Source organism: Podarcis melisellensis, assembly GCF_964234715.1.
Source record: "Podarcis melisellensis genome assembly, chromosome: 4".
Classification (NCBI taxonomy): Eukaryota; Metazoa; Chordata; class Lepidosauria; order Squamata; family Lacertidae; genus Podarcis; species Podarcis melisellensis.
The window spans coordinates 54,162,562-54,739,277 of record NC_138531.1 but is presented as its reverse complement, the minus strand read 5'-3'; the positions used below and the strand labels follow the sequence as shown (position 1 = coordinate 54,739,277).

General features: G+C 41.0%; 8 protein-coding genes and 2 long non-coding RNA genes across 42 annotated transcripts; 5 read left to right on the top strand and 5 right to left on the bottom strand.

Moving 5' to 3' along the window:
* Nucleotides 1–78,127: 78,127 nt before the first annotated feature.
* Nucleotides 78,128–89,262, bottom strand: LOC309368910. Its single transcript, XR_014167965.1, has 4 exons — nucleotides 89,196–89,262; nucleotides 88,544–88,708; nucleotides 80,958–81,115; nucleotides 78,128–78,990 (listed from the first exon to the last, which is right to left on the bottom strand). It is a non-coding gene; the product is annotated as an uncharacterized lncRNA (long non-coding RNA).
* Nucleotides 89,263–189,265: 100,003 nt separating this feature from the next.
* HEMK2 (HemK methyltransferase 2, ETF1 glutamine and histone H4 lysine) lies at nucleotides 189,266–197,973 on the top strand. 2 transcript variants are annotated; one of them, XR_014167680.1, is made up of 7 exons: nucleotides 189,266–189,641; nucleotides 192,805–192,891; nucleotides 194,027–194,117; nucleotides 194,735–194,818; nucleotides 195,298–195,439; nucleotides 197,387–197,644; nucleotides 197,678–197,973. XR_014167680.1 is itself a non-coding variant. In XM_081908100.1 (6 exons), the coding sequence occupies exons 1-6, from the start codon at nucleotides 189,511–189,513 to the stop codon at nucleotides 197,491–197,493; spliced, it is 642 nt and encodes a 213-aa protein (XP_081764226.1). In that variant the 5' UTR covers nucleotides 189,266–189,510; the 3' UTR covers nucleotides 197,494–197,973. The 2 variants fall into 2 exon arrangements, 1 of the variants encoding a protein (XP_081764226.1); XM_081908100.1 differs by having other exon boundaries at nucleotides 197,387–197,973.
* On the bottom strand, nucleotides 197,915–226,293 carry LTN1 (listerin E3 ubiquitin protein ligase 1). Its single transcript, XM_081908099.1, has 30 exons — nucleotides 226,086–226,293; nucleotides 224,114–224,317; nucleotides 222,926–223,024; nucleotides 221,957–222,187; nucleotides 220,891–220,943; nucleotides 220,055–220,235; nucleotides 219,668–219,841; nucleotides 218,606–218,796; nucleotides 217,926–218,073; nucleotides 216,055–216,822; nucleotides 214,652–214,693; nucleotides 214,165–214,357; nucleotides 213,018–213,257; nucleotides 211,762–211,915; nucleotides 211,372–211,522; nucleotides 210,824–211,025; nucleotides 209,369–209,528; nucleotides 209,027–209,131; nucleotides 206,635–206,777; nucleotides 206,065–206,200; nucleotides 205,585–205,726; nucleotides 204,629–204,842; nucleotides 203,690–203,927; nucleotides 202,575–202,649; nucleotides 201,583–201,769; nucleotides 200,568–200,739; nucleotides 200,228–200,448; nucleotides 199,447–199,641; nucleotides 198,625–198,792; nucleotides 197,915–198,091 (listed from the first exon to the last, which is right to left on the bottom strand). The coding sequence occupies exons 1-30, from the start codon at nucleotides 226,125–226,127 to the stop codon at nucleotides 198,029–198,031; spliced, it is 5,292 nt and encodes a 1,763-aa protein (XP_081764225.1). The 5' UTR covers nucleotides 226,128–226,293; the 3' UTR covers nucleotides 197,915–198,028.
* Nucleotides 226,294–227,733: 1,440 nt separating this feature from the next.
* Nucleotides 227,734–232,904, bottom strand: RWDD2B (RWD domain containing 2B). Its single transcript, XM_081908032.1, has 5 exons — nucleotides 232,782–232,904; nucleotides 230,770–230,998; nucleotides 230,620–230,687; nucleotides 229,921–230,283; nucleotides 227,734–228,253 (listed from the first exon to the last, which is right to left on the bottom strand). Exons 2-5 carry the CDS (start codon nucleotides 230,974–230,976, stop codon nucleotides 228,019–228,021), a joined length of 873 nt encoding a protein of 290 aa, XP_081764158.1. The 5' UTR covers nucleotides 230,977–230,998; nucleotides 232,782–232,904; the 3' UTR covers nucleotides 227,734–228,018.
* On the top strand, nucleotides 232,607–250,373 carry USP16 (ubiquitin specific peptidase 16). Of its 3 annotated transcripts, none has more exons than XM_081907996.1 (18): nucleotides 232,607–232,679; nucleotides 237,160–237,262; nucleotides 238,346–238,527; nucleotides 238,721–238,824; nucleotides 239,858–239,961; nucleotides 240,185–240,372; nucleotides 240,806–240,901; nucleotides 241,510–241,640; nucleotides 242,336–242,423; nucleotides 242,870–242,948; nucleotides 243,567–243,658; nucleotides 244,204–244,257; nucleotides 245,699–245,875; nucleotides 246,927–247,587; nucleotides 248,194–248,288; nucleotides 248,542–248,628; nucleotides 249,801–249,957; nucleotides 250,060–250,373. In XM_081907996.1, exons 2-18 carry the CDS (start codon nucleotides 237,202–237,204, stop codon nucleotides 250,182–250,184), a joined length of 2,481 nt encoding a protein of 826 aa, XP_081764122.1. In that variant the 5' UTR covers nucleotides 232,607–232,679; nucleotides 237,160–237,201; the 3' UTR covers nucleotides 250,185–250,373. The 3 variants fall into 3 exon arrangements, with proteins under 3 accessions (XP_081764122.1, XP_081764121.1, XP_081764123.1); XM_081907995.1 differs by lacking the exon at nucleotides 232,607–232,679 and adding an exon at nucleotides 233,125–233,289; XM_081907997.1 differs by lacking the exon at nucleotides 232,607–232,679 and adding an exon at nucleotides 235,142–235,265.
* Nucleotides 250,374–251,282: 909 nt separating this feature from the next.
* On the bottom strand, nucleotides 251,283–262,869 carry CCT8 (chaperonin containing TCP1 subunit 8). Of its 2 annotated transcripts, XM_081908003.1 has the most exons (16): nucleotides 262,655–262,869; nucleotides 260,570–260,660; nucleotides 260,202–260,281; nucleotides 259,584–259,733; nucleotides 259,035–259,215; nucleotides 258,381–258,442; nucleotides 257,546–257,683; nucleotides 256,416–256,594; nucleotides 255,450–255,516; nucleotides 255,283–255,370; nucleotides 255,062–255,177; nucleotides 253,777–253,848; nucleotides 253,536–253,700; nucleotides 252,687–252,806; nucleotides 252,324–252,422; nucleotides 251,283–251,477 (listed from the first exon to the last, which is right to left on the bottom strand). In XM_081908003.1, the coding sequence occupies exons 1-15, from the start codon at nucleotides 262,712–262,714 to the stop codon at nucleotides 252,330–252,332; spliced, it is 1,662 nt and encodes a 553-aa protein (XP_081764129.1). In that variant the 5' UTR covers nucleotides 262,715–262,869; the 3' UTR covers nucleotides 251,283–251,477; nucleotides 252,324–252,329. The 2 variants fall into 2 exon arrangements, with proteins under 2 accessions (XP_081764129.1, XP_081764130.1); XM_081908004.1 differs by lacking the exon at nucleotides 252,324–252,422 and having other exon boundaries at nucleotides 262,655–262,865.
* A 15,101-nt stretch (nucleotides 262,870–277,970) lies between these two features.
* MAP3K7CL (MAP3K7 C-terminal like) lies at nucleotides 277,971–304,003 on the top strand. Of its 3 annotated transcripts, none has more exons than XM_081908050.1 (5): nucleotides 277,976–278,394; nucleotides 282,712–282,820; nucleotides 291,224–291,285; nucleotides 300,587–300,702; nucleotides 301,739–304,003. In XM_081908050.1, exons 2-5 carry the CDS (start codon nucleotides 282,751–282,753, stop codon nucleotides 301,917–301,919), a joined length of 429 nt encoding a protein of 142 aa, XP_081764176.1. In that variant the 5' UTR covers nucleotides 277,976–278,394; nucleotides 282,712–282,750; the 3' UTR covers nucleotides 301,920–304,003. The 3 variants fall into 3 exon arrangements, with proteins under 3 accessions (XP_081764178.1, XP_081764176.1, XP_081764177.1); XM_081908051.1 differs by lacking the exon at nucleotides 277,976–278,394 and adding an exon at nucleotides 282,423–282,574; XM_081908052.1 differs by lacking the exon at nucleotides 282,712–282,820 and having other exon boundaries at nucleotides 277,971–278,394.
* Nucleotides 304,004–321,228: 17,225 nt separating this feature from the next.
* Nucleotides 321,229–343,761, top strand: BACH1 (BTB domain and CNC homolog 1). Its single transcript, XM_081907810.1, has 5 exons — nucleotides 321,229–321,392; nucleotides 331,677–331,970; nucleotides 335,004–336,362; nucleotides 338,257–338,463; nucleotides 340,722–343,761. Exons 2-5 carry the CDS (start codon nucleotides 331,734–331,736, stop codon nucleotides 340,998–341,000), a joined length of 2,082 nt encoding a protein of 693 aa, XP_081763936.1. The 5' UTR covers nucleotides 321,229–321,392; nucleotides 331,677–331,733; the 3' UTR covers nucleotides 341,001–343,761.
* Nucleotides 343,762–357,281: 13,520 nt separating this feature from the next.
* Nucleotides 357,282–505,527, top strand: LOC309368213. 24 transcript variants are annotated; one of them, XR_014167632.1, is made up of 6 exons: nucleotides 361,786–361,921; nucleotides 362,150–362,676; nucleotides 368,574–368,656; nucleotides 373,874–374,015; nucleotides 430,250–430,373; nucleotides 432,669–433,028. It is a non-coding gene; the product is annotated as an uncharacterized lncRNA (long non-coding RNA). The 24 variants fall into 24 exon arrangements; XR_014167623.1 differs by lacking the exons at nucleotides 361,786–361,921; nucleotides 362,150–362,676 and adding an exon at nucleotides 357,282–357,392; XR_014167626.1 differs by lacking the exons at nucleotides 361,786–361,921; nucleotides 362,150–362,676; nucleotides 373,874–374,015 and adding exons at nucleotides 360,474–361,395; nucleotides 404,660–404,727.
* Nucleotides 373,519–525,326, bottom strand: GRIK1 (glutamate ionotropic receptor kainate type subunit 1). 4 transcript variants are annotated; one of them, XM_081907992.1, is made up of 18 exons: nucleotides 524,094–525,326; nucleotides 438,992–439,159; nucleotides 435,028–435,285; nucleotides 431,669–431,850; nucleotides 426,717–426,770; nucleotides 424,960–425,133; nucleotides 422,690–422,833; nucleotides 411,238–411,345; nucleotides 408,514–408,558; nucleotides 404,088–404,201; nucleotides 403,402–403,605; nucleotides 402,222–402,445; nucleotides 394,341–394,459; nucleotides 388,131–388,348; nucleotides 384,011–384,236; nucleotides 381,615–381,865; nucleotides 379,056–379,221; nucleotides 373,869–374,005 (listed from the first exon to the last, which is right to left on the bottom strand). In XM_081907992.1, exons 1-17 carry the CDS (start codon nucleotides 524,215–524,217, stop codon nucleotides 379,072–379,074), a joined length of 2,763 nt encoding a protein of 920 aa, XP_081764118.1. In that variant the 5' UTR covers nucleotides 524,218–525,326; the 3' UTR covers nucleotides 373,869–374,005; nucleotides 379,056–379,071. The 4 variants fall into 4 exon arrangements, with proteins under 4 accessions (XP_081764117.1, XP_081764119.1, XP_081764118.1 ...); XM_081907991.1 differs by lacking the exon at nucleotides 379,056–379,221 and having other exon boundaries at nucleotides 373,519–374,005; XM_081907994.1 differs by lacking the exon at nucleotides 408,514–408,558.
* Nucleotides 525,327–576,716: the final 51,390 nt, after the last annotated feature.

Genomic DNA, 576,716 nt, shown 5'->3' with positions numbered 1-576,716 from the left:
CCCCATCATTTCATTTAAGAATGAATGTCCAGAGAAGATGCAGCGTTTGGAAAACTGCTCAACTTGTTTGTTTTCTGGGTCTGATTCCTGCCAGAAGGACTTGTTTATCTTCTGCATCCAATTCCTGAAAGCTCAATGAACCAAATCGCAGAGATAAGAGAAGTGCTGGACTTTAGTTCTTTGACCATAGCCTAGCCATTGCTTCTCTACTGGTTCCTCCTTTTATGATCCCTGGTCTAACTTACAATAAGGGATATAGTGAAAACTAGACTTACACCTTCTATTGTTATCAGATAATTTGGGACAGGATTTTGTCAAAACCCCAGCTACACAGCATGGACAAGAGCCAAGACAAAACCATGAACCGAGGCCAGGGGAAAGCATGAAAGCCAATTCAAACAAGCATCAGAGCCAGAAGCAGCAATCCATAGAGTTCAAAGCCAATGGGCGGAAACAAAGTGACTCAGGATTAGGCCATGGCTGTGACAAAGAGCCAGCTGCAGGGTGGAGGGAAAATCAGGTTCCAATAGACAATATAACAGGTAGCAGACTGGAATCATTACAAATTCAGATCGCACTCAAATTCGCAGTGCAGCTGAGGGAGATATGAGGAAATAGAAGTAAATTAGCTGAATAAAGAAGCAGTAGAGGAGACCAAAAGTGAAAGAGGAGATTCTACTAGCTAGCAAGATGCAAATAAGGACAAAAGCAAAAGCAAAGGGAGAACCGAAGAAGAGCTCTGCTGGATTAGAACAAAGGCCCATCTAGTCTAACATGCTGTCCTCACGTTGGCCAACCAGATGCCTATGGGAAACCAGCAAGCAGAATGAAAGGAGTGTGGGTATTTTGTAGCTGTCAACAGACATTATATGGACTTCAAAATAAAATTATATAATACCATGAGGACAATATCCTGTTCTCGGAGTCATGTGTGCATCTTGAAAACAAAAATTGGCAGTAAGATTTGTTTCCAATATAGACAGCATGTTCCAGAATGAGTCCCGAGGACCATTAAGTAAACACTATTATTTTGTTTGGTTGCAGGAACATCACGCTTACCATGCTTCTTTGATTTTCCTTTTAGTTGACATTGGAAACTGACAGCTGCTGCTCTTTGCTGGGCGCATAAATGGTCAACTCACATACTTTTTTATTTAAAAAAATTCAATAGAAGGAAATAAGTTCAAAGGTATGTTTTGATTTGTGTTTTAATTTTGGAGCCTTTGCCAATTATGTACTTTTTGAAACTACAAATGTGTTTCAAAATACATTTTTGGCTTTGCGGGCTGACACAATGTACAAATTGTTGATTGGGGGAAATGACACACTTAAAGTTTTATAACTGCATTGGCATCTCTCTATCCCTCTCCTCTGTCTCTTAAGTACATGTTGGGGTTGAAGCAATAATATAAACAAGTTCTAGCCCTTCATCAGTTACGTAAAGACTTCATGCTGTTTTACATTTGTTTCCAAATACATGCTCACTTATCAGCACATGATCTCCTAAATGGTTTCATCATTTCATCCATAATTTATTAACTGGCCTTTGTAAATCACATGTGGCAATTGTGGCACATGTGGTGTAAAATGCTACTCATACATATTACACACAGATTATTAGACTTTCATACACATTCACTTGCATTTCTGGCTGCTATAGGAAGTGTCATTCATATCTGCAATAGTCCTAAAAATATGCTGAGCTTGGGGTTTGGTTCTAATTAATTTCTTGAACATCACTCACAGTTTATTGGATGCCATTCTCTTGAAAATGTGTTTAGACAATGGAAAAACTAAACATCATATTGTTACATAACAAGAAGTTACACTAGGATAATGTGGATTTGTAATTCACAAAACTGGCATAGGACTGCTATTCACTCTTTTGGAGAGTTCTCACATGTGGCATTTATGCAACATCTCAAGTCCTTCTTAATCCTCAAGTGAGGGCTGCATTCAAATACACCACACAGAGCTAAGAGTATTTTCATATTAGGTTTTACATTTACTGTATCTCTAAATGATACATATATATTTAAACCAGGGGAGGAAGGACCACTGGGAAAAGTCCATTGGGAGTCAGAGTCAATGATGGGAAGTCACAGCTGATGGTGTGTGGAGCCATAGCCATACATGAATAGGACATACTCTCTTGCTCTTTCTATCATCCCTATATATATGTGTGTGTGACAGAACACAACCTGAAGCTACAGTTACCTTGCATGCTTATAAACATTTTTTTCCAACTAATCACTTCCACCATTAACAGAAATCTTCCTGGCAAAGTCAGGGTGGGCTGCGGTTTGCCAATGGGGACAAGAAAGCTGGGACAAAGACACATTATATGGAATGTACAAAATGTTGCTAACTGAATTTATTGGTACACTTCATTGTCCATGTCAGGTATGGGAAGAGGTAAGGGAGTAGATTCAGAAAAACAGGACAAAAGTGTGGGAGAAAGCTCCATTTCATTCCACATCCGTGCAATACACACACACACACACACACACACACACACTCATAGTTGTTATCAGACTCCCACACTCTGAGTAGGATAACTCATAGTACCAGCCCAAATTGCTGGAGGTGTGAAGAGCTACATTTTACCATATGTAGTGGATTTACCCAGTAACTGAGGAGTTTAGGGAGAAGGTTTCTCATGACCTACAGTTGATTACAGGATAGGTTTGACACCAGATCCACTTGTGGCGCTGCTGTCCATTTTTGATGATGGACACAAAAGTATATTTTATAAGAGGGGTTTCCCCCCCTTTTTATTGCAGCTCATATGGTGGTAGCACAAAACTGGAAATTAGTAACAGCTAATTTGATGGGAAAGTGGTATTCTCTGATTGGGCAGGTGGCCCTTGTGGAAAAATGTACAGTACTTGTCAACTGAGGAAAGAAAAGAATCCAAGGAAAAAACTATGTTTTATGTGAAATTATTTTGTTATATTAAATATGTTTTGGTCAAAGAGCATGAATGGCTTCCTCTGTCAACTTATGTGTTTATGGAGTGATATTATAGGCTTGTTTCCCTTTATTTGTTTGTGTGTTATGGATTGTATATTTCTGGGATATTTTCTGTTGTATGCTTATTTTGCTCTTATGTTTGCTGTAACCAAATGTATAGGCATATATGCACTAAGTTTTTATTATTTCTATGCTTGCTTTTCTTTGACATAAAAGGTAAAGGGACCCCTGCCCATACGGGCCAGTCGTGTCTGACTTTAGGGTTGTGCGCCCATCTCACTTAAGAGGCCGGGGGCCAGCGCTGTCCGGAGACACTTCCGGGTCACGTGGCCAGCGTGACGAAGCTGCTCTGGCGAGCCAGCACCAGCGCAGCACACGGAAACGCCGTTTACCTTCCCGCTATAAAGTGGTACCTATTTATCTACTTGCACTTAGGGGTGCTTTCGAACTTCTAGGTGGGCAGGAGCTGGGACCGAAAGATGGGAGCTCACCCCGCCACAGGGATTCGAACCGCCGACCATGCAATCGGCAAGCCCTAGGCGCTGAGGTTTTACCCACAGCGCCACCTGCGTCCCTTTCTTTGACATGTAAAGCCTCAATAAACTATTTTTAAAGAGAGAAAGGGTTGGAAGATATTAATAGCATTACTCACTTTTTGGCAATGATGATCTTGGAGCTATTTCTTTGAACTGAACGTGGAAGATATAGCTTCAGTAATCCACTGCACACAATGACTCCTGCATTTTTCAGTAACATACTGGTTGCATATTTTGTTATAAATTGCCCACTATTTCAGTGGTGATTAGAATTAAGTCTCACAACCTGCTTCTCTAGTAATATTAACAATTTCTATAACTTATATAACTAACAGAGAAATTACTAAAGGAATCTTTCAATGCCCATGTGTTTGTATTTAACTACAACTGATTATGCTTGAGAATACAAACAGGATTACAATTTGGAACACTCTTAACACTAATAAATATTTGGGTCCTGGGGGTGGGTGGGGAGAATTCATTGAGATTTAACATTTTAAAAATAATTGCTTTTGGAGACGAGAAACATAGACTGTGCCATCTCTCCATAATTCCAGCACAACATAAATCTTCACTCTCCATCACACTTTGCAGCTCTTTACCACAGTGCCAAGAAGGAGTTTAAATGTCACACCAGTACCTCAGTCTCAGCTGCATTCCTGCAAAGGCCCCAGTGCTGTGAATCAAGATGGCCCATGAGTCAGCTAGTTGAGACAAAGTAGGTTGACTGCCAAGTGCACATTCATGGTATAAGATTTCATGCAAAGTCCTTTGGTTTGCAGTTACAATAAATGTGTATCCAGCATTCATACTACTTTCTGGGATGCCCATTACAGCCCTTGCATTCGGATTGCAGTGCATAATGGAGCCCGAGGCCCCGACATAGCCCTGTGAATTTTACAAGCCAATACTAACAATTATCCATTAACCACCGAGAACACAAAGCCACAATGAAACAGCCACCTGCCAATTCCAGAAGTATGGTACGTTAGGAGATACAGTACACACAGTTTGTTGTTCTGACAGGCATAATTTGCCATTTATAAAAATCTGTTTGCACAAAGTTGCCAGACGTTTAACGAAATGAAACGTTGTGTATTCGCTTGAACTCAGTGTTCCCTCGGGCCTTGCTGAAAATGGCCAAAACGACATGCTTTGGTTCCAGTGATTTTTTTTCTCTTTGTTTGCTTAAACTGTCCAGGATGACTAATCAAAAGAAGAGCACTGCACAGAACTGAGGAAATGAACCAAAATATGATACCATTTTGAAAGGAAGCCTAATGGGATAGCCCACTGATTTTAGAGGATGGAAATGAGGCACCACATAAATAAAGATATTAAAGGTTATATCCTGTCCCTGCTCTCAAACCACACAAACATATTGTAATAATTTCAAACCCTAAATTGGTATCTGTATCAGCAAATTATTTTGGATTATTATTTCTATTATTAACCAAACTATAAATGACAGTGTATTCAATTAACTGTCTGTTCTGTTTAACAATAAGAGGTCCCTCTCTTTTCCATGTTCTACTTCCCTCACACTTGGTTCTTCTTCTATGAATTCTTCTCTCTTTCTGACACACTTTAAGCTGGAAAGAGAGAAGAATATATGGAGAAGAATATATGGAGCAAAATACACAGGGGATTTGAGACAAGCCTGTGCTTTTACTGTCAACTGTTTTTAGCAACCAAAGGGAGTGTGTGCAAAAGGTGAATTTACTGTCCTCTCTTTTCCCTGGCAGCCACCAACACAAACACCTCCTCCTCCAAGAGTGGTTATAAATCCCTCAAACAAATAACGGCAATGAAGTTTCAGCACCACTTTCCTGAGCAATTGTCGTTGACTTTTAAAATAAGAAACTGTTTCTGGAGATCAATTCCTATCACCCTTGACCCCTGGCTGGGCTAGCTAGTGCTGATGGGAGTTCGAGTATTGAAACATTTAGAGGACCACAGGTTCCCCATTCTTGCTTTTGGGGGAACAAGCCCAAAACTTCAACATACAAATCTATCTGACAGAATATGTTTTGATTTCTATACATTGGTTACCAACTTTCTTTGCACTCCTTTCAAAATTATTGGATGGACAATGTGTAAGAAAATTAATATTCCAGAAGCAGCAGCCGACTGCAGAAGTACCAGCAGGTCTTAATTTACGCCATTTTCAGGCAGGATTCGATCCTGGTGCTTCTCATTTCAGAAATTAAGCACTGAAGAGAAGAAAACTTACCTGAACCACACAAAGAAGACATCACAAAATGCATTCAAACTGAATGCTGTTAAACATATTGGCATGTGAGAAATCTTAAAATGAAACTTAAACGACTTACGGTGTGCATCTACGGAAATGTGACTGTTGCTATAGTTCATAATATCATCAGTTCTGTACAATAGCTATGAAGAGCATAAAGTGAAGCATATTTAAGCCTCATTAATTTAAGCTGGGAGTGAATTAGGCACAGAGAGGCAAAATAAATACATGTACTGATAACTTCTTGTCTAGATGCCAAAAACAAAACAAAAATGCAAAATCATTATTTTCTCAGAAGGAATGGAAAAATCTTGCATTTAGTCTTATAACAAAAAATGGCAACTTGTATTAAATTGTCACGTTACCCTCATTATATGTGCCTGTAGCTAAAGAAATCTAAACAGGTTTAGACAGAACAAGTCTGCATTATGGTAATGTATTAACTATAGGACTGTACAAGTCAGCCTGGATTGCAGTCTTGGTTTTCTGCTTCATTAAACTTCATTACATTTTACTGTAATACAGAAGTTGGTCAGTGTTACAGACTCCTTGCTACAGTATTCCAGTACTGCACAACATAAAAAAGGAAGGAAGAATTAGAATTTCATCTCTTATGTCAAAACACACTTACTGTATTTGTATATCGACTTGACTACAGCCTCTCTGACTCACAAGGAAGCATAGTTCCCATTGTAGTCTTGGATCCAGTCCTAACCTAAATCAGCCCAATGTATTACACTTTACCAACACAAAACCTCTGTGTACATATAGAACAGATGATTCAATTGAAATGAATTGGAATGCAGAGCGGCATAAAAGCTATGGATACAGGGTGACTGTAAGTCTGATCTCAATTTTACACATTCATCTGTTGGTAGTAGCATGTATACAATGAAGAATCTTCCAGTGCCAGGCTGCAGACTGCTTTTTATGAGCGAAGTGTATGAAAACAATTCAGGCTAGTGCTGGGAGCTACTATGGACGTTCACCAGACTGAGCTGGTGATGCATGTCAGAAAGTACAAATTTGAAAGTATAAATGCATATTAAATCTAATTTATCCTCCATCTATAGCAACAACTAAACCATTGCCTGAAATAAAGAGTATAATATCTGAATCCAACTGCTGCCCTGCTGCAGGTAAACTGCTTGAACTCTGTAGTGGAGACAAGAAGCATCAAGACATAAACCACTAGAGCTGAGAAATGAGTTAAACACACGCTATTCTATTAAGAACTTGGAGGAACACGAAAGACAATGTTCATAGCTTTTTCATATCTTCACATCTATCATTCCACCCCACAATATCATCATGAATGGGAGAGTTGTAATGGCAACACACAGTTTGTTCCTCAAAAGATCCTTTCATTGTATTCTTGGAATCTGAAACAAAACTGTTGAATCAACATCACTTTGCTTAGTAATGCCATTTTTTCCACCAACTTCCTTACAACCTACATCAAGTACAATGAACATTAAACTTTTTTGTTGTAGTAAATTTACTATTGCCAGGAAAGCCTAACGCAGCTGTTATGTGTGCATAAGAGCACGGGTGTGTCTGTGTGGGGTTGCGGTAATTGATGAAAGCAAAGTAAATTATTTACTTATATAGTTCACTTCCTTCCTTTGTTCTCATTCACACATCTGACTGGCTGGATGTTGGCTCTAGGCCTAGAATGGTACAACCTTGACTGTCCACATTTTAAAATAGATATTTTAACATCTATGCTTCTTTCCAAAGATTGTGGGCATAGGCGCCGACTCCATGGGGCCTGAGGGGGCCCGAGCCCCCTCAAAAATTCGTTTGGGGGGCTCCGCCCCCCCAATAATTTAAGAAAATTATTAGTTATATTATGCTTTGTAAAATCACAAAATTATGTTGGTATTTTTTATTTTCCTTGTTTGACGATAGTTACCTTTTCAAATACATTCAGTAATGAGTTAAAACAAAGCCACTCCCGATCTAGAGAGGGGGTGGGGTTGCGGGCTCTCGACCCATCAACAATCTCGCGGGGCTGGCGTCAGCCCCGCGAGAAGCGGGGATTCCCCCTAGCTCATTAATATTCACCGCCCATGGCGGCAGCCAATCGGCTGCCGCAAAGGGCGGGCCCTCACAGGTTCACTTAAGGTCGGGGTAGCCCGGGGCTCGCCCCTTTCGTTCCCCCAGCAGCAGCGGTTTGGAGGTCTTGGGCCCCCCCAATATTTTTTATAAGTCAGTATGGGCCCCCGCCCCCCCAATATTTTTTATAAGTCGGCGCCCCTGATTGTGGGAGTATTTTCAGTTTCTGACAATGGGTGCTTCCACACAGAAATTTATTCTGGAATTGCTACTGCTCATTCATGCATGTTTTTACAGCATCCACATGTTGACATCAGCATCAAAATGCCAGTCCATATTTTTACCTCATTTAATCCAGTTGTCCTGTTCCAGCAAAAAAAAAAAAACCTCAGTATATAAAACAACCCACAATTTCCATTTTAAATTTGATTATTTGTAATATTATAGACTAATGGTCTCTATTGTAATGAAAGAGGAAGAGCGCTGAAGATGTAAGAAGAATGCAAGTTGACCTGTTCGGCATTGATGACCATTTTGAAAGCATGCTTGCATGTTAGTTGCCTGCATTTCAGATACGGTAATCTGGATACTATTTCTCTTCTCTGCAGAAAGTAAAATTGCCAATTGTGGCAATGCTGCAATTATTCTATAATATGATTACATTTTTTACCATCAATGTGTGTTGTTCATGCCAGACTTCTTAGTTAATTTAGGTTGTTAGGAGAGCTGTGGCATACTATTGTAGCTCTTACTTCGCAAAAATGAAAGAAAGATTTTAAAATGAAACTCAGATGGCAGATGTAAAGGGACCCTGAATGTTAGGTCCAGTCGCGGACAACTCTGGGGTTCATCTCGCTTTACTGGCCAAGGGAGCTGGTGTTTGTCCACAGACAGCTTCTGGGTCATGTGGCCAGCATGACTAAGTCACTTCTGGCAAACCAGAGCAGCACACGGAAATGCTGTTTACCTTTCCACTGGAGTGGTACCTATTTATCTACTTGCACTTTGACATGCTTTCGAACAGCTAGGTTGGCAGCAGGGTTATTTACATAGTACCATCTTAAAACACTGCTAGGTCATTCTTTTTCTCAATTCAGATTGAAGCTAGTTGGGGGGGAATGAATCAAAACATGGTATTTCATAAGAAATGTCAGGCTAGAAGGACTTCCGGGTCGGCGCCATCGCCGAATGGCGGGCTCCCTCCGAGCTCCGGAGGGAGCCTGCTCGGCAGGGGCTGGGTCCTACCACACCGGCGATGCGGGGACCCTTAAAAACCACGGCCACGGAGGCCGTGGACATGGAGACTCGGCTGGCACCGTCAGCGCCCTCTCGATTCGTGAAGGAGCCTTTTTAAAGGCTACGGATCGGGTGCCGGGGAGGAGCGTGGTGCTTTGAGTCCTCTGCTATCCCTGCCGAGCGCAGCCGCATGCCATCCGGCGGAGAGCGCTGACTTCTTCTATTGAAAATTTGGACCTAAAAGAAGAACCCGTGAGTAATTGGAATATGGACTAAAAAGAGGGATAAATTTTTAGAATTTGGAGCGAACGGGGGAGGTGGAAAAAAGGAAGTCAGCCCCCCCCCCCAAATTGTAGAAGAGCCAAAACAAAGGACTGGATAACTAAGATCGAGAGGAACCTTATCTTGCCGAACTAGCAACTTCGCGAGGGAAATTTATAAGATTGAGCTGGAGGAGAAAAGTGGAATTCGTATTAAAAAGCAACCCCCCCGGAATCCCTGGAGCGATTCGTGAAAATGCCTGGAGAAGAATAACGGAGGTTTTGACAGCTGTCAAAGAGCTGTCAAAACGGAAGAATGAAATTGAGACTTTGTTATGAGGACTTTGCCGGTTACATTTGTTATAAATTGGAGATAAATTGTTTCAAATAAGGATTTACAAGTTATTTGGACTGGCGGATGTGATCTGGAAGGGAACTTTGTTATTGTAATCCACCTAGAGGAGCTGAGGGACATTGCATGTGTTTTCGACGGGAAACTTGAACAGTTGGATAGAACTTCTAATCTCCTGGGAAACTGCAGAAATGGAACATTATTTTGTCTACAGAGGCCTACACTTTACTGGAAACAATGGATTAATCTGTTGAAAAATGAAAGGAACATGATGTAATGTTTTGCTCCTGAATAACAAGCCTCTGTAGAGACACTAGAAGCCTTTGGAAAAAGAACATTTCTGTGAGGGAACAGGGAAGTAAAAAGGAGGAGAGTGATTGACAAGAACAAGGAAACAACAAGAACTGGACAGAACTGGAGTGGGAACATTTGGGATATCCAGATTTGACAAGCTTATGGATATAAAATTGGAGTTTATACTCCTGGATATAAAAATCTGGATAGAAGAAATGGGCCCCCTTTGATAGACTCCTTCTATGATTGGACATCTGTAATTTAAAAAAAAAAAAAAGACCGGTAAAGAACCAGAGGGATGTGGGTTTAGTGAAATGTGGGTTCATCAGGAAGACATTAGAAGTGGAGGGATAGGAGGAACGCAACAGGGAAAGAGGGGAGGGAAATTTGGAATCCAAAGGTTGTAAAATTATTGTTTGTTTTTATTCTATTTTCATCTGTACTATATTTGAAAGGGGGGAACTCGTGGAAGGGAATAGGTCGACCTTAGGGGATGGAAATTTGGATAAATTGAGTTATTGATGATGAGTGTATTTTGGGAATAAGAATTTGTTGAATATTATTGCTTTTTTGGAAGATTTGGAACACAAGAGGGGGTGGGGAGGGGAAGTCCTGGATATTGGAAAAAGTTTATGAATTGGATTTTATTTGTTTTAATTTGGAAAACCTTAATAAAAATTATTTTTTAAAAAAAAAGAAATGTCAGGCTAGATATGGATTGTCGCTGGCATCATGCGCACACCACTTCCCAAACCAGCAGTGGGAGCTCACTGGGTGCAGCATAAACAGAAGTGTATATACAGCTCTATACCAAGAAACCAAATGCAAATCAACCGAGGAACATACTAGATGTTGCAAGGGGAGATGTGAAGGGTGCCTCAATGTTGGTTTCTTTTTAAGCCGTTAAGGAACAATAATTAGCAGCTGAAGAGCAGAAGGGTACCTTTCCCCTCCAACCATTTTCCAGCTTCGTGCACCAGCAAAGAAAAGCTTTGGGTACCAGTGTCGTTTTCTCCACAAGCAAAAAAAGCAGCTTAGGGATAGAAATTCTTAAGTGGAAAAATAACTAAAGGAGAAATGGTTCATCCGCCCCTCTATCTTCCATTCCTCAGCTTAAACTCGCAACCTTCCTACAACCTGCTTTTCGTTTTTAAAACCTTAGGAGGCCCTCAATTCATCTCCTGCATCGTACCTAATATGGCCCTACGGTTATGGTTATTAACTTCTGAAGGCTTGGCATCAATAAGCTAATGTCAAGGCCTCATGACCTCTTAAGTTGCTAGCCAGACTGTTGGAAATTTGTTGACTTGGACTTATTTGGGCAGTCTTTGTTCATTTAGCATGTTTAGCAAACATGAGTAGAATGTGTTCACCATCCTGTTTGCTCAGCCCCTAGTTTCAGAATCCAAAAGAATTCAAACATCTCTGCATGTCCTTGATTTTCCATGGCATGTTTTTAGGCTTTAAAAAAGAACCTTTTTTAAAAAAAATGAGACCTATTTTCTTTTAAAGACATTCACTTAAAATATATATTTGTCACACACAACAAAAACAGAGATACATTAGTAGCTGCTAACACATCTTGAGCAGATAAAAAGCATGAAGTCATATGAGAAACACAGAGGCATTTGGTTTAGTTTAACACCTATGAAATTGCTTATATCTGCCAATTTCTATACCTTCAGTCAATGCACCAATAAGCAGCATGTAAAGTAGGTCAGATCTTTATACCTTAACAAAGAAAATATTGTGTGATCTTTGATCTCAAACTTGCCATTTACCAGATAGCAATTTAAGCAATATCTTGCAATATGTCGTGCTTAAGAGTTCGTTTTAAATATATCCCTTGGCCCACCCCTTTTGTTTTCTATGAGAATGATCCAGAAAATCTGCTATGAAAAAGGGCATTAATGCTTTTGTTCCTCTTCCAGCGCTTAAAGTTGCATGACCTTTTAAAACTCAATGCTCTGTTGGCTAACGTCCTTTGATCTACTATTCCAAATTTACTGCACCTGTTAATTTCCACTTTTCCCATAGCAAAACAAAATAGCATACACACATTTACTGGAAAGATGATCAAGAGCATATTGAAAGTTACTTAGCTCTCTCATTTAAAAGAGTAAAATAAAAAGGCACTCTGAACAGTTCACACATTGTAAGATGCTTCATAACAAAATGCCTTATATTATGAAATTAACATTTGTTTGGACCACTCTTAGCTAGGCCTTGTTTATGTGTCTTTTTTCCTTACTTGATGGCTGTAACATCGAGGGAAATATTGGAGGTGATATGAAAATTCTATTAGCAATGTTTGATTTCAAATGCCTTGTTCACCAAATGTAAGTCATCATTTTAGACTGGTTCACACAGATATCAATCCAAAAGTTCTGTATGTACTCTGAAGAGTGGCCATCAGTGGCAGACATGTGTATCACCACAACATCTTAACTCCTCCTTTTTCAGAAGAGGCTATGTACCGTATTGTTTGCTCTATAAGACACACTTTTTTCCTCCTAAAAAGTAAGGGGAAATGTGTGCGTGTCTTATGGAGCGAATGCAGGCTGCGCAGCTCTCCCTCTTGTTGTTCTGGCTTCAGGGATAGCCACACAAAGCCTCTTCAGTGAAGCGGGAGCATTCCTCCCACTTCACTGAAGAGGCTTTGCGCTGATCTCCTGAACCCAGCACAGTAAGAGGGAGAGCTGTGCAGCGCCTCTTGTTGTGATGCCTTAGCCTGATCCTCCCTCCTCCTTCCTCTTCAACAACATTTGATTCAGAATATATTTTTTATTGTTTCCCTCCTCTAAAAACTAGGTGCGTCTTAGGGTCGGGTGCGTCTTATAGAGCGAAAAATAAGGCATGTGTCTAGCTACCAGGCACTTGCCTCTCAAATTCCCCTTGAAGTTCTACACTTCACATCAGAGGAAATATTCTCCCTGGTTCCTAAAGGCTGCAACTGTTATTGCTGCTATGCACAATCACACACAAATAGCTAGTTTAAACAAGCTTGTCAGGAATGATTGATGGCCGCATTCACATGTAGGGATGGGAAAATCTGTCAATTTTGGGTCTCATCTTTCCATTATTAATTCAGTTCTCCGTATTTTCAGAGTAGTTTGTGGATTTTTAAAATAAAGTCCTAATGAAAAGTAATCAGCTTTTTTGTGTGAATTTTTCCAATATTCATATTTTTGCTTGACATGCATATTTTTGCAAAGCAATTTACCCTCATATAATGCATTATTGCATGTTATTTTTACTAATATATGCATTGCTGCAGACACTTTACCATTGTATATGCATTTTGGGACACGTTACTCTGCTGGATAACTGCAGAGTAATTGCAAAATTCAGAGAAATACAAATTTTGAATGGTGACTACATTTTGGTCTGTTATTGTTGCAGAAAGTGCAATTTAGGTAAGTTTGCCTTTAAATACGAATCAAATTGAGTTTCTCCTCATCCCTACTAAAGGAGTCCATATGTTGAAAGGAGCTGTGGGACTGCACAGCTGGCAAATTACAAACTGATGTGGAAATGTGAAGAATTAAACTTATGCCTGGAAAAATGAGAAAGTGGAGAAAAACAAAATTGACATATTCACACATCCCCACTCTTTATACATTTATACCCTTGCAGTGGTCTAAAGATTAAACGACACATTTGTTTTCTGCAACCATATCAAGCCAAAAGTATCCACAGCAAGACTTACATTCTGCAAAGCTGCCTTAACTTCTGGGAAATATTAACTCATTTCCACACTCTATACTTCAGTGATCAGGAAGATGAATGAGAAACTCAGTGGAATTCAGATCCCCCAAAACACCACCCCTGTTCTGCAATACAACTCATGTATTGCCTGCATCACATGTTATGTGGGATATGTGGTTTTATGTCAGAACACACCCACAAGAAAAGGGATTGAATTACTGGTGATCAGGATTCCAGGAGTATGAACTAGGGAGCCACACAATAATCTCAGCATAGTATCAATTTAGTAGCGTCTCTTGTTCAAAACACAGGAAGCTGCTTGTATCAGGTAAGACCAGCTCTCCATCTGGCCCAGTATTGTCTACTCTAGGTTCTCAGACACAAAGTTGTTGACAGCATCTTCTATTTGATTCCCTTAAGTGGAGATACAGGGACTGAACACATAAAGCATGTGATCCATCACTCAGATATGCTTCCATCCCTGACCAGCACAGGGTGTCCCAAGCAATCATGCATATCCAATGTACAAGAGTCCTAGTTTCATCAGTTTGTGAACAGGTGATTCACATACTTGTCAATTGTAATAAGCCAAAAGGAGATTGGTGTGAACAATTGCCTCTGAATTACAAGCATAAAACAGATTTGTTTCATTTGTGAGTAGAATGGCTAGGTAACCCAGTCTGAAAGATCAGCACTGCCAAAAGTGAGCTCTGCCACCAAACGTTTGCAGATCATCTGGGAGAGGTGGGTAAAAGAGTTCTAGATGTCCAGGCAGAAAAGGGTAAATAAGGGCCAGGAGATTAAGGCCCTGGGTGGCCCCTTAACAGAAAGAGAAATGAGAACCCCAGGGGTCAATGGATACAGAAGAAGAATGGTGTACATTCTGACTGCAGGATCTAAGAAGCAAGGAGAGGGGTCATGGAGGGAGAGAAGATTGAGGGCCCAAAGGAGGTTTTAAGAGTAGCACGGGCAGAAGAGAAGATGAAAAGAGAGTGACATGAGCCAGGAGTTAAAGGTGGAATTGCATGACAACTATGCAAGAAGGCAGCAAGAGGATGTTCTATGGGCCATTTACCTGAGATAGGAGAAGGCACCCTGGCCAAAGAGACATGAATTTCTTGGACCTGGAGTAGAGTCAGCTATTATCCCAAAACTGCATCAGACTGTGATTTGTTACCATTTGTTACAGCATATCATGAGTCCCGGGACGCGGGTGGCGCTGTGGGTTAAACCACAGAGTCTAGGACTTGCCGATCAGAAGGTCACGGTTCGAATCCCCGCAACGGGGTGAGCTCCCATTGCTCGGTCCCAGCTCCTGCCAACCTAGCAGTTCGAAAGCATGTGAAAGTGCAAGTAGATAAATAGGTACCGCTCCAGCGGGAAGGTAAACAGTGTTTCCGTGTACTGCTCTGGTTCACCAGAAGTGGCTTAGTCATGCTGGCCACATGACCCAGAAGCTGTACACTGGCTTCCTTAGCCAATAAAGTGATATGAGCACCGCAACCTCAGAGTCGGCCACAACTGGACCTAATAGTCAGGGGTCCTTTTACCTTTACCTTTTATCATGAGTGCCACTGCCTCTGTGATAAATCTAGTACAAATAGGGAGCCCTGTGATGTTGAGTGACTCTCCACTACCCTCGGGATAATGCAATTGTTAAGGCTTTGGTACTGGTCCCCAAAGTTCTTTGACCAACTAATCTCTAACAGCACACATGGCAAAATAGTGATCCCAGTGCTAGAATCCCTTATTCTTTCCCTAGACGTCAACTGAAAATTATCCCACACTGGCTTCAATGAAACCACTGTGGAATTAGCAGGGGGGGTGTTAATCAGTCAAATGCAACCCACTTTTGAAATGGGATTCAAACACATTTTAATAATGCTGGGTTTTTTTCTTCAGTTAGCATCACCAAGCAAATGTCTCACTTGATATTCATCAGCTGGCTTTTCCAACCACTTGATTACCTTGAATTAGATTTTGTCGATCAGCTCTCCAACTTCTAAGTTACCTTGAATTGCAACTTGTCAGTCAGCTGACTCTCTGCTAACTGGGAAAATGTTATATTCAATATTAGCCATTGTGTGTAGTCCCCATGGCTTGCTTTTCTATTACAGTATTTTGAAAGTTCTGCTGAAACGTTGAGGATTTTTCATATGGTGTCCGATGTCATGCTATGTTTTCTTAGACTCTTCATTTTCATAGCTGCACTTAAGAATTCATCCCATGAAATTCCACAGATTTTCCCAGTCAATGCAACTAAAGCCTCTTAAGAAGGCAAACCCATTTCTCACTTTCAGATGCTCATAAAACCATGACAAACTCTAAATATGTTTCTCCTGATGTGTGAGGTTTTCTTCTTTGCTGCAGCTGTTCTAGTGTAACTCAGTATACTGGGTGGTATAAAATTGCCTGGGAAAATGACATATCTCAGACATTGGGTGGGGAGACGAGTATAATAATAATAATAATAATAATAATAATAATAATAATAATAATTAAAAAAAAAACTACATAATTTGTGCTATTTTTGCATGACTTTTACACAGGTATAGGATACTAAGTAAGCAAAACAGATGATGGGAACATTTTGCAAATATCTATTAGTGTATTATTACTAATTTAAGCACTAATAACCATATTTTTAGGGACACGGGTGGCACTGTGGGTTAAACCACAGAGCCTAGGACTTGCCGATCAGAAGGTCGGCGGTTCGAATCCCTGTGATGGGGTGAGCTCCCCTTGTTCGGTCCCTGGTCCTGCCAACCTAGCAGTTGAGATGAGTGCCGTAACCCCGGAGTCGGTCACGACTAGACCTAAAGGTCAGCGGTCTCTTTACCTTTAACCATATTTTTATTTTTTAAAGAAAAGCCCTATGGATAAGAAATTACAATCCTTCGTGTATTTAATGTGAAGGCCCCCTGCACACTAGTTGTCATCCCAGTTGCTTTATTGCCCAGAGCTCCTCAGAAAAGCAAGGAGACTCCTGGTCTCTTCATGGCCAGACAGGACACTTATGAGCGATCCTGTCAATGGTCCTCTTCATCAACATGTATGTTATAGTTCTCCAGGACTAGTGTCTTGGGATGCTCCACCATGTCTACCAGGTGGTTAAGTAACAGGGTGGATGCTACACCAATAAGATCCCTAATGCCAAAGGATAGGCTCCAGGATTAAAATCAGTCACGAGTGCCAAGAAACTCTGGAGCTGCAATACATAAAGCATACATTTTAGTGCAGTCCATAGATGTCAGCAGAGCTACTCTGAAGTAAGTAGCTGGTGAGCAGCAGCCTGTTTATTTTGTATGTGTTGCCTTGGCATCATCAATGTAATCCTCGCAGTAAAAAACTGAATATACCAGTAATTAAAGCTTGCATTTTGGACACTAGGGTACTGTTAGGCATTGCTGGCTTATTTATAGACCTCTTAAAACCCAGGGAGGTACACTGAAAGGTCTCCTTACTAAAGCACCTCTGTCAGGGTTGACAAGGTCAGCTAAATTTCCCATGAGACCAGAACTGTTAAAATGACTATGTCCACATTCCTGTAGACACATCTATAGTGACCTGGCACAAGAAAGTGATAAAAAGGATTGCAGAACTGTCTTATCTCTTTCAGACCTGAAAACATCCTTTGAAAGGATTTCCCCCCCTACCTTAGCTGGATCCCCATTTCAGCCACTCACTAACTAACCCATTGAATAATCTCAACAGCCCCAAGTATGGCTAAGTGGATTTGCGTCACTGTATTGTTCCCAAGAAAAAAACTAGATCCCAGCAGGTTAGTAATAAATGCAGACCAGGGTCAGATCACACATAAAAATGCTTATATATTTTATTCCAACTTCTTTTCTTGCTTAGAAAGCAGCTACTATGCTTACATTTATTTATTTTTTTGCTTGTGTAATGATGAACATCTGTGACAATGTAGGTGCCAAAATAAATAAAATTAAGGAGATTTTGTGGAGGTCATACTAACCCTCTTTTTTATCTGATTCAAATTTCTGATTCAGTGGGGTACAAAATGTCTTCAACTTCAGCGCATTACATATGGCTGGAAATAATGTGATTTGCTAAAGTTTTTGTCGATTTCATCTTCTTGACACATTATATCTTACAGGCTACAGCAGTTGAGCTGATTTGCTATCATGGTCACTGCTGTTATTTCGTAGTAGTAACGTAAGCGGCAATAGCTGTGCAGCATCTAAAAATATACTGGGTGCTCTATAAAAAAGATAAAAACAAATGGGTCCCTCTTCATAGTTCCTTACCAAAAAAATAAAATGGCTCTAACAAGAAAGGCATTGCTTACGGTGTGCCTGCTTTCTTTATCAGCATGATGATAAACAGTCTGGTCAGCGCTGGTAGCTAACGATACAATTAATCCAGTCATCAGCTCTTATCTTGGGCAAGTGTTGACCTGGCTTCAGACAAAATCCTTATGTTGCACAGTTTCCCATTTCCCACCACCACTCTTATTCATGCACTCTAAATAAATCATATGCAAATGCCATACGTGCCCATACGCAAGTTTCCTGCCCCACTGTGGATTTGGCACAAAACCACAAAAGTGATATAATGATGAAGTTCTTTCTGTTCTGCAGTTCTGGGTCCACAATACAGACAGATGCCCAAAACAGAAACTTCATTCAACCTGTGGAGTAGGTATACATTTCCCTCAAAGCTGACATAATGAAATGTATGCAGGCATTCTGGCTAGGCATGACATCAGCTGCCGCAGATATTTAGTTACAACACTAGCATCCAACCATTTTGGCAAGGGGACCACATGCTGGACACAAAATGAAGGATTGCACCACACAAAGATGCACTGCAGGGCATGTGTCACTGCTTGGGTCTCAGTGTGATTCTGCCTCTTGGTACCAGATCTGCTGGTGCGCTGGCACACAGCATTGACATGTACACATACATGTTACCCATGTACTTGCTACAAGGGAATTCAGCAAGCCCTGCTGGGATCAACGGCACTTGGGAGTTCCTGGTCAGGAGCTTTCAGCCAGAATCTTCCTTTTGGGCTGAGCTTGAGTTCAAGCCAGATGCAAAGGAAAGCATCTGGGGTACACAGTATGTTATCCCCACAAAGCATAAGTAGGAAACCTTGTTTTCAGGATATGTGCACTACTTCTTCCACTCTAGGCATCGATTTCTCTTTGCAGCTCCAAGGCACATCTTACAAGTGAATGTGATTGCATAAGAATTCAAAATTAAAAGCTCCAAATCCATTACAAATTAGTTGAGGACTGTTGTTTAAACAAATTAAGCATTCTAATTAATCTGGTTTTGATGTCTTGATCATGCAATATCATCCACATGTTCCAAAATGTAAGCCAATATGCACTCAGTTTGTTATATATATATATATATATATATATATATATATATATATATATATGCAGGTTTTGGTGTCCTCGGGTGTCTTCCCGTGTAAAAGTTGGGGTGTCTAGGCGACGTTTCGACGAGGTCTCACTCGACGAGTGAGACCTCGTCGAAACGTCGCCTAGACACCCCAACTTTTACACGGGAAGACACCCGAGGACACCAAAACCTGCATTCCTGTACCCGTGAAAATCTACGAAAGCATATATATATATATATATATATATATATATATATAGCATTCTCTACTAAAATATGCTCCAGAATTGAAAAGTCATTTTTGCTGTTCATTGTCCTGAACAGTGAAGAAAACCTGTAGAGGTAATAAGTGACTATGACTGCTGCTGTTTAGGTCTGCAATCAAATCCACCTCATGCTTCGAATTTAAGGCTGTGGCCCCACCACTTCTGTTACTGTGCATTTGGGACACAACATCAAGTACATTGGTAATTAGGAGTAATATCATCATCATCATTATTAGTAACAGTCATACCTTAGAAGTCAAACAGAATCCATTCTGGAAGTCCATTCGACTTCCAAAACATTCAGAAACCAAAGTGTGGCTTCTGGTTGGCTGCAGGAAGCTCCTGCAGCCAATCAGAAGCCATGTAAGCCCTGTCAGACATTCGGCTTCCCAAAATAGTTCACAAACCGGAACAGTCACTTTCAGGTTTGCCACATTTGGGAGCCAAACCATTTGAGAACTAGGCTGTTTAAAAACCAAGTTATGACTATACTTCTTATTCATTGCCTTATACCAAAGTCTCAAGGAGACTTAATATCACCACGGACATTAAATTACATATAAAAATATAAAGGACACAGAACAGTCAGCTACACCACAACAAGTGATCATGCAATAATCAAGAACCCATCTCCCCCAACAATCTAAATATGACCACCACTAAAAATGAATCAACAGAAACAAAATGACAGCAGTGACTATGAGATGCAACAACTGACGGCCTGAAAGAAGAGAGAAGACTTCTCCAGTTGCGAAAAAGATGTTCATGTAGGTGCCAGCTGACCCTTTTCGGGGAGAGCATTCCATAAGTGGTACTGCATGTGTAGTTGAAGAAATGCCATGCCTTCAACTTTGACAAATGTGGTTCTTCAGGATCTGCAAATGATTAAAACTGGGAAGGAAGAGGATGTTCTTGAACTCATCATTAACAAGGAATAATGTTGGGGGGTTTTTATGGATAGTTAAACTGTCAACATCACGCAACCAAAAATTGCATCACAAAGTCCAATGCGCACATTGACCAGTGGAAACCCAGTCATGTCAATGCAACATGAAACTCTCTGGCAAGATGCAGATGTGCTTCAGATGCGCAATTAAAAGGTGTATATATATGCAACACTTCTCTCAACCTACTTGAAATCAAAGGGACTTAAACAATAACAATGTAATAGCTGCCTGCGGGTTGAATATGTCCTATTTGTAACTTCATTTTTTTAGTTAGAATGGTGGCTTTGGAAGTAAGGTTAGTAATCCTGTTTAACATCAGCCATCTTTTTTGAAAGACTTGATTCTACTTATAGACTCCTGCATGCGGTGAAGTATAGAAAAGTGGCTCTTTTAAAAATACCTGTCTATCTAGGATTTGGCAGAGCCTTCCACTGGGCCCTAAAGCCACTCACAAAGGCAACAGGATCCTTCATCTTTCTTACTCAGCTATGAATAGAAACATAGGAAGCAGCCTTATACCAAGTTGACCATTGGCCCATCTAATCCAGTGTTGTCTACACTGATTGGCATCACATTTCCGGGATTTCAGATAGGAGTGCCCACCAGTGCCCAGAGATGTTGAAGACTGAACCTGGATCTTCTGCATGCAAAAGAGATGCTCCATCACTGAACTATGACCCATCCCCATACCTTAATTTGCATAGGAGGAGATTTGTTGTTGTTGTTTAGTCATTTAGTCATGTCCAACTCTTCGTGATCCCATGGACCAGAGCACACCAGGCATTCCTGTCTTCCACTGCCTCCCGCAGTTTGGTCAAACTCATGCTGGTAGCTTCGAGAACACTGTCTAACCATCTTGTCCTCTGTCGTCCCCTTCTCCTTGTGGCCTTAATCTTTCCCAACATCAGGGTCTTTTCCAGGGAATCTTCTCTTCTCATGAGGTGGCCAAAGTCTTGGAGCCTCAGCTTCACGATCTGTCCTTCCAGTGACCACTCAGGGCTGATTTCCTCAAGAATGGATAGGTTTGATCTTCTTGCAGTCCATGGGACTCTCAAGAGTCTCCCCTCCAGCACCATAATTCAAAAAGGAGGAGATTAAGGAGCCCTTTACCCAAGTCTTTGCTTGTATGCAAGGCAGCTGGCAGTATGTACAATGGGGGAGAGATTTTTGCCCCCTACATTCTAATAAGCAACAGCAACCTACCTCACAGGAAGCTAGCATAACCTCAACATGCTTTAATATTTTGCTTATATATTTAAGTTCTTAAATATTTTTTTATACTGCATTTGAAAACAAATTGGGTTAACAAAATACTTTTTGATAGCTTGTGTTACATCATGCTGTTTAAGAGTGGTTTAATTCTCCAAATTCATTTCAACAGAGATTGCTTGCTAGCTGGTGCATACTTCTCCAAGAACAAGCACTTACATCGTTTTCCCACAAGAGAGGTTTATTTGACTCCTGGAGCAGGAACATATGATATATATTCTAACATTTAAAAAAATCAACCTTTTGACCTTCCCCTTGAAGAGTCCTGAAACTACATCGATTGGCTTCTTGCCTCTGGCATGCCAGGAAAGTTTTAGGAGCCAGAGGATGCCACCAGCCCTAACCGCAAAATATTAAAAAGTAATAGTCTTTGGAAAATGCTATAAGGAAAAGGAAGAGGGTGATTTGATAATCTCACAGGAACTGTAAATGTTCTTTAAGAATTCATTAGTGATGCATGCTGAGTTTTCATTGCAGAACAGAAGCAGTGGTGACCTCAAAGACCTGGAAATAAAACCAACTGTAAATCTTTCTTTCTTTCTTTCTCGTGTGATGCTTTAACCAAACTTTGCCATGCGGCTCGTTCAGCTTCCAATTTCTTTCTCCTTAATAATTGTTTGTAAGACCGTCTCAGATAAATATAGGCATTAAGTAGGATGGCAGTCCCTGATTTCCTATATCTCTGGTAGGCTGTTCTCGTTTGTCTCCTTGTTTGCCTGCACTCCAGGTCAAACCAGCTAGCTCCGTCCTTTGCCCTCTTTGTAGCGGAGCTATGTATCACTGTTGTTAAATGGGATTTCAATCTTTCCAAAAGTGATTTAAAGCGTTCCATAATCGCATCTACTGAATTGCCTGTCACAATAGCGGAGCGAATAGACTTTAACTCCGCTGACTGAAGGAGGAGGGTTAGATTTTCATTCAATATTGGGGACCATTTGAGTCTTTTGGGAGCAAGTATACCCAAATTTACAGAAGGTATATATTGTGGCTCGGCAATAGAATAGTCAAAAGGCCGACCTGCAAGCTCTAAAATTAGAGGTAGGTGGTCACTCAGAGTATTGTGGCCCACTTGGAACTTCCTTACAAAGCTGTGGGCAAATCTTGAGATTAGAATATAATCTATAACGCTTCCCCCTGCCTTGGAAAAATGGGTATATTCCCCGGGGCGATCCCCCTCTATGTTGCCGTTTAATATCAGCAGTTCCCTCCGTCTGGCAGAACCAACTGTGAATAGTAGAGTATCCAAACTCTTGCCCAACTTCCTAATAACATATTGTGAGATAGATGGGACTTTGTGAGGTTTCCCCACCTCCTTGTTCTCTTTTGCAGAGTGACAATGCTTTGAACCTAGAGCTAGCAAAGATAAAATTGAGTTAAAACTATGCTGTTGTTTTACAGACATTTCAGTTTCTGCTTATCACTAGCTACCGTTTTGTTATTTGGATTACGAAGTATTTCCGCCTCTATGCTTCAGAAGTGTGGGATTTAATTGATACAATGTGTTATTTATTATTGTAGCTATTATTTATGCATTTATTTATCGGCTTCTATATAATTGTCTCAAGGTGACATACAATAAAAACAGTGGAAAACACAAAAAGCAGGTACATTAAAAAAATATGAAACCACACAGAAACTCATGAGAAAGACCAGCTAGGAAAGCCTTCTGAATAAAAATGTCTCCAAATTCTCAACTCTGGAAGATTTAAAATAATGCATTTTCAGTTATTGTAGTTCAAAACATTTATAGCTGAGACTCCATTCTGGCTAACTGGAGAGAGGAGGGAGGGAGCAAGAGTTTGGTGGGGAGGGCAGACAATCTCATACCACACAGACTTGGGGGGGGGAGGAGGTTGCCAGAGAAAAGGAGATGGGTGGTCCTTGAATGGGCAGTGTTTTCCTTACTGCTACACCTGATGCACCTCCACCAGATGTAGCCAAGTGACCCTGTGATGGTGTGATGGCAAACCCTAACCATGATCAACTCCCGTCTGGAAACCTATGTCCCCACTGTGGAAGGATGTGTGGATCCAGAATTGGCCTCCACAGTCACTTACAGACTCACTGCTAAAACCTTTTTGGAAGGCTTTTGGAAGACAATCTTACTCGGCTATGAGTGATCACCAGAGGAGGAGGAGGAGGCAGTGGCGTAGCGTGGGGGTTGCAGGGGGGCCGGCCGCACCGGGCGCAACATCTGGGGGGCGCGCTCGCACTCGAGTGCTAAAATCCACGGGTTAGGGGGCGCAAATTACTTGCCTTGCCCCGGGTGCTGACAACCCACGCTACGCCACTGGGAGGAGGAGGAGGGAGGGAGGGAGGGAAGGAAGGAAGGAAGGAAGGAAGGAAGGAAGGAAGGAAGGAAGGAAGGAAGGAAGGAACTACTTCATCAGATCTTTATTCATCTGTGACCATGATAAATCATTCATTCCTATGTACATGCATACATCAGGTGCAGGTTTAGCAGGCTGATGTCACATTTCTAAGTTGAAATTGACTGAAAACAAATTAGCATTAATGATTTCTTGCTACCATTTTTATGTTAAAGAAGGAAAAGCAGGGAGCAAAGGCAGTTACAGACTTTGCATGGTTTGGGACCAGTATGTACAGGCTTATGTGCTTTAATTTGACAGTTGTTGGCATCCATCTCTCTCAAGAAATAATAGAGTACACCTCCAAGAGTGAAGTCAAACCGTTGTGTTAGTAGTACCAAAGTGGCTTCCCCAGAGCGCAAGCCTCGGCAGTGGGTATGGAGCTCCTGAGCTGGCCAGATGAGAAGACCTTCCTCTCGGGCTTGCTGATATGGTCCAAAGGAAAGCAGAGCAATATGTTTGGCACCAACGTAGCTGCAGGAGTTGCCAGAAGGAGGTGTAAAAGATGCCATCCAACTGTCTTAGGGTGTGGTCACTGTCGCATGCTGACAGCTTCTAGGAGCAACAAGTGAGAGCTGAGTACAAAATGGGGACCAAAGATGGACAAACTACCCCAGAAAGAGCATTACGTGTCTCCAACCAGAGGTCCTACCCCTCCCCTAACACTCCATACACTCCCAAATTGAATAATCTATTTATAAAAACTCATTAAGATCTAGCCCAAAAGAATATAGATGTAATGTCAGAGAAGGCCATGATATTTTATGATATGTGGCAGGCCTCTTAGTTAAGTGATAGCTAATTTGTTCCTTTCCTGCTGAACAAATTCCTGCTAGATTTGTTCTCAAATATGTGTGAACTTCAAAATGTTCAGAGGTCTGGATGAGTCCAGTACAAGCACGCACATCTCCAGATTTGTACTGGAACCTTGGCTGAAGATATTCAATCTGGAAGGATCATGAAAGTTGGCTGTTTCAGAAATTCCCAGTATTTCCTGATTTCATATGTGTTGGAGGAAGCATAGCAGTGCAATACCACAAGCACATTTGTGACATTTGAGCATTTGCACGACTCTTTGAAGGTTTTTCCTGTCACAATCTTCAAGGAATGAGCAGCATAATATTCATACAATATTTTACAAAAGGAGCGTCTCCACCCCCATCATTCTGCCCGGACGCTGAGGTCCAGCGCCGAGGGCCTTCTGGCGGTTCCCTCATTGCAAGAAGCAAAGCTACAGGGAACCAGGCAGAGGGCATTCTCGGTAGTGGCGCCCGCCCTGTGGAACGCCCTTCCAGCAGATGTCAAAGCGATAAACAACTACCTGACATTCAGAAGACATCTTAAGGCAGCCCTGTTCAGGGAAGTTTTTAACGTGTGATATTTTACTGTATTTTTGGTTTTTATGGAAGCCGCCCAGAGTGGCTGGGGAGGCCCAGCCAGATGGGCGGGGTATAAATAAATTATTATTATTATTAATATTATTATTATTATTATTATTATTATTATTATTATTATTATTATTATTATCATCTTTGTAAAGAGAATGGGGGAATCCTCTCTTTTCCTACATCTCAGATTAATGTTCTTGGTACCACAGTTCATCTCCTTACTTCCCATACAGTATTTATGTTTCCACTGTTCTTCCATCATGGAACACAGGTTGGCATGCCCAGGGTTCTAAAAGCAGTCTCCCATCACCATCAGGCACAAACCAGACACAGGCCTGCTTAATCTTGGCAAGGTCTCTGCGTCATGTGCCATTCACTATTATGCAAGGAAGGACCTTGGGTCAGTGGTAAAACATACATTATGCATACAGAAGATCCTAGGTTCAATCATTGGGAAATAGTTGCCAGTCAAAAAGGACAAGCTGAGCACAAAGATGGAAGGAAGAATCAGTTCCGACAAATGACAACTGGCAACTAAATTTAATGGAGTATGCAAAAATGGCGAAACATACTGGAAGAATATGAAACCAAGAGAGATTTTTTAAAATAGAATGAGGAAAATTTATTGATTATTTGAAGATACATTGTAAACAAATCAAAACATTAGCAGGACGGATATAAACACATGCAGTAACTGATAATGATAGGGAAGATAAGGGAAAATTAGTAAATAGATTTGAATTGGATATGCAGTAATAAAAAGATATAAAATAAGTAACCACAGAAAGGGAGGGAGGGAAGTCGAGGGGAAGATAAATTAGATTTGTAAAGATTTTGTTTTTCTTATTTAAAATATTTGTAAAAGGCAAAAATGAAAAAAAAAATTAAAGGACAAGCTGAATTAGGGGAGCAAATAGTGTAGCCTTGTTGGAAGCAAGTTCTTATATTCCTACCACTGTTGGAATCAAAACGAACAATGATAGCAGTAAATGATAGGCCAAGGCACACTTACATGATACCATTTCCTGATACCCTGGATTTCTGATCAGGTGCAGGAGTTTATTTATTTATTATTAATGAATAAGAAAATATATTTCTGTAATAGTTTTCTGATTTCTGTTTTAGTTAGCTGATATTTCATTTTTCTGTATCAATGTGTACTTGTAAACAGCTTTATTTTTTCATGAATAGTGGTATACAATTGTTTTTATAAGAATTTAAAATAAATGTCTTGACCATTCTTTTCACAATTTGTTGACAAAGCAATACAGATGTCTAGCTTACCAAATGGCTATACCCACACTGGGGTAAACTGGCAAACAATCACTTGGATTGTATGTTTCTAGTAGGGTTTGTGAAGCGGTATATGAGAATTCAAGGGTATTCCGGAGAACTCAAAAGCCTGTAAAAATCCAGCCCATCTCTAATTAAAACTTCATGTGCTGTAGGACAGCATAGTGGTCTACCTTCTTGGCAGGAACAAAGGGTAGAGTAGCAAAAGAATAAGATGGGGGTTCAGATATAAAATGAAGGGGTTGCTATGAGCAAATTACTCAATAGCAACTTGGACTGGAGGTGGAAACAGGCATATGGAAAACTAAAATGTGTGGGAAGGATTTTGAAGGGCTACTGGTTTGTTAAAAGAGGGAGACAAGAGTGGAGAATGATTAGGGCAAGCTTCTCACAGCACCTCACAGTGGAAATCATCCACTTCCAAAGAGCTCAATTAGTACCCAGGACGGCGCTATTTCTTCTCTAATTTTCATTACTGATGAAGCAAAGGGCTAGAGTCTTCCATTTACTTTCTTATGGCCTTTTAGCTCAACTCTGGTTTCCACCAGTAGCTTATATTCATAGAAGGCTGGGAAAGGCAAGAAACCCAGATCTTGCAAGCAGAGAGCTTGGTCAATCACCAACAGTCAACCAGCAATGGAGATATTTCAGATATGGATGCCTCCTACAGGATTTGGACAAACAAGTGCGATTCCAGCTAGCCATGCCCTTTCCCAGGATACTCCATTCCCCCCTCTTCATTTGTATGGGCTTTTCTCACCCTCAACTGTCGGTAGGCATTCTTTTCCCACTGGGTCTAACCACCACCACTTGGGGGACTTTCCCCCCCAAAGACTTTCCATGGCTTGTGTAAACCATTTTGGCTGCATAAGGGTCCACACTTAGAAAATGTGTTTGCTTTGAATATATTATAGGGCATGGTTACACTGCATGTCCACTGCTTTCATTGGCACAATACTTGTGAGTGGTTTCAGAATTGCTCTCCTTGTGCTGTAAATGAGAAAATCCACATTCAAGCAAATAGCAATTTATTAGTGCCTTCTTGCTTTCCTGCTATTTTGGAGCATGATTTGCCTATTGTTCTGCAGGGGAAAATGTTCAAAAACTAATACAATATTCTATGGAATATTTTATAGCTTTCCACTCATTCCTCCAAACTATTGGTTTTATATTCTTTTTCTGAAAATATAAACATATCTGCCCACTCGCAAGCACTACTCTTTTTTAAACATACGGATTCTGGTAAAGCATATTATATATTCACATTGTTAAAGCCAAAGAAAATACTAAACACTGAAAGTAGTTAGCAGAAAAATTTGTCTATGTAAAAATGCCTGCCATGCCATTTGACTTTATTTTTACTGAAATGTTACACCTCCAAGAACTCCTACAATAGATACTGATATGAAATGAATATATACTGAAATGAAGAGACATAAGCAGATCTCAAATAATGAGAATGCCAAGGAAAAGAAGCCACTGAAATGCCACCTCTTAGGGTATTGGCCAACAACTTGCAATCCCGTCTGCTATATTGATTATGTTACTTATTATATTGATGGATTCAAGCTTCAAACCCGTATTAGCTTACCTGGAGTGAGTCCCACTGAATTCAGTGGGGCTTACTTCTGAATTGGCATATAGAGGATTGTATTGACGGTGTAGACATAGGTCATTGGTTTATTAATCCCAATGCATTTGGGGCAAAGAGCTCTTCTTCCAGACCCTTCAAGTGTCCTTGTTTTCCAGAGACATCCCCAATTTGGAGAAGCCATCCCGGTTTCTGATTTGATCCCAGAATGTCCCACTTTTCCTTAGGACATCCATATTTTCATTGGAGAAATGTTGGAGGGTATGGCGTTATCCGACCCCTGAGCTGTCTGAAGGCAATCCTATATAGGGATGTTTTTTAACGTTTAATGTTTTATTATGTTGGAAGCTGCCCAGAGTGGCAGGGCAACCCAGTAAGTTGTGTGGGGTATAAATGATAAAATTATCATTATGGAATGCAACGTCCCTCCTTTCATTGGAGAAATGTTGGAGGGTAAGTTCTTCAGGTGATAATAAATCCTTTATTGCTTTGTAGAAACCCTGTTCACCCCCTCCTTTGTGTAACATATTTGGGCCTCTGGACTCTAGGTTCCCCTCCACTGCCCTAGTTTCCAAGGGCGACTGAGGTTTGTAAACCAGCGAGTGAAAGAAGACCATGTTAAGGGCGTATGAAGAATAGGCCCACCATTGTAGAGAGGGACCCCAGAAAGCCCCTCATTATAAAGGTCTAGAAAATGAGTTTGGGAATATTTCATCACAGCAGAACTATATTTTTCATGAAATAACACCTGAAGGTCTGACACAATCATGTTAGATAGATAGGTGCTTATGCACAGAGAGGAAACAGGCGCAGCTGAAGCGCAGTCTGCTTTATGTTATCTGATTACTGTCGTTTTGTTCACGTTTTCTCCATATCAAACACATAGTACATCATTTTTCTTTGACAAATGTACTTTACTGAGAAATGAGTGGCTGCTATTTTGTTTGGATGAACTGAGAAAGATGTTGTAATGAGAGAGTAATGCAAAACAAAGGGAGGGTGTGTCTAGTGATTTAGTTTGAAAAGAAGCATCTCAATTGAAATTGTGTTGGGTGTGGGGATGCCAAGGGAATCCATTTTCAGTGTATGGGAGACTTTTCATAGATGAACAAGCAAAGCTCATTTGCTTTGCTACACATTTATTTCTAACTATTCTAGCACAGCATGAATTGTTTATGATAAAAACTCATCTGATGACACTATTAATATGCATTCATGCAATTTTCCCATCTAATTCTCTGTCGGTATTGGGGAGTATTTCCCCATCACCACCAGCTGTGTTCCTCACTGAAACTTAGAAACATGATGCTTTCTTCATTGACATTAAATGGAAGGCTTGTTGATACATTTTCTGTTATATGTTATATGTTATATGAAATGTTCTAGCAGGCAGGAGTTTTGACTTTTATTTCCTTTCTGTGCATCTCCTCAGTGGGCCATTTTCTGTCATCTTATCTGTCTGTTATCTTCTTTTTGTCTCTCACACGACTGATATTATCTTCTCAACAGTGCGATGCGTGATCGAGATCACTGTGATTTCTTAGGCTTAAACATGGCTTACATAAATAGTGGTGGCATACACAGCCTTTATTTAAATGCATGGTGTGTCCCCCAATAATCCTGGGAACTGTGGTTTGCCCTCCACAGAGCTACAATTCCCAAACCCTTAACAAACTACAGTACTCAGGATTCTTTGGTGAAAGTAACGTGCTTTAAATGTATGGTGTGCATGCAGCCAATATAAGAAAAGAAAAGCAATGTGTAGAATTGGCATGTATATTCATCTGTAAACATTTCTGATATTAAAATAATTAAATAGGAAGGAAAAGAATGAATATAGGGGAGAGTCCAAATGCAGGAGAAAATGTTCTACATACACCAACTCTCATTTTCATACTCTACTTACCAGCTACCATGAATATGTAATTTACCATAATTCCCACATATTACAACGTCAAAGCTGACAAACCATGCCTAGGCACTCAACAGCATGGATGAAGAACTGTGCTGGGACAGAGAACACAGGAGACACAGACACTCCACAGATACCAGAATCCTTTAGGACAAGGAAGAGGAATCTGTAGTGCTTAGATATTGTTGGACTCCAGCTCTCAACAGCCCCAACCAGCAAGGCCACTGGTCAGATAAGATAGGAACTGTAATCCACCAATGTCTGGAGAGCCACAGATTCCCCATCCCTTCATTATTATTTAATTTGATGTCATCCATTGCTGAAATGTTTATCTGACAAAGCATCCATTCCTTCTTAATTACACATAGTTTAAACACAATAACAATTACAAAGGTCACTATTGTAAAATAACCCATCATTCTTGTTGACCTTTATAGTATCTGACAAAAATCATGGGGGAGGGTGGGAATCCATCCACTCTCAACCAAATATAATTTCTCCCTTCTGTTGACAATAATGGTTTGGGCAGATTTGTTTGTAGAGCCTATTTACAATAGTCATCACTGTATTACTGTTGCTTATATCTTTGGGTTATATCTTTTAGAAATAAATATTTAGATTTAGTCTATTGTTCGTAAAAAAATAATTTGGGATTTTTGAGGGAGATGTATATGAAAAGACTGTTCGATTAGGAACTCTGTTTAATATTGCTAAAATGCATTGTAGTACAAAACTACTTATTTTTTGCTCCATTTTAATCTCATCCATCTTTGCCCCCCACCCCCATAGCAATACGTAGGAGTTCCCCATGAAGAGCACTATTCAGAGCTTCCACCAGGAAGTTTGTTTAAGCCACAAGTGGGGACATTGTTGACAATGACAATCTAGTGTTAAGGAAAACACAGTTGACGGAGGAAGGGACTGTCGCGAATTCCTCGCGGCGCTTTTTAGCGAAACGCTCAGAGTCCCAGGTTTCTTTTCAGTGCAGTCTTTTTAATGTGAGCTATATACAAGTATTTACAAAAACAGTCCATACAGAGTACCTGCTCCTTAAGGCAAACGAATACTCTCCACCACAGCACCACCACACTACAGCACAACCACCACACAACCACAACTACTGTTGAACAGGCTTTCCTTTTAAAACAGGTGATAGCCAATCACATTCCTGCTGAGTCACTCTGACCCAGCACTTCACAGAGTATTGCATCAGCCTGTTGAAGCCTGCAGACTTACTCATCATCCTGCAAATCCCAACAGGGACATGTGAAACCAAGAGAGCCCATAAATAATATGTGGCTGCCTAATTTGAAAGAATACAGCCATAGTGTTTGATCTAGAGTAACCTCCTTGCAAATTAATGAGTCCTTTTAATCCTCCCTCCCTCCCTCCCTCCCTCCCTCTTTCTTCCACAGATGTAAATTCATTTAATGAAGCACACTGGGCCAATTTTTAAGGGCTGATATATTATGCTGGTAGCTGAGCGACGCTGAAGAATCACCACCATTAAGATAACGTTTCCTTTTTATCCTTTCACCGATTTGGAGATCGCGTGCCCCAGAGGAGCCTCCATGCCTGGTTCTCTGATGAAAGCCGATCAGAGGTCTGAGCTGTGAGTGGAGATAAAAACTGCCATTCTGAACAAGAGCCCAGAAAGCCTTGGCATTTTTTCCTCCCACAAACTTTCAGTAAAGGTCAAGCTTTGCAGGCTTGCTATTTAGAGGAGCAAAAGTGGAGTAGTCAAAGAGACAAAAAGTTTCAGAATTCAATGGCTGATCACCTGAGAATGAGTTTACTTAATCCATAGGTGCAGAATCTCAGGCCCAGAGGTCTCATGTGGCCCCTCCAGGTCCTTATAACAGGCATAGGCAAACTCGGCCCTCCAGATGTTTTGGGACTACAACTCCCATCATCCCTAACCACTGGTCCTGTTAGCTAGGGATGATGGGAGTTGTAGTCCCAAAACATCTGGAGGGCCGAGTTTGCCTATGCCTGCCTTAGAACTTCCCCAGGCCACAGTCCCTCCCCAGCTGCAACTTCTTTCCCAAAGCTTCACGCCCTTAAATAATTCCACATATTCTTTGTGCATTTTTGCCTGGCTGGGATGCGTTCTTGAACTCAGAAAATGACTCTTTCTTGCCTGACTGGAGGATAGAGAGGGGTGCATAGAAAAGTTGTCCAGCAAGGAATGCGGTCCTCAGACTGAAAATGTTTTCCACCCTGACTTAAGCAAGGACTAATGTTGGACCCACTTTACATGCTGTTCTCATTAGCCTCTGGGAAGTCACAACCCTCATGGGGGCTATCCATTTAGCATCGACAACCAATGTGGTGCTCTCCATATTTTTGCTGAACTATAACTCTCATCAGCACCAGGCAGCATGGCCAATGGTCAAAGATTATGTGAGCTGTAGTGCAAAACAAGTGTAGGGATGCAACACTGGTGACCTGTGCCATTTAGCTTATCCCCAACAGAAGTCGTCCTTATTTTCATAGGAGAAATGTTGGAGGGTATGGCGTTATGTGACTCCCAAGTCAAAGAGATAAGTAACTATACAACCTTTAGAAGATATCTGTAGGCAGCCCTATATAGTCAGATGGGTGGGGTATATATAGTAAAATTTATTATTATTATTATTATTATTATTATTATTATTATTATTATTATTATTGAATAGGGTTTCCCCATTTTCATCAGAGAAATCTTGGAGGCTATGCAATCCTCCACCCATTTTTGTGTCAAATTGCATCTTGCAATGTTGCCCTCCAAAAGTTCTCCAGAAAAGAGTGTGACCCCTAAACTGGAAAAAAAATCCCCACCTCTAGCATAAAGGATTCAGAAGGAATCCTGTCCTTTGTCAACCAGTGTAATTTGAAGCCCTTTGCTTATTGTGCTTCCTCAGAGGCCTAAAAAATCCTTGTTTTGTTTCTGATGGGTCATTGTGGCAACTACAAAGTGTCAAAGGTGGCCTTTGCTTTGGTTTATATAGCACTATCAGATTATACATTTGAAGCTGTTTGTTCAGCATGTGTATTCCATAACAATCAGAGAAAAATGCATTTTTTCCAATATGAGATTTAAAATGGAGGGGGAAGGAATTACTGAGGGTTTCTTTTCCTTCTGGCAGAAAAGTGTATTGGAAAAAGATTAACTGAGCCAATGTGAAAATGTCAAACAGTTGTTATCAGAATAATAGGAACACCATGGAAACAAGTTGTCTTTATTTTTAAGACAGGCAGTGGGCCTTTTAATAACACGATTTTGGTAACAACAAGAGATTGATGCATCTATATGAGTAGTCTGTAACTACTTTTCTCCTTTTAAAGATGTCTTTTAATTCCATCTACAGAGATCGTAGCAGTCAAAATACTGTCAGAGCCTTGAGGATGTGGAAATTAATCTACAAAACAATCACCACCATCACAACTAATCCAGATCCTACAGAAGAAATTCTAGTATGAGTTAGCGTTACTCGTCATTTCAATTTTGGAGTCATCTACCCATCGATCCATAATTATATGGATATCTATAAGTAAGCTTTAATGTGTGTATAAACTATTTGTGGGCATACAAAACGGGCTACATGCATGGGTAATGACAATTTTCGATCATAGAAAAACGTGATTGCTTAAAGGATGAAAGCAGAGTGCATTTCAAATTTTAACAGAGAACAGGTTGTTGATTCCCCACCCCCACCCCAATGTTGCGGCATACTCAAAATTAACTGCAGGTCTATATAGATTTGGAGCAAATATTTGGCATTGTGGAATGCGGGTGGCGCTGTGGGTAAAACCTCAGTACCTAGGACTTGCCAATCGTATGGTTGGCGGTTCGAATCCCCGCGGTGGGGTGAGCTCCCGTCTTTCGGTCCCAGCTCCTGCCCACCTAGCAGTTCGAAAGCACCCCCAAGTGCAAGTAGATACTGCTTTATAGCGGGAAGGTAAACGGCGTTTCCGTGTGCTGCGCTGGTGCTGGCTTGCCAGCTGCAGCTTCGTCACACTGGCCACGTGACCCGGAAGTGTCTTCAGACGGCGCCAGCTCACGGCCTCTAGAGCGAGATGAGGACGCAACCCTAGAGTCGGACACGACTGGCCCGTACGGGCAGGGGTACCTTTACCTTTATTTGGCATTGTATTCTGTACTACTTGAGCATTACCTGGACATCTATTCATTTCTCTCACGGAAGTCTATCTGGCTTTAAATGCATAGCTTTGACTGAACTGTGCCTTCTGACTGCAAATATTTTGTTTATGCATATTCCACAAAACAATTTCTAATATGTGGTTGTGAGACAGGAAGACCTTTTCCAGACCAAAAAATGGCCATGAACTTGGGTTATCCCCAAAACAACTCAAAAACATATTTGGTGAGAGGTGGTTGAAAGAATGGGTGATTGAGCCTTTAAAGTATATGGTTGCCTGCCTAGACTCGGAACCCAGAGAAGATAGGAGATCACACTACAAACCTGCTTACTTAAGAGTTGTGTGAAATCATAAAATTAGGAATTGAGGGTGGTAGTCAGTAAATAGGATAATGAGATTATGGTAAATCTCTTGCATTTGCAAATATATGAAACTGATATATACTTCCCTTCTGAGACAGAAAAAGAAACATTTGGTAACAAATAGGCCATTTAAAAATATTATTTGGTTGCTGGAGGAGTGACTGTTTAAGCCTACAAAGTTTATTTCAGCAAATAAGTGGCGACCAAGTAAGATGTTTACTCACCACAGGTAAGGCTGGCAGAAGGGTTACATGTCCAGATATATTCAGTTATTTCCATACTGAGTAGGCGGTTGACCAACATTTATATAGGCCAAACAGCTTTATTTGGACTGTGATTGCTCATTTTAACCAACACACACACACACACACACACACACACACACAAAATGTCAGAGACTCAAAAATGGTCCACTGCATCTTGTAAAGGGAGGGAGGCAGGAACAGTTTGCATAGCACTTTCATAATGATGGAAGGGGGTGGGGAATACAGCGCTATTGCTATAAGGAAATACAGTGGTGCCCCGCAAGACGAAATTAATTCGTTCCGCAATTTTTGTCGTCTAGCGAATTTTTCGTCTTGCGAAGCACGAAATCCCATAGGAATGCATTGAAAATCAATTAATGCGTTCCTATGGTCAAAAAAGGTCTAAACAAAGCCAAATTTGGTACAACAACAGTTTATTAACTGCTCTTTAAAGTCACACATACTGTAAAGAGCAGTTCAAAAACTGAAGGGAAAATAAATTAACTTTATAAACAAAACATGTCTTTGTTTTTAGACGTCGCGAGACGTTTTCGTCTTGCGAAGCAAGCCCATAGGGGAAATTCGTCTTGCGAGGCAAATCGAAAACGGAAAAACCTTTCGTCTAGCGAGTTTTTTGTCTTGCGAGGCATTCGTCTTGCGAGGTACCACTGTAACTAGGCACCTGCTGCCAACTAAACAATATGAAGGTTTATACATAGCACCAGCTCTACCATTAGGCAAAAGAAGGCAACTGCCTCAGGCGGCAGCTGATAGGAGGCAGCAATGACAGGCCCTTGATGTTTTATGAACAAATGGTCATTGTTTGCAATACTGCAATAAAACTATATATAGAAGCATCTGGGGGCCACTAATGGCCAGAGTGGATACCAGCATCCCACCAGATTCTCAGGATCAAAGTAACCCTCTTGATTACAGAAATATTAGTCCTATTCTGTAGACCCCACTCTGTGTACCTGATGACTGCTTGTCAGTGGCCATCCCAATGATCTAACATGCATTTTTAGATGAAAGTCACACAGGATTGTGGGTTACAAAAAAATCCTCTCAGGCCATAGAAGTGCACCATCAGTCCTACTTCAATTTCTGCACTGAAGTGCAAAAGAGACTTTCTGTGCCAATTGATTGGCACCTATTTCCCCCTCCCACTTGCCAGTTTTGAACTCTTTAGATGTAGAGTCGAGTCTATATGGTCTCTCTGCTACATCATGGTCTTTCTGTTTCTAGAAATCCTTAAGACAAAAAGTAGAATCTCAAGGAATCCATTGGAAAACTTGAATATCACTTGAAACATGCTCAGTTCCCCAACAGCATAACAATAAGAAAAGGGTTCTCACTCATATGCATAAAGAAAGAGGGAGCAAGGGAGCAAATATTGTCTCTGAAACCTTGAACTCAGGGTTTCAAAGCACTGTCGTACCTCAGTGCTAAGTACAGATCAGGTCAGTTAAGATGTAACATAAACATTTAATGTTTCTTGTTATAGTGCTTCCCATCTACATAATTGGGTGATTGTAGCAAAATTGGAAGTGGTTTCCACAATAATTCATAATTTGAATAACTGATGCTAGATAATTTCTGCTCTCCTGGGAAATTGAATATATTTGAGTTAGTTCATGCATCATTTGTTGTAACATAAGGTTACCAGATTTTTTTCAATGAATCCGGGGACACTTTTCAACTTCCTGCTAAATAGATGGATTTTGTCAGGGGACTGACTTGTAAATCTGGGGACTGTCCCTAGGAAACGGGGACATCTGGTAAACTTATTTTAACATATACATGGAATTTTTAAAAAATTGATGTGATGCCTCTGTTTTTAAGAAGCAGTTATTTAGATCCTACACAATATACATATTTAATCATCTAGATCCTTTTTTAAACTTATTGGCCTTGCTAATCAGAAGATTTATGGGCAATCTTCTAATAATTAGTTCCCATGGTAATAAATTTTTGGAAGAACCTTTTAACATTTCTTTGTCAACTCCAAGACTCTGGTCAGTTGTTGCCTCAAGGCAACTTACAGAGATGGTCCTGTTCACAGAAATCTGATAGGAAGACTCGTTACAATACAGATATAGAAGAAGGATGCTAGAAATTTAATACGCAGTGACAAGATTTTTTGCAATCTAGGCGCTGCTGCAGCTAACTCATACTACAGATCTTTAAAAGTATAATCTCTATGGTTAAAGTCTTATCTTAATAGGGATCCATATCATTCAGAGGATTGCTAAATAGTCGACATATGGTTCCAGAGGAGGCATCCTAGCTTGTGGGGCTTAAACTAGGAGCTCAATGGGTCAGCCAAGCCCCCTGTGCTGCCAATACGAGGAGGGGTGGACTGCATGCAATAAGGTGGGATGACACAAGCACAGAATTCTCTTGTCCAGTATATCAAGATATCTCGCCTGATAGCTTGCTGCTGCACATGGTGGAAGACAGTGACTACTGGACTACTGGCCTGCCTATCTGCTCCAGGTACTTGTCAGTAGTCTGGCCAAAACACCTGACTCCAAATGCATCTATTTCAAAGTTTGCTTGGTTTCATATTCAGTGTATATTTTAGATGTGATTCTGTACCTCTTATTCTAGCCACTACTAGTCCAAAAGAAACTCCTCAAATTCATATAGAAGGGGAAATGTAGAATTTTCCAGAATGCTGTTTTGTTCAGATGAAAAAGGCCAAGCTAAATCAGGTCTAAACAGTAAAATTAGTAGTAACATTAGATATGTTTGCTTCTTTAAAAAAACAAAACAATGTCATAAGCAACAGGAAATTAAATGAGCAACTGTTTGTTTGCTTCAGTTAAAAAGAGGTGGTTTTTTAAAAAAACAAAAACAAACTAGAGATGAATATGTCATGCTGCAAGGAATCTTTATTTTAAAAAAAACTGAGATAAAGTCACTTAGCAAAAACAACAAGAAGACGTTGACTGCTGGATGGCCATCATGGTAATAGATGTGGATATAGAGGACTCTGCCATTGAGAGTTGCTTGTGCATACTGTGAAGCAAGTTGGGGAGCAAGGTCAGTGTGAGGCAAACCCACTAGCAGAGCCAGTCCATCACTTTTGCCAGTGTGTGTGCACCACACCACTTCACTGTTTTCTGTTCCTCTCTCCACAACATTCAGACATAGGTCAGGGGAATGGCATAGCTCTGCCATGGCATCCACTACTGCCTGAGAAGTGTATAGCATTATTGTGTGAGACTTGTTCAGACCATTGTGTCCACATTTTTTTTCATCAAATGACGCCTTGAAATGACAGATGCACCATATGCCAAGTTCTTCTTATAAACTGACTAGCCACACGGATTAGCCCTGTGCATCCAACAACTTTTACTAATCAGTAATTTACCTCATTGTATATAATTGTAAGTACCGGTAATCATTTGTCTACCTAACATTCCTGATTTTCTGCTTGCTTGTTTGTTTGTTTTGGGTTTTGACACTGTGCAGGCAAAGTAATTAACATACAGGAATTTGATTTGTGTAGTAAGCAAATACATATCAATGGCTCATAAAATGGAGACACTGCCACACAGAGACAATTTCAAGTGAGCTCTACATAGTAGTCATATTGTAAGATGGATCCCTAAATCTCCCATCCATTAAGGAGGGATAACTACTGCCTTTTGATACAGCCACCTTTTCCTCGTTCAAGTTTCTGTTTTCCTTCAAAGGAAGCAACCTGACATGTTAAATGTTCTCTTCACCTTGGGAGATATTTTCTTTCAGGACTTTTATTGACAAAGAGATAGAGACCATAAACTAAGAATATTATTCATGTACCTAGACAATGAGATAATTCAGGAAAGTGTCATTAGTCTGGAAGTGGTTACAAGATTACAGAGCATAGCAAAATAATCTCATCTTGTTTTCTCTGAGGGGAAAAAGCAGGTCTCTTGTGTAAGGTTCCTTTACTAGTTACACTGACTGCCCTCCATTCTGAAACATCTGCTGTTGTGTGTGTACTTTTGGTAATTGAATGGTCAAGTCAAAACCATATTTGGTTTTCACCATCCAATTCTGTTTAATATAGATAGATATATATGGAAACATGTGGGCAATGAAAGAAATATTGCAGTCTACCAATCATGGGCAGATTTATTTTTGTTCTCTGGGCAAAGTCATAGAATCCACTCTGAGGATGCAATGTATTATTGGGGCAAAGTTTTCCTAATAATTTTATGGTCCATATGAAAGGGTTATAAAGATCTGCTTCCTGAAAATACAAAAACCAAAAAATGAAACATGTAGCTATTCAAGTTGCATGAGGGATATCTTCTCTAGCCTTTTCCTTCCATTGCATCTCTATGACAACTCACCTAATGTCTGGAGGGATGACATCTGCAGGAGGGAGTCTACTGTACTCGTAGACTCCCCATACATTTTAGAACCCTGATCACGCAGGTTTCTAAATTGCTGAGGAATCTTCACAAAGACAGCAGGCTCCCTGCTGCAAATGTTTGCTCTTAAACATGTCAGGGGTGGCAGGGCCTGGCATGGGAGTGTCATGGAAGATGCAGGAGCAACACCTTGCATAATTCTAAATGCAAGACAGAATTGAACATGAGTAACTTACACATCCTTCACAGAAAACTTGACCTTGAGAGGCTTTATTTTTAAAGAAAAAGAAAAAGAAACACAATGGTTGCCATAAGACCCTCAAAAATTCAGGAGGTCAGTCAAAAGTAATAGTTGAAGGCAATCATATTAGGTAGGGCCACAAGCTGGCAGTTCTTAAATATGGGTGCAGACCTCCACTGTGAGGGAAAGCATCTGGAAGAAGAGAGCAATATTTTAAAGAGGGATAGGATCCTGAGAGAGACAGAGACTTCCTTCCCACACCACACCAGCCAAAATATGGGTTGGTTGAAAGCTATCTAGCAGTGGGCTGTCATTAATTTACATTGGATTTGGGTAACTGTTCTCCTCTTGTCCCACAAGTTTTAACTTGATTTGGGTTTTAAGGGAAGTCAGCGATGTCTTATTCCATTCTCCTTTCTAAGGCCAATGTTGGATCCACAGGACTGTTCAAAAAAGCATCAAGTTGCATATAAGCAACTGAACAAAAATATGTCTGCTGTGGAACAGATTTCTACCACGTGGAGGGGCAGACTATAAAATGGAAGAGGCACCAAATTTAAAAGTTTTGAGAAACGCTTCCTTAAGCCAAGGCTGTTTCTGAAGAAGGGTAAGAGGTGACATGTCAAAAGAAAGAGAAAATATTTAAGTTCGTTAAGTTTTTAAAAATTGAAATAAACTATATTTTTGAAATGCACTATATTACAATATTTCCATCTTCTTGGGATCTATGTTCTCATTGGAGATACCTTCAAAATTCCATCATTCTACTACATTTCCCCCCCATTTTCTGAACAGTACTCTTCCAGCTCCCCTGTTACCATCAAGGAACAGTTTAGTTTATGCTAAATACCATTCTCACTTGTTTCTTATATGCAAGTATAATAGGTGAGTTCCAGACTGGGTCATGTTTAGAGTAGATTCAATGGCTCTAGCTCAGTGGTACAGCATCTGCATTGGATGCAGAAGATACCAGGTATAATCCCTAGCATCTTCAGGGAGAATCAGGAACGTCCCCTCTCTGAAACCCTGGAGAGTCACTGCCAATCAGTGCAGACAAGAAAGGCAGGTCTATGGCAGGGCAACTAGTTCCCCAACACTGGGCACTGAGCTGCAGGTCCCCCACAGAGCATTGCAACTACAGTGGTACCTCAGGTTACATACGCTTCAGGTTACATACGCTTCAGGTTACAGACTCCGCTAACCCAGAAATAGTGCTTCAGGTTAAGAACTTTGCTTCAGGATGAGAACAGAAATCGTGCACCGGCGGCGTGGCGGCAGCAGGAGGCCCCATTAGCTAAAGTGGTGCTTCAGGTTAAGAACAGTTTCAGGTAGTGTGGGCCTGCGGAACAAATTAAGTACTTAACCTGAGGTACCACTGTATTACATAGTGCACTTGCAGAATGGAAAGCGGGAAGGGACAAATTTTGGGCTCACAGATGGTGATGCTGAAATTTGAAAGACCAAAGTCTGCCCCTGCAGACAATACTAAACAAGATGAATCCATGGTCTAAGTAAGTAAAAGGCATATTCCTGAAGTTACATTGACTTCAAAGCGTTGACTCTAAACAAAATGAACTGGTTCCGACCCAATAGGTCTAACTCAGACAGGTACATGCAAGTTCTCTCTTCTTACTGTCCAGCTGACTGATTCTTAAGGAATCATAGTTCCTGGATGACAATCATGCTTTTAAACTCACTTGACAATCTGTTCCTGTGGCTTTCTGACAGTCCCTCACCAATTTCCTTTGTACCGAAACCAACTGTTGAAAAGGCAAATCCCCAAATGCCATTGCTTGAAAAAATATAAGTGGGGAGGGGGAGGGAAGCTGTCAAGCAAGGAGACAACCTGAGGTTTTACTCTAGTTTTGACGCTAAGAGCACAAGAAAAGTAAGGAGATTTACTTCAGACATTCTTTTAAATGTAAAACCGCTAATATCAGAGCTACTGCTGAGTGCCAACTTGGATCACCCTCCGGCCTTATCAGCTATATTTTAATCATCCAACTTCAAAGACATTTTCTCAGAACTGATACAGACCTTTAGGTCTTTTTGTTTTGAAGATTGCTAAGTAAACATGGATATTATCTTGCTACAGAGCACTTTTAATCTCCCATGTTAAACTCAACAACATTTCAAGAGCTCTGGTGCAGCAACAGCCAGAAACAGCAGAAGGTGTATTATTGCTGACTAATACAAAAGACCAAAACAGAAGAGATGTAATATGGCTCCATTAACATGTTTGTAAGAGTGTGGCCACTTACATCAATGTGAGGAGTGCACCCATTGTCTGAAAGTACGTAAGGCTTGCCCACACTGGGATATATTATATGTTTGCAGCTGTTTGCATTCCCATTTAATTTGCCTGGTCTGCATGACATTGTCCTCAAGCAACCCCAATCTCAAAGTTTTCCCCTGTAAAGTTGGCTTCACTTGATACAGGGATAATTCAATAAGTTGTGGGAAATCGAGCTCCAGACAGCTCCACTCAAGGTCACATATTATTTGTTTTGGTCTTTTTGAGTGGGTAGATCAATCCTCACTTTCTGTTACTCCCTTTTCCACACATACTACTTTCACTTCTTTTCCAGCCATGTTTGTAACTATTTTGAGCACATTACTGAACTGAGCTAGCTATGCCTTTGGGTCCCTCAGATTTGCACAAAACCAGAAAACTGCACAAGGAAACCACATTAAAAATTGCATGCCAAGAATTTGCAACTGTCTGACTGTGTGCTTTTGTGCATTTCCTGGGCAGTGATCTTTTTTTAAAAAAAATGAGTACACAGCATCTGCAAACATGCCCTGTTGGTACTAAATTGGCATAATAGAACCAACAAAGGAAGACATAAACACAAATGGGAACACCTACTAGAATGAACAGGAGAGAACTAAATTGCTCCTCATATACAAATTCAAGTGCGTAGTGAGGATGTGGACAACTCCGGTCTGATTAAAATGAAGAAAAGCAGGATTAACAGCTAAATAATGCTCAAATGTGGACAAGTCTAGTTTTTAATGAAATGAGGACACCTAATTTTCTCTAGACTGAGCCCAGTTTGTTTGAGGTGGAAATAATAGAAATCAGTGGTAACATGAGAGAAAATCACATCCTAATGCTATCATCACACTGAAACAAATGTTGGACACTTCTGCCTCAGGAATAAGATCATGAAAATAGTAGAAAAATAATAAAGAGAAGGAAGCTAGCTCCTCCTAGGCTTTAAAGAAAAAGAAAGTCTAAGATTTTGGGGGCAGGAGAAGAAGAGGGACCACGGAGTTCTAAATGCTTCAGTTCTAAGGAAGGAAGTCCCATAGATTTTAGTGAATCTTACATCCCTGTTATCTGTTTGGAATTGTGGACCTTAAGGTCCTCCGCAGGGCATACCTGGAGAGGCGGTCCCGTAGGTACGAGGGTCCTAGGCCGCATAGGGCTTTAATGGGCAAAACCAGCACCTTAAACCTGACCCTGTACTCCACCAGGAGCCAGTGCAGCTGGTAAAGCACTGGATGAATACGATCCCGTGGCAATTAGTGGTTACTGGCAACATGCTGAGCTAACGGTCAGTTCTGAGCATTTTTTAAAAGTAACTGCACATGTAGCCCTTAAAATCATACTGATGTTCAAGAGCATGAAAAACCAAATAAAACGATGTAGAACCCCATATCATAAACATCACGGGACTGTGCCACAACCCCTTAGCATCATGTACTAGAATCAGCCTTCCATGTAGGAATGGAACCACTAGAAATCCATGCCTCCAGCTCCCAACCTCAGCAGCTTATTTAGAAGGAAACCATGGTTGACACTGTTAAGAGAAGCAGGGCAATTATCCATCCCTTTCTCCTGGCAAGGCAGTTTCTGTGCCAAACGTAGGCTTGAAGCCAGGCAGAAATGGGTCTAGGCAACTGGCCTTCTCCAGGAATGCTTGGAGTTGCCGAGCCACCACCTGCTCAATCACTTTGTCTCAGAAAGGGATATTTGCAATGGGAAGATAGTTGTTAAAATCTTCAGAGTCCAGGGAGTCCTCACAACTGCTTCCTTCACAGCAGCCAGGACTCCCTCTTTCAATGAAATATCAATTACCAGCTGGATTCAGCTGGTCAAGACTCTTGTTTTGCCGGGACTTCCGGTGCACCGCGATCTATGCGCAAGTAAGGCTCCTTCTCGGGAGGGAGAACCTGGGCTATTTTGGAGGGTGGGGGCTACTCCAGGGCGCAGAGACCCCCCGAAAATACTTCTGAAGGGTGTTCAGAAGGTCTGGTTCCCGGCACGACCAAGAGAAAGACCGAACCGGCCGCCAGGTAGCCCCGAGAGAGGTGAAGAGAGCGGCGGGGGAGATCTTCAGGTCGAGGGACGCCATTACCCACCTCCAAATAGCGAAGCCCAGAACTTGCGGGGAAAGCGGTTCGCTCTCAAAGACTAAGAACTCCGAACCGAACTGAATGAATACCACGGAATTGGACGGTTGAAAGCCGGAATGTTAATAAGGAAGTTTCGGAACAACAAAGAGAAGAGTACGGAGTTTAGCTGGAGGCGGTAATCAGCCCAGACGCAGCGCGACGCTAGCGTGAGGAAAGTGAAAGTGTTGCCTTGGCGGATTGATACACTGTCTCTCTTTCGCTCTCTCAGGGTAACGGAGTGAAGGGGTGAAGTAAGTGTTTTGCACTATAAAAAAGAAAGAGAAGAAAGAGGGACCAGGGTGCAACCACTGAAATAAGAAGTCCTTGGTGAAACGGAGAGGAAGATGGAGGGGGGAGAGCTGTTCCCCCACCTGGAGTGAGTGTACGGAAGGGATTCCATACCGGAAAAGGAGCTCCCGGCCGCCATTACAAACTGCGGAGCGACGGACTTGGATAACAGCGAAAAAGCGGCAAAGGAGAGAGAGAAAGAACAACGATACACATCAGCGCAACTATTTCACCGTGGTGGCTTCCCTTCGTTTTATTACTGAACGCTTGACTTTCTTTTACCGGAGCGAGGAATACTGCATCACGATTGCCAGAAGGAAGTAAAGACTAAGGAGCTAAGGTGTAGAAGAGCTCTTCTCTCTTCAGGAAACAAGGGGAGGACTTGGACTCTTATTCTACCTATTCTACTTAACCTCTTACAAGAGTGCAAATAGGAGCCATCAAGTCATACACGGGAATACCAATTAGAACTGCGTGGCTCGAAGAGTAAGGCGACGAACCAGGCGACATCTGGTGGCAGGATGGTGACTGTGTAATCGCCTAGGGGGCCCTCCCCCGCTCCTCCCCCCTCCTTTTTCTTTTCTCTCCCCTCCCTCTCCTTTCCTCTCTCTTTTCAGCTCTCCCCTTGCCCCCCTCTCTCTTGGTAACAGTATATATCCCTCCCCCCTTCCCGCCCTTCTTCCTTTCCTGTTATGTGAGTGGGCTACCAGTTGCCCAAGACCCCCCATCCCAACGCAGGGAATAGCTCAATTGGAGGTGTGGAAAGCAGTGGAACGGTGACTAATTGGACTGGGGGGGAGAAGACCATCGCAAGACGCAGCGACTAAGCCCCAAACGGACTGTAAGAAAAATATAAACTGTTGTGTAAGGGGGGCAGTGCAAAAAGGTTAAAAATAGAAACTTATATAAGGGAATTAGGAAATTAAGGAATTAACCATACATAGTAGAAGTGCTTAGAAGGGACTACTAAAGGAGAGGTCTGGTTTGAGAGGGGTGGAGACGATTAATTGACAGGATGTCGCATACAGGAAGGAAGGGAACAAATGGGGGAACCCCAACTGAGAGGAGGGGTTCGAAACAAGAGATAGACCCAAAGGCGGATATTCTGAAGATGCTTGCTGAAATTAGACAGAGCCAAAATAATGTAGAACACAAATTAGAACAAGTAGATAACAGAATTGGGAGACTGGACAGAAAGATGGATGAAACGGTGAATGAACTTAAAGGCCAGATAAAGGAGATATTTAGGAGAACGCAGCTCAACGAAGAGGGTCTCAAAAAAACTAGATTAGAGTTGAAGGATTTCAAAAGAGATAAGGAAAAGATGAAATCAGAAATGATGGATTTAAACAAGGCGCAGGAGGAAATGAAAGATATTATAGCAATGAATGAACTGAGGCAGAGGGTGGTGAATTTAAGGCTGAGGGCTGTGCCAGAGACACAAAACGAAAACATTAAGGAAAAACTGATAAAGGAGCTTGCGGAATGGATGGGGATAACAACTGAGGAAATGGCCAGGAGTGTACGGAATGCATTTAGAATGCGGGCAAACACAACAAGGACGAAGAAATATACAGGCGATTGCCTGATTACATTTAAGGATAAAGAAATGAGGGACAGGATTCTTCAAAGGAATAGAGAAAAAAGATTGAATATAGAGGGGTACTACATCATCGTCTTTAAGGACATCCCAATCAGGTTACTTAAACGAAGAGATTCTTACAAACTACTGGTGCAGGCATTGAAGAGAAATAGAATTGAATTTAGATGGGAGTTCCTGGAGGGGCTATCTTTTTCATACAGAGGTAAAAGACATAAATTAACAAATCAGGAGGAGACCGGGAAATTTCTGAGGAAATACAAGGAATTAAGGGTGGAGCCGAGCGAGGGAGGCGGAGCGGAGGGAGGGGCCTCAGGTGATTCGGAATCTAAGGAGGAGGAGGAGGGGGGATGGAGTGGACTGGAGGAGGAAGCGGAGGAGGAGGCTGAAGAGAAAGAACCAGGGAATATATAAAGGAACTTATTAAGGAAAATACAACTTGAAGTCTTACCAGCAACTATGGGGTTAAAAATCTGGAGTTGGAATATCAATGGGATGAACGAGAAAAAAAAGAGGAATAAAGTAGAGCAATATTTGAGAAAAAAAAATCTGGACATTATTTGTCTCCAGGAAACGCACATAACCAGAAGACATAGGAAGGTACTAGTCAATAAAAGGTTGGGGAATGAATTTGAATCTTTGGACAGTGTTAAGAAGAGAGGAGTAATATTATATATCAAAAATAAAATTGAAGCAAAAACAATATTTAAAGACAAAGAGGGTAGGGTAATAGGGGTCCGTATTAATTGGCAAGGAGAGAGTTTGGTGGTAATTGGAGTTTATGCCCCAAATGATAATAAGTCCGAATTCTTTAGAAAATTGGAGGAGAGAATATGTGAATATGCTGATCAGAAGATTGTTCTAATGGGTGATCTAAACGGGGTGGTGTCGTTAGAAAACGATAGGTGCAGGGAAGGTGGAAGCAAAAGTGGGAAGCTACCTAAATCCTTTTTCTCAATGGCGGAAAAGGGTAATCTGATAGATATTTGGCGCCTTAAGCACCCACTGGATAAACAATTTACTTTCCACTCCGAGCCAAACCAATCGATGTCACGCATCGACCAGATATGGATCTCAAATGAATTATGTATAAGGGTTAAATCAATAGAAATAAGGCCAAGTGTACTATCAGATCATAACCCAATCGAGTTAGAATTGAAGAGTCTAGAACCAAGAACCTATAGATGGAGACTAAAAGATCATCTGTTAGACGACCAAAAAATTGTAGAAAAGGGGCAGGAAAGACTGAAATTGTATTTCGCCGAAAATGGTGGCAAGGGGACAAAGCCCAGTGTGGTATGGGACGCGAGCAAGGCTGTAATAAGAGGGTACTTTTTGGAACAGAATGCAATTAAAAACAAGAAGAGGGAGAAAGGGAAAGAGGAAATTTTGAAACAGATTATGATAAACGAGCAAGAGTTATCTCAAAACCCCAATTGTCAGAAAACAAAGGAAAGAATTAAAATCCTGCAAGCCCAATTTGCCACGATTATAAATAGAGAGGTGGAGTGGAACATTAAAAAATTAAGGCAAAAGAACTTCGAGTTCTCAAATAAATCAGGCAAGTGGCTTGCATGGCAAATTAGAAAGAGGAAGGAACAGAGCACAATAAATAGGATAAAGGTAGGAGAGGATGAAAAAACGGATCCAAAAGAAATCAGAGGAGAGTTCCTCAATTATTACAGAAGCCTATATTCCAACAAAGAGAAAACCAGTTCAAGAAAAATAGAGAGATTCCTGAAAGACAAAGAGGTGCAGAAAATCCCAATGGCAGAGAGGCAACGGTTAAACACCCCAATTGAGAGAGAAGAGATAGAAGACGCAATTAAAGATTTAAAAAGGGGAAAGGCCCCAGGTCCTGACGGTTTCACCGCAGGATATTACAAAGAGATGAAACCCACATTGGTAGCCCCTTTGAAAGAGGTGATGGATAATATCCTCAGTAATGGAGAATTCCCAGAGACATGGAAGGAAGCATTTATTACGTTCCTACCCAAGCAAGACGCTGATCCAACCCTGGTCAAAAATTACAGACCGATTTCGCTGCTCAACACAGACTATAAAATATTTGCGGGGATTCTGGCAAGAAGGTTGAAGAGGTTGCTACAGGAAACTATTCACAGGGACCAGGCAGGATTTTTGCCCGGTCGGCAGATGAGAGACAACACGAGAATTGTTATCAACATGCTAGAGTACCTATCTACAAAGATAGATAAGCAGGCTATAATGATATTTGTTGACGCCGAAAAGGCGTTCGACAATGTTGTTTGGGACTTTATGTTAAGGAACCTAGAGCACATGGAGGTGGGAAGGGATTTCCTTAATGGGATAAAAGCCATCTATACAGAGCAGAAAGCCAAACTGATTATCAATAATATCGTGACAGAGGAGATCAAGATACAAAAAGGTACTAGACAGGGCTGTCCACTCTCCCCGCTTCTGTTTATAATGACTTTAGAGGTCCTATTAAATTCCATAAGGCGGAATCAAAAAATAAAGGGAGTGACTACAGGGCGGAACGCGTATAAGATCAGAGCCTTCGCGGATGACGTGGTTATCATGACGGAAGACCCGATAACGGGTGTAGAAGAAATATTAAAGGAGATAAGCCAGTTTGGTGAGCTAGCAGGGTTCAAACTAAACAGGAGTAAAACGAAGATAATGGGCAAAAATCTGGATCAGGAAACAATAGAAATAATACAACAGCAGTCACAAATAGGGGTGACCAAAAGAGTGAAGTACCTTGGCATCTGGATAACACCTAGGAATATAGACCTGTTCAAAAACAATTACGAACCGATGTGGAGGGAAATTAGAAAGGACCTGGAATCCTGGGGTAGGCTAAATCTGTCGTTTTGGGGGAGGATCAACACAATTAAGATGAACGTGCTCCCAAGGTTAATGTTCCTATTCCAAACCATCCCTATAATTAAAGGAAGCCGAACTTTCAAAGAGTGGCAAAGGGTACTCTCGAGATACATCTGGCAGGGGAAGAAACCCAGGATTCGGTTTAAACTGTTGACAGACGTTAAGGAAAGGGGGGGCTTTGCCATGCCGGACATAAGATTGTACTACGAGGCGGTATGCTTATGTTGGATTAGAGAGTGGGTAAAATTAGAGAACAGGGAATTACTAGACTTGGAGGGCTACGATAACCGCTTCGGATGGCACGCCTACTTGTGGCGGGAGAAATGGAGAATTCATAGGGGATTTGGGAACCATATTATCAGAGGATCACTAATTGAAATATGGGAGAAATACAAAAATGTACTTGAGCCCAAAACACCACATTGGCTGTCGCCTTTGGAAGTCATGAGTGTTAAGAAAATCAACATGAGGGATAACTGGGCAACATATAACCAACTCATAACGAGGGAAGATGGGAAATGGAAGGTGCGACCTTATGATCAGGTTAAGAAATATGTCTATGATTGGCTACATCACATTCAGGTGAACGAGATGTTTAGGAAGGATTTCAAAGAAAGAGGGTATGTAGAGAGGGAATCCAAGTTCCAGTTAGAGATCATAAACAGAGAAGAGAAAGTCATATCGAAAATGTACAGGATACTGTTAGATTGGAATTTAGGAGATGAAGAAGTCAAGTGTGTAATGATCCGCTGGGCAAAGGATATTGGCTACAATATACTATTTGAGGATTGGGAAAGACTTTGGAGCGAAGGAGTAAATTTCACGGCGAGTATGTCAATAAAAGAAAACGTAATGAAGATGTTTTTTAGATGGTATCTAACACCTAGGAAGTTATCGAAAATGTACAAGGTGGACAATAAGTGTTGGAAATGCAAGGCTAGTGAGGGATCCTTCTACCATATGTGGTGGGAGTGTGGAAAAGTGAGACAGTTCTGGGAAAAAGTTTATACGGAATTAAAGAAGATCTTAAAATATACGTTTTCAAAGAAAGCAGAACTTTTTTTACTAGGCATACTAGGCCGTGAGGTTAAAAAGGAAGATCGTAGACTAATGTAGTATGCAGTAGCAGCGGCAAGAGTAACACTGGCCCAGAGGTGGAAAAAGCAGGATATACCAACGGTGGATGAGTGGAGGGTAAAGTTACTAGATTATATGGAACTAGATAGACTTACAGGGAAAATAAGATACATGAAAGATCAAATGTTCACCAAGGAGTGGGAAAAATTTGTAGATTACCTGGATGGTATTAATCAAAGGAAAATAACGCTAAAGGGATTTAGAGACACGCTATGATAACATATGAGCTACTGTCGAAAAGTAACAAGAGACCAAAGGCTATGTATGTAAATATACATAAGAGTATAATGACAGTACACACTAAGAATTGCGAGTTCTAATATATTGTTTCGAATGATTCTCGGGAAAGCTAAAGGAAGTTCGAAAGAAGAGACAAAACAAGAAGTATGAACGAGGTGAAAGCTAAGTTATGTTACATCTTATATGTTCTTTTTCCTTCTTTTTTTCTTTGTTACTAAGGGTCTGTGTAACACCATATATGTTTGTATAAGTATATCTTCTATTTCTTACTTTTTTTCTTTCTGTAATGGAAAACTAAATAAAAATAAATATAAAAAAAGACTCTTGTTTTGCCAGGTTGTTGTTTTTTGTCTTTGTCCTTTGATATGTATAATGAATTTCACCTCAAATGTCACTTCATAATTAACTCCATAATTTTCATATATTTTAATTGCATTTTGGACAACAATAATAACTGAGGCTAATCTACCTCTGAATATTTTTCCCTGTTTCCCCCATTAAACCCATTATTTGAGAAATGCAACACTGCCATCTATTGTTAAATATTTTAAGTTGGTTTTCTTTTCTTTTAGCCAAATCAATTGACATCAGTCAGGATTCAGATTCAGAGAAAATTGCATGGTCACAAGGGCTTCTTCTTCACCGTAGAGGAAGGAGTGTTGTGCAATATTTGTAAAGCATTAACCATTTATAATATAAACCAGGTCCTGGAATATTATGCATCCATTGATTCATTCACACAGCACCATCAATGTGCATAATGCATCACAGAGTTTAAGAGGAAGTTATCTGCCCCAAGGAGCTTGTAATCTAAATAAGAAACAGCAGAAGTAACAGAGGAAAGTAAAGGCAAGGAAAGAATACTGCACTGGTCTAAATACAGACTACACATTCTTGCCAAATCTGGCTTGTAGAAAAAATGAGTGCAACCTATAATCATGCTCTTCTAGGTAGAGAACCCATGGCTATTAGGATGCTGCCATTATTTGGGAGAATCTTGAGAGACCCATGGACTGCTAGAAGATCAAATCTATCCATTCTTAAGGAAATCAGCCCTGAGTGCTCACTAGAACAACAGATCCTGAAGCTGAGGCTCCAATATTTTGGCTACCTCATGAGAAGAGAAGACTCCCTGGAAAAGACCCTGTTGTTGGGAAAGATGGAGGGCACAAGGAGAAGGGGACGACAGAGGACAAAATGGTTGGACAGTGTTCTCGAAGCTACTAACATGAGTTTGACCAAACTGAGGGAGGCAGTGGAAGACAGGAGTGTCTGGCGTGCTCTGGTCCATGGGATCACGAAGAGTCAGATACGACTAAACAACAACAAAAAATAATCAGACCAATATGGGGATCTTTTTTTCCATTGCGTGTGTTTTGCCTTCTTTACAGAGCACATTTCATTAGCACACAGGAACTAAAGAGATGTTCCAAAGACTTCGGGGGGGGGGGAGCTTTCTGCATTCTTGAAAGTGCCATTCAGGGATGAGGGAAGGTAAGATATGAGTCTAAAAGTGGCAGATCCTTCTATGAAGTAAAGCATATCTGGACATGAGCAGCAGACCAACGGTGAGTTTCCTACACATTTGTGGCTCTGCATAGGAAAATGGGATTTAAACATAATACAGTGGTACCTCGGGTAACATACGCTTCAGGTTACATATGCTTCAGGTTACACACTATGCTAACCCAGAAATAGTGCTTCAGGTTAAGAACTTTGCTTCAGGATGAGAACAGGATTGTGCTCTGGCGGCGCGGCAGCAGCGGGAGGCCCCATTAGCTAAAGTGGTGCTTCAGGTTAAGAACAGTTTCAGGTTAAGAACGGACCTCCGGAACGAATTAAGTACTTAACCTGAGGTACCACTGTAAATGCAATAGATGAGTGAAGTGCTCTAAGGTCAAAAGGAGTTGAGGAGAACATCTGGACCAATACTGCATGCTCAGAGAAGTCCAAGCAGGCTAGACCCTACTAGATTTTGCAATTCCCCCAAATTCTTTCTGTTCAACGCAAGTTATAAAATTCAAAAACTAATTTTACCTACTCCTTTCTTCTGTGGCCAATAAAGATACTCATCTGTACATCTTTTGAAGGACAGAGTAAAAAGATTTCATCATAGTGAGATTGACAAACCCCTTTCCTTGCAGTTAAAACCATAATAGTTCATGTGTTTGAAAAGAGTTCTACTGCCATCCTGTGCCCGAAAGAGAAAATGTATTACTCCAGAACACCAACGATTAAGCAACCAATTTATGCAGTCTCACCCGTTCTTTAGTTTAGATTTTGCATTAAAGAGAAAGAAATTCTGCATTTGGAATTTACTCAACTGTGCAATTATGGAACCATTGCTGTCCCTTTTTTTGAAGGGCTGAGTTTGAAAAGGAACAGCTGGAAGAATGAGCACCTCAGAAGGTGTAAGGGCACAGTAAAATGTAGGTCTGAGTCAAAGGTGAAATAGCATAACCACTTACATATCACCAAAAAGAAAGAGATAAAATGCATTGTATAAAAAAAGGACAGGTGAGGACACCAATTCCCATAAAATTGGTACATGTAACATATATATAGTGATGCTATTTTGGAAATAATTACTATAACTTAAGTAGAAATACAGTGAATCTCATAGTGGAGAAGACTGTGACCAGGTGTCCTTTAAACCACACTTGGACTGGAGAGCTCTTCAAGGAGAGGACCTCTGTACAGTCCACCTGGCCACCCTAATATGAAGACAACAGGATAATAAAATGAAGGAAAACTTCCAGGCTGATTGTGGGACATACAGAAAGACATCTGGTGGGTGAGGGGTCATACAGAAAGACTCATCCATTGGTGGATTAGGGGTCTTGTAAAATGTTTGAGTTTCTGTGGCATTGACAGTAAGCAGTAGCAAAGTAGGCAGTGAGCAAACCAGCAAGGCACTAAGCTGATTTGTGGACAAGGACGTGGGTGGAGGCTGCATCCAGGAAGGTGATAAAGGTTAAAGGAAAGCACAGAAACAGGGACAAGATGAGGCACAATCAAGGAGCCTATCAGGAAGCAAGCAAAGGATGTGTAACACAAGCTCTGTCACCATAGGAACCAACACAGATACAGCAGAGCTGCAGGACTGAGCATTTAGCCCTGCCCCTGAGGTCACATGGTTGTTGTCATCCCTTCATGTGAGAAGTGGCCAGTTAACACCATACATTTAAACCCCGGAACCTGCTTTATACAGCTTCCCTTTTTAGTTATTTGTCCATTTCACATGTTTCAATGCATTTCTGTCACTAATTTCCAGTATGCATTTGAATTCCTTTCTCTCAGACTGGAGGTACCCACCATCTCAGTAGCTTCAACTGATACTTCTTAACTATTATTTTAAAATAAATGCACGGGGTTGAGAGACAAAATGTAACAATTCTATTGTGTTCTATTTTTAAAAATAATTGTTTATTAAGACTTTCCATATCAAAGAAAAACAAGGAAAGAAACAATTAAAAAATTGGCAGCATATATAATTTGGTTACAGCAAAACAGGTATACAACAAAACATTTCCATGATTCACCTAGCTTTGACCTCCAATCTGGTATTCCCACTTAATGTTTTCCATCAGGATATAATCTAACATTCCATCTACAGGGCAACTTTAAATAACACCCACTTACATACATACATGAACCCCCTGTGTCTTTCCAAATAATTCTCTCTTTTCCAAAATCTAATTTCTCCATCTGAATAATTCTAGTCCAAGATATAGTGCAAAATATGCTTTGCTCTGGACCAGAACTTATTGAGCTCCTGCAGCCTCATAAAGCTTATGAACATTTATATAAGAAACATATTTCAGGCCCCTATACATTGTGAGAAAGTATCAGACCATAAAACTGTAGCATTATTATCTACACAAGGCTTACTGTAGGCAGTTTTAGAGTTTACTGGCAGGATTCATGGGTTCTAAGACATCTGGCTTTTCAGATGGAAGGATACCAAAAGAAGGGAGTTGCTAATAAAACTAAAAGGAAAAGAAATCTCCTGAATATTGTGATTATTTTCCCCTAAAACATGTGGCAGAGGCATGGTACACAATGGGGATGATATAGGTGTTTTATTAAGCCACACATTTCCAAGCCACTCTTGGCTTTACCACAAGCAAATAATGAGTTTGTCTCAAACTAATGGCAACACACCTTTTGTGCTCCATCATACATTCTACCTATTGTGTATTGTGTATTATGTGCTTATACTGAGCTTCTTAACATCCATACCATACATTTAAAACACTTTTATACCATTTTAGCCGTCATGGCTTCCCTCACAGATTCCTGGGAACTGTAGTTCGCAAGGCTGGATTACTATAATCTGCTCTATGTTAGGCAGCCTTTGGGTCTGGTTCAGAAGCTCCTGCTGGTACAAATTGCAGCAGCCAGACTGCTGATGAGGACATCTCATTAATAACATGTGACACCATTGTTAAAACAGCTGCACTGGCTACCCATCTGCTACCATGCCAGGTTCAAGCTTTCTTGTATTAATTTACAAAGTCCTAAACAACTTGGGAGCAGGGTACCTCAGGGATAGCCTGAACCCTTAGCTCAGGACTCAGCTATGCAGCTGCAAATAAAATATTTTGAATGTGTTGAAAAGTGCAAAATGTAATTGTGACACTAAATCATCTGCAGGAGCATCCTTGGTCATTCCCCAAGTTGGTGAGGCTCATTTGACAACAAGAAACTGAGCCTTTGGTGTCATTTGCCCAGTCCTCTGGAATACTATGGAATCGCATAGAAATTGGAAGGAGTTAAAAATGACCTTTGATTACTAAAGTCAGAATCCTGCCTAAAACTACTGTTCACCCCAGTGTGGACAACTGTCCAGAAGTGCAGCATGGTTGCAAGAAGGCTGCCAGTCAACCACAGTTGAGCTTCTGATGAGTGTCTCTGGTGGTGGAACATAAGTAAGCACTTTTCTTCTACTTAAGATTCCTCTGAGAACTTGGCATTTTTTACTACCAACTATTCTTTCAACCAAGGGACGCGGGTGGCGCTCTGGGTTAAAGCCTCAGCGCCTAGGGCTTGCCGATCGAAAGGTCGGCGGTTCGAATCCCCGCGGCAGTTCGAAAGCACCCTCGGGTGCAAGTAGATAAATAGGGACCGCTTTCTAGCGGGAAGGTAAACGGCGTTTCCGTGTGCAGCTCTGGCTCGCCAGAGCAGCGATGTCACACTGGCCACGTGACCCGGAAGTGTCTTCGGACAGCGCTGGCCCCTGGCCTCTTGAGTGAGATGGGCGCACAACCCCAGAGTCTGGCAAGACTGGCCCGTACGGGCAGGGGTACCTTTACCTTAATATTCTTTCAACCACAATGTAAATTTCACTTGTTTCAATTGTGATATTTAATAAACTGCTCTGGGATCTGTGTATCTGAAGAAGTGTGCATGCACACGAAAGCTCATACCAAGAACTAACTTAGTTGGTCTTTAAGGTGCTACTGGAAGGAATTTTTTTTGTTTTGCTCTGGGATCATTCAATGAAGGCTATGAGTGCAAATACTAAACAAAACAGTGAATGAAACCTAGGTATCTGACAGTAGAACTTTACCACAGCAGCATTAGTTTCTTTGTTGGTTTATTTTAATTTTTTGTGCGGAGGGGGAACCCACCCTCTAGGACTGTGCTTATATAATCACTTGACAGTTTTATAACTGCTGGGAAATCTGTTTTGATTTGTTTCTAGGTAACTGCTGGATTAAAAACAGAAGGAAGATCAGAATCAAAAATTGTAAATCTCTTCACAAAGAATATATATGTGCAACTCTGGAAAATTTATAATGGTTGCATTTTGTTATAGCCCTCAAGAAGTAATAAAAGAGCATGAAACACAGAACTTCATTTATTACAATGTGTCAAATAAACGACCACTTTAATATATTTTAGCTTCTACCATAAGATTTATGGTTCATGTGAACTAAGATTGCTCACCACGCTATATTTTAAAGGAGGCTTCCTTTGCGTTTTGCCTCCCCCCATTTTGGTAAGCTACTCATTTTGCCTGACCTCAGATCATCCTCATCCTTGCAATCTCACGTGGAGCAGCCGACTGAAATATATTTATGGAGATGTAGTAGCAAAGGAAACCAATGTCAAAGCATCTCAGAACACATAAAAACCAGTGTTCCTTATCATTTTTCTTCTTCTTCAACGTTACATAAGACAGAGCTGTGTTGTCTAGACAATCACCAGTGTTATCTGTCAAGTCTCATATAAAATCAATGGTACTGCCTTCTTTGAAGATAATGCACAACAAAGCTCTTTGAGGTGGTAATAATTCTAGCTGCTTCTTATCCCACCATATACTGTACTCATGCTCTCTTCCTGCTTAGTCCCCTCTCTATCATATGCACTGCTCTCTCACCCGTCCCCAACTGTGATATGATGGCCTCAGTCTGGCTAGTCAACTATTATCACCAACCCCACCACCAGTATTCCTTTGTAGCAGCCAGCCATATTTGGTAACCACATTGCTCCACTCCTGAGGCCAAGTTTCATTATAGGTGAAGACAGTCCTCATATAGTGGAAATGGTTTGAGAGGCCATTTCTTGCATCCCAGGGCATTTGTGTTCATCTGGGAAGGTGTATTCCAACCACTTCCACCACCAGTAGCATTTGGCTAGTACTGTGTACTTGACATCCAGACACCACCAAGCTGTGGCATACTGGGAGGAGGGGCAAGGTGGTGGTGAAGTTGGCACAATGCAAGTACACCAGCAGAACTCATCAGGGATTAGATCCTGCTCAATTTGGCTGTATGCCCCTGTTCCGCACTGACATCAGCTGATAGGTGGGGGTAGTTTGGGGAAATGGTCTCACAGGCCAACTAGGACCCCTTGGTGGGCCTAGGTCTAGGCTGCTTGGCCTTCTGAGAAGCCAGGAGAGTCGTGGTGCAGGAAAAATTGTACCACTGAAGAGTGCTTGCGGAAGGCTCTAGTTCAACACACACACAGAGAGAGACTATAAAAGAGAAGAGGGGAACTGGGTGTACAAATATGACATTTCCTAGCAGAGCACCACTGTTTGTTTGTGGCTAACTCAATCAACATTATGCTAAACAGCATAATCGGGCCAGCATATATATGAAAACATGCTATACATTTAAGGGGAAGGGTCATAGTTCAGTGGGAGAATGTTTGCTTTGCATGAAGCAGGTCCCTGGTTCAATCCTCAACATCTCCAGAAAGGCCTGGGAGAGACTTCTGTAAAACCACTGCCAGTCAATAGACAATACTGAGCTAAATGGGCCAATAGACTGACTTGGTATAAGACGGCTTCCTACTGTGTATTCCTAAATTCCCTTTTTAGAAAGTTGGCCATTTACCTACAGCATATGGTAGTAGTTTTCAAATTCTGTGCCTTGTGGGACAATTTCCATATTGGTTTCACTGCAGAAGCACCATCATCAGCCATATAACCTCTTGTGGGGAATATTATGGGGTATATTCTACAGTACATGTTCAGTTCTAGAGGCAACTGACCATGTTGGGTCTCACTATGTGTTGCAAAACATATCTGACACTCCCCCAAAGCTGACCATTGCAGGACTGTGTTGATAATGGGTGGCCAAGCTCTCTTTCAGGAAAGCTTGTCCTTCCATTTGGACTCCCTTGTGGAGAGATACCTAGGATCTGAAGAGCCAGGAGTATGAACATACACTATCCCAAGTCAGACTATTTACCTTGGTGTTGCCTACTCTACACTCACTGGTGCTGGTTGTCCAGAGTTTCAGACATTAGTCTTCCCCAGTTCTACTTGGAGATACCAGGGATTGAACCTGGGCTTCTTTGGGAGGAAGTGTGGAAATGAAGATGGATAAATAAATAAAAATAGTCTCAAACTTTTTGCATGAAAAGCATCTGTTTTGCTGCTGAGCTATGACCCTTCCCCCTCAGAGGGATCTTTATTTTGATTTCATTTAATGTGAAAATAACTATAATGTATTATGCATCTTTATTTTTCAAAAGTATATATGTAAATTAACTTGCCAGACTTGGGGAATAAGCAAGTATTTCATAAAAATCAACAGAAACAAAATGGTAATGTAATTAGCTGGTGATGTAATACAGTTTCTTTTGTTGAGGATCGAGGTTTGATGCATTTACGCTTTCCGCTTTATTTTTTTTGTTCCCCAAGGTGAATTAGAGAATTTTCCACTAGGCTCCTGGGTTGTGACCTTTTGACATGGAGGGGTCGTATTATATCCTGATTTACAAGATGGAGCCAGAAAGATAAACCAGACTCTTTCCATGGAACTCTACTGCCTCCTGAGAATGGTCAATAACAAGCAAAATTTATGGACAACTACAACTCTAAATTTACATTTGAGGTACACCTCCTTAGTTTTAAAAAATGAACTCTTCTATCAGCAGTAAACCAAAAAACAGAGGTGGTGAAAATAATATTTTGACATTTATATGTAAGCTGAGCACTGGGTCACATTACTTATAGACTTTTCCACATGGAGTGAGTGGAATAAAGTAGAATGTACCAGCATCAAACAATTACAATCTCATACCCGCCAACATTTCTCTGATGAAAATAGGGACATCCAATAATAATAACAATACCCTGCTCATATGACTGGGTTGCCCCGGCCACTCTTGGCTGAACCCAACACATATAAAAACATAATAAAGCATTAAACTTTTTTAAAATATCCCTATACAGGGCGGCCTTCAGATAGCTTTGTGGTCACATAATGCCATGCCCTCCAATGAAAATAGGGACATCCTACCATACCCTCCAACATTTCTCCGATGAAAATAGGGACATCCTAAAGAAAAGTGGGATATTCAAGGATCAAATCAGAAACTGGGGCAGCTTCTGTAAATCTGGGACTGTCCCTGGAAAATAGGGACACTTGGAGGATCTGTAATCTGAAAATTAAATAAAGTCATTGGAAGATAGGAGGCTACCTTATACTGAGTCAGACCATTTTGCCTATCTAGCTCATTATTGTCTACACGGACCGGCAGTGTAAGGTAAAGGTAAAGTAAAGGACCCCTGGATGGTTGAGTCCCGTTGAATAACCCTGAAGGGTTGCCCAAGAAATCTATAGATTCATTGCATATTTCCAGGACAGATGTGTATCAAGTATAAGATGAATTTTAGAAAGAATGTTGTTCAAGATGCTGTCTCCTTGTTGGTTTATGCAGGCTAGCTGCTCTGCTGCTTGCCTGATATGGTATGGAATGACTGATGATCTGATTTTAAGCACATTTACTTGGAAGTAAGTCCTGTTGAGTTCTATGGGGGATGGGTGAATTTATTAGTTTCAGATTCTCTCCATTTGTCCTTTTCCCAGTCTTTAGTTTGGTTCTTCACATTTCCACATTAGTGTGTGTGGGGGGGAATTTAAGTCCCCATGAAGATTCCTTAGCATTTTAGTGCAAATTTCTCCTAGCATACACTTGTATGCAACTTTGCCTAATACACACATTTTTACAAAGCAATTTCCCCATGTATAGTACATTGCTGCATGCTATTTTCAGCAGCATATGCGAGGTTTTTTGATGAAGACCCAGAATATGTATTTTTCCATGTTATGTGGCCAGAGAACTGCATTGCAAACTTCAGAAAGGTGCAAATTTCACAGGATGGATGTACTTCAGTTTGTATATCCTTTCAGAAAGTACAAATAAGGTAGGTTTGCACTGAAATGAGAGATGAATCAAATTTCTTCCCCATCCCTGATTCCAATCAATTGTGTCTTCAGTTTCATTTTATTTTTTCTTCCATGTATGTACGTGTTTGGAAAGAACACACATATATACATATTTATGGGCAAAGCTGATTAAACAAAATCAAAGTAAAAGAGCCATAGAACAAAAGTAGATCTGCCTATGAAAGAAACTGAGATCCATTTTCTTTCCTTGGCAAGGCCAGCACAATGTTAGACTGTTCAACTTTACTTTCCATACCATCATAACACACAAATAAACTCTGAAGCAAAAGATTCCCACAACTAAAAGAATTGCTAGCATAATCTACCAATATATAAATAACACATGTTTTAAAAACATGCACTTTTAAGTAAAAGAAACACAAAAAAACCTCCAATATTGATGTTGGAGTTTCTTTATTCTTAAATAATAATAAAAATTTAAAAAACAAAAACCCAATAGCTTCCATTTGCATATATATTTTTGTTTGGGTCACAAATCACAGTTTTAAGCTCCAAAGCTTTAAACTTTTCCTTAAGATATGACATATGCTTTGTTCGGGCTCTCAAAAATTTAGGAGGATTCTCACCTATTTCCATGACAATCAGTGTACCGGTAACTTTTGACTGACTCCAGTAGCCTTTGAAGAAAATGTTCCATGCAGGTATATGCAACAGAACTTACAGTCCAATGGTATGAAGCATGTAGGAGCTAGTTGGGGGCTCCTGAGATTTTTTTTTTCCCCTTCTATCTTCTTAATTGTAGCAAGCATTCTTGGGGCTGATTGCCTCCATCTTCAATCTTCTGGGGCTTGACAATATCTGCCAAATGGCCAAGTGAGTATCTGTTCATACATTAATAAGGCTATGAACTGCCCTAAGATCAACAGGTGAAGGGCCCAAAGAATCTAGAATGCCCTCCTTACTCTGTCAGAGATAATAGTAATTTTCTTCCTGTAAATGTTCTGCTCTTGGGAGAGTAAGGAGCACATTCAATCCACTTCTACTTTTTCTCTAGGTGTTATCAGTTCATCCTTCTGGACCACAGGTAAAAAATGTGAGAGCAATAGTTATGGCCATCTGGAGTGGTTTTCCCCTTCTAACTTCTTGTACCTGAATAATAGTTTGTTCCTTGGGCTGTTACGCAGGATTTCACCCATGTTGGCATTTATGTTTTTTGTAAATATTTCATCTCTTTCTCTTACTTTTTCAGGAACTTCCTTCTCTTACCAGTCTGGTCTGGAAGGATGAGAGCACTTCCCCATAGAGGAGTCAAATGCAAGTTGGCTCTATCTTCTGTGCCCAGAGCGTCAATTATCTCAAAAACATTTACGGTAAGCCAATGCCTGTTTTTCTTTGATTGTACAGCTGGTGGGTTGTCTGTCTCAGTCTTCCCTTATCTAAGACAGGTGGCTCTCAGGTGTTTTCTGGAGCAAGTACAAACTTGCAACATCCTGCAACACATACATCTACAGCTAGTAGCAGTACAGTCCATATATGGCTGTTTGGTTCTTCTAAATGTATAAAGTATTTCTAATTTACTGTGAACAAGGCTATCAGAATGAAAATACTGTGGTGTTCCCTAGTAAAATTCATTTTAAAGAGCACATTCTTTTTTTACTTTAGAATATAGAAATCTGGTCTTTAGGTGAGAGTACGATCTCACTATAACAATATGTTAGAATTTGCCCCGAGGAAAGTGTATTTGACGTAAATAATAACAAATAATATTTCTCCCTGAAAACTGTGTGTAATAATCAGAACAGCATATGAAAGGCCTTCTCAACTCTTACACTTGTAGGCCAAATCTAATGAGGTATGTTTGTGTTGGCTGAGTTTGTAATACATTAAGGAGGTGTTAAGACTAGGTACAAAGGTAGGAAATGGTGGAAATGGCACAGTACACTAATGCCCTTGTTGCAGTATGGGACAATGGAGAGTGACACACTTATTCAAAGTTCAGGGGGACTTGTAATCAAAAGTCAGACTTACCCATGCACAATGATAAGTGGGTGAACCCTCATTAATTAAAGAGAGTGCACAAAAGTTCAAAAGGTAGGCCACAACCTTTCTTAAAAAATAAACTGCTGCTTTCTGAGACAAGTTTGTAAGCAAACTCGCCCCTAGCTCCTTTTCAGGAAATGTCTGTTGCTATGAAGGCCATAGCTCAGTGGGGAAGCATCTGTTCTGCATGTTGAATCCCAAGTTCATTCCTCAGAATCTCCTGTTGGACTAGGAGTAACATCTGTATGAACTCTAGAGATTCACCATGACTCCCTCAGATGACCTCTTTAATCAGCATTCATCCAGATTTGGTTGCAGAAAGCTTACGCGCAACTGATTATATCTGGTTTTAATTGAATGTTCGCTCTGCTTTGTTTACAGGGTGGTTAAACGATAATGAGCATTCATTCCACATTTGTTCTGAGTTGCCTAAGGGGTATTGATATGTCATCCCATTGGTCATTCTCTCATCCCACTCTTTTCAATGCATTGGCCTGATTCTTTTTTTAAAGTGGAGTAGTTGAATCCCTCCCACAAAATACTGGCGACCCCCTCGGTGTAGACAATATTGAGCTCCATGGACCAATTGCCTGATCCAGAATAAGACACATTTCCAGTCTTCCTATGCTGGTATGGCATGCCAAGTTTAATTGAATGCTCCCAAATGACAGCACACAGTCAACTCTTTTTCAGTCTAGAGTTTGTATGATTAGAATAATTCATTCAATTTGTAAAACCTCTACATGTCCACTGTGGTCACCTATATCCATCCTTTTCAACTACCAGGCAGAAGAAAATTGCAAATGAGATGTGATTGGTTGAGGGAACCCCTTCCTTGTTCATTCAACAAGGAAGGTTTTGAAAGACCTGGGCCTTGTGCAATTCCCTCCAAACCCCAGCTGCTGCTTTAAGCTATTTGGCATCTACAGCACAGGAACACCTGGGTGGCACAGCTGCTGTTTTGCCACCCAGGTACACCTGCCTGGAATGGCATATGTCAATCATTTCTCACAGGGAGATGAGAAAAGTGTCTGAGACCTTCTGTGATGAAATCAAGATCACTGCTTAGGTTTTTATGATTTCCCACACATTGGATCAGATCCCAAGATAAGATAACTTAGGAAGGATTGTTTTACTGGTGAAATGTGATGTGCTTCTGAGAGAGAAAAATAATAAAGTTTGCTTTTTTTCATATTCCAAAGCAATATACTGTAAAGTGATGCTGGGACATGGAGGCCTCCTTGCTTACATTTGACTGTCCTTGCTCCTCTAGCATTTCACACTGTCCTGCCGCACATAAATGAAGATGGCTGAGTGCCAGCATGGAAGTAAAATGATGGAGAAAGCTATTAGGCACCTGCAGCTTAGAACACCTGGATTACACACCTGCTGCTATGTTGAGCCATCATCTGTCATGATATATGCCAATCTTATCACTCATTGAGATGGGAAGAGTATCTGAGAATCTTCTATGATGAAATCCAGAGCACAACTGAGGTTCATTTCCCACACAGAGTTCTCTGCTCCATAAATGAATGATTGGCAGCTTATGTGACGGAGCACTTTGCCTTGCTCTGAACCAGAAATGTTCTGTTTGTACACAAATCCTAAACACTTAAGTAACATCTTATAATTGAGAAGGGAACATTTAACATTGCTGTCCCTCCAAAATCTTCTTCAGTCTGCTGTAAGTCACTTTGGAGGTTTACTATTAAGGGGACAGGCAGAATATAAATAGTTTAAATAAGTAAAATACACAAAAAAGGTCTCTTTAATTATGGGTGGTATGTCCAACCCATCGATCCTGATCAATCAGTCAATCAGGGGGTTGATCTTGGTTGATCGCGAGCCCAAGGCAGGCCGAGCACAGCACACTTCTCAATAGCCAGAAAGATAATGGCTCCAAAGCTGGGCCCGAAAGAGCTCCGCAGCCCAGCTGGTTTGAGGAAAGAGAGAGATGTGCTGGGTGGGGGAGAGGAGGGAGGCAAGAAGGAGCCGGGTCTCTGATGAGAGAAGGTGGGATCAGGACCAGCATCAGCATTGCCTGCGCAGGGGTGGAGGGAGGCAGGGGGAGAAGGCAGGATCAGCATCGGGATTGCCTGAGTGGCTCTCATTGACAGGGGGTGGAGGGAGGGGGAGAAGGCAGGATCGGCATTGCCCACCCACCCTGCACCCATCCCTGCCCCCTCAGGGGAAGCAGCCAGCCCCCACCTGCCCACCCTACTCCCATCCCTGGGTGGTAGATCATTGCCAGTTTTTATATTGGATCGTAGATCACACCCTACTTCTTGTTGGACATGCCTGGTATAGACTGAATAAACAGGACCTGGTCAGTGTGGAGTGCTCCTGTTCAAGGACCCAGTCAGCCATTGCTGTTTTTCAAGATGCTCCATTCCAGTCCTCCCCTGCATATATCTCTCCCCCTCTGCCAAGAGACTCAGCCATCACTGAGCATGCTCAATTCCTCTATTGAAGGAGCTTTTCTAAGGGTTTTAAAAATAATAATAATAACAACAACAATAATAATAATACTTCTGCAAATTTTAGAATTCCCCCAAAACTTGTTGACCTCACTTTCTTGCATGTGGATTGTGGCACTTTGATTACAAAAGAACTGAGTTTGCCATTAGGATAACTCGGCCAAGTTTGCCTTATCCGTTAAGCAGTTGGCAATGAATAGAGTTGAACATATGCGATGTAAGTGATGTAAGGAACACACACAAACACACCAGCAGATTGAGATAGCAGTTCCAAAAGAAGATTTAGCTTTCAAATGTACGCAGCTCTTTGCCCATGGAGCACAGGAAGTCACTTGAGCAAATCTGCTTGGCCTTAATGGATCTTCTTGGTCATGTTGAGAGAGGGGAGGGTCAGTTTTCACTTTTAAGCTGCCTAAATGGGAAGCAAAAGTGCTCTGGAAAGCCTGCATTGACAAGAAACCCCTCAAAATATACTGTTGGGACACTAATCTTAACTACAGTAAGAGAAAGACTTACTGCAAGGAATCAGCAAAGAACCTCTAGAGCTGGCACTGGAAAAGTGGTTTGCCACTTACCCAATCCATATTTTTTTTATCTGCACACAGATTTGCTCCTTTTGGTACATTTTGCTGTCTTTTCTGCTCTGACTTACTAAAACTAAATGTCAGAGACAGGTTTCTAGGAGGAGCCTTGAGTTTCCTATCAAAGGAGTTTGAAATAGGTTTGTGAATCTGGGAGCACCATCATACAGTCCTCACTTCTCTCCCTTGGCAACCTCATGTGCTCTCCACTTACTTCACTGGGGAAAGAGTCAGATGCTAGGTGGTAGCATCTGCCATTAAAATTGGAACTGTTGCTGGATGGAATATGGTCCAGAGTATATCTGAGACCTGATTTCAAAGGACCTGATTTCCAAGACAAGCAAGCCCAAGACACTTTGCTGCAAATACATCATCTGCTCCCACTTCATCTACAGATTGGCAGTTGGACATTATTACAGCATTGGCAATGGGATAGCATCCTCCTTTGCACCTGAAGACACCAAGGTAGCTTGGGGCTCATCCACACTTCCCCTTTTCCCTCAGCTTTGTCCTAGGGAAAACTGCTCTTTAGCACTCAGATCGGAGCAAACGGCAATTTGGGTTTTCTGCAGATTGACGCTGGTTCCATTTAGCACTAAAGAGCAGGTTTGCCCTGGGGAAAGGGCAGGACAAGGCATGGGGCAAGTGTAAGTGTGGATGAGCCCTTAGCAGACACGAGGCAAGAAGTGGAACTTAGGAAATAGCAAGAATTACTGGCTTTAGTCCATATGTGCTAGTTTTAATCAGTAGACTAATCTGACTTGCCGATCAGAAGGTCGGCGGTTCAAATCCCCACGACAGAGTGAGCTCCCATTGCTCGGTCCTTGCTCCTGCCAACCTAGCAATTCAAAAGCACCTCAAATTGCAAGTAGATAAATAGGTACCGCTCTGGCAGGAAGGCAAATGGTGTTTCTGTGCGCTGCTCTGGTTCACCAGAAGCGGCTTAGTCATGTTGGCCACATGACCCGGAAGCTGTACGCCGGCTCCCTCAGCCAGTAAAGCAAGATGAGCACCGCAACCCCAGAGTCGGTCACGACTGGACCGAATGGTCAGGGCCCTTTTACCTTACCTTTTCCTAATTAGCTAATATTTTTGTTTAACTATAGTGTGTTTGTGTGTTTGTAATATTGCATTGGATATTAGCTTTCCATGCTGCCTTTCATACAGTTCAGTCCTAAAGGCAATTGCCAGCTGGGGTTTCCTTATATATTTGTATGGTGACATAGGAACATGCACTTGCCATGCATAATTAACAGCATGTAGAACTCATACAAGCGCCTGCAAGGAAGTGGCTTCTGCGTAGGAAATCATCAATGTGTGAACTGGTCCTTATTTCTAGACAAGAGTGTTGCATTGTGGCAAATCTCTTTAGAATCAGTGGTTGAGTCCTGAAGTTTGAAGCAGCAAATAGTAACTTCAGTTTAGTTTCTTGATATCAGTAATTAGACAAAGTGGAAGTGAGCTCACATGTCATGCATACCTCTAAGATATCCTGACTTGTTTTAGAATAATTGCATTCTGAAGAGAGAATATTCCTGGATCAAATTTACAGTCCTACTTTGAGAAATGTATCATTGGATTGGCATACATCAGTGGTGCCTTTGCATTTGAATTTCCCCAGCCTGTTCTAATGTACAAAAAAGACCATTCACCTACCACTACCTTTCGAATGCCACTTTCTAAAACTACCTCTAAAAACCAGAGGAAATGGTCTAAGAGATAGAAATTAAGCATGGCATTAATATCAAAACTGTAGATTAATGAAGCAGTTTTGCAGGAAAGCAGCTCAGGTTTTCCTGTTTCCTTGGCAGCAGATGTAAGCTGTAAGGTTAACTACTTAGACATCTGTATCCTTAGAACAAGTTATCCCTTTGGTAACCAATGTAAACATGAGCATGCAGCTAAGGGCTCAAATACCTCACAATTCAATAAATGCAATTGAATGCAAGGAAATAATTTAATCTACTTTTTAAAGTTTAATCATCTTAACTTTAATGGTAGAGCTTACAATTATAGTTTTCATTTCTTAACCGGAAAGAAAACATGCCTTTGTTGTGACAGAAATTTATTCTCTAGCAAAGGTACTTAGGTATGAATTTGCTCCTTCAGGGCATTGTTTTTGCTGTTGCTCATTAATAATAATATATATTTTACAACAGTTATTAAACAAAACAATCTAAAAAGTTGGGATTGCCACTTCCCATGCTGTTTCAAAGTGTAGCTTTTAATTCTTCTAGCTAGCTGCTCTACAGGGGTGAATGACACACATACATGACTTGTATATTACTATTACGATTACAATTACTATTACAGTACTATACATAATATATGCCAGCTCACTTATCTGATTTTAGGAGTACTGATAAAAAAGGCCTACAGAATGAATAATCCTCTGGAACTGTGAATACCACCAGCATCCAACCTACCACAAAGGCAATAAAAACTGAACACAGCCCCTCCTTGTCTATCTCCTGTTTGATTATGGATTTATGGTCACCTGTACCGTCAGATCTAACTATGTCTTGCACCCACTGCTGTAATAGAAATAACTCTCTCAGTGTGCAACCCAGTTCTCGTTAAGGTTGCTATATAATCAGATGCAGGGGAAGAATTGCATGGGGGGGGGGGAGACAGTTTGCATGTATTTCCAAGCTGTAAAGGTGAAAAATGCAATCCTACACATGTATACTCAGAAATAATATTATTATATTATTATATTATTATTGAATATATATGGCGCTTAGCCCCAGGAAAATGTGCTGTCTGTATGCAGAATGTAAGGAAGAGCTCTTTTTTGTGACAAACCATGGGGTTTATTAAAAAATTTAAAATACTGGGGTGTGTACCCAATTCCTCAAGTCTGTTCTAGGTTCTGCAGGCCTTATACATGGGGTCCCTTCCTTCTCCACAATTCTGTGATTCTAAGGGGAAATACTGAGGTGCTTATGGGGATGAGGAAGATCATGTTGCCTTTGCACCTCCTCGCTATCCAATTGACTCTGGAAGACACATGTGGGATTTAACAAAAGGCTTGACTAGGTAGAGGAATTTGGCAGCCCAAACCAGAGAGTCGTTTTTTATTTGCACCGGGAGTGTTGAAATGGCACCCAAGTACATGATGGGTGACTCTGTAGCAATAAAAAGTGTAATGGTAGTAACTCATGCCAGAAGTGGATACTGCCAGTTTTTCAGATCCTAGTACACGTAATTATCTTCCATGACACTTGTAAAGCTTTCACAATGAAAGTATTTCCCACAAGTACAAAGGCAGATTGCTTTTGACTAGCTATCCCTGTACACAGCTGAGAGGTAATGAGTTTAGACATGATTTAAGTACCCTAAGCAATGTGAAATGGCACAGGGGCATTAATGTCTTTTCCTGCTTGCTGAACTTCCCATGTTTGTTACTGTTTCAGTGACCTCAGTTGCATTCCTCTATGTTCCTGGACTACTGCGCGTAGCAGTACATTTTCTCCTCTGTTTTAGATGCTGTTAGGTACACGTGCTTCAAAAAACGAAGGAGGTGTGGATCAGCGGAATGAACTCTTGACATGTGATCATCTTACATGTGATCATCTGCCCCAAATCCTTTTGATGAAGAGTGGATTCTAAATTAAACAGATGTTCCCCACTTTCCCACACAGTCGGAAGTTTGAGTGGCTGTGCTTCCTGGGTTTGGCTTCCTTTAGAAGAGTGAGCACTGGAATCTTAAGTTATGTTCACACTGCCACTTATTCTACATGCAATGCACTCCCTTTGCTAGGTTTTGTAGCCACATTCACATGACGTTAGGCACAATCCATGTCGATCCTGTACTTATAGTACTTGACAAATATTTCTGTTTGTTGCATTTTTTCCTTAAATCAGCTTCAGCCTGACTAGAAACGGGATGCAGACTTGGCAACAATGTAAACATTTGAGACAGCCATTGCATGCGCACAGATGAGAGCACATGCGCACATGACAGCTTCATGAATAGGAGTTCCAGAGGTGTGTGATCAGCACTGTGCAACACTGTGCAAAGCTTGAAAAGCAGTGAAGGAAATGATCTTATTGCCTTTTAATCTGCTAATGTGAACGTACCCTTCATGTTTTTGTACTACAACAAATATACAGTCAAGCATAAACAGAGGAAGCAACACACTTTCCTGATAGTTGATGAATCCTCAACCTCACATCAGATCCCCAGAGAGAGCCACTGCAAAACTCAACATGCTTTCAGCCACTTTCTCTCTCTTAGGGACCCTCTATTGTTTTGTCATTATGATTTGTCCTTGTGATGGTATCAAGGTAGCTATCTGTGATCCCGCTTTCAATTTTGTTTGTACCTGCAGATGTTTTGGGGTTGACATGACTGTTTATCAGTAACATAACTACTATCTACCTCAAATGATAATTTTCTGTACAATGGAGAGCCACTGTTTGAAGCCTTGGAGTAGCCCAAGGTCACCTAGGTTCAAATCCCCACTTAACCACAAAGCTTATGGGATGGCCTTGGGCCAGTCGGCCCCATTCAGCATAACCTGCCTCAAAGAGTTGTTGTGAGGTTTAAAGGGCAAACCCTCTGGGCTGCCCTGAGTTTATTGGAAGGAAGGGTAAAAATGCAATAAACAAAATTCACTTTCCTGGTAGATTGGAAGAAAAGAAAAAGTAAAAACGAGTCATAATGAGGTGAAAGCTGTTGCCATGATTTTTTTTTTAAAAGCTGACCACATTAAAAAGGAGCATAAAGTCATAGATCTAGCTCTGCCCTGTTGTTATTTCAATTTGAGCATATGAACTTTTTCCTTCCTTGTAACCTGTACTTGCTTTCTGTAGCCAACTTTAGTTTTACAATGCCACCTGCTTTGGAACAGCAACTTGTACTTGGAACTTGGCAAAAGGAAATGTTTCTATTGCCAATTTTCAATTAATATTTTTTTAAAATAAATGTTTTGCGTTACTTCTTCAAGGTAGCATGATAGAAAATCCTTGCAATTTTCTGTAGAATTGGTCAATCCTGACAAGAAAACATGATATTTTTTTTCTTCCATTAAAAATCATACTGGGTTTTAATTGCAAACACAATGACTTAGTTCACATGTCATGAAAGAAACCACAAAATAAACTACAAGCCCAGATTTGGATGACATGCTAAACCAAGCCATGTAGGAGAGGAGCAAAATAGTTGTGATCTCCTCTCCAAGAACCCACAGGCTTGTGTGTTTACAATAAGCCATGGTTTGGCTTAATGGTTTATGTAAACAAGGTCAGTGTGTATTGGTTGCCTGGATTAGATCTTTTCTGATTTTGCAGACTTCTTAAATATTCTGCTGGACTTTTATGGAGCAGGATTGGCTGATTCCATCCCAAAGTTAAATGCTCTGTAGGATTGTCCCCTCATATGATTAAGTTACTCAGGCTCTCCAGTAGAACCAAGGTTTAACACAGCAGCAGCCATCTTGTCTGAATGAGAGGTAGGAAGAAGAAGAAGAGTTTGGATTTGATATCCCGCTTTATCACTACCCAAAGGAGTCTCAAAGCGGCTAACATTCTCCTTTCCCTTCCTCCCCCACAACAAACACTCTGTGAGGTGAGTGGGGCTGAGAAACTTCAGAGAAGTGTGACTGGCCCAAGGTCACCCAGCAGCTGCATGTGAAGGAGCGGAGACGCGAACCCGGTTCCCCAGATTACAAGACTACCGCTCTTAACCACCACACCACACCACACTGGTACATCGTTATGTTATGCTTTTTAAAGTTTTGTAAATTGCTTAGAGAATTTTTATGTAGCAAGAGACTAGTATATTGGCTGAATAACTTCTATTCATCTTGCCTTACTAATATTTCACAATCCTTCAGCACCCACTGGGATGCAAGTAGGCTTCCCAACTTTTAATGTCAAATGTTGTGGCACAAGTGCAGGTCCTGGGGGCAGAACCTAGGTCAGAGGGCAAGGCCCAGTGGGCTCTGGCAGAAGCAGAGGTAATGCAAAGCCTTTCCTTCATGCCTGTGGCTTGAGCAGGTGGGTATGGTCAGCTGAGCCTATGCCTCCTCCTTCTTCTAGGGTGAGGAATTTGTACAGAGGACTCAGGATAGCTACATAGCCAACTTTAAAGAGGACAGCCATCTCTTTTAAGGCATCATAGGAAGGGCTGTGTGGTGAAGCCCAGTTGAAGACAAAGAACCATAAGAAAAGAGGAGGGGCCTTGAAGTTACCCATCAACACCACTTGGACAGCAGACTGAGCAGGCACACAGGTCATCTGAACCCAGTTCTTCTCCCTCCCCCTAAGCAAAGCATTTCCTCCATTATTAAAAGCAAATGAGATACACACTACATGAGACTTGCAAGGGCAGAATGCACTGAAGTACAAACAGGTCCAACCTGGCCTGATTGCGAAGGAGAGGCCTTAAATTCAGTTCTCCATCTGTTGGTGAAGACCAGCAAGGTTAAAGCTCTATGGAAGCATTACTCACATCTAGGGCACAGTAAGTACAGCCCAGAATGGTGCTGCCTGTGATGTTGGGCTTCTTTCTTCGGCAACCACACCATGTGCACATTCATTGTATGGAATGGCCAGTGTGCAAGCTTCTCTACACATCAGAACATCTTTGTATGAGCAGAACATCTACCCAACCCGGTGCTCTGATCACACAGAAACTCCTTACAAGAAACAAGCTTATGTTCTGGTTTTCCTGTACAAACAACCGCACTCAGTACAAAGTTGCTATAGAAAAAAGACTCAATGTTGAGTGCAGGCCTGAACATGCAGCCCTGTTATCAGGGCTGCCCTACACGCAAGTAACGTGTGCATAGTGCTACTGGCAGCAAGGCATCCTGTGCATAAAAGCACATCGCAGCAACAATATATCCATTTCTAACAGGATAACGTCTGGCTCCATAAAATAATTCATTTAGTTGATCCTATTTGTATGGTTTGGAGGCATGGATTGATATTTTGAATCTGGATAATACCATATGATTGCTTGCTCTACTGAGACGCATTAAAAACGTCTGAGAACTAAAGTACAGTTGTAAAACAGACCAGGCTCTGCCAATCCAGGTTCCTGTGGGGTCTTTTGTTTTGCCAAAAACCTGTCATCAGTGCACCTATCCCAAGCAGGGGCATGTTGCTGCTAATACTTCTGTGGGTCTGGTTACTGCACATGCACCAACAATGGTTTTTCCAGAATGGCAAAACCCTTCCTAAAAATACTGAACATATGCTGAAATGCAAAACCTCCTTTTCCTGCTTGCGCCCACCTATATTTCTAAATGATTCCCATATGCTTTGGGATTCACAATTGTTGCCGGAACACAACAGTGGTGTGATTGTTGAATGCACTGCATCAGGGCAGATCAGGTCAAGCTGGATGTGTCAAATTATCTCAGGTTTCCAGCCAGAAGGCAAACTGTTCACTTTTCCACCTACATATATGTTCTGCTTGTCCTCTGCTGTGGTGACTAATGAGTGAAGAAAAGATTGTATATAATTCTACCATCATGCTTTTATGTATTCACTGGAGAACATATTTTCAAGTTAATTCAAAATCTAATGAATTTCACAGATCGTAAACTGTACAGATCTAAATGGGAAGTTTTCTTCAAGTTGGCTATCATGTTGTTAACTCTCTCCATCAATTTGCAGTCTGCTAATGTGTGGTTCTCGTGTTTCCTCCTTCCCTCATCCCCACGTTGAGTCTATAGACTCTATACATTCACAAGTATAAGATTTTAGCAAAAAGAAAACATGATGCAATAGCATTTTTAAAAACTTGGTGCTATGACCTCAGCAAAGGGAAACATTCCATGCTCACAAGAACTTGGTTGTTAGAAGTCTAATAATGCTTGCAGAATGAGATCCAAATACACTTGTATCTTACCCTCCACATGTTGAAAACACAGTTTGGGATATAATTTTGAGGAGGAAGATGGTCAGAAGGAAAAGAGTTTAGTAGCTAATCCACACTCAGCATTCCAATTTTCTACATTTATGATTGGGAATATTCCTGTTGTCATGCCTGTAAAATTGCATTTTCCACCAGCTTTTGAAAACAAGAACCTTTCTTTGTGTAAGAAAAAGATGAAGCTTGTTAAATGACAAAAATTTTCTAAGGCTTCTTTAAAAAATAATAATGGAAAATGGAAAAAATAAAAATCCTGACTCATGAAAACTACAGCAAAGTAATCAATAAAATATGAGGATGGTTATAAAAACTATGCACAACTAAGGGAAAGAAGACGCATATTATTTTTTAGCAATGATGCAAGTCCAGAAGTGTCTTGAGCATGTTTAGTACAAATAGGCATTTTCTCTTCCAGGTAAACTGGATAATAGGTTCTGCTGAGTTGCAATATTATTTGACTCAGCAAAAACCTGACTGAAACAGGTCATTGATTGGCTAGCGCACATAAACATTGCTACACCTCCTTAAAAATCCCTAAGTTTAGTATCTGGCTTGATTGTTTTTTAATAAAAGGCAGAGAAAATATGGTGTATAAATTTATATATATACTTTTTAAAAAAAATAGACAAGCTGCAGGAAACATGAAAGGAGGAGACTGTTGTCTGAACCAGCATTCAATGGATTGATATGTATGTCTCATGATAACTGAAAAGTGTGTTCACATGTGGGCAAAGAACTCCTCTTGAAATACTATATCTGTCTTCACAGCAAGAGATACTTTTGTTTTGCTCACAAATGGTCTGTTAAAAACACCAGAGTTTGTGTCCATGGAATATGTTGATGAAGTGTCTTCCTGACAAGGTTCAGTTAATCAAAGGAACTTAATGTTGCAAAATTGTTCATATGGCACCAGCAGAGATTTGCAGCATGATGAAAGCTCCATTAAAAAAAGAAGCAACTTTGCCTCTTCAATTAACCTTAAAATAACTTAATTGGTCTCTATCAGGCCAAAAATGTGAGAACAAAGAGATGCTTGCTGAAAGTTAATGTTGTTATAGTACCACACTGTGCCGTGAATATTATGGCATACATTTAAACTGGAGTTCCACGCCTCATTAAGACAGACACTTAGACAACATTTTACAAGCCATTTAATCATTTAAGAACCAGAAGAAACCTCAAAGTTATGAAAGCTATGACAATGTAGAATGTACTTCACCAAGCAGAGAAGCTGAGCAGGAATAATTTTCCTAACCATGTTGCAAAATTGGATAAATACTTTATGAGCTGAAGATGAGTGAAGTTGTGTGTTTTATTCCAGAAGAGACATGAATGTGCATTGAATTAAGCCATGAAATTACTTCTTCTCAAATAGCTGGAACTTGCCACGGTGAGGAACAATTTCAAAATAAAGTGCTTGAAAAATATAGAATCACTGGATTTTCTAAGTTGGAGTGCAACACTGGCTCCCCTTATACCATGCTTTGCTCTAAGCTGGTCCATGGAAGAAACTTGACATTTAGAATCTTGGACACATTAAGTAGTTACCCCTAGAATCATGTGCTTCTATGTAAATTGATGAGGAGGTGTGAATGTCAAAGCCTTAGTACAGTGGCACTGAAGTGGTTGGTTCTCTGTTTTGCCCAAACTTGTGCCATCCCCTCTCCTGAGACTGGGCAAAGAATTTAAGTGAATATAAAGAAACTACAGTTCCCAGGAGGCAACATGATCATCTGCTCACCCTTCCAGTGATGCTGTGTTTTCAGTCTGGTGCCACCTCCAGCCCTGTTGCCCATCCTGCAGTGCGTCTCTGGTCTCCTGCATCCAACAGGAGATGTTCCAGCCTCTTCCAGCTGGTACAGTGTTCAGATTTGCTGCTTGTGTTTGTGGCCAATCGTGGGCCACATGGGTGTGAGTATGAATGGGCCCATTTGAGCAGAAATTACAGAATAATCCTGATATGCTTTTTTTCAAATTCTGTCTTGTTCTGAATAAAATTTTGTATTTTACAACTATTGGGTGTTTGCACTAGAGAAAACTCTGGAATTATGATCTCTCTGTGTCATGCTCACTATGGGGTCCCCACTCGTCACACATTCCACCTAGCAAAACCTCACACAGAACTAAAGTAAAGCAGAGATTCCTCCAGAGTACCATAGTGCATACTTTCAAGGGTAGCCATTAAAATGTCCCTAGGGTAATCTACCAGCAAGTTACTTTTAAAGTTCAGATTTCAAAGACATCATTGTACAAGAGATATGAGCACTTGTTACTGTTAAGTGCATCAGCTAGACTAAACAAATCATGAGAAAATAATGTTGCAAGGCTCTGACTGGAACTGTAAATTAACGAATAATGGATGTGAGGCCAAGATCTTCCTTACCATTTATCAAGACTCATTCTATTAAAGTATAAATGTTCCCTGAAAGGGCACTGCTTTCCATTGCTAGAATTTTACAACTAGTAAACATGCAAGATGGAAGTTAAGAACTTGAATACAAAAACATGCCCCACCCCCCCCAAAAAAAACCCACACATCAGCCTTTCCAACTGATAGTAGGCGAGATTAGACCTTTTGGCTATTGAGGACTGCACATTGTGCCTCTTGTCAACCCCTCAGCCATGCCAGAAGACAATTTCAACAACCTTAGATTTGTTCCGGCCACCACTAGCCTGCGTCACACGTAAGGACTTCTGACGTCAAGCATGCTCAGTACATCCAGAACAATTTAAGAAGCTGTTGTTTTAAAAGAAAGGCTGGAAAGAAGATGAATGGAACCAATGGGGAAGGCTATAAATATTCTTTTGGTATGTCAGTATTTGCAGAGATGTTTTACAAGTATTGAAAAGGTTCCATGGATTTCCCGAATATTTGAAGCTTGGAGGACACCATCCGAATGTATAATGGAATGTACAAATTGGTCTTGTTTTCTCCCATTTAAAAGGAAAACTGTGACAGGAAAAGCCAATTCATTATGAGCATCGCAATCAATCAGACTACTATGCAATAGCCACATGAAAATTTTGGGTATGTGAATCCACTCTGAAAATTAAACCTGCTGAGTCCTTCCAATTTTTCCTTCTGTGTTAGAGATTAAACAAATTTCCTGTGAGCCTGTGAGAGAATACTTTTCATGAAAGCCATCACTATCTACAGAAATCACGGTCTCCTCTCTTGGTGATTATTCAGAAGGACTGAAAACAGGGCAGGGGCATGTTTGCCCATTCATAGTGTGTAGCAAAATCTGACTGGGTACATTAAGTTGTGATGTCATCACATTTATAAGACTGAACTGCTTATTGACCTGGATCAGTGGTCCAAGCAATCACAAGATGATGGGTTTGCTGTTGTTATTTTTTAACAAAGAAAGACAGTAAACAATGTAAGAAACATGGGCAAGAGCACTTTTAGTGAACTCTCAGGACTATTCAGAAGCATGCATTAAAAATGTTTGCTTCTTAGCATTTGTCAGTGGAATAGCTTGCTTCCTAAATTTATCCCCTGCAAACTTTGATGAGGAATCTTCTGCAAATATTTGATATTCAGCATCAGCAAAAGATTCCATTTGAATGTTCAAAGGCCCTCTTGAGGGGTTTTGTGTGTTCGCAAAGAAAATGCTCAAAGAATGTGATATTTCTGGAGCAAGTACCAAGCTCTTTACCTTTCCCTAGTCAGGTTACAACAATCAACAAGCATTTCATCAGGAGTAAAAAGTTATCATTGTTAAATAACTCATATGCTTTTGTTTCTCTTGTGATATTAAATATAACTGGGTCTCATTCTCTACCCCATTTTTCTCCTTCTGTGTCCCCCCCCCCCACACACACACACAAACAAACAAAACGCATATGCTTCCGGGGCTAATATTGATCTAACCTACACAACTCACAGGACTGAGAATTAAAAGTGGAAGGGGGTCCTGAATATCTGTGATGGTTCTGAAACTTTTAGGTTTTACATTTTATCTGTTATGATTTCTAGGCTGTGATATAGTTGAGCAAAGCTAACTTCCAGACTCATCAGCTCGCTGACATGGAGATATAGGGTGAAGGGAAGAAGCTAGCTCAGGGCCAGCCCTGTGATGAGATAGAAGGAGGCAGCTGCCTCAAGTGGCAGAGATTGAGAAGTAGGGAGGAGACAGAACTGTGAGTGCCATGTAGCCTGCCCTATACCTGCTATGGCAGCCTACTGCCCTCAAATGCAGTGGGAGATATTTTACCTTCACCAGTATTGGAGTAAGATTCAACTGTCAGTCTAATTGGCACCTATCTGTACCTTGAGGGAGGGCAGCATCTTGTCATTCACCTCAGGCAGCAGAATGTCTTGAGCTGGCTCTGGGTCAGCTCTTTTATTCCAAAAAGGAACTGAGGAGAAATTTACTTTCATCATGACAGAGGGACCTATTGTTTCAAGAGTACTTTACCATGAGTTATACTAACTAGTTCCTCAAAGCAAATAAAGTATTTTATGATGTGGCTTAGTGGTTCCACTTATGCTTCTTCAGGAAGTCAAAAGACCACAATACAAACCTTGAAAGAATTAGGGTGTTTTTGATTAAATGTATGAAGCTTGAAGCTATGACAAGCTTTTGTTTTGTTTTTTTAAAAAAATTCTTTCTTAGCCCTCTAAATTACATTCCAGAGACCTATTTAAAATGAACATTTCCAATAGAAAAGAAGCCAGGAGAAAAGGGATCTGAAAAAACAGAATGTGTGTTCATGCTGACTGATGGACAAGGATTATTTTATTTTTCTAAATGTTTTAATAATTTCAGGTTATATGAATAAAGATATGAACATACAACACAAAAGAAGATTTTTTTTAAAGAATAATGCAATTACGAGTACTGACCAATAATAACAGCATACTCTTAGTTCCAAACACTGATAAACTGTCTAATTTTCTTTTGCATAAATTTGCCATCTTGTTTGACTGATATAGTTTGTATGTTCTCACATGTTGGCGACTTCCCATGATTATTTTCATTCATGCACAAATGCTGTTTAAGGTCACCAAAGAGCAAAACCAAAAATGTTGATGATGTTTATATGTACTACCACAGAGCCTGTACGTTTATGCTGTTTGCCTGTTAGTTAGTTCACTTAATTTATATCCTTTAATGTGTTCAAGGTGGCTAATGAAGTGCAAACAAATTAATCTAAATCAATACATAGAAACTCCCTTTGTTGTAGGAAACTGATGGTGTCATGTGTCCTCAGCAATAATCCAAATAGGCAGCCATTCTTAATTCCTTCCCCTATGACTAGAAGCTTATGTTTGTGTGCCAGTTTCAGGGTTCAACAAATTGTTCAAAACAGGGTGGTTTTTGTGCAGTAATGAAACTTTCATGGTAGGATAAAAGTATAAAGAACACAATGATATTCACAGAACGGAAGAGATACAGAGAATGGAATGGTTCTTAAGAACGATGATGGGACAGGTATGTTTCCTGCTTGGCAGGGGGTTGGACTCGATGGCCCTTGTGGTCTCTTCCAACTCTATGATTCTATGAAAACAATGTGCTAAAAGCACTTTCCATGTAATGAAGATGGCTCAGGTTGTCACCTTTCCCTCTATTCAGCAAATGTAGACATAAACCAAAGCATTCATCCCATGCTTATATACATTCGGAAGACAGATTATTTTAACATCCTGCAATTCTCTGTAGACAGAGACATTCTGGCTAGAATTGACAGGTATCATTTGTATTAAGGGACAGGCAGTAATCATTCTTTCAAGGGGTAGTCATTATACAAGAATTGTTGTTGTTGTTGTTGTTGTTATAGTATTAAGAGAAGCAACAGCATATTTCTATCTTTTAAAAAATCAGAAGGCAATTGTGATGAATAGTAACTCCCCATTTCGGCACAAAACAGAGAACAGTCTTGCTTTACACTTTCCAGCCACAATTTACAGGCACTCTTTCTAGGGCTGCAACACCAGTTTATTTGGTTGTTGCTTTGTCCTGGCAAGCCATGCTCCTAGTGATTCACAACATCAGAAAAGTTTACCTAATGAAATATAGCACATATTGCAAGATACAGTAATTCATCAACAATTGAAAGATGTTTCTATACTACTTTTCCTGTACCCATACACCACTCAGGGTAGCTTGTAACAATCTTAAATCACAGTCCAATGAAACTATATTAAAATACAAAGAACAAAGCAATAAAAATACATAAATTCAACAAGAAATAAAATGCACAGTGTTAAAACCCATTTAAAAGCGTCATCATCATAGGTAACAGGAAATAAGTTTATTTTCTTAGGTCCTAAGTAAATGTAGATAATATTGTAAATCCAGATCCATCCAGTACTCATGCAAATGGAACATGTCGTCTGAGTCAGCAATCATCTCTTCACCAGTTCCAATCTGATTTCAAAACACTCAGAATTAGACGTTATCCTTAATTGCGGGGAACATTGTGTATTCTTTCCTACTAATCATATTTGTGTTCTCCTTACTTGCCTTTAGCTAGTGCCCTGGCTAAAAATACAGCATGGGTTGCAGTTTAAAGAGTGTAACAAGCAATGAGCAAATTAAAGCATTCAGTTTTCCATTCTCATTAAAAATCATTCTAAAAAGGAATGACATGCAATTCCTTTTTCCCCCCTGTTCCTGTTATATATCAGCACATGGTTTCTCTATGGGTGAGATGCTCTGTAAATCATAGCATTAACTGTACTTTGCTATTTTCACTGGTTCAAAGGATGAGAAAACAGGTTATGCCATGATTCCAGTTTTATGCCCTTCTAGCACTTCATTTGTTGCAAAGGTCTCATCCCTAGTTCCCCAGTCAGCCTCTTCCGCCAGAAAATCCTGGTCTTCAGGATGCATTTATGTGATCAAAGAACCGGGTGGGTTTCTTTCCCATATTTGATTCCACATGGCCCTTGATCATGTACAACAAACTCCACTTAGGACAAAAGAAAATTATCTTAGTTGACAACACAAAGAGTTGACGCTACTGTGGCAATTGACACTGAAAACAGCTGTTACCACGGCAAATCCATAATATAACTTCATTCTAAATCAAGACTGTTTGCTATCTTTTAAAAGTATATTTCCAACACATGTTTCAGACTATGCAGCCCCTTCTTAGGAGTATTTTTAATATAATTTGTATCATGAAGCTCACAGCAGAATATTTGGCTATCCAAGACTTAATGGTTGGCCATGATGTTGTCACCTACTTCCAGGGTTTGGGCATCTCTGGGAAGTGCCAGCTCTGCCTAGGTATTCCAGGATGGATTAATGCTATACTCAAATGACTCAATGGTCCAATGGCTATTTAAAATAATTTCTCGATATATATTAGGCTGGTGCAAAAAAATAATAATGTGATACTACTACTAAGAAATGTAAAAAAAAAAATCCATATCTGACCCTCAATAACTTTTGAGAGAATGAAAAGTCAACTGATTTTGAGGGACCGTTTATGCTTAAGTAAACAAATATTTACACTGACATTTAGAGAAGGAGTCTGAGTGTAAAGTGAAGATTTTTAGGACTGCTACTGATCAGATTTTATTTAATCTGTGGTATTGTGCTTTTAAATTATTGTGGTAATGGTTTATTTGTTGTTTTGTTCATGTATAAATTGTATATCACCCTGGGTTCCCTAAGGGTGGCTTCATAAATATAACGAGTAAATAAATATTGCTGGGTATTTGGATTTTATTTTACATAATGTTGGGGGGGTTTTCAACTTTGCTTAAATTAGAAACCAGCAGTTTTACCAAATAATCTCAATGCATACAAAACTATAATGGCACTCCTCAAGGTAAATTGTGCTGATGTACCATGGTGCATCAAAGGTCACAGCAGAAAGTTTAAACCATTTCCCCCTTCCACTGGTTGTAAATATATATTGTGATTTGTTGATAACAAGAAAAGAATCATGCCTGCATAGATGTTTATATACTAAAATTATCTTTGCATAATAGCTGATTTCTAATTTGAACTTTTGACATGGTTTTTATTGTATGGATTTATGTACAATTGTTGTAAACTTCTCTCATTCTTATAAACAGTGATATATAAATATTTTAATAAGTAAACTAAAAAATAAAAATGAATACTATATATCATGAAACAGGGGGGGAACTAAGTTGAAAATACTTGTTCTCCTATCAATTTCTGCAAAGCTAGCAAGAAATTCATGGTAGCTTTTAAAAAGCATAATTAAAAATCTTAGTATAGAATGTTTATAATGGCACCATGTGGAAACTATTCTCTTTCCATGTCTCTTGCACATTATATTTTAAGATCTCTAGGTGGGTCACAAAGTGCTGCTTCTCCTAGAGCAGTGAATGGCTGCAATCGTGTGAATCACTTACTTGGAGATAATGATCCCATTAAACTTCGTTCAGAGGAAATGGTCCATGAGTTGCAATGTCTGTTCCATGGCACAATCTAATGTCACATGTAATTCTTATTTAGAAACACCTGCTTTTTGGCTTGGTCATAGATTCCCCATAATACCATTGTTTCTAACCTGAGTAGGAGGAGAGGAAAAAATGGAACCATTTAAAAATATTTATCAGAATTATAGCATTCAGGTCATAATTGAAATAACTGGCTTCCCAGAAGCAGGAGATATTCAGCTTAGGATATGATGGTGATTATAAGGCCAAATCTTACATTTAATGCACTCTGCTGACTTACTGGATTTCCTTTCTATCCATCACATTAAAGTCTGCTGTTACAACGAAATAAAACTTTTCTTACCTTGCATGTACGTCAATGGCAGGAGATCACTTTTCAAAACCTGTTTCAACTCCCGGATGACTCAGCCCCTCAGCATTTTAATGCCCACATAATGAAAGGAAGTAATCCCCCAAGTAAACAGACAAATTGCACCAAATTTATACAATAACTCTCATTTGACATGGTTTAGTATTAACCTGAGTTATGACTTCTCTCTTTTTTTGTTTACAATTCATGACCCATTCACGGTGAAAAGTATAATCCATGGGGAATTGTTTGAGCTTAGAAAAATAGGACATTTGTAATATATATGTGTAGTGCCCTATGCAGGAATGGGACAATGATAATAGTAACCCTAACAATTATAATTTATGTCCCATTATACTCGAAGTCTCTGACACTGATTGCCTGAGCTGAGTTGCTCCGGTAACAAAACAGCTTGCTGCAAAACCAAAATGAAGACTGAATATTTTGAGAGTACCAAATGGGCAGATCCATCCATCCCCAATGACAAGGAAAAATATTAAATGCTTTATTCTTAATATAAAACAGGCAACAAAAGAGTAGAGGTAGTTACTCAACTTTACATAAAACAAGCAAGTCTTGGAGACTAGGACAGGATAGAGCAAAATTCAATTGTTAATGCTGGTATGCCCATCCATACTCATTTTTACATAAAAAATAAGTCCAATGTTTTAAATGAAAATTATGTTATTATAATTTATTAAATTTGAAGATGTATGGGCAGCATAAAAACCTGTCTTCCATGGTAAGAGGTAAAAGGACCCCTGACCATTAGGTCCAATCGTTCACAACTCTGGTGTTGCGGCGCTCATCTCACTTTACTGGCTGAGGGAGCCGGCGTTTGTCTTCAGACAGTTTTTCTGGGTCATGTGGCCAGCATGACTAAGCCGCTTCTGGCGAACCAGAGCAGTGCACGGAAATGCCGTTTACCTTCCCGCCACAGTGGTACCTATTTATCTACTTGCACTTTGACGTGCTTTCGAACTGCTAGGTTGGCAGGAGCAGGGACCGAGCAATGGAAGTTCACCCCTTCGCAGGGATTTGAACCGCCAACCTTCTGATCGGCAAGCCCTAGGTTCTGTGGTTTAGACCACAGCGCCACCCACATCCTTCCAGAGTAGCATCGCCTATATTACCTTCCTATCACAGCACCAGATATGTGTTGGAGGCGTAAGAGGGTTAAACTGAGGCTGTTGTTTAATTCCAGAATTCCAGAGAGAAATTCAAGTAATTATTAAAGGAATAGCTAGTTGCCAGCTGTAACTGACCCCAATGACAATGGCTCTGGGATATGTAAAACATCAGGTTCAGAGTAATATACAAATTTTGTCCATTCATCTGCTTACAGAATCACCTTATATTGACTGCAAAGGTTTGGAAAACTATTGAACCAGTTCTTCCATTGAGCTTTATTCTTCATTGGAATCAACATTATACAAAAGAATCTCCTTTAACGGATATTACAGATAAAGAATGTACCGGTACTTATTTGTTATAATTGTAATCATTTTAATTGAATGAAACTGAACCTTACAATCATATTAAACCCCAGTCTCTTAATGGAGGAAAATGTTACATTGAAATCAGTGATGCTTGTTTCCAAGTGTGGCATTTGCCCTCTTAGGTGTGTGACATCATACTGGGTCATAAGGAAAGGGTTAACTAAGTGTAAAATGATTAACCAATAGGAACCCAAGGGGAGGAGTTAGAGTTAGAGTTAGAGTTAGAGTTGTTAAGAGGTCAGTCTGGAGTTAGAGAAGGGAGAGGGAGGATAAGTCTGTGGCTTGGGCTAGTTTGATGTGAGAGAGTGAGAGAATCTGTTAAGAGGAGTCAGTTAAACAGTTGGGATAATCAGTAAGAATATATTAGGAAGGTATAGGCCGGTAAAGAAACTAAGATTAAGAAACTGACAAGAAAAATGATCTGAAACCATAAACTTGTTAATGCTTATAAAATCACCTTGTTTATTTGGTTTAATGTTAACAACTGTCTGGACTCAGTGTGTACCCAAGAGAAACGGGTTGGTGGTAGCAGGGAAGCAATCACAGTGGTAGCACAGGGATCAATAGACCGTCAAACGTCCGGGGACCCTGTGTGATCGCCACACCAAGGCACAATCAGGATCCAGGCAAAGTTAAGTGCATCCTTTCAACTTCAGTGGGAAAGATTTAAGTAAATGCTCTTCAAGTTCTTAAGTAAGTAGTGGAACTTCAACAGCATAATCCTTAGCCTGCCTACTCAGAAATAAGTCCCTTACTTACTCTCAGGTAGGTGTGTAAGCTGTATGGGATCTCTCTTGTTCCTAGGGAATGTGGCGAAGTAATTAGAAGCACTGAGTCAACACTAAATTGTTTCACATATTATTTACAATTTGACAGGAAGGAGGAGGAGGAAGAGAGGAGGAAAGAAGGAAAGAACGGTTTGCACCATATCCCAAGATGCCATGAACAGCCAAGGGAAACATAGATTGTCAGTCAGTTTGAAATGTTTTGAGTAATTTCCATCTTCTTTTTACAGGCTACACATTTAAGTAAGGTCCATGAAAGTCTTACAAATATTCCATATTTAGTGTAGCAGGGAGCTTTCCATTTCAGTTATTTTGTATTAATTTTTGTATTAATTCATACCCCAGCTCTAGGTTTCAAGACGGATGGCTGTATAAATAAATGATCCAAAATAAATATTGGATTAAATGAAATGTATGCTAAAACTTCAGACCCACTAAGCATAGCAGATGGAGACCACAACAGGAACTAGTACAAACTGGGAAGGCTATACAAGCCAAGGAAGCAATGCCATTCAGTCTGCAGGTTTCTTCTCTTTCAGTCGCATTCCTCCCGAACATGTAGTTTGGCATGACTTCTTTCTTTCATTCTTTTTTTTCTTTCATTCTTTTTTGCTTTATAAAATGTATTCACTACCTTTCTGTCAAAAAGGATAAGATGGCAATGTACAATAAAACATGGCAGTATTAAAACAGTAGTCAAACAATCAACAAAACAAAATCCAGCCCAACAGTGTAAAGGGAAATGTCTGAACTAAAAATAAGCATTCAAGTACTGAATAAACAAAAAAAAATCAAAAAGAATGGGGAAAATGTAGAGATTATCTACAAAACAAATTATGCTGTAAAGGTTTAAAATAAAAAGAAAAGGGGGAGAAATGAAGTGAGAAGGAAATAGTTTACTAAACATGAAAGCAGACCCACATTGTGGACAAAGGAAGTCAACTAGAAGAAAAGAAGAAAATATGGTTATATGTTCATTATTTGTTTCGTACTTGTTTTTGGATTTTCTTTTTAAGTTTTCTTTTTTATGTTGTGTTTGTGTTGCAATACACACACACACATACACACACACACACACACACAACTCAAGTACTGTACATAAAAAGGTCTTATCAGTACATATAAAGCTGAGCAATGGGATGGTTGGTGTGTGGTCCATGGACTAGTGTAGGGGTCAGCAAACTTTTTCAGCAGGGGGCTGGTCCACTGTCCCTCAGACCTTGTGGGGGCTGGAATTTTTTTTTTGGGGGGGAAATGAACAAATTCTGGGAATCAGCATGTTTTTACATGAATAGAAAGTGTGTTTTCATGTAAAATGCATCTCTGGGCTATTTGTGGGGCATAGGAATTCATTCTTTTTCTTCTTTTTTGTTCAAAATAAAGTCCACCCCCCACACACACACACAATGTCTGAGGGACAGTGTACCAGCCCCCTGCTGAAAAGGTTTGCTGACCCCCTGGTTTAATAGGTTCTCTCCATGAACAATCCATGTTGAGGTAAGCAGCAAATTCTGAACTAGTTGAGACTTCCCAACTATTTTCAAGGACGACCCATTCCAGTAATTAACCCACAAGGTTAATATGGGAATGAAAGACAAGAGGCTAGATCTGTCCACAAAGAATGGATGCAGCAGTTTTATCTGGTAAAGGGCACTCTTTGTCACAGCCACATGTTCATCCAGGAGTAATGCTGGGTCCAAGAGCACCCACTTTCTCTCAGACATGTAGCTATACACATACCGCTGCAAATCTGATTTTTCAAGAAGAAGATTACTCCATTTATAGTTAAGGACATCTCCCTCAAACCATGTGAACATTCATTGTGTGGAATGCCCTCCCCTCTGACATCTGTCTGGCATCAACTTTGTTTTCATTTTGACACCAGGTTAAGTCCTGGTTATTTGCTCAAGTATTCAGAAATTGTTGATCTTACAACTTTATTGATTGCTGATTGCATTTCAAGATTAGTTCATGGTTTTCTCTGCTCTGGATTTTATTTTATTTTATTTAAAACTGTCATTGTCATTTTAATTGTTTGTGTGCCCTGTCCTGAGATCACAGGGCAAGTTGTAAATATCTTGACTAAAATAAATAAACTGGTTGAAGCTGCTATGTAGATATGTTGTTGCAGTACAAGTACAATTCTCTGAGAATAACACAAGGGCAGCCTCCCAGAGAATTGTGTCCCTAGTTTTCAGACGTCATCGCATTTTCAGAAAACATTCAGCTCCCTAGAAACTTCTTGGAATTGGTTAGGACACAAGACTCATTTGTACTTTTCTCTTTTTGAACTTGCTTCCCCCACTCTACCCCTCTTTCTTTCTTTCTTTCTTTTTCCACAGTCCTCATGAGAAAAGAGAGATGAGTCATCACAAAAAGGGACATCTCTTGCCCTCAAGTATTGCATGTAAAGACACATGCATGGTATGGCAATGACCTCAAGTGGCTTCTTTCTATCATCACATGATGTGAGTTCACTAGTAACAGCTTGAAAAAGCACAAGCCATATAATTATGTAAATCAGATCAACAGCTTTCATAAGACTAAATGTTGCCAATAGATCATTCTGTCCATAACATAACATGTTTAATATGTCTTTGGTCACACTGGTTATATTATGTTAGGTTTATCAAAACTGATTCGAATTTAAAATAGCACTCTGTTAAAATTGAAGATTTTGCCACTGTAATGAGAAGCTATATTGATGGTTTCTGCTCTCCTAAAGCTCTTTGAGATACTTTTGCCACCATTTGCTGAAACTCCATAAATGAAATAGACCGTCAGAAGGGTGATTTAACGTTAGTGGCTTATGTGTAGATTCAAATGTGGTTTTTGTAAAAATTTGGTTTTGCTGACTTCAGATCTAAGATTTAACACTACCTAAAGCCTGGAATAGTTCAAAGGCTGCTAGACTGAGCAATGGATTTGGAACGAAGTCAAAAATCCAGATGGGATGAAGCCAGACCACTAGTAATTGATTCCAAGTACTTGGTGCAGCAAATTCAAAAGATGTCTCACACTTCTCACTATCATGAACATTTGATACCCAAACTCAGTAAGGACACTGCACCTTTTCTAATGGCAACGAAGATATCTGGCACCCACCAAATACACATGTTCATCTGTGGCATAGTGTATTTTCTCTGCTACATTACGGGGGGGGAGAGGGAGTCTCTTTTTATAATTGTACTTGCAAAGTTATGTAAAAATTCGATTTTTAAGAAATAACAGTTTAAAAAATAAGTAACGACATTGCAGTCTTCAAGTCAACCTGATACCTATTGTTTAAAGCTTTTTATTCCGCTTCATCTGACTTGTACAACAAAAGATATCAATTCATACTTTCTGCAGTTACATTCCTTTAATTTAACTTCGCTGCTAAAAAGGCAAGGATGAGCCAAAACAAATTATCACAGAATAGCAAATAAGCAAATCGAATTATTTTTCTTTGTTATTTAAATCAGGTTTACAGGCAACAGCCCATTACAACACAGCTATCCAAATATACTTAGAACAGAAGGAATTTCCATTTGCACTTTAAAACTGAATCTATTCTTTTAACAAACACACACAAATTCAGAAGAGTTTTGGTGAGTTTTGTTAGGCAGGAAATCCATTATGGAAGCATGCATGCATTTCCACCAAAATAGAGAGTCCTAAAGTATGTGATGTTTTCATAGTTCATTGTTGTAGAAGTCTCCTTCCGAAACAGAGCCTATGTAGTTACAAATTCTTGATAGGGTGCAGGTAGAAGCCAACTTCCCCATTTCTCATTTCCTACTCTTACCCTTTCTGTACATATCTCAGTTCCAGAATATTGTGGATTCTAGAAGGCAAGTGCCACTAATAAATAAGAAACATTGTTTCTAGCATAATGTTCTAGCAGCAATGGTGAGGTCTTCTGGCCATCACTAACATGTGCCATATGGTTCAGAATCACCCAGAAAGCTCAGTTTAATAGGAACTCAGGATCTAACTCACCGGGAGCAAGTTACATAAATGCCACATTCCAAAAGCATGTTTTCATTGATATTATGTGTCTGCATGTTTGACATACAATATTCCCTCTTTTCTTTATATCCACGGGGTTTGTTAGTTTAAGGCGGTACCCAGATGGCAGCTTTCTTAATGCATGATTTAGCACTGTTGCACTTAAGTAAGAGGGGAAAATCCTTCAAGGCAGAGGTACCTCCTTGCATTCATTCTCTCTCCACTGACCTACTAGGACCTGGTATGTCATCTGGATTAGCAAATTTACATGGGACTTGCAGATCCCATGGCCATTCCATACATTCATGACAGCAAACATAGGTTTGACATAGAATAGGTATATAGACAGGGACACCGCTCTCTTGACTGAGAATCAGTGTAGTTTTAAGAACTTTCTCAGTGAATGCTGGGGAAAATGTTTGTTTGTTTGTTAATTTACTCCTAGCTTTAGTGTTGGTGTATGTGCTGCTGATGCTATGGACATACATATGATCACATTGCAGACTGTGAACATTTGTTTCACATGCTATGATTACACACACCCTATAGTCATGGCAGAGAGAGAGAGAGAGAGAGAGAGAGATAGATAGATATCTGGAAATTTAATTCCCCCTCCTCACTCTCAGAAACAAGAGAGGGTTTTAGATCTGAATGACGGACAAAAACATAAAACATTTACAATAAACAACCAAGAAAGATGACTCAGATTCAAAGCATTATCTTTCTCTTAAACAAACAAACCAAAACAGAGAAATTGTGAATTGCAGAATTTTGAATACCCGTCATCTTCCTTGGCATCACTCAATTTTGTTTATAACACTCTTCCATTTTCTTCTAGTTGTGAGGGTGGGAGATGGGGAGGGGCCTCACAAGTGGAGTAGCCTAGGGCCTCTCTTCATCTATATCTGGGCCTACCTGTGGATAATCCTGATGCCTTTGCATTCCCAATGATGTTACCAGACGTTACTAGAAGTAGAACGAGATCACAAAAGGGCTCCTAATGTCACCTGAGAACAGGCAAGCTATTTCCCGAATTTCGGAAAATGGCTCTCAGTTAGCTGGAGCAAATTATGAATCAAGCTAAAACAAGATGAAAGCAAAAAGTCACCATCTGCCTTTATGCTGACCCACCTTTGCTACCCCACAAACTGATACTGGTGGGCCCCCTGCTGGGGTAGACACTTCAAAAACAATATCTGTAACCTAAAAAATGTAAAGTGTGGGGAGGGAGCTCCCTCAAGTCAATACATTTGGCATTCAAAAAGCCCTCTGTCCCAGATTTACTGAATTAGTTGCACTAGCAGGAGCTAGCACTAGGAGCCCGGCTACTGCAATGGGACTTCCCCCATCTCCTTCCTTCATGTTCCCCCTCAAATGGCTTGGGGGGTCAGTAGAACCCCAGAACAGTGTGGAGGAGGAAGAGAGGGGAGGGTGTTACCTCAGGCAAACACTCATGGAGCAATCTCCTTAATGCTACTTTGAATTCCACCCTCTGTCTGGAAACATTTTAAGATATTGTGCTAAAATATATGTTATTACTCAGAGAACAGAAATCTGCATAACTAACCTTGGAGCACAATTGTTACTTAAGGCTCTTTTGGATAATTCTTTCCCATTCTGTCATTTGCTCTGCCTTTACTTTAGGTGTTGTGCCTCAACTTAGGGTAGTAAGTGGCTCTAAACTACTACAGGTACGCTATATTATTATTATTATTATCTATAACCACGAGAGCCAGGGGCAATTCTGTACTGGCACAGTTAATTGAAGACTGAGATCTCTTACATAATATATAGTCTTGGCAAGCACCACAAAAAGACTCACAGAGAATGGAGAGGTGTGGAACAATTTCAAAACTGATGTCTGCATCTCATCAGTTATACTATTTACGGCAAGAAAGGGAAATTTACCAGAAGAAAAAGACCTGGGCTGCAATCCATATCAACACATTGCCATGGTGAAAAATATTCAGGAGAAATCTAGAATCAGTCAGAAAGCTGGACATCAACATGTTTCTTTCCTTTTCTAAGCGTTGGTTTAACATAAGTACAATGAGTAAATGCATTTCCCCCCCTACTTTGGCTAAATGACTTGCATAAAACTGGGTGCCTGAAAAAGCATAATAAAATCATCTAATATTGTAGAGCTGGAAGGGACCACAACAGTCATCTGGTCCAACCCCCACAGTCCTTTCCATCTTTCAAAAACATTTTAGTCTTTTTATGAAATCATTGCATAGTTCCAAATAACAATGACATTTGTTTGCTTCAGGTGATTGGTCTCCTTTGGGAGGCGGGATATACAATCAATCAATCAATCAATCATATCTTATGTGTGTCCGTGTCTCCAATGCTTAAGTATTTAAATAAAGGATTTCCTGGGCAAAGTCCTCTGCTTGCCCATTGTTCCATCTGGACCTGCTTACCTGAAAAGTAAGCAAATATCAATAGACAATTATAATCACAGGAATAGAAGTGGGTCCCAAAAACACAGATCCCAGGAGTCAAATGCTCAAAGGTGCATCTTCAGCAAGGGATAAAGCATTTCTATATTTGTTCATTTCATTGAAGATGCTTGTTGTTAGCATCCATCTGCCTCAAAAGACAATAGAGTGTGCCTCGGGGGGAGTCAAACCACTGGAGAATCACAGTGCCTGCTGTGGATGTAGAAATTGGTGACTCATAACTGCTGCCTCCTGTGTTGTTTTTGCTGCGTTAGGCGCACCAAAGTGAACTCCCCAGAGCACAAGCTTGGGCAGTGTGTAGGGAGGTCCTGGGCTTCACAGATGACAAGACCCCACTCTCAGCCTCACTGATCTAGTCCAAAAGAAAGCAGAGCAATTCATTTGGCACCAGCTTGGCAGCAGGATTTGCCAGAAGGAGCATATAAGATGCCAGCTAACAGTCGTGGGGACTTCACTCCAGATTTGTGTAGGGTTTACTCTTTAACCTTTTCTTCTCCCAAAGATATCTCACTAAACAGAGGGTATGAATTTTATCTCAGGGTTTTACTCCCACAGACTTACTCATGAATGAGTATAGCCATAAGACAGCCAAGGATTGGAATCAGAGTTCTCCTTCTCCTAGATAGGCTACCTTCCCAGGTTGACGGGCCCCATCTGCCCCTCATTTCCCTATACAGCATATCCAGTAAGTGCCTTCTTGACTGTTGGACCTACTAATAGTCTTGTCCACTCAATCCTCCAGAACCTGTATTTATATACAGGGCAAGTCTCTAACTTGCTGAGAGTTTGAGACCCATCAGCTACCCTCACCTGGTTTAGCCAGCCAGTCGAAGCCATTTCCTGGGCTGTGGCTGCTGTCACATGCTCACAGCTTTTAGGAGCCACAGGTCATGCTATGCCTGGACAAATAAGAGGATTCTGTTTCCAAGGATACATTTTCAATATCAAGGAAGTGTCAGAGAAGGGAAACCAGACTGGAAATTCAGACTGGAAACAACTCATTTGTAACTTTGTGTTCATTGTCTCGTTTTAGTTTCTTTCACTCAGTTTACGCACAGCAATTTTTTCCTAAGTACATCTAAATTTAGTATAGGTCAATAAAAGCTCTAGGTTTTGTTTCAAAATAGCAAAGGTAAATCTAATTTATTGTTGTCCCTGATCTGCTGTTAGAGGGATTCTTTCTGAAGTTGAAAGAAGAGGGAAAAATGCTGGCTGTTGCCTTGATGTAAGAGGTGGACAGAAGATTAATTTCTCCAAATCTGTTTTGTAGATTAAAAAATAAAATTGAAATTTCTGAAAAACTTGGTTGAAACCTTTAGACATTACTGTTTATGAGGGACTGCTTCTAGAAGAGCAAAACCACCACAACTAAAAATATTCACTTCTCAGCTACTTAATTGCATATATCATGCATTCATTCATAGGAACAGTACAATATATTTTGTTGCCTAAGGTCAAGGGGCAAATGATACTGCCACCCACTTCTAGAGTCAATGCACATAGTATCCAAAATCATCCATATTGCACTCACAAGCATCTGCTTCCCAAGAATCAGTCAAGACAAACTTACTGGTTCAACTCCAGCCTGCATCTCTGCTGGTGTCTGTCCAGACATCCACCAATTTACTGCTTCCTGACTTCTTGTAGCAGGGATATGGTAGCTGGGTAGCTGAACCCATAACCTATTGGGAATCCCATGTAGGATACAAACGCAGTGGAAGTTGCTTACAGTACCAGTCACCCCATAGGTCCAAATGGTTTATTGTTGCAAAAAACAAGCCTCAGTAAAATAGTTCTGGACATAGTTATATACAGCTTGTAGGTTTTTGCAGATACAGATTTAGGCAGATACATACAAGTTCAGATGCACACATTAATCGCAAATATATAGTTGGAGCAGTGGGATTTTACCGTAGCAACTGGCTTGGCTGACCTTGGACCTGTGATTTAATCATCCATTGGATGATTTACATTCATGAAGGAAATTAATCCCTTCCCAGGTCCAGTTACTATGTTATTCCCACTCTCAGAAGTGTGGGGAATGACATTCCAGCAGGGCGTTTCTCTATGTTAGCCCATAAATTGTGGAACTCTGTCCCTACATAGATGTAACTGTATCTGAAGAAGTGTGCATGCACACGAAAGCTCATACCAAGAACTAACTTAGTTGGTCTTTAAGGTGCTACTGGAAGGAATTTTTTGTTTTGTTTTGACTATGGCAGACCAACACGGCTACCTATCTGTAACTGGACCTACATAGATGTGTTTAGCATCTTCTTTGTATAGCTTTCTACATACACTGAGAACACACCTCTGTACCCTGGCTTTTGGCAGTTCAGGGTATTTTGTTTTGTGGGACCTAGTTATTTTGCTGAATTTATCCTGTTCTGTTCTGCCTGGAGTGGTTTTACTTGTTTTTATAATTCTAACGACAGGGGTCATTGTTTTCAATAATGATAAAATTATTAATAATTGGAATAATACAATGGAATTAAACGAGCCTCCCTCCCCCCACCCAAACACTCAATCACATTGAACTCTGTGTGCTTATCGCTCAACACACCACCTTGCCAGTCAGTTGCACTATGTTATTTTCCGTTCAACAGCCTAACAGCCCACGGATAGAAGCTATTTTTTAGCCTGTTGGTATGGCTGATTATACTTCTATATCTCCTGCCCGAGGGTAGAAGATTAAAGAGGTGATGGCCGGGGTGTGAGTCAACCCTGAGAATTTTTCTCGCTCTCCTAAGGCAATGATCCCTTGCGATGTCATCTAGCGGACTCAAGGGACAACCCATGATATCATGAGCTGTATTCACCACCCTCTGTAGAGACTTTCTGTCCATGGCTGTCAAGCCACCATACCACACTGTGATACAATATGAAAGGACTCTTTCTATTGTGGACCAGTAAAATGAGTTCATAAATTGTTGTTTAACATTATTCTTTCGCACCTCAATTATGTTGATTTTCCAAGTGAGCTCCTCGCTAAGGTAAACTCCCAGGAATTTAAAGATGGAGACTTTCTTCACACAGCCCCCCCCCCCCAAATATACAACTGGGCAGGTTCCCCCTCTTTTCCTCCAGAAGTCCAACACCATCTCCTTTGTCTTACTAATATTTAGGTGCAAGTTATTCTCTAAGCACCATGTAGATACTTTTTGAACCTCCCCCCCCCCCCAGTACACTGTTTCATCTCCACCTGCTATTAGGCCCATTATGGTAGTATCATCTGCAAACTTAATAATTACTGTGGATGGATCAGATGATATGTAGTCATATGTGTACAATGAGTACAGGTAGGGACTTAGCACACATTGGTAACTTTATGATACATTGTTTTAACTCCCTCTCAAACCTTATGGAGAAGAGCAGGTAAAGAAAGCATATAAATAGAATAATCAATAACTGAGCAATAGGGGATCAAATTTTCAGTTAAGTTGGCTGCTATTCAATATGAAAGAAAATTCATTTTTTTTATTTAATGTTAATAATTGATTTTCTTCCGTGATCATCTTTCTCTGAAAACGTGAAGACATGCAGTAGAAACAAGTTTGGCCAACACGACCTATAGATACAAATGTGGACGTGTGAGGCACTCTCAGTCAAAGGGTACTTATTTGGAAGTACACATGTATAAAAAAGGCAATCACATTTAGACCTCATTTTCACTTATCCTGTTTCCTCTGGAGCAGAGTTATGATTTGAAACAGGATATGCATCATACTGCAGCTATCAGAATTATCTGATCTCCCCTGGATTTAAAAGGGTTTGGACACTGTGGTGACAGCTGAAAATAATGAGAATCTTTGGAGCGGCCAGGAAGGAAGGAGAAAGGTCTGATCCTTGAGCATTTAAAATTTACAATCAGAGAAGTGATGACTGTAGTGTAATAGCATAAGTGTCTAAAAGCTTCTTTATGGCTTTACAACCAGAATCTTGTGACCCATTCTCATGTATAAAGGTTCTAAGAGCAAAACTCTGCACCATCTGACAACAGGCTACTTTGACTTACATTTCTCAAAGCAATAATGAAAGGGTTTGATGAAAACATGACCCTCCAAGAACCCTATGCTGTAGGTAATAAACATGGCTTCTTCTACTGTTGTTTTTGGATCTGAGCTATCTATTTCAACACAATCAAGTTCTCAACAACCCATAATGATGGTAGGCTGATGCTCTCCCACTGATCCCATTTGGCCAGGCACATGATTTACTGGCAGAATGTGGAAGAGATGGTATAAAACTTCCCCATCATGTAACGTGATTGGACCCATGGGGTTTGACTGGCCTTCTTGGATACCATATCATTCAGAGGTAAATTGGTCCAGTGACTCAAGTACACCATGTGGGTCAGACAGAATCCATGACAGTTCAGTTCAGTTCAGTAATGAAACTCATACAAATCACCAAAGCACTCCAGAACGAGTCCTCACACCTTGGACAGATTGGACTTCTGAAGCAAGTGGTGCTGAGAATTTTACCACATGTCAGGCACTGATGTTTAGTAAAATGATCAGCATCCCCACTCCCCAGAGATGGGAAAGCTAGTGGTTGTATCAGGTAAGCTAGAGTCAGCCACATGTAGACTTCAGTTTCACTTATGTTCTTTTCTCTGGAATAGAAAACTCTCTTAATGTGCTCTGAGGGGTCAGACTGACACGACACTTTAAAAGCAGTGGGGGGCATGATTTGGAAATGCTCTTCTTGGCATCAGCTGTGCAAAAAAAATAAGTTCTGCATGTTTGCAACTGATCCTATCTGTGGACAGCACTCATTGGATACTGCTCTGTGATGTCCCCAATTAACCTCACTGTCCTCTGCAAATTCTGGACCAGTTTTGTACATTTTAAAAAAGGATAACATTACTATTTCTATTGATAAATTTATTACAGCAAAAGATATATGTGGATATGTACCCATGGCTTTTTAAGTGAAAATTAAAAGCAGGCAGCCTGTCTGAAATGAGCAGGGAGAGAGGGTTAAGAATAACAGCTGAACCAGCATTCAGCTTGCTGGTATGTATTTCTTCTAAATTAGCCTTTGCCAAACTGGGGCCTCTGGTTTGGGGCTGATGGGGCCTGTAGCCCAAATCTTCTTGAGGATACCAGGTTGCTGACACCCTTTCCTTTCAGCTGAGAAATCCACTATAAGTTCTCATTCTTTACTATGTTGTCTTTAACCATAAACACTCCATAAACAAGCCTTACTTAGCTTGCTAGGTGGTGGTGAAGACAGAATGGAAAAACCCCACGAAGCTCCTCAAAGGAGGAGAATTACTGGTGACAGATAAATTAAAATGATTTTTGTCAGTCTTTTTCTTCTTCTTTTCAATCTTTATTTTAAAGTGCATTTGTGCTGTTATTAAATGTCCTTTAGTGTGAATGTCAACATTCACAATTTACGTTCAGACATGATCACTGAGCATATCAATGGTTATGTCATTCAGGGTCATGCCTTGAAACAGCTATGTCTCCTTGATAATGAATTGAATGTAAGACTAAACTTGAGAAGGAAGCATATGCTGCACTTCTAACCCCACCCCATCGGAATGTGTTGGGACAAACTCCAAACACCTTCACGGACCTATTTTTCAGCTGTTACCTCAATTATTCAGAGTGTTCCTTCATCTGTTGACATGATCACACATTGCAGTTTTCATTTATCCTCCCTGGGCCCAACTTTCCTTCCTGTAAAACTGCATATTCTAGAAACTGAACTGTTATGAAACCACAAGGATAATTCAATAAACACATTCACTATAACAGCGCTCTTGCCAAGTATTGCCATGGCTACAATGTAAAATAAATGGCTTGTTAAAGGAAATAACAGATAATGCACCTGATTTGATTCTGCATATAAATCCCCATTTCAATAGAAGTTTCAGCAAAAGGACACTACTACTGTTTCCAAGGCCACATTCACACAAGACGCTGGTTAAGTAACCTTGAATCAGCTGCCCTAATCAACATTTTGTATTTGTGTCCAACCTCCTGCTGCCACACTCTAGACGTAGAGCACAGAAAAGCAGAGCACTTCAGGTCCATGCTTTGATTTGTGCACAGATTGGGCCTGAAAGTAATTTCTGATCTACTCAGGTGAATGAAGTTTGCCATATGTGTAGAGCTGAAAAAGGTGCAGGAAAGAGCAAGCAAAAGGGGATGGAGCAACTCCTATGTGAAGAACAGTTAGACCATCGGTGGAGGGGGTTATCTTAGGAAAAAAGATGAGGGAAAGGGGACATAACACAGATGTATAAGTTAGGCAGTGAGGCTGGAGGCAGTGGCAGATCTGTGGATATCAGGCTGGGATGGAAAGGGACGATGAAGAAGCAGCAATGGCCAATATTGGATAGTTGGAACACACTTCACACCATGCCGTTGTTCTTCCAAAAGGAACAAGTGATCTTCACTTGCTAAGTTGCTAAGCAGCTTCCTTCTGGAGTTCTGGACTTCCCAGAGGCATTTGGTAGGCGGGTGGCGCTGTGGGTTAAACCACAGAGCCTAGGACTTGCTGATCAAAAGGTTAGCGGTTCAAATCCCCGTGACGGGGTGAGCTCCCATTGCTCGGTCCCTGCTCCTGCCAACCTAGCAGTTCAAAAGCACGTCAAAGTAGATAAATAGGTACCCCTTCGGCGGGAAGGTAAACGGCGTTTCCGTGCGCTGCTCTGGTTCGCCAGAAGTGGCTTAGTTATGCTGGCCACATGACCTGGAAGCCGTACGCTGGCTCCCTCGGCCAATAAAGCGAGATGAGCGCCGCAACCCCAGAGTCAGTCACGACTGGACCTAATGGTCAGGGGTCCCTTTACCTTCACCTATGAGAACAGGATGTTGAACTAAATGGGCTAATGGCCTGATCCAGTAGGCTCTTCTAATTATAGAACTGTAGAGTGGGAAGGAACCCTGAGGGTGTTCTTATGACTCTCTGCCATTGGTTGACTGCTGGCATGTAGAATCACAGAGGCTTAAAGAGAAACTAGTCTGATACTCTTTGTTTTGTGATAGTAAGGTGGTTCATGGGCTACATGGCCATTATAATCTGGCCTGTGGTAGGAGCGTATGCAAGTGTTAGGATAGGTAATTTGAGAGGTGGAATAGGATAGGATTCTTACTTCAGTCCCATTTCTATTCAAAATTTGAATTAGTCTTGTGGTTAAACTTTTACAGTGGTCTTTGGCGCACCATGTCCTTCAATAAAATCTGATTTTAAGCTGTATTTCAGTCAATCGCTGGATTTTATGTTTTAATGTATTGTATATTTTGATGTTGAAACACGGGTGGCGCTGTAAAACCTCAGCGCCTAGGACTTGCCGATTGTCAGGTCGGCGGTTCGAATCCCCGCGGCAGGGTGCGCTCCCGTTGCTCGGTCCCAGCGCCTGCCAACCTAGCAGTTCGAAAGCACCCCCGGGTGCAAGTAGATAAATAGGGACCGCTTACCAGCGGGAAGGTAAACAGCGTTCTGCGTGCTGCGCTGGCTCGCCAGATGCAGCTTGTCACGCTGGCCACGTGACCCGGAAGTGTCTGCGGACAGTGCTGGCTCCCGGCCTATAGAGTGAGATGAGCGCGCAACCCCAGAGTCGGACACGAATGGCCCGTACAGGCAGGGGTACCTTTACCTTTACTTTTACTATATTTTGATGTTAGCCACCCTGAGCCCGGTTTGGCTGGGGAGGGCAGGATATAAATAAAAATAAAATAATAATAATAATAATAATAATAATAATAATAATAATAATAATAATAATAATAATAATTAATTACTACTACTACTATGGAAATAGTCCAAATTTATGCAGTGAAAATACAGGAATGTGAAAAAGCATGAGAATAGCAGATAATCATATCGCCAAAAAAACCCCAGCAAAGGTCATATTAAGGGATAATATCTACCCAGTTAGCAAATTTCATTGATGTAAATAATGTGTGGTTCTTCAGTATGATCCAGAAAAAGTAATTACACAGGCAATTTAAAATATGTATAAACTTTAGCATGGAAGCCAGTAAATATAATCTGATATACCTCTTGTTCTTCTCTTCTGTTAAGGTTTCAGAAACAAAACATACAATCCATTCTTTGCAGTTTGTTTAATCGGATAAAAACTAATTATTATGGTACTTGTGGCTTTTATTTGAAAGAGTTTGGCATGTCATTGGGGAAATACAATCCACTTCAAATAACTTTTGCATCGTTCATGCATTACATTTTTCAAAAAAGATGCAATGTAAAAGAGCCAAACACTTCGAACTGCATGTCTATCAATGTTTAGTTTGAAAATCTATGTATTGGAGAGTCTCCTAACCATATTTACTCAGAAGTAAATCCTATTTAATTCAATGGGGCCTACACCCAAGTAAGTGTAGTGTTTGGCCCCACTAAACATTTAAAGCAGTATCATACTACAGTGGTACCTTGGTTCTCAAACTTAATCCGTTCCGGAAGTCCGTTCCAAAACCAAAGTGTTCCAAAACCAAGGCACGTTTTCCCATAGAAAGTAATGCAAAATGGATCAATCCGTTCCAGACTTTTAAAAACAACCCCTAAAACAGCAATTTCACATGACTTTACTGTCTAACAAGACTATTAAAATGAAAGCAATAAACAATGTACTGCAGTCACACAATCAATCAATCAATCAGTAGCTGAACTGGGTTCCACACAGTCACAAAAACAAAACAAAAAAGAGCCCCAAAAACAAACACACAAAATAAATAGCAAAAACAGACAGACCTCAGCATAACACTCAAAACAGAAGTGTGGCACTCAAATTGGAAGCATAACACTCAAAATGGAGCACGTTCGGTTTCTGAAGAAAGTTCGCAAACCAGAACACTTACTTCTGGGTTTGCACTGTTTGGTTCCCAGTTGTTTGAGAACCAAGGTGTTTGAGAACCAAGGTACCACTGTACTTTAAACAGCCATGGTTTCCCTCAAAGAATCCTGGGAACTATAGTCTGTTAAAGGTGCTGAAAGTTATTAGGAGAGGCCTATTCCCCTCACAAAGCTACAATTCTCAAAGTGGTTTAACAATCCATCCCACTTCCCATGGAACTTTGTTCTTTTAAATTAGTCCTACAAAAAAAAGTCTGCAGGATATTTTGCAGATACCTTTTAGTAAAAGTTCGGGGGGGGATTATTGTCCACAAAAATGCAGAAATTATGTAGTCCTGAGTCAGTTACCATGAAATTTTCTAAGCCCTTGACTTCAATTGAGCAAAAACATTTTTAGGCATTCATGCTCCTAGAAAATGAAAAGATACAGTTCTAAACAGCAAAGATACGGCCATAAATGTGTTAGGTGGTGTCTTGCACCAACCCTCTACACATGTTCTAATTTTAGCACAAATGATGTAGTGTGATATTTCCACTAAGGCAAATGTGAGGAACTGGGCAAAGCCTTTGCAAATTGCCTTGTAACACATTGGTCAAATTGTGTCCCTCCTAATCTGTAACTACATTACATCATGAGTCATTCAAAGGAAAGGGTAGAGTTTCCTGTTCAATTCGTTATAGAAAACAGAGTAACATTTAGAAAGTAAAGAACAAGAAATGAGAACTGTACCTCTCAGGTACAGATCTTTTTCCCATATGATTTTCTCTCATTTTAACATCGTTATAACTAACTGGCTGCAACTTTTTTCAGCGAATTTTATTTTTTAAGTTAAAAGGTAAAGGTACCCCTGCCCGTATGGGCCAGTCTTGACAGACTCTAGGGTTGTGCGCTCATCTCACTCTAGAGGCCGGGAGCCAGCGCTGTCCGCAGACACTTCCGGGTCATGTGGCCAGCGTGACAAGCTGCATCTGGCGAGCCAGCGCAGCACGCTGAACGCAGTTTTCCTTCCCGCTGGTAAGCGGTCCCTATTTATCTACTTGCACCCGGGGGTGCTTTCGAACTGCTAGGTTGGCAGGCGCTGGGACCGAACGACGGGAGCGCACCCTGCCGCGGGGATTCGAACCGCCGACCATGCGATCGGCAAGTCCTAGGCGCTGAGGTTTTACCCACAGCGCCACCCGCGTCCCATTTTTTAAGTTACGGAGCTCTAAAGACAGATGCGACAGAAATCTCAAAGGAGCTCAAGAAGCAATATGCATAAAGCAGGAGTGGGCAAACTGTGGTCCTCCCATCAGTCCCAGCCAGCGTGCTCAATGGGCAGGGATTGCGGGAGCTGTAACTCAACAACAGATTCCTCATTTTTGGTATATGGAATCATATAGGCTGAAAGCAAGAAACTTCATGTGGCAGCTTGGCTTACAATATATTTAAAACTATTTTGTTACATGCCAAGTGACCACCAAATTGTTTTTAAACCCATATGGTTGGGTGTAGCAAAATTATGATTAATTATGCACAATAAGCGAAACAGAGTATATTGCACTTGTAATATGTATAAAAGAGTCAGGCCTCATGTACTATATTTCTGCAGCATCTTTATAGATATACATACATCAATACATACTCATATTTATTCAATCATAAGTATAGTTGATTTATTGGTTTATGTGCTAGTTACATTAAGAAACTTGGGCTGTGGAGGTTTATGATATGTATATAGTGTCATACATATAATAATTCATATAATATGTAAGGATTGTTCATAATATAGTGGAAATAAGTTTGAGATTTCCCAAAAATTCCATCCCTATCTGCAATCAATGCTCAGTTCCTCTTTTGTTGTGTGCCTTTCAAATATATTTTTGCGAAGTTTCTCTTGGTGAATACTGCATTTTTCCTCCCGTCAGAGTACTATATGGTGTTTTGTTATTATATGGTCTAGCTAAAAGAGGAACTGCCATTGTCAGAAAATTGTTTGAGGGTTCTTAGCCTCCTGCAAAGGGTACTTTTTCTACTTTCTTCAGCTATAGCAGATCATGTTTAAATTAATTCTCCTCAATGCGGCTTTCATATGCTAACTGCTGCAGTTGAAAGGCAATGTTTTGCAAAACACAAAAGCAAGGCACCAGTTTGCAAAGTGTTTAAGCACATGATTAATTTGGGAGTGGGGATAAGTATGTGCTTACAACCGAACACACCTTTATGAACAGAAGATAACTTAATTGAAGGGTTCTACCTGTACGACTTACCAGTCTCAAAATCTGCTTTTACTATTCAGCTTGCATTTCCATTTATGGTTACAAATTGGATTAGGAAGGAGCCTGTTGGTTTAATTCATTTCAGGAAATCTTAGCTAGATGAATTGTGACACGCTATGAACACTATCAAGTTGTCATTCTGATTTCCTGACTTGGCTCATGAGAGGAATTGGCTTCGGTCAATCATCTTCCTAATGGAAATGACAGAATTCTTTTCCCAGGAAAAGTTGTTCGGGTGTAGCAAAAGGAAGGAAATGACCACAACTTGTTGCAATGGGAGTGGGACAACACCCCCTGACACTTTTCTTTTGTATCAAAGTTGGCATCTTTGAATGAAAAATCAATGAGTTCAACCTCAGTCCAGACAAGACTGAGATGCTGATGATAAAAAAGGCCAATTGACCTCATGTGGATGGCTCATGCTCCCCCTCAAAGATCACAAACATACTTTAGGGGCTACTCTGGGACCAAGCATTGCTTTTGGATTGTGTCCACTGTGCCCCACAGTGCCTTTTTTGATGCTTCAGCCATCTGAGGCAACCCCTCTATTATTACAACCTATCTGGCCACTCTTACGCTGTCTTTCAGGCTGGATGGTAATAGTTGACTCACTGCTGCCTCTACTGGCGACAAATGGTACTTTTAAGCCAGAACTCCCCAATGACCTTGCGTCAATATGCAAATACATTTTTATTTCTAAAGTGGCCCATAAGTTGCCTTGTAAATATCCCGAAACTGATTTAAAAATTTCAGTCTGAGGGCCACATTCCCATCTTGGAAAGCTTCTGGCATCTACTGGCCACTTGAATGTGAATATTACATTGCCTGGACTCTCACACAACCCTCTCTTGTCTTCCATCCAGCCAAGCAAGAAGCATTATCAGAGTTCAATAATAAAATGAAGACTTTTTATTACTTTTCCAGCAGGGATTTTCATCTGAAGTTTCATTTTAGAAGTTATAGTTAACATACCATGCTATGTAATTAGTGAACAGGAAAAAGATTTTAAAAATAAATAAATTGTCCAGTAGCACCTTAGAGACTAACTCAGTTTGTTCTGGGTATAAGCTTCCGTGTGCATGCACACTTCATCAGATACACTGAAGCAGAAGTCACCAGACCCTTATATATAGTGGGTGGGGGTCTTCTCAGAAGGGTAGTAGATTGAGAAAAGATTGTGCCTTCTCTGTGTGTATGCCTATGAGAGTACATTTAGACTTCAGTCCTGAATGCACATTCTGGGAATAAGCTCAAGTGAGTGGGACTTAATTCTAAATAAGCATGGAGAGGATTGAACTGCACAGTGGCAAAAGAGACTTTTAAAATATGCTTTGATACTAGGGGACTTAAGCACTTTGTCTCCTCCAAAGGCAACATATGACGACTTTTAATGTGTTCAGAAAAGTAAACTCTGCAATGTGTGAAAAGACAATTTGGGGTCCTGAAAATACACACAGTGCTGTGTTACACTTATTACATAAATGCGAGCTACAGGTGCACTCATACCTCCAAATCACATTGGCAGCACTGTGTCTTTTATAAGCATCTCCTGGTACTTATACAAAACTACTCTCCATGGTCTCCCTTAGCTACACATGGAACCCATCTGCTTAGATATACAACATGTCTACAAGTAGCCATGTTAGTAATTCATTACAATGAGTTTCAAAGAGGTCTCCTGGAAGGTTGCGTGAAATTTCAGCAAAATATCAAGCGATGTTTGCCAATGCTTACTCTAAAATATAGCACTTCACACGTGCTGACATCCCACAATGCCAGCTAGACCAAACAACTCTAAAGGGCAGAAAGAAAAGCAAATTCTCTTGAGCACCAAATATATGCAGACTACAGAGAAATTCAGCTGGATTTGCTATGTTATTACAGCAGTCTGATGACAAGCTATTTCATTAGTAATATCTGATATACAAGTAAAGATGGAAGAAAATTATGTGTTCTCATATCTGAAGTTTTTCCTTACATAAACAGGATCTATTGCATTTACATGTGCCATCTTAAAAAGTCAGAGAGCTAATATTGATGTAAAATGCTCAGGCAGGGATAATGGGGCAATTGGATCTGCCTTATTGAATGTAAAAAAAAAAAATGAGTTTATTCATTGTACTCTGCTAAAGTAAATTGTTGGACCAGTATTCCCATAAAGGCAAAAGGATCAATCATTATAAATTAATAATAATGAAAAAAGAAAATGGAGGATATGGAAGATGGAAATGCTTACACACCACTTGATGTTTATGACCACCAGGAGCAAAACTGAGAGTTTAGTAGGGATGAAGGAGGACAACTGGAATAGAGCATGAGACTCTTAGTATCAGGTTCATGGGTTCAAGCTGCATGTTGGGCTTAAAGTTCCTGCACTGCAGGCAGTTGGAATAGATGACCCTCGTGGTTCCTTCCATTTCTATGATTCTAGTCTATGATTCACATTTAAAGGCGAACCTACCTAATTTACACTTTATGACACAATACACAGATGTAAACACAGCCATCCTTTCAAAGTCATACTTCTTCAGATTTTGCAATGCAGTCAGTTCTCCAGCAGAGTAACGTGTACAAAAATGCATATACTGGGCTAAAGCAAGATACAAATGAATATATTTGTGAACATAACACACACAAATGCGTTATATTGGAGGAAACTGCTTTGCAGAAAAGTGTATAATAGGGGAAAAGTCATACAAAAGTGTGTATGATAGGAGAAATTTGCACTAAAAAGCTGGTCGGTTTTCATGGGGACTAATAATAATAATAATAATAATAATAATAATAATAATAATTGGAAGCTGATGTGGAATTATGGAGGACTAAAATTTGTTTGTTTTTTTAAGAGTTCAGATAGAAAAAATGTGAAACTGACAGATCTGCCCATCCCTATAGTGTCATAAACTTATAAACCACCAGTTTCTATCTGCAGACGTCTGAAAAGTTCATCCACAACAGAATCTTGGATTTATCTGGTGTTTTTATGGAACTTTATAATAGGAAATAATTTCATCACAAGGACTAGACTTTACTAGCAATTTTTCCTCACCCAGAATGGATGTTTTCCTCTTTGTTTCTAGTCAGAGATTCTCATTTCAGCATTTCCCATCCTGTTTACAAAATTAGAAGCACTCCTGACTTTTGGCACCACATTTTCATATAGATAGATATATCTTCGGCATCTTTAGCAGTTCTACATGGAAATTTCTTTGCACAGGCCTGTTGCCCTGCAAGCATTTTACAGACAACAGTAGCACAGTGAGAAGAGCTTTGAAGCAGACACAATCAAAGCAAGGGGTGTGGTTGTGTCTGTGTGTGTACTTGCATGCTTGTGCATGTATTTATGCATGTGTGAGCCTAGATACATTTTGCATTCATTTTAGAAGCAGCAACCTAGCATTCCTTACTCTTTCTCGTGATTTTGTGACCTAGACACCAGTGTGAAATGACAAGGTATGTGTCCTAATCAAACTCAAATTAGCCACTATGGTGTGACACAATTTCAGCTATAATGGCACCCCATCCATATTCAGTAGTCCACATGCTCTCAAGTGGAGAAAGAACTCCTTCTCTCATAATACTAAACCCCAAGTTCATCCAATGTAGCTAAATGGTGGAAGATTCAGTACAGGCAAAAAGAAGGACTTCTTCACACAGTGCAGAGTTAAAATATGGAATTTGCCACAAAAAGATATGGGGGCTATCAACTTTGAAAGCTTTATAAATGAATTAGACAAATCAATGGAGGATAAGACTTATCAGTGGCTACTAATCATTATGGTTTAGAGCAGGCATGTCCAAAGTCTGTTTTTTTGGGGGGGGGCTGTGGCAGTTTATTTCCTGGGGTAAAATCCTAAAAAGACCTCAACAATCCAACTTCAATCCTTAAAAAAGGTCAACAACTTTGGTTGGCCCTTTGGTTGACTGTTGATCAAATCTGGGATACCACTGGCTTAGAGTATCAGAGGCTATGGGCTATTGTACTCATGAATGGTTAGTGGGATTTCCATGGACATCTGGTTGGCTGCCATGCAAACACAATACTGCATTAAATAAGCATTTGACAGGGCTCTTTTTCTGTCCTTCTGCTTTGTCTCCCTTGCTCCTTGGAGCTTTAAAGTCCCTAATTAAAATAATTGTGTTAATTGCCTTAGGCAATGAAAAGGAACTGAGACTACTCCAAGGCCATATTGGATACGCTGCAAGAGATCATAGGGGTTTGCCTTACTCTGAATCCATATCATGCTGAATTTGAAAATGCCTGCCTAAAGGAATAATGACCAGCACCAATGTTAAAGGTGATGGTTTTGCTTGCATGGAGGTAGTGCTCTGGAAAAGGCTTTACCTGGTTCTTTCTCAAGATCAGGGAGTTCTTAGAAGTCAGGATATGGGGTCGAGGAAATCAGAGTGAGGGCTGGCATAAGACAACTTTAATGGGTAGAAACAGTCAACCATTCACACAGCAGTCTTAGGTCTTCTTCTGCTCTACTGACCCTGTGGGGTCACAAATGTGGTGCCCACAGACACACATGTGGCCACAGAGGCCATCCCAGGTGCTCTCTGGGTCCCATCTCCCTATCCCCCCTGAAATTAGGCATGAAAAGAAGCATTCTCCTTTAGCCAATAGAATTGGGATGTGGGTGGGTGTGCGTGTGTTGCCCACAACAGTTTTACCCAGTTTACAAATGTGTCCACAGTTCAAAAAATATTGGCAGCTCCACAAATTACTAACTTTTCGGAAAGGCCTGGCCAGTGTTCCAAATAATGTTGTTATCAATGCATTGGTGGGAGTTGGCTGTCTTGTTTATATAGCATGGCTGTGGAATCACTGACTGATCGTACAGTAGGGTGAGGCTAAAGCTATGTCTTGGCACAGTCATAATTTGTACAAGTCCTGCAAGATTGAAATCAGGGTACCTACTCCTAAACCAGGGTGGTTGACTGTCCTTCTGACTTCCAAATATGTCGTGAAAGAGCAGCTTGCTTTGCACCCACTTAGCAAGCTAACAGTGCTGATCTCCACTCTGCAGAAAGCTTTGACTGCTGTTTTCTCCATACTGAGCTGAGGCTACAAGCATGGAAGTCAAGGAGGTCCCCCTTCCCCCTCCAACATCCTCCCCACCCCCGTTAACAGATCTAGGGTTGTATGATAACATTTGATTGATGGATCACTTTCCCACCTCCCAGCCCCATGTTGGCAAACCTGATCCTCAGTGAAGGCGTAATGCATAAGGCCAGCACAGCAACTTTGATGGTGGTCGCATAGAAACAAACAAAAAGCAACTGAGCAAGTGAATAGGAGTTTATTTAGAAACTGTAGGAGCCTGATGTCATCTATGGGCAATGCTCACCCTGGCCCAAGCTTCTAAAATATGAGACACACATGTTGCACATGGTGTTTTCTCATTTGAAAATGGCACAGCCACTGCAGATTTAAAACACTGGCTGTGATCTTGGAGAGCATCCAAGAGTTATATAATTTATCAGACCTCCCCTTGCCCTTAGACATCTGGGAGGTTTGCTTCATTTTTGAGGCTATGTGCTCCTACAGTTTCATTCGAACAGTTTCACTTCTGACCTCCCAGCCCCCACCCCACCCCTTGCACCCACCCAACCGCGAGAGTGGCTTAGCTCATGCACACAAAACCCACTTCACATAATTCCTCTGACTGACAAGGGACAGAAAATGCTCAGTATGACACTTTCTTGTAAAAGCATAGTGGGGCGGCCTGCTGCATTATGACTCCGGGATTAGAAAAGACACGAGCAACTTTCAGGAAAGGCCAAGCTCCTGGAAGAAATAGGATGAAAAAAGCTTTGTTAATGCAGCTGAAAGGCAAGATAATGATTTATTGACAGGTTGCTTTCATTTAAACAGGCTTTTGGCCAGGCTGCTCCAGTTACAGGTGATGATACATGCTGAGGAAACAATAGGTTTTCCTCAGAATTGAGGTCTAAGTTTGGAGATAAAATATAAAAAGGGGGGAAAATACACCCCAAGTAGGACAGCTGACAAAATGTTGCAATGTACCCCAGTCCCTAAAAGGGTGTTCCTGTTCAGGGTTCAAACCATTCTGGAACAGGAGTCATATAGTCCTGTTTAGGCATCATGCCATAGAAGAAAGCTTCAGGGAGGGGATTCCCCCCCCTTTCCTTTCTATGCTATATATTGATGTATGTATAGAGAGCTCCAGCTTGGAAGCTGAGCATTTTATAGCTCTAGAGCAGGGGAGGAAGGACATGAGAGTTTTGGAGAGTAGGAAAGGGAAAAGCTTCCTTCCACCTGAAACATCCCTATATGGTGCAGGGCAGCTTCCAGGACTACGTCCCCCACCCATCTGATCCCCAGTGTACAGTATTGACTATAAGCTATTAGAGGCTTGAGCAGGCACATTTCCTCTCTGCCCCTGCCCTCCATTTCCCCCACCCCAACTGAGAAACCATGTCTCAACTGCTTTCTGCCGCAGCTGACAAATCTCACGCCCAGCCCAACTCCTGATTCCTTGAGACTAGGGGTGGCTCTCCGGATGTTGTTCTATTTAGCCCCACCCACAGGGGTGACCTGTCTCATTTCACCACCTGAGGAATGTGCCGGCCCCTGCTGTGCCCCCTCCCACTGCCAAACACACCCACCCCACCCTTTCCACCACCACCAGAATGCCCCCTTCTCGCTGAGCTCTGTGAGGGAAAGTCATTCTGCAAGGCCTTGACCCTTGTCTTCTCTGCTCCAGGGGAAGGGGAAGAGAGCAGCGATGCTGTGCACTGAAACTCAGCAAGAGGAGGCTTTTCCACTAGCGGTGGAAGTGGTGGGGTGGGTGGGCAATCTACTGCCAGAGGCAGCTGCTTCACCCCACCTCAGGGGTGAGACAATACTGCCCACCTAGCATGGTCAGTTATCAGAGGTGATGGGAGTTGTAGTCTACCAGCCTCTGGAGGGGCACATGTTGTCCAGTCCTGTTTTGGGCCCCTCTTTCTCTCACACACACACTTTTCTCGCTCTCTCAAACACACACACTTCAGGAACACTCCAGGTTTGTTGCAGAGCTTCCTTTTCTTTATTCATGTACACACTTCTCTGTGTGCTATGTTGAAACAACTCCTTTGTTGTGATATGGCTCCTTTTCACTTCCAGCCTGATAGGCACTCAGCCACCTGCATTTGCTAATGGGGGAATTATGTGATGCTGTGGAGGCATGCAGGTGGCGCTGTGGTCTAAACAAATGAGCCTCTTGGGCTTGCTAATAGGAAGGTCGGCGGTTTGAATCCCCATGACAGGGTCAGCTCCCGTTGCTCGGTCCCAGATCCTGCCAACCTAGCAGTGTAAAAGCACACCAGTGCAAGTAGATAAATAGGTACCACTGTGGCGGGAAGGTAAATGGCATTTTCATGCGCTCAGGTTTCTGTCACTGTGTTCTGTTGCGCCGGAAGCGGTTTAGTCATGCTGACTACATGACCCGGAAAGCTGTCTGTAGACAAACGCTGGCTCCCTCGGCCTGAAAGCAAGATCAGTGCCACAACCCCAGTCACCTTTGACTGGACTTAACCTTCCAGGGGTCCTTTACCTTTACCTTTTACCTATGTGATGCTGTACCAACTTTTTTGTATGTCTTTAGCCGCACAATTTCATATATCTTTTGTAAGTGAACAAAATACAGACATATTTAATGGAAATCCAAAGGGTATATCAATATGTTCTATGTCATTCAGAGCTTATAAATTACCTGAGCTATGGAAGGCTACATTGGCTGTGTACACACCATACATTTAAAACCTGAATTCTAAATCTCTGTAACCTACCCTGGGACCTGCAGGTGAAGTGCGGGGAATAAATTTATGATTATTTCTTACTGTTGTTGTTGTCATTGTTTCTCCGTCAAAGAATCTTGGGAGCTGTGGTTTTCTTAGCGTTGTAGCTCTGTAAGGGGTAAATTAATAGGATACTTTTGGGAATGTTGTGTTTTAAATGTCCTTTACATGAATGGTTTGTACACAGGCCATGTGTGCATCATTTAGTATTTGTGAGGGGGTGGTGATAAGGGAAATGCTATTCAAAGAACAGGGCACAGCTAGATAACAAATGGTGTAAACAGTATATCTGCAAGTCAATCTTTTTTTTCTTAATCCACGTTAATAGCAACAAACACACTGAACACTGATGAAAAGCCAAATGCAAATGTACAAAAACTTTAAACTGTTCAAAATCATCTGTTCTTTCCATTCTTATTTTGACATCCTGACCTCTGCTACTGTAAAAACCAAAGAACATCTCAACACTGGGTGATATTCCAAAAGTGTTGGATTATTTTGCTTCAAGCCTACCTTGGAGCGAAATAGAAACTGAAATATTTATGGGCTGAAGTATTGGTTTTTCATCTTTGGGACCACAATTCATGTAACTCAAGCTGTATCTGACATCTTAAATAAACTCAGTTGTCTACAGACACCCACCCACTAGCTGGGCATGACATAATATGGCTGTCATGAAGAGTTTATAACTGAAATGAGAGACTTCATGGCTCTTTTTTTCCTGAAGTATAATTTCTCAATCAGGATGGAGAGGAGGAATTAGAGATGGCAGTGTCTCTGGCACTGTAATCCCCAAAGCAGCTAAACTGTAATCCTCAAGCCACTTTGGTTTGGGGGTACACTTCTCAACTGCTTCACAACTATTTTTACTCAGAACTAGTCTAAATGCATCTGCACCAGTTGACAGCATATTAGCAAAATATCTCCCACATAAGAAAATAAATAAGTCATGACAGAAGTATAACTGAGCAGAATTCTCTTCTGGATTAGACCAAAGGCCTATCTAGTTCAGCATTTTGTTCCACTGTGGCCAACAAGATGCCTCTCAAAAACAAGTACAAGGGCAGTAGCTGTCTCTTACTGTCCTTCACATTTGTTATTCAAACCATTTGTCCATGCAATTCAGTGTTGTCTTACTCCAGCCTCCAAATGTTTTATACTACTACTTCTTGACCATCATTCCTGAACAATGGCAGTGCAGGCTGCAGCTGATGGGTGTTATAGTCCTAAATATATTGGGTAGGAATGGATATATCAGTCGATTTTGGTTTCTCTCAGTTTTCCATTTCTCCAATCTCCAGTTCTCATTTCTGTATCAATTTACATTTAAAAAACCTTATGACAATTTGTCAGTATTTTTGTGAAAATTTCTCTTAATAAACACATTTCTGTATGCAATTTTGACTTTTGTACACATTTGTGCATGCAGTTTTCCCTAATATAATGCATTTATTACATGTTGTTTGGTTGCAGAACATCATGGCAAAATTCAGAGAAGAACAAAATTTAAAGGATAGCAGGACTTTGGTTCACATATTGCTTTGGGAAGGGCAAATTAGGTGTTTTCTCTTTAAAGTGGAAACAAAATCTATTTTCTTCTCTATGCATCCTCCATTTCTCCTCCAGATTCTGGGGAAGACTGCCATAGACAAATTCACACTCTCTTCTCACACATTTTTGCATGTTTTCAATCGTCTCAACACATGAATACATGAAATACATGAAAATTGCATGTATTGAATGGATTGCAAGCTTAACTGTTGATAGCCAAACCAAACAATTTATATGCAAAGACAAGGACTTGATTATCAACATAAAAGAGCTGACAGTGCAATGGTAACCTTTCTAACAAAACTAGAAACTCACCCTCAGTTAGTTCACATTTCATGCATTATACCTTGCAGTTACAAGTGACTGCCAAGACAAAGCATGACATCTCTACAAATTAATTTGCATTTTGAATCAATAGAGAGGAGAATGAGACTTCAGTCAGCGCAAGGAATCAGACTTTTGATCATTTGTCGAGATCAGCTGCGTCAAATGCAATAAAACTGAAATAAGAAGCATACTGACATTATTCAAATAAGCCAAGTTCTTCAGTGCATTTAAATCCAGTGAAATTTCAGTGCAGGAGTAACATTTCAGGAGTAGACAGTGTGACTGAAGGCATTCGGCATACAATCATCAACAAAATATTTGTTTTCTGTTCTTTAATGTGTGTTTCAGTAGTAAGCTCTGGTTGACAAAATGCTTGGAAAGCGCAGTTACAAGACTCATACACCTTGGCACGCTAGGCCATAGGACCATATGTTCCCACTTCAAAACTTGTAAATACCAAGGGAAGAACTTTCATGTGGGACTCAGCCAGCAGATCTTTTTCATCCTCATGTAAATCTATAAGCTACAGAAAGGTGAGTAATTTAGGCTCCAATGGAATCACACAGTTGAGACTTTTCACCAAAATGAAATATAAACCAAATTAAAACAAAATAATTGGATGGAACCACTTGGCTTCCTAAGGATCTTGGGACGTTTTGTGAGACTACAGAGAAACCTGTGGGTCAGAATGGTAATCTGCACTACTGGGGCAGCCAAAGAGATTGAAATCTCCACCGAAATGCAAACACTACAAATATCCGAGAAGTAGTTCCATTTCTAGTCGTAGAATTATTCTAAGTGAAAACACTGTTTAACTATCAGAGTTCCAGTATGTTTGTTCTGTATCAGTGCCATGAAAACTCAGCTGAAAATTCAATTACTGATTTACATTGGTGCCCAGATGGCAGAGAAGAGTACCTGTAACCTGCATATAGATCATGTTTAGTGCTCAGATTCAGCATTTCAGATGTCTCCCATTGAGAAACACATCCTGAAAAATGCTGCTAGCGATTTCCCCTCCTTGAATTCCCTTTAAAGCAAAAAGCACCCAATTGACCTCAACTTTTGTTTTAGGCTTTTTACTTTAGTCAAAAGTCTTAGCAACTCTGTTCCTGGGTCTTTTCAACCAGCTGTTGCAATGAAAACTCTTGGTGGCGCTGAAGCACCTCCACTTTGGAAGAAAGGTGGAGGCAGCTCAGAAGTTCATCTAGAAGCTTGGGGAAGCCACAGGCCCATCTGCTTTTCATTTCTTGGCATCTGGCTTAAGTGGGAAGCTAGCAGAAGGGCCCCTCAAATCCTGATCCATGCAACAATAGGGGCAGTTGGTCCTGGCACTTGATGAGAACTAGTGAACCTATACAAGTGTGTGAAATTGTTTAGTGGAAAGGGGGATTAATGAAAAAAGTTGAGTCCTTTAAAATGCATATAAAATCAAGTGGCATATAAATTTTGTGATGAAATAAATGAAACACAAAATCTGCTAGAATCTGAAGAAGTGTGCATGCACACGAAAGCTCATACCAATAACAAACTCTCTAAGGTGCTACTGGAAGGATTTTTTAAAGAATCTGCTATGATTACATATTATTATTATTATTATTATTATTATTATTATTATTATTATTATTATTAGAATTTATATACCACCCTATACCCGGAGGTCTCAGGGTGGTTCATAGAATAATCAGGGCAGTTCGCAGAATTGTTATTGTTATTGTTATTGTTATTACCTGCCCATCAAGTCCCAGGATGTATTACAACATTAAAAACAATTTTCATACCATAGAATCTGCTGCCCATCATTACATTTTTGACCAGATTCACCTTTCAATCCCCAACTGGGTCAAGGCACTTATGAAGCATGAAAGCCAATTGTACTTTGAGTACAAATGAATCAAGCTGGTTGATTCAGCTGCAGCTGATTCATCTATTCAGTGTACCTCTTTCTGTGAGCCAACACAGCTACAAACACTCTGAACTAGTTTAGAACTGGAGAGCAGGCACCAGGTTTGAATGTGGGAAATATTTATTTCAAACAGCTTTGAAGGTGTTTTTATGCAATGAAATGAACATTTGGAGATGCCTCTGACACAGGTAGGGTGGTATTTACTAGCTCAGCAGACACTCTATGAGGCGCCTTATCCCTTTGCCTTTTGGCCAACATTTATCAATATTTTAATGGTTGTGTAATAGGTTTTTACACTTTGTAAACCACTTTCAAATCTGTTTTGGCATTAAGCAGTATATAAATATAATTTAATAACAATAATAGAGTGACTTTCTGGCACAATGCTGCTTCTTCTGCATATTTATAGGTGTAATTATTTTTCTATAAATATAACCATCTTGAAATTTCTCTTTTCAACTAAAAAGCAAACTTTAATATATGCAGTCTCTTCCACAGATCAAATGTCAAGTTTTGATCATAAACAAAGCATTTTGTTGGAGGGTTTGGGGGATTTTTTTTTAATGAGTTGCACAAACACAAGGGTCAAGAGCATAGCCAGTTCTTATTTTTAAAGGAATGAAATACCAAATTCTTAAATAGAGAACATGCACAAGCTTCCAAACTCTTAAAATGTTGCTAATAGGGAAAAACTGTAACTCACGCTTCATGGTGGAGGTTTTGCCACTACAAAGGAACTGCTCTGGCTAAATTAAAAAATAAGATGGAAACAGCCTATGGCCTCCACTAATGTGGCCCTAATTCAAGTCCAGTTCAGAAATTCGTAAAGTTAAATGCATGGAGGGGAATCTTACATCTCAAAACAAGTGCCTTGGATAGTTATTCCTTGCTATTGGGATCCCTGTATGGTTGGAGGACCAGCAGGGTAAGTAATCTATTTGCATTCAGCTGAAACATGGGTAGGTACCGTAATGCAGGCATCTGTGCTTGGTGTATGGACAGGGACAGGGTTCGAAGTCCTAACTTGTGGAGGAGAATTTCTAAATAGGGCTTCATAAATGAACAATTCAGTAATTTCTCAATAAATCCATTTTTCAGTAAGTGAGACTTAGACCCAGCATTGAAGCACCTGGGCACAATCCAGCCACAGTAATAAACTTTTGGGTTCCATTGATTTCAGTGGGAGCAAGTTAAGCACCTGCTTAATTGTCTTGTTAAAATAAATAACATGATATAAAAATGCTTACATTTGGCAGAATTGTGCCTGCTGTGCCTTTTGCTGAATGCCTTTTGTTTGCTGATTCATAAACTGAATTTGTTGTCTGAGCTTGTTAAGTTGAAAAAGAGAGCAAATCTACTACACCTTAGAAGACAAACTATTTGATGGGAGGCATGTATTCAGTTTGTTTATCATTTCAAAGGTCTGGTTTCATAAATGTACTGGATTTCCTAGTCTGCTCACAAACTAATAATCTAATTAGACTGGGAAGTCTTTTTTATTTTCAAAATAATTGCCAAATTAAACTAATAACAGTGCTGTGCCTGAGAGCTGAGGAACATAAATTATAGAAGATGATGGTGATAATAATCATGTCATAATAGGTCTGGCATTTTGATGTGCAAAATTAGTGTCCGACGGCAAAGTTAGTATCTTGCATTACAGCACAGGTGTTAATTATGGCTTTATTCATATTACTTGGCATCTGACTTAGTGAAGCTTACTATGAGAAAACCAACCATTTTAATTCTGGTATAACCATGATGCAGAGATCATGAAAACGTCAAATACAGTGGTACCTTGGTTTACAAACTTAATCCATTCCAGAAGTCTGTCCTTCAACCAAAGCATTCTTAAACCAAAACGTGCTTTCCCATAGCAGCAGGGGACTCCATTTACAAATGGAACACACTCAACAGGAATCAAAACATGTTCTGCTTCCAAGGCAAAGTTCACAAACCAAAAGAGCTACTTCCAGGTTTGCAGCGTTCTTAATCCAAGTTGTTCATAAACTAAGCTGTTCTTAAACCAAGGTACCACTGTAAATTTAAAAGTATGGACATGTGCCCAGTAATCACAGAAGATGCATCTTATGATGGGGGGGGATGGTGCTGCATTGACCAAGGAAAGATGAGATCTTGGGAATTAAAGGCAGGAAACCATATGTGAGAAATATGAAGAATTTGGAATCACCATGAAGAAAATGCTCAAGAGCACCATCTCCCTTTCCTGTTCAAGACCCCCTTCCAGAATCCTTTCATGCAGCCATCAACAGAGACTCCTTTAATTCTCTATATCGTTTTCATAGGGCAGAGTCAACCAATCCCTTCTACCCTCTCATAGGATCCGCCGGAAGTCACAGCACATTTGCTTTAGAAGGCATCCCCATTACCTCAATTTTTAACTTTTGATGTGGCAGGCAATTGATAGGGATTTCAGCTATCGCATTATTCTCAATTCCAAACAGGGAAGTCCACAGCAAGACCCTCTTGCAGGCGCACTGTTGATCACTTTTGCACATTGAAGCTCTAGTCTTCCATTCTAATCCAAAGAAATTTGACCTCACTGAAGAATTGAAAAATTTGGCCTTTTAAAAATAGCTCATTCTTCTCATTCTCCAAGCACATATGGGATATGTCCAAAAATGCTTGCAAAGCATGAAATTAAATCGCCCCCATCCTTTTCTTAAATTCAAAAGTAATCAAACAGAAACTAGCCAAAGCATTTTTTTGGCTTGAGAACAAGGCTTTCAAATAAGAAATTCCAAACAAAGCATTACTTCCATCATTTTGTAAAATTGTAAACACCTGAAACAAGAATGTATACTGAAAGTACCTCCTGTAGTGTTTATAAAATAACCAGAGTCAGCTACTACAATAGCAAAATACTAATGCTATGTAACTGAAGATATTATATCACCGTCTAGCTAGATGCCCATCAAATGGCTGTACTGAACATGGAAATCTGTCCATATAGATGGGTTGTATCTGAGTGAGTTGGTTGGTTGGTTGGTTGGTTGGTTACTTGCCATGTCTACTTTCATTTCCTATTTCCAAGCAGTTTTGAACTCCACTTTGCTCTTGTTCTCTGCTTCCTTTGTGAGCTTTACTTAATGTTATTTAAAACTATGAAAGGATATCATCTGCTAACAACAGGCACTGTGAAAGAAATGGCAGGCCTCCAACCTGAGCTCAAAAAATTAGTAATTTATTTTGTGATGCACACCTAATATGTTCAAACAAATGTCTTTTTACAGGGGCATGAAATGGCACATATGTATACTGTTTATACTATTCCATTCTGTTTGAATGGTTGTGTGGATTTTATAATTGTAATGGTCTGATTTGTTTTATAATTGAATATTCTATTGTTGTAATCTGTCCTGGGACTTTATAATGAAGGAGACTGGAGGTGAGAGTAAGAAATCTTATTGACGCAACATCCAAGCAATGCTATATATTTGATCACAGCCACATTTCAAAAACAAGGGTGAACAATGTGAAACAATGTCAACATGATACTTTGTGTAAACTATTTGCTTTTTCTCCAAAAGTAATAGCTTTAAAAATAAGAATAAGTAATAAAATTAATTTAACAAAATTAATTTAACAAAATCACACTCTTAAAAAATGATGCCTCAAAGTAATATAATATGAAGCTTGAATAAGACATGGTAAACAATGCCCCTAAGGTAGAACTTAGTCAAAATGTGTTTGCTGTACTTCATTCCGTGCGTGACTCTTTGTAATTGCCAGAGTTTGGTTGCTTTGATGCTCCTTGCAATGAAGTTAAATATACCTTCTGTTACTTCTGTATCAAAAGTTGCTACTATGTGTCTATGCTGCACTTTCATACATATGCATTGGGCTGCAATGGTTCTGCTTCCTTCTGCTTCCTTCTGCTTCCTTCATCGCTTGTCATAATCTCTTTTCTTCGCATTCCACTTGGTCTTTCTGTAAATGCACCTCTCACTTTCTGACTCCTTCAGCAGGGAATAAGCAAAGTGACCATCTTCAAAGCCAGGGACGCGGACTTATAAAAAATATTGGGGGGGCCCGGGAAAGCTCATGAATAATAAATAAGCTCATGAATATGCAAATAAAGTGGCGCCGCCTCCTCGTGAGCAAATAGGGGAGAGCGTGCTGCGCCTATTAATCAGCTCCAAAGGAAATTGGGTGGAGCTTTTGCTCGGGAGGGAGGGCAGGAGGCATGCAGCCCGCCCCTCCCTGTGCATTTTGGGCTGGGGGAGGGGCGGCGATGGCGCTCTGCTGGAGGGGCGCCGGAGATTATTGGGGGGGCTCTGCCCCCCCAAACGAATTTTTGAGGGGGCTCGGGCCCCCTCAAGCCCCATGGAGTCGGCGCCTATGTTCAAAGCTGAGCAGTAACTTTCTCTCCTTTCATGGGCGATGTCCTATAATTTGGCAACAATAAGGTCAGTGCCTACCTCTTTTGATTATATTTCCCACTGGGATATTTTCCTAATTTTGACTAGGCCTTAAGATAAAGGATATTTGCAGTTAGAGGTGACATGGTGAAACCCATATATCCACAAAAACCCTTTAAAACAGTCAAATCAAATCAATCTTTATTATGGTCCAGAGACCCAACAAATTGTTACAAAGCAATGCACAATTCATACAGCCTACCTCCAGGTTTAACAAGCATTTTGTTCAAAGGATAGGGATCATTGGTTCTTGCAACCACCAATAAAAACCTGGCCACTGCTATTGTTCTAGAGTTTGTCTGGTCTTCCACTAGGAACTTGACATACTGAGCCTCTGATTTTCCTGTGAAAGGTACCAGCAAGCCCTGGCTTGCTCATATTTTGCACAGTGCAGCAAAATATGTTTTATGGAATCGATGTCTTGAGCTCATGAGCAAAGTCTGTCCTGGTAGGGAACTTCCCTCAACCTGCCACCCAACACTGCAGAAGGAAAGACGTTTAGTCTGGCTTTGGTGAAACAGTAATGATGAAATGGGAAGTCACTAAACGGCCTCAGCCCAGTATACCTGAAGGAGCGTCTCCACCCCCATTGTTCTGCTCGGACACTGAAGTCCAGCACCAAGGGTGTTCTGGCGGTTCCCTCATTGCGAGAAGCAAAGCTACAGGGAACCAGGCAGAGGGCCTTCTCGGTAGTGGAATCCACCCTATGGAATACCCTCCCATCAGATGTCAAAGAGATAAACAACTACCTGACATTTGGAAGACACCTGAAGGCAGCCCTGTTTAGGGAAGTTTTTATTGTGGGCCTTTTTAATGTATTTTAAATCTTTTTTAGAAGCCACCCAGAGTGGCTGGGGAAGCCCAGCCAGATGGGTGGGGTACAAATAATTTTGTTTATTATTATTATTATTATTATTATTATTATTATTATTATTATTATTATTATTACCGTAAATATTATTACTGTTCAACCCACTTCAGATTTGTCATGTGATTTTTTTTTTCAATTACCTGAGCAGTCATAACATCTATTTGCAAGGTGCAATTGGTATAATGACAGTGTGTTTTTCTGGTGGGAGTGGGAAAATTAATTGACATTAACACCAGTGCAGCCAAAGTTGAGAAATGGGGAGTCTGAAATAACACTTTCTCAATTTGGAATGTACAGAGTAATTATATACAAAGCCCAAGCTCTCCAAAGTGCTATTACAGCCCTTCTAACCATCCCTTGGATCTTGGCACCCACAATGCTGTTGTAGTCTACTGAAGACCACTGCTGTGCCTCTTTTCGTAGTTGTCATCACCACTCTCCCTATTTACCAGTAGGTTTGAAGGGAAGGTGCTCACAAGGAGGGCAGGATGGGAAACCCTACAGGCCTTGTCAGATTCATTACCATGTTCCCAATATTACTTATGGCAAAGATAATGAAGAACCACAACGACAACATTAGAAGTATTATAAGTACTATTCACTCATATTTATTCTATAAAACGATCCATCTGCTTTTCTGAAGACTAAAGCAATGAGACAACTGATGCAATCTCTCCCTTTTTTACCAGCAACAGCAGTAAAAGTACCAATTATGCAAGTTTAATGATAACACTGGTGCCACTGCTAAGGTCAGTGAGAACATGTAATGAAACAAAATGAACAGCCCTGCTCAGACATTTTTGTAGGGAGAATAGACTCAAAGAATAGTCATCCTAGATAAGACTAATGGCCCATCTACTACAATATCCTGTCTCTAAGATTATATCAGGGCTAGACATCTTCTAGGAGGAAAGGAGCAAAAGGCCCATCACAGACAATTATATTCTTCAACTCAAAATGAGTGCTTGCCATTTTGAATTATAGGTGTTTTTACAACCATGCAGGCATACTGAATGACATTCTTAGGTTTCTTTATTATACACTGTATAATAGAACATCACATTTTGGACACAAAGAGGAAGATGCTTCTGATCCAAATTATTATGGAGTGTCATATGCCCTTTTGCTTTATCTCAGAAAGCAAGGTTTAGGGTTGTTGTTTTTTGTTTTTTTAAAAAAACCTTAAATAGCAATGTATAAAATTTTGAATGGAATATTTCTGATGTCTACAGCCAGAATGGAATGTTACATTAATGAGAATAGGAGGAAACTGACACAGAGCTGACAGTCCCAGTGAAAGTCTGTTTAAAGTAAATTGGAAAGCTAAACAAGGCAGATGAAATAATAAAAGAAGGCTGGCTCTTCAGTGTGATCTAAATCAGCACAGCTGTATTATACTACTGGAATGTACTATAATAAAACTACCTAATTTCAAACCTATTGAAGTGTTAAAGTCTGCTGTCACCTATCACATGTTTTAAAATGCCCACTGATTTCCAATTTGAATGACAATAACACAAGCAACAAGAGTTTCTCTGCCTACTTCTTTATCTAACCCTATATCCTGGGTTATGATTATTCAAGAATAACATAAGAGGGTGGGAAAGGACTGGTGCATTGATTTTTTTTTTCAAAACTCTGTATCTTTCCTTACTTTAGGCCAGGCACAACTATTTTCTTTACCAAAGTATACCTTAGTCTGAAGAAAAAAACTAAAATCAGTTGAATGAATACAGAAGGCTGGAGCAAATATTTGAAACCTAACCTCTGTTGGGTGAAGCAAGAAAACGAAGCATGTCTGACTGCCCTCTAAATCTTCTACTGTGATTTGGAGTTGTGAAAAATGCTCAGTATTTACTCCTGGATTTCTGGTTTCAGCATTTGTCATTGAGAATGAACACATACACCCACTCCAGAAGAAATTGCAGAGGGGCTGTATTGATTTCCCAATACCACTCTGGACTCAAAACTTGGTCCAGATCAGGTGCCTGTGCTTTGGTGCACAACACTGACGTCATCACATCACATTTCAGAGCTTGGAGGCAAATGATGCTGTATCCTTCAGAATGATACTGAGGATCCCTCTACTGTTTCATGCTGTTTATATCTGGGATGATAGGCACACTGGTAAGAATGTTCCTTCAATAACTTCAGCCAGGTGTTAGGACATGGAGGGATAGAGGACAGCATTGCATGTGGCACTCCTGATCATCATTGTGGTGTGGATGTGATTCATTCAAGGCACCCCAGGGTGCCACAGCACACTGGTTGAAAACCACGGACTTACACAGTAACTTGATAATTACTTAGGAAGTAGCAGTTACGATGTGTTGCCCATGAAAAATGAACAGTAGTACATTTTTTAAAGCTGTAGGAATTATTTTAGTTGAAGCTTTAACTTTAAAATTGAATAATAAGGAGTTAGTGATGAGAATTCAATGTTCTCTCATGATTGCCAACATTATGGTTCTTTTGCTTAAAACGTGCTTACACTGTTTCTGTAATGTTTTTATTACATCATTTATATCCAGAGAATGTCATTCAATCTAACAGAACACAATACCCATTTTTGAATAGGCATGATGTGGCAAGTTGGTAAAAGCAGGCCCACACTGGCCGTGGATCACTGATCAGTTTGATCATTTTTTGAACTTCATGTTTATAATGCTTGTCAGGGTTTCTGGGAGAGAGGAGGAGATGACAGAGGAGACGGAGAGCGAGTGGGAGGAGGGGCAGAAGGATGAGGAAGAAGATGACGGAATTCTGAGGGAATCCACGAGTCTGAGCAGCGAGTCAGAGGATTCTCAAAAGGGGGTTACCTTAATCAAGCAAAGGGGAGGAGAAGGGAGAAGCGGAGAGGAGCCCAGTGGAAGACAGAGGAAGCAAGAGACGTCTCAGCCGGAACGGAGTAAAGGGGGTGGAGTCGTCAGCCTCTCGGAGGGAGCAGGATTAGGAGAGAACAGAGAGAGGGGGTTGGAGCAGGGTGTTCAGCCGGAAAGGGTGGAGAGCAGAACAGGGGGTGGTGTAGCGGTCGAAAGAAAGGTCAGCAGCAACGTACGCGCGCCAAGTTCAAACGTAGAGGCGCGCGGAAGTGGAGAGAGCTCAGGGGAGGAGCCCGGCCCTAAAGCCAGAAAGAGGGGGGAAGAGGCGGCAGAGGATTCAGCCTCAGGCGAGTCACGGAGAGAGGGAACCCAGGGGGGCAGGAAGACCCTGCGGAAAAGAAAGGAGAGGAAGAGGTGGTCTAGAGCCAGGCTATTAAGTTGGTGCGGAAGAGGGGAGGAGTCAGAGGGGACTTCAGCGGTCTAACGTGGCAGACGTACGGCCACAATGCTGAACTGTATGGGAAGCAGAAATCTTCAATAAACTTTTCCTGTAAATAAGCTGCAACGGAGTGAGGTCTCTTGTGAGCTGGGACCCGTCCTGGGTGGCCGTGACAGTAAGTCCCCTCTCTCCAAAGCAAAAATTTTTTTTTGCGAAGCTCACGAACGGGAGCAGCCATGAGCGCTGAGGAGCAGCTGGTTGCATTGCGGAATCAGGTTACCGCTCTCACATCGGCAGTCATTGCTTCGCAGAAGAAGAATGACGACTTGGAGAAGACGTGCCAGGATTTGCAGGCAAGGTGGGAGCGCGCGGACAAGGCGGGGGCCCCAGGATCCAGAGCGGAGGGCATTGCGCTTGGACGGAGGGGGGGTGCCCTAGTTCCGCATTTTAATGGCAACTTGCAAGACTATCCCAATTTCAGAGCGGACGTTGTATATGCACTGCACTTACTCCGTCACGATTTTAAAGATGAGGAGGAGAAAGTGGGGTTCATTGTTTCGCACCTGCATGGGGAGGCCAGGGCTTGGCTACGCAATTTGTGGCGCGAAGATGGACCGGCCCGTCGCGATTCAACTGCGTTCATCAAAGCGATGGATTCTTGTTTTCAATCCTCTGTGGATGTGGACATTGCGCGCCGTCAAATGCACGGGCTGAGGCAGGGGAAAGCGACTGTGCGCCAATACCACTCTAAATTTTTTGCGTTGCTCACCGCCTTAGATTGGCCAAAGGACAGTAAACCGGTCAGAGATCTTTTTTGGGAGGGATTGAGCCCCCCCATCAAGGATGAGATCGCTAGGGGGGACAGACCCCAGACCCTAGAAGACGTGGTGCACCGGGCTTTAGCTATTGGAATTCGACATGAGGGGCGTCCGTGGCACGAGGAGGACGGGCCCCAAGCGCGTGCGCAAGCAAGGACTCTCCCTTTTGTGCACAGGGACTTCAGCCGTGCGCACCCCTCGCCAATGGGGAAGGACAGCGAGGAGCCAATGGAGATTGGTGGTGCTAGGGCTCAGAAGCCATCCCAGAGCCCTGTCCCTGGTGCAGCCAAAGCGAAGCCTCCTAGAGGAACCAGGAAGTGTTACATCTGTGACAGTGCGCACCATATGGCGAAAGAGTGCCCCCAGAGGCTCCAGAAGCACACTGCAGCGCTGGCAACTGTAACAGCAGAGGTGCAACCAGGGGAGCAGCTTCAGGGAAACGACAGTGCCTGGCTGGAAGCAGAGCTACTGGGGCTCAGCCAGGCGGATCTGTAGACAAGCCCCCAGCATCACTGCAGAGCGTGGACCCTTTGCCTCCCAAACCGGCAGTTCTGCTCACAGCGACACTCCAGTTGCCTGATGGGAGACTCCTCGAGGTTCCAATAACGATCGATTCGGGAAGCAACGCCGACTTCATGGGACTGCAGTTCGTTAAGCAGCACAACATGGCGCTCCTGCCTGCAACGACGCCTCTGAACGTGGTCACGGTGGACGGCAGGAGGTTGCTGGGGGGGCAAGTGGTGCAGCAAACCCCCCCCATGATGATGCAGATTGGCAACCATCGAGAGCTTATTAGTTTCAATGTCACCCACTTATCGGACACACCCATCGTGTTAGGCATGAGTTGGCTGGAGAGGCACAGTCCCGCGGTTGCGTGGTACCAGAGGCAGATCAACTTTTGTTCGTCGTATTGTGCTCAGCATTGCTTTCAGACCGATCAGGGAGGAGAAGCTGAGCAGCCGTTGCATCTGGGTATGGTGCAAACAGTGCCTCACAAGTACCAGGAATTCTTGGAGGTTTTCTGTGAGAAGGAAGCTGACAAGTTGCCGCCTCACAGACCTTACGACTGCGCGATTGATTTAGTGCCAGGGGCGCAACTGCCTGCTGCCAAGCTGTACTCCATGTCGGAGGACGAAATGCAAGAGCTTCGGGAGTTCATAGACCATAACCTCAAGCGGGGTTTCATCCAGGAATCTAAAGCAGCGGGAGGCAGCCCTGTTTTCTTTGTGAAGAAGAAAGACACGCCCCAAAAAAGGCTTATAGTGGATTACAGGTTCATCAACAGCTTGACTAAGCCCAAAGCTTTCCCCATGCCCAAGATTGACGACCTTTTAGCGACCGTCAGGAGGGGCAAGATTTTCACCAAGCTGGACCTACGTGGAGCTTACAATCTCATCCGCATCCGGAAAGGAGATGAGTGGAAGACCGCCATGTTCACCCCTCTGGGCACATACGAATACAGAGTCATGCCTTTCGGCCTCCAAAATGGCAGCCACGTTTTTCAAGCATTTATGCACCACGTGCTAGCAGGTCTCCTCTACAAAAAGTGTGTCTGCTTTCTCGACGATATCCTGATTTTCTCGGAATCGCCGGAGGATCACGATAAGGACGTGAGAGAGGTCCTGCAGAGGCTGAAGGAACACAGGCTGTACGCCAAGTTGGAAAAGTGCCAGTTTGATGTCACAGAGGTTGATTTCCTTGGCTACAAGTTGTCCGACGAGGGACTGGCCATGGACAGGGCTAAGGTTCAAGCGCTGTTGGACTGGAAAAGCCCTCGAAATCGGAAAGAGGTCCAGAGGTTCATCGGCTTTGCCAATTTTTACCGCAAGTTTATTAAAGGTTTTGCAAACGCGACGGCGGCGATCACTGACACCCTCAGTTCCAAGAAGAAGAAGTTCGTCTGGACCGAACAAGCGGAGCGGTCCTTCCGGACGCTTAAGGGTCTTTTCGCCTCCGAAGAGCAGCTGCTCCACGTGAATCCCGGCAAACCCATGCGGGTAGAGACCGATGCGTCAGATAGAGCGGTTGGGGCCGTTCTTTTGCAAGAGGATTCACAAGGCAACTGGCGACCGGGTGCGTTCTACTCCCGGAAGCTCAGCAAGACGGAGCGCAATTATACCATATGGGACAGGGAGTTGTTGGCCATTCATGCAGCTTTCAAAGCGTGGCGACACTTCTTAATAGGAGCCAAGCACACGGTGCAGGTCCGCACGGATCACAAGAACTTAGAGTATTGGCGGACGGCTAAGTTGCAGACCCAGCGACACATGCGCTGGGCGGAGTTCTTTGCGGACTTCGACTTCAAAATAGAATACATCCCAGGAGACTCCAATGTTATTGCAGACGCGCTGTCCCGAAAGCCGCAATACTTGGAGGAAGCAGCTCCAATCGCAGCAAAGCACATTTTCGCACCGCAGGCGTGGACGTGCGCTACCATCGCAGTCGACCTGGACGCGGTGCGACGCGCGTTGCAAAGGGATCAGTTTGCACAGTCTAAGATGGAGGAGCTACGCGGAGGGTCGCGACGCAACGATGAGTTTCAATTGCATGATGGACTTTTGACTCGTAAGGGTGCCCTTTACGTGCCCACCGACGATCTTCGAGCCAAGGTTCTGCAACAGTTGCATGACGCCCCTAGTGCAGGCCATTTCGGCAAAGAGAAGACGATGGAGTTGGTGGCTAGAGACTTTTGGTGGCCCCAGATGAGAGGAGAGGTGGCGGACTACGTCGCCAGGTGTGATATCTGCCAGAGGTCCAAACCAGTGCACCAGAAGCAGGCGGGATTGCTAGAACCGCTGGAGACACCGCAGCAACCGTGGGAGAGGGTAGCGTTGGACTTTGTTACAGACCTGCCCAGCTCCAGAGGTAAGACGGCGGTGTTAGTGGTGGTGGACTTGTTCACCAAGATGGCGCACTTCATCCCTTGTGCCAAGGTGGCGACGGCAGAACAGACCGCAAAGCTCTTCATCGATCACGTCTTCAGAGTGCATGGACTTCCGCAGTCCGTCTTGTCCGACAGGGGGCGCCAGTTTGTTTCCACTTTCTGGCGAAAGCTTCTGGGCATCTTGCACGTCAAAATCAACCTGACATCGGCGAGGCATCCACAAACCAACGGTCAAGCGGAGAGGGTCAACGCGATCATGCAGCAGTACCTGCGGTGCTACGCCAACCAGCGACCTGCGGCGTGGGTGGACTATCTACCGATGGCTGAATTCGCCTACAACAACACGAAACACGCATCCACCGGGGTGACGCCTTTCTTCGCGAACAATGGCCGTCATCCCAGAACCTTCCCGAGATTTGCGGCACCAGGAGGGGGGGGGCCTCAAGATGCCGACCAGTTTGCAGCGGAGTTGCAAGAGGTGCACGAGGAGCTGCGGAGACATTTGGAGCTGGCAAAACAGGCGTATAAGGTGCAGGCCGATAAGCACAGGAGGGCGGGAGAGGACATCCAGGTTGGGGACTGGGTGTGGTTAGCAGCCCACGCGATGCCGGCCAGGTCATTGGCCAAGAAGAAGTTAGGACACAGGCAGCTAGGGCCATATCAAGTTGAGGCTAAGATCAATCCGGTGGCTTTTCGTCTAGCCCTTCCGGAAGGTTCCAGGGTGCACCCGGTCTTTCATAGGTCGGTGCTCACTCCCTACAAAACCCCACACAGGTTTCAAGAGTCAGGAGCACCCCCAGAGCCACGTGGGAGGGCGCCTGAGAGGGGGGAATCGCCAAGACCAGAACCTCTTAACGAGGTCACAGAGATACTGGACTCGAGATGGGGGGAGGAGGGAGTTGAATATTTTCTCGCCAGGGAGGGCACACCAGCCGCTGCTAATAGTTGGGTGCCAGGCTACGAGTTAGACGAACCCCTTTTGAAAGACGAGTTCCATGCACTTTTCCCACATAGACCCATGCCAGCTGAGTACTTTGATGACTGGCTTTTCACACCCACATTGTCAGATAGCACGTTCAGGGGTTTCTCTTCCCCCGAGGAAAGAACACCAGAATCAAGCCCGCCCAGGGGATCGTGCTCGGGGGTGGACACGGAAACCCCTTATTGGTGGGAGGAGCAGCCAGAGGAGGAATGGCGTAAGAGGTGGCTGATAGGTCCTTGGCGGGCAGCACCGGAGGAAGTAGCGATGGAAGCAGAGACTGAGAAGCATTTGGGGGAAGAACCCGACTTCGAATACACATACACAGAACTGCCAGCAGAGAACATTGACGTAGACGACCTGTATCCTGAGCCTACCCCCGAAGAGCCGCAGTTTCCACAACCGGTCCCCGGCGAGCGGGAGGGGGGAAGGGGGGGCTTCGAGGGGGGGATGGATGTCAGGGTTTCTGGGAGAGAGGAGGAGATGACAGAGGAGACGGAGAGCGAGTGGGAGGAGGGGCAGAAGGATGAGGAAGAAGATGACGGAATTCTGAGGGAATCCACGAGTCTGAGCAGCGAGTCAGAGGATTCTCAAAAGGGGGTTACCTTAATCAAGCAAAGGGGAGGAGAAGGGAGAAGCGGAGAGGAGCCCAGTGGAAGACAGAGGAAGCAAGAGACGTCTCAGCCGGAACGGAGTAAAGGGGGTGGAGTCGTCAGCCTCTCGGAGGGAGCAGGATTAGGAGAGAACAGAGAGAGGGGGTTGGAGCAGGGTGTTCAGCCGGAAAGGGTGGAGAGCAGAACAGGGGGTGGTGTAGCGGTCGAAAGAAAGGTCAGCAGCAACGTACGCGCGCCAAGTTCAAACGTAGAGGCGCGCGGAAGTGGAGAGAGCTCAGGGGAGGAGCCCGGCCCTAAAGCCAGAAAGAGGGGGGAAGAGGCGGCAGAGGATTCAGCCTCAGGCGAGTCACGGAGAGAGGGAACCCAGGGGGGCAGGAAGACCCTGCGGAAAAGAAAGGAGAGGAAGAGGTGGTCTAGAGCCAGGCTATTAAGTTGGTGCGGAAGAGGGGAGGAGTCAGAGGGGACTTCAGCGGTCTAACGTGGCAGACGTACGGCCACAATGCTGAACTGTATGGGAAGCAGAAATCTTCAATAAACTTTTCCTGTAAATAAGCTGCAACGGAGTGAGGTCTCTTGTGAGCTGGGACCCGTCCTGGGTGGCCGTGACAATGCTGTTTTGAGTTTTGGAGGGGATTAGGCTGAGTGCCTGGGCTCTCTTCTAATTACAGTGGTACCTCGGGTTAAGTACTTATTTGTTCCGGAGGTCCATTCTTAACCTGAAACTGTTCTTCACCTGAAGCACCACTTTAACTAATGGGGCCTCCTGCTGCTGCCATGCCGCCGGCGCACGGTTTCTCTTCTCATCCTGAAGCAAAGTTCTTAACCTGAGGTACTATTTCTGGGTTACCAGAGTCTGTAACCTGAAGCGTATGTAACCCGAGGTACCACTGTATTAGAATAGTCAGGCCGGCTTCCTGGTGAAGTGATAGCCTGGGTGATGGGCCATTAAGGGGAACAAAAGAAGGGGCTCTATTCCATAGAGTAGTTAGAAGGACAAAGGCAGATTGGATAGCAAAGAGTTGAGTGATGTGAGTTAGAAGCTAGAAGAAAAGCTGCAGACTGGGAAGCCAGAGAAAGTCAGAGCAATGTTTGATTTCTGTTTGAATCCAAGGTTATTGATATATCGCCCAGGCTTAATCCCAGATTAATTTCCCCTGTATATTAGTTTGGACCACAATGAAAAAAGGAAGAATGAATTGACAAAACACTAATCTCTTTCTTTCTTTCTTTCTTTCTTTCTTTCTTTCTTTCTTTCTTTCTTTCTTTCTTTCTTTCTTTCTTTCTTTCTTTTCCTGTGTGGCATAACCATAAATCCCATTTTAATTCTAAAAGGTAAATCCTAGCATTGTTGTTTTTGTTGTTTTAAAAGGGAGGGTGGGCTGAACATGAAGTTCCAAGGTACAATAATGCTAAAACCTTCATCTACCCAGCTGTTAACACATTAAGTAAATGAATAAATATGCAACACAAAAAAGTTGATGATGAGGTGATCCAGTGCAGAGTTATATGAATTTAAATCTTACTGAAATTGATGGGGCTTTAAGGCACCACACAGAGTGCTTAACTTAACAGAGTGATTAACATCCCCGATCCACCACACTGAAGCGGTTTTGGATATGACAGAGAGGCAACAGTGCTTGATGCTGCTAGGCTCCAATGGTGGAAGAGGTTCCCACAGCACCTGTCAAAGTACTGCTGCAGCAGTATTCCTGCTTGTGGTAGCTGTGGAAAGCCACAAAATGACAGATCTGGGATAATCAAGGAGCTGCCCAGATCCTAAGCCAGTCCAGCTAATGGCAGTGAAACCAATCTGGGCATTTCTATAGCACCAGTCTAAAGCTGGCATGGGGAGGGGAGGCAGGGAAAACCGCCACCCAACCTCTCTCTTGGCCAGATGTAGCAGTTGCTCCCTCAATTTGTTCAGCCCTGCCACTCCCAAATGAGAGTAAGGGTTGCTTCCAAAATCCCGCCTAGAGTCAGTCAGACATAAACATCAGTTTGCAGACTTGCACCACAAGGTAACGTGTTACGCATGGGAAGCTTATTTATTATAGACAGTAAAAACACTAAAATGCTCTCTATGTGGCCATACATTCACCATCTCTATTATGACAGTGGAACATTGGTCATCCCTGACCAGTTTTATTGAGAGAACTCTCTACAGTGGTGCCTCGGGTTACAAACACTTCAGGTTACAGATGCTTCAGGTTACAGACTCCACTAACCCAGAAATAGTACCTCGGGTTAAGAACTTTGCTTCAGGATGAGAACAGAAATCACGCAGCGGCAGCAGTCAGCCCCATTAGCTAAAGTGGTACCTCAGGTTAAGAACAGTTTCAGGTTAAGAGCAGACCTCCGGAACGAATTAAGTTCTTAACCCGAGGTACCACTGTAGTTTAAAGTTGCCCAAGCTTATGAATCTGTTTCTTTATCAAAGCTGCTTCGTAGTTCAATCTAAACTCACTGCCATTTTCCTGAAAACAAACAAACAAAGGAACTGCTCCCCTCTCCCCTTGAATTTTCATGGAATGCTATTCTGAATTTGTCCACGCCCATTGTTGACATAGTTACACTTTTTCTGTGTTGGATTCTACATGCTCTTCTGAGAACAGGAGCGACTGAGATGCAGCAGAGGCTCCCATTAGAGGTAGGGAGGAGATTCTATCTGCTGATCACAGTCTCCTTACATCCTCCTGTGCTCAGCTTTCCAGGTGCCACAGGTAACTTCTATCTAGGGGAAGGAGGAATTGCCAAAAATTCCTGCTCCCGCCCATGAATAGAAGTCAGTTCGTGGTTGGTCTGGATCCAACAGCCTTCTGTTATTTTCCTACCCATTCTTATCTCCCATGGATTTTCTTCTGGTTCAGTCATGAATTAGTCTCTTTATGTAATTTGAAGATTATGGTGACAAAAATGAATTGCATGGAATGATTTATGTGTTAAATTAAATATTGCTCAAGAGCAGTAGCACAGCTTGAACATTCAGTCTATAACTTTCGCTCCTGATTATCCTGAAAAGAAATTAATTGAACTTGTTGCTTTCAAGTAGGTTTGACAATGACATCATCATTCCTCCTATAGCTCTCCTTTTTTAATAATAAAAAAACAGCAACCTTGATGCATATGCCAATGAAAGTTCTGCACATACTTTGCATTCCTGTACGCCCTGTCTCTAAAGAACACTGGCACTGTAAGGGAGTTTGCCTGCAGGACACATTAAATCATGTTCCATGCACTTTTGTAATTCTTCTATTAAAATGTTAGTGGGGTGGGATAAAAGGGCATCCCCCCCCAGTAGCATCCTTCAGAGGGTTATGTTGTGGAAATAAATAATTTCAGAGATGCTTTCCAGTAAAGAAACATTGTAATGTGTTTGTCGTTTCTCAACATATGAAACTATAAACTATGCAAAAAAACAAAATATACAGGAAGAAAATCCTAAGAACAGAAGAACCCTGCTGGATCAGACTAGGGGTTCATCTTGTCCATGATCCTGCCTCTCATAGTAGCCAACCAGACGCCTCTAAGGAGCCCATAAGCAGGGCTTGTGTGTGCCCGTAGTAATCGGTGATATGCTGCCTCTGAACATTCATGTTCTGATTAACGTTCAAGGCCAATAAACTTACTCTCCATAAATTGGTCTGATCCACCTTTAAAGCTGAAAATATCCACACTATCACTGAATATTATAAACAATGGCACTTAAACAATGGAGTTATTTTAATTTTAAAAAATAAAGTTATAGAGTGGGACGTGTGCAATGTGAGTATGGCAGATGTGTTTAGGAATTGACTCTGGAAGTATCTCTCAAGTTCTTCGGGGGGAAAGGGGGGGAGAATGTTTTCATCAATGAAGAGGAAAGGAGTCTGCCAAGTTAAGCAAATGTGGAATCTGGGTAGGTATGGGCATATGGAACTAGATAGGAACTGGAGATGGCTTTGCTTCTTTTGTCCTAAAAGGTTTTTGATCTTCTGCAGGTCCTACTAAAAGGTAAATTGCTTTCCTTCTCTAATTTAACACATGTTTCAGAAACCAGCTCTGGTCAAAGAACTAAACCATCACAGAGATTGGAATCTTTTAAATATGTCTAAATTGTTCCTAGAGTCTTTAATGGACCACAGTGAAATTATTGAGTTAAAAGCATGGTGGAAAATGGAAGCATCAGCATTTTGTGAGTAACACCATTCCTGAGGGAGTCCCATGGCTAAAACTGCTATCTAAACACATGTTCACATTTTCCACTTTAATATTGTGGAAGCTGTTTACTTAAACACCACGTGTATTAGGCAGCCATTTTTTTCTAGCCCCTCGTTACATCGTTAAATCTCTTTCCAGTGGGCATTTCGAAGCTGCTGTATAAAAAAATAACACTGAAAACTTGTCACATCAAACAGAAAACAGTGGAATGAAAAAGGTGATCTATTCCTCTGCTGATCTTGACATCCCAGAGGGTCTGGAGGGAAGGAAGCAGCTTGTCAAATATTTAAATGCAGTGCTTTTTTCTTTTTTAAAAAATGTTTAGGGATACTCTCATTTTGACTCAATAAAATCACCATTTTATAGTTCAAATCGGGAAAGGTAAATGGACAAAAGTACAAAGATTCACAAAATGTTTATGGGTATGCGTACCCCTGCGTCCTCCCAGAAAAAAAGCACTGTTTAAATGTAAGAAAAGTCTCAATAACGACTTCTAATTCTGAATATGGGTGAAGTTTATTATTATTATTATTATTATTATTCAAATCTGAACTTTATTCATTAGCATCAAGATAAAAGAAGCAATACGATAAATGTAGATAAAGTATGTAAGATACTTTGCATCATGACAATCCAGCTAAAGCTACACTCAAATCAGTGGAACAATTAATAGGGATTACTAACTTGTCCCAATGTCCTATTGACTTCAAAAGGACTTAGCCACAACTAAATTTACCTGGATCAGAGCAAATATAGGTAGAGTATACCCACAATTATATTCACAAAACGTAACCTGTGCAATATTAGTTGCCGTTTATAATTTTCAAGTGTTTCATTCTCCTGATCCATTTCAGTTATTGCCAGCTACAATGCAAGACAAATCAAATAATTGTGGAGATCTTATGTGTGGCTGATACCAGAACAATACAGCCATGTAAAAAGAAAAATAAAGAAACAGGCTACAAGCCAGGTACCTCTCTGGTCAAGAAGTAGGGCTTCTAGCCCTCTAAGTCTACAGCCCCATACAGCCCTCCTTAATTAGGAGGAAGTCCCATTGAACTAAATGGTGTTTAATTTTGAGGTGGCGTACAGTTAGTAATTTTTTAGACCAATGTCTACATGCAAACAACACATATGCATTGCTCCGACGTAGTTGTTTCACACAATTAATAAGGAAAGGATCTGGAACATCCCTCTGTGGTTTCAGAAAAAGACCTTGTACTAGTATTTATGGACATGTATTAATGCGGAGGAAAGGATTTCTTCAGACTAAGTCAAAGTGTAAAGTACAAAAATTCTGAACTAGTTCCTTGGCATTCCATTAACTGAAACAGAACAATGTCATGTTATACCAGATGAAAGCCTGGATCTAAGATTCAGCATGCAAAGTGTTTTTGATTTCCAGATGAAGCCATTTCTCTTGGTGGAAAGTTCCTTTCAAATAATGTGCTACAGAATCTGGTTTCAATGGAGACTTCTAATTCTGGTTATGGGTGAAGTTTGATTTTTCTTTTATTTGGTTCCAAACTTTTAAAAGCATGTCGAATGGCATTATTACTCTTTAAACCAAATGATTCCATGTACTAGCATTTGATATTAATATGATCGGGGCTCAGTAAAACAATATTTCTTATATACACAAAACCCTGGGCATCCTGTTGCCTTCAAGTGGTTGGCTCCATCTGTTATGGTGACAGTCTTATCATGTCACAGTACAAGGGCAGCACAGAGTGCATCTGGAAAGCTAAACCTTTGAGTTTGAAATGGAGACATTTGGTTAACCATTTAAAATGAAGATATAAGACTACAGATAACCATCTTAGTACCAGCTACTCATCACCATATAGGGCCAAACAGTATTTCAGAATTAGCATAAATTCATCTCCTTTTCTTTTTTTAACTTCATCACAGACTTCCTACAGTCTGTGGTTTTGTATTTATTGTATAAGATCACAACACCCAGACCTAAATGTCCCAGGACCAATTTACCTCTAGTGATTTATTGTCCTTAATTCCTAGACCTAGACTGTGTACACATTACTGTTTACTCTGGCTCCAGTGTGTTCCCACCCCTGGTGTTTGAAGCTGGGTACACACAACATTAGCCACAATCCATATGTACCCCATAGTTACTTGAGAAATACTGACATCTAATGCATTTTCCCTCAAACAAGCTTCCATCCATTTTGAAAATGTAAGCTGTGGTTAGGCTGAGATGTGTCCATTTGGACAGCCATTTTGTATGCACAGGTGACAGTGCACGCACAGATGAATAGCACCATTGAATAGGAGTTTGGGGCAGGAAAACAAATCAGGTAATGCACACCTGGTGACAATATCCCTGCCACCTCTCTGGTGTGTTCATAAAGCTGTGTTTTAAGCCACTACTGTGTACTGATATAGGCGATTTTCAATTTTTACAGGTTTGGGAAGTTAGTCTGGCTGATACCAGTGAGCTCCTTCCAAACCTGTGATCCTGTGTACATGGTTGGAATCTATGAGAGGAAGCCTGCTGAACTTCTTGGTGTAAAGCTCTTTATTACACCTAAGGGTTAAAGATATACACTCATTGCTAACAGACGCATGTCCTGATACCATACGAAAGGTAGGTTTTATTCGTCTGAATAATGTTGGGTCTATATATATGGAGGACATATAGGTGGAGTCAGATGTACACATTGTAACAAATCTCACTTTATCATTTTCCTCTGAGCCACAGAAAGTAAACACAATAGCATGGTAAAACCATACTACTTGTATATCAGGAAAACAGTCTAGTGTTGTGCTTGATACATTAGTACAGTGGTACCTCAGGTTAAGTACGTAATACGTTCCGGAGGTCCGTTCTTAACCTGAAACTGTTCTTAACCTGAAGCACCACTTTAGCTAATGGGGACCTCCTGCTGCTGCCGCGCCGCCGGAGCCCGATTTCTGTTCTTATCCTGAAGTATTCTGAAGGAAATCAGCCCTGAGTGATCTCTGGAAGGACAGATCCTGAAGCTGAGGCTCCAATACTTTGGCCACCTCATGAGAAGAGAAGACTCCCTGGAAAAGACCCTGATGTTGGGAAAGATTGAGGGCACAAGGAGAAGGGGACGACAGAGGACGAGATGGTTGGCTAGTGTTCTCGAAGCTACCAGCATGGCTTTGACCACACTGCGGGAGGCAGTGGAAGACAGAAGTGCCTGGCGTGCTCTGGTCCATGGGGTCACGAAGAGTCAGACACGACTAAACGACTAAACAACAACAACATCCTGAAGCAAAGTTCTTAACCTGAAGCACTATTTCTGGGTTAGCAGAGTGTGTAACCTGAAGCATATGTAACCCGAAGCGTATGTAACCCGAAGCATATGTAACCCGAGGTACTACTGTATTACAACCTCAACAGTAACTTCCATATCTGAGCAGATCTTTAAAAATCTGAAGCATTGAATGCTTTTTACTGAGACAATAAATATAGCTATCTGATATGTGACAAATTCAATGGGAAAATACAATTGAATTCCATGGACCTGGGTTTTCATATTATTTTCAGTTAGCCAAAGGGAAAAATAATAAATTAATTAACATATGGTTTCAGTTTTTTCACAACTAAACAAAAAAGAATATGAGCTGCCTTAATTGCTTATACTTTACATCTATTCAACCTCACCATGTATTGATAATGTGCTACAGAATCTGGTTTCAATTGGGTCTTCTAATTCTGGTTTCACATCAGGTTTGATGTTTCTTTTATCTGGTTCCAAATATTTTATAGCATGTCAAATGGCATTACTTACCACGAGTATATAGCTAATGAGGCTAAACAATTTTACAATCTTATAACAACTATCATTTGTGAGGGTTTTTGTGCACCAGTACTATTGAAACATGGTACAGACTTTTATTTCCCATGCTTTGTTGAATCATAGAATTGCAGAATTGAAAGGGATCCCGAGGCCTGAGGGTCACACAATCCAACCCCCTGCAAAGCAGGAATCTCAAATAGCTCATACATGCCGTATAAACCCCACCTCCCAATACAAAAACACACATGTGGAGCACTGGGGTCCTTTGCATCTGAGCAAAAGGATATTTAGGAATAGCCATTCTTCTTTCTTCAGGTAACTTAAGCATCACTTCAGTAGCCCATAAAACAAAAGCAACTAAGTTTTGCAAATTTGATTTACAATAATTCTGTTCATATTTTATGGACAAGCACTAGCAACATGTGAGTAGGTGTCTAATTGCAGAAGGGGGCTTCCCCTTCCTCTTCTTCCTCTTCTCCAGCTCCCTTCCTGCAAATTGTCTCCATATAGCTAAGGGACACCCCTCCCCCATGAGCAAATTTTGAGAGTGTGCAAGGGTTAAAGTGGGGAGAAACGAAACCAGAAGTCTCATTACGCAAGAGGATTTCCATTCCACAAGAGGGTGGACATTATTAGATGTTACGCTCTAACTGCAACCTGCTCTGTAACCTGCTTTACACATGCAATATTACGTATACAATATTATCTTCTCACTGCAACGCTAGCAGCATCTTCAGACAAGCAATGGATGTGGGCAGGTCTCCAACACAGTATTAGACAAGAAAGTCATCATGTATTGAGGAGTGCCATAGGTGTACCAGAACTCCAGCAAGAAGCCAATGGACTGGTTCAAATATACGGAATTATGTTCCCTCTGTTGCTACTCCTTTCTATGAGTTTTTAACACTGCAGAAGGCTATACCCAAACAGCAAATTTATGTATAAGAAGCATTATGTATGTATTTATATCTATGTAGTATCATGTGCCATATTGACAATGCAATAAATTATATTGTCACATAGAAAGGGTATCCTAGGATCAATTTAATTTTAGTAACTAAGTTAAATAAGTTGTCTCCTATTTTATTTAAATAAATAAATAGGAATCCTGCTAAACATACACCAGGGCATGGAAAGAAATTAAGAAAGACCTAGATATCTGGAACAGGTTGAAATTATCCTGGACAGGAAGGATGGCCGCGATTAAGATGAGTATTCTCCCAAGATTATTATTTCTATTTCAGAATATTCCTGTAATTAGAGGTACAACATGCTTTAAGAATTGGCATAAAATTTTAGCTAAATTTATATGGCAGGGGAAAAGGGCTAGAATTAAGTTTAAACTCCTCACGGACTTAAGAGAAAGAGGGGGCTTTGCAGTTCCGAACTTAAGGCTCTATTATGAGGCAGTCTGCCTCTGTTGGATAAAGGACTGGGCCACTTTAAAAAACACAGACTTATTAGACTTAAAGGGCTTTAACATCAGGTTTGGCTGGCATGCCTATTTATGGCAGGATAAAGAAAAAGTTCACAGAGGCTTCTCTAACCATATTATTAGAGGCTCGTTACTCGAAGTTTGGAATAGGAATAAAAAATTGATCGAAAGAGGTACGCCCTGGTGGCTTTCACCAATTGACATTTTAACAATAAAAAAACCAAATATGGCAGGTGAAAGATGGACATACGAAGATCTCCTAGTTAAAACAGAAAGAGGATGGAAAGTTAGACCGTATGAAGAGGTGAAGGATAAGTTAAATGGATGGATACAATTCCACCAAATTAATGCATTGTGGCATGAACACAAAAAATCAGGGATGAGTGAAAAAAAGTCGAAATACCAGGTGGAAATTTTAGAAAGTAACACTAAACTTCTTTCCAAAATGTATAAACAATTGTTGGACTGGGAAACTAAAGATGAAGAAGTCAAAGGAGTTATGGTTAAATGGGCCAGAGACCTTGGATATAACCTGGAATATGACAGATGGCAGAAACTCTGGAAGAGGGATATGAAGTTCACAGCATGTGCTGCTCTCCGAGAAAACTTAGAAAAAATGATGTATCGTTGGTACATCACTCCGGCAAGACTGGGGAAGATGTACAAAACAGAAACAGCACCTGCTGGAGATGTAAAACCAAGGTAGGAAACTTCTTCCATATGTGGTGGACTTGTGACGCGGTGAAGAGATTTTGGGGACAAATTTATGAGTTAAAGAAAATACTGAAATATAACTTCCCTAAAAAACCGGAGGTGTTCCTCTTGGGTATGATTGGTGAGGAGATCAAGAGCGAGGACCAAACATTTTTTCAGTATACTACAGTGGCGGCCAGGATCTTAATAGCGCAAAACTGGAAAACTCCCAACACCCCCACGGTTAGAGAATGGCAAATGAGATTGTTTCAATACATAGAGTTAGCAAGATTGACACAAAGAATTAGGCATCAAAATAATGTAAAACTAAAAAACGATTGGAATAAATAAATAAATAAATAATGATTGGAATTATTAAAGTCACAGTGGACGGAATTTAACACCTGCGATGTAGAGAGTTAGTATAATACAACTGCAGAAAGATTATATGAATACCTAACCTAAACCGAGTTGGATGGAGGTCAAGTGTTTGTAAATATGCTTGTTTTATGGCGAAATGTGAGTGTGTTTTTTTCTTTCTTTTTTTTCTTTTTTGTTGTTCTTCAGTCTCTTTTCTTTTTGCTTTCTCTGAATTCTTCTTTGTTTTCTTTTTTCTCTTTTTACCTTGTCTTTGTCTTTTAAAATGTGTGTTGTTGTTTCTTTTTCTGCTTAATGTATTTTGTAAAAGCTTAATAAATAGAACTTCAAAAAGACAAAAAAAGGAATCCTGCTAAACAAAGTGAACATAAAATATCAATTGAATCTATCATGCTGTTAGATATTCTGAAGACACTCAGGAAATTTATTCCACATTTGCCATATTTCACTCCAGAAAGGCTATTAAAAGTGTTGAACAAATTCATGCTTTTTTAAAATGTAAAAATGGGTGCATCATTGAGGAAAAATTCTATTTCACAATTATCAGGAGTGTGGAATCCATTATTTCTTGTAGGATTGACTAGAGATGAAAGATTTTCTTTCTGTACATAACCTTAGAGAAATAGCTCCCAAATGGAACTTTGTCCCTGATCCTACCAGAATAAGATTCAGATTATCCAACATTTAGCAGTTAACTGTATCTCATATAAAGCAGGGGATAGGGAACCTTTTCCAGACCTTTTTGAGCAACCTTCCAGGGTCCACATTGCCTACCTTAGCACCCTTGTGCGTGTTTTTTCCTGGCTGGAATGTGTCCTTGAAAAAACACGCACAAGGGTGCTAAGGTAGGCTGGCGAGATGTGCCTGAGAAGGAAGTGCAGGCCGGGGAGAATCATGAAGGCCAGGTAGAGTCCTGGAGGCTCAGACCTGAGGTTTCCTATCCCTGCAATATAAAGGATAAGCAGTAGCTCTGGTTCATTTTTATATAATAATCAATATATTTGTTCAGCATAACTTAGGAGTGGTTCCCTGGATGTGGCAAAGCCACTATGCTAGCTTCATTGGAGAAGGGGAGGGAAGCAGTGGAGCAGCAGGAAGGTTAGTGCAGTGCAAACACGCTGGTGGAGCCAACCCACTAAACAGCTACCCACCTGCCAGAAAACTAGCTTAATGGTTCTGCCCCCTCTGCCCCATCCATTTCTGGGGTAATGAGAATATCAAATATTCATATTCGCAGAACACAACTCCCTTTAGAATGATGGCACTGTAATGAATCTCCCCTTTCCCTTCTTTCTTTTTCTCTTTGCTTATACGTTCCTTCAAATTCAGGGCTTTTAAAAGCTGGCATTAATTAAACATTGTAAAGTAAGTCGCCATCAGCCCAACACCATGACGGATCAATGTGTCAAAAAGCTCAAGCAGGAAACTAAATGCAGCAGATTCCAGAGCAGACAGTAAGTGGAAAGCTGGAGAAACAATGATCCTTGTGACATGGCCAAGTGCTGGCTCACATTTATTTCCTATGAGATAAATCCCAAACCAGCATATCACTATTTCTTTAGTGTCAGATTTGAATGGAAAGAACCAAATATTTTTCATAGGAAACCGTTCTTTCATTGAGATTGCAGCCCATTTGATCTGCCCCTTGGATATGAACACACACAAACTTAAATTGCAGAAGCACGATCCTCAAAGGAGCAAAAGAATTATCCTCTAGATTCTTTATCAAGGTGAGATGAAGTGATTAGATCTTGGAGTGTTAATTCCAGATCCTAATGTAAACCCGAGTTGCCATACTTTGTTGAGGCCCATTTCAGAGGTTGGCACAATACTCCACCCAGACCGACATGTTGCATAATACATTATGGGCAATAAGGCTGGTTCACTAGGGGAAATGAACCTTGGTCAGCGTCCACTTGTCTACCTTCTTAAAAGCAATCCAAGGCTTGTCAACTTCCTCCTCCTCAGGTCTCAAGTTTTGCCCCTGTAGAACTCAGCATAGAAGATTACGGGGACAGAACTAAATCTCTTGGTTCTGCCTGTCATAACTAGGAGTCTGCCTACTGTTGACCTCTCAACCTTCTGCCCTACTCCAAGTCCCAAGGGACAACCACCACCATTGGGTAATTTAATTAACAACAATTCTATGTATTTACTAAACACATGGGTTCAGAATCAATTGTCTATTATTTCTATGGAATGTACTTTCAGTCAAAGTTCTAGGGGTTGTGGCAAAAGAGCAATTTTTCATCTGCTGTGTTGCCCTGAACACCTCCTGTGACAAATTCAATCCAGTCTGAATTCTCTCTTCTTCTCTGCTATTTAAGAAATGTGCATATATATTTTTATTTCCCTTGCTTTCTGGTAATGCATATTGTTTTCGAAACTGACCTTAGGAAGAAGGGGAAAATAAGAAAGAATATGCCTTCAGAATACTAATAGCACAGGTTATTTACTTGGAAAAGTCACAATAATAATACTAGGTTATTTGTTAAGTTACTCTGCTATTTTCTGACGCATCCACTCTCATGCATTACCACAGTCCAGAAGGTGGGCATTTCATGATTAAAACCATGTGTCATAAACACTGACTCTATGCTCTGTAGTCGACCGCCATGTGCTGTTGTTCATTGTGCAACCACCCTTCCTTGTGTTTTTAAAATGAATGACCTGAACTGTATTTTTCCACAACACAAGCAAACATAAAGGCCATGAAATTAGGGTTTTTAAAAACATATTAGGGATTTTTAACATATTATACTTAGGACTATAGTTTGCTTCAAAATAAACATTTCCAGACTCTCGTCCAAAGAAACAGTTATATAATGCATAACACATTAATTATTCCTGATTCAACTCAATATCTACACTGAACACAATGTGCTTTGTTTTCTGTTGATAAATGCTGTGCAATCCTATTTAACTGTAGCTGTTATGCAAGTGAACTCTATTTTCTTCCTTCCAAATATTCAACTGGAAAAAAAGAGTTGTGTGTATTTCTTGCTCTCCACACACATACATACTCAACTGTACCTATACTGTAGATTTCAGACTGTATAATATTATGAGGAATATGTTCTCATAATATTCAGATCTAGTGGCTCCATATGCTCCAGCAATTTCTTCTTACTCTCAAAATAATAAGAAAGGAAATGGCCAGCACATAATAAACACACTTTGTCAGTCCTTTGCAAGTTCTAGAAATCTAAGTAAGCAGGTGTGTCCCCAATTTACACAGGGGTTACGTTCTGGGCCCTGACACACATAAATGAAATTGTTTAAAGTGGGGAGCTCCCTCTAAAAAGCATCTAAATAGCTATTTTTCCCTGTTCTCCAGCTCTCTCTCCAAATCAGACCAAAATATCTAGGGTTGAAGGCAGGTGGCTGAAGGACGTGAGGAAAAGCAGCAGCTACTGCTGCACTACCCTGCCCATCAGCTGTTAGGCATGGTGACTGAGCAGCCTAAACAAAGCCCCACTGTGCCTCTAGACCAGGAGTCAGCAAGGTTTACCTCGCCTGGGCTGGTTCACTCCAGCAAAGATATCTCTGTGGGTTGGATTGCGCATGTGTGTGTGCACATGCCTGCCCGTGATTTCCAGCGTCTGCATCTGCGCAGACACGATTTCCAAGACCGCGGAATGGAGTCCCCGTGCCGTGCTGCACCGGTTTAGCGCAGTGCGCAAGGACTCATCAAGCGGGCGGCTCAGTTCGGGGGCAGCTCATGGGCTGGTTAAACAAGCCCCATGGGCCACTTGTGGCCCATGGGACTTAGGTTGCCTACCCCTGCTCTAGACTCTTTGGAGTTTGCGCCACTCTCACTAACGTCCTCTTTGAGCTCCGGAGTAGGGGGAAAACATCTCACATGCCACAAGGACTCTCAAGCTGTCTCCCACCATTTCTTGGCATGATTCTATTTATTTATTTCCCAGAGCTACGCCTATATGCAGTTGTGTGTGAGTAGAACACAAATAAGTGGGGGAAATGCCTGTACCATGAATAATTAGCACTGGCTTCCTGGGTATTAGTGTGATGCCTGATATCACATGGGTTAGGGTATATATCATGCTAACAATCAGAATGAAGGAAGGTAATCTCATGTTTGCCAGAATGTGTAAACCACCAGCCATTCAGAACGTCTGGAAGCTCTCACAAACAGCAGCCAATAATATAAGGTCTACATAGTGGGATCTCCTGGTTTCTTAAGCTAAATGATGCATTGACATCCTATGTCAGGTCTTTGGAAGTTAAATTCCACGTTTATAACTTTTAAAAAAATGTGAAAAAGGAAGTTAAAGGACTTCTTATGAGCTCAGCATGTTCATCTCATTGGTCAGTAGAGGAATATCCTGCATTGTGCGACTGGCATCTTCAAGTCCATAAAATGCCTAACAGGAATTCCAGTTTGACTTTGAAGTGAGTGCAGGAAATAGTGACGGAAGGCATCAAGCAGTGTCACCACCAAATGATACATTTTTTCAACTAATGCTTTAAAAATATTGAGTGGAATTCAATGTTATGCTAGTACAATAGTTTCAGCAGGGCAAACATGTATGCTTCCCAGACAGAACAATCTCCACTTTTCTCCCTCATGTAATATTAAGAAGCTTCCCCCCCCCATGCCCCTCTGAGCAGATTTGGGGGGCAGGAAGGGGGAAAGCCACGTTGCACTAGCAGGACTCGTTGCACTGACTCCCACTAGTGCAGCTATTTAGTTGAATCTGGGTCATAATGTCCAGATTCTTGTGTCTTGTCGGGAAGCAGATAAGAAACAATTTATCTACTAGATTAAGTTCTCCTCCAGATTTCCTTCGTATCCTGCATTCATGGTGTTTTGTGGTCCTGAAGGGCATGGGATAGCAATACGTGTTACAGCTTTCAATGCTCTTGGCATTGCAAAAGTTTAAGGGCAGTCATATGGTTTTATTTCCAGTCAGTGAATGTACTTCTTTTTGACATCCTGTAACTTTTTATACTACAAATGTTCCAGCTCTGTTTGTTTGTTACACCACAGTGCGAGAGTGCCCCTCTGGCTGGCAATAATGCAATAGCATTGGGGAAGAATCAGAGCAACTAAAAATGTAGACTGTGTGGATGGTCCCATATAAATCCACTACTATTACGCCATTATTGCATCAATCACATGTTTCCAATAAACCTGAAAAAATACCCCCCCCCCAAAAAAAAAAACACCACCCACCCAAACACTAGTCTGGATGAGCCCTGTAAAGTCTGTGTCCTTGCAGGGTTAATATTGTAAGTTCCTTTTACGTACTTTTAAGTAACTGAGTTTAAAAATCAGTTCCAAGGCCTGCGTCAATTAGGCATTGCATGAAGGACCAAATTAGCAAAGCTTTTGCAAGATCCCACGAAGTGATATCTTCTCCATGTGCACACAAGCAAGCTGCAAACTGGCCAAATCGCTCTTTAAAATGCTTGATGCTTTGTCAGAATTTCAAGTCCACTTGAATTCTACACAGTTAGAATTCCTGGCAAAGAAAATACAGAACTGAAAAAGAAAGCAGGTCCAGGAAAAAAAGTCATGGAAAAATCCTGACAGCAGCCACTGGTAAACACAGCAAGATGTGGTGTTTTGACCAAATAAGCTGCAAACGTCAGTATCGGACAGCATACCATTCCTTTATCTGATGCATTTTTAGATGGCTGTTTGAGTGCTTGAATGGAAATTTGCTATTAAATAAGTTTTCAGAAATGGATGGTAATGTATGATGAAATATCCTTCCAAGCTTGTCCTCCGCTGCTCCACTCGCAATACAGAGAGATGCTGAGATTTGGATGCTGCAAAATTCTTCTTGAGTGGGCTGTTAATGTCCCTTACATTCCATGATAAAAATTTATAACTACTTGCTTTTCCTACATTTCATGTACTTAAAATAAAACAGCCTCGAGAGGCTCATTACCACACACATAACTCTTGCACTGACAATAAACTCTGCATTCCTCTCCTTAATAAGTACAGCCTTTAAAACAGTCAGGCAAGGAGAAACAGAAAGTGCATATTTCACAAATAATAAACTTCCTTTCTGTTGCCAGCCCCCTTTTTCTCCTCCCTTTCTCTTTGGTTCTTTTGTTATTAAACCACACAATGTATCCTCTATGAGGTTTTAGTTATCACTTGGAGAAAAGGAACTATTTTAAAAAGCCTAATTTCGCATTCTACTTTAACCTTGCCGCTCCTTTTTCACCAAGAACGCACGGTCGGTATTTCATCCAATGATATGAAGGGGACAAAAGAAATATTGGCAAAATATTTGTGAATCTTTCAGCCTCATATTTGGCCAGAACTTCCCTTTGGGATTAAATTTTGTATCTACTTCAATTTTAATATCACTTCTTAGGGGCCTTGAATTCCTGCATATATTTCCTATGATGAATCCAAAATTAATCACTGTCAGAGACGGGTGGAATGGGCAGGGAGCCCATTTGTCCAGTGCAGACTGTGCTCATTTTCTTTTCTTAAAACAAAAGACCAGTGGAAATTCTATCCCACAGGGATGAGACATACTAGTGAAATATTCAGGATTCTTATACAGCCAAAATATTGCCTTAAAAAGCATTCACACCTAAAGCACTGTTGCAGGGATGGGGAATCCCCCAGCTGTCATTGGACTACAACTCTCATCACCCCCAGCCAGCATGGCCAGTGGCTAAAGATAATGGGAGTTGTAGTACGATGGCATCTGTACAGTCATAAATTCCCCGTTCCTGGTTTAAGGACATTTCCAGACAATCTGTTACAGTGCCATAAATATACCATTGTTACTCAGGAGACCCAGAAACCTTTCCTTGAGGAAGCATTTTTATTGCTTGTGAATATGTCAGAGTGAAACGACAGTATTTTTGTTACTTGGAAGATGTATTTTTTTTCTCAGTGAGGACAGCAATTGCCATTCATAGGGCTCCATGGTATATGACTGCAGAAGCGTTAGGTCCATGTATTTAGTGGCATAACCTGCTGACCCTTGGTTTTAAAGACTTTGAGCCATGGAAGCCATTTCCATTTGAGTGGTTCAAATCTCACTGACTCACTTGGTTATCAGTACACCATTAGTTGAGATGGGTGTACAGGACTTGGGCTAGTATTCTAATTCTTCAGAGAAGCTAAGGCAGCAAAGAGAGTAAGGTGTGGCTTGTTAAGGTATGATTTGATGACAAATGTTCTGATGCAATTCCCAGTGAGGTTTTTTTGTGAATGGTACTATGGGTGATGAAATATACTCGGAGTCGAGAGTGGATTTCATGCTCTTTATTCAGCTCATAGTAGTGAGGAGGAATGAAAGTTCCTCCAAAATATCTGCTTTATATACATTATTTACACAATGGGCTGCACGTGATTGGCTAATTCCGGGATTCTCCTGTAGGCCAATCAGGTTGTGGATTCACTTCTATCTGGAGCTGGATTGGGTGGTTCCTGCGGACCAATCATACTGCTGCATTGTTCTAGGACCAATCAGACTGCTGCATTTTGGATCCTATTCAACTCAGTACATTGAGGAAGAACTTTCATGTTTGTGTATAAATGTTGAAACATCCCTTCTGTTCAACATGGATGTGAAGTTCTTGCACCATTTTGCCTGTAGATGAAGATGCAGTTCTCACCTCCTGTGAGCTCTCCTATGGAACAGACTGTGTGGCAAAATGTCTGTGCAAATGTTTCACAGTATCCCTCTCCATGACTGCATCAGCACTCCTATAGTTGCTGAAGCCAACACAGTGAGAAAAAAAATTGCATGTTCGCATCCTTTAAATGGCCCTTTGGGTAAAACTTACGATAACTTATCTCTCTGTTTTTATCTCATTGCAGTTTTATAGGCTCTTTTTTTCTGGCCATAGTTCAGGACTGGGTGTGGGTACATGACATCTAGATATGTCTGAGTAATTGTGGTTGGCAGACCCTACTACCTAGAGGCAATGCAATTGGTTCACTGGATACAGCTTAGAAGTTTGAGGCTTCTCCAGACAATGGCCACAATCCAGCACAGTTAAGCATGATTAAATCCACCAAAGTCAATAATGTGCTGAGCAGATGGCCACAATAATTTTCAATGTTGTTGCCACAGTATTGTCGCTGGGAGTCAAGACATTTTAAGCCCAAATAGCTGTTTTGCTGCTGGACTATCCCAAGTCACCAAGCCACTATGGCCTGCCAGTGTGATTCCCTGTCATGTATTGGCTGAGCCATAGCTCAGTGACAGAACATCTGCCTTGCACACAGAAGGCCAATCCCTGGCATCTCCAGGTAGAGTTGGGAGAGACTTCTGCCTGAAACCCTGGAGAGCCACTCCCAGTCAGTGTAGGCAATACTGAGCTAAACAGACCAACAGACCAACAGAGCCTTATCCTCCTTGAGGTTATCTACCCTTCTTTTAAAGCTATTCAAGTTGGCGGCCATCACTACACCTTGCAGCAACAGATTCTGTGGTTCTATTCAGTACAGGTCCAAGACGCCTTGCCCTCTCTCATGACTTTGTAGTTCTTTAGAGCCATCTGACTTGCCTGAGCCACACACCTGCTATAGCAGCCTTCACCTCCTTCCTTCAATGACGGTGACAATGAGCTGCCCTGTTCCTATTGCTCAGCAAGCACCTCTCTCTCTCTCTCTCTCTCTCTCTCTTTTTTAAGGGAGCAGCAGCAGGTCTTTGCCTTCTTCTGCAGCATTATCTCTTCCCCTCCCCGGCCATACTCATTGGATGACAGATAAAGTGCATATTGTTCAATTTGTGATCTGTATGAGGGAAACCATAGCACAAGGGGGGGAGTGTGTTTTGACTGATCCTCTACAGTGTTAGCAGCTGCCACCAGAAAAATATGGTGAGGGAGCTGGTGGGCTGGCCTACAGGCTATTAGTTCACCACCCTTGATATCTGTCAACTCTGTCATTTATGAGCATATAAACCTAGATCATGTGGGACTTTGCATAAAGCCTTACTTATTTAAGCAACGACCATATCACTTTAATACATCTTAGTCAATTTTCATGAGGTAGAATGTGAGAAGAATCAATTCAGTAAGGAGTGTGGAGCATTTCAGAGATTCTTCTGCTATGTATACATACAGAGAGAATGGGGACAAAATGATTAATAGTGTCCCACTGTCCCTTTTAGGCAAGTTCTGGGAGAAGCTTCAGCAGATTTGCTCCCTTGAGGTTTCCATGTAAAAACCAAAAATTAGCCTTGGTTCTCTCAAAAAGCCAAAGGCAAAGATTTTGTAAACCTCAGCAAGATAACATTGGTTCATCTTGCTCTGTATTCTTTTATCTTTCTGGCAGCAGCTATCCAGGGTGTCTAGCTGAGGTCCTTTCCATCAACTCCTACCTGGTCCTCTTAACTGGAGGTGCCAGGATTTGAACATGGGACCTTCTGAGTACAAATGTTCTCAGTAATGTTATTTATTACTAGATGATAATGGCTTCTCCAGAAATGTTCCAGTCCAGCAAGGCATACCATGCATACATCTCCAGGTACTGGACGCAAGCTGGAGAGCAAAAGAGAAAGAGATCACCTTTAGCTTGGGTGGTATTCATGTTCCAAAACTGGTTTCCATACTCAGGTCACCCTGGCTATACAAGGGTGAAATGTTTCTATCAAAGTAAGGAATAAGGAGCTTGACACATTGAATTTTCTGTCTAAGACATCATGTGATGTCCACTTGCTTACACAATGGACCTCTGCATGAGCAATGGAGCTTCTCCTTTGTCTCTTCTTTGTAGCAACCAAAACCTGCAAATTTGAGGCATGTGTGAAGAAAACCCTGTTGTGCAAATGGATGCCTGCATGTACTACATTAGCTCTCACCCTTTGTGTGTGAATGAAATGGCACTTATAGCATAATATTTCAACGGCCTTAAAGCTCTAGAATCAATGACCAAATACCATTTATTTTATCATCTTTCAAGGAATATGAGCACCTTCTCTCCACTTGTTAATCCAGTCATAGAATCATACCAGTATGTTATTCAGCAATATTTAAACCAGATGCAGTCTGCCATTCTTTTCTTTTTTTCATTCCACTGTGCTTTGCTAAAGTGCTGCTTTCAATAAGAATTGTTGCTTCAATATATTTAGGGATCAGATGTCACCCAATTGCAGCCTCTAATGCAAGTTCTTAGGTTACTCTGGGCATCACTAAACAGTCTCTTAAGTTTGGATCTTGGAGGAAGGGTACAATTATACATGTATTATTTTCCTTAAGTAAATGTTGAATAAATCACTAGATGGATGACTTGCTGCAGAAGTGCCAAACATAGATACTTTTGGTCACATGCAACTCCCAGACTTCATTTCTCTGTTTCCAAGCTTTGGTCACCTGAGAGCAGACATTATGACTCTAAGGCTTGGAGTTCACATTTTTTAAATGTTCCACTCAGAGCATCTTCTTGTCAGCACAGCCTAATGAAGGAAGTAGTATCTGATCCAACAGCCCTACACTGATTTGGTCAAATGGTATTTTATTGGTAATTAACTTTGCTCCTGCAAAGTTCTCTTATTGTGTGGGGAACATGTTGCAGAACACACGAAAACAAAATAATAGGGGCACAGGAAAAGTATTGATCTGGGCCCAGAATACCTTAGGAAACATCATTTTCATGTCAATTGAGATTACCAGGGCAGCTCTTCTCAGATCTAAAGTCTTGCTTTAGAACAGTGGTTAGATCTGCCAATAGAAGGAGCAAGCCTTTAAAATGCTGTCCCACCCACCCAAAAGAAAACATCTGAACTCATTCAAGAAACGGTGGAATGCCCTGTTGTTTAGAAAAACATTTGGAGAGCTACCTTGAGTGTTTCATTTCCTTCTCTAAACTGCAAATGCTGGCTTTTAATTTGGTTTTTTGTTTCTTTGTTTCTGCTGTGATTTTGAAGTATACTTTATTGTCATTGCCTTTCTATCTTGTTCTGTACAGGACAGTTGTAAGCATCTTTCAACATTGCTGATAATGGATGATCAACATATGAGTCATGTTCATCATCATTATCTAGGCTTGGGGGAGAAGAAGTTGTCTCTCTGTGATTTGGTGGGCATGTAGCAAATCCATGGTCGAGAAGCCTTGGGCGCTATCAAAATATATGTCCTGAGTTCCCATCCACATCTTTCTCTGTCACACAGCAGAAAATTCCCTGCAACTACATGTGTTTTAAATGACACCCCTTGAACCTAGTATAAATTGTCATAATGCATACCTGACATTATTAGGCATATTTTCCACAGGCACAAAATGTAAATCACCAGCTTGCTATTAAGCAGCAAAAATTCATATATAATTAGCTGCATTTTGGAAATGCAGTTCTATGTGGTTTTTTAAAACAAGAGTGTTCCAAGCCCACAGTCACATATTTCCATAATTTCATCATTTTTATTTGGATGTGAATACAGTTATATTGTGGCATAGAATCTGCCTCTCCCCAGCCTAAACTGTTGTCCTAAAACAATAATTTGGTTTGTGACATTCTTGGAATTAATGAGTAAGAAGAGCAGCTTGAACAGGAAATAATGGAACAAATGTTTTAACAAAGCATTGGATGACTTCAATAGGTCAAGATGTAGTCAACATTTATTTATTATATAGGGGTGGAATTAATTCATGCTTATGTTAGCATTCCACTTTTGTTTGCAAAGCAGGCCAAATCTGCAAATATTGGGCCAGGAGTGGCAAAACCAGCGCCATTTTTCTAGAAAAAGAGGTGCCAGAACTCACCATGAACACCTCCCTTGTCTTATAATGGCAATGGTGTTTACCTGAGAGGTGCCAAAACTAAGTTCCCGTGTATTCTTGCTGGGGGGGGGGGACAGCTCTGGGCAAGACCTTCTCTGACAGCCCACTGCTTGGACAGCTTGTGGGCAGGGAAGAGAGAAGTGGATGGCAAGAAGAGAGAGAAATGGGATGACAGAGAAAAGAGAGTCTCCCTCATTTTGGCTCAGGCCCATCCCCCATTAGCTTTGGATATACTCACTGCTTGCCAGTATATGGGCCCCCAACAGATAAGTCATGAGGGAATGTAGCCCTTGACAGAAAAAAGGCTGCCCACCCTTGCATTGCTGTGTAGGGAAAATTCTAATGTCAGGCCAGAATCTTTTATTTAAAGCTAGAAGAGCATCATAGTATTAGAGGGTGGTGCATAAAGCTAGATGCCTGAAACAGGACTGGCCAGAGGTAACACAAGTGGCTGATTCCTCATGAGTACAGCTGAGATTCACAGGGCTCTGCCTAACATCCAGAAAAGCAAGAAAGGGGAAAACATTCTGCTATTGTATTTATTCTACAGGTAATAATGCAATGAACTTCAGGATCTGAACGCTGTTGGTTTCTATGCTGATGTGACATTTGGAGGAGAAACACATTATTGGAAAACCAGTGTTTCATCCTGTGTTTTCCAAGCACCTCCTCCAAGTGTGTTTTTGCTGCTGAGAAGTAGAACCAAGATCCGATTAAGAAATTTTGTTTCCTGAAGTGAAGGACAGAAGGCACCTGAGGCAGCAGGCGAGATTGGGCCATGTGCAAATAGAGGAAGGCATTGTGTGGCAACAGGAGAGAATAACTGGAGTGCTCAGAAAGAACACTCAAGGCCCGCTGCTGCCCCTTATCCAGCATCTGCTGCCAGAAGCAGCTGCCTCAGACCACCCTGAGGTGGTTGCCTCAGGCATCCCTGAGACATACAGCAGGCTAACAGGAAGTTATTTTCCTCCCACTGATCTCTTAAATGACCCTTAGTGAGGCATTGTTGTCTTTGAAGAATGTAAATGAGGGAATAGAGAAAGCTAAATTACCTTGGTAGTTTCAAAACATGCCCTAACATGTTATAGTTCTTTGGATAATTGTCTGAGGAAAGCAAAAATGTTTTGTGCTATAGAGATGTGAAAATCAGAGTGCAACTTTGAAATACATTCTATTAATGCAAATAAAACTATATCAGAGAATGTTTTAAATTCTCACTCCATGATAATCCTTTCAGGGTTCCCCCTCCCCCCCCCACACACACACACTGGAGGTGCAATATGTGGCTACGGTGCTAAAATAATCCTTCCTGCCTAAAATACTGGTGGTCTGTGCTGTTCTCATTGTTAAGACCTTCAAGTAATTAAGATGAGATTTCCTTCAGTTCTTTTATTCGTTAATATTTTTAATAGTCTTGGCAGGTTTCAAAAGAAGCAGATTTTCAAATGAAATCTGTTAAACTTAGTGGTAGGAAGCTTGGTATTTACATAGATTATTCCTCTGTCGCACAACAAGCAAGCATTACCTTTGTCATTTCTATTTCTAAATGACACATTTATTTTGCAGGTTTATTTCAACTCTTATATTCAGCTGCAGCTAACCATAGGTTAGGTCTGCTACTGTAAAGGGGTGAAGGATTTTCGCCTTTTAGCTGCAGCTGAAAATGTGTTCCGGAGATTTGAAGGATGCTTCAGAACCGCATGGTAAGTGACACAGATAGTTACTCACAGGGAGCAAGGAAAAGGGAGAATTTGTGAAAATTCTCTTATGCCTCCACTGGAACAAAAGCCATTCCACAATGAAAACAGCAGCACTGGATTTCGCCCAGATCCACATCCCAAAAAGTTTGCCACCTAACAGTTCAACAAAACAGAAGTAATAAGAGGGTGGGAAGGATGGTGGAGCTGAAAGTAAACAAATGGAGAATATATGTTTAGTTCAACTGACACATGGTCAGTTTCAGGAAGGTATCAGGGCTGTGGGATTGTGTCAAAGCATTCATGGAAAATGTGGGCTTTAGAGTTGTGCACAAATGCCCTCTCATAATTCTCCACCCTATTTGTGGACAGAGAATTAGGAAGGGAGGCATTTTACCCATTTTCTCCAGACACACCTTCTTTACAGACCTTGAACTCCTTTGTTGGCTGACTGTGTTTCTATGTTAAAAGTGTCAATGGATGCTTGGGCGCAAGCAAAAAGAACTGAGATCCTACCAAACAGCTATGCCAGATATGGAAATGTGAAATTAAAATAGGTATACTGAACCAAGCTGAAAGCCATGTATTTAATAGTTTTGTAGAGGAAAACAACGTTTTAATCTACAGTGGTACCTCGGGTTAAGTACTTAATTCGTTCCGGAGGTCCGTTCTTAACCTGAAACTGTTCTTAACCTGAAGCACCACTTTGGCTAATGGGGCCTCCTGCTGCTACTACGCCACCAGAGCATGATTTCTGTTCTCATCCTGAAGCAAAGTTCTTAACCCAAGGTACTATTTCTGGGTTAGTGGAGTCTCTAACCTGAAGCATTTGTAACCTGAAGAGTATGTAACCCGAGGTACAACGGTATTATGTTATTTGATCAAGATTTGAAACATGGACTTTGTAGTTCAGTTACAGGTTTCATAGTCATTATGTTACATTGGTCTACTAGCTCTTTTATTAACTGGTGACTATCCTACACAGCAGGACACGGGTGGCGCTGTGGGTTAAACCACAGAGTCTAGGACTTGCCGATCAGAAGGTTGGCGGTTTGAATCCCTGCGACGGGGTGAGTTCCCGTTGCTTGGTCCCAGCTCCTGCCAACCTAGCAGTTTGAAAGCACGTCAAAGTGCAAGTAGATAAATAGGTACCGCTCTGGTGGGAAGGTAAACGGCGTTTCCATGTGCTGCTCTGGTTCACCAGAAGTTGCTTAGTCATGCTAGCCACATGACCCAGAAGCTGTATGCCGGCTCCCTCAGCCAATAAAGCGAGATGAGCGCTGCAACTCCAGAGTTGGTCACGACTGGACCTAATGGTCAGGGGTCTCTTTACCTTTTTATCCTACACAGCTACTGAAGCACAAGTTGCCCAACTTTCACCTTCTTTGTTTTTTTCATTTAATTGTCTTGGAATATACCCTGTATGCCACAGAGGTTTTTGTTTTAGGGATAGGTTCCCCATAAGTAAAAAAGAAGAATTATTTGTATGGAAAATAGACCTGTAACCAAATAGCCAGATTCTAGGTTGTATGTTTTCTCGTGACATCAAATCAGCTCATAAAAGAACCTCCCCTCAGTGTGAGCACAAGGGCTCCATTCATTGCATTGGGTGGGGCAGTACCACAAACTGTTTATTGTTCCTTTGAAGCAGAGCCACTGTATGAGTGGGCTTAGCCTGTACCACCAGTTCTAGTGTCTGCAGTGTCCTAACACTTCCATGAGATGCTACAAATGGAAAATTATTCAATTTGCACCTGCAGGGAAAATAAGATGTTTTAATAACAAATAAGTGGAATCTGTTTTCACTTTCTTTCCAATTTCACCTGCTAATTTCAACCATTTCGCAGTACAGATTATGACAATTGATGTCACCTGCCGCCGTTTTAAGTGCCCCCAATTGGAACTTTTGAATCTACAAACAAGCTCCTTGTACTATAGTTCCTTTCATCAATCTTCCCTGTTTTACATCTGCTATGTATATTTTATACTTCTATATAAACTCATTTCTCTCTGACCCAGAGCATATATTTTCAATGTAAACTCTCAGCTGTATAAAGACCACCTATATCTTGCCACCCACATTTTCCAAAAGTGTTTCTGAAGGAAAAGCTCTCTGTTTGCTTTTTGTAAGTCGACAGCCCTACCAATATATATAAGATGCCCCAACTGGGAAAATGATGAAGAAAGCATACTTCTGTTCTGGTCCAAATCCAGAATGGGTTTTTCCCCTTCACAGTGAAAAATGCAAACATTCAAAACACATGTGGTCATTGCCTCTTGAGCTCTTGTACAGATGGCTGAATTTCAGGGGACGAGGTTCTGTAAGGGGGAAGAGCTCATTCAACATTCAAGAATATCTGTTGCAGGAGAGCGATCCTATATCAAGCTGCTTGCCATTTATTCATAACCAAGCCAGCTCTGTGTGACTTTTTGACAAGCTCTTGATAAGTCCTGGACTCAAATCTAAGATTAAGCATCTTGCAACCATTATCAGTTGGGAGTTTCACAGTCTCTCACTTCTAATTTAATGGTAGGAATATCTTAACCCCTCACAATATACAAATCTGGAAATGGTTCTGGCTTTTTCAGTGCTACAAGTGTCAGAAAAGCTAGAAGCTAAACAACAACAACCCATTCATTGGTGGTAAAAGTGTGAGGACATTCTCTGGTGTTACCTTCGGATAACAAAGGAAGAGAAGGAGCCATGTGATTAAAAAAAATGAAAATGGTTATTTATCACGTGCTACCTTTATTTTTATTTTTAAAAAGGTACACCTTACAAAAGTCATAATGAAACTGCTGAAGACAATAAAGCATCTACAATGCTGAAACAGACAAATGTTACTATGCATAAGGAGAGTTTGCAAAAATACAGTTCTTCACATGAAAGGAGCTGATGAAGACATACCATTAGCACAAGGATGGACTGATGGGAACTGGAGTCCATCAAGGGTTATAGGTCTTCCATCCCTGCATTGCAATGTGGGTGCAAACTTCCAAAGTCACATACATACAGCATAGAAGTGAGGATGTAAACTTGGGAGGCAAAGAGAAGGTGTTAGTATAAAAGATAGGAACCCTATGTTTGAGGATGAGTTGGAGTGGTTTCCCTGGGATTATCCATCACGTTTATTTGGGATGACCCATATATAGGTTGTTCCCAAAATTTATCTATTCAGGTGTATTCATCCATCAATCACTTGAAAGTAGAAGGGTGGAAAACTTCAGCATCACTTAAGTGACATTCAGTTGTGAGTACAGAAGGAGCAGGTAACTATCTATGGTCTCCTCTTTCCTACTCATCCATCTTGTCAGAAAGTGCTTCAACTGGTCTTTTAGTTACTGTTGAACTGGAAGCAAACAAAACAACAGCCAACCTCTCCAACCTTTCTAGTGTCACCAAAAGCTGAGTGAAAGATGAGCACAATATGCAGCAATTAACTGATGAAGATTTTCATAGGGATGAACTTTAACATTCAGCTGCTAGAAGCAAAACTAAGTGTCCAAGTTCAAAAGCTGGCAACCATCGTTCAAGCTATCAGAGACTGAGTAACGAAAAGCACCACCTGTCTTCCAAGGTAGAATGTGGCTTCCTAATACATTCCTTTCAACCCTGGTAGATGTTTAGGAAGACTCCCCCCTGAAGAAGCTATGTGCCTTGAACAGTTGTATGACAGCAAAAGGTTAAACAGGTGCAAACATTCCTATTGTAGCTCTATGTTGTAGGGGGAAATGATATTTTGATACTCTGCTTGCCATGTAGGTATTAAAGTCACCAAGTCTCTTTTGAGGTGGGGGGTGAACAGAGTATCTCCGAACTATGGCAGATGCTAAAACTGCAAGAATTCTCTCTACCAAGGAACTTGTACAATATAAATTCCAGTTGGGGGCGGGGAATAAGAGCAAAATGCCTTCTGTGAGCTGTTTTGTCAAGCTGTGGTTTCTTCCATATTTGAATATTTGGCCCCGAATAGTGTTGGATCTGTTTCTCATAAGAATTTTTAATATGCTGCTCAGTGAAAAGAGAGAGCAGAATATGATGTAACAACAGAGTATAAGCACTGAGAAAGAGATACAGATTAAGGTATCTTATTTTGGACTGGAGATAGCAGATGTTGACAAGACAACAGCTGTCCTAAGTGTGTCAACACATCCGAAATTTCCACCCACGTCTAGCCCACACATTAATGGGCAAACCCAAGGAAATCTCTGCGTTGCTAATCTCTGTAGCAGCTGCTTTTTAAAAAAGACACACGCACACATGGTTTGTCTTCCAAAGCTTCTGCAGGGTGTGTTATCCTCCTCCTACAGGTATTCTTTCCGTTTGGAGCTGGATGATAGCTCTCAGCTGACTCTTTTTCCTTGTGCATTATGCCAGATCTCTATGTCCATTCTATATGGCAAATACATTAGTAACCTGGGTAAAAGTGTAAGTGGGGAAGGGGGAAGCTGCTTGTTTTTATGTGAAATGATTAAAACATGAGCATAAGACCACATTGTATACATCTTTTTAAATGAAATGCCTTTGCTGCATTGCAGCAAAACTCTATCCCAGTGCTATGTATTCCTCTTATCAGCCAGCTACTACCAGGAACCTCTCTGCAGGCCCAGATGATCGCTTGTAATCAGTGCCGGATTTATGTATAAGCTAAACAAGCTATAGCTTAGGGCCCCACTCTCTTGGGGGCCCCCAAAAAGTTTAAAGGAAAAAAACTGGATGTACATTTCCAAAATATAAGATTTTTTTAAAAAACAAACAAACAGCCCTACATAGAGCAACAGTGTTTTGTGCTGTGTAGTAGGCTCCTAATATGTAAGTAATGGGCCCCGCTTGCTAGCCTGCTCCCTAAAATATCACTGGTTTGCTCATTTCTAAAGGAACTTTTGTTATTGCCAAATACCATTGTGTTTACATTATTAAGTTTGTTATGAATAAAAAAAATTAAGTTAGAGCTTAATAATTATTTTACTATTAATATACTTCTTAATTGTATTTCAGTTCAATAATTACTTTGATAAAATGCATATTTTGTATTGTGCAAATGGCTTTAGATACCTATTAGGTCCATAATAGCATATATTCAATGCACAAAACAGTGACAATTTGTTGTTGACAGCTGGACATATAAAGAGCCCCATTACCTTCAGTAGCTTAGGGCCACATCAAACCAGGTAATTGCACCTGGTGACCAGAGGACTACTGCCTGATTATGGACGTTCCATTTAAGTAGAGCCTTTGCATAACTACATTATATGGTGTAGCTATCTTTAAAAGATAAATGGCAGAGGCTCATACACAGGTCATTTCCTGTGGCAGTAATGCTGCTTTCTCTTAATGTTCAGCACCAGCCATTATCTCACAATATCAGTCTTCAGATAATGGGGTAGGACCAGCTTTGGTACCATGGAACAGGCATATGGTCAGCCATGGTGAGACCAGGATGCTGTACTATATGGGCCACTGGCCTGATCCAGCAGGCTTTTCATATATATTTACATTATGCAGACTTCTGTATTGTAAGAGCACATGCTCAAATATGGCAAATGAGGCTGGAGGGGGAAGGAAGGGGATTTAAAATTGGCTAATGGCCCTCTAGATGGCAGGAGTAGAAAAGGAAGGAACTTGTGGTCCATTCCACAGTGATATTATTGGCACTGTTTAAAAAGCACTTAGACTACTAAAGCAGCCTTCATCCTCACTGCAAACCAACCACAATAAATGGATTTGGGAGAAGACTGTGTTTCCCAGAGCTTGGTGTAGCATTTTGAGCACACAGAGACTTCTCTGCAATCAAGTGATGACAGGGTTAGTTCAATGGCTGGTTCAGTGATGGATGCACAGACAAACCACAGCCCTCAGAGGAATCTTAGTGGTTGTCAAATGGTCAGAAGAAATCCCAGAAGTGAAGCTGTCATTAAATCTCCAGGCTCAGAAATGCAGATGGGATAACGAATATGCAACCAGGAGTGTTGGTGAGTTGACAGAATTGAGTGGAGGGCCATTGGCCTTCCTACGGATAAAGAAGCCCCTTGTGGTTGGTTGGTTGGTTGGTTGGTTGGTTGGTTGGTTGGTTGGTTAGCAAGGCAACTGCAGTTACGGTTGTTAGAGGGTCTGGTCAGTTGCTTTGAACATCCAAAAATAAACAGCTTTTCTCATAAGGATCTGGTGTCTGTCTTGTGGTGGGAGCTAGAAAATACCTCTATACCACTTTTACAACAGGAAGCACATTAATTTGCTCCATACCACTACCAGCAACCTGATCCTTACCATGTTCCATTGATTTCAGTAGAATTTACTTCCAAGTCGGGATTCACTGTTGCAGATGCTCAGACTTGAAGAACTGAAAAAGATAATCTAGTCCACCGGAGCAAGTTGACCCACTGAAATCAATGGACCAATTAATGATTACTAACTCAAGTCCAATGATTGCAGTTGGTCTACTGTGAGTACCACTTAGCTGAATACCACCCAAGGAGTATATTATGTGTTTCTGGAGGAGGTCATTTTAAAACACGTTTCTACCTTTAGAGGGAACAGAACAGCTGATTTACACCTCTGCAATCTGAGAGAGATGTTAGCAAGAAAAAGCTAAAGGAATTGGATATTCAAAAGTAATTGATACCTTTGATATAACATGAACAAAAGCTTCCAGAAACAAAAAGTGAGATCAGCAAAGAGAGGATTGTTTTTCTTGGATGGGTTTTAGGTGCGGACTTCTTCCAAGGAAAGGTAACATGGTGACAGAAGCAGTGGTGTGAACATACAAAAACAAAAGCCTTTGATAATATTTTGACGTTTTATCATGTGACAATAAAAATTTAAAGTTCCAGGAAACTTAACAGATTTTGGAAGGAAAATGGTTATCCTTGTGATGCAGAAACTAAGGTAAAATTGATTTTCCATCTCATTTTCAAAAATAAATTGTATCTCAGTGTTATACTGCCACCTTCAGCATGTAAACTGCTGTGGAGACATTAGCAACCTCGAGAACGGGATACATTCTGTTTCAGAATATTACTGCATGAGATTTGGAATTACTGGGGTTGAAGCAAAATACCTTCCTTATTAAGGGGTCCTCTCACTGGCAGCACCCCACCAGCTCTTCACTCCTTTTCAAACAACAATATTGTGTACTGTGGCTGACATGTACTCTGAAAGGGATTTGAAATTTGAAATACGCAACAAGGAAGCTCTGTGTCAGCTTGTCTCCCTCTGATCTTGGGTGCTGTGTTGTGTCATGCTAGTGCAGAAAAGGCAATCAAATCAAATATTGTTTAAAAATAATCAGTGCCTTTAAGATGCAAACTATGTTTTTAAAGTTATTTTGTTGGATGCTGTTTTAATTCATTCATTTACAATCATACCTCGGGTTGAAGTAGCTTCGGGATAAGTATTTTCGGGTTGTGTGCTGCGGCAACCCGGAAGTAACGGAGTGCATTACTTCCGGTTTCACCGCTCGTGCATGTGCAGACGGTCAAAATGATGTCACGTGCATGCGCAGAAGCAGCAAATCGCGACCCACGCAGATGCGGGTTGCATTTGCTTCTGGATGCGAATGGGGCTCTGGAACGGATCCCGTTCGCATCCAGAGGTACCACTGTAATATATTTAAAACCTACTCCTCTTCCCTACAAAGGCTTCCCAGAGCAGCTTACACAGAGTGTGTGCAACAAGGTCTTCAAGCTGACAAGGAATTAGCTTTCATCCCAGCTATGCACATGGTTCCTATTGTAAACTGGGAGGGATATTAAAGCATCTCGGTATATGGATCAGGTTGGGCACAAGGGCCGCCACTGAATTTTCAACAGCCATCAGATTTGCAGAAACTGTAAAGATTGTAGAGCAAATGCTTTGTGTGCACAAGGTCCCAGGTTTAATCATTTTGAATTCTGATTCTGTCTTCTGTGGCATTAGATACCCCTCCCAGTTTCGTGTCATCTGCAAATTTGATGAGCATTCCCTCAATTCCTTCATCCAAGTCATTTATTAAGAAATTGAACAACAAAGGGCCCAGGACAGAACACTGTCACATTTTTGCAGGATGATAAGGAACCATTAATGAGAACTCTGGGTTTCGTTGAACCCATATTTTACCAGCTTCCTCGCAAGAATATCATGAGGGACTTTGCCAAAAGCCTTACTGAAATCAAGATACACTATATCCACAGCATTCCCCTGATCCACCAAGCTTGTAACTCCATTAATAAGAGGGAGAGATTTGTCTGGCATGACGTGTTTTTGAGAAACCCATGCTGCATCTTAGCAATCCTTTTTGAAGTGGTCAGAGACTGACTGGTAGAGCTAAGAATGTCCTCTTTCTGAAACTCTGGAAAGCCACTGTCAGACTGTGTTGAGACTCCTGAGCTTAAATGGACCAGTAGTCTGACTTAGGATAAAACAAATTCCAATGGTCCTAAATTTGGTGAGAAAATATTTTCCCTTTACAGAGAAGGAGTAGTAAAATTTTAGTTGGTAATGCTCTGCTCACAGATTCAACTCCTAAATACTTTGGGATTCTCCGCACCAGAAGAAAATGTGGACCCTATCCTAATGCTGTCTCAGACCTTTCTAACATTAAATGTGGGGTTTTTCATGTTTGGGCTTTCTAAGAATAAAAAAAAAACTACATTTAAAGGGGAAAGTCTGGGACAATAGTGGGGTGTTGAGGATGACATGTGGACTCAGGCTGGTGCAGAGCCACATTCTGCTGTGGTGTGGACAAGCTATTAGAAGTATGCTGCACTGAGCTAATAATAATAATAATTTTATTATTTATACTCTGCCCGTTTGGCTGGGTTTTCCCGGCCACTCTGGACTTTCCTACTAACTTTCTTACTAACTTCCTATTTGCATGCCTGCTGGTCAGTCTAGTTTTGAGCAGTTAAGATGAAGAATGATGTAGTACAGCAGGCATGTCCAACAGGTAGATCATGATCTACCCCAGTAGATCACTGGATGTCTGTGGTAGTAGATCACTGGCTCCTCTCAAAGAAGCAACTTTTGCTCCCCTGGAAAACTGTGGTCCCTCTAAAAAAAGCTAAACATTATTGCCCAACCTGGTACTCTCCAGATGTTTTGGACTACTATCCTAGTTCATTGGCCATGACAGCTGAGGTGGATGAAAGTTGTGGTCCAAAACATCTGGAATGCACAAGGTATGTGGAGGTAGGCTAGTAACTGAGGCACAAGTATAAAACAAAATATGAAACGTGAGATGAAGGACCCAGTGATCCTGACAATTTATTGTGTTGTTCCAAAATCAGGCACCTAAATGAGAAATGATGTAAGAATTTGTACTAGAATGCCGTAATATATTTTGTGATGATAGTCATTCAGTGTAATGGTTATGAAAATCAGTGCACACACATAGAAAACTTTAAAAAAATAAATAATACGAATTCTCATGCATGGCTGAAATCCTGCAGACTCGGTAAACTAGAAAGATACAAATTATGAGTAAGCATGTTTGGAATTGAGGTGTTAAGTATTTTTTGTTTCGTTTTTTGTTTTTTAAATCTAATGGAACAGTGGAGCCCGAATGTATTGCTGACGTTTAATTGGTATTTCGATACTCAAGTGTACTGTAAAATATCCTGTCTCCTTCTGTCATGCAAGAGCGGCCATGGACTGGAATCAACGTACTGTGAGGTCTCCAAAGCCAATGTCACTGCCAGATGAGGTATGTGTGGACCACTCTGTAAAATACTCAGACATCCTTTCCCCAAAGAGAGAGAAAAATGTTGATGAATTAAAAGAAAAGGCAAGGAAAGAGTGAAAGCAGGTTTTGCTAAAGGACCCTGATGGATTCTAGAATCCAGAATATTATTATTCCTGTGAGAGATCCATAGTTATTAAAGGAGTGTTGACAGGCAAAATTCCAAAAAGGGTTTAATATATGAGGAATGTATTTCTGGTCATTACCAAGAATCCAGCAATTTTATTACGAAGGGTTCAACATACTTCTCCCAAGCCCAGGGAGGCATATTAGTCACTCAAGCGAAGAGTGTGTTAATGGGTGTCACTATAAATGGAGAAACTTTTTTTACCTCTCGTCGTGAGCACCTCCACATTACCTTTTATTATATACATGGTTTCAGAAGCTTGTAAAACATTTTATAGAATTCCACAGCAATGTGCTGAAATATTGCTGCTGTAAAAGTATAAATTGGACACTTCTGGAACTTTGTGATGGCAACGAATGCATCAGCTTTTAGTATCCCTACAGAAGTTGTAGCTCAGGATATTAGAAGTGGGACTTCCTGAATATTACCACTCTTTTCAGTTGATAGAAAGTCTCTGCCCATTTGAATCTCTTCAATAATCAAAGCATATGGACACTGAAAGTTGCTCATTGACTGGTATCCAACTAAACAAGCCTGGCTGTTAAAACTTATAAATAGCTCATTAAAAACAATCTGCATCGTCAACATTTTGGCCAAACGCTTACTGTAGAATTGGTGATGGATGCCACACATCAATATTAAGGAAATGTGCCTGTTGCTGAAAGTTCTATTACGATGCCTGCAAAAGATTTTATGGGTGCAATAATTTAAAATACCTTCATTCTTTTCAACAATAAAAATAACACACAGCACAATCCTATGCATGTTTACCTGTAAGTTCCACTAAGTTCAATGGCAGCCTGAAGTCTCCAGCGGCACTAAGACTAGGCTGCAATCCTAACACCATTTACCTGGGAGTAAACCTCATTGAATTCAATGGGACTTGCTTGTGGTTAGGATTGCAGTCAAGCACATGTATTGTAGCATACCCTGCAGTTCATTGTAGACCCATTGAAATTAATGGGCATGACTAAGTTAGATCCCTTTGATTTCAGTGATCCTACTCTGAATAAAATTTAGCTGAGTATTTTAAGCAGAACTGGGTTGGAGAGTCTCACTTGAGACTAAGGAGCGAGATGAGTATTAGAAAAAAATCTGTGTGGATAAGCTCGTCAGCAAAAATTTCAGAAAATTTTATCCCTTGTTATGAATCATCTACACCTATGGAAATTTTGCTGCTATTCCTTTGGATATTTTAAAAAGTCAGATTTTCTGAGGTCTGGGGACAAAAATGGAGGCTGAACAGTGAAAATAGAAGATAGGGTGGTTTGATCAGTTTGTCTTGTAGTTTCCCCATAAAAGTGAAAGAACAAATCATGGCTGTCCCACAGCAATCACCATAGGCTACCAATATCCATGTATTGTAGTCTGCCTGGGGCCTGATACGCCATGTTTTTACAGCTCCAGTCAAGTAGTGGACATAGGGTGTTGCTGAATACATGGTGGGCTGCTAATCTGACTTGGTGGTTACAAGTCCAGCAACCTTCCTGGAAGAGTTAAACCTTTACTCCCTGCATCAAAATCCAGGGTGATGTTAGACTTTTAATGTAGCCAGGCTGCCATCATGTGGTTTATGTGGGAAATGGAAGCTGTTCTTGTGGGAAATGACTTTAGAGTTAGCAAACACAGATATGGATGTGCAGTATGCATTTAACCACTTTTGTCACAGATAGAAAGTTTCCACGGGAAATTGATTCCACATATATCTTTGAATTTGCTCTAATGTGCAAACTTTGACACAATAATGTGCAAACTTCGACACTGTAGCATTTTAATGACTAAGGCAGGAATCAGTAGGGCTTACTTCTGGGTGTATGTTTATATTGTAATTAAATTATTACATTGTGAATTTTGTATCTCGTTTATTGTGTCGTAAGTTTTATCAATCAATCAATCAATCAATCTGTCTTTTTAAAAGATCCACAAGACTCTTCTAATTTTGGTGCAACAGGCTAACCTTTCTGGAATTTAGCAAAATAGCACTTCTTTTCCAAGGAGCTGAACCAGGTGGGAATCTGGAGTCTGAAATCTGGTAAAGAGCCACAGCACCATCTTTAGCATCAGCAAAATAGATTGCAGCAACTGGGCTTTTCAGAAGTACAGTTGCTAATGTTTAGGCCGAGCCTTAAGACTCACTTCAGTAGCAACCACTAACCCCAAAGTCAAGGTCCAACTGCCATTACAAGCCAGTTATAACAAGGTTATAAAATCACATGTTATAGGCAGATAGTACACAACAAAAGCAATATTCTCTAAATATGTAAGATAAGAAATGTTTAACAAGAACAGCATACCCTTCAATATTTCTCCAATGAAAATAGGGACGTCCCATTCCATAATTATAATTTTACTATTTATACCCCACACATCTTACTGGGTTGCCCCAGCCACTCTGGGCAGCTTCCAACATTTATTAAATAATAATAATAATAATAATAATAATAATAATAATAATAAACATTTAAAAAACTTCCCTATACAGGATTGCCTTCAGATGGCTCGGGGGGCAGATAACTCCATACCCTCCAACATTCCTCCGGTGAAAATAAGGAAAAGTGGGACATTCTGGGATCAAATCAGAAACCAGGATGGCTTCTCAAAATCAGGGACGTCTCTGGAAAGTAAGGACACTTGGAGGGTCTGGAACATGCAAGCTAGCCCCACCCCCTAGATGGCATTGCATGTGCCATTTGTGCCCCTTTCCAATGCATGATCAGTTTGAAGGTGGCATATCAGAGTATGGAAATATATTCCCAGAACTTCCTTCAAGGAAACAAGAAGTCCTGGTCAATCAGGCTTCCCATTCCTATGAAGGGAACAAAACATGACATGTATATATTGCTTTGTTCAAGCCTTGGCTTCTGTAAGCAGGGCTACCCCAAAACATTTTCAAAAGCGCATGCACACATTCAGTACCCACAGGATGTAAGAATTATTGTAAGTTGGCCTTGAGACCAAAAGGACATATCCACCTTGACTCTGGCAAGTGTCCTGGACAATTGTGCTAGTCTTTAACTCTGTGTGTATAACTGACTTGCAATACCAAGTTGCAGTTGCAGTTTTATCCTTTCCCCACATCTTAGGAAAGGGCTTTGTTTAGAAAGAGCATCTCACCAATAGTTATCAATACCTAGCCTTTCTTGCTGCCAGAGAGCAGCCAGAAGGGTCGCACAGATATTAAAATATTGGGCTGTTGGGTCTGAAAACAAAATCGGCTGCTTTTTGAAGAATACACAATGCAATACAATCAGTGTTTTTTTCAGGGAGTACTCAAGGGTATGCAGTACCAGCACCTATTTTTTGTTGTTAAAAAGTATGGCACTTACTGTAACAATTTTATGGCAAGTATCAGCACTTACTTTTCTAGAAAAAAAGCACTGAATGCAATAAACAGTTTTCCTGAGAAGATTTAGCTTATGAACAAAACAGCAGATTCTTACAAATGTTTGCATCTGACAAGGAAATTCATTTCCTAGAGATACCATGCATTGTATTGTCCCACGTCGGTTTTGAAGTTTTTGGCGAATAGTCTTAAAAATAGCCCCAAAACTTCCAAATTTTGCCAACTTTTGTGTCCAGATCTTCACCTTTTGAAATATGGCAACCCTACGTAATGACCTCTGGGATTTGTATTTGTCCCCTGATTGCAACCTAATAGAAGATGGGCAGTCCATGCATGGATGCGCCTATTCCTTTTATCTTCAGTTATTAATTGAGCCAACAGAACTAAGAATGAAATCTATAACTGAACCACATAAAATGTTGAAAATGGATTCCAAAGAAGGTACAATTTCACTGTTGTTTTACAACCTCACTGAACAGACAGAAGTTCATTTCACACCAAGAAGCACTCTTTTTCTCTGGTAGCAAACAATAACTTAAACTTGGTATCTCTATCAAGAAGACTAATGTACTTTTTGATCTGGCTGTGATAGCAAATATGCTATATAAATTACCTTTTGTGTGCACATGTGACCCTCTATTACTGCTCTGTAGCTCATGGTAGGAACCAAGAATCTGCTTCCTCTTGACTAGTCAGTTAAAAAAATATATATTCTATTATCAATACTTGTGTTCTTACTTTTTGCCTGCTAACAACATTCCAAATAGACAGTGGACTTGCTGATAAAGCCATAACATCTCAAGCACACAGTGACCTGCCATAAAGTTCATGATGACACATGTAGCATCATTTCAAAAGAAGGCATCCATATATAGTCATTTAACATTTGCTTTGTCTATCCTAATCCCTTAGGAATCCAAGTCATGTGAATCTGTGTGCCACCATATTGTGTCTATTTTATGCGAGTGCCTAGCAAATAACTGGCAACTGCAGTACATTTTATACAAATGAAATTATTGCACTGCAAGTTCTATAACGAAAATTTCCATGTCTGTTTTCACTGCTATCAGTGGAACATCTCTCAGGGACTTGATTACAACGAAGATCAAGCCAAAAATATTCTTGTTAGACCCATGATTTCACAATGACAAGCTGCCAGGCTTGGGCTTCATATATTAGTATTTTCAAAATGACACTAATAAGATTCCCAAAACCAGGCAGCTATGTTCTCCAAAAAAAAGTATGATACTACCCTAATTGTCCCTTAAAATATGAAAATCAAATCTTACGGGGTTGTGTGGGGAGAAAGGATAGAGGAGCCTGAGGCAAGAAAAACTGATGTTCTTTCTTAGCTGTATTGGAAAGTATTTGTGTGTTTACAGGGCGATTCAGAACTTCAGAACTTGTTTTTTGAAACCACAATGTAGCACAATGTAACAGCAATCTTATATTTCAATTACATCAGCATACTACAGTTTGGGTTGTGTATTTTCAATTCACTGGTCACGCCGGTTTATAACTTGAGGCTACTCCAGAAATTGTTCTTTTTCTCTTTCTTTTGCATAGACACACACGCACACACAATTTGATATTCAAGGTGGGCATCATACACAGACAGTGCCCTCTTCTGAATCACATTTTTGTGCATAAAAAACGTTCTGTATTTCAGAAGACTTATGCAGCACATGGGATGTCTTCATGGTGCTGGGCCATGTCACATGTTCATGAGCATCAATGCCCCCATTTGGAGGATATGCTAACATATACCTAAACTAAATCAATGGATGATATCCAATGTTACTCATACTCAGAACAGAACTATTGAAATAAACAGAATTAATTTGTCCATGTGTGTCTGCTGTGACAATCAACGAATGATTGATGCATCTGACATCATTGATGCATCTGGCATCATTGTTTCAAGAAAGACCATTTACTGTATCCTCAGCAATGGCATTTGCTGCCTGGCGCATCTGCGGAGGAGCCTGGGGGCAGGAATCTTCTGTTGTATGACCGCCAGCAGCGTCTTCAGCCTCAGCTGGTTGCAGGGTCTTTAGGGACTTCCCACTCAAATTTCAAATTTAAAACAGCCAATCAGAGCCCAGTGAAAGTTCCTCACTTAAGACATTCCTACACCCCTCAAATGTCTTTGTCTGGTGTGATTAAGCCACTTCTGCCTTGAGAAGGAAGTGGGGTTGTGGGCTTCACAGCCCCTCCACGTGCGCAGAGAGCAGGAGGCCAGCCCTGTGCGACTGGGGGATTCCCAGCTGTATCACCCCCCTAGGCGGCCAATTGGGTCGGTCCGGGGGTGTGGCCTGCCCCATAAAGGCAGGACGCAGCAGGGGATCTCCCTCTGTTCCACCTCCACCTGCTTCAGTTTTCCCACCCTCCCGCCCTTTAAGGTTTTATTTCTTTGACCTTCCTATGGACTTCGGTTGTTCACCGTTGAGGGGCCTGGTAGGAATTTTTCCACTTGGCAAATTGGCACCAGCCACTTGGTTTTTCATCTACTTCGTAGCAAATCATCACAACTTTCTGGGTATTGCGGTTAGGCATTGGAATAGTTCTATAGATAGAAAGAGGGGAGGTAGCGTCATCACCTGCCCCGCATATTGAAGGGTAGTCCGTTAAAGGATTCCGGGAGGCATGGCCCTGTCCGAAGCCTAGGGAGGTTAGGGCCTAAGGCACGCGCCCTATCGGTGACCCCGGGGAGCTCCTAGTTGATGTGCATCAGCCTACTGGTGGTTAACCCTTCCCGGACTTCCAGCGGATGGGCTGGAGTCAGATATAGTCGGTTAGGTGCAATGCCTAAGCCAATACTGCTCATCACCTGTAACCAATAAAGTTGTGGCCTTTTTTAGCCCATTAACCTTAATAATTGTGTCATGTGTCATTATTTCTACCTGGGGGGGGGTGTCGGGAACTCGACACGCAAACAGGGCTCTTTTTTCAGCCAGAGTTCACCAGAGCTCAGCTCTGGCACACTGCCATTCTAAGAGAACATGGTGAGCTCCAGCACCTCTTTTTCTAGAAAAATAGCACTCCCTTAACTCAAAAGGGAGTTTGGTAACCAAGATTTATACTTTGATTGCCTTTAACTATATCTGCCAATGGGAGAGCCAGCAATCATGACTAGTCCGCCATCATTCCTCCCTGGAGGTCCTCCAATAGCATTTTGAATAGCTTTCAAAATGGCATTTACCAAGCAGCATCAGGGGCTGCTGTTTTAGAAACAAATGTCTAAAGTGTCTCAGGCACATACTGAACTGTAAAGCAATAATTCATAGATTTTGGTTTCCAACCCCAACCAGCAAGGTAGTTTATTTACTGGTGTAACTGGTACAAAGGATACTGCAAATAATTTTGCCAGATTTTTTTCTCATTTGAATAACAAGAAAAGCAGCTCTTGGTGTACTGAAACCAGAAATTTCAGTGTTTTGTTATACTTTAATAATATCCCAATTAATCATAAGATAAATTTAAACAGAATAGAACATATGCGTTTTCTAGTTTTGCTTTTAACGGCCAAAACAGCATTTGAGGAAAACATTTGTTTGAGCTCAGGAACATTTCCATAATTAATGCCAAATCACACTATCACAAAGGGGAAAATATTTAAATTGGCTGTTAAAATATTCTTGATAGCAAATCTTTTCAAGCCAAATACTTGGTGCTGTTTTTCACTTTAGTATGTTTTGTTCAGTACTCATTACCACTCTAAGAATAATCATTTTTCTTTTCATAACTGCTGGACTAATTTGGTAGTTTTGTGAACATTTCACTATGTCATACAAATCACTTTGGCAAATTTACTTAAGCATGTTCTTAACTGCGCATCTTAAAGAAAAATAACCAGTGGCATAGGCCCATGACTCATATTCTTGGTAAGCTATTTATTATGTCTATGGCCATGTGCTGGTCTCCTACTCCTGCCCCAACTTCTTAGTTTGCCCCACTGAATGATGGATGGTTAAACAGAGGGAAAACCCAGCCAACTTGAACAAACAGTTCTAGCTTCTTGATATTCCTGGCCTCAATTCCAAAATCAAATATGTTCCAGTAAGCTAACAGAGAAGGAAGCAGGGTTTTTTCTTACCACACACTAAGGAATCTTGATTATGTAATATCACATTATCTTTCAACCCAGTCTTTCAGCTTGCTGCATTTTTGTGACATTTTGATGATGACATTGCAGGTAACTCTGCTGACACTAATGGTTGAGATTGGTGCACAAGTAAGGCTGTCTCTAAAGTGGGTCTTTAAATAGTAGTCAAAGTCAGTGCTAATTGTGAGTCAGAAGATCTGGTTTAACTGGTGCAATTGCTAAACTTTTCGGATGCCCCTTAATGTCACCACTTATCCCTAGGGAACTTTGTCAACTGTTGGGCTATGAAGTCCTATTGTGAATGCTTTAATCCTCACTTCCTAAACTTCCTAAACAGAGAATATATGCAAAAGTAACTTCAAAAAAGCATGCTTCATTTTTCAACATATGAACTGAAATGGCAGGTAACATAGTCCATCTACTACACAATCTACTACAAAGTAGCCTTCTCAGAGTGCCTCGCTGGGGGAAGCAGAAACATTTCAGTCAATGTCTTGCTCTTCAAGCCAATGCTGGCTACTATTGCAACATCACTTCTGATAACTGATCGTTTCATGCACAGGCATTTACTGAAAAGACATAGAATCATAGAATTGTAGAGTTGGAAGGGACCAAAAGGGTCATTAGCATTCACATTATTGCCATACCAACTCAATGAGAAAAAGGAATTAGACTTCTGGATCAGGATGTTCTCATGTTTTCCACAAATGCTTTAAGTACTTACAAGTGCTAATGAGGTCCAACAAGTATGTGTGATAATTAGACATGAACAGAGGAACAGGAAATCTATGGGGACCTGTGAGATACTTTAAAAAGCTCTAGAGTCAAAGTCAGAAAATAGGTAAGATTGTTGTACTAAGCAAATGGTGAAGGATATGAACCAGCCATATGGTATTAGCCACAGTGGAGACCTCCTTGTCTAATAAAATTATTTTGATATTTGCTATAACACATTTCCACAAAAGATCAATGGAATAAAAATAACTAGAAAACAGCATAAATAAATAAACCACTTATGCTCTGCTATCTTGTCTAAAAGATCAGGAAGGACAAATTACAATAGATCATGAAGAACAAATTACAATAGAAAATAATACGCATAATTTGCACCAAAACAGATTTTAAAACATTGCAATATTACTATGAAGACAAACCATCCATTTTCTTTTTCTGAGCAACTTTCCAAACAACAACAGAGAGAGCTGACTATTTACCACAACCTGAAAATATATGTGCATGTTTATAGGCATTTCCAAGTTTCTGGAAGAGGGAGAATTCTTCAAGACGGTATTTTTAACAGAACAGTTTATTTTGCCATTTAACATGTGCTGAACACATAACACTCAAGGACTCCATTCAGGAGGGGGGGGGGGTCACGTAACTTTCCAGCACTAGGGGCTTATATAAGTATATAGTTGGAAGCACTCATAGTGGTATCTGCTTTTCATGCCAAGACTGATTTTTATTTGGAAGTGGAAAGAAATGAAACAAGGAAATGAATGGTATACAAAATTTAGTAACACTCTACAAGCCAAATGAAAATGTGTTGACCTCATAGAACAAGACACAGTCACTGATTGAAACTAATGTTTAATAAATGATGGCCTTAGATCTATCCATAGGCCATGACAACTCTGTGGAATGATTTCCAAGTTGTTCACAGTAAGTGTTGATGGTGCTATAGTGCAAACTAGCTCCAAACACCAAAGCCTGAGTTTTGAATAGATAACTTTATACTGGGGTGGGGAACCCATGGCCCTTTGGATGTCACTGGACTACAACTCCCATCATCCTTCACTATTCGTCATGCTGGCAGGAGCGGATGGCAGTTGGAGTTCAACAACATGTGGAATTACCCGTTATAACTGGTTCTTTGGATTTGGGAGGGCAGACTTGTTCAAATGAGTATTTGATGCCACAGTCATGGCCCTATGTTAAAGATTGTGTTCTGACATTATAATAAGATATCAGGAGGGAGGAGATCCTACAGCTTATAGTTAGAAAACAGTTCAATTGAATTATTTGAAATTTAGAAAGTTTGAGGATAGTCTATGTCAGATTTGGCATAGAAAGGATTAGAAAATGGCAATTTGCAATGAGCTAAATATGTGATGAGCAACTTCAGAAGTCAACAAGTGGTGTGAGTGTTTCTTTTCAGACTTTGCTAGAGTGTTTGGGGAAAATATTTCTGCATTTGCACTGTATCTTTTGAGAAACTGCTTATTGTGTTAGGTCAAGGGGAATGCCTGATGTGTGCCATTACCCATGAATTGTGTGACCTGTTTGTAGTTTATTTATTTTTAAGGCTATTTTGTAGTCAATGTTACTCAATGAGAGCTCATAAGGGTGTTCTCCACACATGCCAAGTGTGAACCTGCTGTGAGAGAACGTTAAATGTGAGAAAGGAAGAATGGGAATGAGTGGCAGCCAGAGGAATATAAAAAGGTGTATCGGTGTGAAGGACAGGAATTTGGTGGGGGCAGGCTGGGCGTCAGCCTTGAAGTGTTTATAGTTTGGGTGGTTCAAGTGGATAGAAGTTAGGTGTGAAAGAAGACAGGGAGATGAAATCATGGGAGATGAGTAAGAATAGTTTGAAGGGCATGAAGGAAAGGAGGCAATATACCTGAAATATACTCAGAGTTGAAAGTGGATTTCATGCTCTTTATTCAGCTTATAGTGGTGAGGAGGAATGAAAGTCCCCTCAAAGTATCTGCTTTATATACATTATTTACACAATGGGCTGCACGTGATTGGCTAATTCTGGCCAATCAGGTTGTGGATTCACTTCCATCTGTAGCGCCGGATTGGGTGGCTCCTGCAGACCAATCATACTGCTGCATTGTTCTAGGACCAAGCAGACTGCTGCATTCTGAATCCTATTGTTCTAGGACCAATCAGACTGCTGCATTTTGGATCCTATTCAACGCAGTACATAACAATACCTGAGGTGCAAATTGGCTAGATTCTGGTGAGCAGCTTTTGAAAGTAGAGTAGAAGCTTCAGAAAAAAGGGAGAAAGGAGATTTAGAGGGCTTGAGTGTGCTTAATTTGCCGAATTTCCCATTTTTCTATTGCAACTTTTAAGACTTGCCAATTGACCTAAAAAGGCACCTAGTCCCACTCCTGCACCTTTAACAAACATAAAGTGTACAGGAATCCACTGGAGTGATTGTAGAACATGGAAACCAGCATGAACCCTCACTAATTTCACCCAGTGAACTAGTTGTTATATGAAGAGAAGCAGCAGCAACCAGAGCTGATGGAACGCACCCTATTTCTCATCTCTCCCACTGAGTTTTCCATCGAGGTTCTCATTTCAGTTTGAAGTTTGCCTGATGAGAAAGTTGTTGGCACAGTCTTCTCAAACCATAATTCAATGTGGGTGGCATTGGTTGCCATTTGGGTACTTGTACCATAGAATTGTGGTTTGAATAGCATGCTGGCTTCAGTTGAACTGGTTGAATGGGTTTGAATGGGTTTACTAGTGAAGACACAAAACTGGGACTTGGGTCCACTACTGTCAGTAACAGCACTCTTTTTACAAAGGTATTTGGAAAAACTGGAACTAACCACAAGATAGATTACCATACTATACCAATATTGCCTATATAACATGTCTATTAAAACCTTTGGAAAACTTTGCTTTGGAAATATGGTATTAATTGTATGTGGATATTTATTTATTTTTAATTAATTAACTTACTTACCAAATACCTATCTAAGAATAAGGGACCTCACAAGTGGAGTAGCCTAGGGTCTGTTTTCATCTAAATCCGGCCCTGGGAATAAGTGAGAATCTGGAATGTAAGATTTAAGGAATCAATATTTAAAAATATGTGCTGAAGGAGTACAAATGAAAATTAACACCATGGAATGAAACAGTGGATTACCAAAAATATGCCAAAAGCTTGAGAAGTCAGTGTTTCACTTATTTTGTGGATTTTGATATACAAATCTGCATAATTGTCAAAATGAAAAGATCATGATTAAATGTTATTGTAATGCAGAACCATGATTACGGAAAAAATGTTAGTGTCATGATTGTACTGAATGCTTTGTTACTGAAATGTGGTTACTGAAATGTTGATGGAGTACTGCATTTTTTGCGCACAGTGCTGTAAAACTTAAAGTGGAGGGTACTAAATTGGCAATTCAGAATTGTATTCATTCATGTGTATTTTAATTCATGAAAGGAGGCAAATTGTTATAAAGGAACAAACATCAAGAAGAGGTATTCTGTAGGGATGTGCATCAGATTACGACAAATCCCATATCCTAAAGAAAAGTAAGATGCCAGGGGTGTGTGATATGGGGCTTCTCAGAGGCAAAGCAGGATCCATATGAGGTGATACAAATCAAATAATAGAAAGTAACATCTATAAGCTTACCATACAAGGAATAATCACCGTATAGGGTGCAGTGATTGAGAAAGGGAGGAAAAAAATATGAAGTAGAGAGAGAGAAATTGGAGAGTTCCATTGGCTGAGTGACAAAGATTTCATTTAGAAAGTTTAAAATCAACTTTGTGCCTTTCACAAAGACCCCTGGACCTATTAGCATGTAATTTGGCAGGTTTGTAGCCCAGAGACACTTCTCTTGTGCCTCCAATTTTCAGCCCAATTGCCCACAAAACACTAAAGGAGATTACATTTAGAGAGAAGCAGTTTGTAGCAGTTAAAAACTGAAGCTAAATGGTTTACAAAATGCCTAACAGACTAGGATTAAGCTCTAATTGGCAACTATGCAAACTGAAGTGACAACATACTTGCAATTTTATTATGTAATAGGGAACCACTTTCAAATAGTGGACTGCCCCCCTCCCCCCAAAAAAAATCAAATTAATTTTTCATTATCCAAAATACATTTTTCTCAAAAGAACAAAGCATACCAAACAGACAACCAGTTAATTTGAACCAGGGCACGTCAGAACATGGCAGAACATATTTGCAATGCATGGCAAGAGCCCTTGTGGAATAGTCTTCACTGCATAGGGCAAAACTAGCCAAACATCTTGCAGGGGCGCAATGTTTGTCTGATGACACTCCCCCTACCTAAGAAACACATACAAGAACATAAAACAGAACTTTTTAAAATCTCCTGTGCCAAGTGCAGTCTGCCCAAAAGCACAACCTAAATTACTGAAGTGGTCTCTCAGTTAAACTATTTGAAATACAGATACATGTGCCATTGCCAACAATATGCTAATATTCTTTTTAAAATTCCATTTCTGAAACTTAAGCATCCATTAATATTTCATTGGATTTTTTAAAATAGCATCATTTATGCTAAACATATCAAGTGTTTGTCCTTTTGCAACAGTCAATTTTACTTCTCCTTGTTTTTCCTTCAGATTGCCATCCATCCCAAAAATAAGTTCAAAATTTTATTTGCCAGCAGTCTACATTTTTTAAAGAAAATCCATATAATTTAAAAATGTTTCAGTTACAGTTGCTCAATAAATTAACTGAGAAAGTTTGACATCTAGAGACGCCCTTGATTTTAATTAGAACTGAGGTTGCCTGATTAAATTAAGAAGTTCGTATAATGTGTTCTCTTATCCTGAAATAGAAGATGTGAGCTAAGTGATTGCATTTCAATTCCATCTGCCAAATGAGATCATCTCTAGCTTTTTGCTACTGCAAGAGCACCTCCTGCTGCTAACATTATAAAATCTGTATTGCTAGTGTCAACTGTGAGCAATGTTTATATGGCAGTGAAGCTGGATGAGCATCTTCACTGAAGATTCTTCCAGGTGTGCCTTCTTGGATGTGTCAGGTTTGAGGCAGCCTTGGACAAGGTGTCCTCTGGCAGACTCTCTCAGAGCCATCTAGGACTGTTATGTCCTCGATTGTTACATCTTAAGGTGCCATACATGACTATGCCATATATCTATGGCTAATCATTTTGTACAAACTGCCATTAATGTGCCCCTAATATAGAAACAGGGACGTGGGTGGTGCTGTGGTCTAAACCACAAAGCCTAGGGCTTGCCAATCAGAAGGTTGGCGGTTCGAATCCCCGTGACGGGGTAAGCTCCCGTTGTACGGTCCCAGCTCCTGCCCACCTAGCAGTTTGAAAGCGCGTCAAAGTGCAAGTAGACAAATAAGTACCATCCCGGCAGGAAGGTAAACGGCATTTCTGTGTGCTGCTCTGGTTTGCCAGAAGTGGCTTAGTCATGTTGGCCACATAACTTGGAAAGCGGTCTGTGAACCAACGCTGGCTCCCTCGGCCAGTAAAGCGAGATGAGTGCGCAACCCCAGAGTTGTCCGTGACTGGACCTAACAGTCAGGGGTATCTTTAGCTTTTAATATAGGAACACAAGAAGTAACTATAAATTATTTTTGATGACTTAGCACTGCATTGCTGTTTGACATATTTTCCCCCTGTTTGACATATTTCCCCCCTAAGAATGCGCCTGGATCATATAAAATAATTACAACTAAGCCAATTGCACTCATGAGTAATTAATTCAGTTGTGATTTGAAACAAGACCTGGAACCATTTGATGGATTTAGCCACAAGGGACAGGTGAAATTGTAGTAAGAATTGCTCCCTCAATTGGGCTGTAAATCTATTCAAAGGAATCCAAGAAAGTTTGGCAAAATTGTGCTAAAATAAACTGACTTTTATAGAGATTGCGATTTTTATTTAAGCCATATCCTTTAAGTCCTATATATTAAGGCAACTGCAAACAACATGGAGCACTGCTCCATTGGAGCAGCAATCTACTTTAATAACATTGGTTTCCACTGCTGACAAAATGTTTTGTAAGAAACTCCGGATATAGCAAGCAATTTATAGTGCTTTGTGGAATTAAAATATATATATATGAAAAGTGATTATTTATTTACTTACTTAAAATGAACCACACAATAAAACCAGTTATCATCAACATATATACGTATATATATTGTATATGTGTGTGCTTATGGGCTTAATTGTCAAGTTCCTCTATCAATAGTGCTGTAAAATTTCTGATGGTCACCATCTGGAATATTTCACTCAACAAAGCAAAATTGCTGGATTCTTTTAAGTATATAAACTAACCACTATAATTTTCTGGAAGAAAACCTAATTGTATTATTGCTGCAAAAGCAGAGTTGGTGAAATCTAATACCCCTTGGCTGTGCACTTAACAAAAAAGGCTTTTCTCCTTGTTCAGGGTCCAATTAACCATGAGACATTCCTGAGCAAATGCCTAGCTCCCATCCTCATTTTACCAGGGGCTTCTATCAGAACTGCTGTTTCATTAGTAGTTCCTTATCAAGGACATTCCAAACATCAGACCGAGCTCAAACAGTTCTACCTGCTGACAGTTAACGAAATAGCCACATGATGCATTTTAGTGCATCTCAGTGCTGCTCAGTGAACTCAGAGTGAAGATATAAAAATATATTTGTCGTGTGTTTTTCAGACCAAGATGGGAGGGGGACACACACCATTCAGAAAATCCTGACAAGGCACACACAGAGATCCACCAAAAGCCCACCAAAGACTGCATAGGCAACAGAACCCACATGCTGCTCAGACATGAAAAGAGTTGATGAATTCATGATTATTAGGGCCCACCTCTCTCTATTGCAACACGTACAACAATGTCACAGTGTCTCCACTCCATGAGATTAAGTGGAACAACAATCCAGCCAGGCATTCCTCCAGTCAAGATTTTAATTACTTATGTTGCTGCCTCTGGTCCCCACCTTGCATTCAGCTCTCACCTGTGGCTTGTAGAAGCTATCAGCATGTGACAGCAGCCATACTCTAGGAAACAGCTTTGACTGGACATCTAAAATCAGGTAAGAGTAGTCAATGGGTCTCATACCCTTGTTGAGTTAGGGACTTTGCCTGCATGTGAAGTCAGCCTCCAGTGGGTTAAGCAGATGAGACCAGTAGTGGATCTGACAGTCAAGAAGGCATTTTCTGCACATGCTGTAGAAGGAAGTGAGGGGCAGATGGGGTTCATCAACCTGGGAAGGTAGACCATCTAGGAAAAAGAAAACTGATCCTAAACCTCCGCTGCTTTGCAGCTATACCCATCTGTGAGAAAAGCTTCAGGAGTAAACCCCAAGGAAAAATCCATACCAGCTACCTTGCAGGACATCATCGGGAGAAGAAAAGGCTACGGAGCAAACACTACACAAATCTGGAGTGGAGTCCCTAAGACAGTTGGATGGCGCCTTTTATGCTTCCTTCTGGCAAATCCTGCAGCCAATCTGGTACCAAATGTCTTGCTCTGCTTTCCTTTGGACCACATCAGCAAGACTTGTTATCTGGGCAGCCCAGGACTTCCATACACACTGCCCAGGCTTGCGTCCCAGGGAGGTCACATTAGTGTTGCTAACACAGCAGTATGCTTTCATCCCTGGGGATGCACTCCATTGTATCTTAAGATAGATGGATGCCAACAACATGAAGTTACTCGCAAGCACTGTTTTTGAGCACTATATAAAATGGGAAGGAGAACTATACAACCCAGAACTCACATTGATTCCACAGCCCTCTTTAGCCAAGAGAAGTTGTTTGTTGCTGACCTTCAGGAGAGGTATGCCCCTTCCACAAGTGCCTATATTTCAGAGAGTCTGACAGTGAACAGCCTAACCTCCACAAATGAGCCAGGTTTCCACCCTTCATCACCCACATATTCACTAATTGAGCTCAGAAAGGGATAGATGGTTTATTTTTCTGATTCATAGGGAAAACACTTGGTTTTTTTAAAAATATAGATATAGATAGATGCAGAACATAATAGATTTTCTGTACAATAAAATCTGTTCAGAATGTAAGAGGATAGATCACATTGACAACAGACTCTTCCCTTGTGTGCTTTGGACAACGACATGTCCATGCTTTGCAAAGTGCCAGGTTAAATGGCTCTAAATAAATGTTAACAAATTGTAGCAAGGAACACAGCTGGAAAATAGGTTTATTGGAATTATTTCTTATTAATGAAATCTAACAATCACCAAAGAGTTAAGGATCCGTTCTTCACACTGTAGATAGAGACCATGTTTGCTGCAAAATAATCCCAAAGATGAACACTAACTGGGTGGGCACTTTGCTAAGTTTTTACATTTGGCCAAGAAAAACTTTCTTCAATAACAAACAGCACAGGGAGAGCAGAGTCTTCTTTTTTCTTCCAATTCCTAATCAGTGTTTCTGTACAATAACAATCTTAGTTGCATATTTGCTGCTTCTGCTTCTCTTGGGGCGACTGTCCCTTCCCTTGCCGGGTCTGCAGATGAAAGGAGCCAAGCCAGGAATTACTCAAAAAGAATGTTGGGTCAAACTACAGCAAGAAGACAGATATTGCTCTATTTTTAGCCACGATGTCCTGCCTAGAGTTTTAAAATTCTACCCTGGGCAGAACTCCTGTTCCTTCAAGTACTTAGAAACAAGGAAACATTTAATGGGGAAATATATATAAACATGAATAAACATGATCAAATTCCATCTATTGGCCTGTCTTGTCCAATCTTACTAATAACAATTCTCCTGGATCTCAGCCAATGCCTTTACAATAAAGCATTACCACTGTGCTATGGTCCTGCCACCAACATTGCCCCATGGCTTCTTTCATCATTAACCCAAGGGGAAGTGGCAAAACTCCCATTTGCCACATTTCTCTTGGAAATGCAGCTCTCAAGCGAGGGAACAACATTTTGCTTTCCGTCTTATTAAGAGTGAGAATCCTCCAGAAGTGTATGTTATGAACGGCTAGTGTTAGAACAGGGCAGTGAATAAGATACAAAAGGTGGGAATAGGATTAGTACAGGGAGGTCTGTATGTTGATGCCACAATTGTATTGTGCAGGAACAGATACCAGCACTGAGGATATAGTGTCAGCATCTTGTAGATCAAAGGTGCCATTAAAACAAAAATATGCTGCAGTTCAATACACAAAACATTTCGTTCCTGTGCAGCTATGGTTTTCAGCAAAGCTCCAGCAATAATCTCCCCTTCACTTCTTGTTTCATGCTGTGATAATTGAACAAACACAGCATGGGCAACTTCCCTATAGCCCATGGGTAGGCAGACTAAGGCCCGGGGGCCAGATCCAACCCAATCGCCTTCTAAATCCGGCCTGCGGACAGTCCGGGATAAAATGCATCTCTGGGTTATTTGTGGGGCATAGGAATTCATTCTTTCCACCCCCCCCCCAAAATATATATATATAGTCTGGCCCCCCACAAGGTCTGAGGGACAGTGGACCGGCCCCCTGCTGACAAAGTTTGCTGACCCCTGCTATAGCAGTAACAGCCAGTGTTTGGAGCTGCCCTCCTGACACCAGTATCACTGCCGTTTATGTAGACAGGGCAGAGTGGTGGTGAGTTCAGGGCTGTGAGGACACACTGGCAAAGCCAATTTGGCTCTGGTGAGTTGACACAGCAACTGCCTGCCCCGCCTCATTCCTATCCAGGTATGCTGCCATCACCGCAGTGACATCAGGGCAGTTTGGCAGCTCCCCAACATGCTCGCTGCTACTGGGTCGGTGTAGTTTAACCACTCCAACAGCAAATCCACATCAGATCCCCATTTGGTTCTTACGTCACTGTAGACAAATTACTTGTGATTTCCCTAATAAAAATGTGCTTAGCAACTTGACCTCTGTACAATTATTAGTAGCAATAGCAGCAGGAGCATTTAACACTTACAGTATCTAAAAAAATACCAATATTATTATGATTTATTGCATTTGTTAGGTGTTTTATGTGAAAAAAAGTTTTGAATCAATTGAACAACAGGGGGGAAATCAGTTAAAAGACAAGTTTAAAAATGGCATATAAAATTCCTTTGACAATACAATAAGAAAGGCAAGTCCTACCCCATCACTCTAAAAGGGGAACACCACAGCAGAGGCTAACTTAACCTCCAAAAGAATGAACTTCCATAGATAAGACCCATCAAACCCATATAATATTCTCACAGATATCATTTGTATTCCCATTGTAACTTGAATCTGTGTTTGTATTAAACACCTAGAAATAGATTCTAGAAAGTGCAGTTTGCTGGAGCTCCTTTAATTAAATCAATTCTATACCCTGTTTTTCCGGTGCTGATTGTCAGATCCCCAAGCTATCTTCAAATGCTAATCTTTTTTTTTTACAGTTCTGTGAAAGGCATCCATCCATTCAAAACAGTGAAATTCAAGCCGTTACCATATCACACTTAATTTTATTTTGACAGCTGCAAAACCCAGTTAACTCCTCCTAGAAGTTTGTCTACAAAATGATTAATTCGACTGTGGTTATTTGAGAGAACAGATTTTACTCAGACATATGAACTGACAATAAAACATACTGATGATAAACACCTTAATCCTTAGAGAGCAATTTGGCAAAGAAGTTGAGGACAATTCATCTTAAAAACACTGCTCTTTTGGTTATTAACTTTTCCATCAATGCTTAAAAAACAAACACCCCACAAAGTTGAGGGTCTATGCCTCAGTCTGCAAAAACTTTTCCAGAAAACATTTCACTGAAATTTAAATGTGGCTAGGGAACTTTTCAATTATTTTGTTTATCCCTTTTGAAAGGCTATTAAAAAGCACACTGTATATTTTAAGTCAATCTCTGGAGGTTGGATAAAAGTCATTGATTTTATTTTGTCTTAAGACCTACAAAATACCTTAAGACCAATTGATTTCATTGGGAGCTAAATTCAATCATGACTAACTCATCTTAGTGATTTCAATATGGCCTAAGTTCAATCGACTTATGTTAGGAAGGATTCAACACAATATGAGATTAGTAACATCACAAACTTCTGATCATTCTGTCAGTGCAAACATTTCTTCTTGCTAGGACGAATGGTTTCCCCCCCACACAACTTTTTTTGCAGATTCTCCTGACCCTCTGGAGTGGATTTGGAGGACATGGGGGGCATGCAGGGGAAAGAGAGTAGGGAATGCCCCATTGCACTAGCAGGAGCCCTTGTGCTGCCTCCCACTGGGTTAATTGGTTCTGGTCCTATGTGTTTTTATTCCATCTTGTTGTAAGCCACTCTAGGGATGATAGTTGAAGAACAGAGACTGCTGTAATGTGCAGAGTCCAAAACTTATGAAAAGCCCATTTCTGAATAAAAAGGAAAATTTAGCATTATGGTAGTTGAAGAGCTAAGGGACACAGGAATTTAGCAGCTTGCTGCCCAACAGTCAGGTGAAACCTGCTGCCATAATAGCAATCCTCCATTGCTCCTTGTTTAATATTACTACTCCATTCATGTGCAGTACAAACCTAGCCTAAAAATAAAACTGTTGCCCTGTCAGTACGTGGCCAACATCACCAAAGCTACGACTTCATCACCCCCAGCTATGCACAAAATAATGTTCGGTCATATAAAAAATGTTTCTCCTTTTTCTCTATTTTATTTTTTTACGGCTGCTCTTTGAAAGCTGTGCACTTTGCCTCTGGTATCCTGGAACACACCTATTTGGCCTCATTGCAGCAATTCTGTCCTCTTCATGTCCATTATGTGATAAAAAGTTCCTGTCCTGGTTGCACTAAAAAGAAGCTAAAGTTTTTTTGTGGAAAAGCTCCAAGTAAGGCTGGGTTACATGTCCCTCAGCTAAACAATGTCTCCAAATGCTAAAGGCAATTAAGCTATATATTTTGCAGGTGATGATATCCATCAAGAAGAAAATGTTTAACTGCTGTAATATAGACTTTAATTACATGACAGAGATACCGTCAAAACAAAAATATTATTAACTTGCAAGTAGTTTTTTTAAAAAAATGAAATAGATCTGTCTCTCTTTTTGGCAACAACAGCCTGTCTTCTCCGAAGGAAAATAATCATATTTAGTTATGTAAAGGCTAAAAATAGATGGTGAACAAAATTTACCAAGAAAGGTTTAAAAGTGTGTTAAAAAACCCCACTACTTTTGCTGCTATTAACAACAGCGACAACAACAGACTTCACAAGCATTTAGGCAGCCAAAGCCAACATTGTGGGATGGATGTTTGGTTGGGTTTGGGGAATTATTTTTTTTATTTTGATGTTTTTGTAATTTTTACTTTTTTTGTTTGTATTGTTTTATTGGTTTTCTTTGTTTGTATAAGTTGTTATTTTGTTCTTAGGGGGAGGGGTCAGGGCTGCCGGGGAGTGGGCCCCAGCCCACAAAATGGCTGGGGCATGTTCCACAGGGGGGAATGCACTGGGACAACCGATCTCAGTGATCACGGGTAGGAGGAGGAGTTACGCTAAGACCAGACCATGTCATTACAGAGGAGGCAGGTTTAGTCGTTGTTTGAGGACTATTCCTGCCTCCGGGTCTGGTCCTGACTGGATGGATACTAGAATCAGCAAGGGATACCCACATGACCTGAAGGTGCTGCTGTGCAATGCCAGGTCAATGATTCATAAGACCACTGCCATCCATGACTTGATCATGGATGGAGGACTTGACCTGGCATGTGTAACAGAGACTTGGTTGGATGAAGCAGATGGGCCTGTCCTTGCCGCTGCTTGTCCACCAGGTTTCTCTTACGCACAGCAACCCAGGTCATGTGGGCGGGGAGGGGGGGTTGCAGTGATTTTTAGAAAGTCATTAGTTTGCACCAGGCGTCCTATTGGGAAGACCCAGTTTTCTGAGTGCATGTTCTGGAAGTTGGGCAATAGGGGCAGTACAGGATTCCTTTTGGTGTACCGACCTCCCCGCTGCACCAAGGATTCCCTGCCCAAGCTGCTTCAGGTCGTGGCGGATGTTCTCCTGGAGACACCTAGCTTGGTCGTCCTAGGGGATTTCAACATCCATGCCGACACGACCTTACAAGGGGCAGCTCGGGACTTTGTGGAAAGCATGGCCTCCGTGGGGCTGTCCCTGAATAAGTCTGGCCCAACCCATAGCCGCGGACATGCCTTGGACCTGGTGTTTACCTCTATGGATGTTGGTGATCTGACACTAAGTAAAAGTGAAACAAAAGAAGTGCCATGGTCAGATCACTTCCTGGTGCAACTGGACTTCTCTGCGACCCATCTCCTCTGCAGGGAGGTGGGACCAATTCAGATGGTCCGCCCCCGCCACTTAATGGGTCCAAATGGTTTCCAGAGAGTGGTAGGGGATGCTTTATCCCATGTTGATGGCCTTTCAGCCGATTCCCTGGTGGCCCGCTGGAATGTGGAGTTAACCAGGGCTATTGACTGTTTGGCTCCGAAGCGCCCTCTCCGATTGCATGGAGCCCGGAGAGCCCCGTGGTTTTCCACGGATCTGAGGGCAATGAAACAATCGTTGAGACGGCTAGAGCGCCGGTGGCGGATAACTCATTCCGAATCTGACCGGACACAGGTTAGAGCTCAACGTCGAGCCTACCAAGTGGCGATAGCGACGGCGAAGAAGAATTTCTTCACCGCCTCTATTGCATCTGCAGAAAACAGCAGCAGGAGACTTTTTCAGGTGGTTCACAATTTAGCGGAACCACCTGTAACATCGGGGCCCAGTACGGGCCACATATTCTCCTGCAATGATTTTGCAAAGTTTTTTGCAGATAAAATCGCTCAGATTCGGGAAGAAGTAGACTCCACCGTGGGAGCAGGGCCAGGGCGGGAGAGTGCTAGAGTTCTGTCTAGTCAAGTTGAGTGGGATCAATTCCAATCTGTTACCTCCGAGGATGTGGACAGGCTGCTTGGACGAGTGAAACCAACCACCTGTCTCCTGGATCCTTGCCCATCCTGGCTTATAAAAGCTAGCCGGGAAGGACTGGGCGATGGGCTTCGTGGGGTGGTGAATGCTTCCCTCCGTGAGGGAGCCTTCCCAGACCCACTGAAGGAGGCGGTTATTAAACCGCTTCTTTAAAAACCATCTTTAGATGCGGCCACAATGGCCAACTATCGCCCAGTCTCAAATCTTCCATTCTTGGGCAAGGTGATAGAGCGAGCGGTTGCTGAACAACTCCAGGCACGCCTGGAAGAAGCGGACCATTTGGATCCCTTCCAGTCGGGATTCAGGCCTCATCATGGGACTGAAACTGCCTTGGTCGCACTGGTTGATGATCTCCGGCGGGCTAGGGACAAAGGTGAGAGCTGTTTCCTAGTTCTGCTGGATCTCTCAGCGGCGTTTGATACCATCGACCATAACATCCTTCTGGACCGTCTTGAGGGGCTGGGAGCTGGGGGCACTGTCCTACAGTGGTTCCGCTCCTTCCTCCTGGGCCGTGTTCAGAAAGTGGTGGTGGGGGATGAGTGTTCAGACCCCTGGGCTCTCACTTGTGGGGTGCCTCAGGGTTCTGTCCTCTCCCCCATGCTTTTCAACATCTACATGCAGCCACTGGGAGAGATCATCAGGAGGTTTGGGCTGGGTGTTCATCAGTATGCAGATGATACCCAGCTCTACCTCTCTTTTAAATCAGAACCAGTGAGGGCAGTGAAGGTCCTGTGTGAGTGTCTGGAGGCGGTTGGAGGATGGATGGCGGCTAACAGATTGAGGTTGAATCCTGACAAGACAGAAGTACTGTTTCTGGGGGACAGGAGGCGGGCAGGTGTGGAGGATTCCCTGGTCCTGAATGGGGTAACTGTGCCCCTGAAGGACCAGGTGCGCAGCCTGGGAGTCATTTTGGACTCACAGCTGTCCATGGAGGCACAGGTTAAATCTGTGTCCAGGGCAGCTGTTTACCAGCTCCATCTGGTACGTAGGCTGAGACCCTATCTGCCTGCGGACTGTCTCGCCAGAGTGGTGCATGCTCTGGTTATCTCCCGCTTGGACTACTGCAATGCACTCTACGTGGGGCTACCTTTGAAGGTGACTCGGAAACTACAACTAATCCAGAATGCGGCAGCTAGACTGATGACTGGGAGCGGCCGCCGAGACCATATAACACCGGTCTTGAAAGACCTACATTGGCTCCCAGTATGTTTCCGAGCACAATTCAAAGTGTTGGTGCTGACCTTTAAAGCCCTAAACGACCTCGGTCCAGTATACCTGAAGGAGCGTCTCCACCCCCATCATTCTGCCCGGACGCTGAGGTCCAGCGCCGAGGGCCTTCTGGCAGTTCCCTCATTGCGAGAAGCAAAGCTACAGGGAACCAGGCAGAGGGCCTTCTCGGTAGTGGTGCCCACCCTGTGGAACGCCCTTCCAGCAGATGTCAAAGTGATAAACAACTACCTGACATTCAGAAGACATCTTAAGGCAGCCCTGTTCAGGGAAGTTTTTAACATGTGATTTTACTGTGTTTTTGGTTTTTGTGGAAGCTGCCCAGAGTGGCTGGGGAGGCCCAGCCAGATGGGCGGGGTATAAATAATAAATTATTATTATTATTTACCACAGCTGAATACAGTGTTGGTTCTTGTATTAAACTTCAAAAGCTAGTCCTCTATAAAGATCTTTTAAAATCTACAACGTGGATTAGCTTAAATCAAAATTATCAGATCTAATACAACTCTACATTATTGGAATTATAAGATTTAATGTGTTGTTTACTTATTTTATACAGTAGTGGTCTAGTTTTGATGACAGGTGAAGCCTTGAAGAGTGAAATACAGAAATCTAATTCATTCTAATTTCATCATGGCTGGTGAAATCAAACTCAGGGAGGGTGTGAAAGACTAGCGGCTGGTTGAAAGTGGTTGCTTCACAGTGTGAGGGGATGGTGTCTGCTACCTTAGACGAGGTGGTAGAACAGCTACTACCGAAAAAGCGAGGCTTTGATCCAATCAGTTGTCACAACTATCACCCAGTTGCAAATGCCCTGTTTTTATGGAAGGTGGCGGAGAGGTTTGTTGTGGAGCAACTGGACATTCCTGGATGAGAATGATTATCTGAATCTATGGCAGCCTGGGTTTGGGAGCAAATCAGCCTTGGTTGCCCTTTGTAGAGAGGACAGGAGGAGTGCAACCCTGCTCCTTCTTCTCAAGCTTTCAGTGGCTTATGATACCATTGGCCATTGTATACTTCTGTGGCAAAACTGCAGGCTGGGCATCGATGGCATCGTTAGTGGTGGCATTATGATGCAGTGGCTCCATTCCTACCTATTGGGCCATGTCCAGAGAGTAACTCTGAGAGAGTGCTTCTCAACCCTCTGGTGTTTACACTATGGAATGCCAGAGGGCACTGTTGGGAACAGTCTTTAGGAATTTTGGAATGAAGGACCATCAATATTCTCAGGGCTGTCTTAAGCATATCCAGCACCGTGGTGCAAAGATCCTTCCGGCGCCCCACCCCCAGTTTCCCAGAGTTGTCGACCTTTTCCCAAGCCTCTGTGGGGATCACTCTCCTCCCACGGGGCTTGGGAAGGAAGCTGCACGTCCACCAGCCATATAGTTGGCGGGTGGAGCTCCACACCCACCAACTATATGGTTGACAGGGCGCAGCTGGCGAGCGTGCAGCAGGGAAAGGGGAGGCCGCTGGCAAAGCCGCACAGCTCCCCCACTTGCTGGGGCGCCCTTAAGAGGCTGGTGCCCTGGCACCAAGCATCAGTAAATCCAATGGGAAAGACGGCTCTGAATATTCTGGTGATACCCAGCTGTATTTCTCCATTACATCTGAGTTGGCCATTGACCATTGTATACTTCTGCAGCAAAACTGCAGGCTGGGCATCGATGGCATCGTTAGTGGTGGCGTTGTGATGCAGTGGCTCCATTCCTACCTATTGGGCCATGTCCAGAGAGTAACTCTGGGAGAGTGCTTCTCAAAAGCTGTGGAAGCCCTGGACCAGTATCTGAATGCAGTGGTGGACTGGATGTGAGCCAGTAGGGTGGGCTGATATCCTAGAAAGGCAGAGGCCTCGTGGGTAGATGGTTCCATATCTGGAGGCCTGTTTGGGATGGGGCTGCACTCCTTCTGAAGGAGCAGGTTTATAGATATTCTTTGATCCATATTTGTCTTTAGAGGCTCCAAGTGACTTGTGGCCTTCTAGCAACTTTGCCTGTCACACCAGCTGCAACTATTCCTGGTTTAGGGTGGCATGGTCCATACATGCATTGGTAGCCTCAAAACACAATTATGGTAACACATTTTATGTGGGGCTGCAATTGTGTCTGGTCTAAAAGATGCCGCTGGTGCAGAATGCAGCAGCTACTCTCTCATAGTAGCAGACTGCTGGCAATATGTATTGGTTACCAAATTGCTACCAGGCTAGGTTCAAAATCTGTGTGTTAATTCGCAAAACCCTAAACAACTTGGGCTGAAAGTACCTTAAGGTTCCATCAGATCCCAGAATCCACTTCAAAAGAAACCAAGTATATGCACCTGTCACAGAAGATATGCACTACTTTATGTACAAGTACTATAAAAAACAATGGTGTTTGACACTGCACACTTATTGAGGGAATGCACATTAAACACAGTACTTCTGAGTAGACAAGCACAGGAATATGTTGTACTACTGTTATTCTATCTACCCAGCACAGCTTGACATTGTACTATTCAAAGAGCTAAATATTGCTGTATATTACTTTGTCTCGTGCAAGCAGAACTATCCTATTCTATTAGTCATAATCTGCTAATTGAGTATTTTTAGTGCCTAGCACAAGACCTCAGGCTTCATGCAAAATCACAAGCCTATAAAACTTCACAAATACAAGTCTGTTCTTGGCCGCTGCAATTTTCCAATGTTCTTTGTAGCAGACCTGGATTCATTTTAAATCAGCATGCATGAGCCTTCGCTGAAACTAATTTTTCCTGGCCACCCAAAAGCAAACTGAAGAATTGGACTTGATCTTCAGCCTTGGCAACAACATTATATTGGCCCACCAAGTTATTCGGCAGCATTGGTTGTTATGGTGTTACAAGAAACAGTCTGTTCTGTGTACATTCTGAAAGTGTATCTTGTGGATATTGCATAATCTATTCATTTATTTGTTGTTATGTATATAGCACCATCAGCAGCAATTTTATTAGGCTGAAGCAGAGGGGGAGATGGAAAACAGGACCAAACTATCAGGTTCCTCCTCCTGCCATCAAGTGTCACCTGGCTGAGGGAAAGGTGGAAAGCAGGGCCATGTTATTTGGCTCTACCTCCCTCCATAGGCTATCACCTGGCTGCAAAGAAAGAAAGGTGAGAAGCAGTGGCATTCCATCATCTCTTTTTATCAACATCCTTTGGCTCATCTTCCTGAACTGTTTTCATTCCATCTGCTCATTAGAAGACCTACTATGTAACTTGAAGAGTTTGTGCCAGAGTTTGCAATCTCCCTTCTTGATACCTTTTGTTTTCTTTTAAATTGCAAGCTGTGGGCCAGGAATTTACTTGTTTCAATTTCAATAAGTTGCTCTAGCAGTCTTTTAGCTGAAGCTGGTGTAAAATGCTTTAAAATCAATTATGTATTTTGAAAAATTGTTCATTATGCATGTGGATACCTCTTAAGATACAGGAACCAAATTTTGCATTATGGTTCCCGAGATCAAGGGGTAGGTTTTTATTTATGTTTGGATACAAATGGGTGCCATTTTGAATCAAGATGGCAGACTGTACCTTTGAAAACTGCACTGATTTTATTTGTTAGAATTCCCAAACTATGGAGCATGAGGTTGCTTGTAAATACATAAATGTGCATAGTGCTTTACAGAATACAATAGGACAGGTCCCTATCCGAAGGATCTGCAATCAATAATCAGATACAGGGAGACAATAGAGGAAGGTGATGGAAATGGAAACAGGGATAATAATGAAAAGAATGTGTAATTATGCTTAGCTACAATAGGACCTAGGACCATGTCAAAGGCTTCACACAAAAAGGGTTTTGAAGAGGGATTGGAAGAGACTCCCATTCATTACCATGCTTTGAAATAACTGTACACTTCTCAAAAAAGTGAGAGAATGAAAAATGGAAAGGCAAAAGCAGAAAATGGCTGCTGTACATTTCTTTGTAAGAGCTGCTGCTTCTAATGCCAGAAAAAAAACATGCTTGCCTGTTTCAGTGTATTCAGTGGTGGGACACTTGCAGCCCTCCAGATGTTGCTGGACCACAATTTACATAATATTTGAATATTGGCTATGCCAACTACAGCTGATGGATGTGGGGAGTCCAAAACCTGGAGGACAACACATTCCCCAGCCTGGGTGTAGGCAAAAAAACCCCACAACTACATAAGCATTATCTGTGTGTAGGGCAGATCCCATAACTCAAATCAAGGAAGGCATAGTTCCACATGTAGAACTCTGGGTTAAATGTGGGCAGGGTTTTTTCGGTACTTCTCAGGTGGACGCCATTGCCATTATAAAAAAACAAAGGAGGCGTTCGTGCCAAGTTCTGACACCACTTTTTCTAGAAAAATAACACTGAATGTGGGTAGACTCACATAGACCCTCTGGGCTACACCACCAAAGTTGGCTTTGGCAAAGTTGCAACCTGTGTTGACACCTGAATAGTTTGACCTGGAAAAATCACCTAGTAGTTTACAGGCAGAAATGTACTTTCCTCCTCTACCTCTTCCCCACAAAGAGGGTGGTATGGTAGTCCACAGGCTGGATTTAACTAACTAGTCCCACTCACAGAAGCACACATCCATGCAGCTCCCAGCTGTTCCTCCTGAATGCCCCCACTCTACTACTGCACTTTGTTGTAGGGCAGAGTTGTGTGTGTCTCGTGATCTGTCGTATACTCTTTAAACTAGCTTGCTGCCGTAGGTGCGGTTGAAGAGGTACCCTGTGCTTGTACTGAAGAATCAACTGCTACTCCACCCACAAGAATGGGATTGGGGCACCAACTTGTCTTTTGGCTCAGATAGCAAAATGTCTTAGAATGGCCTGGGGTGGGGGGAGGCTAACAAAGGGGGCACAGGGCAGGCAGAAGGGAATGAAGGCAATCAGTGTGTTGCACACAGGAGCACTGCACTTTTACAGAAACATCAGTCTTGTGGTACCTTATTTTATTTATTTATTTATTGCATTCATATGCATATTTTATCCAAGAAGTTCAATACAGCATAAATTGTTCTCCCCCTCCCCAGTTAATCCCCACAACTCTGCGAGATAGTTTAGATTGAGAGTTACCTGGTGAGCTTCACATACAAGTGGAAAATTGAACCCAGGGATCCTAGTTCCTAGTTGAACACCCTAACCACTATCAAAACTGAAAGAGTAAAATTTATTATAAGCTTCCGTAGATTTAAGCCCACTTTATCAGACGCATGAAGTGAAATCTTAGCTGGAAGGTGTTGGGAAAAAATGAATAATTTCGTCGGCTATCTCCCTATGCTTCCCTATAGTTAGATGCCGAAGCATAAATACAACACCCTCTCTAAAATTAAAAGATCGTGACCGCCAGCCTCTGCTGCTGCCTTGTTTGGGAGAGTATGGCACGCCGCTGGCCAAAGCCACGCTAAAAAACTGGATTTCTCTGCTGGTTCCCGCTCCGAGCAGCCTTCACTTCTGCCCTGGAACGTTCACACTGAACCCGGAATTTGGGCTCAGTGCGAGTTGTTTATAAATCCGGACCACAGACTTCCTTCCCAGAGGGTCCCTTCCCAGCAGGCAACGCGCCGGAAGTTCCTGCTCAGCAAAGCAGCCCTTCTACAGCAAGAAGTCTATGCTCATCGGGCAGCCGACAGCTTTTTCTTTGGTCTTTCTGTGCCTCTCTAAAAGACTGTAAATATCCACCACCTCAGACGAAGAGATGTGTTTACATCCGGGACTTTTTTTGCGGCTGCGCAGTTCTCCCCCCCCCGCCTCACCGGCCGTTACTCCCATCTTCTTAGGCGGGGCGCCGTTTGTTTAACCCTTGGCGGTGCCCCAAGATGATTCCCACTCCGTGGCATCGGCACGTGGGATCGCAGGGCCCCTTCAGCGAGGTCTACGAGCCCGCCGAAGACACTTTCCTGCTGCTGGACGCTCTGGAGAGGGACGCGGAGGAGCTGAGGAGCGGCAGGTGAGGGAGCCAATGGCAGGAGGGAGGCGGGGGAAGGACGGGGGGGGGTGCGCGCGCACGCAAATGGCGGCGGTGCCGGTCATTTGTACCGCCGCCCCAAGTTCCTGTCAGGAGCCTTCACCTCGCGTGCTGGTGGCGCGGCTCAGGTCTCTCAGCTCTGGCCTCTTGGCAAAAACTGAACTCGTTGACTTCGCGTGAATTTATATTGAAGCTGCCTATGGCAAAAGTACAGACCACTATAGCAGAGCTAAACATCAAACCGAACCCACTCAAACCTCAAATTGCACGCAGTTAAACTAAAAGTGTATATCCATGCATTTGGAATTCTTTGGAGTCTGAAAACAAAGAAAAGAAATGTCTCTGTGTGCCTAATGTAAGGTCACCAGATTTTTTTCAATGAATCCGGGGACACTTTTCAACTTCCTGCCAAATAGATGGATTTTGTCAGGGGACTGATTTGTAAATCTGGGGGACTGTCCCCGGGAAACGGGGACGTCTGATAACCTTAGCCTAATGATGGTAAGGAGGGCATTGAACCCTGATCACAATACCTATTCCCCCACCATGGCATGGAAAAAAGCAGATTCTTTAAAAGCACTCAACACGCTCTTTTAAGGTTCATGTGTAAAATAATGTGCACACAACAAATGTATATGGAACCACAGGCATCATCCGGGTGCATGGAGTGGCAGATGAGTTGGTTAGATTTATGCTCCACCCTTGGATCACACATTCTCAAGTTTCAGCTAATTTTTTCTCTCAGAGTTGTGAGAATAGTACAACCTGAGCTCCTTGGAGGAAGGGTGTGAAAGAAATGTAGTAAAAAAAACCAAACCAGGGCTCTGGCCTGTTTTGGTGCCTGAAGCAGAGAGTTTAAATGGCAACCCTCCCACTAATCAACATGCCACAATGCACCAGAAAGTCCCACTAGAAAAAAATATTTTATTTTTATTAAATTTGCATAGCATTCTTCATCTGAGGTCCACAAGGTGGTTTGGAATATTAAAATACAAAAATGCATAACATAGTAACAAACAAAAACAATAACTTCCCCACACAGTTTAAAAGATCTTAGGTAGTTTAATTAGCCAAAGAATTGGCAGTAGATAAATGTTTTGCCTGGTGCCTAAAGATATGCAATGAAGGTGCCAGGGGAGGCTCTCAGGATAGCATTCCATAAACGGGAAGCCATTGCAGAAAAGGCTCATTCTCGTATTGCTACCCTCTGGACCTCTTGTGGAGGAAGAAGGGCCTCAGATGGTGATTGCAGGGTCTGGAGGGATTCATAATGGGGAAATGTGGTCCCACAGGTATTGGGATCCTGAGCCATTTAAGGCTTTATAGGTCAAAACCAGCACTTTGAACTGGGCCTGGAAACTAGTGCAGTCAGGCCAGAATTGGCATCATATGCTCGAACCCAGCATTCAAAACTCCCATTGTTCTAGGCACGTTTTGCGACAAGGAATTTCATTTGCACGAGTAGTTTCTGAGCTCTGGGCACAGTACTGTGCCTAAGATTTCAGATTAAAACTGCAGAATGGAAGGAAAGGAAGATCTCTTCGTGCCTCCCCACTTCCAGCCAATACTGGAGAAGAGACCCTCTTAAGAATATTATGGGGGTGGGCAGGGGAAGCATGGCGTTTTTTGCAGTCTTCAGAAGAGGACTAGACCATGTGAAAAATGAATATAAGATTTTATCTGCAGTTCTTATTTTCAGCTTTGTATTCTTGTTATAAAAAGTGTGCCTGGACATTCTGTTGTTGCGCCCATAACCCAAGTTTAAGGTGCCATTTAGCCCCTAACTTTAACATCTCAGTTTCTAACACTGCTCAAACTGTTTTCCCCTTGTGAGCAATCTGGCCTCTGAATTCTGCACCAACTGAAGTTTCCAAACACTCTTCAGAGGCAGCCCCATATATAACACATTACAGTAATCTAACCTAGAAGTTACCAGAGGATAGATGGTAGAAGTTAGGCTATATGTGTCCAGATAGGGGAGCAGCTGGGTCACCAGCTGAAGTTGATGGAAGGCACTCCATGCCACCAAGGACCCCTGAGCCTCAAGAGCATTGCTGCTGCAGGTAAGGAGTTGTTGAAAAAATCTCAAAATAGGGATGCAGAAAAGGAGAGGTAAGGGGAAGTCTGGAAAGTAAGGTTTATGAAAATGAGGTTTGAAATTATACATGTTTATATGTTTTGTTTGTTTATGTATGGTGTCTTGTTTTGTCTTTAAATCTGTGTTGAAAAAACCAATAAAAAATTATATATATAAAAAAATCAAGAGCATTGCTGCTGTTTCAAGGAGCCTTGAAAGTAGAATTTCCTGATGACTTGTGCCCCATGGATCAGATGTGCCTGTCTCTCACACTGCCGCTTCTAATAGCACCCAAAAACATACCACCTTACTTTATTTCCTTGTAGGGCCTTGCCAAAGCTGGCTATGTCACTCTCTATAGTGTTTTGTTCCAACGTATTGGCTTTAGTTGCAGTAAGGATTATGAACAGTTTCTGCTGAAAGGAGTTCAACCAGCCTTGTGGCAAGATCTTTCTCAGTAGTAGTACTTGAGAGTCCCTTTTTAAAGTAGTGTTGCCAAGGGATGAATCTGAAACCTTATATACACAAAATATGCTCTGTTAGAACTATGGCTGTAGTCCAGCTTGATATCTAGGATATACTTGTCCTATAGTTATGACAGTTAACTGTGCTTAAGTGTGTCTAGAGCAAACATTCATCTGCAGGATGACCCACTAGTTTTGAGGCAAAACTAGAATACGTACTGGCATTTACAGATGGAAAATATATAAAGAACTTAGGCTTACAGATTGTTTTGAAAGGCCATCATTAGACTGGATAAGTGCATTTCAAATAGGATTTACTAGTTTAAAAAATCAGAAGTTGAAAACTACATGGAAAATGAATTTAATCTCTTTAAAAATCAAGCTTATTAATTTATAAAAATAGAACTTAAGCTTCTTAGTGGGTATAGTCATTCCATTTAAAGTAAAGCTTACAGTGGATAATATTAATCTCTTATTTTTTTCTGCAGAAAAATACACTGTATCCAGATATTTTTAAGATATGTAGTCACTGTCTGAATAGTTTATAGCGGCACAGCCCTCATTAATCTCATTGCACCCTTATTTTTATGTCTAAAATGTTTAGCATTGAGATCTGCCTTGAAGTAGGATCTGGATCTGGAGTAGTTTCAACATTTTTGGCTTCAATTGCTGGACCCAAAGCGTTATACTTGTAAGTATTTATATGTTATTTTAAATTGTATTGTAGGATAAGTAAAGGCAGGGTGCATATGATTATTTAAATGTACCCCACACCCCTAGATCACAAAAATATTACCATGAATTGCACTTCAGTGGCCTTTTAATTAGGTTGTATACTATAGTGGTTTTTAAAAAAAAAACCTTTGGGCATAAATATGTGAAGTATAATTAAAGTCATGGGAATGTATATTTGATGCCAGTGGATCCTTCCTACAGTAGACCAGTTGGGTGAAAGATGCAAAGGTTGAAGCTAATACTATACATCTCCCAACTCTATGCAGCTAATTACAGTGGTACCTCGCAAGACGAATGCCTCGGAAGATGAAAAACTCGCAAGACGAAAGAGTTTTTCATTTTTTGAGTCGCTTCGCAAGACGATTTTCCCTATGGGCTTGCTTTGCAAGACGAAAACGTCTTGTGAGTTTGTTTCCTTTTTTCTTAAAGCCACTTGAAGAGGTGCAGTTGCGACGGACCGTGCTTCGCAAGACGAAAAACCGCGCAAGACGAAAAGACTCGCGGAATGAATTAATTTCGTCTTGCGAGGCACCACTGTACTTGGTTCAGATATCACACCAAATCAGGGTTCATTTTAGCAGTATTTTAGAACCTAAACCATTGAGTTTCCAAATGCATTAGAAGCAAACTATGCTTTAGACCTCTTTATCTGCTTTAGTATTCCATCCTTCCAGGACTTGGCTTCAAAGACTTATTTCTGTATTTCTGGTGCAGCCGTGCCTGGAGATGTTTACATGCTGTGCCAAATCATAAACTTCATTCACCATAGTTTTTATGGTCTCTGAACTGAGCCAGTATGTTGCATGGAAGTCCATGGTTAATCTTGGTTTAATAAAAGTTACCAGTATTCTTTCTTTCAAAGCTTGGGTGGCGCAAAAATCCCTGCAGTCAGAGCAGATAGGGATATTTGAATTGTTATGCCTAACATGGTATCTTAAATGTTGCCAACTACAAGAGAATGCTCTTATAAGGAACTGCAACCTGTGGGTATTTATTTGTATCACATTGTGACATTTTAATATCACCTTATCTAAATGATATTTGACAAAACATTGCTTGTTTTAACTGAAATACTGCTCATTTGCTTATAGGTGTACCGATATCAACCCTCTAGCAGGTCTGTGCACTGTGGAAACAGCCATACATAATAATGTTGACATTCAGCCCATAATTACCGATCTGGTGAGATTCAAATTATAACTCATCCTTTTGATAGATAATACTGCATACTTTCATAATACCAAACACTTCACTGTGATGTGCTGATATAGCACTTTGAGTTTATATTGTTCAATAAATTAGCTTTTTTGCAGTATTTATATGCTATTGTTTTTTTACTAGTGACTGATGTTTGTAAATTTTAATGGTACTGTTATTATTGTGAGCTACTTCCATCTCAACATTGTTGCTTGAAAAGCAGAACACAAATATTAAATCAGATCAAGTTATAGAATGTTAATCCTTTTAATACAGAGGTACCTTTTTTCACTTCTTTTGGAAAATAATTGTAGCAGTAATTTGGTGAGTTAATTGAAAACATTGTTTTTTGGTTTTGACCTTTTCTTGGAGCATAAAGGCAATGAGACAGCTTTTAGATTGATAACCAGTCTTTTAATAAGATGTTAGTCCTCTGTGACCTAACTGAAGGTCATGTGCTAAAGTTGAAGCAAACTGGAATAGCTGTAACATCCCCCCTGCCCCAAATTCTTTACTATATCGTATTTTACACAAGCCGGCTTGGAGAAGTTTGTTGGGGAATAAAAGTTGTGTTAATTTATTTTACGGCAATTTATGTCTAGGTAACAGCATTGTTGCCACGATTGCATGGGAAAGTGGATGTACTGCTATTTAACCCACCTTATGTAGTAACCCCTTCTGCTGAGGTACGTATGCATTTGAGAAAATAGTTTATCAACCTGTTGCAGTTGGGTAGCAGTTGTTACCCACTGAATATTTTAAATTTCACTTGTCTGAAAATTTTAATTCAACTGCAGCATTTCCTAAATCTGTTTTCAATATTAACTAGCTAATCTTGTCAAGTATTTCTGTCTTCCATTATTACTACTGTTAAGAAATTTGCACATGCATTTTCTGGATCTTATCTCAGTCACCCTTGTGTTGAATGGAGCTCTGCTTAGGTTTGCAGACTTTATATCCTGATGATTCTGCAGTAATAATAGACAGTAAGGCCATCTTGCTTTAAAAAACTGATTAAAAAGCTAAACAAGTATGTGTGACTTAGATAACTGATTGAATTCAAATGTGTTTGACTTCACTCATTGCAAAGGTCATCTTGTTTTTATTTTGTCTAAAATGCTGCATGGTATATCAAAGTGCAATTTTCCTTTTTCATTTATTCTAGATTCACAGTCATGGAATAGAGGCAGCATGGGCTGGAGGTAAAAATGGCAGAGAAGTTATGGACAGGCTCTTTCCACTGGTGTCAGACTTGCTTTCAGCTAGAGGATTATTTTACTTAGTTGCAATTAAAGAAAATGATCCAGGTTAGTAATACTTCTGTTCTTTCCCCCACCTCTTAAACTTAAGGAGTTTACACTGAAACACTTGGCAAATATCCTAAAAACAGCTTGGCTAGTCTTTACTTTTTGCATTAAATCTTTTCAGAGAGAGGCATGCTTTAGAATAATTTTGTAATTAATTTGAATGAGTATTGGAGACAATTTTATGCCAAACTGGATTCAGCCACTCCTATGATGGCTTATATGAGCTGTATATATCTTGTATGGTCTGTCCAGTATTCAGCTACTGCTAGTGAAAGCCCTTGTGGAGAACACAGAATCCCCCTTCATACCATATTCACATGAATGAATTCCATATGATGAAGGGAAAATGGGACCCCATCCCAGGTGTTCTGTGGTGGGCCAGCCTCACCCCCTGATGCTCATGTATTTAATGTGGATCGCTGCAAATGTATATCTCATGCATAGATCCACACTCAATGTGTAGATTCTGAGGCTGGCCCAGCACAGAACATTGAGCATACAACTTCCCTTTCATCACATGGACTTTCTTCACCTGCAGGGGGCTAGAATGACAATCTTATTTCCTCTAAAAGCCATTTAGCCTCAGGCTTGGATGCTAAATGGGACTACCCAAAAATAAGGTAGACACTTTTACATATTAAGGGGGGGCTCCTTTGGTATGCAGAAATATGTAAATTAAAACTAAAAAAATTAAGTCCCAAATATGTCTAAAGAATGTTGAGGGCAACAGTGGGGGAAGGAAAGAAAAAAAACTACTTGGGGCTTTAACATAGGCAAGGCGGACCTGTGGCTCTTTAGTTGTTGTCAGTCTTCCAGCTCCCAGAATTCCTGACCATTGACCATCCTAGCTGGGACTGTTGGAGACCAAGAACAACTGGAAGGCCACATGCCTCCCCCAACATCTTGCAGTAGGTATTCTGGAGGATTTGGGTCACCAGAGGGACCTGTGCCATGAGGTTACGCTTCCTTTTTTGCACTTTACCAAGATTTTTCAGGAAGAGAAATAAAAAGGTCACACGTACTCTTTCCCATTCTCCCAAAACCTCCCTTGCTTCCATCAATGCTTAGGACACTTGAGTTTAGGGCTAGCTAGCCCCCAACCTAAATCCTTTAACACCATATAGTAAAGGCGACACAAGATAGGGAAGAAAAAAGGGTCATACAATTTCCATTTCTGATTCCAAAAAGTCACCCACCCCAGTTGCACTCTGAGCTCCAAATAGAGATTAATCTGTTTCAAGCTGTAGCTGTAAACAGCAATACTTCTGTTAAGGCAGGCATCCCCAATCTCAGCCCTCCAGCTTTCTTGGGACTGCAATTCCCACCATCCCTGACCACTGGTCCTGTTAGCTAGGGATGATGGGAGTTGTAGTCCCAAAACATCTGGAGGGTCAAGTTTGGGAATGCCTATGTTAGGGGCTGCAACACTTCCTTGTGACTCATCACGTGCCTATTACTCCTTAGTCATGTAATGCTTGCTGTAGAATGGATTAGTGATCCATTTTTGCCCAGTTTCTACATCTATTTACAGGTGGCATACAGGCGCGTCAGAGGCTGCTATAATTGAATGTTAAGTAAATGTGAATCATGGAGTAGCAAAGGAACAGATTTTTCGGTTGAGAGCCAAACTGAGACTAGGTTGGCAGTGAATAATTATTATTCATTTTTTAAATAGCCTTACACTGGTCAGGAATAAGGAGTTAAGAGCCTTGCTTAGTTTTGTTCTCTATCTGTTCTCACGGCACTGCTAGTATCAGCTTTCTACAGGTTTTTCTCTTTGCCAGTAGGCAGGAAATCTAGCTGGGTCGATTGTGTTTGTGTATGGTTTTTTTTGCAAAATTAATGATGAAAGAAATTTGAAGATAATTTTGGCTGATAGTTGTTTAAGAAGGCTAGGACCCATCTGTTGCTTTAAACTGAGCTGTGATTTCTCATTTGTAATTGCAGATGAAATTATCAAAATATTGCAAAAATGTGGCTTAAAAGGTACCAGAGTACTTTCCAGACAAGCAGGAAGAGAAAATCTCTCGGTACTTAAATTTTGCAAGTCCTGAAGACTACCTGTTAAACAAAATCTACTCTGGAATAAAGGTTGCACAAAAGACAATAATACTTGATCCAGTATTATTATTTTTCTCACAACGAAGACAGAAGTTCTTTTGATCAGGACTGAATTTCTTGAACAGAAATATTGGAGGGTATGGTGTGCATGTCCACAGTGCACGTACGCCATGGAAGGCGAGGGGGCTCCATGTCCTCTTTTTTTGCTCTTCAAAATATCGCACCCCTAGTATACACAGCATTGCACTGGTGGTTTTCTAGTCTCTGGAAATTGAATTAACCAAAGCACAGAAGCTGAGGCTTTACATACTATCAGTTTTTGTCTGAGATGTCAGAATGCCTTGCTTTAATATATATAGTAATAATAAATAATTATTAATATAAAAGCCATATACAATTTGTATGATACCCTGATCAAACAACTTAAGATTTTTATTTGTAAATAAAGCTAAAATTAGCATTTCACAGCTAAATCCAACTGTGCCTGTTGATTTTCTTTGAGAAGTTCATTGAAGCAGAGAAGTCATTTCAGAAGAAGGTCTCCCGACAAAGCGGACAGGTGGATTTGTTACTAGATGTAAACCATTTGTACTGAAAGAATAAAAAAAAAAAGTATTAAAAGCAGATTTGACATACATTTTACGTTAAATGTAAGGTTGCTAGATGAACAAGTTTTATTTATGTCTTAAATAGTTGAGTAACTATCACATGTGTGACTTCTGTGAAAATTAAAATGAAAGCCATTTCTGAAGCCTATTATTCAACGAAGTTTTTTGCCCATTTGGGTGCTTAAGGACTTAATTGTCATATTCTAAGGCTTACTACCATGGGCAGATAGCTTTCCTATATGAGCATACTACACTAATATGTCCTAGTCTTTCAGTTTTCAAGAATGTTGGCTGCATAATTTCCCAAGAGTGATAATTAGTTTACAATGCAGTTTGGAAGTAAACTCTGTTTTCTTAAGGGAAAGACCTGCTACTCATTACAGGAGGATTTATCCTCTCAATTTTACTGAAACTCAACTAGTTTTGTGGATTTGACTACTACTAAAGCCACTGAAGTTTTCTGTGTCTTCTTTTATTTAAAACTTGGTTCAGAATTTGTCTATTCCATGCACTTACCAGACAGGCTGAATGGAACTTTTTCTTGCATGTTCTGCAAGCTTTTTTAGGGAGAGAGTAGTTAGAGCCATGTATGACTGAGAAACAGATCATACAGTCTTCAACACCCTCAAAGCGTTTATCCACATTGTTTTTCCATAATGCTAAGCCTTCCATTATACTTCCGTTCTAAAAGAAAATAAGTTGTCTCAGGAATCAATAATTCATTATTTCAAGTTTGTCTTTAAAGTATTTCACTTCTCATACTGGTTCACAGTCCTTTCAACTATTTTACAAGAAAGTTATACCATATCTTGAAAGTTTTTTTAAAGCATGGTGTCCCACCATTAATGCTGTCTACTACATAATAAAGTACTCCACTGTATCTGGTGACCATTTAGTTCTGTTGCTATAGTTTTAGCAAGAGTTGTTTTCCATAGATCAGAATCTGCCAGGCATACATTTTACTTAATAGCTATACTACACAACTCTCTTTCTTCTAAAAAAGAACAGGAATTTTGACTGAAGCAGCTGCTATTTCAATGGCAAGGGCTTTGGGAGTGCAGATCTGACTGGATCCATGCTTGGAAAGTACTTCTCTCTCCCTGCTCAGTTAGGGACTGGACATTTTTTGCAAGTGCAAATTCAGGAGCGGCAATTTCGGTACCCATGCAGATAGCTTTCAGACTGAAGGTTATATTGAGCTAGACAGAATGGAGCTGTCCAATGGTGAGCAGCTGCCCTGCTATTCTGCACCCACCTGCTGTTCAGAGCAGACCTAACGTGTGGATAATAATACATGGCAAGGACTGAACCATCATGGTACTTTTAAGTGACACATACCTGATGAGTGAGATATGTGCTCAACTGTAGCATCCAATTGCGCCATTGCTGCACTGCTACACCAACTCTCTTTCCACTCTCAACAGTTATGGAACCCAGGGGGTAATTTGGAGGAAGCTGTATTATCAGTTCAATGAATATATCATCAACTGAGTAGGTAGCAATGACTTCTCGCGTAGCAGATCGAGCTTTTACCTGTGGAAAAACAAATCCATAGCAGGCAGAATACTTGTCAAAAAGGCATATAGCAGATAATTTGGAATGCACCTAAAATATATACACTTGTAAAGTGTACTTGCAATATACTTCTATTCTTCACCCCACTGAAATATGTGCAACGTTTTTAACTGTGACCAGAACAGAGAAACTGAAAATGGCTGCTTTATAGAAGAGATCTGCCCCGGAAATGACAGCACAATATCTGCAACATTTATGAGCACAAATATCTTTGATTCTTTTTCTATTTAATAAGCAGAAGTAACAATCCTGGAATAGTTCTGTGTGCTCCCACAAATATCGCAATGCATTTCCAGACATTAATTTGTTGAGGGATTGATATTAACTGAAGTATCTCATACAATCTCTAAATTATAGAATAATACATAGACTGCAGGTGATCACTGCCCTAATTCAGAGCACTATATATGCACAAACCTGTTTTCCAGAAACAACCTTAGATAAAGTGTGTGCTTCTGATTGAACACTCGATGGTAATTTACTTTCTACAGTATCAAACTTGTCAAAGAATGAAATAAATTTACATAGATAAGATCATACTAACCATCATTCCATTAAACAACTGTGTACTGGTCTGCACTGAAGATATTTCTTGTAAAGAAAGTACACTGCTGACGTATTTGCTTGTAAATTTATCTACAGTGTTGAAGACTCGTTTCTCGCAGCTATTCCACCAAAGACGAACCATGGCTGGCAAATCTTTTAATGTCATACAGTAAACAGAACATGCCAAATGAGGGACGTGGGAAGACAGTGATGAGGTGTCTGGATAACAAATGGGGGAAGTGGTTTGTTAATAAGAACAGTTAAATTACACCTCCACAGTTGTTTCACACAATGAAAGAAATTCAATGTCAATTAAAGCTAAAATTATTTGGACTGACCTTTGACGTCTAAGTCAAGCTCCTCAGTAAAGTACGTTTTTACATCCTTACTTGGGAGTTCAGCTGTTGATCCTGGGAAGGCTGGATTTTCTGGCATAAGCCTGAACAGGTGATACAATAGTTTATTCAAACTCTTAGTTCTTCGGAGATATTGTGAGTAAAGAGCTCGCAGCTGGTGGTGAAACCATACAAAAATTATTCCCAATAAAATGTGTTCTCAGAAGCATTAAAGCTGAAGGAATGTATACAATGGGAGTATGAAAAGGCTGGGTGGGATTCACAGCAGATTAGACAAGACTGTTTCTATACAAAGCCTTAATATGTACTTGCAAGGAAATTAATGGTAATGCATTGGTCAAACTATTTTAAAAAATAAGATACAACATCACAAATACATATTTCTATGGAGCAATTTAGCAATGCCAATATGACATATCCTGGTAAGATTGCCTTGGGTTTCATGTTGCCAGGTATGAAACATAGCCTATGTGCTTCCAAGTCTTTCCTTCTTACAGCCAGATGCTACAAGACAATATCATTTATCCAAACGGGCATGAGAACAACCATAACCCTTGTTCAGATATATGAAAGTACCTTTTCCCCACTGACAAAAATGACTTGGGAATACTAGTAAAATGGATAGTGGAACACCATCTGCTATTCTGAAGCTCCAAGTTCTGGGCAAAAGGATTTGAAATGCTTTTATTTGTACCAATGGTTTTCAAGCAAAAGGCTTGATTATTTCCTACTGCTGTGGATTAGGAATAACTGAACACAGCTGAATTCATTTGTCAATAATAATAATAATAATAATACATTTTATTTATATCCCACCCTCCCCAGCCGAAGCCGGGCTCAGGGCAGCTAATAACAATAAAACAGTACAAAAGTACAACACAACACTCTAAAATCATTCATTATAAAATTAATTCAAATCAAGTAGAAGGATGTGGAGAAGTACATGTGTATATGTGTGTCACAGGATGAGGAGATAAAGATAAACCCTTTAATTCACCTGAGAAGATGCTGCCTTGAAGAAAGTTAGTATTAATTTCCAGGTGAGGAGGTATCCCAAAACAAGGCAAAACTCATCACTTAGTGGTTGAATAACTGCAAACTCTCCAACTGGAATGCCTTCTAGGATGTTTTCCAGTAACTCCTCCTGAGTGGCAAGCACAGTCATAAGAGCTGCTGGTGGGGACCTAAAGTCAGGGCAGCAAAGGTGTTATTTATTACACTCAGACCAGTTTCCATTGTACCAAACATGTAAGCACATTAAACAATGCCATGTTATCTCAAGCACCTCAATGGAGGACTTTTTCTCCAGGAGAATTTCATTTTATTTTCATTTCCTTGATGCGAACACCTGGAATGTGCTACCAGGTGCTACCAAGGTGACAAAGAACTTCTTCCAGATCTAAATATATGACGGGAGTTAAACCAGCCCTGCTGAACAAGCCCACAGCAAGGAGCAAAAAGATCTAGACAGAAATCAAACAATTGGCTACTCCCAAGGCAGAATCGCTGCTTAAAATTGTGAATGAGTTACCCACTTTAAAGGCTAGCTTTCCCTACTTAGAACGCCATGATAGCTATATACCACCCCCAGGAGTGGAGGTCTGTGAGTCCTCAACACAGAGGTTCAATGGCAACACATTGTGTTTGTAGGCTTCCCATAGGCATCTGGTTGGCTATGAGAGATGGGATGCTGGACCAGATGAGACTATGGTCTGATCCAACAAGGTTCTTATGTCCCTAACTGTGAAGACATCAGGAAGAAGAGAACATGGAACATTACTCTTTCTCAGTTCTTTGGGGGTGTACCTTCTGCAACTATGTGACAGCTCCTGAGGCACGTGTATACACACAAACACAATATTGAGGATCACAGGTGCATCTTCCCACTTAAGCCTTGAAAGTCCAAGTCTGGCAAGTGGTTGGAACATCTTAACATTCTACTATGATAGGCAATTGCTTCGTTCATTATATAAATAAAATGAAACGTACAATGATAGCTCCTCCTCTTCATCACCATAGGATTTGAGATCCTCGTTGTCAAATTTAGGCAAGTCAGACATTAACCTGGGATTTAGAAAAATTAAAAAAGTGTTTTTATCCATATTTTTAAGGCCCAACATTATCTGTTCTGAAAAGGATTTCAACATCATATATTACTAGCAAGTAAGCACACTATAAGGGATGCGAGTGGTGCTGTGAGTTAAACCACAGAGCCTAGGACTTGCCGATCAGAAGGTCAGCAGTTCGAATCCCCGCCACGGGGTGAGCTCCCGTTCTCGGTCCCTGCTCCTGCCAACCTAGCAGTTCGAAAGCATGTCAAAGTAGATAAATAGGTACCGCTCCGGCGGAAAGGTAAATGGCGTTTCCGTGCGCTGCTCTGGTTCGCCAGAAGCGGCTTAGTCATGCTGGCCACAGGACCCGGAAGCTGTACACCGGATCCCTCGCCAATGAAGCGAGATGAGCGCTGCAACCCCAGAGTCGGCCATGACTGGACCTAATGGTCCTTTACCTTTACTATAGCACACTATTATGTATTGGAATCATCCTTTTACAGAGGTGCTACCAAGAAATAGCTTGCATCGTTACCCTCATCCTCAGTATTAACCCTTATTATATTTAGTGCCTGAAAATATATATATATAAGGGAGACAATAGTTCAAAACTGGAGAAGATGGAAGGGCAGAGGGGTGAAAGAGACTCTGCATTCATCCCTTTGCTATCCCTCTTCCTCTATGCCCCCTTGGTAAGTCTCCTTATTCGGAATCAGTAGAGCGATCTAGCAGATGCCTACAGGACAACAGTGGTCACCAATCCCTCTGAGAGGAGGCCAATACCATTTAGTGTAGGAGCTCCCTGGTGGACTTGATGTGGAAATAGTAGTTAGTCAGTGTGCCTTTCATCTTCAAGGCAGACCTAGAAATCAAGAAGCCCTACATAGGCTCCGGTTTGGAAAGACTGCACCTTTCAAACTAATGTGAGCACCTTGAACGAAGCCCAGTAATGAACTGGCAATTGGTTATGCTAATATGTTCCCTGGTCTATTTCTAAATACATATTCTATGCTATAACAAGATCAAAGTGTATGTGTGGAGGGGATAACTTACTTATTTAACATGTGGTAGACTGTGATTTGAACAGGTCTAGCTCTGAAGAGCAGCATTGGAGAAAAAGTATTTAACAAGGTTTGTAGTTTATCAGGGAGATTTGTCTTCTGACCAGCAACAAATTTGGCAGGAAGTTTGTGGTTCAATAACTGATCCTTTGAAATGTACATTAAAGCTTTCCCCAAAGATTTCAACATGAAATTCTGAAATGACGTTTCCAATGCATCTTTTTCTTTTCCTGTTCAGAAAAGAGAATTCACAATTTTAATTCATCTTAGCAAGTTTACATTATAGAATTATTAGTTCTCCTGGAAAACTATTCAAAAATGTGACATAAAAATGTAATATTGTACTCTTAAAGGACTCCTCCGATTTATTGACAACTCAACTTGATTTGCACACATAAAGCTAATGTGGTAGTTAGACTACGTTTGGTCTTAACTGAGCATTCATCCTGATTTCCTTGCTAACATCTTTCCATTAAGAATTTGTTCATCCCATAATGTTCAGTATTTTTCTCATTCAATTTCCTAACCCAAAAATATATATTAAAAAATTGATTCCTTGTGGCAGAATGTTTTAATCTACTTTAACTGTATAAACCTAAATTTCCAGTATGCCCTTGAATCCCTCCAGAAAAACAGTGACAGTCTGGAAGCACCCAGCACACTAAATTTACATGCTTTCCTGAATGGATTGCAAAAAGTGAAGTATTTCCAGAGCATTGCTGAAAGTCTCATTTTTTATCAAGGAGCTTAACAGCCTAACCAGGTGAACAGACCGCCATAGTACACAAACAGAACAGTGTTGGACACTGAAAAGTTCTGTATTTCTAAGACTGTTAGATAAAACTGCAATCTTAAGATGCAGTAAAGCAGTGTCCAAAATATTAGTTACTTTTCCATATTATATTGTATACTTATCATTTGTCAGACTTACTTGTAATTTTTACCAGCAAAGATAAAAGTAAACTATGAATGCCTTCAGAAAAGAATTCCTGCCATTCAGCCATGAGGTTTGGTGGAAGTTTTTCAGTGATTTCAGGAGTTGCTGCCTGGAAAAAAGCACTCGAGGCAGCACTCAAGTCGCAGCTGACACAGGCAAACACTTGCACAAGGGCAACAGGAAAGACTGCCTGGCTGTCACTTGTTGTCTGGAAAAGAAAGAAGAACACCAGGATGGGCTTTATTTTTCCTTTTTAAAAAAAAACAACCAGGAATTTTAATAACACCCATTCAAATAATAATTTTAATCTAAAAGTTACGCATTTTCTTAAAAGTTTAATGACAACAAACCCTTCTATAACAAATCAAAGCAATTTCGTTAAGTATGAAAATAGATTCCAATAGTCTTTTCTCTCTCTAATGATAAAGAGAATGGCAGGATCTATCTGTTGGTAAGAGTTTGGTAAGATATTGTAGGGGTTTAGAGCCTCGTGGTCCCTTTTTCCAATTCTACGATTCTATGTTCTATATTTCTTCTTTTACCCTCATTTTGACATGATTCTTGTTCCACATTTTTATCCATACCTCTTTGTACAAGGTCAGGTGTAACATTTATCAGTTAAGCATATTTTAGCAAAATAAACTACCAGTTATGTTTTGTTGAACATGTTGTGGAACTGGTGCAAGGGACTAGATTGAGCTCAGGATAATCTTAAATGTGTTCTGAAATTTTTGCTTCATAAAAGTTCAAAACATTTACTGTAGCCAATTTTACAGTAAAACCATACAATAATATTACTTAAGTTTACATGATAGGCTGTTGCCGCATATTTTAGATTTCTCAAAGGCAGGAACTGCCACCCAGTGGATTCACAAAGAAAAATATCTGCACTCTCAAGACTTCATGCAGAGGCCTTAATATCATTCCCTACATTTAAGTTTGCTTCTTACCTCTAACCAGGCCAGCATGGAACACATGACAAAATCCCACTCACTCTCCAGCAAAGAGGAAGGATCATTCAGCAACAAAGAAATAAACCGGATCATCTCTATGTTCAAGCCAAGCACCTGTGGGCTTCCTTCCCGTAGATTGCTGGGGGGCAGGGAGGAAAATTACAAAAACGAAAATTAATCAGGCAGCAGATTTTGTAAAGTATTTTTTTTCCAATATTTGTGAACACTGCAGAAAGCAAAGAGGAATTTCCCCTTCTCTCACACACAGGAGGAATACCTCTGCTAAGATAATGCCTATTAAGACAAAGGGAGTTCCTCTAAAAAGAAAAGTATGCTTCTTGCTACCGAAATATTGTTTCTACTTACACAAATTTCAAACAGTTATTTAATTGAATTGCAGCCCTATTATAAATATAACCATTTCAACCGTGCAACACAGACCAGTCATAATAAAACTGTAATAAAGCTAAAACCCACCAGCTAAAAAGAAAGCTGTCCTCATAGTCATTTCGCCAGGATATGATGATTTTTAATATTCCAGGCATGAGATCTCCACAATCAATGCTTCCACAATTCAAGCAGGAATTTAAAATAGCAAGGTATCCAAAAGCTCCTAAAACAGAGTCAAATGCTAGATTTAAAATATCACATTAAATGTTATTGAAAACAACAAGAAAAGCAGTAAATTAGAAGCAGGACAAGATGTGAACACCGGTGGTAGGATGCAAGATCAGAAAAAGGTAAGTTAAATAATTCCTAACGTTCAGCTTTTAAAAGGGCCTCCATATTGCATTTTCTTCAATCTGTAATAAATCAGAAGTTGTATAAAAGAAACTTAGATTTACCATTTATCTAATGAGTACGCTTAATAATATGCACCTTGGAAAAAGCACTTAACAATACACTGATTCGTCAAGAACCTTTTCCTCTCTCTTGAAGAACAGAAGCAATTCTCAAAGGCAAGCAAACATCTAATTAAATTGGTGCATTAAAAATCTGACTCCTACAAGCTAATGAAACATTGGAGATAACATTTAAAGCACTGACCATCAGTACTGTAAAGCCCACTTTCATTGCAGGTCATTAGTTTAGCAGTGCACTGAATGACAAGCTCTTCCTTGTCTTCCTGAAGTAAAAATGGAGACAGATTCTGAAGCGTGTGCAAGTTGCCTTCCGTTAATGGAAAAAACCTGTCCAAGAAAATGACACATCAGCAGACAATCTGGAAATCAGTATGATGTCCACAGATAAAATGCAAAGTAATTCAGAAAGGCCATGAAACAGGGAAGGTTTTGTTGCAGAATTTTATGAAGAAATAGGATTTGCACAACCAAAAACCAGGACCCCCAGAGCATTTATTTGAAACAGACAGGACTCTCCACCAAAGGGAAGTAAAGCATATAGGAACAGAGGTGGAGGGGAATCAGAAATGCTAAAGATGTTCCATTTCTGTTTCTCATGCTATTTAACATCTATGTGAAGTAACCAAGATGATCAGGCAAAAGCATCTTCAACAGCTCTGCCACTCATCATTTATACCTACTAGGCTTAGGGAAACTGTAGAAATAGTGAACTGATGTCAGGAGAGAGCATGCAACTCCAACTCTGTACCAGCTGAACTGATTGACTTGGGCCCAGAAGAGCCGTGGCAAAGTGCTGGTTACCTTTAAAGCCCTATTTGACTTGGGCTATCTGAAAGATCGCCTGCTCCCATACGACTGTGCCTTAAGATCAGCTATAAAAGCTCTTCTTGCAGAACCGTAAGCAACATCAATAAGGCTGGTGGTTACAGAAGACATGGCATTTTCAGTGCTGTCCCCATCATTATGGAACACATGGAAAGAGCAGTTGGCTCTCCTGTTGATTGTTTAAAGACTCTAAATACCTAGCTTTTAACCACACTTTTAAATGATAGAATTGAGGCTGGACCGGGTTCATGTACCGTATTTTTCGTCCCATAGGACGCTCCGTCCCACAGGACGCACATAGGTTTTTTGGGGGGGAAATAAAGGGGGGGATTCCTTTATTTCCCCCCCAAAAGCAGGTCGGGGAAACCGAACCAGGTCGAGGAACAGCGGGATGGCGGCGCTGCGCCTCCCTGCTGTCCCCCGAGCTTGTGAGGCTGGCCGATGTCTGCCCGGCGCGAGGGGCGCTCTGCTTCAGAGTGGCTTGCGCACCGGGCGGCAGGCTGCTATCCGCAGCATGGGGAGCCCTGCGGGGAACTCCTGCAAGGCTCCCCACACTACGGATGTCTATCCGGCGTGCGGGGCGCTCTGCTTCAGAGTGTCCCGCGCGCCGGGCGGCAGGCTGCTATCCGCAGCGTGGGGAGCCCTGCGGGGAACTCCTGCAGGGCTGCCTAGGCTGCGGATGTGTTCCCGAAGCGCCGGGCGCTCTGCTTTCAGGGCGCCCAACGCTCTGGGAAGCAGGTTGCTATCCGCAGCCTAGACATCCCTGCGGGACCTCCCGCAGGGCTGCCTAGGCTGCAGATGTCTTCCTGAAGCCTGGAGAGCGAGACGGGTCGGTGCGCACCAACCCCTCTCGCTCTCCAAGCTTCAGCAAAAGCCTGCATTCACTCCATAGGACGCACCCAGATTTCCCCTTCATTTTTGGAGGGGGGAAAGTGTGTCCTATAGGGCGAAAAATACGGTAATATAATTTGCCAGTATTTTACTATTATATTTTCTATTTTATCACTTTAAAATAGGGGCAGGAGGGTATATGGCACTGTTGTTGGGGATGGGGGGAAAGAAAAAAATATGGATTTTAAATGTTTTATTATGTGAGCCACCTTAAGGTGTTATGGCCTGAAAGACAGTACAGACAACTTCCCACTCGCACGAGGGTTGCGTTCCTGGACGCCGCGCATGTCAGCGGGATGTCCATCAGTCTGTTCCGCCCCATTCCACCCCCTTTTGGCACCAAAAGCAGCACGTGCACCACCAAATATCTAAGTACGTATCAACAATATAGAATATTTTTACTGTTTTGCGCTACTTGTAGCCAACAAATTATGACCCAACAACCATATTTCATCCTAGTCATGATGCATGATATATGTTATAGGTGAATTAATTCCATCCAAATTCACAGCTATTGTTGTTTATTGTCTATGTTGTTTAGGGACCAGGTGCAGTGAAACATCATTTCCACCTCATACTCATGTGACACATGTGCTTCTCTTGAAGAGGGGGAAGGTCTTTATCATAGAGTGGCTCCAATTTGGAGCAAAGCTTGAAAATCCAAACAGCCAGTTATATGATCACTAATATGCACTTTTATCACTGCCATCTGATTTTGGACCAGAGCATTGCTGGACATATCCTCTTTCTTTATAATGTGAGACACAATGTGGGCCTTTCCTCCCATTTCCTACTTTAATCAATGGGGCAGCAGTAGGTGTGATCATAGTCTAAAAAAAACTACAAGCCTACTATCGTACCTTTCTGATGTACCGAATAGTCCTTTTATCTCACAGGATGCAATATTCTCAGTTTTTATCAATTTAGCCATGGTTAAGGCCCAAAGTCGTCCACAGTCTTTTGATCTATGGAATAATAAAGTTTCTGTGATAAATCTGGTTTCTTTAAAGACAAGATAAATGTTCATTTTTATTTATTCTTGATGTGAACAATTCACAAGGAGACAAACTTCAGATTAGATAACAAAAGTGATACCTGAACAGGAAGAACTGGGATATTTGTTGCTTTCTAATGAAAGCTGTTTGAGAAACAATTGTTTGTTTTTTGAGAAACAATGATTTCAAAAATAAAAAAAAACCTACCTATTGAATAATATTCTTAATAGGCCATTTGTATTAGTGAGTATGCATAATTTTTCACATGAAATATCCATTACTTGCAGGTGGTGAAGGAATTCAGTAAGAATGCTGGGTGGGTTTGCTAATTCTTCAATCCACTGTAAGGCATATAGCTGTTCTGCAACTAGAATAACAACAGAACAATATCTGAATAGTATAATCCAGCAAATGAATTTGTTGCTAACCTTGTAATAGTTATTAAACATATAATTGAACATGGTAAAATTTATACTGCAACAATCTCCCGGGGAAACTGTTTATATAATGTCCTTTTAATATACATGTTTCAAATTTCTATTATCCCATAAATCAACTATAATCTCCTTTTACAGATAGGTAAATTGAACCTCAGAGATGGGGATATATGCGTTTGTCACCTAATTCTAAATCCAACACTCCACTTATTAGACTACACAATAGACTGTGCAGGGCAGGAGTTCCTTGTTCATATCAGAACTTTTATGACACTGAAAGCTTTCACACACAAGGTATTTCCTATTCATTTCAAAAGAGGAGGCGTCTCCATGTACACAAAAGAGCTTTCTGCCCTACAATTAAAATAAACAGGGACGCCTGTGCACGTAGGAGTTCTGTGCAATAAACCACAGTGGCCTGTTTCATGTGCCACTGTAAACCAGTTAAGGTTAACTGTGGTTTAAAGCAAAGGTTGGGAACCATTGGCTCTCCAGATGTTGCTGAACAACCCCTTCCAGCAGCCCCAGCAAGCATGACCAATGACCAGGGATGGTGGGTGTTTTACTTTAGCAAGATCTTAAAGAGCCAAATGTTCCCCACATCTAGTTTAAAGGCAAACACACAGCATGCACAGAGCAAAAAATATGGCTGCTTCACTCCTTCTCTGCTCCTACTGTGGTCACTGCTGCCAGGGGCTAAGGCATGGTTTGGTTTAAGTTGCATTTGAACCTGTGCTCATTGTTTGCCTTTTTCCATACAAACCTCAAGTTGTAATCAAGCTTTGTTCTGGCCTTACCACTTGTGGCTTGTTTGAGGGAGACAAACATCGAGTCTGGGAAACAATGAACATAATGCTAAGACAAACCACCGCTTAGCTCCTGGCAGCAGCAACAGGGAGGGAGGAGCTATGCTGCTGTGATTTTCAACCCATACACAGAACATTCACTTTTAAACCAACTGTGATTTCAAGTTATGTACACACAAGCCTAGTGTAAATCATAACACAGAAAGCATGACAAATGCCACTCAATTATAATCCTAGCATATCTTTATCAATTCAGAGTTTTCAAATATCAGTTGTCCCTTAAAAATATTTTACATAAATAAATGTATGTCACACTTCTGTTTGACAACAGGACCCTACAGAAACTGGTCAGAAAATAAATTATAAATCACAAACAATAAGATTTTTAAAGTTTGATTTCTTTCTTTTTTGTCACTTACTGATATTTTCAATTTTGCTTCTTTCCACTTCATGGTTTTCAACCCCTTTTCCCAGTATTAATAGTGTCATTCTGCTTAACAGAGCTGCAGTACATAGGTGGCTTGGAAGTTTTCCCATGAAAGAAAGCTTCTGATCTTTCACCATTTCAGGTATTTCACAATTCATACTCAGTCTTCCTTCCAAAAGTGGTTTCTTTAACCACTACAGCAACACATAGGAAGTAAAAAAATTGAATTTCATTTTCCCCCAGAGTCATACAAGATTGTAATTTTTTCATTACTGTTCACATAATAGGAATGTTGCATTGATATTATACATTTTAATATAACAGTTAGCAACAATTGACAATAGTTAAAAATTAACACATAAAACTAATTATCAAGAGACATATTTACGGCACATAGATAACATGCGCTCTTCATGCAGAATCTGGTGGCCTGCTCGTTCATGTTGCTTTAGCCGCAACAAAAAATTGGTCCCAAGAAGTTAACTGCAAATGCTGACAGTAACTATTCACTGTACAATGACACTGTGGAAACTTATATACCTCATTGGATAGAGATCCCCGCATCTTTTCCCATTCAGACTCACTTGGAGTGAGCCAATCAAAATAATCCTTCAGAGTATAAGTAGGAACTTTATCAGCCTCCAAAAGTTTAGTCAACAAGTCATGAACTGCTGTGATCAAAACCTGCAAACTGTGAAGAAACCAGGTAATTAAAAAATAACGTATTTCACATCTTTCCATACAATGACATACCTTGAATGTTAAGACTCACACCTCCATTATTACGGCACCACTGAATTTCATAACAATTTCATTTTAACTAGGTTTTGAAACCACTTTCAAATCTTGATTTTAAATCCTGGTGAAAAGACGAAGCCTTTTTAAAATTGTGGTAGCCCCAGCAAAGAAATTAAGCAGCGCACTGCTTACCTTTTAACATCCAGCGTTGAGGACTGAAGTTGGTTCTTGACCCAAAATGCAGATCTCTGCAGGAAGGTGCTGTCTTTATGCATATCGCTAAGATGTTGCACAAGTGAAGTTAAGCCACAGAACCATGTGTGCTTCAGCTTATTCACAAGGAAATCTACATCAATAAAAAAAAAATGGCTGAACATTTTAACTTCTGAGCATAATGGGGAAGCATTAGTCATACTGCTAAATCCATTAGCATAAGAGTAGAATCCTATCCTTGAGCATGGGATCACCCCCTCACATACTCATGGAAGCTACACACATGCAATCCGCAACACACACACACACACCATATGCCTCACAAAGGCTTTGGGAAGTGCCACCTCAAGGCAGTCCAGGCACCTTGAGGCCGCAGCTCCCAACTGAGCCAGCTCCCTTGCTCCATGCCTTAAGTCAATGTAGAATCATAGAATCATAGAATCATAGAGTTGGAAGAGACCACAAGGGCCATCGAGTCCAACCCCCTGCCAAGCAGGAAACACCATCAGAGCACTCCTGACATATGGTTGTCAAGCCTCTGCTTAAAGACCTCTAAAGAAGGAGACTCCACCACACTCCTTGGCAGCAAATTCCACTGTCGAACAGCTCTTACTGTCAGGAAGTTCTCCCTAATGTTTAGGTGGAATCTTCTTTCTTGTAGTTTGGATCCATTGCTCTGTGTCCGCTTCTCTGTCAGTAGTGACAACTTTCAGAGGATAGAATCTTTCCTCTGTATTCCCTCACCTCATGCCAGCTTCTCTTCACTTGAATGTTGGAACTGCCACTTCCAGAGCGTTCAGGGATGATCACCAGCACTTAGGCATTACTGGAAGCAATATTTTGCTTCAGCTGAATGCACCAGAAGAGGAACATAGCAACACAGGAAGTTGCCTTATACTGAGTTGTCTATACCATGGGTGGGAAACCTCCAGTCTATGGGCTAAATTTGGCCTGCCAGGCCTCCCCATTTGACTTGGGAGACCATTTCCCCCAAACCACAGTCTATTTGGAGGTGCTAGGAATTCAGCCAGGGACCTTCTGCTAGTAAAGCAAATGCTCTATCACTGACCTATAGCCCTTCCCCCATGGAAGTTCTATTGTGCAAATGGAAAGAAGCTGAAAGATACTGTTAAACTCCAACTCTCATCAGCCTTAGTAGCATAGTCAATGGCCAGGGGAGATGAGAGTCATAGTCCAGCATATGGTATCATCAACATATACTTATTGTGCAATACCTGACAAATGTGTTGTATCCTGGCTTTGTGCACACAACTGGAAAATGGTGAGCAACAAATCTTCTGATGATGGCATCAACAAGCATCCTTTAACTGAGCTGAAAAAGTTAGAGGCTATGTCACAGATGAAAGACACCGATGGTTCTGTGTTTCCAGCTTCTGAAAGATCCTTTGCTTTAGACAGAGCTGCTTGAAGTTTATCAATAATCCTTTTAACATAAACTTCACCAATCAAGGACTCTATTGATTAAAAAAAAAGGCACATTTTAAGTTACTCCATGATCAATGTGTGCATGCTGAAATTACAGTGCTTACAGCCTGAGGAAACTAGGCCAGCAGCTCTGAGATTCTTCCTTTGGCAGATAGGTAGGTAATACTGCACTTGTTTAGCTATAAGCCATTAAAAAATAGAAACAAAAAACACATGTAGCATTGAGTAGAAATTTAGCTCTCAATTTCCTGGTCCCCAACACAAATAATGAAAATTATGTTACTTTGTTTGCTTTTTTGCTGTTTGATAAAGGAACACACAAACTTACTAGGTGAAACAAAGTTCTCCCTGAAACTAATCTCCAACAAATATTTTTCATGGGGATCTTTATAAAGTGGGCACTGAATAATATAATGAACAATATCCTCTGTGACGGTTTTTACAAAATATGTTGTCTGAAGCATAATTTCTTACAATGACCATCCAAAAAAGCAGAGGGCATCATATTAAATCTAATTTCTGCAAAAGTGTTCCTATGTGGAGCTAAGTTTATCAGATCCAGATAGTTAGTCTTCTGACTTAATGCATGGGTACAGTCGTGAAAATCTCAAGGAATGAAATAGTGAGCATATGAGTCAAAGAGTCTTTCCCATGTACAAAAATCCTTAGCTATGGTTCAGACATAGACTTGATCTTGGTCAACTGGCTAGCAAGATCTCTGCCAAGTGTATGTTAATCAGCTACTTGCTTTTGGCATTCCGTATCTCTGAAGCCCTGAACCTTGGCTTCTTACTGGGATCTTATAAAGAATAAATGCAATATTATATTATTCACCTTAACACCACCATTGTCTCATACTTCCCACCCATGACAAGCCTGTCTGCCAGCTCTTGCAGTTAATTTTATTCTTTCCTCGGGTAAACTGAAGTCACCTACCATTTTTAATAAGCTGAGATAACACCAAGCTTAGAAGAGTCCATCTTTCTGAATGAAAAGATTCTGCTGAAGCTACTGTCGTTTTCAAACTTGTGTTGCACAAGTCATCAGCCAGAGTTACAAGCTTTTCTCCTAACACATCTCCTTTCAGCCAAGCAGAACTCAATGAATGTTTCTCTGAGTTTGAACATGCCTAAAACATTAAAAATACCAAAGTATATTTTAGTGGTGGTTTAATTATTTAATGTTCAAATATACTATACTACTTATTATAAATTATATAGAGATGTGTCTATAGTTAATTACCAATTGTGCAAGTGATTCAGCACAGAAAGGGCTTTTTCATCTTAAGCACACACACACAGAAAATGGGACAGATATTTACATAAAGTGCAATAAAACTGTCTGTTTAAATAATCTTAAATTCGTGCTTCTCTGGATACAAAACTAGTATGTGTAAAAAAACCAACAAAAATCTTGCATATACCTTTTGAATTATCTGAAGAAGAATATTCCATTTCAGATCCATCTGAAACAAAAACGGAAAAAAGAGAGAACATCAACAATGTGATAAGCAGAAACAATTTGTGTGAAAAGTTTAACATTTATAGCCAATGCAGCATAATGGTTAGAGTACTGGACTAAGGTACTCTTAGGTTCAAATCTTTCCTAAGTTGAGCTCCTTGCAGGGATACAAATATTTTTACAAACGTACACATAAATCTGCTGCAAGATAACTCCCTCCTCCCCTTTGCTTAGTATAACTGGACTGTTTCTTCAGAAGATCTGTTCTCATGAGTGCCAATCTGAGAGGCTTCCTTGCGAGTGGTTCTGCCTGTGGCACATTTCCCCCCTTAAAGTAGCCATGTCGCACTGTCATCAGAAGCATGGCAGGTGGAAATGTGGGACAGAGCCTTCTCAGCTGCAGCACCCAGACAGTGGAACCCTCTGCCCCAGGTGACTGATCATGCTACTGATTTTGCTTGTGTGCTCCTCTCGATTTCTAAAAGTTTGCTAATTTTTTTAATTGAACTTTTTGAGGATCCTTTGGGTGGGAAAGCAGAGTTGTGTCCCACATTGCTGTTCTGCTTGTGCAGTAGACTCCCACTTGCGTCACTAAATATCCCCCTCCTTTTCTTTTTTGTGCAACCCCTAACTCATCCTCAAAATCTGCTCCAGGTGGTTGAGAGAGAACAAACTGGGCAATTTGGGGGTGCATGGAAAAAAGGAAAGGAAGGGGAAGCCCTGTTGTATAAGTGGATCTCCACTTGTGCTGTGTTGGATACAACCCTAACTTTCTAAATTTCAATATGAAATGAATAAATTGGCATAGGTTAGTATTAGACATGTTTTTCTTAAAAAACTGATCAGCATCTGCTTATGAAACTATATTACTGCTACCAAATTATTCTATTCCAATCCTAAATATCCAAAATGTTTCATTCCAAATCTCAAATTACATAAGAGAAAATTGATCCAAACTGTTAAACTCACCACCAGTGTACCAAATCATAGCAAATCAAATACAGTGGAACCTCGGGTTGCGAACGTGATCCGTGCGGGAGGCACGTTCGCAACCCGTGTCTGCACATGTGCATGATGCGATTCGGCGCTTCTGCGCATGCGCCAAAAACGGGAAGTAACCCGTTCCGGTAATTCTGAGTCTCGGTGTGTCCGTAACCCGAAAATGTGCAACCCGCAGCTATCGCAACCTGAGGTATGACTGTAGTTCAGTTGGTTAGGTAAGCATGAGACTTTTAATCTCAGGGCTGTGGGTCCGAGCCCCTCACTGGGTGAAGGATTCCTGCATTGCAGGGGGCTGGACTAGAATATCCTTGTGGTCCCTTCCAACTCTACAATTCTATGAAACTTACTTTTAAGAAAGCGTACCTTTGTTAAGTCATTTAGAATGTTTTCTCTCTCTGGGGCACTGCTGCAGCAATGGAGGACACTATACAAAATATCAACCAAGAAATCTGTCTCTTTTCTCCAGTCTTCTTTCAGCCAACCAATTAGATTTTCATAGAGAAATTGGATAGAAGGATTTTCATACTGAAGCTTTGCAACTTCCTGAATACTGGTCCTATTCTCCAACAGAACCTGGAAAACTCGACTGGAGGCAAAGTTACTGAGGAGAGCAGAGAGGAACTTCAAGTGCCGGTCAGACCTTTGTTCATTGGTATACACAATACTCAGTTCTGCAAGTTTACAAACTAAATCTTCTAAAGGCTCTTTCTGTAGAGGGGAAAGATGTTGTGCATGAATAAGAGTGCCAGGATCACTGCTGCTTCTCATATCAACACAATTTTCATGTTCAGTGTTGCTTTCAGCTTCATCATCTTCTGCAAACCTGATCTTCACAGCTTTTCTTCTGCTTGGTTTTATCTTATTTTCTGGGTTCTGAAGGATTTGTAGCAAAGAGGACACAGCAGCCAAAGATTTCTCATCTGCGTCTATTACATCAATGTGCCCTACACATATGGTTGAAAGGCCATCCCAAAAGTCCGACAATATTCTCCGGAAAGTGGGAGCAGCTCCATCACCACTTGAAATTTCTGCTCGCATGTTCCAAAAGCGCAAGGCGTCTGCTACCTCAAAAAACAAAGGTCCATTTTGTAACCTGGGCTCTTTAATCACTGTGTCAATGAGGGGAACTAGCTGTAAAGAGAAAATACATTCATTTTAGTGCAGAGATTAAACTAGGGCATGATGTAGAAAATGTTGGTCACTACAAAAAGTGACCGTTCCTTTTGGTGATTTCCACCCACACACCCAAGTATGGTGAAGAGCAGGGTGGGAGAGGGAGAAGTGGGATGTGTCCAGGCTGCTACTGTACCTAATTTGCTGTGATGTTGCCATAGGCAATGAAAATTGTCACAGCAAACAGAAAACTTAACAAAATGGGGGTTGTGAGAAGGAGAAGAGAATGGTATAGCTAGGTCTGCCATACGTCTGGGATTTCTGGAAGGTGTCCAGTAGAAGTCCCGTTTTGGGGTTGTTTTTGTAAACACCCAAAGCTTTGGCGTTTGTCTAAAAAGAGCTCAACAGTTGTGGGGTCTTCCTAAGAAAAGCTCAACAACTTTCAAGGTGTCCTGGATTTTACTTTTTGAAAGATGGCAACCCTAGGCATAGCTACAGCAGCAGCAGCAGTGAAAAGGCACAAATAAATATAAATATCCTGAAAGGTATTTACCACAGACCTAGTTCATTTAGCTAACTGTTAGCACAATCCTTAACAACAATGAGCTGGAGGGGATGCACATGAGCTGCCCTCCCCAGTTGATTGACAGGGTGAGGGGAGTGTACTTGCCAGCACCGAACAGCTGTTTAGCAGACTGAGGGAAGCACAACAGTCGGTCTAAACTGGGCTCCCTACAGTCTGCCAAGCAACTAGTTGGGAGCTCAGGTGAGAACTGTGGGTGAATTTGCCTGTAACTTGAGTAACTCAAGGCAGGCTGTAAGGAATGCTTGGTGAGCTAACAGGGGAGTGGGGTGGAGGGAATTTAAGTTGCTGGGTAGCTGGTAGTGAACTTGGAGCCTGTGGGTTGCCCACCTGTGATCTAACATATTTATTTGTTTTACCCTAGGAAGTTTTGCAGTCATAAAGGTGGTGAAGAGGGCCACTTGTGGCTATCTCCTATTCAAAATCCTTGCATCAGAGAGTATTTCAGTCATTTCATTACAGATATTTAGGCAACTGGCTCAAACTCAAATTACTAAAAATTATTAGAAGTAAATGATATATTCCCGTGAAAAAATACCTGATCATTTATAAGCATTTCTTGAATTTTAATTTCTTCTTCTTCTTCACCTATATTCTGTAGCACTGTAAATCGTAAACATTCCATGAAAGCCGAAAGGATTGCTGAACATTCTGAACGGCTAGTCATAGCCCTTTCAGTCAACAACCTAGACAAACACAAAATTGAGAAACATAATAAATTTCATTTATAGTTTTGAATTCAAATGTAATCAAAGAGCCTGATTTAACTAACAGTTTTCACTAGCAGATGCCTGCAAGCTTGTGCTGATAGAACGGTCTCCTTAGCGCTATGTTGAATTCTTCCCAATGAATGCTATAGCTTTACACTGTGCTGAAAGTGCACTGATTGGAAAATCAGAAACACAGAACTAGATTAGAAGAACAAAGAACAATATTTTAAAATAGCAATCAATGTAATCAATGTAGGATGGGTGCATTGAAGTATACAGAGCACTGTTGTTTAGCATCTACAATTGTAAAATGTGTTTAAATTATGGTATGCATTTAATGGTGTCACACAGCAGGTGAAGTAGATCTGGGGAGTGAAGGTGAAAATGATCTCCCTTCCTGCAACACCACTGGATACGACCCATTTGGATATTACCCACTATACATTCCCCTTCATTTCCAAACACGCATAAGGCAATCTTTAATCAAGAAAGAACTAGTTGTTCATACCCTTGAATTATGGTGGTGAAAAATGTTCTACAATAGTCCAGCTTCGGTTCTGTAATACCATGAGGTATCTTGCTAATGAAAGGCAGGAGATTAGGATATATAGTTGTAGCAAGACCTCGTCCTCCTTCTCGAAGGACTGCCCATATTTTTGGCAGGACTCCCTTTTTTGCATTCACATGACTCCAACAATCCTACAGAATAACACAAGGTTCAGAAGTAAATTAAAGACTACTCAGCTAACTTGGAAAGAGCAATCTAACAAATGCACAATCTATTTCATGGAGTAGCCCTCTGGGCCACACTGCAAAAGAAGCATGCTAATTTGACGTACTCACAAATTTGAAAGTTAATGAACGTTCTAAGAGACAACAGGAAAATAAATGTTAAGTGCGGTGATATTTAAGCAGAACTTAAACTAGACCTCTTTTCAGGAAGTCGGGACCTATATAATATTTGCTTCTACATCAAAGTAATGACATAGTTTTATGGATTCAATTTTCCACGTTTTTGAAATTAATATTCAGCCAAGTGATCAAACTTTTGCAGAACTACTCAGCCTACATTTCACAAATTGCAAGTTGTAATAATTGTGGGTTCTGGGTCTACATAAACAGATCTACTGAAACTGATCTGTGAATTATCAGTCCAACGAAAGAGTCAAAACGTCAGAGGTTTTTGAGTGTGCTAGCTGAACTAAAGAGAAGCATGCGGTGGGACTAAGCTTGTGCCTACGCATTGAATAATATCAATTATTATTAAAGAAGCATGGCCTGCATACATGGGTAGGCAAACTAAGGCCCCGGGGCCAGATCCGGCCCGCAGACGGTCCAGGAATCAGTATGTTTTTACACGAATAGAATGTGTCCTTTTATTTAAAATGCATCTCTGGGTTATTTGTGGGGCATAGGAATTTGTTCATATTTTTCTTCAAAATATAGTCCGGCCCCCCACAATGTCTGAGGGACAGTGGACCGGCCCCCTGCTGAAAAAGTTTGCTGACCCCTGGAAACAAGTCCCTGAGAATTGTGAGAAATAATGCTTCCATTTAGCCCACTGTATTACCTCAATAGCAGTAAGGACATGAAGTGCAGCTTCCCAAAGAGCAGGGCAAACAATGGCATCACTGTCATCAATGCTGAGAAGAACCGCTGGGCAAACTCTTGAAGCTTCAGCTTTCATTGACTCAGGAATGTACTGACAAAAAGCAGAAATCAGCTCAAAAAAAGCTGAACGAACCTGAAGGAGAGGAAGGAGAGGGAAATTTAAACATTTTCAAGCAGACACTAGGTTTATGACCTCCATATCTAGGGCAATCCATGTAAAAATTCAGTAATGTATATGAAAGCAAAAAAAAAAAGTGAATGAAAGCAAAGGGTTCAGAACAGATAATCATGACTGACGCCATTTTTTAAGATCCGTTTTAGAAAGTGGACAAAAAGATAAACATACCGGTGGTGAGTTGTGCTTCCCGTATTTCCAAAATTTGTTTTGAGTCAGCAGAGGTTTAAGTTTCTCCTCCAATGAACTATTCTCATTACTGGGTAACATACAAATCAATTTCTTTAAAGCTAACAAAGAACATGTTAGAATTCGGAAGAATTTGGCCTCCCTTTCTTCCTCTGGCACAGTTCTATTAAAACAAAAGAATTGTTTTACAGTTTTACAAAAGAATTTACAAAAGAATTGTTTTATAGTTTTACAGTTCAGTCATGAACATAATTTTCATATTTGATTTTAAATCATTTGTTAAAAAGGATAGCACAACCTCACTCTGAAGGCTAGTCCTTCTCTGAATATCTCACATTGTACATATACATAAAAATATCAATCTGAGAGGTCTGAGAAACAGCATTAGTCTTAGAAATAATGAAAAGTTTTTTACTAAGCATCACTACCAATATTGCACTACCAAGTTAAATCCATCTTCTAATTCACTCCAGACATCATATGTCCTTTGTCAGGAAGCAAAATTATAACAATTTTTTTCAAGCATAAGTTCTCACAAGCAAACTAAACTACTAGACCAATCTGCATTGACTGTGAAATATTAAAGAGAAGGCAGTGTTCTAAACATACTATTGCTTTAATCCAGCAGTGCTCTGAAAGCAAGATAGATATATGGTACACACAAAACTCCCACACATGCAAGGGCTGCTGAATGAGGAAGTCTCCTTTATATATATGCACACAAAATTCTGGACAGGGAGAAATGCTTCCCATAATTTGATATAATGGATCTGAAACATGCTTCTAAGTTTTACATATATTTATACAGAGGTACGTACTGTGGATCACTTAGTGTATCAGGTGTTTCTTTCAAAAGGTGATCTTGGAGGACCTAGAGAAGAATCAACTAGATGTCCTTAAATGGAAAATAAAATTATACAGTTCTCATAGAAAAGTTAATATTAAGTTTTATAAACCAAAACAATTACAACATTTTGTTTCTTTCATCTTAGAATTTCCAAACTGCAAATCACTTCGAAATTAATGAGGAACAAATGTGTGACTTTGTGTATTTTTTCTTTTTTAATTAAACAAGCTCAACTATGCATCACAGCTTCTATTTTGATAATATCAGCAGCTACAAGTAAAAATGACCAACAAGTAAAAATGAATTTGCATTTGTAACACCCTTTCTCTCTCACTAATATTCACTGCCTAAATTGGAGCATCACAATGCATTATGATGTATCATGATGGGTATGAGCTGCAGCAAGTGTTGGATTCACACATTCCTGCCTCCCGCTCCTGTGTGGTCAAGAAAATACGTAAAAGCTTTTCTTTTGTTTTTAGTAAAATAACAGCCTTCCTTTCCATCTGAACTGGGGATTGTAGTTTAATACTAAGTCTCAAAACAAGTCCACTTCAAACCATGGGCTATGAAATTGGTTTGTCTATAGTGTAAACGATGATCCTGGTTTTAGACAAAACTTTCTCTTTCCATACTACATCTGAAATAATTAAGAAAAGAACAGAATATATATTTGATGTAATTAATAATCAAACTCAAAACTAGATGTATATCTAATGTGACAACAACAACAAAATTTATTATTTATACCCCGCCCATCTGGCTGGGTTTCCCCAGCCACTCTAGGCGGCTTCCAACAAAATATTAAAAATACATCAAAACACCAGTCATTAAAAGCTTCCCTAAACAGGGCTGCCTTCAGATGTCTTCTAAACATCAGGTAGTTGTTTATTTCTTTGACATCTGATGGGAGGGTGTTCCACAGGACGGGCACCACTACAGAGAAGACCCTCTGCCTGGTTCTTTTTACTCTTTTAAAAAGCCAAAACACAACTAACATAAAGCTTTAACATAGTCATACAGATTGGAAAACTCACATTCAGAATTTCATCTTTACAAAATACTAAGGCTTCAGGCTGTTTGCTTGGTGGAAAGGCTTTTTCAAATGCAACTTTAGCTGCTGACGCTGCAGGAGAGTATGTATCACACTGAGCTATCAGCCAGTGTCCCATAAGACTTCTTAAATGAGGAGCCAAATGTTTCTTAACTTTCAAAATAAGCTGCTCAAAAGCTTGCTGTGTTGCTTCTCTGACCCGACGATCATGATCCTACAATAAATATTGGGGGGGAAACTATAGGTAACTATATATATAAATAAACAGGCATACTATACAGGTGTAGCACTTAAGAGCTCAGTATTTATATTAGTCTCTCAGTTTCTGGGGCAAAAAATTAAAAGCTACATGGCATCAATCCTGACATTTAAAAACCAAGGTAAAGGTAAAGGGACCCCTGACCGTTAGGTCCAGTCGCGGACAACTCTGGGGTTACAGCACTCATCTCGCTTTATTGGCCGAGGGAGCCAGCGTACAGCTTCCAGGTCATGTGGCCAGCATGACTAAGCTGCTTATGGCGAACGAGAGCAGCGCACGGAAATGCCGTTTACCTTCCCGCTGGAGCGGTACCTATTTATCTACTTGCACTTTGATGTGCTTTCAAACTGCTAGGTTGGCAGGAGCAGGGACCGAGCAACGGGAGCTCACCTCGTTGCAGGAATTCAAACCGCCGACCTTTTGATCGGCAAGCCCTAGGCTCTGTGGCTTAGACCACAGCACCAGCCATGTCCCTAAACCAAGGTATACAATATTATTTCAAGCTTTCCCATACTCCTTTGTAAATATGAGTCGTTCATAAAGCACAAAGTAGTTCTATACCAAGTCACAAACTTTCTTCAAAACTAATCATACCCACCGCCAGTACAACAGAACCATGCACTGATTTCTTTGACAATTGTCAGAGATATAAACCTGTCCATATTCACCATAATCCAAGAGTTTAATACTTACAACAGATATTTTACAATAAATTCTAGGCCAATAAGGCAGGACTCCTTTAACAATCTCTGTTTCTCTCTCCTTACACATTGTTCCAAATTCTTGCATAGCCTGAAATTAAAAAAGAGAAAATGAGCATGATTTCCAAAGACTGATAATCTATTATCCTCCCCATATGCTTTATGACTGCACTTGTCTGTACAAATGCAACTTTAAAGACTGGGGTAACCTTTTCCACATCACTTTCCATCAGCTCTGGATAACTATTTTACAGAACATGCTAAAACCATGTAAAGCCTAAACAACATATAAAAGGAAGGATATCAAGTATTTGTTGAAATCCTCCATTCCTACCCTTCAACTACTATCAGTGCAAGCATATATGCATTTCTCTGTGAGTAAGTCCCACTCAACTCAGTGGGACTTACTTCTGAATATACACATGTATAGGATATACAGCCTGGAACCTTGTGAATCACTTGGTAACCCAAAGACTAAGGGTGAATTCTATCCACAATTATTTGAGGGTAAATTCAACTGAGTTACAATGGGATTTATATACGAGTAAACAAGCTACATCTCTTGTTGATATACATGGGGCTTGCATCATGATATTATACTTAGTTTACATAAGAAAGCCCCATCAAGTTTAGAAGTTCTTAATTCCAAATAAAGTTGCAATCCTAGGCTTGCCTAACCATTAAAATATGCAGCTAAACAAATCACACAACACCCTATAGTGCAACAAACCATTTGTTAGAAATAAACTGAAAGTAACTGTTTCTTTCTCTGGTGTATTTCTATCCTCATGTTATTTGTCTAAACTTGCTTTAAGTAGCATATAAAAAATTACCGTATTTTTTGCCCTATAGGACACACTTTTCCCCTCCAAAAATGAAGGGGAAATGTGTGTGCGTCCTATGGGGCGAATGCAGGCTTTTGCTGAAGCCTGGAGAGTGAGAGGGGTCGGTGCGCACTGACCCCTCTCCCTCTCCAGGCTTCAGGAAGCTATCCTCCCAGCCCAGCAAGCTCCCAGAGCAATGACGAAGCTGCGCTCTGGGACCCGTTCTGGGGGCTGGGAATAATTTTTTTTCCCTTTATTTCCCCCTCCCCCAAATCTAGGTATGTCCTATGGGCCGGAGCGTCCTGTGGGGTGAAAAATACGGTACTAGGCATTTAAGAGCAGTACAACAAACCTACTTTTAATTTGGTTGTAACATCTCTCTTGGAAAGTTTTCTGAGCACCATTCGAAAGTCAGCATCCACAAGGCTATCTATTTCTTCAGCGCCTTGTATCGCAGGGACATAGCCTAGGTCACTTGAAGATGTGCCGAAGCCAACAAACCCAGGAACACTTCCTCGTTCTTTGGCAAGAAGTTCTGCTGCTCTACCACTGCTAGAGGGCTATTTTTTTAAAGAAAGGGAGAGAGAGAAAAACAGAGAGCTTACTTTTACAGAATAATTCTAAAATTTCTGTTTACTGACAACCATTTTGGGGCATATTTTTGTGCCCCAACAGCTGCAATTCTTTATCTTATGACTGAAAGAACTAATCCAACTGGCCCAATACCATTATTCTCATTAGTTTCACTGCTGCTTGTTCAAGTCTTAGCCCAACACTTTTTTCTGTGCTCACAACTCTATTCTCTCTAGAAGTCTACCTTTTAGATAAATTCCAAAAGAATAGCCATGAAAGTCTGTTCTAGCAAAAACGACGAGTCCTGGAATCTTAAAATTATCACAATAATTATATTTGTCCTTCAGCTACTACAGGATTCTTGTTATGTTTACATTTAGAACAGTTTGCACTGCATTGCTGGGGAACTCTCATGTCCATCCCTCTCCTGCCAGACACACACAGTGACCCCGTTAGCACATAACAAGCCAAACCAGGGCTTAACAAGAACATGTGAGTCTGAAGGTTCCCAGAGAACAGATCACAGTGATTTTGCCCTACATTTCAACAATGGGGAAAACAAGAAATGGAGAGCAGGAATAGGCAAATATAACAAAGCAACAGAAGCTTTGTTCAAACACTGATTATAGGGAGGAATGAACACATGGGAACAAGAACTGGGAACACACGAGCAAGTCCCATCCTTGATTTCCACACATTCAGATTATGCACAGTGTCCGCACATTCTATTTTTCAAGGGACTGTACACATGTGGGCTTTTTGCACTAGTTCCAAAAAATGTGGAGTTCAAAGGTGGCACAAGTAGAGTGTCAGTAAGAAGCAAACCCCCTACTTCCTGCTTGGAATGGGAAACAGGAAGATAAAACAGGATGATTTTAAAGCAAAAAATCTACGCAGTTAATTACATTTAAACCTGTTAAAAATCAAGGTTTTGCAGAGCTTAAACTACCTTATCCTCACAAGAAACCTGTAAATTGGTTGGGCTTTTCAACACCTAACTTAGAAACTTGGGGAGCAGAAGAGTGCTAAAATTCTCCTTAACACTTGACAGATGACAAGATTACTAGTTTGATAATTTACAACTTGGTATACAGCTGCCCGTGTTTATGTGTAGTGATCTGAGCTTCATGGCTAAGCACAGATTGGAACACATGTCACATCCAGTACTCTTATCCACCATACCAGGAATACATTACACAGGTAAGTGTGTTAACTGAACACAGATTAGCTATACTCACAGTAATAGCAGGGAAAGAGGCTGAAGTAAAAAGGGATGGAGCCATTCTTTACATTACATGTTTATGGCAAAGTGGGGAGGGAAACAGATTCCTGTAAGTTCAAAAACGGAGCCAAGGATAGCGGTTCTTCCACACTAATTGTCAAATACAAAGTCAAGATCATATGGACGTGGCGTGAGCAAAGAAAACCAAGAAGCCCTAGCCAAAAAAAACTTGTACTCTGAGAATTGTCGTGCTTTCAACTCTCCTTAGTGTCCAGATCACACTCGAATCAATATTTACAAACTTGCAACTGCTAAAAGGCCCCGCACAGGAAGAATTCATCCTCCCTTTGGAGAGGGTTTTAGGATGCTTGTGTTGGCATAGGCCGCCTCTTTCCCCCACTCCTCCCTGCCCCGACAGACGTTGAATCACGCAGCCCTTGAAAGAGAAGGCTGTGGGAACAGGCTCTCCTACACGTGTACGCCAAGGGTAGAAAGCAGATGCCGTTTGGATACAGTTCGCGCCCCTCACTCACCCGCACGTTGCCCTTCGTTCGCTGCTTGTTCTTGCCTCCCATGGCGGCGGCGGCGGCGGCGAAGTCGGAAGCAAGCAGGCAGCCCGGCCCAGAGCAGCTGGTCCCGGGCAACAGACGTGGGGAAAGGAGGGACGGCGCTTCCGGGCTCGATGGCGGAGAGGCCGCCCCCGGAGACCGGAGTCTCCTCCCCTCTCGCGCCTCCCTCGCTTATTCTTGCTCTTCCGCCGAATCACGCCTCTTTCATAACCGCTTTCGGAGCTTTCCAAGGGAGCTCAAGACGCGGCTCGTGGGGGATGAGTTCAACCCCGTTTGCCTTCTAGGTCCCAACCACTTTTATGAGCCTAAAGACGGGGCTATTCCACTTTCCTCTGTTCTTCCCGCGTGTCGATATTATTAGACTGCAAGCTTCTTCGAGAACATGCAATCGCATAAGCTTAAACAAGCCATAGCTTAGGGCCCCACTCTCTTGCCCCCCCCCAAAAAATAAAGGGGGAAAAACCTGGATGTACATTTCCAAAATATAAGATAAAAAACAAATAAAATAAAACCTACATATAGCAACAGTGCTAAATGGCTTTAGATAGCTATTAGGTCCATAAATTAACATATAGCATATATTCAACACAAAAAACGATGACAATTTGTTGTTGACATAGGACAGATGGACATATAAAATACCCCATTACCTTCAGTACCTTAGGGCCTCATCAGACCTAAATCCGGACATACTTGTACCTTTGGGCTCTGCAGCAGAATCAAGACTTTGGGGTTTATACTTTTTGGTCCGCAATCTGCTCACCAAGAATAATTGTGCTGTTCTTTTTTTTGTTTGTTTGTTAAAAAAAGTCATCTTCACAGCCACAGGCAGCAGGGTTCAGTCTCATGTAGGTTCCTCTGATACCCCACTCAGACCATAGATGTCAACTCCTAGGGGCCAAGGTTCCTTCGGTTCCCCTCCCCACCCCATGTTGATGGACATTGCCATTAAAACTGCGTGTCCTATGTCTAGCGATTGATTGTGAAGGGCAGGGCTTAGCTCCCCGTCCTGCCCCCACATTTCATTCAAGTTGGCACCCCTGCCTCAGACACTTGATGGGAGGCTAATGTGTGCTCTAATAAATAAGAGCTTTTAAAAAACAAGTGATCTTAGTAGCATACATGGAATCTGACAGGAGGGGTTTTTTCCAGTTTAGGATTAGGATAGTGTTCATATTATGTACTGGAGAACTCGGGGGCTCATTGTGGGTAGTTCAATGGAGGATCTGTAAGGTGGATCTTTTCCTGAAAGCCTGCTCATTGCTAATTATTTTCCCTGTAACATGCCGCTTTAGGATACTGGATGCTTAAAAGTTGTACTATAGATTCACACATGACAACAATGAGGCCTTAGACTCCTGACCTACAGATGTTCTACATATAAGCATACGCTCAGAAACTTCCAAGTTTCACAGAAGAAATATAAGGCATAAAGTCTGAAATAGGCTACATAGGTAATTATGAGATTATGGGTACATAGGTATTTGAGATTATGCAAATTGTTTAGATGAATAGATCAACTGCATTGCCTTTATTGTTTGTCATTAGCATTAAAATGTTATCTTCAATTAAAATCCAACTTGTTTGGACATTCTTATCAGATGTAAATGAGTAAAGTTCTTAGTATTTATTTATTTTTTAAAAAGTAGAAACATAGGACAAGATCCAACATTACACCAGTGGATGCGATTGGATTTTCTCCTGCCAACCCACTCCCCAAAATGCTCCAGAAGGTCCCACAACACATTTGGGATGAAAAGGGGAGGGGAGGAGTGTCAGGGAAGTATAAGTCCTGTCGTCATAAACAGAAGCGGGACACCACAATTACATGTCAACCACAGAGGACTGCTAAAGTTTCATTTAAGTGTTCCATGTGATTTTTCCACCTCTTGATGATCTATTGTCCTTCAACTCCAAAGTACAGTTGAAAAATATCACCACATCCACTGTCAAGTAAAAAATGATACAATTGTCCCAAATCCATGTGATTTCCTCTGGCACCATGTGCATCAAATATTTTTTCTTCAAAAGTACAAAACTTCTTTTGTTTTCCCATTTCAGCTTCAGTCCCTTCTAAGCAAATGTCTTCTCTGTGACGTATTAAAATTCTCTGCCATGATAATCTTCTGATTCTAAATTCAATGAGAGAATCACAAATTCAGAAAACACAATAAGCCCTACCCAACTAAAATTACTTCTGACTTCATCCTGCTGTAGCCAATGGAATTTATTAGTCACAATTAATTTAAATCCTAGTGTGTTCAATAGAACTTAAGACACGGGCTAATATATTCTGAAACTGTAAAAGGAATAATATTACAAAAATGTGACAAACCTTTCTTTATATAAATATTCTTAGAAGCAAAGTGTTGCATTTATTACACCACAGTATCCATTACAATACTCCTAAATCTGTTTTCTATTATATTCTATTATAATGAAAGTGGGTAGCTTATATAAATTACAGGGGAAACCCTCCTAGGCTCTTATAGAGTTGGAAGAGACCACAAGGTTTATCTAGCCCAATCTACTGCAATGCAGGAATCTTTCGCCAAATGTGGGGCTCGAACCAACTCTACCATGCTCTACCAACTTTAATATATTTATATATACCCCTTACTAAATAAATAAATAAATAGATTCTAGTGGACGGTCAGCCTCCTTGCCACTGAGGGGACTATGATTTGAAAAGAGCCTATTTTCAGTATTCACATTCCATGTTCGTATTTGAGGTGATGAATATTCTCTCTTGAAAGAGAGAGGTTGTGAGAAACAGAATGAAGTCACTGGTAAAGACTAGAAGCCATTTACTAGTTTATACAGTGGTACCTCGGGTTAAGTACTTAATTCGTTCTGGAGGTCTGTTCTTAACCTGAAACTGTTCTTAACCTGAAGCACCACTTTAGCTAATGGGGCCTCCCACTGCTGCCATGCCGCCAGAGCACGATTTCTGTTCTCATCCTGAAGCAAAGTTCTTAACCCGAGGTACTATTTCTGGGTTAGCAGAGTCTGTAACCCGTAGCGTATGTAACCTGAAGCGTATGTAACCCGAGGTACCACTGTAGTTCCTGATCATACTTATACTGCTTTCCTCACAATGCCACCAGAAAGATTTTGGCAACAAAAAGTGGCCTGAACCATGGCTTGAAAGTTTCTTCTGACATTAAGATCTTGGATTGCAACTATGTCTGGACTCAAGACATAAATGGAATTCATACAATCCCTATATTGTTGCTGATTTAAGGTCACACCCACATTGTGCATTTAAAACAGATGGCCTCCTCCAAGGAATCATGGGAACTGTAGCGTGTTAAGGGTGCTGGGAATTGTAACCCTCTGGGTGGTAAACTACAGTTCCCATGTTTAAGTCATGTGTTTTAAATTTGTGAATTTAAATACGGTACCCTCCAGATCTTGTAGACTACAACTCCCATCAACGTCATCCAAAATGATCAACAGTCAGGGATGATGGGATCTGCAGTCCACAGCATTTGGACAGCACCGTGTTGGCTACCCCTAATTTAAGTGACCATCGTATTCCTACAAACCTTTGAAAACCTGTATTCAATGACTTGGTCACCCACTTGCGGCTCTACATCTCTTGCCTCTACTTCATACGTTTTCTCAGTTTCTTCTGCCAACAGAGAGCTTTCCATCATATTTTTCTTGGTGATGAAACAGTCACTGACAATCTCATCATGCCATCCCTCTTCTGTGAGGTATGCGCACACAGGACTTTGAAATATGGAGCCAATTTTTACTTGGCAAAAAAGATCAAGATATAAAGTGAAAAACAAACCTTGCCCAAAACTCCTCACACAGGCTCTGCTGGCCCTCTACACAAATGATACCTGGTTTCCCAGGCATGCTAAATCCAGACAGAGAGAGTTCCTTAGCCCAATCAACTATATTCTTTCTTTTGTGCTTGTTATAAATGTGATGACTGTAAATCCATAGTCTAGTGAAAACATTATCTGACTTCTGAATACTTGATTTCATCATGCTGGAAGATGAGGGATCTCTGCTGATGTAAGCAGTGCCATGTTCTTTAATCCATTCTCTTGCACTTAATATGCAGACTTCACCAGCACAGTGTGTCTTCAAGTAGGTTATAAGATCTGTGTTCAGCTGTACCTGCTGTGATCGGCTTATAGATGGAGATCTAATAGGAGGAGGAATGATGGCATTGTTTAGAATACAAATGAAAGGATTGAAAAAAATGGAAGAATCTAGTTTTCCTTAATTATTGGGAATGCTCTGGGGTGACCTTAGGCTCACACAATCTCCTTCCCTTTCCCTTTCCCAATCTCCTTCCCTTTCCCGTTTAAAGATTCCATTTGCTGGGGGGGGGGGGAGGATACATCCCTGAATTCTCACCGCAGTCATTAGAATTATTATACTGCATAAGACAGTTAAATGCAGACTTTATGTTTACAACAGAATAAACAATGCATTTCAACCTTTAGGCCACTTTTCTCTATATCAAAATATGTAGTACCTGATAGTAATTTCTGGAAGAACAGCTGGGTATTTTAATGGGAAAGCACAAAACAAAGAAAGTGGAATCTAGAAAGGAATTCAAAGAAACAGAGATTACTAAATATCTAGTCTAAAATACCATACTTCATTCAGAATGATGATGCCTTACCTTATTTCCATCTGCAGTGTCTAATTCTAAATTCAATGTAAACTGTATTTTTGATGATGGCACTTCCAAGGTGCATCTGTCAATGCGATCCTTCAGTTCTGCTAAAGCCAGTTGGTCAGTCACTTTAAATTCATCCTCATTGGGGAACATACTAGAAAGCAAATCTAATTCAGAAAGTTGTAGTTCAGCCTCTTCCAAGTTGCTCATTTTAGATATATTTATATGATTCCTAAACAAGTTAGAGGGAAATAGTGTTAGTATTTGCAGCTTCTGGTGCTGTATGTGGCTATATTTGATGGGACAAACACATGAAATCTTTAACTGGTTCCAGAATATTACCATTAATTTCTATGTCATTTTTCCACATTGAAGGAATTGAAACACAGATTCCCATCAACATCTATTTTATTGGTAGCCCAATAATATGCACATTTATTTCCAAATGACTGCATTGGATTGTAAATTTGCATCCCAATCCTATGCATGTTCACTGTGATAAGTGTGGTTTACAGTGCATTCCAACACACAACCCAATACTGAAGTTTAAGATAGCAAGTAGTAGTTTCCTCAGGTGGAGGGGGGGTGCAGCAAAGCCCCAAGTTTCAACTGAAAAGCTACTACCAGTAGTTACCCTACTGGACTCGATGGCCCTTGTGGTCTCTTCCAACTCTATGATTCTACTGCCTGTGGGGGGAGGCACGTTTGGATAAACTAGATTCTAAACCTTGTGGACTATGCCTCAATTATGCCAGCCAGGAGCCAGAATAGCAAAATTCATACAGAAAAATACCACACACACACACTCATATTTTGACCTGGCCGGTTCCAAGCCAACAGGATTTGGGATGCAAGGGGCAATCAGCTACTTTTCTGCTCTCTAACCAGGATGAGGATCACTCGGATACTCCCAGATAAACTTGCATATGACTGCAGCCTTACAGTGCAATCCTGTATATGCATATTCAGCAACAAGTCATATGGAGTTGTATAAGATTTACTCCCAAGTAAATGGATACAGGGCTACAGCCTTAGGTTCATGGATTATGGATCACTGATGAGTTTATCTTGTAGGTTATATGAGTTTCCAAAAAACAGTTATCAAAGATTTGAGGTATACATTGAAAAAATTTAGATCAGCGCCTGAAAAAGATTGCATAAGCATGGGCCACGTGGCACATTCTTATGCACGTTTACTCAGAAGTATCTACCACATAGTCAGAGCCTTCACCCAATCAAATGTTAAATAGATATGCCTTTTGCACTAGCTGATCATTTACATTTTCACACAGCAATTCTATGCATGTTTACTCAGAAGCAATAGTCTCCATAGCGGTGTATGTGGATTGCAGCCCCGGATGTTGAAACACTCAACGCTACATTTTTTCATATTTCCAACTATCCAGGTTATCCTAAGTTCGGCACTTTCGTTTCTGTGTAAGCAGATAGTCATCAGGGCATTTCTTTCTTTCTGATTAAGGGTTGATATTCCATGTTAGGGATAGGATAGAACCACTGCAATCAACTGCTTTATTGTAAGTAGGGCTCCAATAACCCTGTTTCCATATTGTTAGATACAGATGCACGAAAATATAAATCGAGCTCCACCCGATCCCATATTAAAATATCGTGACCGCTTGCCTTTGCTGCTACCTTGTGATGGGGGCGGGAGAGAGAGAGCGCACGCTGGCCAAAACCACACTAAAAACCTGGATTTCTCAGCAAAGTTCCCGTCTACGAGTACCCTTCACTTCTGCCCTGGAAAGTTCACAGCGAACCCGGAAGTTGGACTCGGTGTGGCTTGTTTATCCTTCGGTTCACTTTAGATCTGGACCACAGACTTCCTCCCGGGGAGTCCCTTCCCGGCAGCCAAGGCACCGGAAGTTCCTGCTCAGCAAAGCGGCCCTTCTACGGTAAGAAATCTATGCTCGGCGAACCGTCAACCGCTCCCCCCCCCCACACACTTTTTTTTGTGCCGCTCTACAGGACTGTTGATATCCGCCTCAAATATCCACCTCAGAAGCAGAGATAGGTCGCGAACCGTTTAAATCCGGGACGTTTCTTTCCGGCTAAGGAGCGCGGGCGACACCTCGGGACTCCTTCGTCCCATGTTGCGCATTTGCTCTCCACCCCCCCCCCCGCCCCACTTTGCCCTCACCGGCGGCTTCATTTACTTTCGTCTTCTCCGTGACGCAACGCAAGAACGTTTTCCTATTGGCTCTGGCTTTTGTCAGTAAGGGCAGACTAGGCGGGGTTAAGGTGACGTGACCAATCGCTTTGCTGGGGGCTTCCTCCCACCCGGCAAGTTGCGGCGCGTTCCAGTAGAAATTGCAGCGAAGCTCGTTTTCTGAAGGGAGAGGAGAGCTGGGCCAGTCGCGTTTCTCCCTCGACTCTCGGACGGTGACGCGGCGCAGAGGCTGCCACGGAGCCGTGGGGACCGTTGGTCTCTCCAGGCATGCGGGGTGCTGTCGCGGGGCTTTCTTTGTATCTCCTTCACCAGACTTTTCGCTTAAAGGCTTGCAGGTGAGTAGTATCGTCCCTCTTAAGCCCATGTAGTCGCAAAGGAGGAGGAGGCGGCAGTGCCAGGTCTGCCTTGGCTTGGCTTTCTTGGAGAGGCAGAATATTTTGCCCTTCCAACCTGAGGCTGCCAACTTCTGAAGGGCTCTACTCCTGGGTATGAAGGGAGGGGAGGAAAAGGTTTTGTGTGACTGCGCAGGAACACGAGCTGGGTCCAAGAAGTGCAGCACTCCGTGTCCGGTTAAGCAAAGTGGCCAATTCTCTTGCTGGTCTTTGGTCCTGCGCCTGTTAAAGGCAGCAGGACATGCAGAAGTTTCGCTGGGGGGGGGGTATTTTCTTAAGATGGAAAGACAGTTTTAGGCCCCCGCAATAATTTGAGCGCGCTCTCTGCCATTAACGTGCGCTAAGCAAATGGCACTGGCCAAGCAAGTCACGGGGATTAGAAGTCGTTGTTGTTGTTTAGTCGTGTCCGACTCTTCGTGACCCCATGGATCAGAGCACGCCAGGCACTCCTGTCTTCCACTGCCTCCCGCGGTTTGGTCAAAATAAGTCGTAGGGAAATGTTTTCACCGGTTTTAAGGTCTGCATGCAGGGTAGGTTAGCTATTTACAGTACAGTATTCCCAACACATGGTTTTATTTGTGGTTTTTTTATATTTCAAATTGTCTTTTTAATATTTCAAATTGTCTTTTTAAATTGTCCAGTAGCACCTTATAGACCAAGTTTGTTCTGGTATAAGCTTTCGTGTGCATGCACACTTCTTCAGATACACTGAAGCAGAAGTCACCAGACCCTTATACAGTCATACCTCGGGTTACAGCCTTTTCAGGTTGCGGACCACCGAAACCCGATAGTACCAGAATGGGTTACTTCCGTGTTTCAGTGTTCGCAGAAGCGCCGAATCGCAACCCGTGCATGCGCAGACACAGGTTGCGAACATGCATCCCACACAGATCACGTTCGCAACCCGAGCATCCACTGTATATAGTGGGACGATGGGGTGGGGTATTTCTCAGTAGAGTAGTAGGGGATGGGTGATTGGCTCAATGGGTATGGTAAACACGTTGACGACTGCAATTAGTCCTACAGGAAAAAGCAAGGGATAGTATGCAGATGACCAAAAATAGCTTTAGCATGTGTAATGAGACAAGAATCCAATATCTCTACTCAGACCAGGTCTCTCCGTAGTTTTCCGTTTGGTAATAAGTTGTAATTCAGCAACTTCTCTTTCAAGTCTATTTCTGAAATTCTTTTGTAATAAGACAGCTGCTTTGAGATCTTGTATTGGATGTCCTGGGAGATTGAAGTGGTGTCCTACTGGTTTCTCTGTCTTGTGATTCCTGGTGTCAGTTTTTTGTTCATTTATCCTTTGGCATTGGGTTTGCCTGTTTGTCCAATATAGAGAGTTGAAGGGCATTGCTTCTAACATTTTGTATGTCATAAAATGCTAGCAGTCACACACTTGTGACGAAACAGGTGTTTTCCTCCTCTCACAGCATCCCAGTTGCTAATAATTCAGTGGATGCAAGGGAATGAGGATGTGTCCCAAACTGCTCAATAACCATGCTTGTGTGAGCATTTACTTGTTTTATGTCATAGGAAAGGGCCTTAAATTTAAAACTTTATGCCCTGAATTGTGTTTAACTCCTGTCAGAACACGAGACTCTTAATCTCAGGGTCGTGGTTTCAAGCCCCATGTTGGGTTAAAAGATTCCTGCATTGCAGGGGGTTGGACTAGATTACCCTTGGGATCCCTTCCAACTCCAGAATTCTGGGAAACTAATTGAGTTAAAAGTGAGAAAGAAGCAGAAATATGGACTTGTAATATGGACTTACATCAATGTAAAAGGCTGCTCTTCCCTTTTCCAGGGGTGCTGTTTCTACCCCAGAGATTGCGGTGAGTAATAGTGCAGAAAGTTGAGCAAAGTATTCCAGGGACTCGACCTACACTGAATTTGTTTTTGTAGGGAGGAGAAGCCAGAGTAGGTAGACTATTTTGAAAACATACGTAAAGATGTCACAGTAGTCATTCTTGAGTAATCCCTATAGCAGTACAGTTATACTGTATTTGCAGAAAGTCTATTTATTTGTCAGCGTGTATCCCTGCTGTGCAGGCAGTCTATGGGGATTGGAATATGAACAGCCCTAAACTGTTCATAGTTAACATACACAAAAATGCATTTACCTTTCTGATTACTGTTGTGTTAAAAAAAAAATCAAAAACCAAGATTAGGATGTGAAAGCTGCTATAGGCATGGCCAGTGGATCTTTGTTGTTCAGATTATTTTTTTAAATAGTCAAAAGTTTGCTCTGTGTCCTGGCTATTCCATATTGGACACATGAAGCTAAGTCACATGTTTCTCAGGATAATTTCCAAAATAGAATGTAAGTTCTATATTATCAGGCTAACCTGTCATTTGCCCAGGGAAGCAGCAACAATAGGAGCAAAATATGTACAAGCATGTAGAATATGTGGTAGAGGTAACAACAAATCAAGACCACCAAAACCTGTACTACTGAAGTTTGTGCTGGCAAATAAACATGTTCCCTAATACTTTCTGTTGCAGAACGTTACCTGCTTCTGAGTGTTCCCAATACAACAGAGTACATTTTAAAGTACAGTATCTAAATCAGAGCTTTCCAAACAGTGTGTCACGACACGTTAGTGTGTCGGCTGCAGTGTGTAGGTGTGTCACATGAACACTCCCTGCGCTCCTCCTGGGGCTGCAAAGGGTTAGTTTAAGCTCTGGTTTGCTAGTAAAACTGAATTTCTGTGATGAGAAATGATGCATGTCCCAAAAGTGTGTCACCAACTTGAAAAGTTTGGAAAACTCTGATCTAAATCCACACCCTTATATTGTAGCATTTTGTAGTTTAGTGATATCCCATCAGACTAGCTTAACCTGCTGTGCTAGAACATGACACTTCACTTCATATTTAGCCTCGGAAATATTATCTGCCGCACTTGTATGCATGTCAGTAATTTTATTTATTACATTTATATCCTACTTTTCCTCAAAGAAGCTCAGGGCAATACACAGGGGGCTCTCCTATTTTATCCTCTCAACACTATTGTGACAAAGAAAAAATGACTTGCCTGTGACTACCCAGAGAGCTTTAGGGTTAAGCATGGATTTGAACTCAGTATCTTTGCAGTCAAAAGTCCAATGTTATATAATAGACTGCATGAGCACTCTCATTGAGTTGCAGCCTTCCTGTACATAGTGGCACATTTAAGGGATCAAATCTTGGCTTGATAAGCCAAGATACAAATAACTTTCTGGTAACAGCTTTGTTTCTTCACAGGACAAGTAACCTACAGTTAACCATAGCTTCCAATTATGTCCAGATTTGAAACTGGTTAGCAGCTTCTAAACAAGTCAGGATATGGAAGCCAATGTCAAAAAATGGCATACAATCAAGCAAAAAAATAATAGTTTCTCGGTTCAAGTGTAATGAGAAGCTATGATTAAGTGAAGTTTCCTGAAGGGGTTGCAGTGTGGCTACATACAAGTGCCTGAAGCTCATGCATATCTCAGTTTCTCAAGCTGACATTTGGTTATCTGAATATGCCCAATGTATTCCTAAAATGTATTCTGCTGTTAAACAAATTTGTATACAGTACTTTGTGCAAACCTTTCAGCTGGATTTTGGGCTTGCTTGGTTGCAGTGTTGCCACTTTCAACCTCAATTTCCAAGGACTGATATACAAGAAAGGAAAATATGACTGGTGACACAAACTCTACCCCACTTGCTCCATGGCACATCATTATGTTCAGAGTTACCATCATCTTGAGGAACTGGGTCTTGAATGTCTTCTAGTGCTTTTTAGGTCTCCTTCAAAATTGAGAATGATAATATTTCTTTCTCTTTTAGGCCATAAATGTTTGATGTGAAATAAAACCTTGGAGCAGCAGCATGGGAAAAAGACGAACAAAGGGGAAAAACATGCCACCAGATGACTCATCGGATATAGCAGGTATGCTTTGTAATTGTAATACCGTCAATCAGTTTCATAGCTCCGAGGAAGAAAGGGTTTATATTCTTATTTCCTTGGCAGAATGTAATATCTTAAAGGTGTTTGTCCTAGTGCAAATCAAATAATGTAGAGAACAACAGTATTTAAATTCATATTTAAGGGGCAATCTCATGATTTAATTTACAGTAGGCCTTGGACTTGCCAAAGGTTTGGCTCCAGGGAAAGGTTTGCCCTTCTCAGTGAAATTTATGGGTTAACATTTACGTTTGCCTGACTCCTGTTGACTTCATTGCCTAGTTTTCTCTGAATTGGGACAAAACATCTGACAACTAGCTTGGAACCTGATGCTCTATGATCATAGTCATGATGAGAAGATTAAACAGCAGTGCAGCTTTATCCTCAGTATGAAATGGCATAATTACTTTTCTTCTCCTGCCTGAACCTCCCTGTGTAAAAACAGGTTTGTTGTGCTTGTGATCCCATTATTTCCAATTCTTAAATAAATAATATCCATTTGTTCAGTTATTAAATCTCTTTTGATGGATATATGACAAAAATAGGACATTGGAATGGGGCTTGGGAAAGGACACAGCATTAAGACCATGTCAGAAAGAAGGCAGTGATACTGGGTTATATAAATTCATGCAGTTAAAGGAAGACACCTGATTCTTTTAAAGAAAAAATGTTTTAAGAACAAATAAAACAGGTCTCGCTCAGAGAGCTATAGAGTTTTCATTTTGTACAAAAAATCACAAGCTCTGCTGGAAGCTTTAGTAGAGCAGTACCAGCAACTATTACTTCTTCTCACAGTTCTTTGGCTATATGTCTTAGGTTTTTGTTCACTTATCACACCAGTGTCTCACTGTGCACCCAGGAAGCTACTGTGGCAGATGTAGAATTGTATCATTTAGTTCTCACAACAACTCTGTGAGGTAGGTTAGGTTGCAGGACAATAATTTGCCCAAAGCCACCAGGGGAGTTGCACTGTACAGCAGAGATTAGAGTATCTCTACCCCCATACCACATTCGTTCTAAATAATGTCCCTTCTAAATTTGCCTTGCCTTGTTGAAACTTCCCAATAGAACCTATATGCAAGCACCTTCGCAAAGGATTGGAACAAGGTGGCCTGAAAAAGGTGTTGCAGAATGTGGACTGGAGCTCCTGCCAGGATTGCCGAACATCAGACAGTGAGACCCGTGAGAAATCTGAAGAGAAAGCAGAAGATGGACCTACAATATGGTTATGCCTGAAATGTGGCCACACGGTATTTCCCCCCCTATAATATGCATACCAAGGGTGGGAAATGTATAATTGCTTTGTTTCATTAGCACTGAACAGTACTCCTTATAGTAGAACTATTCCTTATTGCAACTATTTGAAGGTTTCACTTTAAAAAGTTTAATTCAATAACTGTTGATTTGCAACCTTAATTGTATTTGCAACTGTTGCTATTCCAGGGCTGTGGCAGAAATTCTCAAGAAAAACATGCCATAAAGCATTTTGAAACACCAAGATCAGAACCTCATTGTTTGGTTCTCAGTTTGGACAACTGGAGTGTGTGGTGAGTTTATCAATATTCCAGTTAGAAGGATACATGGGTTTTTCCCAAACGTTATTGGAATTATTATGTAACTTTTTGTGCAGTGTACCTGACTTATTTTATTTACCATTTCTGTCATGCTTTGGCTGCATACTTAGTTTTCTCTCTTCTTAGTTTTCTCTCTTCCTCCTGTATGAGGGGTTCCTCTTACACCATCTTCCTATAGAAACCATTATGGAACTCTTATTCTGAATATGTGCCAGTACACATGGAGGGCAACATATAACAAAAAAGGGAATCGCTACCTAAATTCTTGTGTTGTCAAACTAATTAAGGGCCTTGTAATTCATCCCAGACTACAAACATTCTTTCATATTTTCTGTGGCAGTAACATGGTTTATCATAAATGCTTTGTATTTTCTTGAGAGGCTCACCGCTATAGTGATTCTGAACCCCTTCCCCATATTGTCACAGCGCTTGTGTTGTAAATTGTTTATAAATATCTCTGGCACACAAACACAAAAGCTTATACATCAGAAATTAAGGATTAAATAATACATGATAACTAGTAGCAATAATCAAGTACTAAGATTGAGTAAATCTTGTATTGATTTATTAGGAAACAAGAACTCTGCGGCTCTGTGAGACTTCTAAGTGAACTTTCTAGAATTTGCTGCTAATACATTTGATTCCTTGATTTATACAATATATCAAGTTTAGTCTTAAAATTGCTGTATTTGTCTACTGTGCAAAATTGTTTGTCATAGACAACAGCTTCTGAGAACTTAATAGCTGGACATTTTGTAGTAAAGAACTGCAAAATTCTAGCTGATTATATATATATATATATATTTGCTTTCGTAGATTTTCGTAGATTTTCACGTAGATTTTATATATATAAAAGGATCTGATAACCACTTTCATATCATATGTGAATACAGATTTAGTTTGAAATGTATCTACATCATGATATGCACTTTCTTTTGAAGCCAGCTGCACTGGGCTTCTGGGTGTTTTTTTAATTAATCTTCTTTTCTCCTTTTTGTGGATGCAGGTGCTATTTGTGTGACAATGATGTGCCATACAATAGTAATGGTCAATTGGGCCAGCTTGTGGATTATGTTAAAAAACAAGCACATGTGAACATGCAGAATACAGGTAAGCTCTGACATCATTGGGACGTGCCTACTGATTTAGAAATTGATGGGGTTTTTTTTTTCACTGTCACCTTCCAGACTAGAATGTACTAGAAATGTCAATTTACTTTTGTTATGTGTAGCAATGAATAGACCTTAGGAGGTCTAGCTTTAGTAATTGCTGCATCCTAACATCTCTCGGTTTATTGCATTTTGAAACACAAAATGAATTGTTTTTATTTCAGCATCAAAAGAAGAAGAAAACAAGCCATTGGAAAACAAAAAAATAAAGGACCACCGAAATGAGGAAGAGAGGGAGAAAAAAGAGATATTGATGAAGGACAACAAACTTCATTTAAATGGCAATGCAGAAGTGACAGTGAAGGGCCTCAGTAACCTGGGGAATACCTGTTTCTTTAATGCAGTTCTGCAGGTATGGTGGAGATTCCTAGCAACTCCTAGACGCCTGATCTCCCCCCACCCTCATTTATGCTGAAGTAGCAACAGGAGCTTCATTGCTTACCAGTTCTGTTTCTTGACAAATATCAGGTTGCAAGCTCTTATCTTTTAAATCCCTGTATACCCAGTATTATGAAATGTATTATCCTGAATGCATTTGTCTGATTGCTGGGGAACAAAACCTCTTAGGGTAGGCATTGTCCTGAATGCTAATAGCGTAAGGTGGAGAAGTGGGAAAATTTTTGTGGGAAAATGATTGTCATTTTTCTTGCTGACAATCTTGTTCGCTGCCTTTATTTGAATAAATTGTGGTCTCAAAAGGATTTTGAACATAAGGAAATGTTTCTAGGTATGACAGTGAGTTCCCAAACGTGTTAATCATTGACTCTAAAAATTTTTTCCTGCAGAACTTATCACAAACACCAGTTCTGAGAGAGCTGCTAAAGGAGGTTAAAATGCCGGACTTGGCAGTTACACTTGAACCACCAGAATTCTCAATAACGGTATATTAGTTATTGTTTTATGATGTGTTGAAATTTTTAAGAGGTGGATTTAAGCAAGCTTTACCAAAAAGCCTGTGTCTGGAGGTTCTTTGATCAGTCTGGCATTTTGGCGATGGCCAGGTCAGTTGACGCCGTGGCCTGCTTCAGATACAATGGCTTAGTGCTATATGAATAAGCCCCAGGCTCATTTACTACCTCATCCTGCTCCTGTGTTATAATGTCGAAGATATCAGAAGCTTTCATTTCAGTTTCTAGCTAACCACAGTTGAGCATCATGTCCAAGCCTGAACAGATGTGTTTAGCCTTAATTAGTTTCAGAAAACAAACCCATGATAGCTCCTTTTCAACCCCTTGACCCATGTCCCAGGCATTTTCTTTCCTCTTGGTTCCCTGACCCTCATGACTAGCCGTGTGAAGGAAAGGGGCAGAAATTCCCATTGTGTGACAATTCTTTTGCAAGTGCTGCACTGGATACAGGCTACAAAATTTACAAAAATACACATTTTGTTGAGGGCAGTCCAGATGTCTTTCTATATCGCTTCAAATGAATGAATGGCAAATTACTTGTTAAAATGTTAATACAAATGCTCTCTTTGTGTGGTGTTCAGGAACCCATGATAGTTACACTTGATCAGCCAAGACCTCTTACACTAGCCATGTGTCAGTTTCTGACAGAAATGCAAGAGACTAAAAAAGGAACTGTGACCCCCAAAGAACTCTTCTCTCAGATCTGTAAAAAGTGAGTATCTGCCTGAGTTGTAATGTTAATATTGAAAAAGCTTACATAAAACAGTGAATTGCATATATTGGTTGGTCTATAGAGCAATTTGATTGGGTTAAGGCATTTTAGGTTGTATTTCTTCCTGTACATCATGAGATGTTAGCATTGTCTTATAAATACTTGAAACTGAAAACAGGCTTCATGTCCACATGTCTCAGTTTCAGTCCTGATTAGTTTATGCCACAGTGACCAATAAAAGGCCTACAGATTATGGTTTGCTGGGAATGAAACAAATCACAACCCCAGGTTTGGACATAACCCCAAGGCAGGGATCATGGCTTGTTCCCCCACCCATGATTGGGGGGCGCAAAGCAACCAAGATCACCACATTCATGGTAAACCATTACCAAGGCCAGTGGTATGGATTTCTAATTAGACATGCAAAGGATTGTGCTGTAGATTTATTTAAGAAACAACATGTTTGATCTTTATGATGACTGCCAAAATTATGTAAGGAACAATAAAATGAAACAAGGAAGTTTCTTTTTTATAACTTCCTAGAATAATGAAAAAAAACAAAAGGAGAGCTGTTAAGTGATGTGAGCCTTTGTTTTTCCCTACCAAGTTATTTTTCCACTTTTAAAATGTTTATATGTCCTTACTGTAATATTTTGAATTTAAATCTTTATCCTTTATGTTGTTATATTTAACAGAGCTATAAGATTTAAAGGTTATCAACAGCAAGACAGCCAGGAACTGCTTCGCTATTTATTAGATGGCATGCGGACAGAAGAAATCCAAGTAAGTATCTAGTACAGAATGTCTGTAGCTTGGAACTCCCTGTCCTCTTAGTGCACAAAGAGCATTGTGGAGAATGGTGGGGCAGAACAAAGGTCAAGTGGGTGGTTCAGCCCCACTGCTCCATCCACTGCTGCTTGCTGGGAAAGGTGTCTATGCTTAATTCTGAGTAAATATGCATGAAATTGGGCTGTCACAGAATCAGAAATGTGAAAAAATATGTGTATATTAATAATAATGGAGAGTATTTATTTCCTGACACCTTTCACTATTGGCAAATGTGCCCATAGGCCCCAAACGCTTGGAAACCCCTGCTTTATAATGCAGGAATATGTAGAGTAGCTATCTGTTTTTACTGTTAAGGTGGTGATTAAACTTGATGTTTAGTAGAATGAACAACAACAAAAATGTTTAGCTTTGTTACAATTTACAATTCTATTTATTTCTAGCGTATTTCTGCTGGAATTTTTAAGGCACTGAATAATTCTACTGATAAAGAAAATGAAGAACTAAAAAAGAAGATCAAAGGTAACAACTTCTATCAGTTCCTTACCTTGGGCATTGTTTCTATATTAATTTTGGTATCCAAAGAGTTGCATATGAAACATGTGCTCATTTCTGCCCTGTCACAGCCGCACAAAAAGGCTGCTGAGGATTCTCCAGAAAAGGATGTGATATGTGCCAGGGGAAATTATTGGGGAAATTAATTTTCTTCCTGCCTTATGTGCATGCAGAGGTGCTTTTCACTCACACCAGATCCTTGCTGATAAATAAATAACTGAAAGTTGCATCAGAATTGCAGTCTATAGCACTTTCAAAAGTGGGTTATGATATGGGGAAGTGGGGCTGTTTCATGTGTTTAATAATTCCAGTGGACATGAGCAAATGCTTTGCATATTTTTCAATTCCAACCCATCTATTCACTGGAGAAAGAAAAACAATAATTAATATATAGAATGTTCACTGTACCATTGGGAATTATTATTAAACTCAATTTCACTTCTCCTTTCCTAAGAAGCTATAATGTCTTAATGATTCTCATGGGTTGGGAGTGGGGGTATCATCTTGTTCAACTCACTGTAGCTCTTCATACAATAACATCCTCAGATCAAGATAAAGTTTTAATGCTTTCTCTTAATATTTCAGAGTATGAAAAGGGAAAGGTGACACTGAGCTTTGTGGACCGTATTTTTGGTGGAGAATTAACAAGCACAATCATGTGTGAGGAGTGCCAAACTGTAAGTGGCTTTCCTTTTTGATATAACCTAAATAGCTTATAAATTTGGTGACAAGCAGAATGACACAAGGGCTCTCTTTGCTGTTGCTGACTTGAGATTTCTATAATGACCTACATCCCAGACACTACCTTTGGGGGAATGAAGTGTGCATGAGTATGTCCTATAGTTCTACATGTGTTCTTGCAGAACTGGAAATCTTATAAGCTGGAGGAGCTGCTGTATAAGATTTCCAGTCACCTATTGGCTTTTACTTGTAATTCCAAAAAATGTTGGTATTTACATTCAGGTAAAAGAATAGAGCGATAATAGCAGCCCAGTCTGCTTTTGTATCTCGTTTTCCTACTTTCAAGAATGGGACTTCTTATCCTTCTTTGGCACCTAATCTTAGATTTGAGCACTCTCTCTCACTCACAGCACTGGGATCCCCCACCCCTTGAAGCTGGGGATTATTTTTCAATAAACGTAGTTTCATATAACTGAATATATAATGGTTGTTCTTAAACTCAGGTGATTTTTCTAATACTATGATAAAACGTGTATTTCAGATTTCATTAGTGCACGAGTCATTCCTTGATTTGTCACTCCCTGTCTTAAATGAGGTAAGATCAGATTGCTTTTTTTTTTTTAAGGCTGTTGTGCTCATGGAATGACTTTGTTTGTGCATCAAAACTTCTCTTCCCTCTGTTTTCCCCTACATGCCTCACACAACTCCCCCAGCCCTCCAGAGCAGATGGTGGGGGGTTCAGCGAGAGGAGAGGGAGGAGAACTTCAATTGTGCAAACAGAAGTCATTCTACAGTTGGTATCCTTGTGCTCACAGAAGAGCTTTTGATCTAGTAGACGTCTTTGTTAAAAGAAGAGAAAGGGAAGCAATTTTTGCCAATTCCTCCTCCAGCCCCAAGCATCCCCTGAAAATCATATCCAAAAAACAGGAGACCCTCCAGAACAGCATGGAAGATAGCATGTTGTTGTTGTTTAGTCCTTTAGTCATGTCCGACTCTTCGTGACCCCATGGACCAGAGCACGCCAGGCACTCCTGTCTTCCACTGCTTCCCGCAGTTTGGTCAGACTCATGTTTATAGCTCCGAGAACACCGTCCAACCATCTCGTCCTCTGTTGTCCCCTTCTCCTTGTGCCCTCCATCTTTCCCAACATCAGGGTCTTTTCCAGGGAGTCTTCTCTTCTCATGAGGTGGCCAAAGTATTGGAGTCTCAGCTTCAGGATCTGTCCTCCCAGTGAGCACTCAGGGCTCATTTCCTGAAGAATGGATACGTTTGATCTTCTTGCAGTCCAGGGGAAGATAGCATAGGATTGCAGAAGAGAGAATAATATGAAATTGATTTCCATCTTCTGTCAGTAGCAGAGGCATCCACTGAATGAAAGTTCTGCATATATGAGGAGAGGGGTTGCTGATTCCCTCTACCCATCAGTATAGGTACCGTGTACCTCAAGGGACATGCTTCGAGAAAGCTTTCAAATTTTTTAGAACTTTTTTTAGGGGTAGGTGGGACAGTGAAGCTTGCAGTAAGAGACTATCCAAAATCAGGCATGCAGCTGTACAAATTTATATGTGTACCACCATTTATTACATTTTATGGGTGCTTGCTCTCAAGCCCATCACTTATATGGGGTTCCTAAAAAGCTAATGGAGTAAACCATTCCTCCCTGATAAAACAGCAGGGACGAGGATCCTTTACCCCTCAAGAAATTGTCCAATTCCCATAAGCCCAGCTGGTGGTCAGAAATGTAGTCCAGCAACATCGGCAGCAGTGCTTGGCATGCTGGTTTCTCCTGCCTTCATCAGTGAGATAGTATATAAAGGAAAGCCCTGCCCCTTGTTCTTAAATTTGAATGTGGTGAGGAACATTCAAAGAAAACCCCACTTTCCAACAAACTTGTGAACAATAGAAATATCCAGCTAAATATTCCCTTCCCCCCCCCATCCTGTTTTCCTTTGTTCATTTGATGTGCCAGTATCAACCCAAATATTGGAGTTGATGTCCCACCATGTCTCTGAACTGTTTATCGCTTTCTTTTTAAGGGTGGCAAGAAAAAACCCAATAATAATAATAATGTTAGAAAGATGCAAGAAAAAGAGATTGAAGATGATGAAGACAACACAGGGAATGATTGTTATTTGAAGGAGAAAGAGGAGACTCCTGGTACAAGTAAGCATCTCCTGAAAAAGGCAAAGAAAATGGCCAAAAAGCAATCAAAGGTTAGTAGAGTATCAAAGTAGAAAGCAGTTCTGTACACTTACCTCTTAAATATGGATGGTTGAAGAGTTGCTACTAGTACTGCACTGAGCATTGTAGGGTTTTGGTAGGGGTGTTAAGAAAGCCCCCCCCCCCTTCTCCTACTCTTGTGCAGTTGCTTACTCCCGTTTTACACAGCCTTTGTTTTTCTCCCATCTCCCACTGTTTGCGCATCTGTTTAACTTGTAAGGACTTCGTCACTGCAGAATCACATGACAATCGCAGATCACCTAACAAACATATTATGCTGCAATGTAGCCATATAACTGATAGTGAACACAGGCCTCTTACTACTCTTATTCTGAATAGAATAGAAGGTATCCATCCCTGTTGCCCAGACATTAAGGCCAGTGCTCTATCTTGCCAGATTGCACTGGCTGTTTCATTGTTCATCTGGACTCATTTTCACCTCAGTCCAGTTTTTAAAGTTGAGCATATGTGACTAAATGCATATATTTGTACTGCATTACTTTCCGATAGGCATCGCCATCCACATTCTGTCTCTGCTAACCAAGTGTTGAGAGAGCATTGGCATTATTCTAGCCAACATGGCAAATTGTCAAGGAGATTGCTAATTTGTAAAATGGTGGAATATGTGCTCTTAAAACAGCAGTGAGGACCACCCTTGTTCAGTTTCCATTAGCCTTGGCCAGAATGGCCAGTGATGAAGGATGATTGGGGGGGGGGGGTAGCCAAGCATTAGTAGAGCCACAGGTTCCCATCCCTGCCTTAGGTGCTTCCTTCCCACAAATTAAATCCCTTATTTTTACCTGTTGTTTTAAGTTCCTTTGGCTGAACTACCGAACTATTTCATCTACACCAGATTATGGTTTGGCCTTAAGTTTGAAGACAGCCTTACTGCTTACAGCTCGTAAGAGCATCTATATGTAAATTAACTTGGAAGCTCAGTTTATACCAAACTTAAATGCCGTATCGTTTTATATATCTCTGTGCAGCACAGATTAGGATAATTGTCCTTTTGGTACCCTTAATTTCTTGTATTTCCTTTGACAGAACCAACGCCGCCAGCAAAAAATGCAAGAAAAGGTAATCCCACTAACAGATATCTGTGCCACTGAAAAAATGGAAGGTGATCATGATTGCAGCAGTGAAACTGTAGGAAATGATTCTGAGGGTACCAGCCTAAAACAAGACGAGGAGTCATGTAACCCATGTGAAGAGCAGTGCATGGATCAGAAAGAGAGTATGAATGAGCAAGAGGGAACAACTGAAGTACAGAATGAAAATACAGGAAGTTCTGACCAAGAGGCAAACAATGAAGCCACAATGGCTGTTACCACAGAAGGCTTGGTTTCTGCTGTACAGTGTATTAATAAACGTGACAATCTGCCTGCCAAACACGATAGTCTTGATGAAGATGAGGATATTACCAATGGCTTTAACAAATTATCCTTGGATGAAGAGCCTAGCGATGATTCAGAAAGCTTGAATGATCTTCACGATTCTGAGACAAAAATGTATGAAGTAGTAAATGAGGATCCAGAAACAGCATTTTGTACCCTTGCAAACAGAGAAGCTATGAACACAGAAGAAGGTTCAGTGCTTCATTGCTTGTATCAGTTCACTCATAATGAGAAACTTTGTGAGAACAATAAACTGCTGTGTGATGTATGCACACAGAGGCAAGTTTGTGGACCAAAGACCTCTGGAAAAAGTACGCTCTTAAATATTTTCTTACCATGTCAGCCTAGCATATATGACTTCACAGGGAGCAGGGAGGGAAGTTGGAAGTGCGTGTATAGCTGTTATAAAGGCATAGACAACTGCATGTAGTAGTGTCCTAAGTAATCCTAGAGAATTGGAGATAGTCGTTTAGAGTGAGTATACAATTTGGCTGAAGTTGTATTTTTGAAAACTAATCACATAGTGACAAAACTGAATGGGAGTAGCAGCTTTGATATTTGTTTATTCAAAAACAGTTGTTTCCCAGATGTTTTGGACCACAGTTCCCAAGTTTCCAGCTTGGACTGATGGGAGTGTAGTCAAAAACATCTTCAAGGTACAAAGTTGGTAAAGGCTGGTATACATTAATTTGTTTGTATTTTGAGTGTTACAAATTTATAAAGGTCATTGTGAAAAGCTCCCTTAAGCATGAGCTCAGAATCGGAGTAGCATAAATTGAGCTCTTTTCAGTCAAAGCAGTCAAAGTTTTAGCATGCCTGAAGTCTCAAATTATGTGATCCGTTATATTGCATTAGAACAATTCCATGACGGCATTCCTCAAAATCTAATAAATCATTTTTTTTCTTTTGTTCTGCAGATGTCAAGAAACATGTATACACTAATGCCAAAAAACAAATGCTTATTTCTCTCGCTCCTCCAATTCTAACGCTTCATTTAAAAAGATTTCAACAGGTATAAATGTTTCTGTAAAATAAGTTTTAAGTCCTTGCCTTCATCACTGTAAGCAGCATTGCTAACAGGAAAATGCTCAAGAGAGAAACTGGGAAAATTCTTATTGCTATATTACAAGTATATTTGAGCTATAAAAGAAATAATTTAAATTTATAAGAATTCTTGTCTTGAAGATCAGAAGCTTTGTTCTTAAATCACTAGATTGTGTCATTTTCATGCATTTTATTTGCCACTGTCTCTGCTATCCTTCTAGACTGGATATAATCTCCAAAAAGTGAACAAGCACATAAAATTTCCTGAAGTAATGGACTTGGCTCCTTTCTGCTCAGTTAAGTGCAAGGTAAGCAAAGAGAAAGGTCTATTTAAATTTCCACCATTTTTTTCTCATGCAGAAGAACAGCTTTAAAAAGTCAGCCACACAAGTTTAACTTGTGCACATAAAATCTTGTGTGTATCCAGTAAAGAGATGCTTAGTATGTGTATGTATTCAAAACATGATAGCAGCCTGTGCTCTTCATATATCTGATCCTACCTTTCTACAGAACTTTCTCCCTCCTTCCAATCCCAAATATCCATTTGTTTCTTGAAGCATCCCAGTAGAAACAGCCATCATTGTATCAAACTCAGTACATCAAAGACCTAACCTCTTTCCTCTGAAACCCACCCCTCATAATTTCTGGCTTCTGCCTTCCCTTGAGTGCCCCAGTGTGGCCTTAAAGTAAGCAGCCTAATGTGATGAGGGTGACTGGTTTGGAATAACCATATTTCTCTTCTGGCCATCATGCTGTCCTGGGAAATGCTGTCTCTTTTTTTCTAGATCGGACTCATTTAATTGTGAGCTCTATGAAAACAAGTTATTCTAGTTCCCCCATATACTAGATAGCCCATAGACACTGCTTTTGGGGTAAGATGATCCCCTGGTATTCCCTCAGTCCTGGGCCACTAGGCTTCTATCAGCACCTAAAATAAACACTTTGCCCTGTTCAAATACATGCTACTGAACATTCTTAGGACTCACCCACACCACTTTCTGTTTTTGATAGCCAGATTGCTCACTGGGGAAAGATGGGTCTGAGCACAAAACATGTCATGGCCTAACTGTACTGGCTACCAATTCGTTTCTGGGCCTAATTCAAATTCCTGGTTTTGACCTATGAAGTCTTAAGGAGCTCAGGGCTCCTTATTCACCTAGGCCTTTGATTGTAATTTTAGTGGGGTGGGATCTATTTAGATATGATTTGTGTATTTGGGGCTGTTTTATCCTCTAATTTTTAGTCTCATTCTTAGCCAAATTGTTTTATTATTCACCTTTTTCTATGTTTTTGTTTGAAATGCTCCTTTTATTAATAGATAAATGCTGTCCCTTATAGTGTTTCCTGTTTATTAGCTGAGCTTGGTTATAATGAAAAGATAATTGTATACTAGTGCGGAAGAACGACCAAATGTTACGATTTTTGTGATGCATTATAAAATCAACCTTCTTGAAGTATTTTGGATACCTTGTTTTCACAGAATGTTGTAGAGGGCAGTTCCAGAGTATTGTACTCTTTGTATGGTATTGTTGAACATAGTGGCACTATGAGATCGGGTCACTATACTGCCTATGTGAAGACGAGAGCTACTAACAACCAACTTTCTGATCTTGTCCTCCATGGCAAGATTGGACAAAGTAAGTTGCACCAGTGTTTTTACCCTAGATGACCAATGTAAAATTACTTTCTTGCCAAATTACTGGAATTTAATGACACAAACCTTTTTTTTTTCTGTTCAGCTTCAGAGACTGAATCATCCAAAGGACAATGGTTTCATATTAGTGATACACATGTGCAAGCAGTGCCTCTAGCCAAAGTGCTGAATTCACAAGCATATCTTCTATTCTATGAAAGACTACTGTAAATGAGCCATTTTCTTTTACAGCTGATTTGAAACCAAGGAAAGTTGCACCAAAAAAAAACAACTATCATGTTCAATTAACTTAATATTCCATGTTCAATTAATCTGATACTCAATCTACACTGGTTTTGTCTTACCCACATCTGAACAGAACTTACATGCTTTTAAATAAAAAATAAATGTTTTATCTAACATGAATTTAAATGACATTTTTACCTCTTTACGAACATTCTAGTGCTACATGGCTACAGAAGTAGGGCTCTTGTTCTCTTAAAAGTAGGCACAACTTTTTGCCGAGGGCCACATATAACTAAGGCTATTAATACACATGCACCCATTTACTTCCCAACAGCAACAGAGAACAGCGTTGGAAGCAGTGGAAGGAGGAATCGGGAGCAGTTGAAGTTAAAAGGTGCTCTTAATGTCCCTGTACTAGGTGTAGGAACACGTTTTTTGCCTACCTGTGCCTTAAAGGCTTAGGCCGCAATACAGAGCTACAGATGTCTTCTAATGCAACTTGGGAATGTGCCAAATGAAGTTACCTATTCAGCTTGTTGAAACACGATGACTTATAGCCACTAGGAGAGAGGAACATAAATGGCCATGGATATGTTTTCTATGAAGGGTGGTGGCAGGATGTATATAGTATTTGTGGAGCCTAGAAGAGAAACCAATTTGCAGGAATTCCTTGTGGGAAAAAAAATGGTTGGCTTAATTGGCAGTCTAGTCTCCCATTACCCCACATGGGTAACAGAAAATAGATTTACCCCATGTAGGATCAGAACCTAAGTAGGAAAAACCTGGGCTTAGATAGATGAGAACAGCAAACAATCCACCGTGACATATTGCTAGGACAAGGTATTCTATCTAAGACTGTTCCATTGAAAGAAGGTGACTTCCTGCAGGAAGTCAATTCCAGAATCTTTCCTGGTTTTAATTGGATAGCAGGCCAATGGCAGAGGTGGTCATTTGTTGAGTGGACTGTAAACCTGTTAGTGATGTCCATTAATTTCAGTGGGTCTGCTTTGAGTATGACTAACATTAGATACAGTCCTATCTTTCTGTAATATTGAATAGGATTTATTACCACATTCAGAACAATTTTTTCCTGAAACAGTTTTTATTGAAATGGTACAAGACAAGCTAAGTCTCATAATTTAAAGGTGAGTAACATATATGACAAGATACACAACTCCTTAAGTAGTACTCTGAAAGTGTTCAATCACTGTGGTCATCGTCCAATTCCTTCTTTCCTGTTGGTGGTTTGGGGCCACCAGCTGGTTTTGCCATGATGATCTGCAAGCAAAAGTAGTTGTTAGACCTACATTTTTACATAGAATGCACTTCAGCTGAATTAAGGTATGACAGTATTGATTTTATATGTATCTTTTGCCTCATCTCTTACATACTTCCATAATTAGTATTACAGAAAGGTTATGCAATGAAAAATACATTCAACCCATAAGTCTTGACCATAGCTCCAGGACTGTTTTTGCTATTTTATAAAATATTGATTAAAATTGTAGAAATCAATCAGCCTAACAGGGAAAAGGAAAACCCTCTTGCACACGTGAGTAGCCCTTGGCTGCTCTTCTTGCATCTCAAAAAGCACCCATCTCCTTTGCAGGTGTCAGTTGTACAAGATTGCTATACCCACACTGCTAAGCAGCAATGGGGATAGCACTGTTGTCGTGAGGAATTGTCTCCAAGAAGCAGTGATTGTCTGCTGTAAGTTTAGATTTCTATAGATACATGCTTAGCATGAATGCCAAAAATAGAAATCGCAGAATGCATTTCCTACAAAAGAGACACAAAACTTGGGGTGTTTTGGGTGCATTGTGTGGTGACAAAGTGTTAATGTTCTGAAAAAAAAATCAACTACAACAACTTGCAAAATATGTAAGATTAGCACACAAATAATGCTTCTAATAGTGTAAACTAAATCATGCATATTAGTCTATAGAATAATTCTTCAAACCATATTTTAGGAATATTAACAGTGTTGTGCACCCTTATCTCAAGCAGGTTGTTAAATTGTGATGTAGTGGAAGTGGAAGCAAAAATACACTCAGCAGCACCAGTCAGAGGAAGTCATGCAAAGTCTCATTCCTTGCCAACATGAGCCATGATACCAAATCTTACTTCACACTACTGTTCAGGTCCATCTTTCCAGTCATCCTTGTCCCAATGTTCTGAAGCTTTAGGGGCTTTTGGACCACCTGCTGCTTTTGCCATAATAATCTATAGGAATTTCACATCAAGCACAGAATTCCACCAAGTTTCAATTTTAAAAGTATTTATGCAAGAGTCTGCATAATCCTTTACTGTATGAAACTGATCATTTGAAAACAGAAGACTACACACTGCCACATTAAGTTATCGACCTTCAACTTTAACCAAATCATATGAAGCATATATAACCTAACAATACTCTAGCAGCTTCCATACCGTATTGATTTAGCCTGATACCTGAAGCAATAAAAAAAGGCTATTACACCAACTTACCTGATCAACTCTTAGGACAGTTACTGCAGCATTTGTAGCCAGCTTAATCCCCCAGAACTTCCCAAGGTATGTGTCTAATACACCAGCTTCCAACATATCTTTCACAGCTGCAGGTTCAGCCTGTCAAATGTTAGAAAAAGAGTTTAGCGCCTCAACTTTCTGAGCAGATACAGGATTACAATGAGAGTTCCACTGATGTCAGTAAGAGTTAAAGGTGCTAAGAATCTGCCCATGGAACAAAATGGACAGCTAGCGGGTATTAATATTGATAATCAAGCCTATAGTATTTTGCTTTGAAAGAAAACAGTATTTCCCTATTCAAAAAAATCTGTAAGCCTTACATCACAAAACAGCTAGAATAGGAAGGTCACTAAAATAACTGTAAAAGGATTAACAAAACAAGTGGAGTTTCCCCCGCTTAAGACTCCCCAATTGGCCCATGAAGCAGTTCTGGCCAGACCTACCCAGTCATCCACCTAATTTGTCAGGTGCAGGACAGGTAAAGCTACAGCACAGCCAAATTCAAACAGAAGAAACTGGAGTATGCTCTAACTGCATACACACTATGCCTTTAAAGAACATTTCCCTCAAAAAATCCTGGGCACTATACAGTCCCAATAACTCTTAAACCACAAAATTATTCAAGGAGAAAATGTGTTTTGCCTGTGCTTTAAAAGTATAGTGAGTATGCAGCCTAAGTGTACTCCCAATTCTTCCTTTACAGATGTGCCCATCTGATCCAGAATCCCCACCCCACCTTGCAACCACAGTTAAAGAGTACTGTTCTAGGGATGGCCTTCCAGAACACTGCTACCACCACAAGCATGTTATGCTGGGCATTAGCCTTACCTCAATATCAAACCCAACATTTTTGTTGCCTTCTTGATGTACAGCGTAGAGCTTAGAAATAAGTTCATTAGCCTTAACTCCAGAATTTTCAGCCAGGGCTCGGGGTATAGCTTCAAATGCCTCAGCAAATTTCTTGATAGCATACTGATCAAGACCTGGACAAGTCTAAAGACAGAATTGGATTTTAAGTTGCATTATATGGAAAGTTAAATTTAGTAAAGATATTAAGTTTGTAGCTTACCTCTCCATATGACGTGATCTGCTTAGCCAACTCTATCTCTGTTGCACCACCACCTGGAACAAGACGCTTATCCTGCAAAAGAGTTCAAGCAACTATTTCAAGTCTTTTTTAAAATTTATCTCACTCTCTTCCTTTATTTTATCAGTATCATATCCCCCTGCCCCAACTAAGACAGGGGGAGGAGACAACATACTGCACCAAACAAACTAAAAAAAAAAAGAGTGTATTGTAACCCATTTTTATTGTAAGTAAGCAGTAAACAATTATTGTAAACTGCTTTTTTATAGCAGTACATAAATATTATTTATGAATAAATAAGGCCCTGGTGAACAGAATGATCTACCGGGCTCCAAAAGAACTACAAGCAGGTGCCAGGTGAGCCTCACTGGGAAGGATATTCCACAGCTAGAGAGTCAATACCAAAAAGGCCCTTTCCCAGGGTGGTTACCCAATTCACTTCATTTTTTTGGCAACACAAAGATCAAGAGCTCCAAAGAGGAAGCTAAAGTTTGAGTAGATACATATTGGAGAAGGCAGGCTTACAGACAAATTAATAGTTGAGCCTAGGTTAAGCATGAAGGATTTAGAGAAGTTTGTTTCAAAAGGTTGCTTATATAAAATGGAGTGTTATCTGGATGCAACGGATTGCACTATTTTATTATTTATATCCTCCCTTTCTAGAAAATTGAGCCTCCCTGGAAAGACGATAACATCATAGTAAGTTAGCATATCCTTCTTACAGGGTAGCAGATGGTAATGACCTTGTGAGGGGATGAACAGCACAGCTGGATGAGGAGCTGGTGAGTGGCATTATCCTCACCTATTGCCTTTGCACACCTGGAATTGTTCCCTCAGAGTTGGGAGGTAAATGGCTCAGGGTAGGGAACTGCCAAGCCAGAGAAGATGACAATGACTACTTTATTTGCCCCTGTTTGGGGGGAAAGGGTGTTCTCATGTCAATTGGGCCGCTCAATTTCACATACCATCCCCACCCCAAATTTGGTCCACCTGAATTACTGACACATGTATCACTGTAAACTTAAAACCTTAACTTCTCTCTCCCTGAACCAGAGAGTGGCACTCTGCTCTACTGGGGGTAGTATACACTATTGTATATTCCAGTATGGTAGCATTTCTGCAACTGCACATGATTAACTTTGCATTTTAACAAGCCAGTAAAATAATGCTCCTCTACATTCCTGCACTGCTGTGGGCTGGACTTATATGAACCTCGGGGTCCCTTCCAACTCAACAATTCTATGATTCTGCGTAGCACTTTACTCACCCGTGTCAGTACTTTGAAAGTGTTGACACCATCATCAATTGCTCTCTCTACATCATCCATAAGATTCTCTGTAGAGCCACGAATTACTATTGTAGAAATGGCACCATCTTCCTTTTCTGCAGGAAAATATATCAATGTTTTACTTGTGAAATCTGACTAAATGCAAAGTTTCTATAAGCAATGTATTAAAGATAATGAGTAGACTAAAATAATAAACATACCATGTTTAAACACAACTACTTGTGTTTCCCCAACTTCTGACAAACACACACTGTCACAGTAACCAATTTCTTCTAGATTAGGTGGTGTCTGGGAAGGAAAAAGGAGGATTATGTCTATGCAAAGGAGCAGGTTTTAAAAAAAAACCTCTGCTGTTCTCGCTACATACCAGTCTGGGGAGGGCTGTGGCACCAACAGTTTTACATAGTCTCCTGAGATCCCACTTAGAATTCAGCCTTTAAGAAAGGAGATAAAATAGTGTTCAGGTGTAATTTTCATAATCTAGAAATTCTTGTTAGTACCAAACTAATTTTTCCAGGAATGTTCCCTACCAACATTTTACTGCCTGCAAAGACCCTGTTCTAGGGCCTTTTAAAATAAATAATAATAATAATAATAATAATAGATGAGCTCTCTATCTAGAAAATGGGAATTTGTTTTGTCTCTCTTAAGCAATCCAGAACACACATTTTTCCTAAGAATGTAACTAGTGCCTGCAGGATGAGACCAAAGAATACTAAGCCCAGCAGTCTGCAATATCCCAGCAGGTACTAGCAGTCTACCAACAGACTGCAATTTACCACCTGCCTCTCACCACTGTCCTGTTTAGGAACAAGCAGGGACTCTGGTAATGGTTCAAGGACAGTGCCCCTCCATCATGTCTTGATTGGTAACAGAAGCATTAAAGTGCATTTCATTATTGACAAAAAAATTGACAAATAATCATACATACACCTTATCATCATCCAAACTACCTGAAAACCAAAACCATATTAACTGCACACTGGACTTAAATGAAATCCCTTCCATCATCAGAAAAGTGACATCTCTATAATTCTAAAGAAAATTTGCCACAAATTGAAGAGGGGACAATTTAAGGGCAAAAATGGTACAAAATAAAATGATGAACTGTTCTGTGCCATGATCCTGACCTGCACTGAGTACTTTCCACCCATTCACCCCCATCTGTGGCTGTTCAGAAAGAGAGGAAAACACACACAGAGAGATAATCTTGGTTGAAGTCATAATGGGATGAAACATATGTACTAATTTACACTTCAGGAAACAAATATGCTATGTATTTCAGTTAAATGAGCCAAGAAATGTAAACAATTTACATCTTTGTACAACTTACCTGAGTAACATAATATTATATTTGTTAGCATAATGAAGTGCCATGTCTGCCACTTTTCCTCCTGTGACTACAACATTTACACCAGCATCAGCAATGCTCTTGACTTGTAACTCCAGTAAGTTTTCCTCTCCTCTGCTAAAATTTGTCAGCTCAGCGGCATTCTTGATGAGTACAGTTCCCTGCAATTATAAAGCATTTCCCCCATCATTCTCATCTTCAATTCCTAGTATGTTTTAATACAAATAACCTGAAAAACAGGCAATTCCAGAAGTGACAGCTATCATAGAACCATGTTCTAAGTAATGCACATATAGATCAACAGCAACATGTGTCTCCAGGATTTCTAAAGTGTTTAGCAAACTTCAAGTACAAGGACCAAGCTGCTGAAGCAGCTAGAAAAAGTGATTTATGAATCATGGATATGGTGTTTTTGCACAAGGGTTTTTTGGGGAGCATTCCAAATGAACCATTGTCAGGTATGTTCATCTAAAGAGCCTAACATGGAAGGACTTCAGACACTTAAGACCCTAGTACCACCGAACAAAAGTTTACTGAATCATGGAAATATAGGACAGACAATCCATGAAAGGACTGCCTGCTGAAATCCCAGCCCAGATAAAATCAGTCAAAAATTTGTAGTCATTTTACTAACTTACTTACACACACGCACCATTCTTGTGGCATAACTGGAAAATATGCAACAAGAGATCCCTCCATTTGCCCATGTTTTCCATGGAAGACAAGAAAGGGATCCCTCACACTGTGCTGGGCACCCAGGGGCAAAAAGTCACTGCAAAGTTGTGACTGCTTCCCACTGACAGTTTTGTGGATCCCTGCCTTAACACAGAACAGATTGCATTTTTAAAAGGGCTGCAGCTATTTATCTAGTTGCAGCACCACTTTTTACAGTCACGATAATAGGACTGTCCCTCTCTGTGCTAACCAAGGTTTCGCCATATCGGCCCCTGTGAGCAGAACTGCACAAAGGAAGGTAGCTCTCGGCCTGGTTCACCATGCAAATGCAGACAGGGAAAGGATCACCTTGAGAAAATAAGCAACTACTATATATATTTATAGACATGCTGCTGCTTCATACATATTTAATACTTCCAAAGGGTGGGAAACCATACCTTAGTTTCTGTTATCATACCATCAAAAGGGCAAGAATACACAGCTATTTTGGCATCTTTGACAGAAGTAACATCACCTTCAGTTTCTTTTTTAAAAACCATGCCATGCAATACTGTAGAAGCACAAATGCCAGAACCCTGAAAAGAACAGATTATAATTACCATTCCATCCAAGTTAAGCCACTGAAATCACACTGAGTTGGATCTAGACTGTCATACTTGGGAGTAGATTTCATTGATTTTAAGAGACCTACTGAATACAACTAATTTTTTACTTTAATTAAATTAATGTGCTATTTAATGTGAAAGCATACCTGAACCCTGATTGTATCTGCTTAGGAACAGTTAAATTGCTACAATTTAAAGCATTTGTTTTATCATTCTTATGTTTCTATTTCAACACAGCAAATGATTCCCTACTCTAGACCTTCCCAATCTTCCCCACTGATATTTGAAGAGAAATGCTAATTATCTAATTGAAGAGAAATTCCTTATCTTATTGACTGAAAGCCAGAACTCTTTCTTTTCTGCGAAATCTACTTTCGAATTTCAGAATCGGAATGTTTATATGTATCCATACCTACATATGAAGTCTCTAATCTCCCAGGAAAACGATATAGGAACAGTCTACTAAAAATCCACAGATGGTATGTTTTTTACACCCTCTCCTGTTTTTGGCCCCAACCAAAGTTCAGACAGAACCGCTTTTCTTCAAGGTTACCATAACTAAAGCTGCAACCCTCAAGCATAGTGACCAGAAGGCAAGTTCCAGTGAAACAAAGTGCCTTCAATGTTGAGTATTACAGTACTGAAAGGAAAAGAAAGAATGACTTACTATGATCTTGCACACTCTGATGCTGTCAACATTAAAGTGACCCGACTCAGGAAAAATAGAGACTGTGAGAGAGCAAAAAATGAAAAGTAACATGTTTTTAGGAAGCATTGTTAAGCTAGCTAGTCATCTAATTTAGTTATTTTATTAATTACATGCCACAGAATCTGTGGGAATGGCGCCAGTGACAATATTATGCTTTGTAATATGAACAAGTACGTGTTACTCTATTTTAGACACTGTTGCAGCTTGACAAGAGCAGCTCAAGAAAATACAGGTACCTCGGTTTAAGAACAGCCCTGTTTACGAACTATTCAGTTTATGAACTCCGCAAAACCCCAAGTAGTGTCCCAGTTTGCGAACTTTACCCCGGTCTAAGAACGGAAGCCAAATGGTAGAAGGGCACCGGCGGTGGGAGGCCTCATTAGGGAAAGCGTACCTCAGTTTAAGAACAGTTTCGGTTTAAGAACGGGCCTCCAGAACGGATTAAGGTCATAAACAGAGGCACCAATGTACTCAACTGAAAAACGACATCCAACAAGAAATTAAGACAAGTGACTTTCACTACAAAAAACAAGCTTGAAACTAACATGAAAATATTTTAGGTATCAAAAACAAAATACTATGTTTAGATTTTAAAAAATGACATATACTTACCACATGCCTGAGCAATAAGCTTAGTAAGAAACATTTCACTGCCACATTGTTTACTCATTATTGAAGTTTGCAGCAAAGATGCCACTTCTTCAACATCCCGAAGATTTTTTGCAGAGCAGCACACTAGATCAGGAAGTATTTCTAAAGCTTTCTTCAAAGCTTTTTCATAGCCTTCAATTACCTAAAATTAAAGACACTAGCATGTCTGTACTGTGATGCATAAGTTGTTAAAAGTTCAAAGTCAGTTTGATATCTTAACCTCACAAAGGATTGAATTCAGACTTCCCAGGAATAAAACTGCCAACTGGACTCTTCCATAAAGCAGGGAAAGTGACCAGTTTTCCCTGAAGCCCCATTCCACACAAAAAGAGCCATTTTATTTAGACAGGGACATCTGGATCCAACCCAATCTCCACAAGGCAAAATAGGACACAATTAGGAATGGAAAAATTAAGAGGATAAACAAGAGACTGAGTTTCATACACAATTATTCAAAGATCCTAGAATACTAATTTGAATTGCAATAATCTGAACAAAATAAAAGATTACCTCTGAAACAGAAAGTCCCATTCTTAGGAGCTCCTCTGCATGTTCTAGGAGGGCTCCAGCAAACACAAGAACAAAATTTGTTCCATCACCAACTTCTTGCTCTTGCATGTGAGAAGCCAAGACAATCATTTTTGCAGCTGGATGTTGAACCTGTTTAAGATTTTGTATCAGAGAACATTATTAAGCACACTTGTGTATATTCAGTAACTAATAGCATGCTTCAATATGTATTACGCTGCATTACAAATTCAAAACATTTAACTAATTCAGTGCACCTAAATCTTATTATGTGGCAACAGTCATTAAAACACATATGTGAAATAGCAAAACTTTGGCGTAATTAACAAGTTCTTCATACAATCTTAGCAGCACACATTTCTTATAATCATGCTAATTCAACCCTGATATACACAAAGCTGCCTGTACCACAAATTTCTATCCATCCCATACACCCCACCCAAAGGTGTCTTTGGACCCCTTCACAGGGAAACAACACAAGCCTAGAAAAGCTTAGGTTGTAACAGACAGCATACACAATGTTTCACCATAAATAATCCCCATGTACAAGTCAATATATCCTTAGCAGACTACAAATGAATAAGGCAGGAAGGAATTTACCTCCAACTCTCTTAGGATGGTAGCAGCATCATTAGTAACAAAAAGCTTCTCCAAATGATTGATAACCATTTTGTTCATCCCTTAAAAAAAGAATAGAACACCTCAAGTATGTGAATGACAATTTAATATAAATAGACAGTGTTATGAAATGTGAATTAGTTTCAGGATTTAATTCTATCTAATTCTCCTGGCGTCACGAAGATTCAGACACGACTAAACAACAACAACAAATTCTCCAAACATGGCATTGTTCCTGGGATTATCAACAAACAAAAGCATCATAAGCTGTATTTCTTAATACATACTACATAGTCACCCTAATTCCTCTTTTTAAGGTTATAATTTATGAATATTTTAAAAAGTCTTACCATTTGGTCCATAGGCTGTGCGAGTTGTTTGAGCAAGCTCTTTACATGCCTGAATATTTCGAAACACAGCTTCTTCTAATCCTGAATAATGCTACAGACACAAAACAAAGTATTTTAAATTAAAGTACATGTGAGAGAAATATATGGGCACACAATAGACAATAATTGCATGACTAGGTAAAAAATGTTGGTAACTATGTGAAGGAGTAGATGCCAGGGCCACAGCCCCCAGGACTCCAGGACTATTTGAAGACATTGGCTGTGCATTTAAAAATCACAGGTCTAGAATCATACAAGTGAGATATAAAAACAAAGACTCATGATTCTACATCAGGGGTCAGCAAACTTTTTTCAGCAGGGGGCAGGTCCACTGTCCCTCAAACCCTGTGGGGAGCCGGACTATATTTGGGGGATGGATGGATGAATGAATTCCTATGCCCTACAAATAACCCAGAGATGCATTTTAAATAAAAGCACATATTCTACTCATGTAAAAACACACTAATTCCCGGACCGTCCACAGGCCAGATTCAGAAGGCGATTGAGCCAGATCCGGGGCCCGGGCCTTAGTTTGTCTATCTATGTTCTATATCAAATACAGGTTTGCAGAAGGTTACTCGCCATCTTTAAGAAAAGTCAATGAACACTGAGTTAAGCCAGTCCTCCACTGTGCCCACAAACTACTGCCCACCAAGTTGTAATCCTGAACTGGCACACAGGCCAACTGAACAGTCAAACTTTTCAAGAATGCCACTGCACAGTTGGCGGCTTATTTTTGTTTGTTTGACTGATTAAAAGGTAAAAGAATAGCTTGGCCACCTAGCCCTATAGCAGTCAGGAGTGAATCTAAAAGCATAGCAAAGTTTATCCCAGTGGCTACCCATTATAGGTGCAAGCATCTCCAAATAGAAATAGATGGAAACATCATTGTCACTGTCAACATGTCAAACTAGGCCCCAGCTTCAAAGATTAACTCAATCATAAAACTCATATACCGTACTATAAAACTTTTACTATAAACACAAGTAAAACACCAAGTACAGTGGTACCTCGGGTTACAGATGCTTCGGGTTACAAACTCTGCTAACCCAAAGTAGTATCTCGGGTTACAAACATTTCCCAGGATGAGAACGGAAATTGTGCGCCGGCGGTGTGGGAGGTCCCATTAGCAAAAGCACGCCTCAGGTTAAGCACGGTTTCGGGTTAAGAATGGACCTCCAGAACAAATTACGTTTGTAACCAGAGGTACCACTGTACAGGATGTGAAAGCTCCTGGATCCTTTCCACATATGTGACCTACAGTGTAAGTACATGGACCATGCAGTCACGAGTTATGTACAGTTGAGCTGCACAGGTGTCTTAAGCCAACCATTCCCACTCCTCCATCACCAGGGCTGCTAAGTTCAGGGTGGCAGGAGGAAGTGCAGCATCCTGTCGTACTCTGAGCCTACGGCCATGGAGGTGGAAGAACAACGTGTGGGCATTCCAGCTCAGAAGAGTGAACACAGGAAGCTGCACAAAGCATCCCTGACACGAATTTGAAAGGAAAGTGGCAAGGCAAGCAGCAAAGCACCGTATGCCTTAGCTCTGGGCCGGTTCTGCTTCAGAATCGGAACCTTAGCAACTCCCTTCAACGAAAAAGTCCGCCGCCGGCCGCGAACTTGGCGCGTGCCCATGACGTCGGCAAACGCGAAAAGAAGTCACCCACCCCTCTACCGCGCGCGAGCCCCCGAGTTGCTAGGCAGCGGGCGCGCCAATGAGTGCGGCGAGAGAGACGTCAGGTGACAGGGAAGGGGCATGAATGAAATATTAGGGCGTGCCCGTTGTGACGGGAGAGTAGCCACTGGCTCCCCTTCGGAAAGCGGGGGGGGGGGGGAGCACGTTAATTCTTCAGGTGACTGCTAACCGCCAGTGAGCGCGCGCCAAGCTAACGGAAGCTAACGGGCTTCCAGTCCACGGGCGATGGGGCCCAGTAGCCCCGCCTCCTTAGAAGCACCGGGCTGAAGCGTCGCTTCTGGAACCTTCTGCGTTCCTTCGCCGCCACGCTCGCGAGCTTCTCTCTCACACACACATACAATCACCCACCTTCGCTCCGTCTTTCAGCATCTGGGCGAAGCCCGGGGCCTTCGGAACGTGCATCGCCATCTCTGCGAGGTCTCGAACCACACGCGGCCGCGCACACAAGAAAAGGAAGGGAGACGCCGAGGCGGAGTGGCAGCGCGCGCAGCTCCCGCTTCGCACGCAAGCGCAGAAGAAGAAGGGGAGGAGACTCAAGGAAATGGCTGCTGGGAGCAGAAGGCGGGAGGGATTGAGCATGCGCAGCCGGAGGTCCGCGTCGGTTTCCCTGCCCGACTCCGAAGGCGGTTTCCCTCCTCGTTGCGACGCCAAAGGCCCGCTTGTTCCTCTCCCGCCTCGCCTTTGCCGTTTCCACTCCAGACTTGTTGCTTGGAATGTTTTCGGCTCCCTAATCTGAAACGCTTAAATCTTAGATCGTTTCTGAACCAGATTTGATGGGGGGGGGCTTGACTCCAAACTACGTGGCTTGCACTCATGTCCCATTGAAATAAATAGGAGGAATGAGTCATGATTTAGTTCTCATTGGTTTCAGTGGGGCTTAGGCTGCAATTCCGACCCCACTTACTTGGAAGTCGTCTTCTTTCTCTTCTTTGGTGATCACTCTTAGCCGAGTAAGATTGTCTTCATAAACACAGTTTTAACAGTGTGTCCCTAAGTGACTGTAGAGGCCAATTCTGGGTCCACATATCCTTCCACAGTGGGGACATTGGTTTCTGGGCGGGAGTTGATCACGGTGAGGGTTTGCCAAGCATCTTAGCATGTTTCTCCCTTGCGTCCTGAGTTCCAGTGTCTTCAAAGCCCATGACACCTTTGGTAAAGGCTGTTTTCCAACTGGAGTGCTCCCAGGCCAGTGTTTCTCAGTTGTCAGTGTTTATACTACATTTTTTTAGATTTGCCTTGAGACAGTCTTTAAACCTCTTGTTGACCACCAGCATTACGCTTTCCATTTTTAAGTTCGGAATACAGTAGTTGCTTTGGAAGACTATCATCAGGCATCTGCACAACATGACCAGTCCAAAGAAGTTGATGTTGAAGAATCATTGCTTCAACACTGGTGATCTTTGTTTCTTCCAGTACACTGGTATTAGTTCGCCTGTCTTCCCAAGTGATGTGTAAAAAATTTTGGAGACACTGTTGACGGAATCTTTCAAGGAGTTGGAGATGGCATTTATAAGTGGTCCATGTTTCACAAGCATATAGTAAGGTTGGTAGTACAATAGGTTTGTAAACAAGCATTTTGATTTCCCTGCGAACATCCCGGTCTTCAAACACTCTGCACTTCATTCGGGATAAAGCCACACTCGCAGAGCTCAGGCAATGCTGAATTTCAGCATCAGTGTTGGCCCTTGTGGAAAGATAACTGCCTAGGTAGGAGAAGTGATCAACATTTTCCAATGTTACACCATTGAATTGAATTTGTGGCACTGCAGAGGGTTTATTTTGTACTTGTTGGTGCAGCACTTTGGTTTTTGGGATGTTGAGTGATAGGCCAAGCTTTTCGTAAGCTTCTGCAAAGATAATTAGGATGATTTGGAGGTCATCCTCTGAGCATGTGCAGACTATGTTGTCATCAGAATACTGAAGCACTATGACAGAAGTTATTGTAACCTTACTCTTTGCTTTCAGCCTGCTCAGATTGAAGAGCTTTCCATCTGTTCGATATATGATTTCTACTCCGGTGGGGAGTTTCCCTTCAACAAAGTGTAGGATCATGGCAATGAAAGTAATGAATAGAGTTGAGGCAATAACACAACCCTGTTTAACACCTGATCCCACTGAATGGTTCACTTGGAAGTAAGTGCTGTTGAATTCAGTGGGACTTCTAAATAGATACTATTAGCTGGGATCCAGCCCTGTAGCTTCTTGGGACCAGATAGAAATTTGTGTCCCTTTATTATTTATTTCATGTCATTTATATACTGTCCTTTAGCCAAAAAGGATATCAGAATAACTTACAAGATGTCATTACTTAAGAAGGCCGCTGCCCTCAGTGTTGTATATGAGGGGAGGGAAAAGGAATGAGAGCGAAGATTGTTCTGTCCAGCAAGATGAAAAGAAAAGCTTGCACTGATGGACCTATTACCATCTAACTGCACTGGATTCATCCCAGGCACATGGAAAGAATAGAGTAAGGAAATGGACATTGAACTGGGTTGATGGGTTTAGTTACAGGTAGGTAGCAGTGTTGGTCTGCCGTAGTTGAAACAAAATAAAAAAATGGCCACCATAGAAGGATCAATTTGCCATTTAAATTATCCAGTGTCTTTTAAACCCTGCATCCAGCCAAAGTTTTTGCCAGTACAAGTAAGGTAAAGGTACCCCTGCCCGTACGGGCCAGTCTTGACAGACTCTAGGGTTGTGCGCTCATCTCACTCTAGAGGCCGGGAGCCAGTGCTGTCCGCAGACACTTCCAGGTCACGTGGCCAGCGTGACAAGCTGCATATGGCGAGCCAGCGCAGCACACGTAATGCCGTTTACCTTCCCGCTGGTAAGCGGTCCCTATTTATCTACTTGCACCCGGGGGTGCTTTCGAACTGCTAGGTTGGCAGGCGCTGGGACCGAACGACGGGAGCGCACCCTGCCGCGGGGATTCAAACCACCGACCATATGATCGGCAAGTCCTAGGCGCTGAGGTTTTACCCACAGCGCCACCCGCGTCCCGCCAGTACAGGTACAGTAATATAAAATAAATTGATACTCAAGCAGCCACAAGGGGGCAAACTTCCCTTTATTTATACTGTATATATGCCTTTCTTCATTACCATGTTGGGGCAGCATCATAAAGTGCAGTAGAAGGAAATAATGGACTCACACTTATCTTTTGCACCATGCTTTCTAGGCACAGGTCTGTGATTTCCTGGAAAAGCAGGGACCTGTGATTAGAAAATGTCGAGGGAAATTAGTGTGGATCATCCCAGAGTGAGGTTTATGCTACATGAGAATATGATTCTTCCTTCTACATTAAAAACAAAACAAAACTTGAATCAACCTAGGCAGGCTGCATCTGAGCAGAAGAATGGTGGTGGAGAGAACGCGATTTCCTCTCAGGAAGTAGAAGAGGTGGGGAAGAATATGTACAGGTTAAACAAAAAAGTTTAATCTATATATATTCTTTTTCCCTACTGCCCATAAAGAAACATACAAGGTCTTGTATTTTTATGTTGTGAACTACCCTGAGATCTACAGATGAAGAGCAGTATACAAATTTAATAAATAAGTAATAAAAAGTAGAGCTGTATTTTGGATCATGTATTGTTTTTGAAAAGTGCAAATTATGTAAGGTTGCCAAATTTTTCCTCATTCCTACTTTCTGTCTTTTTTTTAAAAAAAAAGCTTTTCCAGTGTTCTGATGACACTTCATGTTTTCCTATCATACATTGTTTCTATTACAGACCTCCCAACCCAGCACTCTGAGGCCTTTCGCCCCATTCCTACTTTTATGCCGCAGAAAAACCGTCCCCTACCTCTTGAAGTGCAACTGTTTGAAATATTGGCAATTTCTACTTTTGTTGTGGTAGGGGTGGGGAATGGGGCTCCCAGAAAGTAGCAGATTGAAAAGATCTTTGGGGAGAGAAATGGCCTGAAAATGAGCCTGGTCAATGACAGAAAAGTGACTCTACAAGGAAAACGTGTGTTGGGGAGAACAGTCTCAGGCCGAGTGAGATACATTGGGTTTTGGAGCCTTGCTTCAGCTGGTCTTTCTGAGATTTGGGGCAAGGTGTCATCAAGTCGGCTGGTGAGATCCAGCTCTATTTCTCTGTAACATCTGAATCAGGGGAGGCTATGCAAGCCATGGACTGGTGCCTGGACTCAGTGGTGGGCTGGATGAGAGCCAAAAAACTGACTCTGAATAACTGGCCACATGGAGGCTCCGTGGTTGAGCCCTGATAATCCTTTAGGTTAAGAGTTGGTTTTATGTTTGCACATACGTTCATTTCCCCTTTCATTACATAATAAAAACTAAAAGCAAAGAAAGACAGCAGATGAATACTTTCATATTCTGAGGAGCAAGACTATGAAACTAAAGCAGCTTTGAGCACACAGTATTCATATGAACAATGTTGGTGGTTAGAGCAGATAATCAGTGTAGACTTGCTCCTCCATCTGTTTCTGGTTTGATTTTTTTGAAAAAAAATTGTCCCTTCCTCCCCTGTCAAATGTGCCTGAAAGCAATAGTGATAATTAGCAGCGATGAAAATGCAGGGAACTTGCAAACACTTCATCTATAAGGAGCACTGGATTTGGTATACTGTTGATATTTGGTATACTGTTGATATAGTTGATATTTCAGACTAACAGGTTGTGACCTAATTCTAATGGTTGTTCCACCAACACATACAAGAAGCCATGATATTATGATAGATCAGGTCAAGTCTGCCACACAGATGTTTAAAAGCTGAGTTCCCAATGTCATACTCAAATATTAAAGCATCTTCTTAAAATGTCTTCCTAATAACATCTGACTAAAATAAGAGTGAAAAAGCATGTGTCCCCACACACTTAGAATATGTCTTGGATACTTATTTGAGGCTCAGCATCTGGTCATGACTTTGAGTTGGCCTTGATCTTTATTTAGCCACACTATATTCTGCAGGGTGCTTGGCCTTGATAGAGGACCATCCAAAGGTCACAGACTTGGCTGTTGGCAGTTGCCCTCTTTTTACCAGCCAAAATCTATTACTGTACAAATGGAAATCCCCAGCTTATGTGCACCTTAATTTTGACAAATTTAATGAGTGCTCATTAAGGTTTATTTTTGAAGAAAAAAATGCAAAAGTTTGGAAATAATAAAACACCAGAAAATTTAAGCGATGATAGGATAAAAATATGAAATCATTTTTCAATCTGTTGGATTAGCACTGCAATTTATGCCATTGTATGCAGGTGTAATTTGTTATATGTAAACAAGTCTCCAAAAAACACTTGGGCAGTATTCAACTAATTTTTTCTCAGAGTAGACCCATTGAAATTAAGGTATTTAACGCCATCATTTTAATTCATTTCAGTGAGTGTACTCTTGAGTAAAACTAAGCTGAATATTATCCTTGAAGCTTATTTTTATCCATAAAATTATGTGTGTTAGAAGCTGCTGTCATGACCCCATTTTTGGCAGCAGCTTGTATTTAGACCTAGATTAGGAGAGACCTGTAAGATCAGAAGTACCAGTGGTAAAGGCCATGGGACAGATAGCCACAGTCACAAGCCCCAACACTGGGCCAGAGCAACAGGTTCTCAGTCAATATACCCCCAAACAAGCATATCCAGAGACCACAACCCCTGTTGCTAAGGTCCACAAGGAACTAACCATCTCCCCATACTCCTCACCGCTGAATCACTAGTGCAGACAACAAACCAGAAGAGAACTAATGAAGAGGAGATAGAGTACTGTACTGGGCCAGGAGGCTAATACTTTAAGATCATCACATTAGATAAAAAGCCTGATTTAGACTCCAGACTTTCATAGAACCATAGAATTGTAGCATTGGAAGGGACCCTGAGGGTCATCTAGTCCAACCACCTGCAATGCAGAAATCTCAGCTTGATCGTACATGACAAATGACTGTGACAAATGAAGTCCATCACTTCTCTCGGGAACCTGTTCTGTTGTTGTATCAGTCTGTTAGAAAGTTCTTCCTGATATTTTTGTGGGGGAAAGCTTCATTGAAGCTCTATGAGGTTCTCAAGCTCTGACTAATACCACCAATTAGATCTCATTGCCATCAGGTGACTTGATGTGCCCCTTTTCAGGGCAGAATATCTACAATATTTACTCTATTTGCTGAATTAATTTATTAAAGCATTAATTGAGTAAAGGCATGCTCCTGATGAAATGGCAACGGATTTCTAAAAAAACAGTTGTTTACAAAATATTAACTGGCACTCATCATCTAAGAACAAGCATTCCTCCTGGCTTACACAGGTGGGAATGCCTCTTGGTGCAATACATGTGGGCATCATCTAAGAATATAACAGTCCCCAAATACCGACTCGTTTTCTTATGTCTATAACGCTGACCTTCCAGGGCACAAGTCTGAGATCAGGAAAAGTGAAAGACAAGTCAAATGTAAAAGGTGAGAACTAAAAATAATGGGTTTGCACAAGACAAACCATTAGCTCAACATAAACGGGATATATAAACAAAATCAGTAGTTCCATACTTCTGCCTTCAGGTTCCTTTGGTGAGGAGCCCTTGCATTGCAGAGAATTCTGGGCACACATTCAGCTCGTGCAGGATACTGGCCGGGCATCTTGGAACAATATGCAGCAGCTGCACATTTCAGAAGGGCATAGTAGTGATGGGCAACCTGTTTTTCAGGGAAGCCTGTATGCCATTTCAGGTCATTTCATTGAGGGAATCCGAGAAGGGGCCTTGCTTCAAAACAACTGACCCAAACCTTTGCTGGAGCAATAAACTCAAATATGTAAGAGTTGCTTAGATACGAAACATAAATACCATGGAGAATAGGTCCTGTGATTCATGTTGCGAGTAGGCAATGCAGAGAAATTGTCTCTGAATATAAAGCATAGGGGACAGATTAAATGAAAATTGGCAGGTATAATAAAACAATTGATCTTATGTAGGAAGTTTCAAGATGCCGTTTAACTTTCAGTGGACTGGACTGGAAAGCAACATCCTTCTGGAAAAGAATCAGAGAATATGCAGAGTTTGCGGTTCTGCTTGGATATGAATCAGATTTCATTTTCTGGCTCCATATATAAATGTATGACTACTTGAGAGGCAGGCAGCCAAAAAGATGTTGCTGCTTTTTTCACCTGAATCTGACAACCTCTTCGCATTTCACAAAGACTATTTTCTCCAATACAGTATAGCTATACCAATCAAATCATTTCTGAAGTTTACAAAATGTCCAAAGATGTCACCTGCTTTTTAGCATTGTCTATAGCCAATACTGTCTGGATATCACCAGACATAAATACTAAACAATATTAACATTTACCTTCACCAAGTTGTAGTGCTAGACAAATGTTTGGGTGGCAAAGAGATGTCCTTCTAGAGTAGATCAAGTAAGCACATCTCTATGTATAAAGAACATGAGCCATTTCTGCCTCAGACAGGCACATTTGGCTATAAGAAAATAGTGATGAAAGTGCACAAAATGGAATCTCAGCCAACTGTGAAACCATGAAACACGGACCATATGCCTTAAGGGTACAACATATGGTTTGATGAAGAAAATGTTACACACTATAATTGGTATGATTTGTTCAGCTGTTCTCCAGCTATGTCAGTTGGGACAAGGAAATGCACTCAAGATTCTCCTCAGAATTGTCCTCTGTTAATCAATGACTATAAGAAAATACTTGAGTTTATAGGCAAATATTTGGGTGGCTGGCAAAAAAGATGTCAAAAGATATTTTTCTGTTCTTGTGGCTCCCTGTGAGCAGGACTATTTTTATAGCAATTTTTATTATTTATACAATTTCTTGCCTACCCTTCACTATAAGGTTCCAGGCCAGGTTACAATATAATATAGTTATAAAAATCAATAAAACAAGTAAAACTGTTCCAATCATAACAAAAAAGTGTAGCGAGTAAAGTAAATAAGTAAAACAAGAAAAACAATTATCACATGCCAGATCTAGTGAAGAGCATTTCAGGAAAATAATTTATTTTACTTTATTTATTCATGAAATGTGGTAGGATCTTGTGAAATACCAGGGACTGTTACAGTAAGAGAGAAGTTGGATTGAGTTGTACCCTCTTGATTTCCTGAAGCAAGCCTGCTAAGGAAGAATAAAAAAATTAACCTGGACATAGACAGGTGAGCAGTAGGTGACAGTGAAGGACTTAGGGAGGCAGGGACAGAGATAAGGCTCCCTAGGAACAGAGAGATGGAGGAAATATGGTCCAAGACATTGTGAGGTGCTGCAAAGCCTGCTGGGAAAGAAAGCTGAGTTTGCCATTATTTCAGCACCCACTAAACTACTGCTTTTCTTAGGCAACATTTCTATGTACATTTCACCACTGGTGGACATCTCAGCAGTTAACTGATATTGCTCGGTATTTAAAATTATATATATTATTTTTATTATTGCTGAACCCATAATCTTTAACCAGTTAGCCCCCTGTAGTCTTAAAACACATCAACTTGTATAAAGAACTTCTCATATATGTTCTCTTGGTGGCGGTGTTTCCCTCTCTTTGGTGCCCTGCTTATCTTGTGATGTTAAAGGAACTGCTTCAAGTTATAGCAAATGCACTCAAAAAGGATATATTCTGGTTGGGGTTCTCGTTTTGATACTAGAAAAAAGGGGAAGTCAAACATCAGGATGGGTCTTTCATCAAGAGCAAAAAAGAGTGCAGTATTCTTAGGCAATATGTTTGAAAATATTGCGGTTTTTGTATTGAAAATGGGGGAGAGCCATAGCTCACCCAAGGTTCAGTTCGTGGCCTGTTCAGATAAGGCTGGGAAAAGCTCCTGCTGAATTAGATACAGGGGTACCTCAGGTTAAGAACTTAATTCATTCTGGAGGTCTGTTCTTAACCTGAAACTGTTCTTAACCTGAGGTACCACTTTAGCTGCCACCACACGATTTGTGTTCTCATCCTGAAGCAAAGTTCTTAACCCGAGGTACTATTTCTGGGTTAGTGGGGTCTGTAACCTGAAGCGTCTGTAACCCAAGGTACCACTGTACTGAGCTAGATGGACTATTGGTCTCATGGTAGAAGGCAGCTTCCTTATGTGCTTATGCAGGGTCCAGATTTTCTGATGACACTATGCTTCTAAAGTATCTCCATCTCTCTGTTTGGCACAGGGTCAGCAGTGGAGGAAGCCGCTCGGGTGCTGCGGCGCCTCCGGGGTCTGCCTGCCTCCTCCTACTCAGCTGCCGACCTTTTGGGCAGCGCAGAGCCTGTGCGTACCAAGCCACCACGTCTCTCCCAGGAGAGACACATGGCTCGGGCACGCTGCAGGACCCGCAGTGAGTGCTGCCTGGCATTTTGTCACCCCCTCAGTGGTGAAATCCGGGGTGGCCTACACCTATTGCACCCCCCTTCCTCCGCCCCTGCACAGGGTCCAAAATATACATGATATTTGTCACGTTTTTGAAAGTGTGCTGAACCTGGGCATTGTGCTAGCTCTCTCACTTGGGACCTCACACCAGTTGGTTGGTTGGTTGGTTGGTTGGTTGGTTGGTTGGTTGGTTGGTTGGTTTACTGAAAATTCTTCCCTCCTGGCCACTGTTTGCACCTGCAAGTGGTGTTTACTGCAAACAGAAACTTGGGGGCAAAGCAGCACAAAAAGCTGTGAGGCCCCATGACTGTTTCTTCTCCAAAAGCACCCATGCTTGTTTAAACATGCAGTGTTATCCTCATGTCATTTGGGCCACAGTGAACGCCACAGCAAGGCATTGCGTCTTAGTTCCTTCCAGCTATTCTGATTAAAAGTAGAAGTGTAGCTATTCAAAAACAATAAAGTCTCCTTGCTGCCCCCCGCCCCGTTCCTTTAAAGCATGCTTTAAACCTTACATTTAAATCTTTTGGACCCTCTTTGTAACTATTCCGTGTCTCCTGAGCATATGAAGTTGCCATCATTAGAGCAATGTTGTTTCCATTCTGAATATTCGTCCTGTTTTGTTTTCAGGGAGGGTCTCATTTGTTTGTGGGGAGGACAGATGATGTATCATGCAAGTGTTCTTCCACATTCCCCAGTGTACTTCTCTGCCACTTTCCTTATTGTGGTTCAAGGACCCGACCCCCGCGAAGTAAAATGAAGACACAGGGACACGTGATATAAGGTTAATGGGCTAGAAAAGACCACAACTTTATTGATTACAGCAATGAAAAGGTATTGGCTTAGGCATTGGATCGCGAAACAAGTGGGTTTATTCACCAGGGGTTCATCACCTGTTGATGCTAATCCAACTATAGGCTCACCCCTGATGTCACCGAGGGTCGTGCCATGGCCTCCCGCCAAGCAGGCTTCGGACGGAATACACGACCGCCAGATTCCTTTAATGGAATACCCCTAGACATTGAAGGCATAGGCGATGGCCACACCTAGCACTTCGACACACCACAACACATTATTCCAATGCCTAACCTACCCACCAATACCACCAAAAAGTTGTGACGATTGCTACGAGGTAGGCGAAAAAACCAAAAAGCCTAATGCCAAATGGAAAAACTCCTACCAGGCCCCCCGGGCAACCGGGGCGACCAGCCTAAGATCCATAGCAAGGCCAATGACCTAAGCCCTAACTCAAAGGGAGTGGAGGGTGGGTGACTCGCACAGGACGACAAAGAGAAATGAGGCCGGGGAAAAGGCTGGCACTGCAGCATAAAGGCTGCTGAACACGCCCCCCCCCCATGGCACCTGGTTGGACGGCCACCGGGGGAGGCGTGAGTGCCAGCCAGGTGAGCTGGAGGCAGGGGGCAACGCCCCCTGCTAGGAGCGGTGTTCGGGCTCTCGTCCACAACCACTCCCCTCTCTTTCAGGGAGGAGAGTCTTTGCAAAAAGTGTGATCTTTGGGGGAAGTGGGTTTGTTGCACAAGACTTCCAAGGGGTCAAAAGATGTGAACCAATCCTTCCGGATCAAATAAGGTGCAGTAATTTGAGTGTCAAACTAGAACCGAGATAACCTTATTTCAACTCAGACATGAATCCCTTTCTCTGCCCACTGCCCCCATGGCCCTTGGCTTTAAATAACTGCATTATAAGCATAAACAGTACACATATGTCTTTCCTTATTTCTGCGTTTAAATTCTAAGAAAAGCTCCACATCTTGAATTTTTTTGTGCCTACAGGCAATACGAGCTCTATCCTGTGACTAAAATATATATTTAGGGACGAGAATGTTGGATAGGGCTTGTCTTGTCAGCAGACACACCCAGTTCAAGATTAGTAAAGGATCGTAAGATACAAATCCACCAATCCGTTTGTCTCATAATGTACCATAAGAAGGCAAGAAATAACCTGTTAATATAGCCCCTCCCCCCATATTCCAGAGTAGTTGTTATGACTGAGAGCAGCATATTCTGAAGGCCATGTCAAACAGTTAGCCTCTGTTCAAACTGCATTCATGCCTTACAAGGGAATATTGAGGCTAGAGTTAAAATGTTAAACCCCAAAATGTGTACTTAATGCTCAACAAACCAGGTGCTGAATATCTTCAAAACAAAGATCCTGATTTTGACTTCATTATAATAGACTAGCCGTATAAGTAACTCCACCAGTGAGCAATGCATTTTCGTTTCTGCCATTTTAGGAAAAAACATATTTGACTGTGTGAAGTAATTCCCCACATTAGGATATACTCAAAGAACACGTGTGCTTTGAGAGTGGCACTGAATTTGCCTGAAGTCATTTCAAATGTCGAAATTAATGGGCATCAGTTGGCAACAGAACCTGCTGCCACAATGTCACCCTCCTGCCTCGGCACATTTGTTCTCAGTGCACATAATGTATGAAAGGGGCTGGTGTTTTCCTCCATCTCCTTTGAACACTGTCATCCAAGTGTCAGAACATGTCAAAGTTTATTTTTATAGGCTGACTAATCGCCTCAGACACTGTTTCATCTTTGGTGAGGTCATACACTACCCGAACGCTACTCGGGCTAAGGGACTGTAATGAGGTGAAAGTAGTGCAGTTAAAAAATAGAAGAGGACAGGTGTTTTATTAGGCAGAAGATTCTGGCCTTTATTTACATATGCAAGGCAATGAATACTTCAGGCTAAATAAATAAACGAATAAAATTACAAACTTGTCAAACTCCCAGTGTCAATAAGTTGTAACGTTTCTAATTCAGGAGATGATAATGTTGGAATGTGTGATGACTAAAACATGATACGTTGTATGTCATCCCTGGAGATGAGCTTACGTTTCATAATATGATCCATGATTGAAAGAATTTTGCTCTGGTACCAAACAGTTGATGACTAGAACACATTGGCAGGAAACAGTACATAGCACCACTGCCCCTGTTCCTAAAGGAAGAACAAGAGGGATTATCAGCATTCTGTCCTCTCCATAATACTGAGAAGGTACCCTACTGTATAGCTTGTATGTTTACAGTTTTTTAAAATCCTTATTTATTTCAGGATGGCACATTTGATTAAGAACTGCAGGAACTGGAAAACATTTCCAATGTCTTCTAATCCAAATGTTGGTTGGCAACACCCAGGGATAAACAGAGGGGCCTGTGGGAAACTCAAGATAGATCCCATATCACATTAAAGATCAAATGTGGAAGAGACCCCAGCTATAATGAAAATACACATTTCCAGAAAACAGTGGTACCTCGGGTTAAGAACTTAATTCGTTCTGGAGGTCCGTTCTTAACCTGAAACTGTTCTTAACCTGAGGTACCACTTTAGCTGCCGCCACGCCGCCACACGATTTGTGTTCTCATCCTGAAGCAAAGTTATTAACCCGAGGTACTATTTCTGGGTTAGTGGGGTCTGTAACCTGAAGCATCTGTAACCCGAGGTAATAACTCGAGGTATTATAGACTGGTAAAAGAATTAGAATAGGGGTGAGAAAACTTTAGAGCCCTAAACAATTTGGCCCAAGCTATTTATTGGACTGCCATCCTGCCTGCACTTTTAACATCTGCTTCAGGGGCTCTCCTACTGTGCCCCCTTCCCAGGTTGGTCAGGTGAATGGCCAAAGTGCACAGGTCTTTCTGTATGGTGTCCCCATGGCTACAGAATTTCTTTCCATTGGACTTGTATCAGGTTTCTAAGTTGCAGGCTTTCCAGAAGGCCCTGAATATATTTTTCTGATGGTCTTCCAGGCATGGTTTTAGTACCTGGGTGATGGTCTGGTTGAATTAAAAGAATTATGTGGAGTGCTGTTGTAGAGGTCCAAAAACTGTATGCAATAGGGATGAACAGATTTGTCAGTTTTAGTTAATTCCGTTTCTGTTTTTCCCATCTGAAATTCAGTTGTCCACATTTCAGCAGCCATTTGCTTTAAAAACAAAAACAAGTCTTCGGAGAAGAAAGTTTGATGCATCCCCAGGCCCTGGATCAGTTTGAACAGTACATTGTAAAAAATGCAAGATGAACATGACATCAATATCTTGTGTTTTTCATCCCTCCCCTATCCATAGCCACACCATTGATAACCTAGTCACTCTTCCCCAATGTTGACTGTCACCCATGTCATAAATACAACAGTATTTCCGGATGACTGTTCATTGTGTAAAGTCCTTGAACTTAGATTTAAATCTGTTTCAAGTCCTCTAGATATGTGTTGTCTCTGTGCCCAGGTGGGTGACTTGCCACCCTCAGCAGTTAATAATCTCTGAAAATAGATTAAAGTTGGCAGAGGATGGTAGGCTAAGAACTCTTAAGGTAGTCTTTTGGGATTTGTGAAAAACCATATTTAGTTATTTCAGCTATATAGTTAGGGGATATAAATATTATGAACATGGAACACAGTTATATTTTATTTGTTTCCCCTGTTTACACAGCAGTGTTCTGCCAGACAAGTGCCTGAAAAATTGATAAATACAGTGACACAGATAAGCAATTTCTTGTATACATTTCTTCATGATGCTGATGTTTTGAAGTAGCTCTCTGAATACTTGGATTCATGGTGGGCTAGTAACTCAGCACATTCTGGCTCAACCCATTCTCAGAAAAATCTTGCTGTTGACTTGTTGTGATCTCATATGCCAAAGTTCAAACTGAGATGGAAGGTCTATCTGTAACAAGTTCAGTTTACCATGCACCTTTATGCAACTGGCTGAGCAGTAATTTGGCATTTACTGCTAATTTCCTGGGAAAGGACTCTTTGAAAGAGGTTATGTGAAGTAGTGTTTACTATGTCTATTCTGCTGGGCATAAATAATTGCACAAGAGTACTCTGTTCTGAAGGATTAGCCTCCAAATGCCACTGTTAATGTGTCTTAATATAGGATTGTCACTTCTCAGTCTTTGGGGCAAAACATAAAGTAATTTAATAGCTCTTTGTGGCTGCAGTGCTGAACACGTTTACCTGGGGGACACCTCGTTGCACATGTCTCTGAGTAGACATGTTTAGGATCGTGTTATAATTAACAGTACAAACAGAAGACGAGCAAAGTATATGTAGATGGATGTTGATATATCTGTTTCTGAAGTGGGTGTGATAGGAAATAAGATATCTTAAGTCATCTATAAATTGATGACTTTCATATGCATTATTATGAACCTTGCATATTCCATACTTTATCATGCACCAATGTATTTCTGAAAATTAAAAATAATAATAGAAAGTAGCCAAGTACTGTAATGGCAATTGATATTATCATATGTAAACTGAACAGATATTTTCACCTTAAACTTTTGTACAGCCTGAAAATATTTGCTCAGCAGCCTTTGATACCTGGTGGTTGTTCCAAATGAGAGTTTGTGTCACCCTGTCTGTCACCTGGTAACAAGCAGCCTTAGGAACCTGCAAGGCTGGCTGTTCCTTTGATGGGGGGGAATGTTATTTTAAGATTTGTAATGTCTGTCTTATTGCCTACCTGATATTCCCTGCTTAACTTGTATATATCTAAGAAAAATATATTGCAAAACCTGTTCCGTTCCCTCAACCCAGTAACTGATATTGTAAGGCAGCTCAGAAATGCTCTACCACAGCAGTCAGAAAAAAGCAGCACTTTACAGCTACTATTAATATGGGAGTTAAAAATATAAATGTATACATATAAGCATGATTCCATAAATACATTTCAAAAGGTAATGCATAATAACTTCAGTATAATCATGATTGTAAAATCATTTAAATGTAAAATAATTTGATCCCAACCATTTTAAAAAAATACACGATACAAATAGAGTGTCAGGGCTGTAAATAAAGCATGTTATACAGACTGAGGAAGGATGTATACATATTGTCATGGGGGGGGCGGAGTTTGGTGAGACTGTGCAATTTACTAGCTATTAGCTTGCTTGTATTTTCAGCAGTTCTAGCTTTCACATAAAACATCAATTGTAAACTCTATGATTTATGAAAACATATTGCTTCCCTTCCGTTTCGGGCAGTGTAATTCCGGAATGGCTATAGACATGCCTTAAGAAAAATATTAATAGACCCTTAGTATACAGTGCATCTAAGAATAGCCCATTGTCTCTTCATAGCTGCAGGTCTATCATCTCATTTATTGGATGGTATCATTTTACTGAGCCCGGTCTAACCTAGTTGTTCGCTTTCATAGCAGCAGCAACAGCAGCGGGAGCTATCATCTGATAGTTTGCTTGCAGCCGGTTCAAGTTGGCAATGTCACCCAAGCTGATTTGAGACGCAGACATTTTTGCTGACTGGAGTCAGGCTATCTTTTCCAGTTTGCTGGAATAGACACAGACACTGATTGGGTCATGCTGAAAACATTCCAGTCCTATGAAGCAAGTCTGTTTGTATATTTTAGGTTTGGCAGGACTAATGAATTAAAAATCTTGGACTCTTGACAGTTCATCGCTTTAATAATGCCTCTGATGGAAGGATTTTTTGCCCCATGAAGCATGACAACACTGTAATCCTTCGTTGTTGGAAAGGAAGAAACGGTGAAATTGTGAAGGGAAACGGAAAAGGGTGGTCCTCAGGGACTGAAAAGCCTATGGGAAGTGCAGGTAGCAGCATGTTGCCCTGACAGCTGTTTCAACTTCTCAGACCTTGTCAGTTGCTGCTATGTAGCAGGTGCAGCCTTTTCTTCTATTGAATCTTTACTCCATAAAGGCAGCGACAAGCCAAGGCAGTGGCTGGCCCTGGATTATACAAGTGCAGACACTACTAAGTGAGGTAAGGCAACAGGTGTGAAAACTGAACTAACTGATTGAGTTGTAACCACACTTAACTTGAGTTCTGTTGCAGATTTAAAAAAAAAAATAAGGAAGGATCACTCAGTTTCACAGGCAATTGAACTGAAGAACTGTTTCCTTGGGATTTATTTTTTTCAAATTGAAAGCTTTTAGGTTTCATCAGGAGAGAGGGAAAAGGGATACATTTGAGGCAATTCTTTTTAATTTATCTCACTGATGATGTTCACACAGAGAATGTTGTGAATGAACTTTTCGTCCTTCCTTTGCATAGATTCATTTTGTTTCATTCTCTGAGAGGAAGACCTTTTGGGATTCTTTGGTAAAGTACAGAGAAAACTATATGTATGTATTGTGTACAGGAAAAGTAGTTGCCTTTCTGAAAAGTGGAAAACTAAATGTTTTAAAAGAAACTTCCATTACCAGGATAAGAGAATGGCTTTTTAAAAAACAAATGGCTTTGCTACAAGCACATTTTAGCTTTGTACTCAAAATCCTTGTGCTTTTTAACATATAAATTGTTTCATAGCTTGATCACTTTTTAACATGCCTTTCATGCATTGTTCCAAGCTATCCAAAGGATGAACACAGGAGACTCGTGGAGGGAAAAGTGATGATGATGATAGTTTTCCAAATATATAACCTTTCTTTCATTCATGCTTTCTGTCTGTTTTGCAGTAGGTTAGTTTGGTCACAATACTATGAGCAATAAATTATAATCATGTATCTTTACCATCTCAAATGCTTTTGTGATTGTAAAGAAGAGAAAATAAAGCAGTACTATATTTAAACTCAATAAGAATATTTAATCATACATGTATAGATATGATTTTAAATAATTGATAGTAAGCTAAGTGATGCATCAATAATATTTATTATGCAGTTTTAATAGCCTAGTAGTTAAGCTAAAGAGTATGGATCTAAGTTTGGTTTATTTGCATTGACTAAGGTATAACTTGAGTTCCCAAACCTTTATATGTAAGTCTAAAGATTTTGGCAAGCTCTCTTCAGAGCTAACATTGTTACAACCTCTGTTTGTGTAGCTATTAGCAGATTTAGATATTGCTGTGATCATCTTACAGCATCTGAGAGATATGGGACAATATCATAGAACTTCTCACAGCAAACATCTTTCAAAACAAACAATGTACTTACTGCTTGTGCTTTAGTAGACCAGGTACACTAACTTTGGTAATTTAGAGTATTGCATTTTAATAGTCTAAATGGGTCACTTTGAGGTTGAACACAATTTGTTCAATGTTAGTCTTCCAGAGCCTGCAAATTGCATTAGTGTGTCATCCTGAAATGAATGACAACACTCCTTGGCTTAAGCACATGTTTAAATGCTTTTCACAACTAGGATAGTGTTACAGTTGCTAGATAAATGCTGAAAGAACAAGGTACATTGGAAAATAGATGTGGGCTGGCCAAATTTATGCCTACTACCACAACATCCTATGCTGTTAGAGAATGATGTTAAGGATATTTTTTGTGTGAACTAGTTCTTGCTATCAAATGTTTTTTAAGTGCTTCAAAAAATAAAATATAAAATATAATGGCCATAAGACTGCAAAGTCCAGACTTTCAGAAAGTTCTTGCAGTTTTAAGAGCTGCATTTAATTTTTCCAGGTGAAATGTTAAAGGTGAATCTACCCAGTCTGCACTTTCTGAAACAATGTGTGAACCAAAATTTGGAGATTCTTCTCCAAATTTTGCAATGCAATTCTGCAGCTTGTGCACAAAAATGCATATATTAGGGTAAAGTAATAAAAATAACATACAAAACTGCATTATATCAGGGAAAATTGCTTTGCAGAATTATGTGTATTAGTCGAAATTGCATAGAAAAATAGACTTTTTCATTTGGGTGTTTTGTCACAAATTGATAGGAAAATGTGGAGCTGAACTTAAGATTGGAAAAATGACAAACTAAAATCGACAGATTCTCCCATCTCTACCAGTGATGTTTGAACAAACCAGCCCCCTGCTATTGCATTCAAAGTATAGCATTAGAAGGAGGCAGAGCAATGAGTTGTTTCTTCCACCAGCTAAATGCCATACTAACTGCAGGACAGGCCAATGGCGGAATATAAATGCACCTTGCTTACATTGCTGAGTATGTAATTTACAACTGACTCAGTAGATTTAATTCTTTGTTAGCCACTTAATATTATAGCAGCAGTGAAGTAGTAATAGATTTGTGGGGGAATCTGGTATCTGTATACAAATCGCAGGGTTTCTGAACAGATCACTCTCTGACCCAGTAGTCACATTTTCTGGAATGGTGCTCCAAATGGTGATAATCGGCTGCAATGAGCAAGTAAGTGGCTGGCTTCAAACTTAGTAAACTTATTTTATCGTGGGAGCATTTAATGTAGAATTAAAACAAGTTAGTTGCACTCATGAAATCTGTTAGGTTACAGACATATCTGTTTGTCTAAAAATTTACAGTGTAAGAATCAGAACACCTGTTTTAAATGTATTTTAGTTGGCTTTTTAGAGTTGGGGGGGAGGATCTCTGAACTGTGGGCCAATCTTGGTCTGCTGGGGAGATCTAAGTTAGCCTGTGAGGCCATCTTTCACAAACCACATCCACCAGCTGGTGTCACTTGGGTGGAAGGGCAGTGTAAATTCTGCATGCAATAGGGAACAGGAGCACACAACTGAGCAGTGCTCAGTTTGGCAGGATTCCATACAGCCTCCTTCATTCAGGAAGGGGTTTGCATTAAAACCTCAGCTAAATAAAACAAATGTGTCCCCCCCCCTTTGTTTAGCAGGAGTTTCTATTCAAACCTCTTCCTGATTCAGGAAGGATTGCATCAAAGGCCCTGCTAAAATGGAGGCGGAAAACCTTAGTTTTAGCAGCACCTTAAACCTGACATCATGGTGTCATCAGGTGGTTGCTGTCCAATCTGGATAAGGGTGTAGCCCATGGAGCTCGAAAGGTTCCCCTGCCATGTTTTAGAGGATGCAGGACAACTCATTTACAGTGGTACTTCAGGTTACATACGCTTCACGTTACTTACGCTTCAGGTTACAGACTCTGCTAACCCAGAAATAGTGCTTCAGGTTAAGAACTTTTCTTCAGGATGAGAACAGAAATCGTGCTACGTTGGCGTGGCGGCAACAGCAGACCCCCATTAGCTAAAGTGGTGCTTCAGGTTAAGAAAAGTTTCAGGTTAAGAACAGACCTCTGGAACGAATTAAGTACTTAACCCAAGGTACCACTGTATATAGGGACGCGGGTGGCGCTGTGGGTAAAAGCCTCAGCACCTAGGGCTTGCCGATCGAAAGGTCGGCGGTTCGAATCCCCGCGGCGGGGTGCGCTCCCGTTTCTCGGTCCCAGCGCCTGCCAACCTAGCAGTTCGAAAGCACCCTCGGGTGCAAGTAGATAAATAGGGACCGCTTACTAGCGGGAAGGTAAACGGCGTTTCCGTGTGCAGCTCTGGCTCGCCAGAGCAGCGATGTCACACTGGCCACGTGATCCGGAAGTGTCTCCGGACAGCGCTGGCCCCTGGCCTCTTGAGTGAGATGGGCGCACAACCCCAGAGTCTGGCAAGACTGGCCCGTACGGGCAGGGGTACCTTTACCTTTACCTTTTACCACTGTATATTCGTCTAGATATACCAGTGATCTGACCTATTGCAAGATAGCATTGTATATTAATACTGCCAATTTTTTATTTTATTTTTAAATACTGCCAGTTTGTAAGCAAAACCCATTTGTAAAGCAATGGGCTGTTTTGTGCCAAAGAATTGTTTCCCTGACTTTTTCACTGTCATTTTGTTTAATGGGTGTTCTCCACTACCTTTGTTGATCAATCTTTGGTTGTTTTTAAAATGCCTTAAATTGCACAAAAACCTGTAGAAATATCTCAGATGATAATGCTTAGAAAGGACTGGTCACAGATCAGTTATGCATTTCCACATGCCTACACCCAGTTTGTAGACATATATAATTGCACTAAATCCTGCATTGTCCTAGGAAATGCCAAGAATGGCAGCCAAATACAGTGAGTTTCTCTGAAAAATTGTCTTGGCTAGCAATTGTTCAATGGAAGACTTGGATTTGCCTGGAAATATATATGATTCCTGTGCTCTGCCTCTCTCTGCGCATTGTGCACCTTATATGTGAAAGAATAATTACAGGGAATTTACTTGCAGGTAATTATGCTTTGCAATATTCCTGAACGTAAGAGAGGATTACATCAGAGAAGTTATGACGATATCTGAAGAACATTAAAATCACATTGCATTGGCTTCTCAAGACCCATAAAATATGCAATATTTATATTTTGCAGCTGGAACACATAAGTAAACGCATAGGCTCAAGTGCCCACATGATCACCACCGCAAGGGTACCTGCTGATAAACCGATACGAATTGCCTTCAGTCTAAATGACTCCGCAGGTAAAATTCAAATTTATTAAAGCTTCTTTGTCCTGGTTGTCCATTATTTCCACAAATTGGCACTTCAGTGTCACAGTTTGATTTTTCTTTGGTGTTTGAAATGATTTGGTCTCATTATTATTATTATTATTATTATTATTATTATTATTATTAAATTTATATACAGCCCTAAACCCGGAGGTCTCAGACATCCATCAAGTTGTTATAATCTTATTAGCAAACCTGTTTTGTTGAAATTGTTTATCTTACTTGCAACAACAACAACAGAAAGACACAAGCCTAGCACAGCAACAGGCCAACGGACATTACAGAATTCTAGGTGGATCTTTAGAAGGACAACAGAGAGAGAGAGAGAGAGAGAGAGAGAGAGAGAGAGAGAGTATGAAAAAAACAAGATTGGGTAAAAAAAATACCTCCCTGACCAAATTGAGGGAAGCTCTCAGGAAACAGCTGGTCTGGATTGTATGTTCCCTCAGAAACAAAAGAAGTAAAAAGTTGGTTGACATTGTTCTTTATATTACTGCTGACTATTTGTTTAGTTTTGCAGCCTAAAGTGCAGGGTGGGGGGAGAGAGAGTTCTGTCATGTATGTGTTATACTCCCTCTGCATAATTTATGTGGAAAAGTTGTGTATGACTTAGTTTTCTGAAGGTTTTATAATAATTGCTTCATTAACCATTGGTGTCAATGACTAAGATTAATTTGAGGTCCTGAAAGGACTCTTGTATCTTTGAGCCCCTGTGAATGAAACTGCATTTATTTATTATTTATTTATTATTTATTATTTATACCCCATCCATCTGGCTGGGTTTCCCCAGCCACTCTGGGGATAAAACATCAAACGTTAAAATCTTCCCTAAACAGGACTGCCTTCAGGTGTCTTCTAAAGGTCAGATATGCCATTTGGTGTTTTGTTCTTAGTTGTGAAATGTTTGCTTTTTGTTTAGACTATAAGCTTCAAGGCTCAGTAGAGTGACTGCTGCAGGCAGCAGATGCTCCTGGGTGGGAAGCAGTTGGACACAGTGGCGTAGCGTGGGTTGTCAGCACCCGGGGCAAGGCACGTAATTTGCACCCCCTAACCCGTGGATTTGCGCCCACTAACCCTAACCCCCAGATGTTGCGCCCGGTGCGGCCGGCCCCCCTGCACCCCCCCACGCTATGCCACTGGTTGGACAACAGAGCTGTGCGTGCTGCTGACCTGTACAGCCCTTAACCCAGCCTTTGGGTGTAGTACAGGATGTTGTCCCATCAGCAGTGTTGAAGCATGATTCAACTGCCTGCTGGCTCAGCCCCCACCCCTGCTGGAGGGGTGCAGCCGTCACTTTTCCTTTGCCTCAGGCAGCAAAATTTTATTGGGCCTGCCCTACTTGCCAGGGAGTTGAAAAGGTCAGACCAGGAAACAGGAATTTATGAGGAGGGAGAAGCAACTCGGTTAGAGAACAAGAAACTTTAAAACTTTTGTGAAGCAAAGATGCTGAGTGGAGGTGTTGGAATATATATATATATAAGTGAGGCTGGCAAACAATGTTTAATGTTTTATCGTGATTTTATATATGCTGGAAGCCGCCCAGAGTGGCTGGGGCAACCCAGTCAGATGGCAGGGTACAACTATTATTATGATTATGATTATGATTATTAGAGGAGAGAGCCAGAAATCAAGAGAAGCTAGGATGTAGAGTGCTGCAGAGGATTCATAGTGCAAGAACTAAGAAGCTGGGCTGAAAGTGAGGCGGCTGGGTGTTGCACTGCAGTGGACTAGAATGAGCAAAAGAAATGGCTATTTGGTCATGGGTAAAGCAGGGAAATAGGCTAAACAAGTTTAGGTGGCTCCCCCCCCCCATTGCTCTCATGGTTAACGGCTAAATCTGTTAAAAAAATTATTTTGCTCTACCCCAAACCATTATTACAACAACAGAGTTGACAACTTGACTAAACTCTACAGCAAAGATAGGAACCAGTGGTGGTCCTGAGGTTGTTGAATTACACTTCTCATGTCCGTGACCATTGGCCATGCTGGCTGGGGCTGATGAGAGTTAGAACCCAACCAGTGGTTCCCCACTATAGTCTATAGACTATAGCTCATTGGTGATGGAGCACATCTTTGAATTCAGAAGGTACCAGGTTCGATTCCTGGCATCTTGAATGAAAGAAATATTGGGTGGCAAGTAATGTGAAATACCTTGTGCTTAAGACCTGAGAGAACTGCAGTCAGAGTATGCAACTCTAGGCCATATCAGCCAGCTCAGACCATGAGAGCAATCAGGAGAGTTTTGCTTGTAGTCCTGCCAGCGAGTATTGCTCTCGGTATTTGAATGGAGGGCAGGGCCTTCTCAGTAATTGCACCCTGATTTTGGAACTCTCTCCCTTTAGAGACATGGATGGCACCATCACTGCTGACCTTCTGTCATCTAGTCAAGTCCTTTCTGTTCTCTGAGGCTTTTAGACAATTTGTGTAGCTAAGGTTGCCATATTTCAAAAAGTGAAAATCTGGACACAAAAGTTGTTGAAACAAAATTAATGGGTTTTTTTGCCAAGGTTGTTGAGTTGGGCACTGCTTCTGGGCCGAATCCAAGCTACCCTTTTCTGCATTGTTTATACTGATTGCTTTTATTTTAAAATGTATCTGGTTTTCATCTTTCTTTTTATTGTTAAAAACCACTGTGAGACTTTGGATGAAAAGTGGTCTAAAAATCTTAAAACAAAAATATACTTCGTGTATCTGAAGAAGTGTGCATGCACACGAAAGCTCATACCAAGAACTAACTTAGTTGGTCTTTAAGGTGCTACTGGAAGGATTTTTTTTTAGTTTTGACTATGGCAGACCAACACGGCTACCTATCTGTAACTAAAAATCTTAAGAAGAGTGTGGAATGTATAAGAGCTTTGGAATGATGCAGTTAAAAATGCTGTCGCCATATTGGGAAGTTCTGTCGGAGGTCTTGAGTCTGGGAGGGGAAAGAGAGAAATAGAGCTGTTTATATATTGTGGGTGAAATTCCTCTGAGGGACTTAAGAGCGACAGTTTTACGAGATCAATGATGGAAAGAGCGATGTTATCTATGAAGGTGATGATATATAGAAACCATCTCGATTTGAGGATTGGAAGAACGGAAAAATTCACACAGGATTATTATTGGTGTTTATCGGCTTAAGGAGACTATCAGAAGAGATCATAAAGAAAAAAGAGAGAATATATGAACAAGATGTGATGTGGAAACAGCAAGATAAGACTGGATAGAATTATGAACTCTGTTTGGACTGATTTGGATTTATTTGGACATTAACGCAGTAGCAAGAAGATGATCAGAATCCCCCTTTGGATCTTGAATTATGGGTCCCCCCAACAAAATTTAAAATTCGGCTTTGTAATTCGGAATTTATGTGATGTGATTTAATTTGATTTGATTGGCCAGTTAATAAAAATTATTTTTTTAAAAAAGAAAAGCGGTCTAAAAATCATATAAATAATTTAAATTTAAAGAATTGGGTAACGTCTGACCTGTCCAACATAATGGAGCTTTCTATGCTTAAAATGTTCTTCATAAATTGTATGGAATTGGATATATATCACTCATGGCGATCCCAGGTTCAATCCATGGCATTTCCAATTCATATACAATTAAATTAAGGTAAAGGTAAAGCAGGGAGTGGGTGGTGCTATGGTCTAAACCACTGAGCCTCTTGGGCTTGCTGATCGGAAGGTCGACAGTTCGAATCCCCATGACAGAGTGAGCTCCCGTTGCTCTGTCCTAGCTCCTGCCAACCTAGCAGTTCGAAAGGGTGCCAGTGCAAGTAGATAAATAGGTACTGCTGCGGCAGGAAGGTAAACGGTGTTTCTGTGCGCTCTGGTTTTCCTCACGGTGTCCCGTTGCGCCAGAAGCTGTTTAGTCATGCTGGCCACATGACCCGGAAGGCTGTCTGTGAACAAACAGTGGCTCCCTCAGCCTGAAGTGAGATGAGCGCCACACCCCATAGTCGCCTTTGACTGGACTTAACCGTCTAGTGGTCATTTACTCTCTATGGGTCATTTTTTAGCACTATTAAATTGTTAAAAATATTGTGTTAAAGAAATACTCATGTTAGAAATGGAAATAGTTGTATGGGCTTCTTGAGTTGCCAAAAGAAGTATCAGTATCCAGTATCCTTGTCAAAATGCATTATAACGACTCAGTGCACAACATGTAAGGGATTTAACCCTTTTTTCTCATTACGGACCTGATGAAAATCCCATCAGCACCAATGAGTACTAGGGCTGGAGGAGATTTTGATTGGGACTCATAGGCGCCGACTCCATGGGGCCTGAGGGGGCCCGAGCCCCCTCAAAAAATCGTTTTGGGGGGCTCCGCCCCCCCCAATAATTTAAGAAAATTATTAGTTATATTATGCTTTGTAAAATCACAAAATTATGTTGGTATTTTTTATTTTCCTTGTTTGACGATAGTTACCTTTTAAAATACATTCAGTAATGAGTTAAAACAAAGCCACTCCCGATCTAGAGAGGGGGTGGGGTTGCGGGCTCTCGACCCTACAACAATCTCGCGGGGCTGGCGTCAGCCCCACGAGAAGCGGGGATTCCCCCTAGCTCATTAATATTCACCGCCCACGGCGGCAGCCAATCGGCTGCCGCAAAGGGCGGGCCCTCACAGGTTCACTTAAGGTCGGGGCAGCCCGGGGCTCGCCCCTTTCGTTCCCCCAGCAGCAGCGGTTTGGAGGTCTTGGGCCCCCCCAATATTTTTTATAAGTCGGTATGGGCCCCCGCCCCCCCCCCAATATTTTTTATAAGTCGGCGCCCCTGTTGGGACTATGAGATAACCTCCCCTCCATGTGCTATTTAATTTTTTTGAACTGTCAATATTAATTGCTTAGGCACAATTAGCATCACAACTAGTTGAGGCTTCTGAAAATAGACCTAACAACTGTAGAGAAGTAGAGCACACGTACTTTCCTCTCTTTGGAATCAAACCTTTTCTTTGTGGGGGGAAATAGTTCCAGTTTGCAGCAAAAGCTACTTGTGGGTAGTGCTGATTGGCTATTGGTCATTACATCACAGGGAGCACTCCTCACCAGCCCCTTGGGAATCCTCTGAGCAGCTTGTGTGAAAAGAACTGTTTTGAAAATGTTTTCTTTAAAACAATTGTGCAAAGGATTAAAACATATATTGGTAAACATAAATGTAGTACTTTTAAAAAAGCAAAGAAAGCTTGCACCTAGGGATGGATAAATTTGTAAAATTTGGATTTTCTCAGTTTCTCATTTTTCCAGTCTTGAGTCAGTTTCTCTGCAGTTCCGCATCAGCTTGTGATTTATTTATTTTTTAAAGTTCTCATGAAAATTCATCAACATTTTAGTGTGAATTTCTCCAGATAGGCACATTTTTGCAAGCAAATTTACCTAATCCAATGCATTTTTGAATGTTATTTTAACTAAGATGTTCATATTTATGCCTACTGTCCCCTGATATACACATTTTTAACACATTATATGGTTATAGAATAGCACCGCAAAATTTGGAAAAGTGAGAATTGCAAGTGACAGCTGTGTTTCAGTTTGCTTACTGTGATTTAGGGCTTTTCCACACCTTTGGCCCCACTCTTTCCAGCCAGAGGTCCACGCCTTAACTCTCCATGTCTCAGTATTTTTTCTTTTGTCCTGAGCTTTCCCCATGAAAACCCACTCTTTAAAGTTGAATTGGAACAAATGTCAGTTTGGGATTTCTGTGGATTGACATTTGCTCCAACTGAGCTTTAAAGAGTGCATTTTCACAGGGAAAACTCTGGAGAGAGAAAAGGAGCATGCTTGGATATGGAGGTTTGAATTGTAGACTATGCCTGGAAGGAGCGGAGGAAAACTAAGTCCGGATAAGCCCTTTGGTAGTTCTGCATTAAAATGTCAACCCAACTGCATTTATCCCCCATACCTACTTGCAGTCCACCTGGAACACTGGCTGGAAGAGCAAGTCTGGTGTCTGACTCAGCAGCTGACTTGGTAGAATGAGTATTGGCATCCAAATTCCAATACCAAGAGGAAGCTGGATTGACCACTGTAGCTGAAAAACCAGCTGCAACTCTACTTTTAAACTATTAGGTCTGTCTTCACTGACACTTCTTGCCAAGCATGCTTAGAATTGCAGGTTTAGGACTTTTCCAGACTCTTCATGGACATCTGTAGGAATCTTTCCAGGACCAGGCAAAGCATATACATACATAACTGTTTCTGGCAGACCTGGTGACTAAGTGGCAACAAGGCTTAGACACCAGGTCCACTAAGCTGGGTAGACCTGGCCTCTGAAAAACCATACCAAATCTAATCCTTCAGTGTTTCCCAATAGGTATCTACTGCTCCTCAACAGGTAGACCTGGTGTCCAGATGACATCCTACAGTCTATGGTGAAAGCTGTTAATTTTGTCCCTGGCTCCTTTCACCTCTCCAGCTTTAAATTGCACTGGGTAGATTCACTACTGCCCAATTACAGCTACATTAAAATCCTGGATTTCTGAATTAACAACAACAATAATACCTTTAACATAGGAAAGATTATTTCCAGCCATACTTGTTTTTATTTCTTGAAAGAATTTAGTTGGCCAAAGAAACAATAGATGTATCACACAGTGTGATATTAGTGTGCCATTTGATATCATATCACATAACATGCATATAAATAAGCCAGAGATATTTCGATTAAACCAGATGCAGGAAGAATAAAGCCTTGAGCCCACACCAAACCCACCAAAGCTTTCCCCTTAGCCCAAGCAGTCTCATGCTGCCTTGTGGCAACCAGCCAGGGATCCAGTCATTCCATTCTCATTCCAGGAGAAAAGGAGAATGTCACCACTGCCCAGCTGTCCACTCTTGACATTCTGCTATAGTAATATTTGGTGGTCCTTCCTCTTTTGTCCGCTGGTATGATCCCAGAATACAAATACATGTTCTGACTATCTCAGTATGAACTGTATTGATGTTGCATTTTTAGCCCCCTGTCCCTATAAAATACATGCAAGTGGCAGTCAGGAAAAGATCAGGCCTCTGTTTGCATGTACTGTAAGAATAACAGAATCATATAATTGTATTGTTGGAAGGGACGGTCATCCATTCTTGAGATGGGAAAATGCATAGAAGAACTTGACTTCAACAGGCACAAACCGTGTTCAAGCCCACTGAAGTAATGAGCTGAAGCAGAGAGTTGTACTATGTGAAACCATAAAGTTCTGGAAGGTTTTATCTGCATACTGTTGTCCATACATACATACATACATAATTTTATTTGAATGCCGCCTTTCCATAGTTCAAACCATGCTCAAGGAGGCTTACAACATAAAAAATACACAACTGCAACATAACAAAAGTAGTCAGAAACAATAAATAAATGTTAAAAAGTAGACAATTAAACCAAACAATTTTACCTAAATCACAACAAGATCTATAAAAAAGTTACAAAAAACCAGCAGGAACAACCCTACCCCCCCCAAAAAAACCCAAACACCCCAGTCCAAGACTATAGCTAGTGTTTATCTATGACCTTTATGGGTCCTGGTCCCTTATTTTTAGGGGAAATGGATGCAGTCATTGGGCTTAGACTTAATGGAACCACTGTGTCAAATTTATTTATTTATTTATTTAGATTATCTGTAAAGCTGTGAGAAAGTACTAAGTTGAACTTCATGATTCCCTAAGTCCAGTGGCATTTAGTGCTGTCATTCAATGGGCTGCTATCGAAGAAGGCAGCCTCAGGTTTCTTCACAACTGTACGTTACTTATTTGATGTGGTCAAATATGTGGTCATGTGATGGATGAAGCCCTAAAGGTGATTCCATGTACAGTAAAATCATTTGCAAAGAGCTGCAACCCTATGCAGACCCACCCACCCCCCAAGCAAAGCATATCCGTTTCTTCCAAATTCTCTGTTTCTATTGTAGAGCCTATGCTCTGCAGGGGTTGGGAACTTTTTTGAAAAGAAGAGCTGCATTCCCATCTGGGCAGTCTTTCCAAGGGCCACACGCCAGTGATAACCAAGGTCAGAGGCAAATGTCAAGTTTTACCTTGTACATCAGGTTGGTTTACACCCACACCCACACACCCATCTCTATCTTCCATCCATGCAACCAGAGTTCAAAGACACATTCCAGCCAGACAAAAACACTCAAGGAGGTTGTGAAGTAGGGCTGCTGAGAGCTATGGCCTGAGGAGAGTGGGTGTGACTGAGGGTTAGATAGAGGCACCCGGGGGCCATATTTGGTATTCAGGTCCGTCCCCCCCTTAAGTAATTGACCATATATATGTTTGTATAGATGGGAAACAAATATAAGCATGCACGTTTTTTCTATGCTTTACATCAGCTGATGATGTAGTCTGCCTCTTAATAATTGTTAAGATTTCAAAATAATAATTTAAACTTGTTTTCTTTTCAGATGATACACCCCCTGAGAATGCTTTTCCTTTGGCTTTTCCAGATTTAGAAAAGCAGCTCCAGGTGACTCTTTTATTTAATACAAAAATCCGTAGTGTGAACTACAATTATTTATAACTATCAAAAATGAACTTCTCCTGTTGTAGTGAGTGATTGTCAATGTATATACTCAAACTATAAAAATGAAAAGCATGGAAATATAGGCTGTTAGACTTTTAAAATATGCCCTTGTGAGATCCAAAACTTCCCTTTTCTCTTCGCATAGAAAAAGACCACATGTTTGGCAAGCTGAAAATGCTTTATTTACAAACTCTCCAAAGCTCAGGTTTCTGTGCTTTTCCATGCAGCATTTAGAAAGTTTGCACAGGCAGTAATATTCTTAAATTATACTATTGGTATAGGAACTTAAGATACGCTTGTTAGAGCCATGTTGAGCTTTTCTGAGCTTCTCTGGTAGACTGAGGTACAATGGTAGGCTTGATTATCTTTCACCCAAAGTGAGAAGTGACCTAACCAAGCCTGGCAGGACAACTTACTCTGTGGTATTAACCCCTTCATGCATTAATTAGACTTAAGTATGTTGGTCACATGAGGCTGGTTATCCCACATTTATAAAGTGAAATATCTCTTCCTGAGACAATGGGAGGCCTTCAGGTAGCAAAGAACAAAGAAATTTCATCCCACCTTGAGCAGTGTTAGGAGGTGATTAATTTTGAAGCAACCTTTCCTGACACCTCTCAAGATGCCTTTCATCCAACTCAAACTCTTTGTTTTCTTTCTCATTCCCCTCTGGATCTTTCTCCCAGCTGCCATATATCTCCATCTCCATCTTTTCACCCCAAGAGGTGGCAGATGGCGGCTGTAAAGTAGTTCTATGCTGAAACCTGTGCCCTGATTTCTCCACACACACACACACGTGTGTGCACGCATGCGCGCGCACGCAATCATCAGTGAAAGAGGCTTCCAGTGTTCTGCCTCATTATCAGGGCACTTGAGAATTTCTTTAGAATGTCTGTTAGCTTACCTTTTCATTGTGAGGGAGTCAAGGGTGCTGGGTGAGTTATTCTTTCCAGTAAACATTTCTCCAGTACTCTGCATTCTCTTAAGCTACCTGCACTTCCTGATCTAAAAAGGCACATGGGAGAAGTTATTCAGGCTAGCTTTCCTGGAGCTTAAGCACAGGCACCCAGGAAGTCTGCAAAATGCAGTCCTCTGATGAGATGATGTGCAGAATGAAAGAAAGGATACTTCACCCACTTCAGAAGTGAGGTGCTTCACATCGCCTATGAGAATTTTACTGAAATCAACTCTCCCCTTTTATAATTTTTGGACACAGTTTCTTTTCTCATTGACCTACGGAGAATAGTTTTAAAAATGCCAGAGAAATTCTTGGCTCCACACTAGTTTAAAGTGAAAGGAGTAGAAGGCGAGGGACAGAATCTTTCACCCACCCAAAATGTGGGTGAACTGCCATTTTTATTTTTTAAGAAAAAGTAGATGGAGCTGCAATTCAGCTCATGAATTTTACAGTGCAGTCCTATGCATATTTACACAGAAGGAAGTTCTGTTGCAGCTGTAGTTAAACAGTGTCTTTTCTTCCTTCCACATTTTAGTACTGAATCCAACCCTTCTGCAGTAGGAGAAATGTTGCATAAAGTTAATAATGATGAGCAGGAAAATGGAGAAGCCCAGAAGTCTGGAAAGGCAAGGGGTTTCCCTTTAGGAACTGAATCAGTGGTCCATTAGTTAACATTTATAGGGGGAAGTGAATGGTACTGTTACCAACACAGTGTTTGTGGTTATATCTGCAATGTATGCATGCTAATACCAGTCAGATATGTATATATTGTATGCTGCACTATGCAAGCAAGAATAAGATTTAACAGTTTTAAAATTATCCTTACCAGCCAGGTATAATCTTTTAAATTTGCAGAAGGCTTGGAAAGACAATAAAGTTTCCTGTCATCAACCTTTTTTATATTGTTTAACTAGGAGCAGCCTAATAAATTTACATAAAAAACATGTCCCAGTAAGGACAAGAGCTTTGCTGAATATAGACGGCTTGAAGTACATGTTCAAGTGCGTCACTGGAATAAGAACACAGATCCAGACTGAGATCATGCATCTAGAAAAAGAAAGAATGCACTTTCCACATTTGGTTATTTTCAGCAAAGGACCTCTGCTCTTTTCTCTTTCCTTAAATAAAATCTAGACTAGAAGCTTTCTAGCAAACATTAGTTCAAAACGTGGAAATTCTGCTACCCCACCTCCCATCAGTTTGGTCCCGCTTGCTCCCCTTAAAGCTGCCTGGTCAAAATGTTACAGTGACAGTAGGCATTTTAACCAGCTGTCTGTAGACTTTGCAGTGTGGTGTTCTCTTTGCTGGCTCCCTTGCCTTGCACTTTCTAGTGGGTACATGAATCCTTTGGTCCCTAGGCCCCTTTCACATAACATTTCCCACCTCCCACCCCCCCATGGGTCATTTCGCATGTTACCGAGTTTCCCGCCCAATGTACACTTAAGCAGTCACTGCCTGTATGATAGCAAACATGTATTTGCCACAAAAAACTTTGCATTTCTCAGTATTCACTTGAAATGCAGGGGCCATCACAGGTGCTCAAATATGATGGAAAAACCTTGAAATGCACATTTGTGAATGAAATAGATATAAAAGAATGCATCTCTTTCAGATATGTATGCTTCTTCAGTCCACTTTATATATGACATTTAGAAATACAGAAGAAACGGGTGTATGTCAGACTTCCTCAAACTCAGCCCTCCAGATGTTTTTGGCCTACAACTCCCATGATCCCTAGCTAGTAGGACCAGTGGTCAAGGATGATGGGAATTGTAGTCTCAAAACATCTGGAGGGCCGAGGTTGAGGAAGCCTGGTGTATGTTGTAATGCAGAGCAAGTATTTTGTTCTGAATACACCAATCAGGCAAATGTGTATTCTTTCCTGTATTCCTCTTTCTTTGTTTTCTGTGCCATGGGATAGTTTTTCCTGCAAAGGAAAATAAAAAAAACAGCTACAGAGAAGGTGATAGATAATTAATAGAAGTCTGATTTATAAATACTGGGAAACACAGTTCTTACATGTCTATTCCAGTACAGTCTATATAATCTAACAGTCATTTGCTGCCTTATGATCTTGTGAACGGTTCAATGCAAGTTCATATGTGTTTGGGAGTATTTAAGATTTTCTGAACATGGCTTTGACACAGATGAACCTGATCAAAACAGGACAGCTACATGCTTTCCACCTCACATTTAGATCTGACTATGGTAGGGGACAGATTAAATTGGACGAGCATCTCTAAAGATACAAGATGGAGGCCACTTGAGCTATTAAAATTTCAGTAAGCAATCCATGCAAGTAGCTGACTAAAAATGACATTGGGGGAATGAGAGGCATGGAAAGAAGGAAATGACAGATTTGTTAGACAGATGGGCTGCCTTTCTCTTTATAGGAGGCCAGGGGTGGTTGGAGAAAGACACAGGCTGCCTAAATCCGGAATAAAAAGTTTTCTAGTTTTGGAAAGGGGATTTACTGAGAGGATAACAATAGAAACATTCATGAAAGCCTGAACATATTATAAGGCAAGTTGAGTACTGGGCACAAACCAGAAGTATGCATTTGGTTACTTTTTAAATAGCCAAGAAAACTATAGATGACCATTAATCCAAACTTGAAACCATGCACTAATTAAGCGTAACATCAAGCAACATCCCTGGCCTATGTTTATTTTCACTATCTTTGTTTCACACGAGAACCAGAGTTATCAGTTCCATTTGTTCTTTTCTCTTACCGCCAGATTTAGCTTTATATTTGGGGACACATTCATTCCCCCCCCGCTCCCTCAGCCAAAGCACATTTAGCCTCCTAAGCCCTCACTGTAGAACTATAGTCTCACATTTTCAGAATCTGTTATGTTTATCCTGCCCTTTGTTGCTATTTTTTAAAACCTGTCCTTACCATTTACAAATGTCCTGGTCTTTACAGATGTCTTGTTTCTTGTCCAAAAACTAAACAGTGGGTGCTTTTATGAGCATTTCAAATCTCAAACATCTTTCTCTTCGGTTTCCTGCATCCAACAAACTGTACTAGTGTTTCTTTTAGGCCCTTACCTGGTAATGGATAATTATTTTGGAGGAGTGGGTCATGTTTGGAGAAAACCCAGGTGGTATTCAATTAAGTTTTACTTCAGAGTAAATCTATTGAAATTAATGGACCTTACTTAATCATGTTCATTAACTTCACTAGGTCTACTCTGAGCAAAATTTAGTTCTGATCTGAAAGTCTGTGGTGTTTGCTGAACTAGACCGTCCTTTGCCCATCTGATGCCCCCAAGTTGATTTTGACTGCAAGCTCAAATCCAACCCAGCTTGATCAGTCTGATGGGAGTTGTGATCCAAAGCATTTGGAGGGCACTGGGCTGGTGAAAGCTGAATGGGATTGTGGAATTCAAGCTCCACACAGATGTTGGTAACAAAACTGGTTTCCTAATGGTTCTATGTAGGAACGTGGCAGCAATGGCCCTGCCATTAAGCAGAGTGCAACTGCTTCCTCTGCTGGTCAATCCTGGCAGGTGGGGAGCAGTGGCAGCCTATGGTAGGACAGATCAGTGTGTCCCAGGTAATCTGCCCTGCATCCCTAAGCTAACCTGCTACCCTCAGGTGTGGTGAAAGATGCTGTACTGGCATCAGGTTGAAGTAAGACAGAACTGCCACTCTCATCAGCTTCTATATTTTGCCTCGTGATGTGTCTGAATACCAGGTACTGGAAACCACAGGAGGAAGGAGTGTTCTTGTGCTTGGGTCCCACTTGTGGGCATCTGGTTCCTGTGAGAAAATAATGTTGGACTAGATGGGTCTTTGGCCTGATACAGCAGGCTCTTCTTACATTCTTATGTTTTTATATCCTTCATGTCAGGCAGCAAAATGTTTTGTCCCAGCCCTTCAGGGTTCTTAGAGGACTCTTGCAGTAGAGCTACTTCTAGACCAACGGAAGGGGGTCAGGAATCTAGAAGCTGGGTTAATTTATGGTGCTTAAATACAACCCACATTATTTACCCCATTGATGAGAGAAATGCACCCTGAGCCTGTTCAGGGGCACTTTGATTTATTCCTACACCTTATGCTCTAGGTCAAGAGTTGCTTAGATGGCACCTCTAGGTGCACATGCATTCACAAAGGCTTTCCTTAGTGTCCACAGGGGCCTCCTCTCGTCCCAGCTGAAATTAGACTTGAAAGAAGCATTCTATTTTAGCTAATAAAATAGGTTGTGGTGTGTGCTAGGTTGGCGGGGGCATGGCAGTTTCTCCAGTTTCCCCCAAAAGGTTGGCAACTGCCGTTCTATGTTAATTCCAGATATTGAAAACAAATGTGGGGGCTGTGTACCCTGGTGAACAGGGTACAGCCCCCACAAATTATGCCCCGTACCTTGGAAGATGTGGCCTCATTCCTAAGGATAGGAATTTTGACTTGCCATAGTTTCCCATTCTCATAGATAATATATACACAATAGCCTTTCCCTAAATACTTATGTGCTAAGAGCTTTTGTTGTGTCCCCTCATGCAGTCCCTGTAAAAATTACTGCAGGAACAGTGACTGACTGCTTGATGTCCACTTTAACCTTTTGTATCTCCCATGGCTTTATGTGTAGCCAGTCTTTAGAAGGAAAAAATTGGTGACAGAAAAGCACAGTGGTGAGAATGTCAGGTTTGGAAGTAGGTAAAACCATGTTCAGATTGAAGGAGAGAAGATATTTAAGATATTAACAAACACACTGGACAAGGAGTATGGAAATAGCATTAATATTTACACTGAACTCAAAGAGAATTACCAGCAGGCATCTGCTTCTTTGTTGTAGCGTTATCACTTATTTAGGTGAAATCATTTGCCATTCTTCTTTTAGTGAACTCTTATTGAAGTGACATATTGAAGGTTAGCAAAAATACTATGCCATTTTAAAAGGCTGAATGCAAGTATGAATGTGCTGTGCCACTCCCAACGGAGTGACTCCAAGTATTTTTCGCCACAAATAGAGGAGCCTAAAAAGAGGGAGCAGGGTTAGAAATAGATTCTCTTTTAGATCAGAGGAATGCTGTGTGCTTCTCAACTGGGCAACAAACTGAGTCAAGATGAATGAACTAAGTATTTTCTTTTTCTACTTAAGCAGCTTGTTGCTGTATAGTGAGAAGTTTACTTACCCTTTTCAAAGTGTCCACGGTCCACAGTCCACGGTAACAGACAAATTGTGGCCACTGATTTTTGTCTGGATTAAGGTGCTGCTCATTCAAAGGCACAGAAAGATGTCTCCAGAATAACTACTGAATGATGATCTAGACCATATCAGAATATTTTTATTTACTAGATTTACAATGTCTCATGGAGTTCAGTGGGGGGGGGGGTTACTCTCAGATAAGGAAGGATAGGGTTCCAGCCTTAGGCTGCAATTGTATGTATACTTGGGAATAAATCGCACTCTAGACAGTGGAACTGGCTGTATGTCTAGCCATTTGCAGGACAATAACATATTATTGAAGGTCTTAACCTCCAAAAAGGATGATCTGAGGTACTTGTGGTCCTCCAGATATAGTTGGGCTTCTAACTTCCATCAACCTCAAACAGCATAACCAATGAGAGTTGTAGTCCAACAGTACCTGAAGGCCACAGGTTTTCCCCTACCCCCTCCCATATAAAAACTAAGATTAGTTTCAGGAGTATATAATCACCTTTTTGTGATGGAAAGAACACAACACTGCAAACTCTTCCCTGCATCTTTACATTGCAGGAGAAGATCAGTAGTAGAATAAAAGCTCTCCTTTGGCCAGATTGTCCACCAATGCTGATCTTTAGGAACTGTTGCCAAACCTACAAAGCCCCCCCCCCGCCCGCCCACCCGCGGAATCACTGCAAAGTATTTTATAAATAAATCAATGAACCCTCCTTAGACAGTGTTGACATGCACAGGACACATTTTTTTTTGGGGGGGGGGTGATGTCTCCTTAAGAGAAGAATGTGTGGAATTCCTGTCTGGAAATTTCTAGAAGATTAGTATGCTACCTTCTAGCTTAACCCACTTCTTGTGGTCTGAGTTTCAACGGGCAATAACTGAGAGACGTATGAAGTGAACTGAGGAAGTGGTGGGTGCATCACGTAGTTCATTTTCCATTGTGCCTCAGCCTACATTGATGCAGTGAAAATGAAAAATAATGGGAACATAAAGGCATACCTCGTCAGAAGCTAGAGCAGGGGTAGGCAACCTAAGGCCCGTGGGCCGGGTGCAGCCCAATTACCTTCTCAGGAATCAGCATCTTTTTACATGAGTAGAATGTGTCCTTTTATTTAAAATGCATCTCTGGGTTATTTGTGGGGCATAGGAATTCATTCATTTCCCAAAAAAAATATGGTCCGGCCCACTACATGGTCTGAGGGATGGTGGACTGGCCCACAGCTGAAAAAGGTTGCTGACCCCTGAGCTAGAGGATGTGCTTCCTGAACCATGAATTGTGATACATAAACAGTTCCTCAGCAGCTGTTGGTGTCTTGCTGTCCTCATAGGGACAGAGACTGGGTGGGGCAAGGCTGCAGCAAAATCAGGGCAGTTCTGGCAACCTGGGGAGCTCCTCCCAGCAACCCAGAACTCGCTTGACCTTACCTCAGCCACCATACTCACTCCTGTCCTGACAAGTTCTGTGCCACCAGCAGAACATCTCTTCTGCCCTCTTCATGAGCCATCACTGGGATTCTGTAGTATTGAAGAGCATGAATATCAAACTATTGTTGCATCACTAGTTATGAGTGCAATGACCAACTCCAAGTGGTAGGGAGTTCTCATCTTTCCCACTCCCCATCCCTGGTATTGTTCCCTGGAGTACTACATCAGAATTTCAGTCTTTCCTCACTTGTCCATCATCTGCATCTGTTAGACTGAGTTTCCTTGACCCTGAGATGCTGTAATTGTGCATCTGTAATAGTGTTCTCAAGTAGTGTCCTGGGCAGAATCATTTCCACACTGTTAAATCTAGCATTAAAAGTCTTCATGGCCTTGCTCCATCCTATCTCTTTGCTTAATCTTTGTCTTCCTTTTTGGCATTCATATCTAGTAATCCAGCAATAGATCTGTATGTCTCATAATACCCCTGTCCTTGGCCTCTCCAACTTCTGCTCCCTAGTTTCCTTTCCTCTTAAAGGAACTGGCTTCTTCTTCTCCTTAGACCTTTGAGTCTTCTCCCACAACTTTATGTGGTTCCGACCTCTCTCAGCTTTTGTGAGATAGGCAACATGGTGCCCTTCAAATGCTGCTGGATTCCAACTCCTATGAGCCCTAGCCAGAAGGCTCAGTGGTCACCTTTGATGAAGTCTAACCATGTCTATTCCTGTGAATGTCATATATGACCCTGTGAAGGCTTTGAATTAGCGTCTTGTCCCTGTCCCCAGCTTGAAACCAAAACTCTCTGTATGTGTGACTCAGCTGTCTAATTTCTACATTTTGTTACTCGTACCCCTCCTATCACTCTGTTTCCCCTTGTAAAAAATTTAGACTGTAAGCTGCTTGGGTCCACAGCCTGTATTTGCGCATTATGTCACTCTAAAAAAATAACTTGAACATAGTTACCACTGGAGAAACAGGTATGATTACTCTGTAGAATGAAAATGTAAATTGTGAATACCAGTTGCTGGAAACCACAGGAAGGCAAGAGTGCTTGAATCCTGCTTCCTGGTTTTCCACAGGCATCTAACTGGCCACTGTGAGAACAGGATGCTGGACTAAATGGGCCATTGGTCTGATCCAACAGGCTCTTCTTATGTCCTTGTGTAAAATGCTTTACATTTGATATAATTAACAAAATGCAAGACTGTACATGAATTGGATTGTGATATTATCTGTGTTGTAAGTCATGGGCTATGTAAGGTCATAGCCAAACCACCAGGGCTCTAGTGGTCAGAGGTATTAGCTCAGGGCCCAAGTTTGGATTTTATATCTTTAGGAATAATTGGTCATTCTTACGTTGCCTTCTGTCTTCCGCAATTTAGCTTATGTGACTTTGTTGCATTATTTAATTAAATAATTATTATAAAGCCAAAGCTGTTGTTCATAAATACGTATAACGTGAATGTTCCATAGAATCAATTAGATCCTTAATACCATTTGCTAATTAATACAGTACTACTATTCTTATAACAGATGCGGAGGGTGTCTTCTTTTTTAAGCTAATACTTTCATGAGGCAATGCTCCACTCATTATAAGAACACAAATGATTATATTAAAACAACATCTCAGTTTAAATTTCATTTCTGATTATTCACCTGAATGCTAAAAACCTTAAACTGCTTCCCCCTTTATGTTTATGAAGCCTCTACCTCCTTGCCATGACTCAAAGGAATCTATGCAGGTGTTCAAACAGCACTGCCAAATAGCAGAAGAATACTATGAAGTCAAAAAGGAAATTGCACTGCTTGAAGAAAGAAAGTAAGTGTGTGTTTCCTTTTCTAAATAACTGTCATATACTCAGAAAGGTAACATCTGCATGAAGAATTTCTGCGTTAATCAAAGAGACTAGTTAAAATTAAATGAGTGACATCTAACTAAGTTATGCTTAGAGTAAAATAGTTTATTTAAATGGGTCTTCTCTGAATATGACTAACACAGGATATCATTCGGGGGGAGCAGAGAGAGAGAGATAGATTTCTTGTATTCCTCCCAAGTGTGTTATTTCTTTTTCTGCATTGTCTGTCTACATTTCAAGCTTAAAGGTTAAATTCACAGAGGCATCCATAGGCAAGAGAAAAGCAATCATAGATACATATCCTGTGACCTGGAGAGGTTGAGGATACGTATCATTCATGGAGTTTGTCCTTACCTGTTTTGAGTATGGATTCTTGGCAATACCATCTGGTCAAAAGATTATTTCGATCTAAAAATTGCCATCTAACACATTGACTCTCAAGACAATATAATGTTCTGTGGGTGGTTTTGGTCCACGTATCTGATGGCCTTGGGTATCAGGCTATCTTGTCATATCACTTCCCACTACGGTTGCTAGATCACTCTTCTTTTGATATTTTGTCTGAAATCTTGGAGAATTGTTGCCAGTCTGCACAGACAATATTGAACTAGATGAGCCAATAGTTTGGTTCCATCTAAATCAGCTTCCTATGTTCCTATTTGGGAGGAGAAGATATGATTAATTGTAAAATCAAAACCAAAGGTTTGTCTAAACATTACCCATATACATGTATTCAGTTTATTCATGGAGGAGTTAGCTTTCATTGTGAGTTATATAATATTTACATTTTAGATTTAACCACTTTTTAGGGTTCATATGTCACAGCCAGTGTTTTTCCTCTTCCTGTTTCTTATACTGTAACTCACCCTGATACAGAAGTCTCCTGCTAGCTAAGAGTTCACAGAACAGCATTTTAATGTGTTTCCCTTCTTTTCATAGTTCTTAGGATCCAAGCCAAAGGGACACAAAACACATTTAAAAATCTCTCTCTTTTTCCAGAAGGGAGCTGATCTCTAGGCTAGATCAAGCTGAGAAAGAAAACATGGATGCTGCTCAGCTAACGAAGGAGTATGCAGACCTGACAGAAGAGAACCGGACACTGAAGCTGGCCCAGACGCAATGTGTCGAACAGCTGGAGAAGCTTAGAATACAGTATCAAAAGAGGCAAGGGTCATCATAACTTTGAATGAACCTGTCTGAGCCAAAAAAATCTGGGCTCCTGTTCTGTGCTAGGCAAGTGTTCCTTCCCCCTCCAAGGTTTCCTCTGATATGTTGGAACACTTCACTTGCAGAATATGCAAATGTCTAAAATGGATTTAATGCTTGCAGCCGCTAGCTTAATATGTATATTTTTATTTGTTATATAATAGATATTTTATTTCAAGGAACATAATTGAATGCTTATCTATCCCCATTATATGTTCAAATGGATCAGTCTGAATATATTTCTTCCAATTTTAGGAAGATACAAGCACACTAGAAACTGATTTGAATAGTCTCTGTGTTGGGAAGTGGACCATACTAAGGCATATTAGTAGGAACACTGTTATATATGGGGAACATGGGAGCACAGGCCTGTTCTTTCATGAACCAAAACAGCTTATGGGAGAAAAACTAGTTCGTTTATCTGACAATATGTGCCAAAGGGCAATCATACACTGAATAACTTTTAAAAACTAGTAAAATGGCACCTCAATCACTTTCTTTAAATAACTAGTGCTGTAATCCTATACAACGTTACCTGGGTCTAAGTCCTATTATGCTCATTGGGACTTTCTTCTGAGGAGACTTGCATAGGAACACACTGCAAATTGGAAACAGTGATTTGTACAACTGTGATGTGGCAAGGAAATGGAAAAGTGCACATTTCCTTGTACAGTACTGTACCAATCTTAACGTTTTCCTTGAAAGTGAGCCCTATTGATCTTAATCTTACCTTAATGAGCTTGTAGTCCTATAGATATTTCAGTGACAGGACTTGCTTCTCAATATAAGTGTGCTCAGAATCAGAATGTTTATGTAATCCAAATTAATAATAATAATTTTATTATTTATACCCTGCCCATCTGGCTGGGTTTCCCCAGCCACTCTGGGCAGCTTACAGCATATAAAAAAACATAGTAAAACATCAACATTAACAACTTCCCAATTAGGGCTACCTTCAGATGTCTTCTAAAAGTTGTGTGGTTCTCTATCTCCTTGACATCTGAAGGAAGGGCGTTCCCCAGGGAAATAATAACCTTTCCTGTGCTTGACACCTTGGATTTGTCTATGCAGACTTTCCAGGTGTGGTTCCATGCAGTGAGCCAGCTGTTTGAATGTTGGTGCCATGCGCACATACAAATCAGCATAGGTCGGTTTTCACACACCATCTTCTTGGCTGCCTGCAGCATTTTGAGTCTGAGTGATAAGAGTGTGAGAATCCAGTTTGGGTGACTTTTCGAAGCTGATTTAGTGCATCGCAAAGTCTGACTAAGAACTGGGGGCAGGAAGCCTTGTGGGAATCAGCCTATATAGCCACATAGATACATCTTCAACCCAAAGCACATGACTTCAGATGAGATCTGTGATTGGATGTCCTGACTTTCCCTCTCATTTTTTTTTTCATCTTAAAAGCACTCCTACGCCTGCCCATCCCACCATTTCAATCAGGATCGTGGTGCAGAGGGAGGCAAAGGCGTAACCAGCTCTCATAACTGGAGATAAAGTACAATCTAAAATGTGTGTCTGTGTGTATGAGAGAGAGAAAGAGGTTTTTGCATTGCCCTATGTAAATAACAGCCCTATGCAGTGTCAGACAAAAATATTATTGAATTCCAGGCAATTCTGAGCATACTTTTAAATCAGATCCATTAATATTGGTGAGCCTTAGTTCTAACTATATGCGGTTAGGATCAGGACATTAAAATTATGTGTCATCTTTCTGGCATGCAAGAAATAGAAAATGAACATGAAGATATCAGAGTGGTGAATGGTTAAGATGATATAGATGTCAGTTGGAGCCCCAATCCGAAAATCATCACTTGGAAGTAAGTTCAGTAATGGGATTTCCTTTTGGGTAATGTGTTTAGGTTTGTGGTGTAAAAGTAGTGTAGTATCCGTATCAATTTTCTAGGAGAAATAGCTAAGCATAAAAGATTAATATCAAGTATTTCCTTCCTCTATTGGTAACTCTGTTTTCATGAATCAGCTAAAAATTCTTTGTTATACTTCCATTTCTATTCATACAGTATTTTTTTCATTAAAATACAATTTTAAAAGTTACTTTGTTCCTGAATTTCCTTTCTCCTGTTAATAAGTCGTAGGTCTGATTGAGGTGTGTGAATTGCTTATATATTATAATCTTTTCCCTAAGTATAGTACTTTAAACTGGTAGCAATGGTTCTGGTTCATGTGCATTCTACAATGGCTCCAACTCAACTACTGTAAAGTGCATTGTAAATTCTCATGAAATTAATGGTAGATTTATGGTGACTTAAAACCTATTGATTTAAACTGGGTTTAAATGCATTTCACTTTACTTGGGTTAGGGTCTACTGTGCGACAAACTATATTTTTCCCAATCTTGGTAAAATTTGTGTGTGGAATTAGCATCCTACGAGCAACAAATGTTTGTACCTCATTTAAAGAGTTTTATAGCTGGCCATTTTTTACTCTCCTCTTCATTTTCAGAACCTTTCCCCATTTCCTTCTTTTTAAAGTTCTTAATGTGTATCCTGGCATGGTGAATTCATTCAATAAATTTCTAAACTTAGCTATTTCATCATTCCAGAACACAGCTATTTTCTACCCCTGTCTGAAGCCAACTTTAGGAAGGGTTTGATTGGCTACGAGGTAAAATTTTTACAATTTCAGCATTATTTAGAGAAAACAAAAATGAGGGAAAGGTTACAACATTTCAGGATTTTTAGTTTAGAAAAAATGTGAGTAAAGGGGAATGTGATAAGGCATATCTAACACTATGCAGTCATCTAGTGAATCTGAACATTGGAAGATTCAAGACAGGAAAAAAATACCATTTCTTTATACAGCACATAATTAAACTCTAGAATTCATTCCCATTAGATGTAGTGAGGACCACCAACTTGGATGACTTTAAAAGAAAATTAGATAAATTCATGGAGGATAAGGCTGTCAATAGCTACTAGCCATGGTGGCTAGGTTCTACTTTCAGTATCAGAGATTATATGCCTCTGAATATTAGTTATTGGGCAACACAAATGGGGAGAGTGGTGTTGTACTCATGTCCTTTTTAAAGGCTTCCTATAGGCATCTGCTTGGCCGCTGTGAGAATTCTGGACTAGATGGGCCTTTATTCTTATCCTGCAGGGCTTAGTTGGTAAAATAAAAGCAAATGTGATGTGTATATTTAATATTATGGAACGGAAATATACATTGGGCTGTAACTACATAAACAGTTTTCTATAGGTTGGTCATATTTTGGTTGCCTCTCAATATAGATCTCAGTTACAGCACCTCTGTCATTCATCTGCACAAAGAATCAGAAGCTTCTGCAAATGCAACACATTGTCCTCTTCACTTCAGTGAAAACCACATATCTGTGTCGAAGCAAAATAAAAAAATTCCTTCCAGTAGCACCTTGGAGACCAACTAAGTTTGTTATTGGTATGCGCTTTCGTGTGCATGCACACTTCTTCAGATACACGATAACACATACAAATAACAAACTTAGTTGGTCTCTAAGGTGCTACTGGAAGGATTTTTTTATTTTGTTTCGACTACGGCAGACCAACACGGCTACCTACCTGTAACATATCTGTGTGTTCATATGAATGGGCATGCAGGTCTCTTGCCTCCATGGAAATGAATGAGACGCTCTCATCCCTTGCAAGATGTCAGATGTCACAACATCATGGATTATCTATGTAGGAATTCATAAACTACAAAATGTGTGTGTGTGTGTGTGTGTGTGTGTGTAAATAATATTTATATTTAAGATTGTGGAATTAAACAGAAAAAGCTTTCTCATACAGGAAAATAATGGTCACCCCGTCTGAAGAGCTGGCAGTATGTTGTGGGGTAGGGGTTAAGCCTATGATTCAATCAGTTTTTCATCTAAAATTGTCAAGCCTAGGAAGACAATGTGAATGTGTGGTTCCTAACTTACATCCAGAGCATTTGGTTGGCAACATAATAATACATTTTTTAAAATATGTTCTTCTACATGTAGCAAATGTTCAATATGTTTTTCTTAAATATTCCAGGCAGTAAGGATATGAGTCATGCAATGTTGAAACTGCCAGATTGTAGCACCTCTGCTTGTGGTTAACGCTTAGCTGGAATGAAATATTCAACGCAGCAATAGAGAAATTAAAATAATAATTTATTTGTCAGACAAATAAATGAGAGGCTCAGTGGTATATGGTTACCAAGCTCTGGCCTGCCTCCTGCCATTCTGGCCAGCACTTATATTCCCTTAATCCAGCCCCCTTTGCTCCTCCTGTGGCTGCCTCTGTCCAATCAGCCTGGTTGGAATTCCTATTGGCTGTTTGCTAGAACCAATCACAATAGATACACCCATTTCCTTCTATCCTTATAAGGGAGACAAAGAGCTATATATAAATGACAAATAAGTAATAATATATTGTCAGGGAACTGACATCTAAAGCGCCGGAGGCGCAAAGGCTCACTGAGGGTGAGAGAGCAGTAGCAGCGGAAGAGGGAACCAGTAGAGGGCGAGCAAGAACTCCAAGGGAAAGTGAGTCGGAGGGATGGCTCAGAGACGCTTCAAGCGAAACCAGTGGGGAGGTCTCAGGACCTCCTATAGGGACACCCACACCTCGACGGAAACTGTCACGCCGAGAGGCCAGACGACGTGTTTCCGTTAAGGAGCTTTTATGTTGGAAACGTTTCCGAAAGCAGCCACTTTCGGATTCTACTAGTGATTGACGCAGCCATGCTGGAGGGGCTCCGTCACAGGCAGAGGTTTGAAAGCCTGATCAAACTCTGAGGGACTTGCATTTTACGCACAAGCAGCTCATCGTCCCATCACAGCAATCCGAAAGTCTCCGAAAGCCAGCTTGTGCAGGGAGAAGCATCATGAGCAATCCAGCCGGAACCGGGGGAGCAGGAGCAGCTGGAGGAGGTCCAAGCCTGGAAGAAAGGTACAGGGAGTTGGAGATCCAGTTGGCGCTGCAAACGGCGAGGCTTGAGGAGAGGAGGGCTCAGGATGCAGAAAAGGGAAAGGAGAAAACCACCCCGCTCGCCAGAAAGGTGCCAGGATTGGTGCAGAAATTCGGGGGGGATCCCAGGAACTATCATGCCTTTAGAACAGAGATGCAATACGCTCTAAACTTGCAGTTTGATGACTTCCCCGATGAGGAATCGCGAGTGGCGTATGTGATTGGCCATCTCGAATCCGGGGCGAAAGATTGGGTTAGACCCCTGATGGCAGCGAATAATGAGATCTTAAAGGACACGAGGAAGTTTTTTCGTGCCATGGACCTGATGTTTTCCAGCGATATTGAGCAGGGGGTGGTGCGAAGGCAGTTAATGGCTTGCCAGCAAGGAAGCAGATCTGTCCGTGAGTACTGGACTGAATTTACCATGTTGATTCACAAATTGGGGTGGGACCTATCGGCGGAGCCCATCCAAATGCTTTTCGAAGAGGGGCTTTCTTCAACCGTCAAAGATGAGCTTTCCCGGGGCCCCAGGGCGGAGTCTATGGACCAGTTAACCAAATCTGCGCTGGCCATAGGAGCGCGCCAGGAGGCGAGGGCTATGGAAAAGCGGGAAGGGAAAGGAGACCGTTGGAGGGAGTTCCGCATTCCAGACATTCCAGAGCCACCTTTCCCGCCGGCAGAGCCGATGGAAGTTGGAACAGCGCGGGCGCGCGCAGTTTCAAATCCCAGTGAAGGGCGGAAAAAGGAGGGAAAGAGCGCCAAGAGATGTTATCTCTGCCAACAGCCAGGGCACTTTGCCAGAGTTTGCCCACAAATAAAGGAATGGCAAGGGATGGCAGGAGCTGTTGGGGGAAAGGAAGAGGAAGGCAAGGAGCAAGTAAAAGCCAACGCCTGGCTGCCACCGTTGGGGCACAGCAGCCAGGCCAAAGAGCAATGAAAGTGCCCATGCCAGAACCCCCCAGACCCGCTTTAGTGATAGAGGTGTTACTAGAACTGCCAAACGGACACCCACTAAAGGTCAAGGCGCTTTTGGATTCAGGCAGCTCCTGTAATTTCATGAGTAAGGAGTTTGCAGCTGAGCACCAGATACAGACTATCCCTTTAAGTAACCCCTTGCAGGTGACTACGATTGACGGCAGAGAGCTGTTGGGGGGAGAAGTTAGCCAACAGACTGTCCCGATGATAATGAGAGTGGCAAGGCACACCGAACAGATAGCGTTTAATGTGGCCATCCTGGGAGGAGCGCCCATCATTTTGGGGATGAGCTGGCTGGCGCTACACGATCCGCTAGTGGGCTGGCATCAGAGGGTGGTCTCCTTTGGGTCAGCGCATTGCCTAGAACACTGCAAGGAGGGGAAGGTTTCGGGAGGAGACAGAGTCACCCTAGCGGGGATGGAAGTGATGGACAAAGGGAAGGTGCCCCCGCAATACGCAGATCTGAGCAACGTATTCAGCGAAAGGGAAGCAGACAAACTGCCACCGCATAGACCCTTTGACTGTCAAATCAACCTACTCCCAGGGGCCCAACTCCCAGTAGGCAAGCTGTACGCCATGTCAGACAGGGAGATGCAGGAGCTGAGGGAGTTCATTGACAAAAACTTGAAGCGAGGTTTCATCAGAGAGTCCCGAGCGGTGGGGGGCAGCCCAGTGTTTTTTGTGGACAAAAAGAACACAGACAAACCGAGACTGGTGTGTGACTTCAGGGCCCTCAATGCAGTGTCGGAGCCCCTGGCTTTCCCTATGCCCCGAATTGATGACATTTTGACCAGAGTAAGGAAGGGAAAGATTTTTACAAAACTGGACCTGCGGGGGGCGTACAATCTGATACGCATAAGGAAGGGAGATGAATGGAAGACCACCATGTTTACCCCGTTGGGAGCCTTTGAATACCTCGTTATGCCCTTCGGTCTACAAGGGGGCTCCGCGTGTTTTCAAGCTTTTATAAACCACGTTCTGGGACCTTTGCTCTACAAGAATTGTGTGGCCTTTTTAGACGACGTGTTGGTGTATTCGGAAAATGAGGAACAGCATGTGAGGGACGTTCGAGAAGTGTTGGGCAGGCTGCAAGCCAACCAGCTGTGGGTGAAACTGGAGAAGTGCCAGTTTCATACCAAGGAGGTGGAATTCCTGGGGTACCGCTTGTCAGACAAGGGATTGGCCATGGATCCAGGCAAGGTCCAAGCGGTACTGGATTGGAAGACACCGAAGACCAAGAAGGACGTGCAAAGATTCTTGGGATTTGGGAACTTTTATCGGAAGTTCATCAAGAACTTTGCCCACTTGACGGCGCCCATCACCGACTGTCTCAGCAGCAAGAAGAAATTTGTTTGGACGGCAGAGGCGGATCGAGCCTTTGAAGAACTGAAAAGGGCTTTCGCCTCGGAAGAACAACTTCTGCATGTGGATTTACGAAAACCCATGAGAGTGGAAACAGATGCATCCGACCGGGCGGTAGGGGCGGTCCTTCTTCAACCGGGGAGGAGTGCGTCGGAGTGGAGACCGTGTGCCTTCTTCTCGCGGAAGCTGAATAAGTCCGAGAGGAATTACACGGTGTATGACAGGGAACTACTTGCCATTCACGAAGCATTCCGGAGGTGGAGACATTTATTAATTGGGGCACAACACAAGGTGCAAGTGTGCACCGACCACAAAAATTTAGAGTATTGGAGAACAGCTCGAGTGCTCAACCAACGACAAGTGAGATGGGCACAGGAATTCTCCAAATTTAACTTTGAGATTTGTTATGTGCCAGGCCCAGAAAACGTCAGGGCGGACGCGCTCTCACGCAAACCAGAATATTGGGAAGGGGAGGGGGTGATCGAAGAGAGACATGTCATCCCGGAGGACCGCTGGGTGTGTGGGGCGGCGATGGTGGGGCAACGAGAACTGGTGGAGGAAACGGAAAATGATGAATATGCCCAGGATAAGCTCAGAGGTCTCGGGGGGAGGGCGAGAGCCCCGGGGGTTTTGAGGAAAGAAATGGGGCATTGTATTACAAAGGGGCACTGTATATACCCGAAGGTGAATTGAGGGGGAGAGTACTCAAGCAGTTGCATGATAGCCCCACGGCGGGACATTTTGGGCAACACAAGACCATGTGGTTGGTTACCAGGGAATTTTGGTGGCCTAAGGTGAGGGAAGATGTAAGGGAGTATGTAAGAGGGTGTGACCAATGTCAGCGAGCCAAAGGGGAAAGAAGGGCGCCGGCAGGGTTATTAGAACCTTTACCCACACCAGAACGGCCTTGGGAAGCGATATCAATAGATTTTATGACGGATCTGCCAAGGTCCAAGGGGAAAAACAGCCATCATGGTAGTAGTAGACCTGTTAACTAAGATGTGCCACTTTGTAGCATGCTCACATGCAGTCACAGCGGAAGAAACGGCGAAGTTGTTTGTGGAACATATCTTTAGGTTGCACGGGGCTCCCTCGAGGGTGATCTCAGATCGAGGCAAACAATTTACTTCCAGGTTCTGGAGGAAGCTCATGAGCTTGTTACACGTGGAAGTCAATTTTTCAACTGCCCGGCACCCTGAAACCAACGGGCAGGCGGAAAGGGCAAATGGCATTCTTCAACAATATCTTAGGTGTTATGTCAATGACAGAGAGAACGATTGGGTCGAAAAGTTGGCGTTGGCAGAATTTGCCTACAATAATGCGGAGAATGTGTCCACAGGGATGAGTCCCTTTTTGGCTAATTACGGGTGTCACCCCAGGGCATTTCCAGGGGAAGGAGGGGAGAGATGGAGCGTCCCAGCGGCTGAACATTTTGTAGAAGAGATGGAAGCCATCCATCAGCAGCTCCAGCTCAACTTAGAAAGGGCTAAGGCACAATATAAGAAGCAGGCAGACAAGAACAGAAGGGAAGGTGAAACTATAAGGGTGGGGGATCAAGTGTGGTTGTCAACCCAAGGGTTGCCGTTCAAAGGGGGTTGTAAGAAACTGAGGCCCAGAAGATTGGGACCCTTTGAGGTGATTCAGCAGGTCAACCCGGTAGCTTTCAAACTCCGATTACCCAATCACATGAAATTGCACCCAGTGTTCCACAGGTCGTTACTGTCACCATACAGGGGAGGAGGTGAAGGGGAGCACGTCAGGGGACCAGCCTTGGAAGAGAGGGAACGCCGCAACCATGTAGCGGAAATCCTTGATTCCAGGTGGAAGGGAAATCAGGTGGAGTATTTAGTGGCGTGGGAAGGGGAACCGGAGTCAGAAAACACCTGGGTAAGTGCGCAGGAAGTCAATGACGAGGTTTTAACAGAAACGTTCCATCAAAGGTTCCCGAGGAAACCTCAGCCGATAGCAAGGTTTAGGAGGGAGTATTTCGGCACCACCGATGAGGAAGAGGAAATGGAAGGGTTCGCGGAGTCGGAGTTGGAAGAGGGAGTGGACTCTGATGACGAAGAGTACCTAGAGAGTAGGAACAGCAACAAGTGGAAGGAAGTGTTCGCGACGTCGGAAGATGAGGGAGGTTCTTTCAAGGGTTTTACCTCCTCACCGCCAGTAGGAGAGGAGACGGGAGGGGGTGAAGGGGGCCCTGGAGGGGAGGTGGATGTCAGGGAACTGACATCTAAAGCGCCGGAGGCGCAAAGGCTCACTGAGGGTGAGAGAGCAGTAGCAGCGGAAGAGGGAACCAGTAGAGGGCGAGCAAGAACTCCAAGGGAAAGTGAGTCGGAGGGATGGCTCAGAGACGCTTCAAGCGAAACCAGTGGGGAGGTCTCAGGACCTCCTATAGGGACACCCACACCTCGACGGAAACTGTCACGCCGAGAGGCCAGACGACGTGTTTCCGTTAAGGAGCTTTTATGTTGGAAACGTTTCCGAAAGCAGCCACTTTCGGATTCTACTAGTGATTGACGCAGCCATGCTGGAGGGGCTCCGTCACAGGCAGAGGTTTGAAAGCCTGATCAAACTCTGAGGGACTTGCATTTTACGCACAAGCAGCTCATCGTCCCATCACATATATCTTACATGGAATCTTAATTACCAGCTCACCTCTTGCCCTCCTTGCCCTATTGCCTTCTAAAACAAATGGTTAATCTTAAATTTTTATCTTCAAGGATCTTGAGTTAATCATCATTGAAAGATCTCCTTCATTTGAGGGTCTTTTAAACAAATGCCTGACAACTATATATCAGGAGTGTTCGATGGCGTCTCCTGTCTGGCAAAGGGGGCTAGGCTCATTTGCCCCTCTGGTCTCCTATTGCAATATGACTCTAAGAATCTAGCATTTCTTAAATCCTTTGCATAATTACATTTAAGCCAATATATTTAAGCTAATATATTTCATACATTATCATAGGTAGCCTTTTAAAAGAATAAAACCTTTGTAAAGTAAAAAGGAAGGAACTCAGTAAAAAACAGCTTTTAAAGAAGCCTCTTTTAGTTTACACCTCCCCCTTTCCAGCCTCAAAATAAAATAGGAAGAAGCTTCTTCTCCAGCCAAGCCAGTTGCCTTTCCCAACATTTATTGCCCTTTTTAACTCTCTCAGTTTAAGAAAGAAACAGCTTTAGAAGATTTCCTAAAAATGCTCTTTCTGTCAGCTAGATGTTTTTCCCCATTTGCTCCTGGCTTTTGAAAATTTAGCTCAAGGTTTAAGAGAGGCCCATAGTATCATTTTACTATTTGCCCATTCCTAATTGTGTTTTCTCAACCTGCAAGGGCAGTGTATGTAATTCCCTTTTTTTTTATGACTTTGAGAATTGTTTTTCCTGCTATAAATCAGGGGGGCACTTATCTAGGAGGATAGCCAAGGTTTTCTGCCTGGCATGAAACATTTGAAAATCCTTTTTAAGCTCATTTTAAAATACAAGCCTTGATTGAAATATATAAGCTTTGATAAAAATGCAGGCTTATAATTAGATGCCTCAAGATAAGAGAGTGACTGTAGCATTTTGCAAAGCTGGAATTGAAATAACAATATTTTGAGGTACTGACAACTTCTTGGGGAATTACCCTCTTTGAAAAGGTTATAAATATATACAAAAAAGCAGTTTGATGCTACAGCAGTTCAAGTTGGGCAACCAGGGACAAAACAGGTAAACTGCAGACTCCACAAAATGGAGCCATCTTAATCTCTCCAACATTTTGTTTGCATTCTGCTGCTTGTACAGGTACAGAATTGCCACAGTGGCTGCTTTAGGGGCTGGCTGTGTCAGGAATTCAGTCCATGTTCTATTCATTGTACATTTTTAGAGACGCTACACCGGAAAGAACTTTACTCTCTAGAAGTTCTGAGCTGAAGAAAAGGGCATAAAACCCCATTATATGATTTGAGCTGGCTGGTGGACTCTTCTGCCACGTTCTTGTCAAGAAGGATTCAACAAATTCGAGATGTTGTAAAAGTTATTGCTTCTCAAAAGAAAAAGGAAAAAAAACCAAGCAAATAAAACTGGAGAGATATTCTGGGAATAACGTTTGGTCCTCAGTGTAAACATATGTCACGGTTCCCAGAAATAGTCACCACTTCTTACACAATCACATGTGAGGTGAAACTTAAACTGTGTTGGGAGCAATCCCGTGAAAGCTGAGTGTTTTTAATTCTCATTGATTTTAATGGAACTTGAAAATGTTTCATTTAAGCTTTATTATTAGTTGAGCCTTTATTGTGTTTGTAGTTTACACACCACAGGATTTTGTTAGATAAAGTTGCGTTCTGCCTGAAGGAACAGGCTCACAGCTTAGGGATGCTCCTTAATTCATTTTTGCCAGTAGAGGTTCAAGTTGCACATGGTGCCTTTTACTCAGGAAAAAATATACTACAGAAGGGAGTTTATGAATTGCTTTGTATCACTGAGGCACTGATCAAAACCAAGCTCTCTTGGGGTTGCGAAAGACTGCTCCTCAGTTGGAGCAGAGGTATTAAGAAACACATGGCTAGGAAAGATAAGCAGTTTTAAGTTGAGTAGCTTAAAAATACACTAGTTATGCAGTGAGCTCAGACCAGCCATGAGATGTGCAGCTGAAAAAACAAAATGACTATTTTGGTTTGATGTTAAGCATTTGAAACTTTTTGTCTATTGATGCCCATTCCTATTTTAAGCGTTTCTATTATTTTAAGTTTATCTCTTATTCAATATCATTCTGGAGGACACAAGGGGGGTGTATTTATATAATGCTAAAAATCATAGAATGATAGTGAAATACAGCCACACCCTTTCTTATATAAGAAGTTACCCTACCCCAGTAAATACCACTTTTTCAAAGGCAAATGAAAAAGAAGGAATCACCACCACCATCTATAGACCAATACTAAATGCACTAAGACCTTGTTCTTGTTTGAAGTTTACTTGCAATAGCTTCCAACCTTCACTATTTAGCTTTCTTTTTTTCTTTTTTTTTGGTATCAGCACATGAGAATGCTATGGACTTATGCAGTCGAATTCTATGCATGTAAAGGAAGCTGATGTAGAGGCAGTATCCAGGGTAAAATGCAGCAGCTCAAACATTCCCTGAGGCAAAATATTATCATCATATTGCACCGCCGCTGAAAGAATTGCATTGGCTACCAATTAGGACCCAGCTAAGTTCAAGATGTTGGTACCAGTGTACAAAGCCCTATACACGTTGGCACTAGAATATCTAAAAATATTGTCTCCTCCTCTACATGCCCAACTGTGTGCTGTGTTCTACAGGAAAGGGCATCTGTTCTGCATGTTGGATGAAGGAATTGAGGGGATGCTCATCGAATTTGCAGATGACACCAAACTATGAGGGGCAGCCAGGGATGCAGAAAACAGAACTGGGATTCAATATGACCATAACAAATTGGAGAACTGGGCCAAAACTAACAAAATTAATTTCAGTAGGGATAAATATAACGTTCTACACTTAGGCACGAAGAACCAGCTGCATAAATATGGGATAGGGGCGCCTGGCTTTCCAGTAGTACATGTGAAAAGGATTTAGAAGTCTTAGTAGATAACATGACTCAACAGTGTGATGCAGCAGCAAAAAAAGCTAATCCAGAGTGGACTTTGGTAATCTTTCATAACATGGCACCCTGTGCAAGGCCAATATTTGGTACCCCCAGATAGATCTCTTCAATTATGAATCTTCTCAATTCTGTGCCCCCTCAGCTCAGCGCCCCATGCAGGGGAACCACCCACACTGCCCTAAATCCATCACTGATTCTAGGTTGCATCAACAGAAGTATGGTGTCACGATCGTGGGAAATTATAGTCCCACTCTATTCTGCCTTAAGTACCACACCTTAAGTACTAGGTCCAGTTCTTGGCACCACAATTTAAGGATATTGACAAGCTGGAATTTATGCAGAGGAGGGCAACCAAGATGATTAAGCATCTGGAAACCAGCTTTATGAGGCATGGTTGAAGGAGCTGGGTACGTTTAGCATGGTAAAAGGAGACTGAGAGCAAATATGACAGCCATATTTAAATATCTAAAGGACTGTCACATGGATGATGAAGCAAGCTTGTTTCCTCCTCTAGGGGCTAGGACTGGAAGCAATAGATTCAAGTTACAATAAAGGAGATTCTGGCTAAATATCAGGAAGAACTTTCTGACTGTAAGAGCTGTTCAACAGTGGAGCGGACTCCTTTGGGAGATGGTGGATTCTCCTTCCTTGGAAATTTTTAAGCAGAGGTTTTTGAGATTCTGGTAGTAGTTGAGATTCTGGTATCACAGGGGATTGGACTAGAGGACTTTCAGAGTTACTTCCAACTCTACAGTTTTACAATTCTATGATTTCTTGACCAACTTACATAAATGACAAATATCAATCACTATCTGTTGAGACATCAGATCACTGTCTGCCCTTAAATACACCATCATTGTGAAATCTGGCAGAGAGGAGTGGATTGTAAACTCTAGTGGATTGTAAAATTCTTCAAACCTAATCTCTCAAAAACAAAAAGTACCCAGAAAAACATTGTCATGACTCCAGTCAGCAGTTTCTTTTTTTGTGCTGCCTCATTTCCTTTACAGTTGAAATGAAGACAAATAAGCAGAACTATAGACATTTCTGAAAACTATATTTAAATAGGTATTCATTTAATTCAGGAGTGGGGAATCTGTTTGGCTCCACAAGCCAGATCCTTAACATGTGAACCAAATTTGACAGGTGGGCAACACTGCCCACCTGTCAGACATTTTTTGGCTCTGATCTTAAATTGGGAGGAGGAATCTTGCAAAAATAACAGAGCAAAACTGGGGACTTAAAAGGGAAGGTGGGGGACTTGCAAAAGCCTTTGTGAGCATCCACTTACCTAATTATACATTTTGTATAAGTTCAGCACCAATACACCATATGCCAATTGGATAGCTCTATTTCAGAGGGGATGCACTCAGCTGGTCACACTCAAAAATTCATAGGTATAGTAGTCTACACAGAAGCAACAGTGAGCTATTAAGCTTCCATAGAAATTGGACTTACCTTCCTTGGAGGTTTTTAACCAAAGGTTGGATGGCCATATGTCATGTATAACCTAGTGATTCCAGCATTGCAGGGGGCTGAACTAAATTATCCTCAGGTTCCCTGCCAAGTCTGCAATTCTTTTAAATTCTCAAAACAGGGAAGAAGTCACGTTTTTATTCTTTATTAATTGATTATATGTTCACAAAGCAGTTGTATATTTAAGATATGCCAGCTGAGGGGCTATAAGATATGGCAAATGCTATGCTGGTAGAATGCAAGACCTGCTACTCTGAGGTAAGGATGTTAGAGAATTCTGAAGACAACAGAAATGGAAGTGGAAATTGCCACTATTCCCTTATTTGCACCATATTCAAAACAGAAATCAATGCAGTGAATACAATTGGTATTTGCTCTTATTGTTGCTTTCAGTATGCAAATAGTACGTCATTTATTGTGTTATCGCTCCATTTGCATTCTGTTTACATTGAAATGTAGGGGGTAGAACAACATAATGGCAAGCAACGTAATTAACTGCATAATTCACATAAGCTACATATTTTCACCATAGCAGCCAGCAAGACAGTGGTTGTATCTAGACACATCAAATAAGTGTTTCAGTTTAAAGTGTTGTAAATGTAAACGTGGGTGGTGCTGTGGTCTAAACCACAGAGCCTAGGGCTTGCCGATCAGAAGGTCAGCGGTTCAAATCCCCGTGACAGGGTGAGCTCCCGTCACTCGGTCCCTGCTTCTAGCAGTTTGAAAGCACGTCAAAGTGCAAGTAGATAAATAGGTACCACTCTGGCGGGAAGGTAAACGGCGCTTCTGTGCGCTGCTCTGGTTCGCCAGAAATGGCTTAGTCATGCTAGCCACATGACCCGGAAGCTGTACGCTGGCTCCCTTGGCCAGTAAAGCGAGATGAGCGCCGCAGCCCCAGAGTTGTCCGTGACTGGACCTTACGGTCAGGGGTCCCTTTACCTTTACTAAATTTAAACAAAGAAAGTGGGTAGAGAAAACGGGACTCCACATCACCATCTGGTGGCACAATGTTATATCACATATACAACACACATAAATTGCTTTTTCTTTACCAGTCTAGCTGAGTCCAATGTTGTTTTTGACAGAAGGTGAATGGCAGTGAAATGGAAACAATGCTGCATATGACAGATACGGGGAGGAATGGAAAACGATGCCTTCTTGGACACCTACTCCCATGACTGATATAACAGTGGAATGCCTCAGATATGTGTAAACTCAGGATTTCAAACAATGTGGAGAAAAACTATGCGTACTGTGCATGTGTAAACTCTGCACAAGATGTGTGTGAAGTTTGGGGTGGAGCCTATTGCCCCAATTCCATGTGGCTTCAGACTTGTGGGAATAGAATGGAATCTGGCTTGGACAGATAGCAGTGCCCTCTTCCAATCTGTTTAGTTCAGCTCTCTGCTATTGTAATTTCAGTCACATTTTAATGCTGTAAAAAGGCAATATTCAACAGTATTCCCTCTACCTTCCCCTGTTCTGGCTTCCTGAACCCCCTGGTATTGCAATTTAGGAATAGTCTGGTTTGTCAGCAAACGTTTCAATAATAATAAAGTGTCCTCTATTGTTATGTTCTCAGGATGAAAATTAAGAATTTCTAGAGTAAAGCGTAACAGCACAGTCATTGTGAAACTAACATTTTGTTTTTTTCAGCAATATCTTCCTTCTGAACCTTTAAGGTGAACCCATTTTGCTGTGTCATTCTAAAGAAGCAAGTCCTTACTCAGGATATTTGTCTTACCAGTGCGAAACCACAAAGTATCATAATAACCCAAGTTAAAAGTGTAGCAAAAATGTGTTAATATGTTCTAATGTGGCTTAGAAAAAAATTACTACAGTGGTACCTCGGGTTACATACGCTTCAGGTTACAGACGCTTCAGGTTACAGACTCCGCTAACCCAGAAATAGTGCTTCAGGTTAAGAACTTTGCTTCAGGATGAGTACAGAATCGTGCTCCAGTGGCGCGCCGGCAGCAGGAGGCCCCGTTAGCTAAAGTGGTGCTTCAGGTTAAGAACGGACCTCCAGAACGAATTAAGTACTTAACCTGAGGTATCAAGGTATTTGTCTTATTCTCAACCTGTGTTTTAATGAATTCAGCTTGACAGCGTTTCCTTCCACCTGTCAAATTGGTGGTACCAATAAGATAGTTGGCAAACTGATCCTGGTAGCAAACCTCAGAGTTGCATGGAGTCACATGGGCACCTTAAACACTCAGATCACGTTCAAGGAATGTCCCTGTGCCCACCACAGGTGAATTTGGATCTCAGAAAATACAAAAGAGGGTGCTTGCTTTTAATTAAGGTGGGGTCATGCGTACTGAATGGAAGCCATCCCTGACAAAGCTGAATTTGAGGTGTTGCCTGGATTAAATGTGGCAATGGGTATGGAAGATTATTAGGCCTGCACATACATAACTCGTTGGTCGTATGTTCATTACTGCAGGGGGATTCCCGTTCACATCAGCCGCTCTGGAGAAGAGGTCTGGCAAGAACCAGTGGGACTTTCCTACTCGACTTGGGCTGCCTCTGATGTCTTACACTCATGCTAAGCTCTTTATTCAGAGTGAACTCAGAATTCCAGTTAAACTGACCTTCTTTTTAATTATTAATCTTTGGATAATAATTCCAGCATCTCCTCTACTTATGGACTGGATTTTGTGGCACTGCAGCATGTGAGCTCCCTCCACTGGCAGTTTATTTTTAATTGAATATGGAATGTGGAGTTACTCCTTTTTCTTTCTTTGAAGAACCCGAGGTTCTTGCCTTTTTATCCTCACAAAGTCCCTGTGAGGTATATTAGACTGAAAGTGTGTGATTAGCCCATCGGCACCTAGTGGGCTTAATTATTATTATTATTTTATTAATTTCATTAATTAGTCACTTTTTTTAAAAAAAGTCTCAAAGCAACTTTATAAAAATAAAGGACTGTGGATATGAATCCAGGTCTTCCACCCATGAGGCCATGCTGTTTTTCCTCCTTCCCTTTGCTAACAAAACATACCATGAAATAAAAAAAGGAAACTGACATGTACACAATCAATTTCTACTTGACAATACTGTATTTGACAGCAGTAAAATAATAGGTAGCCTGTTGTATATATTGGACTGGTCAATTGCCTGATGTGCCAAGCTTATTGCTGATATAATTTGAGAAGTGAGATACTAGGAAGGCCAATGGAAGTGGCCCCATTATTTTTTTTAAAAAGGAAGAACTGAAATCATTTCAAATATTTTGGGCTTGATGAATTATAGAGTAAACTCTGAACCAGCAGCTGTTTTGTATGTGAAAGGTCTGGAATACTACTAATTATAGCAGAATCAATTGTCACCATCATCAATGGACAAATACACAGTTGAATCATGATTATTATTTCTCCTAATTATTTCCCCTAATTTCTCCTAATTCTCCTAATTTCTCATATTTGCTTTCCACCTAGTTTTATTACAGTGCATTTCTGCCATACAGTATAAACTGAAGAATTCACATAATATGAATCTGAAGGAAGACAGGAGACATGGCTTGGACCTTGTTCTGTTTGAAACTAAGTTTAATGAATGCAAGATCTTGAGAAGACCAGATGCAAGCAAGGGAGGGATGTTATACCTGTAAAAATGGTGCAGAAGAGAGAGAATGTCAGTAGGTTCAGCTTTTATTATGTCTTCAACACTTTGACATAAAAAGCAACATTGGAAAAAAAAACACCTTTACATCTGGCACCACTATTTTGGAACAAGGAACACAGCACTTATTTGCTATGACATAAGTTTCCAATTGGAACACGGCAACATACGCAAAAAAGTGAAATAAAATAATTCCCTGTGAACTACGTTATAGGCAATGAATGATATGTGACCTGTACAGTAGCTATTTTTATTAGGTACAGATAAAGCTTATTTCTGTTGGTGTGGGCCAATCAAAACATGTATTTTATATTCTTTATCCTTTGGCCTTTACTTCAGTTGATCATAGTAACTGCCATCCAGCAAATGTCAGGCTTCTGATGAATTAGATTATTTGTAGAGTACATACTGATATATGTTCATATAAATAGCTATAAATTGCCACAGAAAAAGTAGCTGTTGCACAGCTCCTTCCTTCTCAAAGGCTTTGAAGGAAGCTGCCAGAAGAGGTCCATCAATCAATCCACTTCAAAACTATTAAGAAGAAAATGCAAGACTTGCATATTTTGTCACACATTTCAGTTATGAAATGACTGGATGGCATTTTGTTGCTCTGTGGGAGAGCAAATAGTATAATTAAAGTGTTTTCCTCTTATTTTTTATCATTATAACGTCTTACATTTGAAGACCAAAGGCTGAATAGAAAAATCTGGGTAAATCATTCGGACCTGAACTTTTAGCAAAATATGCATCACAGACCCATTACTTTTTTTGTGTGTGTATTATTTTATTGTATATTGGATAGTAGTCTTGCACGCACAAAGACTGAGCTGCTGCTGCTACCCATCCGCTGAGTAATCAAAAGTACTCTTGTCACCTTAACAATAATAGCTTTCCCCAAAGAATTATGGGAACCATAGTTTAAGGGTGCTGGGAACTGTAGCTCTGTTAAGAGCAGCAAATTGTTAGCTGTTTAATACTGTATTTATTAGGTGCCAGGGTCGGGGGAAGAAACATTCGCGGCATTATTCCGCCTCGGTTGCCGAACTAACTCGACCAGCCTTCGGTACTACTATGGAAGGCAACATTTGCCGCTCCGCCTCAGGCGGCGAAATGCCTCGAGGCGACCCTTCTGCCCACACGAGCGCAGCAGAGAGGGACCGACTTCCGCTCCATCGCATTCAGCGGGGAGGAGGGGGCCTGGCTCGGAACGTCAACGGACGCCTTCACGGGGGAGCGCATGCGCAGCTGAGGGAGTAGGCGGGGACACAAGGCGGGGCTGGGAGGAGGGAGCCGAGGGAGGAGGGCGAGCGTCAGCTGGCACCAGCGCCCAATCGGCGAAGAGGTCGTGGAGGCGGCTGTGATGTTGTCACCTGACTGTGGTCGGGCAGCGCAGCGCCTGGAGAAGCCGCGGCGGAGCTGGCCCCGAGGCAGGGGGTCGAAGTGGCTCAGGCTCGCTTGAGGGAGCTGCGGGTGAGTAAGATGGCCGGCGGCGCTGGGGCGGAGGTGGAGGGAGAAACCCTCGCGCGGGCGGGCGGAGCGGGGCTCGTGGGCGGCGCGGCGGGTTGCGGGGACAGCGCGGCAGGGAGGCGAGAGCGCAGGCGCACAACTCGCGACAGGCTCCCCAGAGTCTGCATGTTTTCCTCCGCGTCCGGGTTGGGGGGGGGGTGGAGCAGGGCGAGGACGAGGCTCGGCTGCCCTTTCGAGCTCAGGCTGAGAAGTGGCTCGAGGGGCGGGTGGCGGAGTCGTGGAGGCGGCGGTGTCCGGGCCACAGGCTCTGGGTGCCTCGCGGTGGCTCCGCCAGTGTCCTTTCCCCCCCCCCCGCACTCCGTGTAGTCTCTTCGGGGCAGAGACCCATCTCTCCTAATCCTTCGACCTTGTGATTATAGAGTCCGGTTGCCGGACCTTGGGGGGGGGGTGCAGTCCAGTCCGTGTGCCTTTTCTCCTGTGAGCCGGACTGACAATAAGACCCGCTGGCCACAGAGAGAGTCACAAGGAGCTGGGTTGGTTTGCTGTGGCCGAACCATCGCAGGCTACTGCAGTCTAAAGCTAAACACTCTGACTAAGAATAAGGTTCGTCTGGGCTTAGTTGGACTTGGTTTTATGTCTTCGGTTTGAATAACGTCGGAATAACTCGCATTGTCTGGGCCTACGGAATGCAACCTTTTAAGCCTACCTGACAGCTTCCTTTGAACGCCTGCTTTCTCCTGCTACATTCCATCTCAAGACTTTGTGCCCGATGCACTCGCATGGCTTTCCTGCCAGCCACGCTAGGTTTACTATCAGACCTGAAATGCTTTGCCTGTGTGTTGTGGCATTGTGATTGGCCTAATAGCGATTTTAGAATTCTGTGGTTGGTGAACAGCAGTTTTAAAAGCCACAACTTTTTTAAAGTGCAAGCAGCAAACAAATAATTACAAATAGAAAATAAAAGCAATCCAAACCACTGGCAGCATTGAGTGAATGTGCTTAAAATGCAGCTTGAAGGATGCAATCCTAAACACACTTAAGGTACGTTCACTTTATCGCTTGCTCTGAATCCAGTGTGCAGTGTTCTCCCACTGCCGATTTTGGAAGCAGTATCTACATTGATCCATTATTTTCTTGAGAAACACTGCTGCTTTTCTGCTGAAAAACACTGATGAGTTTTTCTTCAAACCAGCTAAAATCCAACTGGGTTGGAATAGAATCAAAGAATTGGAGAGTTGGAAGGGATAAGTGGTAATGTGAACATTTAAGACAACCATCACAGATGACAGCTTCATGAACATGAGTTTTTGGGGGGTGGGTTGCAAGGGCATGGAAGCCAAAAAGGTCATGCATGTCATGTGAAGACATCCTTACCCCCTCTCTGTGGTGTGAGCAACACTATGCACATGTGGCTAGAAACACAGCAGGGAGAAATTATTTCACTGCGTTTAAGCTGCTAATGTGAACATACCCTTAATGATAAATCATTGTAGAAACTGTGTCCAAGTAAACATGTGCAGGATCAGCTGATCCCATATCTTCTGTGGTCAGGATCATGAGGTTAGTTTGAAACATTGAGTGTTCCTCTTAGGGACATTGATAAAATGTGATGTCAAGAAGTTGAGTTAGTATTGTGAAGTGGAATGCTTCAAATTATAAAGGAAGTAGCCAAACATGTCTACTTGTAATGGGGGAGAAACCCATTGGATTTAGCAGCTGCTTCTGACAGGTGAACATAGTAGATTAAAAGGCCAGTACAGTACTTGAATGAGATCTTACTATGTCCCCTTGGTTGCACTTCGGCGATGTCTGTTACAGATATATTACACCACTAATGTATTACCTGAATTAAACAAAAAGCTTAATTGTGTTTTCCAAAAGATCTCTAGGCTCATGAAAAACTGCCAAGGTAAGGTAAACAATAAGCTCTGCCTTCTTTCCTCCTCCTGTTGTCTTTATTTTTCTTGGCAGCGTGACATAAGCGTCTAGCTGTACCACAATAGATAAACAAGCCCAACTACATTTCATATCATTCCTCCCTCCCCTACCCCTTTTGAATTTGTGCCTCTGAATGCATGTTGGCTATGCTTGTTCTGTTACAAGATTTAGAAACAAATATAAAGTGTTCATTTCAAATCCCATAAAACAACAGAAAATATAACAGATAAGGAAACCTCTTTGAGGCCTGCCTAAACCTGTATTTAGTAAACTTCTGAAGGCAAAAATTAACTTGTTTTTGTTTATCACCTTCAGCTCCACATTCTGCACAGAGTGGTCTTGGCTACTGTTTTATCATGGACAGATTGTTTTATTTCGATTTTTAAAAATGTATTTGTGATTTCATTATTATCATCGTATCACTTTGAACTTCATGGAAAATTGTCTAATAATATAGTAAATGAACCAAGTAGTTTAAAGCCTAGATCTCCCATATAAGGTATTTTCTTCCAATAAATAATAATGCTTAATCATAAACACCTGCATTGTAAGTCCATTGATTTCATTTGACCATAAGCCTCTTGCCACCAATGAGACCTTTTTCATTCTGACAAGGAGTCCTGCCCTTCTGAATCCTCAATAAGGACAGGGGTTCTCCCTGATGTTACCCTAAGTTTTGGAAGGGCTCTGAAATCACTGAGATGTTGCTGAGATGTTGGCGCATCTCTGAGGCTTATCCGGACAGGGACAAACCTACCCCTTCTACCTTGGAGCTGGAAAGAGCTTGGGGACATAACTCCCACAGTCACACTTCACTCGGGAGGTGACTGGAGTACCTTTCAAGCTTAGTAGGAAATATATAAAATCCCATGCTTTCCATTTGGATGAAGGACAGAGTTGGAGGTGGATATAAATTTGTGTATCCTTGAATATAAAGTGGGCTTAGTCTGCAATAGTGTACATTGTTGGAATAGGTTGACATGGGAATAAGCTCCACTGAACATTATGGAGCTTACTTTTTGTTTAAAATATACTCAGGATTGGGCTATTAGAGCAGTTCTCAAAGGATGAGTTGGGTTGTACTTGAGAGTGTGGAGCACCTGAAAGTGGAGAGTTCAAAGTTCCAGGTATGGATTGGAGCCTTTCTTCCTCACCAGCCAATATCTGGTTGGGTTCTATGCACTCAGTAAAGGACTACCACCAATCAGCATTAGATTTGTACAGGGAATACATTTCCTACTCCATGATTCCAATTTGATTTGGGAAGGAAGAGCTGGTCTTTGGATGAAGCCAGATGGACTATACTATTTTTTCCCCTTCTAATTACAGTGTTGGTGTTGGACCAGTATAAGCAACTCTGCATAGTAATCTTCACGCATTCAATCTGATTACAGTGTGGGGAGCACATGGGAAATTCAGGAAGTCTAGAAAGACCTTGCAGCTCTAAGTTGTACATGCTTACTCAAAAGCAAACTGAGTTGCTTCCTACTGTTTTACAGTAGTCTATTGACTGATAACTCAAAAGTGTGATGAGGTTTAGGGATGATATAATTTGTGGTGACACAGAATTATCTGTAGACTAGGTAGCAATGGCATACTGATTGTTTTTTAAATTGACTTTAACTCTGTACAGTGTAAGAGTATAATGTTTCAGTTGAAAAGAAGCACATTTGTAAATGAAGCCTAACACCTTCCAAACTAATATTTAGATACCCAGCCCTGGAATCTTACACATATTTTCTTGGAAATAATCCACATTGAGTTCAATAGGCCCTAATCACAAGTAAGTACAGTGGTACCTCGGGTTACAGATGTTTCAGGTTACGCGATTTCGGGTTGTGCACCGTGCTGAACCCAGAAGTACTGGAACGGGTTATGGCACTCAGCGTGTGCAGAAGTGGTAAATCTCGCTTTGCGCATCTGCAGAAGCACAACCCGTGCGTGCACAGACGCGGCACTGCGGGTTGCGAACGTGCCTCCCACACGGATCACATTCGCAACCCGAGGTTCCACTGTATGTATTAGATTTCAGTTTTAATAAATGGCGGATTTCTGTTGTTCATTTTAGCGTGGCAATACTAATTTGCTTCTTCTTAAACTTATTGGAAATAAATTTCTAAAACTGTCAAGTAATCTGTTTGGGACTGGGATACCAAGTTACAACCCTGTATTCAGGGGATGATCCTAATATTGGCCAGGGCTTAACGGAATAATAGACTATTGTTGCACCCGCAGCCCCCCCCTTCGCATCAAGGACCTCTACAGCTGTGGCGTCTCCTCACCAGTGGAGCCCTCCTGGGCAGGGCCACCTGTGCCTCATCTAGATCTTCCATCATGGTGCATCAAGGGTTTTGATTGCTCTGCCCAATGGACACAAATTTACAGGATTGCAGCTGCAAGCTAAGCTGTTTCAAGCGCTTTGAATTAAGAGGTGTTAGGATAAGGTTTCAAACACTTCAAATTAAGAGGTTTTAGGATAATACTAATTTGCATGCTAATTTGAAAAGCCCTGGAGTCATTTGTTGCAGTTAAGACTTGTAAGAACAGTCACATTTTCACTAATTACTATTAGAGCTTCTTTGCGTAAAAATACCTTTGTATTTTTTACATCCTGAATGAGGTTATATAGTAAGGCTTCAACTAAATATAAGTTGCACTCTCAAAAATCAGTTTATATGTGCACTCCCTCATATTGTATGAAGCTTTGACTTTAAAAATTGTAACACAGAGCATGATTTCTACACCTATTATTGAAACAGACATTGAAAAGCTATGATGTCCCCAAATTTCCAATTTATGTGGGTCTCTCTGATAAGTAGACACATGTATACCCTAGGTTCCCTTGAGAGGAAGAGCAGGATATAAATTAAATTAAATAAACAAATAAACCCTTCTCGTTTTTTTTTCATGGGTCTGACTTTTAGGAACACTTTAATGTAAGGAGAAAATGCTCTTAACTCTTTCACTTCAAGAAGCAATGCAATTCTATCCAAGCATCATATTTGGCAGCGCTGTGGGTGATAGCAACCAACAGAAGGGGTAAATGTGGGGCTTTCGGGGAGTGAGTGACAACACATTGGTTTTCTTCTCCTAGTTTCTGGCATGATACTTATTGATACATATCTAGCTCCGGGGCTCATAAACTTTTTACCCCCCAGGGCTTCCTTGTGAAAGCTGAAAATTATCAGTTAGCAATTACATTGACAACACTTTCTGTTGATTCTTTGCTGCAACATTTTCCTTGTGGAGAGAAGTTCCATAGCTCAGCTTTCCTGTAGCCAAGTATAAATATTTTCCCTCCCATTCTTTTGTCCTTCAATACCTTCTTTTTCTTTTCCCTCTCTGAAATGGCCATCATCTTTTCCTCCTGCCCACTGAACATCTCTTGTTTCCTGGCCATGTTCACTCAACAGGCAAAGAGCTGCTGTTGCAGACATTAATCATAGACTCATAGAAATGTAGAATTGGAAGGGACCCCTCCAAAAAAAAATCCTGGACAGTTGGCCAAACAACTCTCTTAAAAAAAAAATCCAACTCTCTCTAAAAGCTTCCAATGGAGAAGAGTCCCATCACTTTCCAAGGGAGTCTCTTCCACTGTCAAATAGTTCTTATTTCCAGGAAGTTCTTCCTGATGTTTGGTCAAAAGAACTGCATGTTTAAGAGCACTTACACAGAACAATAATGCAAATGATGTTATTTGTTATTATTGCCCTCAAAGAGATCAAAGTAGTATACATGGTTCTCCCATCTCAATTTCTGTCCTCACAAGTAGACTAGTTTGATAATAAGGGGGTGACTAGACCAAGGTCACCCAGTGATCTTCATGGCTTTAGCAGGTATCTCTCCTAGTTTGACAGTCTGACAACATACAGTGGTACCTGAGGTTACATACGCTTCAGGTTACATTTGCTTCAGGTTACAGACTCCCCTAACCCAGAAATAGTACCTCAGATTAAGAACTTTGCTTCAGAATGAGAACAGAAATCATGCTCCAGTGGCGCGGCGGCAGCAGGAGGCCCCATTAGCTAAAGTAGTGCTTCAGGTTAAGAACAGTTTCAGGTTAAGAACGGACTTCCGGAACGAATTAAGTACTTAACCTGAGGTACCACTGTAATTTGTCACCATACCTAATGATAGAGATTTCTTCCAAGTGTGTATTTGTGAGATCTGTTATGGACTCAATTAAGGTGCCTATTTCTTTTAACATTGGTTCACAACATTAATAAACATTCATTTTTATCATGTTAATATATATCTCCTGTGTATATTTATTACACTAATTTATCCTCCAATGAGCTCAGGGAAATATAAAGTGGTTCATCATTTTATTCTCACAGCAATCCTGAGAAGCAAGTTAGACTGAGAGATAATGACTGGCCCAAGCTCATCTAGCTGGATTTCAGGCTGTGTTGTTGTTGTTTTTTTAAAAAAAGGTTCTTCCTGGTCCTAGTTTAACCATTTCCCCCAGTTTATATGCATTAATCATTTCAACATCCCAAAATCTAGAATATGTTTTTAATCATATAGTGCCCCCACATAACAGTCATTAAAATGCTTGCAGTGGATCGCCATAATAACCAAATGCTTATAAATTGAGTATTTAATGGGGGGGAAATTCTGGTCACTTTAAAGTAAGGTTGCTCAAGTGAGGCAGTAACTTTTTCAGTAAAATGCTGTTTCATGCCATGTCAGCATAACATAATGAATCAGCAGCTCTTAACTATTGCAGGCACTCATTCAAAGCGTATCTCTTCCTCCATAAACGGGGAGGTGGTTGGGGTGGGGTTAGATAGCCAACTGTCATTTATTAGCTACTGCTTCTTGTCTATGTAAATGTCCTAAGTGGACAGCTTTTATCCCCCCATATTTTACACCAGTTGGGAAATGCGTTGTCAACAAAAGAAAATATTTTTAGGTTGGATTGTCAGATGCATCCATATTAAATCTGTACACTTTTCTTCTTTGAATACAGTATTATCCAGTTGCCTTTATTCTGTTAGTTAATATTGCAATAATCTTGCTTTATATTGGACAGCAATATTGCATGGTGGAAACCTTTGTGTTGTAACTTAAGGCACTATTCTTCTCCCTAGACACTAATTAATGAAAGTTGTGCAGTGTCTTTGTGGGGAAAAACACCAATGTACAGTGGTGCCTTGCAAGACGAAATTAATTCGTTCCGCGAGTTGTTTCGTATTGCGATTCTTTCGTCTTGCAGAGCGCGGATTCCCTGGGTATTAACGGCTTTAAGAAAAAGGAAGCAAACTTGCAAGACGTTTTCGTCTTGCGAAGCAAGCCCATAGGGAAAATCGTCTTGCGAAGCAACTCAAAAAACGAAAAACCCTTTTGTCTTGCGCGTTTTTCGTCTTGCGAGGCATTCGTCTTGCGAGGTACCACTGTATAGTTAAATTAGATCTTACCCAGTTCTGAAATGGAAGTCTTTGCTTGTGTCAATGTAGATTTTCTGTTCAAGGCTTGGGCTCAGTATAGACCTGTGGTTTAGTGGTAGCTTGATTCTCAAAGTTACAACATTATAAACTAATTCTTTCCTTCTTCTGAAACTTAAATCTTTTCCATACATCATGGTTGAATACATGATATTGCAGTCCAAGATACTTTCCCCAAAATTAGGAAGACTTTAACTAATCTTATTTTAGTTTTAAAAAACTGTCCCCGATGGTACAGGGAAGTAACAGCATATTTATAAAGGTTTAACTTTACAAACTAACATGTCCATTTTTTTCACATTTATCCTACCTTTCAATCCTAATTCAGTCCTAAGCACTGCCTTGGAGATGTCTTACTAAGGAAGTTTTCATAGCCTTCTGGTTTGTTTTACGTATGTTTACAAACTTCTGTGACTTAGAATAGAGCAGGTTCAAAACACAGATACAATGTAGCACACCTTATAATTTGGGTTTTTAGCAAAGGCAGTCATAAGATGTTTTCCGAACATGAATGTGGGCAATTGTGGGATATCCTGGCAACCAGAATATGCCTTTCCTAAGGGTAAATACTGTTCTCAATGTCCTGCATGGAGGACTAGATTTGTATGCCTGTAGTATATGTGAAAGAACAACAACGCTTCTGTTCTGGAACAGCATGCCTAGGGGCCTTATTCATTGAAAGCACTCATTTGTGCTGGGTGGAAAACTAGAAGATGTAATGATCTGCTCCCACTTTCTGAATTTGTGTACCCACTTAACTTGTATTGCCGATTCAGTGTCTCCTTGTGGCTCCTGAGATGTGTAATACAGTGGTACCTCGGGTTACATACACTTCAGCTTACAGACTCTTCTAACCCAGAAATAGTGCTTCAGGTTAAGAACTTTGCTTCAGGATGAGAACAGAAATGCTCCAGCAGCAGGAAGCCCCATTAGCTAAAGTGATGCTTCAGGTTAAGAACAGTTTCAGCTTAAGAATGGACCTCCAGAACGAATTAAGTACTCAACCCGAGGTACCACTGTACTTTCTAATGTACCCTTTCCCTTGAAGTTTGGTGCATGTGTGACTACTAAAGATGTAGTGTTAGGTTTTTTTAATTTGACATGTGGAATCTCATTAGGATATGAAGGCGGAAGTGTTCCCAAAGCTGACACTGACTGTTCTTCTAAGTCTGCAATGATCCCTCCACCCAGCTTCTGTATCCTACACCATTTTTAATATTGGAGCCCATAAATTTAAAAGAGCATTCATTCTGTTTGCTTCCTCAACAGACCTGTTTGTTAAAGTTCAAGTTACATTTGTACAGACTCGCTCAGGCAATGCGGTTGCACAATTTACCCTGCATAAGCAGAATGTGTTTAGCTAGAGAGATACACAAGGAAGAAATGACTCAGCTTGACAAAAAATTCAGGTATGATGACTCCTTCAATGTGAAGTTCTGCCCCCACTCCTTATGCAGTCTTGTAAACTGAGCACATTTTGATGGAGACAGGTGATAAGAAAAAAAGCTTGCTGTTTTTCATAATTAGGCTTAAAAGAGCTGATATTAATATTGCCATCCAATGGAGGGCAGCGGAGGGAATGGCTTGGCCTTACAGTGATTCAATTGCTACAGTTGGTCAATCCATTTATTAGGTAGTTGGTAAACAGCTTGGATTTTACAAACTTTATCCAGTGTCCATAAACGAGAAGCCATCACAGATGCTAAGGCACTGGTGTACGATGCCGTTGAAAACCCAAGTCTGTCAAGAGATTAGCTGCTATATTTTGCACCAGATGAAGTTTATGAATCTTATGTAGAACATTTTACAGTAACATAGTCCTGCAGTTAGAAAGATATGCAGCTAGTTTACCAGCTTTTGAGTGAGTTTCAGCCATCTGTCTCCAGTTATCAGGCAGAGTTGGTGAAAGAATCTTCTGTCAAAGAAAACATGGGCTGAAAAGTGTTATGTTGTGATACTTTTTAAATTAACATTTTCATTAAACAGAAAATTGAAGGGAGCTAGTAATTAGAAGCATTTTTGCATTAAATTTATGCAACTTCTGTTATATACCAAATGAAAGTTCTGCTTAGGGTGTGGGTAGATGAACTTTGATCTACATCTTCAGTGGTTTGAAACTTCCTTTTTTCAGTCTGCGTAGCAAATTTCCTATGTACATTGTTAGCTTTGTACACAGTTACAACTACCTTAGATTGTTGTGGTTTTGTGTTTGGCTTTTATGTGTGTGGTGATTTTAAAAACCCAACAATACTCAACTTGATCTTAACATTTAAAATAGAACTATGTGTCAGCTATTGGTCACAACAAAAATAAATAAAAGCATTGAAACAACAGAATAGAACAGATATACAGCATACATGTACTTGAATAGTGATACATCTTTGCCTCAGACCACAAATCAACACACTGGGTACTCTAAACTATCCTAACTTTTTAGAGGATGAAAATGATTGTAAGCAGGGAGCCAGGCAGGCCTCCTGGCAAAGGCCTTTCAGTTGGATTTTAAAAATTGTAACAATATTTATTTACTGTTTCATCATATATCACACTGGTTTACAACAAACCAAACCAAATATAAAACCAAACAATAAAATCATGAAAAGTGAAAATAAATTCAAAACAAACTAAATTTATGCTTGCGGGAGGCAGTGGAAGACAGGGGTGCCTGGCGTGCTCTGGTCCATGGGGTCATGAAGAGTTGGACACGACTAAACAACAAATTTGATGTTGTTCACCTGATTAGGCCACATATACAGGTTATAAAATGCATCTATTAATAATTGGCAGTTTTGTTTAGTGGTGACATATCTTCTGCAATGTTTTTTCTTGGTATAGATTCCTTTAACTTTATGGTGTTTTGTATTATTGAGCATTCTGTAAAAAAACTTTTCCTTTATCTCAGGTGTGAAGAATAGAAGCATGTTCCCTCTGAGATCTTCATCCACAGACGTGATACAGAATGTCTTTAAGTGAAAGGAACAGTGTGGTTTTTGCATATGAATCTTCAGTACACAGTGCCAATGTTCTGCTTAGTCTTGACCAACAGAGAAAGCAAGACCTTTTTTGTGATGTTACCATCTTAGTGGAAGATCAGCGATTTCGGGCCCATCGCTCTGTGCTTGCAGCCTGCAGCAATTACTTCCGTTCAAGAATTGTGGGTCAGTTGGAACCCGATCTTATTATTTTACCTGAAGAGGTAAGTGCTCCTGCTGCTGCTAGCTCACTTCCTATGTATGCTATTCTATCTACTCACATGTTGTTCCTGCTCAAGGTGGTGTAGATATTACAGTTAGTGAAAGCATACAAGTGATGTTTAGAATTACTATGTCAAGCAGCCATAGAATGATTTTCTGGGAGGGCAGAAAACCTTCTGTATTAGTATTAATGATTTGACTTAGTAGCTGCCTATTACAGAAAGTCTCTTAAGCAACTTACAATAAGGTTAAACGCCAAAAAGCAATGACATGAAGAACATCATTATTATTGCAGTTAATTAATTAATTTTGTATACTGGCCTCCATCTGTACATCTCAGGGAGGTTCAGATTGTAAAAATACAAGGTAAAAACACAAGATATACACTATAAGGTACATTTCAGTAAAACTACTGCAAGCAGACAGACTACTAACCAACATGTCACATTCTGTCAAATGCCTGGGAGAACAGATATGTTTTAATCTGGTGCTTGTTTATTATTCCAAGATTATAAAGTCTATGAATACTTTGTGCCCTGTATGAGATAAAATAGAGGATGATCCAATCTCCTGCCACATCTTTCCCTCACTAATTTCTTCCTCCACATGCAGAGAAATTTGGAGGACTCAAAGAGCTTCATGTGCATATCTTCATGCTCACGATTATCCCCTTCAGTTTATATCAAGTGTAAATCTGCAGATAATTGCATCAGCCACTCCTTATTTCAGGGGTGTTTGTCAATAGTGTGAGAAAACAGATGTATCAGTTTCTTTTCCTACTAAAGATACAAATACAGGCTCACTCATGTTGAAAGGTTCTGAGTTTATAAGGAAGAGCTAAACAGAAACCTTCATGATTCCCAGACAACCATGTAAACAGTTCTCTAGAATAACCACAATTACATTAATTCTGAAACTGACAAAAAGAACTTCTCTTGCTATGCAGTCCTTCTACATGCACTTCCTCTATTTTCTTCCACTTGAATTTCCATTTCTGTAGCTCCTCAATGCAAATTTTTCTCTTTCTGTAAAAGGGGAAAAAGTATATAGAATTCCTACAACAAATGTAATAGATGGTAAGCCATCGTTTGCTTGTGTCTTGAACAGTCTTAAGTGTGTTGCATCCTGGTGTAGTGTCCTGTTCTACAGCTAACTTTTTTTTTTGGAATACTCTAGGAACCTAAAAACTAATACAGTGGTACCTCTGGTTACAAACACTTTGGGTTACAGACTCCAGTAACCTGGAAGTAGTACCTTGGGTTAAGAACTTTGCCCCAGGATGAGAACAGAAATCACGCGGCAGCAACAGGAGGCCCCATTAGCTAAAGTGGTATCTCACGTTAAGAACGAGCCTCCAGAACTAATTAAGTTCGTAACCAGAGGTACCACTGTACGAGTTTTTGATTATGTGTTCTTGTACAGTTTAGCCACTATTCTCTCCAAGAGGTATAATCCAGGTAAAGTAGTGGGTGTGCTTCAGTCAAGCCACCAGTGTCACAATGCTTGTGGTGTCCTATAAATCATTGCTGTGGCGTCTCCAACTCCTAGAAATTGTCTGTCCATGCTGTTCTGTAATAAAAACATCCTTCATACAGCAGAGATAGCTTAGAAATAGCACCAGGAGAAAACATCATAGGGATCAATATCTGTACTTTTACAAATCCATTATATTCCAAATGAATTTACTTTAAAATTTTAACAGAATGCATTTAATTAATTCAGGGCTTGGTCTAAAGGTACATATTGCTGAAGTGAAATCTACTTCAAGATCCATATCCTTTTTGCAGGAAAGATGTGTGAAATAAAAATAGATTATCCACCTGCTTTTCAATAATTATTATTAAATTTTGCATGTTTTAATATCAGTTTTGCATTTTGGTAGAACAATTCCAGGGTTTCCTTTCATGGAGGAAATATGATGTGTTGGCATTGACTCAAAAGTGGAATACACACACACACACACACACACACACACCCCTCCATAGTCCCACTTTTGTTACTCAGTTAGTTTCCAAAGAATGTGAGTACTAAATACCTACTCCTAACGGGCACTGAAACATAGTGGTACGTGGCCATCACAGATATCCTCCATTCTTTCCCCCTCAGATCTTAGAGCAGCAATGGCTGCATGTAGAATGAGTTCCTTATTTCAGCCCCCTTGAGCAGGTTTCTTTTCTTTATACTGCAACTTTACCACCATGTTTGCATTCCACATAATGTATTGATATTTTCACAAAACCCAATGAAACTTCTGTGTAATATATGTGTGTTCCAGGTTACCAGTTTTGCATGCTTCGACTTCTAGTCTTCAGCTTCCAATCCTTCAACTATTTTCGTTAGTCTGGTAACATCAATCTCTAGTACCTCTCCTCATTACTTCATTCTTCACTCTCTTCTTACCTCCTTTATTCTTTTCCTTTGCACGTGCATGCACATACTGCCTATGTGTTTGGCTGCAGTTATAAGATGCATTGCTCTTTTAGAAGCATTTTAGTATAACATTGCATAGGATAAGTTGGAATGCCCTATGTATAAAAATGGATTTTCAGGGCAGATTGTGCTGAGGTGCTTTAAGAGTGAAAATACTTCTATAAAAAGCTGTAAAAGGTGAAAAATAAAATGCAATCTGATTACTATTCCTTTGTAGCCGCAAATAACTTTAGATATTGAGCCACCATGTAACAAATGTACCTATATAGAATTTATAGCAGTTCTACAAAACGTTATTTGCAATAAAATTCTGTATAGTCAAAGGGTCCTGCCAAACGTGCATTTGTTCTTTTATTGAAAGTTTTGATTGATTCTCTTCTTATATTTTCAAGTGTACATTGTAGCATTTGTTTGTCTAGCAATGAGACTGTTTGAGAGTAAGCAAGCCAAAAATAAGCGTGGTTATTTAGAAGCAGTTTTAATCATAACTTGTTAATGGTTCACATTGCTAAACAGGAAGGGTTAATTTTCATACAAGTGTCATTTTTGTCTTTTGCAGGTTAGAAATTTAACATGCATCTTTTTGCTCCTCTTCCCTGCGACAGGTAACACTAAATGGATTCGAACCTTTGCTTCAATTTGCATACACTTCCAAACTTATTTTAGATAAAGACAATGTGGCTGAAGTCTGCAAGTGTGCAGAGTTTTTGGGAGTACATGACATTGAGGAATCTTGCTTTCAGTTTCTTAAATTCAAATTCCTGGACCATAAATCCGGCCGGCGGGAATACCTCCCCCAAAAATGTTGTAAACAGCGCTGTCAGAAAGAGCTTCGTAAAATAGATGCTGATGATGGGGCTCTAGAAATAGATGGTGTGGATGACATTTTACAAAATAAACGCATTCAAAATCCTCAGTTGAATGCCTGCAAAAATGAACAAAATTTGGAAATGTCTATTTTGCAAGATAATGCCAGTCAGACCTGTGAGTCTGTATCAGAAAGGGGTCATGTCTTTGGTTTAGAGTCCCTATATCCCAAATACAGGAAGTTCCAAAAAGCTTTAGGAAATGATAAAGTCGCTATTGCGGAGTCCAACTCCAGTATTAAAGAGATTGCATCCGTTCATCAGACTGAATCAAATAATACTGGTGCTATAAAGAAATCTCTTGACTGTGCAGCTGTGCAGCCGGTTGCAAAATGTGAAGATGCTCAGGTAGAGATGGAAGAAGATGGGAAAGAAGAGTTCATAAAAGAGACAACCCCTCTGTTCCAAAGTATTGAATGCTCTGTGGAGAAGATGGATTCTGCTTTTGCCCCCCACAATTTTTCTGTTGCCACTCATGGACTTTATTCTGCCTCTTTCTTAAATGCTTACGATCAATGTTGTAATTTGACTTTGAGTGGTATGCAGAGCAATACAGATGTAGCTGAAAAAAATGGCATTATTTCCGGAGCTGGAAGTTGCAAATCAGTGAATGAAAACGTTGAGGGCCCATCTTTGAAATCTCATTTGTGTGACAGAGAAAATGTGAACAGCAGTTCGCCTAGCAATCGCAGCAGTGTGGAGAGAGAGATAGCAGAACAGCTAGCAAAAGGATTTTGGAGTGATGTTTACAGCACAGATCCAGCATGTCAAGTCAGCTTGTCTCCTGCATCATCGAAAGACTTTACAGAGCAGGTCTGTTCCGAAAAGAAAACGGAGTGCCCGTGGTTAGGTATTAGGATCAGTGACAGTCCTGAGCATGGCCCTCAAAGAACTTTTACAACTTTGAGCTCCGTCACTTGCCCCTTCATCAGTAATCTTGGAACTGAAAACAGCACTGATAATAATAGTGGAGACTGTGTTCCAGAACAGCAATCAGATCAGTGCCCTTACACCTGTGTGATAAACCTGGAAGAAGAATCCGAAACGGATACAGAAGGAGATAGTGAATCCTGTTCTGCCAGAGAACAGGAATGTGAGGTGAGAATGTACAAAGTATCCCCTTTTCTGTCTTAAAAGTTGCATTTTATAATTCAGAGAGCTCTTTCACTTTATTACTGGAAAGTTTAAAGGAAGCTTAAGAGTTTCCTCCTCACTTTAAAACGAACAATCGTTTTATATAATGACAGCTTTTGTAAATGAATTTGTTTAGGAAGTAATTCTGTTGAAATGGGTTGCGTAATTGTGGTGATTTTGCACTTGCAACACCTGCCTTAAGAAGTATATTAAGTTTTGAAAGATGAAATGACTGTTGGGATTGAAGAAACACTTTTATTTTTAGACTTTTCCACCATGCGTACATGCAATTAAAGGTACTTCCCCATAACCGGTTCCAAGATAATAATCACCAGAATGGAATTGTCACTGCCTAGGGCTTGCCGATCAGAAGGATGGCGGTTCGAATCCCCACGACGGGGTGAGCTCCCATTGCTCGGTCCCTGCTCCTGCCAACCTAGCAGTTTGAAAGCACAAAGTGCAAGTTGATAAATAAGTACCGTTTTGGCGGGAAGGTAAACAGTGTTTCCGTGCACTGCTCTGGTTTGCCAGAAGCGGCTTAGTCATGCTGGCCACATGACCCGGAAGCTGTACGCCGGCTCCCTCGGCCAGTAAAGTAAGATGAGCGCCGCAACCCCAGAGTAATCCACAACTGGACCTAATGGTCAGGGGTCCCTTTACCTTTACCTTTAAGCACTGTAACACAGTACAATTGATACTGGATTCTGGTATGAAAATGTCAGTTTTGCATAATTTCTGTCCTCCATTGAAATATTTTTGTTGAACGATTAGATATTTTATTGCAGCTAGTGTAAATTTCTTTCCACAAGCTACATAAAATAGCATTTGTAATCGTATTCCCAACCAGATTGCAGGGTGGTTTCTCAAAAGACTCCCCTTTCAAAATTTGGGATCATGCACAGGCCACACTTACTCTGGATATAAATATGGGTCATTTTGTATTGTGCAGCGGCTGCCTTGCTAACATCTGTCTGCACAGGTGGATGTGAACCATTGAACTTTTTGGCTTCCGGGCTGCCCAGTACTCTTGCATGTGTACGCACACTTTCTCTAAAGGTGTCTAGGCACAGCTCCTCTTCTGCACAGGCATGTTCTTAATGTAATGTGATCAATCTCTTATCATCACCCTCCCAACCACAGACTGGACCAACCTAGGTTCTACTTAGAACAGCATTGTGGTTCTCCCACGTACTTTCTCTTAACTGATTATTGTATTCCCCTGTATTCAGTTTAGTGAACTGAACGGTGACAAGCAAACCACCTCTGCAGCTTGATTCCGGAGATTGGCTATACATTCTAATTGTTCACATATCATGCACAGTATGGCTTTCTAAAGTGGAGCTAGGTTTTGACCACATCAATATTTTCAAGGTGTTTGGTCTTCATCTTTGAATAACCCTGCTGCTCTTAAATTCCTCTCATACTTAACATACCGTATTCAGAATGGCTAATATTCAGACCTGCTGAAAAGGTTTAAATTAACTTCATGTTTAAGTGCTTGTGTTCCTCACTTTTTGCTAAGGATTGCTACTTCAAATGCCAGACATTTATACAGAAATTCCTCATTATTGCAGATTTAGTTAGCTAAAATACCATTCCTTTCCAGGTGCTGCTCTAAATATTAGCACTATAAGCATACAAAGTGGTTGTGTTTCTTTCTGAATGTGACTCTTAAGGTGATTAGATATTATATTTTAACTTTTATTAATGTACCAATCAATTAGAAAGCAAGTATTGAGATTTTTGCTGTGTTTTGGCTTTGTAACCATTCACGTAAATGATTGCACTAGGACATGGGTCTCCACATTTTGAAACACAGTAGGGTGTGCAAGTTTCTAAAGCTATATTTACTTTCCAGGTAAAGCTGCCATTTAATCCACAGAAGATAATTTCTCTTTCTAGAAATGACTTTCAGTCATTTCTAAAAATGCACAAATTGACGCCAGAAGAGCTGGACTGTATCCATGATATTAGAAGGCGAAGTAAAAATAGAATTGCCGCACAGCGCTGTCGTAAGCGAAAGCTTGACTGCATACAGAACCTTGAGTGTGAAATAGAGAAACTGGTATGTGTGAAAAGCATTTTTAAACCTACATTTTCAAAAGAATCCTGAATCATTTTTGCCACACCTGTCGATTCCTTTCATCATGGTTGTAAGTTTTAAGAGATAGCTGTATTGTTGAGCAGCCTGAGATCTTTCTGACTCCCATTCTCTTTCTACCCCCACCTGAACTGCAACTATAGCAAAGTGTCTGATGGGCAGTAAGTAGCTGGAGGGAGAAGCTGTGTACACAGAGGTGGCAGTGCAGAACTGCGCATTCCAGAGATGAGCTGGCAACCTGCAAGGAGAAGCTGAGCACAATAAGGCTGCTGCATTGACTCCCTCCTGTCAGGCTAGCCACCTACTTCATTTACAGCCAGAGCAGTATCTGCACCACAGCCACCTTCACCATCTGCTTTTGCGTTTTCATTGCTACACTTCTTTCTGCTAAGCAGTGTCAGGGAGCTGCTTTAATGGTGAACATAACGGTAGCAATGTATGGAGGATTGTGTGTTTTCTCTCTTTCCAGGCTCTGGAGCAGCCTTTCTCAACCTGTGGGTCCCCAGAGGTTGTTGAACTACAACTCCCATCACCCCAGCTAGCAAGGCCAGAGCTCAGGGATGATGGGAGTTGTAGTCCAACAACATCTGGGGACCTACAGGTTGAAAACCGCTGCTCTGGAGGTTGTGTTTCTTTTAGGGAGATTGAGGTCATGTTGCCTCACCAAGAGCAATTGTATCAGTGATGGGGGAAATTCTGTGATGGTCAAAGTGTGTCTTTTAAAAGGGTTAGAAGGTCCCATCCTGTTGCCTCCCCAGTAAATTTGATGAGTCTTTTCTTACTTCTTGAAAAACTTTACATTTTTTCTGGTATCTCTATAGGGTATTGTAGGGGATAATAATAACCTTACTGGTGGCAAGTATCTTGATGGAGGGAATTTTGAAAAATGTCCTGAAAATCTCCTTAGTGCTGCTGTCTATCTGTTTCTGACTGTGTGTTGGATCTGAGGTATATATTTGACCCTGGTGTTTGGTCTGTGGTGTCATGCCAAGAGAAAAAATTGCTTTACAAGGCAGTGGTGATTTGTAATTCTGCCTAGAACCAGGAGTCCCTGAGTCATTTGTAGTAAAGATGCCATTTACTGTAGCAAGGGCTCTTTCATCCAGAGTACACACTTTATCAGAAACAAAAAGACACTTCTAATCCACACTGGCTAACTAGTGTTGTATTTCTTCCCATTTTTATTCATACATCTTAGAAGTGAAAATCATAACGATATGCTACCCTATTACTTTATAAATATCATTTACACAACTGATTGTTAGAACACAATTATGCTATTAAAGAGAGAAGCTGCTGGAAACATTAGTAGGTAATTGAGTACCCAAGTTTTAAAACTTGACTGTCGATTGACTATTTTGTACCACTTCTTCTTGTTGTGTATGCTTCTTCAGCCCTAAGTATATGTAGCTATCTGTGTAGAGCCTATTGCTATGGGAAATCTGGATTATTGCCACCCACCTAATAGCTCTGTGTTGGACCATCATAAACATGGCTGCTAATAAAATGCCTAACACGTCCTTTCTGGTATAAACACATTCACACAGGGCTGTAAGCTTGTAGACTATTGTAAGTCTTTAAAATAAAATGCAGTAGCTAGAATTAGATTTCCGTGCTAGTTGTGTTTGTGAAGGTGTGCTTCCTCCAGTTGCTTATGTGAAGTGGTCCACAGATTATTTGCTCTGATACTAATCATGTCAGAAAATTCCATCATTTACATGAGTGAAGGAGCAAGAGTCTAGGAAACATTAAGAGACATGGGTATCTTCAGACAGAACAGCACTCTTCAGCATGCTGCATTTTGTCCAAGGGATACCAGTTATCTACACTGCTACCTTCAAATGGATTGAAAGTTCAGTGTATCACCCTTTCGCAAATATAGTCAATTAGATTGCTGAATTAGACCACTTGAATTAAAGCTGCACATAAGTAACATTCTGGCTTTACTTTTGAGCTGTGATCATATTCCCACCTCCTTTGGAACCACATTGAACTCAGTACTTGTATGAATGGGAGTAGCTATTAGTATTGTTTTAACACTGTTCTTGAACTTGTGTTACATTTTGTTTTAATTTTTTCAAATGAAACTAATCCACACACCTGGAAGTACAATTTAACTTTGATTTAAAAAATAAAATAAAGCTGCACGGTGCATTTCAGAATAAAGCATACTGCATTTCAGAGCAAAGTACCAAACTTATAACTCTTTTGTTTTTCTGTAGCAAAATGAAAAAGAGAACTTGCTGAAGGAGAAAGATCAAATTTTGTCAACACTGGTTGAGACAAAGCAAAATCTGACAGGACTTTGCCAACAAGTATGCAAGGAAGCAGCACTGAGTCATGAGCAAATACAGATTCTTGCAAAATATTCTGCCTCTGATTGTCCACTTTCGTTTTTGGTCCCAGAGAAGGAACAACCAGCACCAGCTGATGTTATGTCTGCAACGCCATTGTGTGTAGAATTATCTGCAGGTCTTTCTGTTGCATCAACAAATGATTAGAGTTCCACTTACCAAAGTGTAAAAGGAGCATGTGATACAGATACGATCAAGCACAAAAAATTGTCCAGTTCCTGTAATAATATCTGAGAAAACATTGTGTCCAAAGAGGTGTGCAGAACAGTATTGGTGTTGCCAGTTTTCATCAATGAATGACTTCATAAATGCACTACAGAAAAACCGTATTTTTGTCACACTCGTACTAACAGGGTTCAAAGATTGGTTGCTTAGGAGGAATAGTGTGCACCTGCTTATGCTTAACTATCCACCATTCTCTGTGAACCCTAAAAGTAATTATGGGCTTCTCTTTCTGACATGTGAAGGAGCTGTTTTGCAATTTAGAGGCTTTAGGCTGCCAGTACCATTTGAATCAAAATAACTGGAACAATTTGCCTTCTTAAAAATTCCCTCAACAATCCAGCCTAGATGTGTTTCAAATGAATAAATACATCTGGTGACACATCATTGGGAATAATGGGTCTTTTCATTAGAAGCTTTTCCCATTCTTGGCATGTTGTCCTTCCATGCTCTCCAAAGGTTGAACCCAGTGCGGCGACAGTGGGGTTCTGTTGACATAGTGGTACTCTTGTTTCCTTTCCTCCCCCAAACACCCACCAAATCTGCTTGGGGGACCGGAGTGGACAGGAGAGGAAATTCCATTCTATCCCTTGGGCAAAAGTCCTTAGGCATTGTTTGATACTGCCCCCAATACGTGAGGTTCTGCTTGGCATAAAATTTGTGCTTCTTGCTTGAGAATTGATAAGTGGTTATAAGGAGAATTAAAATGATCAAGTATTCTAGAAGGATTTCAGCTTTTACTATTAATAGTGGGACCAGTTCGGATGTATTTAAAAACTATTCTCTTAAATGGATAGTTAATTTATATTCAGTTTTCATTGTCTTGTTCTTCACTTATAAAAATAGAATCACTTCGATTCTTCAATAGTTCTAACTATTAAAAATAAGCAAACAGAGAATTTTATGGTAGGCTTCTCTGCATTGTATTAATTACAGAAAATCCATATAAAATCTGTAATTGCTCTTAATAACAGAAGCTTTATCTACAGAACCTCAAATATTTTTGCTGGTTTACAAATGCAAAAGCCAATGGAATTCTTCATTTCCTACCTCAAAACAGGCATCTGTTTTTATACCTATGTTTGGAATATGATCATCTTTCTATAACTGCTTTGCAAGATTTTAGCATAGTAGATCTGCTATTTCTTAACATGCTAAGATATTGGTTAAGTTAGTGTTGACTTTAGCCTCTAGGAAATTAAAATTGCATTTTATAAAATATAAAGCGAACATACATGGGGAACATTTGGCCAAATACATAATCTGAACAGTACTTTTAATAGCCAGCATGTATTACAAAAACTACACTACCTCACAGAATGATTTCAAGATCATTCAAAGCTGCAGTGGTATTCATAAATACTTGTCACGAATTAGCATTATGATTTACACAGCTTACAGACTTTTGACTTCATTGTGGAAGTTCCTCTATAAGTTCATTTGTTTTCTTTTGTGTATATTCAATTCCATTGTGATAATTTTAGGGAAGGATTCTAGCATTTTGGGTGTTGTGTGCATTTAATAAGGCACTTACTCTTGAAAAGTGCACATAACTTCTGACCTAGGAGTCATATGCTTCAACTTCCTTCTTGATCCACTCTGTTCCTTTCTGACAAATCAGTTAGCAGTGCCAAATTTATTTAGGCTTATAATGTAAAACTTATACTTTAAAGAAGTAGCTCTGTTTTGAAAGGATATAATATTGACATAATTGCTTTTGAGATACAGCTAAGTGTCAATACTGTAAACTAAATTGTATCTGTAGGGAACTGGATTTTCTATGGGCTGGCTAGTGTTGAGGTTGACAGGGACAGTCTGGCTTAAGTCTCTCAAAGCCAACTAACAAAGAGTCTGGAAGACTGGATTATTGTCCAGTAGAGCAGTGCATCAGAGCCTGCACTGCATTCTTGCTGTTGGTTAATAAATTTACTGAGTGGTATTCAACTAGTTTTACTCTCTGTCAATTTGTTGAAATTAATGGAGCTAACATAGTCATGTTTGCTAATTTCTTCAGGTCTATGTTAAGTAAAACTGAATTGAATACCACTCATGATCTGTGAATTGAAGCTCCAGGTTCAGTTCACATTTTTATAGGAATTGTTAAATATGCTCAGTTTCTAACACCTAATTGAAAAAAGGAGGTGGTTTAATACCTAATCTGCTACCTCTAGGAAAGTTTGTACAGTGATGCCTCAGGTTGTGTGCAAACACTGAACGGCTAAAACATCAACTTGCAAATGTTGGAATGAACTTCAATGGCAATTTTAATATACAAGACTCTCAGGTAAAATGTGTATTTTTTTTAGTTTCAGCCAAGAACATTCAGTTTTGAACTTGTAATATATTTGCATCAAGGCATGTCAAAAGTAGTTTAAAATATTTTGGGCAAATTGTTAGGTGTTCTAACAACAAAACAGCATCAAGATTGTAAAAAACGACTCTCCATTAATTACAATTGATTTTATATCTTTCATAGTACAGTGTTTTCTAATGCAATAAAAACCACTACCCTTTCTAAGCAGGTCTTCATTTTTGTAAAATTTTGGCATTGTAGAATTGATGCATACTGATTGATTCATTTAGTACTACTAAAGCTGAACTCTGGAAATAACATTATTTATACAGTTTATATAATATATTAAAGCAGCAAATATTACTGAATTGGAATAAAACTCCTAAAAACTCACTTTCCTGAGTCTCATTCTTAACTTGGAGAAACAAACATAATTTGTTACTGTGGTTAAGCTTTGGGTCATAAAACTATCTATTTCTTAGGAAGTTTCGGAAACCCTTGCTTATAAGGGCTTATTCATATAGTGGCGTAGTTCAGACATAGAAAAAACATGGTTTCATGCCATGTGAATTAAGCCACCTAAAGAGATTATAAGGTTTTGCTTCCACTTTTAAACAAAACACAATTCCTTTTTATGCTCCTCTGCTTTGTTTAAACCAATAATGTGGAGCTTCTTTCAGTCTCAGAGCTGCTTTTCCTCATGGGTAAATGGGCAATCTTCCAGGGGTGGGTATGTCCTGAATTATTTTATTTTATTTTTTGAGGAAGGGGGTAAAATGTGAAGGGAGGGGGTTTGGTCAATTGTAAGGTGAAGGGAATTAGCAATGGGGTGACGGGTAACATGAGCAGGAGCACATCCCTGTGTTCTTATATTACAGTGATACCTCGGGTTAAGAACTTAATTCGTTCTGGAGGTCCATTCTTAACCTGAAACTATTCTTAACCTGGGGTACCACTTTAGCTAATGGGGCCTCCCACTGCCGCTGCGCCGCCACTGTGCAATTTCAGTTCTCATCCTGAAGCAAATTTCTTCTTAACCCAAGGTACTATTTCTAGGTTAGCGGAGTCTGTAACCTGCAGCGTCTGTAACCCGAGGTACCACTGTACTTTGTAATACAGGCAACTCCCAAATGACATGGGGGTTACGTTCTAAGGCACCACTCATTTAAGTGAAATCACATATATTTGAAACACCATTGAAAAAGCCTGCAAACATCCCATTCTGCTCCTGTACTGCCCCATTCTGTGTGATGTCACTTTCAGATTCAATGTGATGTGTGTATGTGCAGGTGTGCACATACAGAACGATTGTAGATGAAGAGTTGCCTGTAGTTGCAAACTGGTTGAAAGGTGGGATATAAATTTGCCAAACTAAATCATGCCTGGGCACACCAGAAATCCGTATGCTCATGTAATATATTATTGCGCATATAATTCAAACCTTACCCATCCAAGTCTCTGCAAGAAGGCAGAGTCAGGTTCTTTGGGAGACATTCGGGATGCCAGCACTGTAATCGTGTCTCCTTTTTCAAAACATGGTAAATGCATTGATTCAAAAAAACCCCAAAAACCCTTATTTGTGACCAAAGTTAAGGGTATCATGTTAGCTCAAACTCCACAAATCTGGGAAATTGAATCATGGCTCAACAGACATGTCCCCGATCTGTAACAATGTTGTGCAATGTCACAAATTGTGGTTGTTTACAACTTGCCCTCCATGCACCCACCCTTTTGCTTAGTCATTCAGGACCTTGAAACTGGTTCGGTAGCAGATGGGTTTTGTATGCAGTTTTGCATAACATTTGTTTATTATTTTCACTGGAAAACCGCATCACAAAATTTGGAGAAGTGCAAATACATAGCTGTATTTTGGTTCAAGAAGTTAATAAAGTAGGCCGATGTACAAAATGAATGGAATTAATTTCTCCCTCATTCCTACCTCTAGGATAGCTGTGAGCAACCCCTGACCTTTCTGATGTTGCAAGACCCCAGCAGCTCACCTGTTATTAAGGACCACTGGGATTGTAGATGAGCAACATCTGGAAGGCCGTGGGTTCCCTCTGAACAGCTTGGGACCATCATGAGGGCACCTCAAGGTTAGCTTTTCCCCACATGAGCTTTTTTAAACATTAAGATACATCTGCAGAAGCCCTTATTCTCAGTATATTTCAACAGTTCACTCATCGAGGGAAAATGAAGACTATTACAAAAACAAAAAAAGTTGCAGACCAGTTAAGGATATTTGTTTATTCAGTCACAACTATTTCAGACCTACCTTTCAGTATACAAATCCAGGGTTGCTTACAGGTAACCTAAAATTTCCCATTGAAATATCCAGGCAGCTGCCATCTTTGTATTTCTACAGCTAATTTAACTCTCCTGATTTAACTCTCCACATTCCAAGCTGTTGGTGAGCCCAGCTGAAGGGGATTTTCCTCAGGTAGGCACAGCTGGGTCTGAAATCAATAACCTTTCAGCACCTGCTTAAATCCTTTTTATTGCTGTTTTTAATCTGGTTTCATATTGAAATAGTGCTCTGTTGAATTTGAATAGTAGTAGAAAAAGAAGAAGATGATTATGATGGTTGGCAGTTTCTCTGGAAGCTCTTGGCCTGAACTTGCTTAAACTAAATGAATTTTTCAAGGCAGCTTACAGACGCACAATAAAACAAAGTACAAATTGGTAGTTTTAACAAATGTGAAAAGTGTTTAAAAGCATCAACAGTGACAGTCTAACAGATGAGTAAGAAGCAGTAATCTGAAAAGCCTGTTGAAAGGAAAATGGTTGCTGCTTGTCTAAAAGGCCAGCTGTACCTTTCTTTGAAGACTGTTCCGTATGTTGGCTGCCTACACAACTAATCTGAGTAATGTTTATGGTTAATTTGATGGCTGAGGGACCCAGGCAAAGGCCTTTGGGAGTAGAATAAAGTTTTCGCGCAGGGGTGATCCTTGAGATATTCTGACACCGGGCCATAACACCAACCTGAGCCCAGAAGTAGGCTGCTCTAGTGTAACTAACAAAGGCTTGATGGTTGTTCAGTGGGATTTCCCTGTCTCCTCTCTTCTCCTGCAGCATTTTACCCCCCACCCCCACCCCAAAGCTGCTCCTGAGGGTGATGTCACATAACTCTGGAACTATGCTGGCTGGGGCTAGAGCAGGGCAGAGCTTTGAATTAATGCCATACTTGTGTCTCCATGACTATGACAAGTTCCCTATAAAGATTGTCTAAATTTAGCTTTACTTCAAAAAAACAAGTTTTGTAGTCAGCTGTTATTACTTTGGGATGTAGCCACTGATGGCTTTATGCTGGCACAAAGCACTTCCTTTGTGCAACCAGTTTCCACTAATTCTCCCCACAATATACACAGCCAGCCCCTGTGCCCCTGGAAAACTGATGCTGAGGGTTGAGCCACCCTCTGCCGCTGCATGAAGGAGATGCAGCACAGATGGCTGAAGCTGGTGGGAGGAATTGGTTATAATGGGATGCCCTGCCATGTATGAGCAGAAAGTGTGGGGGTATTTGGCCCTGCAGATGTTGTTGAACTTCAGATCCATCTATCCCTGACCACCAGCCAAGCTTGCTGGGGCTGATGGGAGTTGTAGTTCAGCAACTCCTCCTTTTAAATATAAGTCTGTAAGACCTACAAATCAAAGCAACTTTGAAGGGCCAAAGGTTCCCCACACCTGCACTACTGCAAAGCCATCATGGTACTATTAGGTTCCAGGTCAAAGTTTGGTTCAGATGCGTGACTTTCTGCCATTTTTGTCTCATGCATGTTATGCTTAATCTGGGCAGTATAATGTGTGAGTAGGTGCTTAAGTTATTCAGCCCATTTTGGCATATATTTTCTCTATCAGCAAAGCCTAGAATGTTAGAGGGAAAGTCATTTTTACATAAACTTGTTGGGTGGGTGGGTGGGTGCGCATGCATGATGCGCATGCCTTGACTTGGTATAATTGAGGTTTATTCCAAGGATGGTTGCTGTCACTTGCCAACTTTGAACAGAAGATGGCAGCAGTCTCTTGCACACTGCCTGCAGCACTAGCTCGGTGCTTAGTCCATGCTGTTAACTAAATCAAAAGGATAGAGGTATTAAATCACAAACAGAGAATTAATTCATGAAATTGGCAATTAAGCAGGCTTCATGTAGAAGCAAAGCCATAATCACATTTAATAATGCAGTATCCAAAATTAGAAGTCCCAGGTATGACTTTCTGAGCCTTCCGAATTAGATTTAATGACTTTTAAACATAGCATGCTGCCTTTAGGAAAGCAGGACACAAAAACGGAGACAATCAGATGATGAACGATAGGGCTCTGTTTTAGTCTGCAGTATTTCTAAATGATTCAAAATGACTTCACAGAATTGTAGCCCAACCCTCTGCAGTGCAGGAATCTTTTGCCCAACCCCATGACCAAGGGATTAAGAGTCTCATAGAGCAGTGTGTGCCATGCAATCCGTCTTGTGCCACCTTACCTGCCCTGCTGCCCTCAGGTGTTGTGGTGGACATGGTCTCATTGCCAGTGCTGATAACAGTTGGCAGCCATGGGCAGGGTGGGCAGCACTCTTCAACTCAGGCCCTGTCAGTAGACTCAGTACAGTAGATTCCTCGCCACAGGCACCCAATAGCTATCTTAGGTAATCATTTTATATGAATCGGGGAGTTACACATAAGTGCACTCTGAACATGATAGTCCTCAGTCCAACCACAGAATGTCCAGTCTACGGAAAAGAATACCAGAGGGGAGATTATGCTTTCAAGTTAAATAGTTTACCTTCCCAATTAAGGAAGCATGACTGCTTAGTGGGGTAAAAAATAGTATCAGCTGACACCAATCTCTTCCAAAAGAAAAATACCAGTAAACCTTGCCCATTGTTGCCTGCTTGCTAATGTTAGCTCATTAAATGTATCATTTCAAACCACCCATTTCATCTGCTGTTAAGGCGAGTTTAAGGATTTAAAAATGATATCAAAGAGTGAAGTTCAAGGAAAAACACAATTGTGTGGTATTATATCTTGCAGGGCATAATTCTATTATGAAACTGACTGGTTCCTTAACCCCCCAAAAGTTACAACTGGATACCCCTTTATTAATCATAACCACTGTTGTGTTAATGTATGTATAGCCTCGAAGAGCTCTGCATGTGTGATCTGCTGAATGAAATGCCAAAATAAAGAGTCTGGATACTGATTCTTTCTTAAACTCTAGACTCAGAAGTGTGATGTACATAATATGAAAAATACTCAGAATTATAAACTCACTCCTTTCGCTAAATGCTTATCAATCGTTTTATTCCCTTTCTGCAAGAAATGTACCACATTTACATCCCTCTCACACTCTCTCTCACATACTTATACTCAATGTCAATAAAATCCATACTGTTATGACAGTATGCTCTTACCAAACAGGGATGCTATCATATTCATCAATATACATAGTAGATCTATTTTTCATACATTCCATCAACAGGAGCCATTTACTTATAAATTTTGTCTTCCATCCCACAATCGAAACAACGCTCTGGGTTTCTCATTTCCGCCACTTTCCAAATTTTAACTAGTCATTCTTTAATTGTCGGTTGTAGCTCTTCCATTTTTTGGATTCTAACAAACAGGCAGCAACATTTAACTATTAAGACTGCCTGGGTTTTCTTGACATAGAATCTATGTTATGGAGCTCCACCTTTCTGTTACATTACACGGGTTATTTTCACTTGCTGAGATTTATTTCTTCATGACATCCCCTTGTTTAGAATTTTGATAGCCCAACAGATGTAATGTGTGTGTGAGCTTTATTAATTTGAGAAAACAAAATTAAGCTTATACTCCTCCATCTGGCATTGAGCAAATAATTACTGTTCAATGTTAATCTGTGTTTTCTTTTGCAGATTTAGCGTGAGTGATGTTAATTTTGATTGCATTAGGAGTAAGCCAATAAAGGGGAGTGAGAAGCTTTGGAGTTCATTACAAAGGTTTCATTCATTTCAAATGCAACTCAAGGCCATATGTAAAGAATTCTTCTAGCGCAGCTCTTGTCTAGGTGTGTTGTCATAATATGGGGTACGGGTTCAAGGTTTGGAGATTACTACAGGCATATAGCAAGTACTTTTGGGAATCTTCCCATAGAGATTCTATTTGAGTAAAGACTTTGATCATAGAAGAATTATATGAAAATCCTATACCACGTTGTGCTACTTTAAATATTGAATTAAGGAGATAGCTTCTTTCTTTCTTTCTTTCTTTCTTTCTTTCTTTCTTTCTTTCTTTCTTTCTTTCTTTCTTTCTTTCTTTCTAGACCACCCTTTGGAGAACTCATAAATATTTGCTCTTTGATATGACTTGAGCTTTCTCTCCGTTAGATTTATTGGGAGTGTGTGATTCCACAGCTACAACTGCTTCAGCAACTGTGAGAGCACCCCCAGGGAAAATTGGAACTGCTGGTGATGAGCTTTAAAGTCCCAAATGGCTGGGGACCAGAATCACTTCCCACACTAGGAATTCCTTGGTGTTGCTCAGATATTACTCTTCTACTCTTGGCTGTAAATAGAGTTTTTAAAAATGGCTGTTCCACACTGTTTAGGGGAGTTTTAAATGTTTGATGTTTTATTGTATTTTTAATATTTTGTTGGAAGCTGCCCAGAGTGGCTGGGGTATAAATGAATTATTATTATTATTATTATTATTATTATTATTATTATTATTATTACTGCACTTGATAATGTACAACATTTCTGTTAATAGCCAGGGTGGACATTTAAACATCACCAAAAAGGAGACACAGCGGCATAAAACATACATGTGATTATTTATATGTATGTATGTTTACTTATTTCAAAAAATTTATACACTGCTTGATTGTAAGAAACCTAGAGGTGGTTTACAAAAAGATAAAGCAAGAAAATCAAAAGTGCTGTTAGTGAGCAACTATAAGACAACTCCTAGTTTTAATTATCTTTAAACCCCTGGTTGCTTCATATAGAGGAAGCCTTAAACAGAGGGCTCTCTTCTGTAAAGTAAAACACAGGGCCACTGCATTAACATCTGACAAGGCCCATCCACACAGTGAAGTATGAGAAAGGCCATTTGATGAGACCCCTCTAAGATGGAGTGGGTGAGTGGGGGAAAGACAAACTTCCTTTTAGTGCTAGAACACAAGTACTGTCGTCCATCAGCACTTTTTATACATCTTAGTGCTCTGGGTTACAGGTTCTTATTTCTTAACTCCAAATCTCCAAAGCAAGAGAAGGGGCTTTTCCCCTTCCGCTCTCTTATGGAATAAAGCTTTGAAAGCCATAAAGCTTTGAAAGCAGCAAGGGTTTCATGCTTAGATCTGAGCAAAAATTGCCACTTAAAACTATACTGGGGTGCTAAATTTTCTTTCGGTGGCAGATAAATACTTCAACAAGTAGGTGGAGCTACGTGTAGACACCAGTTGAGCTTTTTCTCAGCAGCAGTAGCAACTGCCTAGCAGATGTTTTGCATCTACCTCAAATGCCTCAAACCTGGCATTGTTCTGGAGTATTGTTATGGGGTGTGTGTGTGTGGAGAGATGGGGTTATGGCCACCAGAAAAACAACAGGGATTCAGAGGTATACTGCTGTAGTACATAGCCATAAGGCTACTAGGTATTGATAGCCTTATACTCCATGAATTTATCCCTCACCCTTTTAAAGGCGTCCAAGAGGCCATCACTACAACTTGTAGGAATTAATTCTGCATTTGCCTCTCTGCCCAACACCCACCTTTATTGGAAGATCTTGCTTTCTAATATTATGAAGGAAGGAAGGAAAAACATTCTTTTTTCACTTGCCCCATACTGTGCATAACTGTACACACTTCTATCATGTTTTCCTCCTTACTAACCTTTCTTCAATATTAAAAATGCAACTTTGAGTCTTATAAATCAGCACACTCTTGCTGCTTTCAAAACCTCGCAATTCAACAATCAACATGACTAATAGAAGGGAGGGACACTCTCCCCACTTTCAGTGGGCCTGTGAAGGCTTTGCAGAGCTCTCTGACTCAACACAAGGCCCTCACATGCCCTGTCCCACCTCCGTTGAAACTAAGGAATGTAGCGAGAAAACAAAAAGCATTAAGTGTTCACAGTACTTGTGTTTCATCACAATAAGGAAGTCTGTGGAAGGGAGAGTCAGCAGTAAATAGAATCGCTGAGGTTGCAGTGTTTCAGGGTTTTCCCTCCAGTCTGAATGCATTAGATCTAAAAAGGAACAAAACAAAAGAACAGTGGTTTGCTGTAGCTCAGGTTATCGGAACCATCTCCTGTATCAGGGATGGAGAACCTGTGGCCCTCCAAATGTTGTTGGATTCCCAACTCCCAACAGCTCCAGCCAGCATGACCAATGGTCCCTGCCCTATATGTGTTCCAGATCTTCAGAAGAGGGCCTTTGTATTCCTCGCCACATCTGTAAACTTTCTTTTGGTGTCCCCCCACCACCACCTTGTTGCCTCCTACGGACAAGAGGTAAACAATCCCCATAGTTCTCCTCTGTGCCTGGCTCAAACATTCCCATTCCCCTCTCCAAAGACCATCTGATTTACAAGAAATATATCATTTCCAATCTAAATGTTGGCTGCCTTTCAGCTGATAGCAAATGTTTATTACTAGGCATAAAACTCTGTAAATAGCCATTTATAACTGAAACACTGATGAAACTAAGCAATAAAACTAGACAGCACATCAATTCCAATGTAGTTGCCTGCTCCTTGTGCTGGACCAAACACACACACACACACACCAATTTATAACACAGTCCTACATATGTCTGCTCAGAAGTAAGTGCCATTGAGTTCAGCGTACTTATTCTTAGGTAAGCATGGGATTGCATACACTATTATGTTACTTATTTCCTCTATGCTGGATTATAAGAAACAGTCGTAAATTTCTCAGATGTTTATATGAAGAAATGGTAATCCTCGAGGTCACCTAGTCTTCCCAAATAGTCCCATTAACATAAATGGGAATAGAATTTGACAATTAACTCTTCTGCTCCATTGTATTGATATGCACATATTTATTTGCTTTTTAAATGACAAGACTAGGAAATTGTTTCTTCCAAAGCAGGAAGGGAAAGCACCCATCTGTGAGTCTTCTTTTCCTTTCAAGTATATTGACAATTTCCAGTGTAAATAAATAAGTGCTCTCTGACTAAACAAAACAGTAAGTACAAATGCATCTGCGAAAAATATACTTATTTCAGCATATGCTCCCTATTACCAATTATGTCAAATCATGCTTGTGAATTAAAGGCAGGAACTGAAACAGATGAGTAGTAAAACTCACACTGAGAGAGAGAAATTCTCACAGTGTGATTTACAGAACAGGTTGTGGCTAGTATAGTGGACTCATAAAAACAAATATAATTCAGTTGGAATTTAATGAGACACTGTTTTGGCCAAGGACAATCCCTTTCTATCTGAAGCCTACCTTTTGTCTGACTCAAGGTTTTTTTCTTTCTGCCCAGAAAATGCCAAAGGAATCTTACTTTGTAATGCATGATGGAGATCCAATGAGCTGCCAGGGCCCCAGCAGAATTTTTCACATATATAATTTTGTCCTGGGTTCAAAAGGCTATCTTGGAATCTGTTTCAGTTGAACAACCTGCTTTCCAGCAGTTCACCTGGCCTGATCTGTGTCCATATGGATAGCTGTAGAAAGCAAGCAGTTCCCCTGATTCCATCCGCTCAATCCATCTGTTCTCTTTCTCTCTTATCCAAAGAGAGGCTCCAGAGCAGGGATCAGGAAACTTTTCTAGATGGCGCTCCCTGTCCCATCTGAGGGCCTTCTGGTGATCCCCTTATTGCGAGAAGTGAAACTACAAAAAACCAGACAGAAGGCATTATGGGTAGTTGCACCTGCCCTGTGGAGTACCCTCCCAATAGATGTCAAATAATTAAACAACTATATAATTTTTCCTAGACATCTGGAGGCAGCCCTGTTTCGGGAAACTTTTAATGCTTGATGTTGTTGTTTTTCCTGTATTTTTGTTGGGAGCCCCCCAGACTGGTTGAGGCAACCCAATCAGATGTGTGTGCTAAACTGGGGAGGCTAGGAGGTGGAGTTGAGGAAGGCTGGGGCCTAGGGATAACCCTGAGGACCAGAGAAAGAGTTATCTGAAGGGCCACGCTGCACCCCTGGGCCTGAGATTTCCCCACTCTTACACTAAAGGTAAACAAGCTAAGTACTTAAAATTGTCATTCAGGGCACCTGTTTTGCTGAGTTTTCTCACAATATTGCCAGGCAGGCAGGACTTCCAGAAAATAAACTGACTTTTGCCACAAAAGGGGACCTCACACACCCAGTGGAACATATCACCTGTTTCCTCCCTCTGGGGAGACAGAGTCTTAAGTATCTCAACAATATCTCTCTCATATATAAAATTGTAAAGATCTCGTCACACTGCACTTCACTTGGCCACAGAAAGGTGGCGGTAAGAACTACAGCATCTATATCCCAGGAGAGGAGAGGAGGAGGGATCTAGAGGATGGAAATGCAAGCCCAGCCAATGTGAGGAAGACAGAACTGGAGGAAGGAGATGGGGACTGTTGAACATGGGGCAAGATGATGTCAAAATGGAAAAATCTCAGCCAAATCAAGCAACACTTTCTGCTTCTCTTACTGAATAATTACATGTATTTGATCAATTTTTCACATTTTGTAGTATATGCTTTTTCTGTTAGAATGAAGCAAAATTGCCAGATATATTGTTTCCCCTTGTAAAAGCTATTTAATGAGCTGAAAGCATGACAAACATTTAAGTGGTAATCTTGCCCTGCCAAGTCTTGTGAATATAATTAATGCATGTGCAATAAGCCATGGGTTTATGTAAATAATGAATGTCCTTTGTTTTTAATGTGTTCTGTTTTAAATAGCATTACATTAACATCACACTCAATTTTATCTATAAGCCTGGGAAGCAGAACAAATCAGGTAGGCTGGGTATTTGCTTACAATTATAGAATGAATTTTACTAAAGAGCAAGGTATAAATCCCTGTACAAACAAACAAACAAAGTAAATAGGTTGTTCCTCACCCCATCTCCACAGTTCACCTGTTTCTACTTTGCTTTGATCCAACAAAAAGATAGATGAGCACAATCAAAAGTGAGTCAAGCAGCCACTTACTGTAGAAAATAAATACAATTACAAAAGTAGGCACAAGTGGCTCTAGAGACTAGCTTCCTGCAGGTGCCTTTAGCCTAGAGGTGCTGCTATAGCAGGCCTACATAATTTACCTCAGTGCAGCCCACAAGGTACACATTGTGGATTTCCAAGTTCTTGACAACACCATCCTCCATTTTAAAATTTCTGATGAAGATCAAGCATATCAAGTAAACTGCAGTACATGGCTGGGGACAACCTTTAGCTTGATGTTTGTTGTTGCCCAAGGTTGAATCATATGGTGATGAGGATGCCACGTAGAATGCCTAGTTTCCAAAATCTTTGGGAAGGTCCAAAGGCAAGGGAATGGTTCAGTTTGTCCAAACGAAAGGAAAAGTCAAGCCTCAGGGGCCTTTGTTTCCTCACATCATGACCCAGATCATCACAAGTGTTGTCCTGCACATTCCACAAAATAGGTATCTCAAAGTGTCCCACATCACAGGCTATAATGCACAACAGCTTCTCTGTCTTCCACCCACAGAGTGATGCCAACACTCCTTCAATGTGGAGCTCTCTGTTTTGCCTGCCAAAAAGAGAGGAGATCACAGGTGGGATTCCCAGTTATGATAGTCTATGGAAGGCCACAAAGCAGGGTGAGGAGGGACTGAAACAGGGACTGAAACAGCCCCAAATTCACCAGATCCCAAGCCAGCCCCACTGCCATCACTTGACAGCCATAGCTAAGCACGAATGTGTGAGCATGCAGCTACTCGTAGTAGAAATAGTGGCTGCTTTGATTCTCCCCAAGCCATCCTGCTTTGCTACCTGTAGCTAAAAGGTGGTCTGGCTTAGCCATCCATCTGAACCTGAACTTGTGGTTTATCTTGCTCCAGATAAACCACAAGCTGTAGCTAAAGTTAATTCTTGACAGACCACCAAAGAATTAGATAACGTATAGTCTAGTTTGGCTCTCATTAGGTCTTAATAAATTTAGATCAGCATATGTGAATGTTAAGCAAATAAATTGTGGTTTAGAGCTAAGAAACACAGAAGCCCAAATGTTCCTTCGGTGCAAAGATCCCAGCAATAATATGGCTTTAAAATCTACTTCTGTTTACATAAAATCTGCTCCATAATAACATGCGGAGACTACTTTTTTTAGGAAGATATATAGCAATCATGAACAGAAGGGATTAAGAAACATACTGTCATTTATTACAGCTACTGTATCCATTACTGCATGGAACATCAAGTAAGTATATTATAGGAATGCTTAATTATTTCAAACATGGATTTAGATGAAAGGAATCCATCAACATAACTTTTAAATAGCCAGATGGTCAATGCATACCCATGTTTATAATTTCTGTTTGTTGCAGCCTTCCCTGAATTAATATTACCCATCTGATATTTTTTAAGGAATCTGATTATCCATCTAGCAGCTGGCTACATTAAAAGTGTTAAGTTTATATAGCTTTAAGGCAGTAGACTTTTTTGTGTTTGACATAATAGAACATTGCCTTGTGGCTCTGAGTGTAACAGGCCCTTTTCAAAACTTAGCAGTTCTTTTGTATTGCTCAGCTTGGTTGGTCATGAGGAGATTTTGCTAGTATTCCTGAAGGATATTTGTCGAGTAATGGGCTTCTCATTTCTGAGCTATCTCTCTCAAGTGAAGGAATACTGTCTGCTGCAAATCTATGGATTATGTGAATTACCTTGGGCAAATGCTTTGCAAAACGTTGTGACAGAATTCAGAAAATTATTTCATTCAGTTAATATTATTTTTTAAATCCCCCAAAATATATTTAGATTCTGTTTATGGCAAGAAAAAGAAATTAATTATTCTGTCGTATATTGTAGCTTTTGATGAAAGTTGGCAAGAGATTAGTGCCGTCTCTGGAGATGGCTTATTATTTTCAATTGTTTAAGAACACATAGGAAGACAGCCTTACAATCAAATATACTAGAAATAAATGTAACTTTGGAGGGGGAAAAGACCCCCAGCACAATCCTAATCAGTCTAGTCAGAAGTAAGCACTATTGAACTTAATGGAACTGGCTCTTTAAGGTAAGTGTGCAGAAGTGCGGACTTAATTGGATGGGAAAAATAAATACAAATGTGTATGACTGATTACTTTGTTTTGGATATTCATAGATGAACAGTTAACAGATTCCATAAATAGTGTCTCAGAAGGCTCTCCATGTATTAGAACCTCTGGAAAATCAGGACCCTATCAGATGCAGAGAGCCTCCACTTTCCAGAGGAGGAAGTTTATCCTCCAATCCATGGAGACCAACATGGTCTCGGTCTCTCTCTCTCTCTCTCTCTCTCTCTCTCTCTCTCTCTCTCTCTCTCTCTCTCTCTCTCTCACACACACACACACACACACACACACACACACATAATGACTGAAGAGAGCTAGAATGTCTGTCTGCCTGTCTTCACCCTAAGCAGAAGTTTAGAATGAAAGGCCCATATATTAATAAACTATTAGCGTTATTGGTCATACCTTTTTCTTAAGACCATAACTTTTGTATTTCAGCCTGGCTGAGAGGTAGACCAGAAGACAAGCCCTGGAGATGGGGCACCATAAAGCCGCAGTCCACTAACCTTCAGTGGAAAGCATTATGTATTCAGCGTTTTTCCAAGCTCCAGGCTCTCATGCCACAGAAAGCCACTTTTCAGATTTGGTGGTTTGAGCATCTTATCTTCGATACTGTGGGTTTGTGTATTGCTTTTTAGAGTTCAGCTGTACTAATAAAAACATATCCATACTCCAAAGGTATATTGTTTCTGTTGTCATGCCTTCTCTCCCAGAATCTTGGAAACTGGGAGGTGCTGAGAATGGGACGTTGATAGTCCATGTCTTAAAGAACCACAGTTCCTAGGGCTCCTTAAGGTAAGGAAATTAGTATTACTATTAGATCGTTTTAAGTCTAGGAGTGGGGAACTGTTGGCCCTCCAATTGTTGTTGGACTCCAACTTCCACTGGCCCCTGTCAGTATGACCAATGATCAAGGATGATGGGAACTGTAGTCCACCACCCACATTCAAAAACCTCCTCAGCTTGCATTAACTAGCCACACACAAGGCATGCAAGCTCCACCCCCCAGTCGTTCTTAGACTTCTTATTGGGTGAGCAACACAGCCAAGCAACACAGTTGGAGCCTCCCTCATCCCTGGCCGGCAGGGAGGGAGGGAGGGAGAGGAGCTGCTTCCTTTGAAATTTAAGGGATATCATTTAAGGGACATCCATCAATAAGGGACAGAAGCGGGACATGGCGCTGGAATAAGGGACTGTCCCTTCAAATAAGGGACACTTGACAGCTATGGTTTTTGCCATCACTTGTTTCTGGTGGTGTTTTTCTTTTAACTGTTTTAAGTGGTCTGTGCTGTTTGTTTGATTTTGAGAGACACAAAGGAGTTTGAAATAAGACATGATTCAAGAATTTGATACTGGTCTTGTTCTAAAAGTGGAATGGCTTTCTTTTAATATTATAAAAATACACATGAACTCTCTCTCACTCTTGTAGTGGATTTCATCCTTTGGGGTGACAGAGGGAGAGAAGGCACAAGAGCATGTATATTGGATGAAAGAGAATCTGACCATTTAACATACACGCTTTCCTATAATCCCTTCCTGCTCCGGTCATTTATATTTGCTCTTGCTGGAAAGGAAGAAAGGGGAGCAAAGCAGCTGTGTACTAGAGGCAGGTCATGAGTCTCTAATCTTCTATTTGCTACATATAAGATTAAAGATCTGCTTTGAGTTTTGATTAAGAATTCAAAGTTAAGAGATTAAATACCCGCAAACCAAATTAAAGAGGTTTAAATCCAATCTCAGAATTCATCAACCTACCAAAATTTTAAGCTGTCATTACAACATAGGATTGTGCAAAGCTCTCCTGAAACTTGATTTGATGTCCTTTAGTCCTTGCTATTTCTTTCTCTTTACACTGTGAGAAAGCTATTGCTGTGCTTTAGAGTTCATTTCACCTAGAATCTACTAGTTAAATATCCACTGTGTCTATTGTGATCCGCCACCTAAATAGCCATAACCACAGCATACCATTCTACATTGTGTCTTGTCCCTAACTATATTAGAATTTTGCTCTTTTAGGGAATAAGAGAAAGCCTTCCTAATAATTCACCTTGTTTTGCAATATGTCCCTTCTATATCCTCACTTGCCTTGATTATTGAAAAAGATATGTCAAGTTATAAGAAAAGGGGGGATGCAGTAAATAAAATGGCTGATTAATTTTGTGATTAAAGACTGTAACTAATGCACATTCCTGATGATAATCAGGAAATATTTCAGATAAACTTGACAAAGATAAATTATTTCTAAAATGGATAAAGATTAATCTCTGAATCTGTCTACCCCAAATCTCCCCAAAGAAATTATGCAATGATCTATATTCAGGAACTTTCGGACTTCCATTTTTGGTTGGGATACAGTCAGAAAACAGCAAATTTAGGCTGTGCTATTAAAGTTGATTTGGAAGCCTTGCACAACATACCCACTTCCCCCGCAAATCAGATTTGTTGCCATAAGGAGAATGCAAACAAATCGGAAAGAATGCTCAATGAAGCCATCTAACCTTCCGACAAACTTTGTGCAAATAAATCAGGATTGATGCTCAATATCTAGGCTGTCTGTAAATTACCTAAATCAGGGCAACCCAACTTTCCATACCGAGTGCACCGGAAGAATATATTTTGACATGTTAGCGGCAGGCTGCACATTGCCTTGTTGCACGGGTGAGGGGAGGGGAGGCCAATATTTTATGCCCTCCCCAGCCCTCTTGCTGCCTTCCCACAACCAGATAAGCTGAGAGGCTCTGGCAGGGTCTCCTTCCCAAAGCCCAGCAAAGCCCAGCGTCTCGCTTACCTGGCTTTGGGAAGGCAACGTGAGGGTTGGGGAGGGGATGTCAAATGTTGTCAAGGGCTGCTCCAAAAGCCCTTGGGGACCATGTGTTGGACAGTCCTGACCTAAACTACAGTGGTACCTTCAGTTAAGAACTTAATTCGTTCTGGAGGTCCATTCTTAACCTGAAACAGTTCTTAACCTGAGGTACCACTTTAGCTAATGGAGTCTCCCGCTGCCGCTGCGCCACCACCGCACGATTCTGTTCTCATCCTGAAGCAAAGTTCGTCTTAACCCGAGGTCTATTTCTGGGTTAGCAGAGTCTGTAACCTGAAGCGTCTGTAACCTGAAGCGTGTGTAATCCGAGGTACCACTGTATACTGCAACGTATTGCAAATAGACAGGTTGCTTGCTTGCATTTTTTCTTATTCTTAAGTTTTGGGTCTTTTCCATTTGGGTACTGTTCTGTTTTTAAAGTAGATGGTAAGTTCTTGCAATTAAAATAGGAATATTTTACTGGCTATGACTGTAACCACTTGTATGTATTGCACTGGAGATTACCTTTACTCAAAATGATTCCCAGAATACTGTGTTGTGTGTGAAATGACCCATGGAGAAAAACTCCATATAAACCTGGGATTGCAGGGAAATTAGTAGAATATGAAGAATGCTACTTGGCTAATTTTCATACTGTATGAATGCACACAATAAAATGCAAATACTCTACTGTTTTGTTGAAAACATCAGATTAATGTTAAGGATGTGTCAGGTGAGCTCTAAAACAAGGCAATTAAGTTATTTGTCAGAGTTTCCCCCCAGTTAATTTACATAGTTAAATGCAACACTAGTCTTTATGGCACAATGTTTCTCTTTGTTTCATATTACCATAAATAAAAGTGAATTATGTTATTTCCTGGTGAAGCTGTACTGTATAAACAGTAGTTTATATTGCATACTGGATGGGAAAGCACCACACTTAGGCCTCAGTAACCCCCCTAATAGCAAAGTTAAATGCTAGTCTGTGGATATGAAGGGTGTCTTTCCAGGCAACTAAGTAAGAACAAATGAAAGTCTCTGCGCATGGTAACGTATCATTGCAGAAAAATAGTGTGTGGGGCTCAAAACAAGCTCCCTGTCAAATCCCCCAAATGTTCCTTGGCCACAGGCTGTTCCTATGTGCACACATAGGGCTGCAAGGGAATATCCCTAGTAGCTGAAGGCAGCATACATATGCTAGCCCTTGGCCTGAGAGGGTCGGGGAGACTGTCCATATGGCAGAAATGCCTGAGCTGAGTGGAAAGCTTGCTTTCCTTCTTCGTCAACACAAAGAGCTGCCAGCTGACAGGACTCTGGGTCCTCCTGTCTGCCACTGTAAAATTATATGCTTCACTGCTTGCCCCCCTTTGCTGCCAAAAGGATTGCAAGGAGAGCAGAAACAGGCAGGGCAATTTTTTAAAATAAGCATATAACATGTGAGGGAAATCCCATGCAGACCACATGAATCCCCCTCCCTGGAGCCCTTTTCATTCTTCCTGGCCGGGGTTTGCATTTGGGGAAAACACTGAACATGCTAGATGCTGTTTTGTGTTTTCCTCTAGACAATGTGATTTAGCGTCTGACATCCTTCTTTTAAGACTATGTAACCAACATGAGTTGTTTAGCTTATTTTGTAGTTGTTGATATGTTAACAGTGTTTTATAGATTGCAATTGTTTTGCTGACGATTTGTTAATTATTCTGTATGATTTATGCAGGATTTGTGATGTCCTATCATGCTATTGTTATTTATTGTTTGTAAGTCGCTTTGGGGTTCATTTGAAAGAAACGTGGCACTGAAACAGAAGAAATCAATCAAATAGTAAAGAAGGGGTTTAATTAGGCCTGTTACTTTAAGGATCTCCAAGGCTTTTAAGAGCAGGTGTGCAAATTGGGGTGGGGAGAGAGAGAAAGGCTTTGGAAGCCATTTTGATTAAGAGCTGCTGAAGAGCTGAAGGAGTGGATTTCAGGGCAGGCCTGGCCTACCTTGTTTTAATGGGTGAGCCCTATTTGCCTAGTTATTATCTTGGGGGGGAGCGTCTTTCAAATCCATATGGCAGGAACAGCAAAATAGATTTGTGACTGTTTTCAAATTTATTCTAGAATATGCTAGAACCCTGAGTCTGGAACTCCCATTTCCCACCAGGGCTGCTCTGCAAGGACCAACCCCTTTCCCCAGTAATCCTGCTTTTTTGGGTTAGGAGGGTTGGGGAAGCAAAAGGATATTCAAAGTCCTGAGTTGGATGAAGACTTTGGCTTGGGAAAGTCTGCTGCTATTTGTTAGAGATTTATCTAGTTAAGAGCCAGAACTGAAGGAAGTTTGAACCATTCATCCCAGGTAGACTTGCTACTTTTTGTATAATCCAAGTGTAGGTGATAGGAGGCTGAGGGGTTTTTTGTGTGGTGTGTGTGTGTGAAATATAGGACAGTACTGTACTTGCCTATTATCCTGGACTAAACAACAACAACAAATTTCTTATACCCTGCCCATCTGACCAGCCACTATGGGTAAGCATGGCTTCCCTGTTGGCAAGTATAGTGGTACCTCAGGTTACATACGCTTCAGGTTAAAGACTCCGCTAACCCAGAAATATTGCTTCAGGTTAAGAACTTTGCTTCAGGATGAGAACAGAAATTGGGCTCCGGCGACACGGCAGCAGCAGGATGTCCCATTAGCTAAAGTGGTGCTTCAGGTTAAGAACAGTTTCAGGTTAAGTACGGACCTCCAGAACGAATTAAGTACTTAACCTGAGGTACCGCTGTAGTGCCTTATGTTTTAGTATCTGTCCCACGGTTTGTGTCTGATCAGGGGACTCTCCTGCAGATTAATCTGAGGGAAAGTTTTTTTGGGTTTTTTTTTTTAATCGAAACTGCATAATCCATTCAAACTCCAGTTCCCCAACCACCACTGACTGGTAGGGGAAGTTCATTCCAGGGTCCTGGTGGAGCGTAGTGCAAGGCATGGCCCACTATCTGAGATCTTCTATCTGCACAGTCACAGAATTTATGAAGGCAGGATCGATGCTGTGTGCCCGAGTCTTTCCAGGGAAAGGTGACATATTTGCAGATGAACCATACAAACAGTGGCATGAAATTTCTGAAGTGCTGCTTCTCCCACTTTGGAGTGATGTAGGACGTTCAATGTTTGTGTCTCTGCCTGCTGTTGCCCATAACTTTTGGCATGGGGCAAAATCTTCTGGCAGCAACTCTCTCAGCACACTCACAAATGGAAAGAATTGCATGACCGTGCGTCATATTATGCTGGATGACACACAAACAAGTATGACAACACAGATAGTTAATACATGGTGAAACATACCTTGGAATGAGATTGGTGCAATGTGCCATGGGTTGTGGATTATTGGGTTGTTCTTGTTCTTGTGTTTATTATGAATTTTGTGTTTTTATATTGTCATTTTATATTGTTTGCTGTCCTGAAACCTGTGGGTATAGGGCAGTATACAAATTTAATAAATAATAATAATAATTATTGGCCTGCTGTTGTCCAGCGACAGGAGACAATACCAGCCTGTTCCAGAGATTTATGCTGAGCAGGATTTTGTTAAAATAGCAGCAACACCAAAGTAACTTTCTGAGTTGTGTACATTGTTAGCTAATTCTTAAATACAGTGGTACCTCGGGTTACATATGCTTCAGGTTACATACGCTTCAGGTTACAGACTCCGCTAACCCAGAAATAGTACCTCGGGTTAAGAACTTTGCTTCAGGATGAGAACAGAAATCGTGCAGCGGCGGCACAGCGGCAGCAGGAGGCCCCATTAGCTAAAGAGGTGCTTCAGGTTAAGAACAGTTTCAGGTTAAGAACAGACCTCCAGAACGAATTAAGTACCACTGTACCAGGTTTCTTTAGATTACTATTAAAATAAATGTTTCATTAAAAGCTTAATTATGCACATCTACTTATTTAAAATGTAGATTTAAATGTCCTTCTGCATGATTTTAAAGTGTACTTTTGAGTTCATGCACCCCCTCCCTCCATGAAAATTCATTTTTAAAAATTATGGGTCCAATACTACATGTACTGGGATGCCAAAACCTACCAATTAATTTCGGTGTCAAAGTGAGTGATCTTCTTTCACCACTGAATAGATTGTAAGGGAAAGAAGAACTGAATGGTGGTGGTGGGAAGAAAATGGACAAAAAAAGTGTGCCCTTTTCCATTCCCCTCAGCAATTTACTCTTCCTTTTCCTTCAATTATTTGCATGACCTTCCTTCTTAATAATGTGGATGACAATGCAGCTTGAATGCAGGAAGGAAATGCTTACCATTTAAAGACTCTCACTCTCTCAAAGCTGAATTTCTTGTAAAAATCATTGCATCAATAACTTGGTTCATCATTTTGGAAATAGTATCATCAGTGCACTTATCACTTAAGGCATAAGTGTTGAAGCAATTGCTTCAATCACTGCCAATCACCGTGTCTTTGTTCGGCTGATGGAGCTTCATGTACATATTTCATTACGCTGTGTCTCATTGACCACCTACTGAGAATGCTAGACATTTCCCTTTGGGATTTCATGTTTCTATCCTTAGAAAAGCAGAGTGTTCCAGTAAAAGCTGAGATGCAGACTAGATGAGATATGTCTGAGAGTTTATTCTATTTTCTGCTTTACATAACTCTGCAAGCAGGAAATGGTGCATGTACTGTAGTCAGGTTTGGGGTTGTTTTTTAAAGCAAAATTCTTTTAAGCAATGTTCCAATCATTGCCCTGTCGCCACTTCTATGCACATTAAGGCATGGGTATGTTATTCTGGGTTATCTCTACTCAAATTCAAAAAGATAGCAAAGCATCTTTGAAGGCTCTTTGTCACTAGAATAGTGATGAACCACCCTAGGTATGGGGACTATTATTGCTACACATTGCTGTTACCGTATAAGTGTTCACACCCAGAAGAGTATGACTTATTATCCCATGTGGGGAGCCTCTGTGGCTAAGATAAACTCCACTTGAGGAATGATGAAGTAGTTGCCTTCTACATAAGACCTACTTACTGTGACTTTATACGATCAGGTATTGCCTCAGCCTCTTTTCTCCCCCACACCTAACTCCCCACATCACCAAAAAAAGAGGCAATCTCCAGTGTAGTCCACACTGATGGTATGGTTACTTTACTGATGGTATATTTTTCCTTTATTGATTTGGTATATATTTTATGTGTAAGATCATGACAACTTTAGAATAGCCTAGATGTTTTACGATCATGCCTTTTAAAGGCTCTCCCCCATATTTTACGTTGGTACTTGAATGTAATATGCTGCTTTGACTCACGTTTTTTCATAGGTTTCTTGCTTTTCCTTTGTATAAGAGTCATTATTGACATTTATTGCCATTTGTTTATGGAGCATTCTGTTATAAACAAATTTTTCAGGATACCATTGCTCTGTAACAACTAGTACTTTCTGGTCCAAAGAATAGCTGTCCTCTAGGAGGCATACCAAAGAATGTAGCATTCAGCCTCTTCAAGGAGAGTTGTACTATATAGTCAAAGATATATAAACAATGCCGTGTGTGAATTGTATTTGGAGAAAGATGTCCAAAGTAAAGCACACTGTTGCAGAAGAACACCGAGAGAAAAATAGTTACCGTATTTTTCTGTGTATAAGACTAGGTTTTTTTTACTAAAAAATTATGTTAAAAAGGGGGGGGTAGTCTTATACACGGAGGCAATCTTCCCCCCATTTTCTGATTCTGAGCCTCCAAAATAGGGGGCATCTTATACATGGGGGCGTGTTATACACGGAAAAATACAGTATATTATTTATAAAGACTTCTGGGGAGTCATTCTGCTACCGGCAGTTAAGTAAATCATCTTTCTCTTTTTGAAGCTTTATTATCTGTGGCTTCATTTATTTATGGCTGAGTTGCACAAAGAAAAGGGATCAGATTGAGCAAGCTGGATTCCAATGATACTTCTTTTTCTTATGTAAATTAAATGGTTTAAAATCGAAAATTAATGAACAAAAGCATTCTTAGAAATTTCTAGTTATCTTGTTGAACAAATGTATGATGATAAGCGTAAGAACTAGCTATAATTTGTTTTAGTTCCTATTGATTTCTGGCATCTAACAATAAAGGTGAATTGGGCCTATTGAGGCATTTTGTACAATTATGTCTCACAGAATTCATGCTTGATTTGTCTTACAGCCTGTTGTGATTATGAACATTTTATTTTATACTTGACTAACTCAGAAAACCAGTTGTCCTTAAACTTAGCTAAGGTCTAGACAGTGCCACCAGCATTTATTTATGAGCCCTCAAATACTAAAGTGATCAATACTATAGAAATGCCTTTATTTAGGTGGCTAATTCCCAGAGTATAGTATTACATACTGGCTGCTGCATGTTCACCCCAGAATGACTTGATTTTGTCTAATAGAAATATGATCTGAAGAGAAACCAGAGTTTTCTTTTTCTTTTGCCAGATTGCATTCATGCCTGTTTTTGTTTTGCTTTTTATTATGCTAGCATAATTATCAGTAAATTACACTGGTCAACAACAAATTTGTTGTCTGCGTTTTTTCAGCTGATTTAGGACAAATCTGATGTGCTGAATCCAAAAATCACATTGGTTTTGCTCAATCAGGTCAAGTTTTTGAGCTATGGCCACATGTCATTTTTTTACGTTTTTGTTCACATGTACGCTTGTGTGGAGCATTTTAGAAGAAGTTGGTGGGGGGGTAAAATGCCATGTCGAATAATTGTTTTGATTGGAAATGATTATTTTAATGACAAGAAGTATTCAGGTCCGATAGTTCTGGGTGATTATGTTGAAAAGGGATCAGTTTGAAGTCATAAAACCTCGAAATCTTCCATAAATTGGTGTGGCAAAGCATAAAGTTGGGGGATCAAAACTAAGTTAATGGGGCAGCCGCCCCACGAAGTATCCTGATCTTCAATCAGCACGTCGTCCTGTAGCTCATTGTGATGAAATTCCAGTGCCTATCTTTGGAGAACTTCCTGACATTAGTGACGAAGATGCCTCCAGTGTTGAAGGACATGAAGAAGAAGTGGTTCTTGAAGATGATGCTCCACATCCATTTTCCCAAAAGGAGTTGAATGATCTAGTTCGCGACCTCAGCTTGTCAAAGGACTCTGCCGAACTCTTGGCATCTAGATTGAAGGAAAAAAACCTCCTCTCTGACAGTGCTCGCATCAGCTTCTTCCGCAACAGGCATCGAGAGTACCTCCGTTTTTTCTTGGAAGAGAAGGACTTGGTGTACTGTGCAGATATTGCGCAGCTTCTGCTCAAGCTTGGACTGCCACAGTATGAACCCAAAGATTGGAGACTGTTCATTGACAGCAAGTGATCACTGAAATGTGTTCTGCTACACAATGGCAACCAGTTTGCCTCTATACCCCTGGCTCACTCGAGTACACTGAAGGAGAACTATGAAGCGGTGAAGTATGTGCTGGAGAAAATTGGTTATGATCAGCATAAGTGGTTTATTTGTGTTGACCTGATGATATGTGTTGTCAAAAATCAGCTGATAATGCCACAAAAATGTAATTGATTTTGTCACAAGATCTGATTTTTTTTCAAATCAACATAGCACAAAAACCTGACCTGATGGAGAGAAACGGATGCCATTTCCTGATTCAGCAGTGCAAAAATACCGTAAATCAGTTGTAGAAATCTAGACAACATTCAAAAAGTAAACAATTGTTGCCCAGTGTTATCAGTAAATTACATCAAAACAAATATCAGTAAATAATCAAAACAATTATTCGACATGGCATTTTACCCCCACCAACTTCTTCTAAAGTGCTCCACACAAGCGTACATGTGAACAAAAACGAAAAAAATGACGTGTCCATAGCAGAAAAACTTGTCCTGATTGAGCAAAACCAATGTGATTTTTGGATTCAGCGCATCAGATTTGTCCTAAATCAACTGAAAAAATGCAGACAACAAATTTGTGGTTGGCCAGTGTTATCAGTCTCTTAATGGGGAACAATTCGCTTACTTTGTTAAGAATAACATCAAATTTATATTTCTGGTTTTGTAAGACATATTAGGTTCGATAGAGGCTTGTGTCTAATGCTGGAGGAAAGGGTGGGAGGAATGCAATTTCTGCATATTCCTTTTCTGTTTCCTTCCAAAAAGCCTGCCCCAGTGGACTGGGGGGCTCTCCACAACTGCATGAGGTGATGCTCTGGATTACAGGGTAAAAGCGGAAATAGTGAAAAATGGCTTCCTCTATCAGAAGCCCCCCCCCCCTTTGAATTTTGCTTTCCTCTGCGAAGGGAAAGAGCCTTTCCATTACAAGTGTAAATTCAACCTTTCTTTTGTTTTTTAATGTTCTTTGTGTGAAACAAGTACCAGCCCTTCCTCTGGACACAGAACATTAATCCCAAACTAAAACAGTATGTAACAGGAAAAAAGGATTATGGATATATCTTCCGGTACTTTACTAAGAGCTTCATTTCCCTGGAAATCTAGACCACGTCAGTATTTTGTCATCTTACGCCACCCACCACCTTGCATTTTAGCCAACTCAAGCAATATGTAATAGTAAATCATAGCAGTCTAGTGTATTCCCATGTTTTACTCTTGTGTTTTCCTCTCCAAGCTGTTTGTGGCGATTCTGGACTATCCTGATTTATGCTCTTCTGACATTTCCCTCAAAGCAGTAGAGAACTGAGAGAATGAATGCAATTCTGAAACTGCAGTACTGTACATGCATCTATAGTTTACACAGATACATTTACTTCAGTTTGGAACTAAACTTTATCTGCTGAGTGATATATTTTCTCTGGGCTCAAATGATGATGATGATGATGATGATCATGATCTAAAATGTCTGTTGCTCAGTTTTTCAGTTGTGAGTTAAATTAGCACAGCCAGCCATTAGGAAGTAAAGATACACAATATCTTCTTTGGTTAATTGAGAAGGTTTGAGGAAAAACACACACTAATGTGCCAGTTATGAGATTCTGCAGTGCTAAGTCCAGGTTGCAGAGACCCTTTCCAGAATAAAACCACTGCACATTAGAACAGGATTTATATGTTGTTAGCTAACTTGGCAGGATCTTAAATAAAAGCAACAACAGCTAAGGAACATACATACTAAAAATCTAACCTGCATTTCCCCTTTACTGTGTACCTTAGTGATTTACAGAAACTTAAGTGTTTGGTATTGTTTTTGCCTATAGGTCCCAAGGGTGGAGTACTGTACTTACTCAGGCTTCTGTGCCCGGATAGATTCTGCTAATAGGCCAGCACTCGGCAGAAACAGGTAGGTTCATAATCCACTTTCTTTTTATTAAGAACAACATACAGAAACATAAGAATCTTGCCGCTAGACAGAGCATCACATACATCAGGGGTGGAGAATTCTTTTCAGCCAAAGGAATACATTCCTTTCTGAGCAGCCACGGGGGGGGGGGGGGATACATACCAGTGTGGGAAGGGTAAGAGGGAAAACTAGCTACATACTTCTGTATGTAAGCTGCTTTCCACAGAAAATCACGCACCCCTTTCCATTATCCATCCTGTCAAGCAAGAGGAACTATCATAGTTCAAGAACACATTCCAGCCAGACGGTAACGTGCAAGGAGGGTATGAAGCAAGGCAGGTGAGGCCTTGGTCTTTTTGGCAGAGGGCCTCTGGACAGAGGAGTTGGTGTTGCCTGAGGAGAGTCTCAAGGGTCAGGCAGAGAGGCCTGGAGAGCCACATTTAGTCCCTGAACCTGAGTTTCCCCACCCCTCTCATACAGTCTTACCACTCATTCAGATACTTCTTTCTCACATACATGTGTTGGTCTAAACCACACCAGATAAGTATCAGAGAAGAAACTAAGCTGTTACATAAAATAGATAAGATGCATGAAGCAACAATTCCCTGTTTATCATTTTTTAGCTTCGCCTTTGTCAAATTTCAGAGGCTCTCCAAGTTTATTTTATGGATTTATAAAGATCTGCTTTATCTGTGCCATGAAATATTGATAGGGCAAGATAGCTTTGCAATACCATTGTAGTTCATTCTGGGAAAGTCAGAACCTCAGCCAACTGGACATATTTATGTTCTGTGGGAGCCTCTGTACACAAAATTGGAGAGTTGGTGAAATACATCAAAGTGAACCAAGCAGCTTTTGTCTTCTCCCCTGGTAACTGGCTAGCAAGCAGAAAGCAGAGGCAAAGAATATATGGATAGATTTCACAGTGGAAAGAAGTAATCAGCAGGGCCCCTTAAGGATCAATATCCCACAAGGATCTGTACTGGGAAAAGTCCTATGTAATTTATTCATGAATAGTCTCAAGTCAGGAGTTAGGCAACCATATATTCAAGTGTTAGCAAATTATTCAGGAAGGTGAAAATTGATGCATAGTGCCGATTGCTCTGTTGGTTAGAGCATGGTGCTGACAACACTAAGGTTGCAGGTTCAGTCCCTATAGGGGATAGCTGCATATTCTTGCATTGCAGGCGGTTGGAATAGATAGTAATTTATTTATACCCCGCCCATCTGGCTGAGTTTCCCCAGCTACTCTGGGTGGCTCCCAATCGAGTGTTAAAAACAATACAGCATTAAATATTAAAAACTTCCCTAAGCAGGGCTGTCTTCAGATGTCTTTTAAAAAAAGGATAGCTGCTTATTTCCTTGACATCTGATGGGAGGGTGTTCCACAGGGCGGGCGCAACTACCGAGAAGGCCCTCTGTCTGGTTCCCTGTAACCTCACTTCTTGCCATGAGGGAACCGACAGAAGGCCCTCAGTGCTGAATCTCAGTGTCCAGGCTGAACAATGGGGGTGGAGATGCTCCTTCAGGTATACAGGACCGAGGATGATCCTTGGGATCGCTTCCAGCTTGATGTTTTATGTTCTAATTTGTTGGAAGCTGGCCAGAGTGGCTGGGGCAATGCAGCCAGATGGACAGCATATAAATAATAAATTCTATGATTCTAAGATCTCTCCAGACTGGGTGTGTGAGAAACAGCATGACATTCAGTGTAGGTAAATGCAAAGTTTGAGACAATAAAGTCCGATTTTTGTATATGTACTGTTAGGATGTATGCCGGCTGTGACTATGCAACAGACCTTGGGGTCATAGTGAAATGTTCCATGGAAATGCCAGCTTTTGTGTTTATTCATTGCTATGGATTATTAGGAAAGGATCTGAAAATAAAACAGCTAGTATCATAATATAGTCTTTATAAAATATATATTTTGCAGCCGCATATGGAATACTTCTCACAGTTCAATTACTTCATCTCAGAAAAGCGTACTGAAGGACTAGAAAAAGTTCAGAAAGGGTAATGAAAATGACAAGAGGTTGGAGCATCTTTTCTACAAGGAAAACCTTAAGCATTAGAGCCTTTAAAAAACAACATGCTCATAGTTTTTAAAAAAGTTATGGCGCAGATGAAATCAATATAATGGAGATTTCCCCCCCTTTCTTAATAGCACTTGTGGTTGATAGTAGATTCAAGATAGACCAAGAAAGTACTGTTTGACACAACATTTACATAGAACTTGCAGAATTCACTTTCACAAGATGTGGTGGAAGCCACTAGTTAAGGTAAATATTTGAATGGTAGTCCCTGGTGGATGGTGGAGAAACAATAGGGCAGGCATGTCCAAAGCCAGTTTTGGAGGCCGACCGGTCGGCTTAATCTGGCCCCTGTGGCAGTTTTCCTGGGGCAAAATCCTAAAAAAAACACACACCTCAACAACTTCAATCCTAAGAAAAGCTCAGCCACTTGGGGGAAAATCCTTAAAAAAGCTCAACTTCAGTCCTTGACTTCATCAAATCTGGCCCCCCTTTGAAAAAGGTTTGGACACCGCTGCCATAGGGAGAGGCCTGCTGCCTTTGGCCCATGCTTGTGGGCTTCCTGGAGGTATCTGGCTTGTCTCTGTTAGAAGCAGGATGAATGTTGAACCAGCTGGACTATTTGCCTTACTTAGAAGATCTAGCTGTTAATTCTCCACTGAAAGGGCCTAAAGTGCATGGCACTATTACCTAATCAGATAGTCATGTATTGATATCCATGTGCCTGAGCCTCGTACTACATGGTTGACTCACTGAGAGTAATCAACAAGTAGATCTCCAGATGACAAGTATCTTGGGTAATAAGATTTGAGGAGGATGTTGAGGTGAAGTGAATGTTTGCATAGCTTGCAGCAGTGCTTCCTGTTTAAATACAATACAGAATTCTGTGAACAGGCTCAAGTAACCCTCTGTCATTTGTAGTGCATAATGTGCTAATATGGGGAGTGTTGATACAGTTTTCTTTAAAAGAAATATATGAAAATGGACTAGTGTCATGAATTAAAAATTCTCCCACAATCATATTCAGGAGGTTGCAAAACATTTCCTAATGAACAATTCACTTGTGCATTTAATTCTTCCTGCCCCCTCTGTTAACGCCTTCTCCCTGGGTAGAAGGGGGCCTGGAGAGCTAAAGAATATGAGAGTGTTGTTTTGAATAAAAGTATTGTTACGTCTGAACATTAAATAATTATGACACCCAGGAAAAGTTTCTTTCAGGAGGGTGGAATCCTGCTTTAAGCAGGAGGGAGCACAGTTTTCATGCCTTTATTTCTTTATTTCTTTGTATTTAGTCAGATTGCCCACATGACTGTGACTTTTCAAGATGTGAAAATCATTTGTTCCTTGATGTGCACATTGTTCCATGCAATACACAAGCAGGGGGTGGATGCTAAAAATAAAAATCCAAGTCCTCTGTCCAGAACACTTACATTATGTCATATAAATAACACACACACATTATTCAGATGGGCATGATTTTGCTGAAATTATCTTTTTCAGTTGCACAATTGATTACTTATAAACTTCAGTTCCGCTCATGGCTATCCACTTGTGGTGGCAGCATGACACTTCTACTAAAAATGAGGATTGAGGAACATGCATGGTTTATAAATTTACTCTCTATTGCCCATGTACACAATGCTACTTCACAATAATGGTTTTGTGTGTGCTCAGTGCCTGAAGCAGAATTGTGACTACCACAGTGGCACTGAGAAAAGAAAATCTCCTTTGTCTTCTTCTGCAGAACTCCATAGATCTGCCCTAGAAAACTTTCTGAGATCATCTGAGAGCTAAAGCTGAAGCCTAGAGATGGGCAGATCTCTCTGATAAATTTTGCTAGTCTTGCTGTTTTGTATGTTTTGCCAGAGAAGAAAGGTTCAAATTCGTCTGGCAATGTACCTTTAGAGGTGCAAAGTTCCCCTATATTCATCAGATTTTTTATTTTCATCACTTGAAATTCTTCTGATTTCACCTGAGCAGCAACCCTGCAACCCTTGTTTTGGATGAAATTCAGGGGGAACTTGATAGATTGTATGTATGTATTTGATTTTTTCATGTAAGCTGTTTGGACATCAGCATAACCCTTTCCCATCATGGAAGTGTAGAACTTCCTGTCAGCATTTGGTCCTATTAACATATTGACTAAACTCACTCATTTGTCATACAGAGATCTGGTAACCTCTAGGCTAGATTACTACAGTCCATTATACATAGGGCTGTTTCTGAAGACGTTTCAGAAACTTCAGCTGGTGCAGAATTGGGCAGCTGGGCTGCTCACTGGGGCAAGACAGTTTGAGCATATTACACCGATTCTGACCTAACTGCAATGGCTGCCAATTAATTTCTGGGCCCAATTAAAAGTGTGGGTGTTGACTTATAACGCTTTAAACAGCTCAGGACTGCAATACCTCAAGGAACACCACTCCCCATCATCATCTGAGCCCCTTATTTGTGTTCCTCATCCATGAGAATGGGCCTTTTCTGTGGTGACTCCCCATTTGTGGAATGCTCTCAGAGAAGCTCACCTGGCGCCTTTATTACATATCTTTAGGCACCAGGTGAAAACGTTTCTCTATAACCAGGCCTTTGGCTGAATAATGTTCTATATATAATAATTTAAGGAAAAACAAGATATAAAGCAGTCTGTTGCATTATTAAGTGATTATGTATTATTATTTATTATTATTTATTTAATTTCTATACTGTCCTGTACCTGAAGGTTTCAGGGCGGTTTGACCTTCATTGTCTGGCAGCTTCCTGAGTTCAATGTGATCATGCTGAAGAAGAAAATGTCAGGTGACTTCTGATGAGGAAGTGAAAGAATAATTCCATACTGAAAAATCCCTGTTTTTATTCATTTAGAAAGCACATACAGCAATGAATGGGGAAGTAGTAGAGAGAGATGCAAAATAGGTGACCGTACAAATCATTTCAAAAGTAAAAGCAAGACGTTTCCTGGGTGATTTGTAGTACATCAGTCTTATGTGAGTTCTGATACTGCTGTACCGCCTCAAGATTAAAAAAGGGGAAATCACACTGAATTTCTGAGATGTAAGCTGTCTCTTTTTAAAAATCCCTCCATACAATTGTCTGGTAGGCATAAAAAGTTTTTTTGCTTTGCCTTTTACTCAAGACCTCTTCCATGGGGAAAGTTGAACTCATTCAAGCCATGGTTTCTTTTCTCAGCGTCCGCCTCTGATGACAAGTAAGGATACTTGTGAATGACGACCGCCCTTTAGTTCTTGTCCTTTTCTTTAATTTCTTCTGGTGTTTGAGTGAAATTCCAAGTTCCTCCATTATGGCATTGAAAGAAAGACACTAGTAGAAGGTGGGAGATGAAAAAATAATTAAGAATTACATTTAGCACAGATTGTCACCCTATTTTGCACAATTAATTTTCAACTAGATTCTCAACATACTAACTGGGAAGTTTGAATATCTCAGTTCATTGAGTTAGATTTCTTCCACTATTGCTGTGAATTTGCAGAATTGAATTAGGGGTGTGATGTGTAAAGGATTCTTTATGACCCCAGAAATTGTAAATATTGGTTGCTTCTTTATTGAAATGTGTATGTCCCAATGCTGGGAATCTGGCTAATTGGCATTACACAGAAATAAGGGTTGCAAAAGAATAGAATCACATATTTAATAATATCCAGCCTCAGATGGAATTCATGTTGCCCCTTAAAAATCTAAATGAAGATAACCAAGATTTGTTGATTTAGCAGACTTCTAACTTGCATCCTACTGCAAAGCCTTACCAGTTGAAAAAAATAAACTATTAATCAGCATACATTTTTATCTAAATACCACTGAGCCAAAATATTACAAAATCAATACTTTGGAGCAAAATGGTGCTTGTGCTGTGGTGGGTTTCTGAAAACCCTGAACCATGCGTTTAATTTGTTATTCTGCAGCGGTTTGCAAACTTTGACCCCACAAGAGAAGTGAGCCCCATTAAAGGACTGGAAGAAAGGGAAGCATGCCCACATTGATTAGGCAACCAGATGAATTTTGCTATTTTCCTTTGCTGTGCTGCAGTGACTCACCAGGTTCAGTTGAGTGAAAGAAGAGAGGGAAGCAACACAACATTGCCTAGGCAATGCAAGGAAATACCCCTCTCACTCTTGCCACCAGCACAATGAGTGAACTCTCCCACCCTTGAAGTCTCCTCTGAATAACTGACAAAGGGAGGCAGCAGTGAAGCTAGGATTGGTACCTCAGCTAAGTACAAATTTTTGGGCTAAACTTGCACATACTGATCAAAATCCAAGTTTTGGGATTTTAGCTAGTTTATTGCCATGGACTTCAACAGAACAAAATCAGCTTACACCCAAGTACTTAGTCTTATTTTGGTTGCTCATTAGACTGCCCACCACCTGCTCTACCTCATTGTCATTTTGCCCCTTACTGATTTTGTACCAGAAAATGTAGCCAAAATTCTGTCTATTGTGTTGAACTTTTTTCATGCTTTTTTCAGCATGACCAAAATGCAATAGCGAAAGGCTTTTCCAAAGCTTTATTTTCCTGTTTAAGTTTGTAGGGAGCAAGACCAATGCTTGTTTTCTTTTTTTCAAAGAGTGACTAGAACTTCTTAGATAAGTTTCATGCTTGAACAGTTTAAACAGGAACATTTTAAGCAGCAACATATCACTGTAGTGGTGAGAAGTAACAAAGAAATAGGTTAACAGTAATAAACATTTGTGGGTACCCAGATTATATAGCTAAGTGCCAATACCAGAAGTTGAGTTCTCAAACCCATGTACAATTTTTTTGTTTTTCGTCTCAAGAATTGCAATCAATTGTTCTTTTGTAACAAAGAGACTAAATTGCAAGAAAGAAACTGGAAAGGACTCGAGCTATTATTCACTGAGCCTGTTGAGGTATGTAGGAAGACTTGTAGGCAGCCAACAGAGATTTCATTCTTTCCCTTCCCATATACTACACTGAAATGGGAGTTTGTAGTTCCTTTGTTTAAAAACAAAGAAGATGATTGTGAAGATTGCTATGTTGGAAGTGGTGTTTTTCTTTTAATTCTAGTCTATGTCATGCATGGACAGATGGACAACAGAAATTATTGCTTGTGGTGAAAAACCACAGCTCATTGAAACTTATCTGAAATCCTCAAAAGCTGCTGCTAGCCAGTGTAAGGTATCTCAAAATGTTTAATTAGTGTTTGCTATTCAGGAAAGGAAGGATTTAAAAATAAATCCAAAAGCTTAGAGCAGGAGTGGCCACTCTTAGGGCCTGCTGATGTTGCTAGACTACAACATCCTATAATCTCTGACACTTGGACATGCTGACTGGGCCAACTGAAGGGCCACAAAATATCCATTGTAGAAATTATTCTGGTCATGTGGGAACGGGGGGGGGGGGGAATGGAGTACATCTGTAATGCTCTATGCCAGAATTGTAAGGAAAATGGAGAAGGAAAGGTAGCAAGAGTTTCAGTAATATGCTCAAATAATTAAAAATTTATCTTAATTGGATAAATCAGAGTTTCTGTTTTGTTTTAAAAGCAGCCAATGAGCAGTGTCTGTGGCTATAAATAGTAGAAAAGACACATCTGCTATAATCTAGAGATCATGAGTTGTATGTGGGAAAAGGCTGTTGTGCATGTGTCAGCAAATGGCTGTGTCGCTCTGGTACCATTTATATTGAAAATCCATGTAGTATATAGAAATGTGCAAGGGCAAAGCCAGGCTAATGGGCTGCCTGGTCTGGTGCCAGATTGATTACACAGGAGCTGAATGCAAACCCCATGTGCAAGTTGCATGCCTGTCAGAAATACATCCAACATGTCCATTGACTTGTTTTCTTTCCTTTGCCAAGATTCCTTTTTATAACATGGAATTTATAAACAAGATACAAAGGTAAAGTGAATACAAGAGAAAACAGTGAGTCATTGATACGCAGCTTGTAGCCATGGTTTAGTTAGCTTACAGAACATGGAAATCAAGGGGAGTATAGAAATATAGAAATGTTGATCAACTGGCGATGGCATAAATTGGAAGCAGAATTCATAAAAGTATTGCATTAAATTAAATTAAATATTATTCTGCTGCCTTGAGCCAAACTGAAGGTTACATAAGAGGAGAAAAGTGCAATGTTGTGTAAATAAAGGGGGTGAGCATTTAGGACCATAATTTGAAGTAGACAACTGATGACACTGTTTCGTTCCTAGAATCTTATTTTAAACTAAAAGTTTTATTGATGTCTAAGGTAACAATTCTGATCACAATAACTTTCCACTCAAATCAGTTTAGCTCTGAAGTAGAAGTAATGATAACTGGGGTGTAAGTATGTGAGCAGTTTTGAAGTTGAACAAGTTGCCTTTAGTGGGTTTTGAAATCTTTGTCCTTAGTGGGTTCCCAATAAGTCCTGGACCTACTGCAAACATTGTCAACTGTGAAAAATGGAAAATTTTAAGGGGGTGGAGAGAGACAAATTATGAGTGATATTTACTCGAGTAGATGCATTGAAAGGAGTGGCTCAAACACAATCATGTCCATTCATTTCAGTGAGTCTACTCTGAGTAAAACTTTGTTGACTACAACTCTACAATATTTACACTGGCCATAGTACAGATAATAGATGAGATTTCAGTTTTAAAAAATGGGCTCTGTAAACACAGTTCCAGATGCTGGATCAGGGAAGGGAAACAGCTGGTGCAAGCAGTTTCCCATTCTAAATGCATGGAAGCATGCTTTCACACATGTAATGGCCCCAACTGGATTGAGTGTATTTATGACTTTGAAAGACAGCAATGCATTTTGCCCATAACATTCTCATAATTGTATTTGGAAAATACAACACAATGAAGCACAAGTAAGGCTAACTAATTGAAGTGATATGCAAATGGACAGTGTTATCAGATTATGATGCTATACTAGAGTAATTTGGAAATCGGATTCATTACTGGCTTGTGAAGTCTAGATATTTAATGACATATAAATACTGCAATTTATTTGGTAAGTTCTATCAATTGGATTTTAGTTAGAAATATACGATTTTTTCAAAATCTTGACACAAAGCTGTCAGCGAAGAATGGAACTGTCTGTATCTGTGCGGTAGTTCTCAGAAGTCAACAGGCACCTGAAAGCTTATGGCTGGATAAGAAAGAACAGCACTGGCTTTTAGTGCAGGGTAAAACTTATTATCTAAAACCCTTGGTTTCAGATGCTGGTACTCTAATTAGTTCTGCCAGGATAGAATGCAAACAAATTTGTCTTACCTGAAAATGCTGAATCATGCAAAGAGAATGGTAAAAATTTATTGACCCCAATCCAAAAACAGATGTAAGCAGCAAAGCACATTACTGGTGGAGTGATCCAAGACAACAGACCTTGCAAGGTAGATAGGAATTAACATCCTCATAAAAGAGAATGGATAGGGATGTATGTTTCCTTCCACATTGTTATACAAATGAGAATGCTGGCCTGCTCCAAACCAATGCATTGTGGATAGGGATTACATCTGATGTGTAGGAGCCCTTTCCAATGTATCTTGTAGAGTGGTACCTCAGGTTACAAACACCTCAGGTTACAAACACTTCGGGTTACAGACTCCTCTAACCTGGGTTAAGAACTTTAACTCAGGATGAGAACAGAAATTGTGCGGTGTTGCGGCAGCAGGAGGCCCCATTAGATAAAGTGGTACCTCAGGTTAAGAATGGTTTCGGGCTAAGAACGGACCTCCGGAAGGAATTAAGTTTGTAACCAGAGGTACCACTGTATTTTACCAAACAACAGTTATTAATTATAACATTCTGTTACACTGTGATGTGGCATTTAGAATTCATTTTTAACTATACCAATTCTCAGGATGACTGGAGAGTCATCCAACAGTTTGAACATAAAGCCTTGGTAGAAAAAGCTTTAAAGTATTTTAGACACTCAAGTGGTAGGTATGCCTAGTAGGATTTTTTTAATCTTTGAAAAGCAGCTCCTGATAACATACCACAACCTGCTTTTGAAAGTCCTCTCACTTTCAAAAGCCATTAGCTATTTGACAGGTGGGGTACTATAAGAAACTCTAGCCCAGAACTGACTTTAACACAGTGGGTAGTATTCAACTGAATAGTTGTGCTGGCAGAAGGATTAGCAAGAGTAAAGGGGACCCCCCCCTCCCCAACATTCTGCCCTCAAATCTGCTTCAGAGGTTTTTTGGGGAAACCTAGAAGAGATTTAGAGAGGGGCTGTGGGGAGGAGAGGGAGAGAAAGTTCTACTGTGGAAGAAGAAATCCTTGTGCTGACTTAGCTTAGTGCTGTGTTGAACACAACCCACCACGTTCTTCTTTGGATTCCAGCCAAAATATGGTTTCCTGCTAATGTACATTGTTGAAGAGGTATGCCTTAGGTGCACACACCTTTGCTTTACTGTAACTATACAGTATGGATTGAGGGTTGTGTTCGAATCCCTCGTTCCTCCCGAATTAATTTGCCACAGTCTAACTCCGTAGATAAGGTAGTCCCAGAAGTGGAGTTGGATGGATGTGTTTGCTTGCACTGCAGTCCATAAAAGAAACAAAAGGCCTTTTCGCATGCAGAAAGGAAAAGATGGAAAAAAGAAAAATAAAGATAATAATGGTTAAGCAAACCAACAACAAAGTTTAAAATAAGAATGATACCAAAACTGTAGGAAATGGGAAATGAAAACTGTCAAAAAAACGAAAAATTAATGGCCCCTCCAGACAACCTGTTTACTGAGCATTCATCAAGATTTTCTTGCACAAAGCTTATGTGGAGGATTGATTATATATTGTCTTTACTGAGCATTTATCCTGATTTGCTTGTAGGGTGTTTGTATGTCTTCCTGTTTGTTCATTCCATACTTTTCACTGTATTTTCCTATATCTTTCCAAACAGCAAAAAGTCATTTAAAAATGCATTTGTGGTGCTAGGGTGAAAGAGCCCTTTAATCCATGCTTCATTAAGCAAACCTAAACGTCCAGTGTGTGCTTGAATTCCTGCCGCAAAATAGTGGCAGTCTGGAGGTGCCATAAGTTAACCTTTGGAGATCATGTATATTTGTACTTTAGATTATTAATGTTCATATTTTCAAGAACCAAGCAATCTGTATGAATGCTTTACCCTTCACAGTTCTCTTAATTGTTTCACTGAATAATGATAGAAGAGCAGAATAATACCCATATTACCATTCACCAGGGATGCATATGAGATTTCTTCTGAGATTTTGGGGTTCTGAGCGGCAGTGATGTGTTACCAATCCACCATTTTTCTGGGTTTGATTCTCTGACTTCTCAAACTTCTGCACATGCAGAGAGTTTGATGCCGTATTGTACTTCCACCCCCCAAAAAATTCTGCTGACACCATGCAAAAAGGAATCTTGATAAGATTAGCCTGTGTACATTGGTTAAATCAGAGCACAAAAAGGAATCCTGATGACAATTAACATTTACACATAATCTCATAATGAAAACAAAGAAGAAAGTTATGCCAACATTAATTTTCTAAATTTTTCAAGGTAAATTTTAAGGCAGACATTACAGTATACAAGGCAGAACCTACCAACCTGCATAATGATAAACAAAATAGGGGCAACTGCTCATCCATCCCTGCTCTTTACAAGTTTCTGCCGTACACTGAGATGATTTTACATAATATATATGTATTATGTCAGAATTCTCCTCTTGTGATGCACAGAATGCTGATCTGTACATAGGAGGAATTTATCAGTTTCACAGAAATGAATGTGTTGTTTCTTACTGGCTTCAAGACTGTAGAAAACAGATGCCACCCAGCAAACACTGTTCTTGTGCAGTCCCCAGTCATTTTAACAGGATTTGCATAGAAGCAACTGACCTTTACTGTATTATATAGTTGCTCTAATAACAAAGCAACCATCTATCAGGCAACTCGCCATGCATTATTTGCTAATTTTAAGGTAAAAATGTTCCAAAGGTAGGGTTATAAATATAGATTTCAAAATAGCAGGCTGATCCTATCCATAGTGGTTCAGACATGCAGAGCCTCAAGCCACAGTGGCTGCAGCAGCCTCCTGCATTATTCGAGCAGAGCTGGAAAGCTCTCTGTTGCTGCATAGCAAAGGAAACGCCCATGCTATAATCTCAGGATCGGCCACGGCTTTTCCGGAAGTAATGAATTGAAGCCACTCTGGCAGCTTTTATGATGGGCATGTCAGCAACACCTCTGAACCTCATAGAGACGTTGTAACCTCTCTGTTTGAGGAGCAGGTGCCAAGGCACTGTTCTCTTGTACTAGTGTTGGGAATTTAGCTCTCGATCATCTGCTTTGGTTTCATTATAGGATGTCCCAAATCAACTGGTACATACATTTCCAGCTGGAAATACAGCAAGGCTACATCCAGAGCTAGATATTTCTGCCTTATTTCCTTCCAAGCCAGCCTATGCTTGATTTCCGACAATAAAACAACAACTGTGTGCAATATTAACTGTGCCAAAAAGTTCTGCACAGTTTTGCCAAGTATCAAAAATTGGATGGAGCCCTTGGTACTTCCCTTTCCTCATTAACAAATGTACACAAGGCAGTGCCAGAAAGTCTGGCAGACTGTTAGTGGAGGAGTCTGACTCATAGAGCCTATTCTAAAGCTGAGATTCCCATGGGAGCTCTTGCACTGAAATGCCAAAGCCTGCAAAAACCTAACCTGGGTCTTGACCTGCTTCTTAGGTAGGTAGCATAAGCGCTGCATTCTGCCTTGCAATGAAGCAGTTATGCAGAAAGAGGCCGAGATAGACTCTCGGCAAGTACTGTATTGCCAGGTCACAACATAACCTTGACAGCTGCTGCTGGCAAATGACCCTGTATACAACGATAGTCCTTTGGAATCTATGGAGAGGGAGCAGTTTTGGGGTTCAGTCTCCCAATCTCAAACCACACGCAAACACATTTTTGTACCACACAGACTCACTCAAACTCTACCTACCTGTTCGATGTCACTGTTTTTCCTCGATTTGTAAATAAATTCTCCAATAGCTACAAACACAGAAAGAACAAGTCCTGCTGCAAGCACTATGAAGATGCCCCCAATGTTCTCCACACCAAGGGCACTGGCTTCTTTGCTGTCCTCCTCAGGGCAACCATTGCCTCGCCACCACTTCTCCTTCATCATGTGCAGCTTTCCTTCCTCCTGTAGCTGGAGAATGGCAATAGTGATTTTGTCTCTGTAAGGAGAGCCTGGGCAGGGTGGGAGGGAAGCAAAACAAGAAGGATTGAATATGACATTCAGGCAAGAGCACAGGCAAAAGTAGAGTTATCAGTCTGATCCAGCTCTTTGTATAGCAGCAGCAGCAGTAGTAGTAGTAGTAAGTTGACATTATCAAGAGCACTAAAATATACAATGTGCATTCAAGGCATCCAGAACTGGACTTTTTAACAATGTTACTTACGCTGGTTATTCATATTGCTTGTTATACCACACAGAATGGGCAATAGTTCTTTTTAATATTTTTGAATCTTGGTGATTTCTTTGTTCAGCCATTGATCCCATGGCTTAGTAGGACTTTGACCTCAGATCCAGTTTTATGTTCGTTGGATAACACTGCTCTTTATCCAATCGGAAAGTAATATTACAGCCAGACACCTGAACCTTTAATTTATCCAGCACTGACCATGCCTCAATCACAGATAAAGTTCTCAGTGTTAAGAGTTCAATCCTGAAACATGTATATTATTAATGTAGGAAGTACCTTGGAGTTTTGGTTTTCTAACCGTTCCATCTATGTAGAAGAATATTTTCCTAACATTTGGACAAAACAAACTTTTCTATCCCTTCCTATAACCAACACCACCTGATAGTGGCAAGGCTGACAAAGTTGTCAGATGTCTGTAAATCCTGGAGAAACCTGACTTTCCCATCAGTCATCGTGTGCATTTGTTTTTTGTTGTTGGCAGTTCAACAACACTGCAGAGCAATAATGCAAGAAAACATTTGAGTTTGTTGACTTTGCGAGCATTGTAGCTTATGAAATATTTTAACTTTTTTGTTTGTTTCAATTGTATGGATGACATTGAAATTATTGATTTCACCATAAACACATACATATCTTCCCAAATCTTTCTTTAAATTCATATTAATCATATAAGAAACCTCTTATAACTACATCCCCCAGCTGTATTTCTGATGCATACGTTCTCCCTAAGGAGCTACCATCTGTTCTAATTTATTCCTTCATTGTTTTGGGCTTGAAGCATAGAATCTTTATCACTGCCCTGAAATCTTTACAGTGAATCAATCATTATCTTGGAACCTTTGCATTTTCTCCTGGGGGTAGTGGTTGACAACTGCTGTCATCAAAGAAATTCAAATACAGTCTGAAACATTAGTCAAAATGCAACAATACTTTACAAATTAAGAGAACTTGGATAAACCTAGTCCTAAAAGCTAATCTAGAATCCTAATATTAAAAATCAGCAGCATTAAACTGGAATGATGAACTGACACAATTGTTCAAATTTACTGAAATTATTGAAAGTATTTATTAGTCATATTAAGGTTGTAGCTCTACATGCGTGGAGAACATGGCCCAGGGGGCTCCCCTAGACTTCCAGTATAATTACTCCCTTTCATGCCAAACATGCCATTGTTGTGCTAGGTGTGGTCCAATGTACCCAGATGACTGGGGCCTTGCTGGGCTTTCCCTAAGAGGCCTTGTGCCTGGCTTTACTCTTGCTTTTTCTGAGAGCAGCCTGCATATTATGAATCTGGAGAAGAATAAACTGCTAGATGTTACAAGGAGAGGCCTGCACTTGACATGAAATCTACTCTTTCCTCTATAGGACCAAGGAAACTGAGGAACAATTATCTGGTGAGTGCCAGGCATGTTTTCAAAGTACAGAAGGGGAAAGGAAAGGGCAACTGTCCCCCTCAAAGTACCCATCTCCATCTATAACTTCTTCTGATGAAAAGGGCCCCAGCCTGGCTGCCCTAGTAGCCCACCTTGGTGCCTTAAAGAAGGCAAGCACAACCGAGGAAGCAAAAATAGCTGGTAGGGAAATAGGGCAGGAAATGCTAGAAACTACCAGGTCAATGCAATTGATCTTGCTGCTGTTGAGGCCTGGGTTTTAGTTGAACCTCTACGGGAGGAAAGTTCCATCAATTTTGAACGCCTCTTTGTTTTTTCTCGTTATTAAAATGAGAAGAGGATATAAAAGAATATAAAATAATAGCTTGTGGGGCTTATTCGGAGATATTTGTGAAAAACATTGGAACTCTTTCGACCTATCAGAGCTCTTGCAAAGCAGTGAATGTGTCAGATAAAAAGGATTTTAATTTACCTATCACAGTCTAGCAATCACCACTGATATTAATACACTTCTTACCAATGGGAGTTCCTACGCCGTAACCTTTGGAATCAATGAGCCCTCCAATCTGGGTGAGATTACAGTTCCTCTGAGTGACGTATTCTATGCTAGTTGATTCCATCAGCAGAGCATAGTCGGTGGTGAGCACACGCTGGATTCCCTCGTCATTGTTCTTTACCAGCGCTGTCTGCTGCCTGCTGCTCATGAATGCCCACATTTTCTCATAAGTTGATATTTTGGATTTCTAAGAATAGAAGTCACAAGCGTCAGAAATAGGTCCTATTCACACGCTATATATATATATTTTCAAACCCTCACATTGCTAGTTGGCATCAGCTCTAGTTGTTGAGTGTAGGAGAATCTTTTGAGAATTGGGAATCTTTTCCATTCAGATATATTCTGCTGAATGTAGTCTTATGGGTCAGCATTTTTACAAATTTCCAACAGCTAATATAATGAGCACATGGCTTCTTTTAACACCATTTGTCACAAAATACCATAGAGGCCTGTGGTCTGTTTGTGACCCAGTGAGACCTACAATGGAAAACCAATGGACAGTACAGAACAATTACTGCCAGGTGTTCTATAGGAAAAGAGCTGTGCTATTGCTCAGCTGTGATAGAATGTACTGTATTGTTCTTAAAAATAGTCCAGTCTGATAAAGACAGTTTGTCAGCTTCAAACAAAAATATAAAGGCAAACTAATAAAAAAGAATTCAGGAAGTTAAAAGAGTGCTCAGGATAACTAAGGCCCCTGGTCTCCATGATAAAATTGCAGGTGAACGGTTTAATTACTGAATATTCAAAATACAGGTTCAATTTTTAAATTTATAGAGCCCAAAACACAACTGTGGCTTTTTTTTTATCCATAAAGAACATTATAGTCCCAGCCTTGTTCTTCCATCACTGACTGGGATATGATCTTTTGCTAGTGATATCTGCTATTCAAATCAATTATACATCTCTATTTGCCGGAAAACACCTGAGGTTTTTTAAAAAAAATACTTAAGAAGTTGAGATTTGCCTACAGAATAGGAATATCACTTTGGATGGTACCAGGATCTTACATGCTGATGCTTATATTTCTAGTCTTGCATAGAAACCAGTACATTTCCATCATGTTAAAAGGATCCTCTCCCATAAATCTTTAAGGAAACAGCTTGTGAATAAAGTCCCTACTGCCTTCACCAAACAAGAGTTGAATCCCATTACAGAGTCTTTATATTCATGGATGGGTGTAGCCAATACTTTGCGAGACAGACTGTCTCTGTAAATATAATCTTCTGGGATGGCCCCAAGGCAGTGAGATGTTACCTTATCTTTAAGCAGAAACTTAACCTTAGACTTTTCAGTATTTGAACTTTTACTATGTCTCTTCTAGTATGCTATTTTAAACAAAACATTGTTTTTGACTTAAATGTCAAGGTTATTTTGTACGCGTTGAATACCATCGCAAACACTTGTATAACCCATATTTTACTGTAGGGCAACATAAATTTCCACATAACTGCAATCTGGAAAGACACACACATTCTGTCAACACAAATCTGTAATTAATTAGCAAAACTGGTTTCAGTGTGCCAAATTACAGTATTTATCCTTACAGCAGTATTGTGAAATAAGTAATTTATTAATTAATTCCATTGATTAATCACCTAATTAAAATATTTCTCTAGGTGACATATAAAATAATATACAAAATTAAGACAGTGCTACAGTTCAGTAAAACCAATAAAATCTACCTCAGAACAATTCGGTAACAATAAGGAATTATGATTCTGTGTTTAGAAGCAAACAAGGACAGAGAGAGAGAGAGAGAATGACTTAAAGCATCACTAGCACTGAAGCACAACTTAGAAGTGATTCGTGTGGCCATCAGGCACATGGCAATTTCTGGAAACTAACTTTAAATAAATAAAAAATCCTTCCAGTAGCACCTTAAAGACCAACTAAGTTAGTTCTTGGTATGAGCTTTCGTGTGCATGCACACTTCTTCAGATACCAACACGGCTACCTATCTGTAACTTTAAATCAATTGCATGTTTTGTTATGACCAGTGGTTTTTAGTAAATAAATTTGACTGACTGACATTGCAAGTGTTTTGCCTTTCTCCCTTAGTGGCCTGGTTGTTTGTGTTGGCATTACGCTGCCACACAAATGTACAGGCTTTTTGCATGCATCACAGTCCACATTGTATCTGGCTGGGTGAATCTGTTCTCACCTGTGAGACATGACCAGGTCTTAAGTAACAAGGCTGCACTCTTCTGACTCCTGTTCAACTACTCCTAGCATCTGTTGGGTGTCCTCTGCAGCTTCCATGAGGCTCTCCTCTCCTGAGCATAGGAGAGCTGGGATTCCTGCCTTTCCATCCAGAGGTGTTGTATCTGAGGAAGGGTTGGGATTTCTTTTCTCCAGCCTTAGCTCCAGCACTTCAGCTTCCCCTCTTCCTCCCTTTCCACATTGCCCGCCAGCCCAAGCCTGACACCATCTCAGGGCACTTCCAATATTTGTCATGCCCTGAAAGCTTTGCTACCACTCTTTCCTGGTATGGGCTTCTGAGGGGCAATACCTTTCTTGTATGGTGGCATTTCAGATTCTCTGTGTTGCATGATTTATAAGTGTGCACAGTATTAAAAAAAGAACATTTCGGCTGTAGCCTCCAGAGCCATCTTAGCAAAAACATGTTTATAAATGCAATAGGAGAAATGTACATATTTATTATAAGGGAAAAAATGGGTAAATGGTTTAAAAATACAACTATTCTTTAATTCTATTTATTTTGATGCTTTTATGGAGAACACCAACAGAATAACAATAGAAATACTAAATACTAATGCAGTTAGTTTATTAACCCCATTTCCAAGCAGCAAGGAAGGCTTTATTTATGAACAGAGGTATCAAGGAAGTTTGTCATTAACTGTACTTTTGCAGCTGTGTTAATACACTTAGATATTGCTAGTTTTTAGAAGAGTCAGAAATATAAATGCTGAGAATCCCAACCCCACAGTTTCACCCTGAACTTGTAAATGTGTGGTCAGTAACTGAAAGCAGCCATTTATAAAGTCATGATGGCAACCATAGAAAACAGCAGAGATAGCAGGAGCACATTCCTTTCCAAATTCCCATAGCTTTGTCAATCTGTCACAGCGTCTTTACAGTGATAGCTTCTTAAAGGTTAGCTTTGCCTCTGTGCATCATGCTTAGATCCCACAGTGGGGATGTGGATAACTATAATTACCTGCATCTGCTCAGGTGTTTCCTCCCTGAGATTACCAACTGCTGTTTATAAAGCTCTGCCATATTCATAGCTTGTTGGCATAATCAGGCTCAGAGTATGAAACTAATAAACCGAGAGCTGCCCCTGTGAACTAAATTTAATTTAATATGATTATTCCAGAATAAAATGTGTTAGAATTGAAGACGTGGTTTATTTTATGAGTTAAAGGTGCAAACCAATGGTCCCTGGGCGTGTGTCCCAGGTACCATAAAATTCTGGCAGATCTCCTCTCGGAAGCCCCCTCCCAGGAAATGTGGGAAGGGCTGCTACTATTACCTCATCACCACTGATACTCCAGGGACAAGAGAGTGTAAAATATATTTGGTTTATATCTATATAACATAGTTTTGAAATTATATAATTATGTAATTTTGTTTATATTTCCTTAGCTGTGGTACATCTTTCCTACTAGTTCAGATAGATAACTGCCAGAGTTGGTCCAAATTAGCCCAACATAAGTGCCAATTTGATATTGTGTGTAATTCTACCAATGACACAAAGCAAAGGCAACTGGTGATATATCACTTGGGATTCTATAGACTGACTAGCCACATTTTCCCCAATTTGTCTTTTATTGCAGTAAGTTTTGGCTGTTTCCCAAATGCTGAGCTGGAGTTCTGAAGGGCTTACTGGTGGCTCCAATCGATTTTGGGCTGCTTGTGCAATGGAGGGTTCCTTTGCAGACTGAGCAGTATGGCTTTGAGCAAAGATCTTTGAGTTCGGCAATGGAACAGTGCAGGTCACACACAGTTTCCCGCAGCTATTCTGACATAAATATCTCAGGTTCATTTGATTTCTCCATTCACATTTACTATCTAGTTCAAGAAAAAATGTCACCTGATAATGCAAACACTATCTTACCTTGAAGAAGGTCATAGTTGAGCCATCTCTAACAGCTCCGTATTCTATCTTAGTTTGCTTTGCCAGATCATCTGCAGAATCAATGGGGGATTCCATTCTCTCAACTGTCAAGAAGGCGGCCAAATTAGCAGTGTAGGATGAGATTATGATCAAGGTGAAAAACCACCATATTCCTCCAACTATTCTGGTGGAAAGAGCTTTTGGCATGAGCTCAGATCCTATATAACACCATCAAAACATTTGTATTACAATAGGCTGAAATAAATGTCAAACTAGTTCTACGGACTTACGTTTAGGAACATGCTAAATGTATGAACAACAGACTACAATGATTTGATGCAATAATCGCGGACATACAGAGTTAACACTAAACAAGAAAACATACTTTGAAAAAGAAGTATGAATGCTAAATGATAAACACATGGATGTCCTTGGGTCTGAATTCCAAATTCACCCCCCAAAATTCTTTGTCATTAATAATATATCTAAATTGCTGTTCCCAGTAACATAATTGGGCTCTGATGCTGAACACACTTACTCAGATGTAAGTTGCATTGACATTACTGTAATAAATGTGGTTAGGAACAGGGAACTTATATTAATGTGAATTATTTTCCTTCCACCTCAGTAATGGCTTGGTACCACGAAATCACATGGAGGAATAGGCTTACTTTAGGAACAGCTACAGAGCTTAAATGGGTAAGAGGAAAAAGGGGGGGAAACACATAAATTGTCTTTTAAATATACAGTTAAGTTCTTAGGGACGGTTAAAAGTGAGAACCCTAAGCTATAATGGACAACTGCGGTGAAGCAACACAAGATGCAGCAAGCTTAGGACAGTAAATGGATAATTTTCATGTTATTTAATTGTTGAAAGTAAAATTCTTTCCCCACATTAAAGATTTAGTTCTATCTATATGTTTATTGCATTAATTTGAACCCATTTTCCCATCCCTGCCCCAGTAAAAATGGTTCCAACTTAATATCTGGTGCTCATTGGATGACTTTATGAAGTGATCCCATTAAATATATATAACCATTTTTAGAGAGTCTGCTGACATCCAGGCCCTTCAGAATTAACAAATTCTCACAGGACCACTTCAACATCACTGCCAGGTCAAAATGTTATGTCAGAATCAGCCCTGTTTGCCCTGCATAGCCTTTCAATGCACAGAAGACAGAAATATTATTAAAAGTTTTCTTGAAGCACCATGAAGTCAGTCTATTCTTCATGGCTGAGCTGACAGACAAGCTTATTAGCAAATCAAATACTGATTCAAGATGTTTGCACGGCCCTCTCCTGCACATTCCCTTTGCCTTTCCCGTACTTGCTTGCTTCCCCTTCCTATTCCTGCTTTATCCAGGGAAAATTAACAAAGTGCCCTTCAGCTTCTGGGCAAAACGTAGACATGAAATTAATACTCGCACACATTGTTAAACTCATGGGTGCAAGGTGGGTTCAGGCTTCCTTGTAGCAGCTATTATACAGGGCTGGAACAAGGGATTGTGCCACCTGAAGCAAGCAGAAATATTGCTGCCATGCCACCTCTTCTCACCCTCCCATCCTCCTCTTTGCAGCAACAGCGATGGTGCTCTTCTTCCTGCGCTTCCCCATGTCTTCTCCCCCCCTGTGTTCTTCTCCAAAAAATGCATTAGCAGCAGCATCACTAGAGGGAGGTTTATCTGCCTCCCTCTTTCCTCCTGCCCCCTGGCTCAGTGCCTCACTATGTGGAAGGGTCAAAAGTGGCCAGGAGAGAGGCTGTTTAAACTTATAAACTTTTCAAAAGATGCTTTAAAGTTACTTAATGTTTTTCCAATGCTTTCCCCCACCGTGGAGTGGGTGGCTCAGACCCTTATCTTGCTAGGGGGCAGACAGGCATCTAGCGGTGTTGGCAGCAGCGGCAGCAGGACCACTGGCCAATAATGAGATGAGTTGGGGGCACTTGGGATTGGGACAGTTCACTGCGTTCCTATGACCACAGCCCAAAACAGTTGTCTCATTCCTCCTCATGTTTGGGTTGACCCTGTATTTGCATAATAGAAACTGAGCACACCAAGTTGATCAACACAGTTAACATCACATCTAGTGTGGCTCCCCATTCTGGGAACCAGCCAGTAGAGAGCTTTGCTAATTTTCACCAGGTATAGGAGGGGGATGTAGCAACAAGGGAGAGAACAAGGAACCGGGCAGGGTCTGTATGCTCATCTGTTTAGTTTCAGCTGGGAAATCACATTTGTGTATCTTCTCTTCAACTGCAAGTCTCTGCTCCTACTGAATTTACAGTTGAGTCAAAGTACATGCTTAAATGCTTATTGGACTAAAGCATACATCAGCATGTGGTCAAATTTTGAGCTGGATACTAAACACTTGATACAATTTGTTCAGCAAACATTTTTTGGCACTGAAGTGCTGTGCCTTCTAAGACAATTATGTGAGATGAATACAAAAGATCGATGGCCTTGGCAGATTTATTAGTTTATAAACTGTATGGCTGGAAAAGGACCATCATTTTCCAAATGATAGCTGAAAAATAAAACTTCTCTTTATATCAATATGTCTGTGCTAAGAATGGGTCAAGGCTCCAAGCATGTTGATGTAGGCATTTTGAGCGTAATTGATGGGAATTTGCTCCAATTACTTAGAGTTAAGTGGGTGCCTCTGATTCTATTCTTTCATTTTGTGTTGTATTCTATGTACATACATGGAAAGATAACTTCCATTTTATGGGGAATACTTGCCAAACACACGTTTCTTTGTAAATGGGATTGGTAATCTGACATATTACTTGGGTTTTGGATTGGGATCTGCATATTTATGGCACATGCAGAGCTGCTTAAAAATTAACAGCCTGATCCAGCAAAGATCTGCACATAGAGGCAATCTTCCATGTGTGCACCCAGTGCAGATATGCAGCTAAAGAGCAATACTCAGCCGAGTACCACTGAACTAAATGGATTTGTTTGTTTTGTTTTGGATATGAATGATCATCTCAGCCCAGGGTCACTAGTTGTCTACAGTAAGAGCTGGATAGTGACTGTTGGGATTGTACTCCTCATTACTCAGAAGCAAGTCCTTCCTGAATTTAACATGACTTACCTTCCAGTGAGTAGATGTAGGATTGCAGCCAAAGCTTCCTATTAATCTCAGAAATGCTATTTTTAAAACTAGTATCTTTATCTCCACTATAATTCTTTTCCTGGCACTCCAACAATACAATTTATTTTTACACACACCAAGTCTTCCAGGGGTGATGCCCTTAGATTTGATCTGCAGCTGATCTAAACCAGCACAAGAAGCAGCTGCAAAGAGTGCTGATTCAGTTCTTCATGAAAACATTATTTACTAAAAGCTCAGCAAAGGAATATAAATTATGTAGACACTGATGTAATGCCACATTTTAATGAATATAGATGGTAATAATGGCTACCTACATTTCAGAAACCATTGCAACTTGGAAGAATAATCTAGAAAATTGGTTTCCTAGATAGGTGTTCCGCAATAAAATACTGAGAAGTTTTGAAAGGTTTCAACCTCTAGCTAATTCTAATTTCTCTTTCTCTCCTCTGATTTTCTATCATAAGGAAACTCAGTTGCTTGAGTGAAAACAGAAAGTCTGCATTTTACCTCTTTTAGATTTGGTTAGGTTGAAAATTGCTGAGCTTGTAAAGTGTCAGTGGACACCATCAGCAACTGCCTTAAGCAAGTAAGAAGCTGAAGGCAAGCAATTGGCTCACAGGACCATGATGACTTACAAATTTTGATTGCTGATTCAGCACAGCTAAAGAATGAACACCTTTAGACCTACTTGGGTAGCATTCGGTCTTTTTACAAGATATTCAAGAGAAATCATTGCTGTCTTTTGCCTCAGTCCAGATCCTCATGCAAGCTCTGATGCATACATGAAGCTCTTCTATGTGCAATTTCCCCTAGTAATCTTTTTGAGGGGAGCAGACCTGTAAGTGTAGAGCTTTATTGTTGCCCCATTCATCCCAGTGAAGTGCATGAGTTAAAGCACATGTGAATTAGGAGTTCTATATGTGCATCAGAGTTGTGGCACATACAGAAAATTGCTGGATCAGAAGGTTTTCTTCAGGGGACCTAAGATTCAAAATATGCTTAACAGCCTGATCACATTCATGGGTTGGTTTTTTTTTCTTGCGTAAGCCCTATGGAGTTCTCTTTTTTTATTCTTTTATTATTATTACTATTGCTATTATTATTGTGATTTTGTTACCAAGCACAGGCTTGTGTTATGACACTAAAATACTATATGTGTCTAAAGGAAGTGTCATTGAGTTTAGGGGGAGAAATGGACATGGGACTGCAGCCTTAGCCTTATTTCATTCATAAGATATTGCTCTTCAAAGCAGCACGCTGTACTCATTTCAGAGGAATTTCACTGTCATTAAATAGGCTAGTAAGGTGGGAGCCATGACCTGTGTAGCTTTCTATACATTGTCAATTAATTTGCCAAGTATTTTGATAACCTTTCAAAGAAAATATGCTGTATTTGTATAGAGAACTTAAATAAGAGGTGTGAGAAAATAATGCTATTATTAAGAACCAGAGTCAGACAATACTTGCTGAAGACTCTCTAGTGCCTTTTTATGGCAGACATGACAGCCAATCCTGATCCAGACTTTGCTCACGCTCTGTAGAAAAGAGAAAGTCTGATCATCACATTTTAAAATGTAATAAACCAGTGGCTTCCAATCAAGCACAACAAGCAGCTTCTGTTAACAAGAAAGAGCATAACAATAGATGCAGAGGTTAGCAACCATTCATCTCTTGTTCAGACTCTACATGTTAATGATGGTGCACTTACAGTCCACACGTACCACAAGTTTGTACATGGAAACATTTGCTTCAACTTACAATTTTGGTTTTTTGCTTTTAAAGCTTCTTCAAAGACAAGCAGAGTCTGGTTGGGGCTGACTGTCATGTACCCAAGGTAGTGGTAACTAGTAGGCACGGCATCCCACAGTTTGCTGTGGATGATGGTAAACTCCAAAAATGGCAGGCCATTCAGAACACAACGTATTTGGGCACTTGCACACACAAAGCATTCACAACTATAGACCTGTCCAATACTGTAAAACCTTAGTCTGTGTTTTACTGACAAACTGGGACAAGACGCTGATTTTTCAATTCATCTTGGATAGAATCCATTCTATGAGTATCTGTGCTTGACATCTGCCCCCTTCCCACTTAGCCCAATAAATGCCTAATATACTACAGGGAACAGAATCAATGGCCAAATTCCCACTGGTGTTAGAAAATCAGGCTTATGAAATTGTGATGTTTGATTTCTACTCAACCCCAATTTGTTATTCCTCATATTAATTGTTCTTTGAGTTGATCTAGGGATGTTTTCACTTGCATGCCTTTATTAAAATATTTCACTATTCTCATGATTTTCTCAGTGTGTGATTTTTTGAGGGGGTTCACAATGATTAAACATATATTCTGAACACACACCTCACATAGAGGCAAAAGCTTATTAATGGGAGCCTCAGAATGAACACATCATATACACACATGGTTAGTATATGCACCGCTGATTCTTCACGTCTATTGCATCTCATTTCCTTTCATTGTAAAATGAGCATCTCTGTGCAGTTTCCAGAATCAACAGCTGTTAGGACGTTGTGGGTGTCAAAGGCTGGATGCATTTACAAGAGGCAAAACCATAAAGACCTGCAGAAAAGTGATTAATTAAGTTTGGGGATTTTTAAGCAATAGAAGTTTGACAAATGCTCATGAAATAATGATTCCCACAAAATGTATTGTGGCCCTTAAAAAAAACAACCACCTTGCCTTATCAGTGTTTTAAAATGGCATGAAGTCTAATTGAAAATTATTTTCTTCTGTAGTTTGATTCATATAGATTACTACTTTCAGTGAAAACAACACCAAAGCCATCTTGATCCTTAGATTTTGCCTATCAAAGTACAACCATGTGATATAAAAAACAAACTTTGCATTTTATTGCATGCTTTCCTTCAGTAGATTTACTTTGGATTTTAAAAGTTTTAATGTCTTCCCCGGAACCCCTTTTTAATTGTTAATATATACAGTGTTGTTGCATGTCTCTTGTCTAGATCAGGTTTTACAGTATATGCTAGAGCTACAAATGGTGGAGTTTACCAGCACAGAAGCTCTTGAGCAGACTGTGGGATGTGTGCAGTAATGAGGTGTAACCGGTGTACCTTGCTGCATGAGAGCTCCAACTCCAAACCAGAAACTATTAAGTAAAGTAAAATTGTTTTCCACCACATCTGAGTCAGGGTTGCACGGGTGGGGGTTATACCACTCATAGGGTGTAAACCTGTGGTAGTTAACAGAAACACTTTGTAAACATCAGATTAAAAAAAAATACAGACAGCACCAGCAAACCTGCTGAACAATGCACAAAATGCAAAGATTAATGAGGAAAACAAAAGAGAAGAAAATTAAGGCCATATTCATAAATGTACAGCCACAGCATGGAAGTTCCAAGGCAGCTTGGCAATGCAGCAGGCAGGTTTTAGAGCACCAGAGTCAGTCACATGCCTTAATTATAATTGTACTTTGATTCTAATAAGCCCAGCACACTCTTCAAAGAGAAGGGAAACTGCTTCCAAATACTTGCTTTCCAGGTGACCCTTGAACTATAGTTTTGAAGACTCTTTGTGATGCAGAGAAAACTGTTGCCTCAGATCTGTTCTTGTCAAATGCACTCCAATTTGCTCTCAGCTTTCTCCAGGCAGGCAGTGCAACCGCATGCATGCCTACCCAGAAGTAAGCCTCAAGTTCAGTGGGACTTGATCCCAAGTAAGGGCCACAGGACTTCAGCCTGAACAGCTTGATTTCTGGAAAAGGAATTGATCCACATAAATGTTCGGATCATTTCCATCCAGTTCACTATTCAGATGTGTATATTTGTGGTGCCACAAATTAGGGTCAATTCACGATTCATACTGCAGTTGTGAATACCAGGATTATGCTGACCACATATATACATTGTGAAGGGGTGAAATATTTCCGAACATTTGAGTACATGGCATGGATTCATAAGTGGACCTCGCCCACCACACATACCCCTTTCATGTTTACAGGTACTCTTCTCATCTTCTCTTTGTGCAGGAGCTTCACACATATATCCCAGCGATGCCAGATGCAAGGCTCTTCCTAACTCTTGTACAGTGGTACCTCTGGTTACGTACTTAATTTGTTCTGGAGGTCCGTTCTTAACCTGAAACTGTTCTTAACCTGAAGCACCACTTTAGCTAATGGGACCGCCCGCTGGTGCTGCGACACCGCCGCACGATTTCTGTCCTCATCCTGAAGCAAAGTTCTTAACCCGAGGTATTATTTCTGGGTTAGCAGAGTCTGTAACCTGAAGCGTATGTAACCCGAGGTACCACTGTATCTATGTTTTGCATTCCTACGCAAAAAATAATAATAATCTGTTTCTACTTGCTGATCTATGACACGTGTTTCTAGAAATGAAATGGCTAATAAAAGTTGGTTGATATTGTGAAGGAGTTCTTGTGATCAAGTATTATAGGGGTCAATGGAAGAAATTATAAATTACCCTTTTGCAAACGGATACCCTCAGTTCTTGCAGAAAATGGACACTGTATTCTTTTTGTGATCTATACTTCACAAAATTATTTTAAGACTGTCCTAGCCACAGAATCCTGCCTGTTGCTGATTATCACAGCTGTAGGGCATACTTTTATTGTGATGTTTATGAATATGGCTTTAATTGACAATGTCATGCCAGTACATTTTAATTGCTGTTTTAACAATATAATTAAGCTTTGAATTTATGCACTCTTGCAACTAGAGTGCTGTGCTAGGCTTGAAGCAATGAACACTGATAATAATGAAGGCACTAATTGAAACAGTTTTTAGTTTAGGATGCTGTTAGTTAAATAACATCATCATTATTGGTACAATAGATAATTAAAAAAAACTGTAACACAAGATGCAGAATATAGCTTCAAGGAAAAAAATACATGCATTATATAAAGTCCCATTAAAAAAACGCAAGTCCTTGTATTTAAAGCACAAGAATAGCAGCATTGAGTCTAATTGAGCATCAGAGCTCTATCTGCCCTCAAGGCAAGAGTTACACCTGCTCATATGACAGTTTTAAATGAGCTGACCTACCTGCTGTCCCTTGCTATCCATTGCCTACTTATTGTTGGCTCCCCCACTGCATGCTTATTATACTCAAAATGACAGCAATGGACAATACTAGCACAGTATGGAGTTCTCTCGAGAGCAAATGATTATGGCAGACAACATGCACTGGGGGAAGGAGCTGGGGAAATAGTTAAGTCCAACTGAATTCGAAAACCCAGTCTAAACTGGTCTATAATCTGTGTTAAAAAAACCGCAGGGTTGTATTCAACTAACTCCTACTCAAAGCAGATCCATTGAAATTGATGAACTTAAGTTAGTCATGTCAATTAACTTCTGTGGGTCTTCTCTGAGTAGGACTATCATGAAATATAACCCATAATGCTGAGTAGGAGCAACTTCCTTCAGACCTTGTAGATAAAGATGTACTTCAATTATTATTATTATTAATATTATTATTATTCTGTCTTTCTTCCAAGTTGGGATTCAAGGCAAATTGTTATGTGGCATACTCTATTGCATTTCCTGTCAACCAGCAGGGCTGTCCTACAGGAAGCAGAAGGCAGACCTACAGAACTGACATTGCGTAAACCTCATTGGCTGGATCTTGGTTGCAGGTCAAGTTCACCTCGATTTGGAACTGACATTGATTCAGTTAGATTTACTGAATGCATGTTCCATCAACCATAGGAAAACATTCAACAACATTGTTTCAGACTGATGTATCCAGCAAAAAGTACAGTATATTTTGTTGCATCCTTGGTCACTATCACTGCTTCTAGCTTTTATTTCCTTTTTAAAAGTCATCAATCTGAGGTAGTATTAGCTGTTTTTAAGATGTGAGGCAATCACTGTTATATAGTTATGATAAATGTAAAAATAAATAAAAGACATAAATGCCCTTTAAATATTGAGAGCAATTGGCATTTGAAACCTAATCCAATTCACCTTCCTCTGTTCACCTCAGTGCAAGCCTGAGGCTCTTAACATATTGTGCAGGAGGCTGCTGTGAAAGAAATACATCAAATTGGATTAAATTCTAATTTGGAGGAAGTCAGTCGCTGCGGCTAGGCATAATAGTATGCATACATAACATCCTTTAGCAGCATTAACAATATGTTAAACCACCCACAAGGCTGCAGGACATCACATAACCTCCTTTCTTTAGACTTCAAGACCCTCTTGCAGAATCGAATCTACCACTAGATGCCCCATTCTATAAAAAAGTGCAGGCATGATGTCTAAAATTTTCCAATTCTGGCACAAACAATAGGCTCCCTAGGAAGACAACCAATTATCACTCCACATATGTGCATTTATGTCCTATTAATACTGCATTCAGTATTAAAAAGCAAAGCATTTGTGCTAGGGTTGCATAAGCAATATAGCAATGTTTGCAAAAATGCAAGTAAAGTGTGACTGTGTTGCTCAGATACTGGCTTCTTAAAATGGACAACAAGTTAGAATTACTGAACTACACTCCAAATATATTATGTTAAAATGATTTCTTTAACATAATGAAAACATAATGAAAAGAAATACAGTCACACAAAGTGGCACATTTCTTGGACTGAGAAAGGCCCACAGAATAATCCCAATATAATTTGCTTCTAAAAGCTTTGTATTATTAGAAACAAATGGCTTTTCCATTTATATTGCACTGCTGTAATAGCTTAGGCATTTCATGTGGAAAGTAGTTCACATCTGGAACACAAAAGATCAAGAAAATCTATGACAATGGATATCACCAATGAATGGCAAAAAGAATCATAGCTTTGGAAGATAAAAAACAATTTGGAAGTATAAGTAGAATGTTCTGGCATTTTTTAAAAAAAAATGTAATTTGAGTTCTGTTATCTTAGCTCCTTAGCCATCTTTTCTCCCAAAGTGAGCATGTGCTGATAATCATAGTATAATATATCCCAAAGTTATTTTTGTCTAAAATCATAGCTCACAGTTCTGAAAATACTTCTATGGATTCCATTTCTCTATGCAGGGCAGCAGCAGAGAACATAGTGGGGCTGTGCTGCTCATTTTACCTCCTTCCAGCTGAGTTGCTGCTGCATACTGACCCAAAGAGGTGGAGGCAGCAGTAAGGTTGGCCTAGAGCAAATGCACAGGCCAGAGCACTGGATTGGCTTCGCTGGTGTGTTTGCACCATGCTGACCATGCCTGCCTGCCTCCCTTCTCTTCCTCTCCCCCTGGTGTTCTGCAGCGACTCAGCCAGAGAGAGTTCAGGTGAGTGGTTCAACCCCACTGCCCGTTGTTCACTACTGGAGAGGTTGGTGAGGTCACACGCAAAGGGGTAATTGAGATGTTTTTCAAAAAGCAGTTCATTTATGAGTATAGCTAGCTACGTATTTGAAAGACAGCCTTCTATACAGACCCTCTTGGGTGCTAAGATCAGTGATGGGAGATCTGTTGGAAGTTCCATCACCCTCAGAAGGTCAGGGTGATGGCAGTCTGCAAAAGGGAAAACTCTGTGCAGCCCCTAATGTGTGGAATTACCTCCCCATCAAGCTGCTCTGGCATTTTCATCATATAGCTTTAGTTATTTGCTGAATACATATCTCGTAGCCCTAGCCTTTGACACCTGAAAAAGATGTTTTTAGGTTCTTTTGATTGTAAATTGTTTTGGCTGATTGTAATATTGTGTTTTGGCATTGCTGTAACCCACCTGGAGATCTTGTGGTGATGCGCTGAGAAGAAATCTAATAATAGCAAGTACAACATCTCAAGGGTGTTTTTGTGCATGTGTGCATATCTGTGAGCATATTATAAAAATGAGGTATATTGAAAATAGAAGAAAATATAATTTTAAATGAAGAAAATCAATTATTTTCAGAAATAAGTTTGTAGAGGGCTTCCAGTCCTGCCTGCCTTAATGGAGGCAGCCCCCATGACAGCGGGGGATCATCGACGAGCGAAAAGGATGACAGGGGGTAAATCATCCTTGCAAATTCCCCTCAGGGACAGGGGATAGGGGAATGGGCTTCACTTGCAATTCGTTTTGGTACCTGGCTTTCGGTCTGGCATGGAATGTGGGAGGTAGAGAGGCGCTGAGTGCAAAAGCACTTTGCCTGGCAAAAACCCTCGTCTGCCACCATTAAGGGCAGAATAAAGATAATAGTTTGAGTTTCTCACTTGAATCGTTATAAATTTATATATTATAAAATCCTGAATGGAAATCATTAATTATGTAGCTGTTGTCTTAGGGAATTAATTGTTATTGTTATAATTTGGCTATTATTGGGGGTATATTGGAAAACTGATTTTAAAAATTACAAAAAAAGAAATAAGCTTGCAGAGATGCCTGTGTGGTGTTTTTTTTATTCTAGTTAGCAATTCATGGCCCCCTGACCTGTTGTCTGGACATTTCGCTTGTCCGTTGAAAATTCTAAAATGTTAAAAGCATTTAACATCTGTAAAGCGTCTCCAGATAACTGGAGAAGCATCTAAACATTTTGTCCTGATATGAAAGGGAAGAAGCATTAGAGATTCCACCTTTCTTTTCTGTTAGAACTTCTGCGTCCTAAAGAGCTCATGCCTGGCAGAAGCTTTTCTTATCATTTCATCTCCATGCTAGGAAAATACTGCTAAGTATCTGCTTCTCAGATAACTGTTGAGGACACAAACACTTTGCTAGAAGAGAAAGCTGGTAATAATAACAAAAAATGCTCATATCTAGCTATTACAACTAGGTGGGTATGTCAACGTTTGGAGATTGGCATTCATTCAGAGCATCTTGTGTTGACATTGCTGAATCAAGCCCAAGAGAGAGGAAGTTGCAGGTTACTTATATTCACCCATCTTTTTCTTAGAGACTAGAGCTAGTTTCAGTCTTGGCTCATTACACAGAAGACAAAAGAAATCTGTCAACGATGGTCGGATTGTTATTAGTCATGTATGAGCTCATGGTCCATGCAGAGTCAAATCTATTATTCATGGTACAGTGAGCAGAGTTTGCCAGAGTTTATGACTGTAAACAGTGGCTGCACTTGCAACAGCCTTGTTTAGGATTTGCATGGAAAACCAGACCATTAATTTCACTCTCTGCTTTTCTCTCTGTCACACATACAACTAAGTTGAATATGGTTTTTGGATATTTTGCTCTAACTGTTCATTTTAAAGTATGAAACATCCCTAAAAAGTACAGTTTGATAGCAGATCTACTTTGAAAATCACTTTGGTTGAACCAAATTGATTTATTCACAGTACTATGATGTAGCCTAGGAGTTTCTAAACTTTTTGCTTTGTAAAAAACTTCTCTGCATCAGTATGCCAGCTACAGAATCCCCACATACTGTGGAAGAGTCTGGGAAATGTTCTAGAGAGCACAAACAGTTCAGGTGGCATCTGAAATTGCTGCAAATGTATTGCAAGTGGTCTTTGAAGCAAACCAACACTCTGCTTGTGACAGTGTGCCTCAGCAAGACATTGTTTAGTTATGTACACTTGCCCTGGGCTTTGGAGGACTAAGCTAGTCAGGGAGTCCTGTTCGGCCTGCTGAAGTTATGCCAAGAACAAGATTGCCCTGGGCCTCAGACAAACTCTGCACGGGCCCGATGATGTCCATTCATTATTGATCTTGGGCTGTGCTGCACAACCATAAAGTCTCTCTTCTGGTGGTCAGGGGACACCCCCTCCCAAGAAAGGCTTGGGATGTGTGCGGGGGGGAGGGAAGGGAATTGTTCAAAATGAGGGGAGGTAGATTGTACAAGCTTCATCACATTATCCAGGCCGAAGATGCCTTGACTTTGTAGTCAACGGCTTTGTAGAAGACACAGAGGGTTGAATCAGGAAGTGGGAGGGAAGACCACTGAAAATATCTAATAAAAAATCCAAAGCATCTCATGTTTCCCTCAGTTATAGTTGGGAAAGCGCTGGTTAAATGCCTTGCCGAGAGAGACTATAGTACAAAGTAACTCCAGCTGTATATCTAGTTGCCAGTCCCTCCCCAAGTGCATGTGACATGTTGCGTATCCTGGCCATAGTCAAGTCAAGAGACAGTGTGAAGCCCTTCTATTCTCAACTGCACCATCATAAGTAACCTCATGCATAGTGCTAACATCCGTGAGACCGAGATGGGGGTCTTGTTGTCTGGGTAGCCCACCACCTCCATACACACTGCGTAGAGGGATGCCAACAAGTGCTAATATAGTAGAGTGTTGACAACGTTACCACATTGCAGAAATATTTGCACCAAAGGGAAATTTTGCAGTTTAGTATGGAGTAGAAAGGTACATCCCCCTCTCGTTGTCCCCATCCCGTCCCCCTTATATTCTTGTTTTGTTCTTGTTAACTCTGGCTATTTTTAGCCAGTGATGCCATGTAAAGGAGCTTTAAGTGTTCATTTAAAAACATAGTATTGTTTTTTTCTTAATATGGTAATAGTAATCCTTAGGTTACAGGGTGGCGCTGTGGGTTAAACCACAGAGCCTAGGGCTTGCTGATCAGAAGGCCAGCGGTTTGAATCCCTGTGATGGGGTGAGCTCCCGTTGCTCGGTCCCTGCTCCTGCCAACCATGCAGTGCAAATAGATAAATAGGTACCACTCCGGCGGGAAGGTAAATGGTGTTTCCGTGTGCTGCTCTGGTTTTCCAGGACCGGCTTAGTCATGCTGGCCACATGTACGCCGGCTCCCTCGGCCAGTAAAGGGAGATGAGCGCTGCATCCCCAGAGTCGTCCGCAACTTGACCTAACAGTCAGGGGTCCCTTTACCATTACCCCTTTCTTAATATGCCAATTGACTGTAGAAACCCCATCTGCTCTACAAATTCTTCTGTTTCCTGTTTCTACAATAATAAAGCTCTGGAGTTCACAATATTATGTACAGAATAGTGCACAGAATATCATGTGATCATTATTTTGGAGACAAGAATAATGTATGTGGTCAGTGTACAATGTATAGAAAAAGAGTTATTAATGTGGCTTAGTGTTAGACATGACCTTTCAACTTACCTTGCAATGACAAAGAGCACACAACTGACTCCAAGGCAAGCTAGGAGGACATACATCCAAATATCAGGAGAAAGAGGGTTTAGAAAGGAGAAAACACCAGGGTTTGTGCCATTGGGCTTCCGATACAAAATACTGATTCCCAGCGTCATGAAGGGCTTGGAAAAGTCAATGACTTTCTCTCTTACGTAGGTAATGGTGAGAGGAGCAACTGCCAGGTCAGCTTTCTGAGGACAAAAATTGGAAAATAATATTGTCATTTAAAAAATAATAATTTACCCACATTTTTTATTTCTCCACTTTCCTCAAGCGTACTGACACAAATAAGATTCATTTGCTCATAACTGTAAGCACTGATAAAATTTAAATGAAAAATAACTTTCTCATTGAAGCTCAATGGGGAGGAAATATAGCATCATTCAAACTATGTTAATTTCATAGTAATAATTCAGAGTGTGTGGTGCAGTGATGCCTTGAAGAAGCATTAAAGCAGTTACAGCCTTTTTCCATAGGACTTCCAGACTGACACTTTCACAGCAAAGCTTTCATGTGGGAAATACAAATGTACCACTGCAGATAATCTTGGCATCATGTGGTTGTGGCTACAATAGGCCCACCCATGCTTCCAAGAGAAATGGTGTACATATTAGACGTCTCCATGTCTATATCATAATAGCTAGACTATGCATTGTGCTCACCACATGAGAAATGGGCTGACTCTGCTTGTTAAGAACTTTGAAGACTCCCTGCTGCTAAAGAAAGCTGCTGGGGATTATACCCTAGAGGAGCAAAGTGGCAAGATAAACAGATACAGTGGACCAATCAATGTATGGAGAAAAAGTAGTCATAAGTTTCCACTTCCTTGTGATCTATCCAGCTTTCTTTGTCTGTTGACACGGAGCCTTCAAAGTTCTTATAAGATGCAGCTAAACTGCTTACCACATGGTGAAGAAAATTTGGCTTTTGTAGGAAAAAATTGTTTTTATGCAGAAACTGTAACCATATTCTTTCCTGAGTATATGTGTATACAGTATACACTTTCCCATTCTAATTCTTCTTGCATCTCAAATGGTTATTCTGTCTATTATTATTATTTTTAAAAAGGCTGAGTGGCCTGCTAGTTTAAATATATGTATCCAGCTATTGCTGGTTGACAAGCATGAAGAAGATGATTCCATCTTACGTGATCGATGAGTTCTTTGACCATTCCATTCCATTCTCCTTTGTCATTCTGGGCTCCATATTTCCCATCAGACACTAGTTTCACTTCATAGATGAAGCCTAAAATATTTGATAATTCCTTCAACAAATCCAAGCAGTACCCTTCAAATCTGTCGTTGCCATAAAGGGGTTTGTCAGATTTCTTGTACATCACATACGGATCTTCCTGCATGAAAGGACACAAGGCATGTCTCAGAAATTATTCTTCTTAAGTACATCTGTGATTGATAAAATACAGGAAAGGCTTAATTGCCTGATAAAATTGTACATGGGCTACTTAAGAATAATAAATACTATATAAAGAATAGTACAGTAGCATAAAACTATGGCAGAGTCAAAAGTCTGGTATACATTTTTAGTGAAGAAGCTGAAATGCTTCCCAAAGATCCCTGAAAAGTTCACATTTATTTATTTGTTTGTTTATAGCATTTATTAGCTGCTCCTCACTTTCTGTAGCAGATTTATGGGGTGTGCAGGGAGAGGGTAGGATGGGAAAGTTCCCTTGCTAAAGCTTCTTGAGGCTGAAAACACCCACCCCTTTCATGAATGAACAAAAATCTGTAGTGATTAAGTAAGTGGTTAGTAAGGCAACGTGAATTAACCAAAGATAATACACAAAGTGTAGCAACAACGCATGCCAAAACTTACCAAAATAGTGGTGACTATGAGCGTTCGGTTCGCCAGCGAATCAGTGATATTGGTAGATCTGTCTTTATTGCTGTCAGTCATATTAAGGCCACTGTTTGAGTTCCAAAGCCCAATCTACATAGAACAAATTAGATAAATGGCTGCCAACCTTCATTAATTGTGTTAAGGAAAGGATAGTTCATATAAAAAATGCAATTGACAGTTCTGCCCAGGAATATATTTTTTTAGGCAATACTGTACTTTACAGCAATTGAGCAACAAACAAGTTGTATAGGATATTAAAGGAGCAGACCAGTTGCATTTTAAAGTAACAGACCTATAATAAGTGATGGATTATGAGTATTGTTAGTAGAGGGAAACACATTGCTCATTAAAAAGCAGGCTGAGATGGCCTAGTCACAAGTGTTACATTAGTTATGTATAAAAATATTTAAAATATATAGTTTTGTTTAAGCAAACCAGCCTGCATTGTGGAACACCTAGATTTCTGTTCTAAATGTCTAGTTCATGGTTGTTGTTTTTGTAAAGGTGAAGTGGAAACGTAAGAAAACCTTTCCTTTCTAATCCATCAGTTTATAGAATATGCTGAAATAGGCTGCTATATTCACTGGCCCTTCTCTTCTGTTGAAACCTGCTGAAGGTACAGATTTATTTTAGTTACTTTGTGACTATTGTATATGACAGAACCAATAAAATGACCCACTGATCAGTGATAGCTCAGAAAATTAAAACAAAAGAGGCAGGGAAATCTGGCCTTGGCCTTTTTTCCAAACCCAATAGCATTTTGTAACAAGACGACTTTTAGGTGCTTTAGGCCTAGGTATTCAGGAGGCAGATTTCTTATTTCAATGGAATTTGAAATCCCATCTAGTGGCATGCATGTAAACTGCAAAGCAAACAATAACATACTTGTAAAATCAACTGTGCATGAATTCAATTTTTCACCCCCTTAGGCTTTAATGGAATTGCAGGGGAAGAAAAATAGCTATCTATGACCAGTGTGAAACAACCAAGAATAGGGCCAAAGCAGATGTGTTGATTGCACAAATCCACATGTTTGTGGATTTGTGGGGGGTGGGAATGGGACTGCAGGCCAGAGAGAATAAATTTAATCCTTCTCCTCCACTATCTACATCATTGGTGCTAAAACTTCCCTGTCAATGCAAATAGCTCACATAGTCTCAAAGGATGCTTTGATCCCCTGTACCTGTCATCTGCATTACAAAAAATGGGCATATTAATTGTATTCCTGCAACTGGCATTTACTTGAATGGAGAGGGTGTTTCTGCTTCTAAGGTGAAACTGTGAAGCACCCTTGTTATTTTTGCTAATAGATGCTGCATGTTTTTAAAGTAATCTTGTTATACTGTACGTATAATATTGACATGTGGTTTTGTTATTATTTTTGTTTTGCTGTGTTTTTTGTGAAATTGTTTTTGTAGAGTTCGTTTGAAATGCATCCCTATTTCTTTATTGTAAGCCGCTTTGAGCATGAGTTATTTGTGGAAAAGCGGCATACAAATGAAAGAATGAATGAATGAAAGAATGAAAGAAAGAAAGTGAAATACACCAGCTAGGTAGCATTTATATTACTACATACTTAATACATCTCTGGATTTCTTGATGCTTCATCCAGTGAAATTTGGACAAATTGCTTTTTAAGACCACTTGATAATATTGTATACCAAGACTGCCAGATAAGATGCTGTCTGTCTGAATCTGTGTCTTGCTAATCTTATATATACCATTGGTCACCATTAGAACTTCTACAATGACCATTATTTTAGTGGTCTCACCAGTAAAACCACATTTGGGGCATCTGTGACTTGTATCAAGGTCTAAAAGTTTAGATCTTCAGATCCAGCCCAATGAATGATTCACACCCACACAACTCGAATAGCAGCAGAAACACACAAGCTCTGCTAATGATCTATCGGATTCTGTCAATTTCCTGCCAGATTTCAGTCTTGATCCATCAGATCTGTTCCATTTTGCCAATGATCTGTCAGTGTTCTATTATGCTTTTCTCATGACCCAGTAGATTTAATTCAGCCTGGATGGGCACTATTTTTGAAATCAGAAATTGGCAAGAGGCCATTATCTGTCAGTTGTCAGTTGATTCTTCAGTGATGATTAGTGAAATGTGTGAACTGCCTCTCTGAAAAGTATTGTACTTGAGGTAATAAGTACAATACTTAATTGTTATTAATTGTTATTTGAGCTGTTATAGATATTTCAGGTATGCAAGGCATTATAGGAAAGTGCTATACTATAGATGAAATAATAAAAAATCAGGTCTTCAGTGGGTGAAAACCTGCAGGCTATCCTTAGCTTTCTTAGGAAATTACTTTGTTTTTACTGCCTCAGCCTGTTGATACCTCATTCCTGCTTTAATTTTTATGATTAAAGCTATATTCTTTGAAGTAATGTGCTCAAAAATAATGGCCATTTTTGGGTTCTGGGGCTGATTGTCAGCATCAACATGAAACAAACTATCTAATCCTGTTCTTTGCTTCTGTTTGTTTGGAATAGCATTGCTATATTTTTATTTTCTCACTATAAGCTTTCTTTCATTCACTTTCAGAGGAAATCAATTCAGTGGTATTGATTCTAAAATAAATGAAATACTTGTATAATAATGTAGCTTTGCCGGGAGTGAGGGGAAGATGCACTATTCATAGATTCAGATTTTTTTCTTTGCAGTCTTTGCAATAAAGTCATAACTGTAAGGAACTACTGTGTATTAAGTCAGACCAATGAGCCATGTTGTCCGATGCTGTCTATCACTCTTCAGCAATTCTCAAATCTGCAGCAATTATCAAATCTCAGGCAAAGCTTTTTCCCAGCCCTGCAACCTGATAAGGTTGTGGCTGAAGATAGCAGAGGTTGAACTACAGGTTATACATGTAAAATGTGTGTGCTACCACAAACCAATGTTCTGTAGGTTTCCTGATGTACTTACACTGAGTGTGGAATTGTTGACAATGGGAAATTGTAACACATTCATACCAAAAAATAATTAAAAATGGAACAATACAGTCACAAAACTTACAGAATACAATTTATACACTGTACACTAGCATCAAAGGAATGAGAGTGTAGGCCAACCTTACAGTTATGGGAAAGGTCAAGAGGGCATTGAAGGAACGAGACCAAAGTACCACAGCACTAGGGTGAATTCAGGAGATTTATTGCAGTTTAGTGACAAGTTCAAAGCATAAAATATGACAAATGGTGTCCAGTGCATTTTTTTAATTCATTAGAATTTGGATTAAATTAATTCAGCATAATAACTTGAACTACCAACAATGAAAAGAGGGGATGAAAGCCCACATAAATTTGTTACAATATGTCAGATCATAACACATTAGTTGATGAGAAAAATTGGTTTTTAAAAAATCTTTGACTAGCTTACTGCTTATTAAAATATGTTTAATAATTAGGCATTTTATTAGGTTATAATGAGATTGATGAGAAGCTGTAACTAATAATACTGTGCCTGGAGTTTAGATAGATATAGATGATTGATAGATAGATAGATAGATAGATAGATAGATAGATAGATAGATGATAGATAGATAGATAGATAGATAGATAGATAGATAGATAGATAGATATTATTGTTGCAAGATATATAACCATTATCCTAGGTTTAAACAAGTGGGCTGCAATGAGAGCTTCCTGCTTTGTGATAGGAAAATACTTATGTTGTTCTCATGCATACACTATTTCTCTTTTAATTGGAGAACCTCCTTAATGGGCAAGGCTAAGTGCATGCAAACAGTGCCGCTTACTTGTGGCATTTACATGGAAGTAAGCTTTCTCAAAATAAATGGAAAGTACTTCTATATCATATGTTTTGGACTAGGGTGTAACATCTAGATAGTGTTTAAAACTTGGTCCTAGTTTTGTACACTTTGCCATCAGATACAATGGAAAGGTAATCAGCATTTCAGACTCCCATAATCTGATCTCACTATTCAGTAGAAAAAGACTGTATTATTGTAAAGGAATTCTTAAAACAGGCTTCCTCAACCTCGGCCCTCCAGATGTTTTATTTTTCCAGTATCACTGCAAAATATTAAGGCTGCAGTCCAGCTGCCTTGTTACTCATGTATAAATCCCACAGGGTCTTGAAATGAGCATTGCTAATAGCAGGATTGCACCCTAAAGTGAAAGCTGTTACATATAATACTGACTCCTCAGCGGATTGTGGCCAAAACTCACTGTGACTTCAGCACTCTACAACTGGATAGATAAAATGTAGTGGTTAATAAAAAAATCTATGCTACATAGCATAGTTTATTCTAAGACTGACTTTTATTGTCTCTAAACTGCAATTGGAGACCATTTGTCAAAACCCTAAGGAAGAGTTTTTTTCAGACTCAACCTGTAGGTTTCTTACATCATCTGTCTATATACAAACCTTCTTCCATACTTTATATAAATTATTAGTAGCTTCACCAGCAGCCTTAATTTAGAAAAGAACAGAAAGGGACACAAAACAGTTCTTCAGTCAAAATATAAAGCAAATCTGTAGGTTTTACATAGTCTTAGCATTTTCATTTCAATCTTATCATAGCATGTACACTTACAGAACCACTTACTGTAGGATTGAGACATTATTGTGTTTAGTAATTGGTAGTACTGACCTTTCATTTAACTAAATTAGAAATTTTACTCATGTTAGAATGAATTCAGTGCCTCATCTCTTCTCTCTACAGCCCCCCTGATTAAATAAATAAATAAATCTAATGCAATTTTTTTGCTTGTGGATTTCCCACACTGAGTCCCAGCATCTCCCCCCCCCCGTCCAAAAACAGACCACTTCCATATTATATAAAGAGGCTCGTTAATCTATAATTTAGTCAGTAGTAGATCAATTTGAATGGGGGGTCACACAACACATAGATTTAATAGCTTTGCAGCTGCTTTTGTAAAGCGGAATCAAATTTTCTGGATTGGAGTAGTTTTACGTTGCTCTTCTAGTGGGGGGGGGGGGAAACCCCACCGGCTTCTCAAGGCATGTTATTAAGAAAGGCAGGCTATTTATGTTTCATCTTGTGTAACAAATAGAGGGTTTAGATAGCTCTATTGTTTATAGGCTTCTCAAGGCTGTCTTGATAAAATATGACTGTGCCTGACCTTTTCGCTTGGGTGTGATGTCTAAATCAAAAGCTGACTGAAAGCAGTATGAACAGAATATATATGACATGATCTTTGCTTATGTAGATATAGCCCCTGCAGGTGAAAGAATCCCCATAGGGCTTAACAGAGCCCTGTTTTCATCCCTTCCTCCTCTCAATGCAGGCAGAAAGGCATGCCAACATGTCAGGGCACTCTGGGAAATGGGATTTTTGTGTGTTCTTGCCTATTACCATTGCAGCTATTTCCTTCTGTTCAATTATTAAAATGCCAGAGATAACGTGTTTGTGTGTACCTCTGTGCACATACTGGAGTGGGGGGCAGGACTCTGTAAAGCTCTTCATGCAGGTAATTGAGCCCCCAAGGGGAAATATCATATCCATAGTTCTCAAAGAATGCAGTGTTCGCAAGGCAGGTGGACAGACATGGGCAATTAAGAATGGGGTAGAAAAAGTGCTACTCTATTAATAAACATGAAGTGGCTTTGCTGCGGCAATGCCTTTGGCCAACATACACTTGCCTGTGAGTAATTCCCTCTGTGTAAGAAAGGCACATGTGTGCAGCTGTTTGTGGATATGGTGAGAAAAGAACAGTCATCTGACTGTAGTTGTTATCAGACATAGGTTGCTTGCATCAGATGCTCTCTTCTGCATGCAGAAGAAAAGAGCTCTTCCTACTCTCAGTAGAGCATGAGACTCTTAATATGGTTTAGCTGATATTCCTGCATTGCAGGTGGTTGGACTAGATGACCCTTGGGGTCCCTTCCAACTTTCCAGTTCTGTGATTCTGTACTCAGAGGTCCATACATTTTCTCTGGCCTTGACAGGTGCGGTCTTGCCGCTCATCTTGTACAGCACCTCCGGAACTCAGCACAAGGCCAAGGACAATTCCCTGCTCCCACCCCCAGCTCTAAGCATTGTAGATCCTTGCCCTATCTTCACAACATTTCCCCACATTATGGAATCCCACAGCTGCCTTTGCATACAGAAAGTGTATCACTAGAACTGTCAACTGTGCAGCAGGACACTTGTGCATGTGGATCTGCAGTGTGTGGAGGAGATGACTAGGTTGGGGCAATAATCATTGCTTCACTTATAATGAAAAAGACAAAACATAGCTAAAACAGGGTGGAGCTAAGCAGTAAACTATATACAAGCTGGTTTTCAGCATCTGTGCATGTATGAAGATCCAAAGGTGTGTGTATATTTTCCCAAAGTGTACCATCCAATTCACTTATTTCAGTAGGAATACGAATCAGTTTTTTCTTTGTTAAGATTAGAGTTTAGGGTTGGTGCTATGAATATTACTTTATATAGCTGAAAAAATATTTCGGATATAAAATGATGACATTAGACATAATTCAAAGACGATTGGATGTGGAGAGTAGAAACAGGGACCCTTGTCTATCAGTGTGCATGTGCATTAGTGGAAGTGGAATTCATACAGCCCTGTAAAATAAGCTGCTATGTTGCCAATCAGCAGTTTGGTAGGGAGAACAGAATGGGGGATAAACTGTTTATCACCACGTTTGCAGCATACTCTGTAGGGCTTTATGCATTGCACTCTACTACTAAATTCGGTTGGAGAACTGCTTGTGCAACACACAGTTCCTTGTGCTAATTGCACAGGTAGGTGGCTTCTAATTAGGTTAGGGTATTATATCTAGGTTGTTACTTGGAAATTATTATCAGCTACAAGAGGTAAATAAAAATTGAACTACCAGCTTTTGAACTGCCCACTTTTATTTGCTTCTATTAAGTGTGTAGTCTTCAGGATAATGCTGCCAATTGGCACACCACAAGGATGTCTGGTTGAACAAACTTCATTGAAATGACTGAGAGATGCATACAAGAAGAAAAATGCTCATACTTTATATTAATTTCAGTGAGATTTGTACAGCATGGTGCCCAATATTCATTGTTTTTTCTGCCTTTGAATATATAAAAATCTTGCTGTCTGCACCGTCTGGCTCACAGCATGCACACAGTGGTACCAAACTGGTTACCTTTTCTGTTCCTTCCTCCTTGAGGCTAATAATATCCAAATCGAAATCCTTTCTTAAGCCATCTGTTTTGTTGAAAGTAATTCGCCCTGTCAAACCATCCCAACGAGCCTAGAGAAAGAGAGAGATATATATAATGTGTAGCCTCAACTTTTCAAGCCCATCAAAAATAATTGTGCATAATCTCTCTTTCTTAGTAGAATTCCTTTCAAAAACACTCCAAAAAACCCAATCTTCTTTTATTGATTTTCTGATTTTATTCAACTCAATGCATTATCAATAGTTATATAATAAGGACAGAAAACAACATGTGCATGGAACTTGGGGAACATCCCCAAGGTACATTATCCATCAACAACATTCAAACCAAAAACAATTCATGGGGTTGCAAAGAGTTTTGAGCTGTCATATGTCCTAGTCTCAGCCCAATCTTTGCACTGTCGGGATTACAAAAATTAACAGAGATGCCATTCTGATAGGCATTAACCCAATTTATTACACAAAGAAACCCTATCAGTCGGCAGTGAATCCATAAGGACATCTACAAACCACTTTTCTGCTTTTAGGGAATAAGCAAGAATGACTGTAAATTTAGTGGAAACACTGTGCTAAAGAATCTGTTTTTCACTGTGACCCCTGGCTCTATTCCAGAGGACACACTATATGTCTCATAGAGCTGGCCCACATCCAACACATTTTAACCAAAATACAAGGGAGTCAAGTATGAACAACTGGGGTAGTTTACTGAAAACAGCAGTGTGTCCATGTAAGGAACTAAAGAAAGCAAGGAAATGAGATCAGAACTTTAGCAAAAAAGTTTTGTTGAGGATTGAATGGTTAACTAATGGAGGCAGATACCTGGGCTGAGCTCTGGCATTAATATAGCCCTTGGTGGGAGCACATAATGGAGAATTTGCCTATGAAGGGGCGGACAGAGGGAAGAGAATTGTGAAAATCAAATGCATTGTTGTGAGAAGTTGTAGAAAGGTGGAGGAGGGAAAGACAGGAATGGAGTTTTGTGGGTGATTTACTTTGTTTATTTAAAAAAATTCTGCCTCAACTTTCCACCCAAATTTGCTTTTAAGGTGACTTACAAAGTCCAGAAGAAAACCATGCACACACACAAAACAATTACAAAATCAATTGACAAATTAGATAGCACTTAAAGCAATTAAAACAATCCAATACTGATTAACCAAAAGAGTCAAAGAAAGAGAAACATTAAGACCTAAGATATAAACCAGCCAAACTAACAGAAACAAAAAGAGCAGTAAAAATCACTTTTAACTGTCAAACCTCAGGTAAACAAGATGGATTTCTCCTAGTACCTAAAAGAAGATGCTAGGTGAATATAACTCAGGAGAGAGTTCCATTATATGGTGCAACCACAAAAAAACATGGTTGTGTGTTCTCTTGTTACATAGCACACTAACAAATGTGGTAGCATGAAACATACTTAACAGTTCCTTTCTTTTACTGGGAGTAATGAAATGATTGATTTGGTAGTTGGGCATAAAGTCTACAACCAACATTTTTGGTTCTTGTTGCTCCCACACAAACATATCTCTCTCTTAGCCTCATCTGTTATGAATAACTGCATCACTGCTGAGAGTTAAATAATATATGTGACAGCCTGAGTCAAAGGTAACAGCTTTGCCTTAAGATGTTGTTAAGAAAAAGCTTAAGAGGTGGACTTGTATGCAGGCTCCAGACCTACCACTGGGCAGACTAAGGAGACTGCTTCAGGCACCTGATTTGGGACTTTATAAAAGGACAAGAAATGACTAGCTACTTACATTATTATAGTTGTATTTTTATTGCCAAGAAGGGGAAGAAAGGTGTTTGTGAAGCTTCTGCCTCAATGTCAAAATAAATTAATTGACCAGGCACTGGCTACCGCCATACAGCCAGGTCTCTCTCTCTCTCTCTCTCTCTCTCTCTCTCTCTCTCTCTCTGTGTGTGTGTGTGTGAGAGAGAGAGAGAGAGAGAGAGAGAGTGCACGCGCTTTGCTGTTTCATCTGAGGCAGCAAACTACTGCAGTTTCTTTCATGCGGCTTTCTTTTTAAAAACTCTGAAAGGTTTCTAATGCAAGAAATATTTTATACATGATTCATTTTTTTTATTTCTTGCCCACCCTTTACTATAAAGTTCCAGGGTGGGTTGCAACAATAAAATATGCAATTATATAGCCATTACAACCACAAAACCACAAAAGTGTAAAAACAGTTTAAAACAGTTCAATATATTAAATAAATAAGCAACAACACTTCCATGTTTAAAAACAATGTAAGCATTTTAAAACAATTCCATATTTAAAAACACTTCCAGTACAGGTGCTGTCTTCTCTTCTCACGTTTCCTGTGTATGCAAACTGGCCTTTGGCTAGTTCCTAGTGACTTCCATTGTACCACTAGAAGAAAATCGATTTTCAAGTGTAGACGATCTTTATTATCCTCATTTAGCTTGCTCCTTCATGAAATAGTTTAAAAATGCCAGGAACTCTCACAATATATTATAATAGAGCAAACTCATCAGTGTCTGCTTTACAATTCTAATTACAGGTTCTCTCAGCTATATATTTATTCCTATTCTGCATTAAACACATTGTAGATCGCTATCTACTATGAACCTGGATGGTGTACACAAAACTGACAGAAGTATGATTAAGTTTCCATCTTTTTAACTGTAGAACTTAATCTACTGAAATGAATATTATCATGTGCACAGCAATATCATAATCACATAGCACCTTTATGTAGCATTTGCAGAGGTTTTTTTTAGTGTTACGGATAGTAGGGTGGGATTTTTAAGAGGTCTGTGGTGATTTAAGGTTCACAGAATAGGCTCTTCAAGAGTGTAAATGGTAGTTATCGTAGGAGCTCTCACTGAAAAGTCATTCTCCTGATGGTTCTGCCAGAGAATTATCAATTTTCAGTTGACAGACCCTTTGTCACCTCTGTCTCAGAAAATATTCTCACATTTCCTATTGACTTGCTGGTGGGCCTGCCCTTCTCATTAACTGACACCCTCCATAAGCAATAAACTGTCCACTTTTGTAGTTACAGATGCTGTAATCCAATCTATAAAATTGCTCAAAAGTAATTGGGTTAAGCATTAGATTCTAACTTATTTGACCAGAAGTCCCAGCAACATCTTACTCTGAACTAATTTCAAAGTGTGAATGTGTCATCAGTGAACACTTGATGGCCAGTGTTTAACTGCCTTTAGAGTAAAAGCTAGATTAGGAAAAATCCCCTAACAGGGCTACTTCACAGGGCTTCTTCTCCAGAAAGAGGTCAGGGCGGGCAAGCAGCTTCCTTTTCCTAGGAGAAATCACTGACTCCCCTTCTCTTGGTACATACTTGTTGGTGTCCTGCCAGTCACTAGAGTATGTGACTCGTTCAGTTAGTGATGGTTCTTGGAGAGACATCCTTGATATCTATCCAAGAATACTGGAACTTCCACTTGTTCCCGACACTTTCTTCAGGGAACATTTCATATATTCCTATTTTAACCAAATTTTAAGACCAGAAATTAAGTTGGCAGTGTTCTGGGGATTTAACATCTGTTGTCTTTGCAGTTTAATTTGATTTTAGCTGATTTATTTGTTATTACTAATCCTGAATGTTCCATATAGAGCAACATACACATTCCAATGAAATAAAAGGAGCTCAAAATAAAAACACATATTGAATTTTATTTTCAAAATACTTTAAAATAGTATGAGCACCATGCTGCCTTCAGATATCCTCCTTGATGCCAAGGCACCTCACCCCTCCCATTTTTTTTAAAAAAAAACCTGAATATTTTTGGAGGGTTGGTTGATTGGTTGGGGCTGTTTTGTGGATAAGATGCCTTCTTTTCTATATGTTTTGGGCTTGGGGGAGAGGTGCAGACATTTTTCCTGTTGTTGTTTGTTTCAAGTGGGAGGTTCTAAGTTCCACCACTTTTCCTGTGAAATGGGTATTTTGTGGTTTTCCTGACAGCTTCTTAGATTTCCAGATGTGACCCTAGGCTCCAAAAGTTTAGGGACCTCTGCTTTAATTAATAATCCCTAGCTGCTGTTGCAGAATAAGTTCCACATCCTGAACTAAATGACCGTGGGTCTAGTAGTTATGTAACTGTACTAGACCAACTGTGGCCCTTCTGTTCAAAAAAGCAGCTTGTGAGTTTTCAAGTAGTTCTTGGTTAAGTGAAAGTTTTGACAATCTGTGGTAAAATATGTGAGGCACTTAGCAACTGAGAAGATGCCAGCAACTAATCTGGACAAGACTGAAGCACTCGCAAAGTATTGTAAAGTTCTGAGGTACCAGTTACCTTCCCTAGGGTTCTCTACGGGTTGTGAAAATATGTTTCTCAATGGTGTAACTTCTTAGTTAGTTGTTGACTGGCAACCTAGTGAGACTGCCTGGCCCACAATATTAATATTGTGCCAGAGAGCTGGGATGCGTGTTATGCTTGCCATGGTGATGTGACCAAAATGGCAACTTCATGATGATTTACCCTTCATGCCATGTACAAGCACTTGGCTCCATCATATGGGGAGCATCCTTTCCATTGTCTATTTCAGTATGGACAGATAGATGGTGTAGGACAGGCACTTCCAACTCCCAAGAGACTGTGATCTACTAAAAAAACTGGCAGCGATCTACCCATTGTCATTGCTGAGAGTTGTCGAGTTTTTTGGGGGGAGGATAGCCTGTAGGATGCCCGAGATCTACCAGTAGATTGCGATCGAGTGCTTGGACATGCCTGTAGCTACCTTTTGTCAGAAACAGGCATTAATTAGTAGCTGCCAATGACAGTTGCATCAGCAGAAGGCAGTTTTAGTCCCTGCAAAAGAGTGGTCTAATCCACCTTCAGACCCTGTGCGTGGAAAATGTTGCTCAGATGATTGTTAACATGCTTGGTATGGAAAAGGCACCATAAACTTGGATTTAGGTCCTTCCATTATTGCCACCCTAGCTGATAAGCTAGGGTGGCACAGATTATTGAACCAGGGTTATGCATGCACAAAGTGGCACCACATATGCATGCAAGTGAAGCATTAATTTATAATATAACTAACAAATTGTGCAGGAGATGCTAACTTTCAGTGGTCAAAATTGTCTCAATAAGCATAATTCATCTATAGGTGCAGTATTTGAAAGATAAATTGTCACCGCAATAATATCTGGAATCTATATTTTTAAATGAGGTTATTAACCTTAATAAAAACAGATTGAATATGAATGTGTATCGATCTTAAATTCAAGCAAATGCAATTTTCCCTGAAAAACTCTATCATTGTACCATTGATTGAGATCATTGTTTCACTTTCCCTAAATTTATTAGTCATGCATCATTGAGAATCAATATTACACCATGGTTTCTAGCCAACAGTAGCCATCAGATCAGTCAGAAGTTTTTAGCTGTGACTGTACCCAATTAGAGTAGTTGGCCATTCTAGGGAAACTTTCCCACACTGAGCTACTCTAGATGCAGCTCAGTCTGATCCAAAAGTCTTTTGCACTTTCTTCTGCCCTTACTGCAAAGAGCTTGGTGTGGTATACAAGATCTCACCACCACCACCACCACCACCACACATTTTATCATTGCAACAACCGTTAGAGTTAGAATGAGTGAAGGACAGGTCCAAGGCCACCCACCGAACTGCATGTGGAAATTTTGAACTGGAGCTCTCCAATCTTAATCCAATACTGTAACCACTTTACCTGAACTATGGTATATACACCTGGCTCTTTGCATTTAGTTTTATGTCCTTTAAACCCTAAGCTCAGTCCTATATGCTAGAATGTGAGGCTGGCTTCTAAGGCAAACCACATTTATCCATATCATACTTCACTGGTTTGAATTAAATTTTAAACATTACTTTTTTATATTATGTTTTTTAAAAAAAGTAATATGTTAAAGAACATGCTGAACCTTTCAATTTTTTTTCTTTATTTAAAATAATACGTTCCAAACCAGTATGAAATATAAATGGGTATCTATGTTTCCAAACACTCTCTGGCTTCCTAGTTCCAGTTCTTTCTACTTCTCCCTCCTCCATTCCTTTTTTTCTTCCACTTGCCTTTCGTTTTATCCTTCCTCTATACCTTCTTTCACCTCCACTATCAATAGTATATGTCTCCTGAAGGATGTCTAGTTTATGCACTGTAGAATCCATCTCCTAATGCAGTAACTACCCTTTCATTTTCCATTTCTATTAGTTAAACTTATTATTACCATCAGGTATTAGTCAATGAGCTGTAATTAGGGAGGAAGTGAGAGATGAATACCTCTGAAAAGCTACACATTGAACCACCCCAATGCAATCTTTGCCAGCTGGGCTGGACCGCATATTGGTGAAAAGCAATTGGAAAACATCCATACATTTATCTGAAGAGAACATAAAGACTATGTGTGAGCAAACAACCAGATGATCTAGTGTTAAGGTGGGGGCGGGGAGTTCATTCAATTGAATTCATAGGAGTCATGGAAAATCTGGACAGATTGAATTGGCATTTCCCCACCTCTTCATATTTTGATTTTTTATTATACTGTTGCAGTTACAATATCAGCTATTACTACAAAAACAAAATATCCAGCATTTATCCATAGTTACTTTTCCAGTAAACAATAATAAATAAAGCAATACAAATAATAAGATATTCTATGAATACCTTCCACCAACTTATCCATTTCACTTAGTTCCAGACATTTTTAACAGCCATTCCTGGACAGATGGCAGCTGAGAGTTTTTCCACTATATAATCCCTACTGTGTTAGCAGCAGTCAATAAATTTGGCATGTGAAGCTCAATTAAAGTCTAAATTTAAGAATGTTTAGTGTGTAGAGTATAAAATGTCTTCATTCCCATTAACCATATCTCTCAACATTCCTCAAGGACCACAATTCTGTGAGTCACTGATCTGATCTCTGAGCCACAAAGTCACCTTTCTTCCTTGGAAGTATGACCCTGGAAAGTTATCTAATTCCCTGAGCCAGATTCATAGCCCGATTCACAACTCATGTGTGTTAGTGTAGTTGTATTTAAGACTTTTAAGTTTCAATGGATATGTATAATGCAACTAATAGTCATTTCATTTCCTCAAGATATTCTGGAAACTGAAGTTCTGCGTGTGCTTCTTGAGAAATCTCAGCACTATAATCAAACTTCAGTTCCCAGGATTCTTTGGGGATGGTGCGCCCTATAGGACGCACCATCCCATAAGGTGCACCTAGTTTTTTTGGGGGGAAATAAAGGGGAAAAAATATTTTTCCCCCAGGCGCAGGGTTGGGGCAGGGGAAACCCGAGCTTCCCCCGACCCCAGCCCCCAGAACAGGCAACTCTCCGCAAGCCACGGGAGCCCAGCGCCAAGCTCCCTCGCCTTGCAGAGAGCTGCGCCAAGCCTTGGCGCGCTGAGCTCAGCACCGCAAGCTTCAGCGTGCAGGCAGCTCTGCGCAAGCCGGGGGAGCCCTCTTGCAGCTTGCGCACAGCTACCCGAAGCCCAGGCGCGACTGCTCAGTGCACCCGGTCTTAGGGGTGCAGGCAGCTCTGCACAAGCCTTGGGAGCGCTCCCAAGGCTTGCGGATAGCTTCCTGAAGCCTGGAGAGGGAGAGGGGTCAGTGCGCACCGACCCCTTTCGCTCTCCAGGCTTCAGCGAAAGCCTGCATTTGCCCCATAGGACGCACACACATTTCCCCTTCATTTTTGGAGGGGAAAAAGTGCGTCCTCTAGGGCGAAAAATACGGTAAGCTAGTATAAAAATTATAGAAGTGTGGATGTGCCTTTCAGGCCTTGACTGTAGTTTCTTTTCCAATACTGTATGCAGTTTCCTTTTTTCATTTAGTTTAGCACACTGCACAATAATAAACAGCTAGCTTTGGATTTTTCCCTTCTTTGGCTTTCTATTCTTCTTCGTCTGCTTACTGTATAATTACTATAATGACTGCATAAGTCATTGCACATTTTACCAACTAGAATATGCACTTCAAGGCATAATTTAACATATTTTTCATGCTAATATTTCTTATCAAATTATAAAGCTCTCATAGGTTTATTGAGTTCTACTAACAATCCTCATGCAAACCTGCCTGTTATTTTTCTGTAATCACCATGCTGTGAAAATTGTTCAAATCATCATCAAATGTTAACTTTAACAAATTAAGTTTTTATTTTGAGTTAAATCCATATCTATTGTACTGTATAATTGCAATGTTAAATCCATATTTATTCCACGTCATAATTGTAGGGTTTTTGGAGTTGGAGAAATGCAAAAATGTCATATATATTGGGAAAAAGTAACAAATATATTCAGAGAAAGCTCAAGGGGACTGTGGAGCCTCTGGCTCCTTTTGTTCATCTACTGTTTATTTATGATTATTTCTCCTTTAGCTAGTTTTCACAAAGGGTTTATAGTTGGACAAATAGCTACAGTCCCTTCTATGTTTGCTGCTAATACTTTACTTATCAGGGGCGTGTATATTTTGCATTTATCTCATTTCCTTGCTCATGGAGCCTGGTGGTGGTGCTCTTCTGCTTTGGGGTTTTTAAATAGCTTTTCTCCCTATAAATCAGGCCTGGTTAACCTTTGGTCCTTCAGGTGTAGCTGGAATACAACTCCCATAACCTATAACTATTGGTCATGCTGGCTGGGGCTCATAGGTTATCTTCATTAAAAGAATCACAGGTTAGCCATCCCTGGAGACAGAGAGTTAAATAGCAAGGCAGCTGTCTGAGGAATTAAATTTAATTCCTCCGAACTGATTTTAGTTGTCCTGAAGAAAAAGATAAATTTTATTTTGCAAGAGAATGACCTGTTTCCCTCTTTGTCTGGCAGGGAATATAGATTTGTTTGCAAACTGTTTCATGAGGGGGCGAAGGATTAGAGTATCATTTAGATATCAAATGACATTAGGTCACAGGAACAGGAACTTCTGGAAAGGATTTAGTCTCCCCGTCTGATTGTAACTGAATGCTGATCCTAGGCAATGTACTGTATATAATATCCACCCACACAAAACCTGGCTTGTGAACTCTAGTTAGGTTACCTTAAATCAGCAGGAATATCCAAAGGGTTCCAGCAAGCTTATATTTCTCCAGGAAAATCTTATTGTTCCCTATACTCATACATAATATCCAGGGTTTGTGTAAAGTAACATTAATTGTATTTCTGTTGCAATATTAACCATTTTGTACATTCTTGGAGTAGCAGATGCTGTGATTTCCTGATCAAAATTTCTCCTCCCAAATGCTGATTGCTGCGCAAGGAGCAGCTAAGTATGTTAGCAGGTCTGACAGGGAAAGGGGCACAGAAGAAAAGGACTTAACACCTCTTTTCTATTAGCTCTTAAGAAATTCTCAGTCCCCTACAAATGCACTGCAGTTTTGTCTTTTAAGAAATGCCTTGAAACTGAACCACAGATCTTCCACATAATGTGTAGCTGGCTCTTATGCTGCCTTTCCAAAGGTTTCAGAATGGCTCAGTGTTCACACATATGCACTATACAGTATAATTTTCTTCTTCTTACTTTTAGATATTTGGGCTTTATGTCTATTTTTCTCAGATTGCAAGTTTCCCTGCTGATCTAGTTGCTCTTTAAAGGGATTTGTTGCTTGGATTGTTATTGTTTTAAGAACTTCATTAGTTGCTCTGAGAGGCGGTTGCCTGAAGTAGTGAGATATAAATCCTCTTAATAAATAAATACATATGTACACACTGCAGCAAAAATAGGAAGGCATAGATAAGCTCTGGCATTATCTATTACACCCTACAGTTTGAAAGCAATTACTGCTGTGGAAATAGCGCAGCATAGTGGTGTGCTGCAGTTTTCAATCCATCATGGTGATTGTCATTTTTCTCTTTTGCTAAGAACAAAAAAATCACACTTCAAAAGATAAGAAGCTTGAGCCTTTTGAGTTAATGTTTTATAGACCATAAAATAAATTATCTGTGAAACTACCAGTAATTAGGTCAGATCTCATGTGCCATGCAGAATCAAGCTGTACACAATAAATGTGAATTGTACAATAAAGTCACATATCAGACCATGAACTGCATTTACTGAGAAGCTGTGTTGCTTTGGGGCATAACATAATTAAGGCATTCAATGAAAACTGCTTAAGCAATGACACAGTCTGGTTGGAAATGTTTCACAAATGTTTTGATAAACTTTTCCACAACCTCATTATTATTGATATGCTAGATACTGTGGGAAATTAATGTGGAAGACTAGTGAGGAATTGGGTTTGGAGTGTAAATCTGGGTTAAGATGAATAGATGTTGTGAAACATATACTGTATTTGTATATGGAGTAGGATTAGCTGAGTTTCTAAAAACAGAAAAATGTGTAGAAATTCAGGCATTAGCTCTGTTTGGACATCACAACCAGCTACTGTTTCTTGTGGCAGGAACAAGCATAAGAGAGATTGGACTCACACAAGAGAACAGGAGAATGAAAGCTTTCACTTGGAATTACAGTTAACCATAATTTAGTGTTGTGAGCAAATGCTAACATGAAATTACTCTGAAGCTTCATAAGCCATTGTTTGAAGTTGGCTTGTTTCAACAAAGCACAGTACTCATCAGATATGAATATACAGTTGTGCAAGTCTATTATTGTATAGAAATTGTATGCTTGAAATAATCAAAATATCACACAGATTAACTTCTAGGAATTGATGTTTAAAAAGAGACAATTTTGATACTCACATTTTAATATTTATGTTCTTTGGTGCCAGCATCAAACATTTTAACTGAAAATGATTATATTATATTTTGGTTTCCCCAAGCTCTGTGGAAATCACCCCCGAACTCCCAGTGGAAAGTTCACTAGAAACCTTAAACTAATAGTTCAAATGCGGAAGGCAGGGGTGATCTTTGCTTTTAATAGCCCTTCAAATGTTATTTGAAGGTCCAGTCCAGGACCATTAGGTCCAGTCGTGGCCGACTCTGGGGTTGCAGCACTCATCTCGCTTTATTGGCCGAGGGAGCCGGTGTACAGCTTCCGGGTCATGTGGCTAGCATGACTAAGCCGTTTCTGGCGAACCAGAGCAGCACACAGAAACACTGTTTACCTTCCCACTGGAGTGGTACCTATTTATCTACTTGCACTTTGACATGCTTTTGAACTGCTAGGTTGGCAGGAGCAGGGACTGAGCAACGGGAACTCACCCCATCGCGGGGATTCAAACCGCCGACCTTCTGATCGGCACGTCCTAGGCTCTGTGGTTTAACCCACAGCGCCACCTGCTTCCCTTATGTCAGGTTTGCTTTGTACCAAATTGTAGGCTGAAGTTTTAACTACTGTACCAGGAATTTCCTTCAGTAAAGAGGATATGTGAATATTCTGCTGTTAGCTAAGCACTAGAAATGACACCAATTATTGTGTGGTAGAGAGAGTTTCTAGTGTATTAAACAGCAATAGAGAAAAAGGCTATTTTGAATTCCAGCAAATAGTCCATGCTTACCTCTTTTATCAGGTTCATAAATCTGGGTCCAAAACGCCACGGCTTATGTCTGTGACATTGCAGGGAGCTGACAGTCATTTGGGAGGCACGCTGGGAAGCCACTGCAACCATGTAAACAGCATCATACACCAGAGCTGCTTCTGTCTGGATGTGGGAAAATAGAAAACACTTTTAAGACAACATGTTCAGTCCCATCCCCTGGTTTCCCCTTCATTCATTCCAAAATATGAGCCCTGTGTCTAAGGCTTGTAGTACTCTCATCAGTTATCTGTGATTATGTAAGAGTAATGTCTAATTTTAGACATTTGTTTTCTGGACCAGCAAAACTTCTTTGGATCAGGCCCTTAGTGAGCAATTATACATTTAAACGACAGAGGTTTGTTGAGTCTATAAGACCAATGGATAGAGTTAAAGACTCATCTATTTAATGAGACATATTATTATTTATTATAAAACTTCACACACTGCAAATCTTTTGGGAAATTAATAGATTAATTCTATGCTTCATTGACCTACTTACACTACTTATAAATACTAGATAGTTTAGCAATCAAATGTGATCTGAATTTACTACAAGGTCTTAATATAGTACAGATCTGTGATCATTGTTGGCGCACAAATTAGGATTGGCATAAAATCAATAGCTTTGTTTGAGAATAAATTTAAAGTCTTAACTTATTGTGAGCAGTGCTTCCCATGTAATCTTTCAGATCTAGGACCCGGCTTTAACCACAAACTACAAATGGGAGCCACTTTTAAATTGTTTACTTATAATAACCATCATAAAAACCTAAGATGACCCCTCCTGGATCAGACCGAAGGCTCATCTACTCCTGTTCTTATAGTGGCCAACCATATGTTTTTGGGAAGCCTGCAAGCAAGACCTGAGTGCAACAGCACTCTCCCCACTTTCGGCTCCTAAAAACAGTTATTCGGAGGCACACTGCCTCTGCAAGTGGATGTAAAACCTAGGTTATTATGGCTTTATCCCCCATCAATTGGTTCAATCCTCTTTTAATGCCATCCAGGTTGGTGGTCATCACTACATCCTGTGGGAGCGAATACAATACAGGTAACTAGCAACTTACACACATTTAACTTGTGCACATTTAGCTGCACACGCCTGACAATTTAAAAAATGAAAAATAAAAAGGGGGCAGTCATCTGGGACAAAAAGACTTTAGCAATCCCACCTGCCATTAAACCCTATGTGTTTTAACTATATACGGTTTTGGCTTTACAGGGAATCCCTGAAACATAATCCCAGCGTAAGTTGAGAGTTGCCTGTATTTTAACTATGCACTCTTTGTGGAAATACTTCCTTTTGCCTGCTTGAGTATTCCAGTATTGTACTTCACTGGACAACAATGGGCTCTAATATTATAAGAGAGGATTTACTTTCTTCACTTTATAATCTTATACACCTCTGTCATGCGCCTTCTTACTCATTTCCCCCCTAAACTAAGAAACCCCAAATGTTGTGTAACCTTTCCTCATAGTGGAGCTGCTCCATCTCCTTGATCATTTTGATTGCCCTTTTCTGAACCTTTTCCAGCTCTACAATATCCTTTTGGAGGTGAAGCGACCAGAACTGTACACAGCATTCCGACTGTGCTTATACAATACATTTGTGTAACAGCTTTATGATATTGGCAGTTTTATTTTCAGTCCCTTTCCTAATGATTGCTAGCATTGAGTTTGCCTTTTTCACAGCTGTTGCACACTGAATTGACATGCGAGCAGAGTCATCCTGCACAGAAGAAGGGTTGGCAATAGATGTAGCTTGTCACTGTACATGAGGAAGAGCTACACCTGCTGAAATTTCCAACAGTCAAAGGCACAAACGTATTATTTATTGGGTTGGACTAGATGATCTTCAGGGTCCCTTCCAACTCTACATTTCTATGATTTATTAACAATCCTAAGGCTCCAGTTCTATACACACACGTGCCTTTGAGTAAGCCTCATGTATTTAGTTAGTGGGGCTTATTCTGAGTATACATGCATAGGAGTGTACTGTAAAAGACAACTATAAACCTGAAATAAATCACCACCACAGCATAAAACCTCCAGCAGAAGAGATGAAAAGCAGTATAGCAAATATTTTAAGCAACACCAGAAAACATTTTTAACAGGTTTTCAACAGACATTAAAATAAAAAAAGTCTTCATTAAGCAGCTGAAAGACCACAGAGCAGACACCATTTTCTTCCAACATTGTGGACAGAAAATGGACATTGTGGATATAGTGGACAGTGCTCTTTCACTTACAGTCATCATGCCATCTAGGAGACCTGTCTCTGGCTTGGGTGGTGCCTGTAGCCGTTCCATTGACCACTTCTCAATAACTGATGACACTTGTGGATTGTCAATGTTGAGTAAGCGAAATCCAGTCATATTGACTCCGCTGTATCTGTAGGGTTCCAGGTCTAGTGCAAACAAATCCTAAATCATCAAGGTTTCATTTTGGGGGGAAATAAAGGAATAGATTGTATTAATGATAAAAGGAACCATCCTATATATTGAGTCAAGCCAGTAGCCTAGTAGTGCAAACCTAGAGTAGCAATGGGTTTCAAAGCCATGGCTCGTGAACCAAGGAATTGTTTTTTCCTAGCCTTGTACTGTTTTTCCTTGATCCCAAGCTCACCAAAAATGGCATTCATTATAAAATCTGAATAGCTTTGATCTGAGTAGGATTTATTTTCCCCACCTTGACTTTAAGCTCACCAGACTCCAAGCTCACCAGAAATGACATTCATTATAAAATCTGAATAACTTGGAGCACAGTAGGATTTATAACATATCTCATGTTTGATTTGTTGGAACATAAAACATTAGATGCTCACAACATTATTTTATAAGCAAGTTTCAGTGCAGTACCTGGTATTGATTTATATTATCCCAGTAATAATGTTACAGCTATTACAAATGAAAAGAAAAGAAAGAAAAGCTTGAAAAATTGGCTGGTCAATGTTAAGAAAACTTTCCAGCCCTGAGAATGAAAAAAGCTTACAGCAGTGTGATGAACAACACAGTTTTAGTACTTATGAGCACCATATTTCTGCTGCCTTGCCAGCTTTGGTAACATGCAGTCACTGTGTCTGATATATGTTTCAAGCTGGTGAAGAAGTAGTTCTGTGTGCATTAGAAGTTTGCAAAGCAGGGGTATAATGGAGGCCTTAAGTGATATTATTTTTGTGACACATTTCATAAGCAATGTCATGGACCTCCCAAAAAGTGTGAGACACTTGTCAGGATTTGTTTCAAGGAAAAAGTATTGTTGATGCTGATATCAACAGTCTTGTGAAGAAACATTGTCAATCTCTGGAAGGATTTCAGTCACACTATTAAAACTTCACAATGTTTACAATACCGCAATTGCTTCTTTAACTTATAGGATACAAAGCAAAATCTTGCTAGTTTTTCCTATGGAAGGAAAGATTGCATGAGCTAAAATGTGTTTAATTGGCTTTACGCAACAACAAAGTGTCTCACAAGGGATGACAAATTAGTTTCCTTTCTATATACCTCCTATGTCTTCTAGAACACAGCTAAAAATGTGTCACCTTAAGTATTTTTTATTTAGGAATATTTTTGCCTAGCCTTCATCACATAGCAGTACTAGGGTGGGGTAGCATGACTCTAGCACATTAACATTTCCACTAACACAGAGAAGCACTCTAATGAGTTAAATAAGATGCCCTAATTTTTAATAGTCTATATTTGGTTCTCTCCATTCCCTCTCCCCCCCCCCCCCATTTCCTTAGATATGGTTTTGAAGTATGGATTCACAGGCATACAATTCTATTTTCCCCTATGCAGCACAGAGAAATGAGAGTGGGGTGGAAATAGGTTTGGTGAGTGTGACAGATATACTAGGCCACCTCTATTGCAAGATGGCTTTGCTATCAACAGTAATACAGTTAAGAAGCACTTTTCATCTATAATGGTTGGCACACAGATCATAGGGGATGAAGGTCTTTAGCTACTACTGCTGTAATGGATACAAATTTATCAAAATGTCTTACCAGGGTTGTAAAAAAGTAGTGATAGTATTCAGTCATCATTCCCATGGAGAGGATCTGTTGAGAAAGCAGATTGGGAAGGAGATAAGCCAGAGAGAGAAGCACAACACAAATAATAAGCAATCTGCACGAGAAATTATGAGCATATTTGTATGGCCAGTGACTGCAGGGCTTATATTGCTTTTGCAGATCTACAGAATAGCACGGTGCTGTATGTGGTGCTGAGGGATAATAGCCTCATATCTAGATTGTGCCTTATCTTACTTTCCTTACCTGTATGCTAGTTTAAAAAATGGAAATGGGAAAGTGAGGTTTTATTTTTCAGGGAACAGGGGTTTGGGACAAGATTTCAAACTCTGGAGTGGAGAATTGTCAGATAAAACATATTTGGTACATTTGTGCGGGTAGGTTTCTGGTTTGTACATAATCAGCAGCATAGAAATCAGCACTAGTGAATGAAGGAATAGTGGTATGCTTTGTTTTTAACACATGTTGCTGCTTCCCCACTGTAAGGTTGTACTCCCTGTCCATAGCCCCCAATTCTCCTTCTGAGGGGAGAGCTATGGGGAAAGCAGACAGACATATTCTGGAACTCTGGATGAACCAGTACCTCCCCACCCCTTCAACAACAGCAAAAGACTTTCAGGTATTGTCATTTTTACTGAGCATATTTATTCGATCATGGAACTCAAGGCAGCATGCACGGGGCTTCCCAAAGGGCCCTCCCTCTAGACCAGGCTTCCTTGACCTCAGCTCTCCAGATGTTTTTGGCCTACAACTCCCATGATCCCTAGGTAGCAGGACCAGTGGTCAGGGATGATGGGAACTGCAGCATCAAAACAGCTGGAGGGCCGAGGTTGAACCTGCTCTAGACACCGATCAGCCCCAGGCCCCCAGGCATGCTTAGCTACAAGATGGAGGCGTCATATGCCTTCAGACCATGCACTAGCCAGTCAAAGTCTTACCAAATTGTGATTATGAATATCGTAATATTCTGATTTAGAATGAGAATATCAACAACAACAGCAGCAACAACAACAACACAATGGTAACTGCTCCAAGCCAAGACTTGGAAGCAGCTTATAATGTCCTTGTCTCTACTCGGGGAGTGGGAAGGGTATGGTAGAAACAAGCTTCATCAAGGTGATAATGCTTGATTTGTGAAACAGAGTCAGTTCCAAGCTACAGAGTAGCAGATAACAGCTGCTGTTGTATTCAAGTGCTCCCCGTATAGTATGAACTCATATTGCTATCCTGGGGTGGCCTCCTTCTGCGCACAAGCTTTTAGTGTAAATGTACAGCAATAAATTTGACAGAGTAGCCAAAGAAATTGTTCTTTAAATGTTGAATGCCTATGGAGAATTGATTGCTCGAAGGAGCCACAAAAAAACTAAAAGAATGATTAGGCATAGCTTTCAAGGCTTAATATGTTTCAGATCTATGTAACTTAAAAGAAACTCTCTGTGGGAGGTGCAACTTTCCCTGAGAATGAAAATAACACCTTTAGTGGTCATACACTCATAGCCACATCCTGACTCAACAGCACAGCTAGCAAGCTAGAACCTCAAGAAAGTGGTTGGCTTTGCAGTACATGCCACCACCTCTTCTCTCAGGTCAAAGATGATTACTAACCTCTGCAGCCTTCCATTCTCTCTGGCAGGCTTCCTTCAAGCCCCCTTTTTAAGCCTTTCCTCCAAATCCAGAAATGTTGTCGGCAGAATACAGAATAAAAGTCTTGAGGCTGATAAATTAACTGGAAAATGCAGGTGTCTGACTCCCACTAACTTTGAAACTCAGATCAAAAGACACAAGCTTAGCATGCTTAGATGGTTCAGTTTTCATCACTAGTAAATTCTTTCCGTAGAATTTTTTGGTTCAAAGAATTTAAGAATATCACAGACTGAGCAGAGTTATAAGATCTGTTGACTGAACAGCTTGGTGATATCTGTTGGTATAGATACCACCAGCCAATTTTCTCCAGATCATAGAGGTTACAAACTCCATCAAAGAAGTATTAGATACGAATTCAATGTTGTCCAGGGCTTTACTTAATAACATGAAATCATATCTCCATTACAGATAGGATTCAAGCAAAATATCATCTCTCCCTCAGCTAAAAAATACACACACACACCCAAAACGACCATCCATAATATTCTGCTGTATGACGTATAAAGGCTTCAGATTTCCAGGCTATAATCATACTGAAAATGGAATTCTCTCTCTGCAGTTTACCCTTGGGGGAAATTCAAGCAGCTATACTTATAATTACTTACTGCTTTTTCTTGCTGTTTGAATATGACAAGGGTAGTTATTCTTTGGTCACAATATGTCACATCAGACAGAAGTGGCCGTATTAGCCCTTGACTAGAAAAACTGAGCAGAAAATTAAACTTTCTCAGGTGAAGAAAGAAATAATATTCTGAGGAGAGAAAGCAGTTGTGGGAGGAGGTGGTTTGAGATTTTAATCTGACAACATGTTGTGTTTCCATAATACTAGAGGAGGGAGGAATACTGTTATTAACCTTTCTAATATTCCAACTCTGGGCAACCCAGCTACTCTCCAGATTTCTCATTGCCTCACTGGGCTATCAGCTTCTTACCAATTTTTTTGTTCTATTTCTTTCTTACTTAATCACCTATAATCAAAAAGCTTCTCGGGTTTCCCCCAGCTCTGACAACTTCCCAGAAAGATACAACAGTGGTGTCCCTCATGAACACTAAACCCTAAACAAAGAATAAACTCCATAGAGTTGTTTCCCCAGATAAGCACAGGTTCTAATCTATACTTGATTCATCTAATCCAACTCTGCTTTGCTAATTGCATGATCTTCATCACCCAAATAGGGCTTCAGTATTCTCTATCCTGGGAGAAACTGCCTGATACTGGGAAGCAGGAGTGGGTGGGTTAAAGGTGGAAATGGGATTTGCTGAGCTCAGGTGATGCTAAAGGGGGATCATTAACCTTTTTCAGCCGTGGGCCAGTCTACCATCCCTCAGACTATGTGGGGGGCCGGACTATATTTTGAAGAAAAAAAATAATGAACGAATTCCTATGCCCCACAAATAACCCAGAGATGCATTTTAAATAAAAGGACACATTCTACTCGTGTAAAAGCACGCTGATTCCTGGACTGTCTGCAGGCCGGATTAAGAAGGCGATTGGGCCGCATCAGGCCCCCGGGCCTTAGGTTTCCTACCCCTGTGCTAATAGTTCTTGTGACTCTACCCTTTATGAAGGCTATGCTATACATGAGATCCCCCACAACTTTTGAGGCAGAAGAAAGGTGGTATCAAAGATACATCAGAAGTCTCACTGTGAATTGATGAAAGGAAGATATTACCTCTGTGGGCCTTCTCAGTAGTGGCGCCCACCCTGTGGAACACCCTCCCATCAGATGTCAAGGAAATAAACAACTATCTGACTTTTAGAAGACATCTGAAGGCAGCCCTGCTTAGAGAAGTTTTTAATGTTTGAAGTTTTATTCTGTTTTTTTTAGAAATAATAAATTATTATAAATTATTATATGTGACAGGGAGAAGAATTTTCATGTCGTGATAAAAAGACACCCTTGAAGAAAGAATAGAGGACCAAGGTTTGTTGAAAGAATATACCTATGTGAAACTGTAATGCTGCAATCCTACACAAATTTCAAAGAGGTAAGCCCTGTTGAGCACAGTGGGAATAATTTCTTAGAAAACTTTTTACAGCTTTCATGTACAAGAAACATCTAATTATCTGCACACAGGCAGCAGAAGACAAAGAGATGTGTTTGGGCATGAAATGCCAATCCAATCCAAGGCCTTACACGTATGTGTTGTTGTTTAGTTGTGTCTGATTCTTTGTGACCCCACGGACCAGAGCACACCAGGCACTCCTGTCTTCCACTGCCTCCCGCAGTTTAGTCAAGCTCATGTTAATAGCTTCAAGAACACTGTCCAACCATCTCGTCCTCTGTCGTCCCCTTCTCCTTGTGCCCTCCATCTTTCCCAACATCAGGGTCTTTTCCAGGGAGTCTTCTCTTTCATGAGGTGATTTATTGGAGCCTCAGCTTCAGGATCTGTCCTTCCAGTGAGCACTCAGGGCTGATTTCCTTAAGAATGGATAGGTTTGATCTTGCAGTCCATGGGACTCTCAAGAGTCTCCTCCAGTACCATAATTCAAAAGCATCAATTCACACATATGTAGGCTATGCTAATCTTAATTTGAGCAGGAATTGTGGGCATTCTACTCATAGAAGGCCCAATCATTCATTCTTCCTCGAATAATCACATTATCACAGGATCCTGGTGGGCAGGGGTGGCAACTTAAATAAAATATGGTGGGGGGTGATTGGCAATGCCCATCAACAGTGCACCAACTTGTGCACTGTGCTGGGCTTATAAATTTTAGGAGGGAAGTTCCTGTTCCTAACCTCTGGTGACTGCAACATAATTACAATCACATACACATAGTCAGATATACACATTTGCACTTCAGCCTACCATGCATGCTATTCCTGCAGGATGTATCTCAGCACAATAGCAGATCAGGTGCTAAAGAGCTTTACAGCCTGATTTGCTTGGTTGGGATCCTAACCCAGAACAACTATATGGGAGAGCTAAGGAAACTCTCAGTTTAGAGAGCTTACCCTCAGCTGCTGGTTCTGACTTCTACACACGTACAGGACATCATTAAAAGCTGAAAGAGCCTCTCCAGGCACAGGGTAGGTAACCTTTGAAATCTTCCACATGTTCATAGCCTTTAAATCGGCTTTTGAGAGATGTTCACACAGGTTTTGCTTGGGCAAAAGAGGCTCAAACAGAATCCCACTGTTGAAAAATAGCTGCTCAACACAGTGATAATGAGTCAAAATCTAATCCACCTGAATGCGGTTTTATTGCTTCCCAGAAGCTGAAAAGCAGATGGCATGATAACTTTGATAGAAACAAATGGGCATTTTCTTCCTTCTTACCTGTTTAAGGATTTCTGCTGCTGTTTCATGTGAGCAATCAAATATCACATAGAACTCTTTGCCCTTCTTCATCTCCTTGAGTAAAGGCCGGGCATCTTTATTCCCAGAGGGCAACTGCCGGATTTTGATTTTAATGTTGTATCTAGAAGGGGCTTTGATGAGTTCTTGCAGGCGAATTAGACCTGGAAAATGACACCCAATCATTCAAATAGCTGCTCTGTGCAATGAATCTTCACTGTCATTTAGACTCAACATTTAATTTCACCATTCCGCAATATATTTCAAATTTACTCCATATAAAAGCTTAATGTGTTAGCATATCATTTATCAGATCTTTCACTGGTGAAGCTTAAGGAGTTTCTTTTTGCTTTATGGGCACCTTCACCCAGGAAAAAAACATACCCTGAAAATCTATTTAGAAACTTTTTTGGTACATAATTGTTTACTTATTAAAATTATACCACACCCTCCTCCCAAAAGAGCACAGGGCCTCTTTCTCTGAGCCTCAGATCACAGTATCCTTTAATATTAAACAAGTCACACTCTGAAAACCTAGCATTTAATTTACATTAAAGATCAGTAAGCAATGAAATAATAAAGAAAGTGCAATGAAAGGCCTTCCCTTCTGTTTTGTGGATCACATGTTTAGTGAAAGTGGATTGCTGTGACTCTTGGCACTATGCAAGCATTTTGTGGTCAACTTCTATGTGGTAAGAGAACCAGCCAGGAATCCAAAGACAGGTCCAGTTTAGCAAGGTGTTGAGATGAATGCTGGTCTGATATTTCAGCCAACATTTAATTTGCACCCTCCCCTCCATGAATGGTCAAATGGAAACTGGGGAGGGTTGTGTTCTCTGTCTGTTTTCTGTTTCCTTGAGTCAGCATTGTGAAATGGTGGAGTGGAATATCTGTTTGATTTTAACTTCTTGTCTTTCCCAGCTTTAAACTTCTCTGTCACATTGTTGGAGGGCTATAAAATGATTCTCTTTGCTCCATGTAGTTTATCAGCCCAGCTGTGTTTGCTGGAGTTACTGGACACTCCAGATAAAGCCGACAAACTTCAAAAAGCCATTTAAAGCATTGTTCAGATGTGAGACATGTGACCATGGTGGCCAACGTCAAGACTCAGACAAAAATGGAACCAGGAGGAGTTGGGGAGAGGCAACCCCCCCCCCACAGAAAGTTAGCCATGTGCCCAAAACTCAAGTAGCTGGTGTAGGAGTGCAGTGGCTGTTGCTAGCTGGGCCTAAGGGAGAAACAAGAGGGCATAGAAGCAGAAGTGGTTGCAAAAATATCCATTCTAGAAAACCCATTGAAACAAATGGATACTGAGTAGTGTAGAATAATCAGTCATATATAACCAACATGCTCTAATTAATGCATGAAGGGGTTAAAACCATAGAGTAAGCTGTCCTGCCAGGCTTAGTTAGGTCACTCTTCTCAACTTGGGAATAAGGAGTTCTAAGATGGTTGCTCCAGCTTAGCTGTGCGGCTTAAGCAAGTCTCCTTTATGTTTCTATACAAATAATTTAGAAACAGCCACCTTTTATAACCTACTTTTTATTGCTTGTGTTTTCTAACTGCTTTATGGGAAAGCACATGAATCTGACCTTTGAAGAGTTTGTAAATAAACCTTTTTTTAACTTAACAAATGTGTGGTCTCTTTCTATGCTAAGGGTAATTTAGGAAGCAACTTAGAAGAGGATATTTTAAAGGTCTAACAATCTACACTTTACTTTGCTGCATATTTTGTGATTTTAAATCTCTGCTGCGGTTCTCTCACTAAGAGTGCTTGCACCAAACCTGGAAATTCTCCCTTTATTTGCATATCTTTATCTTTAACCAAATCAACAAGTAGCAATAAGTGTAGAACTGAATAGCAAAGGGATGCCTATGGTATCACTATCCAGAGCCCTGAAGGTCAGCAGACAGAACACACCTGCCAGTTTCCTAAGCCTTCACCTCTCTTGAAAATAGAACTATCTTTCAACCTGTCCTGAGTTGAATAATTTGGCCATGGTTGACAAAAACAGTCACTGTCCTGTAATGCAGAAATCAACGGGGTGGGGGTGCAGGATGCTGGATTCCATTGACTTGAGTCAGGTGTATTGCACAATCCTATAATTATTCAAAAGTATGCCCAACTTGATTCAGACATACTTCCTAGAAAGAGTGCTTACAAATATATTCCAAATCTGTTTATATCCAAATATGGGTGGAGGATCAGGCTGCAAATATTTAAAATACAGTAGGTTGCTGTCTGTTGAGGTCAATAGGTAAATAATCCTCTGCTTTAAAAAAAGACATTCAAGAGTTTCTTTTGCACCCTCTGTCCAGTTATGTACAAAATTTGTTTACTCATTCATACACATAAACACACCCTTATGATGTTCTCCAATGAAGCCAAAGGATAATGGGGCTGTTTAGAAAAAGATATTGAATTAAAGCAGGAATCGCCTAAAAGCCCTTTTGACAAATGGTAATTTTGAAAATGAATCATCAGCCTGCCAGCACATTTGATTTACTTCCTGTGCAAACCTACTTAGCATCTCTGGCATTAGAAGTGCACTAATAGAATGCAAGCTGAAGTATAAAGCAGCATAAAGTATCACCCTATTTCCTCTGATGTGAAGTGGTGATTGCTATGCTGCGAGCTATTGGCTCTAGCTCAAGGCCTCGCATTGCATGAGGAAAATTGACTTTTTTCCTTGGTAGACTGATTCTCTCCTTTCAGTTTTTAAGCATCCACAAACCAATACAGAATATGAACCATTATGATTATTCAAGTGGAAATTGTAGTAGCACAATACAAAGCATAGTTTGGCTGCTAAAAGGGAGGCCTCAAACTGCAATATTCAGGTTCACAGGCTTCCTGAAAGGACTTTTTATACAGTTGATGAGCTAGCAGAGGGAAGCTGGCTGTAAATCCACAGCTCAGCTGTATTAAGCAGCAAAGAACCCGGTTCAGCCACTGTGACACAAGTTACATTAACAGAGAAAAATGGGGCTTCAGGCACAATAATTTCAGGTGTAATTTCCGTTTACTGATAAGAACTCTTTGGCTCAAAATGATCCCTTTGTCATATACTGTCCTGTGGCAGCAAAAGTCCCATAATAGCTACCGGTGAGTTTTAAGGAAATGGAATTGATTAAGGAAAATGTCTGATCCACAACTGATGTTCAGAAAACACGTGGCCATCTATATATATACTTGCATTCATGTGCAGTGGCAAGAAAATATTCCACAAAGGAAAAGTAGAGAAAATTGAGAAAATATATACATTCGGTCTCTTTTTTGATATAAAGTTGATAAATAATAATAAACAACAGTGTGTTTTAAAAATCGTTGTGATGCCTACCTGTACTGTCTTCGTATACTACAGTTATTATCTTCCAGTTGTAATATAGCACCAAATCCAATACTGCTCTGCTGATGGCTGCATAGTCTGGGTAGAGGTTGATGTAAAAGGAATCTTTGTTATCCACTGTAGGATGTTTCCATCGGGTCTGTATATGTGGAACTTCAAGTGCATTGCAGATAGATTGTACCGCACTGACTGATGAGCTGTGAGATGGTCCAAAGAGGGCAGCTACCCCAAGAGCAAGCTGATCACATGCTGTATGAGAGAAGGATAATGAAAAGACCAGTTATGCTGTAGGACCATTTTACTCTTTTGCTCCTTTGTCTAACTGAATTGGTGGAATTGCTGAATTTGGGGGGAAATGAGTTCAAAATTGGGGGGGGGGGGAGAAGCAAGGGCCAGCTCATCAAAACTTTATACCATCATTGTTTTCAACTACACAGATGGGATACAGCCTATTACAAAACCCCAAGAACTTCAGATAAAAATGCAAGGGTTTCACTTCATTACTTTTAAATAGGGCTGACTTCAAATCCCTCAGTCACAATTGTGAGACATTCAGGAGCCCTGAGCTGTTCTAGTAATGTATTCACCCAATGAAAGTCTTATGAATTATGATGCATGGCACTGTGACCATAGATACATTTCATTGCAATAGGCACAGCAAGGATTTCCAAGCTACCTGACAAATTGCTATCCAAGGGTGTTATAGTTTGTTAATTTCAAGGCAAACACTCATAGAGGATAAAGGGTACTATTATTCATGGTGACACTTTATGTTGTGAGATGTACTCATTTTATGTGGACCTTTGAGGAAAGCAAAGATGGAACTAGAGATTTGCACATTACACTAATATTTATCATGCATTGAATCATTTTTTAAAAGTGAGAATTCTAGTAATGTGAAATCAAAATAATATTTTACATGTTGATTTCATCCGAGTCCCTGATAAAATGCAAATTATAAGAAAGACTGGAGTCATTTTAATATCCTTGAAATAGCATGTATGATTCATGCTTAAATTTGCTTCTTTCATGATAAATTATAATATATTGAGGAACAAATAAGAGAAATTCCTTACTGTTAAACTCCTGGGGTAAAAACCTCAACAACTTAAAAAAGCTCAACAACTTTGGGGTAAAATCATAAAAAAGGTCAACAACTTCAATCCTAAAAAAGTCACAACTTTGGTTGGCCCTCAAAGCCCTTCACTTCATCAAATCTGACCCTCTTTGTAAAATGTTTGGACAACACTGGATTGCATTAAGACACTTAAAGGTATTGCTGATGAATACTCTACCACTGAGCATCTAAGGAAGTGGTGTGCAGAGTCAGAGCCCAAGTGGGCCCATCACCCCTTTTCTCTCAAATTCTCTATTCCTCTGCTTCTGCTGTTGCAGAAGGGACAGACCACTCTTGCAAGAGGCCTGAATGGATCACTTGCAAATTGCTTTTGAAATTAGGCTGAGAGCCACATGAAATTAGACTGGGGGCTACATGTGGGCGGAAAGGTGCAGTTTGCCCACTGCTTTATTTTAAAGGTAGTAAGAAGATCACTTAAGAGCCATCCGACCAATGAAAATGAAACCATCCCAAAAGTGTCCTTTTCTGAAAGCTATGAGCCTGTTCTGGCTTTGAAACTGGGACCAAAGCAGATGTTCTGAACGGTTCTACAGTCAAACAGTGAAGAACTTTGCACGGCCAGCCTTGCCATTAGAAATTGGAAGAGGCAGTTGATTTGGGATGTCATGCTTTATTGTTGTATGCTTAGCCAAAGGAGAGGTACTTTGGGGATTTTCTTCATCAGGTACCAAAATAACTTGGTCAGCCTTTGGGACTACACATCTTGACTCTGCCTGGGGTAGCTCCATTTGCGGTTTTGTCTGAGACAAAAAAATGTCCTGTGTAGCATCTAGTAAAAGACTGTGTGCATGTGTGTGTCACCATGCACTCAACTGCAACTCTAATCACAATTATCACATCTATATAAAGCTACCTGAAGTGGCTTGAATGGCAGTAAACGATGACTGCATTTCAACCTGGATACATCCTTCATCTACTTGCATCAAGTCAACCCTTATTCTCAGCTTGCCAATGTAGTAATATGGATTTTATCAGCTCAGGCAACTGGCCAACAATGAGAATCTAACTAAGAGGTGAAAGCAAACAGGGTTGATTATCATCTACTATGGAAAAGTGGTCAGAGAAATTGATGGTATGACCTTAGTCCCATTATGTTATGTTTTAAACTTTTAATATAGTTGTTGTTATTATTTGTTTAGTGGCCTCGGTTTACATATGCTACCTTCCACAATATAATTTGCAAAAATGAGGTCCCCACAAGAAGAGTACACTAAATTTAGAGAAAGTAAAGGCAGGTGGAAGAGGAGAGACAAGGTAACAAGGGATGTGGGATACGACTGTCTGATCATGAAGTATTCATACTTTATTCCACAGGGATTAGAATTTTTTAAGCAATTTATTAAATTGTTCCTCAGGATGCCAGACAAGCAAGCATTTAATCCATTTATCTTTTTCTGAAGAAACAAGGCATGTCTGACACCATCTAATCTACATGCAGACCAGAAGTCCTGCCTCATCAAAAAGCCCACTTGGGACTGTTGATTTTTCTTAGGCACAACTAGTCATTCACCTCTTAGAGGCCTTCTTGACATATATCATATAAATGGTAATTTATCTCATGGTCCTTTGAAATAAAGACCTGTACATTTTCTGATGGAACCACATGTGGCATCAGAGTCATGAATTACTAAGAAAGGATTCAGAATGCACTCTGCAAATGTATTCACTACATAACAGACTTCAGTTTCTGAGAATCAAATAGGTTTACTAGCAAATAGGTTTATGAAACCGTCTACCATGCTGCTGCTACTCACATAAACTTATTACAACCTTGAAATCCAACAGTGATTTCCGGTAATATTTTCATAAACCTGATTAAGGTAGCTTTTAGGCAGGAAATTTTATTCAGCTAAGGGATCCTTTACTACTGTTTTCTTAACCATGTTTTAAATAACTTTTTTATTTTAATTGTTCCTTAGACGTTTCAGTGGGGCAGACAACTATTTATTCTGTTACAATTGATGTATTCCTATTTTACCATGCACGTTACCTTGGAAGAATTTTTATTCAGATGAGTAGGATAAGTTTTCAATAAATAAATAAATGCTAAAAAATGCAGATACAAATGTTCCATTTTAACATTCTGTGGGGCTTTCCTCTATCAATTTTTAATTTAAAAGGTTATTGTTTAGAAAAGCTTTCTGCTTTCAAGGTTATACCATTACAGGCTGACTTGATTGAAGTAGACTTTTGTGATTCAAGTAGACTGTGGTCTAGGGGCATTTTGTCAATACTCCTATATAGTCAGGGCTTAATTAAAAATATTTTACAAAAAATCACACTCAGAGACACAGGCAAAACAAATGCAATGATAGTAACCAGTCTGCTCTCTCAAAATATTGATAGTATGTCTGTGGTGCACATCAATACACACAACCCTTTACAAATGCTTGAAGATTAAATACTGAAATACTACATGTCTCATACTGTAGAAAGGCTGCTCATTTATAAGCAGGGAAGAGAGAAAATGTTTGATTTTCTGTCGCATACTATTACTACCACAGAGCTAAATATTAGCAAAGAAGATCAGCTCAGCATGGCTCTCTAGATATTTCAATATTGCAAGCAATTACAGCCATTTCAAATCTTATACAAAACAAAGAATTAGATTGTTTCAGATTATTATGCAGTAAAGGCCTAGATTGTGGTTGAAGAAATATGCTGGCCTTGGGTGTGTTGTCACAGATTATACTGAAAAACCCCAACCTATTTGACATTCATTAGCTAAATTTAGCTGCAATAAACTGACTACAAGGAAATGCAGAAATTTTTAGAGGCAATGTGGGCACAACATTTGAGAGTCACTTAGAAAGTTACCTCGTCTTGAAGCTTCAAAACTATCAAAAAGGTTTATTCTCTGGATGTCATAGGTTAATGTGGTATTAGGCATCAGTGTTCTGTTTCTGTTAATGTTGGTGACTGCAAATTTGAAAGCTAACTCTTCCACGTTGACAGGTTCATTTTCCACAGTTTCAAATATCCCGCCTGAAAATAAAGAGACAAAAAAATAAGCTTTAGTCATGTTTTAGCTTGTCTTAGCATGTCATTACATACAACACCAATCTAAATGAAAATAAGGAATGTCCATTTCAGAACAAGGAATAGAGAAAAAAATCGGTGGAGAGAGTAATTTTATTTCTTGTAGCACCTTGGTATATTGGTATTCAGCTGATGGCTTGACCATCAGTTGGTCAACACAAGAGGATAATGAGAAGGTAAACCAGTTTGAGGTTTTTTTTTTTTAAAAAAACAATCAAATGGTATATAAATTGTTTGAAATAAACGAAGAAGTAAATTTTGATTTCAATCAACCACAGGGTAGTTATGGTTTGTTGAAATAAGCCAACTTCATAAACCATGGTTGGAACAACAAACCAGAGTTTAGATGAACCAGTTTTTCAGGTTCAGATTACATGTGTCCAGAGAAGGGCAACAAAGATAGTGAGTGGCCTTCCGCCTATGGTAAGCATGATGTCTGAACCAGGCCTCTATCTTTCAGCCTTTATTGAGATAACAGCATGAAGGAGTAAATCACAACATAGATTGAAAGTGTATAGTATACAATAACATAACACATATTTTTAAAATTTGAGGTCCAGCTTAAGTGGCACCTGTCATTACTTCAATAAATATATCTCATGCCCCAGCTGTATGTGAACATGTACTGTAGATAATGCCCCTTAGATTATATCAATCTCATGGCCAAATTCTGTGGAAATGTGGGGCTTGAGAAATGCATAATAAACAGCATATTTTGAAGCAAGTTCTTTAAGCAGCCACATCTAACTGCAGCTCTTGATTTGCATGTATAATTTACTCATTTACTGCTATCCACTAGAGAATACTTTGAATTTTGCAGTCACTTATTTCCCCATGTGAAATTCACAATTCACATATTGCTTAATATTTCCCAGTCAACAAAGTATAATCTGCTAATGTGCTGCAAGGGCTCTTTTGCTTTTTATATGTCGCCGGTATAGAGTAGCATAGTCATTATCTGACAATCAGGAAATGGAAATACACAGAATTACAACCTGCTTTACATTTTAACTCAGCAGTCACAATGTTAATAGTTCTTAGAAGAAAATAAGATTGAAATGTCATACACTTTTTAAGCAAGTAACATTAGGTTTACCATTTAAATAACATGTAATTTTATAGATGATCACATCTTAAACAATTTTATTATGTATCCCTCTATATTACAGCTGCCTCACAATTCTTTATCCTATAATTCTTTTAGATAATGAATAATGGCATTACCAACCAGTCTACTGGTCCCTTGGTTCACTCTACTTAGCATTCCCCAATAGTACTTCATTTGGATTATAGTACCAACTACTGAGCTACATGCTGAAATTAATGTCAGTCAGCTCTGTCCGTCATATTTTTCTCTTATCAGGACTCCTGTAATCTCTGGAAGATTTATATCTATAAGTTCCCTCCAGCCATCAAGAAACATCTGACAGTTCCTTTGTCAGTTTGAACACGAACCAAATAACTTTCATTGCTACTATTTGTCACCGTCCCCTCACTCACTGAGTTGGCATCCACCTTTTGGGGTTGCAGAATCCTGCTTTTCCTATAAATGCAAACTTATTGCAGTTCAGCCAGTTATTTTCCTTCACAAGCTTGATAATAAAAATAGTGTTACAAAAAGGGTCACCGCCTTGCTTGTGATATAGGACTGCCTAAGAGACATTCCATGTAATTTATGAACAAGACAGTAGTTATCCTCTTAGATACCCTGGACACACGGAAAGGAAAGAGCCAGCCTGCATCTTTTCCTTTCTAGTAATCAATTAGCCTTGAGACACAGCCTAGTATGGTTGAGATTGCAATCAAATAAGGCTCCTTAATCAACTCCAGGTGTATAATTCAGTATAGTTTTATCAGTCCTGGAATCCTAAATTCTTTGGGATGGCACACCAAAGGTCAAAGGGTGCATTGGATCTCCCAATCTGAGGACAGGGAGAGAGAGCTCCAACTTTGGAAAGGGAGATCAAGTGTCATTTTCCCTCCCATCTCTGACTTGTACAACTACCTCTGTGGCTGATACCCTACCAGTATTGAACTCTGACGTGGTAGGACCCAAAAGGGGGTGTGCTGGGAAAAGATATGAAGACCCGGTGACTTTCCAATCACCTGATACTCCTCCAAACCCAGAAACTTGAGGATCGCCTCTCTCCATATGAATCTACCCAAATCGTGCAATCCTCATGCAGGCCCTTCTTCATGTGTCTCGTCCACAAAAGGTCTGGAGGGTGGCTACATGAGAACGGGCCTACATTGTTTTTTAAAAAACACATCCACATGACGCCCTTCAGTAGTTCCACAGGTGGGTAACGTGGGGTGTACATTGTATCCCCCCCCCATTACCACATTATCCATGGATCAACATTGTCTGGACACAAAAAGAATGTGTACATGCAGGATACATCAGATCCACTTTAATTTGCAGCGTGTACACCACCTCGTTATTCAATGAAACTAAAGGAAGCCTTCAGACTAAAGATTGGAAAGTTCCTCAGCTGTAAGATCAGTCATTACTTACACTTAGCTTGTGCCATCTTTGTTCATGTCAATATTTAGTCCGTTTAACACCATAAAGTTAAATCACTTCCCTGATTCTGCTGTTTTTGCTTTGGCATTGATTTCCCACCCCACCCCCACTGCATGATCTAAATGTGCAAACTATTTATGAGATTATTAGTTCTCCAGTGGTTCGTCTTTGAAAATAAAACACTGAATACACTTTATGAGCTTTCCTGTAGAAGGAATCATGACATATATGCAAGTAACAAATTATTCATCTGTTTCAATATTTACTCAATACCTCACAAGCTTGTGAATCATAATCTCTAGACTGACGGTGAAATGGAAGATTAAAGTGGCAGCCTTGATGGAGAACCCATAAAATGTCAGATGCTGTATATAGGTAAACATAATTAGTGTATCTTAGAAATTAACTGCCTGGAAAGAGCTACAAGGAAGAAACTCAATATAAAAAAGATAATGAAATAAATCATTAAAAATGCTAAGAAAGTCTGCGCATGGAAGTCATTGCAGATCTTTGGACAAATGTGCAGTTTATAGTGAGTATACATATGAAGATCTGAGTGGAAGGTCTTTAAAGGTAAAGCCTATAATTTCCCAATTCATTTGTTTGATGTAAAATTACAGGTCCATTCTATTACAGGCTTTGCAGCCTAATAAAGGCCTGGAACATTCAGATTAACAGCCACATCCTACGTATGTTTACTTAAGAGTCTCACTGAACTGAATGATGCATACTTTGTTGTAAACGTGCCAAGAACTCCGTCCTGAAGCAATCAAATGATTATTTCAAAATGGATTGGCTAGAGCATTCCTGTGGGATTAAAGACACTAGCATATCCTTTACTCTTCCCAAAACTCTCATAAATTCATTTTTTTTTTATAATATAATTTTTATTGAATTTTCAAATTTTAATACAAAGCAAAAAAGAAAGAAGAAAGAAAGGAAAAAGAAGAAGAAGAAAAAAAGAGAAATAAACACAAATAGATTCTTTCATAACCCTCTTTCATTGACTTCCCCCCACCCCCACCCATGCATCCCAATTTTCAAACTTAATTCAGCAAGTTCTTGTTTCATTCCTTAAACCTCTTCTTATTATATTTAAGCTTAATTCCCTTTATTAGGCCCAACTTATTTATCCCATTTTCTTATATACCTTAAATTCTTTTTCTAAGATCGATCGAGGTTCTTATACCATAAATTTCCCCATTTTCATATTAAAATATAAGTCAAAATTATAAAACCCAAAAGTCATAAACTAGTTTTAAAACTTTCTATTTTCCCCCTTCCTCCTTGTCCGGATATCTGTCCCTTCCTAGATATCTGCCCTCTTATAAAACTCCTAGCCCGGATTCCTCACATCTGAGGCCTCTAACACCATTTGAGTCTCTCTCTGCCTGTTTTGTTGATAGTCCTTCTTATTGATCTTCAAGTCTCGAGGGATATCTAATGCAGTCTCTTCACCTTCTCTCCAATCAATCCTAGTTGAAAAGACTTGCTGCAGGGGTTCTGCCAGATGTTCCCTTAAATCACGTTCACCAATGCCAGAAAAGAGGAGGAAGTCCCAGTTATATTTCTTCATTATTTCAGCTTCCCATCTATAGTGTCCAAAAACTTCCTCCTTTACTTTTCTCTTTTCAAAATCCATAATCCAATAAACTTCTCTGTCCCCTTGCTGCATGAAGTCCTGTTCCTGTACTTTTTGCCCTCCAGACTCCTTGTCCTCCAACTTCAAAGAAACTTTTTCCAGTTCAGCTGCAGAATCTTTCAAGGTCAAATCCTCAGTTCCATCAGTAGAGTTGCTTCTTTTTGAAATCAAAGCCGTGAGCTGTTTGTCCATAGCTATCTCTTGCTCTTGTAGAATTCCCACGAGAAAAAGGGCTCTTTCTATTTCTGCTTGTAATTTTCCTTCTGCAGCCATTGTAATGTCTCTGGTTTCCCCTAGGGGGATTGCCATTTTTTTTCCTTTACCAACAGTCTATTACTTTGTTATTACTTGTTGTTACTTAATTTCCAGCCACTTCTGGTTAAATGTAACACCTTTGGATCAGAGAGATATAAAGATACAGTTCTTGTCTTGATTCCGCTGTTTGACAGCTCAGATGACAGCTGTCAAACTCCCTTTCTTTCAGGCTAGGCTAATGCGGAACACTCCCGGATCCCGGGTGGGGGTTCCCAAAAATTTTCCCAAATACACCTCTTCCTCCAGCACAACTTAAAAAGACAGAAAAAAGCTTATTTTCACAAATCGATGGAATCTTTTATCAGTCCCAAAAGACAAAAAGAAGATCTTTTTAATCCGATCTTAGGCTTTCGCTCCTTGCTTCAGATCGTGCATGCAGGGGGGGGGTGCGAACTTCCTTTTGACACAGCCCCCCCGTTCGCCAAATTAAAGGAGTTAATTTCTTTTAAAATCCAAATTTCGTTTTACTCACGAGGGTGTTTGTTTCAGTCCAAATGTCAGGAAGAAAGTTGACGCTCTCCGGCAATGGCTTGCGGCTTCGCTCCACCGAGGTAGCGGTCTACTCTCAGCACCACGCCGCTCCTCAGACCTTCTCCGCAGCCTTTAAAAAGGCTCTTCGACTGTCAAGGAGGGCGCTTAAGGTGCCCACCGAGTCACCAGGTCCACAGGTATCAGCACCTGTGGTTTCTAAGGGCCCCCGCGTCGCCGGCGCGGCAAGACCCGTCCTCGATGGAGCCAATTCCCTCCGGAGCTCGGAGGGAATCCGCCATTAAACCGATCGCGTCAACCCGGAAGTCCCAAAACTCTCATAAATTCATGGGAAGAATGTGATATTTAATCCTTTAAGCAGGGGAAGGGAACCTTTTCATGCTGCTGGTCTAAAAGTACCATCAACCAGTGGCCACGATGGCTGCTGTTGATGGGAGTCCAACAACATCTGAAGGGCCACAGATTCCTTGCCCCTGTTTTAAATGGCACAATAGAAGTGAAGGAAGATGCTTCATACAAGTGCAGACTAGTTGTCCGTCTTGCCCAGCTTTATTCACTCTGACTAGCAGGATGTCAGGCCGAGAAACTTTTGCATGACTGTTACCTGATCTTTTTACCTGGAGATGCCAAGGGTTGACTCTGGGATCTTCTGCATGCAAAGAATGCATTCTTATACTGAGCTAAACTCATCCCCACACATACTATGGCAAATGAGCACTTTGGAGTGACGTGTGTTATGGATCTATTCCCAAATCTTCCTCTAATTCTGCCCTGATTCTACATGAATATGGGCATGATTATGAATCCATTTTGAGTGCTGTGTGCTGTATGCAGTTCTGGTTACCCAGCTCAAAAAGGATAGTGTAGAGCTCAAAAGTACAGAAAAGAGCAGCCAAAATGATGAAGGTTTGGGGGCATTTTCCCTCACAAGGAAGGCTCAAATGGTTGAGGCATTTAGTTTAGAGGGAAGTATGACAAGAGGGTTAATATACACTTCCATTTGTCCCATGACTTCTTCCGTTTGTCCCATGATTTCTAGGCATGGGTCCAAAACATTTTTCTTTAGTCCCACAATTTTCTCTGACAAAACTTGCTGTTTATTGCTGAATCAGAACAAACGTCAATCTGCCGAAAACCCAATTGACATTTGTTTTGTTTCAGCAATAAACAGCAGGTTTTCTCGGAGAAAGAAGCAAGATAAAAGACAAACCTCTTGGAGCCATGCCTAGGATTCATGGGACAAATGGGAGGGTGAATGAGCATATATACAGAATAAGGAATAATAATACATTTGAATTTTTAACATAAGATAAGCTCCATTGTCCTCTTTCTCTGAATCCTTCCTTACTACTGTTGACATCTGATTGCACATGTGCAAAAGTATTAAAGAATGAACTAACATTTGATGGATGTTTCAGGTGACTGGACTAAGATGTAGTTACTAAAATCATTATTTCAAAATGTAGTCATGTCATACATCTTGTGTATGCTCTGACCTTGATCTGTCTACAGTAAGTGTCTAGTAAATAAGTCACACTAGAGAACACAGTGGCGTAGCGTGGGGGGTGCAGGGGGGACTGGCCGCACTGGGTGCAACATCGGGGGCGCGCACTTGCACTCGCAGCTCTCTGCCCCTACTAAAATCCACGGGTTAGGGGGCGCAAATTACTTGCCTTGCTGACAACCCACGCTACGCCACTGAGAGAACATAAATGCATATACCAGTTTTTGAGACAAAAACAATAACTGATATAAATGCATATAACAGTTTTTGAGACAAAGACAATAACTCATCTGATATTTTACCAAATGTGTTATACTTTGCGTGTAAGTGCTCTCAGTTCTATACCTAACATAAACGAACTCCAGTTAAAAGTTAGCAAGGCTGCCTGGTGCTTTTGAAGGCTGTTGCAAGTCAGTGTAGACAATAGTGGGCTCTATTAGAGGTGGGTAATGTGCGACCCTTTAGATATTGCTAGACTGCCATCTTCACCATTCCTGACCATTGTACAAGCTAGCTGGGCTGATGGTTTAAAGCAGGGACTGGGAACCTGTGGCCTTCTTCTGGGTGTTGCTAGACTACAGCTCCCATCATTTCCTGACCATTGGTTATGCTGGCTGGGGCTGGCGCACAGATTTCCCACCCCAGGTTTAATGGCATCTTTTTGCTTCCATTGGAAACTATGTACCACACCACTGTTTTCATTTTAACATAGATTCAAACCAGGACAAGAGAGTTATTTCATTAATTTCATAAATAACTAAAGCATCATTGTGAAATACCCACTTATTTAACAGTGTATCTTTAAATACAGTGCACTTTTAGAAATACGAAATAAGTATGAACGAAAAGTAGCTATAAACAAAGTAAATACAGTAAAATGCAGTGGCTAGAATGAAGACCAGAAGGGAATTCACTTTTAAATGCCTTATGGGACAAAGTATGGGTAGACTCTTCTCTGAGCTAATATTACTGACTTTTTCTCTGGAATTATTATACAATTATGTATAGTAAAGTTCTGTTTGTGCAGTTATGAATTAATTAAGGACATGTAAAGAACTCACACATAGATATTAAAATCACCATATTCTCACACTCTTAGATGAGAATGAGGCTGGAAGGTTATTAGATATTTCCGGCAACCATTTGCACTTCAGTCAGATTAATTGCATAGGTACAGAAATACCTTTGGACATTACAGCCGGAGACATTGTCACAGCATATTAACATTAACCCCATGATCAAATTAATATTTCAACCTTATGTGTTCCTGCTATAACTCCTGGGGAAGCAGAATCACAGAGCTGAGAAAGTCTTGAAGGTGAGCTAAGACAGAATGTTCTATATGCAAACCTTTCTAACAAATTAGGCTTCATCAATTAAAAATATGGATTTGGGTGTTCAAATCAGTGGCAGCAGAGAAGGCATCAAGGAATCATGCTTCCTGTATCACAGGTGTAACTTCCTGTTCCCTCCCCACTCCCTCTCTCTCTTCCTTTGACCAGCGTTGGAGGCAGACATGCCTTCACTTGCTCAGTTTTAGGCACAATATTATGCCTACATAGTTTTTACTGCTGCCACTGCTGTGAACCAAGACGTAAATCTTACTTCTAAACTTACTTTCCAAATTGTTGTCCAATTCTTTTTTAAGCAGGGTAAGAAGGGGGCAGCCAGATTACTTCATAGTTGAGATTGTTCAAAACAAAGGTTTTACAGCCTAATTCCTATGCTTTTAATTTTGTTTGAAATTGTTCAACCCACATGTGTGGGTGCCTGGAGGGATAAATTGCAATTAATATATCCTCTCCTACCCAATTAATATATCCCCTCCTACCCATTAAAACTCATCTCACTCTTTTAGTGTGGATACCCACGTTGCTACCTCATATGGAGATGCTCTGGGTGGATGACTGTATTCCTGGAGGGATGCTTCACAGACTAGCTAACTATATGGTTGTGGGGGAGGAGGGCAGTCATCCTGTGTCCCTTGACAACAAGTGAGGGGATTTATATGGTTAGTCAATCAATTAGTCCTTCTGATTTCCCATAAATATAAAGTTATCCTTTGTGAGCTGCTCTGAGTGCAACTTTCTTAATAACAAATATGAAATAAAATGTATAAATATGCATGTAGATAGACAGGATAGATAAAACAAATTTTGTGATTATTATATGGAGGTTCCTGGTTCCCAACAGAGTCTTTTTCAATTAGGCGTTCAAGCCTGAAAGTATTTCCCTATGGCTCTATTGACATAATTCATGCTCCCGAATTTCTCAGTAATGAATCCCTTTTTAAAAGAACAACTGACCTGATTTACTTAGTTTTGGACAGTGGGCACGTGTCTGTAACATGTTAAAAGATTGCTTGGGAAGCAAAAACATTTTTGTGTGCTTATGAACACCGGTTAGGTGCTGGCGAAGTATCAGAATAACCAGTGAAGCAGGGGTATGAAATGTAGTGGTTAACTGACATGCATTTATTCCTTGTATTGCCTGACCAGCATCTAGTGATGAGGCAGGAGCTGAGCAAGAGAACATTGAAGGAAGCTGAGCCAAGAAGCACAGTAGAATCAGTTATCCCAGCAAGAGTCCAAGAGCAACTGAGAGTCTTATATTCTCTTGCTAGCCTCTCCTTTTCCTCTGACGTCTCCCTCCTGGCAAAAAAAGCCTCTCCTATGACAACCCTGAGTTTGTCACCACTACTGCCTTGAAGTCCAGGAGGCAAATGGGGAAATTATACACATACAGACACAACCTGAGCTCCTTTACAGGAAGGAAGCTCTGAAATGATGGAACTGTTACCTTTTCTGGACAAAATTACGGAGCCCTTTTCTGGGCTTCCTTCAGAAAACAAAACATATTTTTTTGACCATCCTTATTAGAGGAATTATGTGAGTGAGAAACAGAGAAGCAAGAGAAGAAGAAGAGAGTGTTTTGACACTCTCATAATCTTGTTTACACTGTCAAAGGGCACCCAAAGCCTAGTAATGTGTGAAATTCCCTTCACAACTATGTCACATCAAAATTTTGATTTCCCGCAATACTCTCAGCAAGGATCCTACAAATTTGCTTTGACATTATAAACATGCCCATATCATGCCGCAGATGATTAGAGACTGAATCCAAATAGAGCAACCTTGACAGTAACTTCCTTCAATAGTGTTGGTCTATGTGCTAGAAAGTGGCTTAGTCATGCTGGCCACATGACCTAGAAGCTGTACACCAGCTCCCTCAGCCAATAAAGCGAGATGAGCACCGCAACCCCAGAGTCGTCCGCAACTGGACCTAATGATCAGGGGTCCCTTTACCTTTACCTTTATGTTTTTGACAATTATCCACAGTCAAGAGAAGGAGCACACAGATGGATGCAAACCCTGAGCAGTGTGAAATAACAAAAATGTTATTTTTAATCAAATGAAATTATAGAGATCAGTATGTCAGATTATCACTTTTGCCTCACATCTTTGTTAAGCACATGTAGCAAGCTATAATGCAGAAAGTGTTCCACAAAATAATAAATAAAATATACTGGTAATCATTATAATATAGCTCACCATCTTGGGATGGGAAGTAAAGAGATTCTCAAGAAAAAATCTTTACCTTTTGTGCATTCAGTGTATATTTTTGAACGAAGACATGTAATGGTTTGATCTTGCCCCCCACCCAGACCTCTTTCTTGTTATATGGGCTATCTGTACAAAGAATAAACATTATGTCTTCCTCATCAAAAGTTACACTGCTCGAGTGTCCATTAGTTATCTATAAGGCGCTTACAAACATAAGGTTTTTACTGTAGCTGCAGAAATCTGAGCTTATCCTGGAAAAGCATGGATTAGCTGAGATCACAGCCTTTTCATATAGCACAGCTTTAAAAGAACAATTTGATTTTTGGAATCAAAATAAAAGAGAAAGAAAGAGAAATAAGAATACAGTGTCTTTTGAGTTATATCTGATTTGTTCCCTTCCTGCTACCTTTTTCTTCTGAACTAATTCTGTTAACTGCAATGGCATTTCATTGATCAATGAAATAATAAGCTCCCTTTCTTCTCAACTCCAGGGAGTGATCTACCTAGATCTTTGGAACAGCTTTGAGATTAGGAGGGAAATATGTATGCTCTTTTCTACTTCATGCAGGGGGGAGAGGGAGAAAAAAAATGCAATACAGTTGGATCTGGGATTCAACATTAAGAACCATGATGTCTGCACTGCTTAATATCTTCCAATTAGTATAAACATTCATTTGTTTAAATGTAATATTTTTCTACCCTGACTTTCATCACATACTTTCACAAGGTGGCTTACAATGAAAACTTTTAAATATTTAATACTTTTATTGTATTGAACAAACGTAATAAAAGCAACATCAGATTAAAAACATTACATGCCACACCAATCTCCACAGCAGTGCAAGATTCCAGGCACCTACCCAGGGTTCGTGTTTCCTTTGGAAACAATATATAGGAGAGTGGCAGTAAGAGCAGTCAAAAGACTTAGCATAATAAAAGGTATTTAGAGAAAGACCACAAGAGAGGAGCCCAGACAGTGCTCCTTTGAAGAGGGCAGGATTCCAAAAGTGTGCGATTACCACTGAAAATGTACAAACCACCTAGATACCCCCCCTCTCTCTCTCTCTCTGTGTGTGTGTGTGTGAGAGAGAGAGAGAGAGAGAGAGAGAGAGAGAGAGAGAGAGAGAGAGAGCTGAAAGTGGGAATACCACTAACTGAGAAGATTAGTTCATTCTGAGATCTAATGAAATGTTATCACATCTGATAAATAACCTATTTACTAACTGGTTATCCATAATGTATAACAAGTAACAAGAGAGGAGGTTGGGAGAGGTAGGTATTAGTTATTTGCTTCTTCAGCACAGCCACCTAGTAGCACATCATTATTTAGCACCAATACAAAATGAGTACATGTTTTCCTTCTCCTCTGAGGATATTTAAGAGGCATCCAATTGCTAAGTGGATGAGATATGCAGAACCATTCCAATGAGGGCCTGGGGAGCACGGGGCAGCAGATTCTCTGTTCTATCCAAAGCTTTCCCCCTTATTTGCACCATGCCACATCCAGACTCGTAGCTGAGGGGCCAGAGGATTGGTCTCCTTGGAAGATACACTGAGTTTTATATCAAAAGTTGCCAGCATCCTTTCTCCTGGCTTGTTGCAGGAGGATCATCAGCAGTAGCTTACTGCCCACTTACCAGTGGCATGATCATAGAATTGTAGAGTTGGAAGGGAATCCCAAGGTCAGCTAGGAGGCTAGCAGCGAGGCAGTGCTGCCCCACCACTAGGGGTTAGGATTGCTCCCTAAGTAAATCATTCCTGCCTAATTTTTTATGGTAAATGCCATAGCTGGAGGAAGCAGTTTGAAAATGTTTCAAACATAACCTTTTGTTCTATCAATAGAAAGCAAATATGTTCATTTCATGAACAAATCAGTATCTTTGACCATGCTCAGTTGGTACACAATTACCGTGGTTGTCATTGTATGATACAGATATGTAGAAGATGTAAGGCACAGATTAAATATCGCTTGGTTAGGACCAAGCAAAGATTAAAAGCTATAAAGTGCATTGAGAGCATCTGATAAAGACACTATGATGAATTGTGTTGGAATATGTTCAGGCGGTTGTTGCCATCCAAGCAGAACTGTTCTCTGATGCTTTTGCATAAGGGACCATTTACACTTGACCGAGTCTGTCGCTATGTGACAAGCAGACACAGCCATTCATGGGAAGACGAAGAAGAAATGACAGTATGTGTGATGCTGCTATAGAACAAAATATTTCCATACTGAGCTTTTAAGCTGAAACAGTTTCTTGCGATTTTCAGGCCAGCAACAAGGTCATGTTGCAGATAATGTTAGCACCAAACACTTTCCATTTTGGTATAACAAAACTTCAGCATTTGACAGAGGGAAGCAGCTACCTTTGCCTGACGTTGTGCGATGTTCTCTTGGTAAGATCCAAAGACCTCTTAAGGCTCTCCTGAGGCTTTTGGCTTAAATCAGTAGACCCTTCCTGCCAGATCAGTGCTTTTACAACTCTCTTCAGTCTTCTGTCATGTGGCTGTTCAAGTCTAAAGCACTAATGGGTGAATGAAACAAGAACTATCTAAGCATTTTACACTGAAGAGGCTTGTTCTACACTTTATCACCACCTTTGGGAAAACTGCAGTTGTATTGGAGGTAGTAGCATTCCTTCTATTTTTACCCATGATGCACTCCGATAGGAAACTTTCCATCAGCACATACATGTGGAACTGCACTCATTTTTAATTTCTTTACAAGACTGTGTTCTAAATGATGTCTCTTGGCTGCCGTAGAGACATTAAAAGTAAGGGGTCTGGGTTTTGAAACTTTCTTGGCAATTATCAATCTGGAACATTACTGCTTCTTAGTCCACCAAGGGCTGTTTGAATTGAGAAATGCTCTATTCATGCCATCATTAGTGAATACTAAAATTCCGATGTACTGCATTGTCTGCACCCACTCCTAACTCAAGAGAGCAAGCTTATTTGCTAGTTAAAATGGCAGCATTGCTTTATGAAAGTTGGTTTTTAATCTTTTTTTTAAGGGGGAAATGTTTCCCCCCCAAAAGCCTACACTTCCTTGCCAGCTACTGAAAAATACTTCCTGTGTGAAATAAGATAGATATTATTTTAAATAAGACCATAGCCCTATTCATGCATTTCAATTACTTCCTGAATGATCTAATGCAGTTCTCTGCTTTTATAAAAAAATATATAACAAAGTCTTACTTGTTTTATGTGCATTTTAATAGAACACCAGAAGTCGTGCCTTTTACCGGTTTGGGCTTCAATCTACCCATGTCTACTCAGAACATCAATCAACAGGGTTTATTCCAAAGCTAAGTAGGGGTAGGGGTTTGCAGACTTAGATTGGTACACCAGCTGGTATACCCTAATTAAAGTATTACACTTGTTGCTAGTGCATTTCCAGACTCATTTTAAATGCTGGTTTACACCTTTAAAGCCGTAAATGGTTTGCAGCCAGGTTACTTGCTTGCATCCATATGAACCTGCCCATGTTTTAAGACCGGCCCACTTTTAAGATCAGTTAAACTAGTGGACACTAAGGACAGGGCCTTCTCAGCAGCGGTCCCTAACTTTTAAGATGTGAAGATATAAAAAAACCCACCTGTTTCTCTCACCTCATGCGAGAGGTGGCTGGGCTGGATATGCTGTTTTGTTGTTTTATTGATGCAACTTTGGGAATGGTTTTATCTTGGCTGAATTATATTTAGTATATACAATGTTATACTATAGGACTGTATTTTTATGATCATATTGCTTTTCACCATCACATGTTCTGGGAAAAGAAGTATTTAAATATTTAAAACAAACTAACTAACAAATGGAAATGTGTTTTTAATTACAAATTTTCATGCAGATTTTTTAAATAAATAAAAAAAGATTAATGTGGAAATGGGATGGAACAGACTTCCGAGTGAACACACATGAAAGTGACGTGAACCAGAAATGGACTGATTAGCCCATCTGTACTTCTAAGAGCTGTGCAGCTGATGAGAACAGAGAACCACCACAATAAAGTGGCATTTTAAAGTGGCTGCAATGTATTTCATTCTTCTCTTTGCTCCCCACCATCTGCATTTTACTTTTACTTTATATTTTGTCAGAACTTTAAATAGCCTTCGGTGGGCAACTCGTGTTGCTGTATGTTAGATTAAATTTCTTTTAATGGTCACGAAGAGTCGGACACGACTAAACGACTAAACAACAATGGCCGAGATGTAGAGCTAATGGTCAGCAAATCTGGGAAAGAAAGAAGGTTGCAATTAAAATAATCAGGGAATGAAAATAATGTGAATGCCACCAGAAGCATGAGTGTTAGGACCCAGTGACTACTATGAGATATTTTAGTGTGATAGAGAAACAAATTTATTCATTTGCGAAATTTATTCTAAACCTCCTTTCTTGGCTACTACTTTGTTAAATCCTGCTTCCAACTGGATGGCATATTTTATAGGTAACTTAACTTAATAGTTGTTTTTTTTAAAAAGTCAAATCCTCTTTGTAACCTTCATTTCTTCCTAAAGATAAATAAGCAAAACTTACTCTAAGCTAATAACTACCATTAAGCCCAAAGAAGTACGGGGAAGGAGGAACCTGCACTTCCCAGAAACTAATTAACAAGTTAAGTCAAGCAAGCAAGCCATAACGTTAGCTTCACTTAGTGTTATGCATTTTCATAAAGGACATGACCCCTGCTGGGATCTACTCACCCCAGCTGGTAGGGAAATTGATTTTTTCCTCCTTTATGCTAATTAACAGCAAGACTGGAGATGAGCGGTTGCCCCATCCAAGATTTTAGCAAGAGAAATCTGGATGACTCAAGCAGTTTGATATGCTGTAGCTACAGGGGAAGATAATCAAACTTCCAAACCACCAGCCATTCGGGCATGTGTGAAAAAATTCTTTCTCACCTGGCCCATTTTAAGGAATGTGCTGCTATTGTCACCCTAATCTCCAAATGTAATGCAGTGGGAATGGCTGTACTGCCAGAGAAAGGGATGGTGGGAAGCCATTTTGATCTCTTAAAATGCTATATAAATGGGTATATAGACTGAATTGACAGAACAGTGCTGTGGGGAATGAAGTAACTAGACACCGATTAATTTCTTTTAAAGGACGACTGACCACTTGGGTATGATTAAAGTAGAGAAGGACTCAGTTTCAAAAGAACTGTGAACAACCACACTGTAATTTCACAGACATGAAGACGGGTGAACTGTGTTAGTTCTCATCAGTGATATAAGGGGCAATATTCAACAGGTGACTTGTCATTCCAAGTTGGAGAACAAATAACATTTTAGCAACAAAGACTTTGCCTGGGACGGTATGATTCCTTCCCCACCCCAGTTTTTATGTGCATGTTCAAGAAGAAAAATGGAGGGAAAACATTCATAACCCACATGACACCAAAGAACTGCAAGTGTCAGGTCGTTGCTCCAAAAAGAAACCATCTATGCAGTCTTTGCTAAACCTATTGAAAATATTACAGCCATTATGGCAAAGGTATAATTTGCTAGAGTCTTCTTGGGCCTTTCAACCATCCCAGCACAGGGACCATCTCCTGCCCTATCTTTAATTAGGTATATAAACCAATGTACCTGTTAAAAGCAAAGCCCTGTTGTTTCAGCTGGTAGAGTTCTAATTGGTCCCCAATAGTATTAAACTGAATTACATCTAAATCCTGTATAGCTGGTTTGTGGACCAGGCAGTGTGCAACCTAATGAACCCGAATTCAGCATGTGCATGCCTTACTTTCCATCAAATGTGTAATATCTGCACCAGAAATCTGTATTAATAGAAAAAAGAATATGAAATTTACAACCAAGGACCATTTGTTCTCCTATATTTTTGAGCTCACAAAGACAAGTTTGATGTAATTATCAAACCCCAGAAACACACCATCCAATTGTATTTGAGAGACAAAAGCAAAAAAAACCCAGTTACCGTGGTACCTCAGTTCTCGAATGCCTCCATTGTTGTACGTTTCAGTTCTCAAATGTCAAAAACCCAGAAGTAAATGCTTCCATTTTCAGACATTTTTCAGAACCTGAACATGCGATTTAGCTTCCACCAAGTGCAAGAAGCTCTTGCAACCAATGGGAAGCCGCACCTTGGTTTTTGAACATTTCGGAAGCTGAACAGGCTTCCAGAATGAATTCCGTTCGAGAACCGAAGTACCGCTGTATAAACATAACCGCCAGAATTAACAGTAACTGTTGTCTGTAGCTATGTAGATGCAATGCATCTACATGAGCGTAGATGGAATCATCAAAAGGGCAGCCTAAGAGATGGCAATGCAACATGTAGATAAGATAAACTGTAGGGCACATAGAGCACGGAGCACCTGTAGCCCAAAGCCACCAGCTTTAATTGTGAGTGGCATGGAACAGGAATCCATCCCATGCAGACCCTGCAGCACTGATGTCTTCCGCTCTCTTCTGGAACAGATAATAAGCTTAACAGCTGTTCTAACAGTAGTGGTTTGCATTTCTGACGAGCTTGTCAAATTTGAAAAACCCCAGTGAGCTCAAAAGACAAAGCACAGACTCCTGCCCAAAAAGAATAATGCAAAAACAAATACTAGCTACCTTGCCAGAAACAGTTGGGCTAAAGAAATGTTGCACTAGTCCTGTTGGGATGGATCCCTCAAGATGGAAAATGAGGGGTATTAGTAATGTTATTAATACGGAGCATTCTGCGTGATTCTGAACATAGAAACTCGGGCAATTAGAAGCTATGATTTACTGTACTTTTCGTTCATAAATCAAGCACACATAGAAGATGATTATAGTGCTCTACGTGACATGCCTTTAATGATTTAGATTGGATCCTGCTGAGAAGGATTTAATTTAAGGCACTTGTAGCCCTGGGATCAAATTATTTGTAACAGTTGATTGAAGCTTATGCTTCCCCCTACAGCTTAACATTTAGCCAGAGATTATCCTTGTAGTAGATTCCATTTGACTCATGCAGAGCTTCAGCCATTATTTTCTCAAATAGTTCAATCTCAAGCGTATTATCTATCTCTTATCAGCATTATTGTAAGGTACCTATTACTTTTAAATCACCTGTCAGAGTAAATAAAACTTAATGGATAATACAGTACACTTATTGTCCCTTCCCCAATCATTTAGCATAAGATTTCCAAGTATTTAGAAAATCACTTTCTTTTATAAAAAGAATGGAAAATGAATGCTACACATTTCTTTAGAAGTGCACTTCAACTAAACTAAGCGGGACTTCTGAGTAAACATGCATAGGATTGCACTTTTAGCTCTTAAGAGCTTGTTAGGAAATGCTGAAGCAACTGAAACGGTTTTTCAAACATTTCAAAGATAGTTAAAAAATCATGATGACAATCCATATTTTTTGATAGATACAAGAGCGGATGCCATACCTTAGAATCAATCCGTATCATGACACCAACTGTACCTGCCTTCCTCTTCTGCACACATTGAACAAAAAAACACACCTTGATGTGGCTTGATTTTTGCTCCCACACTCTTGTTGTGCAAGGAAAACAGCAGCTCGACAGGTCAAATAGGAAGTTTTCTTATGCTGAATCAGACCATTTAAGCTACACTCACTTACAGTGGCTTGCCAGGGTTTCAGACAGGGGTATTCCCAGTTCTACCTGGAGATGCCAGGGATTGAACCTGTAACATTCTGCATGCAAAGCAGGTGCTCTGCAACTGAGGGAAAGCCCTCTTTGTAGATAAAGCTGGCTAATTCATTCAAACAAACCAGGTAATTGTCTAGAAAGGTGTCTGTCAATTAGGTCAGAAGCTTTAGCTTGCCTCTGAATACCACTTATTGAGAACCACACGTCCAGGTATCTGCTTGGCCCCTGTGAGAACTGGATGCTGGACTAAATGGGCCTTTGGCCTGATCCAGCAGGCCTCTTCTAATGTTCACTTGCACTGCTTCTTATTTGGGTGGCACTGTTACGATAATGAAGCAATGCTGCTGCAAAGTCCTAGCTTGAAGAGTAAACATGATGGGAATGTTGGGACTGTCTGTGGGAACAGAGGGGCAGTCATTTCACAGTGCGAAGCACCGGAATTACCTCAGAGTGTAATATGAGCTGTACAGGAAGTACAGGGAGTTTTTGTCACAACACTGCTGGAGTATGGAGAGAGCAGTCATGTTTTTTGTAACGCTGCAAAGACAGAAATAAAAGCATGTAAATACGTTTCTGTCTATCTCTTTCCCCTGCCAGGGGAAGAGGGGGGTGTTCTTCTCATGTTTGAGAAGACTCGCCAATCGAGACCTTGCCTGCGCTTGCTGGGGAATGCAGCCAGGGAGGTCAACAGGGAAGCAAGCCGGGTGCCTGGGATTGCTGCCAGCTTCTCATGAGAAGGGCTTGAATTTCCCGACAGGCACCACATGCAAACTGAGGTGATTCTTCCAGGAATTCTCTATGACATTGTAGAGATTTTACTCAGCTCATGTGGAGATAGCCTCTCCCACTAGACTTAAGTTTTCAGAACCTATGAGCTAGCCTTCTGTACAAAAGGCTGAGCACAATATGATGAATATTGGGTTGGATCCAGACTACATTAGTTGAACTTGTGTCCCAATGAAATTGAACAGGATGAGCTGATCAAAATTTGACTTCAGTAGGAACAAGTTCAAGAACAAGTTATCTGGATTCCATTGAATGCGTAGCCTTCTACTATTTACCCATAGTGCCAGGGGACCAATTGATGAAATACAAAAGCAGTTACCTGTAGAAAATAATGATCCAATCTCCATTATATTCACATGCATAATACTCAAAATGAAAATAAGATTAAACATTAGTGCTTTTGCTTCATATATGAATTCAGCAGAGTGGCACTCCTAATCACATATAGCATTTAAACAAAGTTAATAGCTTTCTCTTTTGCTGAAAATAGGGGGGGGGGGACAACACCACAATGGATTGTGTAAAATCTGTATAGAAACAAATCTGCTTAATTAAGAGCTTTCTGGTGTATGCTGCCTGTCAAGGAAACTAACATTTTTCATAGCAACTTGGAGTCATGCGCTACAACCCACAGATTATGTTTTTCTCAAAACTGATGGACATGACGCAGCAGCCCTATGGCTGAGCTCATAGCAATAGGAAGTCCTTAACATGGAATAGATTATTATAGATTACCGCAGCTGGCTGCTGCAATTTATAACCGTATCCAAAATAGGCAGTGGCAAAGTACAATGTTCTCCTAAAGAACATTAAAATAGTTCAAAAAGCTGGTGGAAAAACCCATCACAGCATGCTACTAAAAGGTGAGGAAAGGACTACATGTGAAATCTGAGCATAGGAGTCCCCAGGAAGGTGTGAGAAGGAAGTGATCACTGAGGACGTGGTATAGCCCACATCCCTCCTTCCTTTTTCCTAGCTGGCCCTCTGCACACGCGCGCACACACACACACTTATTTCTGCTGGATCAGAAGCTCTTCATACTGATACCTTCCATATACTCAGTTTCACTCACCTTGGGATGGATCATGTTCCTAATTATACAAAGCCACACTTTCCCATAGCTTGGCACTTTTGCTCAAAGCTGTGATCTACAAGCCGCTTATTGTGGAATAGTCCCATAGCAATTAACGGAGATGTGCCGTAAAAGGTGTACTGGTATTTCAAATGCAGCTTCCCTTTACAAACCAAGACAACTGGATACTTCAGTACGAAGCTTTCACACACGTGTATAACACAACTCATAGTCATGTTCATAAACCTTAGCATTTTAAATATTTTTCAAATCACTAGGCCATATTTAATTGGAGTCCTGATTACTCCTGAAGAATCCTGATCATATTACCAGATGGTAAGCATGTTAGGTATAAGTAGCCCATATAAGCAATATCAACAGTTGTGAATGTAGAACCCGGAAATTGTTAACGAGTTAACATCAAGTACATGGGGAACATCTTGTTTGTGTAGCATAAATTCCAGGGATGACAGTGACTAAACACCATGTGAAAAGTTACAGATATCGTCTTCTTCCCCTCTGCAGAAACTTGCTTGCTTGAATGGGAAGATTCTTTGCAACTTCTCCTTTCCAGTTACTGCTGCCAGTACTCAGAGTAGTAGTGCTGACTGCAGTGTTAACCCAAGTAGTTGCTTATAGCAGCAATGATTTTATAGATGCCTGTGAAGAAGTGTGTGGTCTGCAAGATGTCCCTCAAAGTCCTATGTGGAAATATAGAGCACACCTCTCATATAGTGGCTGAGTTAATATGCAACAGGAAACTGTTTCATGTACGAGATTCCACCAGTCTTTGGCTTATTCACAGCTCTTTCATGTGCCAGAGCACATGAAACCACAGTTCCCTGTGATTCTCAACTATCAGAGCCATGGCATGTTTATATTATGATTTGTCAATACAAGCCAGGATCAAACCATGGTTTCTGATCCTGGCTTGCTTTGAAACCACAGTTTAATACGCTGCAGTTCTGAGTTTGTAGGCAAATGGAATTGTATAAGAAAGAAAGAAAGAAAGAAAGAAAGAAAGAAAGAAAGAAAGAAAGAAAGAAAGAAAGAAAGAAAGAAAAGCAAAGCCTTCCAGGAAAGGAAAGGAAAAGAGAAGGGTGTGTCCCAACCCAAGGACCAGGTAGGCTCTTTCACATTCTGGAAAATCACATTTTCCTATTATTTCTTTACTGGATCCATGTATTGCAGATGCTGGAGATGACAACATGTCTCAGGCCAGCCCTGCACAGTGCTTAGTGCACTTGCATGCAGTTATAACTATTTTATTCACATTTGTGTCATAATGTTTGGCATGGCACCCTGGAGATGTTTTCATAACTCAAATCTTAATTATACAGATTACTTTTTTAAAAAATTAAACATCTGAAAATAAGTCTCTCAGATGCACACAAATGAAATCCAAGTTCTTTCGCAGCATCTATGGTTCACTGCAGATTCTTCTATATATATTAAAACCTTTGCCAATATCCTTTCTTGCACTCAAGGGACTGCAGTTGCACTTACATAACTTCATAATTAAACTGTTTACTTAAAATGGGTTGGAAAGCAGTTTGCCTTTCACTGTACCTGCTGAACTTGCTTGCCTTTGGAAAACTACCCAATCACTTATTTTAAATGGCTGCCAGAATTAAGTTTAGCTTCCAGCCTCCAATTTTGTGCTCTCAGATAATCCAGGATGCAATTTATGAGAAAAGAATTCAAGCATATTTTATACTACATATGCATTCACTATCTAATTACACGTCATAAGGAATGCTACCTGCTCTAAAATACACCAGAAGCAAATTAGGCCCAAAATGTGCCTGCAGAAATCTGCAGAAGGATTAAATGCTCTCTCAAGAACTGAAAGCTCAAAAGCGCAGTGGCAATTATAAGATTATTCTACAGACCAGGAAACTGGCACTCTTGCAAGAAAATGCTTTAAATCGCATTTTAAAGGGGTTTCTGGGTCTTTATTAGAACCTGCTCTATAGACTCTAACTGCTTAATCCTATGTCAAGAAAGTTTGAGCTAAACTGCAAACAAAGAAACGGTAGAAGCATTTTCCTCACACATGTCAGCACTAGAGCAACACAAGCATCCCCTTCTCAGCCACAGGGCCACCTGCCACCAACTGGCTTATGGGAAGGATTCCATGAAAAAGCTCCAGCTCCGACTCCTGTAGGATTGTCCCCTTAGCACAGGATTTTCTACCACCAGCTGACCTGTGGGAAGGAACTGGAGGGAAAAGCATGCAGATAAAGTAGTGTTCCTGCTCAAGCTGATCCTGTTTGGCGTTGTTTATAAGTGCATGGCATTCATTGTATTCATTGCATTTTATTAATATTGTGAGTGACTTTGAGGACTTCAGTCAAAAAGTGACATACAAATATAAGTTTTGTTGTTTTTGCTATTATACTATGTATTTCATGTTTTTATTTCATAAACCACCTGTAATCTTCAAAAGAGGACGAGATATAAATTTAATAAAAGAAAGAAAGAACTGGATAGCTCAGTTGGTGAGCGTATGGTGCTGATAACGCCAAGGTTGCAGGTTCGATCAACTGCATATTCCTGCATTGCAGGGGGTTGGACTAGATGATCCTCCGGGTCCCTTCCAACTCTACAATTCCATGATTCCATAAAACATAGAATCTTGGTTCCCCTGCCAACTCATCCCTTTCCCCTTGTGTGTCATATCATTTAGAGTCTAAATCCCAGGGCAGAGATGATCTTAATACAGATCTTACAATCCATTCTGGGAGCCCTTTAAACTTAAAAATATGGGTAAAAATGCTTTAAATAAAAACAAATTAATTATTATTAAACATTTCCTAAGTATGTCATATCGCAGAGTACTGTACCTGCAGTCACTGAATTCATCTGGTAAGCACTAATATTTTATTTTAATATCTAGCATGCCTTGACCCAAAGTCTTAAACTGTATAGCAAGATATAAAATGCAATCAGATTGTAACAGCTGAAAAACAAAGCAGTGGTGTGGATGGGAGGGTGCTGGCCACACTGTCGCTGTGGCCTGCTGTTTCCTTCTCCCTCACAACTGCTTTTCCAGTCCTTTTCACCTCTGAGTAACTTCCATAAATATAGGCTGTATCTGTCCGTTAGTTAATTAAATAAGTAGTCCTCGGAAAAATGCTTCACTTTGCACGAACAGGTATTTCTGAGAATGATAAGCCACAGTAGGAGTGGGGAAGGGGGGAAAACATCAAAGAGATTTATGCATAAAAAAGGTATAAACAGCCTGTCAAAGAGAAGCCTAGCAGATGCTTAGTGTGCACTTAACCAGGTGGTTGAATTGTAACTCTGGTTTTCTATAATTGAAGCTGTTGGGTTCTTATTTGAAGTCCAGTAGTTTTGTGATTGCTTTCTTTTTTTTTAAGTGAAGGCATTTTATTTGGGTGTTATTTTTCATAGTTGAGTTTAATGGGACTTATTGGCTCAGAAGCAAGCAAGCAGAGGAGGAGGAATATCAGGAGTTTAATGGGACTTATTGGCTCAGAAGCAAGCAAGCAGAGGAGGAGGAATATCAGAGAAGGGATATCGGAGAAGATGCTTCCATACTAAACCCTAAAGGCAACTGCATTGTCTGAAAACTCCATTGCACCTCAGAGTCTATATGATCTGAACGTGTTAATTAGAACATGAGAGAACCAGCGGGTTCATTTTCACTGCAATTTGGGGTAGGGGTCATTTGTTTAATTCTTCAAAAACACCAACTAATTTTAGTGAGTGAGACACACAAACCTTTCCCAGCAAAAAATATGCATAAAGTATTAGACCCCGGATCTGCAGACAACATCCTTTCAAAGTCACTGGGACATCTCCAAAAACAAGAGGTTTCAGCAAAACGAGAGGCTTGAGAATTTCATTTTAACTGCTTTTGAGATCTCAGTTCTAATCAGTGAGACGGTTTTGAATAATGCTCTATTTGTTACTTAAATGAAATCATTCTGAAAACAGTGGCCAAATACAGTGCTAGAATTAGACTGGTTTTGTAACTGCTACAAAAAAATGAAACAACAACCACAAAAATCAAACGATGTTTTCTTCCTCTACTTAGAAGCTCATTCTTTTAAATGACACAGAGAGATAAGATGTCTGAAAGTGCAGATATGTCACACTATGGATCTTTATTCCCAAAACAATTCTAAATTAAAACTCTGTTTCAAGTGCGTTTTTAACAATTGTTTGTGTTGAAATGAAGTTGGCATTGATGATCTGCACAAAATGCACAAATAAACTGGAGAACTGTCACTTGTAGCCTATATAACAAAATTGTGGAAGGGTTACATATAAAATGACCTGTTACTGAAATGCTACCATGCCCCATATAGTAATTATGGCTAAATCTTATATTGGAGGTGCAGCCATGGTACAACAGCAGCCTGCCAGAGTCAATAACACTTCAAAAAATCAATTACATTTTTATAAGCTAGATTTTTGAATACCCTTCATTTTTAAAAGGTCTGACAGTTTATGTGACTCCAGTTGAGGTAAGCATTTTCAAAGTATAGCCTAGATAGATTTTTACAAGATGACTAACGCTTGATTATTTAGATACCACTCAGAGTCTTCAAAATCCTCTCCTTGAATGTTTTTAAAGGCTGGATGATATCCAAATTATCAAACATAAGTCATACTCAGAGCAGACCCACTGAAAATCAATGGAATTAAGTAACTTAAGACAATTGATTTCAATGGATCTACTCTGAGTATGACTTAATTGGATATTATCCGGTATCTGTGTCACTATTAAAATATTAATGCAAGGAAATACCATATTCAATTTAAAAACCCCAAAGCAAAATAGCAGCTATTTTCTCATGTATTTTGGGACCAAATTTGTAGAATGCCTTATACAAAAATTATAGGCAGCTACTGTATATCGGTTCATTAGTGGGGCGGGGGGGGGGGAGAGTACAAATGCCACAGTAGTTTATCCAGATATCACAGTTGGAAGGAACTCAGTCATGACAGGAAACACCAGAAAAACCAATACTTTACTACCACGATGTCATGACAGAGAATTATGAACATGGAAACAGGTTTCCTCACACAGATTGCCTTCAGGGTTTGATCTTGTGGCTAGTCTGGAAAAAGCTTAATAAAAAGCCCAGGTTTGAACAACACACCAAACCAAAGGCACACCGAGGCTTTTCTTTACATTCATTTTCACTGTTTATCAGCTGTGTGCTCTGTATCCACCTGCGTACAAATATATTAAAAAGGGCTGGGTGGTGGGAGCAAGACCAGTTGCTTTTCTCTTTCAAGGATTCCTTGGATATCTGTATTTCCATATAAGGGCTAAATACTGGCCACGGCCGTCATGGTGCTCCGCTTCCTTAGTCTGTTCAATAACTTACTTTGACGAAATACGACACATGTTTTGGTACATTTGTGTGTCCCACATGGTCATACTGCGTCACATTGTCTTTGTAGCTTTAACGCTGTATATACACGGTTCTATCTAACTGAATCAGGACTGGGGAACCTTTTGATATTTTGTCGCATTGTTGTTATTATTATTATTATTATTATTATTATTATTATTATTATTATGTTGGGAGCTGCCCAGAGTGGCTGGGGAAACCCAGCCAGATGGGTGGGGTATAAATAATACGTACATTGTTGTTGTTGTTGTTCAAACCAGGGGCAACATTCACTTCCTCCAGTGGCCAGTGCAGAGCAATGAATGTGAAGTTTACCGTTATGCAGAAGGATGGTTTCTACACATTTGCACACCCCTCTCTATTCTCCATCCAGGGAAGCAAGGAGCATTATAAGAAATCAAGGACACCCCAAAACACTCAAGGAGGGGGTGAAGCGGGCCCAGTAGGTAGAATCTCAAAGACCATATAGAAGAGGTTGGGGAACTACATTTGATCCTAGGTCTGAAGTTTCCCACCCCTGCACTAAGTCGTACAGTAGACACACTGAAAACAGTGGGCTTCAGTTAATCAAGTCCATTGGTTTTAATGTGCCTACATTGCGTAGTACTTAGCTGAAGCCAATGCACAGAACCTAAGAAGAGCTTGCTGGATCAGGCCACTGGCCCATCTAGTCCAGCATCCTATTCTCACATTGGTCACCCAGATAACCCTCAAGCACTGGGGCCCTCTCCCCTCCTGTGGTTTCCAGCTTCTGCATTGCTGTCTCAGACTGTGGAGGCAGAGAATAGCCATCATGGCTAGTAGTTTTTATTGTTCTCATGCAAGCATGTTTTGCTCACAAGAATAAAGATGACTAGGCTTCAAACGGTTAAACTATAGCAAGGATACATAATATCTTATGCAAAAAAAGGGTTACAGTATCACCCAAATGCAAATATTCAGGTGAAAAATTGTTGAGAATACATGCATTAAAAGAATATGCCATAACTCTTTATGCAAGCATGGCTTGCAGGTGCACAGAAGATTTCAGAATAGGATTCAAAAGTGGAAACAGGATTTTAAAAGTCCATATGCAATTTTTGTTTTAACTGTTATCAACATTCCATCGGATAAATGATAGGGTGTGAGACTGGAATTATTTTTCTCATCTGTAGCCTTTATTCCGACCCTGACAGCTGCAATCTTCTCATCCTGCAATGGAGGAAGAAAGGGCCCACACCCACAACCTTGCCACCAGAGATTATTTAAAGCTCCCGGCTGTTAAAGTGAAACAAAAGATAACAGCTCAAATGACAGCGTTCATTCTTATCCCAGACCTGTGTGCAGACACATGAAAAGAAGCTTGCATGCAGAATACTACTTGCATTTAGAATATCCTGCCCAGAGAAATCCAAAAGCTGGTTTTAAAAGAAAAATTAAGTTACTCCACTGCCAAGACTTGGCTTAAACACCACTTTCCCCAAAAAGGCACATACTGAGAAGGTCAGGGACACTTGGGTCCCTGGATCAGTTAAGATACACAAATGAAAGCTGAATTTCTAAAGATCCTAATAGACTGTGTGTCTCCACCAGCAACTTTTTGTGCCACCTCAAAGTCAGAGCTAGGATGCTGAGCTTGGAAGCAGGGAATTCAGGTTCAAATATCTGTGCAGCTGTGACTGCAGCTCATGGGAGAGTGGCCTCTTATAGAGCATGCAGCTGCTGGGTGACCTTGGGCCAGTCACACTTCTCTGAAGTCTCTCAGCCTCACTCACCTCACAGAGTGTTTGTTGTGGGGGAGGAAGGGAAAGGAGAATGTTAGCCGCTTTGAGACTCCTTAAAGGGAGTGAAAGGCGGGATATCAAATCCAAACTCTTCTTCATACCTCAGGCTCAAGTGGAATGTGTCTTAGGCCTCTCATAATGTCTATGTGTGCATGTGTGTATGTGTGTAGAAATTAGCCTACTGTGCAAAGACAAACTTTTTCTATTCATTGCTCAGCCCATTTTTCCCTCTGGCATGTGGCCTCAGGAAGCTTGCCCAGAAGGCAATGTTGCCCTCAGGCTAAAAAGGTTCCCCACTCACAGGTTTAAGAAGCTAAAACACAGCTCCTTGGGTGCAACCACATGAGTATCTCTCCTGCTCTATGAGCTGTTCTGGGCACTTGCTGCCATTTCTCCCTCCTTCCCTATGCATTTACCTACACCAGGCCATCTTGTAAATGGGATATTGTGCAGAGGCAGGTAACACTCTCATAAATTACAATGGACTTCTCATAAACAACCAGCCATATTTTTCCTAAGCGGCTGAGTTGCGGCTAGGAGCCCTCTTGTGCACACCAATGAGAATGTTCACATTATGCATGCAGACAAATCAGAGGCCCTTTGAAAATGTCATGTTTTCAATAAATCGCTCCTGCTTCTGGCAGATTGTTCCCTGAGCACTGAGTCACTTCTCAGCCTCTCCTTCAAAAAGTTAGTCATCCATCAAATAATTAATCATGCGCCCCAATCTGAGAAATAAGGGGAATCAAAGTACAAGCTGCTAGGAATTCAAACCTTACCAGAGGTGACGTCTCTCCGGCTTGTGCACCCGTGTGCAAGCTTTCTGCATGCTTCCCTTACTGAACCCACCATTCTTGAGATGGAGAATAAATGACTTCCCTCATTATGAAATGTCTTTGGCTCCATTTCAACATTTTAGTGCTCGCAAAAGCTGCTTGTTGCCTGATACACGCCTCCATTCCTTAATTATGAATGAACTGCCAGATCTTGTTTTGTTTTTAAAATTAAATCTTCTTTAATGCCCGGAAGCTAAAGATGGATGAATTGCTTGCAATGAGTGTAACATTGTAAGTAGCCTCTAACCCAAATTTCTTTTTTATTTGGTTTTGATAGGGCCAATTATCTTCCTATTATGCAGAAATCAGTAACGCAGTTCTCAGCATTATTATTTGGTCCACTTGCTTTAGAAAGTTTCTTAAACGGGTTTTTTGAAATTTATTGGCACACTACGCTGCTTTTTTCTCCAAGGAAACCAGGGGCAGTGGAGGCCTCAAAAAAATGACGGCCCTAACAAGTCCCACCCACCCTGTCAAGCCATTCTCAATACATTTTTCTTTGGCTTCACCCAGCCAAGATTATCCTATTTGGTCTGCTCCAGTTCTGTCTGTGAAAACCCATCAGATCAGTCCTCACTCAGTGGAACCTGCATATTCTACTTGTGAATATCTGGCTCTAGGCAGATGCTGTTACCTTCATGTGGGAAGGTACCTAACTGTGGGAAACAGATTGTGGGATAAAGGTAAGTATCTTTTTTTGTGAAGCCATTGGCAGAACCCCATATTCCCCATGCCCTGTTGTTACTTTATGTTACTAAGCTTCTGAAATAACTACATACAGTGGTACCTCGGGTTACCTACGCTTCAGGTTACATACGCTTCAGGTTACAGACTCTGCTAACCCAGAAATAGTACCTGGGGTTAAGAACTTTGCTTCAGGATAAGAACAGAAATCGTGCTCCAGTGGCGTGGCAGCAGTGGGAGGCCCCATTAGCTAAGGTGGTGCTTCAGGTTAAGAACAGTTTCAGGTTAAGAACGGACCTCCGGAACGAATTAAGTACTTAAACTGAGGTACCACTGTACAGTACTTCTTTCTGAATCAACCCTGCATCCACTCCCCCAGCTACCTCTGTTGTAAACTGTTGGGGGCAAGAATTCTCCTCTGTGAAGTGACATGCACAAAGACAGACAGACAGACAGACAGACAGACAGAAAAGCAGAGGGTGGTCTGAGCATCAAATACTAAGCCACTTCAAACCTCCATCCTGTTTCACTGCTCCACACTCTCCACTTACAAGAGAGGAAACTGCTGATAAGTGATTTGCTCAAGACCAAAAAATGTGGACTGCATAAACAACAGACATTTAAAGCAAAATGATTTCATAAAGAATCTTGGGAACTGTAGTTCATTAAAGATGCTGAGAATTGTAAGTTCTGTGCCCTGGCTAAACTGCAGTCCCCAGGGTAAATAATAATGTATGCCAAGTACACTGCGTTAGTCTTGAGCAAGTACAAGACAAAACTGGAATATGAGGTGTGGACACAACAATAATGACAGCTTCTGACTCTCTCATGGAGACGAAAGAAGTTCCATCTTAATCTCTCAAATGCGACAAACATTACTTTTTCCACACAATGTGTAATTAATTTATGGAATTCACTGCCATCGTGGTGAATATGTCCCCGACACTTAAGGTCTCCCAACTTCAGGGAGAGTAGATCTGTCAATGGATATTAGCTCCATGGCAGGGGAAATTTGAATCTGGCATAGGATTTAACCTTTCTCTCTTCTACTGTGCCAAAGTTAAAATAAAACAATCCCCCTTCCATGGCTGCTTCTAACACATTAGAAATGCAAGTTCACATCTCTGACACTATATCTAGTTTGGCCCTCACTCATACCAGAAGCAGTTGCTGTGGAGAGCATTTCCCCTCAATTTTCTTCAATACAGACACCTAATGTTTTCACAGCTCTGCATCCAGTGGGAAAATGAAGTGGTAGGAAGTTCAAATGGGCAGCTGTTTTCCAGTCAGCAGCCACCCAGCAGCACCTCAGTAGCAACCCTGAATCTACCATTTATGCACAAACACACACTGTGGAGTTGCCCACGCAGCACTCAACACTTGTATGAAAGGACAAGAAGAAAATAAAGCCAGCAAACAGCTGGGGACCAGCTTACTTGAAGGATCACCTTGGCCCATATGTGGCTACTCAAGGGCTTTCATCTGTGGAATATTCCCCTTTACAAGTGCTTTTTAATGTTTGTTCCATATCTGCTAGGAGCCAGCGTTTTAGCACTGCCTATTAACATTAAGCACCCAACCTTGCTGTTTTAGACCTGCTAAAACATCCCCCCCCCCCAGCAAGCCTACCCAGGAGATAATTTAGCTATGTATACTTGTCTTTAACACGCAATGGTTTCTTTATTGTTTCATGCACACCACTTAGGGGTTTGTTTGTTTGTTTGTTCTGTTAAGGAATTTATATGTTTTTCATAATTAATTAATTAAGTGATTGATTAGAACTATTTCTGACTTCCTCAGTTGGCTCACGGCTGCTGAATTTTAGTTCAGACCTTCAACCAAATCTTATTTAAGAATACATACTGGCCATGTTTATATGCATTGATCTTCAATTATTTTTTATTTATTTTTTGCGCTTTTCCGAAAAGGCAGGAGCAAGTATGTTGTGTGCGCTGAATGAGAAGTCAAAACTGTGGAAAACAAAATGCTTTCTTTTCAAATGAGCTTTCTGGATTATGAGACCAGGAATGACATTACTTTTGGGGGGATTTGGGGTTTAGTAAAAATGATGAAATGGGGGCAGGGCGGGGGTTTAGGTAAATCCCACCATTTCTGACTTGGCTGTGCTGGCTGAGGCTGATAGGAGTCAAGTTCTGCTCTGTCTTCAATAGACAATAAAGTATGGGGAATGAGTATAAGCTCCTGGTCAATTTCTGGACCCAGTTTCAAGTGATGAACTTGATCTTGATAGTCTTTCACTGCTTGGGGGCAGCAAACCTGAAGGACTGCTTATATCCACATTTCATTGACCATACTTACAGATGTCCATATTTGAAGATTCCCACAGAGTCACTTCTCCAGCCCAACAGCTGAGGTATGGTAAGTTGGGAGCTACCACAGAGAGGGCCTTTTTGGTGATGGCTCCCCAGCGTGGCAATGCTCTCTTCTAAGAGCCTATTCTAGTGTCTTTCTAGTGCCAGACTTTATCATTTCCCTTTTATTCACTTTCCTTTCTATTTCCTTTTCTATTTTATTTGGGTGCTGCTCTTAAAGTGTTTCTGTTTTTAGCTTATTTTAATGGCTCAATTATATTTTGAAGCTTTTTGTTTCTTTAAAGCCACACATGCTCTCCATAGAGCTGCCAAGAGATGAGGGACAGGCACTTGCCACATATTCAGAATTATATCTGTTTCAAATTAAGCAAAGACAATGACAACAAGTTCTGGGCTCAACTTTTGTTCTAATAAAACCTTCACCACCCCTGGGCAGCCTTGGTTCTCCCCAAAGCACAGTCTTCAAAACCTCACTTTGGACCAAGTGCCAACAATAATTTCAAGTCACTATGCATAAGCTAGAGGGCATATATGAAAGTCCTGCTTATCTTCCTCCTCACAGTCTGCAATACTAAATAACAAGAATAATACATCTTACGTATTATCATCAGACTGGGTGGGCAAATCAGAGGGCTTTGTTGGTGCTTCCTAAAGCAGAGAGGGAGAAAAGTGCAAGTCACAGTGCATAATACTCAAGTTCAGCCAAGTTATTTTGGTACCTGAAGCAGAACCCCCCCCAACAAACCTCTGTGATCACCCCACAAGCCATTAAAACAGCATTGTCATCAATAAATAATCAATTAGTCAAATCTGCTACCCTTTCATTATATCCAAAATCTGCTGCCTGAAGCAGCTGCTGCACTCTGTCCAATGGTTGGGCTGTCCTGGTGCTCATTTTTACTATCTTTTTACTATAGAAAGTAGAACACTTCATCCCTGTTTCAGATATGAAGAAGAAATGTAGCTGTGCCCATCATCACAAAGACTGCTGCCAGTGAAGGGAAGAAGGGGGATTGTGACTGCATTCATGCACATTCACTCTCTATTTAAGGAAGGCATGCTAAGACATATGTGGGCAATTTCACTGTTTCAAATTAATACTGCCAAGATCTTACTCATTAATTCCCTGCCACATTGCAGGTGCAATCCTCAAGACGCAGAGTGTCACATTGCAATCCTGTGATTCTTTCTGACATATTAAGTCATTTTTAATTTGGCCTCATCTTCTTGAACCTCCTGAGATGATGTGGAGTAATTCAGGGTTTCTAAACAACCTAGGATGATTTAGGTGGGAAACAAGGAAGTTATAACTAATACAAATGCCTATTTAATTGCCAGAGTGCTTTTATTATCATTTCGAGCATGAAAAGCTGCTCCCTCTAGACAAGGGACGAGATGATTTCCTGGTGGTTTAAATGAGCCTCTCCAACTTTTTTTCTCTTGGCAGATAAGGCTAGGAAATGTTCATGTTAAAAATCATCACAACATGTGTCTGTATCACATTTGATTAAGGCAGTCTATTTAGACTTTGTAATGATAACCACAACAACAAAAAGAAAGCATCTAAAGTTTTCTGAATGCTATACAAATATTAAAAAACACAGTTCCTTGGGAATGTAGATGGGGAACACCGTAAGCTGCCTTGTACTTGAGTCAGTCTGTTGTAAGTCACTTTGAGTTGCCTTTGGCAAGAGGAAGCAACCAATAAATTTAATAAATAATTCCTCCATCTAGCTCAATAGTGCCAACACTGACAGGCAGCAGCAGCACCAGGCTTGACAGGCAGGAATCTCTCCCAGCCCTGCCTGGAGATGCCAAAGCTGGAACCTGGGACTTTCTACATGCAAAACAGATGCCCTGTCACTCAGCTAGGGCCCTTTCCCTTCTCACAAGTTTACAATGGACACAATATAAAAGAAAAAAAGAACTGGGAAAGAATTGGAAAGCAAGCAAATCCAGTACTAATTCTCCATAAAGCAACAGAATACTGTTATTTTTGCAATGACACAGGGATGATGATGTAAAATGTCCTCTCCCTGGTTGTTAAATGTTACTGCTACCACTGTTCCAGCTGCTGCTTCCGGAAAGCTCCTTGGGGAAAATAGTTTACTTCTCTCCCCCCCCCCCCGTGTCCTCAGATGACCAGGATCTGGTCTCCTCAGATGATTTGGTACCAGAGGGGCAAGGCATTACCTCACAGAGGAACGAAAGTTTGCAACTCCTGGCATTAGCGGCAAGGGTGATGGATGACAGAGGTGACAGAGATGGACAATATCCGCCCCCCAGAGTTAGATTTTGCTCCGGCTGTGACTATTCAAAAATAGATACCTGGTTTATGTTCTTTGTACAGATCTATTCTGCTATAGGTGGAGAAAGGAGAGTAAAATTTGGGAGACCTATGTCTGTGCACGCACAAGAACCCAGTGGAGTAGAAGCAGGCCCCAGGCCCCACTATGAGTCCCTATGTCAGGGAAGGGAAGGATTGTAATAGCTAAATATGAACGGAAGAAAGCCTGATAGCTGATACCAAGCATGTGGAGTTCCACAGAAGTTAGAGAGACTGGCACAAATTGTGCTGCACAATAAGCTGGCTTTGCACAGCAGGAGTGGATTGCACAGCACAGATTTCTGGATCCCTGGACAAGGGGATTCATCCCAACTTCATCTCAACATATTCTCAAGCGCAGTTTCAAATCTTTTGAATAGCAGCCCACATGCTATAGCACTAAGAATCTCATTGCCCAATTTTAGTGTGATTCAGGGCATGAACCCTCTGATCCATAGGCAGATACTTTCCCATTGCTGCCAAAGTTCCTGCCCTTACTACAAAATAAACAACTATACGCTTTTGTTGCAATTCAGCTAATGGCAGGTGCACTTTAAGTAATATGTCTTTGAGATAGTGGATCTTTGCTTCTCAGCCAAACTGTCAAAGCTGACCCAGTATCCTGCTAGTTGGCTTTTAATCTAATGGGACAAGATGCAGCTTTGAACCTGTAGAATGAATGGCAGAGCTTTGAAAATGTGCCCTTTGTCAAAAGTCTACTTGCTACAAATGGTGATAAAAGCTTATATGAGTCTTCCATCAGGAGTTGATGGAGCCACATGCAGAGGAGAAACTGTACCTAATGTGGAGAGAGGGGGGGGAGATATTCTTGGTCGACAGCCCACTTTAAGGCCTTCCAAATATGAGAAAGTAAACTTACAGAAGGGAATATTGACTATGAGTGCACTAGTTCTGTCTCTTTTATTTCCATTTTTATCACCTTCTAGCCAATCCAAACTCAAGATCCACAGGGATGAGCGACATTGGAATAGGGGCCTCTTGGGTTGCCTTGGCGAACCCGAGGCTGTGCCAGAATAACACCCTCATCCCAGCTGAATCAGGGATACACTGGCATAAGTCCCTTAACTTGGCTGGGATGGAGCTATGCTGATTCAGCCAGAGCTCAGCTGGAAGAACTTATGCCAGTGTAAGTCCCTCAAAGGGGGCAGGAGGAGGCTAGGAGAGACACCTATCCCAAACCTACTTTAAACTCAGTCATATTACCTGGCAACCCATCTGAACTTGCACAGGCAAAATGGGTGTCGTAAGTCAAACTATTTAAGAGCTCAGGTCTGTTCAGTAGGCAATAGACCTGATCCTGACTGGAGTTGGGAATATGGGTAATTTAGGCCATCTTAATTTAATTTAATTTAATTTAATTTAATATGACATAAATTCCTCTGGCTTACTTTTCTTAGGGTTGCTCTGTTACTCCTAGACTGAATTGGGGACTCAGGAGCCTTTTGTATCTGTGGAGGCTCCCCACGTATTTTGGAGCCTGGATTTTCCAGGATTTTAAAACATGCCAGAAGCCTCCATGAAAATTGTAGGCAACAGGCAGAATGACAGAGAGGGAGCAGAATCGTCATGCTCAACCCCACTGCATTCCTCTCATGTGATTTACTCCCCCCTATTTGAAATGCGTGAAGAGGACATACAATTAATAAATAGTACAATCTTTGCTCGGGATGCGGGTGGCGCTGTGGGTAAAACCTCAGTGCCTAGGACTTGCCGATCGTATGGTCGGCGGTTCGAATCCCCGCGGCGGGGTGAGCGCCCGTCGTTCGGTCCCAGCTCCTGCCCACCTAGCAGTTCGAAAGCACCCTCGGGTGCAAGTAGATAAATAGGGACCGCTTTATAGCGGGAAGGTAAACGGCGTTTCCGTGTGCTGTGTTGGTGCTGGCTCGCCAGAGCAGCTTCGTCACACTGGCCACGTGAACTGGAAGTGTCTTCAGACGGCGCCGGCTCACGGCCTCTAGAGCGAGATGAGCATGCAACCCTAGAGTCGGACATGACTGGCCCGTACGGGCAGGGGTACCTTTACCTTTTACAATCTTTGCTAACTTTTCCAAGAATCTAACCTTGTTGCCAGTCTTTGGAATTTTGATTCTATTCTGCCATATATACATGCACTGGAAAGCCATGAAACAGTCATGAAGAGAAAATAAAGTGTATGTATCTGCTACCAATATTATGTATTTGTTAATTGGAAATGTTGCCTTGAGACTGGAGTTGGCAGTGTTGAAAATAGCTGGGTTGTTTAGCTTTTTACAAATCTCGTAGCACAACAAGTGAATTACTTATAAAAAGAAAGAAAGAAATAAACTGGTGGCTGTTTTCAGCCACTACTGTTCTTGCAGAACACTTTTCTTTAGGAAAATTCCTCTAAAGCAGAATAGAACTCAAGAAGCCCTATTTATGACACAACACATACTGGATCTTCACCACATTATACATTTTGTGAAGTTGAACAAGGGATACATCCTTTTGCACTGCTTGCCTTTGCTCTGTTATTCTCATTACATGCTATTGTGATGTTAATTTCTCTCCCTGCATTATTCAAAAGCGGAATTATCCTTCCCTATCAATGATGCTCCTTATAAGAAAGAATCTCTCATTGCTGCAACATGCCTGATTGCTCATTAAAACTAAGCTGAACACTGGATGAATCCAATGCAGATACACAGTCAAATCCTCTTCCATCTCTCAAAATGCACCCAGGACAGCAAAAGCAATTTAAAACTCAAAGCATGCGCCTTTAAAGAATTTATTTTTCCTGTTTGGAAGTACTGCCTCATTATTGCGATTCGTCAAATGTATCTTTACCGTTATAAGAATGTTTCTGTTCATGCATTTGTTAACAAAAAGATAATTGCAAATGGAATGGACAAAAATGACAAGAACTTTAATTGCATAGAATAAGACAAACATCTCCCAGTCCAGGTAGGTTTGTGCAAGGACAAAGTCTGCTTGTACAACAGAACTTGCCTCCCTTTCCTCCCACCCAACCCCAAATATGCACTGGGGGTTCCCCCTGTGACAAAGGGGAGAGAGGAGAGTTTCTCACACCCTCTTCCTTGCCCAGCTGCTGCCAGCCGGGTCTTACTCTCCAGTAGTTGCTGCCACCATCACCCTTTTCAAATTATCCACACAGCCCCTAAGGCAGGCATGGCCAAACTTGGCCCTCCAGATGTTTTGGGACTACAATTCCCATCATCCCTGACCACTGGTCCTGTTAGCTAGGGATGATGGGAGTTGTAGTCCCAAAACATCTGGAGGGCCAAGTTTGGCCATGCCTGTTCTAAGGGGTGAAACCTGGGATGAATCAAAGCAATTAATTTGAAAAGGCTCTGAGCTGGCGCACCCTGCACTTCTTGGTTCAACCTACATACAAATTGCTGGAGAAAGCAGAGCTAGCTCCCAGCTGTCTCATTCTACCCCAAGACCAGGCTTCCTCAGCCTTGACCCTCCAGATATTTTTGGCCTATAACTCCCAAGATCTCTAGCTAGCAGGACCAGTGGTCAGGGATGATGGGAATTGTAGTCTCAAAACATCTGGGGGACCGAGGCTGAGGAAGCCTGCCAAGACCAAAGCAGCTTGCTCATTTCCCTGACAGACCCCACTAAACTTCCTAAAACCCAGGAACTCTGAAACCAACACACCCTGTGTTTCCCAGACAGTTCCCTTAGAAATTACTCAGAGTGTAAAGGCAGCCCATACTGTGGAACTGTATTAGAGATACAGTGGACGCTCAGGTTGCGAACGTGATCCGTGCAGGAGGCACGTTCGCAACCCGCAGCGTTCATAACCCGCAGCGCCACATCTGCGCATGCACGGATCGCGATTTGGTGTTTCTGTGCATGCGCGAGTGCCAAAACCCGGAAGTAACCTGTTCTGGTACTTCCGGGTTCAGTGCATTGCACAGCCCAAAAGTGTGCAACTTGAAGCGTCTGTAACCCAAGGTATGACTGTAAAAGGTAAGGGGAAAGCAAGCAGAAAGTCAAGAGAGTACAAAATAAATCAGAGCACTGTAGCTCTACAATGGGACTAATCCTAGCCTATTTACTATACTGCTATATAATTGTTGTGGTCCACTTACAAGTAGGCAGTGAAGATAGAGGATTTTTTTAGTTGTATTCAAGACCCAGCCAGGACCCTGATGGCAGAAAGATGCAGCTGCAAGGTGACCTATAGTGACCTCTAACTCTTTCTGACCAATGGGGAACCAGCACCAGCTGGTTAGGTAGGTCACATCTCGCAGGTACCCTCTTGCATTTGAACAGGACTGGTGGAATATACATGGCAGGAAAGCTGTCATCCGTTATATGCATCTGTGCTTCTGTTCCCTCGTGATTCAGCCACGAAAGAACTGTATGCCAGAATACCGCCCAAAATTTCATCATGTGAGTGGCAGTGGTATGATCCATGAAAACCACAGGGAAATTACAGTGCACAGCTCCTGCAACTTTCCGGGTTAATAGGGTTGCAAATGGATTTTTTTTTCTGAAAGCAATTCACACTGAATAGAGCAGTAAACTTCTGTGAGATTTCCAGAAGTGGCTTTTACATCATGGGAAAGATCACATGAAACGTGAAATTATGCGGTGAGGAAACATCAGGAAAATAATGTGCTGTCTGAGTGCAGCCTTGCTCAAACATTCCAGCTTATCTTAAGTGCTGGGTCATGGTGACCACGACCATTTATTGTCAAACTTTGTCTCAAAGAACAAACATAAGCGAAGTGCTTTTAATTGGGTCCTTGCACACTGAAAAATGACATTGGCTTGGCTCCTACACTTCTTCCTATCCCTATCCCTTCCTCCCCACTGCATCATTCTTGCCCCATCTCACATTGTTCAAAAAGCTCCCCCCCCCCAAATCTCCTGGGAAGGCTTTTCAGGGTGCACAGAAGTCTGAGGGAGGGGCAAAGAGGTAGGAGGGGCAAAGAGGTAGGAAACTTTCCTTTTATGGACTTCATCTATCTTATTTTAGGATCCAAGCCTATAAATCTATAAATTACCCTCATTAAAAAAGAAATGGCTTCCATGTTGTTATGAGTTAGTGGGGCAACAGGGATCCCCCAGATCCCTGGGTTGCAGATTTCCCCCTCTGGATTCTTGGGTGCTGGGGTTTAATCAGAACTGACAGACTGAGCTTGTTTTTCTGCCAGACAGAGGGGCAGAGGGAGATGATGGATAACTGACAGCTTTCTTAGCTTTCTTCTTGCTGGTGGGCCGCAAGAGATTTTGACCCCATCTACAAGGCAAAGACCCTGATGTTGGGAAAGATGGAGGGCACAAGGAGAAGGGGACGACAGAGGACGAGATGGTTGGACAGTGTTCTCGAAGCTACAAGCGTGAGTCTGACCAAACTGCGGGAGGCAGTGGAAGACAGGAATGCCTGGTGTGCTCTGGTCCATGGGGTCATGAAGAGTCGGACATGACTAAACAACAACAAGGCAAAAGACCTACAGATAACTTGGGGGGGCGGGGTTGCCACGACAGTGTGGGTGTGATACAACACAGGGGGAAAAACCTGTCCTTTTGCACGGAGGTGGTATTTTGTTTTGTGTTTTTGGTGTAAGGCATTCTGGGAACAAGAATGAGAAAATGAGGAGAAAGGAATATCTTAATCCACTTTTTCCACCGTGTACAATTGTCTACACCCATACCATATCCCCCATTAGTTAGCCACAAACACTGTATCCTTTCCTTATAGGGCACCTGCTCCAGCCCCTTGATCATTTTAGTAGCCCTTTTATGAACTTTTCCCTAAGTAATATTTATTTTCAAGTAAACGAATACAAATTCAGTTATATTCAAAATTCTCATTGGTTCAGTTTCACCTCTCTTAGTCACCATAACAGTCATGAAGATCCCTTAGAAACACCCTTGCTTTCTATTTTCACATTTATAGAGATGTGCTAGAAATGTAGAGGTGACCTAGGTTCAAGTCCCTACTCAGCTGTGAACCTTTCTGGGTGACCTTAGGCCAGTCTCAGGGTTGTTATGAGAAGAAAATATGGGAGAGCTATGTATGCTGCCTTATAAATGTAATTAAAAATAGCCTTCATATACTTCTGATTACAAGACAACATATTTTGGAGGCAAAACATAATGGCAATAATAATTATAGCATGGCATGACTGTCTGAGATTAGAGGGGTAGGAAACTCTCACACTTTTCTGCTGATTGCCTGGCCACAACTATGCTTACTAAGAGGAAGATATGGAAGAAAAGTTAACTTGTGTAGATTTTTCTGGAGATCAATCTCATGGGCTTTTTCAAACAATAATATAATTTCCCCTCATAATTGGAAAAGAATTCATTTTACAAAAAGCAGCATGAAGAATAGTGACTAATATCTTCGGACTTGTAGGATTTAGATTAAAGTTGAGGATTTAAAATAGATTAAAGTGCAGCCATCCTTGATGAGCACATTTTTCTCCTCACATTTGTTCTAGAATTAATTTGGGGTGGGAGAACTTAAGTAGAAAATTAGGATGCAGGTTAACTGTGAGAAGTCGGAACTGCTCAACACCTACTTTGCCTCTGTTGTCACCCAAAAGGAAAGCAGTGGCCAACCTGGTGATAACAAAATAAACAATGCAAGGAGGCAGCTGCAGCCCAAGACAGGAAAAGAGATGGTAAGGGAATTCCTCTCTACTTTAAATGAATTCAGACCTGATAAGCTGCACCAAAGGGCACTAAAAGAGCTTGAATATGTAATCTCAGAGTCTCTGTCTATAATCTTGAGAATTCCTGAAGAACAGGTGAGATCCTTGCACACTGAAGGTGGGAAAATGTTGTCCCCATTTTCAAAAAGGGGTGACCGGGAAGAAGACCCTTCCAGTTGTTCAACATGTAGGCTTTCTACTCAGCAGGGAGATTCCACAATGGTTATTGCAGTCCTGGCAGTCACCTTTGTTCTTGTAGATCAGGCATGACTGCTGATCCTGTTAGCTAGGGATAATGGGATTTGTAGTCCCAAAACAGCTGGAGGGCCAAGTTTGGCTATGCCTGTTGTAGATGGTCACAATGCTGGAGTCACACGTGTCTTGTGGCACAGATCCTTGTTCCCAACACTGCAACAGGAGGCCATGGAGGTGTGTCTTCAGGGAAGAATTTAAGCTGGCCTTCAGCACCTGTTGGGATTCCATCCTGTCCTGGGGCTTTACTACATTCCTGAGAGTTGATGGCATTTTTCAGCTTGTCAGGGGAGAGCGGGAGGGACAGCCAGCTCTTCCAAGACAGGCAGAGTCTGGATACTGTTGAATACTGTGTTGGAGATCCTGTTTTCCTGTGAGTACAGTTCTTGATTGTGCTCTGCCCATCGCTTCATCTGCTTGCTGAGAGCAGAGACACCCCTTGTACATCGCCTTCATAGACCTGACAAAGGCCTTTGACCTCATCAGTAAAAAGGACTCTGCACAGTGTTCTACAAGACAGGATGCCCACCTAAGCTTCACGATTATGTTCTTCCATGAGAACATGTGTGGCACTGTTCAATATGACGGCTCCTCCTCAGATGCCTTCCCTATAAAGAGTGGCATGAAACAGGGCTGTGTTCTTGCCCCAACCCTCTTTGGCATCATTGTCTCCTGAGACAGATGGATGCCAACAGGAATCTAGGCTTTGTAGCACCTTTATCACCAGAGTAGATAAAGATCACCAAATTCTAAACAATAAATGCTGAGGTTTTGTTCTGGCTCCTTTAAATGTTCACACACACGTATAAAAACATGAAACATCTATTGTGTTGGGGTTAAAAAAAAAATTGTTGCCAGAACTGTGTGAGGCATAGTAGCACTCTTTAAGGGTATTAATACTGTCAAATTTCAGAAGGATAAGTGCAGGTTCGTATTCCCCTTAAGTCACAAAACTACACTACCCATCTCTCCCCCAATTACCCACCCTGGTGGTTTCCTTACATGGAAAGTTTGGAAAGAAATGTCTGACTCTCCCTTTGCTTCTGAATCTCTGAATCACTCACAAGACATTGAGAGGACCCAGATTTGGCCTAGACCTAGAGTAATTCAGAGCCCAATTCAGCTCAGACATCTGCCAGATCCCTTCAAATCAGCCTCATTTGGCTCAAGGTGTGTTATCCAAATCTGATGCACAACCATACTAATTACCATTATTTGCATGGCAAAATATAGTATGTATAGAAATCATGCATGGAATAAAATAGCAGATGTCAAGGGTTTGGGGAATCTATATTTTGTTTATGCCCTACAACATGTTTAAGAGCCATGGAAAGAAACCACACATAATTCTTCACTTCCCCTCTCTACTCTCAGTTTTCTGATTCTGACATTTATGTTCTGCATTTGCTGAAGTTAAATGCAAATGAGTATATCAAATCCTGTTTTTCTCAGTGACCAAAAAGGCTGATCTAAAAGCTATGTTCTTCAAGCTGCCACTTGAGCTATGCCAGACTTGCTTCCTCCCTCATCCCAGATCATATTTTAAGAACACGGATATGCTCTCATGAATCATACCTGCATCTAGTGATACTTTTTAATCAATGGATCAGAAGAGTGATACGGATAAGCACTTTCATGACTCATAAGTGCTATAATTCACCTTCTTTATTTCACATTTGCATATCTCTTCAGATATGAGTATGGACCATGAAAATTGAACACAGGGAGCTGCCTTTTATCAGATGACTATTTACCCATCTATCCTAGCATTGACCAAGGTCTCAGGCAGAACTCTTTCCTATTGCCTACTTATCCTTTTAACTTGAGATGCCAGGGGGTTTGAACCTAGCACCTTCTACATGCAGAGCAGTAAGGAGACTTAAAATTTTTACATGAATTGTCTAGGTGTAACAGATTTGACTATTATTTTCGTAGAAAGGGGTGGGACAAAACCAGAGCTTCATTAATTCACTTCTGCTTACCTAGGCTATAGCTTGGATCCAGGATCCAAACTCCTGTGAACATGCATACAGGCAATAACTACATTTACAACATTACACACACGTCACTTGGTAGCAAGCTCCACTGAATGCACAAGGAGATTTGCATAGGGTCGGGCTGGGGCTGACATTCAATAAACTTCCACCGTAAACCAGTCGTTGGATTTCTAATTAAGGGGTATCTAAGGCTAGAAGAGACTTGTGCTTCATGGTTTAACAACTTGAAAAAATACAATGTGAGGGTCACAGGCTTTCTCCCTCTGAAGCTTTGGGACATAATGACTGCAAGCATTTTCTCTTGACTTGCTGTTTTTGTCCATAAATTGCATCCTCCACAAGCTCAAACTTTGTCAGAGAAAAAAACAGTGTGCAGTTCCTCCCCCCCCCCCCCAAATAGAAAAGGATTGTATTTTGTCAACAATAAAAAAATAAGTGTTATGCTTTTCGGGCAGGATAATAATGGAATAGTGCTATAACCTTTCACTGTATGATAGCTTGAAAAGGAACTGTTAGCTGGCAATGCCAGCGGAGGGTTTAATGCAGCTGATGGCAAGCATATGGTGTTTATATACTTTGCTGGAAGAGTGGCAGGGGCAGCGTAGTCAGATGGGCAGCATATAAATAATAAAATTATTATTATTAAATTACTGATGGCCATATCCCAGTAGGAAAAGTTACACCAGCTGAAGGTACGAAACATAAAACTGGCTACCAACTGAGGATATTTATGTAAAGGTGCATGAATCATTTGCCACAAAATGCCACAGTTGGCAATAGAAATCCTAATCCAAAGCCAGTTTAGTGCTGACTTTTTACTTGCTATTTCTAGGATAGCTCCAAGAATTAGGCACTGTAGCTAAATATTAAAGTATAAGGCAAGACATTCAAAAGGAAGACAAATGGAATGAAAATGACAAAATTAGTTTTCATCTTTTAAAAAATATATTCTATATTTGATACTGGGATGGTCTTTTAGTGGTGCACTTGAGAAATGCCATCCAAGATTTGCTTGGCTAGAGGCGTCTTGGCCAGAATGGGAGACTTGGACCTTTCTCACATCTGCTTTAGCGATGGTACAGAATGGCACTTTGCTCATTTCAAATGATCGATTCTGCCACCCAAGCAGAAACACAATGAGCTGATGCTGGATGAATTTTAGATGCTTTTGAGGACCTCTCTTCTATGCTATGAAGTGCTGCCTGATAGAACTCTGTCAGATATGAATTATGTATTGACATTTCACTCCCCCATCATTATACCTTTCATTCTGCTGGGTCTGCACAGATAAGATTGATTCACACACATCATACATTGTAACATTTATTATGAAGCAAAGCTAGAAATACTGCCCTTTTTTGTTCTCTGAAAGCAGAAAAGAAAAAGAGCTGTGAACAAATATACATTTGGTATAATCACATTTACGGTCAGTGCTATGGATTCTTGAGTGCATGACATATCAAAAACCTTCTTTGCTTTTGTCAAAACATCAGAGACCTAATATTCAACACCCACTTGCATACGGTCTTATAAGTGAAAGAGTTCTCACATTTTGAATGTGCTCCTTTCTTGAAGAACACTTCAGAGGAGGCGTATCAAACGCTCAAAAGCATCACATTAGCCAGCGCACAAAAGTGGATCACTTCAACCGTGCAGCGGATTAATCGGAACAGAAATGTTGCAGATAGGAATGCCATTAAGTGCCAGTAATATGGTACTTATTTTTCAGAGAGGAACATGTGCTTTATAATAATGTGCCTATTTTCTGCCTGAAGAGAACCTACTTGTTTTGCTTTTGATCGTGCGCATCTTCTCACTGCCTCATTTCCTTTCTTTCCCCTTTCCAAGCTTATTAATGGATTCTGTGTAAATACCTGCTAGCTGGAACTCCTGGTCTCATTTTTATGCTTACAAGCCACATTTGGCATATCCATCTTCAAAGAGACTGATTGCATCCAAACAGGTGCAGTTTTACAAAGAGGGAACTGCAGGACAGAACAGGAATGCATACCTACTTGTTTACAATGCTAATCAAAAGGATAAAACATCCATCAGGGTAAAAATTACAAATCCTACAACTCCCAAGGGCAATAGTTTTACCAATAAAAAGTCCTACTGACACCCTAGAATCTAGCAGCTTCTATCTTGTTTTAGCTTGTAAGGGAACAATTTAGAAATAGTTTAGACAGGAGGATTTGAAAAGTTAGCATTTCTCTTAGATCACTATACTGAATGGCATGGTTGTGGTCCTATAGAATGAGTGGCGTTGGTGAGAAATGTATCTTCATGAATGTGCGATGTTTAGATTTGTCATAGCTATTTCTGTGTTCTAGTCTAGTTTACTATTTTTAAAGGCCTAGGTTTTGTTTTGTGTTTCATTTCCGTCCAGCTTGTTGGTTCTGTGTGTTTTGGTATGTCTTGGCCCAGCCTGCTTCCCTTCCTTTCGAAATCCATCCGTCTCCAGATGCTACATTTGAAGGCAGAAGTATTGCCACTTACCCTTCTGCTTTACCTGCTTCTGATCTACAGCCAACTTGGCATCTAGATTCTGATTGACAAACACGCTTGCATAGATACCGTTTGCAATGAATTCGAATGAAACGCTTCCTGTGGAACACATACACTGTACTAAGACTGCAACTATACTGGTCATTCATGTGCAAACCCTACAAACATTTTTAATGTCAAAATCAGTGTCAAATATATTTTTAGAAGTCTGTTTCTTTTCTTTAAAAATAATAATGAATATTTACTGGGAGCTAACATTCAATTACAATTTGCTAGCATCTGTCAACAAGGATTTGCATATATCTTGGCAAGTGTCACATATTTCTCCTTACATCTGAGCGTTTCTGAAAGTGTATCAGTGATTAACATCTTCACACAAAGAGTCAATAAAATGTGGGCCACTATCAGCTTCCTGCATGGTTTTTGGATGGTGGGAAAGAGCAGTGTAATTCTGATTCAACACATGATGTGCAGAGCAGCTGTGGCTCTGTATGTGGAGCACACTCTAAAAACCCAGATGCCACTGAGTGCCACCTTCTCTCACACACCTGATAGGTGGGATTTTAACTTCTAAATAGGGACTCTGGATAGCTCAGTCAGTAGAAGTTGAGTATTAATATAAGGGTCGTAGGTTCAAGCCCCATGTTGGGTGAAAGATTCCTCCATTGCAGAGAGTTCGACTAGATGACCCACATGGTCCCTTCCAACTCTACAATTCTATGATTTTATGACTTTGTACATAAAGCTACAGTGGTTGTTTTTAGGAGGGACAATTGCCTTCACAGGATCTGTTTGTGCATACTTCATCCTGCTAAGAATGCATGCACATAATCTCGATATATATACCTTTAGATGGATTGGGACAGCTGTGACTATTCAGCTACCAGTCCAACATTGTTATAAGATAAAATAGGAAGAGCTAAGGTGCAATCCACTAAATCTATATAAATCAATAGGGCAATTGCCACTGACTTCTCCAAACCACAACATAGATCGAGCCCAGCAAGCATGAAATGCTTGTTGCTAATTGCAACACAAAAGCATAGCTATTTCTCTAGGGACCTGAGAGTTCTGCGCCACAAAATGCCAGGTCCTTCCATAAACAAGCACACATTGTTGTCAGCAAGTGATTCAAATTCTTGAATCAGGACATAGTACCCACTTAAGGGAATTCTGGTATGGTACACAGTGTAGATCAGACTTCCCAAGCTGGTGCCCACCAGATGTTTCAGGCTACAACTCTCATCAACTCAAGACATGAAGGTTGTTAAGTTGTGGGTGAACATATCAGACGCCACAGCAATTCTTCAGACAGCTCTTGTTTATTCACAGGCCAGAACAGGACTGAAGGATTCAGCCAACCTGCTTATATAGAGCTCAACTACATGGCAACAGTAACAACTTTCTGTAACTATCCAATCACTGAACATCACTCTCAATTCCTTATTTGCATATGCGGACCTGAGTGAAAGCTATCTACAATATCCTCCTGCTGGCCCAGGGTGAGAACTTCAGTACATAACAAAGGTCATTTAGGGATGATGGCAACTATAGCCCAACACATATGGAGTGCATCAAGTTGGCACTGTCCCCCAGTGTGGGCTGCAGATATCAACAGCCTGACCCACACCTATGTTTATATGCCTTGAGAGAAATCATATGGAGTGAGAAATAGCTGTTGAATTAGAATGGATAAAGAGACATGGCACGACTCCAAAATCCAGCTGTGAGTGGAACCCTACAATGTCACCAGCTGAAGATGTGAAGGAGGCTTTGAGCTTGATGCTATTGAACTGAACATAAGACTGGTAGGCAGGAGCTCACTGAACCAGATCCCAGAGTACCAGGACACATAGAACCAGAGCTGGGACCCTCAAGAATGACTTTCCCTGGAATCTGAGGAACCACATTATCTCTCTTGTTCAATGCCAGGAGGAATGTTCTCTGTGGGAGAGCCTAGAATGCAGAAGTGCCCATATTTAGGCCAGAGGCATGATCCTTTTGGATATTTTAGTTCCCCGAAAGGGGGCATTGGAGAAATGGACTGAAGGCAGAGGCTCAAAAGGCCTCAGTTCACCTCCAGCTCTCATTGAAGCAAGCTGCTCAATGAGAATCCACCTTGCCTTGCAGAAACAAAACAGGAGAGCACATTTACTTGGTGCGAAATTAACAAAAAACAATTTTACCTAGAATGTTTGTAGTGAATGTGAGTGAGTGGCCCATGTTGATAAACTCACAGGAATTGCCATTCCAATGAGTTACTCCAGTCCCTTAATTTGGGGGCAATGTATATCAAAGTGTCTCTTCCAGCAACTGTCCACTGGTTGCTGATAGTACAGTCTCACATCTCAATTGCCTGAGTGAACCCGCTATCAAATAATGTCCAGGGTCTTTCAAAAATATCCCAAACACGTACACTTCAGGAAGAATGTCAACTGAAATCAATAGATTGCTGAGCAGAATTGTCAATGTTTGTCTGGACTAACTGATGCATTGTGCAGTTGTTGTGGCCTTCAAATTGTATTACATATAACAGACTGAGTCTTAACATTTATTTAAAGGATTTTTTTTTTAAAAAAATGCATGCCATAACTTTACAATTTCAACACATTCCACTCCCACCTTATTAAATGGGGGGTGGGGGTGTCACACAATAAGAAAAAGCCTGCCCTTGAATAATTAAAATGATTGGGTACTTTTTATTATTTCTTGCAAGAGCAGGGACAAATTAATGACTAAAAATCCCCACTGAGGGGATCTTCTAAGAGGGTAACTACTTTTTTTATAAAGGTTCCACTCCATTGATCATGATAAATGAGCATTTCCAAATTAGGTTCCCCATAGGCCTTTTTCCCCCCAATCAGTGCAACTCCTAAAGTTAATTCAGACTCTATTTTTAAAAACCCTGGTAAAATCTGGACCCTTTTTTCTCTCCTACAAATAATGAATGGATAAAGAACACCCCCCCCCGAGGTAATGAAAACCAATGTAAGGTGAGTTGCCCTGCTTTGTAGAAATAGGAGGCAAAAACTATAATGTTTGAGAATATCATGGGATTTATGCTCTACTCAACAGGCATAAAAAAGAAAAATATATTCATACAGCGGATGCATTTTTATAAAATCACAGAAGCTGTCTTTTGCTGACAAATCACTTTAGGGATAAGGCTGACAGCTTGCTTTAAATTAATAACAGAAGCAAGAGACAATCTCCAGATCCATAATCTAAAAACAGCATCTATCAGGTGCTGAAGAGGAAGAAAGGCCGCTTCCCAAAAGATGTATTGGCCAGTTAGCAGCAGTGCAGACTTATCGTGCAATCCCAAGAATTGTTCTATTAAGTTTAGTGGGACTTATTCCTAGGTTAGTGTATGGTATATGCAGTTAGCATGAGAATCCCAGTCCATTTCTGCACCAGGACAGCAGCCCCACAACACACCTGTGTTGGTATTGAGGGAAGTTTTTATGTAGCACCGAAGTACTAGTGAATAGGTTTCTTCTTGAGGCTACAGTAAGCAAAGTGGTACTCCCTGCAATGCACACTCAAGCCGATCAGAGCATATTTATCCCCATAGCACTGATGCACTGCAGGATTGCACAGCCGCAAATCTCTAGCTCGAAGTTTAAATGAACTGAGGTTGGTGTGCTTGCTGCTGCTTCTCTTGTTTATGCAACTTCAGCTGTTGCATCTGCTTTTTGTGCAGCAGCAGATAAACGGCAGATTGAGGCAAAGCCTGATCCCATCAACATTTAAAGGTAAAGGAACCCCTGACAGTTAAGTCCAGTCATGAATGACTCGAGGCTTGTGGCACTCATCTCGCTTTACAGGCTGAGGGAGCCGGCGTTTGTCCGCTGCTGCAGACAGTTTTTATGGGTGATGTGGACAGCATGTGCAGGGCAGAGATATGCTATTTACCTTCCCACCAGAGCGGTACCTATTTATCTACTTGCACTGTGTGCTTTCGAACTGCTAGGTTGGCAGGAGCTGGAACCAAACAACAGGAGCTCACCCCGTCACGGGGCCTCGAACCGCCAACCTTCCGATCAGCAAGTCCAAGCAGCACAGTGGTTTAAACCACAGCGCCACCTGCATCCCCATCAATATTTAGGGTTTCTACAATTCCATATCTTGATTTCTCAAGCGCCAACTCAGACATTTCACATTGCATGAACTAATTTGTGAACACGGCATGGTACACCTGCACCAGAACCATGCCTCAGCTGCAACAAAACATGTCTCTCCCGTATCAGTCTCAACAGCCACAGCAGGTGCTTGTAACCCTCCAGCCGTTTTGAGTTCACCTCCAAAGGTGCACTCTTCCATTGTTTTCTGGAACAGACAGATGGATCAATGTCCTTACTCCATATGCTCCAGTGCTTTTCAACTCATGTCATATTGCATTTCTTCAGTGCTGCTGACCGTTTTTCATCTGTGTTCTAAGTGATGTTACAGCATAAGAGCATGCCTTGTAAAACATGACCTCCAAGAGGTCAGTCTTGAGCAATGGAACTTCAAAGATAGACATCAGCTTGAAACCACTAAACTGAAACTTATCACATAGTTCATCAAATGCTGCCTTAATAGAGAGAACTGGTTTTATGCCACTAAAGGTGTTAGGTAATTTACCAATGCCAGAATGTTTGTGTTATCACCAACACTACTTTGTGAACAGTTGATATAATTGTTTTACAAACACTTAAGATTTTGTGAAGTTTGCATTTCGTTTCTGTCTGATGACCTCACTATTTATTTTTCCTTCTCTCTTGTGCAATAATCAATTTGTTAGTATTTAAGGCCCCACAAGACTGTTTGTTGCTTTTCCATAGTTAGCTTGATTAAGAATGTATCCTTAGTCTCTAAGTGTACTAAGGAATTCAGCTTTGCTGGTAAATATTAGATGCATTTCATTTATATGTTGATCCTACACGCATTTACTTATAAGTGAAGTCTCATGGAATTCGTTTCGGTGGGACTTACTTCCAAGCAATTCTGCCTAGATTTGCTCAGCATGAGGTAAAAAGGTAAATGACCCCTGGGTGGTTAAGTCCAGCCAAAGGCGATTATGGAGTGTGGCGCTTATCTCACTTCAGGCTGAGGGAGCCGGCGTTTGTCTTTCTGGGTCATGTGGCCAGCATGAGTAAACTACTTCTGGTGCAATGCGACACCTTGATGAGTGCCAGAGTGCATGGAAACATCATTTACCTTCCCACTGCAAAAGTACCTGTTTACTTGCATTGGTATGCTTTAGAACTGCTAGGTTTGCAGAAGCTGGGACAGACCAATGGGCGCTCACCCTGTTGCATGGATTCGAACCACTGACCTTCCGATTGTCAAGAGGCTCAGTGCTTTAGACCACAGCACCACCCACTCAGCATGAATGCCAAAGTGTCATTCATATTCTACTTTCTAGTATTTTAATTGACAACTGCTTTCCCTTCTTTGCTTGACTTTTGCTTTTCCTGAGACAAAAAGCTCTGAGAAATTGTGGCCTTTTGTTATCAGTTTCTTTTATAACAAGCAAAGCTGAACAAAGTATAAATCTTATCTACTAAATTAGTCGTGGGTCCCCTGAGAATCCTCTTCTTGGGTCTTAAGCTCGTGTGTGTTTTGCACTTTGTCTTCGTGTTGCTTTGTTATTCTTTCTTGCCTTGACCCTACCACCTGCTTCCCCTCCCCATCCCATTTGCCCTTATCTGACATTATCACTGGCAGTATGCAATTGTTCAGATTTCTTTCCACTGCTTCCCCTTTCTCTGCTTTCATTTCTGCATCGTGCATCCACACAACAGCCTCGGTGGGAGCAAATATTGTACTGATACTTCCAGCATTGCTGATGCTTTATCGTTCTAGTTCTTCTTCCAGTCACATTTATTTGTTAGGAGGTAGCTAAAATCTTTCAATAATATCTCTGCACCACTGAATTTCCTGCCCTGAATAGTATTAATGCACCTTCACATTCTAAATGTGAATTTGTGGCTAACGTAAACAAGATTATTTGAACGCTCCGATAGATAATTTAATGCACATTTGAATTCTAAATTTATGATATATTCTTGGGGGGAAAAAGATAGATGTAATTTTCAGATTTCAAAACCACAAAAGATAAGGCCTTTAGAGATAGAAAAATATAGCTTGCCCTTTCACCACTGGAATCAGAAACAAGATTTCTGTGGGTGGTCTTCACATTTTTGTGCCTTAAGAAATTGGAAGGGTGGTAGGTGGGGTGGGTTTTTATTTCATTAGTTAGCAGACAGGCTGTGGACATCATATCTTTTCCAGGTCTTTGGCCTGGTATTTCTGTTGCTTCACTGCATTCACAGCTGAGTACTCTTCCTTCAGGGGCATCTCTATCTATCCCAAGGAAATGAATTTCAGATGGAGATGTAAGATAAGCAACAAATGTCTGTGTGCACACAATTAAAAACATTTATCAATCACTTGTTTGAAGTGGTGGCCTTCAGGGAATAGTGATGGATGAATAATTCAGCCATTTTCATACTTGTGTCAGTGAATTTTGTTACAGAAGAAGAGAAGAAGAGTTTGGATTTGATATCCCGCTTTATCACTACCCTAAGGAGTCTCAAAGCGGCTAACATTCTCCTTTCACTTCCTCCCCCACAACAAACACTCTGTGAGGTGAGTGGGGCTGAGAGACTTCAAAGAAGTGTGACTAGCCCAAGGTCACCCAGCAGCTGCATGTGGAGGAGCAGGGAATCGAACCCAGTTCACCAGATTACGAGTCCACCGCTCTTAACCACTACACCACACTGGTGCTCCCAAGCCAAAAGTCCAGGGTCTCAGTCAGCCCAGTAGTTACCCCCATCCCAATGCAGACTTCTCCAAGAGGGTCTAGTGCTACTGCATCAGCACAGTGTTTTTGGGGCTGGGAAAAACAAACACACCAGAATGAGGCAGTAGAGCACTGGGTTCTCTCAGAGAAAGAGAATAACTACTATGATGAGTCCCTGGCTCTCTAGCTTGTGGGCACAGGGACAGTAGGACGCAATGTAGGCAGGTAGAAATGACTTAATCGCCAGAACAACTCGCAAAAGAAGCAGAAAGACGGGTAGTTACAGTAAAGTCTAAAAGGTACTTCAGGAAACATGATAGGGGTCTCCCCGATTTGAAGTCTTAGGAGATAAGTAAGTCCTCCCCTAAACAATGGCAGGATTGGTGGCTGCATTGGGATTGTTGGGAGCAGGAAACTAGTCTCATTTTCTGAGGCCAGCCACATAGCTCTGATGATTAGGGCTCAGGAAATAGTGGTGCGTCTCTTACGTATACAGACATCACTGATAAGCATCGTGGTGTATGCATAATTGACCCAAGCCAGGAAAAAGGTATAAAGCTTTGGCACTCAAGTATCCTTCATGGATTGAGAGACCTCTGCACACAAAGCTGTTGTGCATGCACATCAACAGAGCAAGATGTCTGGGTGCAAGACACATGAGCCCTTTTGGAGGGTTAGGATAAGGACATGCAGTACTACACGTATTGGAATTCAGATGCAAATACACACCCACAGCCACTGTACCATCCACATGGTTGTGCACATGAGTGGGGACCGTAGTGTACATTTGGATATGTACAAAACATACATTACGCCTTCTTAAATGCTGCTATCACTTTCTTTCTTTACTACATGAGGCACATTTGTTTTATGGAGTAACTTATGTAATGGCAGGAAAGTCATTGCACACTGTTAACATTCATGCATTATATCTATCATCTATCTATCTATCATCTACTGTATCTATATCTATCATCTATCTATCTATCTATCATCTATCTATCTATCTATCATCTATCTATCTATCTATCTATCTATCTATCTATCTATCTATCTATCTATCATCTATCTATCTATCTATCATCTATCTATCTATCTATCTATCTATCATCATTCATGCACATGCACGCGCGCACACACACACACACACACGTTAAGGTTTTAACACACCGGGTATTTGTTGCTCTTTCTCAGCAGAATAAATGCCAACAGCAAACATTTGGCATGGAGACCAGAAAGGGGGTCACAAATCTAGTGTCAGAAACATTCAGACCCAAATGATGAAGCCTGCTATCCTGTGGCATGCCCTTTAGACTTCCATCAGGATCTGGAGAAGTGCAAGCTATTTGACAATAAGGGCACAGCAGCATCTGGGGCTCATGAGCCGAAAGCCTGTCAGGGTCATCCCAGGCAAAGCCTGATAATGAATTCCTGCAGAATGGCCAGCTAGCTGGAGGTGCCAAGAATCACCTGTGACTTCCTTTGCTATTGGAGCGTAAAATCATAGCCAGAGCAGGACGAAGCAGTTGCAGCCACTTCAAAGCATATACTGCTGAATCCAAGGACTGAAACTCAAATTATTGTTTGTTATTGGTATGTGTTGCTGCTTTCTAAGTTGATTAATGAATTAAACATCATTATTAATTTGGAACTTCAGGTTGATGGCACAGAAAAGTCTGGCAACTAATGTTCAGCAAGGAGATTATGAAGCATGGAAGCTCTCTCTTCATTCCAGATGGATGAAGAGGCTGCCCTATGAAGAAAGGCTGCAGTTTATAAAATTATGTGTGACATGCAGTGCTTTTTTCTGGGGGTATGCAGGGGTACACACACCCCTAAACATTTTGTGAATTTAAGTTTGGCCTCATTGAGGGGCAGTATTTCAATATGAGTAGGAAAATGAGAGTACCCCTAAACATTTTTTTAGAGGGGGGAAAAAGCACTGGTATCATGTAGAAAGTGGCTAGGCAAATGGTTTTTCTCCTTCTCTCATAACACTAGAACTCATGGGCATCCAATGAAGCTGATTGTTAGAAGATTCGAGCTAGATAAAAGAAAATTGGCGCAGAGCCTAGTTAAACTATGGAACTCACTCCCATAGGAAGCAGTGATGGTCACCAACCTGGATGGCTTTAAAAGAGGATTAGACAAATGGAGAGCCAGTGTGGTGTAGTGGTTAAGAGCGGTAGACTCCTAATCTGGTGAACCGGGTTCGCTTCCCTGCTCCTCCACATGCAGCTGCTAGGTGACGGGCTAGTCATACTTCTCTGAAGTCTCTCAGCCTCACTCACCTCACAGAGTGTTTGTTGTGGGGGAGGAAGGGACAGGAGAATGTTAGCCGCTTTGAAACTCCTTAGGGTAGTGATAAAGCGGGATATCAGATCCAAACTCCTCCTCTTCTTCTTATGGGGTAGAGCACTGTCAGTGGCTAATAGCCATGATGTCCACAGTTGGAGGCAGTACTGATTCTAAATACCCTTTACTAGGAACCGCAGGAGGGGAGAGTTCCTATGCTTGAATCCTGCTTGCCAGTTTCCCACAGGCATCTGGCTAGCCACAGGATGCTGGACTAGATGGGCCATTGGCCTGATCCAGCTGGCACACATACAGGCAGGCACACACACAGCCACGCCTTCCTTCTCAGGAAGGAGGCAATTTGAATCTATTGTGGGGGCTTTGTTTCCACTTACCCCATCACTGTGTATACTTTAATGTTTTGGTTTGGGTTGTGTTTTGTGCTGCTCCCACCAAAATTAGTGGCTTTGAGGAGGAGGCAGATCAAGTCCTCAGACTGGAGGTTAACCATGCCTGTAGGTACATTCTTTCTTAATACTTCAAAGAAAAGTGCAGATGGCAGAACTTATCCCCACATTGGGACGACACACTTCCCCCCCCCCCCATAGTAAGATGTAAACTTTCCCCCTTTGCAGAATACTTGGAAGCACCGTGATAGAGTTTGTTAGTAGCTTGGCAATCCTTTTTGCTGCTGCTTCTGGGTAACATACAAGGTAACTTTCAGAGCAGATCCAGTTCCAGCTCTGGAACCGTTTATTTTACTAAGTAGATTAGAGTTCATGTCACGATAGATATTTCCCCTTTTGCAAGAGGCTGTATTTTCTCCAGCTGAAGTAGGAAGAAGACAAATGGTTACAGCTTATCTAAGAGTAATGTGGCTTGCAACGTCCCCCATATTGGTGCTTTTTTTCCAATTGCTGCCAGCTGTGCTGAAACAATTCCCGGTCATGCTTGGAATACAGACATTGGGGGGGGGGCCTCTGCCTGAGCACTGCTGAAGTTTGCATAGAGATTTTCTATGCTACAGCACCAATCCACATATCGAGGCCCCTTCCATATATTATAGCTGCCATGCGGCGCTCCCACTGCCAATGGCCACCACAAAACTTCCTTTGCTAGTGATTGGAATGTCTCCACCACACAGTTTGGAAAACCCACATGGCAAATAACTTCACAGCCCGAGCTCTTTCAACTGACCTCTATGTAACTGGTGCGTAATGAGCAGACTTGGCCCTCATATTGAGAAGCATTTGGGAGCACAGATCCTTCATGTATATGCATAATTGCTTTAAATTACCCTTGGAATAGGGCAAAATCTCAAAATAAATGAACACATGCTTGATAGATTTATCTCTACAATGTTAAACAAACAAACAAACAAACAGTTCAGACATTGTACCAAGGGAAACCTCTTGACTTTCCCATGCAAGAACTGAGGGAACATTTTCATGGCAAGAGCTAGTTATATGATATGATCTCAAAACAACTGGCAGCATGGGGAGCAGTATCAGGATGCGGGCGCTGCAAAACCATTATTCCTAGTCGTATACATTTCATAGTAAAATATAAGCTGACCTTTACAGTAGCTTGCAAGGCAATTTTAGATTGAAACAAACACCAGGCTGATTTACCAGCCACTTACATGGGTGCAATTAATTTGGAGAAAAGTACTCCAGTGTAAGTGCTTAGTGTATAAGGTCTTCAACGTTAGAATTAGACTATCCTAACAGATCACTTTATTATTCTTTTAAAGGAATAATAATTTCAAGTCCTTCATTTTACCCTTGGTTACTCTTAAATCTCCTTTGATAATCTTCTTGTGTCATTAATCAAGCTTCAGTTTAAACTGTTAAACATCTTTCTGTGGATTAGGACTTTTAGTCGATTGCCATAAAGCTACCTGCCTACTGGACTAAATAAGGGACACCAAAATGACTTGGAACAACAAGAGTTTGCATTGAAGAGTAAAGATCTTAGTGCCCATTGAAGAAACTACCCAGGTTGAAAGTGGCTGAATTTAAGGTAGAATCTGCTGTATATTGACATCTTCGGGAAAGGAGAATATACTCCATGGTGTGCACTGCATACTTTTGCTCCAGCACAAGTGGATTTATGAAGAGGAATTGCTAGGAGCGTTTCCAAAACCCTGCTGGTTCGAGGTTGCTCAAAGCTACGGACCAAAAAATAAGGAAGCTCTTCAGAACGGTATGAGGAAAAGCTCTATGCCACGCACAGCAGTTTCTCAACTGACAGATGTGGTGGGGGGCAAAGACTGCTTTTGTCCTGCTGAAGCAGAGAAATAAACTCTTAGGCAGAAACCCTGATCGATACTGGGTTGTTGGTTTTCTGCTTTCCATTTAACTGCAATCTATTTTGTTAGGTTCTTGGGACTTTGTCCTCCAGCTGCTCTGGCTGAGATGGGGAAAACATGAAATGTGATCTTGCCTTTTGGTGGCTCTCTGTTCTAGTCAGGAAAAAAATAACGAGGGTCCAACCATATGTAATAGTACTGAGTGCAGGATAATCCCAGCAGGAACAAGTTCTCCCTCTCAGCAAAAGAGTGGGGGGAGGAATGCTTTTAAGACAAATTCACTTTCTGGGAAGAAAGTTACAAGTGACAAAAGAGGCACCACAGAGGGAAATAGGTTGCTTTCTTACATTTGTTCATAATATTTTGAACCTGATAATATTCTGTCATTGTGAGAGTAACTTTTATTTTAAAAGCCAGAGATCTTTAAAATAAGGTAATTCATCACAGCCACAGGCATATATGGCATAGAACGTAGAATATGGCATAGACTTTTTTTCCCACAGAGGGTCAAATTCCCTTAGGGGTTACTTTTCAGGGACCCCATGGCAGCTGAGAATGGTGCCAAACCCAGCAGTGGACAGAATCAGAGTCAGAAGAGTGACATTCCTTTCACTCTTTCCTTCCCTCCCTGACCAGTGGGCTGACACAGGGAGACAGAGCATTTCTGGCCGAGGTTTGAACTTGCAGAGGGCTTTTGTAATCAGGGTAAGCTTCATGCAGCCTTAGGGCTGCAGGTTGCTCACCCCTGACAGGAAGTCATAACTGAACTGCTGTCTGCTCCCCAGCTTAGTGGGGAACTTTTTTTGGCTCAGGCCACATTACTATCTGTCACCACCCCCACGGGCCAACTTTGATAAGTGGGTAGGACAACCGCCTGCCAATCACATGGCATCGTTTTGACATCAATCACAATGATAGTAACTCTGTAAATTAACACTTGAATGGGGCAGGAAACCATCAGCCTGGTTTGCACATCACACTTTGCCAGACTATGGCTCATCTTACAGCATCACAGCAAAAGCAAGACTGAGGAGCAATCAGCAATTTCAATCTCCTCTCCAGGAACCTTCACCCTTGCATGCTCACGCTAAGCCATCATTTGGCTGGGCATTATGTGTGAACCAGCCCATCGTCTTTGTCCTTGCCAAGATTAATTCAAACTACTACATCAGTTCTGATTCTCCTATTTAGCATTTGCAAGGGAGTCTAACTTAGAAATTCCTCTGCTGGAGAATATCCGGCACTGTGAGACACGCAATAGCTCCTTTGTCTTCCCTTGGTGATGCTAAGGAGAGAGTCAGCAGACAGTTCCCTGGACTAAGCATAAACCATGGCTGACACATTGATGATTTGGTGGATAAACATTTGCTTCTGGGAAGGAATAAAGCAACAGATCCCAACTCCAAGGGAAAGCCCATTTGCTGTGATTTATACTCGCACTGCAGTGGATAAACACTAATGCCATCATGATTGCCTGTTATAAAGATCCTGTCATCTGCACTAACAACCTGGTGTTTCCCCTGCCTGCTGAGGCCCTCTGTGCTATCTATTGCTGAAGAATAAAACTCTAGAAGGGCCTGTAAAAGTAAGAAAGACTTATCAGCTGCATTTCTTTATTATTTTCATTTTACATGAATAAGCTGGAAGAACCAGTGCCTTTTCTGCTCCTTAACCAGGAAGAAGCTGTTGGCCATGCAGACACCAGTGAAGGATCAATGAATCAATCCAGCATTGCCAGGAGAGAGTTCCTGCACTCTGATGAAATGCAACCACTGAAGATGTCTAAAATGTTCAAGTCTTGACCTATAACATGGCAGAGTTCACAGCAGAGCTCTCCCTGAAGCTTTATACATCTCAGGGCACTTTGCTGTATGCCTTGGATTTGTGAGGCGTGCATTTGTGTTTCACAGCATAGATGCTCTAAAGTCCTTGCAGTTCTGTTTCTAATTGTGTGTCACGTAGGCTGAAAAGTATGGCAGGCAGAGGTGTGGGGAAGCAAGAGCAAAATACAGTCCTGTCCTGTTTGTGTAAGATTAATGCCAACCTTCCATTGTTGTCTTGAGAGCACTGAGGGGAGGAATTATGAGCTGGAGTTTTAGCCTTTTATCCAATTTCTCTCTTTATCCTCTTTATGTGCCTGTGCTTTGGGACAAAACACCAGGGACACCAAGGCTGAACTTATCTAGCAAAACCCCCCAGCCATTACATCATCTCACAAAAGATTAGTTTTTACCGTGCATGACCGTTGGCTCCAGGGAGTTTATCCAACCAATGAAGCAAAATCCACTGTGACATGGTGGGCTGCAAGTGTGGAAGAAAAGCAAGCAAAATGAAAGTGGACATAAAGGGTCGTCACGAGGAGAACTTCTCCAGAAAACATATTTAAAATGATCCATTGGTTATCATATATCACTAAAGAGAGTGGTGAGGAGAGATCAGGGAGAGCTAAATTTAACACACTTAGTGTGCTGACATTGAATTCAGTTAGACGAGGACTGCAATAAGAATGCCATACAGAACTTTGGACTTGCTTCCAAGCAGATGTCCAGTTAGGATTTGGCTTAATTTTTTCGGTATACCAAACTGTGTCCCCTATATTGCCCTGTGTCTAGAAACGAACAAAAGACTCCCAGTAACAAAAGCGTGGCTGCTAACATTTTTATTTTGGTTGTTGCTGCATTACAGATTTGAACTTAATAGTCTTGTTGTGGCCATGTTAGCTGAATACCAAGCATCAGAAGGGTTAAGAGGGACTGAGAACAAAATTAAACCGATAGGAATCTCACTGGACTCCCTGTACTGCTTATTGGGGAATCCTGTGTTTGAGATAATTAAACGCAGATTGTTAGACAAGGAATTTCAAGAACTTAGTAGCCAAATCAGGAATAGTGTCTGTGCAAGTTTGGGGATGTTGCAATGTGGACAGCCAATGACGACTTATCTCTACCATCTAACCAGCCTGAATCAGCACAGGGAGTACCTGCTATTGAGACTGAATGTGCTACCTTCGGCAATACTGCAAGGGAGATTTCCCAAAACACTGCTTGCAGAAAGACTGTGCCCCTGTGGACCGAGTCATATAGAATCAGTCTTTTTCAGTCATGTTCTTTTGCACTGCCCTTCGTATCAGACAATTCAATCTACGTTCATTAATCAGTTGGTTGTTAGAAGGGAGTGGCAGTCAGATAAATGTAAGGTAACCTTCCTAATGTTTACCCAGGGTTGGGATAAGATGGAGATAGTAGCCAGGCTTCTGCGACACACAATCAGGATTCATTAACAGTATTTTAATGGCTAGATGCAGATTTTGCTGAGTGATTTTATTGTACTGAACCTTTCAGAATCTTGTATATATGCCAAAAAAAGGATTGAGATTGAAATTGAGTTATTAGATCAGACTACTGGCTGGAATAGTGCCCCTTAGGAAACGGTTCATTTAAAGAGCTAATAAAAAAACAGTGGGGAGCATGAAGAGAATTCCCTCTGTATAACCACTAATGTGATATAGCTGCCCTGATCCAGAATTGGTAGCTGCATAACTGTGCAAATGTAATAGTTGGCAGCCTCTTGTTGGGGAAATGCTTGTTCCTTCCCATGGTCTCAGATAGACCAGTGTTCCCAGACTGGTCTGTTGACCACCAGTAATCCACAGATTTCATTCAGGTGGTCTGTGATGTGTCTGTGACTTAGTAGTTGAAGATGGGAGAAGACACATCCATTACATTGAACAGCTGTGCTGGTTTTTCCAGTATAGACAAATGCATAGTTTAGCAGGTCTTGAGTAAATCCAGCAGAGTTTAAATAGATAGAGTATTTAATAGATAAATTGGATGATTAAAAAGATGTGGAATACATGTAGTAGAAAAGCAAAGGAACCAGGAAAAGTGAGGAAGGGAAGTCATATGGTGTATGTATACATGCTGTATTTGGTACGAAGTTGGAAGTTGGATGGCGGAAGGGAGGGGGTTAAATATGCTCTGTTCCTGTTTTTAAAAATGCAAGTAAAAGTTGAAAAAGAACAGCTGTCCTGGTTTTTAAAATTATTTGTACTGCTTCTTTAATTTCTTTTTTTGGTATTTGATCGTATTAACATTTGGATTGCTACATCAGGCAGAAAAATAATTAAGTGGTCTATCAAGATTCTCAGCAGTTTTCAAGTGGTCGGTGGGGAGTTTGGGATCCACTGGTATAGACTGTACAACAATGCCATACGCCTTCTCCAATACAGATGTTGCTGCTGTGCCTGCCTCTTCAAACCCCTCCTGGTTCATGGAGACCATGGGGAAGAGGGTGGGGAAAATTCTCCCAGCCTACTCCTCTCAGGAACAGTCCTTTTCACTGCTTCTGACATGTCTTGCACATCCTTCCTCATCTGTAATTGTTCAGACTCTTCCCCTTCCTCCAGCCTTGGCTCCTGCTTCGCAGGTGACACAAAAGCCCATCTATCACTGACTCCTTCTCCTGGATCAGCCTTGGTGGACCCCTGCCTCCACTGCACACTCCTCAGAGCCCTGACAATCACCAGTTGGGGATGGGGCATAGATGTAGGCAGGGCTTTGTCATTTAGTTCTTGAAAGCTTTTCAAGTTGAGAATCTTAATGAGCTTTAATTATATGGATGAATAACAACAAATTAGCTGGTGCTGCCTTCAGTCGGAATAATATATTTTTGTCAAAATATAAATCAACCAAGCAGCAATTAATGGCGCTTTTGTTGTTTCTAGAGAGATCATTTCAAGATCTCTCTACAGACTCCGTCACTATACATGAAGCCCTATGAATTTGGAAGTCACAGACATTTTGGAAATTATAAAATTTGGAAACTGCTGCCAATCTGAAACTTCAGAGAATATTTGGAAAAGCTGGTTGGTGATCGACAGAATATTCGGCAGCATGATGCAATATGAAACACTAGATGTGTACGTATGTACATATTCAGAAAAATGCACACCACAGCCCTTTAATCTACATAGCATGAAAACTGATCACAAATCAATGGCCATGCAAGAATAAACTGAAGATGATGAGACTCTACTTCAAAAGTACAGTAACTAAGCAGGTCACTGCTATGTTGCGTCTCCTTTTTGTGCGCCATTGTTGCAATACTGCAGCATGTGTGTCTTGTTGAATTCAATACACTGAGAAGTATCTCTCAGTGATAAGTGTTTGGTTTAAAGAACTCGGCGCACTAGACTTAGGCTGAATCTAGATATATAGGGAAAATCGCTGTGAAATTGCTCTTTTAAAAAAAGGTTTAAAATATACCGTATATTGAATTTACCATTAGCTCACTATCACCATCTAGTGTCTCTTTTGTATAATGCACTTAAAATGTTATATTTGCAGCTGTATAGCTGAGTCCTTAGTTCAAGACAGTGAGTATTACTATGGATGCAACACTGAATCACTGGAAAGGGGCCAGTATGATACCACAGCACATCTTACTCATATGCTGGCTCCTGTATTTTGCCTATATTTACCAAAAGCCTACGAAATTTCACTTTCTAAAACACTGATAAATTGTCAGTAAGAAAATGAATTCAGTTTTACAAAAAGACCTTAATGTGCACAAAGTATTTGGTCTCTAGGTTCCCCACATTCTGGCTATATTGCAAAACATGGTACCTTTTAATGGAGAACTTTCAATCTTATGTACCGTAAGTAGTGAACAAGTCCCATAAAACACAGTGGGGCTTCATTTGAGAAAACATAAACCAGGTTGCAATCTATACAACATCCCTTGAGCAAAAACTATGTGCCGTACATTTCCGTGTATAAGTTGCTCCCATGTATAAGATGCCCCCTATTTTTGGGACCCAAATTTAAGAAAATGGGGGGAGACGGCATAGAGTTGTTGAGTTTTAAGGGGAGGATTGCCGAAAATTGCTCACCCCAGGCATCGCAAAATCCACCTCTCATCTGTCACCTCGCCAGCAGAAGCTGCCAATCGACCGCCCAATTGCTGCAGCATCAGCCAATCGACACCACCCATTGACGCAGCAACCAATAGCATGCACAATAGCCATGAACAACCGCGGCAGCAACCAATCAAACAGCCACCCTATGCACTACCCATGTATAAGGCAACCCCCATTTTTTGCATGATTTTTAAAGAAATAAACCTAGTCTTATACATGGTAACTTCCTAGACTGGAAGAAATACGTCTCCATGCACAATTTTAAGAGGGCCCTGCTTTATCAGATTGTACTTATCCCCATTGTGGACATTTGTCAGTCACTCAAAGGCATGTAGATCACTTTCCAGCAGTATTTTTGGGGTCATGCAAAATGCACATTGTGTATTTTCTATTGGCTTCCTTTCCAAATTTTAGTGAGCGAAACTGTGTTTATTCCTTGTGACTACACACTGATGGAGGGCCTTCAGACTTTCCTTTGAGACTACTCTGTTTCAGTTCCTATGCAAATTTCATCTTAGGAGGTTCAATAGTTGTATCCTTTTCCCAAACACCCCCAAAACAGTGCAATAAAACAGTGGCACAATCTGCTCTGATTATCTTGATAATCTGGTCATAAAGTTATCAGCAATGGAGATCCACGAAAAGTCGCTACACAGTTATAGGTTTCTTCTTGGAGGAAAGATCCCTTGTGAATACCTCCAGAGAAGTCGCCCCAATAGTTCTAAACAACTCTAGGATCTCTAAAATAGCAATGAAATTTCAATCAGGTTATATGGGAATACATTTGCCAAAAAGCTTCATCACTGTGTAATGTAAAGGTAAAGAGTCCCTGTGGTGATATCCGCACCCCATTATAAATGATCACAGTCGCCATTAAGTTACCTGTGGGAAAACTCAAATTTGAGAACCGCAGATCCATGTTGACATTTTCATATTTTTATACCCAAAAAAAGCCTTAAAGGGGAAAGAACAAAACAGAAATCACTTTACATGTGGAGGAACAAGATCTGGCAGAAAACTCCTATCTGTTTTACTGCCAGGCCCTACAAAGAATTATAATCATGTTAAACCAAATGTCAAAGCAATGATAATGCCAAAAAAGCTCTAACGATGGATTTTTCCAGTTACTCTCAGAAACTCCCGAGTAAATCAGAGACAGGGAAAGTCCCATGACACTTGTCTGTTAACTTTTACTGTTAAATGAGGCATATCAAAGAGACGGCTGTCATCTTCAATATTTTAAATCATAATTTCTTTTTCGCCTCGTGCTTTCCTTTGAAAAGAGTTATCAGTAAAATTACGGCCACTTGCTTAAAGTTCTGCTTCAATGGAAACAGAACCTGTGAATGATCACCTTGCCCCCAAGCACTGAAATGCAGGTGCTCAGCAAGAAACAAATTCCTTATTTGCCTGCTTTAACATTACTTAATGTACATATGATTAGAGTCCCTTTTCTCAAGTCGATGAAGCAAAAACCACATTAGTTCAGGACAACCGAGTGTGTAAATAAGTCTGTTGAAGATGACTTTTATCCTTATGCTCTCTACTTACTTCAGTTGAATAATTTATCACCGGCCTGAGTAAAATGAGATTTCTGACCTCTAGGGAGATGGGATGCATGAAAGGAAAAGAGATGAAACATTTCACCACAAACTGAGGGGAATGTCCTGATTGTGAGGCTAGGGGACACATTTGTGGAACATTTGCCCATCGTTGACATTTTTAAAAGACCTGAATGGTTTGCCTGGATGCGAGTACACTCTGAAATTGTATAGGAGGGGGAAGAGAGTATCTAGCAACACTCACATCTTTTTTGTAAAATAATGCCAAAGAACTTTATCTTATTTTTAAAGCTGCTTCACAGAATTAGTGCATAGACAAGAGACCTAAAGGTCTGATCCAACTCAGCATTACTCATAGGGGACTCACTGAAATCAATGACTAAGTTAAGTCTGTTAAGCTCAATGGGTCTCCTCTGAGTAAAATCTGGGACTCAGCTAGATTGGTAAAGAAAAAGTGTTTTACAGTAGTACCTCGGGTTACAGATGCTTCGGGTTACAGATGCTTCAGGTTACAGACGCTTCAGGTTACAGACTCCGCCAACCCAGAAATAGTACCTCAGGTTAAGAATTTCAGGATGAGAACAGAAATCGCACAGTGGTAGCGCGGCGGCAGCAGGAGGCCCCATAAGTTAAAGTGGTACCTCAGGTTAAGAACAGTTTCAGGTTAAGAACAGATCTCCAGAACAAATTAAATTCTTAACCCGAGGTACCACTATATATATGCATTATATATGTGATATACAACAGTGACACCAGATGGCGTTGTGAAACGCTTCTTTGATGTGTCTAGATCCAGCCTTAGTTGAATACTACTCTAAGGGCCCAACTACATGTGACATTTACCACGTAGTTCGCCATTTAATTCAAGCTTCTTCTTTCATAACTGATCTGAAACAGGGCCCTCGCATGGGGGAGTGCTTTAACTCTTTCCCCCCGCTCTACTCCCTTCTGAATTGGGCCCCTCATACCTGCAATATGCATTAGCGGAGGAAAGCTCCAATTAGACCAAATGACAGAGTTATTTCCCAATTGCCACCAGGGCGCACATGATCTCTTATTAGAACCACAACAAGGAGGCAAAGGGTTACAAATAGAGGTCTATATATCATCTCACACATATAACTTCTCCCAATGACATAATTGCTTGGATCTATTAAAGCACACTGCCTAATGCGAGTACCGTATTTTTCCATGTATAAGACACCATCATGTATAAGATGACTCCTATTTTTTGAGCCCCAAATTAAGAAATAAATAATTGCAACATTCCATGTATAAGATGACCCCCAATTTTAAATTTTAAAAAATTGGGGGGACATATAGTCTTATACACAGAAAAATACAGTATTTTGATGCCTCTACCTTGCATGACAAACTTTGGGTGTGGGAAGGATGTAATCAACTACTGATGTGTAAGACTGGCTCTTCATTCCAAAGTGAAAAATCTACATCCTTTAATAAGCATGGTTCAGAAATATCTTTATTCTGCTCAGTGAAGCAAGTATACAATTTAGAGTGGCAGATAAGGCTAGAAGAGGTGGGGTACTGGTAGCAGGTTTTTTTTGCCTATATTAAAATGCATCTTGGGCAAAGTACCCTTAACTTTTTCTTCTATGTTTCCAGCTGATGAGTAAACAATTTAGATGGAAAATGAAATTTTTGAACATAGCTGTTATTGGAAACAAATCAATTTTTATTCATCTTTGGCTACACCACTGTTGAGTTCTGGGTGGTTTGGTACAAAGAAAATCAAGCGGCTATGGATGGGTGAAAACCCTCTGTGCCCAAACTGATAGTTCAGAGAGAGAGAGAAAGAAAGAAAGAAAGCTTCTAATGAGGTTTCAGGGGAATGAGTCGGTGTTGAGCTGAGACTGAAGAACTCTACAGTTTAGTAGGTAGGAGATGCAAAAAGGAAAAAATACAAGGAGGAACATTCTAATTAACAAGAACCAGGAGAAAAGGTACATCATGAATTTCAATAGGGTACGGGTCATTATTTAGTATCCACCAAATATCACCATCATCTTTGATTTTTTTCTTGTAGCACAACCACAGCCAATTTATGTTCCTAGGGGGGTCTGTATCTTTTTCCAGACAATGGTATAAATACTGGAAATGCATTTTGCTTCACACAACAAAGTTCTCCCTTCACATGAGGTCAGATTCTAAAATACAATCAGCTCCACCTAAGGACTTCACATACAGGCACATATATAAAAAAAATTTGCATATAAAATATTAATGTGAAGAAGCTTTCTCCCACATAGTGTTATTCATGAGGGGGAAAGCTATGGGCAACATATCTTACTGACCTTAATTAAAAGGCCTATTTTTATATTCTATTATTGTTCTACTTTTCAGCCATTGGTCTCCAAACTAGATGCCACTTGGCCAGCCTGGGCCAACTACCATAATAGAGGGGAAGGAACACATTCTCTTGACTATGAGCAGTAAGCAAATAAACAGAGGTGATGTTTTCTTCTAACATTCATTGCCTACTGGTGGGCATAGACATTTCTGCATTTGAGTGATTTTGTTTATAATAGGAACAACATTAGGCCACTCTAATATGCCTTCTCTATTCTTTCCTGTGGGTTGGTTGCTTAAGTCATCCAGAGGAATTTTCACCACAGTCCAACTCTATGCTGAATGGTCTTTCAAGTAAAGAAAGAGGGTGTACAGGCATCCTTCTTCCGACAAATTCTAGGAGCTCCAAATTGCGTCTCCTACTTGGCTTTGTGTGCAGAGCTAGGCCAGCATCTCTTGAAATCTAGGGGCTGGATTATGACTTTCAAATACTGGCTAAATATTCATTTTAATACAGACCCAGAAAGTTTACTAACTTCTTTATTGAGAGATACACATAATTTTATGTAGTTTTCTGTTATTACCCTCAAACTCAGGCAAATAGGGATTGCAATAGATTCCCTTCTTCTATCGGATGAGTCACAAATCTTCTCTCTCATCAAGCAGAGACCACTAGACCATGAAATCCAAAAACTCCCAGCCTTTTGTATGTTCATCTGCTTACTTAGGTTTGAAGCCCCACCATGGAGTAATGCCTAATTACTTTTATAATTTAGATACTCCATTGCATCACAGAGCTTTTATGCTAGCTCATCTAAATACATTTCCTTCCTCTGTTTTGTCTGGAAGGTGTTTTTTAAAAACAAACAAACAAAAAACAACAAAACCCTTCCAGAAAACACCACATAGAATATATCACATAAATTTGGATTGCCCTCTTCTCAACACCCTTTGCAGAGATCTCCTAGTGCCTCCCTTACAGCTTAAAATATTGATTTACAAAGAATTTGTAATCCAATATTTGTTAAGGGATGATACTCCCAAAACTACCAAGATTGTTAGCTGAGATTTTTAAAGCTAAATCTAAAGTTGCCTGATTTACTCAAGGGGGCTGTCTAGTCTTTTATATATTGTATGTGTTTGGATTATTGTATTTGGATGACTTTGTATGATTTTATTGTTTAAACTTATGCCAATAAAGGCCAATAATAACAAGTAAAGAAGAATTTGTACTGGATGGCCGATTGTTTTTTCTAACTCAGCAAGTTTTGTGACTTAACATATGAAGCAGACAAATTCAGTCATAGCATAATTCTGTCTAACCTGTACTGTTGACTCTAGCAATAGTTCTTCTAGATCTACCACTTGCTATTCTTTTTCAATAAGACAAAAAGGATTCCATTCATTGAACCTAGAAATCTTGGCATGTGCTCTGTCACTCAGCCATGCCCACAACTGCATAGCTTCCTTCATCCTCTGAGTAAATGTTAAAGAAAGATTCTGAAATCAGCTGGTGGGCCATTTTGCCCTTTGATTTTCTCTCACTCTAGTTGCTTCGCTAGCTCTGCAGCTATAACTGCCCAACTTGAAGAATGTGTGTGTGTGTGTGTGTGTGTGTGTGTGTGTTCCTGCATGCAGGAATCTTTTGCCCAACGTGGGGTTTGAACCCACAACCCTGAGATTAGGCGTCTCATGTTCTACCAAATAAGCTATCCAGGAGAACTCTGAGTTTTCTTTTTTATTCATTCCTTTTCATTTTCTCATTCGTTCCCTTTCATTGTCTTACTTGTTCCCTTTCTTTTTCTATGCTGATTCTTCAAATATTGGAAAGAACTCCCCAGTAGAATTACATTGCTTGTTCTGGTAAAATATTTATTTTTGAAAGGCAGCTAGCTTACTTTGCATCAAAGGGTGCCAAATAATTCCTCATTAGGCCCAAATAATTCCTTATAGGCCCATTTCAGCTGCAACATGAATAAAATTGGGAAGCTCCGTTTTATCAGTTTTAATTGGAGTTGACCCAGACCCCAGATGTATCTTAAATAACTAAATTATCGCTAAAGTTCTGTTTGAAGGCTAATGTACCCATAGGAATGGATCAGTCCATCTGTAGAAGCCTATTATCTACACAGATTACCACAATCAAACAAGCTCTCCTCCAGCACTACCATTAAGCATTAAGAAATCACAGGGTCAGGCAACAGAGAACAATGTGCTGAATCTCTCTTGTCTTGAGAGCCAGTGTGGTGTAGTGGTTAAGAGCGGTAGATTTGTAATCTGGGGAACTGGGTTCGCCTCTCCGTTCCTCCACATGCAGCTGCTGGGTGACCTTGGGCCAGTCACACTTCTCTGAAGTCTCTCAGCCCCACTCACCTCACAGAGTGTTTGTTGTGGGGGAGGAAGGGAAAAGAGAACGTTAGCCGCTTTGAGACTCCTTCGGGTAGTGATAAAGCGGGATATCAAATCCAAACTCCTCTTCTTCTGCTGCTGCAATCCTTTGTTGCTTTTTCCATCACTCTACTACTAGTGGAAGACAACTGCCTGAAATGTATTTGCTGAGGTCCTCTATAAGTTTAGAACCCTAGAATGGATAGTGGTGACCTCTCACACATTTCCTTAACACTTAATGGTAACACGTGGAGAGCACTACAGAGGTATACAAATGTGATACAGTTGCTACAGTAACTAACTTCATTCCATTGGCAATATGTTCTACTCTTTAGATCAAGATTCCATGGAACTAGCGTCACAAAATAACTAGTGTTATCATAGCAGAATCAAAGCATCATATACTGTTTACAGTAATTTTGAGGTCTTAATGTTTCAGTGAATGGAGTATACAAACATTAGGCCATTTTATGCATTGCCCCAAAACAAGTAAGTTTGCCACAAAGTGCACATGTTTTCAAAGGCAAGTTTACCACATTCATACTTCACACTTTTAGGCACACACTTGGTGTACATCTAAAAGATATAATGTGAGAAGTGGTTCTTGATCTAGAGTCCCTTCCACCACAGTCACCCTTCTGTAAAAGAACAACTATGCTGATCGACCTCTTAAGGCCATTGTCAGAACAAACAAGATAGGGATAGTAAGATACTTGAAGCTCAAGCCCATTAAAAGCCTGTTGACTTCAATGGGAGTGAGCTGACTGCATGCTTAACCCTTCCTTTTAAATTCTGGATAGACTGTCAGAAACAAGAGTAAAAACAGGAAAAGGTTCTTACACCCTCCATAATTTTCTGGCTGCAAATACAAGTAGTTGGGTTTTTCCTTTAGTATTCATACTCATACACACACAATTTTAAAAGAAAAAGAAAAAAGAAATACTAGCTACAGTGAATGCAGTCCACTGGGAACTGTTCCATGTGAAATGAACAAGAGTCACAAAGGAGCAGTGCAGCAACTATTCGCTGCATTGCTCACCTGAGTGTTTTTGCACAATTCCCATTCACTTCAGATGCAAATTGATACAATCACTTATGATTTATAGAGGCAGCTGGTCATTATTTTTTATAAGCCCATTGTTTAAAACATTTGATTTTAAACAACACTATTACTGTAAAGTTTTATTTGCATCAGCAGAGAAAGGCGAAAGCAAGGTAACAGGAACGTTCCCTTTCCTAAATCATAAACTCTCCATAAACTAGGACAAACTGGGCTTCGAGGTCACAGATCCAAAGCTATGCAGTAAAACTAATCAGTTCTTTGGACAGGATTTTTTTTTTTAAACTGCTGAACAATCTCTGGACCAGTCAGTCAAATCAAGCCTTTCTGAGAAAAGAAGATTAAAGGGAGTTGCTTAAAATACTTGGAGGGGAGGAAAGATTTAAGCTTTATTACTGAACAGTATGTACAAAATAGTCCATAATGAAGAGGGGAGGGAAAACACCGAAGAGGTCGTCCTCCACCACTATAAACAGAATGTACTTAGTTTTATAGCAGGCATGGGAGATGAAAACAATTGCCCTTTGAGTAGGGAAAATTAGGAGAAGTGTTTTCAGTATTGATTGTGTGTGAAATTATTTGCAGAAGTGGGACACTAAGCATGATATGGAAAACCTGGGAGGGAGGGAGAGAGAGGGAGAGTAAAAGAAAGAGAGAGAGAGATCACACATATATTGATATATTGTATGCATGTATAGGTATATGAACCCAGGGTATGCTCTGAAGGCTTAAGCTGGTGACTGCCTGGAAACCACAGGCACATTGCTTTAGGTTAACACACATATATATTTGTGTGCACATGTGCATGTGTGTGTGTGCATGCACATATATACACACACATGCATACATACTCTGGGTAGCATACAAAAAATGATAAAAACATTTAAAAATCCACATCAAGAACCTCCTATACACGGCAGCAATGATAAAAATGGTAATTTAATATCAGAGAGGGAAGCCAAAGATCATAAGCAGCAGCAACTAATAAATAAAAGGCATAACCATTTCCATGGAGTTGATCCGATGCATGAACATACCTCACGATGCAGGAAATTAAAAACATGGCGGTTAAAAAGGTGTGTGAAATGTCAGGCGCTGAAAGGACATTATAGTACAGTATGTGCCTGACCCAGCTCTCTTGAGGGCGGCATTCCATAACCCAAAGGCCATTGCTAAGAAACCCCTTTCTCTTGTGGCAAGGGCACTTGGAGAAGGGTCTCCATTGATGATCTTGGGACTTGGATAGTTACATATCGAAAGAAGCAACACATCAACCACGAAGAACTTTGGCCCTATCTATACTGTGCATTTCCATACCACTTTAAATAGTCATAGCTCCCCCCAAAGAATCCTGAAGTATGTTTAGGGTGCTGAGAGTTGTTAGGAGATGCCTATTCCCTCTCACATGGCTATAATTCCAGAGTGCTTTAACAATCAATTTCTAATTCCAGGGAATTCTGGGAATTGTAAAACAGGGAGGTTTCCTAACACCTGTCAGCATGCTTCACAAACTAAGGTTCCCAGAATCCCAGTACAGGGACTCCATACTGCTTTAAATGTATTGTGCAGATGGAGCCTTGTATTGATTAAAAAGTATACTCCTGACCAGATGGATACTAGAATCAGCAAGGGATACCCACATGACCTGAAGGTGCTGCTGTGCAATGCCAGGTCAATGATTCATAAGACCACTGCCATCCATGACTTGATCATGGATGGAGGACTTTACCTGGCATGTGTAACAGAGACTTGGTTGGATGAAGCAGATGGGCCTGTCCTTGCCGCTGCTTGTCCACCAGGTTTCTCTTACGCACAGCAACCCAGGTCATGTGGGCGGGGAGGGGGGGTTGCAGTGATTTTTAGGAAGTCATTAGTTTGCACCAGGTGTCCTATTGGGAAGACCCAGTTTTCCGAGTGCATGTTCTGGAAGTTGGGCAATAGGGGCAGTACAGGATTCCTTTTGGTGTACTGACCTCCCCGCTGCACCAAGGATTCCCTGCCTGAGCTGCTTCAGGTCATGGCGGATGTTCTCCTGGAGACACCTAGCTTGGTCGTCCTAGGGGATTTTAACATCCATGCCAACACGATCTTACAAGGGGCCGCTCGGGACTTCGTGGAAAGCATGGCCTCCATGGGGCTGTCCCTGAATAAGTCTGGCCCAACCCATAGCCGCAGACATGCCTTGGACCTGGTGTTTACCTCTATGGATGTTGGTAATGACACTAAGTAAAAGCGAAACGAAAGAAGTGCCATGGTCAGATAACTTCCTGGTGCAACTGGACTTCTCGGCGACCCATCCCCTCTGCAGGGAGCTGGGACCAATTCGGATGGTCCGCCACTTAATGGATCCAAATGGTTTCCAGAGAGTGGTAGGGGATGCTTTATCCCATGTTGATGGCCTTTCAGCTGATTCCCTGGTGGCCGCTGGAATGTGGAGTTAACCAGGGCTATTGACTGTTTGGTTCCGAAACGCCCTCTCTGATTGCATGGAGCCCGGACAGCCCTGTGGTTTTCCACGGATCTGAGGGCAATGAAACAATCGTTGAGACGGCTAGAGCGCTGGTGGCAGATAACTCATTCCGAATCTGACCGGACACAGGTTAGAGCTCAACGTCGAGCCTACCAAGTGGCGATAGCGACGGCGAAGAAGAATTTATTCACCGCCTCTATTTCATCTGCAGAAAACAGCAGGAGGAGACTTTTTCAGGTGGTTCACAATTTAGCGGAACCACCTGTAACATCGGGGCCCAGTACGGGCCACATGTTCTCCTGCAATGATTTTGCAAAGTTTTTTGCAGATAAAATCGCTCAGATTCGGGAAGAAGTAGACTCCACCGTGGGAGCAGGGCCAGGGCGGGAGAGTGCTAGAGTTTTGTCTAGTCAAGTTGAGTGGGATCAGTTCCAATCTGTTATCTCCGAGGATGTGGACAGGCTGCTTGGACGAGTGAAACCAACCACCTGTCTCCTGGATCCTTGCCCATCCTGGCTTATAAAAGCTAGCCAGGAAGGACTGAGCGATGGGCTTCGTGGGGTAGTGAATGCTTCCCTCCATGAGGGAGCCTTCCCAGACCCGCTGAAAGAGACGGTTATTAAACCGCTTCTTAAAAAAACATCTTTAGATGCGGCCACAATGGCCAACTATTGCCCAGTCTCAAATCTTCCATTCTTGGGCAAGGTGATTGAGCGAGTGGTTGCTGAACAACTCCAGGCACGCCTGGAAGAAGCGGACCATTTGGATCCCTTCCAGTCGGGATTCAGGCCTCATCATGGGACTGAAACTGCCCTGGTCGCACTGGTTGATGATCTCCGGCGGGCTAGGGACAAAGGTGAGAGCTGTTTCCTAGTTCTGCTGGATCTCTCAGCGGCGTTTGATACTATCGACCATAACATCCTTCTGGACCGTCTTGAGGGGCTGGGAGCTGGGGGCACTGTCATACAGTGGTTCCGCTCCTTCCTCCTGGGCCGTGTTCAGAAAGTGGTGGTGGGGGGTGAGTGTTCAGACCCCTGGGCTCTCACTTGTGGGGTGCCTCAGGGTTCTGTTCTCTCCCCCATGCTTTTCAACATTTACATGCAGCCGCTGGGAGAGATCATCAGAAGGTTTGGGCTGGGTGTTCATCAGTATGCGGATGATACCCAGCTCTACCTCTCTTTTAAATCAGAACCAGTGAAGGTGGTGAAGGTCCTGTGTGAGTGGCTGGAGGCGGTTGGAGGATGGATGGTGGCTAACAGATTGAGGTTGAATCCTGACAAGACAGAAGTACTGTTCTGGGGGGACAGGAGGCGGGCAGGTGTGGAGGATTCCCTGGTCCTGAATGGGGTAACTGTGCCCCTGAAGGACCAGGTGTGCAGCCTGAAAGTCATTTTGGACTCACAGCTGTCCATGGAGGCACAGGTCAAAACTGTGTCCAGGGCAGCTGTTTACCAGCTCCATCTAGTACGTAGGCTGAGACCCTATCTGCCTGCGGACTGTCTCGCCAGATTGGTGCATGCTCTGGTTATCTCCCGCTTGGACTACTGCAATGCACTCTATGTGGGGCTACCTTTGAAGGTGACTTGGAAACTACAACTAATCCAGAATGCGGCAGCTAGACTGGTGACTGGGGGCGGCCGCCGAGACCATATAGCACCGGTCTTGAAAGACCTACATTGGCTCCCAGTTCGTTTCTGAGCACAATTCAAAGTGTTGGTGCTGACCTTTAAAGCCCTAAACAGCCTTGGTCCAGTATACCTGAAGGAGTGTCTCCACCCCCATCGTTCTGCCCGGACGCTGACGTCCAGCGCCGAGGGCCTTCTGGCGGTTCCCTCATTGCAAGAAGCAAAGCTACAGGGAACCAGGCAGAGGGCCTTCTCGGTAGTGGCGCCCGCCCTGTGGAACGCCCTTCCAGCAGATGTGAAAGCGATAAACAACCTGACATTCAGAAGACATCTTAAGGCAGCCCTGTTCAGGGAAGTTTTTAACGTGTGATATTTTACTGTATTTTTGGTTTCTATGGAAGCCGCCCAGAGTGGCTGGGGAGGCCCAGCCAGATGGGCGGGGTATAAATAATAAATTATTATTATTATTATTATTATTATTATTATTATTATTATTAGGGTGGAAATGGCAAGAAATTGGGCAGTTTTCAACCTTTATTTAATATGAGTCATTTGTAAGGTGAGGAATTTAATTGTGCATTAATTAATGGCTCATGGAGTTTGCAGGACAAACATTTGTGCCTTAATGTTGCAGCAAAGGCATTGACTATAGTGTGAGCCACTGAGAACAAGAAATTTTCAGTTCTGTATGCCATTTAGTATTCAGATTATCTTTTATAAATCTGAATGCACATTGCAAACAATTATATATTTTGCTCCTATCCATATATTTTGCAGTTATTGAAATAGTTTCTATCTTTCAGGAAGAATTCAAGTTTTAATGCAATTTAAAGGAATTTAAGCATAATCTAGCATCATTCCCTAATTGCTGCTCCTTCTGAAGATTGTTTCTTTTAGAATTCCTGAGAGGCTTTAAAACAAGAGCTAATTACTGACCATTTGGATTTAATTGGAATCTAAGTGGTTGCCTTTTGAAATTCACCCATGTTTCAATACCACAGCAGAGCAAGGCACAAACCTCCAAGGAATAACATCTTGCCAATTCTTTGATTCATTCATTTTTATGCCGAAATAAAATTACAAGCTCAAGTAAGCAAATTACCTGAAGAAAGACCTCTCTCACATCAGAATTTCCTAAAGCACCAAGTCTTCTGATTGACTGCTATGAAACTATAGCAAAGAATGGAATCTGTCAGAGCCAGAAATTGCTGGATGCTGTTTACATCCTGGTGCAAACAGAGAGAAAAGCAGAGGCCTGATTTCTCACCCAATATTTCCAGTGTATTTTATTATTGCAATACACCTTCATGGCCAGTTCTGAATATACCTGGGCAGGAGGACACATATTCATGTGGTCAAACACAACTGTTAGACAAAATAGTGTGCAGCAATTCCTCAGATCAGCCCTGGTACCTGGCTCAAGACATTATTTAAGTAGTACTGATGGGTGAGCCTACACCAAATCATGGAACTAGTTGGGACAGCCAGCCCACTGATGAGACAGGGTGAAGCACCCGCCTCAGGTGGTAGAAGCACAAGAGGTGGCACCCTGCCTTCCCCACTGCTTCCATCTTCTGGAGTGCCCAAGCTCTCACTGAGTTTGATGAGAGGGGCTGTTCCTGTGCACGACAGGTGACAACACCTTCCGAACTGCCCTGGCTCTTAGCAAGATTGGCAAAAGGGGTGGCATTCCAGCGGAAGTGGGAGAACTGCGGACGGAATAGATGATCATGGAGCATTGTGCATTCCCATTTCACCTCAGGTGACAAAACACGATGGGCCTCGGCTGCCGGTTGGTATGCTTGCTCAGTTAAGCCAGCCATCCTTGTGTTGGCCGAGAGGCTAATGCCATAATCATGGGAGCTGCTGTCATTGCCCACCATTACACAATTTGCTGGGGGGAAAGAGGAGATTCATGAGGGAACTGGAACATGATAGTGTACATGATAGTGAGTGACCTTTCTTGGCTCAGGACATGGGATTCTGGTGAAAGAAGAGTCTCTGTTTTTGGAAGGTAGGCTATCTGAAATTCCTTGTGGTGGCTTTGCTTTCTCTTTGAAGCTAGGGTTGATATTTCCAGTGAGCTGAGGGCTGGGGTGACTGTAAGAGTCTTGGACAAAAGAGAGGGCTTTTACCTGGATGTTTTGGCCATGTTTGTCACTATTACATAGTGGTTATATCATTTCTTTTATTATGTATTGTGGTTACTGTGGGGGAAGGGGAATCATTTACAGACAGTAAGAATACAACAAAGGAAAAGAACAAAGCAACAACAAACCCCACCATCAAATCAATTGTCTCCTTTGTCTTTTCAGGTACTCAGACTAGCAGAGGAAGGGAGGAAAGAAAGAGCATGTCAGATAAACTAGGAGGAACGGAGGTTTTGCAGAAAGACTCATATTGAGCAGGGGCATAATGGGTATATCTGTTTTTAGTCACTTTTGTGACAATGTCCCACCAAACTGCCAGAATGGACTCTGATTCTGCCTTTCCTCCACAAAGCTTCAGCCGCTGTGCGAATTTTTCTGACAATGCAATAAAAAAAAGCTTTTATATCAAGAGTCAGTACTTAGTAAACATTAAGCCTTCCATCCATCATTGTGCTATTAATATATTTATTTTCTTTTTTTCTATTAACTGCTTTGAGACCAACTTTTTAAAAAGTTATATAAATAAGTGGAAGATGACTAAATATTATGTGAACTGATCTAAAGTGCAGGTAATGAAAGAATATCAGGCACCATATTCAAATTATAAGAAACAGGAACAGTTACAAATGAAGACATTTCCAGTTTTGCTGGCTTCCGGAGAGTTGCATAGAAAATATCAGAGATGAATATTCTAATCCCCTGAAGTGACTAGTAGGCACAGTAAGAATCGGAAAAGCAAACCAAAATTGAAAAATAACTAGAGAAGCTAACTATTAATGTAGCAGTTATCCCCTCTGGAAAATACAAACATATTTGATATAGTGCGGCTTTTAAAGTCTAATCCTATGCACATTGGCAGCAGAGCACACAATTTCAATGCAAGCTTTCAATAGTAGCATATGGGAGTTGCCTCTTCACCATTATGCTGAAGCTGTAGTGTCCATTGGCACTCAGCTTTAGCTGATATGTAATTCACATTAGTGTTATATAAGATAGCAGAATGTAGGAAGGAGCAACAGAGGGAGCCAGTGTCCCAACCAACTTTTTGCCCGTCATAGAATTTCACATAGCCCTCAGCTGCTTAGAACCAAAGCTCTAGAATAGCCAAGACAAATGTATTCTTTAAAGCAGGAGTGGAGAGAGTGGTCCAGGGTGTTAGGAGTTGCCTCCATCCACCCACCCAGCCATCCAGCCAGAGGTCTCCATCCCTGCTAAAGGCTCACCTGGTTTCACACATTGGAAGCTTTTCTACGCCAAGCTAAAACACTTTTGTTTATCCTAGCATATTGCTACCAAATGCTTTAAAGTACTTAGGAGGGCTCTTCACCTGCACCCCTCACTTTCCTGTTATGTTTAACCCAACTTTGGTGGTAGGTATAGCCCATAGAGCAGCATCCTGATTATGAAATTCCCTCCCTACTGAAGTGATGCTGTCCCCCATACTGCCATCATTTATATGTTGCCTGAAAGCATTTCTCTGCATCCAGGCAATTGGTATGCTCAGCAACTATGTATATATAATGAAAATATGTTTTTAGTGTTTAATTCCATTTTAAAAAATATTGCTTTATTTATGATGTTGCACAACTGCCTCCTTGGGAAGGCCAGGATAAAAATTGAGGTTAATACTACTACTACTAAATAGATGAGACCGTGCTTTGAAATTCTGAATAGAATGAAGGGCTGTATACATACATTTTAAATAAAAATGTCGCTTCTATTTATATTCAGGGTGATCCATAACAACAGTTACAGGAGTCTCTGGAGCTAGAGACTTGAACCTCTGGTTCTATGTTCCCTTGTCCTTGTGCCAAGCCACTCAGAGTTGCTGATGAAAGGGCTCCCAGCATTTATTAAGTTGTCTCAGGCTCCATATTAATTCTTCCAACCAAAGGAGTTTTTTCCTGACCTGAAAGGGTGATAAAATCTTCCATGTCAGATTTGGGTTTGCCAGGGCAACAGTTTGTTTGCATCTTGCATGCCCAGACGATTCCCTCTGCTCTCTTCTCTTTGCATAGTAGATTCCCCTAAGGAACCAGACCTGGAGACTAGTGCCTTAGTTGCACCTTACACTGCTGGTTTTCTAGCTTACCTACAGTTGAGCATCACAACAGCTGGTAATCTGTCTCTAAAACAGTCACATTTGGGGTTTCCCTCTTAAATGTATTGCCCAGCTGTATATTATGGAGTCTAAAATAGAACACATGTGAACAACATATTTGAGGGGAGGGGGGCTCAATTTCTGACTGCTGGAATTCCACTTGAGGTAACCTAATCTACACAGGAGAAAGATATACTGTTGTACCCAAACAAAGGTGAAGGCAAGATTCCAAATGGAGTCCTTCAGATGGGCATCCCTAGCCTGGGCGTGGTACAAATAGGCATCTCCAGGCTCTCTTCCAGTAGTAGGCAAACAGGAGAACTTCCTCCTGCAAGAACTGCAGCAGCTTCTGAAACTGAGGAGTGCAAGTGTGTGTTTGCCAGTAAGGGGACTGGAATTGTGCAGTCATACTTGCTCCATAGAGAATACCACTTTGTCTGCTGGACTGGAATATATGTGGCTGATAACAAAATGTATTTCTTTTACAGTGGTTACACAGAGTCTCAATGGAAGCTGTTGGTGACATGACTATTCATCTTACAACTGTAATAGTCAATCAATGGGCTTTTGTAACAGGTTTGTAATTTAAGTGAAGATGTTGTAAATTAAACACATTACAACACAATTAACCTGCAGGTGATGGACTCTGGAATATAAAACTCAGATTGCCACTTTTTGTCTGAAAATGAAAAACATAGCTCTTTGATTGCATATGGATTTCAAGAGAATGTGGCATTTTTCTTCCTGCTCATTCAAAAGCAGATATCCTAGAATAATCAAATGTGATGCAGCAGGCGTTTTCTAATCCCTGCATCATCATATCCTCATTTGGCTAAACGGATGTTTGCATTCTGGTACAAGAAAAGCTATCAATCAGTATCAATTCACATAACTGATAAATATATGTGTTTACTATATTTTCAGGACATTTGCCTTTTATTTATCTGGTGTAAATATATATTTGTAACCATGGGTTTTAAGACGGTAATGATAAAGGCACTAATTCTCACACACATATATAAAACTGTAATAAGATGCCTCTTGCAAGATTGATTAACATGTTGGCATTAATCAGTGAAAAAGCGCAAGAGTGAACGTCGTTGTAGTCAAGTTGGGCCTGCAAAAAATGTTATACGGCAGAGTGGAGTGTTCATGTTCAGGGTGCCAGCCAGCCCCTTTCAAGGATGCTCTGTTCACCTAGTTCTCAAACATGCCTTGAAAATTGCTGAGCATCTTGGTGGACCACTTAATGGTTTTTCTCCCTGCTCTAGCAATTGTAATACGTTGTGCTAGATGCTGCATGGTTTTTAATTGTATTTTCTTGCTTATTTTATTTTTGATGTATTGTACAATATCCTTCCTATCACTACTGATTCATCTGGCCCTTCTAAACAAGTGAGAAGCGAACAGAGGAGGAATTGCTTCCACCCACCTTGTCCTCTCCTTTGGAACAGCTCTACAGATGGAGGCCAAGGGAGAGGGCAAATTGATGAACAGTGATGACAGAGAAATGAAAGAGTGGCCCCACTCAGACAAGGGGACTACGGTCGACATCTTCTTATCCAAAGACCGCAACAGCTGGAGCTTTGTGACATGAGCTCTGCATGTACATTTCCACTTTGAGGGGTCAGGTTGTATCATCCACTAGTTAATCTCATCAAAGCCTCATGAACTGTTTGATAAAGTCTTGATGTTCTTCTCACTACAGAAAATGAAAATTCTTGGATATCAAATCAAATGTATTGGGTTCATGAACTTGGTCTCTCTTTTTTTGGTAATACACATGAGTGTGTGTGCATATAAAGATAACATTTCTGCTATTACTGTGGAGTGCATTGCAAGCACATACATCAAAGGAAAGGCTTTTGTAACATGTTCTTGGAAATCATAAAGTCAGCAACCCACTGAAATCAAAATGTTATATTGTCAAAAAGCCAGTTCATTCTTTATGTATAGAGGAAGTAAGTTTCTGATCCTCTATTCCAGTGCAATTTTCTTCCATTTCAGTAAGGTTTTCAGAAGAAGCTGCCTGCATCAGTCGTCTTTGAAATGAATGGGAGTTTTACAAATTCACTTCAATAGGACTTGTACAGGACAACTTCCCAGTAAATTGGGGGTATAGTACTTTGAGACTGCATCACACAATTGAACCTTTCATTTCCGTTAAGTTTTTATTCAGTGTATACTGCACTGACTTAGTGCTTAGAAAAATGGGTATGAAATTTCCCAAAAATTAAACCAAGGATAAGAACAATAATTGACACTACCTTAAGAACTTTGCATCATCTCACCACCTCCTATGACAATATTCATATTAAGTTAACCTCTTTCTCAAGTTAGTCATCCTTAATAATTGCACTTCAGTAGTTGTTTTTTTTATAAACCAGTATAAGTACAATTCAACTGAAGTCAATAGTAGTTTCCACATTGATGGAGCCAGTCTTGTTGAATAAGAGAAAACTGGACATTAAGAGATTTGAGTAGAAATCATTGCATAGCTGTGGGCTCAGTTGCTGATGTTGACAAATCACCCATCTCTCAGGCTCCTCGGGGAAACAGAAGCAACCATTTGCCGAGTTCTTGGTTACATATAGCTAGCTCTACATACATACAGTCATACATCCAGGGCCTTTGCAGACATTCAAATGAACATGGTTAGAGTGTGGATGGAGTTTGCCAACTCCAGTCTATGAGGTCTGATACTGAATACCTAGAGAGGATATAGTATGGGCGGGGATAAGTTATTAGTGCTTTCTATGATGTCATAAACACCTGCCAATAGGCATTTGTGAAATTATTGTTATTTTTATTGTTTATACCCCGCCCATTTGGCTGGGTTTCCCCAGTCACTCTGGGCAGCTTCCAGCAATATAGAAAAAATAATAAAATATCAGACATAAAAAACTTCCCTGAACACAGCTCCCTTCAGATGTTTTCTAAAAGTTGTTTAATTCCCTGATATCTGGTGGGAGGGCGTTCCACAGGAAGGGTGCCACTGCCAAGAAGGCCCTCTGCCTGGTTGGTACAATGGCGAGTCATCAAAGCACTCACAGGTGTAACAGAAGTTCTAGTGGTAGAATAAGGCATGTAGACATTATGCAAATGTATGTGGCATAGAAATGAGCTGTTTTGGAGGCTGCTTAGTCCTCACTTTAGCCCTGAACACCTAGGTGTCATTGGTAACTTGAACACTGATCTCAGTTTTAACTCTGATACTAAACTCATCATACAGACACTTTGAATAATGTCAATATCCTCAGAGGTTATTTATTTCACACCAACATGGCCCTGATGTCACCAACTGATAGTAATTTATTCAGATTGCAGATCTTTGCCTTATTGCTGAGTGTTATCCCTGTCACTCTGTAAATCTCAATGAACCTAGGATTGAACCTATGAAACATAGGGACTTACTTCAGATTAAACATGCACAGCATTGTGCTACAGGCCTTTCAATTCCTTTCCACACCACATTCCCAAATGAACACTTTCCCAGGAGCTTAACCAAGCAAGAGACATAATTGCAATCTTTAGCAAATCCTGCTAAGTGGATTCTGGCAGAAAACAGACTCACTTAAATAAGAAGAGATTTATTAATCAATATAGACAGGAGAACATATATTTTCAGTGTAATAAGAAAATAAAGATAAAAAGAAACTATTTTTTTCTAGGAGAGAATCAAAGCATGCAGCTGTATCTTTTCATGGGTGCAGATAATTCAAAACCAGCTCCTGAAGTTAAAAGCCAAGACCAGTTTCTAATAAGTAATAATGACATGGCAACAGCAGCATGGTCAAAATTGCAACATTGGAAGTGCAGCTAATACACCTTCCACCAACTGAAACCCAATTGCAGCAATGCTTGCTCTACCTTTGTTTGCAGTTTTAAAAAACTTACAGTATTTGGGAATAAGTACTTTGGTTCAAGATGATGCAGATAAATGGAACAACAATCAATTGTTGAATGTATGGACAGTTTCTGCACTGGAGCCTGGTCTGCCATGTGTCAAAGAACAGGAAGAGATATCCCTTCTTAAGAAATACAATAGGACAAACTCACAAGAATTCATCATATGAGGGGAAATGGAAGCTATGAAGCTCACTCTCTGAAATTCCCCTTGTCAGTTTGGGGAAGAAGATGTTCCCATCTGTTAATGCTGTCAGTTTCCATACCTGACTGAGCTTAACAGCAAAGTACTCCTATAGTAGACTAATTCCTGCTACGTTACTAACCATATGATGTCATGCTGTGGTGTACAGTCTTGAGAAATTCGGCACAATACACCTTTTAGTGAGGTACACAAGTATATTCCCTACCCCAAACCCCCACTCAGCACTCTTCATCTGATCTGGCCAAGAAGAGATTATAAGCATCTGCTTCTGTTTTCAACCAACTGCTGATTATCATTTTATTTTAACTGGGAATTTGGTTAGTTTTCACTATGGCTCATCTCTGCAGATGCTGCTGTACAACAAATCGTCATCATTGACTGTTGAACATACTGGCTGGAGCCGATGGGAGTTAGAGTGCAACACATCTGGTGGGCTATAAGTTTCCTATCCCTAGGATTATCTGAAGCCAGGATCGGAAACTATTGTTTGCTCTCAGTTTGCTTGGACAAATCATGCTTTAAAACAACCAGAGTTTGTTCTTATATGGACAAAACAAATTATGTATAGTTGTAAATGGAAGTGGACGTTTCCCATCATCTTCTCACAGCCACACTGAAGAGCGAGAAGGAATGGGGGAGCAAGCTTGTGATGCAACACTAGACTATGGTTTTGTATTATGTCCATGCTTCTTTCTAGGTTCTGGAGTGCAGAGATTCAAGCTATCATCCTGATAGCTCCTTACTTTAGTGCTACATCAGAAGAGTTAGTGCAACCCTGGGACCCTAACTTAAGTTGCTACAAAGGTTCATGTTCCAATGTTTCTCCCATAATTTTTGTGTAGCACAGATGAGCCATAGCAGGGTCTTTGTATCATTCTTGAGTGGATAGAAGAAGAACAGGAAGAACACAGAGCCCCTTTCTGCCTTCTTGCACAATATAGCCCTATAGAAACCATAAGGGTCAGTGTTAATTGTGCATTACTACACGAAAAAAAGGACAGATTTTCCAGCTAGCAAGCTAAGAATGCTTCTTAAGAATGAAAGCAGGCTTCAGATGCAGCACAGCAATTTAAGCTGAATTAGGGCTGCTGGGCTGCCATTTTCATCTTCCATAATCTGATATTGGTTTCCACCACAAATTCAGTGCAATAATTAAGTGTAACTAGTTCCGAGATTGCATCCTAAGCCCCTCTTGATGTGCATTCTCTAAAGCAGCTCACACACTGTTGAACATATTCCCATTACGCATCAAGCTTCCATTTAATCACAAAGGGGAGCTCATTGACTTTACAAGGATTATTCATGTAGGTAGAGTGCATATGAGTTCTCAGGATCAATGTTAGATAGGATGCAAGTGAAGGCCTTTCAGGAACAACATCCAAGATAACCCTTTGGCATATTATGGGGCTCTTTCCATTATTTATGTTTGCATGTCTGGTGTGGATAGTTTCCCATGGCTGATCTCAGAAACATTCTTATTCTTATTTATTGAATTTATATACCGCCCTGTACCCAGAGGTCTCAGAGGTTCACAGAAGCATTATGGAAGAAGGATTATTGCTGCTTTTAATTTTTAATGCATATGTCCCTGCAGCATTTTTTCCCTTTATTATATTGCTATTGCACTGTGCTCTCATGTTATAAAGCACTATTCAGACTGGATGAGATATAGGCATTTTCCTATACAAAAAACTGTTACGTACTCACAAAAGAAAGATATGAAATACCCAGCATCATCAAGTCCCACTTGACTTGCAAGGAACATCTTGCCTGTTTTGTAGGAGAGAGATCCTATCAGCATGAGAACAATTTTTCCTGGAGCTTAATTCAAATTATACAGCCATATGCCTATGGATATAACTGAATTCCTTTCCATTTAATAGGCCTTTCTTCACAGTTACAAAGCATTAAATCTCTGAGATGGTCTCAAAGTTTCCTGGTTAAAGGACAAACTTAACATGCATCTGTTAGCCACTTCGCTATGCAAGTTCAGTCAGCAAAAGGAAACATGTTTGGGAATCCTGCTTGAGTCATGTATTCTTCTTGTTGCTTTTCCCCAGTGTCTGCTTCCGTTTCTTTTGATACTTGGTATTCACTGTCTCACTTGACTGACACAAGAAGCCCACTGTGGGAAGAAACACTTCCTCTGAACTTTGCCTGGTTTCCATGGAGCAAAGTTTTCCCTTTAATTCTCTCTCCAGTAAACTGCACACATGTGCAGCCTTTGTGGTGTATTTCTACCAAGTAATCAGTATCAGTGTGGGGGAAAAAACTGACACACCATCACGCCAATGGATCAACAAAACTGTACAATTTTTAGCTCCAACTCTTCGTTCAGATTCAAAGAAACACTTTCTGGCTTGGCTCTTGAAGTCATCAAGTCACACTGTTTCTTGGGTGCCATTATTATTATTTTTTTACAAAGAATAACCACACTAGCTTCAAATGTCCTGTCAGCAAGTGTTTTAAATGCTGTATCTTTTATTTAAGGTTGTGCTTTGTTAAATAGGGAGAAGCCGCCAACATTTCCCTAGTTTGACACCCCAAACAACTTGATGTGAAGTGTGAGCACTTCAACACATCGGTTTCAAGCGAGTTAGACTGAATGGAACCACCAGAACATAGCTGACTTGGAATTAATGTAAACTAACATCCTCTAACCTACTTGCTCTCATACACATAAACACACTTCCACACAAACACTTGGAATTCAATGGGTGAGGGGGGGGCAGGGAAATTAACCCCTTACTGCTCCATTCTTGCAAATGCAAGGGGTGGGGGTAGAAATCCAGACGTAGTAGTTTCCAAACCAAAGATAACCTGAAAAGGGCACCCTAAAGGGGAACAAAACCGTTCCTTTTTGAGGACTGAGTGCTGAAGAGTGCAACTCACCTTAAGAAACCCCACACACGCTGCACACAACCAACCAAACTTCTTTTGCTCGTTCTGTCTATTTCTCAGACCTTCTGAGTACAGTAGCTGCATTTGGAAAAGTGGGGGAGAGTGCTACTGATCCAAGAAACACGAGGAAAGAGAAAGAGAAAGCCAGGAGGCAATCCATAGGCGACACAAACACCTCCCCAGGAACAGGGACCGACCAGAGTTGGGGGGGGGGGGAGGCAAGAGGTCAGTTGCGTGCACTGCAGCCAGCCAGCCTCTCAGCAGCCCGGGGCTACGAGTGTGCCCAGTCACCACCGCACACTGCGGACCTGGGCAAGCGCTTCAGCAGGTAATAAGTCAAGCTTTCCAAGTCATGTGAAGGATATAGACACACACACACACATAGAAATACATGCATAGAAGAATTACTGCCGGCTGATTTTTCTCACAGCGTGGTTATGGGGCGGGGATGCCTTACCCCATTTTCATCCCTGTGCGTGCGATTTGTTATTTTAAAGGGGGGGAGGGATGTATTTCGTGCCTAAAAGCCAGCAAGGCAGATTTCCCCTATGTGAAACAAATGCACAGCCCAGCCCCGCCGTTCCGGGCCCCCGCCCCCCTCTCGCCCGGCACTCACCGATCCGGAGCACTTGCTGGGAAGTCTGGGGGACGCCTAGGCAAAGGTAGAGCAGGAGGAAGAAGAGTCCTGCGCCGGCCTCCATCGCGGAGTGCCTCGGCTCGCAGCAAAGGGGTCTCTCCATCTTCTTCACTCCTCGCCTGGATTCATGCTTCAGCCTCTCGGCTCCGCTTCTGCTCGCCCCTCATGCAGAAGCTGCTGCTCCCACTCGAGCAGGATCGCGATCCCTCATTCTTGCTCGGGGTTTTGTTTCATCCTGGTAAGGAGCGGCGTGGTGGGTGCTTGCGGGGTGCAGGGGGTCGGATCGCGGTGTGTGTGAGGGTTATATTTACACCATGAAGATCTGCCGATCTTGCTGCTTGAGGGGATCCACTACGATCCTTCCCGTCGTCTCCCACCCCCCGCTTTCTCCCCCTTTTAGTCCATCACGCTACCCCTCTGCATCCAACAGCCGCCGGGGATGCTAAGTGTGTGTGTGGTGGGGAAGGAAGATTTCCTCGCAGAGATCAGCGAAGCGGTTGGTGAGGTTGGAAAGTTGCCGCTCGAAATGGCCGGCGACGCGGCTCCCTCATGAGACCTGCCGCCAAGTGCCAAAGTGTCCCTCGGGAGAAAAGGCGCGCGAGCGGGGGAAAGATCCGGGCTGGAGCGAGAGGGGAAGCGGGAAGGTCCCCCGGCTGAGGCGGATCTCCAGCAGATGCGAGCGGGGACCGAGGCGCAGCTTCTCCGTGCGCGCCTGCCTCTCTCCCTCCGTCTCTCTCGCTCTCTCTCTTTCCCCGCACAAACTAAACTACTTTGGGCGCCTTCGCTCCAGCATTGATTGAGTCTCTGCTCGCCGCCTGATGATCCCGGCCAAGCTCCTCTCCGCATTGGCCGGCGCCGCTCTCGGGGCTCATTAAAGGGGACACTGTCAACTCCAAGCCGATCAATTGGACGGAAAGTGAACGAAAATCCTTTGGTGACGTCAGACGGCGCAGCGCTCCTCTCCGGCCCGCCCGCTTGGCAGGTCTCTCCTGCCCCTTCGTCGCCTTCGCCTACCGAATTAAATACTATACGGAGCCGGGGTCCCTCGGGGGCCGCTGAGACTCAGCTCGGCGCGTGAGGAGATCGGAGGAGACAGCGCCGCTGAGCATGTGCAGAGTGCCTTTCGCTCGCCGCTAGTGGCAGGCTCAACCCGATTCGGAAACGCAGCTTAGAGGTTGCGGGGCTAAGCAGCGAGACTAAAAACTCTCCCTCCCCGAGCAAGCTTCCCGGCGTGTAAATGGCTCAGAGCCTGCAGCCACGCCCTCAATAAAACTGCAGGGGCTGCGTGGATACATTTATATAGGGATCAGCTGCGAGTCCTGATTGGGAGGGGGAGCCCGGTGCTTGAAAAGTATGGCCTGAACCCAGCTATAGAATTGTGACGGGCTTCACTTTATTGCTTCCCTTATGCTGGTATGTCGCGATCACAGTGAAAACCTGAAAGGCTCATTCACTTGCCAGAGTAAGGGCAGTCCATCAGTTGTCCAGGTGCACCTGCAGGTAACTTCATCGCTCCTGCTTGGGGGGAGGGGAAGTCCAGAGACGACTTTCCCACGATCCACTTCAGCCACCAACACCTCATATCCAGCATGCAAACTGTTTTTAAAAAGCCCATGGGACCCTTTTCCTTGCCAGGAACCACAAGTGGCCAACGGGAGGCTGAGCGAGAGTCGGTGACAGGCAGAGCCACCTCCTTCCTACAAGTAGCAAGAGGAGACCGAGGAAGCTGGCAGGCAGGGGTGCAAGTAATAAAATTTGAAAAAAAATATGGAGGCGCAGGTAAGCCCCACTCCAAGCAACCAACCACAAGATGTGGTGTGCACCATTTGAATGGGAATGCCCATCACCTTTGGGGAGGTGCAGCCTCCACAAATATTTTAGGGGAGGGGGCGAAAGAACTTGGGAGTTGGCTCCTATGCTCCCTAGAATGCATGTAAGTAAGACAAAAGGCAGGTGTGGGGCTGGCTGAGGTGGTTGGGGCAGTACCCCTGGACGGACGGTTTTGTTGTTTAGTCATGTCTGACTCTTTGTGACCCCATGGACCAGAGCACGCCAGGCACTCCTGTCTTCCACTGCCTCCCTCAGTTTGGTCAAACTCATGCTGGTAGCTTCGAGAATACTGTCCAACCATCTCATCCTCTGTCATCCTCTTCTCCTTGTGCCCTCCATCTTTCCCAACATCAGGGTCTTTTCCAGGGAGTCTTCTCTTCTCATGAGGTGGCCAAAGTATTGGAGCCTCAGCTTCAGGATCTATCCTTCCGGTGAGCACTCAGGGCTGATTTCCTTAAGAATGGAGAGGTTTGAAGTCAAAGGCCACTATGGGGTGCGGTGCTCATCTCCAGCCTCCACTGCATTTTGCCTGCTGCTGCTGCTTGGCATTCCCACACAGGCCAAACCATGGCTTGGGCTTCCAGTGGGCAAGGCAGTTACCCTTTTTCACTACCACATTAGTGGTAATCTCCTGAATCCACTAGCAACCTTCTGGAGTGCACCTGTTTTCAGCTTGTGGCAAGCTATGGTCTGGATTGCATCTCAGAGGCCAGATTTATTCTAGTTGCAGTGAGTCCCTATATGTTCTCCATGGAGCTGACTACCAAAGCAATCCTCATGCAACCATAGATTTCCTAATGAGCAGGGTTTATTCAGAATTGGCTTACTGAAAATATAAGATACAGATTGGGCTCCAAGACATGGGGAGTTCTGGCTTGCCACGATCAGTTCCCTACAACGCAGCATTTAAAAACATAATTTACAAGCACTTTGCAAGGAATTTACCTGTGAATTCCATGAAAATATGAATCAAAGGCAGCAGCATTCATGTGGGGCCCGCCAATATCTTGTCGTCTCCACTGACAGAATATGACTGAATGATGATTAACAAGTTTTATTTCCACTGCTCTCCTGACTTGATTCATAATGGGGATGCATGAACAAGTATCAATTTAAAAGTCAGTCACCATACTATCCACTTCATTGACATAAGGCAATGTTTCTCAAGCAGAAAATTACAAAATTGAAATGGAAAATGCACCGGCTGTACTAGTAACTTATTTTACTCCCAAAAAAAATCATGTAAATGCTTTTTCACACAGGAAGCAAAGTACAAGAAAATGAACAAGTATAACAAAACATAGAAGATTTGTTACTTCCAGCTACTGAATTCATGTATGATATAAATTTTCAAAAGTAAACACTAGACTATTCAAATGCTACAAAAAGGCTTTGATTAGGGTTTAAACTGTATTACTATGCTAGGCTGTACCAATTAAGGATGATGTGAGGATTTAAAATTTTACCGACAGTAACCTTAGGCATAAGTCTTGCTTAACTTTTAAGTACTGGCTTTGTTATGGCAGGGGGTAGAAAACACACTGTAAATCAAAATAGACTGTGTGTGAAAGGTACAGGCAATATTTGCAAATTTGTTTTAAAAGAGAATGTCATCCGTTCTTATCATTATGGCTCTCCTGGAGATTTTTAGCCTCTGGACCTCTTGAGTCAACAGTTCAGAATTCACATCAGTTCTTGAATTAGTATTCAGTGGCAACACTATATTTCAGTGCACTTGGAGGACTGCATTGTCTGAAGTACCAGCCTAGGTTTCAGTTCACATCCAAATCATGTTCCCTGTTGCCTTTCTCTGGCCAGCATCCTGACGTACCCTCAAATGAAACAAACAAGAGTCAAGAGGAAATCCCAGCTCTTTTCTGGCCAGTGCTCCCTTTCTGTGTCAAGCAGATTTCAGTGCCCAGAGCCTTTTGCATGTGAGATGTTGTTCAGAGCAGGCTGGCTGCCACATTTGCTTACTCATTCATTACACTGCCAATATTTAATTCCGTGCATTAGTAAAATGCATTGGAATACCTTGAGAATGTTCTAAGCTCCAAAGGCACTCCATGGCAAAACCACAATGCTTGCAAGCTGCTTACAATGTGGAACTGGCCAACTGCATGCAGAGCCTTCGCAGTAGTGGTTGCCAGGCATGCGTAGCACTGGCAGGGAGACTCTCTATGTGATCAGTCCAGACAAATCCATGTCTCGACTGATGCTTGCAAACATGGCTCCCCTGCGAGCAGCACCAAACAAAAGTCCTTATTCCCAGGGCTGCAGCTTTTCATCAGTAGCTTAATCAACTAAATTGATCAGTTAATTGCTGGGGGACAGTTTTAATTGGTGGGGACAGGTTGTAATCAATTGGGTTGTGAGTTAAGGGCACACTTGCTTTAGCTACTTTGGTTCTAGTGTGCTAAAGCAAATTAAAGGAGGGAAATTAAGACAGTGTCTCCTTCTAACAATGCATAGTCATATTGTTTGTTAACCTGGAAGTTATTTAGGATCGTAGGGAGCTGCCTTATGCCAAGTCAGACACTGGTCCACTTTGCTCAGTATTGTCTTCAATGACTGGCAATGGCTCACCTGGATTTTAGACAGGGATCTCCTTCAGTCATACCTGGAGATGCTCAGAACAGAACCTGGGACCTTCAGCATGCAGTGCAGATGGTCTATCACTGAGCTGCAGCCCTCTCCTTATACTTCCTTTTATACCTCAATAAAGGCACTTGTATCGCCAACCGTCCAAATAATTGCACCATTATTTCCACATCTCCAAAGGTGCTTTGGGTTTTGTTTTTTTTAACTGCAGCCCCCATGTTGCATGGCTCATCATAATTTTTGGAACTGCAGAGGCTTTCATAAGTAGCTAGTGAAACAACATGGGGATCTTCTGCCTAAAGGAAAACATAAAAAAATCTCACTCATGTCAGCCCATGGGCATACATCGTGCAGGCCTCTGAATTCACCCACTGAAGTTTTGGTAATATGCAAAAAAAATATGCAAACATATTTGGATGGAATGCATTGATTAATTAGCAGCACAATCCAGCACAGGTCTACTCAGAAGTCCTACTGAGCTCTGAGGTTACTGTGCATTGGTTTGCAGCCGAAAAATATTTAATCAATTTGAACTGGACCCAAATGTACACACATAAATGTTATGCCTATTAGTAATGTCCCTTTATTTTAGAAATGGGAGCTTACTTGCAGCAACACAACCAATTATTTTAGGTTGCTTAAAATGTGTTTCTATTGTTGTTTTAAGTCATGCCAAAATTGCTACTGCAACTTCGCCTATTATGGGAGTAAATTTGACTTTTATTGCAAGAATCCAGCTTAGGGTAATCAAATGAAGGCTATTTATATGTCCTACATTATAAATTTTATCCCTGTAGCTTTGATGTAGGACTGCTACTGGAGCGATCTTGAATGCATCTGTTCAGGCTAATGAGACAGACATTCACAGCTGAAGAATTCATGTCAGGCATTCCTCAGGCTGCAATACCTACTCAACAAAGTGAAAGAGAAGATCAACAGGGCCAGACTGATATTCAGGAACCATCATCTACATGACAGACCTAGAAGAGAAAATTGCAGGACACTACTTGTCACTTATAATTCCCCCCCGAAAACTCTCAAACTTCTCAGTGACCTGCAGCCTAATGTGAACAACGACATGCTTATTAATACAAAAATATCACTTTTCAGTATCTGTTGGGGGGGGGGATGTATTGTTTCTAAGAAAGAAAAGAAAACAAACAGCCCAAAATAAAGTGTGTTGAACCAACTTCTAAATGCTTAGAATATAGCTCACCAAAGCAAAAGCCACATCACTGCAACATTACTTGACACAATGTTTAACTGAACTATGGAACTGTTGAAATGATACAACAAGCAAATCAATTAAAAATATTTATGATGGGAAGTGTACTTTAAATAGATCTAGAGTATTTCTATTGTGGGCATTACAGGTTTGGCTCACAATGTCCTAAAACACTGAACTTTTAGCAACCTTCCTTGTTAAACTTATCTTTCAGCAAAATAAAAAAAATTCCTTTCAGTAGCACCTTAGAGACCAACTAAGTTTGTTATTGGTATGAGCGTTCGTGTGCATGAAGTGTCATACCAATAACAAACTTAGTTGGTATCTAAGGTGCTACTGGAATTTTTTTATTTTGTTTCAACTACAGCAGACCAACACAGCTACCTACCTGTAAGTAGCATTCACTTATTAACTTTATATATTCACTTATTATTGATTTCTCCTTATACTTCTTCTCTTCTCTCCTCAAGATTAATTTAGTATCTTGTATACACATCCACTCTGTCCTTTGTACCTTGCTTAGAATCAATATATGATTCTAAACAGTTTCCCCTCAGATTCCAATGCTTTCCAGACTTCTTAAAATCCACCCCACTTCTTAGAAACATACACAATCTTCTGGCCCCAACCCAGAAATTCTAATTTATTGCCAATGCATACTGAGTTAAAAAAAATTATTACTGGCCACAAATGTTATTACATTAACAGTGTTTGGGAGCCAACCCACTAGTCTCTCCCCATCCCTCAGTGCCGAAAGAAAGAAAGAAAGAAAGAAAGAAAGAAAGAAAGAAAGAAAGATGTTTTCCTATAGAATTACTTCTCAGCTATGTCTGAATTAGATATGTATGGAATAATATATGGTTATTTCCCCACCCTTCAAAACCCAAAGCTTCATAAATTACATTTTGTCATGACTAATGAGTCAACATCATTGGCAGTTTTGTGTTCTTGCAGTTATACGAAGTTGTACAATCTAAGCCAAGATCTGGGAGCAGGAGCAAGACAAAGTCTGAGACTGCTAGTGGCAAGCAGCTGAGAAAACCCATCCTAGAGGCAAGAAGCAAAGCCAAAAACCCTCACCAGCAACTGTGGAATCTTGAAAGAGTGGGAGTGTAGTCAGGGCAGACCAAAGCTAAACTATCAACTGGTTCAAAGGGCAAGGAATGACTATGGTGCAGTGCAGCCAGAGAAGAGAGACACTCAAGTCAGTGGGTGCAAGCAGTCAGAGTAGCAAGAATGTGATGAAGGGCAGGATGGAGCAATGTGTAAAAACCAGCTGTGTAGGAGGCATATCTAGGCAGCAGGGGCACGGTTATGTAAAGGATGCTGTCAGTGCCACTCCCTTCCCCAACTCCACTATCTCAAACCTGCAACTCGAATTGAGAGATAGAACTTGTATCAATCTGCTAACTAGTTCAAGAGCTTCTATGCTCATTGTGTTTGTGATTCCTGATGAGCCAACATTATGGAACGGTTAGAGTGTTAAACTAGGTGCATAACGTTGCCCGTTGCTATCTCTCAGCCTAAATGACCTCACAGGATTGTGATTTTTAAAAATGGGGAAGTAGATACACCTGTTCACACACTGGTTGGAGCTTCTTGGGAGAACAATGAGATAAATTTGAAATAAACAAATCCCAATGAAACAATTCTTTAAAGCAAGCAGCTTCCCTTAACCTCGTCTCACAATCATAGCTGTCAACTTTTCCCCTTTCTAACGAGGAATCCTATTTGGAATAAGGGAATCTTCCTTAAAAAAAGGGAACAGTTGACAGCTATGCTCACAATACCTAGTTCTTTCATTCTTCATTTGATTCCCCACCCCCCCAATAAAAACAGATAAAATTAGTAGTATATGGATTGATAATGGGCCGCACAGATTTCAGCTCTGTTGTTTGTTTTGTTTTATCCTTGACTTTGGATTAATTCACATTCTGGCCACTCTGTTGTGTTGCTGCATGAATGCATTCATTGCAGCTAGCTGATGACAATCTTGTTATTTGATCCTATAGAAACACTTCATTGTGTTTTCTGCACAAAATGAGACAGGATAATATATCTCAGTCAGGATAGCTTGTTTTTGCTGTATTGTGAATACATCTGGAAGTTAGTTGCCAGCATTGCCATCAACTGAAAATGGATGCTTTAGAATACTGTGTGATAGCTGGGATGGAGAAAAACCTGAGCCATTTTCTGCCCTCGTGCTTATTGTTAGGTACATGGATCAAACTTGAGGTCAGGGAAGGTCAGCCGTATCTCTAGTAATGTTGTCAAGTGCACTGCCAGACTTCCCCATAGATCACTTTGGACTTCTTGTGATTCTTAATTATCTTGAAGTGCAGATAATTGAAACAATCCATTTGATATAGGTCAAGTTCCTCCACTGTGACTATGATACATAATACAGTGTTTTTAGCAATAAAAAATGCCTTTGCAAAAGTGAGAAATCAATCAACACGGTTATTTTTAATCCCTTGGACTGCTACAGACTTTCTGTATAATGTTGAATAGCACCAATTCCTGATCTTCCCATGTTGGTTCAGGTGGTGTTTTTCTCACCTTAGGTAACATAAGCTCCACACCTGGTTCTGAATTTGACATTTTGGCTTGAGGTGAAAAAGTACTAATAATTGAGTGTTTCAAATAATAGCAAGGGGAAATGGTGGCATCTTTATTCCCCTCAGCTGGAAAACTGATATCTGAAATAATATTTCCCTGTGAAAGGGACAGGGAACCTGTGAATCCTGCAGGTGTTTTTGGACTTCCAACGCCCCTCAGCTCCAACCAGAGTATGGGCAGAGATTATGGGATTTGTAGTCCAGTGTTGTCTGGAGGGATGCAGCTCTCCCAGGCCTGCTGTGCTGTATAAGGTAAGTGTAGTAGTGGAAATGGGGTGGTGTCTAAATTGTATTCCCAAAGCAGTGTATGGATTAGGGCACCTAGAGCTTCCCTGACTGAAATTACCTGGACTGTTATCCCAGACACTGTTCTTCCAGCCCAGTTCTAAGAAAAGAAGCAGAAGTTAAAGAGCAAAGGGAAGGAAGAAGAAGAAGAGTTTGGATTCGATATCCTGCTTTATCACTACTCTAAGGAGTCTCAAAGCGGCTAACAATCTCCTTTTCCCTTCCTCCCCCACAACAAACACTCTGTGAGGTGAGTGGGGCTGAGAGACTTCAGAGAAGTGTGACTAGCCCAAGGTCACCCAGCAGCTGCATGTAGAGGAGCGGGGAATCGAACCCAGTTCACCAGATTACGAGTCCACTATTCTTAACCGCTACACCACACTGCAGGAAAGCAGGAAGGAAGGAGGGTTCAGCATCCCTTTGGATGTAATAAGCTTGACACCCAGTCCAAAGCTATGCCATGTTTTAAAATGAAATTGTGGGTGTTTGCAGCATTGGTAATATTGGACAGGAAGAAATATTTTAAAACATCTTATCAGGTTAAACTGTGTTATGAGTTTGGAGTGTTAAGCTTTATGCCAGACCCCTCTGATCCCTGGATTCAGCAAATGTTAAAATCTAACCAAGCCTTCTCATTCCAGGAAATAGCAAAGCTATTTTTCAGTTAGAAAACACAACAACGCATGTGTTTATATGTCTTGCTCTGTTTTCGGTGCCTTCTTTTGCTTTCAGCTGCTGTCATTCTTATTTTTATTATGGCTAGGAGCCTCAAGAGCTGGAAGTGGGCCAGAACACTTTGGGCTTCCGATAGTGCTGGTCCCACTCCCTCGGTCATTTTGGGCACCTGCTTCTGAATCTTTTCTAGTTCTACAATAACATTTTCGAGGTGAGAAGACCAGAACGCTACATGGTATTCCAAGTACCGTTGTACCATATATCTGTTTAGCATCTTAGAGACTATAGATTTACACATCATTGATTTGAAGGAGAAAAATGTTACAGCATAATTATTTGTATCCTGTAGGTATTACATTCATTTTTCTTCGCCACTATATTATGGTATTTCTGTTCTTTGGCAGGGTGCCAGGCCTTTGGACCGGAATGCTAAAGAAAGATCAAAACCACCCACCCATAAACACAGGTTAATAGATCACAGTGGTAGATATAGAGATAAGATATGTGGCCTAGGGAACATATAGGAAGAGATTAACAGAATTTAAAAAAAAAAAATTGTCAGCATACAAAATGTTTTACAATCCTGGTTCCCCATCACTACAAACCTTGGTTAGGTTGGTAGATAATGGTTTGCTCATGAGCTTTAAGGTAAAATCATTATTGCGACCGGGTTGCATCTAAGAAGATGACCTCTGACTAATTTGTACCAACCTTCCTCTCTATTCAGCCCACTTGGAACAGACCTTGGATATGACCTACCACGACAGTTTGTTGACAAGGGCATATTAGGAGGCTGTGTGCCCCAAATGCATATTTGCTTCTCATGATTTGTTTAGACTTTACTCACACAAGGTTTTCTTATTTTATCCCTACAGCCGATATTATTCTTGACATGGTCTTCTGCATAGTCAGACCTTGTTTGCAGCCTGCCTTTGCAGCAGAAGAAAGCTGAAAGTATGCCCTGAGTTTTAATATTTATGTCAAGTTCATTATATTCAGAAAGCAGTTTTAGAGAATTTGTTGTATTGGCACTGCGGTTTGGGGCTTTACCTTGGATTGCAGATATCCTTTTCATTCCAGGCAGGAATGCTCCTCCAGGAAGGATTGGGGCTTATTTTATGAGGTTATACATATGCATGTTTGGGTGGATTTCTTTAACTGTTCTATAAGTGTATTGTGCTAATATGAAGACTGTATTTCTGCTCTTGGTTATGAGTCACTTCAGGTACATCTGTGTAGAAAAGTGGTGTACAAATTAAAAGTATTACTACTACACATCATCATTCCTATTCCTTTTTGCATTTAGAAAAGGATTAATTCTGAATAAGCAAGCTTAGGGTTGTAGTGGTTCAACTCTGCTTACTCATGAGCACACTCCTGCATGTAAAACATTTTATTGCTGAATAAAGATCAATAGAATTGCACTGCCTATCTTCCAGCTGGAATTGATTTTAAACAGCATTGGATATTCACTGTTTATCTGTTTAAAATTATTTAAAAGGAAGCATTAACTTATATGTAAAATAAGCAGCATGATTTCACAATTCCATTTCCCCATACTTTTATTCTTCAGTAAAACCGTGTTCATGGTAAGAGAGGAATTTGATGCAAGAAGTCCCTTGAACCAACTGCCTGCAGTTCTTATGCTGCAGCACTCTGCAGCGTGGAAAGCCCTAAGACGCTTCCCTTCGAATCTCTGTGTTATTGCAATAAAGCAGCTGTCTTTTCATGGCTACAGAGGCACTCTTACATTACGTGAAGAACTTGTAAAGCAACCCAGAACTCATTACTTTCTGCTATAGTATGAAAGGGAATACGGGCAAAACATTTTCTCCCATAGAAAAGGTCACGAACTACATGCTGTATTAGCACCGGAGATGAGAGATGGCTTTACTCTGTCAGCTAAAATAAATTCCTCCTGCAAAGGAAAAGGTTCTAAATGTTTTTATGGTTTTAAACAAGTATTTGTGATTACCTAAGGGACAGTGCAAAATATTTATCATTTACTAGTTAGGCACACTGAAGTTTAATTCCCCAAGTCTAATTCCCCAAGTTTATTTTCCTTGAATTCATTCCTTGCTTGAAGAAACTGTTCTGTTCCCAGATCATGTATTCGGTGCTCTTGGAGAGCACTGCCAGAAGGGGAAATAATGCAGAGCAGCAGGGCTGGGAGCTTGTGGCTCTCCATGTGAAGTTAGCCTCCAAATCCCAATGGTCCCAAACACCATGGCCCGATGGGCAGGGATGAAAGGAGTCCAGAAACATCTGGAGGGTCACAGGTTCTTCATCCTCTGCAGTACAGTCTTTTTCATTCCAAATGAGAAATGAGAAACATGGCCATTACAAGCACCAACATTAGACAGGAATGCTTGTATGCTTGGTATTTGAGACAAGTGCTATACTGAAAGGAAGGGTATTCTCTATACCTTTCTTTGCTCCATCCCTGGTCAGCCCAACTGATCTGTCAGGGCTGAGTTTAGTCTTGTCATAAAACACACACGCCAAGCCACACTTGGGGCCATCTGAGTGGAACTACCTAATTTGCAGAGAGACCCACGTCTGGTTCTTATGAAAGCCAGTGAGGTGGTAAACCTATAGTAATTCAGATTGCAGGTGGGATTCACATGACTGAAAGCTTCTCTGTAGTTAGTAGATGTTTTGCATGCATGGAGTTCAAGATTCAATCCCAGGTGTTCCCAGTGAAAAGCAGGGCTTTTTTTCAGCTGGAACTGATGTTTGCACTCAAGTTGTAAGCCCAGCTGAAGCAATAGTCTCTTGGTGTCCTTAGACATTAGCAGCACACTTTGCCTAGGGATGACACTAGCAGAGTGCTGATTGTCTACTTAGTGGCTTAGGTCAGCTGTTCTGAGCGCAGCCGATTCCAGAACACCAGCAGAGCATGACAGCTTCATTTAAATTAGGTACAACTGTAGACAAAGCTACAAATGGGATACTGGCTTAGAGTCTTTTTTTTAGAGACATGGTGGAATTGGTTGCTTACTTCCCAATGTCCATAGCCTCTTGTGCATTAGTGGAGAAGCTAGGATTCCCAGGCTGTTTCCCACAAACAATATGCATTGATTGATTGATTGCATTTACTGGTATATCCCACATTTTTATCCAAGGAGCTCAAGGTGGCATGAATCTTTCCCTCCTTATTTAATCCCCACAACTCTGTGAGGTATGTTAGACTGAGAAGCAGTGACTGGCCCAGTGTTACCCAGTGGCCAAATGGGGATTTGAACCCTGATCTCCCCAGTCCTAGACCACCACTCTAACCAGTAGAAAACACTGGATCTCAAAAATAAAAATAAAAATACAACAATGTTTTCTTTACACCAATGCTGCTCTAAAATGATTTTGTAATTACATTTATGTAAAAGCTATATGGAGGATGCAGAGTAAATCTGAATCATTACATGTTTTGAGTAGTCAATCTTCAGAAGGTTTATTCAGTAGACATGCCAAGGATTACACTGTGTGAGCCTCCTACCATTCTCATCTGGGTTAATCTCATGTTCTCAATTCCCATGGGATGGCATAACAGTTTCCCTGCACCACTTTCTGGAACCTGCCCTACTGGAAGGAGTAGAATAATCACAAATCAATTCATCCAATGTATAACCCAGAAAGTATAGAAAGATACTATGGTCAGTGATGCTGAAGGCCACTGAGAACCTATAGTAATTCAGATTGCAGGTGGGATTCACATGACTGAAAGCTTCTCTGTAGTTAGTAGATGTTTTGCATGCATGGAGTTCAAGATTCAATCCCAGGTGTTCCCAGTGAAAAGCAGGGCTTTTTTTCAGCTGGAACTGATGTTTGCACTCAAGTTGTAAGCCCAGCTTAACCCAAGTTTGCACTCAAGTTGTAAGCCCAGCTTAACCCAAGTTCTTAACCCAAGGTACTACTTCCGGGTTAGCGGAGTCTGTAACCCAAAGTGTTTGTAACCCAAGGTGTTTGTAACCAGAGGTACCACTGTATAGATAATCCATCAGAGTGACCCAAACAGTTTCTATTTCAAAATTAGATCAGAAACTAGACTGAGGTGGATCTAGATGATCAATTGCATCCAGAAGAACACTGCACTGCCCAGTCACCACCCACCTGAGGCAAGTGATCCTCAGAGATCTGCCAAGCCTGATGACAGATATCTGCCAAGCGTGCACTTGTTATAATCTGCAAAATCCAACCATGGCTCATAGAACAGTTTTTGTTCTACTTGTTAAGTTGCTTCCCACCCCCTTTTGTTTATTGAAGGGTTTGGGGTGATCAGGTTTTAGAAAGATCCTGCCTCTTGAATCTTGTTTCATGATACCTTTTATTTTTATTTCTACACCCATGGATTTACAACCATGGTTCTTTTCGAAGAAAATGTAAAGCAAGTTTAAGCTGTAACAAGTATATTGAGCAGGATATATTAGCTACAGTAAGAGCAATGCATCTTTATTAGGCTGCTGCCACGAACTCAGATATTGTTACTGAAGGAAATGAATGCAAAAGGCAACTTCTGAATTGTCTGGAAATGTAACTGTTGCAGATGAAAATGCTAACAAAACAGAAAGGATCAAGAGAAATAGTTTCATTTCATTAGACAGACATGGATGCAAAGAATCACTTGGATGTTTACAACATTCATGTTGTACTATTTTCAGATCGTGCTTCTCTGACTTCTTGAAAGCTGTGATGCTTACAACACAGGCAGAAAAAAAATGTATGACATGTCTGATTACTACTGAACCATATCATAGGAATGTTTTGGTGTGCTTGGCTCATTACAACTCCATTAATTTCAAATCAGGATGAGATGTGTAGTCCAATAATTGGTTTAACTCAGTAACATATTAGGGGGGAAACTCTAGAGAGTCTCACAGCTATCAAAGCTTCCACACCTCTGCAAGGCAGCATTATGTAGGATGCACTTCTTTGCACACTTACCTGGAAATAACCCTCATTGAGCTACATGGGACTAACTTCTGAGTAGACGTGTATAAGTTTTCCCTTCAAACATCATTTGCACAGCAGCCTTGAGTACTGAGTGGTAAACCTGTGGCCCTCTAGATCAGGGGATGGCCAGTCTAGAGGCCCCAAATTTTGAGAAAGTATCATGAGTGCCAGTCACAAAAGGGATGTGTGTGGCACTATTCAAAGTGTCTGCCACGTCTAAAAGAGCAGAAAGAGGGGTCTACAAAATGGTGTGAGCATGCACCTGCTCAGCGGAAGAAATGGTGTTTACATCAGCCACCACCCAATTCGACCTTAGAGAGAAGCTGTCTGCACCTCTCATCTATTCAGAATGGAAGGGAGGCTGGGTGTTCAAGATGGCATCCAATGAAACACGGACACATTTAAGGGGAGTGTGTGTATTTTCAGTGTGCAAGAGGCCAATCCAGTGCAAACAGAAACTGAGGAGAAATAGCCAAGAGTCTCACATATGCTATGGACTTTTGAGGGGATATTTGCTGAGAACTCTTGCAGGTGCTATGGGAGGTACTGGTGGGCACCCTTGAACCCATGGCCATGATGTTGGCAACCTTTGCTCTAGATGTTTTCAGACTCTGATTCTAAGCAGCCCCGGCCTATATGACCAATAGGCATGATGAGAGTGCCAATTTGAATAAAATATTGGGGGCCCGGTTAAGCCCTACCCCACATAATCGATCACATGATGCACACCATTTGAATGGCAATGCTCATCAACTTAGGGACTGGGGCCTCTAATATTTTATGGGGGGGGAAACCCCTCGGCTCCTAGGAATTGGCGGTATATAAATTCAATAAATCATACTCATGGGAGTCACAGTCCAACAACATCTAGGTGACAAATTTTATAACAAATAAGCAAATAATAAATAAGGCAAGTTCCCTCTCATTATTGTGCCTTTGATTGTGTGTCTTGGAAATGGCAAATATCTCCCATATAATGGAATAGGGACTCTATAGGAAGGACAGGGCAGAGTGGCAGAGGGCTACTGCTTTCCTATCCTACAGGCATCTTGCTGGCCACTGTGGGAACATGATGCTGAGCAAGATAGGCCTTTGGCCTGATCCACCAAGGCTCAACTTAATGTTCTTCATGTTTGGGGATCCACTAATTATGGGATGCATGAAATGGGGCTGTATATAGCAACGTATCATAACACATCAACCATGAGACTGAAATGCCTTTGCCACTGGAATGAGGAACCTGTGGCCATCCAGATGTTGTCAAATGGCAATTTCTATCACCACTGAGAGGCAGTTCAACAACATCTGGAGAGAGACAGGTTCCCATCCCGTATATATATACTAGTTAATTCCAGCTATTATTTCTGCTTTCAAGGAATGAGGGAATGGAAAAAACAGTTACTCCCCTTTCTAGCTTTGTTCCTTGCTTTTAATGTTTGTGGGGCAGTACACTGTCCAGTCAGTGTGTGTTCAGATCAATGCATCTCTTGTGCCATATAAATATAACTACTGTAGTTATTTTAAAGGCTGAAAATTCACAGAGCAATTGTGATGAGGCAGAATTTCTTTTTGCTGCTGCCCATGAGCAAAGCCACTAACAACCCCAAGTGCGAACTGTATATCTGCTCTTTCCAGAGCAATTTGCAAACAGTAAGTTATTAACCCAAACAGTTTTGGGGATAGGTTTACTATTATTACTAATGGAAACCATTACACACTTGAGGGAAATAATAGAGTTAATATTCGTATTCAGACAAAGTCTTACATCAAATGGGCATATAGCTGCAATGAGAATTTAAGTTTTATCTTTTCTTTGTGTTCTAGTAATATTTTTATCCCACAAAAGGAATAAATGGTTTAAAGCCTGAATCTCAGTGAGGCGAGCGTATGGGTCTGCATAATCAGTCAACAAATACATTTACATCCTAGCTGTGTGTACTAGACTTTTAACCCTGATAATATGCAGTGAGATATTCACAGCTTCAGTTTCAAATTGAACAAAAGGGAGTGGTCTGTGCAATTTCACCTGTTTCACCTTTGTGTTCACCACCATGACCTAGAAGTCAGTTCGTTTTCTTTAGTCTCCTGTTCTTCAGGATATTATTATTATTAATTATAATAAATACAGTGGTACCTTGGTTTAAGAACAGCTTAGTTTATGAACAACTTGGATTAAGAATGCTGCAAACCTGGAAGTAGGTGTTTTGGTTTGTGAACTTTGCCTTGGAAGCAGAACATGCTTCGCTTCCTGTTGAGTGTGTCCCATTTTGAGTCCCCTGCTGCTATAGGAAATCCCACCTTGGTTTAAGAATGCTTTGGTTTAAGAACGGACTTCCGGAATGGATTAAATTCGTAAACCAAGGTACCACTGTACAGTGGTAATAATAATAATAATAATAATTTATTATTTGTACCCCGCCCATCTGGCTGGGTTTCCCCAGCCACTCTGGGCGGCTTCCAACAAAGATGAAAGATACACTAAAGTGGTACCTCTGGTTAAGTACTTAATTCGTTCCGGAGGTCTGTCCTTAACCTGAAACTGTTCTTAACCTGAAGCACCATTTTAGCTAATGGGGCCTCCCACTGCTGCCATGCCGCCGGAGCCCGATTTCTGTTCTTATCCTGAAGCAAAGTTCTTAACCTGAAGCACTATTTCTGGCTTAGTGGAGTGTGTAACCTGAAGCGTATGTAACCCAAGGTACCACTGTACTGCGTATGAGGTTATTGTTTTTGTTTGCTACTGTGTTATGTATTTTTGCGTTTTATATTGTAAACTGCCCTGTGATCCTCAGCTGAAGGGCAGTATAGAATTTTAATGGATATTTAAATATGACTTATATAGAATCTTCTATGATGTGTATAATGTTTTATAAAGTACAAAAGGACAGATTTGTGCCCAGACAAGCCAACAACATGAAATTTAATGCAGGGGAGACAATACAAAGTAGGGAGAGGGTTGGAGATAGGGATAAACAGAGGAAGACTGTGTATTTGTTTTGAGCAGCAAACTTTAAACAATTAATTGGTTAAATTAATTGATTAAAAATATTTCCTCGATGGCTAAAAATGCATCTTTGATTAAACAGGCAAAAAATTTCTTTTAAAAAGTAATGTTTTAGTATATGAATGTATAAAATAGGGAAGTGCAAATTATTGAGTAAATCACAAATCCTGAGCTAAAGGGTGGAGTTTTGAAGATTCTGAACTTGTCAGAGGCAAAATGGAATCTTTGTAAGGTATCCTGAGTCAAAGCTCCCCCTCAATTGTCTCATGATGTCTGGGACAGAATCCCCATACCTCCCTGCTGCAGACAAGTGTTTGCTAAAAGTGAAAATAATGTCTCTACCATATAAGGAGAATATGGTCATCCTTGGATGCCAACGAAACAAATAACCTTGGTCTCACATGCTTCTTCCCCTTGCTCTTAAAAGAATTCTCTGGGATGTAGCCAGGGCTTTTTTTTTCCAGCCAGAGTTCACAGGAACTCTGTTCCAGCCCCTCTGAAGTGGGCACCATTGCCATTCTAAGAAAATAAGGGTGAGTTCATGGTGAGTTCCAGCACCTCGTTTTCTAGAAAAAACAGCACTGGACACAGCTGTTGGAGTGAAACTTTTTCTGCTGAAATTCATCCCAGTTCCTCAACCCATCCTGTCTTTTCTAATCCTATTTTTTCTCCATTTATTATTTTTGATTTAATCATACAATTTGCATTTGGGTTCTACACTTCTAGACTATAGTTCCACACAGTGAAACATCACACAGAATAAATTTATCACCTTTGTCACCATTGCACAGTCACACCTTATAGTTAGCAACGCTGTATGATCATGATACATGTACGTGATGCTGGCACCAAACTACATGGTGCCTCTAGAGACTGGGGATAGAGACAATGGGTGCCTGAGTTCTTCCTTCCTCAAGCTCAGATGTGCCTTTACTGTTGCATGGCAGAAGCGTGGATGATACATAGCTTCTGCATGGCTGGCACCATTTGTAGAGGGAGCAAGCAGCACAACAGAGTCTCTGGGATCATTTGGAGCTGCCACAGTGGAGCCAAGCTGTGTCATCAGCCTACATTGCAGGAAGTAGATGCAATGGGGAAGATTCCAGGGCAATACACCACCAGCAGCCTTACAATGTGCCTGCAGAGTGAACCCCACTCAGCAAAGTGTCAGAGAAGCTTGGCAGAGCGAGACAGAATACAGAATTGAGGTGAGGGAAGTATGGGCCCACAAGATGGAAGTTTCCAGCGCCCACACAGTTGTACTCTTCAATAATAAATAATAATAATAATAATAATAATAATAATAATAATAATAATAATAATAACAACAACAACAACAACAATTTAGCTTGATGCTCTGTGTGCAAAGACCATACAGAACAATTGAGGAAACACTTTTAAAAGCCAGGTTGGAGGGAGGGAGCAAGACATGAACAGGAAAGAAGGGACAGGAAAGATGGAATACTGGGTGACTTCAATAGGTGCTGAAGACCACGTAAAGTGAGGCCAGGGAAAATTTGTGCAGATTTAATTGATTGACTTGCCCCCTCTCTATGTTTGGGCTCTGAGCAGCATTGCTTTAAAAAGCAAAAAGCCAGTAAGAGAAAGAACAGTCCTAAATAGCAGCTTGTTGTTTGGACTGACAATATGCCTATGCTTTGGGAAAATATATGCTAGTGCCACATTAGTTAATGCCTATAATAAATAGATTTAGAAAGATAATTCACGGTACGTTCACAATGGTAATTAAACTTTAAATTTTCATGAAGTGCATCCCTCTTCCTCCCTTATACAGATTCTCTTCAATGGGTTGGAGTTAATAGAAAATGAGTCTGGGGATTGAATATTTCTGGAATGAAACATTTTGCTGACACTGGATAAGCAAAAGGCAATGCAAAAGGCAAAGATCTGTTACTGGTGGCAGAGATGCTGTAAGAAGGGCAAGTCTCAGCAAAATTAATTTCCTCTACTATCATTTGCATAGAGCTGGAAAAGAAAAGATCAGCCTTATAAAGGATTTAGAGACTCTAACTGCCTAACTTTTCTAAAATGGGCCCTGCTTTCCTTAAATTAACAACCAAATGATAACTGCGGGAGTCTCCAGTTGCATGTGAAATACTGATGTGTTTTTTTAAAAAGCAACTATCAATATCAAACATCATCCCTTTCTTTCTTTCTTTCTTTCTTTCTTTCTTTCTTTCTTTCTTTCTTTCTTTCTTTCTTTCTACAAAAATGGGAGATTTCATTTTGCACTTCTTTACAAACTTCTAATGCAGAGAAAACTTCCCTAGGTTAACAGCTTGTTATGCTTAAGAAGCAAAAAGCACCGGAAATTATTCCAGCCCATATGTTACTAAAAGGGCTTTTGCTGTGGATTAGTGTCTTACGTAATGAGGGGGCCCAATCCACTTTGGGATTAATTTAGCTTCTCTCCACCCTTCTTAAAATGTTTGCTTCCTAATGATAAACCTGGTATTAGTTTAATTTACAATTTGTTGTTTGCCTGCGGGCATAATCACCATACACTGCAACAAGCTCTTGCAAAGCTGGTAGGGATAAGGTTATTGTATTTTCTGTTTGATTTCATATATATTATTGGCTGTTTATGGAGTTACCAAACCCTGACATATCCCACTGTTATTAAACTGGGTGTGGAGGGGGAATAAAACAAGTCCACCAATTTGAATTAGCTTCTGGTTTAATCAGACCACTCGGAAGCTGTCGCCAGCATGTAGAAAAGTCAGCACCATATTTGATACTGATGATGATTTTTTTAAAAAAACAAACTGCTAAAAAGATGTATCAGTAAGTAATATGCAACTATTTAATGTTTAATCAAAACAGTCACCCCAAATGACAGCACACTATATATTGTTCCCTCTAACAGCAAACTCAGCTGGGGAGTGCCGACAGGAAAGCAGTCAAAACTGAGACACGAAGAGGTAACATCTAAACGGTGCCAGGGATGCTACTCTGCTCACTGTAACCCCATTTGCAGACCATGAAAAATGGGGGAGAATTTTCAGCAATGTTATCAGGAACAGGGAACAGGATAAACATTTTTCAAAATTTCAAGCCTGGGAGGGGGCTGGCTTGAGGAGTGTGTGTTCTTTTTCTTTTTCAACTGTTCATGTATCTTTTACAGGTTGGAGAGGAAATAGAAGCGCAATAAGGGGCGGGGGGCATATTTCAATTTGACCACCCTTCCCCACGAGTGTGTGTTCTTTTAAAAACTAATTACACTGGAACACTGAAGTTGCTGTGATCTTACTTGCCTCTACCCACTTGCAGGTTGCAGGGGAGTTCTGTATGCACGCATCTAGGCTGTCTTCCTGCACAGCTAAAGTGCTTGTGAATGTTTAGCAATGGCCAGAATGGAGAGCCTGGCCTTTGCCAACAGAAGCCTAACCTGCATGTAGAGCTGAGTGAATCATAGAATCATAGAATCATAGAGTTGGAAGAGACCACAAGGGTCATCGAGTCCAAACCCCTGCCAAGCAGGAAACACCATCAGAGCACCCCTGCCATATGGTTGTCAAGCCTCTGCTTAAAGACCTCCAAAGAAGGAGACTCCACCACACTCCTTGGCAGCAAATTCCACTGTCGAACAGCTCTTACTGTCAGGAAGTTCTTCCTAATGTTTAGGTGGAATCTTCTTTCTTGTAGTTTGGATCCATTGCTCCGTGTCCGCTTCTCTGGAGCAGCAGAAAACGACCTTTCTCCCTCCTCTATGTGACATCCTTTTATATATTTGAACATGGCTATCATATCACCCCTTAACCTCCTCTTCTCCACGCTAAACATGCCCAGATCCCTTAGCCATTCCTCATAAGGCATCGTTTCCAGGCCTTTGACCATTTTGGTTGCCCTCCTCTGGACACGTTCCAGTTTGTCAGTGTCCTTCTTGAACTGTGGTGCCCAGAACTGGACACAGTACTCCAGGTGAGGTCTGACCAGAGCAGAATGCAGTGGCACTATTACTTCCCTTGATCTAGATGCTATACTCCTATTGCTGCAGCCCAGAATTGCATTGGCTTTTTTAGCTGCCGGGTCACACTGTTGGCTCATATCACGTTTGTGGTCAACCAAGACTCCTAGATCCTTTTCACATGAAAAGTGCTTCCTTTCCCCTTCCTTTCTTCTGCTAGGTGCTTGCATCTGGAGTCCCAAAGAGAGGTTTCTGTCAGGGGTCTAGGGAGCGAAGAGTTAATATGCTCCGCTACCCCTGCGTGTTGTTGAGACACATTTTGTGCAAAGTGTTCTTTCAGCTCAGTTGCCTTCACCCTTTTCTCTTCAGGTGGGTGCAATGTGAGCTGAGAGAGAGAGAAAATCCCCATATTGAACATCTATTGCAGGAGTAATGGTCTTCCTGTGTGGGATTTATATATTGGCAGTATATATATTGGCAGCTGACTGGGTGCTGGCTTGCACCATAACCTATGGCCTGGCATGCTGACATAGGTGGGGTGGACATTGGGTATGGCTAAATATTGTCCTCATTGAGTACAGGGCTGATGTAAAGTTGCAAAGTTGATGTTTGAAGTGACACTGGCAAATATAATAGGTCAACCTACTTGTCAATCAAGCAAAGTGTGATCTCCTCTAACTGCAAGCTTCTCTCCACCTGTAATCTGGCCCATTTTGATGAGAGTCCTGCCACTCCAGCAGTTGCTTTCATTCAGGTTTCAGCTCTATGGGTCCCTTATGATCAGGTCATCCGTTTGCAAAACTGCATTTGCAGTGCAGCTGCCAACATAATTTCTTGCTTGTCAATAAAGCAGTTAAACCCCTGGGGCTCTGTATCACTCAGTGGTAATACATCTTAAAAATAATTACGTCTTTAACTCTCAATTTAACTGGAAGAAAGGAGGCAAGAAATACCCAGCATGGCTGATTTAAAATGGAAGCAGACAAGTGTTTGTTATTGCTGACAGTGCCCATTAATTGAAAGATGCATTAGCAGGAGTGCCTAATGCTTCCATCTGCATGATCCTGCCTTTGAAATAAAGATCTGAAAGTCCTAATCAATTCAGTAATTGAGAAATCCTTTGGCAATCTTGTGTGAGCATGTACTTTGTAGTTTTCCATGCCAGTAGCACACTGGAAAATTCAGTGCTCAGTTGAGCATAATGTCCACAGTCTAATAAATACCTGAGTATGCTTGAGCCCATTGCCCATACTTGAACTTAAGAGTTTTTAATTCTGCAACAAAGTGGCCTCTTTGGGACAAACAAGTATTCAGGTAAAGTTCTTGAATCCACAGCCTTTGAACTTTAAAAAGCTTGTTAAAGAGTTGCTCTTTTTTGGAGTCCCCCCCTCCCAGATTTTATAAAAGTTTGAAAAAAGATATACAAAAGTTAATATCAAATACCCATTTTTGTAAGTATATTATATATTATAAGTATGTTATAAATATAAAGTATTTTATAAGTATATTATAAATATAAGTAAAAACACAATTCAAAAAGAGAAAAAGAAAGAAAAAGTGGGAAAGAGAGGGAGAAAATAATTTCTGATTCTTTGTCTGTCAGCTATATATAGAAAATTATTCAAAATATTCATTCCAAGGTAACATCCAGTTATTCCACTTTCTAAAAACCAATATTTCCTCAATCCTCAAACCCAGATATCGCAACGTTTCACTTTTTCTTTCACAATTTGGTCATTTTGGTCTCCATGATCTCATGAGATTTTACTCCAAGATCTCAGTCTGGAAAAAAACACACCACTTTTTGAGGGCTGCAATCTTGCAGAGTGTCCCAAAACACAGCCTCCCCCCCCCCCGAGCACGTCTTTGGGGCTCCATGATCTCATGCAGGTCATGTGACTGATGTGGGAGCATGGATGGGAAGACGTGTGTCCTGGTTTGGGGATTCCACATGTTGGAGGGGTTGTTATACCGCAGATCCCACTTTAGGAATTAAATCAAAACAAGTAAAAATTCCTATAATCACCATAAAACTGCACAATTAGAAAAGAGCAACAAGGTGCAGACAATTAAAAAGACATTTATAGAAGCATAATAGAACAGAAACAGTTTGCTGGCTAAATGCCTGAAGGACTGGTCGCTGGCAGATTTGACTGTATGAACACTATGCTTAAATACCTGGATATGAGTGACTCGGAGGAAGACTACGTTCCAGTTATCATGTTACTCAAGCATCTTCGATGCAGCAATAGAACACCCTTTGTGCCACTCAGCTACCCAAGTTAGATGTTCCTTTCAAATGAGAGGCCTTTGATGTTTGCTTTTGAACACGATTATGCACCTGGCTCCACAACAGGGTGTAAACAGTCAACAAGAGACCAAAACTGTGTAGGAAGGAAGGTACAGATGTGAACATTTAAATAAAGTGTGGGTTGTGTTTCATATTTGTAGGGGAAAATATATTCTGGTTTTGAAATTTTCTGTTCCAAGAAAAATGCACAAAGCATACAAAATAATCCAGTAAATTACAACCAGGCAGATAAGAAATTTTAGGAAATCTTATGTATCAACCTAAAACAACACTGCCAAATTAAACATCTTGCACACAATTTACCATCACAAAATGCACCAGACATCTCTCACACCAAAACTTTCTATCCTTCAGGTACCATTTTATTTCAAGTATGTTTATCCTACTATCCAGATCACTAAAATAAAATAGCCCCTGCCCTCACACTTGCTGTCTAAAAAAAACATAACACAAAATGAAAGTGGATTGCAAGGAAGGAAATTTGTACTCTGGTCCAAATTATTGTTGTTGTTTAGTCGTGTCCGACTCTTTGTGACCCCATGGACCAGAGCATGCCAGGCACTCCTGTCTTCCACTGCCTCCCGCACTTTGGTCAAACTCATGCTGGTAGCTTCTTTGTACTTGGAGCTTTCTTGGCAGGGATACTGGAGTGGCTTGCCGGTTCCTGCTCCAGGTGGATCACATTTGGTCAAAACTCTCCACTATGACCTGTCTATCCTGGGTGGCCATGCACAGCATAGCTCATAGCTTCTCTGAGTTATTCAAGCCCCTTCGCCACAGCAAGGCAGTGATCCATGAAGGGGTCAAATTATTAGTAACAATTAATTCCAGTTAACAGCTAATTGTAAGGGAGCATATTCCAGTGGGTTCCGAACCATCTGTCCATACAAATATTTCAGTGTCCTGTGGTCTTAAGCATGCTTAAAGTACCGTATTTTTTGCTCCATAGGGCGCACCAGACCATAGGGTGCACCTAGTTTTTAGGGGGGGAAATAAAGAAAAAAAAATATCCCCCCCCAGCCCCAAAGAGCAAAGAAGCCAAGACAGCGAACAGGATCCATCAGGAACTCCTGCTGCGCTCCGAAGGCTTGTGGATAGCTGCATGAAAGCCTGCATTCGCTCCATAGGAAACACACACATTTCCCCTTCATTTTTGGAGGGGAAAAAGTGCGTCCTATAGAGCGAAAAATACGATACTATATATTTTGAAATTAAGGGACATCATTTCCAGCTAACTGCATTTAATAGGGTATAGCTGTAATGAATGATGTTCTGTAGTATTCAGTGAAGACAGATGACTAATGTGGAAAAAATAAATATGACCAGACATACAGATCACAGCAATGCAGTGCACAAATCCTCACTTCAAGAATCACCTTAGGTCCTGCTTCTGGAATGACTCTCCAGAGCTTTGATTAATATATACAAGAAAACAACAAAGAGCAAAGAGCAAAATGAGATCAAAAGGACAGAGATGATACAGGGGAGAAGAAATTGCTCAAAGCACCAGTAACCTGTGCTGCAGGGGTATACGGTATTCCAGATAAATTTATATTCAAATACTGTATATCTTATTGGCACGACATGCAGTACAAATACTGCCCAGGAAAGAGAGACAGACTCCTGAAGTATCTATCAGGGCTCTAAAGTCCTTGGAGGAACACAGAAGTGACTTAAGACAAAGCAAGGTTAGGATGATGAGTGATGTTTGAAATCAGTGTGAATAAAACATCTACAACAGCTTTTCTGGCTGGCGGGGTCACAACCTGGACTGCTGACAGTGAACACTGAGCCCTTCAAAGGGTTTTACTTCTGGGTCAGAGGTTCGAATCAAGAATTATTTGTAAGCTGCTGCAGTAAAAAGAGAAGATATATCTCAGTTCTGGCCGACATATTAATAGAGCTGCAAAATGAAGATTAACATTTGCAACCACTGAAACGTAAGGAAAATGTCAATTCTAACTCATTGGATCAAAGCATCCTCCTCTGGTAAACTTGTACTCATTTTTTGAATACTATTGAAGCAAGAAAAACTTAACCCCTGTAGCAGCTTCAACAGTTTCATTTAAAGTTATAATGGGGTTTCCTCTATTTAGGGACTGAAAAGGTTCTGAAAGAAACAAGCAGAAGCAGAGAGATAAGTTGACCGGAAAAAGCCTCCTGAAAAACTTATGTGTTGGCAAAGATCCCATGAAGGGTCTTGTGGGCCTATTTTAAAAGTGAATTCTATACTGAGAAGCAACTCAACATGGTGGAAAAACAGAGCATTCTTGAATAGTCATAAAGTATTCAGGGCATGTACAGAAGAAGGGTACCTCTTTAAGGTACCCTTTGTCCCAGCCATGTAGTGTTTAAAAGTAAATGACTAGCATTTTGTTCCATACTGTGGCATCTGAATATAGACTGCATTTTTAATCAAGACTTATATTGGCTTATATCTTGATCAGGTTCCTAAATTAAATGGGCTTAGATTTTCAAAGGTTTCATGCCAGGCAGAAAAAACCTTGGCAAGAGGTTTTCTCCTAAGACAAGAGGGCCCCATTGATTTATAGTAGAAAAACAATTCTCAAAGTCACAAAATGGGGAAAAACATCTAGCTGACAGGAAGAATGAGAGCATTTTTGGGAAATCTTTAAAAGCTGTTTTTTACTGAGTTCCTTCCTTTTTACTTTACAAAGGTTTTATTCTTTTAAAAGGCTACCTATGATAATGTATGAAATATATTAGCTTAAATATATTGGCTTAAATGTAATTATGCAAAGGATTTAAGGAATGCTAGATTCTTATTTCATATGGTTGTAAGAGTTGTATTTATCCTGAAATTAAGTCAGCCACCAGCCTAGCCCCCCTGCCAGACAGAAGACGCCATCCAAGCACTCTTGATATATAGTTGTCAGGCATTTGTTTAGAAACCTTAAATGAAGGAAATCTTTCAATGTTGATGTGAACTCAAGATCCTTGACATCTGTTGAACATAAAAATGTAAGATTAAACATTTGTTTTAGAAGGCAATAGGGCAAGAGGTGAGCTGGTAATTAAGATTCCATGTAAGATATATTATTACTTATATGTCATATATATAGCTCTTTGTCTCCCTTATAAGGATAGAAGGAAATGGGTGTATCTTTTTGTGATTAGTTATAGCAATCAGCCAATAGGAAATCCAACCAGGCTGATTGAACAGAGGCAGCCCCAGGAGGAGCAAAGGGGGCTGGATTAAGGGAATATAAGTGCTGGCCATAATGGCAGGAGGCAGGCCAGAGCTTGGTAACCATATACCACTGAGCCTCTCATTTATTTGTCTGACAAATAAATTATTATTTTAATTTCTCTGTTGCTGCGTTGAATATTTCATTCCAGCTAAGCGTTAACCACAAGCAGGGTGCTACATTTTATGGTGCCTGCGACTCGGATAAGTGGTCTGCTGGAACGCAGCCCCTTCGCCCTATTGGACAGGGTACAAGAGAGAGGATCTCTAAACTGCTTCCCAGCGCGCACTGGTAAATTTTTCCAGGGGGAACGCAGAAGTCTCGTCTGTCTGATACCCTGCCCACTGACGGCGACGGACCGGGGGGGACCAGAGAAATAAACAGGCAACCAGCTAAGGGTAAGTGCACTAAGGGGTTTTGGCCCTCCAATTAATTGGGAGGAAGAGAAGTCCTGATCAAACTTCTGCGTCTCAGTAAAGGGGAACTGAGTACGCTAGGTGGCTGGGTACATCAGATGGTGATCTGGTGTAGGGCAAAGGGAAGATTGGGAGGTAGAGTGTGGTTGAAGTATCTAGTGCATTGCATGTGTGAGAAAGTACAATGTGTAGCTGACCTAAGTGTGGAGTGAGTACTACTTCGTTTCCCAGTAAGGCGTGTGTGTGAGTGACTGAGTGGATACTTCACAGGGCCATACAATGGGAGTTGGGGGTTCAAAGGGGGAAATACACCTCTTGAATGTATGTTAAATAATTTTAAGAAAGCCTTCTCAGGGGCATATGGAGTCAAAATGACGCCAGAGCGCTTGAGAACGTTATGTGAATTAGGGTAGCCAAAACAAAGTACTGGATGGCCATCCCAGGGAACCTTTGATATAAATTTAGTAAGCAAACTTTGGTCTAACATCACCAAAGAAACTGGAGGGTGCCCAGAACAATTTTCATATATAGATTCCTGGCTGAGCACATTAAATATAAAAATCCTCCATGGATAAGGGAATGCAAAGTCCAACGATGCAAATTATTGGCTGTAAAAGCCGAAGCTAGGAAAGGAATCTTGCCAAATAAACTCAAACCCATTTTTGAGGGACCAGAGGAAGAGGTGCTTCCACCTCCACCCTATGCTCCACATCGAAGGGAGCCTAATCCAAACACTCCACCAGTTGTAACCCCAAGGCAAGAAACTGGAATGAATAATGGGGGTGGAGTCACAGAGCTTGATTCCTTGATAGATTATGATAAATATCTTCAGGAGGCATTGGAGTCCTATAATGAAGCCCAAGCAGAAGTGGTTATTCCACCTGTGAGTCCCAGTAGAACTCCATCTACAGTCTCTTTTAGTGGAACAACTGATTGCCTACCCCAAACCCCTGTACATCCAAGTCCTAGAGAATTATTACAGAAGTTACAGGGAGACCTTAATCGGTCAGCAAGCAATACAGCCAGGCGTATAAAGCTGCTAAAAGAACGCCTTGGGACAAATACCATCCCCTATGATTTGAGGCCCCTAGAGCAAAGTGAAGAAAAAGGTCACGTAGTAGCCCCTCTTAGAAGAGTATTTGATGCACTTGAGGAGCCTGTGCTGGTTAATGGGCAACCTGGACCACGGCCACCTCGAACTTCGACCCTGCAATGTATTCCATTCACAACTACAGATCTGATGAATTGGAAAACACCCCATCTTTCGCAGAAAAACCTCAGGCTATGATGGACTTGGTGACCTCAATAGTAATAGTCCTATTTGGACAGATTGTCGCCAGCTCCTGAATACTCTTTTCACCACTGAGGAAAGGAGAGACATAATTGAAAAGGCACAGATATATTTGCGTGAGCAGGCCAGAGTGGGAAATATTTATAATATTGACCATCATCTCCAGGACAACTTTCCCTTGGAAGATCCTAATTGGGATCCAAACAATGCAATTCACCTGGCCAGGCTTACTACCTACCGCCAGACGCTTGTGCAAGGCATCTGCAGGGCATGCCAGAAGCCCACTAATATGTCTAAAGCAGGGGTGTCAAACTCAAATTCATCGGGGGCCGCATCAACAGTTTGGTCACCCTCAAAGGGCCGGTTGTATCTGTAGGACTATGTGTCCACTCTTTATTTGTATGGTGCATGTATGGGGACATATTTATACTACTGCTGGCATTATATCACTCCGTTTCTCCTCTCTTCTACAATGGGAATAACCATGGCCTACCTCCTAGGATTGTTGTGAGATCACATTAAGTGTGTGCAGTCGGGTACTGCTGCTGCAAGGCTGAAAACAAGAAACCAGCTCCCTAAAATACAAGCTGGCAATAGCCCATTATGTGGGTCAGAGGCGGCTCTGGTGCAAGTTCAGCTTTTCTGCGGAGCTCAGAGAGGCATTTGCCACCCTAACCCACCATGCTCCGTTGGCCCCAGTGTCTGTTGCGTGTGCCCCCGGGGGGGGGATGATTGCCACGAGGCTTCCGGCAGGTGCTTCACCCAGGAGGGAGAGGGCCCAGCCTGCCTCCATCTCTTACGGCCCTGCACCCCAGGGACCAGGCCGGGCTGTGTCAAGCCTGCAAAGGAAAAGCACAGGCTGCTTTAATATCCCCATGTGCTTGCTGACCCATAACACTGTTTCGTGTTCGGTGCGCACCCACAAAAAGACTTAAGTTGTCACCTTTTGAGCTCCTGTATGGGAGGCCGCCCTCCTTTGTTCAGGATATTCCAACTGACCTCAAACAAATAGGAGACCATGTGACACAGGGACAAGTGCAATCTCTCCCGTGTTTTTGTCTCTCTCCCGTGTTTGTTTGTTTTTTTATCTTAACAGGTGGGCCCTCAAGCACACGCCGTGCAGCATTGCCAAGCCGATTCATCAGCTCCAGACTGGCATAGCATATGGGTGAAAGAGTGGAAACGTGATCCACTTGCACCTAAGTGGCGTGGACCTTACACCGTCCTGCTCTCTATTCTAACAGCGGTGAAGGTAGCTGAGGTGACCCCCTGGATTCATCACTCTCGTTTAAAGAAGTCTGAAGGCAGTTGGACATGCAAAGGTGACCCCTCTAATCCTTTAAAACTGACTCTCTCCAAAAACCCCTGTATCTAGCCCTACCGGGAGCGGGTTAGGTCACGGGCAACATTTGACGACCGGCCTGCTGCAGCCACAACCTGGAAGCTGGCTGACCTGCGCACGCCTGAAGCTTGAGGAGCGTCTAAACCAGCAATTGTGAACGGGAAGATTCTCTTATACAATTGATTGACTGCCCCCTTGTGGAACAATTATAAGTGATATTACTCATTGGGGATCCTCGGGATATATGTTTCGGTCTTGGTGGTTCCCCATTTCTGTCACTGGGGGAATTATATTGGGACTAATAATTATTTGCTATCACAATAAGGTAATCTTTTGTGGAAGGAATGCATATGCTAGACATCAACATGATTTTATTATTAATCCTGATCCCTTGGGAAGGGGAAGGGTCCATGAATCTGACCAAATTTGCTAAATATGGATTCCGCCATGACCACAATATGTGGGTAGGCTTAGCTGAGATGATAGCCAATGTTGCAAATAGGACTAATTGCCTTGTTTGCTCTCTTGGGCCAGATGATTCAGAGGGAGGTATGCCCTTATTACCAATACCATTAAGTGCCATTGGTATGGTAAGCGAAATGCCACACCAAACAGAAGTACAGAATTTCCCCGGTTGGAACTCAACTAAACCAATACGAGTTATACCTGTGCAAGGGGAAATCTGTGTGCATAAATCATCAGATGCAGCTGACCCTACCATGATAGGCTCTTCTCATTGCCACTATACTTGGGATTATATTAAGAATAGTCAAACCTGGGCAAACGGTACTACGTATCGAACTCGGAATACCTTGCCCTGTGCACCTCCTTTTATTTATGCATGGAAAGTGGTATGGAACATAACTGTGACAGAAAAAGGCAATCTAACATACTGCACTGTGAACTCTCTACCTCTTTTGATATTTTCGCCTTCTGTACTCCACGTACCAAAAACCTCAGACCCGATGGTTGTGGTGGATATGTGGAGAATGGGCATACAAGAAACTCCCTTCCAAATGGAGTGGGACTTGTTTCCTGGGATGGGTATTACCACCAATGTGGATTATGCCCACTAGTTCAGCTAAGCGAACACGAAGGAATGCTGATATTTCTCGTATAGCAGGAGGAAGTACCCAAAGTTGGAGCGGTACTGATGATTGGCCGCCAGAGCGCATTATAGCCTATTATGATCCTGCCTCCTGGAATCCTGGTGAGCTCATACAAGGGGCACGGGATCCTATTTATAATCTAAACAGAATAATTCGATTGCAAGCAGTAGTGGAACTTGTAACCAATGCAACGGCCCAGAGTTTGAGACTTATTGCACAACAGTTGGATGAAAGTAGAGCCGCCATTATGCAGCTGAAAATGGGAATGGATTATGTACTTGCCAGGCAGGGAGGCCTATGTGGAGTCTTGAACTTGACAGGGAATGCCTGTTGCTTTAACATTTCTGATAATGGTGAGGCAATCCGTGTGTTGGCTACAAAGATGGAGAATATAGCACATGTCCAAGTATAAACATGGGAAGGATGGGATATGGGATGGCTCACCAATTGGTTACCTAATGTTGCGGGACTCAAAGGGATATTATTGTCTTGCTTGTTTTTCTTGACGGTAGTAATAATGGTTTTATGTATGGTGCCATGTATCATCTCATGTTTTAGAAGTACAATTAGCAAGATGATTTCGAATGAAACTCTACCTCATATCATGGCCCTATACAGAGCTTTACCTCAGGAATATGATGAAGATCAAGCTATCAAGGACGCTTGGTAAGCAAGGTCCTTGAGCTTGAAAGGGGGGAATGTGGCATCTGAATATAGACTGCATTTTTAATCAAGACTTATATTGGCTTATATCTTGATCAGGTTCCTAAATTAAATGGGCTTAGATTTTCAAAGGTTTCATGCCAGGCAGAAAAAACCTTGGCAAGAGGTTTTCTCCTAAGACAAGAGGGCCCCATTGATTTATAGTAGAAAAACAATTCTCAAAGTCACAAAATGGGGAAAAACATCTAGCTGACAGGAAGAATGAGAGCATTTTTGGGAAATCTTTAAAAGCTGTTTTTTACTGAGTTCCTTCCTTTTTACTTTACAAAGGTTTTATTCTTTTAAAAGGCTACCTATGATAATGTATGAAATATATTAGCTTAAATATATTGGCTTAAATGTAATTATGCAAAGGATTTAAGGAATGCTAGATTCTTATTTCATATGGTTGTAAGAGTTGTATTTATCCTGAAATTAAGTCAGCCACCAGCCTAGCCCCCCTGCCAGACAGAAGACGCCATCCAAGCACTCTTGATATATAGTTGTCAGGCATTTGTTTAGAAACCTTAAATGAAGGAAATCTTTCAATGTTGATGTGAACTCAAGATCCTTGACATCTGTTGAACATAAAAATGTAAGATTAAACATTTGTTTTAGAAGGCAATAGGGCAAGAGGTGAGCTGGTAATTAAGATTCCATGTAAGATATATTATTACTTATATGTCATATATATAGCTCTTTGTCTCCCTTATAAGGATAGAAGGAAATGGGTGTATCTTTTTGTGATTAGTTATAGCAATCAGCCAATAGGAAATCCAACCAGGCTGATTGAACAGAGGCAGCCCCAGGAGGAGCAAAGGGGGCTGGATTAAGGGAATATAAGTGCTGGCCATAATGGCAGGAGGCAGGCCAGAGCTTGGTAACCATATACCACTGAGCCTCTCATTTATTTGTCTGACAAATAAATTATTATTTTAATTTCTCTGTTGCTGCGTTGAATATTTCATTCCAGCTAAGCGTTAACCACAAGCAGGGTGCTACAATACGGGCTCCCTGTTATTTTTTTTTAGGCCCAAGTCAATTTACTTATTTGTAAAATATTTATATACCGCTGTGTCATAAAAATATATCACAGCAGTTTACAACAGTATAAAAATATAAAAGCAAAGAATACAATTGTAACAAGTGAAAAACAAAAAGAAATTAAAAACAAACCTGATAGACCATTGTAGGGGATGTACTCTTAATTGCCTGCACATGTCTGGCAGAATTGGTTTTTTCCCCCAGCAGGAATTTAAAAGTTGGCACAGAAGGTGCCCAATGTTGCTGTCAAAGTGGCTGGTATGAATGGAGTGAAATTCAAATCTCACATAAATGCAGCTTAGATGCGAATTTTTTTAAAAGGGGGGGGGAGAAGTAATTTTCTATACCTTTTCAAAGAAAACTTGTTGTCAAAGCTAAATAATTTCTTCCTACCACAAATTATTAAAGACACGATTCACCTAACAAACCCCATCAGCAAAAACGCTGCACAAAGGCATCCATTCGTGCAATGGGATATTCCTCCATCTCAGCCCACCCTGAAATTGGTTTGGGGGATTCAGAAGAACCCCCAAAACAGTGTACGGGAGAGGAGGGAATAATTCCTTCTATCAAGCTGATACGCTCACCCAGACAGAATGTTTGTAATAGCATGATGCTGAATTTTACCCTAAATTACCATTTTTCTGTTCCTCATTTACAGGCGGAGGGAAAGGCATGATGTTATCTCCAAAGATGCCTTTATATTTTTGGGGCATTCTTTATGAAACTGTCCTCTTAACCTCAGCTTTTTATTTCTTTCTCCCTTTGTTCGTCCTTCTTCTCTCTGATGTTCAAACATAATTTATCTAGCTGTTTTTCTGAATGAAGCTGCCTTTCCCACTCTTGCTGTTCCGACTCTTTCCTCTCCGGCATCCACTGGAAATCGTCAAGTTCTTTGTTGACTTAGGGTTCGTCCACATTTACTTTGGCTCTGCATTTCTAGGCACAGGTTTATGCTTTCCAGAACAGCTTATTTTATTTTTTATCCCAGAACTTTCCCCAGGGAAACCCACTCTTTACCACTGAATCAGAGTAAACGGCAATCTGCAGAAAACCTGAATTGCCGTTTGCTCCAATACAGCACAAAATACCAGCTTTTCCTGGGGAAAGTGGCAGAGGGGGAAAAATCACTTGGACACATACAGGGAAAGTGTGGGTATGTGCCTAGAAAATGTGGGGCAAAAGGTAAATGTGGATGAACCTTTAGTCACAGAATTTGGAAGGGGCAAAAATGTACAAAAAATTGCAACCTTGTACAAAAATATAATTCAACTTTAATCTTACAAGACATATGTATGTACATAAAACATATGAATGAACTTTCTAAGATACTATGGCACAATACCAAATGAAGCCTTATCATCAAACAAATGTGGCAAACGATGATAAAATTAATGCTACGGACCAAATGCTTCTCAACCCCCATGTGGTCTTCCTCATATTCATAGGATTACTTTGCACATATGGTAAATCTGGATTGATACAAAATGTTGGGTTTTTCTCCAGTTTATCATTTGTGGACAGTAATGCTATGGATATGACTGGTCAGCTCACTTTATCTATCTAGATCACCCAAATAACAAAATCCTGGTGACAACATTGTGTGTAACACATTCATTGACAACTGAGAAAGACACCTTGGGGGTAGGAACCAATTCACACAATGGCTTATTGTGATCACACAACCACTTTGCTCCTCCCTAGTCATCTGTGTTTGGGCCTCTGATAGGCCCTTTCAAATTTAGTGGTTTTGGTGGGCAATCCTGCCTTACAATGCGGCTGGCCAGGTAAAATTTCAACAGCCAGCCAAGTCCGTGGGTCTTGGCTGCTGAGGATTGCAGCAGATCCACAAGGGGCTGCAACCGCCACCCACCCAAAAAAGGGATAAGCAGCCATTCCCACACTACACTGAGCTAAGCCAATGTATGACTGTGCTGTCAAAACCCAGGCTACCATCCACCACTGTCATGCTACCCCCAGAAGACTGCTGACAAGGGAATGATTCCATTCTTGGAAAGGTTTCTCATCTCTGACTTAAACCTTCAGTGATGTTTAGCTAATGCTGCATCCTACATAATTGACTTGCCCTGATTTTGGGTCTGCTTACAGTGTCAATATCAAGAGAAACTGATTGCCACTGCTTGGAAAGGCATGGAGAAAAGTCACTGAATCCATGGTATTAACTGTTTTTGTACTGAATGCCTCCACTACATGGTAACAGTTTAAAGTAGCCTTCCCTTTGTGAGCATAACATATAGGCTAGGCCAGGTAAGGAGAATATAAACACCTGGGCTCTATTCATTAGCCATTGGATGTCACTGTTTAGCTGTGAACTGTTGGCGGTAGGCACAGATAGAACCACCATATTTCCCAATTATAACATGAGCTAGCTTCTTTTTATGGCTTATACTTAGTAGAACTAAGTAAAATCTATCATCCCAAAAGTTTACTTAAAATTTACTCCCCTGATGCCAAAGAATTAATGTAGTCTTACATATATGCCTGCTTTTTTAAAAAAGGTCATTTTTTTTAAAAAAATCTCTTTACTGACTTCAGCTTCATTAGAATTAGGACTTCAGTCTTTAGACAATTAATCAGTTAGACTTATCATTTTTTAAAAAAAACCTTTGGAACTGGATAATTTTGGGCTGGTTAGTGTCTCTCAGAGCTTGTCCACACTTGGGTTTATTGGGTGTGTGCATTCCCATTTAATTTTCATAGGACCACATGAAGTTACTCCATGCATTCCTCTGTATACATTGGTACATCGGTTGTCAAATGCAATCCATTTCGGAAGACCGTTTGACTTCTGAAACGCTCAACAACCGAGGTGCAATGGGCTGTCGGCACATCTCATTGAGAAAATTGAGAAACATGCCTCGGAAGCCTTTCAACTTCTAAGACATGTTCGAAAACAGAAGCATTCACTTCCGGGTTGCCGACGTTTGAAAACCAAAATGTTTGGCTTCCAAAGGGTTTGACAACAGAGGTACCACTGTATTTGGGTTCACCCAATATGGGTATAATCCAATACCCGTATTGGATGGGTCAGGGTTGTTTTGGTGTTTGGGGGTGAGCAGATGAAACATAACTTTCTGCTACTCCCTTTTCCATGCTCATTACTTCCTCAATGTTTTCATTTTTTCCTATCTGTACTCATAAGTATTTCCAGTATGCTCCTGAATGGAGGATTTCCCCCTGACCTCACTTTGATCCCTCAGATATGCACAAAACAAAGAAGACTACACAAACAAATTTATAATTGCCTGACTGTGTTCATTTGCCTGCTTCCCGGAAAGGGAAAATTTATATCTCTATAAAAACAAGATGTGTGCACAGTGTGCTTGCCCTGTTGGCACTTAATCAGCATAACAGAATCAACAAATAAACACAGGAAGAAACACAAAAGGTATTGGTAAGAATGAGAAAGACTGAAGTTGCTCCTCATATACAAAATCAACCACAAATGGGTATGGACTACTCCAGTCTAATTTGAATGGGAGGAAGAAGTGAGTTAACAGCTAGATAATGCTCATTTGTGGACAAGCCCTCCCTCTATCTTACCTCACGGGGCTGTAACGAAGATTTAAAAAGAGTGGGACCATATGTGAATACCACCCTGAGCTTCTTGGAAGAAGTGTAGGATATAGACATAACAAGCAAATCATTAAGTTAATAAGCAGATACCACTGCGGAATTAGGCAGCAGAGCTTCAAAGAACTTCCAAAAACTTTGGTTCCAGGAACTGCCTTAGAAAAAGCATTCACCATTTTGCCTCTTCTAAGATGGTGAAATGGGTGTGCATCATTTGGTGAGGGGGGGGGGATATGTATATATTTAAACTAAATACAGTGGGATTGACTAAAGCAGGAGTCGGCATTTTTTTTTAGCCGCGGGCTAGTCCACTATGCCTCAGACCGTGTGGCAGGCAGAAGTGGCACTGGGAGGGGGGAGCTGGAAGAAGAGGCGAGGGGGGCAAGTAGTCCTCCTCCCCACCCCCAGCCCCAGCCCCAGCCCCAGCACTTACCTTCCCAGGGGCTGCCACCACTGCTGCTGCTGCTGCTTCTTGTGTTTAGGCAGAGGGAACTCGTCCGCTCTGCTCTCTGGCCCACAGAAGCACCAGGGCAGTGGTGACAGAGGGAAGATGAGTGGCGTGAAATGGCTGGCTCCAGATAGGGGCTGCTTAAAATGGCGCTCAGCCAGCTCAGCCCAGTCCCCTTCCTCCTCTAGGCAGAGCGGGGAAAAGCCATGAGGAGGGGGGGAGGCGCTGCTGCAGTGTGTGAGAGGCAGATGGGGGGGGAATGGAATGCCGCCGGGGGGGGGGATGGCATAGCCCAAACGAACAGAAGCCCCACGCCGATCCACAGGCAGTCAACAGGCCGGATCCTGAAGGCAATTGGGCCTGATCTGGCCCCTCGGCCTTAGTTTGCTGACCCCTGGACTAAAGAACATAAGAATAGGCTGCTGGATCAGGCCAATGGCCCATCTAGTCCAGGATCCTGTTCTCACAGTGGCCAACCGGATGCCTGTGTGACATCAGCAATCAGAACATGCACACTAGAGAACTCTTCCCTCCCCTGGTTTCCAGCTACTGATATTCAGAAGCATTGCTGCCTCCAACTATGGAGGTAGAACAAAGCCATCATGGCTGTTAGCCATTGATAGCCCTCTCCTCCACAAATTAGTCTACTTCTCCCTCAAAGCCATCCAAGCTGGTGGCCATCACTATCTCCTGGGGGGACAAGTTCCACAGCTCGACCATGTTTGACTTCTAAGCAGGCTTGCACTGTTAGGCTTATTGTTAGCATATAATGCCATTTCATCAGCAAATGAGCTCAGCTTACGCTTCTCCTTTCTATTATCCACCCCTACTAAGGGTGGATTTCATCTTTTTAAATTGGATATCTGGATTCTCATTAGCTAGAATATACCCCTTCTGTTTGTTAGCATCTCACTCACTTAAAGTCATCTCCTAATGTTCACAATAGCTTTTAAAAAATTGTAATACCTGTTCCTTACAAGCACAAAAAGTTATGGGAGGCAAAACATTTCAGTCTAAATGGATAACATTCTTCCAAAATGAATGAAAAAATAAGTCTCCGAAATTCTAGTAAATGAACAGGCGGTAAAGAAAATATTTCTATTAAGCTCCCTAATGTGTGTATGGGCGTTTGTGTAGTGATGTGCTCATAAAACATTTTCAAGGACAAACAGTATATTATAGGCTTCAGTGAACCATTACGCAAAATTTGCAAAGATTGGATGTCTCTTTAGATAAGATGGCCACTAGGTCAGCAAATCTACAAGCTAAAATAGACAAGAAACTTCATCTGAATATTGATGTATATTATTTTATGCTTAAGCCACTGCTTGTTATTGGGAATATTTAATGGGATAAACATTCCTTAAGGGAAAAGGTATGTAAAAATGTATATGTAAAATGCATTTGAAGCGATTTCTGATTAATAGCTGCCACAACCAATCATAATCAAAGTGTTGCCATTGTGTTACAGATATGAATTAATTTTTCTAGGAGTATATCCCAAGAAAAGTTAGTGCAGCCTCACCTCACACTGATTGATGTCCCCTTGTATTACTCCACTTCAAGATTTGCAGGTCAAGAAGGGTGAGAAATTTGACTCAGTTTGCATTAAGAGGCAAATTTATCATATTGTTTCAGAAAGTGTGGATTTGAGAAAGTCCCTCCAGTTTGGGAGCATGAAGACTGTTGTGTGTCTAGACCCCGCAACCACCCTCTCATAAAGAAGACACCAGGGCACAGATATTATGTTAATGTTATTGGGCAAATTTTGGCCACAACTTTATTGATTACAGACTGTGAGCAGTATTGGCTTAGGCATTGAATGAACCCGGCTATATCTGACTCTTGCCCGATGTGCAGGAAGTCCGGTAAGGGTAAACCACCAGAAAGGAGAGCCCCATCGATGCAGACCAACTTGAGCTCTCCTAGATGTTCCCATTGGGGTTGTGGAATGGCCCTAGCCCTGCCCCAGGCTTCGGACAAGTTTCACCCCCCCTGGATTCCTTTAATGGAATACCCTTAAGCTTGGAGGGGCAGGTGATGGCCGCACCTCCCCTCCCCATCAAAAAGGTCAAACAATGCCTAACCGCAAAACCTTACAAAGTTGTGGCGATTGCTACAAGGTAGGTGAAAACCAAATGGCCCCATGCCAATTTTGCCAAGTGGACAGATTCCTACCAGGCCCCTCAATGGCGACCAACCGAGGTCCATAGCAAGGCCAATGAAACAGCAACCTGTAAAATAGGGTGGGAGGTTAAAGAAGCGAGCCAAGAGGGGGCCCTCTGGCTTGCGCCAAAGCTTAAATTGCCCCAGCCACGCCCCCCCAGCCACCAGATTGGCCGGTTGGGCGATGACGTGGCTGGGATCCCCCGGGCAACGTGGGACTTCGTCCCCCGCCCCCGGAGGAGAGTGGGTGGCCTCATGGTCCACTGCAACTCCTCCCAACGGTGAAGTGGAGCGGACTTGTGTCTTATGTTGCTGCACTACACAGTTTTCTTTTTCCCATCCTCCAGTTGTCCACAAGCCTCAGAAAACCTTTGAATTAATTTATTCTTTTTAGCAAAATCACTGGTGGAAGTTGCCATTACAAGTTCATCAATAAAGTTTGCATTCAGTGCAATCCAAAAAAAGAAGATTTAAGAAAAATATAAACATGTCGATGTCTATTTCTTTGCATGTTTAGACATATGGGAAGAGTGCTGACCAAAAGATTTCTTGGCATCTTTGTTTCATATTAAATGAGTGCTATCAGCTTTCTGAGTTCAGATCTGAATAGCAGCTGAAGGGTGCAACAAGTGCAGAACCTCAGAATAACATGAGCCATAGTCAATCACTTCAGAGTACTGGTGTTGCAAACTTTGACAGCTAGTTAACTCATCCTTTCTTGCCTTAGTTCGTTTCAGCATAGATGGAATGGGGCACTTGGAAAGGGATGTATTTTAGTAAGAAAGGTGTGGGTGTGGGTGTGGGTGCGCGCGCGCGCACACTGTAAAATTATTTCTGTTTATGAATCTGCAAATAATTACTACAGGTAGATCTAGTAGTCTTATTGGTATTCTTGGCCAGCATTTCCTCATCAGTTGGGAGTTGGAAAATAATTGTTTATGCATCAACAATTGCCTGACTATTCAAGCAAGGTTTTTGTATTCCATACAGCATTCTACCACAACCACTCCCTCCCATATGCAATGTGGCTATGGGGACGAGGAAAGAATGTGCAAACAGTGGTTGTTGGTCTTGGCATTTCATTATTATAATTTCACTGTTGGGGTTCTGTCATTCTGCAGGATTCTATCAATGCTGTTAAGATGCACTTGCACATTTACTTTATGTGTGATGGCCCTTGCCATTTGAAGAGGGCTGCAGGTACATAAGAAAAGAGATCAAATGAACTTAACAGCTGGGATAGCTCAGCCAGTAGAGCATGAGTCTCTTAATCTCAGGGATGCAAAAAATCTGCATTGCAGGGGTTGGACTAGCTGATCCACATAGTCCTTTCTGATTCTATGATTCTATGATTCAAGTTATGTTTCAGAGATGCTGTGGCAAAGAGAATGACCAGCAGATCTGCTTTTATGGGTATGATATCCTTAGGCCAGCCAAACCTGCTTTTGGAAAATTACAGATCATGATGAGATGGTATTTTTACTGCCTTTTTCCTGCCTTATGATCAAAATGCAAAGGGAACACCTGCTTTTGTAATAAATAAATAGTTAGAAAGAAATTCACTGATGGGTTACTAAAAAGAACTACAATTATGCCCTTTCCATATTGATTTGTATGCATGGTAGAGAGCACTATATATTAAAAACAAGCAATTCAGGGCATAAAGTAAACATGGAAATCCACTCTCAGTTATAGCCACCCAGTACAAGCAATTATGTTGTGGTTTCATTTGAAATGCATCTGTTAAAGCTGAAATTTGGCAAAGATGTTCATTTTTTGTGTCCTTGTCTCATATCTAAATGCCAGAAATTTTCAGAGTTGCAAGGGCCTCACAATTCAAAATGGCAGCCACCAGACACCTTGAAAACAGATGTTCATTTGGGTTTCCTTCACTCATATCTAACTGTCAGTAAGTGTCAAGAGTTACAAGGGGCTCATGATTCAAGATGATGGCCACTAGACATCTTGGAAATAATTAATGGAGCAATAATAGTGAAAGGAACAAAGGAAATATTCAGTCAAGTGTCTCCTGATTTGCACTTGGAACAGACACTAAACAGATCAATGAAAGAGTCTACAGTTAGAATTAAATTTGATGAAGCATTATCTGGGGGTACATTAGTGAAACAGATAAACATAAAGAACAGTGGTGTAGAGGCGGTTTCAGGGTAGCCCAACTAATTTGGACACACTGGGCACCATGCTGCAGGGGGCGCCACAACAATGCTATAGAACGGAGCAAGAAAGGTGGGGTTGCCGTATTTTAGCTTTGCACAGGGTGCCAATGAAATTTGAGAGCTGCCACTGTCTGGTGCCACCACACTTCAGGCCAAATTCAAGTAAGCAGCCAGCTTTAGTAATGTTCACAGCAAAACTTTGGAAGACCCTAAAACAAAGGCCATCTTATGCTATAACTCAACCAACACCTGAGAAAGTTGCCCTTGTAGACTTATTCAAAGATAAAATCATAACAATAAAGGAAGCGGACAAAGAGGGAGCTAGTAATAATGGATACCAGCAACATGGATATGGCAACAACATTGGTCAGAACAGAGGAATAGTCATCATATCAAAGTATTTCTAAAGGACTAGCCAGTATAATATAAATGTAGATACCATGTCTCTCTTCAGACCATAATGTGTGACAGATAGAAAGAACAAAAAATGACCAGGTAAAAAAAATTAAGCCATTTCACACTATTTTCAACCCAGGCCCAAACCCAGGCAGCATGTGACCCTCCTTGCTCACTCCAGGAAGAAGAAGGTGAAAAGCTGTGGCAGCGGCAGGATGGGGCACAAACCTACAGACTTCCTTCTCTCAGTGGTGGGAGGGAGGACAAAGGGGAAGGGAGAGCATTATTTTGCTTTGTAAGAATTCCTTGTGGATTGGCTGACTTTGGGTGGTTTGCCTGCACATGGTGGAGACACACCTGCCCTATGTATAGCATGGGGACTTACTCTCAAGGACATAAAAGGAAGTACAGAATTTTGCTCCCCCTATGGCAAAACTGCGAAACTGTTTAAACCGAGGACAATCTCCAACCAAACTTCTGTCCAAATGCATGTTCGGGTGGTGCAAACAAGGGAGGTGCTTGCAATAATTCTGACTATCAGCCTGCTCTTTATATAAATGTATTAAAGGCATAGAAATGTCATTGGTCATGAATAAGAAATGTGTGATCTCGTCCTACTATTTTATTAGGGTGATATGAGAACCAGTTGTTATCAGAAGTACCATTCTTCAAAGATCATTTTTATGAATGTGGATTTAATGACATCTGAGGTATTTTAATTAAAGAACTGTAAAGCTGCCTGGGCCATACAAATATTAAATTTGAATTGATGTATTTTTAGCCTCTGTCTCAGGGCTTAGAAAAGGCTCATGAGAATTCACAATACTCTTTTAACTATGGCTCGGCCACGAAAACCATCAACTATAGTTGATTTCCACCCCTGCTACTTGTAATTATTATTCTGCTCTCCAATTCAATACTTCACAAATGCTTGATATTAAAACCAATATTAACATCATTTATGTGTATGCATTATTGCTGAATACTTTGGATACAGCAGAAGTCACTATCAGTATATTTGTTCTTTTAAATTTATAGAACTCGCCTTGAGCTATTAATCATAAACAAACAGAGGAATAGAGGAATTGGAGTTAAGATTTGTAATGCTGAGTAGTGAAGAAAAAAGGGTGCATTTAATTTATTCCTTCTGTGTGCAGATAAAAAAGTTTTTATCCATCCCACTGTGTATCAATTATTATCAATAATTACATTATTAATAATAGCAGCTATCTCCACTGCGTAGTGTCAGCATGGACCCTGGTCTTCTGAATGATAGGCTTGAAAGTTTTGTCTTTTTCTTTGTTAATAGACTGTCCTAGCAAATTATCTAGGACAGCTGTTTGCCTACATGCCAGGTACACATATTAAATGCAGTGAGATTTTATTAACAGGCATCCAATCTGTGAGTAAGTATCCATTTCCTGCCAGAATTAGTCTTTAGCCTCTGCAGGAGTTCATAGGGTGCAATGTTTTCATGCTTTTGATTTTGTTTGGTTTCTCTTGTTGTTGTTGTTGCTTCTGCTGCTGCTATGGGCTTGTCCACAATACAGTTTACTGTGCTTGCAGCTGCTTGTATTCCCGTTTAATTTGCATGGTCCCATAGGACATTAACAGCCCCAATCTCAATACTTCCTCCCCCTGAATATTTGGCTTCACCAAATACAGTACAGGGATAATCCGATAAATTGGGCGCCAATTGTTCCACTTGGGTCACAGTTTATTTGAGGTGGATGGATCAATGGTCACTTTCTGCTATTCTCCCTTCCATGCCCACTACTTCCTCAATGCTTTCATTTCTTTTCTGGCCATCCTTGTAACTATTTCCAACACATTCTAGCATACGCTCCAACTTTTAATATCACAAATCTGTGACATCCCCGTCATGCCACCCACCCCACCCCTCCCCTCCCAGGCCATGACAATGGAGGAGGAAGTGGGACATCCAGGATTGACATCAGAAGCTGGAGCGGCTTCTGTCAATCAGGGCTGTCCCGCTCAAAGTGGGACAGTTGGCAGGTATGTTCTTGTATGGAGAAGTATAGCTTCATATACATTTTTTCTTTGATCCCTCAAATTTGCCCATAACCAGAAAACTACACAAGCAAACCATATTAAAAATTGTGTGCTGAGAATTTACAAAAAACAACAACCCCAAAAACAAAACCCAGCAACTTGGGAACAATCGGGGGAAGGATGGTGGTGCTGATGCTGTCTCTGCACTGCCCTTGCAGAACAACTTGAGAACAATCAGGAAAAGGGGGATAACGGTGAGGATGCCTCTGTGCTGTGTCCTCCCCAGCTTTGGAACAATACGTATTGTATGGCATGCAGCAGCCGTAGCCTCCCCTGATATCATAGCCAATTGGGTGGTCCTTTCAACTCCAGCAAGTGCTCTGTGCTACAGAGCCAGAAGAAGCATTATACTTATCCCTCTGCTTGGGTCAGGTTGGTGACTTCCAGCTTAGAAGGTTGCCTGCACATTATGCTTTCTAACTTTCTAGAAGGGCTAGACAGTTACAGTGGTACCTCGTTTTACGAAATTAATCCATTCCGGAAGTCTGCTCGAAAACCAAAAACTTTCTTAAACGGAGGCATGCTTTCCCTAACGAGGCCTCCCGCTGGTGGTGCCCTTCCACTGTTCGGATTCCGTTCTTAAACCAAGGTAAAGTTCTCAAACCAGGACACTATTTCTGGTTTTGTGGAGTTTGTAAACCAAATCATTCTTAAACCGGACTATTCTTAAACCATGGTACCACTGTCACTGACGGAGGAACAGAGGTGCGGGGAGTGCACCGTCCCCGGCAACACGATCCCAGTGGGGTGCCATCATGGCTGTCCTCCCCCCCTGTGCTGGGCACCACGCACCCGCTGGTGGCTTGCCATGCCCCTGCGGGCAGCGTGCCACGCCCCCGGGACTTGTGCCACACCCCCGGGATGCATGCCAGCCATACCGCTGCCTGCTCTCCGCCCTCCCCCTCCGCTGGAGCTTGAAGCTCCACCACTGACCACTGTGCTATTTTTTAAAAGGGTGGAGCCTCTGCTGGCATAGGCCCTGGTGCAATTACTCCTGATCTGAACCTCGAATTCCTATTGCCTGGTGTACAAACAACCCATTTATCAATCATAGCTCTGACTTCTCTCGTTGGCTAAAAACACTGACAGGTGGGAGAGAAGCCAGGCTGGCTCATTTAATAGAAAATGCTTAGAAGACTTCTTGAACATTGTGCCTCATAATTTTCAAGAAGGGCTAGAGATTTACAAGAAGGAAGGAAGGAAGGAAGGAAGGAAGGAAGGAAGGAAGGAAGGAAGGAAGGAAGGAAGGAAGGAAGGAAGGAAGGAAGGATAGGCACCAGGTCTCAGTGACCCTGGGTGCCGTGGTTCCCACAACATTTTAAATGAGGAGGCCGAGCACCCACAAAGTTCAGTATGGCCATGTGTGCACACACACCCTGGCATGCATGCACTACATCATCACAGCCCTGGTGGGCATGGGCTATGACTCTGTGCCCTGCTATATGCACAAGTGATGTCAGCAAGCCAGGAAGAAGTGATGACATAGCACAAATGCCCCTTGAGGTGTAAGTGCGGCCCCCGGTGATGGCGCATGGCCCCGGGCAGTTGCAGGGGCAAGACAGTGTCGAAGGAAGGAAGGAAGGAAGGAAGGAAGGAAGGAAGGAAGGAAGGAAGGAAGGAAGGAAGGAAGGAAGGAAGCTGAGAGTCTGCCAGTTAAGGCCTTCATGAACACTGATTTGAACTGAGTAGTAGGGGAAATGGAAACAATGCAACAAACTGAAATACTAGATTCCAACAATGGCAATTCATTGTTTGTAGTCACGTTTCAAGGATATCTTCTGATGTTAACAATGTATACTTATAACTTGGGGGCCTTCAGCTGCAGAGGGTCCTAATTCTTGTGCATGCTATGCATACTTATAAATCCACCACTGATAAAGGGGTATCTGTTGAATTCTTCAGGAAGATCACATGTTTGTATTGAAGCCTCAGGATAGGGCAAGGTGAATGGAAAGAATGTGAAGGGAAAATAAAAAGAAGGTAGCTTTAGCTTCCTTGGGGGTTTGAACTCATGCTCATAGTTGTTGAACCAGCAGAAGTATTTCTAGCAGGATATTTACCAATGCACCAGTGTGAACCATAAAAAAATTCCTTTCCACTTGTATAACTTGTTCTTCGTGGTTATGCTAGCGCTAAACCTGTCTGCAGCTTAGAATTGCTTTTATTCTCCTTTCAACTATTAAAATGGCATGGGAAATACAAGAGTAGAGTAATGCTACAAAAATATAAGTTAAATGTTTTATATGGTACTTTTAACGAGAAAGATTGCAAAAAAAGTTGTAATTTTTACCACTGCTTAAATTTCCCTTTGGAACTACAGGCTCATCCTTGGGCATAATAATAATTTTTAATTGTAGCTCTATTGCTATTTAAGCAAAAGGAAAGAAGTGAGCTATAAAAACTGCACAAGCATTTAAGGTTTTGAAACATAATGCTGAAAAGAATAATTTGTTTATTTCTACCAGAGCTTACAGCTGGTTGCCAAAATTGTCCCTGAGCACTTTTTAAGACAAGCTGTCTTAATTTGCTAATGATAGAAGAGTCTCTACTTTATCTTTTTGTTGCTTGATTTGCTTTTTGCATCCCATGCTTCAAGTGTTCCAAAACATGGAATCCTTTAGAGGAGATGCTAACGCAATGAGAGATGCATCGGTATAGGAGTTGATAATCATGCTCAGCTCTTTAATAATGGCAAAGGTCTGTGCCGTGCCACCTGCCACCATCTGTAGCCCCTATTTTAAGCAGAGAGCAACAGCATTTGCCTTAAACCTGTGCATGGATTGTATGTTTCTCCTAAGGAGCTCAATCTGTTTGTTTGGCCCAGCAATGTGGAATATTCTGCCAAATTTGCTTCCCCATACATAGATGGCAATATCCCCAGCAAGCAGGCAGTCTAGAAAAGACTCTTTATTAAAAAAAAAAAAAGCATTTACTTACTTACTCACTTACTAAAAAGGAGCAGGTCACCTTAAAAAAACCAATGGAAGAATATAAAAGACTAAAAAATACAGCAGTAGAACTTATGTACCCATACACAGTCTTTCCACAAGTCAGTGCCAATATGGGAGATTTGCAATATATCAGTCTCTGCAGCATCTAAATGTACTTCACTTAGGCATGATTCAAGCATCCAGGCAAGTGCATGAGTGGCCCTGGTAGATGGTCACATGAAGTCCATTTCATATGGCAAAGCTCTTTGTGTATATTCAGTAGTCTTCTCAATGCTTTTGACTACCTTCCCCCCTGGGGGAAATGTTCTAATGGCATTCTCAAGATTGTTGAAACTGCATGAGGAGTTGTTTCACTTGCCACATGGAGTAGCCTCCCCACACAGTGATATGTCAAGAGCACAAGTATCTGACAGAATGTGAAATGGGTCTACTGGAGGGTTAGGTGCAGTGCCTGTATAGGCTTGTCATTTGGGAATATCATTTCTGTTGCAAAGAGGAATCATTCATCCCAAATCCAATCCTTCTGCTAGAGTCAAAGCAGGGTGAATTGTAGATGCAGAAAAGTTACCACTCCAAACTGATGTCAAGATCCAGCCACTGGGATCTTGAATTGGACAGGGATAATTTGCTGGATTCTGATGAGGTTGGACTGAATGAAATGTATTTATTCCAGCATGAAGTATCTATATCTCTTGGATATGTCTGTGCATTCAGAAAAAGAAAGGCATTGGGGCATTTTGAGGCTCTGCTGGTTTGACAGCATCAGATGGCATACAATCTGCTGTTGCCAGAGCAGCTGATAAGCCTGCCATCAATTATACAAATTAAATAAAACAAAGCAGGTTGCCAGCCCTATCAGACATTAAATATCAGTAATATCCTTCCTTCTTATGAGTAGACTAGTACCCAGAAGTACATCCCCTTATTCTTCATGTAGTTTTCTCCCAGTTCCTGACTAGCTATTCATACACAAACCTCTCTTCCAGTTCATATGAAAGTCTGTTCCTAATCTAGCATTCTGTTTCCTCCAAAGGCTAACCAGTTGTTTCTGAGAAGTTCATAAGCAGGACATGAAGGCAGTGGCCTTTTCTCCTCTATCCACAGCATCTGGTGCTCAGAAACCTGAAGCTTCAATTAGAAGATTGGCTGTTTATCTTATACTACAGGGAGAGAAATATGTGGCCCCTGAGATGTTGTTGGACACCAGCTCCCATAAGCCCCAGACAGCATGGCTGGTGGTGGTTAAGGATGACTGGAGCTGTAATCCAACAATGTCTGGAGGCTCATGGGTTTCTCATTCTCTTCCTTAAGGTAAGGGCCATAGCTCAGTGTTAGAGCATCTGCTTTGCATGCAGAAGATCCTAGGTTCAATCCCTGGAGTCTCTATGGTAGAGCTGGAAGAGAACCCCACCTGAAATCCCAGAGAGCTGCTTCCAGTCTGTGTAGATGATATTGAGGTAGGTAAAGGGTAAAGGTAAAGGACCACTGGATGGTTAAGTCCAGTCAAAGGCAACTATGGGGTTGCGGTGCTCATCTCGCTTTCAGGCCGAGTAAGCCAGTGTTTGTCTACAGACAGCTTTCTGGGTCATGTGGCCAGCATGTACTAAACCACTTCTGGTGCAACCAAAGTGCATGGAAGCACCGTTTACCTTCCCACCACAGCAGTACCTATTTATCTACTTGCACTGGCATGCTTTCGAACTGCTAGGTTAACAGGAGCTGAGGCAGGGCAACAGGAGTTCACTCCGTTGTGGGGATTCGAACTGTCGACCTTCTGATCGGCAAGCCCAAGTGGCTCAGTGGTTTAGACCACAGCGCCACCTGTGTCCCAATACTGAGGTATATAAAAAGGTAAAGGTAAAGGTACCCCTGCCCATACGGGCCAGTCGTGTCCGACTCTAGGGTTGTGCGCTCATCTCACTTAAGAGGCCAGGAGCCAGCACTGTCCGAAGACACTTCCGGGTCACATGGCCAGCGTGATGAAGCTGCTCTGGCGAGCCAGCACCAGCACAGCACACAGAAACACCGTTTACCTTCCCGCTATAAAGCGGTACCTATTTATCTACTTGCACTTAGGGGTGCTTTCGAACTGCTAGGTGGGCAGGAGCTGGGACCGAACGACGGGAGCTCACCCCGCCGCAGGGATTCGAACCGCCGACCTTACGATCAGCAAGTCCTAGGCACTGAGGTTTTACCCACAGCGCCACCCGTGTCCCACTGAGGTATATAGACTTGGTATAAGGCAGTTTCCAATGTATAATAGCTTTGTGAAAACGTTTGCCCCCAAACTTCATACTCCTTACCCAGGAACAAATAAAGGTACTTCATCAGCAAGACAAGATTCTTTCATTTCCTGTTTACTGCTTGTTGTTACTTTATTATATATTGCACCACCCACAGGCTATAACAATCTCAAAATATGAACAACACAGAATGTCAGAAAATAACCTAAGACTAAAAGAATCCAATACTGCCAGATTGGTTAGTTTTTGCAGTGAACAGGACAAAAGTTATGTACACCTGTATATTTTGGGAAACTTAACACCAAACAAATTAGGTATTATAAAGGGATGGGCCATAGGAGAATGTGCCTAAATTCAGAATTGCCATATACTGTATTAGACATATCATTTGATTTTCTTACACCAGACACTAGATACTGCTCTTTAATAGCACAAGCCTATGTATGTCTGCTCAAAAGTAAATCCTGCTAAGTTCAATAGGCTTAAGGTAAAGGTAAAGGTACCCCTGCCCGTACGGGCCAGTCTTGACAGACTCTAGGGTTGTGCGCTCATCTCACTCTATAGGCCGGGAGCCAGCGCTGTGACACTTCCAGGTCACGTGGCCAGCGTGACAAGCTGCATCTGGCGAGCCAGCGCAGCACACGGAACGCCGTTTACCTTCCCGCTGGTAAGTGGTCCCTATTTATCTACTTGCACCCGGGGGTGCTTTCGAACTGCTAGGTTGGCAGGCGCTGGGATCGAATGACGGGAGCGCACCCCGCCGCGGGGATTTGAACCACCGACCATGTAAGCGGTAAGTCCTAGGCGCTGAGGTTTTACCCACAGCGCCACCCGCATCCCAGCTCTCCAGCCCTCTATATCTGGTCTTCAGGACTATGTCCGGACCACACCCCTCTCCCCAAGCCACAAGGCTCCTCAAGGCTTTTGCCTGGCTGGATTGTGTCCTTGAACTGTAATAAAGGCTCTGAGCTATTAATATAGTATAATGCAGCTGCTGAACAACGATACGCTTTCATTGTTCTGTCTGCTTTTGCCTCTGGCTTCCTTACTGTTCATTTCCATCATTGTCAAACGTTTGGGTCATGTCTGGGGGGTGGGGAAGTTGTTTTAGGGACACATGGGCTAGCAGTACACCTGATGCATCTGGCGGTTATAACCCTACCACCCATGTATTCAAACCATGTACTCCACCCAGGAAGGAATCCTAGACCTGAACTCATGGACACCAGTGAGTGCATGGCCACCTGGTGCATGATTGGCAGAGATGGGGCTACTCCAAACAGCCCTATAGCCCCACCACATGCTATTTCAGTGCATGGAGGGGAGCCCTGGTAAGTTGCAGATGGGGAACGTTCCATGTTAGGTCGATAAAGAAAAATCATACAGTACATAATGTGAAATAAGAACCGCCCCTTTTTATTGCACTTTGCAGTGACGTGCAGCACAAAATGGCATCACAAACAAGAGAGAGGTAGCCCTGTATGTATTCCATGCAGAGTGCCCTGTGAGCAGCAGTTGAATTTGCAAGAATATACCACTACCGTGATGTCTCCCAAACAAAAGGGGCTTGAGAGTAGATTGCACCTTGTATAAGATTGCACTGTTAATCTTTGTATGATCTCTAAAGCTCTCCTTTGAATCCTTTTTCACTTTGTCAGTGCTGTTCTTGATTGGTGGTGTCCAAATATGAACACACTGTGTCAAAATGAGCTCTTACCACCGACAAAGAAATAGGCTGCATTGCTGCCATAGTCTTGGATATGACTCTTGTTTAGACCATCTAAAATTGTTCTGTCTTTTTGTTATTGTTGTTGTTTTCTATCTGTCAAAGCACTACATTCCTGATTCATATTCAATTGGTTATATCCACCCTAAGCCCTAAATCTTCTCTAATACCGCTGGCTAACATGGATACTTAATTTTCTGTTTTCAAAAGTACTAGTAGTAATGTATTGCAGATTAATGACAGAAATTGAAAATTTTAGACAGAAAGATAATCAACAAGAAAATGAGCTGAAAGTATTAGTACATACATACATACATGTCATAGACTCATAGAATCCTAGAGTTGGAAGGGACCCAAGGGTCATCTAGTCCAACCCTCTGAAATGCAGGCATCTCAGCTAAAGCATCCATGACAGGTTACCTTCCAACCTCTGCTTAAAACCTCCAAGGAAGTAGAATCCACCACCTCTCGTGGGAGTCTGTTCCATTGCCGAACAGCTTTTCCTGTCTGAAAGTTTTTCTGAACGTTTAGTTGGAATCTCCTTTCTTGTAACTTGAAGCCATTGCCTTGAGTCCTACCCTCCAGAGCAAGAGAAAACAAGCATGCTTCCTCTTCCATGTGACAGCCCTTATGATATTTGAAGATGGCTATCATATTTCCTCTCAGTCTCCTTTTTCCAGGCTAAACATACCCAGCTCCTTCAAGTGTTCCTCATAAGGCTTGGTTTCCAGACCCTTGATCATCTTGGTTGCCCTCCTCTACACATGTTCCAGCTTGTCAACATCCATTTTAAATTGTAGTGCCCAGAACTGAACACAGTATTAATATATAGATGATATATCTGGCACCTAACTGGTCACCTGTACTGTTTCAGATTTGTGTCTCTGTTCAGGACTAGGGCATCTGCTCCTGCTCCTCACCCTGCATGATTTCCCAGCTCTTTTCTTCTTCTGGGGTGTGTCCTGTTTGCCACCACCATGAACCTGGGTCCATGCTATCTTCATCTGCCTCTTGCCCGGAAGCCTCCTGGGGTGACTGTCTCCACCACTCTTTCTCTTCTGGCCAGTCCCTGAAATCACCATTGATGGTTTGCAGCTAAATATGTGAACATGTGTATTTCCTGTATTTGTACTCACCTGCTGATCTTCAGGTATAAAATTGTCTCCTAAGTTGCAACTCTTTTCTTTATTTTATTAAAGAAATATAACTTTGCCTATTTTCTGGAAGATTCTGGGTGGTGGTGGCAATGACCAGCATTCTGTTCAAAACTTTTGCTAATGTTTACATCCTCACACACAAGGAAAGGTAATCTGAAGCACATGTTGTAGTAGGGGAGACTTAATTATAAATACCTACACACTCTTATTTCAAAGGCACAACTTCTCCTCCACCGAGCAAGTTTCAAAACGGTTGCCCTCTATCAAAACCAGTGAACCAGATACAGAGGCCTTTGAAACAAATTTAAGTGTCTTCCTGACTTCACCAGACTTCGGTTTCATCACAGGTCATGGGCTCTATGAAGTTCAAGGAAGATCCATTCGATTTCTATTTGAATAATTACAACATTGAAAAGTGTTGGTCATATGCTACCTTGGTGCACTACAAGAGACTACATAGAATGGGGGCAGGGAGTGATTGCTTCAAACCTTTAGGTCAAGTTGCAGCTTACTGATTGACATGATTTTCAGTGCCTGTTGAAGATGGTAGGTAAGAAACACGGTGTGTGGAGTGTAAGAGTCAGGCAAATGGAAAAACAAGCCAGCAGGCACACAGACTGAAGTCTCAGCATGCTCAGGAATGAGGACCCTGTAGGCCTCCAGATGTTGTGAGATTTCTGTTCCTATCAGCCCTGGACAGTGTGACCAATAGGCAGAGCTCATGGGAGTTGTACTCTAGCAACATCTGATGGGGGCATGAGTTCCCCCCATCCCTGTTTTAGAACAAGCCTTGGTAGGAAAGTTTGCAAGTTTAGAAGGGTATGCATTTTAATAAAGCTTGAGAAATTCTGGGCCGAAGGGTTCATCATAATGTGCATTTGGAGTTTGCAGTTCAAGACATATTATCTTCAAATGTTTTGCTGGTAGTTGATAGTTCTCTGAAAAATACTGGTGAAATTAAGTTCATTTCTCAAAAAGCCCAGTTTTCTTTACAGGGTAATTCCAGTTTTGTCAAAGAATAAATGCTACTCCATTTGTATCCAGCCTCCTGTCCCAAAAGCATTGCTTGTTTTCTTTGTTTCGGGTGGACAGGGGAATTGATTCACTAATGTTTAATTCATGAGAATATATCTT

Bases quoted from the DNA above. Each gene is read 5' to 3' on its own strand.
- USP16 (XM_081907996.1), top strand. From the start codon at position 237,202: ATGGGAAAAAGACGAACAAAGGGGAAAAACATGCCACCAGATGACTCA. The intron at 238,528-238,720 runs GTATTTCCCCCC...TTGCTATTCCAG, and splicing joins GCCTGAAATGTGGCCACACG to GGCTGTGGCAGAAATTCTCA. The intron at 240,373-240,805 runs GTATGGTGGAGA...TTTTTCCTGCAG, and splicing joins TCTTTAATGCAGTTCTGCAG to AACTTATCACAAACACCAGT.
- HEMK2 (XM_081908100.1), top strand. From the start codon at position 189,511: ATGATTCCCACTCCGTGGCATCGGCACGTGGGATCGCAGGGCCCCTTC. The intron at 192,892-194,026 runs GTAAGTATTTAT...ATTTGCTTATAG, and splicing joins GGACCCAAAGCGTTATACTT to GTGTACCGATATCAACCCTC. The intron at 194,118-194,734 runs GTGAGATTCAAA...ATTTATGTCTAG, and splicing joins AGCCCATAATTACCGATCTG to GTAACAGCATTGTTGCCACG.
- RWDD2B (XM_081908032.1), bottom strand. From the start codon at position 230,976: ATGAGCAACTTGGAAGAGGCTGAACTACAACTTTCTGAATTAGATTTG. The intron at 230,284-230,619 runs GTACTACATATT...TCCTCCTATTAG, and splicing joins CTTCCAGAAATTACTATCAG to ATCTCCATCTATAAGCCGAT. The intron at 228,254-229,920 runs GTTTGTTTTTCA...CATTGAATTTAG, and splicing joins TGTGAGGAGTTTTGGGCAAG to AATCAGAAGATTATCATGGC.
- BACH1 (XM_081907810.1), top strand. From the start codon at position 331,734: ATGTCTTTAAGTGAAAGGAACAGTGTGGTTTTTGCATATGAATCTTCA. The intron at 336,363-338,256 runs GTGAGAATGTAC...TTTACTTTCCAG, and splicing joins CCAGAGAACAGGAATGTGAG to GTAAAGCTGCCATTTAATCC. The intron at 338,464-340,721 runs GTATGTGTGAAA...GTTTTTCTGTAG, and splicing joins AGTGTGAAATAGAGAAACTG to CAAAATGAAAAAGAGAACTT.
- GRIK1 (XM_081907991.1), bottom strand. From the start codon at position 524,217: ATGGAGAGACCCCTTTGCTGCGAGCCGAGGCACTCCGCGATGGAGGCC. The intron at 431,851-435,027 runs GTAGGCATCACA...GTCATTTTCCAG, and splicing joins AGTATACGAAGACAGTACAG to GTCTAATTCGCCTGCAAGAA. The intron at 425,134-426,716 runs GTAAGACATTTT...TTGATGATTTAG, and splicing joins ACTACTTTTTTACAACCCTG to GATTTGTTTGCACTAGACCT.
- MAP3K7CL (XM_081908050.1), top strand. From the start codon at position 282,751: ATGATCACCACCGCAAGGGTACCTGCTGATAAACCGATACGAATTGCC. The intron at 291,286-300,586 runs GTGACTCTTTTA...ATGTTTATGAAG, and splicing joins ATTTAGAAAAGCAGCTCCAG to CCTCTACCTCCTTGCCATGA. The intron at 300,703-301,738 runs GTAAGTGTGTGT...CTCTTTTTCCAG, and splicing joins GCACTGCTTGAAGAAAGAAA to AAGGGAGCTGATCTCTAGGC.
- LTN1 (XM_081908099.1), bottom strand. From the start codon at position 226,127: ATGGGAGGCAAGAACAAGCAGCGAACGAAGGGCAACGTGCGG. The intron at 201,770-202,574 runs GTACGTTTCATT...CCCTGACTTTAG, and splicing joins GAAGAGGAGGAGCTATCATT to GTCCCCACCAGCAGCTCTTA. The intron at 200,449-200,567 runs GTCAGTCCAAAT...TTTGTTATCCAG, and splicing joins GCTTGACTTAGACGTCAAAG to ACACCTCATCACTGTCTTCC.
- CCT8 (XM_081908003.1), bottom strand. From the start codon at position 262,714: ATGGCGATGCACGTTCCGAAGGCCCCGGGCTTCGCCCAGATGCTGAAA. The intron at 253,701-253,776 runs GTAAGCTACAAA...TTCTGTCTTTAG, and splicing joins AGATCACGTCATATGGAGAG to ACTTGTCCAGGTCTTGATCA. The intron at 252,423-252,686 runs GTAAGTTGGTGT...AAATTCCTATAG, and splicing joins CTGTCCTAAGAGTTGATCAG to ATTATTATGGCAAAAGCAGC.